At 48.0% G+C, this 576,716-nt stretch overlaps 1 protein-coding gene and 1 long non-coding RNA gene across 6 annotated transcripts; one reads left to right on the forward strand and one right to left on the reverse strand.

The window, feature by feature from the left end:
* The first annotated feature begins 21,766 nt into the window (after positions 1 to 21,766).
* On the forward strand, positions 21,767 to 352,480 carry elmo1 (engulfment and cell motility 1 (ced-12 homolog, C. elegans)). Of its 5 annotated transcripts, none has more exons than XM_038796915.1 (22): positions 21,767 to 21,904; positions 102,060 to 102,203; positions 102,730 to 102,770; positions 105,831 to 105,903; positions 114,595 to 114,645; positions 116,236 to 116,405; positions 133,457 to 133,492; positions 158,061 to 158,160; positions 161,419 to 161,570; positions 171,299 to 171,377; positions 174,740 to 174,790; positions 180,585 to 180,707; positions 188,189 to 188,317; positions 197,609 to 197,713; positions 214,239 to 214,347; positions 225,808 to 225,944; positions 319,865 to 320,028; positions 326,939 to 327,051; positions 334,768 to 334,875; positions 336,282 to 336,364; positions 343,166 to 343,243; positions 351,506 to 352,480. In XM_038796915.1, exons 2-22 carry the CDS (start codon positions 102,126 to 102,128, stop codon positions 351,704 to 351,706), a joined length of 2,181 nt encoding a protein of 726 aa, XP_038652843.1. In that variant the 5' UTR covers positions 21,767 to 21,904; positions 102,060 to 102,125; the 3' UTR covers positions 351,707 to 352,480. The 5 variants fall into 5 exon arrangements, with proteins under 5 accessions (XP_038652843.1, XP_038652842.1, XP_038652844.1 ...); XM_038796914.1 differs by lacking the exon at positions 21,767 to 21,904 and adding an exon at positions 45,193 to 45,346; XM_038796916.1 differs by lacking the exons at positions 21,767 to 21,904; positions 133,457 to 133,492 and adding an exon at positions 45,193 to 45,346.
* Positions 41,927 to 46,446, reverse strand: LOC119965914. The gene is made up of 2 exons (XR_005460634.1): positions 46,252 to 46,446; positions 41,927 to 42,124 (listed from the first exon to the last, which is right to left on the reverse strand). It is a non-coding gene; the product is annotated as an uncharacterized LOC119965914 (long non-coding RNA).
* Positions 352,481 to 576,716: the final 224,236 nt, after the last annotated feature.

The raw sequence follows: 576,716 nt of genomic DNA on the forward strand, positions 1-576,716 counted from the left end.
TTTGTGACCCTGTTCACAGAGACAGAGGAAAAGTGAGGTGTCCAGATGATGTAAAATAGGAATCGTTTGAGGGAAACGATGTCCTTTCTGATGGAACCTGCACGTATGTTTGTCTTCGTTTTATGTTTGTTTGTTTCAGGAATGTAAATGTTTCAGTTGGAGGATGGACATCTTCTTTTCAGCTGAAAAGATTGTGACCACCTCACATACACGTTAGTTTGTCCGCAGATACCTTTGAGAACTTCGGTTCCAACACACCCAATAGTTTCTCTGCCGAAACCTCTGAGAACTTCAGTTGTATCCTCTGGTGAACCGACACGGTTCACGACTTGTTCCCTGTTTTCAGAACGGAGCATCTTGGCTCCATTGTTTTTAGGTGCCCCTCTATTCGGCGAATAGAGGCTGCAAGTCACGGTAACCACATTCGTACCCGTTTTAATCCAGGTTACTCAGGCAGTGGACAAACGGCACTGAGGACCCGCCCTGTCTGAGAACCCACTTTGGTCAGCCAAGCTCGGGTATGGCACAGCACGCCCTACCCGGGGATCCCATCCAACTCGTACCCGTAGCGGCCCATACGCAACTCATTCGGACGTTTCTTTCAAAATTTTGTTTTCATTTTTCGTTAGGCAGCCCTTCGGCCGCCATCCCACATGCTATTTACATCCAGGAACATTCGGATGGTAAACTAGCAAAGCCTGCGAGACGGCTCGCAGGAGAAGGATTGTTAGGTGCATTCTGGTCTTCAAATTCGCTTTTGAAAAAGAAAAAATGAGGGGAGTCACAGGGTGTGACTTGGCCAGTCATTTTTAAAGGGTCAATCGGAATATAAAAGACAGATGCACTAACAGGTAAAGATCTTAAACTGTGTATTGACAGATACTGTGCTTGATCCCATAGCTTTCGAAGGACGAGACAGGGATCGAAGCAAGGATTGTCCATACAGGAGGAAGAAAGAAGAAAACCAAGATAAAGATGATGGAAGCTCACCTATTGTTGTTAACTGTTATATCTGTTTGTGTGGAAACAAGACACGTTTCCCCCACAACCCCCACAGTAAATGTTTCCCTTACAACCACTCCCCAGTGCTCAGCTCTGATCAGTGAGGTTCAGACCTGGTGCACTAAATTTATGACATGGTACTCCATGTCATACGTAATCGAATCACTACTGGTGATTGCGATCCTCGTTATCCTTGTACAGACCCTCAGGTTGAGGAAGTGGAAGAGGAGAGCCTCCCGTTCTTGCCCTTCCGTCTATGGAGTTCGATCTCCGATTTTTCGATTTCATCAATCCCCTCTGCCCCATGATGAATAAAGCACTGTGTAATGAATAAAAAATTCAACCCTGTATTGTATTGTCCTATACTCGACTGCCGAGTTAGGAAATGTGATGTTGTGGTGTGAATGGTTAAGGTTTTAGAGTGTGAGGAAATGTTTAAGTAAGTTAAGGATAATCGTGATAGGTAGAGGTTCCCAGTTTATGGTAATGCATGTCCCCTTTGACATAGCACCAAGTAGAGATGTTAGGTAAAAAATTTTTCTTCCCATAGTTTAAGATAGAGTAGCCCAGGAACTGGCAAGAGGTCAGGGGACACAAAGAAGGCAACCCAGATGCACTCAAGGCGACGTACATTGTGATCCTTCACAATATTTTGATTGTGAGGATCACAAGGAGGGAATGTAGCCACCTAAAATGGATGCTGAGCTACAAAAATAGGTCAAGCGCTAAGACTGCTGGGAAACAGACAGTTTAGCCAGAACAGCAGTCTGCAAAGAGCATTTTTGCATTCTGCAGCAGCAGAAACCAGTTTGGGCTCAGGTGAGAAGACCTTAGCTAGGTGCAAATGGCAAAACGCTTTGCATGCTAATGAGGCAATCAGACTTGAACACCCACACAATAGATACATTTGATTCTGAATGGACACATTCTAATCAAGGCCCAGACATCGAGGCACCAGAAACCTCCAAACAAAAGGGCATAAGAAACGCCCCCTCCATCACGGAGACCCCCTCGCATTGGGGAATTAATCCAGTATCGATGAGGAATTGACCCAATAGGTAGAGCCCGCCCAAGAAGAGGGAAGGACAATGGAATCCCTATAAAAGACAGGGACCTCGTGTTGTCCGGTCTGTTTTTTCCGTGCTCCGGCTCTGACCACGACCTAGAAGATCCACTCTGACTCCAGCCGTTGAGCACCAGCCGCCGAACCGTAAGTGCCAGTACGACGCTCGCTACGCGAACTAAGCCCGCTAGAACCCCCAGTGACCAGAACGCTTGCTGAAGGTTGCAGCCCAAGACCAGGACGAAGGCCTCGCTCCCTGACCTTGCCTGTTCCTGTTAGATAAGTATTCTGATTACTTTAGTTTAGTCATAGCTTAGTCTCTTAGTGTGTGCATGAATATTTATTATTACTGTATAATAAATATTATCGTTTGGACCTTACTAATCGGTGTATCGTCTTTATTACTTTGAACTTGACCTTGGAATACTCGTGACGTTGTCTATACGGCAACTGGCGACTCCTAAAGCTGAATAAATACATAAGACAGAGCCTAGTGGTGTTAAGCACTTGGAAGTTAATACACCCCAATAAACGCGTTTTGCGCCCATAGCAAAACATGCAACACCGCGCATGCGCATGGCGGTGGCCTCCAGCGGCCATAGATCTAGCTCAGGGCTACTAGTGTGGTCAGACATAACTACTGTATATAAACGTTGTAACCTTTCTACTGGTATTGATCTCAAAGTAAGAACTCATGCAGTTGTTAAATTCTGTTACTCAATAAACCTTTCAATACCTCGGACAACTTCGAGCCTTCTTCATCAAGGTGCAGAAAGCCTCTGCTGCAACTGGATTGAGTAACGCATGTTCCATACAGTTGTGCTACCATACACACTACAGTAAGGTAACAAAAGAAGGGTGTCCAAGGCTTGAGACACACTGAGCAATTAATGACTGAGGCGCAGGACAGGGGAGACCTGTCACAGGCAGACATGTCCAGGGCCCACTTACAAAAGGCCATGGCTGAGCGCATTGAGAGCATTGGCTGGGCACTGACTGACCTTGGCCAGTCACAGACCAACATGTCACAGGCACAGAGGGACATGACTGAGGCAGTGAGAGATATGCCTAGCTCATTGAGGGACATGTCACAGTCTCACTGCTCCATGGTCGAGGGCATCGAGACAATGGCTCAGACGAGAGCAGGCCTCCAGGACCGGCAGTGCCAGGTGACGGTGGAGCCTTTGGAGTTCACTCTGGCCTCATCTCCCTCCCATGGAGTGGCCTGGAGGCCATTAAGTACCCTGAGGTCGGAGGAAGTGAAGGGGCCCATGCCAGTGTCTCCTGCAGGGGCGGTGCTTCAACACCTCAGCGCTTCCAAATACCCCATCCAACTCACACTGACACCCTTTGAAGGAAATAATTTCTCCTCATCCCTGTTTTCAATCTGCTGCCTCTTATTCTAAAACTGTAACCTCTCGTTCTAGATTGCCCCACAAAAGGCAACATTCCCTCTACTTCTACTTCGTGAATACTATTTATCATCTATACCTCAATTAGTTCTCCCCTCATTTTTCTGAACTCAAGAGAGCAAAGGCCTAAACTGCTCAATCTCTCTTCATAAGATGAACTTCTCATCTTTGGAATCAATCAAGTGAACCTCCTTTGAACTACCTCAATTTCAACTACATCTCCCGCCTCCTCAAAATGCAAGGAATTTGAACGAGGTAGACAGCAGAATCCACAGAGGGGATCATCAAAGTGATTGAACAATATAACCGTTGGGCCCCTCATTAAAGAGTGAGGCTAGTTCTCCATCCAGAGAGGCCAGTTCCATCTATGATCCGAGCCAGGGAGGCCTGTTCCAGCTAACATTTAGAGCCACGGCAGATTGCAGATTTATCCTCTAAAAGGCGTGAAAAGATGTAGTTTTGTGCCTTCTCTGAATCAGGAAGAAATATTTTCCCAGACTTGGTCACCTGAGTGGCATAGTGGTTAGCACTGTTGCTTCACAGTTCCAGGGTCGCAGGTTCGATTCCCGGCCTGGGTCACTGTCTGTGTGGAGTCTGCACGTTCTCCCCATGTCTGCGTGGGTTTCCTCCGGGTGTTCCAGTTTCCTCCCACAAGTCCCGAAAGACGTGCTGTTGGGTGAATTGGACATTCTGAATTCTCCCTCTGTGTACCCGAACAGACGCTGGAGTGTGGTGACGCAGGGATTTTCACAGTATCTTCATTGCAGTGTAAATTTAAGCCTACTTGTGACAATAAAGATTATTAATATTATTATTAAGCAATACTTTGTGGTAACTTTTTTTTTTTAATTTAAATTACCCAATTATTTTTTCCAATTAAGGGGCAATTTAGCGTGGCCAATCCACCTACTCTGCACATTTTTGGGTTGTGGGGGCGAAACCCACGCAGACACGGGGAGAACGTGCAAACTCCACACGGACAGTGACCCAGAGCCGGGATCGAACCTGGGACCTCAGCGCCGTGAGGCGGTTGTGCTAACCACTAGGCCACCGTGCTGCCCTCTTTGTGGTAACTTTTAACTGGATTTAACGTATAGAGTTCCTAAAATTGGATGTTGTTTGGGAAACCACAGTCCAAAGATGTGCAGGTTAGGTGGATTGGCCATGCTAAATTGCCCTTCGTGTCCAAAATTGCCCCTAGTGTTGGGTGGGGTTACTGGGTTATGGGGATAGGGTGGAGGAAAGAGCTTGGGTAGGGTGCTCTTTCCAAGAGCTGGTGCTGACTCGATGGGCCGAATGGCCTCCTTCTGCACTGTAAATTCTATGTAATGGTGTGTGGCAGTGAGTTCAGGGAAATGTGGGCATATTTTGGGAACAAGAGGTAACTTCAGATAAAAAGGTGTGATTAGTTATTTACATATATCAGTGTAATAGTCAATATTAGTCTTTTGTCTTTCTTTTACTTCAATAAATATTCTTTATTAATTATTTACTGGTTCCTCACTGGGTTTTACATGGTCCCTCACATTATTCCAAACAAAAAAACATCTTCCCAAAAGGGAACAAAGTCCCCGAGCGAGTGTGTTTAGCCTCGTGTTTCCTGGCACTCGCAGTGCCGAGAAACACATGGCTATTCAACGTGACTCGCTTTGAATAAAGGGCTCGATGGGGAACGCGAAGCCGAGGCCACACATAGCCCCAATTGTCGGAACTCCCCATTATAGTGAGAGACCGGGACGCCATTTGTAAATGGTGCCCCAATCTCCAAGGTCCACAAAAAACTCCCCGATCTCCTGTCCAGCCCGAGTGTAACGTTGGTGGGTCCCCCAGCACCCCACCCATCACCCACACTGGGCAGCCCCGGCCCGATCACGTGCAAAAAATGCCACCATGATAGTGCCAACCTGGCAGTGCCCTTGCCAGCTGGCATTGCCACCTGGGAACCTTGGCATTGCGAGGCTGGATCCCAGGGCAGTGACAGACTGGCACCCAGGGCAGTGCCAGGGTGTCCAGGTGGGCACCAGCAGTAGAAGGGCACACCCTGCCCAAAGGACATGCAGCTGTGGGTACCTCCAATCCACTTGGAGACCCCCACAAATGCCGTTCCATCTGGTCCCTGTTTGTGGGCTCCCAAGCCTCAGGTACCTCGGGAATCTGCGCATGAGTGTAAGGCTTACTGCTTCACTCTAATATGCAGATTTTTCAAAGTGATTCCACCCATTGTTGGTGGGATTCACCTTGCAACATCTTGCAAGACTGCGTTAAATCTCGTGAGCCGGGTAGATCCCTTGAGCAGACTCTCCTGGCTTTCACCGGCCACGCTGCATCAGGGCACGATGTTTTTCCAGCGCAGCGTGGCCAGAAGATCACGCCCAGTGTTTCAAATTATCCTTCGGGGCTTTGAGACATTCTCTCAGCTAACATCAGCGGGGTTCTTAACAGTGAGGAAGTGTTTTCGTGGGTCTCACCCCCACAACCCAAAGATGTGCAGGTTAGGTGGATTGGCCATGCTAAATTGCCTCTTAATTGGAAAAAAATAATTGGGTACTCGAAATTTATATTTAAAAAAAGTTAGAAAGGGAGTTCCAGGATCTTAACCCTGCAAAAGTGACGGAACAGTGATATAGTTCCAGGTCAGAATGGTTCGAGGGGAACTGGCAGGTGGTGTTCACTTGTGTCTCTGTCCGTGTCCCTCTAGATCATAGAGGCTTGGGTTGGGAGATGCTCTTCAAGGAGACTCACCTGATGAAGGAGCTACGCTCCGAAAGCTTGTGATTTCAAATAAATCTGTTGGACTTTAACCTGGTGTTGTCAGACTTCTTACTGTGCCCACCTTGTATATGGTACAAACTGCTGCCACTAATGATGAAGGGAGTGAATGTTTAAGAGGTGACAAACAAATGAACAGCTTTTAACTGGATGGTGTCTAGCTTCTTGAGTGTGTTGGAACCTTTTTAAAAATAAATTTAAGTACCCAATTATTTGTTTTCCAGTTTGCCTTACAGCAGTGTATTTTCCATGATATAATAATGCCTGCACTTTCAAAAAGAAGCTACTATATCTGTTAGATGTCCAACCCAGATTAAAATCCAACAGGTTTGTTTTGAATCACTAGCTTTTGGAGCACAGCTCCTTCATGAGGTGAATACTATAATCTGAGAAGTAATTTGCCCTTCCTGAGGTTGTCAAAGATAAAACATAAAGGAACATAACAATTGGTAAAGACGAGTTGCGGCACAATTACCCTTTACCTTCCGCGACCCTCTGGTCGTTCCCCACCTACTATTTACACATATGACACACTTGGTTGCCACATAGCTGCTACACGCGAACTACCTCTGGACCCTGGGATGAAGAAACTTTATAAAACTGGCCGCCCTAAAATTCGACTGGTTAAGATGAGCCTCAACCACCACTGGTTGTTGTAAAGAAAAGACTGGACGGAGAAAGTATCCACCCACTCACCGCATCGACCACAAGCTGCGAGAACCTCTGCACTTAAAACATTTTTGCATTTCTTGTCTCTCAAAATGTTACTTCAAAAAAAAATGAGGGAGTCACACATGGTGACGATCATAACAGGAAGTTGGATGAAGGAGAGAAAGACAAGTAAAACGAGATATTAACCGAACATAATAACAGATATTATGCTTGCATCCCCAGGAAAACACGGAACACGGAAGAAAACAAGACGAAGCAAGGACCGCTGACATACGTTTTGATCTTCGTTGGATTCCTACAACTGCGCGCTACAAACTATTTTAATGCACACTACACCAGCCCCGAATACCACCACACAACATGACACCCCTAGGCCGGACACCACACCACACATAGAGATAGACACTGACACGCCCACTTGGCGCGAAAACATTGACAATTGGAACCCCTTTCATACACAGTAGAGGCCCTTCTAGTAATTGCAATAATCTGCAGTGTCATTCAGACACTTCGACTCCGTAAATGGCGAGCAAAAGCCTCCCGGTCCCCGATATATAAAGTTCGAGTCCCCTTTTTCGGAATTCAACAAAAATGAATTACCAGCTGTAAGAATTATAACCATGTACCTCTGTAAACTTTGCTAGATTAAGTAGAAATGTAATGCTGCTGTTTTAAAATTTTTGTACTGTACATAAGTTCTTTTTGATATTCACCAGCAGCATAAGAGTAGTTTAGATAGTGTTGGTTAGTGATTCAATTGTGCGGATAAGTTAAATGTTTAATAGTGAAATTTTTTGTAGTGACCAGTTAGAAATGAGTAATTTGTGAGTGTTAATAGAATTAGGTAAATGCCCCAAAATATAGGACAGAGTAGTGTAGAACATGTCCTTGACCAAGGGTGACCGGCACACCAAGGACGGATAGGGATCAATAGTGCGATCCACCACGCTTCGCGTTCAGGATTAAGAGGACGGGATGTAGCCATCCCAGATGGCCACCTGCAAAGGACCATGGGAATTATGGCCAACCCAGGACTCAGACAGATACAGAGCTTGTGTGTATTTGCAACGCAGGTAGCTAGACCTGATCGAAACCCCTGCTCGTTTGCATTCTAATGGCCCATTTCCCCGGAACAATAGGACTGCACGTAAGAAACCGATACAGCCACAGACTGATCGGTGCCACTCCCTTTACTCAGAGAGCCCAACTGCCAAGGTCAATGACTGCTCAGGACCCGCCCAGCCACCAAGGCACGCGCCCCTTTATTGGCCAAAATGGAAGGCAGTGATCGAAGCCCTGACGAATTATTGGGTCCAAGATTAAGGACCGCCCCAAGAGTGTGAAACCCTAGAGGGATAAAAAGAGACACAGCCAAGTGTGGTGCCTCTTTTGGATCTGGCCTGTGCCAGCCTCCTTTGAATCCGGCCCGTGCCAGCCAACTGTAGCAGGAACAGCCAGCCAAGTTCAAGACCAACGATCGCTACCTGACGGATGAGCCCAGCAGAGACAGAGCCACTTCTTCAAACCAGGCACGTGAGATCAAGATAAAGGCCTTATCTATTTGCACAGTGCCGGTCATCCTGAAGTTAAGAATGGGTTATTGTCACTGATCGGTGTAGTTTAACTTGTAGTATATTGTGCTTGCATGTTGAAGTAACCCTCGTGTGTAAATTAACCATCTTTAAACTTGAACTGACTAACTAGTTGTGTGGTCATTTGACCGATATACAGGAAAGCCTTGTGGTTCAGGAAGAGAAATAGAAACACCCACAGTATTGACGACGCTGTTGGGATATAACATCATATTGGCGACATTCCCTTCCTTGCCTTGGTCCTCCGTGTACCATCCTAGGGGGAGAGTACATTGCTCCACCTCGCTCTTCCCCAAACCCCCCCCCATTGTTTATTCTCCTTTCATTGCAACATGACAAAGTCCACTTGCCCTGATGGCCTCTCCACCTGGGCCACTGGCAGGGCCGTCAGAATCACCTATGTGGGTGTGATGGCCTCTTCAACCTCCACTACTCCCGCAGCCCTGCAATCCTTCCCAGTTGCTGACGTGAAAGCTGGGCGTAAAGTGTTACGCTCACCCCATGGTCACCATAGAGGCGTGCGTTCGCGCAATGGCCGGGGTCCTCGGCCCCTCGGCCATTGTGGCCGCCCCTCGAATATACGGGAAAGTCGTGTTGTTCCTGAGGGCTGAGAGGGCGGTCCACCTCGCCCTTGAAAAGGGGCTCGCGGTGGGTGGGACCTACGGGGCAGTGGATCTTCTTGAGGCCACTGCCGAGAGTGTCATGCCCTCCAATGTCCCGCCCTACCCCGCTACAGAGCTCCTCCTCCCCCACCTCCAACGACTGGGGGAGGGTCGTTCCGATGTGGCGCCGCTCCCTTTCGGCCTGAAGCACACCCCCCTCAGGCACATCTACTCCTTCCGGCACCAGGCTTTCATCCGCTTGGCCTGGTTGGATGTATTAGACGGGGGATTCGAGGTCTCCCATCTAGGGGAGATCTTCCGCATCTTCTGGTCTGCAGATGGCGTGCGGTGCCACACCTGCAACAAGGTGCAGCACGTGCTGAAGAACTATCCCGCTTCCAAAGCCACCACTGACACCAAGGTGGCAGCGAGTGGCACCGCCACCCCTTCTCCCTCCGTCGGCGTTACCACCCTGGCCCTGCAGGGGACACCGTGTTGCTGCCTACTGGCAATTGGTTGCCTGTGTGGAGGAGGGAGGGTATCCAGCAGGCCGTAAGGCATGAAAGAGGGTAAGGTGGGGATCGGCTCCAGATACCCCTGACCCCGTAAGCATAGAGACCCCTGTGCCCAGGAACGCTGGCCTGGGGGCCACTAATACACCTGGCACCACGGACAATCCATCTCAGCCTGGGCCCATTGACGCCTCAGCATTGGGTACAGGGCCCGGAGCCGTTTGTGGCGTAGGTCAGCAGAGGGGGAGGGAAGGGGAGGGGTTGATACGCGTGATCTCAGGCCGGCGCGAAAGACACCAAAATTCCGAACCCGGGAGCAGAATGTTAAGGGAAGTGGGGGGCGAGGTGAAGATGGAGGTTTCTTTGGCGCAAGTGGCGCCACTCCTTGGAGAGGGGGGAGCAAAGCATGACCCCCCTCCCCGGTGCGGAGGGGGTGGCGCCCCTCAACATTACCCTGCGCCTCCAGAAGTGATCAGAGAAAGCTCATCACGTTTCGACCCCTGTGGTGTTGCAGTCCCCCCCCCGAGCAGGACACCTCGGGGATGGGTGCAAGCGAGACCCCCGAGGGCTCGTTCTGCTCGGTGCAATTTTGTACCCCAGGGGCGTTCCTTTTCACAACGCCGGAGGGTTGCGGCAGCTCCCTGACCTCAGGGTCATTGGGCGGTGGTGGCACAGAGGGCCCCGCTCTCTGACCCAGTCTCTGACGCCGGGTGTCCCCATCTCCATCCCAGAGCTTTTTCCGGAACTGTATTTTCCTGTATCTATCCGGTGATCGGCATTGCAAGAGGAGGGGAGGCTGAGCCACTGCCACCCTCTGGCCCAGTTCCCTGAGGGGGGCCTGCGAGGAACCCGTCTGTTGACGATCCAAGGGGGTGGGATCAAGTCAGACCCAGGGCTGGTTGGTGGGACCATGCCGTCCACCACACTCAATGTGGTGGAGGACTCGGTCGCAGACGGCGACTGCCCGGAGGAGGATGGTTGCTCGGTGGGGGGCAGGGGGGATGATTTTGAGTCCATTTGTAGTGAGGCAGTGGACTCCCTCATGGCCGACACCGAGTCACTCCACAACCCCCGATGGGAACGCCGGGATTTTCTACTTGTACACCGCGGTCGCTGACACTGAGTGCTGCTAGCCCTCGACCGGTGGTCGGACTTGGCACTGCTCATCCGGTCTTCCCGCAGCTACGTGAACGAGGCGGACGCTTCTGAGCAGCGCTGGCAAAAATCTTTCCTCGCCGGATTCCTGAGGGAGCAGAGGGGCCCGCGCTCCTCTGCTCCTTCTGAGCACTGAAAAGGTGAAGGTAGCACTGCACTGCCAACATGGAGGTGACCGTAGCAGCCTGGACATTAACGGCAGCAGTGACGCGCTCCGCAGGTTCCAGAACTTCTCAGTTCTCTGGGATGGGAGGTATGCGGCGTGCTTCCTGCAATAAACCCATACCACTCCGGGAGACAAAGCCACATGGCTCCTGGGGGGGGGGGGGGGGGGGGGTCTACATGAGTCACCTAACCTCATGTTTAGGCGGGGTGGATATCTTGTTGGCCCCACATTTTCAGCCGGAGATCTTGGGGGTCAAGGAGCCAGTGTCAGGCCGGTTGCTGCACCTGACGGTCCACGAGGGGGTCGAGGTTCTTCACTTTGTGATTGTCTCCGCTCCCCAGGCTGGCCAGCAGCGGATGACTTTCTTCGAGCAAGTGTCCACTGATCTTGGTACCATCACCGCGGGCGAGTGAATCGTCCGGGGAGGGGGGATTTTAATTGCAACCTCGGGACACAGGACCGCCTCGGTACCCAGTGCAGCTCTCGTGCGGTGGTGAAGTTAAGGAACCTGGTCGGGTTCTTTGACTTGGTGGATGTCTGGCTCTCCATCCTGACTCCAGCGTCTTCACTTTTGTGAGGCCTGGGGTTGGAGCGTCCAGAATCTACATTTCAAGGGTGTACCTGCCCCGTGTTCCGACGGCCTCTGTGTAGCAGGTGTCATGCTCGGACCATCGTCTCGTGTGGGTGGGGCTAGCCCTGTCTCGCTCTCAGTCGCGGTCCGCGTACTGCCATTTTAACAACCTGCTGCTGGAGGACGGGTGGTTCCTGGGCTCATTTTGTCACTTCTGGACCGGCTGGAGAAGGAAGCGGGAAGGCTTCCCCTCCTTGAGGCTATGGTGGGATGTGGGCAAGACTCACGTGCGCACCTTCTGTCAGGAGTATGTGAGGGGGTCAACAAAGAGGCAGAAATCCAGGGTCGAGGATGGGGAAAAGGAGGTGCTCGACCTGGAGTCACGTCCCGGTCATCCCGATGAAGATCCGGCCCTGCGGCTGGTGTACAGAGAGAAGAAACTTGTCGGGTCAGGGGCGCGTAGGTGAGGTTGTGGATCCAGATCATCACGGACATGGACTGCGGCTCCCCTTCTTTTACTCGCTGTAAAAAAGGCGGGGGTTCTGTCAGCGTCTTCTTAGGGTCCCTTGTCTCAGATCCGGGGGAGGTCAGGGCCTAAATCCAAAGCTCCTACAGTGCCCTCTTCTCTCCGGATCCATCCAGCGAGGATGCTTGCAGAGTCTTGTGGGAGGGCCTGCCACAGGTTGGCCTGGAGGGTGCTGGGTGGCTTGATAGCTGGGGAGCTGATCGGCGTTCTTTTTTTAAAAAATAATTTTTATTGAGAAATTTTGATTTTATACAACAATAACGCACCTTAGTAAAATACCGAAAATAACAATAATAATAACAATCATATACATTCGCCCCATCCCCACGAACAACCCAGCATTTTAACAACAACGCAAATTAACACACTATAAAGTTACAGAATAAACACTACAATAATGCACCCCCCACCCCCCCCCCCCACCCCCCCCCCCCCCCCCCCCCCCCCCCCCCCCCCCCCCCCCCCCCCCCGGGTTGCTGCTGCTATTGACCCAGTTACCTATCTCTGAGCCAGGAAGTCCAGAAAAGGCTGCCATCGTTTATAGAACCCTTGTATTGATCCTCTCAGGGCAAATTTGACCTTTTCCAATTTTATAAATCCCGCCATGTCACTGATCCAGGTCTCCACGCTTGGGGGCCTTGCATCCTTCCATTGTAACAGAATCCTTCGACGGGCTACTAGGGACGCAAAGGCCAGGACACCGGCCTCTTTCGCCTCCTGCACTCCCGGCTCCACCCCAACCCCAAAAATCGTGAGTCCCCACCCTGGTTTGACCCTGGATCCAACCACCCTCGACACCGTCCCCGCCACCCCCTTCCAGAATTCTTCCAGTGCTGGGCATGCCCAGAACATATGGGCGTGGTTCGCAGGACTCCCCGAACATCTGGTGCACCTGTCCTCACCCCCGAAGAACCTACTCATCCTAGTCCCGGACATGTGGGCCCGGTGCAGCACCTTAAATTGGATGAGACTAAGCCTCGCACATGAGGAGGAAGAGTTGACTCTCTCCAAGGCCTCCGCCCAAGTCCCGTCCTCTATCTGCTCCCCGAGTTCCTCCTCCCATTTAGCCTTCAGCTCTTCCACTGACGACTCCTCCACCTCCTGCATTACCTTATAGATGTCAGACACCTTCCCCTCTCCTACCCACACCCCCGAAAGCACTCTGTCCATCGTCCCCTGCGAGGGCAGCAAAGGGAATCCCTCTACCTGTCGCCTAGCAAACGCCTTTACCTGCAGGTATCTGAACATGTTCCCCTGGGGAAGGCCAAATTTATCTTCCAGTTCCCCCAGGACCGCAAACCTCCCGCCAATAAACAGGTCCCTCAGTTTGCTGATGCCCGCCCTTTGCCATCCCCTGAATCCCCCATCCGTGTTCCCCGGGATGAACCGATGGTTGCCACCCAGTGGAGCCTCCATCGAGCCCCCTGTTTCCCCCCGATGCCGTCTCCACTGTCCCCAGATTCTTAGGGTCGCCGCCACCACCGGGCTCGTGGTAACCCTCTTGGGGGAGAGCGGCAACGGTGCCGTTACCATGGCACCCAGGCTCGTACCTCTACATGACGCCATCTCCATTCTTTTCCACGCCGCCCCTCCCCCCTCCATCACCCATTTACGCACCATTGACACATTGGCTGCCCAATAGTACCCCAGAAGGTTGGGCAGCGCCAGCCCGCCTCTATCCCTTCCTCGTTCCAGGAACACCCTCCTCACTCTCGGAGTCCCATGTGCCCACACAAAGCTCAGAATACTGCCGGTCACTCTCCTAAAGAAGGCCCTGGGGATAAATATGGGCAGGCACTGAAAAAGGAACAAGAACCTCGGAAGCACTGTCATTTTGACGGACTGCACCCTCCCCGCCAACGACAATGGCAGCATGTCCCACCTCCTGAACTCCTCCTCCATCTGACCTACCAGTCTGGTAAAGTTATGCTTGTGGAGAGTCCCCCAGTCCCTGGCCACTTGCACCCCCAGGTACCTAAAGCTCTCCCCTGCCCGCCTAAGCGGGAGCCTACCAATTCCTTCCTCCTGGTCTCCAGGGTGCACCACAAACACCTCGCTCTTGCCTAAGTTTAATTTATAACCTGAGAAGGTCCCAAACTCGGCTAGTAACTCCATCACTCCCGCATCCCTCCCACCGGGTCCGCCACATACAGTAACAGGTCGTCGGCATACAACGACACCCTATGTTCCTCTCCACCTCGCACCAAGCCTCTCCACCTCTCTGAATCTCTCAATGCCATCGCCAGCGGCTCGATTGCCAGTGCAAACAACAAGGGGGACAAGGGGCAACCCTGCCTGGTCCCTCGGTAAAGCCGGAAGTACTCCGACCTCCTCCTATTCGTGGCCACGCACGCCATCGGGGCCTCATATAGCAGCCTTACCCATCTAATGAACCCTTCACCAAATCCAAACCTCCCCAACACCTCCCATAGGTACCCTCACTCCACTCTATTGAAGGCCTTCTCCGCATCCAGCGCCACCACTATCTCTGCCTCCCCCTCAATCACCGGCATCATAATGACATTCAGCAATCTCCGCACATTCGTGTTCAGCTGCCTTCCCTTCACAAAACCTGTCTGGTCCTCATCCACAACCCCTGGCACACAGTCCTCTATCCTGGTGGCCAGGATTTTTGCCAGCACCTTAGCATCCAGGTTGAGGAGAGATATGGACCTGTATGAACCACACTGCTGGGGGTCCTTGTCCTTCTTTAAAATTAACGAGATCAGCGCCCGTGACATCGTCGGGGGCAAAGTCCCCCCTTCCCACGCTTCGTTGAGTGTCCGCACCAGCAAGGGGCCCACTAGGTCCACGAACTTTTTATAAAATTCCACCGGGAACCCATCCGGCCCCGGTGCCTTCCCTGACTGCATCTGCCCGATCCCCTTAACTAGCTCCTCCAGCTCAATCGGCGCACCCAGCCCCTCCACCTTCTCCTCCTGCACCTTCGGGAAAGAAAGCCTGTCAAGGAACCTCTCCATTCCCCTCCTCTCCCCTGTTGGCTCCGACCGGTACAGTTCCCCGTAAAAGTCCTTGAAGACCTCATTCACCTCTACCCCCTTCCGCACCACATTCCCACTCTTGTCTCTCACTCCAGCAATCTCCTTAGCCGCATCCCGCTTACGGAGCTGATGAGCCAGCATCCTACTCGCCTTTTCACCATGTTCGTACATTGCCCCTTGTGCCTTCCTCCACTGTGCCTCAGCCTTTCTAGTGGTCAGCAAATCAAATTTAGCCTGCAGGCTGCGCCTCTCCCCCAACAGTCCCTCCTCTGGTGCCTCTGCATACCTCCTGTCCACCTCCAGCATCTTTCCCACCAGTCTACCCCTCTCACTCCTCTCGCTCCTCTCCCTGTGTGCCCGGATGGATATCAGCTCCCCACGAATTACTGCCTTCAGGGCTTCCCAGACCATCCCCACCTGAACCTCCCCCGTATCATTCACCTCAAGGTACCCCTCAATACTTGCCCGGACCCTCCTACACACCTCCTCCTCTGCCAACAACCCCACATCCAACCGCCACAATGGACTTTGGTCTCGCACCTCCCCCATCTCCAACTCTATCCAATGCGGAGCGTGGTCGGAGATTGCAATGGCCGAATACTCGGCCTCCTCCACTCTCGGAATCAGTCCCCTACTCACCACGAAGAAATCTATCCGAGAGTAGACCCTATGTACGTGGGAGAAGAAAGAGTACTCCCGTGCCCTCGGCCTCACAAACCTCCATGGATCCACTCCACCCATCTGATCCATAAACCCTCTCAGTACCTTGGCCGCCGCCGGCCTCCTACCCGTCCTAGAGCTGGACCGATCCAGTGAAGGATCCAACACCGTATTAAAGTCCCCCCCTATGATCAGACCTCCCGCCTCCAGATCCGGGATCCGTCCCAACATACGCCTCATAAAGCCCGCATCATCCCAATTTGGGGCATACACACTAGCCAGTACCACCTTCTCTCCTTGTAACCTGCCCCTAACCATCACATACCTACCCCCCTTATCCGCCACCACCTCCGATGCCTCAAACAACACATTTTTCCCCACCAGAATCGCCACTCCCCGGTTCCTCACATCCAACCCCGAGTGGAAAACCTGCCCCACCCATCCCTTCCTCAGACGGACCTGGTCCGCCACCCTCAGGTGGGTCTCCTGAAGCATTGCCACATCCGCCTTTAGCCCCTTCAGGTGAGCCAGTACCCTTGACCGCTTCACCGGCCCATTCAACCCTCTCACATTCCAGGTGACCAACCGGATCAGAGGGCGTCCCGCCCCCCTCCCCCGTCGGCTAGCCATAGCCCGTCGACTGCCCGCCCCAGGCCAGCATCCCCTGCTCGACCCCGTCCCCATAGTGACAACCCCTCACCTCTGTCCCCCCAGCGCCCACCAGCTCCTTCTTGACCCTACCAGCAGCAACCCGGTATTCCCCTTCCCCCCCTCCCTTCCCCCCAGGCTAGGAACCCTCCCAGCCGCGAACCGTCCTCCATTGTACTTCCGTGGGTCAGCTAACTTCTGCTGACCCCGGAAACTCCCGCCAATAGCCCGACCCCTCCCGAAATGGGATCATCCCCCAATCTATCCCTCCTCCTGGCACCGCTCCATCATGAGAGGGGCGCATTCCCGGTTGGGATAATTTCTCCCAGGAGAAGCGCGGGGAAGAACCAGTTAAGGCCCCACCTCCCCCGTCACCGCCTCCGCCCCCCAGCCCCGCAGCGCGGGAAACCAGAGGAAAGCCCGCGCTTTCGCCCTGCCCCACCACACCCTTCTGACGCAGCTCCCAAATATCAGCCCCCCTCCATACCCCCACTCCGACATAGAATACAACATACCCCCCCGACCCTCCCCGCAAGATACACAGCCCAAACAATGCCCCAAGCACAAGAACAAAAACATAGCAGAACAACCCCTCCGTAAATAACCATATCAAAATTGCAAAAGTACTAAAACAAGACGAAAAAAACCGAAGAAAAAGAGAACACAGCAACAGCCGGATCCAGCACTAATATCTTACAGCCGACCTCGCAACCCCCATCCCCTAGTTCAAGTCCAGTTTCTCCGTCCGCACGAAGGCCCACGCCTCCTCCGGGGAATCGGAATAATGGAGCCGGTCCGAATAAGTTACCCACAGGCGCGCGGGCTGCAACATTCCGAACTTTATCTTTTTTCTATAAAGCACCTCTTTCGTCCGATTAAATCCGGACCGCCGCTTAGCCACCTCCGCACTCCAGTCCTGGTAGATCCGCACTACCCCATTCTCCCAATTGCTGCTCTTCACCTTCTTGGCCCAGCGCAGCACGCAGTCCCGATCACTGAACCGGTGGAACCTCACCAGCACCGCACGCGGGGGTTCATTCTCCTTAGGCCTCCTGGCCAGCACCCTGTGCGCTCCCTCCAGCTCCAGGGGCAGATGGAGAGACCCGGCCCCCACTAGCGAATTCAGCATTACAGCCACATAGGCTGTCAGGTCCGATCCCTCTAGCCCATCCGCAAGGCCCAAGATCCACAGGTTTTTCCGCCTCATGCGGTGATCCAGCTCCTCGAAGCGTTCCTGCCACTTCTTGTGGAGTGCTTCGTGCCCCTCCACCTTACTCACGAGGACCACGGCCTCCTCCTCTCGTTCAATGGCCTGCGTCTGCAACTTCTTGATGGCAGCACCCTGGGTGGACTGAATCTCTGACAGCCTTCTGTTTGTTTCCTGCAGAGAGCTCAGTACTTCATCCTTGAATTCTTTAAAGCAGCGCAGGAGATCAGTTTGTTGTTTCTGGGCCCAGAGTCTCCACTCCTCTGGAGCTCTGTCGGTGGCCATCTTGGATCCCTTCCCCCGTTTTTTCTGAGGAGCTGCTGCTGTTTTTTCCACCTTTCCACTCCGAGTTCGAGTCATGGACTGCAGGGAAAGTCGTTCAGCACACCTTCCCCCACCGGGAGACGTTGAAAAATTTCCGTTTTGGGCTCTCAAAAGAGCCGAAAAATCTCTTTAAAACGGGAGCTCCCACAGGCTTACTGCTGCATCACTGCCACCGGAAGTCCCCTGATCGGCGTTCTTGACAGCCTGTCCAGGGGAAAAATCCCAGGGCTGGACAGGCAGACAGTGGAGTTCTTCAGGGTGTTCTGGGACGTCCTGGGGAGCGACTATACGGGGATCCTGGGAGAAATTATCCCAACCGGGAATGCGCCCCTCTCATGGCGCAGAGCAACCTTTACGTTGAGCACCCTCCACGATGGTGTGCCTTGGTGATGCATTACTTCCACCAGGTGTAAGGCCTCAATTATGACGTGCAGCTCCTGTTAATTGGCCTGCAGGGTCTTCATTTCTCTCTGCAGGCGCTGCCTGTCTTTTACCAGGTTCTGCTCAAAATCTGGAACATGGTCGCCTCGTACTGCAGCTCTCCCCCGTCAGGAGTAGTGGCTGTCGTCAGGGAGCCGCTGCTCAGGAATCCACACCCCCACCAATAGCATTTTGAGTGGCTGACGTAGGAGCGAGCGTGGCTGCCGGGTGACCAGGATTGCGGACGTGCTGATTGGTGGAGGAGTGGGCTGGATGACACCTCAGAGTTCGCTCAATGCGCAGCGGCGGACATCCAGCTCGTGGCCAATGCCATCCGAGACCTCAAAACGGTTGTGCTCGGACCCGGTGGCTCTCGCGGTTTGGAAGACACACAGGTGTGCAGTGGTATCCCCTCTGGGCGAACTCCTGCCCGGACAGAATTCCACATTGGGCGCAGGCCCTGAAACCTTCCTCGGGGGCTGGTGCCCCAGAATCTTAGCCGCCTCACGGAAATACCCTCCGTGCCTTTTCGCACTGCGCGGAGGGGTTTCCTGTATGGGCTGCTGCTGGACACTGTTCACCTCTTTGCCCTCGTCTGGACACGCCATAGCATGCCTTGTTGCCATCCAGCAGCGGTGGTCCGCACTGGAGATCCGTCTCTGGAGGGATCCTCCCCCTCAATCTTAGGGGCGGATTCTGGCCACAGGTTTAGGACCTGTTCTAGGATTTTAAAAAACCTTGCCATGGGAACAGATGAAAGCCTGCCTTGTGCAACCACTAGGTGCGGGAGGAGAAGCAAAGAAAAACAAGGTACCTTGGAGGATGTTGCATGCAGCAATCACCGATTGTACCGGTTCACGGACTCCCAAGAAACCTGCCATTTTTTGCGGCCTTGTGGAGTCCCTGGACCATGTCTATGTTACGTGTTATTGGCTGCACTCCCTTTTTAATTTTCTGTCAATTCTTTTGTTGAAGTTTTACATAAGAACTAGGAGCAGGAGTAGGCCATCTGGCCCCTCGAGCCTGCTCCGCCATTCAATGAGATCATGGCTGATCTTTTGTGGACTCAGCTTCACTTTCCGGCCCGAACATCATAACCCTTAATCCCTTTATTCTTCAAAAAACTATCTATCTTTACCTTAAAAACATGTAATGAAGGAGCCTCAACTGCTTCACTGGGCAAGGAATTCCATAGATTCACAACCCTTTGGGTGAAGAAGTTCCTCCTAAACTCAGTCCTAAATCTACTTCCCCTTATTTTGAGGCTATGTCCCCTAGTTCTGCTGTCACCCGCCAGTGGAAACAACCTGCCCGCATCTATCCTATCTATTCCCTTCATAATTTTAAATGTTTCTATAAGATCCCCCCTCATCCTTCTAAATTCCAACGAGTACAGTCCCAGTCTACTCAACCTCTCCTCATAATCCAACCCCTTCAGCTCTGGGATTAACCTAGTGAATCTCCTCTGCACACCCTCCAGTGCCGGTATGTCCTTTCTCAAGTAAGGAGACCAAAACTGAACACAATACTCCAGGTGTGGCCTCACTAACACCATATACAATTTCAATTGTTTACACTTTAGCCCCACGCTCCTGATCTATGGGTACCCAGTGCCGAGAGGGGCGGAGAATGTGGAGGACCTCATTGTGAACCTGCTCCTGGGCCTGGCGAAGCGTGTCATTTATAGGTCCAGGCAGCGGGCGACTGAGGGGGGTCGTCCGGCCAGACTGTCTGCCCCTCTTCCACGGCTACATTCACAGCCGGGTGTTCTAGAAAGGGAGCACGCAGTGTGTCATGAGAATGTCACTTTAAGAAATGTTTGTCTGCTCATGTTACTGCAGTGGTGTCAGAGTGTGGGTGGAGCTCGGCTGTCTGTCAGCTTTTAGTTTCACTTTGTGAAACGATTGGGTGTGTCTGTGTTTTTTTGGTTTCGTTTCAGTGTTGGAGCTGCAGCCAGCCAGAGAATGTGTAATGTTGTTCTCTCTGCCATATAAAGACTCTCTTCTGATCATTTGGTGAATTCAGAGTTCTAACTTTTCTCAGTAGTGAATTTAAACCTGATGTGCTTCTGTTAAAGTTTTTTAAAAATGTCTTATGGATGTTAAAAGGAAACCTTCAGGATTACTTAGTGTTGTATTCTTTGGGGGTTGTATTTGAATTGATGGTGGCTAAGATGTTCACTGTATGATTTAAAAAGATTAACTTGAGTTCATAGAATAAACATTGTTTTGCTTTAAAAAATACTTTTCAATTTCTGCTCTCCCACACCTGCAGAGTGGGCCATGTGCTCCCCATACCACAATCTAGTAAAAGTTGTGGGTCAGGTGAACGCCATGGTACACTTTGGGGTTCTCTGAACCCTGGCCCATAGCAGGTGTCCACTGGCACCATCGAGGGCTTCCATGCCCGATGGGCACCGCAAGGGTTGGGGTGCTTTATTGACCTCTTTAACTGCACTCTCATTTGACGTTTTAAAGTTTCCATTGATCTTTGTTACATTCGGGCATTGCCCCTAACAGGAGCGACCCTTTTTGCTTTGTCCCTAAGTTTGTTTCCTTTCTTCTATTTGGTTGGTTGACCTCAAAAGTGTGGCCAATCCACCTACCCTGCACATCCATGGATTGTGGGGGTGAGACCCATGCAAACACTGGGAGAACGTGTAAACTCCACAGGGACAGTGACCCGGGGCCAGGATCGAACCCGGATCCTCGCCGTGGTGAGGCAGAGGCAGCAGTGCTAACGACTGCGCCACCGTGCCGCCCGAACATAATAAAGTTGAGGACTACTATAATACTAATTACTGATTTACCTGACCCTTTGCTGCACCAAAATGGAAATCAAATAATGGAAGCCGAAAAATAGTTTTAAAAAAGCCACCGCCTCTCCTCCCTTCACTGAATCCCCATTCAGCACACTACGTCTTGCAGCAAACCTTACCGAAGGCACCCCCTTTTGTGCTCATAATGCAGCCAAGCAGATTGAGAATCAACCTGCAAAATCCTTCAAGAAAATGTCAATGGCAGGTGGTATGCTTGTCAGCCATGCTTGATGCAGGGTGGCACCCTTCACGCTATAAGCCTCTGGCCACAGCCTTAGGACGTGTTCCAGGATAAAGCAAACCTCTTTCCCCCTATGCACTGAATTCCCACTTTGAACCAAGTTTTCAAATATCGTGCCACTCTCTCTCACTCAGTCAGTCAGTCAGCAAAGCCCCTCCTCGCTGACAGCTGGAAAATCTCCCCCCACCCACCACACAGCAGAGGCCACAACAATCCAGCATCCTCCCCCACACTGGGCGCAACCATACTTTTACACAACCCAGGGACCGCCAGGCCGAGGAAAACCTGCCAGCCTCACTGACAGGAAACGCTGAGCTCGGATACATTTGATTTAAAAAAGAAAGAAAGTCTTGAATGCTCTGTGCGAAACTTGCCAGCTGGGTTGGCGTGGTGGGGGTTTTGTTTCCAGGTTTTGCTTGCGGTGGAGAGTGCGGCCAGCAGGAGGCGCGCGCGTGTGTGTGGAGGCGCCACTGCCAAGCGGGCGGCAGAGGCTGGCTGAGCGGGGCTGAGATGTTGGAGAGGGCGAACAGAGCAGAAGGCAGGTCAGTCACCGCTTCTTTCAATTCGCATCGGAGTGAGTCACTAACCATTAAAAGTCAACCTCCGGGGAGAAAGAGGACTGATTTTTGTTTTTTTTAAAAGAGTAATTATAATAAATTAATTGGATACTCCCTCTCAGCCATACAAATGTTAGTATTTTGTTTGAATGGGGCTTTGTGCATTGCCCCCCCTGGCCGCTGAAGAGTATTCACTAGTTTGCAGCTGGGCCCCGCGCTCTGTGCCTGATGATTGCTCTGCTTGCTGGTCACCAGTTGCCGCCACCCCCCTCCTCTCTCTCTGTCGGTGTGTGTGTATATTTTTTGAGGGCTGCAGGGATTTGGAGATGGGCGGAGTGCCAGAGGGGGGGCTGGCACCAGAGGTCTGCAGTCAATCTGGCCTCGGGTGCTTGGCCATTATTGACACTAGTCACGAATACCCGCCCTGAGCCGCAAGAAAACTGTATCTTAGCCAGGGAAATAATAACCCAAAAGCACCCCTCCCTCCCGGCGGTACGGTGCAGAGAGAGCGGCTCCAGGCGCTTCGACAACCGGGGAAGTGGCTGCAGCACACGAGGAGGACCAAGTCAGGGCTGCAACCCCCCCACCCACTCATTCTGCATTGGTCAGCAAGGCGGGCCGTGGAAACCGTGAGCAGAATGCGACTTCGGTGCTATTTGTGGAGCTGGTGTCAAAGCACACGGTTTGGGAAGCTTCAATCTGCTTCTCTTACTCAGTGACCCCCTCCCCCTCCTCACTTTTAAATGCAACAGCGGCCTGCTCAGTCCAGTCACGGTGGGATCATGTTGAGACATTGGTTGCCCTTCACTTTAAAAGGATGACCCCAAACCTAATTTTTTCTCAGCAGCACAAATCCTGCCCCCCCCCCCCCCCCCCTCTCACGGGCTGGGCGATGGTTGTTTTGAAGCACATTTTCTCCAAAGAGTTGTCAAATCAAGCAACTTGCAAAGTAGGCAACACACGCCAAGTGCAAACTGGAGTCAGGATGCAGGAGCCAGGGAACCTTTATTGCTTGCTGGTGTGTTTTGAAAAGCAGATTTAGACTTCCCAAATAGTTCTGTAAACTTATTGATTGGTTTGAAATAAACCCGTTGTTTCTTTTAAATTCCCGAGAAACAAACAAATTCATTGTTTCTCTTCGAATGCCCTGATTCTTTGAACACTGCCAATGCAGTTTGTAACAAATATAATTGATTTTACAGTGATACTTATTGTCACTTTAAAACAAATTGTACAGTATTTGAAGAGTCATTTTACTAATTGGAGCAGGGGTTATGAAGAGAAGAATCTTTAACCTTTGGGCCACAGAAGCCTACTTGTGATACTTATAAAGATGATTATTATCCCTGCCGCTTGTATTTTATTCTGGCCTTTTAAGCATCCCCGATTTTAATTGCTCTGCCACACGTGACTGCACCTTCAGCCACCTAGGCCCTAAACATTTCAATTCCCTTAACATCTCTGCCTCTTTAAGACGCTTCTTTTAAAACTTACTAGTTTGACCAAACCTTTTGACCATCTGCCCTAGCTAATATTGTGTTGTGTGGCGCAGTCTCAAGTTTTAAAGTTCCTTTACCTGAAGCACCTTGGGATGTTTTATTATGTTAAAGGTGTGATTTTAAATCATTGTCTAAGTGTCACGCTGAGTGGATTAGGTGACCATGGTCTTCCAGTCTTTCTGATCATAACAGTGGCTAACTTGGTTGTTGGAATTCTGGCTAAACTAGTCTTTAATGTCATCGAGGTCCACCTGCAGTTCATGGATGTCCATATCGAGCAAGTTGTTGGCCCAAGTACTGCTAACTCTATTCACACTGGTATTCTGATAAGAAAAGAGGTAGCATCTGGGAGAGAGAAATATTTAATGTTTCACATCTATAACCATGTGATGATGGAAATATTATGCAATTATTACCTCATTGTTGTATGAAAGCTGGCTGCTGAATTTCCCACATTACAACAGTGACTGCACTTGAAAAGTACTTTGTAAAGTGTGTGTGGTGTCCTGAGGTTCTGAAAGATGCTGTATAAATGCAAATTACTTTTCTTTCTAATCTCAATGGAATTGAGCCAGCCTAACTTCTCAATGTGAAGAGCCTATTTAAAGTTAGATGATTTCTTTTGAGTGTTGCCCTCCCCTTTTTAAAATTCAATTTAGAGTATCCAATTAATTTTTTCCAATTAAGGGGCAATTTAGTGTGGTCAATCCACCTAGCCTGCACATTTTTGGGTTATGGGGGCGAAACCCACGCAGACACGGGGAGAATGTGCAAACTCCACACGGACAGTGACCCAGGGCCGGGATTGAACCTGGGACCTCGACACTGTGAGGCAGCAGACCTAACCACTGCGCCACCATGTTGCCCTGGTGTCCTCCCTTTTAAGGAGTAGAAGCCTGACTCACCATACTATGGGGTGGGGGAAACGTTACTTTTTTTGGCTTCCCTCAAACAGGACTCCTCGTTTAAGGGCATGAGAATTTATATCCACGTTGTCTGGTGTAGAGAGTTCAGTGCATACTTGTTTTTCCACACAGACACACATGCTGCTCTCATTCTTTGAAGCCGCCTCACCAAACCAATCTATCTCCTGACCTATCTACTCCATCTTCAAAACTTGACTTAAATAGATTTCCTTTATACCAACCTGTTATGATGTAAACCTCCAGCAAAAGTTTGATATCCATTCCTCTCCTATTTGTACGAAATGCCTTGCGATAGTCGATAAATGCAAAGAGCTGACATCAGAGTGCCAGTTGCATTTTAAAAGCAGGACACAACTGTTGTAAGTGCAATTTTTAAACTTTTGTTTTAGAAGTGGTGTGTGCTAGGAACAGGGGAATGGAACAAAGCATGTGCGATCATTATTTTGTCCATTTTCAAATATTGTGTTTTGTATGTTCCCGATCAGTAAATTGCATTTATAAGCCAGCTCTAATGTCCCAAGGGGCTTTACTGAAATGTTGGTAAGGACAAAATTTGACATCGCGCCACATGAAAGAATGTTAAGACAAAAGCTTGGTCAAAAAGTGTGTTTTAAGGAATATCTGAAAGTAGAAGAGATACGTGGTGAGGTTTACTCCTAGGTCCAGAGCTTGGGGCCGAGGCAACAGATCGGCAAAGGAATTTGGGGTTGCATTAGAGGCCAGAATTAGAACAATGCAGAAACAAAAATAGGAGTGAGGCGGGCAAGTCTATAAAGGGATTTGAGTACAAGGATGTGAAGACTTCCTTGGCCTCAGTACTTTTTCCAGACTACCTTTTGGCGAAGGAAAAATAACTTTAGATATGAATCTCTTACTTTAAATGATGCATGTTTTCATCTCATCTTTTCGCCTTATAGCCTTTCCAGAAGGCAGTGACCCATGCTAAGGGTGTGTGGGACGAAGGTGTTGCACTGAGTATAATAGTTTGTCAGTACTTACCTGGTACTTTGGCAATCTTCATTTTTATAGGAAGAGCCTGCCCCCTCGGGTAGGTGTTAAAGATTTCATGGCACTGTTTTGAAGAAGAGCATGGAAGTTTTCCTCAGTTTCCTGGTCAAATTTATCCTTGAACCAATACCTAAGAATAGATGATTATCTCATTGCTATTTGTTGAAACAAGCTGGGAGCAAATATATGGTTGCGTTTCCTGCGTTACAACAGTGTCTACACTTTAAAAGCACTTCCTTAGTGTGCTTTGGGTTAACCTGGGGTTGTGAAATGTGCTATATAAATGCAAGTTCTTTCATATGTGACAATAAATGGTGTCAGCATCTGATATTCATGTGTTTTATTCATGCAAAGGCCAGCGACAGGAATGCTCACAGACAGTTGTAACACTTTACTGTCTACCTCCCTGACTGAACGAACCATTTGAAGGTGGTCCTGTGATTAAATCTGGAGCCTTTTCATATTATAATGCACCCAACAGCACCCCTCGAGATCCACATTGTGGCCTGATGGTGTGGTGATTATGTTACTGGACCAGAAGCCTGTTTGAAAAATCCAGAGCGCGAATTCAAATCTCAGCACGGCAGTTTTAGATTTTGAATTCAGTTTAAAATTTTTTGAATAAAGCTGGTATCCGTTCGAGTGGCCATGGAGCTGTGGTTTGTCATATAAACCCAACTGGCTCAATAAGGGTCTTCAGGGAAGGATGCGCGCCATCATTACTTGGTGTGGCAACAAATGTGCCTGATGTCCTACACCATTGTGGCTGGCCCTTAACTCTCCTCTGAAGTGTCAGCCACTCAGTTGACTCAATCTGCTACCAGTGCTTCACCTAAGGAAGGCCCATAATCCCCAAGCACCCCCTCCTCCCCAAAAGAGAAACAAGGGATGGGCAATAATTACCACCCTTTTGAGTGACCCTCACATTCCATGCATGAATAAAATATTTGAATCAAAACAATCAGGAATATTATCTGCAGAAGCCACAGAGTTATGGAAGATACTGCCGTAGCTGTTTTGAACACTTCCAGAAATCTCTTTTCTCTGACAGGTGCAAGATTGTTTGTCAACACGAGTCCTCCTCATTTTTGAAACAAATATTTTTATTCAAGGCATTTTCAATTATTTACAAACAAAGCGCAGCACTAATAACCGTCGCTCCCAAACCAAACTCCAAATGCCAAAAACCCTTGTATCTCAATCCACATCTCCTGCCCCTTTTTCTAGCTATAATATAATCCCCCAAAAGACCACCCCCACCCCCTATAACAACAACCTCCCCCCTCTGCCCGTTGTTCAGTCCTCCTTATAATTCAAGTATCCAGGCTGCAACCTGCAGCCATTGATGGATTAAAGTTAACTTGCTTCACACACATGCACTTATTTCAGACGATCAGGTATGGCTATGGCCTTGCCCAAAGAACTCTTTTTGAGTTGGTTTAGAAGGAGCTATGTTTAAACCATTTGCTCAGGTTATTTTGCGTTTTGTCAGTTGGTACTGTGGCCACAGTGTCACCAACAAACCACAAGGATGACAGCAGCCTGGGCTTTTGATGTCTCACTGACGCTTTGCTTTCAAACTAACCTGTAAAATGCACAGTTCAGAGCGGGCTGCAGGAAGTGATCAGAACCATTTCTGGTCTGCAGATTGGCATCTACTGAACAGTTCAACTTAGAAACCTGTACAGGAAATGGTTGTGAGAGTGTGAGAGCCTTATTTTGAAAGCAGAGCCTGGAGTTGTTTTGGCTTTAAACACTGTGCTGCACTGAATGTGACACTCTACGATTACCGACTTGGATTTTCTGAAATGTTATGTCAAGCGTATTGAAATATACAATTGGGAGGGGAGAATGAAAGCAAACTTCAGTTTATTACAGAGAGCTGCTGATTACAGTGATACTCCTGTGAGCTGTGCTGTGGTGTAAATTGTTCTCTTTAGATTTTAGTAACCAGTAGAATGATTTTTCAATAATGCAGAACCATTTCAGGAGCTAGAATTTGAGACATTTTTCAGAGTTCGATGTCATTCTTTCCACAAGCTCCTGAAAGTTGGTGGGTGTTGGGGGAGGGGATAATAATCAGGCCAAGCTGTCAAATTACTCAGTCTTGTCTTGCTGGGATCAAAGAGGATGTGCAAGTTCCAGGGCAGGCTCCGTTCCAGGAATAAACCTGCTCCAAAAATCTTCGCCGTATTGGAAATGGCTGAGCAAGATTTGAAGTGTTTTTACAGCAGATGCAGGGTGTAACGTTGCATCACTTGTGCTCTGCTGAATTCACAAACACTTTATTAAAAAAAAATGCTGTTGTAATAAATAACCATACTGTAAGTTTTCATTCTGGAATGGTACCCCTGCTTTTAAAAGCAACAATCCTCTACACTCTTACTTATACCCTCTGCACATCATCCCCAGCTACGTTGGCGGGCACATAAATGATTATGAAAACATTGTAAATAAAGCTTTGGTGCTGAATTTAAAAAAAAAACACATCCTTCCCTTTACCCTTGTAGGAAACTGTTTGCCTCCACCCCTGCCCCACATTCTCAAAGCTGGTTTAGTAATTCAATTTATGTCAGTGGTTAGCACTGCTGCCTCATAGCACCAGGGACCTGGGATCAATTCCAGCCTTGGGTGACTGTGGAGTTTAGATGTTCTCCCCATGTCTGTGTGGTTTTCCTCTGGGTGCTCCAGCTTTCTCCCACAGTCCAACGATATGCAGGTTAGGTGGATTGGCTATGTTAAATTGCCCCCTTGTGTCCAAAGATATGCAAGTTAGGTGGGGTTATGGGGTTAAGTGGGTAGGGTGGGATGTGGTCGCGGGTAGGGTGCTCTTTCAGAGGGTCAATACAGACCTAATGGGCCAAATTGCCTCCACCTGCACTGTAGGACTTCAATTCAGTGATACATAGGCACAAACATGCAGTTCATCCCTTCTGCGTGCACGGAACCTGTGCCTGGTTAAGTTTCAGAAAAGAGACATTACACAGATTTAACTCTTTTGCAGTTACTGCTCAAGACTGGCAATGTTTTCAAGCATACTTAAGTTTTGGTTCAAATACCAAAATTATGAAATTAAAGAGCAAGCTGGCTACCTGTTTGGATGACAGTTCTGTCACATGAGATGGGCAGGATTTTGACTGCATGATCTATAAAATATATATATATATATATATATTTTTTTTAAAATTCCTTTATCAGAGTTACAAAGCCAAAGCGCAGTGTGGACAGGGGCAAACCCCTAATCCAGCTCCTTGCCTGCTCCAAAAAAACAATTCCTAATCCCACTCCCCTGCCATACCCCTGTATCCTTGTACATTCTTTCTTTTCAGATAGCAATCCAATTCCCTTTGGAATACCTCTATCAGACCTGCCTCTGCCACCTTCTCAGGAAGTTCGTTCCAGACTCCAACCACCCTCCGGGTGAATTTTCTTTCCTCGCGTTACTTTCACTCCTTTTGTCCATTATTTTGAATCTGTGCTCGCAAATTTTTAATGCTCTCTTGAGTAGGAACAGTTTCTCACTATTTATCCTGTCTATAGCCCTCAGGATCTTAAATACCTCTATCAAGTCTCAGCAATCTCTTCTCCAAGGAAAACAGTCCCAATTTCTCCAATCTATCCTCATAGCTACAGTTCTTTATCCCTGGAATCACGTGAGTCTCCTCTGAGCTCCTTCTGATGCCTTTGCATCCTTCCTCAAGTATGGTGCCAGAATTGGATGCAATACTATAGATGAGGCCTAACTAATGTCTCATACAAGTTCACTCCTTACTCTTGTACTCAGTGCCCTTATTAATAAAGTTGAAGATACTATGCTTTATTAATTGTTCTCTCAACCTGCCCTGTCACCTTCATTGATTTATGGACATATACACCAAGGGTCCTCTGTTCCTGCACCTCCATTAGAGTTTCTCCCTTTATTTTATATTGTCTCTCCATGTTCTGCCTGCTAAAATTAATCACCTCCCACTTCTGTGCATTGAACTTCATCTGCCACTTGTCTGCCCAATCCACCAATGTGTCTATGTCCTTTTGAAGTTCCAGACTATCCTCATTACATTTGATATTTCCAATAATTTTATCATCCATAAATTAAAAAATAATGCCATGTACGCTGCAGTCTAGGTCATTTAATATATATCAGGAAGAGTTAGCACTGTTGCTTCACAGCGTCAAGGTCCCAGGTTCGATTCCCGGCTTGGGTCACTGTCTGTGCGGTGTCTGCGCGTTCTCCCCGTGTCTGCGTGGGTTTCCCCCGGGTGCTCCGATTTCCTCTCACAAGTCCTGAAAGACGTGAATTGGACATTCTGAATTCTTCTTCAGTGTACCCGAACAGGCGCTGGAGTGTAGCAGCTAGGGGATTTTCGCAGTAACTTCATTGCAGTGTTAATGCAAGCCTACTTGTGACAATAATAAAAATTATTAAGTGTCCCAATACTGGCTCCTGGGGAACTCCACTACAAACCTTCTTCCAACCTGAAAAACAGCTATTTATTGATCACATATTCATTCTTGTCCCATATTCATTCTTTGCTCATTGGATGAGTGTTGCTGGCAAGGTCGGTATTTATTGCCCATCCAGAATTGTCCTCAAGATGGTGTTGATAAGCCACCTTCTTCAACTGCTGCAGTCCATGTGGCATAGGAGTTTTAGGGAGGTTAATCCAGGATGTTTGACCAGTGGCAGTGAAGAAACAAGGATTGATTGCTGGGATAGCAGGATTTTTGCACAAACAGAGATTGGGTTGACTGGGCCAGTAATCCCTGGAGTAGAAAAATGAGAGGGGATCTTATTGAAATGTATAAAATTCTCCCAGGGCTAGACAGACTGGATGCAGGGATCCTGGGCGGGATTCTTCGTTTAACGACGGCATTATCTGGCCGCGAGGAGCAGCGATTTCCCCCAACACCAATCCACAGAGGCCCAGCGCGGAGGAACATAGGCCCCCCCCCCATCCCCCTAGAATCCGCCCGCCCCCCCCCCCCCAAGTCGGATCCCCCCTCCCCCACCCACCAGGACAGCCCACGCAGCCAGAACGACGAGGTCCCGCGGGGAGGGCCACATGCGAACGATGCCGGCGGGCACTCGCCCAACAGTGTGCGAAGAATCGCTGGGGGGGGTTAAGCAGCCCCCGACCACGCATTGGCACCAATTCTCCAGTCGCCGGAGAATCGGTGAACATTTCAGATTCTCACCCCCTCCCCAGGGCGATTCTCCGACCCAACATGGGATCGGAGAATCCCGCCCCCTGTTTCCACTGGCTGGGGGGGTCTAAAACAAGGGGCGACAGTTTTAGGAGCCTGGACTGAGGTGAAGAGAAATTTCTTCACTTGTAATGTGGTGAATCTGTAGACTTCTCATCCACAGACTGCTGTGGAGGCCAGGTTACTGATTATGTTAAGAAATACATTTATTTCTAGATGCTAAAGGGTATGGGGAGAGAGCAGGAGTATGGTGTTGAGTTGGAGGATCAGCCATGATCACAATGAATAGCTATTTTCTATGTTTCTTTGTTTTCACATTGTTCAGCCAGGCTGGTGTCATGATAGGGAGATGTTAGGAACTTGGGTCCAGAAATGATGTCGTAGGCAATTTAGGGATTAAACAGACTGAGGGAAAAGACTGCTAACAGCAGAGTCAGAGGGATATGCCCACTGTCTGAGTTACCTTGTCCCATTCAGACGTAACCTTGTTAGTGGGAATGCATAATATACCCTAATTCAGCCAGGATGATCCAGTCGAGATTTATTGTCATTCGGGACAACCTTGTTTGACCGGCCATTAGCTCATTACAGAGTCTGATGACTATTAGTCAGTCAATGGAAAGTTAGTTGCGTGTGAATTGCAGAGCTTAGAGAATTCGACCAGAGCGGTCAAGAAAGGTACCACCGAGGCAGGCTTTAGAAAAGGATTCTAAACAAATACCACGAACCGAAGAAAAATTGGTTTGTAAATGCAAGAATTGCCTTGGCCTGTCTGTGTAAGTGGAGCGGTTAATTAAAGTGATGTTTAATGGGAACTAGTGTATTAAGGTTAAGAAACTGTGCAATCTGGTAGTGTTAGAGCTGAAATAAAAGTTTAAATATTGTTTTCTTTTGTTTTAATAATGTTTGTTTATGTAATAGGGTGGCATGGTGGCACAGTGGTTATCTCTGCTGCCTTACAGCTCCAGGGACCCAGGTTCAATTCCAACCTCAGGTGACTGTCTGTGTGGAGTTTTCCCTTTCTCCCTGTGGGGTTTCCTCCCACAGTCCAAAGATGTGCGGGTTAGGTGGATTGGCCATGCTAAATTGCCCCTTAGTGTCCAAAACATTAGGTGCGGTTACTGGGTTATTTGGATAGGATGGAGGTATGGGCCTGAGTAGGGTTCTCTTTTTAGGGCTGGTGCAGACTCGATGGGCTGAATGGCCTCCTTCAGCACTGTAAATTCTATGATTCTATAATAACCAAGCCCTATTTCTTAGATTACTTCTGGAACGAATCGATCTTTCCGCACCGCATTCAAATTTTAAAAACTAATGGCATCTGGTCCCGTCTCTTAGCCACTGTTAGGAGCTGACCAGGCGCCCGTAACACTGGTGTGTAACTTGGATGGAAGGTATTCCCATTTGTCTATTGCCCTTGTTCTTTTAGGTAGTGGTGGTCGGGTATCTACTGTCATAGGAGTCTTGGATAGCTGCTCCAGTGCAAGGTGCTCATTGCTGCCACTCTCTGATGGTGGAGGATGAAATGAATGTTTAGGTTAGTTGATGAGGTGCCAGGCAAGTGGGCTACTTTGTCCCAGGTGGCGCCACACTTGTTGTGGTGTCACTGGAGCGGCACTCATCAGACAAGTCTGGAGTATTCCTCATAATCCTGATTTGTGTTTTGAAAATGCTGGACGGACTTTTGGGAATCGGGAGGGAGTTACTTGCTATAGAATTCCCAGCCACTGGCCTGTTAGTGTAACCACAGTATTAATGCGGTTGTTCCAGTTATGTTTTTGGTCAAAGGTAACCCCCCCCCCCAGCGGAGGATTCCGTTATGGTGATATCATTGAATGTCAAGGATTGGTGATAATATTCTCTTGTGTTGGAGATGGCCATGCCTGGCTGCAAATATTCCTCCCACTTAGCAGAGAGCTGGTGGTGAAGTAGAGCTCGGTGTCATCAGTCTATATGTGGAAACTAATGCTCTGGCTGTTGGACGATGACACCGAGGTGAGAAGTAAGAGGGGGACAAGCATGGATCCTTGTGGAGGTCTCCAGAGGTAACTGCACAGGAGCAGGAAGAGACGCCATCACAAGTGATTCTCTTGCTATGATTCGGTAGATTAAAATGAAATCATGTGAGAGCTGTCCCACTCAGCTACGTGACAATTCAGAAGCATTGGAGGGGGCGGGGGGCGGGGGGGGGGGCGGGGGGGGGGGGGGGTGTGTTGTCAACTGTGCCGGCAGGTCGAGAAGGATAAGGAAGAAAAGTTTTACCTTTGTCACCACGGACACAAAGGATGCCTTTAGTTACTTTGTAAAAAAATTTAAAGTACACAATTCTTTTTTTCCCCCAAATAAGGGGCAATTTAGCGTGGCCAATCCACCTAGCATGCACATCTTTGGGTTGTGGCAGTGAGACCCTGCCTTTAGTCACTTTCAGTGAATGTTGGAGAGAAGGTTGTTGATGAGGCAGCTCAACGTGGTTGGCCCTGGGAGCACATCCAGCAATGTCCTGGTGCTGAGATAATTGAGTACCGGTACTAACAGCCATCTTCCTTTGTGCTAGGTGCGATTCCAGCCAATGGATGGTTTTCTCCGATTCCCATTGACTTCAGTTTTACCTGGGCTTCTTGGTGACACACTCAGTCAAATGCTGCCTTGATGTCAAGGATCAACATCATCTCAGTTTGGCAATTCAACCCTTTAATCTTGGACCAAGGCTTTAATGAGGTCAGGAGTTGAGTGACTCATGCAGAACCCAAATTGAGCATTGGAGTGCAGGTTATTGCTGAGTAATGCTCCTTGATAGCACTGTCAATGACTCCTTCCATCACTTTGCTGATCATGGCATACAGACTTAAGGCGTTAATTGGCTGGATTGGATTTGTCTATTTTTTTGTGGACTTTTTATATCTAGGCAATTTCCACATTGTTGGATAGATGTCAGTGCTGCAGCTACACTTGAACGACTTGGTTAGAGACATGACTTCTGATTTACTTGAAATGCCTTGGAATTTTTCTTCACATGGAAGAGGCAAAGTGAATGTAAGATGTTGTAAATATCTTCTGTTCATGTCTTTGCAACATCCTGGAGGTTACCATTGATCAGAAACTGAACTGGACTAGCCATATTAATACTGTGGCTACCAGGGCAGGTCAAAGGTGAAGAATCCTATGGTGAGTAACTCATCTCCTGACCCCCCCCCCCCCCCCCCAAAGCCTGTCCAGCACCTACAAGGCACAAATCAAGAGTGTAATGGAATACTCTCCACTTGCCTGGATTAGTGCAGCTCCAACAGCACTCAAAAAAACTCGACACCATCCAAGACAAAGCAGCCTGCTTGATTGCCCCCCCGCCACAAACATTCAAACCCTCCACCACTGACCAACATTGGCAGCCGTGTGTACCATCTACAAGATGCACTGCAGTAACTCGCCATGGTTCCTTCAAACCCATGACCACTACCATCTAGAAGGATATCTGGGAACACTACCACCTGGAGGTTCCCCTCCAAATCACTCACCTTCCTGACTTGGAAATACATCACTGTTCTTTCGCTGTCACTGGGGCAATAAAAGCACTGTGGGTGTACCTACACTTCAGGGACTGCGGCTGTTCAAGAAGGCCCTGAGTTGTAGGTACACCAGCACCTTCTGATGGGCAATAAATGCTGGCCTAACTAGTGATGACCACATCCGGTAAATGAATTGAAAAGAAATGTTTGTGTTCGGAAAATAAGTTTTTGGCTCGGCCTTCGACAAAGGTTCATCTTCTCATTATGGCTCATTGAATTTGACTGTTCGATACTCAGGCATGTAGACCAAGGTGTCCCACAAATAAAAGCAAATTACTGCGGATGCTGGAATCCGAAACCAAAGAGAAAATGCTGGAAAATCTCAGCAAGTCTGGCAGCATCTGTCGGGAGAGAAAAGAGCTAACGTTTCGAGTCCAGGTGACCTCAAATCTTCGACAAAAAGTCATCTGTACTCGAAACGTTAACTCTTTTCTCCACCAAGATGTCCCATTTTGGTTTCTGATTCCTCGCTGAGTTAGCTGATATAATCCATGATGGTGATAGATGGGGTCGCACAGGTGGCACAGTGGTTAGCACTGTTGCCACAGCGCCAGGAACCTAGGTTCGATTCTGGCCTTGGGTGATTGTGTGGAGTTTACACTTTCTCCCTGCGTGTGTGTGTGTGTGTGTGTGTGTGTGTGTTTCCTCCGGGTGCTCCGGTTTCCTCCCACAGTCCAAATATGTGCAGATTAGGTGGATTGCCCATGCTAAATTTCTTCTTAGTGTCCATGATGTGCAGGTTATGTTGGGCTATGGGGATAGGGCGGAGGAGTGGACCTCGGTAGGATGCTCTTTCAGAGGGTCGGTACAGACGCAATGGGCCAAATGGCCTCCTTCTGCACTCTCGGGATTCTATGATTCATTGAAGTGCTGGCGATTTGGGGTTAGGAAGGGAAAATTGTCCAGGGCTCTTGGTCATGATTGCTATCCAGATCAAGGTTGGACATTGGATGAATACAGGACTGAGCAGAGAGAGCTTCAAAGTTGTTGGCAGGTGCTTTTTATTTTCAAATGGGTTCCTGTTCTGTTGGCTTCTGAACGTTTGCACATTCCACCTAGGCGCGCACAAATAAATGGAAGAGGTTGTTGATGTTATTGACTCTGTCGTATCCCAGCAGTCAAATGGTCAGCAGGTACTCCCCATTGAGGCTCAAACAGAAGGCATTGGACCCACAGGTAGACTGGAGCATTCCTGATGCACACGGAATTGGACTGCACCAAGGGTCCTGAGGTCTTTTGAGAAGAGGGAAATTTGCCCGAAAAGAAAGTTTGCTAAGAAGAGTATGTTAATTTTCAGGGTGGCACAGTGGTGCAGTGGTTAGGACTGCTGCCTTTAAGGGCAGCACGGTGGCACAGTGGTTAGCATTGCTGCCTACGGCGCTGAGGACCCAGGTTCGAATCCCGGCCCTGGGTCACTGCCCGTGTGGAGTTTGCACATTCTCCCCGTGTCTGCGTGGGTTTCACCCCCACAACCCAAAGATGTGCAGGATAGGTAGATTGGCCATTCTAAATTGCCCCTTAATTGGAAAAAATAATTGGGTACTCTAAATTTATAAAAAAAATAAATAAAATAAAAAAAAAAGGACTGCTGCCTTTGGCGCTGAGGTGGATTGGCCACGCTAAATTGTCCCTTACAAGGCCAATTCAGCTACCCTGCATATCTTTGGGTTGTGGGGTGAGACCCACACAGACACAGGGAGAATGTGCAAACTCCACACAGACAGTGACCCGGGGCCGACATCAAACCCGACTCCTTGGCGGCGTGAAGTAGCTGTGCTAACCACTGTGCCACCCGGCCCATAAACCTAGAGCGGGATTCTCCCATCCCGCGGCAGGCTGTCCACGTCGTCGTAAACGTTGTCGCGTTTTACGATGGCGTGAACGGTCTGCTCCCACGTCCAATTCTGGCCCTCATAGGGGGCCAGCATGGCGCTGGAATGGTTCACGCCGCTCCAGTTGCCGATCCCGGCGCCAACGCGAACATGCACGGTGGCCTCCTTCAACGCGCCGGCCCCAACGCAACATGGTGCAGGGCTACAGGGGCCGGCGTGTAGGAAAGGAGGCCCCCAGCTCGAGAAGCCGGCCCACTGATGGGTGGGCTCCGATCACGGGCGAGGCCACATCGCAGCCCCCCCCTCACAGGCCGCCACCCAATTCTTGCACGCAGAGTTCCCACCGGCTGCGAGCAGGTGTGGACGGTGCCGGCGGGACTCAGCGTTTTAACTGCAGCCTCTCGGCTCATCCGGGTCGGAGAATCGCCGGGCTGGTTGGGTAGAGCGGCCCCCGACTGGCGCCGTGTCAAACACGGTGGCGCCAATGGCGCTGCTTCTCCGCTCTGCGGAGAATCGCGTGCCGGCGTGTGGCCCGGTTGCGGTGATTCTCCAGCCCGGCCCAGGGCTGGGAGAATCCTGCCCCTACAGCTTACATAATGTATACACAAATGTAAGATTTAGCTTGCTGCTAGCATTCATCTGAATCAGAAGGTCATGTGTTCAAATCCTATTTCTGAGGTTTGTGCATGTAATCCAGGGAAATGCTATCTTTGTGCGAGATGCTCTGTCTACACTATATTTAACTCTCTGTATAAGAGTCATATAAGATCCCGGGGTGCATTCAAAGAAGAACTGATGAGTTCAACTTACCTGGAGGAGAGTTTGTGTAGGGGGTCGGGATTGAAGGCGCTAGCAACAGCGCCGCTCCCGATGGCCCCGGGGAAATACTCAGGGAGTCCGGTAATAATAGCTTCATTGAGAATTTGGAGGCAGTTTCGCCAACACTTTGGGTTGGGGGAGGGTTAAGGGAAATGCCGATTCAGGGGAACCACAGATTTGAGCCAGGGAAGTGGGATGGAAATTTTCGGAAATGGGAGGAGAACGGGATTAAGGCACTAAAAGATTTGTTTCTTGGGGGTCGGTTTGCAGGATTGAAGGAGCTGGGAGTGAAGTCTGAGCTGGAGCAGGGGGAAATGTTTAGATACATGCAGGTTCGAGATTTTGCCAGGAAGGAGATATGAAGCTTCCCAGTGGAGCCGGCCTCCACATTGCTGGACGAGGTGCTGATGACAGTGGGACTGGATAAGGGGGTAGTGTCGGTGGTTTACGGAGCTATTTTGGAAGAGGCGAAGGCACCACTGGAAGGGATCAAAGCAAAGTGGGAGGAAGAGTTGGGAGAGGATATGGAGGAGGGGATCTGGTGTGAGGTGCTCTGGAGAGTGAATGCCTCCACCTCCTGCGCGAGGTTGGGGCTGATACAGCTGAAGGTGTATGTAGAGCATACCTCACAAGGGCGAGGATGAGCCGGCTCTTTGAGGGGGTAGAAGATGTTTGTGAGCGTTGTAGGGAGGGCCTCGCAAATCACATTCATATGTTTTGGTCCTCTCCAAAGCTGGAGAATTACTGGAAGGAGGTTTTTAGGGTAATCTCTGGTGGTACACGTGAAACTGGACCTGGGCCCTCAGGAGGCCATTTTCGGGGTGTCGGACCAAACGGGTTGGAAATGGGTGCGGAGGCAGATGTTGTAGCCTTCGCCTCGTTGATCGCCCGAAGGTGGATCCTGTTGGGATGGAGAGCAGCCTCTCCACCCTGTGCCTTGGCGTGGCGGGGGGACCTTTTGGAATTCTTGACTCTTGAGAAGGTTAAGGTTGAACTGAGGAGAAGGATGGAGGGGTAGCCCCCCTCCCTATTGACACAAAAGAAAGGAAATAAAGAACCCCTCCCTATCCATTAACATAGCCCCCGCCCAATCAATTCCCCCCCCCCCCCCCCCCCCCCCCCCCCAGCAGCTAACAGTGACCAACTCCTTGAAGGAGGCGATGAATGGTCGCCATCTCCGGTAGAACCCTTCAATTAACCCCCTTCAGTGTATTTAACCTTCCCCATTTGTAGAAACTCCATTAAGTCACCTAGCCTAGCCAAGACACTGAGCGGAGTTGCCAACCTGCACCTCAGAATGACTTGCCTTTGAGCGATCAGCGAGGGGAAGGCTAGAACATCCGCCCCTGCATCCGTCCGCAGCTTCGGCAAGTCCGATACCCCAAATATGGCTACCAAGGGTCAGGGGTCAGTCTTTATATTCAGAATCGCTGACATGGTGTTGAAAACGGAGACCTAAAGGCTCAGCAATTTTAAACGGGACCAAAACATGTGCAGATGGTTAGCTGGTCCCCTCAAACAAAAAAGCAATAAATTCTAGTTCTGGTCAGCTGTGACCAAAACACTACCTTAAGCTGGATCAAGTTCAGCCTCGCTTATGACATGGCATTCATCCTACGTAGGACCTCATTCCACTCTTCACCCTCCAACATGAGCCCCAGCTCCCCCTCCTACTTGGATCCCCCCCCCCCCCCCCCCCCCCCCCCATCCTCCAGAATCAACCCTGATGTACCGGACGTGCTACTCTCATCCCTCTCTACCAAGGAGGATGGTGGCGCCTCTGGGGAAGGTTGAGAACGTTCGTCGAAGAAACATTCCTACCTGAAGGTACCTAAATGAATCCAAGACCAAGAGGCCAAACGTCTCTTTCAATCTCTCCAGACTAGCAAACCGCCCCTCCAGGAATAGGTCACATAATCTCTCCAGCCCCTTTCCCTTCCACACTCCAAATGTGGCATCAAACGCCAGCTCGAACAGGTGGTTACCACAAATGGGGCGGGGTGGGGGCGCGGGGGGGGGCGAGGACGGGCGGGGGGGGAGGGGGTGGGGGCGGGGGGGGGGGCGAGGGCGGGTGGGGTGGAGGGGGCAGGCGGGGGCGGGCGGGGGGGGAGGGGGTGGGGGCAGGGGGGGGCGAGGGCGGGCGGGGGGGAGGGGGTGGGCAAGGGGGGGGGGGGAGAGAGAAACACGCAGCCTTGATACTGCCCCCTGATTAAAATGGTGACAGAATTGTCTCCATATTTTTAAAGTGGTGACTATCACCGGGTTTGCTGGGTACTTTGCCGGTGCGACCAGAAGAGATCCCCTGCGTGACCCAGACTCCGTCTGCACCCAGATAGACCCCGGGTCTCCACACCATCCCAACACATTCTATGTATTGGCAACCCAGTAATAAATCTCCTCGGAGATTTGCCCATCCATATGAAGGTCGATATTAACCATTCCACTCGCCAACCCCCACCCCACCGCCAAAAGAATGATTTGGAAAGAAAGCCGGAAGACGCTGACATAGAAACAGAAATCTGGGCAAAATGTTCATGTTAACTGACTGAATCCTCCCTGTCAGGAACAAAGGAAGGTTGTTCCATCTTTCTAGGTCAGATTAGACTTTGTTCACCTGGGCTGGTATAATTGCGCAGTCAGGCCCAATCACGAGCCACCTGGACCCCTAGCTAACGGAAGCTGGACCTGGTCAAGTGAAAAAGATGTACCCCCAAACTTGCTCCATTTCTCAGGGTGCTGACCAAAATACTCGCTCTTCTCCAAATTTAATTTGTATCCAGAAAAGGACCCAAAGCTGTTCAGCATGGTGGGCACATGGTCCTTCACATATAAGAAAAGATCATCTGCATATAGGGACACCCTATGTTCCACAGCACCCCTAAATATCTCTCTCCACTTATCAGAGGCCCCCAGGGGAATGGGCAATGGCTCAATTGCTAATGCAAACAGGATGAGAGACGTTGGACACCACTGCCTCATCCCCTTGTGTAACCAAAAAAAAACCTCGATCTCATGGGAATGCTGGCCAGAGGAGCTTTGTACAGCAGATGTACCCATGACACAAACCCGCGCCCAACCCAAATGGCAAAAACCACAAAGAGGTACCTACACTCCACAGTATCAAACGCCTTTTCTGCATCTAATGACACAATTATCTCTGGCTCCGCCCAGCTGCTGGGATAAGAACCTCATTGAGCAGTCGCCTCACATTGGACACTCTTCGGTCCGTTACAAATCCCGTCAAGGTCCTCCGCAAGCACCTCCGCAAGACACGGTTCCAACCTCAATGCCAGAACATTAGCTAACAGCTAAGCCGTAAAATATGATGCTCGAATCCGCAGTCTAACTTTTAAAAAAGTTAGTGAACCCAATTAATTTTTTCCAATTAAGAGGCAATTTACTGTGGTTAATCCACCTACCCTACACAACTTTGTGTTGGGGGGGGCGGGGGGGGGGGGGGGGTGAAACCCGCGCAAACACGGGGAGAATGTGCAAACTCCACACGGACAGTGACCCAGAGCCAGGATCGAAACTGGGACCTCGGCACCGCGAGACTGCAGTGCTAGCCGCTGTGCTGCCCTCGTCTGCAGGATCCTTGATGTGAGTGACATAGCTGTGCGTGAGCGACACGGCTGTGCGTGAGCGACATAGCTGTGTGTAAATTGGCTGTGCTGTTTTCCTAAGCCTGCACTTCAAAAAGTACTTTGTTGTTTGTAAAGTGCTGTGGTATGTACTTGGATCATAAAAGATTCCATATAAAGGAAGTTTTATTTTGTTGCTCTATGGTTTGGGAATGGAGGGGGGCTACCATTTATGTTGCCTGGAGGTTGAATTCCCAAGTTTGAACTCACAGGTGAAGATTGCAGATAATATTTGGAGCGAACACCAACGAGGACTTCTAAACTTTCCCAGATGAATTAACCAGAAGAGCTGGAGTGCCTTGCTCTTAAGTAGGCTTCAGAGTTGTTCCAAGTGCTTTATATTTTGAAATGTACCATTCTGTTAGCTTCTGAAAGTTCCCATGTTCTATGTAAGCTTGCAGAACAGACTGTTGATGTATTGACTCTCTCCTGCCATTTAGTTATACGTCGCCTGGCCAGTACAGATGAAAATTGTATCAAACCTCAAAACCCCACCCCCACAATTTGTTAGCAGTTTCGGTGTATAAGAGTCACCTCGAATTTGTGGTAGCACTATTGCACCTGAGTCAGTTTGTTGCATGAAATCCCAGAAGGCATTTCAAGCACACAAGTGGAACGAGACTAATGCATTGTTGAGGGAGCGCGGCCGAGTCGAGGGAGCGCGGCCGAGTCGAGGGAGCGCGGCCGAGTCGAGGGAGCGCGGCCGAGTCGAGGGAGCGCGGCCGAGTCGAGGGAGCGCGGCCGAGTCGAGGGAGCGCTGCATTGTCGGAGGTGCTTCTTTTGCATGAGACATTAGACCAAGTTCAAGGGAGGTTGTAAAAGATTCCATTGTCCCATCTGAAGAATGAGGTGTTCTTCTAGTTCCCTGGCCAACATTCATCCCTCAAACCACGTCAACAAAGCAGATTTAACACTGCTATTTGTAAAACCTCGAATGATGTGGGAACAGACAGAAGTATAAACATTATTTCCTGTGTTGGTTGCATTGGCTTTAAGTTGGTTTGTTATTAGTTATGATGCTGCATACATTGGTTATTAGTACAATAATCAGAAATTATGTAGGCAGATTGACTGCTTCATTTGTCTACATTAAAACGATGATGGCAAAAGTAACTTATTGATTGTGAAGTGAGGTCATTCAAAGAGTTGTGCAAATGCAGGTTTCTGTGAGGGTCATAAGTCTGTAGAACTCTCTTGCTCAGAGAGCTGTAGAGACAGGGTCATTGAATATTTTTGAGGCAGAAGTAGATAGATTCTTAAGTAATAAGGGTGTCAAAGATAATAGAGGGTAGTTAGAAAAGTGATATTGGGCCCAATTAGATCAGTTATGAATGGCAGAGTAGGATCAAGAGGCCAAATAGCCGCCATCTCCTATTTTGTATGTTATGTTTGTCCTTACTGCCACCCTTGATAAACAGTATGGAGGATGCGCACACACCTCATGGTGCTATGATAGTTCTCCAACTGGCCATCTGCCCTCTTTTATGGCACCTTACTAGGGAGACAAACAGGAGGTGACTTGACTACTAAGTTTATTTTTGCCATTGAACTCATCCAGTCATTGTCCATGTGAGCTGTGGTTTTATATCTCATTATTATTTCCCTTCCTCTGCTTGCTGTCAACACTTGGTCTCTTACTTTGGCTCCTCAAGGCACATTGTTTGCATGCAGCATACTGTTTTTCAGCTCCCTGACATTTCAACTTCAAATGCCTGAAAAAACAACAAAAATAATTGTGAAAAAGTGAAGTAAATTTATTTTCGCATAAAGAAATTGATATCACGACAACGATTACCGACATTTTTTCTTTTTCATTGGACGGTACGTTAGCACAGTTGTTAGCACTGTTGCTTCACAGCACCAGTGACCCGGGTTCAATTCCCGGCTTGGGTGACTGTGTGGAGTTTGCACTCTCTCCCCGTGTCCGCTTGGGTTTCCTCCGGGTGCTCCGGTTTCCTCCCACAGTCCAAAGACTGGGAGGGTTAGGTGGATTGGTCACGCTAAAATTGCCCGTAGTGTTCAAATGTTTGCTGAGTTACGGGGATAGGGTGGAGGTGTGGGCCTAGGTAGGGTGCTCTTTCAGGGGCCAGTGTATACTTGATGGGCTGAATGGCCTCCCTCTGCACTGTAAATTCTACGATGGGTGTTGCCTCCAAGGTCAGCAGTCGTCGCTCATCCCTAATTGCCCTTAGCTAGGTGGGTTGCTAGGCCACTTGGGGAGTGCAGTTATGGGTCAGCCACATTGCTGGGGGTCTGGGCATCACATGTAGGCCAGACCAGATAAGGATGGCAGATTTGCAACCATTTTTCAGAAGAATCAACAGTGTGCTATGGGTCCTTGGGGGACGTATAGAACATAGAACACTACAGCGCAGTATGGGCCCTTTGGCCCTCGATGTTGCGCCGACCTGTGAAACCATCTGAAGCCTATCTGACCTACAGTATTCCATTTTCATCCATATGTCTATCCAGTGACCACTTAAATGCCCTTAAAGTTGGCGAGTCTACTACTGTTGCAGGCAGGGCGTTCCACACCCCTACTACTCTCTGAGTAAAGAAACTGCCTCTGACATCTGTCCTATATCTATCACCCCTCAATTTAAAGCTATGTCCCCTCGTGTTGGTCATCACCATCCGAGGAAAAAGACTCTCACTGTCCACCCTATCTAACCCTCTGACTATCTTATATGTCTCTATTAAGTCACCTCTCAGCCTTCTCATCTCTAACGAAAACAACCTCAAGTCCCTGAGCCTTTCCTCGTAAGACCTTCCCTCCATACCAGGCAACATCCTAGTAAATCTCCTCTGAACCTTTTCCAAAGCTTCCACATCCTTCCTATAATGTGGTGACCAGAACTGCACGCAGTACTCCAGGTGCGGCCGCACCAGAGTTATGTACAGCTGCAGCATGACCTTGTGGCTCCGAAACTCAATCCCCCTGCTGATAAAGGCTAGCACACCATATGCCTTCTTAACAGCCCTATTAACCTGGGTGGCAACTTTCAGGGATTTATGTACCTGGATGCCGAGATCGCTCTGTTCATCTACACTACCAAGAATCTTGCCATTAGCCCAGTACTCTGCATTCCTGTTACTCCTTCCAAAGTGAACCACCTCACACTTTTCCGCATTAAACTCCATCTGCCACCTCTCAGCCCAGCTCTGCAGCTTAACTATGTCCCTCTGTATCCTATAACATCCTTCAGCACTATCCACAACTCCACCAACCTTCGTGTCATCTGCAAATTTACTAACCCATCCTTCTACACCCTCTTCCAGGTCATTTATAAAAATGACAAACAGCAGTTTTTGGCCCCAAAACAGATCCTTGCGGTACACCACTAGTAACTGAACTCCAGGATGAACATTTGCCATCAACCACCACCCTCTGTCTTCTTTCAGCTAGCCAATTACTGATCCAAACCGCTAAATCACCTTCAATCCCATACTTCCTTATTTTCTGCAATAGCCTACCGTGGGGAACCTTATCAAACGCCTTACTGAAATCCATATACACCACATCAACCGCTTTACCCTCATCCACCTGTTTGGTCACCTTCTCAAAAAACTCAATAAGGTTTGTGAGGCATGACCTACCCTTCACAAAACCGTGTTGACTATCGCTAATCAACTTGTTCTTTTCAAGATGATTATAAACCCTATCTCTTATAACCTTTTCCAACATTTTACCCACAACCGAAGTAAGACTCACAGGTCTATAATTACCAGGGTTGTCTACTCCCCTTCTTGAACAAGGGGACAACATTTGCTACGTAAAACCTCGAATGATGTGGGAACAGACAGAAGTATAAACATTATTTCTTGTGTTGGTTGCATTGGCTTTAAGTTGGTTTGTTATTAGTTATGATGCTGCATACATTGGTTATTAGTACAATAATCAGAAATTATTACTTCAATTTATTCAATAAAGTTATTAATGCAATTGCAGAAGCAGTGCTCTGCTCGCTTTAACTAATTATATGCCAGTCAGGCCTTGGCTTGCCTTGTAGCTATATTTTGCGTGTGCACATGCCTGGGTGTTAGTGGGCTGGGGAACTTGGTTTGCTGCCAGTATTTCTGACCTTGGCAGCTTCAGTCAGAGACACAGTTTAAGGAAATGAAACTGCCACCCCAGCACCTCTTGGTGGCTCCTCTTCTGAATTTGAGGCACTCATTGGGGCAAAATTGGAGAAGTTTTAATTGAATATCTGGTTGTATTTGATGCTGACGCTGTCATCGCTTCCCTCAATAAACTCACAATACAACGAGACATTTGAAAAAGGCTTTGAAGCATTGGCAGTTGATTAGTGGTCATTGTCCTTTATGTGAATTCCAGCAACCGAATCCATTAAACCATGGGGAAACGGGACACGTTTAGGATTGTCAAGACTAGTTTGCAGTGTACTGTTTGCACCACTTAATTCTTGGCAAACTATGAATGTTGTCACTGTATTTGCAATTTGTGTTGTGCTGGATTAAAATTAAATGTTATCCAACAGGAATGATCTTTCAAGGTGAGAAACCATAGATTTCAAAACTGCAAACTTAGCGGAATGTGCAATTAGAACACGTGCTGAACCTGCAGTCAATCAGCATGCACATGGAGGAAATGTTCAGTTAATCAGTTTACTTGCCTATTTGTGCAAGGTGCCAAAATATTTTATTTTTGATCTCATAGAAATTCGACCTGTCTTGATTCATCTGTGGGTTGAAATTGAGAATTTTGTTCTCGCCTCCCCCCCCCCGCCGTTGCTTTAGATACAACACTCCCGTGCTCCATTTAGTTGAACAGCTTCCTTTGAGCAGTACAGTGATGTAAGTCTTACTTCCTTTTCTAACTGCTGCAGTCGAAAGCTTCATGCCTGTGGCAGCCACTTGAATTTCTGTGGTGGGACAAGAAATCAAATGGGCCTTCGTTGACTGGACATGAAATTGTAAGTGACTGCGAGAAAGAACTGCTCCGTGTAGAACACTGGGGAGTGCGGCTGGATTGGTGAAGACATGTCTTATCTCTATCACATTTTGTTTGGACTTGGCAAGAAGGCTACTGGGTTTGCGACAGGATTTCCTGGTGTCGTTATTTAATAGGCATGCTTCATTTTCACCAGAAAGACAACACCACCTTTGAATGTATTGAAAGAAAGGGTGTGGTAGGTCCTGCTGCAGTAACACAGTACATGTAGCACCGAGTGTCACAAAAGGAACAGACAGCTTGTACATTTTTAAAGCTTGCAATGCACTGTGTTAAATTTGTAATGACTGGGGATTAGAAATGAAAGTAACATAGAAGATGGATATAAATAGTAATTTATCTGTTCTCTAGTGTCACAGTCAATTTCTGCTGAAAAGCTAGTTCTGTTTAGTTTCTTTCTCAAATGGAAGTGGAACGAATAATGTTTCTGCTGTGTGTGCTTTTGATTTTGCACTAGAATTTTGGGCAATGATAGGTTTAAGAGGGTGCTTCAGTTGGGTGATTCTGATCAAGCCACAAACCATGGGACCATACCTCGGGCATTTTGCGTCAGCCCAATTGAGATTAAAATACTTGCAGTTTGTTATTTAGAATCAGAAAAAGAACTCTTGCTTTCAATGATAGTTTGCCCTCTCCTCCAAAAGACCCTGGCCCTTTTGTGAACATTTGTTCTATCTGTGTGTGTATCTATCCGCCTGTCTGTGTGTGTCTGTGTGTGTGACATGTCTCTTTCAGACATATATTGCCTCAATAACTTTTTTTTTAACCTTGTTGGGCAATTTCCTCCTGGTTTCTTTCTTAAACAGGGACACTGGCAGTCCTCCTTTTGTTGGGCCTGGTAAAACATCTTTGGAATCAAACACTTACGTTGCCATTGCAATAACGTGGAAACGTTTTGCTGGTATCTTGATCAAACTTGATGGATGTTTTCTGTCCGCACAGACTTTTAGTTCCCTCTGGTATAAGTTGAGAAGGAACTGGAAGTTGTACCCACAAGGTTCAAGTACTCAAACCGCTCACTTTTGACCCCTTAAGTTAGACTCGAGTAAAGATTTCTAAGCGACTTGCTGTTTTCAATTTATTTAAAAATATGATTGGTGTAACTTTCCCCTTGTGTGTAATTATTAACTTCCTGGGCAAATAAATTGTGCCATAGTTACTCTGTGCAAATAAACAATTCATGAAGAAAGAGGACCACTAAAATAACAGGCCATCAAAAATACCTTTTCTAAAAAAACAAGTTTGAAATGTTTTGCAGTTGGGCGCTGTCAGTTTCTTGCACTATCAAGATGTAAGCCCTTTCAAAAGCGGTGTGGATAATAATGCAGCTGAAAATAAGGAAATGGCAGACTTGATGGATAATTACTTTGTCTCAGTTTTCAATGAAGAGGACAATATATGGACCTAACATTCCAGGAAAACTAATAATGAATAATGAAACTAATAAAGACTGGAACTTGTTAAAATGAATGTAAATGACGAAGCAACATTCATAGAAATAGATCCGAAAGACTGACAAATTGCTGGACCTGATGGTTTTCACCACAGGATTTTAAAGAAAGTAGCTGAGGAAATAACCAAATTTACTGAAGGACCCCCAAATTAAGGAATTACTAACAAGATTCCATGTTTTACACACAAATTAACAAGCAAATGATATTTCAAATAAAAAGGTACATTTCATGTTCAATATTCAATGCAACAAAGATATGTCTTGCATAACCATGAGCATTTGCATAACTCCTTGCACAAATATGGCACTGCTTAGCAACACAGTTCCTCAAGATGCTTTTTATTTTTTTTAAAAATAATTTTTATTCGAATTTTTTGAAAAATATATATCAACAAAACACTAAGAACAATAACAATAATAATAAACACCCCCCGGCCCCCGTAACAACGCATATGACAAACCCCCCCACCCCCCCAAATCAAGATGGTTTTTATTCATGTACAGAAGGTCAGGAGTCCTATCTGACAACGGCTTCAAGCTTTGAGTACTATTATCATCAGCAAAGCACGCTTCTATAAACCCTCTCTTCCTCATGTCACAACAGTCCTGATGATGTAGCTTTTCTGAGTTCATCTTCAACTGACCAACCAATACCCTGCAGCACATGGTTTGGCCGCTTCTGGGATAACACCCAGTTCTTTAGCGTCTTTGAGCTACTCTCACAGCTTGCCAGGTTTTAGGCCTTTTTTAACCAGCTCGCACAGTACCTCCAAGAGTTCCTGTCTCCTTTTTTTCCCCAAACAGAAAAACTGACTTCCTGAGAATGATTTGTTTCTTCGCCACATAGCGTCTCAGCGTCTGTTTGCTGTCTCTTTCCATCTGCATCTGTATGCTGATCTCCTTCACCTTCCAGTTCCTCTACATGTGGCCTTCCTTTGCATGTATGGTCCACATGGTTTCTTTCTTAACTTCCTTCTTTTGTTACTGCTTCAGGTCAAGGGTCGCAAGGTCACACAGACCAATATTTCTTATTATCCAAGAAAATTACAATTTATCCAGCTATGATTGATGCAAACTCTTAAAAGTCCTTTTCAAATGGGCAGCACGGTGGCGCAGTGGGTTAGCCCTGCTGCCTCACGGCGCCGAGGAAGGAACTTAAGCAAGGAGTCAGGAGGGCTAGAAGAGGTCACGAAAAGTCATTGGCAAATAGGGTTAAGGAAAATCCCAAGGCTTTTTACACGTACATAAAAAGCAAGAGGGTAGTCAGGGAAAGGGTTGGCCCACTGAAGGATAGGCAAGAGCCAGAGGAAATCGGCGAGGTACTAAATGAATACTTTGCACCAGTATTCACCAAAGAGAAGGAATTGGTGGATGTTGAGTCTGGAGAAGGGTGCGTAGATATCCTGGGTCACATTGAAATCAAAAAAGACGAGGTGTTGGGCGTCTTGAAAAAAATTAAGGTAGATAAGTCCCCAGGGCCTGATGGGATCTACCCCAGAATACTGAAGGGAGCTAGAGAGGAAATTGCTGAGGCCTTGACAGAATTCTTTGGATCCTCACTGTCTTCAGGTGATGTCGCGGAGGACTGGAGAATAGCCAATGTTGTTCCTTCGTTTAAGAAGGGTAGCAAGGATAATCCAGGGAACTACAGGCCGGTGAGCCTTGCGTCAGTGGTAGGGAAATTACTGGAGAGAATTCTTCAAGACAGGATCTACTCCCATTTGGAAGCAAATGGACGTATTAGTGAGAGGCAGCATGGTTTTGTGAAGGGGAGGTCTTGTCTCACTAACTTGGTGGAGTTTTTCGAAGAGGTCACAAAGATGATTGATGCAGGTAGGTCAGTGGATGTTGTCTATATGGACTTCAGTAAGGCCTTTTACAAGGTCCCTCATGGTAGAATGGTACAAAAGGTGAAGTCACACAGGATCAAGGGTGAGCTGGCAAGGTAGATACAGAACTGGCTAGGTCATGGAAGGCAGAGAGTAGCAATGAATTTCATAGAATTTACAGTGCAGAAGGAGGTCATTCGGCCCATCGAGTCTACACTGGCTCTTGGAAAGAGCACCCTACCCAAGCCCACACCTCCACCCAATCCCCATAACCCAGTAACCCCACCCAACACTAAGGGCAATTTTTGACACTAAGGGCAATTTAGAATAGCCAATCCACCTAACCTGCACATCTTTGGACTGTGGAAGGAAACCGGAGCACCCGGAGGAAACCCACACACACACGGAGAACGTGTAAACTCCGCACAGACAGTGACCCAAGCCGGGATTCGAACCTGGGACCCTGGAGCTGTGAAGCAATTGTGCTAACCACTATGCTACCGTGCTGCCCTGGAAGGGTGCTTTTCTAATTGGAGGGCTGTGACTAGTGGTGTTCCAAAGGAATCAGTGCTGGGACCTTTGCTGTTCTTCGTATATATATAAATGATTTGGAGGAAAATGTAACTGGTCTGATTAGTAAGTTTGCAGATGACACAAAGGTAGGTCGAATTGCGGATAGCGATGCGGACTGTCAGAGGATACAGCAGGATTTAGATCGGAGGATTTAGTTTGGAAACTTGGGCGGAGAGATGGCAGATGGAGTTTAATCCGGACAAATGTGAGGTAATGCATTTTGGAAGGGCTAATGCAGGTAGGGAATATACAGTGAATGGTAGAACCCTCAAGAGTATTGAAAGTCAGAGAGATCTAGGTGTACATGTCCACAGGTCACTGAAAGGGGCAACACAGGTGGAGAAGGTAGTCAAGAAGGCATACGGCATGCTTGCCTTCATTGGCTGGGGCATTGAGTATAAGAATTGGCAAGTCACATTGCAGCTGGAAATAATCTTAGTTAGGCCACACTTGGAGTATAGTGTTCAGTTCTGGTCGCCACACTACCAGAAGGATGTGGAGGCTTTAGCGAGGGTGCAGAAGAGATTCACCAGGATGTTGCCTGGTATGGAGGGCATTAGCTATGAGGAGCAGTTGCATAAACTCTGTTTGTTCTCACTGGAACGACGGAGGTTGAGGGGTGACCTGATAGAGGTCTACAAAATTATGAGGGGCATAGACAGAGTGGATCGTCAGAGGCTTTTCCCCAGGGTAGACAGGTCAATTACTAGGGGGCATAGGTTTAAGGTGCGAGGGGCAAGGTTTAGAGGAGATGTCCGAGGCAAGTGTTTTTTTACACATAGGGTAGTGGGTGCCTGGAACTCACTGCCGGAGATGGTGGTGGAAGCAGGGACGTTGGTGACATTTAAGGGGCATCTCGACAAATACATGAATAGGATGGGAATAGAGGGATACGGACTAGGAAGTGTAGAAGATTTTAGTTTAGATGGGCAGCATGGTCGGCATGGGCTTGGAGGGCCGAAGGGCCTGTTCCTGTGCTGTTTCTTTGTTCTTTGTCCAAGGTTTGATCCCAAATCTGGGTCACTGTCCGTATGAAGTTTGCACATTCTCCCGTGTTTGCGTGGGTTTCGTACCCACAACCCGAAGGTGTGGAATGTAGGTAGATTGGCCACGCTAAAATTGTCCCTTAATTGGAAAAAATGAATTGGGTACTCTAAATTTATTTTAAAAAAGACCTCTTCAAAAATTCTTAAGTCCAATTTTGAAGAAATTAAGAGTTTTCCATGCTGTACTGTGTGTGGGGGTCATAGATTGTTCTCTAATGCATGTTGTGGAGGAAGTATTGGAATTAATTAGTGACAAAGTGGCTGAGCACTTAAAAATTTGAGCATGATTCAAGAGAGCCAACATGGGTTTGTAAGTGGGACAACATGGCTAACAAACCTAGTGGTATTTTTTTCAGAATGTAACTAGAATAGACAAGTGAATATGGACTTGCACTCCTGGGCAATCAGTCAGGGTCTAAAATAAACTTTTAGCTGGTTAGGCAGTGGAAAGACGGAGAGGATGGATAATGGGGGAGATGATGGTGTAGTGACATTGTCACTGCGCCGGTAAGCCAGGGGCCCAGGCCAATGCTGTAGGGAGCTGGGTTCTAATTGACCTAATAGAAGCATACAAAATGATCAGAGGGTTAGATAGGGTGGACAGGGAGAGCCTTCTCCCGCGGATGGAGGTGGCTAGCTCGAGGGGACATAGCCTTAAATTGAGGGGTAATAGATATAGGAGAGAGGTCAGAGGTGGGTTTTTTACGCAAAGAGTGGTGAGGCCGTGGAATGCCCTACCTGCAACAGTAGTGAACTCGCCAACATTGAGGGCATTTAAAAGTTTATTGGATAAGCATATGGATGATAAGGGCATAGTGTAGGTTAGATGGCCTTTAGTTTTTTTTTCCATGTCGGTGCAACATCGAGGGCCGAAGGGCCTGTACTGCGCTGTATTGTTCTATGTTCTATGTTCTAATCCCACCAAAGCAACTGATGGAATTTGAATTCAATTCAATCCAATTAAATCGGTACATCTGGAATTGAAAGCTAGTCTCAGTAATGGTGACCATGAAGCTTTCGCGATTGCCACAAAAACGTATCTGGTTCATGTGTGGCCTAAATGTGACACCAACCCCATAGCAGTGTGGTTGATTCTTAACTGCCCTCTGAAGTTGCCATGCAGTAGTAGTTGGCTCACTGCCACCATTTCGAGGGCAATTAGGGATGGGCAGTAAATGCCGGTGTTGCCAGTGACGCCTACTTCATATGAAAGATTGGAATAAAATATTTGTACTTTAATTGGGAGGAAGTGACCGTTGTGTACAGCGATCTGTGTTGGGATCTCCGCTATTCACAAACTTTACGGAACACAGTGGAGAACCATTGTTCCAATTTTGTTGGCGACTCAAAGGTACGCTCAGTTGGCTGGACAGCTGGTTCGTGATGCAGAGGCCAACAGCGGGGGTTCGATTCTCCGACCGGCTAAAGTTATTCATGAAGGCCCCGCCTTCTCAACATAGACATAGAACAGTACAGCACAGAACAGGCCCTTCGGCCCTCGATGTTGTGCCGAGCAATGATCACCCTACTCAAATCCACGTATCCACCCTATACCCGTAACCCAACAACTCTTCCCCCTTAACCTTACTATTAGGACACTATGGGCAATTTAGCATGGCCAATCCACCTAACCTGCACATCTTTGGACTGTGGGAGGAAACCGGAGCACCCGGAGGAAACCCACGCACACACGGGGAGGACGTGCAGACTCCACACAGACAGTGACCCAGCCGGGAATCGAACCTGGGACCCTGGAGCTGTGAAGCATTGATGCTAACCACCATGCTACCATGCTGCCCCAACCTTGCCCCTCGCCTGAACTGTGGTGATCCTCAGGTTAAACTGCCACCAGTCAGCTCTCTCCCTCAAAGGGGAAAGCAGTCTATGGTCATCTGGAACTTGCTTAACTTACACCATGTAAAGTAAGAGTACTGTAGCTGGGATTGTAACATTACAGAGATATTGATGGAATAAATAAGCGGGCAAAACTGTGGCAGATGGACTTCAATCCAGGTGTGTGCGAGATCATCCATTTTGGGCCAAATGGAGAGATCAGAATTTTTTTTTAAGCGGTGTAAAAATAGGGACGGTGGATATCTGAAGAGATTGAAAGATCGATACGATGCCGTGGTCAGGCATAAAACCAATTGAAAAAAGATTATAGACTGTAAATTTATATTTGGAGGACAAGAATATAAAGGGGATGAAGCTGTGCTAAAGTCCGACAAATTCCTGGTTGAACCCACATTTGGAATGCAGTATACAGTTTTTGGGCACTGCATCTCAGGCAGGTCTTGTGGTGCAGCGGGTAGTCTCCCTGCCCCAGGTAGGTTTGAGACCTACCCCAGGACTTGATGGCTGTTGAAGGTACATTCATAGAGCGGTTATACCAAGTTGAGTGTGTCAACCTGCAAATCCTTCCAAAGGCTCCAGTGGCTGGCGGTAAGAGCAGGAAGAGACTCCTGGTTAACCACATTTGATGTGGAGTGGTACCCCTCAAGCTATAAACTCCTGGCGACAGACCAGCGACCGGTTCTGAGAGTTACTCGCGATGCAAACGGGTGAAAGTCTGCCTTAGTGCATCACTGGGTGCAGAAAGAGAATTGGAACCTGAGTAAGGACATATAGGCCTTGGAACGATTGCAGTACAGAAATGTTATCGGGGAACTAGGATTAAATTATGAAAGAGATTATAAAAACTAGGCTCACCTTCCTTGGAAAACAGAAGGGTTAAAAAGGTGATCTTATTGAGATTTGGGGAATTTTAAAAGGAATTAAAAAAAAAAAATTTAGATTAGCCAATTATTTTTTTTTCTAATTAAAGGGCAATTTAGCGTGGCCAATCCACCTACTCTGCACATTTTTGGGTTGTGGGGGCGAAACCCACGCAGACACTGGGAGAACGTGCAAACTCCACACGGACAGAATTTTAAAAGGAATTGATGGGGTGGATGGAAACTATTTTCACCGGTGGAGGAAGCTAGGCCTAGAGGCAGAACAGAAAAATCAGAGTGGTAAAAGTGTGCAACACACTTCCACAAATATCAGTAAATGATTATAAATTATTGATTAATTTTAAATCTGGGATTGATAGATTAATTTTCTTGCCAAGGAAGATAGAGTCAGAGTGCAGCTCAACCATGATCGCACTGAATTATAGAACAGGCCTAATGGACTGAATGAACAATTCCTGTTCCTATGTCTCTGCACTTTCTTCTGCTTTTCAGAGTTGGCTGCCGAATGGTTTCTACCCACATGTGAGGCCGTTTGAGGGCGTATCTCTCCCATTTCTAGTTTGATCATATCCTTAATATGCAAAATGAGTGTAGATGAAGGAAATAATACTGATTTAAAAACCACCAGAGCTCAAAGTAGTAAAGGCCCCAGACGTTGATGGCAGGAATCTGCAATAATCAATAATCTGAACAAAGTTGAACGGCCAATAGCTGGGGGCCCTGACCACAATATTTCAAACATTCTTAGATATGGAAAGGTACATACGAGGACTGGATGGCTATCAATATATTAGCTCTGTTCAAAACCAGAGATTGGGTAGGCCTGTCATCCTAATATCAGCAGTAGGAGCATCTCTAAAGCCCATAGTGCAAGAAAAAATTATATATACAGATTATACAGTATAAGTAATATACAGATCCTCCGAGCTCTGATGAAACTTATTTTCTCTAATCAGATAATTTGTTCCCTCAGCCCACCTTCTAACTGTCCACTGATTGGCCCTAGGTTCGCTGATTGTATCCATCTCTCCCTATTACTGGCATTGTACTGTCACCTCGTTAAAACTGGGCAGCACGGTAGCATGGTGATTAGCATAAATGCTTCACAGCTCCAGGGTCCCAGGTTCGATTCCCGGCTGGGTCACTGTCTGTGCGGAGTCTGCACGTCCTCCCCGTGTGTGCGTGGGTTTCCTCCGGGTGCTCCGGTTTCCTCCCACAGTCCAAAGATGTGCGGGTTAGGTGGATTGGCCATGCTAAATTGCCCGTAGTGTCCTAAAATGTAAGGTTAAGGGGGGGTTGTTGGGTTACAGGTACAGGACGGATACGTGGGTTTGAGTAGGGTGATCATTGCTCGGCACAACATCGAGGGCCGAAGGGCCTGTTCTGTGCTGAACTGTTCTATGTTCTATGTTCTAAAACTAATCCCCTTAATCCTTTTATATTCTCTAATTATCATCCCAACTCCAATATGCTCTTTCTCTTTGAGGGTTTGGGACATGTTGCCTGACCACATGCTCATCTCTCTCGCCACTCACCGTTTGAGTCGCTTTAACCTGGCCTCCACACCCAACTGTATGCCATCAACTTCAAAGTGGTTGCTACAATTTTTGACTACCAGGCAGACATCAAATCCTGGATGAGTCAACTCATTGGTTAATCCAAAGCCATCCTTTTTGGCTTTCACCAACACCTGTGCACTGCTGGCCTTGACTCAAATCACCGTACCAGGCTGATGTGGACAATGCTGACAAGGCTAATAGTATATTTCCAAAACTTGTTTGCCTTAAGAAGGTGGTGATGGGCTTGCACAGTGACTTCACAAGTAAGGCAAGTGTCATGTGTAGGCCAGACCATTTAAGCCCTTGCTTTCACTTCCCTAATTGCACTCCGGAGAATCCTGTTCGGCTGGTGATCGGCAGTACCACCCAAGACTGCAGACTGGCTCGCTGACCTCTCGGAATTTCTCCACCTGGAGAAGATTAAGTACGCCATCCGAGGGTTGGAGTAAGGCTTCCTGGACACTTGGGGGCAGTTTGTTGTGTTTTCGATGACAATTCAGCAGCTTCATAGTCACTTTTTTTATTCTTAGCTTACTCCTCGTTTCTGGCCTCGAACAGGTCGACAAACTGCCCCCAAGTGTCCAGGAAGCCTTACTCCAACCCTCGGATGGCGTACTTAATCTTCTCCAGGTGGAGAAATTCCGAGAGGTCAGCGAGCCAGTCTGCAGTCTTGGGTGGTGCTGCCGATCACCAGCCGAGCAGGATTCTCCGGAGTGCAATTAGGGAAGTGAAAGCAAGGGCGTTGTCCCCCTTCCCCATGTGTAGCTCTGGCTGCTCCGATACCCCGAAGGTTGCCACTATCGGGCATGGCTTCACCATTACCCCCACAACCTTGGACATTACCTCGGAGAAGGGTATCCAGAACACAGCAGGTTTGTGGCAAGCCCAAAACATGTGGGTGTAATTGTCCGGGCCCCTCTGGCACCGCTCACATTTGTCCTCTACCTCGGGGAGAACTTGCTCATTCGGGTTCTGGTTAGGTGCGCTCTGTGCACCACTTAGTGCTGCATTAGGCTTAGCCTTGCGCAGGAGCCCCCCCCCCAGGGGATGAAGATCGGTATGGATCTAAACAGGAAGAGAAACCTTGGCAGTACGTTCATCTTGATCGTCTGCACTCTCCCCGCCAGGGAGAGTGGGAGTGAGCCCCGCCGTTGAAGGTATTTTCTTTCTTCCTCCACCAGGCTGGTCAGGTTCCACTTGTGGATCTGTGTCCAGTCTCTGGCTATCTGGATCCCCAGATAGCGGAATTTGTTCTGGGCCGTTTTGAACGGGAGCCCCTCCAGCTCTGTCCCTCCCCCTTTTGGGTTCACTGGGAATGCCTCAGGTTAAGTTTGTAGCCTGAGAAGGTTCCAAACTCTTTCAGTATTTGCAGTATTGGCTTCAGTCCCTTCTTTGGCTTGGCGACATAGAGGAGCAGGTCATCTGCATAGAGTGAGACTCTGTGCTCTCTGTCTCCTCTCCAGATTCCCTTCCAGCTTTTTGTGTCCCGCAGGGCTGTTGCCAGTGGTTCAATCGCTAGCGCGAACAAGAGTGGGGACAGGGGGCAGCCCTGTCTTGTTCCTTTCTGCAGCTGAAAGTATTCTGAGCTGATGGTGTTAGTTCAGACACTCGCTTTGCGAGTATTTTCGCATCCACATTCAGCAGTGAAATGGGTCTGTAAGATCCACATTCCGTCAAGATTTTGTCTTTGTTAGGTATCAGTGATTGGGTATTGAGGTCTGCGCTAGCGTTGGGGGGGCCCTTGCCAGTGAGTCTGCGAACATGTCCCTTAGGTGTGGGGCCAGGACTGGTGCGAATTGTTTGTAGAAGTCTGCTGGGAACCCATCAGGTCCCAGTGCCTTCCCCGCCTGCATGGAGCTGATGCCCTCCATGATTTCCTCAGGTATATTGGTGCTTACAGCTCCCCCAGTCTGTCTTCCCCCACAACTGGTAGTTCTAGTCTGTCTAGGAACTGTTTCATCCCCGCATCTCCATTGAGGGGACTCGGAGGTGTACAGACCACGGTAGAAGGTCTCAAATGCCCGATTGACCTCCTTTGGCTCTGTTACCAGTCTGCACCTGCTATCCTTAACCTGTGCTATTTCCCTCGTGGCTGCCTGCTTTCTCAGCTGGTGAGCCAATAGGTGGCCAGCCTTGTCTCCGTGTTCATAGAATGTCCCCCGTGTCTGGTGGAGTTGGTACACTGCATTCCTAGTGGTTAGCAAGTTAAAGTCCATTTGCAGCTTTTTCCTCTTCGCCAACAGCCCTACGGTCGGGCCTCGGAGTATTTTCTATCGACTTCCAGAATGCCGTCCACTAGCTGTTGCCTGGCCACCCTCTCTTCCCTATCTCTACTTGTCTTGTAGGCTATGATCTGTCCTCTAATCAAGGCCTTCAGTGCCTCCCAAACCGTGGAGGGTGAGACCTCCCCATTTTGGTTGATACTAACATAGTTGCCTATGGCCCGTGATATGTTTTGGCAGAAGGGCTTGTCGGCCAAGAGGTCTGTGCCCAGCCTCCACTTGGGGCGCTGGGCCTGGCCTGTCTCCAACCTCACATCCATATAGTGTGGAGCGTGGTCGGAGATAATGATCGCGGAGTATTCCGTTCCTGTGATCCCTGGAAGCACTGATTCTTTCCCCCCCCCTGCAAAGAAGTCGATACGGGTGTATACCTTGTGCACCTGCCAATATGACAAGAACTCCTTTCCTCCCGTGTGCAGGAACCTCCATGGGTCCACTGCCCCCATCTGTTCCATGAAGGCTCCTAACACCCTAGCCATGCTCGTTTTTTTTTCCCGTTCTGGGATTTGATCAGTCGGTGAGAGGATCCAGCATGCAGTTAAAGTCGCCCCCCATAATCAGTCGCTGTGTGTCAAGGTCGGGGATTTCTGCCATGGTCTTCTTTATGTATTCTGAGTCGTCCCAGTTGGGAGCGTACACATTTACCAGTACGACCGGTGCACCTTCCAGGACACTGCTGACCATGATGCACCGTCCCCCTGGGTCTGTAACTGTCTTGGTTTCCATAAATCTCGTCCTCTTGCTAATTAATATTGCTACCCCCCCTAGCCCTCGCCTTACCAGCAGTCGGTCCCGCTCCCTTAGGTGCGTCTCTTGTAGGCAGATTGTCTACTTTTAGGCTTCTTAGGTGGGCGAAGACTTTGGATCTTTTCACTGGGCCATTGAGCCCCCTTACATTCCAGGTAAAAATCCTGGTGAGGGGTTTCTGACCCCCTGGTCCTGCGGGAACACCCATACTTACCTGGTGGACATGCCCCTGCCCTTCGGCGTTTCCCTTTGTTCGGGGGCCGTCCAAAATGGCCAGGGCTGCCACTCTCACCATGGGATTGGGCCCCCGCGCTCCGGGGTTTCCCTTTGTCCAGGGGCACACAACATGGACACCAGCTATGTGTACGCCACTTGGGTACGCCCCTGCCCTCTTGAGGTCTCCTGATGCCCTCCCGAGTGGCTGCTTGCAGCGTCACCTTGGTTCCTCGCCCTGCTCCATGCCCGCCCAGGCCTGTGTCTGTATTGCTTCTCTATCTCACCCTTCTCTTTGCCTGCCTTTTGTTCTGCGCTCCCCCCCCCCCCCCCCCCCCCCCCCCCCCCCCCCGTCCCTTTGTCTGTGTCCCCCCCCGGTGTTCTAACCCCCCCCCCCCTCCTTGTGCCAGGCACTTCCTCTCCCCTGAGGAGCACACCGTGGCCCTCTTTCCTTCCTGCCCTCCCTTGCTGGCCCTCCTCGCTCGCACAGTGGCTCTCCTCACATTATTCACCAGCTCTGGCCTCGTCTAACCTTCCTCCTGCTGGCCCTTGTCCCGCCCTGCTGTCTGCTTTTCTTGCCCTCATTTCCCTCGCTCCACTGCCCCCCCCGCCCCATTGCATTGAGAGAGGAGAGAAGCCCGGAAACGAGGCAGCACAGTCCTGCGCAAAACATAAAACACGTGCACAGTTCATGATCTTGTTGTCCTTGTTCGCAGTCTGTCCTCCGCTCTTTGTTCCGATTTTCCCTTTCTTTTTTGTCCTCATGGCTTTCGTCGTGGTTACGGCTGCTCCTCCCCTAGTTTGTTCTGTCTAACAAACCCATCAGCCGCTGCTGGGGTGTTAAAATACAGCTCTCTCCCCTCAAATGTTACCCAGATTTTGGCCGGGAATAGCACCCCAAATTTCACCTTGCTTTTATAGAGTGCTGCTTTTGCCTTGTTGAATTTGGCTCTTCTTTTGGCTCGGTCCATCCCAATGTCCTGATATACCTTTATATTCTTCCCCTCCCACGTGCTCGATCTCATTTGCCGGGCCCACATTAGGATTTTCTCCCGTTCTTGGAACCGGTGCAGCCTTGCGATAATCGCTCTGGGCTGCTCCCCGGCTTTGGACTTGGGTCGGAGTGACCTGTGCGTCATGTCTATTTCTGGGGAGTTCGGAAATTCCTCCCTTCCCACTAGCTTGCCCAGAATTTGTGCGATGTAGCCTGTTGGGTCTCTGCCCTCTATCCCCTCTGGCAGACCCACTATTTTAATGTTCTGCCATCTGGACCTACTTTCCCTCCTGGGCTCCCCTGAGACGTTACAAACCTTTTCACTTCGGCTTCCAGGGCTATCACCCTGGGCGAAAGTCCCGCCGCTGGGAGGCCTCTCCCTCCGCCGTGGTTTGAACCACCTCTGGTGGCGGCGGGATCGGCGGCACGAGTGGGGTCCTGGGGGGGCGCGGGGCGATCGGACCCCGGGGGGTGCCCCCACGGTGGCCAGGCCCGCGATTGGGGCCCACCGATCGGCGGGCGGGCCAGTGCTGTGGGGGCACTCTTTTTCTTCCGCCGCCGCCACAGCCTCCACCATGGCGGAGGCGGAAGAGAATCCCCAAGCGCGCATGCGCCGGTGGTGACGTTAGCGGCAGCTGGCGCACCGGCGCATGCGTGAACCGGCGAAGGCCTTTCGACCGGCGCCGGGCAGCGGGCTTCAAAGGCCGCTGGAGCCGGTTTGGGCGCCAGTCGGTGTGGTGCCAACGGCTCCGGCACAGGCCTAGACCCTCAATGTGAAGGCTTGGCCCCTAAAGGTGCGGAGACCTTTGGGGAGGCCCGACGCCGGAGTGGTTGGCGCCACTCCGCTACGCTGAGAACCCCCATCCCGCCGGGTAGGGGAGAATCCCGCCCCCATCGTCTGGTCTGAAACAGCCCTCTACAACTCCGGAATCGTTCTCTCCTGCGTCTCCACTTTTTTTCCCAGGCCTTTGATGGTCTGCTGCATTTTGTGCGTTGTCTCCGCCAGCGCTTCCTTCATCATTGTGTGGAGCTCCGACCTGAACGTCTCCTTTGGGGGGGGGGGGGGGGGTGCTGGTCGCTGCGTCTTGTTCCCGCTCCGCTGGTTGGTCCGCCATCCTTTCCCCTTCCAGGCTTGCCTGAACCTCCGTCTCGTCTCGTGACACCGCCTTTTCCCTCGCTGCTGCTGCTCCTTGCGTCTTGCCGTCCCTTCACTTTAGAATTTTTCTTTCCTCCAGCGATCTGTCTCTCTCTCTCCCCACGCTACTGTTACTTACCTTGCAGTAACTCTCGCTTCCCCCGCATAGTCACACTTTTATTGATCCCAGTTTTTAATTCATGGCTTATTTCAAATCTGAATTTAAATTCTCAGAAGTAACTTTGGGATTTGAATTTATGTTCACCGATCACTCAAGATACTTTTGTATCGGACATATTCCCTATCCGTGCTCTGTTAGAAATGGAGGAATGGATTTTTCCCAAACCGTGATACTGCTTGCCATTTTTGGAAGGACTCTGGAAAAATGGCAGGTGGGACCTAATTCTAGGATTACTGCCCCCATTCCTGGGATTTTTTTATGGCATGGGACAAGGTTGGGAGTAGTGGGCCGACTCCATAGCAGGAATAGGCATCTGCTAGCCCCATGCATTTTCAGTGAAGTCGGACCAGGTTCTCATGACTCATGGTTCATGATCTCAGAAACGTTGTGAGCCATAGCCTGGATTCAGGAATCATTTGAAAGTTGACTTCAAAAGTTCTTCTCCATTTCTTTCATGCCCCTTCTCAGCCAGTTCTCAACTGAGAGCTGATACACTTTATAAAGCGATTATGTGAATGAATTTGTTTACAGAGGCGCAGAAAAATATTGTCTTTTCTTGGTTGACAGCTTTGAGGCAATAATGAGTTAGTTTTTTCTGTGATCTCTTTTGTCAATGTCTCAATATTTATTTACACAACATTAAGAGGTATAAAATGTGTAAAGCTTTTTATTGATACTATAATGGTTTTCATGAACAACAGTATGTTTAAAAAAATTGCAAATGGATTTTTTTCTAAGGAGTTTCAACCATGCCATTGTTACTACAGGATTCATGGTTCTGTACATAGTGTATACTGGATCAATGGGCATGAGTTTGCATGGATGGTTGGGGGACAATTGGGGTGGGTGAGGGGGCATGAATATATATTGTGTTGACATGAGGGCATAGAGGTGGTACGAGGAGTGGGTTGGGGGCGTTATGGGGTGTGAGAGCTAAGGGCTGGTGGGCCAAAAATGTAACCAAGCACACAGGACAAAGCCCCAGAGAATAGAGGTGGGATTTTAACCAGCATCTGGCACTAGCCTGCCCCATATGGCCATCTCCGATATTATCCTTGTAATCCTTGCTGTTGATGTCAACATTATGCTTACCTCCAAGCATTTAAATTTGCTGTCTGTTTTTCTGCAGTGGACACAAATTCAGTGACGAGTCTTAGCTAATAAGACCATTAGACATAGGAGCAGAATTAGGCCACTCGGTCCATAGAGCCTGCTCCGCCATTCAATCATGGCTGATATTTTTCTCATCCTCATTCTCCTATAACCATGAGCTCTGTCTATCTAGTGTCCTTTCCAATGGATCCAGGTCTTTTTAAAGGCATCCCAAATCCGACCTGTTACAGATATATTACAGAGGTTCGGCACAGTTCCCTGACAATGCCATGTATCTTGGAGCAATTGAAAGGTGGACACTCAACTCTGCTGCTACCTTGCTGAGTTTCTTCTTTTAAAAAAAAATAAATTTAGTACCCAATTATTATTTTTTCCAATTAAGGGGCAATTTGGCATTGCCAATCCACCTACCCTACACATATTTGGATTGTGGGGGCGAAACCCATGCAGACAGGAGGAGAATGTGCAAACTCCACACGGACATTGACCCAGGGCTGGGATTCGAACCCGGATCCTCGGCGCCGTAGGCAGCAGTGCTAGCCATTGTGCCACGTGTGGCCCTTTTGCTGAGTTTCTGACTTTAGTCATTCAGCAATGGAGAAGTGTCAGATATCGGAACTCAAACCTGGGCATCGATTGAGGTGCTATGGGGCATCAACATCAGCAGAATATGTAACCTCTTGGCCCAGCATATTCCTTACTTGAGCATTAGCATCAAGCCGGGGATCAACCCTGGTTCAATGAAGAGTGCAGGAGGGTGTGCCAGGAGCAGTACCAGGCACATCTGGTCAACCCAGGACCACTTTCCTGCCAAACAGTGGAAGCAGCATACAGGGGATAGAGAGAAATGTGACCCCCAACCAATGGATTAGGTCTGAGCTCTGCGGTCTTGCCATTACCAGTCTTGAATGGTGGTGGGCACGGCACTGCTGCCTCACAGCTCCAGGGAGCCGGGTTAAATTACGGCCTCGGGTGACAGTCTGTGTGGAGTTTGCACATTCTCCCCGTGTCTGTGTGGGTTTCCTTCGGGTACTCCGGTTTCCTCCCACAGTCCAAAGATGTGCAGGTTAGGTGGATTGAGAATGCTAAATTGCCCCTAGTGCCCAAAAGGTTAGGCGGGGTTACGCGGATAGTGTGGCGGCCTGGGCTTAAGTAGGGTGCTATTTCCAAGGGCCTGTGCAGACTCAATGAACTGAATAGCCTCCTTCTGCACTGTACATTCTATGATTCTATAAACTAACACTGAGGAAGCTCCGCAAATATCCTGAGACTCATAGTGGGAGAACCCAGCACATTAGTGTAAACGATTGTAGCATTTGGTACAATCGTCAGCCAGAGGTGCCGAGTGAGTGACCCATTGTGGCCCCCGTCCTGAGGTCCCAGCATCACAGATGCCAGTATTTAGCTCAATTCAGTTCACTCCTCGTGCTGTCAAGAAATGGTTCAAAGCACTGATAACTGCAAAGGCTATGGGCCCTAACAACGTGACGGCAATAATACTTAAGACATGTACTCCAAAACTATCTGCGTCCCAAGCCAAGCTGTTCCACTGCAGCTACTGCACTGGCATCTACCAGACAATGTATGGGGCTGGTTTGGCACACAGGGCTAAATAGCTGGCTTGTAATGCAGAACAAGGCAGCAGCGCGGGTTCAATTCCCGTATCAGCCTCCCCAAACAGGTGCCAGAATGTGGCGACTAAGGGCTTTTCACAGTAACTTCATTGAAGCCTACTTGTGACAATAAGTGATTATTATTATGTGGAAAATTACCCAGTTATGTCCTGTACACACACAACCCAGCCAGTTAATACCCCATCAGCCTACTTGAAATCATGAGGAAAGGGGTCATCAAAAGTGCTATCAAGAGGAACTTTGTCCAGCCAAATGGGCAGCACGATGGCACAGTGGTTAGCACTGCTGCCTCACAGTGTCAGGGACCCGGCTTCAATTCCAGCTTTGGGTCATTGTCTGTGTGGAGTTTGTATGTTCTCCCCTTGTCTGCGTGGGTTTTCTCCGGGTGCTCCGGTTCCCTCCCACAGTCCAAAGATGTGCATGTTAGGTGGATTGGCCATGCTAAAATTGCTCCTTAGTGTCCAAAATGTTAGGTGGGGTGACTGGGTGACTCCTACTATACTCCCTGTACACAATTCAGCTGCAACTCCATCTACAAGTTGGCTGATGACACGACTGTAGTGGGTCAGATCTCAAACAATGATGAGTCAGAGTACAGGAGGGGATAGAGAACTTAGTGGCATGGTGCAATGATGACAATCTCTTCCTCAATGTCAGCAAAACTAAGGAGCTGGTCATTGCCTTCAGGGAGTGACATGTCATCCACGCCCCTGTCTGTATCAATGGTGCTGAGGTGGAGATAGTGGACAGCTTCAAAACATCACCAACAATCTGTCCTGGCCCACCCACATCGATGCTACGACCAAGAAAGCACACCAGGAAATGAAGGAAATTCGGCATGTCCACACCTACTCTTACCAATTTTTACAGATGTACCATAGAAAGCATCCTATCTGGCTGCATCACAGCCTGGTATGGCAACTGCTCGGCACAAGATTGTAAGAAACTACAGAGTGTCGTGAACATAGCCCAGTCCATTACGTGAGCCCGCCTCCCATCCATTGACTTTGTCTACACCTCCTGCTGCCTTGGGAAAGCAGGCAGCATAATCAAAGACCCTTCCCACCTGGGTTATTCTTTCTTCCAACCTCTTCCATCAGGCAGGAGATACAAAAGTCTGAGAACACGCACCAATAGATTCAAAACAGCTTCTTCCCCGCTGATATCAGATTCTCGAATGGCCCTCTTATGGACTGAACTGATCTTTCTGCGCATCTTCTCTACAGTTATAGCACTATATACCGTGTACTTCACCCGCTGTCTGTTTTATGTATTTTCATTATGTATCCTCATGTATTTATCATATGCTCTATGTTTTCATGTATGGAGCGATCTGCTTGGACTATATGTAGAGCATACACTTCACTATACCTCGGTGCACGTAACAATAAATCTAAACATAAATCTGGGTTACTGTGCGAGGGAAGGGAGTGGGCCTAATTAGGGGTTTCTTTCAGAGGGTCGGTGCAGACTTGATGGGCTTCATGGTCTCATTCTGCATTGTAGTGATTCTATTCTATTCTTCAGAAATAACTTGCTCGCTGGCCTTCAGCTTGGGTTCTACCGGGCCACTCCGCTCCTGACTTCCTCACAGCAGAAGTACTGAACTCGAGTGGTGTGGTGTGGCGAGGATGACTGCCCTCAACATCAAGGCAGCATTTGACAACATATGGCAAAAAGGAGCATGAGCACAGCTGGAGTCAATGGGGATCAGGGGGAAAACTGGTTGGAGCCACACCTAGCACTAAGGAACACGGTTGCAGTGTTGGATATCGATCATCTGTCCCAGGGCATTACTGCAGGAGTTCATCCCAGGTCCAACCATCTTTACCTGCTTCGTCCATGACCTTCCTTCCACCATTAGATCAGAAGTGGGGATATTCACTGATGCAATGTTCAGCATTATTCTTGACTCCTGAGATACTGCAGCAGCCATGGTAGCACAGTGGTTAGCACTGTTGCTTCACAGCACCAGGGACCCAGCTTGGGTCACAGTGCGGAGTCTGCACGTTCTCCCTGCGTCTGCATGGGTTTCTCCGGGCGTTCCAGTTTCCTCCCACAAGGTCCAAAAGACGTGCTTGTTAGGTGAATTGGACATTCTGAATTCTCCCTCAGTTTACCCGAACAGTCACCGGAGTGTGGCGAATGGGGAATTTTCATAGTAACATTGCAGTGTTAATGTAAGCCTACCTATGACACTAATAAAGATTATTATAATTAGCCTGTGTTCATATGCAGCAAGACCTGGACAAGGGTGGGGTTTGGGCTGATGGGTGGAAAGTAACACTTGTGCCACACAGGTGGCAGGCAATGACTGTCTCCAGCAAGAGAGAATCCATTCATCTCCCCATGGCATTACCATATTGACTCCTCTCTATCAACATCCTGGCGGGGTTACCTTTGACCAGGAACTGAACTGGAACACAATATAAATACTTTGACTATAAGAGCGAGAGAGTGGGACTGCAGTGTTTTTAAAAGTGTCTCACTGCCATCTCCTTGAGGGTAATTGGGTGTGGGTAATAAATGCTGGTCCAGGCTGCCCGCGTCCTGTGAAAGAATAAAATAATGGGCGTGATTCTCTGGCAGTGTTGCGCCCAAGCGAGAGCACAAGTGGCAGGTGAATCCCAGGAGAGCCCTCTCACGGGCTTCCCAACGGCTTCCGTACCTCATGGATTCACCCAAGTCCCGCGAGGTGTCTTGATTCGGAACTCCGCCCAAAAGGTGTGGGGCCAAAGTGCACTCCCAGATATAGGTCTTAAACTTGCATAAGACCTACTCATCTGGGATACACCAGCCTCCCTTGATTCCCCGGCCTCGATCAGTGCTGGTTTACAAGAAGGTGGAACAGGCGGAACAGCACCCCGGGGGTCCCCCGGGCCATCAGAGTCCTCTGGGTGGTGAGAGATTGTGCAGGGCGACCCCTCTCCCGGAAGGTGGGAGCCCTGGCACTGCCAAGGTGCCTCGGTGGCACTGCCAAGCTGCTGGAGCCTGCCCAGGTGCCAGAGTGGCACTACCAAGGGTCTGAGGGAGCCATGGCCAGAAAGGAGGGTGCAGAGGGAGTTTGGAGGGTGGGGGTGTGATCGGAAGGTAAGTAGGGGCCTCTGTAAGAATGATGGGGTAGCGGCTGAGGGTCCTGGAAGGAAGGGGGTGCTGTAAGGGGGCTTGGGGGGGGGGGGGGTGGCCCAGGGACCCCGTAGCGGGATGTCCTCACTTGGGGGGTGTGGGGTAGTGTCCATGTGTGTGAGGGGTGACATTACCCATGGGTGTGGGATGTGGGGAGCTCACTTAGAGATTGGGGCACCCTTTCAAAATGGCGGCTCGATCTTTGAGTTCAGCTCCCCAGTGCTAAAAGAAATTCTAAGTGAGGCCTAAACCGGTGAGAAACTCTGCAGTGTTCTAAAAAGTGACAAGTGTCATTGAATAGCTGTGGGGGGGGACAGAAACTCCCTGAAAAACCCGCCACAAATGAACTTAGAAATGTTTTGGGAGAATCGCGCCCATTATCTTTGCTGACGCAGGTATTTAGAAGAGGATTCAGTGTTTTATACCATGGCTTTGATTCTGCATTTTGGAAGACCCTGGCATAGTTTGATCGGTTTTTTTTATTATTCCACGGGCTGTGAATATTGCTACTCATCCCGAATTACCCTTGAGAAGTACAAGATGAGAAGTGAGCCTCATCCCAACCCTAAATTGCATCAATCCATTCAGTCATCATCCCTGCACTTGCAGACTTACATTGGCCCTGGTTTAGCTACACCTCAAATTGAAATTACTTTGAAATCCCTCCAAGGCTTCACCCTCACCCTATATCTGTAACTTCCTCTGACTTCACAAACTTCCGGGATCTCTGAATTCCTCTAATTCTAATCCACTGATCGTTCCCGATTTCTATCGACCCACCATTAACAGCTATATTTTCAGTTGCCTCATCCTAAGCTCTGGAATTCTCTCCCCAAATTTCTTTAAAAAAATTTTTTTTTTAAGAGTACCCAATTCATTTTTTCCAATTAAGGGGCAATTTAGCGTGGGCAATCCACCTAACCTGCACATCTTTGGGTTGTAGGGGTGAAACCCACGCAAACACGGGGAGAATGTGCAAACTCCACATGGACAGTGTTCTCCCTAAACTTCTTTACTTCTCTATACCCCTCTCCTCCTTTATGATGCTCCTTAAACCCTACCTCTTTGACCATGCCATTGGTCACGTGTCCTTCTATTTAGTTCTGTGGCTCTTTATAATTTTGCCTGACCATGTTCCTGTGAGCCTTGAGGTGCTCAACACATGAAACAAAGAAATATATATTTCGAAAGGGTGCCATTTGGCTCATTGTCCGTGTGGCATTTGGAGGAGCTTTCGAATTAGTCCCTTCGACTTACCCCAGTCCTGCAACTTTTCCTGTCCAAATATATATCCAGTTTCCTTTGAAAATTTCTATTGGAACTGCTTCAACCTGAAACATGTCAGACCTTCATAACCTTCGGTGAGTGAAGAGAAACTAGCTTTCTTGTGTTGTCTATGGCTCTTCTGCCACGCACTTTGTGAATCGCCTTCGGTTACTGAGAGTCATGCGAGTGGAAACAGTTTTACCTTATTTAGTTTGACCTCATTTACTCTTATCAAAACATCTGAAAAATGTGAGTACCTCTATTCAATCTTCCCTTAACTGTCTCTACCCCTAAGGGACACACTCCATTTCTTTCATCTGTCCAAGTAGTTGAAGTCCATCATCCTGGATGTCATTCTGGTAAAAGTGATGTAAAGTACACGTCAGTGAGAAATATAGGTGTGTAAAAAAAGATGCTACAGTAAATGGCATAAAACTAATTATTGAGCATGTTTGAAGCAAACGTTAATTTACTGCAGACTGTCACCGTTTGTTTACTATAGGAACTGGTAACCTTGGTAACCAGTGGTTCCCACTCCTGCTCACAGCGCCAGGGACCTGGGTTCAATTCCGGCCTTGGGTGACTCTGTCACCCAAGTTTATACGTTCTTCCCGTCTCTGCATGGGATTTCTCCGGGTTCCTCCCACAGTACAACACAGGGCAGCATGGTGGTTAGCACAAATGCTTCCCAGCTCCAGGGTCCCAGGTTCGAATCCCGCCTTGGGTCACTCTCTGTGTGGAGTCTGCACGTTCTCCCCGTGTGTGCGTGGGTTTCCTCCGGGTGCTCCGGTTTCCTCCCACAGTCCAAAGACGTGCAGGTTAGGTGGATTGGCCATGCTAAATTGCCCTTAGGGTCCAAATTGCCCTTAATGTTGGGTGGGGTTACTGGGTTATTGGGTAGGGTGGAGGTATGGGCTTGGTTAGGATGCTCTTTCCAAGAGCCGGTGCAGACTCGATGGGCTGAATGGCCTCCTTCTGCACTGTAAATTCTATGTAATACAAAGATATGCAGGTTAGGTGGGGTTATGGGGATAAGGTGGGGAGTGGGCCTCAGCTCTTTCAGTGGGTCGGTGCAGACTCAGTGGGCCAAATGACCTGCTGAACTGTAGGGATTCAATGATTTTGCTCCGTTAATATTAATACACAAACCTCCCTAAAGCTCAGCTAGTTTGATCTTTAGCGAAAAATCATTCAAGGTACTATCTAAATGCATGTTGCTTTTGTTTTGACTGCAACTTGGAGTGGGTTTGTTTATCATTGGACTGAAGACTGGAGTGCGAGTGATGGAAATAGTCTTCTCCTGATCTTGTTGGATTGTACAGGATGAGAGGATGGGATGCTGAGCCTTTAGAAAAGGTCAGAAAGTGGCACATGAATTAAGCTGAAAGAATGGTCAAATATTTATTTTGTCTCGATCAAAACTGAGGAGATCATTTTATTTGGGAAGAAAACAGATACTTAATAACACTAATAATATAAATGATTGATTTAACACACCTGAAATCCAATAATTCCTGTTCACATATATTAATAATGTTGACTACTTGAGAGGGCTTGAGCAGCTTTTCAGGATATTGTGGGTGTAGCTCAACATTGTAAATTGCTGTATACTGGACCAGTAATAGCTGGATACTTAACAGATTAGGAATGTGTAAATAGGTTGACCTATCCAGACACTGAAATAGTAATAACAAAATATTTCTCTTTCAAGGCCCACTGAAGGCCAATTCTATCCTCTTCCTACACCCGCCTCGGGCTGAACCAGATTGTTCAACATCCTGTTCAATCCTGAACAGCATTTTCAACCCCATTGAATCTGAATGATGAAGCTGCCTGATTTAAATTTTCAAACAATGCTAGGCAGTTAACTGTCAGTCACCATTAACTGGCGCATTCTCCATGACAATCCATCTGTCAATCAGAGTCCACTTGCCATCAAATCAACACTCTCTTCTCATACAGTGTAAAGTTGTTGTTTCTGTTTGCATTTTGATATTTGATTGACTGATATTTGTCACATGTACCGAAGTACAGTGAAAAGTATTTTTCTGGGGCCAAGGGAATGTACACAGTGCATACATAGCAGACAAAAGAATAATCGACAGAGTACAATGACAGATGGTACATCAAAAAATAGTGATTGGTTACAGTGCGGAATAAGGGCCAAACAAGCAATGCATGAGCAAGAGCAGCATAGGGCATCGTGAATAGTGTTCTTACAGGGAACCGATCAATCCGAGGGGGAGTCGTTGAGGAGTCCAGTAGCTGTGGGGAAGATGCTGTTCCTATGTCTGGATGTGCGGATCTTCAGACTTCTGTATCTTCTGCCTGATGGAAGGGTCTGGGAGAAGGCAAAGCCTGGGTGCGAGGGGTCTCTGACAATGCTGTCTGCCTTCCTGAGGCAGTGGGAGGTGTAGACAGAACCAGTGAGAGGGTGGTAAGCTTGTGTGATGCATTGGGCTGAGTTCACCACACTCTGCAGTTTCATGCGATCTTGGGGCGAGCAGTTGCCATACCAAGCTGTGATGCAGTCGGATAGGATGCTCTTTGTGGCCCATCTGTAGAACTTTGTGAGAGTTGATGCAGACTGCCGAATTTCTTGTGATTGTCCTGATGAGTGCAAGAGGAAAAGTTTCGTCAAAATGTATTTTTTCGGGTGGCATGGTGGCGCAATGGTTCGCACTGCTGCCTCGCGGTGCAGAGGTCCCAGGTTCGTTCCCGGCCCTGGGTCACTGTCCATGTCGATTTTTGCACGTTTTCCCCATGTCTGCATGGTCTCACCCCCACAACCCAAAAGTTGTGCAGGGTAGGTGGATTGGCCATGCTAAATTGCCCCTTAATTGGAAAAAAATTATTGGATACTCTAAATTTAAATTTTTTTAAATGTTTTTTTTCACCAATACTCATTATACTACCGAACAGCTATCATTGTCTTGGTCCTCGATTCCTTCAAACACCTCCAACCTTAGAAGACATTGCCCTGCCTCGAAATCTCCATTCCCAACTTGGATATCCCTGTTCCCTTAGCCCTGTCATTGGTGAATATGTCTTTAGTTACCTATGCCCAATATTGCTGCCTTTAATATGTTCCTTAAAACCAACCTCTCCAAATAAGTTTTTGGCCTCTTCTAAAATCTCCCTTGTTGCCTTGATGCACATTTTCTTCTGATTACATCTTTGCAAAATGCCTTGGCATTTTTTTTTATATGAAGGCACTACAGTATTTACAAAACACATGTGGTTAAGGATACTCTGCATGTTTCACACCAGCGAGATGCAATATAGTTCTTCTCCTACTTGACCTTCCTGACAATGTAACATTTAAAAGCTAAGCAAACAACATTGAGTGTGCATCATATGATTTGTCCAAAACGAATGCAGGAAATGTAAAGCAAGGTGAAGATCCTTGCAGATTGGACAAATTGTTCTGATGAAGGGTCTACACTTCAAAAGTTAACGTCTTTTCTGTACTAATGGGCCCGCAGCAAAATTCCAACATGTTTTCTTCCCGTGTTTGTTAGTCGCTGACTATAAAGATTGTGGCTTCAAGCCCATGGGAGAGACTTGGCATTTCAATGCAGTACTAAAGGGAGATGCTCATTGAGGTCTTTTAGGTGAAAAGCTCAATGGAAATCCAGTCTGCCTTGTACGACTGACATTTAACATTCTATGACCATATTCAAAGAGCCAGGGAGTTCTCCCAGTGTCCTGACGCATCAGTGCAGTATCAAGTTATCGTTATTATAAATTCCTCTGAATGTGGGCGAGGTAATACTGACGAGTAAAAAAGGAAGGTAAACATAAATGAACCGGAATGAATGGCGAACTGCAGAAAGCATTGCACTTTGAAAGCTATGTGCAGGTAGTAGAACAGGAAGTTGAAGGCACTGTTCCTCTGCAGTCTGTTGGGGTAATTTAGTGGATCAGATTTTCTCTTCACCCGAGGCCCCTCCCCGGGGTCTGACCAGCAGGTGCTCCAGGCCAGGTGCCACGTTGAAAGAGCTCCTGTGCTGCAACGCTGAACGTTTGCAGTGGGTATAAAACTGACAAAAGAAAGGCACTACATTACCCCGCTGTAATTGTTTCATTGATACAATGGAGTGAATAGATTGTTTGATTTAATTGTGCCATACCTGACGTGGGAGAACTTGGCATTCCCCATGTGTTCAATCGCTCAAGAACGATTTCTTAATTACGGTGAGAACAAAATACACGCAAAGAGGAAAGTATGTTTCTATATTTATGGTCAAAGAAATGTTAAAAATGTGGGTACCCAAGAAACACTTTCCATCGAGCTAATTGGATTCGTTGTCTCATGTGATTAAAGCCATCGCTGTTCAGAACAGTGAACAACAGAGAAAGCAATTTCATCCCACAATAAGCCAGTGTTTCCTTGCTCAGTGCTCTTTGAGACCTGAGTAAGCTTGGAATATTTTCTGTTCAAATGGTATTTATCACACGACCTAAATTGTACAGAAGAATTTTTGCTTTTCTAGAAAAAGTTGGGGAGACGATGAAAACAGAATTTGAAGGGCAGAGCCTATAGATTTTGAACATAGCCTTATTGTGTTGTCTGGGCAGAGTATAGAGCAGAACCGCAGGTGGGTTTCATGACGCCACAGAGGTTAGCACTGCTGCCTCACAGCGCCAAGGACCCGGGTTCGATTCCAGCCTTGCGTCACTGTATGTGTGGAGTTTGCACGTTCTCCCTGTGTCTGCATGGGTTTCCTCCAGCAGCTCCGGTTTCTTGCCACGGTACAAAGATGTGCAGATTAGGTAGGGTTATGGCAATAATGCAGGGTAGTGGGCCTTGGAGGGAGGGCAGAAAAACATCATGATCCTCCCCGGGTGCGGAGAGGGTAGTGACCCGACTTCTGCCCCTTGACATCACACCCACCCCCGCTAGAAAACTGGAAAGGTTAAACACACCTCAACCCGGGCAGCACGGTGGCACAGTGGTTAGCATTGCTGCCTACGGCGCTGAGGACCCGGGTTCGAATCCCGGCCCTGGGTCACTGTCCGTGTGGAGTTTGCACATTCTCTCCGTGTCTGTGTGGGTTTCACCCCTACAACCCAAAGATGTGCAGGCTAGGTAGATTGGCCACTCTAAATTGCCCCTTAATTGGAAAAAATAATTGGGTACTCTAAATTTATAGAAAAACCCCCCCCAAAAATACACACCTCAACCCCTGAGCCATTGTCGCCCCCTGAGCAGGATGCCTCGGGGCCAGGTGCGCGTGGGACCCCCAAGGGCTCATTCCACCGGTGCAATTTTGCGATGCTGGAGGGCTGCAACGGCTCTCTGACCTCAGGGTCATTGGATGGTGGTGGCGTGGAGGGCCCGCTTCTCCACCACAGCGCAAAGCCGGGCGCTTCCATCTCCATGCCAGAGCTTTTCCTGGAATTATTCCCGGATCTGTCTGGTGGCCCGGCGTCGCAGGAGGAGCACAGCTCTGAGCCATCGCGAGGCCAGTTCCCCGTGAGGAGCCCACGAGAAACCACTCGTCTGGGACGGGAAGTATGCGGTGTGCTTCCTGCAAGAAACCCACATCGCTTTGGGAGATGAAGCCACATGGCTCCTGGAGTGGTGAAGGGTGGGGGGGTCTACATGAGTCACCTAACCTCGCGTTTAGGTGGGGTGGCTATCTTGTTAGCCCCACATTTTCAGCCGGAGATCTTGGGGGTCAAGGGGCTTGTGTCAGGTCGGTTGCTGCACCTGACGTTCCACGAATGGGGCCAGGTACTTCACTTTGTGAATGTCTCCACTCCTCGGGTTGGCCAGCAGCAGACGACTTTCTCTGAGCAAGTGTCCACGCATCTTGGCACCATCGCTGCAGGCGAGTGCATCGTCCGGGGATGGGGGATTTTTATTGCTCCTTAGGGACAAAGGACCCCTTTCCGGTACCCAGCTCTTGTGCGGTGGTGAAGTTAAGGAACCTGGTCGGTTTCTTTGACTTGGTGGACGTCTGCCGGACTCTCCATCCTGACTCCAGCGTCTTCAACTTTGTGAGGCCTGGGGTTGGAGTGTTAGAATCGACCGCCTCTACATTTCCAGAGTGTAGTGCCCCGCGTTCCGACGGCCTCTGTGCAGCAGGTGCTGTGCTCGAACCACCGTCTGGTGTGGGCAGGGCTTGCGCTCAGTCACCCTGCGGCTGGTGTAGAGAGAGAAGAAGGTTGTGCTGCGGGACCTGCAACTTGTCGGGTCCCGGACGCGTATGTGAGGTTGCGAATCCAGATCAGATCCGACAGCAGCTTCATACACTGCTGGCCAATGACGAGTCACATATCTCGGATCTGGAGGAGGTCAGGGCACAAATCCAAAGCTTTTACAGTGCCCTTTTCTAACCGGATCTGTCGAGCGAGGAATGCTTGCAGAATCGGCCCGGAGGGTGCCGGGTGGCTCAAAGTCCCTCTCCGCCATTGGGGAGCGGACCAGTGCCCTTGAGAGCCTGTCCGGGGGCAAAACCCCAAGGCTGGACAGGCTTGGAGTTCTTCAGGACGTTCTGGGATGTCCTGGGGAGGGACTACAGGTGATCTCCCTCCTCAGCATGGACTACAAGATCTTCGCCAAAGCAACACATGATCCTCTCTGACCAGTCCAACACGGTACCGGGCAGCACGATCCACGACAACATCCACCTCGTCCGGGACCTGGTCCATCATTCCCAGAGGCCTGGTCTGTTTTTAAAAAAATATATTTTTATTCTCCTTTTTCACATTTTCTCCCAAGTTTACAGTCACGGATGTAATGTCAATCCCCATATCAATAACAACGATCCCATCCTCCCACCAAAACCCCAAACATTAGCCCGCATGTTCACATAAACAAATGACAAAAAGAAATCAGGAATCACCCATAGTCCCCATTAACACACACAGCCACCCCCACTAATGTTCGATGTTATCCAGTTCTTGAAAGTGCATAATGAATAACGCCCACGAGTGTAGAACTCCTCCATCATTCCCCTCAGTTCAAATTTAACCTTCTCCAGAGACCAGAATTCCACAGGTCCCCCCGCCACGCCAGGGCACAGGGTGGAGAGGTTGCTCTCCATCCCAACAGGATCCGCCTTCGGGCGATCAACGAGGCAAAGCCTACAACATCTGCCTCCGCACCCATTTCCAACCCGGCTGGTCCGACACCCCGAATATGGCCTCCCGAAGCCCGGGTCCAGTTTCACGTGCACCACTTTAGAGATTACCCTAAAAACCTCCTTCCTGTAATCCTCCAGCTTTGGACAGGACCAAAACATATGAACGTGATTAGCTCCCCCCCCCCCGCAACATTCACACACATCTTTTACTCCTTCTCCGGAGTACCTCACACCAGAACCCCTCCTCCATATCCTCTCCCAACTTTTCCTCCCACTTTGCTTTGATCCCTTCCAGTGGTGCCTTCTCCTCTTCCAAAATAGCTCCGTAAACCGCCGACACTACCCCCTTCTCCAGTCCCCCTGTCGTCAGCACCTCCTCCAGCAATGTGGAGGCCGGCTCCAACTGGAAGCTCTGTATCTCCTTTCTGGCAAAATCTCGAACCTGCATGTATCTGAACATTTCCCCTGCTCCAGCCCATACTTCGCTTCCAGCTCCTTCAATCTTGCAAACCGATCCCCAAGAAACAAATCTTTTAGTGTCTTAATCCCCTTCTCCTCCCATTTCCGAAAATCTGTGGTTCCCCCGAATCGGCATTTCCTTTGACCCTGCCCCCAATCCGAAATGCTGGCGAAACTGCCTCCAAATTCTCAATGAAGCTATTATTACCGGGCTCCCTGAGTATTTCCCCGGGGCTGTTGGGAGCGGCGCTGTTGCTAGCGCCTTCAATCCCGACCCCCTGCACAAACTCTCCTCCATTCTGACCCACTAGGAATCAACCCCTCTGACCCAACTCCGCACCGTCTCCACATTCGCTGCCCAGTAGTAATACATCCGGTTCGGAAGACCCAAACCCAATGCCTGCCTTCCCCCCCCTGAGTAGCACCTTTCTAACTCTGCCCACCTTCCCTCCCCATATGAATGAAGTAATCATTCCTTCAATCTGTCTGAAAAATGCCTTTGGCAGGAAAATCGGCAGGCATTGGAAAATAAACAGAAATCGTGGCAACACGTTCATTTTAACCACCTGTACCCGACCCGCCAGTGACCGAGGGAGACCATCCCACCTTGCCAGATCAGCTTTCACCTTCCCAACCAAACTGGAAATGTTGTACCTACCTAATGAGTGTCTCATTAAGGTTCACGAGTCCCTGATGGTGCCCCTTCGCTTTGGGGGAGGAGTGCATCAGGGCTGCCCCTTGTCTGGCCATCTCTTCTATTTGCGTGGAGCCTTTCCTGCGCCTCCTGCAGAGGTGGTTGTCTGGACTGGTTCTGCACGGGCCAGGCATTGGAGTGGCTCTCTCGGCTTACGCTGATAATGTGCTGCTCATGTTTACCGGCCCTGCTGACCTTGGAGGATGCCAGAGTGCCAGGCTGTATACTCCGCCACAGGATCAACTGGGCCAAGTGTCTGGACTCCTGGTCGGTCCGTGGCAGACGGACCCCCTCCCGGAGGAGCTCAGGCCTTTCATCTGGAGCAGGACCAGCCTCCTCTACTTGGGAGTACTTTGCCCGGCTGAGGAATCCTGGCCGGCTAACTGGCAGGAGGAGCTGGAATCCCAAGTCCTTGAGACGCTGGACAGGACTGCTCAGAGTGCTGTCCTACAGGGGTTGAGTTCTCGTCATAAACCAGCTGACAGCCTCCATGTTGTGGGTCCTGGCTGGTCACTTTGACCCCTCCCCCTGACTTTGTCACAAAGATCCAGAGGATGCTTGTAGAGTATTTCTGGGACAAGAGACTGCTCTGGGTCGCTGCTGAGGTTCAGAGTCTCCCGCTCAGGGAGGGCGGCCAGGCGCCGGTGTCCCTTCACACCCAGGTGGTGACCTTCCGCTTCAGACCCTGCAGCGATCCACCAGGAACCCGCACCTCCACCAATACCAGTGGCTGGTGGAGGAGTGAGTGTGGCTGCCGGGGTGAGCAGGATTGGGGATGTTCTGGGTGGCGGAGGAATCTGCTGGCTGACACCCCTTGAGTTAGCGCAGCGTGGACGCCTGGCTGGCGGCCAATATCATCCGAGACCTAAAAATGGTTGTGCTCGCAGCCCGGGGGACGTGCAGGTGTGAAGTGGTATCCCTTCTTGGGCGAGCTCCTGCCCGGATGAAATTCCACATTTGCCCCAAGCTCCGAAACCTCTGTCGGAGGCTGATGCCCCAGAATCCTAGCCGCCTTGCGGAAATGCCGATTGTACTGGTTCATGGACTCCCAAGAAGCCTGCCATTTTTGCGGCCTTGTGGAGTCCATGGGCCACGTCTATGTTACGTGTTATTGGCTGCACTCCCTTTTTAGCTTCCTGTCAAATCTTTTGTTGAAGCTTAGTTTGTACTTCAGCCCCACGCTCCGGATCTACGGGCACCCGGTGTGGAGAGGGGTGGGGAATGTGGAGGATCTCCTTGTGAACCTGCTCCTGGGCCTGGCGAAGCGTGCCATTTATAGGTCCAGGCGGCGGGCAACTGAGGGGGGTTGTCCGACCAGCCTGTCTGCCCCTCTTCTGCGGTGACATTCATGGCCGTGTGTCCTTAGAAAAGGGGCATGTGGGGTCCACGGGCAGCATCGAGGCCTTCTGTGTCCAGTGGGCACCGCAGGGGTTGGGGTGCTTTATTGACCCCTTTAACTGCACTCTTATTTGATGTTTTTAAGTTTCCGTTGATCTTTGTTACGTTTGGGCAGCGCCCCTAACAGGAGTGGCCTTTTTGGTTTCCCCCTAATTTGGTTGACCTCAAAAGAGTGGCCAAATGGCTTTTTGTGTTTGCCTTTCGCTTTATCTTGCACCACTCCTCAGGAGAGATAGATTGGCATCTCCTCAGAATGATACTGGAGCTCAGACTGTTCAGTTATGAGGACAGGCTACGCTTACTTGTCTTGTATTGCAGTGGGTTGCGGAGACTGAGGTGTAATCTGATCGGGCTGCTCAAGATATTAAAGAAGATTTAATAGGTCAGACCCGGAGAAACTATTTCCTCTGGTGTGTGAATCAAGATGAGTTGACACAATCCTAAAATTAGAGTGGGACCATTCACGAGTGAAATCCGGAAGCACTTTATCAAACAAAGCGTAGTGGGAATTAGCTACTTTGTACTTCACTGTAGCAAAAGGCTGTCGATGCTGGGATAATTGCAGCTTTCAAAACTGAGTGATAGCTTTTTGTGTCGGTAAGATTATCAAGCGATGTAAGACAAAGGGAGGTAAGTGAAGTTGTGATGTCAATCAGCCATCATCGTTAACTGAATTGACAAACCGGTCTGAATGGGCGACATCTATTCCTAATTACTTACTCACATTTATTCTGTCAAGTGGCCTTGATTATAACCTCATTGCTTCATGAAGGTGGGTCTTGTTAGGTTTTGTGTTTTAGAGCCAGACTGTTGTGTGACGGGCAATTTGGCCAGCCTAAATTGGACAATGTTAATATTCTCTAATGCGGAGAAGTCTCAGCCCACGAGAGCAATCCCTGTTAACAGAAACAGGCTGCAGATTTGAAAAACAAATAAATGGCACCTAGAGTCACTTGGAGTCTGCTGTGAATACCACAGAAAGCTGTCATGACAGTGGGTTTGTAAGACTGTCCTCATAATTGACCCTTCTAAACCCCAGAATCAGTCTGGTGATCCATTCCCTTAAGTGAGTGATGATAGAGATAATGTTGATAATTATTTCAATCTACATAATTAGTTAATAGGGTAACTGCTTCGAACACCGCATTTAATGTTCCATCCAGAAGGCTTTTTTAAGATGCTCTGGCAAGTGTTTATTCCCCACCTCAAACCGTTCCTCTGAAGCTGGTCACGAATAGGTATCTTTAAATAATCTGTATTTTTTTTTTTTAATTTAGATTACCCAATTATTTTTTCCAATTAAGGGGCAATTTAGCGTGGCCAATCCACCTACTCTGCACATTTTTGGGTTGTGGGGGCGAAACCCACGCAGACACAGGGAGAATGTGCAAACTCCACACAGACAGTGACGCAGAGCCGGGATCGAACCTGGGACCTCAGCGCCGTGAGGCAGTTGTGCTAACCACCAGGCCACCGTGCTGCCCTAATAATCTGTATTTTTAAACATCGCATTCAAAATTATGCAGGGATGCAGAGGTTTAACCTGGCATCTGACTACTTTCTGTTTGACAGTGGTCTCTTTTTAAGAGGTTAGTATTGCTGGTTGCAGGGCCTCTATCCACTGACTCAGGTGTGCAGATTCATTGCAGGGTGACTCGCCCCCTAATTTGCATTTGAACCTCCCTCCCCTAGGGGCAGTATGATGCAGGATTGTTAGGATGGAGAATTCTGGTTGAGAATTCCATTACAGAAACCCAGAGGAAGAATCCGTACTTTCTAATTCATGAAGATGCAATGATTCCATTCTGCATAGATGGAGATGTGGGAGGTTTTAATTGGACGTGGTTGGGGAATTCAATGGAAAGGAGAGACGATTTGGTCTATGGCAGGGAGCATTGTGCAATTGTCTGGAGCAGATTTTGATGCTGATGGCAAAATCATTGCTGTACTTCACTGCACTGCCATCGGTTCTGGTAGTACCATTACACTGGTCAGTTTGATACTGCCTACAGGCTGTTCTAAAAAGCAATTTGTAACCATCGTCTCGTCACAACATAAGTGAAATATAAATAAGAAAGCCATTCTGCATAATAACCCATCAGGGCTTTTGTACAGATCTTGAACTCAATACTTCACACACAGCTGTGCGCTGAGGTAAGAAAGTACATCTTGTTTACATTAACAAACTTGCAGTTATATGCCAATTAAATCAGCTCTACATTGCAACACAACACTGATATTTCCAAAAGCCAAAATTTGAAACCTTGCTGAACTCCGTCTTCCTTGCACAGTACTGTGGGTGGGGTTAACGATTAACAGTGACACGTGTGTATACAAGCTTTAAGTTATTTAAACATCCTCAAGTACTGTACAACACTTCTGGCATTTTCCAATTTTTACAGTGTAACAGTTTAACATATAGTGCACCTGAAATTTACACCGTATGACGTTCCTTATTTACATATTTTACATATCCCTCCGTCTACCCAACCGGTAGTCTGGCTCCTTCCTGGCGCCACCTTTTGCCCTTGGTGTTGTATTACTGTGCTCCGCTCCTGTCTTTTACGGTTCCTGTTGTTGCCTTTGTGGGTTCGGGGGAGGGGAAGGGGAGGCGAGGCTTCTGCCCCTCTTCCCTTTTTTCCCCATGTCTCTCTCTCTCTGCGACTCCCCTGGGTTCCCTCCTTCCCTCCCTTCCCTCCTCTGCTCCTCTACATTATGTGTGCTCTTGTCTGCTGTCCTCAGCCCCCCTCCCCCCCTTTAGAACATAGAACATTACAGCGCAGTACGGGCCCTTCGGCCCTCGATGTTGCGCCGACCTGTGAAACCATCTGAAGCCTATCTGACCTACATTATTCCATTTTCATCCATATGTCTATCCAGTGACCACTTAAATGCCCTTAAAGTTGGCGAGTCTACTACTGTTGCAGGCAGGGCGTTCCACACCCCTACTACTCTCTGAGTAAAGAAACTGCCTCTGACATCTGTCCTATATCTACCACCCCTCAATTTAAAGCTATGTCCCCTCGTGTTGGTCATCACCATCCGAAGAAAGAGACTCTCACTGTCCACCCTATCTAACCCTCTGACTATCTTATATGTCTCTATTAAGTCACCTCTCAGCCTTCTCCTCTCTAACGAAAACAACCTCAAGTCCCTGAGCCTTTCCTCGTAAGACCTTCCCTCCATACCAGGCAACATCCTAGTAAATCTCCTCTGAACCCTTTCCAAAGCTTCCACATCCTTCCTATAATGTGGTGACCAGAACTGCACGCAGTACTCCAGGTGCGGCCGCACCAGAGTTATGTACAGCTGCAGCATGACCTTGTGGTTCCGAAACTCAATCCCCCTACTGATAAAGGCGAACACACCATATGCCTTCTTAACAGCCCTATTAACCTGGGTGGCAACTTTCAGGGATTTATGTACCTGGATGCCGAGATCTCTCTGTTCATCTACACTACCAAGAATCTTGCCATTAGCCCAGTACTCTGCATTCCTGTTACTCCTTCCAAAGTGAACCACCTCACACTTTTCCGCATTAAACTCCATCTGCCACCTCTCAGCCCAGCTCTGCAGCTTATCTATGTCCCCCTGTATCCTATAACATCCTTCAGCACTATCCACAACTCCACCGACCTTCGTGTCATCTGCAAATTTACTAACCCATCCTTCTACACCCTCTTCCAGGTCATTTATAAAAATGACAAACAGCAGCGGCCCCAAAACAGATCCTTGCGGTATACCACTAGTAACTGAACTCCAGGATGAACATTTGCCATCAACCACCACCCTCTGTCTTCTTTCAGCTAGCCAATTACTGATCCAAACCGCTAAATCACCTTCAATCCCATACTTCCTTATTTTCTGCAATAGCCTACCGTGGGGAACCTTATCAAACGCCTTACTGAAATCCATATACACCACATCAACCGCTTTACCCTCATCCACCTGTTTGGTCACCTTCTCAAAAAACTCAATAAGGTTTGTGAGGCATGACCTACCCTTCACAAAACCGTGTTGACTATCATTAATCAACTTGTTCTTTTCAAGATGATTATATACCCTATCTCTTATAACCTTTTCCAACATTTTACCCACAACCAAAGTAAGGCTCACAGGTCTATAATTACCAGGGTTGTCTCTACTCCCCTTCTTGAACAAGGGGACAACATTTGCTATCCTCCAGTCTTCCGGCACTATTCCTGTCAACAAAGACGACATAAAGATCAAGGACAAAGGCTCTGCAATCTCCTCCCTGGCTTCCTAGGATAAATCCCATCTGGCCCAGGGGACTTTCTTCCTAATCACTATTGGCTTTGAACAGGTCTTGGATCAGGCTGATGAATGGCCCCCACGTTTTGTGGAAGCCCTCGTCCGACCCTCGGATGGTGTACTTGATCTTCTCCAGGTGGAGAAATTCTGCCAGTCAGTCTGCAGCTGTGGGTGGTGCTGCTGATTGCCAGCCAAGTAGGATTCTCTGGCGTGCGATTAGGGATGCAAAAGCCAGGGCATTGACCCGCTGCCCCATGTGTAGTTCTGGCTGGTCTGAAACCCCGAAGACTGCCATTCTCAGGCACGGCTCCACCTTCACCCCCACAACCTTTGTCATCGCCTCGAACAAGGCTGTCCAGAACCCGACAAGTCTGGGGCAGGCCCAGAACATGTGGGTGCGGTTGGATGGGCCCCCGTGGCACCGTTCATATTTATCCTCCACCTCCGGGAAGAAACTGCTCATTCGGGTTTTAATTAGGTGGGCTCTCTGCACCACTTTAAACGGCATGAGACTTAACCTTGCGCAGGAGGAGGTGGAGTTGGCCCTACTTTGTGCTTCGCTCCAGATTCCCCAACCTACTTCCATCCTGAGGTCGTCCTCCCATTTCTGCCCAGCTCCGTCCAATGGTGCCCTTGCCCTTTCCAGAAGTCGTCCGTAGATGTCCCCACAGTTCCCCCTCTCTTTGCTACAAAGGACCCTAGGGTATCTCATCGTCTCCTGGCGGAGAAAGTGTTTGATTTGAAGGTGCTGGAGTTCCTGTCCTGTTGGTAGCTCCAATTCTTCCATTAGTTTGTCCAGGGTCGCGAGTCTGTCTCTATGTAAAGTCCCTGACTGCTGGCGTCCCCAGTCGGGTCTCCATTTTTTACAGGTGGGGTCGAGCATGGCTGGTGGGAATTCGTGGTTACCGTAGATGGGAGCCATGGGAGACATCTCGGTTAAACCAAAATGCTGTCTCATTTTGTTCCATGTCCTCAATGTGGCTACTGCCACTGGGCAGGATGTTTACTTTGCCGGGGGGGGGGGGGGGGCGCTGCCATAGCGAGGGCTTGGAGGGATGCTCCTTTGCAGGAGGACTCCTCGGCCTCACCCATTCTGTGTGGGTTCTCGTATCCATCCCCTCACCCTCTCGGCTGTGGCTGCCCAGTGGCAGTATTGAAGGTTTGATAGGGCCAGGCCGCCCACATTTTTCACCATTACTATGTTGACTTGGGAATCCTTGGGTCTTCTTCCTTCCGCCTGCCCCCAAACACACACACACAGAAACACCATGATCATTTTGTCTATCCCTTGGAAAAAGGCCTAGGGGATGAAAATCGGTATGGATCTGAACAGGAAGAGGAACCTTGGCAGTACGTTCATCTTGTTCGTCTGCACTGTCCCAGTCTTAGTAAGTCCTTTTTAATTTCCTCCGCCAGACTGGTCAGGTTCCACTTAGGGATCCGTGTCCAGTCATCTGGATCCCCAGGTAGCAGAATTTGTGTTGGGCTAGTTTAAATGGTAGACCTTCCAGCTCTGTCCCTCCCCCGCTCTTGGGATGCCTCGCTCTTGCCCAGGTTGAGTTCGTGTTTTGCCAAGTCCGCCCCAAAGGCCTGATATACCCGGATTTTGTATCCTTCCCAGGTACTCACCTTGGTCTGTTTCGCCCACCTCGGGATTCTCTCATGATCCTGGTATCGATATAGCTTTGTGATGATCGCCCCCGGTTGTTCTCCTGCCTTGGGTTTCGACCTGAGTGACCTGTGCACTCTGTCGATCTCCGGAGGGTTGAGGGAAGCTGTCTCTCCCAACTAGGTGGCCCAGCATTTGGGCGACGTAACCCGTTGGGTCCCTGCCCTAGATCCCTTTGAACGTTCTGGCATCAGGACCTACACTCTTGGTCTTCAACTTTCCCTTTTAAGCTTCCTTGGGCTGCCAGAAAGCTTTTGACTTCTGCCTCCAGGGTGATTACCCTGTCGCTCTGGTCTGTCGATGCTTTCTCCAATTCGTGGATTGTTTTTTCTTGCGCTTCAAGTTTCTTCCCCCAATCCAGCGATCGCTTTTTACATGGTGACCATCGCCTCTGTCACCGCCACCTTGACCGCCACCTGGATTTTGACCTTTATCGCCTCTTTCATTGCAGTCAGCTCCTTTATAAGGAATGCTTTCCATCCATCTCGAGCTGGTGGAGGGGTGGCTGATGCTCGGGTCGTCGGCCTCCCTCTCCCTTGGGTGGCCGGGACCCCATCGCCTTGTGGATCTGCCAGCTCATGGCCTTTTCCACTGCTTCTATGGTCCCTTCGACCTCTCAAGCTCCTATTCACTGGCATTCTGATTCTATTCCTTCCTTTTCTCGGTTAAGGTTGAGTTGCTTTCGCATTTTCGAGCAACATTCGCCTAAAAGTGCCTATTTCGTTTTGGCCTGGAGGAGAGCCACCTGATGCGTGTCCGCTCATCACATCACCGTCACTAGAAGCCTACTGTATAACACTTGATTGAATGCACTGCCCCATGTGCTCATCTGAATCCTAACTCTGGGAGGCCTATTTTCTGAACACCCATCTCACCATTGGCCTCGTACCCTATCCAGTAATATCTCAATTTTAAAATGTTCCTCCTTGTTTTCAAATCTCACTGTGGTCTGCTCCTTCCAACCACTCTAATCTTCCCCATCCCTACAGCACATTGCAATCTCTACACGTGGGCCAATTGAGGTCTTTCAGTGGCTGAGAAGTTCCCCTTTTCTCCCCGCTGAGTTTCTCATTCCCCCTCTTTTAATCTTTTTGGACACTAAGGGCAATTTTAGCGTGGCCAATCCACCTAACCAGCATGTCTTTGGGTTGTGGGGGTGAGACCCACGCAGACACAGGGAGAATGTGCAAACTCCACACGGACAGTGACCCGGGGCTGGGATCATTCCTGGATCCTTGGCGCTGCGAGGCAGTAGTGCCCACCACTGCGCCACCATGCCACCTCACTTATAATTTTCTTGTGCCTTTCCATATTAAGGAAAGCTCACAAAAGAACAATTAAAAAAAAAATTCCCTTGGTCAAAGCATAATGTGTTTTAGCCTCCCTGCACTTGCTGGGCACACATAATTCTGACCATGAATGTTCCATACTGTGAGTCACCAGTCATTTTGTTTTCAGTTAACTCTAGGAAGCATTATCCAGCTAAATGAACAGTGAGGATTAGTCAGTGTACCAAACAGTGCAACACAAATGCCCTCAGCAGAGTAAAAGGGCAAACCAAAGTACAAACTCTGACTGTTTTCAAGCCTATTCTTCTGCTATGACGCAAACCACACCCAAATTCAAGTGGTCTTTTCAAGCAAAATATTAACGCATTTTCAAGATGTTGAGATAATGAGTATTTTTAGTTCAACCATATGCCAAACACTCAATTATCGTTTCCTCTTGTTATGCATTCAATTGCTGCCTCCCTTCAATGACATGCAGTCACTGTGTCAGCCCTGCACCTTTTGGAAGCTAAATCCAGCTCTCAAATCTTCTGAGTTTCTTTGTTTGGCTGGTGTGCATTGAAGCTCTTAAAGAACCTGTTGGCTTTTTTTTTAACACACAAAAGCTGATTTATTTGACTTTTAAAGAACCACACACACATGTCACAATGCATAATGGAGTTATTCATTGAGCTGACTGGTTGAATCAGAGTAGAACAACCTCGGTTTGAAACTGCTACACTCACAATATTGCTTCAGACACTGCCCAGTTCGATGCATTTGCAGTGTTCTCGAGGTGTGTTGAAGTCTGGGTCTTGCCTTTACGCTTGTTAGACTGTTTCCTGAAGGTGAATCGGAATGAATGTTACTTGCATTAATCCCCCCCCCCCCCCCCCCCCCCCCCCCGCTGTGGCTACTCTTAAGTCTGAAATGTTTTCCTCTCCCTGTGAAGGTGCTGACTTGTATCATTTGTGTCAGTGCAATACAACTTTATAAAGACGCCAAAGACGAGTTCACAGTTGTATCTATTTTGATTATTGCCACTCATGACAACGTGTTTCAGTATCTACTAAAAATTACATCTTTGTCATAATATTTCAAAACTCAAGTGCCAGGATAGAGGGGATAATAGGTAAGAGACAAAAAGATTGAAGTTAATGGGAAAGACTCTTGAGAATCATGTTCAGGGTAAAACAGGTTACTGACTCACTGAGCCCGTCACGCACTGTTTACAAGGTAATCATGGCTGACAAAGGCCATTTAGCCCAGCTCGCCTCATCCATCCCAGAATGACGTACGTATTAAGAACAGAAGTAGGCCATTCGGCCCCTTGAGCCTGCTGTATTATTTGCTAACATTACGTACATTATACCAGCAACTATAACTCCGAAGTATTTACTTGACTATAAAATAATATGGGACATTGTGAAAGGTGCTGCACAGATGTACGTTTTGTCTTTCTTTCAATTCACCTGCATACAATAGGCAGAGTTACAAAGAATGATGAAATTGGAGGCCCAGAGCTGATTCACTAATAATTATTTACTTTCTCTCCCACCTGCAGCCTCACTTGCCCCTCCAGCCTCGCTTACCCCTCCAGCCTCGCTTACCCCTCCAGCCTCGCTAAGCTCCCCTCCAGCCTTGCTTACCCCTCCAGCCTTCCTTACCCCTCCAGCCTCGCTTACCCCCCTCCAGCCTCGCTTACCCCCCTCCAGCCTCGCTTACCCCCCTCCAGCCTTGCTTACCCCCCTCCAGCCTCGTTTATTGATGGAACCATCAATTCATCAGACATGTGTTTCCGATATGAATTTAGGCTTTAATCGACTTACTACAGAGCCAGCCTGTTACCCGTTGATGAACTCTCAGTGAACTGCAGGCTGACTCTGGACAAGGGTATTTATACAGCAGCACTAGGGGGAGGAGTCGTGGGCGGAACCAAGGGTGAAGCCCTGTGCAAGCTCCTGAGCATTCCCAGAGCTACTCCCCCTAGTGGTCGCTACTGCGCTTACAAAGATGTAGTGTGAATTATCATGTTACATTCACCACATTCACCCCCTGCAAAAAAATCAAGTCCGGCGGGGGTGGTGGTCTACAACGTCAGTCTGTCCGGTGGTCGAATTGTCCGCTGTGATCTGCGGAGCACCGGGGTTGCAGCCTCTTGCGGTGGCTGGATGGGTGTTGTGTGCTGGGGTACGATGGCGGACTCCAGGGAGGGTTGTATCTGAGCTTCATACTCTCCTGGTTTGACCGGGGACTGGGGGCTGGCCGGCGCAGGTGCGCGGAACTGGTGGAGCGAGCTCGCGGGCTCGGGAGCGCGAGGGGGCGGCAGCATGGGGTGTAGGGTGAGAGGTCCTTCTGTGGGGGTAGATGGGGTGCTGGATCCGGCAGGTGCCAGATCCCGGAGGGATACCGTGTCCTGACGGCCGTCAGGGAACTCGACGAATGCGTACTGGGGGTTGGAGTGGAGCAGGCACACCTTTTCAACAAGGGGGTCGGTTTTGTGTGCCCTGACGTGTTTCCTCAGAAGTACGGGGCACGGTGTCCTCAGCCATGCCGGAAGTGAGACCCCCGTGGTAGTGCCCCTGGAAAAAATGAAGAGCCTCTCGTGAGGGGTCTGATTGGTCGCTGTGCACAAAAGGGACCTAATAGCATGAAGCGCGTCTGGGAGGACTTCCTGCCACTGGGAGACTTGGAGCTTTCTAGACCGGAGGGTCAGTAGGACGGTTTTCCAGACCGTTGCGTTCTCCCTCTCCACCTGCCCGTTCCCCCTGGGGTTGTAGCTGGTAGTCCTGCTCGAGGCAGTGCCCTTGTCAAGCAGGTACTGACGCAGCTCGTCGCTCATGAAGGACGAATCCCGGTCGCTGTGTACGTAGCTGGGGAAACCAAACAGGGTGAAGATGCTATGCAGGGCCCTAATGACTGTGTGGGTGGTCATGTCGGGGCACGGGATAGCGAATGGGAAACAGGAGAACTCGTCAACGACATTTAAAAAGTAAACTTTTTTGTTAGTTGAGGGGAGTGGCCCTTTGAAATCAGTCGTGAGGCGTTCAAAGAGCCTAGAATCCTTGACCGGGTGCGCCCTGTCTGGTCTATAGAAGTACGGTTTGCACTCCGCACAGATTGGGCAGTCCCTGGTGACCGCTTTTACCTCCTCGTTGGAGAAGGGCAGGTTTCGGGCCCTGATGTAGTGGGTGAGCCGGGTGACCCCTGGGTGGCAGAGGTCATTGTGGATGACTTTCAATCGGTCAATCTGCACGCTGGCGCATGTCCCGCGGGATAGGGCATCCGGAGGCTCGTTGAGCTTCCCGGGTCGATACTTAATGTCGTAATTGTAGTTGGAGAGTTCGATCCTCTGCCTCAGAATTTTGTCGTTTTTAATTTTGCCCCTTTGCGAGTTGTCGAACATGAAGGCAACCGATCTTTGGTCGGTGATGAGGGTGAACCTCCTACCTGCGAGGTAGTGCCTCCAGTAACGGAGAGCCTCCACAATGGCTTGTGCTTCCTTCTCGACTGAGGAGTGTCGGAGTTCTGAAGCGGAGAGGGTACGGGAGAAAAATGCAACGGGCCTCCCTGCCTGATTTAAAGTGGCTGCGAGAGCTACCTCTGAGGCGGTGTGCACTTTTAGTACATTAATACTGCCGGCTATTTCTAGACCATTCCGTTTCACTGTAAAGCAAAAATGTTTGTGACTGTATTTGCCGTATAATCGAACTTCCCTCATTAAATGCCAGATTTCAGTACCAGGAAAGGGGTTGAAGCCACCTGATGTCTTTAACTTCCTTTAGTTACTTATAGTGCAAACAGCCAATAGTGAGTTGTTAAGAACACTGGGGGGGGGGGGGGGCGCAGTCAGAAAGCAGGGATCAATATCAGCTGGTTTTCCCTGTCCATCACATATAACAGGCAAGTTTCATTAGCCCAGTGCAGTCCAATAGAATTTTTTTTTTTTTTTTTTTAAATAATTTTTATTGGAATTTTTTACAGAAAATATAAAAGTATAGCAACAAGCATTAATATGCAACTAACAGCCCCATAACACCCACAATTCCCCCCATACCGTAACATCCCATGTATCACACTCCCCCCCCCCCCCCCCCCCCCCCCCCGGGTTGCTGCTGCTACTATCCCAGTACCCTATCGTTGAGCCAGAAAGTCGAGGAAAGGTTGCCACCGTTTAAAGAACCCTTGCACCGATCCTCTCAGGGCGAATTTAACCTTCTCAAGCTTAATGAAGCCCGCCATGTCATTGATCCAGGTCTCCACGCTTGGGGGCCACGCGTCCTTCCATTGTAGCAAGATCCTTCGCCGGGCTACTAGGGACACAAAGGCCAGCACACCGGCCTCTTTCGCCTCCTGCACTCCCGGCTCTACCCCAACCCCAAAGATCGCGAGTCCCCATCCTGGCTTGACCCTGGATCCCGCCACCCTTGACACCTTCCTCGCCACCCCCCTTCCAGAACTCATCCAATGCCGGGCATTCCCAGAACATATGGGCATGGTTCGCTGGACTCCCCGAGCACCTGACACACCTATCTTCACCCCCAAAGAACCTACTCATCCTCGTCCCAGTCATGTGGGCCCTATGCAGCACCTTGAATTGGATGAGGCTAAGCCGCGCACACGAGGAGGAAGAATTTACCCTCTCCAGGGCATCAGCCCATGTCCCGTCTTCGATCTTTTCCTCCAGTTCCCCCTCCCACTTCGTTTTCAGCTCCTCTACTGACGCCTCTTCCACCTCCTGCATAAGCTTGTAGATATCGGATATCTTCCCCTCCCCGACCCAGACCCCCAAGAGCACCCTGTCACTCACCCCCCTTGCGGGGAGCGCAGGGAATCCCTCCACCTGCCGTCTAGCAAATGCCTTTACCTGCAGATATCTAAACATGTTTCCCGGCAGGAGCCCAAATTTCTCCTCCAACTCCCCCAGGCTCGCAAACCTTCCGTCGATAAACAGGTCCCTCAGCTGTCTGATGCCCGCTCTATACCATCCCCGAAATCCCCCATCCATGTTCCCCGGGACGAACCTATGGTTCCCCCCTAACGGAGCCTCCATCGAGCCCCCCACTTCTCCCCTATGTCGCCTCCACTGCCCCCAAATCTTGAGGGTAGCCGCCACCACCGGACTCGTGGTATACCTTGTGGGAGGGAGTGGCCACGGCGCCGTTACCAGGGCCCCCAGGCTTGTATCCCCACAGGACGCTCTCTCCATCCGTTTCCATGCTGCCCCCTCCCCCTCCATCCCCCACTTACGCACCATCGATACGTTGGCCGCCCAGTAGTACCCCGAGAGGTTGGGTAACGCCAGCCCCCCCCCATTTCTACTCCGCTCCAAGAAGACCCTCTTCACCCTCGGGGTGCCATGCGCCCAAACAAATCCCATGATGCTGCTGGTCACCCTTTTAAAAAAGGCCCATGGGATAAAGATGGGCAAGCACTGGAAGAGGAACAAGAACCTCGGGAGAACCGTCATTTTGACGGATTGCACTCTGCCCGCCAACGATAGCGGCACCATGTCCCACCTTTTAAATTCCTCCTCCATCTGTTCCACTAGTCTGGCGGTCCAATAGAATTTAAATGCTCGCTAAACATGTGGTGGTCAGGTCGCCATGTTCCCTAAATGATACAAAATATCCCCAACATTAAGTAGAACTTTTGAAAATATGTTAGATGTTTTGATTCATTAGCAATCTAGAATGCTACACTCACTGCTCTTTGGCAGCCAGACAGCGCTGCCAGTTGCTCATGTGCCTCAGTTGTTTTGTGGAAACCACCAACTAGCTCCAAAACATCAACAAGTTCTTCAGTTAGCATCCCCTATGACACTAGACTCCTCAAGAAAATCTCAAAAGCAATCAGATCGCTGTCTTTCCAAAGGCTGGCCCTGCTTTCACAGAGCAGCCTTGCTGGTCTAAATGTATCGCTGTTTGGAGACACCCAGAGAGAACAAGAAGAGAGAAGGTAACAAATAGCAGACTAGATTTCTTGTTTCGTTGAGCAACTGGCTTCTCAGCTTCCTGGTCACTAGGATTCCAACAATTGAACCGAATGTTCATAAACATATTGGGCAGCATGATCAGTATGTGACTCCTGTCTAACAACAATGTGGTTGATTCTTCCTTCCTCAATTCGAGATGGCCAACAGAGGTCGAGTGAGTGACACCTATACTTGTACTCATTGCTGCAACCTAAACGCATCTCATTATTGTGTGGCTCTAAAAATTAACAGCAACAATTCACCAGCTGTCCCTGGCCAATTTGCTACATGTGATGAGCGGCGAGCATATTGGACAAAACTACGTTAACATGAATGTGCCCGCTACATGTTGTGGGGAGTTAACTTCATTTCAATATTTCCTTTTGCAAAATGTATTGCACATTTTTCGCATTAAACTGTATCTGACCCACATTTGCCTATTCCGCTTGCAGTCTCCCAAATTCTTCCTTTACAGCGTGTCATGTCACCTAATTTGATATAATAAACCTTAATCATTCCACTTGTGCATTTGTCCAAAGAGTTTGTATACAAGTGAAAGTAGAAGAGATCTCAGCACAAAGACCTGGGGCAAGTTACTCTGAAAAACATTCATTTAATCCCAGTTATTTGCTTTGTGTGTGTGTATCACTCTGTAGCTGTCCTGGGAGATCAGATAGTAGAGTCTGTATGGGTGAGGATAGGAAATAGCAATGGGAAGGAAGCACTGGTGGGAGTAGTTTATTGGCCTCCTAAAAGTATCCATATTTCTGGCAGAGTATTTATTAACCAATAATTAAGAAGTGATTGTATCCATTTGTTTAATGCAATAATTACGGGGGACGTTAACTTCTATATAGACAAGGCAAATCAGATGGGCAAAAGCAATTTGGAAGACAAGATCATGGAATGCATCCAAGACAATTTCCGTGAAGCATACTTAGTAAAATGCATCAGGAAACAGGCTGCTTTAGACCTTGTCTTGCAGACTGAGACAGAGTTAATTTGTGATCTAACAGTAAGGGATCATTTGGACCATTGGTCATAAATACAATAGAATTTTACATTGTGTTGAAGGATGATGTAGTTAAGTCATAAAATAAATAAATCCAATTGCATAAGTAGACTAACTAGATTTTTAAAAAATCATTCATACGGGATGTTGACGTCACTGGCAAGGGCAGCATTGTTACCAAATTGTCTTTGCGAAGGTGTGAGCTGTTACCTTGAACTGTTGCGGTCCTTATGATGTAGCTACGCCAACAGTGCTGTACTGGAGGGAGTTCTAGGAATTGACGATGAAGGAGCAGTGGTATACTTCCAAGTCAGGGTGGGTATATCCGTATAATAATAATCTTTAGTGTCACAAGTAGGCTTAATTAACACTGCAATGAAGTTACTGTGAAAATCCCCTAGTCGCCACACTCTGGCGTCTGTTCGGGTACACTGAGGGAGAATTCAGAATGTCTAATTCACCTAACACGCACGTCTTTCGTGACTTGTGGGAGGAAACCGGATCACCCGGAGGAAACCCATGCAGACACGGGGAGAATGTGCAGACTCCGCACAGACAGTGACCCAAGCTGGGAATCGAACTTTCGACCCTGGCGCTGTGAAGCGTTGTGGTTGAGGCATTAATTTGCCAGCAAACCAGCCTCGTATAGATTCCCTCTAGTCTGCCTGTCTCCTGTGTTTCTCTTGAGTGCATTCATCCATCCGCCTCCCCCGTAACCCCCTCCTCCTTTCTTTCTCTTCCTTGTTCCAGGACGTGCTCTGTGCACCCCCACCGCCCCCCCCCCCCCCTTTTCTTTATTGGTTGTTGGCCACGAACAGGTCTTGAAACAAGTTGGTGAATAGCCTCTACTTCCTATGAAAGCCTTCTTCTGACCCATGGATGGCGAACCTTTTCTTCTCCAGCCTGAGAACTTTTGCCAGATCGGACAGTCAGTCACCTTGAGTGGTACTGCCAATCGCCAACCGAGCCCGGGCAATTAGGGAGGCAAAGGCTAGAATGGCAGCCCCCCCTCCCCATGAAGAACTCTGGCTGCTCTTATACCCCGAAGACCCCCGCTATTGGGCACGGCTACAACCTCACTCCCAGAACCCTGGACATGGCCTCAAAGAGGGACATCCAGTACCCAACAACTATGGGGCATGCCAAGAACATGTGGTTGTGGTTGGCCAGACCTTGGCACCGTTCGCGTTTGTCCTCCACCTCTGGAAAGAACCCACTCATGTGTGTGCACCACCTTTAGTTGTATAAATCAACTGTGTTGCAAAAGGCCTTGGGGATGTAGACCGGGATGGATATGAACAAGCAGAGGAACTGGGTAGCAGGTTCATCTTGATCATCATCTGCACTCTCCCTCCCTGTAAGGGAGAGTGGGAGTGAACCCCACCTCTGCAGGCTGTTTCTTAACTTCCTCCACCAGACTTGTCAGGTTCCACTTGCGGATCCGTGTCCAGCCATGGGCTATTTGGATCCCCAGGTAGCGGAATTTGGTCTGGGCCAGTTTGAACGACAGTCCCTCCAGTTCTGCTTTTTCCCTCTGGGGAATTCACGGGGAAGTTTTCGCTCTTACTGAAGGTTAAGCTTGTAACCTGAGAAGACTCCAAACTCTTTCAATAGTTCAGTACTGTAGCACAGTGGTTAGCACTGCTGCTTCACAGCTCTGGGGTCCCAGATTCAATTCCCAGCTTGGGTAACTGTCTGTGTGGAGTCTGCATGTTTTCCCCATGACCGCGCGAGTTTCCTCCTGGTGCTCTGGTTTCCTCCCACAAGTCCTGAAAGACGTGCTGTTAGGTGAATTGGACATTCTGAATTCTCCCTCCTTGTACCTGACCAGGTGCCAGGATGTGGCGACTAGGGGCTTTTCACAGTAACTTCATTGCAGTGTTAATGTAAGCCTACTTGTGACAATAAAGATTATTATTAGTTTCATTATTTCTTCCATGCTGGCCAGGGAGTTTAAGATGTAGAGGAGCAGAACATCTGCATAGAGTGAGACCATATTCTCTCTACCTTGCCTTTGGATACCTCCACCTCTTTGCTGCTTTCCATCCCTTTGCCACTTTAAGGGCGATTGCTGGTGGCTCGATCGGCAGGGCAAAAGCAGAGAGGACCGCAGGCATCCCTGCCTCGTGCCTCTGTGCGGTCGGAAGTATCCAGAGCTGGTGGTGTTTGGCCGTACGCGCGCCACAGGAGCACTGTACAGTAGTTCCACCCAGGAAATGATCCCTGGCCCAAACCCAAACCGCTCCAGTACCTCGATGAGGTACTTCCATTCGACCCCGTCGCAGGCCTTTTCTGCATCCAGGGAGATGATCGCTTCCTGTGTTCTCACCCCGGATGGGGCCACGATCGCATTCAGCAGGCTAGATTAGAGGTTATAACTGGAGGTAAGCAATATTTCATCATTTTCAACAATCTTTCCATGGAAATGTGAGCCACCGAAGGCTAACTAACGATGTTAAGGATAGTATTAAATGAAAAGAAACTTATAATATTGCTAAAAGATGCAGGAAGGCTAATTGGTAGTGTTTTAGAAACAAACAAAGCATGACTAAAAAATTGATGGGGGAGAAAATAGAATATGAAACGAGTAAGTAATTTAAAACAGATTTTAAAAAGAGAGCGGCACACTTAAAGAGTGAGGCATGATAAACTGTAATAGGGAATAAGTAGGAAGGAGCTTAAAGTAATTGATATTAGTAAAGAAAAAGCACTGGAGCAATTAATGGAATTAAAAACTGACAAATCCCCCAGACCTAATATCTCTGTGCACTGTTCTGAAAGAGGTGGCCTTGACTATAATAGATGTATTGGTTGTGACCTTCCAAAATTCCCTTAATTGTAGAATGAGACCGGTGGATTTGAATGCAGTAAATGTAACATTGCTGTTCAAGAATTGAGGGAGAGGGAAAGCAGCTAATCTAATGCCGGTCATCAGGAAAAGTCTGGAATCCATTAAGCAAGTGGCAACTGAGCATTTAAAAATTCATAATTCATTATTAGGTTAAAGAGAGAGTTGGAATAAAGCGAATTGGCAGGCTTTTACTGGTGGATAGCCATAAGATTAACTACTGGAGTTTTAGCAATTTACAATCTGCATTAATGACTTATCTAAAACAAGAGTGTAATATAGCCAACTTTGCTGGTGGCACAGAGCTAGACGGGAAGGTAAGCTGTCAGGAAGACGAATGGTGTCTGCAGAAACGATATAGACATGTTAAATGAGTAGGCAAGAAAATGGTAGACAGAGTAAAACAGAATATTTTTTGAATTAGAGCCTGTTAAATATTAGTGTTCAGATGGAAATTGGTATCCTTATGCATAAAACATGAGAAAGTTGTTACAGAAATCTATTGGGAAAGCAAATGGATATGTTGGCCTTTACTGTAAGGAAATTATTTTCCAACACCCTGGCCTAGTGGGCGATTCAGAAAACAGCAACTAGGCAGCATTTCTGGAGAAAGAGAGTGACGGCAGCTCACAGCTTCTCCTCTCCCCATCCAGCATCCGACTGTCCTTCCCAGGTTCTCTGAAAACCGTCTCACACGGGTAGGACCAAATCACTGCCTGTCACTGGGTAGAATGCAGCCGCTGCCCAATTCATTGGCCACCAGCTAGCCAATCAAACCAATTGCCTCGGAGTTCTCCTGTTCAAAAGCTAAACCTCCACAGCACAGTCTAGTATTTTGCAACTTTTGAGTTCCTCACTTCCTCTGCTGGATTTAAAGGTATATGTCCATTAAATATCAATGGATCAAAATGGACAAAGTAAAAGAAATCAGAAATAAGGGAGTCGACAGGAAGGGCCCTTACAATACAAAAGCAAGAAAATCTTGGTGAGACCACATCTTGAGTGCTGTGTAGAATTTTGATCTCTATACTTTAAAAAAAAAAAAATTTGGTATCCAATTATTTTTTTCCAATTAAGTGGCAATTTTAGCGTGGCCAATCCAGCTAACCTGCACATCTTTGGATTGTGGCGGTGAAACCCACGCATACATGGGGAGAATGTGCAAACTCCACAGACACACTGACCCGGGGCCGGGATTGAACCCGGCTCCTCAGTGCTGTAGGCAGCAGTGCTAACCACTGTGCCACCGAGCCGCCCCTAGGTCTCCATACTTAAGGATATACTTGCGACAAAGGTTCACCACATTGAATCCTGGGATGAGGAGTGTTGTCCTATGAGGAGACATTGAGGAGAATGGATTTATGCTCTCTGGAGTTAAGGATAAGAGATGATCTTGTTGAAGCATAACATTCCAAGAGGGCCTATCAGGGTAGATGCTGAGAGATTATTCCCCTAGTTGGAGAATCTAAAATTAGTGGTTATTGTCTATGGATAAGGGGTTGGCCAGTTAGGACTGAGATGAGTAGAAATTTCTAAACTTGGACGAGTTCTTTGGAATTCTCTGGTGCGGCACGCATTAGATGCTCATTCATTAAATAGATTCAGCAATTGCTGGACTTTGGAATCTAAGGATATGGGGTCTGCCTGGGACAGCGCAGTTGAGGTAGATCAGTCATATTCTTATTGAATGGTGAAATGGGCTGGAGGGTCCTTCTACACCTCCTATGTGTTTTTACCTGTATGGCTATATTCCCTTTAGCACCTTGTGCAGAAGGAGGCCATTCAGCCCATCGAGCCTGCACCAGCCCTTGGAAAGAGCACTTAAGCCCACACCTCCAGCCTATCCCCATAAACCAGTAACCCCACCTAACCTAAGGGCAATTGATCATGGCCAAACCATCTAACCTGCACATCTTTGGACTGTGGGAGGAAACCGGAGCACCCGGAGGAAATCCACGCAGACATGGGGAGAACGTGCAGTCTCTGCACAGGCATTGACCCAAGCCAGGAATTGAACCTGGGACTCTGGACCTGTGAAGCAACTGTGCTAACCACTGTGCCCCCCCCCCCCCCCCCCCCCCCCCCACATAGTGTTGCAAACATCATTTGATGCAATGGAGTTGTAAACAAAACAAAAATAGCAAAACATTTTTCGGGATGTGGATTTCATGGATTAAGATTACCATCAGGGTGGAATACAGCTTCACATTTCACAGCCCCTCAGAGACCTTAATGCTAATGATATAGCAACATTAGGTTTTCTGGACCAGTAGGATTATGTAGATTCCTAATCCCTTTGCTGTGCTCTACTGAAATAAAGGGCCAACAGGGAAAGAGGAGGGGTGGGGGTCGAATCTGATTGCTCTTTCAAACTGCAATATGGCCTCCTCTTGTACTGAACACTTCTATAAAGTATGCAGGAAGGGCAAGCAGAGTAGTTACTGTGCCCTATAAATTCCTGTCACCTCCCATCCAATAACAGACTGACAGTGTTTAGTTTGTTTGCTGTGCAGTTTGATTCAATTATCAGATGATGTTCACTCACCATCAAAATAAAATACAATCTTTGTGCATCGGTAAAATTATACAGTTCCCAACGCTTGTACATGGTGCTATTCTCTAAACTAAGCAGAAAGAAAATCTTGAAATGCCGTTAAGATATTTGAGCTAAATAGAAGTGAATGGGATGGCTGGAAAGGGAAGAGAATTTCAGTTCCTGTTTACGGAGTGGGAACATCTGCGCAATATATGTTGTTTCAACAATGCTGTAACCTTCCCCATTGTTCTTCCTGCCCAACCTAACCCCTACTTTTCTCTAGCGTCGCACTTAAAAAAACTGTTAAATCCCCAAGTGCACTGGAATTTAGTCTGCAACGACCCTCCAAAAGAGCAACCTACGGAGAGACCCCCCCCCTATCCCCGTAACCTCACTTAACCTGCACATCTTCAGACACTAGGGGCAATTTTCCTAAGCATGGCCAGTCCACCTAACCACATCTTTGTACTGCGGGAGGAAACCAGAGTTAGGATGGGCAGGAAGAACAAAGGGGAAGGTCTGTGATCAGTTGGAGGGCAAGTTCGATTAAATGATAAATTGAGATGATGGTGCAAGACAAAAGGGGTGGTAACGGGGCAAATCAAGAAACAAAGTAAATAGTTACATCAGAACAGCAAAGAAGGAGGAAACCATGGTAAAGAAGGCTTCCATGGCTTGGAATTGTGGCGTAGAAGGGTGGGTCGATCCCAGGATTGTGGACCACCCTACTGGCTCTGGACTGCTACGGAATTGCCACTCCCAAGTCCTCCCACGCAGCTGCACAAGACCTCTTTCGCTCCTGATGTGGCTCTGGTACAGTAACTTCCATTACCAACTGCTCTGGGCTGGGAGAAAATGAGAGCGGTGGCTATGATCTTAGTTCATTAAACTCAATCTTAAGCCTGAAGGCTGAAAAGTGATTGATAGAAAACCTTTTACTTGTGAGATCGTGCTGTGTGCAAATTGGTTACCCCTTTCCTACAGCACCACAGTGACTACACTTCAAAAGTACGTTGTTGTGCTTTGGGGAATCCTGAGATTATGAAAGATATTATAATAATGCAAGTAGTTTCTCTTTTGGTTGAAGAGGTGTTTTTTGTTGGTGGCAAAGGCACTCAATAACAGCAGAGGGTCAAGGCTACCATCGTTAATTGTTTTTAAAAATAAATTTAGAGTACCCAATTCATGTTTTCCAATTAAGAGGTAATTTAGCATGGCCAATTCACCTACCCTGCACATTTTTGGGTTGTGGGGTCGAAACCCACGCAAACACGGAGAGAATGTGCAAACTCCACACGGGCAGTGACCCAGGGCCGTGATTCGAACCCGGGTCCTCAGCGCCGTAGGCAGCAATGCTAACCACTGTGCCATGTGCCGCCCAATCGTTAATTGTTTTGAGTGAGCTGAGCGTCTGGCCACTTTTCCCAGACCTGCACGCAGTGTTTTCCTTGCTCCCCTGTACTGAACCCTTGCATGACCACCAGGGAGGGACAGGAGATAGACTAGAAGTGCAAGATAATTAAATGTCCATCTGATGTGTTGCTGTACACCCCGAAAGGCTGCAGTGTAAAGAGAGCTTGCCTTCCAGCCAGATTCATTAAAACATTTTTTTTAGAGTACCCAATTATTTGTTCCAATTAAGGGGCAATTTAGCGTGACCAGTCCATCTAGCCTAACTAAGGGGTAACCAATTTGCACACAGCAAGATCATACGAGCAAAAACCCATCTTTGGGTTGTGGGGGTGAAACCCACGCAGTCACAGGGAGAATGTGCAAACTCCACATGGCCAGTAACCCAGGGCCGGGATTTGAACCTAGGTCCTCAGCGCTGCAGGTAGCAGTGCTAATTAGTGTGCCAAGTGACGCCCCTCACATAGATTCATTGACTAACAGTCACGTCATTAGTGAAATTACACACTGCTCAATCAGGATCATTCAAAACTGATTTGACAGTTTTACATATATATTAAACAATGTATATATATATATAATGTTGGTATATAATGTCAGTATAAAGGGTTGGATTCTCCGTTTGGGAGAGAAAGGGTGAGATTCTCCAATTGCCGATAGCATGCCGTAGGGACAGCCTGAGGACGTCACTTGAGGCCCTCCAACGATGCTCCCTCCCGATGGGCATACTTTCCGATGGCATCGGTCGTGTGTCTTCTCAGTTTTCGGGAACATCGTGTGGCGGCTGTGGACTGGGTTGGGGGGCTAGAGGGCGGTGGCGAGGATGGTTACAGGGGGGCGCAGTTTGGCAGGCCGGGTCTGCGGGCAGCCGCCGCCATGTTGTACGGTGCGGACGCCACAGGTCGCTGCCGTGCGCATGAGCGGCCATGGATCCGGCCATTCTGCATCTGTATCTGCAGGTAAGGCTTTACGTGGTGCATCTGGTAGCCCTCCACTGGGCGGAACATCGGTGCGGGGGCGCCGATGACTTTTTGGTCGTAAGACCAGGCGCCCCCTCCAGACATAGCCGCAAATTGGAGAATCCAGCCCTAAGTGTTGATGTCAGCGGATCATGTGTGGGCTTTCATAACCATAAATGCAGTGCGAAACCCTCACCAATTCTGGTACCGGTGAAGGGCTAGCACCGGCACCATGTGAAACTCCCGCGGACTGCGCCGAAAATGGCAGGAGAATGGCCGGGTCCCGGGCCGCTTATTTGCACGGCTGATGACCTGCACCTGTCGTGCCTTACAACATGGCGCCAGCAGTGCGTGAACCCAACCCGCCAACCATGACCCCACAACCCACCACCTGGCCAGTCCCCCCAGCCGGAGCAGGTGCACCCCCGGCCAGCAGCACAGATCGCGGCTGAGTGTGGAGGCGCTGGACGCAGTCCGCTGGGACCACACTAGGTCCACGCCATCGGGAACTCGGCCCATCGGTAGGCTGGCCGATCAGGCGCCAACGCTGTTGAAGATGCGCCCGGCGGGCGTCATGCGCCACAATGACACCGGTTTGGAGGGGGTGGAGTATGACGGACCGGCGTCAAACCAGAACCGTCCCCGATTCCGGCATCTGAATCCATTCTCCGCCCGATCACGATTTCGGCCCCGGGCTGCGGAGAATTTCGCCCAATATATATTGTAACTAATGCAGTTTTACGCTCTGAATCCTTCCAAGTGCATAGAAAATGGAAATCTCAAAACTTGACTGCTCTCAAGATTTGATTGTGTTGGTAACCATTTTTATCAAGAAAGAAATGCACACAAATTCATCATAAAATAAATTTAAGTCAGTATTGAAGCTGACCTGTATTTTCAATTTCCATTTCCATAAGTTGAGCTTCTGTTGGCAATGATTGCACTTGGGGCTTGTGACAATTGGAGGATTTTAAGAATATTGGCTTCTGAATATTGGGACAAGAGCTAAAAGCCTGGGATTATAGTGTGTTTAGCTGCAATGACCAGATTTTTACAAAGGATTTTGTTTTGCTTCTCGTAAATAGAAGGTGACATTGACAAGAATGTGTTTTTCAGTCTAGGCTAATGGACTTTGGTTTGACTAGGGAGGTCCCTGAAGAGTTAATGTGCTTTTGCAGCCTGCAGCGAGAGTGTGTCTTTTTGCTGGAGGAGATTAGGTCTAGAGAGGCAGTGAGTTTGGAGAAGCTTTGAGAGAGAGGGGAGCTCAGTTTTGATATGCCTGATTCTGAGTCCACAATTCTTTCCAAGTAGGATAGTTTTAATAAAAAGAGGAATAATGTTTTAAAGCAGAGTAGTCTTGTCGGAAGACAAGGAAGAGGCTGAAACAACTTAGTTGAAGCAGCTATTTGAAGATATTCAGCCAGAGTCTGAAGGGGTGCCGACTGGACCCAAATCTGTTTTATGAAGCAAGTATTACTCTGTGCCCCGCTAATTGTAAGCTGGATTAAGAGCTGTATGTTTTGTTTCTTGTTTAATGGGAAATTGTATAGTTGTGTTATGGGATAATTTGTAAACTGTTCTTTTTGGTGGTGAAGTTAAAGTTTAATATTGTATTCATAATAAACTTTTGTTAAGAAATGCCAAAGTCCTATTTTTTTCCTGCAATCACTCCTGGAGCGAATCATTCTTTCCACACAGTCTTAAAATAAAATAAAATATTGGGGGTTTGGTCCAGTATCCCAGCTACTGTTGGGGTCCGGTCTGGGATCGTAATGGGCTCCAGTGGTCTTCCCACCCTCCCACTCTAAAATCTACACTCCTGTGCTCCAAAGCACAGCATCATGTTTCACAAAGTGGTTTAATGTGAACCAAGTAGCACCTTATGGATGTTAACATTTCAGTCGTCCAGGCTGTGTGACCAATTTTGTCAGTTCCCTGGTCTGTTATTTATGTAATTAGTTCACCAGTTTATAGGTTTTAACATCCGGATTGCTGTTTTACCAGTTTAAAGTCCTACTACCTGTGTTACTAGTTTACCAGTTTTCAGGCCGTATCATCTTGCAACAGTTGGCTGTTTCTACTGGGATTACTATATGGTCTTCAAGTGTTTGGGTTAAACTGGTCATCACCAGTCAGTTCTTTCAATATCAAGTGATCTTATCAACAAGAAATTGCATTTATACAAACATAGGAAATAGACCATTCCGCGCCTCGAGCCTGCTTCCTCGTCCAATAAGGTAATGGCTGATCGTTTGTATTTCGAGTCCCACATTCTGTCCACCCCGATGATCTTTGATTCCCTTGCCCAAAAAGAATCTATCAACTCCGCCTTAAAAATATTCGATGACCCCACCCCAACGCCTGCTGAAGCAGAGAGTTGCAAAGTTGCACAATCCTCAGAGAAAACAATTTCCCTCACCTCCTGTCCTGGAAGGACAAACCCTCATTTTAAAACTGTGCCCCAAGATTTGGACTTACCCACAAGAGGAAACATCCTTTACACGTCCACCTGTCAGGACCACTTGTCATATCCTGCCAATCAGGCAGCTTTACATTTAATACAGAAAAATATCCCACGGTGCTTCGTAGAAATGGAATCAGACAGAACTGGATGCCGAACCAAAGAAAATGATATTCGGAAGGATAGCTTGGATAACGAGGTGCTTTGTAAGAAGGATTTTAAAGGAAGAGAGAGAGAGACAGGAATCCCATGGCTTATGCTTGGAACCTGTGATGTGGAGACATTAAAGTTATTAATGTTAGTAGTGAATTTACATTGTGGATAAAGTATTGGAACCCAAACCAAGATTCATGGCAGAAGGTGGCATTGGTCATCTCTATTTGATTTTGTCCAGGCTTTTATTATGCTTTTTTTTTTTTAAATTTAGATTACCCAATTTTTTTCTATTAAGGGGCAATTTAGCGTGGCCAATCCACCTACTCTGCACATTTTTGGGTTGTGGGGGCGAAACCCACGCAGACACGAGGAGAATGTGCAAGCTCCACACGGACAGTGACCCAGAGCCGGGATCGAACCTGGGACCTCAGCGCCGTGAGGCGGTTGTGCTAACCACTAGGCCACCGTGCTGCCCTGGCTTTTATTATGCTTGACCAATATCAAAAACACACTGTCTTCATTTAGCCAAATATATAATTTATTTCCCAACTGAATTTACTTTTGTGTGTTTTACTTTAGGGTTGAGTCACGTGTATGCTGAGGAAACCTGCCCTGCTCTCTCCAGTGAGGGTGTAAAACATTAAGATGCCACCACCGTCGGACATTGTGAAGGTGGCCATTGAATGGCCTGGGGCTTTCCCCAAGTTGATGGAAATTGATCAGGTAAGAACAGAATTAAGAGGTTACAAAATGCAAATTTGGTGCAAACTCTCACGCCAAGCTGTTCACATTGACTTGGATTCAGCTCATCCAGAGGTTGGCTGGGGCCACACCTGGACCATGAATAACAAGAACAAGTGGAAGGGATGGGCCATGTGTCCATGATCAGAGTATCATGGAACCAGTCACGAACTCTAGGGTTGGCTGCCACCCAAGGATCTAACACTGTCAAAAGAACTGAGTCAGCGAGCTAATGGTAACATCTCAAACCAGATCAGTGCCACTGGTGTTCACTGGTAATCCTCTGTCTCCTAATGCCAGACTGGCTGACTGAAATGGTGGGCGAGTGAGTGGTGCCACAGTTTAAGATAGCTAAACAGCCACAAGAGTCATTGGCTTTAGGTGGTGGGATGGGAAGAAAATGACTGATAGAAAAAGACAGTTTGTTATATTGTTGAAGCTCCATGGACTGGGGATCTGTACTTCAAAAATTTAATTTTTAAAAAACATGTTTCTATTATTATTGCAGAAAAAGCCTTTGGCTTCGATTATCCGGGAAGTCTGTGATGGGTAAGTGTTTTCAGGCATTCATTTCAGTGTTTGTGGGCCAGAGTCCTCACTTACGATAACTTGACTATGATAAGGAAGAAGGACTGTTATAACTTAGCAAGCTCGGCATTAAACCAGATATGTGCCAGTACAGGTGAATTGTATATCTTGTTTTGTTTGTCATGTAAAGGTGGCCCAGGATTTGCATTTGTGATTTTGCTACCGTTAGAATCATAGAATCTCCACAGTGCAGAATGTGGCCATTCAGCCCATCAAGTCTGCACCGACCCTTCAATAAAACACCTTACCTAGGCCCACTCCCCCCCGGGCCCCAATTGCTGTAATCCTGCACATCTTTGGGCCCTAAGGGACAGACCACATTCTCCGCGATGCTGGTGGGTAAACGTGCTGGCGCAAAATACGCTTGGAATAACGTTACAGAGAGAGTAGACAATAGTAATGTAGGAGTTACAATTTATCTCTATTTACAAAAGGCCTTCTATATGGTGACTCGAAATAGACTAATAAGTAAGATCAGGGAATGTGGGGCAGAGATTCTCCCCTAGCCGGCAGGACGGAGTGGCGTGAACCACTCCGGCGTTGGGCCGCCCAAAAGGTGCGGATTCCTCTGCACCTTTAGGGGCTAGGCCCGCCCCGGAGTGTTTGGCGCCCCGCCGGCTGGCGTGGAAAGCCTTTGGCACCACGCCAGCCGGGGCCGAAGGGACTCCGCCGGCCGGCGGGAGTCAGCGCATGCGCAGGAGCGTTAGCGGCTGCCGACATCATCCCCACGCATGCACGGGTGGGGGGGTCACCTACCCGTCAGCCATGGCGGAGGCTGATGGTCCGCGCGTAGGAAAAGAGTGCCCCCACGGCACAGGCCCGCCCGCGGATCGGTGGGCCCCAATCGCGGGCCAGGCCACCGTGGGGGCACCCCCTGGGGTCAGATTGCCCCGCGCCCCCACCAAGACCCTGGAGTTCGCCCGCGCCGCCAGTCCCGCTGGTAAGGGAGGTGGTTTAATTCACGCCGGAGGGACAGGCATAGAAGCAGCGGGTCTTCGGCCCATCGCGGGCCGGAGAATCGCAGGGGGGGGACCCGCCGATTCCCACCCCCATTGAATCTCCGGTGGCAGAGAATTTGGGGGCTGGTGGGGGCGGGATTCACGCTGCCCCCCCCGGCGATTCTCCGACCCGGCGGGGGGTCGGAGGATCCCGCCCGTGGAGTCCGGAGACAAGTGGCAGAATGGATTCAAGGCAAGAAGAGGAGTGAGAATGAAGGGTAGTTATTCAAAGTGGCAGAAGGATCGGTGCTGAGACTGCTGTTATTCCCAATTTACCACTAACAATTTGGATGTTGGAAGCAACAGGATAATTTCTAAATTTGCAGAATGACACCAACTTGACGGGGAGAATCAATACTGAGGAGGACTACACAAAAAAACAAGAAGACATTAATAAACTTACGTGGGCCAAAGACATAAATCGGGAAAAGTTGCGCCACAGAATAGCAGGGCCCTTAGGAAATAAAAATAACCCAAGTACGAGTCATTATTTCCACAGGGACAGAAGTGAAAAATAGGGAGGTATTGCCCTATCTGTACCTAACGTTGGTTAGTGCAATTATGATCACTATTTAAAAAAAATATATAGGGCAATGGGGAGGGCACAGAGAAGATTTATAATGATGGCACCAGAGGTGACCTAATGGAATCATGGAATCCTTACAGCCCCATGAGTCTGTGCTGACCCTCCGTAAGAGCACCCTACCTTGGCCCTGCCCCCCGTCATATTCCCATTATCCCACCTAACCTGCACATCTTTGGGCTGTGGGAGGAAACCGGAGCACCCGGAGGAAACCACACAGACACGGGGAGAAGGTGCGAACCCCACGCAGACGGTCATCTTAGTTCTGTGAGGCAACAGATTGGGAGAAAGAATATTTTCGTTTGTGAAGAAAAACATAATCATAGTCCATTAAAAAATCTAGTGCAGAACTTAAAAGAAACTTCTTCACTCAAGGAATGGTGTGAATATGGATCTGATTACCACAGGGAGTGGTTGAAATGAATGTACAGATGCATTTAAGGGAAAAGTAGACAAGCATACGAGGGAGAGGGGAATCATAATAATTCATCTTTATTAGTGTCACAAGTAGGCTTGCGTTGAATGAACTTATCCTGAAAATCCTCATGTCACCACACCGGCTCCTGTTCGGGTATATTGAGGGAGAATTCGGAATGTCTAATTCACCCAACAAGCTCTCTTTCGGGACTTGTGGGAGGAAACCGGAGTGTCCGGAGGAAACCCATGCAGACACGGGGAGAACGTGCAGACTCTGCACAGATAGTGACCCAAGCTGGGAATCGAACCTGGCTCCCTTGTGCTGTGAAGCAACAGTGCTAACCACTGTGCTACTGTGCCGCCTAGAAGGACAAAAGATTTAGATGAGAAAAGATGAGAGGAGGCTTGAATGGATTGCAAACACCAATATGGACTAGTTTGGCCGAATGGCCTGTTTCTGTGCCGTATATCCTGCATAATCCTATGGAAATTTCCCCGCACTTGAACCCTCCCCCTGACCATTGAGTTTAAAGCACTCCATGCAGACCCAGTTCCTCAATTTGCCGGAAATCCGGTTCCAACACAGTTTAAGTAAAGCGTTTACCAATGGTACAGCTCCCTCTTGCTCAGTACTGGTGCCAGCATCCCATAAATTGAAACCCACTTCTCCCACACCAACCATTGAGACATGTATTACTCTGATCTTATTTACCCTATGCCCGAGGGGAAGAGTTCCTGTTCCTGATCACAATCCCACATTTGGACAATGTACCTGCTGGAGCACATGACATTGGACAGTGACTATTCCTAACACAGGGTAGGATTGGCTGGGGGTGGGGGTGAAAACGATAATTCAGGAGTGGGGAAGGTAAAGTTCACTGTGGGTGAGAGGCCTATATATTTTGAGTAAAAATAATTGTATGATTCTAACACTCATTTTATATTGCTGCTGTAAGGCTACAACTTGAGCTGGTTGTAACATATCAGGAAATAATATTTTTTTTCTTTTTGTTTTAAATGAAGTTGGTCTCTATCATCCCCTGAAAGCTATGCTCTGCAGTATGCAGACAGCACAAACTTTTACATCACAGAGAAGGTAAGAGTGTGTATGTCTGCATGTGCGCTTGTGTGTCTGTGTGCGTCTGTAGAATGCTTCATGTGTACCTGCGTATGCCGACAAAAACATTCTTAATTATTTGAATTGAAAGAAATGATATGAGGACCAAATAGAAGGTTGAAAAACGTGCAAGTAAAAATTGCAACAGCACAAGAAACCGAGAGAGTGCAGAGCCACCAAGGGGCGTGTGGGGAATCTGGAGAGAGACAGATGAAGAGAATGTGCTCGTGTGGATGTGCAAAGTAAAATATAGATTTTAAGCTTGTCTGTTGCAGATCTGTGTTTTGTGATTGGAACAAAATACTGAATCAGGTCATTTGGCATTGACTGGGGGGAGGCTTTTATTGAGTTGGGAGGTGGATGAGGAAGTGGTGCAGGACCTTGGTGAGATCTGTCACCATTTACTATGAATGGTTGGCAAACCAAGTCTTCTGAGCTCACCTAACAGCTGCTTTGGCAGAAACATGGACATTTGACTTATCTACATTTGTACCTGGAGCAGTGCGGAACTATTAAATGATTGCTGACAATGTAATATAGAGGCCACAAATTGTACACACTCAGCACATCCTGTTCTTTAGCTGCCTTGATGACTCATCAATTTCTTGCACATTTACAAATGAGTCCTTCACTGACTGGTTTGGCTGTTGACCGCTGTCAGTGACTTTTTGTTGCCACAATTGGGTAGGACTGGTTCACTTCCCTCCATTTTCTACACCGTGAAGAACAAGTTGCACTTGCACAATATTGATAACATAGTAAAATATCTCAAAGAACTCCACAGGAACAACAATCAAACAACATTTGACACTTCGCTGTCATACCAAGACAGAACATGAGGCAAATGTCCTTCCTTTGGTAAGGAGATAAAACTGTGCGTAATACTCTGGCTGTGAGCTCACCAAGGTCTATTTAACTGTAGTAAGGCTGTTTAATAATAATCTTCATTATTGTCACAAGTAGGCTGACATTAACACTGCAATGAATGTACTGTTACAATCCCCTAGTCGCCACACTCTGGCACCCGTTCGGTACACAGAGGGAGATTACTCCTGTACTCCTATTACTTTGTTTAAAAAAAGGCTAAAAAGCATTTACTTTCCTAATTACTTTCTGTACCTTTGTGTTAGCTTTTTGTGATTCATGCACAAGGCCACCCATTGTTCCTCTGAACATCAACATTTCCCAATCTCTCTCAATTTAAGAAATACAATTATTTTCTATTTTTCCTACGCTAGTGGATGGATGATTCATACTTCCCCACATTATATTTCAGCTGCCTTGCCTTTGCCCACTCCCTTCACTTGTCTATAAATGTTTGCAGCCTCTTTGCATCCTCTTCACATTTAATTCTGTATCATCAGCAAACTTGGATTTGTTACTCTTGTTTCCTTCATCTGAGCAATTGATACAAATTGTAAATAGCTGAGGTCCAAGCACTGATCCTTGTTGTACCCACTAATTAAAGCCTGCCAATCAGAAAAGGACTTCATTCCTATATTCTGTCTGTTGACCAATCCTCAATTCATACTAATATATTACCCCCAATCCCCTGAGCCTTAATTTTGTGTAATAACCTCTTGTGTGGCACCTTGTGATGCTTTTCAAAAATGCATACGTACGTCCAATGATTTTTCCCTTGCCCCACCTTATTGAGCCGGCTAGATAGAACTTCAGAAGATTTGCCAAACACAATTTTCTTTCAAAGGTCTGTGTTGACTCTGCCTAAACCTATAATGATTTTCTAAGTGTCCTGTGTCTATGCCCCTAATAATAGATGCTAGCATTTTCGCAACTGCTGATGTCCAGCTAATAACCTACAGATCCTTGTTTTCTCCCCCATTCCTTTCATAGATGGCTGGTGTACACTTGCTGCTTTCCAATTCATTGGGATTGTCCTAGAATCTAGGGAATTCTAGAAGATCAAAACCAATGCATCCCGCTAACTCTGTAGCTGCCTCTTAAAACTGAAGCATTAAGCCATCGGGTCTAGGAGATTTGTCAGCATTGAGTCCCTCCAAATTTAATGACTAAAAGCTTGGACAAAGCGATAGATTTTAAGGATCCCCTTAAAGGGGAAAGGGGTATCCGAGATTATTAGGGAGGGAGTTTCAGACTTTGAGGAAAAGGCAGCCGAAGGCACACCCGCTGGTGGTGGGGTGATAGAAATTGGGTGTGTGTTTAAAAGAAAGATTCCATTTATCTGATGACTTTTGAAGCCACAGACACCTCAACATTCTTTATAGCCAATTAAGTCACTATTGTAATGTAGGAATCATGACAGTCAATATGTGCACAGCAAGCTCCCATGAACAGCCATGTATTAACCACCAGTTAATCTGTTTTTGTGATGTTTGTTGTTGAGGGATAAATATTGATGAGGACACCAGAGATATCCCCCTTGCTCTTCTTCAAAATGATACCATTGGACCTTTTACCTACACATGAGAGGGCAGACAGGGCCTCGTTTTCTCATCCACAATTATAGCACCTCTGCAGCTCAGCACTCCCTCGATCTCAGCACTCCCTCGATCTCAGGCTTGATTTTCCCGCTCAAGTCCTGGGGTAGGAGTTGAACCCAGAACTCTCTGATTCTGCTGAGCGACTGAAAAACTTGAGCACCAAAAGGCCAGAACTGGAGGAATGCAGAGACCGTAGAAGAATTGTAGGGCCTGGTGGAGGCTACAGAAGTCGGCTACAGAAGTTGGGAAGGGTGAAGCCATTGAGGGATTTGAAAGCAAGGATGTGGAACTTAAAATGTTATTGTTGTTGTGTGAGTGAGCACGTGGGCAATTTAACTCTGACCTCTTTCTCACCCTCACCAACAGCAGCACCATCTGGCCCATCATCAACAGCTCCCATGTTGGGCAGGAATCCAGATACAGGGATTTTTCTTGGTTGCATCAAAAAGTTCCTGTGTTTCCTAGAATTTTGTACTTGAGGACCAGTGTGTTAAGAGGCTTGTTAGGTCCCAGTATGATTCCTTGGTCCTCTTGCTGGTCCCAATATTTCCTCTCTGCTCCAGCCTTCGTCTGCCTCTGGCCCATTCTCTGCAACTCCTCATTCTTTCTCTCCTGCTGCCCTGAAAAGCCTCTTTTTAAAAGCTACCTTGCTCTGTTTGTGTTTCCACTCTCTGGTTGTCTGTGAAACACATTGGGATATTTTATTGCATTAAAGGGCCAGTTATGTAAATACAAATTGCTGACTTGGTGAGGAACTGGTGAGTTATTTATCTGTTGAGTTTACCTTCAATTTGTGTTGATCGCTCTGGGAATTAAAGATTATCTCTCATAATTACTCATTGAAGATTAGAATCATGGAATGGTTACGGCAGAGAAGGAGGCCATTTGGCCCATCGTGCTTGTGCCAGCCCTCTGATGGAGCAATTTACATTGTGCCTTTTCCCCTGCATTTTTTTACCTTTCCAGGTTCACCGAAACACAGAATTGTTACGGCACAGAAGGAGGCCATGTCTGCACCGGCTCTCCAAATTAATTAGTGCCGTTCCCCTGTACCCCTGTACATTGTTTCTATTCAAGTAATAATCTAATTGTTTCTTGAATGCCTCAGTTGAACCTGCCTCCTCATATTTCCAGGCAGTGGATTCCAGACATAAACCATTTGCTGTGTGAAAAAGTTTCCCCCTCGCTATTGCTTTAATTACTTTAATCACTTTAAATCTGTGCACTCTCATAGAACATAGAACAGTACAGCACAGAACAGGCCCTTCGGCCCTCGATGTTGTGCCGAGCCATGATCACCCTACTCAAACCCACGTATCCACCCTATACCCGTAACCCAACAACCCCCCACCCCTTAACCTTACTTTTTAGAACACTACGAGCAATTTAGCATGGCCAATCCACCTAACCCGCACATCTTTGGACTGTGGGAGGAAACCGGAGCACCCGGAGGAAACCCACGCACACACGGGGAGGACGTGCAGACTCCGCACAAACAGTGACCCAGCCGGGAATCGAACCTGGGACCCTGGAGCTGTGAAGCATTTATGCTGACCACCATGCTACCGTGCTGCCCTTCATCCTTCATCTTTTTATGAGAGGGAGCGATTTCTTCCCATCTACTCTGCCCAGCCCCCTCATGATTTTGGCCAGCTCTATCAAATCCGTAATTTTATAGTGAGAATCCACTTCTGGGTGCATTTTTTACACTGAAGGTATATCTGGCTGAAGACTGCTCTCCGGTGGTGAGAAGCGGAACTTCAGGAAATGTACTGAAGATATCAATTTACGTTGAACGAACAAAATGCTTAACGAAGAGCATTAGGAAAATAACTATTCACAGGCAGAAATGTGAATAGGGAAGCGATATTGTTCAGAAGCTAGATTTAAAACAAAACACATGGATTGTGTGGTGTCCCAATGAAGTGGTTCTGCCATGATGTCATTCCCAAAAGAGTCAATACAACTGAGGCATTGCAGACAGCAATTACAGAATACTATCCAATTTACAGCATCGAACTACCCTACTCTGTCCATCTGGCCTATGCCAGTGTTAATTCTCTCCATAGACATCCCTCCCAGATAACTTCACCTATCCCCAACTCAATCGTTCTGTTCATTTCTCCCTTGTGTTTATCCAGCTTCCTTAAATGGTTCAATGCTGTTTACCTCAAGGCCTCCTTGCAGTAGTGACTTCCACTTGTCTCCCCCACTCTCTGACTAGCTTGCATTTATATCCTGTTTTTTTTAAATAAAAGTTTTCATTTCCAGAGAAATATTTGTTTTCCTGTCCCTGTTCATGAAGGATTATGTTTGCCATTGAATATAATTTTGTCGCTATTTTTTTGATAAATAATAACTTACTTCACTTGGAGAGTACTTTCAGCAGAGCCAGGAGCAAGAGGGTAGAAGGGGATGTCACAAAGCTTGGGCATAGAGATTTTTATTGAGGAGATTTCTAAAGGAGATGTGAGCGATCGGGAGGTTTGGAAGGAAATTCTGCTGGGATTACCTTCTGGGCATTACCCTCATTTTAGGGGCAAAGTGAATTTGGGTAGCCCAAAAGACCAGAGTTGGGGGAACAGATAATTCATAATTAAATGGGGTGAAGGACCTGGAGAAATTGTAGACATTGAATTGGGAAGAGGCCACGGAATGCGGCACGGTGGCGTAGTGGTTAGCACTGCTATCTTATGGCGCTGAGGACCCAGGTTCGATTCCGGCCCCGGGTCATTGTCCGTCTGGAGTTTGCACATTCTCCCTGTGTCTGCATGGGTCTCATCCCCACAACCCAAAGATGTGCAGGGTACGTGAATTGGACACGCAAAATTGTCCCTTAATTGGAAAAAAATAATTGGGTGCTCTAAACTTATTTAAAAAGTAAAGGAAGAGGCCAGGGAGAAATTTGAAGTTGAGGACAGGGATTTTCAGTTGAGTGTATTGGGAGGAGGGGTCTGCTGCGGGACATCAAGAGGAAGGGTGAAGGATGAGTGGGACACCAGTGTCTTTGTGGGGGGAGGCTCGTGGTTAGTGAAGTGATCTTAGTGTCGAGAGTCTGAAGGCGACAAAGGGGTTGGGCTGTGTTGCAAAAGTGGTATTTGTGAGGGGAGGAAACAGGGTGTGAATCGCAGTCTAGGGTTACAAAAGGATGCTAAAGATACAAGCAATTTGGTTTAGTTTGAGGCATTGGCTTTGTGTGGGAGGTTGGTTGAACCAGCTCTTTTAATATTTCCACCATGAAATTAAAAGATTGTAAGCTAGCTTTAATATTGTGCATCTGATGGGAGTTTTGTTTGTTTGTTATTCATTCTCTATGACGCAGCAAAATCCGTTCATCATCTAAAGATTAAAGTTTGCCATCTGGTGGTGTGAATTGCACTTTACACATGTATTGTTACTTGCACTTATGTACATTTTAAGAGTCTAATTTCATGTGACCATATCTGCAAAATGTTTTGTATTTTTTATTTGTTTCAACTTCAACTATTTTTTATTTTGTTTCAAGACTGAGTCTTGATAACTGCTTAATCATTGTTGTGCAAATTCAACTATTTCCCTTTTAGTGACATGTATTCTTTATTTCACCTGGAACATATGTACGCGACTGATGCAAGATGGTTTTAGATACCCATTGTCCCGTAACTTCGTGGCTCCCCAGCATCTCATCTGGTTGGTATTTGGGACATTTGAAGCCAGTACTGAATCCATATTCCACCTACCGCTGCCCCCGAACCCTCCACTGACTTGAGCTGAACCGGACTGTTTGCAATCTTGGTCTCCTGTCCGCTGGGGAATTCCTCTTGAAAGATCCCAGATAAGGGTTTGTACGGCAATTACCCAGAAGCGCTAATTTCCCCAGGACACTGGGCACAAAGCAACTCGAATCGCTGGCTTCCGATGGTTCTGCAGATTTTACAACAATAGTTACTTCAAAAGAGTTAGAAGGAATAAAAGCACTTCTAGTTTCAGTATAGCTATTTTAATCAACCTGACCGAGTGCTGCAGAGAGACCCCTCCCCCCCCCCCCCCCCCCAACACCACGGGCACCCTACCCTCTGACTAATCAAACCCCAAGTGTATTCCCAACACCCCCCCCCCCCCCCCCCCCCCCCAAACAGATCAGCCTGGTTATATCCATTATCTGGTCAGGTTCGCTGGGCCCTATAAATTTGGCACCCTGCCCCTTCCCTGCCTTATGGCAGCCAATGCATTGAGAAAGGGTACGCGGCTCCTCTGAACCTGCTGGTATTGCACCGCACTGTGGCCTTTCTGGACTCTTCACTGCAGGTCTCCCATCAGCTCCAGCCAGCGGTTTCAGTGGTGTTTTCCAGAGCAGCCAAGCACACTTTAAACTCTTGTAATTCCAGTAGGCCATCACTTTCTTCTGCTAGTAGGAAGTTATGGCCTGTAGGGGGAGGTCTTTGTGGTGATTAATTGGAACTATTGAAACCAGTACCGAAGTCTGTTCCATAACCACTGAATCCATATTCCACTACCACTGCCCCCAAACCCTCCACTGACTGGAGCTGAACCAGACTGTTTGCAATCTGGTCTCCTGTTTGACCAAAGACTGAGCTTCCTACTCTCGTATTTGCTCCACTGCACCACATTAATAAGAATATAAAAAATGGTGTTTCTACAATGGTTGATTATTGTATTCTTCTATGTGAGACGCTGTTAATTAGCACAGTATCACGGTTTGATGCGATTGAGGCACAGATTGATGTTGCTCCAGATGCCAGTTGATTCTAGTTATCAATTAGGCTGGGCTGTTCCTAATCTTAAGTAATCTTGGCAGCACACGACTGATTAGCGACAGAGACTTGAGGAGAAACCCTTTCATGCAGTTACTGGTTAAGATCTGGAAAGTGCTGACTGAAGATGTGAGATATTTCAGTCGAGGCGTTTAAGAGGGAATTTGATTATTTCATAGTATTTACAGTGCAGAAGAAGGCCATTCGGGCTATCGAGTCTACACATGCCCTTGAAAGAGCACCCTACTTAATCCCACATCCACCAATAACCCAGTAACTCTACCTAACCTTTGGACACGACGGGGCTATTTAGCGTGGCCAATCCATCTGACCCGCACATCTTTGGACTGTGGGAGTAAACACGGAGGAAGCCCACGCACACACGGGGAGGACGTACAGACTCCGCACAGCCAGTGACCCAAGCCGGGAATCTAACCTGAGTCCCTGGCGCTGTGAAGCAACAGTGCTAAACTGTGAAAAGGAAGAATGTGTGCCATTTTGGGGAGAAGATGAGGGAATGACACTAGGTGAATTGCTCTTTCGGAGAAGTGGCACAGATACCAAGATCTGAATGGCCCCGTCCTGTGCTGTAACAATTCTTGTGACAATGTGATTCGTTTCTACAAATAGTTGCTATGACACAGCACAGCTGTGGTATGCTAATGCACCAGACTATGGACTGTAAGCACTTCTCTGAACATTGAGAAATTGCCATTAGACAGCTAGGTATCCAATTCAGGAGCATAGGTATTGACAGAAAGGAAAAAGACAATTTAATTGACCCTTGAATTATAGAAACAGGATGGTTAGATCATAGGAGGAGGCCATTTGGCCGATCTTGTCCATGCCAGCTCTCTGCAAGAGGATCTCAACTGATCCCTCAAGCTTGCCCTTTCCCAGTCGACCTGATTTCAGGTTCTTTTCCAATTCTCTTTTTGAAAGCCACAATTGAACCTGCTTCCAACATCCTATCAGGCAATGTAATCTAATCCTAACCACTCACTGTGTAAAAACAAAAAGGTTTTCCTCATGTGACCATTCTTCTAAAACTGGTAGTGACACAATACAACAATAATGGAATCATGGCAGACGGTCTCTACCAATTAATCTACCAGATCTAGAAATGAGGTGAGCAAAGCCTCCAATCGTGGGGGAACGTTGGGAATTATAGGTCCAGCATTTGGCTTGTGGCCTCCTGTTGATCGCTGGTGTCACGGTGATGATTCACGGTGGTTGGTGAGCTTGCAATTTCCAAAGGGGTGGTGACCTCCGTGGAAGATTCATCAGCGCGATCCCTGGATTGGTTTGGGTTTTTTTTGGATCCATTTTGCTTGTGATCGATTGCGAATGACAAACTGGCAGGCAGGGAAGTAAATAAATTGAACATTTAACGAGTGAGTTACTTGTGAAGTAAACTAAACTCGATATAACTATTTGGATTTCCCTCCCTCCAGAACCGGAATGAAATTAAAAATGGGGCAATCCTTCGATTGGCGGCAACTCCAGTAAGTAGTTTGTGACGCTCACGTTTCTTGATTAACTGAGTTGTTTATTTTGATGTCAGTTTACATTTGGTGATAAAACACTTGCAGCCGATTTAGCTATTGGTACTCTGCGTTATGAACAGTAGTCGTTGCGATGCTGGTGCTGCAGGCAGTGAGTGCCTTGTGATAGAGGCACATGTAGTTCAGCAGGTAGAATCCTCATCCTTTGGAAGTTTGAAGGTTGTGAGTTCAAGTCCTGTTCCAGAGGCTTGAGCAAAAAGTATAGGTTGACATTCCAGTGCAGGACTGAGGGAGTGCTGCACTGTCAGAGGTGCCAGCTTTCACGTGAGGCATTAAATGGGGCCCCATCTGTCCTCTCAAGATCCTGCTGCACTATTTCAAACATGCGCACGGTGGCGTGCCGCAGCGGCCGCGCCGTGCCACATGGCGGCGGCTGCTCGTGGACCCAGACGGTGAAATAATGCCTGCCCCCCCCCCCGTCCCGAATAATTTCCACCTGCCCCGCGGATCGGTCCTCCCCCGACTGTGGCGGCTCTGCACTGAGTCCGCAGCCGCCACGCTGAGTTCCTGGCAGATTAGATCATGAGAGACCCTCGCCATAGGGAACTCGGCCGGTCAGGCCTTAAGCAATGTCCTGAGGCTGTTGGTACGTGGTGCGGGGTGTGCCGCTTTGGAGGGGGCAAAGCATCGCGAATTGCACCGGAAGTGTCAGCCTACATTTTGTGCTGAAGTCTCTGAAGTGGGCCTTTACCACAAACTTCTGACTCTTGAGGCGAGAACACTAACTGCTGACCCATGGTCACACTGAGGTGGATGGTTTTGGGGGGAGTGGTGTGTGAGAGACATTGGCCATTTCCCATGCCTATCCATGTCCTTGATTGGCCAGTCAGTGTCCATGGCAGGTAGTGGGGAGAAGATCAACTAGGTCTTCCATTCCCCGTTACCAATTGTTCAAACCCTCCACCACCGATGAACAGCGACAGCCGTGTGCACCATCAACAAGATGCACTGCAGTAACTCACCAAGGTTCCTCAATTAGTACCTTCCAAACCCACAACTGCTACCAACGAGAAGGGCAGAGTAGCAGATACCTGGGAACCCCACCACCTGGAGGTTCCTCTCCAAGCCATTCAACACCCTTGGAAATATATTGCCGTTCCTTCACTGTCGCTGGAGCAACATCCTGGAACTCCCTCCCTAACAGCACGGTGGGTGTACCTACACCACAAGGACTGCAGTGGTTCAAGAAGGCAGCTCACCACCACGTTCTGAAGGGCAACTAGGGATGGGAAATAAATGCTGGCCTAACCAACGACGCCCACATCCTGCAAATTAATTTCAAAAAAGGTATGACCCTTTGGTCAAGATGAGATAGATTTTGGCTTGCTGTTTGAATAAGCTTCCAATTCTCTCTATGGTTCAGACATGAATAATGATTCTTTGAGTTTGGTACTGGGAGGCTGTCAATTCCCATGGTTTCCATGCCCCATTTCATGTCCAGTTCACTCGGGAGATGAGTAAAGAAATTGTCTTTTTGTTCCGAGTCGGTTTTCTGGCATGTTCGTTTTGGCATGTTTTTTTTAAATCTAGGCTCAAACTGCACAGGGGCTGCACGAGAGGATTCAGTCGTCCAGCATGGATGCCCGGTTAGAAGCACTGAAAGACTTGGCTAAACATTCCCGTGACATCACCTTCGCTCAGGAGTTCATCAACCTCGATGGTATCTCCCTCCTAACTCAGATGGTGGAAAGTGGATCTGAGTAAGTATTTACATACTGTAGCGTAGTTTTGAGGTACAATTCAAATAAGCATATAGGTGGGAAGAACGAAGTTCAGAGGATACATAAAGGTTTATTATCATGATGATCGGAGAGCCGGAGTTGGGATGGGGAGAGGTGGGAGGAGTTACCTCTCGGGAGTTGCCCTGGAAGTTAAGGTATCAAATCATGGGAGGCAATTTAGAAAATAGTTGGACTTCAGGTTTGCAATTTTAGTTTTGCAGTCTGAATGGTTTTGAAAAAAAATTCATTTCTTGTGTGCCTCTGGCAAGATCAGCATTTATTTGCCATCCCTAGTCGCCTTGATAGAGTTGCTTAACCACTAAAGAGGATGGTTAAGAATCACCCACATTGATGGGGTCTAGAGTCAGATATAGGCCAAACTGGATAAGGGCACAGATTTCCTACCAGTCAAAATTTTTAAGACAACCTGACAACCTTTTATTTCTGATTTCCAGATTCTGAAGTTTTTTGATTTTGTGTTGAGCGTTTGACAGCATTTTTAAACTCTGGAAACTGAATTCATACTTGACACAACGGCAGAATATCGCAGTTGCTGGAAATCGGCGGGGGGGGGGGGGGGGGGGGGTGCGGGGAGAAGGAAATACGGGTGGCAGGGTGGCACAGTGGTTAGCACTGCTTCATCACAGTGCCAGGAACCCAGGTATTCTCCCCGTGTCTGCGTGGGTTTCCTCCAGGTGCTCCATTTTCGTCCCGTAGTCCAAAGATGTACAGGTTAGGTGGATCGGCCATACTAAATTGCCCCTTAGTGTCCAAAGATGTACAGGTTCGGTGGGGTTATGTGGATACGGATAGAGCAAGGCAATCGGAGGGGCAGCACGGTAGCCTAGTGGTTAGCACAACCGCATCACGGCGCTGAGGTCCCAGGTTCGATCCCGGCTCTGGGTCACTGTCCATGTGGAGTTTGCACATTCTCCCCGTGTCTGCGTGGGTTTCGCCCCCACGACCCAAAGTGGTGCAGGGTAGGTGGATTGGCCACGCTAAATTGCCCCTTAATTGGAAAAAATAATTGGGTAATCTAAATTTTTAAAAAAAAAGAGCAAGGCAATCGGCGTAGGTAGGGTCAGTGCAGACTCGATGGACTGAATGGCCTCCTTCTGCACTTTCGGAATCCAATACCAGCTACACATGGTAACATCTGTGAAGAGAAAAAAATGACGTAATATTTTAGGTTGGTGGCCTTTCATCAGAACACTTAAAACATTCAGCCACATTGGGTGGATTTGAACCCCTGCTCTCTGGATTATTATTCCAGTAACATAATCACCACATGACTGGGTAGACTTGGTGTTCTTTTTCCAGCAGGCAGCAGCTGAAATGCTTTTGCTACAAAGATTTTGTTACAGATTCCCTGGAGCCTGTCGGAGCAGTCAGTCAGTGATTGTAGCATCAACAATTCCTTCCTCCTCAGTGGTTAAAGCCACAGACTATTAATGATGGTAGTTGTGTTTTAAATAACCTTCACCAAATGGGATTCTAACCACGTGAAAGACAATGTTGACACCTCCAGAGAAATTGAAAATTCAAAAGCTTTTAACTTTTTTGTTGAAAATGTCATTTATATAAAATATCTGACTTGTAAAGAATGATCAAATGTGTTAGATCTGTGCTGAACGGGGTGAGCACACAGTGCTGTCTGCTTTTTTGGAGGTGGGATGTTGCTGGAGACTGGTCATGAAGGAAGTGCTGAAGTGCTATGAATGAAAGTCGCAACTGCCTCATTTGTATTTCAGGGAAAATTCACTCGTTTCGCACTTACAACGGCAAACCACTCTGGAAGCCGGAGTGTCAGTCACAGTATCAACTCCTGTGTTGTAACCCTGTCTCTGGTGTAAGGTAGCACCTTTAGGTGTAACTCTCTGGAGAGAGTGTGGGGCCAATCGTATCCCGGTTAGCTTAATGCAGCCCATAATCAACATTGTGGCATTCCGTAGCCAATGCCAGGACTGGTTAATGCCGTTAGTTAGGGTCGTAGAGGTTTACGGTCTGCAGTTTCCCAGTGTTGGCCCCAACACTAATCAGCACTGACATGGTATCTCAAGCGCCAATGGGTACCATCACCAGATGTTAATAAGTACCATGTGTTATATTCCAGAAAGCCAGTAGGTGAAAGGTAGAACTGGATCCAATCTTCACACACTTCAATAAGCTTTTGTTTAGGGTTGCACGTTACAGGCAGGCATCTAACCCGGCAGACACAGTCTCAGTCTGTGTCTATTTATAGGAATGCGTGTCATTGCCTGCCACCTGTCTGCAATTAAATGCAATTAATTTACAAATAATGCTCAACACAAATAGAAAATGATTACCAATCTGATTCATTACTACCCCAGGCTGTGGTCTAGGTAATTTGTGTGTTTACTTGGAGTCCTGAAATGCTGTTGGAGGAGCTCCTACCACCACAGAATGTGGACGGGAGTAAACCCTTACAGGTGGGAGGGAGAACGCTTTGTCATTGTGGCTCTTTGATGCCAGTGTTGAAACTACAATGGAACTGCGAGAATGTCTGGAAAGGTGAGCCCTCCTATCTTAGCCACCTAAACTTGACCTGGACCTTCTGTGGGGCAAGAGCTATAAAATACTTTACCAATTCCTGAATATTTTTGGAACAATTGCCACACTTGTAGCTTCATGTGGAGATTACTTGATTCTTGCGATTAATTAGTCCCTGTCTTCAATTGTGTGTGCGCAGAATGGGTGGTGGGGTTAGTTTCTGCGCAATAGAGGTGTATTCTTTTGACAGAGAGCACATGAAATGTGGAACTCTCTTGGGCCATAGATGCTAATATTTGGCCAACTGTTAAGGTGTCAAAGGCCCTGGACTAACCAAACCAATTTTGTACAGCTCGGAGTGAAGGGGACGAGAAAAAGTGTCTAAACATTTTACCACCACTAACTTTCATGTTAACCCGCTGGCACGGAGTTAAACTCATGCCAAGGCAACCTTTATTCTTTCATGGGATGTGGGTGCGTTGGCAAAGCTAACATTTGTTGTCCATCCCTAATTGCCCGTGAACTGAGTGGCTTGCTCAGCCATTTTGGGGAGCATTTAAAAGTCAGCTACATTGCTCTGGATCTGGAGATTTGTGTATGCCAGACCGCATAAGGACTGCAAGTTTCCATCCCTAAAGGGCATAAGTGAACCAGATGGGCTTTTGCCACAATCAATGATAGTTTTGTGGTCACCATTCCTATGACTAGCTTTTATATTCCGGATTCTCGTAATTGAATTTAATTTCCACCAGCTGGGAACTCGGGTCTGAAGTCCATTCGACTATGCCTCTGGATTACTAGTCCAGTGGCATTACCACTACGTCACCATTTCCGCTGGAGATGCTGGAATCATTCAATATGCTCAATGTTGGAGTGATAAGATGCTGAGAACATAGTACTGACAAATCCTAGGTCAGGGATTCTCAACCTTCTTTGAGCTCTCCTCATTCCCTCCTTTGTTGTCGAAATTCTATGTACCCCCTGCAGCAAAAGTTAGTTACACAATGAAACCTAGATATTATTGTTTTACTGAATATGAAACTTGTTACTCGCGTTGAGCAACAATTCTGACCAGATGTGGAGATATCATCAACTTTTTAAAATATAAATTTACAGTAGAAACATAGAAACAGAGAACAAACAGTGCAGAAGGAGGCCATTCGGCCCATTGAGTCTGCACCGACCCACTTAAGCCCACACCTCCACCCTATCCCCGTAACCCCTCTTAAACCTTTTTTGGTCAATAAGGGCAATTTATCATGGCCAATCCACCTAACCTGCACGTCTTTGGACTGTGGGAGGAAACCGGAGCACCCAGAGGAAACCCACGCAGACATGGGGAGAGCGTGCAGACTCCACACAGACAGTGACCCAGCCGGGAATTGAACTTGGGACCCTGGCTCTGTGAAGCCACAGTGCTATCCACTTGTGCTACCATGCTGCCCAATTAATTTTTTCCAATTAAGGGGCAATTTAATGTGGCCAACCCATCGACCTTGCACGTCTTTGGGTTGTGGGGGCAAAACCCAGGCAAACTCGGGGAGAATGTGCAAACTCCACACGGACAGTGACCCAGAGCCAGGATCAAACCTGGGACTGTGGCACTGTAAGGCAGCAGTGCCAATCACTGTGCCACCGTTCTGCCACTATCATCCACAGGCACATGCACAATTCATGGTCAATATACATTCTGGCTAGATACTCTGTATTCATTGATGACATTGCTGAAAATCCAGCTTCACACATGCAGCGTGTACTATTGAATAATCAGTTCGTTGACACCAATGCCCGATCAAAACCTCTACCTCTGCATCTGCTGATAATTCAAACAAAAAGATTGACTCCTGCCATCACAAAGCATGGGGTGGTGGGAGAGGGACAAGGGTGGTGGCAGATGATGGGAAGACCACTTAGGGGAGAACGGTAACAAATCACTCACTCAAAATAACAGTCGGCCCACATCTTCCAGTTTGCGGATAGTCCGAGACCGGAGATACCCTGAAGATAACGTGACCTCTTGGACATCCTGACGTGCACACATCCCTGGTCCGTACGCAGGAAGTTTAAACTTCTCGTTGCCTGTTTTGCCCTGCTTGGATTGACCCATGCCTGGCCAGAGCCATGCAGAGTTGAGCTGGTTGCTCTGTGCTTATCCTGGGTTTTGCACGGACGTACTGAAGAGCAATTCATAACCAGTGTAAAACCAGCGAAACTCATTCAGCTGGAGGATCAAAGAACTCCAGAACCCACAACGTTCACGCCCCCCCCCCCAACCCGGACACAGTGCTTATCACCACCCCCTCGCACTTACCCCACGCCTAGTGCTCACCCTGTTGCTCACCTTGGACAGTACTGATCACCCGCCTGAACATGGCCTACACCCTCCCATACCCTTTCTCCCAACTCAAATTCGTGGTGGGTAAGGGAGACAGGAGATCACTGTAGGGGTGAAAAGGGGTGCGATAAGGGAGACAGCCGAACACTATAGGGGTGAGGGAAGGGGGTGGATATTACTGGGGGTGTGGGGAGATTTACACTGCCAGTGAGGTGAGGCTGTGCGGTTTTTCAGGTTGGTGGTTCCAGACAATCTCAAACCAATGAGCTGTTCTCTCCGTCTCAATGCGTTCATTTTAAGATTTGCAAGTAATTTGAAGTAGAAATGCTTGGCCATTGGATATTTAATAATTGTAGATACTGAAAATCACATTTTCTGTTGTGAAGCACAGCTAGAAATGCCAAATGTAACACAAGCTTTGGGACATTTAAACTCTTACATCCCAGATTGTGGCAGCTAGTGCAGTTTTTTTTTTAAAAAGGCCCCTCCCGCGCTCTGCTGAGGCTTCCCTGGTTTTCTGTGATGGCAGCTTCAGGGAGCAGCTGAATCGAAAGCCTGGCCTTACATAAACAATGCTGGCAGGTAAGGATGTACTTTTTCCTGTTATTAGCTTCAGCTGGAACTGTTCTGATGCTATTGGAAGATTTGCACCTTTATTATTGGACCCTAAACAGTGAACAACAGTAAAGATATTGCCAGCAGTTCCTTTTTGGCTTGGAAGTTTGTAAATGAATTGCTGGTTCACGAGATTAGAGGTGAGAGGTTAGCTTAGAATGGTGCTGACTTTGGTGGCTGCTGATTCACCAGTAAAAGCTTAGGCCTCTTGGACCGTGCGCCCCACTGGCTGGAGGTTTGGTTTAGATCAGGACGAGAGCAGAGGCCGGGGTGGAGGTTTGACTCGGGGTTGTTGGCGGATGGAGGTTTTTGTGATAAGGTGTGGGCGGCGATTAACGAGTACGTGGAGTTGAATCAGAATGGGGAGATGTTGGTGGACATTTTGGAAGCACTGAAGGCAGTGGTCCAGGGGGGAAATTATTTTGTTTAAGACCCGTGCGGATAGGGAAAGGAGGGAGGAACATGACCGTTTAGTGAGTGAGATAGTGGAGATGGACAGGGAATATTCGAGGTGCCCACCGTGCAGGAGGAAAAAGTTGCAGGGACCGCTTGACAGGCTGACAACAGGGAGGGCGGTAGGGCAACTGCGTAGGGCAAGGGGGGTGCAATACGAGTATGGGGAGAAGGCGAGCCACATGCAGGCGCACCAGCTGGGGAGGCAGGCTGCGTCCAAGGAAATATTGAAGATACGGACTGGGGCTGGGCATGTGGTGTCAGGGAAGATAAATGAGGCATTTAGGGAGTACTATCAGGGACTTTGAGGCGCACCCGGAAGGAGAGAAGGGGGACATGGGGCGGTTTCTGGACAAGCTGCAATTTCCCCAGGTGGAGGAAGCAAAGAGACAGGCATTGGAGGAGCCCCTGGGACTGAGGGAGGTGCTGGATAGTGGTATGAAATCGGGGAAGACCCCTGGGCTGGATGGGTACCCGGCGGAATTCTATAAGGAATTTGCACCTTTATCTGTTGGGGGCATTTAATGAAGCACTGGAGAAGGGGGAGTTTCCGGAGACGATGAAGCAGGCAGTAATTACACTAATTCTGAAGGACCCGGTGGAATGTGGGTCGTATAGTCCCATATAGGACAGCACGATAGCATAGTGGTACAGCTCCAGGTCCCAGGTTCGATTCCTGGCTTGGGTCACTGTCTGTGCGGAGTCTGCACGTTCTCCCCCTGTCTGCGTGGGTTTCTTCTGGGTGCTCCGGTTTCCTCCCACAGTTCAAAGATGTGCAGGTTAGGTGGATTGCCCATGCTAAATTGTCCTTAGTGTCCAAAAAGGTTAGGTGGGGTTATTGGGTTACGGGGATAGGGTGTGGGCTTAAGCAGCGTGCCCTTTCCAAGGGCCATTGCAGACTCGATGGGCCAAATGGCCTCCTTCTGCACTGTAAAATCTATGGTCTATGATCACTATTGAACACCGGTGTGAAAGTATTGGCTAAGTTGTTGGCGGGGAGGATGGAGGAGTGTGTCCCTGGGGTGGTGGTAGAAGATCAAACAGGCTTCCTGAAGGGCAGGCAACTCGCGAGTAATATAAGACGGCTGTTGAATATGGTGATGAGCCTGATACGTTTAAGGTGGTGCACAGGGTGCAAATGACTTGGGCGAGAATGAGTGGGTTCTTCCAGGCGATAGCAGATGAGTGTGAAAGGTGTGGGCGGGGTCAGCGAACATGTTTTGGGGTTGCAAAAAATGGAGAAGATTCTGGGCAGGAGTGTTTGCAGTCTTAGCCAGGATAGTGGAGGAGGAGATGGACCCAGATTCTCTGGTGGCGATATTTGGGGTCTCCGAGAAGCCGGAGCTCCTAGAGAGGAGGAAGGCCGATGTCTTGGCCTTCGCCCCTCTGATTGCATGGTGGCGAATTTTGCTGGAGTGGTGGTCGGCATCGCCACCGGTGGTAGCGGCTTGGTCTGTACGACTTCCTGCGATTAGAGAAGATAAAGTATGAGTTAAGGGGTTCTTCAGCGGGGTTTGAAGAAAGGTGGGGGATGTTTGTGACCATGTTTGAGGGGCTGTTCGTCGAGGGGAACGGGGGTGAATAAGGTGAAAAATCTGTACAGACTGTATAGTTGATTGCTGGGAAGCATGTTTCCTGGGCTGTTTATTCGCTGCAACCTGTTTTGATACATGTTTGTAATAAAATACATTTTACAAAAAGTAAAAGCTCAGGCAATGGAAGGGCTATATTGATGGGTGTTTTAAATTAGTGACCGCCCTTTGAGGACAGAGATGAAGAGGGTTTTTCTCTCTGAGGGTTGTGAGACTTTGGAACTCTTTGCCTTAGATGGGGGTGGGGTGAATACATTTTTTTTAAAGGCAGAGGTAGATAGATTCTTGTCAGGCAAGGGAATCAGTGGGTATCGGGGATAGATGGAAGAGTGGAACTCAACGCAAACAGATCAGCCATGGTCTTATTGAATGGTGGAACAGGCTTGAGGGGCCGAATGGCCTCTTCCTGCTGCTAATTCATATGGTCACATGTTTCTTGTGAGTGTCAAGTGTGTGTGTATTTGGGAGATAGTTCTACCTCTGTTTCAGGAGCGAAATAGAAAGTCTTGCCATCGTACCACAAGGAAGCAGCGCTTTGGAATTTATTTGAGTTCTGCAGTCCTGTTCACTGAATGTGTAGCTACTTGCATTAGCTACTTGCATTTGGAGGGGTGGTGAAAATGTACTAAACGTTTGAAAGATTTTAAAGATGCCCTTTTTCCTCTTTGATCGGTACCTCCTGGTTAAGAGATTGTTTGCTGCAGGTGATCTGGCATCATGGCGCCATCGTCATCAGTGATAACATGTTCAGCTTCTCAGTCTTGTCCTCTGATTAAACTTTCTCTTCGCCTCACGACATAAACCGAGGTGAGGGTGGGATGTTTCAGGACTTGTATTGGGGGTGGGAATCGGGAGCAGTGTCAGGATTTGAAATGGAGAAAGTGATAACCCACCTCAACTGGGTTTGGTGCTTGGCTGGTTAACCTGGGTGCGAAGGTGCATGTACTGAGCTACGTACAGATTGGTTATCGTACTGTAACATGTTGGTGCACTCGTGTGACTCCTACTTTGGTCTGTTCTTCAAGGACGGATGGATGTCTTTGATGAGATTGCAATGCATTTTGTCCACAGAGGAAGCTAAATTTTGGGAGGTTTGGGTGTCTGAATCTTCAAGAGAGTTCTTATGTGCTCAGCTCGGCGTTTTTGTGATTTTGGAGGGGCTGGGGTAATTGTGGAAGAGAAGGATATTAAGTAATTCAAATAAAAGTATAGATTTGATCTTGTGTAACAGATATACAAACTTGCACATTCTAATGGGTTTCTGCCCAGCTCACTAAATAAAATGGGACTATTTCAGGTTTATTTGGAAGATATTGGTGGCTGGGTGGATACCTTGTAGCAGTTTTTTAATGTGAAGGAACAGTGTGTAGCACTCGGGTGCTGTGTCCCACTGTTACAGAAGGTGCGTCACTTATTGCGATCCCCCTTTGTTCAGCTATTCTCCTATCTGGCCAGAATTGCTGTGTGCTGATCTCTAACCCAACAATGAGCAGTGAATAACTAATTCGAATCCCTCCGTTGCAGAAGGAAGCCATTCGGCCCATCAAGTCTGCATCGACCCTCCGAAAGAGCACACTACCCAAATACAGATCCCTAACCTTGACCAGCCCCACTTCCCTCCGCCTCCACCTCCTGTATACACTATCCATCTGGCCTGGCTGAAACTCATGATTCTCACACAGCGGCGTTAGCACCGACATCCCTTCCACCCTAAAAATGCCCCCTCAACTGATTCCATATCTTCACTGTGGACTGCACCACCGGGCTCCTTGAATACCTACTCGGAGTCATTGGCAACGCTGCCGTCACCATAGCCCTCAAACTAGACCGAATACTGTATCGTGGGCATCATGATAGCACAGTGGTTAGCACTGCTGCCTTACAGAACCAGGGACCTGGGTTTAATTCCAGCCTTGGGCCACCCTCTGTGGAGTTTGCACATTCTCCCCGTGTCTGCGTGGGTTTCCTCCGGGTGCTCCGGTTTCATCCCACATTCCAAAGATGTGCAGGTTAGGTGGGTTGGCCCTGTTAAAATTACCCCTTTGTGTTCAAAGGTTATGTGGGGTTGCGGGAAGAGGGTGGCGGCGTGGGCCTAGAGTAGGGCGCTCAAGGATCGGTGCAGATTCAATGAGCTGAATGACCTCCTCCTGCACTGTAGGGAATCTATGATTCTAACACTCACCCAAGGTCGGAATTAAATCCGGGTCCCTGGCACTGTGAGGCAGCAGTGCTAACCACTGTGCCACTGTTCCATCTCAAATTATTCGACAAAAACCAAACTACTGCAGTTGCTGGAAATCTGAAATAAAAAACATAAATGCTGGAAATACTCAGCTGCCAGGTAGTATCTGTGGACATTAACAGAGTTAATGTTTCAAGTGAACGATGGCTCTTCCATCAGACCTGAAGAAAGATGAATATGTAATGTGTTTTAGTGTAAGTGAAGGGGAGGAGGGAGAAGAAAATGGGGATGGCCTGTGATAGGGTGGAGGGATAAGGGCAAGAGAGATTCAGTGACATTAGGTGTCATGGCAGAAAAGCCAAAAGAGCCCCAATGACGTGAAGAGACAAAAGGGTGTGCCTGGAAGAGGTGTGAATGCTGGGGTAGCAGCTGTCCTGAATGCAACGTGAGGGAATAAAGAAAGAAAGGTGAAAAAGAGAGCCAGCAAAATAAAAAGAAACAAATTGGAGGCAGAGCAATGATCCAAAATTCCCAAACTCCCGCTGAATTGCCCGTTCAGAAAATGAGATGTATTTCCTAAAGCTTGTATTGAACTTCATTGAAACACTGCTGCAGGCGAAAAGGCCAGGGTGGGGGCAAGGTAGCGAACTGAAATAGCAACGGGTCATGCTTACAGACTGAATTGCCCCTCAAAGCGGGCATCCAGTTTGCATTTGATCGTCCCAGTGTCGCAGAGACCATGCACAGTATGAACAATGAGCACAGTAATCTAAACTGAAGGAAATACAAATAAATCACTGTTTGTTTTTCGGACTAGTTGTCCTACTCTGGGGCCTCAAATGCAAAGGGAGCATCCAGTTGCAAGGGAAAATGAGATCACATGACTTGCAGCAACTTCCTCATGACTGCACTTTGCTTAGAGGGAGAAGTGACGCCAGTTTCCTTCCCTTTTGTCTGACTCAGGCAGAAGTAGAACCATTTGTGTTTGGGGATGGTGGTGAAGGTGGTTAAGGTTAATTTTAGTTGTAGCTTTCAAGTCCCATCCTCGTATTTTAAATGCTCTTGTGTCGTCATAGATTTGTTCTCTTTTGGTAATTTTCTTAACGGTGGGACGAATAAAGGAATTTGTTAACAGTCTAACAGATGGATAATCTGCACAAGTTGAGATGTGCTGTGCCAAAGTTAACAGTTGCAGCTATAGAAAGGTTGCAGGGGTTTTCAAAATTGAAGTATGCAGCGAACGACTATCCTCATGAGGCAAATAAGTTAAGTTAAATAAGTTAAATCATGGAGGCCCATTCCACCCCATTTTAGTACTTGTGGCCCTTAATAAGGACCCCCCCCCCCCCCCCCCCCCCCCCCCCCCCCCCCGTGTGTTGAGGGAAATGATAGGCAACCAGCGAATGATATTTTCCGACTCGATTTAGTCGACTATTCTGTCCTCTAATAAAAGACTCAAAATGATTGCTATATTTGCTGGCAACACAAAAATAGGTCGGAACTTAAGTTGTGAAGAGGATATAAAATAAGGAGTCTGCAAAGGGTTATAGATAGGTTAATTGAACGGACAAAGATTTGGCAGGTGAAGTGCAATATGGGAAAATGTGAACTCGTCCACTATGGCAGGAAAAAAGAAAAGTGCAGAGGAATCTGGGTGTCCTGGTTACATGAATCACATAACATCAGTATGCAGGTACAGCAAGTGATTGGGAACGCAAGTGGAAGGTTGACATTTATTGCAAGTGGAATGTAATATCAAATTAGGGAGGTTTTACTGCAGTTGTACAAGGTGTTTGTGAGACCAGGGGAGGAATTCCCCCCCCCACGCCAGGTGGGAGAATCGCCGGGGCGCCGAGCAAGTCCTACCACGCCGCCCTGGCACCCGCACGCGATTCCCCCCCCTCCCCCCCCCCCCCCCCCCAAAACCGGCGCGGCGAGATTCACAGCTGACCACTGGGAGAATCGCTGCTTGCCGTTTTTAACGGGCGAGCAGCGATTCTCTGGCCCGAATGGGCCGAGAGGCCTGCCCAGCACGACAGGTTCCTGCCGGCGCCGTCCACACCTGGTCGGTGCCGGCGGGAACAGCGCGGGAACGCTGTGGGGGGGGTGGGGGGGCGGCCTGTGGGAGGGGGGTTCTTGCACCTGGGGGGGCCCGTGATTGGTGCCCACTGATCGGCGGGCCGGCGTCTCTGAAGGAGGGCCTCCTTTCCTCCGCCACCCCACAAGATCCATCCGACATCTTCTTGCGGGGTGGCTGCAGGGAGGACGGCAACTGCGCATGCGCCGGTTGGGTCATTTACGTGGCGCCGGCCACATAATTTACGCAGCGCCGCTTTTACTCAACGCCAAGGCCCGGCGCGCGTAAATGCGCGGCGCCTCTCCTAGCCCCCCCGGGGGTGGAAAAATAGGGGGCGGAGAGCGCCCACTGACGCCGGAGTGAAACACTCCGGGTTTCACTCCGGCGTTGGGACTTAGAGCGAGATTCTCCGCAAATGCGGAGAATCGTAAAGGCTGCCGTGGGACAGGCCGTGGGACAGGCCGTGGCCCACGGCAGCCTTCACGCCCACTTCCGGGGCCGATTCTCCCCCCCCGGGTGGGGCTAGGAGCGCGGCCCCGTGCGTCACGGCGGTGGATTCAGGATCATAGAATATTCTTTTGGCTGAGTTCGATAGATTCTTGACTGACAAGGGAGCCAAAGGATATAGCGGGTAGACGGGAAAGTAGAGACCACAATCAGATCAGACATCACCTTATCAAATGGTGAAACAGGCTGGAGATGCTGACTGGCCTACGCCTCCGAATTCACATGTTCGTTTGGCACTTAGCCCCTGTCCAGATCTTCCCAAACCCATACAAATACATGTTGGTGAAATGAGTCATTTGCACCTTAGCATACGATTGCACTGTTTATCAGAAAGCGTAACAGGAACCAGTTGAACAAAAAGAAAAGGGAGACTGTGTTATGGTTTCTGATTTGTAGTATGGAAGTAGTGATCAGTCATTTCACTCTGGAGTGATAACATCTGACTCATTGTTCAATGTCCTGAGAGTTCATAAAAGCAGTGTGTTAGGATTACAGCTGACCACTCCAGTTGAGGAGATGGGCTGAACAGCCTCCCTGCAAGTTGTAATTTCTATGATCCAGCTGGAGCAGAAACTGCAGGTCTAGTTGTTAAAAAGAAAATCACACCTCAATCGGCCTGTGATCATTGGAGACAAGTGAACCAATAACATATTAATAACTATAAATTTGGACAGTTTTCAATTTTGAGTATTGATAGATTGTGGCATGTTCAATCCGGTCATGACCTGAGGTGTAGATACATGCCCTGACCAGCAGGGTAGCACCAAGAGCAAAAGGCAAGGTTGCTTTGTCTCCTTATAGTCTGGGAAACGGTTCGCAACATTTTCAGTAACACGACACACTTCAATGAGACAAACAATTCCACGGCACACCCACTTTCAGCTGAATCGATTGCTCATCAATGCCGCAACAATGTAACAAACTGACAGTGGCCAATCACATAGAAGGGACGGGGTCACCTGGTGTCCCCTCCATGGAGATGGAACATCGGCATCTGCTACATTTTTGTCAGGTTCCGTGCGGATGCTTGCCGCTTCAGGCCTCTCAAAAAGAAAAATTTGGTAAGGCGTTACCACAGCTATGAAGAAATCTCAAATTATATTTATTTACATACATTTTTTAAAATGCCCGTCTTAAATTAAGAATAATTGAATTAACCAAAGCCATGGTGAGGAGAAAGAGGAAATATTACAAACCGTGACTTGCAAATTAAATCAACAAAAGGTGTTGCATTCGAAAATGAGAGAGAAAGAAAAAGATTTTGATGGATCAGAAATTGACCTGAACTGTTCAATTACACTTGTTAATTAAAAGAAAACTGCCAAAATCCATGCTGGCCTTTGAGCAGGAAAAAACAGCAAGTGACTTCCAGAAAACCTGCTCACCACAAACTAAATATAATCTGTCATTAGAATTTGGAGGAACAGGATGCCTTATGGCTAAAACCGTACAAGATTGCAATTTCATTTATTAATTACAAACAGTGGCTGAATTAATGGGGTCATATCTGTTTACTATAAATGCAATCCCACTTTTTATTTCTGGTATTATTCACTGCAGTAGGTATTAAGAAATGAGTTGACAGCCATTTGTCTGTGCAGCAGATCTCCTCCTGAGATCTGTAACAGGGGACGCAGCCTCCTTTGCCATCTATGCGGGGAATGTCAGGACTCTACCCAGGTGAAGCTGACTCTGTCAATCCTTTTCCTGGGAGTCGGGCTCAGACTCATTGTGTTGGGAGTTTTACAGCCATTTGCAGGAAAAAAAGATCATTGAGAAATCTCCCAGATTTAAGTCCTTGGCACCGCACGTGGGTTGGAAAGGAATAGCTTCAATCACAAAGACAACCATTCGCTTAGGCGAATTGTAACTCGCTCCCAGACTTAATAGCATACATCTTTCCTATTTTAAAAAACATAAAGGGAGATGGAAAATCCAGTTCTTCCAAGTGTCTTTTCCTCTGACTCCTTTCCCGTGTAATTTTGCATGCTGGGAATCTCATAAACCAATTGGACCAGAGACACGGTGCTGCGGCACCAGTAGAAAACCACTAGTCTAAGGGTCCTGAGGCATATTTGATTGCTTGCCCCAACAGTTTTCCCTGGTTGAGATTCTATCATGTTTGAGTGGAAATACGGCTTCTCCCAATTGGTTTGAAATAATTTTGTAATTAAATATTTTATTGTCTTGTGTTTGAAATGTAATGTAAATAAGAATAGATTTCAATATTCGTCATGGTCAACTATTGAATTACGCATCCTTGATTCCGATCGGGTTGGTGATGATGGTTTTCTGATAACCTCCAGGAAGGTTGCTGTGTGTTAACTGGTGGCGAGTATCCTGAAGAATTACTCCGCCTTAGCCAAGTTCTCCCTATAGCATTGCACTTCCGTTCTACTCGATGCAGTACCCAAGAACAAGGATATGTTCAGCAGCTCACTCCGAAGGCAGAGCCTGAATGCAGTCTTCAATTTGAGCTAGGGTTTGAAGCAGATGCTTCCAGACTTGAGGTCATTCAGTGATTGATCATTAATAAAGTCAATGATCCTGTAGATACAGGACCAGGGAACTGAGGTTACTTGTTGAGTTCAGAAGGTCTGGTGTGCAAGATTTGTTGGGTTTCATGAAGTTATTTCCCTCCTGCCCTCCCTGAATGTATTGTTTCATGATGGACCTGGAATCATGACTACTGACAGCTCATGCCACATGTTCATCTTCCAAACGTAAACCTTAGACAGCAAACATTGATGGTATCTTCAGCCATAGGAACCAGTTCCTATTCTCCCCTGAACACCTCACACTGGGAGCACTTTTCAGCCGGGAGCAACCCTATCAATTTCTTAGAATCCCTACAGTGCAGAAGGGGGCCATTCAGCCCATCGAGTCTGCAACCGGCCCTTCAAAAGGGCACTCTTTCCATGTCCACGCCCCGTCCATCCCACCCTATTCCCCCCCCCCAGCCCCATAACCTAACCTGCACATCCCTTGACACTACGGGGTAATCTATACTGGTTAATCTACTTAATCCACAGATCTTTGGATGGTGGGAGAAAACCAGAGCACCCGGAGGAAACCCATGCAGACACTGGGAGAAAGTGCAAACACCACACAGACAGTCATCCGAGGCTGGAATTGAACCTGGGTCTCTGCTGCTTTCAGACAGCAGAACTAACCACTGCACCACCATGCCGTCGGTCTCCCCTCTGTAGCCATGGGGTACTGCGCCCCAGTGTCATGACTGGGCACATACGGAGGATCAGACCTGCAACCTTTCTGCTCTGCATAGTATGAAGAACTACAGCAAGTGGATGCATTTATTAATGGAATCAATGAGGAGGAATGTATTACAAGTAGGGGTGATTTGGCAGAGGAAAAAAAACTGAATAGTCAGCCTTCAGTAATTATTCATATGTATATAGATATTCAGTTTGAGTAATGAATGTTTGAATTGTTAGGTTATCTTAAAAACCTTGTGAGTGGAATGTTATTGATAAGACTGTAGATACGATTTTAGGATATGAGAATGTGGAAATTGCTACCACTTAAAGTTGAGATGAATTGCATAGATACCTTTAACAGAATGCTAGGTAAACACATGAGGACGAAAGCATAGATAAAATTGTGTGGGAGAAGGCTTGTGTGAAGCATAAAAACTGACATTGACCTGTTTGGCTTCATGGCCTGTTTGTGTGCTGTAAATTTGATGGAATTCCATGTAAAGTCAGTGCATATTTAACTGTTGACATGGGCATGTGGAATCTTTGAACAGCTTAGTGCACCAAACGCTAATCGCGGGCAGTGAGAAAATATCGGCTGCAGTTTCACGTCTGGTCCCCCAGGTGTTCTGCAGTTTTTGGCTTCCTACCAGTTGCACTCCAGGCTCTGCCACCACCATGGTTTCTTAGAAAACCTGCCCCCTGCGCAGTTACCATGTGTCTTTAAACTAAAAGTGAGAAAGCTCAGTCAAATGTGTTCCAGGTTGTTACCTGACAGTAACTATCCTGATGAGGTGTGCCAAGGGTGACAATAGTGCTGGAGAGCATGCAAAGGCTTTTGACTGAGTATCTAAGGAGGTACTGCTTCTACTGGTGGTGGCGCATTACCTGAAAGGAAGGTGGGAGCAGATTCCAAAGGTTATTTGAAGGGGAAAAATTGCAAGACTATGGGGAAAAGTAGGAGGGTTTTTGTTTCTTTGGATAGCTCTGCTAAAGGGCTGACATAGGGATGATGGGATAAATGGCCACCTCCTATACTCACGATTTGAGTCCACAATATTGTGTGGATGAGTAGAATGGGATTTCGAGCACCGTAATTGCTTCTCTGGATTTATATTTTATGTCTTCTCCATTTTCACCCCAAAGCCAACTTTTCTGTGGACGAGGGAGTAGGGTGGGGATGTGATTCAATGAACAACGTTTACACACGTTCCAGCTGTATTGCCTGCTCAGATCTGCGGTTCCTTTCGCTGGTATATTTTGGAGACCCATTGTATCCCTCCCAACAACTGCCTCTGTTTAAATTCATATGAGTTTGGTTCGAGTGGAAATATTACCTCTGTCTCGGTTGGATGGAAATAATTTTGCCCTTAATCACCCCCCCCCCCCAAAACTTTGTGTTTAAAACGTAACATCAACTCTTGATCTTTTCTGAAACCGGGATCCGGGAAAGTTGAAGGCTCAAGCCATTCTAGTGCCAGTTATTTAAGATACTTCTTTGCGGAGAACTGTGTAATATGTGAAAGTTTTTAAATTTTTGCAGACGTTATCAGAAACTACAGAAGATTATGAAGCCCTGGTAAGAATCCAATTGGACCGTCATTTTGTGTATTCTCTCATTGCATGATTGGAAATCAAGCCCTCACACTTTCAAATTATGCTTCCTCTCTGATCTGTGTTGCCTCTCGCTCTGCGCAGTGCTTCGTCTGTTGCATGTGATAATGGCCAGTTCGGTGACCTCTCTTCTCACTAAAAAAAAACCCCACCTTTTTTGTTGCACTTTTTTTTCCCTCTCGCCAGTTTGCGTTCCTAATGCAAGATTCCAGGATCAAATGATGATTGCACGTGACTCAAAAGCATACTAACTAAAATTGTTGAAGCAGTCGCTGACCCAATCAATGCCACTTGCTTTGTAAAATCATTGAGCTATAAATCCTTGTAGAAACAGTAAACATTTTCTATAAAGTGCGGCATTATGAATTACTAACTGCAAAAGTAAACACTCCATTGATAACATTTTTTATATGGTACTGGGTAAAAGATTCAAACGTGAAGATCCCTGCTTCTCTATCTGTCTACAGCTGGGTTTCAGTTCTACTTTGACTACATTTCATAAGCCTTTCCAGATGAGAGGTATGAAGATGCAAGCTTGTCTAGTGCCAGTCTATGTAATGAGCCATGTGCCTATTAATGTGATGAACTTCTGTTCTTGCTGAGCCAATAGGTTCCTTTCCTCTTTCATTATGGCATTATGAAGGCCCTTTGTAAAAGTTGCTACTGCTGTTGCTTTTCGTGAAGTTCTGATCTTACCATCACTGTTCAAAGCATGTACAACACCACCATAAGTCTACCATTAAAAATGCAGAGGAAGCAACGTAGATGGTGCTGAGTTTTGACTGACCGAGTGCCAGTGACTTATGGTAATCTTCAGCTGAAGCGAAGGGATTCCTGGGAGAGGAATATTGTGTGCCTACATCTTGGTTTAAACACGTTGTCAAATGAATTGCAGACCAATGTCACTTCACATGACAGATTGTACCTGCGGGATTAAGTTTTGAACATGTCTGTCCAGTGACTCCTTGTGAAGTGCTGCCACTGCTGGGGTTACTACTGCCCAACAGGGTGTCACCATTCACGGGACTGTGCAACATACCAATATTTACAATCCTATCGGTAATAGCAAAAGCATATTGGATTAATGCAGGTGCCATTTACCAACATTTAAACAATTCCATGGGGCCCAGTTCAGAGCTCAGTGAGAAGTAAAGGTAAACTGTTTTTTATAATGTGAGTTACCAATTATTTGGAACCAGTGCTAAAATTCAGCATCGTCGAGGTGAAGCCCAGGTCCAGGTATTAAGGTGCTGTCTCTCTACACTGTTAGAGAGCTGAAGTCATGCAGCTTGTTGTAGAGCTGAAGTCATGTTGCTGGACAACTTTCTAGGGGTATAATCTGTACTTTGGGCTGTTGGCCTTCATCAGTCTGACCTAGTCAATCCGCCGGGAGACTTCTTCAGAACAGTAATCAAATGTGAAGCACAACTCGCAAGACCTGATGAAGTTTTATGTGGCCCCCCCTGTTTTTGTTATTTATAAATTTATTTTTAAAAAACAAACATATGTTTGTATAATTAGAATGCAAAATGTCTTTCATGATCTAGGATCTTACCATTGGCTGCCGTTGACGAATGTCTGTTCATTTTGCTGTGTCAGAATTCTCAGAAGTAGTATATTTTCTCCCTCACCTCCACACCTCAATTTCGCTGAATATTTTTTAATTAATTAAGGCAAAAATTGGCACTGCTCCAGGAAATTTTTACAATTCGCACGGAAGATTGCTTTACCCCAGTGAGTGTTGTTGGTGAAAGAATGATGGGTATATCTCCATTACATTGGGGGAGCCGAGCAGACAAGTGCAAAAGACAAGGCTGAAGGGTTTGTGACCAGCTTCAGACAGAAGTGCTGGGTGGAGGATCCAAATCAGCCTCCTCCTGAGGTCCCCAGCATCACACATTCAACCAATCATTCCACGTGAAGAAACAGATGAAGATACTGGATACTACAAAGGCTATGGGTCCTAACAGCATTCTGGCAGCAGTTCCAAAGACTTATTTTCCAGAACTAGCCGTGCGCCCATAGCGAAGGTGTTCCAGTACAGCATCAGTAAAACTCCAATGGCTGGTTGGTAAGAAAGAAAGAAACCAGGTCTTCACTTCGTCCAGTCAGAACTTCATTCCAACACCCATAAAACTCCAGTCCCAGATCATCATCTGCTTCCCCAATAACTCTGAGTAAAACAAAAAAGAACAAAGAAAAATACAGCACACGAACAGGCCCTTCGGCCCTCCAAGCCTGCGCCGACCATGCTGCCCGTCTAAACTAAAAGCTTCTACACTTCAGGGGTCTGTATCCCTCTATTCCCATCCGATTCATGTATTTGTCAAGATGCCCCTTAAACGTCACTATCGTCCCTGCTTCCACCACCTCCTCCGGCAGCGAGTTCCAGGCACCCACTACCCTCTGTGTAAAAAAAAAACGTGCCTCGTACATCTCCTCGGAACCTTGCCCCTCGCACCTTAAACCTATGCCCCCGAGTAATTGACCCCTCTACCCTGGGAAAAAGTCTCTGACTATCCACTCTGTCCATGCCCCTCATAATTTTGTAGACCTCCTCATAATTTTGTAGACCTAAAAACAACCAATAAACTCAAAGAAGAAATTAAAATGGGGGCTAGATGCTTAACGGTATACTGCAACCAAGAACAAACTCTCAAAGGGTGGCGCAGCGGTTAGCATTGCTGCCTCATGGTGTCGAGGTCCCAGGTTCGATCCTAGCCCAGGTCACTGTCCTGTAGAGTTTTCACATTTTCCCCATGTCTGCGTGGATCCCACCCTCACAAACCAAAAGATGTGCAGGGTAGGTGGATTGGCCATGCTAAATTACCCCTTAATTGGAAAAAAAAAATTGGGTACTCTAAATTTATATTTTAAAAAAAACTCTCAAAGGAAATGTTGCATCGATCTTGGAAGGCCTCCACTGTGCTGGTGGACACTGCATGCTCCCTTTCCAGGGCTACCCAGCCACCAGTATAGCCATGGAAGAGCGGTGGACAGTCAGGTGGAGGACCCCTCCGCAACCACTCACTGCCTGGACCTGTTGAAGGCCTGTTTGGCCAGGTCCAATAGCAGGTTGACAAAGGAGGTCCTTCTCCCTCTCTGCCTCCTTCTGTACCCAGTGTCCAAAAGTCAGGAGCATGGGACTGAAGTGCAACCAGAAATGAAGTAGAAGACTCCTTAAATAACTAAAGAGGAGGTTTAGCCTACAATAGCTAACATCCACGTGTCCACTGACTCTACAAGGCCTTAAAGTGCAAGCATATTGAGTCCATGAACCAATGCAAACTATGGTTGTATGGGACTGCTGCATGCAATTTCCTCCACCCTAGATCCCCAATGGAAAGGGGAGGACTCCTGCATAGAAAGCACCCCCACTGGGTCCTCCATTGCCAGATGGCAAAAGGGCATGACAAGACGTGTCTGGGTGGCAGGCAAAGGAAAGGAAGTGAAGGGTGTGCAGCAGCAGCCTATAGAGTAATCCCTCCACACCATGTGAACAGGCACGGAGGGTATTTCCTCGAGGCGGCTTCAAGTGGTGGGGCTCCGGCTCACAAGGGAGGCTTCCGGCTTGGGGCCGATGTGGAATTCGAGCATAGTTCCGGTCCGTTCAGACAGGAGCCCATTGCACCCGAGTTTCCTCGAGGCCACGTATGCCATTGTGGTCAAGCCCCACTGCTTCTAAGGTGTCCTATGACATTGGCTGTTTCTCCTTTATACAATTCAACCACATGAAATTCACAAAATTGGGGCCCAGAAGTCAGCTTATTAGGAGCTGCCCCCTCCCTCCCCGCGCCCCCACCCTTCCCGCACCCCCAAAGAATAGAAGCGTGAGCTGAAGCGCATCCAAAAAATTTTTTAAAGCTCCTTTAAAACTCCAAAAAGGGGCACTCGCCATACAACTAGATACATGGCCCACTGACTGCACAAGGCCACAAAAGACGTAGGTATCTTTTGAGCCTTTGAACCACCTTAGTCTATGGTTGTGTGAGACTGCTGCATGCAGTATCCTTCACCCCATGTAGAGAACCCCCACACCAGGGACCTCTGACAACAGATGGCAAAAGAGCATGGCAAGGCATGCCCGATTAGTGGACAAAGGAATGGAGGTGAAGTGTGTACTGCAGCAGCTCATGCAGGAAGACCCACCACCACCACCACCCCCTGCGCGGTGGCTCAGATTGTGCGGTTCCAGCTCCCAGAGGAAGGTTTTTGAGGCTTGGGGCCCATGTGGATTCCATCCGAGCAGAGTTTTGCTTAAGGCTGTGTGCGCCTTTGGTTGACATCAACTGTTTCCCCTTTATACTCCGAATAACACCAAAACAACCAATCAACACAAAGGACAAATTAAAATAGATGTGGGGGGGGGGGGGGGGGGGTCATAACCCTTAAAAGGGGCACTGCAACTAAGAATTAATTCTCAAAGGAAACTTAAAAACTTAAGCTGTGGTTCAGTTTTCCGTTAATATGCACCCAATGATGTGCTTAACCAATTAAGCTCTAATTATTAGCTTAATCACTTGCTGATTAGTAACTATTGCCAATCCTAACAGACCTCCCTCTTAAAATTAAAGTAATCCTTAAGTGGAACAAACCAGGCAATCCATTTTTTTATATCACGTAATCAAAGTTATATTTCAGACAATCAACCATCACCATTCCCCTTAAACAAAGGCAACAGATAGAAAAATGTCCTTTCTAAAAATGTATTTATAGCTCCATCAACAGACGTTCTCCGTTGAAACTTTCCAATAATTTATTTTGTGAAACAATCAGATGATTGCTGGCTAGTGTCAACCCATTTTGGAGTTCCCCTTGTTCTCTAATGCTTATTTTAAACTTGCATTATCTATTCTTAATATTTTTTCATTAACACACTGTGTAACATGCATGTTGTCCTGAAGTTACCCATTGTCTGGGTAATATTCAATAGGCGTTGTCCCAGAATCCTTTTTTTATTTAGGATTTCTTCCAATGTCTTTGATATGAAGAGTACCATGACTACCACCTCAACAAGGACTGGAGTTTCTCCTGCCAAAGTACTCTTCACTATTCTCTGTATCTTTAATTTTCCATGCAAAGAGCAACATTTACCTCTTTTATTTTTTTCCCCTCCCATCAGAAATATTACAAAACCCTGCTTTGTTTGATGACCCACCTCAGAGGTTAGTATTAGAAGTGTCACTAAAAACAATTAGTTTCTTATTGCTAGCCTCACCCACATGCACGACACATGCTTTGTTTGAAATTTTTTTCAATGTTGTCTTTGCCTCAATCACGTCTTCAACCTTAGGATTGTTCATTATAGTCTTCAATTATAAAATATCAAAGCTGACACCCGGCCTTGTTTGTCTGCCCACCCAATTCAGTTATCCACTTTGACTTCGGAGTTCCTCCTTTACAGTTTCAGAGGTTGTTGTATCTTTTTGTGAGGCCCTCCCCTGACTAATTGCTCTGGGATTTACCATCCTCCAACTGGGATTGCTGATGTAAAGTGACATGTAATCCATTCCGTCCGATTTCCAATCCAATATATTTTTTAAACCCCCAGATGTCTGACTTCCAATCTTGGACTCTGTTCCAAACCCATTAATGGCAATCCTTTCAAATTCACGACTGCCAACCCACAAAAAAAAAACATCTACACACATCATGAAGGTTCCTTAAAGTTTCCCTCCATGGTGTCAATAAAACACTGTTGGGTCTGTTTTCAACTGGAGACAGCCCACATTTAGTAAAACTGACTTTGGAGAAATTTGAACTCTGGAGACATCATTTAAACCATGCATGCACTTAAATGTCCAGTATGCTCTTCTACATCAGGAATCCCCTTTGAAGAGTGGAAAATAGCTTCCCTTTGAAGCTGGTCTGTTTGCAACAAACCAGCTTTAATATCAATTGCGTTGCATTCCCAAGAATTTATTGCTGGCAGAGTCAAGGTTATCATCAAAATTACTTTTCTTACCGTGGGTGAATCTACTTTTATATCTTGGTCACCCAATCTTTCTTCAAAGCCTCCAGCCTCTAATCTGGCTTTAGTCTCAAGTCCCATCAGGGAGCATCTTTCTGTGTATATCAATCTATGCAATTGGGCTGGCTGTCTCATATCGGGCACCTCTGTGTACACCCAAACCCCTCTCCAGTTGTGTTGTTCTTGCTGTTTGAAGCCTTTTATTAACTTATCGACAATTTATTTGTCGCCACAAAGACTTCCCGATCATATGGGCTTCTGCTCCTTGTAGCATTCCTGGTCTGTGTCATATTCCTTGACTTTGTTAAACTATGTTCTCTATCCTGCCTCTCATTCTGAACTGTCACTGTTTGATCTCCCTCTCCTATTAACAGATTTTCTTCCAACATTTCATAATCTCGAACAAAGGGGCACATTCACTCCCAGACCCACTCTCTGAACGCACACTACATTTTCTTGCCTACCATTTTCGGTACTTCTTGTTCCTAACCATGGGCCTCACCCCCCTGTCCCTTATCTTGTGCATTTAACCAGCTTTTGTATTTTCCGGTGGCCTTCTTTGCTCTACCTATAATAGTTGCATCCTTCCATTGACTCTCCCCTCCTGGCAAGTATGGAACTCTAGTGCCAGGTTTTGACAGTTGTCCTCTGGGCAAATTACCTCATTTTGTTCACCTAAATTACTGTGTTCATCTTCAGCTATCCTGTCAACAGCAGCAAATCTGGTCCTCCCAATTATACAACAATGGTGTTGAGAAGTACATGGTTCCTCATGACTTTCTATAACCCTTTAAGGATCTCCAAGTTTGTCAACTGTGTCAACTAGCCTAATGTGTACCCGAATAGTCTGGTTCCCATGCTGTAAAATGACTGTTTTCCATCCTTATCAATAACCTTTCCTGGGCCTCTCCACTCATTTAGTCCTTTTCTTTTATAGTATACCAAGCCTCCCCTATTGAAAATAGTTTCCGAAGACCATACATTGTACCTTGAGGCTAGCAGAATTCTCTCTCAATCTTTAGATTTAAGGATTGCTCTTCTTGCACGTGCAGTGTGTTCAAACAAGTACGTCTTTTGGGACTTTGTGGGAGGAAACCAACGCAGACACGGAGAGAACGTGCAGACTCCGCACGAAGAATGACTCAAGCCGGGAATCGGACCCAGGTCCCTGGCGCTGTGAAGCACTGCTGCATCACAGCACCGAGGGTCCCGGCTCGATCCCGGCCCCGGGTCACTGTCCGTGTGGAGCTTGCACGTTCTCCCGCGTCTGCATGGGTATCGCCCCCACAATGCAATGATGTGCAGGGTAGGTGAATTGGCCACGCTAAATTGCCCCTTAACACACACTATATCAGTGAGGAATTTTGCCAGCATTCATTTTCTTAGGGTAGACTTTCTAAGGGCTGTGACAGTGTCCTTCTTGGATATATCACATCTATCACATAACTCCTCTATAAGATTAGTATAGGCTTCATCCCTTAGCAAAATGTTTAAACTTTGGGAAGAGAGATGGGCAAACGGCCGATGCAAATTTAATACAGTTAGCTATTTGTCCATCAAATTCCTATCCCCGGATGCTAATAGCACTTTTAAAATTCCCTTCGTAGAAAAGTTAGGTTTCGCTACAGGGATACAGTGATGTCCACATTGTGTAAATTGGAGCTATGACACTGCTGGAAAAGAATGTTTTCTGAGGAATCGTTTTAAGGGCCTCTGACATCTGTTCCAGCAGTGTGCTCAAATTCCACAAATTTAACTTCTGGCAAAACTTGAAGTCTGTCCATATTCAATACTTTGGCACAGTGTAATAACTTAAAAGCCAGCATTAAAGCAAAATACTACAATGTTGGAAATAAAAACAGAAAATGCTGGAAAATCCTAGCAGGTCTGGCAGCGTCTGTGGAGAGAGAAACAGAGTTTTGAATCCTTATGACTCTTTAGCTGCATCATACGATCTTGAAACATTAACTCTCTTTCTCTCTCCACAGATGCTGCCAGACCTGCTGAGTTTTCCTAGCATTTTCTGCTTTAACTTAAATGCCAGCATTGATTGTGGAATCTCTAGATGGAATTTTTGTAATCTTGCCTATTAGTCCAGTCAATTCCATTTTGTAATCCCGAACGGTTCTCCAACTTTCTAAATTAATCAAAATCTGACCACTCCTCATCATCACTAAAGTCACTGTTTGCTAGTTTTTATCCATATAATCTAATGCAGTCGTTTCCAATGACTGGGTGAGTCATGAGCAGGTTTCGGGAGGGTGGCACGTGATTGGTCTCAGCGTTCCTGATCACGGGAAGAACGCCAAACGGCCATGACTGGCTTTTAAAAATGCCGGCCGTGACAGACTTTTAAGATTGCTGGCCATCCTGCGCATGCATGCTTGATCAAACAGTGCGCAGGCAGAGAGCCCAGTGGGGTGGAGCGTCTCCTCCCGACGTCAACGCACCATCCAGGGCCAGTTTTTTCAGCAAACAACAGAGTCCTCCCACTGGAAGCGGCAACAGAGAGCAGAACACGCGCCCCATACGCTGAGGTCACATGTTCTGGGCGGTGAGAGAGATTCCTCCGTTTTGCAGCTGCCAGCACTGCTGGTGGGAACTCCTGGGTTTCTGGTGAACAATCTATGAAGAGGAAGGTGAAAAGAGGAACAAAGCAGCATAAAGATGATTACTTGAGGTATGGGTTATTAACTGTGCCCCTGCAAATTAGGATTTAAAGTTCATGTGTGACATATGAAGAGAAGGACTGGCAAATGAATGTTTAAAACTCTTGAAACTTCAAAGATCCAGCATGTATGGCGAGTTCGAGGACAAGCCTTTTGATTTTTTCAGTGGATGCAGTGAGATCTTAAATCATCAGCTGAAGTAATTATGAGAAATGTAACATTGAACCACAAAGAGAGTGAGATAGAGAGGACCAAGCTGGCTCACCCGTCATATTAAAGATGTGATGTGGAGATGCCGGCGTTGGACTGGGTTGAGCACAGTAAGAAGTCTTACAGCACCAGGTTAAAGCCCAACAGCATTCACCTGAGGAAGGAGCAGTGCTCCGAAAGCTCGTGTTTGGTACATTAAAGATGGGCCGCGAAGGCCGGCTGGCATGGGTCGCAAAGGTTGGCTGGCTGGTAAAAATGGGTCCCAGGCAAAAAAGTTTGAAAAACACTGATCTAATAACTTCCTCAAACCTTCATCCATGTCCAAATGCTCAGACACCAACTTCAAAATGGCGCTGCATCTTATTCTGCCTTCGTACCAAACCCCTGTTTTTTATTTCTTCAGCAAGGAAGTAAATCATGTCCACATTATTACTTCATTCTTCCATTGCTCATCAGGTTCAATCTTCGAAAACATCAGAGGGAAATCATACCCTGAGACTCCATATTTTGATTCATCCATTTTCTGAAGTGACTCCAACCCACCCTTCTCTTAAAGTTAACTCCAAGTAACCTTGTGACTGGAGAAATGCTTAGTTTTCAGTCTTTTATTTACAAGCAACAACCATCCTCTGCTGCCATTGTAAAACTCCAGTGGCTGGTTGGAAAGAAGCCAAGTCTTCATTTCTTCAAGACAGAGCTTTATTCCGACACACAAAACATCAGTCCCAGATCATCACCTGTTTCCCCATTTCATGCACTTAACCAATAAACCTCTAATTACTAACTTAATCATTTGTTGACTATTCACTACTTCCTGTCTTAACAGCATCTACCTGGCTAATGTGGAAATTGCACATGTATGTCTTGTCCACAAGAAAAAACAGGACCAAGGAAGGTGTTGTCAACAGCACTTTCAAGCGGCACTTATTCAGCAATAACCTACTCATATGATCAGTTTGGTCTCTGCTGGGGCCATTCACTCCTGATCTCAACCATGGACAAAAGAGCTGAACTGACGAGGTGAGAGTAACTTCCCTTGGCATCAAAGCAGCATTTGACCAAGTATGGCACAAGGAGTCCTTGCAAAACTGGAGTCGATTGGAATCAGGAGAGAAACCCCATCCCAGTTTAAACCATACCTAACGCAAAGGAAGGTCGAAGTTAATCATCTCCGTCCCAGGACATCACTGCAAGAGTTCTCAAGATAGTGTCCAGGGCTCATCCATCTTCAGCTGCTTCATCCAATGACCTCTCAGGCTCACAAATCTTCTAAACTAGAGGTAACACTGAACAACAATGTTGCAAAGCTGGCCAACTATGGCAAGGCACGACGCCTCCTGCCCAGCAGCAACAAAACGGCTTGCAGTATATTCCACCTCCACAATGCCAGCACCAAGAGGGAACATAACATCTCCTTGAGTGGCATGGTACTGAACCACAAATAACATCCCGCCTGCCCTAGTGTTACCCTTGAACGAATGCAGACATACAAAATACACCTGAACAAGACAGCAACAAAGGTCAAAATGTAAAGCAATCTCCTCAGTAAGCTTCATCTACTTGACTCCACGTACTGTGCATCAATATGGTACAACTCATCTAATACCAGTCTTGTAGATACCCAGTTCAACACAACAAAGTGTAGCATCATGGGTACCCTCCAATCAACCAAACTCCCTTGGCTCCTGGTCCTGTGCAAAATCCTGTCCCCTGGCAAGGAGGGAGATTGCAATGAGAAAGCTCCTAGAGAAGGTTTGCATCAACCCAATCCTGCTGCGACATAGGACCTTGCAAGTCCATTTGCTGCTTGCCTCCCATCATGCCAGCCCATATCGCTAAGACCATCGTGCCAAGATATAACAAGAAAGACCCTATGGAACCAACATGTCACCATCAAAAACCACTTTCTCATCACAGATCCCACAGCCCACCTACCCAGCTTCAACCTGCCATGCCAACATTGGGCACCTCTCAACCTTTTCTGTACTGGCCAAGGCCTTTCAGCAGCAAATCAGCACAAATGGGTCCTTGGAGGGAACCCAGACTGCAGCTGTGGTGTGCCCCAATCAATGACTCGCATCGTTGAAGATTGCCCCTGATGTAATTCAGCAGATGACTCTGAGAGATCCAATTGGCCACTGCGGAAACTAATGCATGATTTGGTGATTGTTGCACATGCCAAAGACAATCGGTGACCATCCCTCCATCAGAGTGGGGATGTTAGCTGATGGTTGCATTCACAACTCAGATACTGAAGCAGTCTGTGTCCAAGCAAGACCTGGACAACATTCTGGCTTGGGCTGATACGTGGCACGTAACACTCACGCCACTTAGGTGTGAGGCCATCTCCAACAAGAGAGAAGATAACCATCTTCCCTTGACATTCAGTGGCATTACCATTGCTGCATCCCTCTATCAACATCCTGACCAGAAACTGAGCAGCATCATTCTTGTGTTCAACCTCTTCCTTTGTAGGATTCTAGCCAGTGGACAGTGTCCCACTAATTTCGCTGACTGCAATTTTAAGGGTTCATTATGCTGCCTTGCTGTTACGGACTGGGGTGGCACAGTGGTTAGCACTGCTTCCTCACAGCTCCAGGGTCCTGTGTTCAATTCTGGCCTCGGGTGACTGTGGAGTTTGCACTTTCCCCCCATTTGTGCGTGGGTTTCCTCCGTGCTCCAGTTTCCTCCCACAGTCCAAAAATGTGCAAGTTAGGTGGGTTGGCCATGATAAATTGCCCCTTAGTGTCCAAAAGGTTAGGTGGGGTTACGGGAATAGGGTGGAGGCGTGGCCTTAAGTAGGGTGCTCTTTCCAAGGGTCGGTGCAGACTCGATAAGCCGAATGGCCTCCTTAGCACTGTAAATTCTATGATTCTATGACTGTCACTCTCGCCCCACCTTGAGAATTCAGCTCTTTTGCCCATATTTGCACCAAGATTGTACGAAGGCCTGGAGATCAATAGTCCTGGAGGAACGCAAAATCAGGTACAGGGAGCAGGTCGTTAGTGAGCAAATATGTGAAGCATTGTCAGTAACAGTTTCCAACATTCTGCTCCTGATTGAGAATAAGCTAATGTAGTGTGGTTTGTGGCGAATACCTGGACAATTTTGCACTTTGTCAGGTAGATGTCAGGGTGATAGCTGTACTAGAATAGCTTAGCTAGAGGCATGACTAATTCTGGAGCACCAGTTTTCAGCACCACAGCCCTAGTGTTCCCGGGGCCCATGACCTCCGCTGTATTCAGTGCTCCCATCCATTTCTTCACACCATGTGGATGGAATTGAAAAGAGTTATAGATTAGCTTATGTGATGATGATTAAACCTAAGAGAGCATTTGGAATTTGGGAATCATTAAATAGCAAACTATTTCACAAAAATGTACAGCAGTCATTTTGCAAGACCACATTGTTGCTAAACATAATAGTACATTTTGACTGGGGGGGGAAAGAATCTTAACTCTGACCTTCCCATCTCTGAAATGGCATTGCAACTATTCAGATACAGATCATAAAAACCCATCTGGTTCACTCACACCTTTTTAAAAAAATAAATTTAGATTACCCAATTATTTTTTCCAATTAAGGGGCAATTTAGTGTGGCCAATCCACCTACTCTGCACATTTTTGGGTTGTGGGGGCGAAACCTACGGAGACACGGGGAGAATATGCAAACTCCACACGGACAGTGACCCAGAGCCGGGATCGAACCTGGGACCTCAGCGCCGTGAGGCGGTTGTGCTAACCACTAGGCCACCGTGCTGCCCTCACTCACACCTTTTAAGAACATTAATAAGAGGGGGAGTAGACCGTATGAATCCTCCAGGCTGCTTCGTCATTGAATATAATCACCACTGATCTGCTTTCAATTCCATTATCCGCCCATTTCCTATATTCTTTGATTCCCTGAGAAACCAAAAGATAGTAGATCTAAACTGAAATGGTGAAGGATCCACAACCTTCTGGGGTAGACAATTCCAAAGAATTGTAACTCTGAGTGACCTATTTCTCGTCATCTCAACCCTAAATGATCAACCCCTTATCCTGAAACTGTGCCCACATGTTATGAATTCCCAGCCAGGGTAAACAACCTCTGCAAAGCCCTTTGGAAAGTTGTATGTTTCTGTAAGATCACTTCCCATTCTTCTAAACTCCCGAGAATTTAGACGCAGTCTCTCATGATAGGACAGCCCTCTCATTCCAGGGGCGAATCTGGTGAACCTTTGCAGCATGACCCACAATGCATGTATATCCTTCCTTAAATGTGCACACAGCACTTCAAGTGGTATCAAAGAACAAAGAAAATGACAGCACAGGAACAGCCCCTTCAGCCCTCCAAGCCTGCAGCGACCATGCTGCCTATCTGAACTAAAACCCCTGACCCTTCCGGGGACCATATCCCTGTATTCCCATCCTATTCATGTATTTGTCAAGACACCCCTTAAAAGTCACTATTGTATCTGCTTCTACCACCTGCCCCGGCAGCGGGTTCAAGGCACCCACCACTCTCTGTGGGGGAAAAAAATACTTGCCTCGTACATCTCCTTCAAACCTTGCTCTTCGCACCTTAAACCTATGCCCCCCAGTAATTGACTCTTCACCCTGGGAAAAAGCTTCTGACTATCCACTCTGTTCATGTCCCTCATAATCTTGTAGACTTCTATCAGGCCAGCCCTCAACCTCTGTCGTTCCAGTGATAACAAACCAAGTTTTTCCATCATCTACTCATAGCCAATGCCCTCCATACCAGGCAACATCCTGGTAAATCTTTTTTGTACACTATAAGACCATAAGACTACTCTCCAAAGCCTCCACGTCCTTCTGGTAGTGTGGCGAACAGAATTGAACACTATATTCCAAGTGTGACCTAACTAAGGTTCCATAAAGCTGCAACATGGCTTGCCAAGTTTTAAACTCCATATCCCAGCCGATGATGGCAAGCATGCCGTATGCCTTCTTGACTACCTTCTCCATCTGCGTTTCCACTTTCAGTGACCTGTGTATCTGTACAGCCAGATCCCTCTGCCTATCTTAAGGGTTCTCCCATTTACTGTATATTTCCCATCTGTATTAGACCTTCCAAAATGCATTACCTCACATTTGTTCGGATTAAACGCCGTCTGCCATCTCTCCACCCAAGTCTCCAACCGATCTATATCCTGCTGTATCCTCTAACGGTCCTCATCGTTGTTCACAATTCCACCAACCTTTGTGTCGTCCGCAAACATACTAATCAAAATTTCCTCCAAATCATTTATATATTATATATATATCATATATATATTACAAACAGAATAGATCCCATCAGTAATCCCTGAGGAAACATTCAGAAATGAACCCTTCCACTGCTACTCTCTGTCTTCTATGACCAGCCCAGTTCTGTATCAATCTTGACAGCTCACCTCTGATCTCGTGTGACTTCATCTTCTGCACCAGTCTTCCATGAGGGCCCTTGTCTAAGGCCTTACTGAAGTCCATGTAGACCGCATCCACTGCCCTACCCTCATCAATCATCTTCATCACTTCCTCGAAAATGTCGATCAAGTTAGTGAGACACGACCTCCCTTTCACAAATACCATGTTGCTTCTCGCTAATACGTCTACTTATTTCCAAGTGGGAGTAAATCTTGTCGTGAAGAATCCTCTCCAATAATTACCCTACCACTGACGTAAGGCTCACCGGCCTGTAATTACCTGGATTAAGCTTGATGCACTTCTTAAATAAAGGAACAACATTGGCTATTCTCCAACCCTCTGGGACCTCCCCTATAGCCAGTGAGGATACAAAGATTTCTCTCAAGGCACCAGCAATTTCCTCCCTTGCCTCTCTCTCAGTATTCCAGGGTATATCCCATAAGGCTCTGGAGACTTGTCTACCTTAATGTTTTTCAAGACCCCCAAGACCTCCTTTTTGATCTCAATATGACCCAAACTATCTACATACCCTCCCGCAGACTCATCATCCACCAATTCCTTCTCTTTGGTGAATACGCAAAGTACTCATTTAATATCTTGCCCATTTCCTGTGGCTCCAATGCATAGATTCCCTCCCTTATCCTTGAATGGGCAAACCCTCTCCCTGGCTACTCTCTTGCTCTTTATATATGTATTAAAAAGCCTTGGGATTTTCCATATCCTGCTGGCCAATGACATTCCGTGACCCTTTTACGCCCTCATGACTCCTTCCTTAAATTTCTTTCTACTTTCCTTGTATTCCACACTTGCTTTGTGTGTTCCCAACCTCTCAGCCTTGACAAATGCTTCCATTTCTTTTTGACTAGGCTCACAATATCTCTCGTTATCCAAGGTTCCAAAACTTGCCATACTTATCCTTCATCCTGACAGGAACGTGCCGATCCTGAATCCCTATCAACTTATACTTGAAAGCATCCCACATGCCAGATGTTGATTTTCCCTCAAACATCTGTCCCCAATCTACATTCTTCAGTACATGGATTACGGTGGAATGCTGGGCTGTAGATTAATTTGTTCTTAATCTCGGACAAAAGTTCGGCACAACGTCGTGGGCCGAAGGGCCTGTTCTGTACTGTATTTTCTATGTTCTTGCTTTATATTGTTGTAATTAGCCTTCCCCCAATTTGCCACCTTCACCTGGGGACTGCACTTATCTTTATACATCAGTACCTTGTAGCTTACTGAATTGTGGTCACTGTCCCGAACTGCTCCGCTACTGAAACGTCGACCACCTGGCCGGGCTCATTCCCCAATACCAGGCCCAGTATGGCCCCTTCCCTTATTGGACTATCTACATACTGTTTCAAGAAGCCCTCCTAGATGCTCCTTACAAACTCTGCCCCATCCACGCCCTAGCACTAAATGAATCCCAGTCAACATAGAGGAAGTTAAAATCACCCACCACGGGCAGCACGGTGGTACAGTGGGTTAGCCCTGCTGCCTCACAGCGCCGAGGTCCCAGGTTTGATCCCGGCTCTGGGTCACTGTATGTGTGGAGTTTGCACATTCTCCCCGTGTTTGTGTGGGTTTTGCCCCCACAACCCAAAGATGTGCAGGGTAGGTGGATTGGCCACGCTAAATTGCCCCTTAATCGGAAAAAACGAATTGGATACTCTAAAATTATTATTTTTTTAAAAATCACCCACCACAACAACCCTGTTACTTTTACATGTTGCCAACATCTGTCTACATACCTCCATCTTCCGCTGGCTGTTGGGAGGCCTGTAGTCAACCCCAACATTGTGACTACACCCTTCCTGTTCCTGAGCTCTACCCTATTGCCTCGCTGTATGAGCCCTCTGAGGTGTCCTCCTGCAAAATAGCTGATATTGCCTTAAGCAGTAATGCAACTCCCCCACCCCTTTTATATCCCCCTCTATCCTGCCGGAAACATCTGTACCCTGGAACGTTAAGCTGCCAATCCTGTCCTTCCCTTAACCAAGTCTCTGTAATGGCAACAACATCATAGTTCCAAGTACTAATCCGAGCTCCGAGCTTTATCTGCCTTACCTGTTATACTTCTTGCATTGAAGCAAATGCACTTCAGTCCACCAGACCCTCTTTGATCAGCAACCATAAACTGCCTGCTCTTCCTCTGAGACTTACTGGCCCCACTCTCTAGTTTCCCTTCAGTTAATTCACCTTTGCTTTCGTTCCCACCCCCCTGCCAAACTAGTTTAAATCCTCCCACATGACACTAGCAAACCTCCCGGCCAGAATATTTATGCCCCTCCAGTTTAAATGCAACAGGTCCTTCTTGAACAGGCCCCACCTGCCCCAGAAGAGATCCCAATGGTCTAGATATCTGAAACCGTCCTTCCTACACTAGCTGTTTAGCCACATGTTTACCCTCATTGGCACAGGGAGTAATCCTGAGATTACAACCCTAGAGGTCTTGTCAAATCCCTGTACACTGTAACAAGACTTTCTATTTTTTATACTCCAATCCCCTTGCAATAAAAGCCACATTCATTCCCCCTCCTTATTGCTTGTAGCACCTGTATGCTAACTTTGTGCTCATTGGGTGAGTATGAGCATCCAAATATTCATTTCTAAATTAATATTTAGAAATTTCACATCTTTTAAAAAACAAATTCTGCTTTTGAAAAAAATGAAAAATGAAAATCGCTTATTGTCACGAGTCGGCTTCAATGAAGTTACTGTGAAAAGACCCTAGTCGCCACATTCCGGCGCCTGTCCGGGGAGGCTGGTGCGGGAATCGAACCGTGCTGCTGGCCTGCTTGGTCTGCTTTAAAAGCCAGCGATTTAGCCCAGTGAGCTAAACCAGTGTTTTTATGACCAAAGTGAGTAACCTCACACTTCCTCACATTATACTCCATATTTCAATTTGTTGCCCACTCACTTAATTTATCCATATCTCTTTACAACCACTTTATATCCTTCTCACAGCTTACATTCCCACTTCATTTTGTATCATGAACAAACTTGGACACATTACTCTCAGTCTCTTCATCTACAAAAATAGATTTTAAACATCTGAGGCCCCAGCACTGATCGTATTTGTACAAGATGTCTAATTTGGCTATCGATCCAATGGTCTCCTGAGATGCTGAGTGGAGCATTGTGGTGCCTTCCCCAACAGGTCTTCTTGGTCAGGTTGATGTATTCTATGGTATGAGACTTGTAGCCGCAGTTCCACCCTGGGTTGTCCCCCTAATGGAACATGTGACTGTATTGTCCATATCCTTTGCTGATTCGGTTGAATGTTGTCCACTACCCAAGATGGAGGTCGCAGCCTGGGGCCTCTGCTTGTTGCGTCAGTGATGAGGCGTTGGTTCGTTATGCTGCATGTGTCCTGTGACACTATGCATCCAGATAGTTGGTTGACACCAATGGCATAAATATTAGCTGCTGTTTTCCAGAATGATTGGTGTGATTTTAAGTGCTTTTGTGGTGGACTTTTTGAAATCTTTGTGAATGGGAAGGTCAGTGTTACTTGTGACTTTTTTATTATTTGTTTGCGGGATGTGGGTGTCGTTGGCTAGGCCAGCAATTATTGCCCATCCTTAATTGCCCTTGAGAAGGTGGTGCTGAACCACATCCTTGAACCTGGAGTCAATATGGTGTAGGTACCCCCACAGTGCACTTAGGAAGGGAGTTCCAAGATTTTGATTCAGTGGCAGTCAAGGAATGGCAATATATTTACAAGTCAGAAGGTATGCATGGTCTTTGCCTGGCACTTGAGTGACAGGAATGTTACTTGCCACTGATCAGCACAAGCTTGAATATTGTTCAGGGTTTGCTGCACATAGACACAAATTGTTTCACTATCTGAGGAATCGCAAATTGTGCTGAACATTGTGTAACCATCAGTAAACATAACTTCTGACCTTATGATGAAGAGAAGATGAAGCAGTTGAAGATGGTTGGGCCTAGGGTAACACCCTGAAAAACCCTTGCAGTGAAGTCCCAGCACGGAGATGATTGACGTCCAATAGCCACAGCCATCTGGCTGCATCACAACCTGGTATGGCAACTGCTCAGCCCAAGACCGCAAGAAACTTCAGTGAATCGTGAACACAGCCCAGTCCATCACACGAACATGCCTCCCATCCATTGACTCCATCTACATCTCCCGCTGCCTGGGGAAAGAGGGGAGCATAATCAAAGACCCCTCCCACCCAGTCTACTCACTCTTCCAAGTTCTTCCATCGGGCAGGAGATACAGAAGTCTGAGAACATGCACGAACAGACTCAAAAATACTCTTACCAGACTCCTAAATGATCCTCTTATGGACTGACCTCATTAACATTACACCCCTGTATGCTTTACCCGATGCCGTTGTTAGCTAGTTACATTGTGCACCTTGTGTTGCCCTGTTATGTATTTTCTTTTATTTCATTTTCTTTTCATGTACTTGATGATCTGTTGAGCTGCTCGCAGAAAAATACTTTTCACTGTACCTCGATACACGTGACAATAAACAAATCCAATCCAATCCATCTTCCTCTGTACTAGGTATGACTCCAATTATTGGAGGATTTTCCCCCTGATTCTCATTGGCTTCAGTTTTCCTAGCGTTCCCTGATGCCATTCTCAGTCAAATGCCATCTTGCTGTCAAGGGCAGTCACTCTCACCTCACCTCTGGATAGAATCATAGATTTAACAGTGCAGAAGGAGGCCATTTGGCCCATCACCAGGTCTTGGAAAGAGCACCCTACCCAAGCCCACATCTCCACCCTATCCCAGTAACACCACCTATCCTTTTTTGAAAACTAAGGGCAATTTAGCAGGGCCAGTCCACCTAACCTGCACATCTTTGGACTATGGGAGGAAACTGGGGCACCCGGAGGAAGCCCACACAGTCATGGGGAGAACGTGCAGACTCCGCACAGACAGTGACCCAGCGGGGAATTGAACTTGGGACCCAGGAGCTGTGAAGCCACAGTGCTAACCACTGTGCTACCGTGCCGCCCACAAGTTCAGCTCTTCTCTCCATGTTTGGACAAAGGCTGTAATGAGGTCAGTGGATGAGTGGCCCTGGCGGAACCCATACTGAGCATCGATGAGTAAGTGATTGCTGAGTAACTGCTGCTTGGTATCACTCTCGACGACCCCGTCCATCACTTTGTTCACGTTCGAGAGTAGCCTGATGGGGTAGTAGTTGGTTGGGTTGGATTTGTCCTGCCTTTTGTGAACAGGACATACCGAGACAAATTTCCATATCATTGGGTAGATGCCAGTGTTGTTACTGTACTTGGAAAAGCTTGGCTAGGTGTATGGCTAGTTCTGGAGCTGAAGTCTTCAGTACTATTGCCGGAATGTTGTCAGCACCAAAGCCTTTGCAGTTATCCAATATTTTAAGCCATTTCTAGAGGAGTGAATCGAATTGGCTGAAGACTGTTATCTGTGATGTCGGGGACCTCCGGAGGAATCTGATCCAGAACATCCACACTCCACGTCTAACTAAAGATTTTTCCATCTCACAGAGCGTGATGGCGTCATAGCGAATAACAGGCGGTGCAATGTGGGACAGCACTGGGAGTCACTTGGTTGGTTGGACTGGTGGGAGATGTGGCCAGGGAGACGTGCAGGGATTTTGGCTGTATGTCCCTTCCACAGAAGGAAGTGTTGAGCTCTTTCCCAGTGGTGGTGCTCTTGAGATGAAATGATGGCACAGCTTTCCTCTCCCATGTGGGACAGAGATAAAAATAAGTGTTCAACTTCCTGTTGTCGGCATTGACGTCTGTGTTATCAGTGATATTTCATCGGCACAGACATTGGATTTTGGTGCATTGCATATCCACTGTATTGGTTTGTAAAAGGCCAGTATGAGCATTGACCTCTGTGGCAGGCTATAATTGAGCATCATGTTCGACTGGTCTGATGACTAAGATAGATGCAGAACTTAACAGCTGTTCATTGTGGTGTTGTTAAGCCTCAGAGTTTTGTGACATTGAATGATTGTTTTAAGCTTGAGCAGCAGGCCCATACACCAGGCAGTTATATGTCGATGACAAACTACAGCTATTTCTGGAACCCTGCTTCAATATTGGTAGTGTGTGCGAGCAGCTGGGCAGAGTGGGTTCTTTCTCCTCTGAAGCTTCCAAAGCTGTTTTTATCTGGTTACGGGTGAACTATTTGACCACCTTGCATACTGAGGAGTGATGGGACTGTAGCTTTTAGGATCGTATGGTTTCCCCTAGCTTTCAGATAGCAACAACCTCTCCGTGGTGCCAGATTTCTGCAATTCTCCTTGCCACCAACGTTGGCAGAGAGTTTGACAAGCCACATGCCTCCATTTGGGCCCTGGTTGTGGAGGAATTTGGGGTTGATTCCATTGAAACTGATGGCCTCTGCTCTGTATCTATCTCTTTGGATGAGAAGGCCGTCAAAGAGTTGTGGGTGCAGTGGCATTTTGCAGAGAGAGTATAAGCAGCTTATTTCTCTCTGTTTGTTTTCAGAGATAGGCAGCAGCGTGGATGGTATCAAACCTGTAAAGTTGCAGAATTTCCTGATGGAGCATGAGAAATCCAGGTTTACAGTGGCTGGTCGCCATTTCACTAACCTGCCTTCAGCTCGACAATCAATAACTGTTATTGTTGTTTGTGAGCTTGGAGCGACCTTAAACTCCTCCTAAAGATTCTCACTCTCCTGGGACCTGGATGGCACTTGATCTTTCCTGTAGTGATGCAGGATTCTTCTGGTGGCCCTCCCTTAGAGTTGTTGAGGAAATGGTTGTAAGTGTTTCAAGCCTGCAATATTCTCTGGATTGTATTTGGGACATCGCTTGTAAGGTGGACCATGATGCATTACAACAACAATAACAGCAACACCTTTCAAATGCCCCCAGGTACTTCACAAAAACATTATAAGCAAGATAAGTCACATAGTCACATAAGGTGTTTAAAAGCTTGGGGAAGGAAGTAGGATTTAAAGAGAGCCTGGAAGAATTAAAGAGAGCTTGAGAGGTTTAAGGAGGGAATTCCAGACCTAGACAATTGAAGGTCAATAGTGGAGTGATTAAAATTGGCCATACTCAAGAGGTAGGAATTAGAGGGTTGTGGGGCTGGAGGAGATAACAGAGACAGGGAGGGGTGAGACTACGGAGGGTTTGAAAACAAAGATATTTTAAAAATCAAGACTTTGCTTGATAAGAGGATGGGACCCGGTGTGATCTAAGACGCGGGGCAACAGAGTTTTTGATGACCTCAAGTTTGTGGAGGATAGTCAGGACTGCATTGGTGTAGCGAAGTCGAGATGTAACATCGGCATAAATGAGGGTTTCAACAGCTGAGATGGAAAAGTCAGATGATGTTATAGATGCAGAAATAGATGGTCTTAGTGATTTTGCGAATAGGGGGTCAGAAGCTCATCTGCAGGTCAAATGTGACACCAAAGCCACAATCTGATTGCTTTAATCTCAAACTATTGCCACGGAGAGGGATGGTAGTGCACAGTGTTTGGAGGGGACAATACAGGGCGGCACAGTGAGACAGTGGTTAGCACTGCTGCCTCACAGCGCCAGGGACTCGGGTTCAATTTCGACTTAGGGTGACTGTGGAGTTTGCACGTTCTCTCTGTGTCTGCGTGGGTTTCCTCCGGGTGCTCTGGTTTCCTCCCACTGTCCAAATATGTGCAAGTTAGGCGGATTGACCATGCTAAATTGCCCCTGACTGTCCAAAGGTTAAGTGGGGTTACAGGGATCGGGTCGGCGAGTGGGTCTCGGTAGGGTGCTCTTTCAGAGGGTCAGTGCAGACCTAATGGGCTGAATGGCCCCCTGCACTTTCGGGATTCTATTCTATCCCATGAATAAACAATGGCCTCTGTCCTCCCAATGCTTAATTTGAGGAAACCTTTGCTCCTCTGGTACTGGATGTCAAATAAGCAGTTTGATAATGTCACAACCATGGAGGAATTGAGAGAGATGGTGGTGAGGTAGAACTGACTGTTGCCAGCGTACCTGTGAAAGTTAATTTACAGAAATTCCACTTGAGTTTCGGGATTTAGGCACCTTGATTCAGGGGACAGTACTTGGTGTTCTAGCTTTTCACAGCTCTGGCTACTTTTTGGAAGTCCTGCATGTTGAAATGACCAGTCATTGGGTTGTTGACGTTTGATCGGGTGGTGGTTGGCCATGTTTCTGGCCGCTTGTAAACATTCACAATGTTCAGTTTGTCTACTCTGATTGTAATAGAGAACGTTGAGCTGCCTGCTGGTAGGATTTCTTCAGCTTTAGTAATTAGGTTGGCCCGGATGTATGTGACCATGTCATAATTTGCATGATATTGGCACATTGTCACGTGGAATCTATGGATCTGCATTTGGGTATGGGTTGGATTCAGGTAGTTCATTCGAAGACTAAGCTCATCCATCATTTGTGTTCCAGGTTCCCTTGACAAGAGCTCACTCTTTGCTCCAGATAGACTTTCAATGTTGAGTTGATAAATGTGGAGCGCTGAACCTATTGTCTTGGCTGGTCGTGAAAGAACCTTTAGTTGACAAGCTTGATGCTTTTCAGGCTGGGAGGCCACATTCCGGCATGCAGTCAGCTTTTTGATGACATTAGCTGGCAAGCTCTTGATAAATTAGCAGATAATGGAGACCATGTTTGTGAAATTGTCTTTTGCACTCAACCTAAAATTATGCCACTCAGTTGGGTGCATACAGTACTGCTTTCTGTTAGGTTAATGGTGTCACCTTGGGTAACTTTTATACCACCAACAAACTGAATATCAGGTTGTGATGTTGTTTCTGGAATAGAATTACAAAGTACAGAATGAGGACAATCAGCCAAGTATGTCTGTGCTGGTTCTTTGAAAGAGTTATTCAATCAATCTCACTTCACTGCTCTTTCCCCGTTGTCCTGAAAATTGTTCCTTTTTAAGTACACGTCCAATGCCGTTTTGCAGCATACTTTTGAATCTGCTTCTACCACCCTTTCATGCAATGCTTTATAGTTAATTACAACTTGCTGCATAAAATTATTTCTCTACTATTCTGTAGCTCATTTGCTAATTATCGTAAATCTATGTCCTCTGGTTCTGCCAAAGAAGCAGTTTCTCCTCAGCTACTCTATCAAACCCCTCCGTGTTTTGAACACCACTTTTAAATCTCTCCTCAAACTTCTCTGCTCGAAGAGTGGCTGAGAAATCTTTGGGTTAGTTATTACATTGTTCACCTGCATGGAATGTCTTCCAACACTGGGAAACGTCCGTAGCTATTTTCTCGTTATTGAGGTCCGTTACTGCTGTTGTTCAGAGTCTGCCCCACAGTGTTAGCGGGAGCAATGTGGATAGGGAATGGGCAGAGCTCATTGGTGTGCAGGATCAACCTCTCCCAATGGACCCCCACTGTCTATGTTGAGTAGGTTTTGTTCATTACACTGGGTTCAGTAATATACTGACCCAGATTCCATGGTACTGACTGTCTTTGCCATGAGTTAAAGGATCAAAAGCAATTCAGTGTTGAATAACTTGGTGCATGGAGATCTAACCTAGTAAATTTTGAATGTAGAGTCTGTGTTAACGGAAGCCAACCTGCCCGACTGCATTTAGGCTGGTAAAGGATAGTCTGCACTCTCACAACTATGTGTAGAAACGATCTGTGAAACAGGAAGATGCTGTGGAATTCATTACAAATGTGGAAGCAGAGTGAGCCCATGGCACAAATTCTGTCATTCCCCCCCCAAAATAAGGAAGCACAAACTCCACACAAACCCCAGGCAGAGTCGCATTTCAAGCTCCTGAGGGTACGCTTTGTGACTCAGAAATGACATTTATCGTGTGAGCTCTTCCTTATTTTTAAATCTACAGTCCCTACCCTAACGGCCTACTAATAAAGAAGTGATTGATTACGCGACTGAGCTGTAATTCCTGACTGATATCACACCTGCTGTATGCAGATGAAGTTGGTTCCTGACCTAATCTGGGTGCTCTGTAATCCAGTGCATGGGAATTGCATGATGGTCCATTGCCTGCACTGCACTATTTCTACTAATACTTCTTCATTTCAGATTGTGGTGCTGCTGTTTACTGAGTGATTGGCATAATTTAATTTGTTCACTTTTTTTTTGCAGCTACCCCTCTGCTCTTCATGCTTTCTGACAACTACGGTGCCCTTTCGGGCTTTCTTCTGTTTTATACACTCTCCTAATTTCTTCCTGTGCAAAAACAGCTTCAAAGAAAATTACCATGTTGCCCGAGTTCAGGTAGTTGGAACTAACTTGTGTGTCATTTGTCCTTTCAGCTTTGGGGACATGTTGTCATTCACCTTGACTGCATTCGTTGAGCTCATGGACCATGGGATTGTCTCCTGGGATACGTTCTCTGTGGCTTTCATCAAAAAGGTACTGAGATGGCTGGTACGATTTGTATGGGTGAAGTGAGAGTGGAGTGATTGAGGCGGAGGTTTGGCAAGGCAGTGCGCCAACTGCAGAAGAAACAAAGGAGCTGGTGGAGGTCATCCAGCCAGTTGAACCTGTTTGGCCATTCGATTAGATCATGGCTGATCTGTGCCTTAACTCCATCCGTCTGCTTTGATTCTGTAAGATCGCTAAAAGCTAATGAGCAGGGGCAAAAATGAAAAGCTAATGGAATGGTGGCCTTTGTGTTAAGGTGCTGGACTACATAGTCGTAGAAGTGTTACAAATATCCATAGCTCTGATTAAACCCCATGGGTGGCATGGGGGCACAGTGGTTTGCTGCATCACAGCACCAGGGACCAGGATTCGATTCCGGCCTTGGGTGACTGTGTGGAGTTTGCGCATTCTCCCCGTGTCTGCATGGGTTTCCCCCGGGTGCTCCGAATTCCTCCCACAGCCCAAAGATGTGTCGGTAGATGGATTGGGAATGCCAAATTACCTCCTCTTATCCAAAAATGTGTAGGGCAGAGGGTGGGGGGAATGGGCCTCAGTAAAGTGCTAGACTCAATGCAGACTCAATGATACAAAATGGTCTCCTGCGCTGTAGGGATTCTATGACTTAAAGTACTGCATTTAATTCAGAACACTACTCAGGGAGGGTATATAGGTTGTGGAGGGGCAAGTGCAGGTTTATGTACAACAATCTCCCAGATAACAGATAATGGCCAAGATTCCGCTGCCTATTGTCCATTTTCACAGTAACTTCATTGCAGTGTTAATGTAAGCCTATTGTGACACTAATAAAGATTATTATTATTATTAATAATAAATAGTACCATGGGATCTTCTCCGTCCAATTGAGAAAGCAGATAAAGCTCAATTAAATGTCTCTTTCGAAAGACAGCGCAACATTCTGCAAAGCCTCTTGTGGCTGAAGTGCTTCATGGCTCCCAGTGCTCTGCCCCTTGCTTTTATACTGAGGTTGGATTCCCTCAGCTTGGCTCAGCTGTTAGACTCTCATTCAATGTAGAAAATTGTGGCTTCAAGTTCAACCTCCGAAACCTGAGTGCATATTCTTGGTGAAGCATCAGAGATGCTGGGCGCGATTCTCCGCCCCCCACGACGGGTCAGAGAATAGCGGGAGGGCCTTCCCGACATTTTTCCCGACCTCCCGCTATTCTCTCCCCCCCCCCCCCCCCCCCACACGGCCGCCCCACGACACGAATCGCTGCTCGCCGTTTTTTTACGGCGAGCAGCGATTCTTCCCTATCCGATGGGCCGATTTCCCAGGCCTTTACGGCCGTTTTCACGAATTTAAACACACCTGCTATCACAGTTCATGAAAACGGCCGCAAAGTGCCGTTCTGCACAACCATGCCACCGATTGGCACGGCCGCACCAAGGCCGTGCCAAGGGTGGCATGGGCCCGCGATCAGTGGGCACCGATCGCAGGCAGCGGGTCCGATTCCCGCGCACTCTTTGTCCCTCCACCGTCCCGCAGGATCAGTCCGCGGGGCGGCTGAGGGGCATGACGGACCGAGCATGCGCGGGTTTGACGCATATGCGCGATGACGTCATGCGCGGGTTGGAGCTGTCCAACCCGCGCATGCGCGGCTGACGTCATCGTGCGCGTCAGCCGCTGTGAGTCTTGGCGGCCGGGCTTAACGAACGTTCGCTAAGCCCGCGCTGCCGTTCTTCCCGGGGCCGCGATGCTAGCCCCGACCGGGGGGGGGGGGTGAATCGGGTCCCGGGAGGGGGCGCGGAGGCTGCCGTGAAACACGGCCGGTTTCACGGCAGCCTTTACGACTCTCCGCATTTGCGGAGAATCGCGCCCGCTGTCTTTCGAATGGCATGCTACGCCAAGGCACGTCTGTCCCCTCAGGTGGATGTTGGAGATCCTATGGCACTGTGGAGAAGAAAAGCAGGGGAGGTCTCCCCGGTTTCCTGGCCAACATTTCTCCCTCAACCGACATCACACAAAGCATGTAATCACAATGCTGCTTGAGAAACTGGAACCTTGTCTATAAATTGGCTTCCAAATTTGTTCCAAAAATAATCATTGCAATTCAAAGCAGTTCATTGTGTTTTTCCTCCAGTGAAGTTACACCCTTACTCTTCTGATCTGTGAAACCATAAATAGCTAAAATTCACAACTCATTGATGGGTGGTTACACTTAAACTGGAATAATGGCTGCAGCTGAACTATCACAGTTGTTTGACCAACTTCGGTGAGATGAAAAGGTGAAAACAAAGGGAGTGATTTATGAACCTCAGGGTAGCACGGTAGCATTGTGGATAGCACGATCGCTTCACAGCTCCAGGGTCCCAGGTTCGATTCCGGCTTGGGTCTCTGTCTGTGCGGAGTCTGCACATCGTCCCCGTGTGTGCGTGGGTTTCCTCCGGGTGCTCCAGTTTCTTCCCACAGTCGAAAGATGTGCAGGTTAGGTGGATTGGCCATGATAAATTGCCCTTAGTGTCCAAAATTGCCCTTAGTGTTGGGTGGGGTTACTGGGTTATGGGGATAGGGTGGAAGTGTTTACCTTGGGTAGGGTGCTCTTTCCAGGAGCTCGTGCAGACTCGATGGACCGAATGGCCTCCTTCTGCACTGTAAATTCTATGAACCACAGCAGAATTTCAAAACTAAAATACTGTTGTACGTTTGTAACTAGCAATTTTGGCAAGTAGTACAAGGGAAAATTCCACAAACCCCACTGGAGGGGTACGCTCAGAATGTTGGTGGAGTTTGGGGGGGATGGAGGCAGGGAGCACTAAAGGAACAGGTAGAAAATTCCTTATCCAAAATGCTTGGGGCCGAGTGTGTATCGGATTTTGGAATTTTTCAAAATTCTGAATGTACTGTGTATGTGCGGCATTTTCCACTTGTGACCTCACGTAGCACTCTGTAGTGTTAAACATCTTTCATTTCTTTCAGAATTGAAAATATTGCTCACTGAATTATCTTGGTGGGTAATTAAAAAAAAAAAAGAATCTGTAAAACTCTGATGGATGTCACTGCGAGTCTGAGAGAGTCTTAGGTTAACTGCTCCCCACCCCCCAAACATGGAGAATTGATTGACACAGTCTCTGCATATATGTGGCTGAGATGGGACCAGCTTCACAAAAGGTTCAGAAGTAGCAGCTCTGGGAATGGGGTGAAGTTGCATCTAAGGGTCGGCAGCAGTGATTTTGTAGAAACTTTTAGGCCTGAATTTAACACACCGTTCTTTTTATGCAATTTTTAAGATAGCGAGTTATGTGAACAAAGCTGCTACGGACGTATCTGTGTCACAAAGATCGCTTGCAATCTTGGAGTCTATGGTGTTGAACAGCTATGATCTCTACCAGAAGGTGGCACAAGAGATTACTATTGGCCAACTAATGCCACATCTACAAGGGTAAGTTCTCATAAGCCTTTACCTGGAAGGAAGCACATACGTTTTTCAGTCAGATTAGCATGATGAGCCTGGATTAAATATTAGAAAAGGGATTTAGAGGCACCAGAGAAGGTCCAAAAATGATCTGCAAAATGAAGCCAGAATTGAGAGACTTTAACCATTAGGAAAGCTTGAAGAAGCTAGGTCTCTTTTCTCTCGAAAAAAGAATGCTGATTAGTGGCCTTGTGTAAGAGTTCTTCCTGTTTGTTTCCTTTATTCCCATTTCTTTTGTGCTATTTTGTTATTTTGGTCTGTGGACTCATAATTGGAAAGTGCCTTGAAGCAGAAGACTCGAGGTTGAAGCAGCCTGTTTGTCAGGACTCTGTGTTTCAAGGTTTTTAGTCAGACTCCTCAGCGCCGAGTCAATTTTAGGAACCCGGTTTGGAGACCCAGCAGAGGTGGCGGCACAGTTGGCCTGGGAGTCCTCAACGTCGACTCCTATAAGTCTCGTGGCACCAGGTCAAACATGGGCAAGGACCCCCCCCCGCTGATGAATCATGGGCACAGAGTATATTCTGGGTGGGGGAACTCAATGTCTACATACTGAACTGGCCGCATCCGAAAGGACATAGCTGCTGGTCTGGGACTGTAGCAGGTGATGAGGGAACCAACAAGAGGGAAAAATGTACTTGACCTCATCCTCACCAAGAATCTGTCCATGATAGAATCGGTAGAAGTGACCACTGCACAGTCCCTGTGGAGGCGAAGTCCCATTTTCACATTGAGGATACCCTCCATCGTGTTATGTGGACTATCACCATGCTAAATAGGCTAGACTTCGAACAGATCTCGCAACTCAAGACTGGCCATCCATGAGCTGCAGTAGGCCATCAGCAGCAGCAAAATTGTACTCAAGCACAATCTGCAACCTCGTGACCCGGCATATTTCCCACTCTTCCATTACCACCAAGCCAGGGGATCAACCTTGGTTCAATGAAGAGTGCAGGAGAGCATTCCAGGAGCAACTCCAGGCATACCGAGAAATGAGGTGTCAACCTGGTGAAGCTACAACACAGGAGCACTTGCCAAACAGCATAAGCAGCAAGTAATAGACAGAATTAAGGGATTCCACAACAAATGCATCAGATCTGACCTCTGTGGTCCTACCCATCCAGCCATGACTGGTGGTGAACAATTAAACCATAAGACGATAAGACATAAGAGCAGAATTAGGCCACTCGGCCCATCGAGTCTGCTCTGCTATTCAATCATAGTTGATATTTTTCTCATCCCCCTGCCTTCTCCCATAACCCCTGATCTCCTTATTGATCAAGAACCTATCTATTTCTGTCTCAAAGACACTCAGTGATTTGGCCTCCACAGCGTTCTGCGGCAGAGTTCCACAGATTCACCACCCTCTGGCTGAAGAAATTCCTCCACATCACTGTTTTAAAGGATTGTCCGTTTAGTCTGAGATTGTGTCCTCTGCTTCTAGTTTTTCCTACAATTGGAAACATCCTCTCCATGTCCACTCCATCCAGGCCTCGCAGTATCCTGTAAATTTCAATAAGATCCCCCCTCATCCTTCTAAACTCCAACGAGTACAGACCCAGAGTTCTCAACCGTTCCTCATACGACAAGCTCTTCATTCCAGGGATCATTCTTGTGAGCCTCCTCCGGACCCTTTCCAAGGCCAGCACATCCTTCCTTAGATACAGGGTCCAAAACTGCTCACAATACTCCAAATGGGGTCTGGCCAGAGCCTTATATAGCCTCAGAAGTACATCTCTGGTCTTGTATTCTAGCCCTCTCGACATGAATACTAACATTGCATTTGCCTTCCTAACTGTCGACTGAGCCTTCAGGTTAACTTTAAGAGAATCGTGAACAAGGACTCCCAAGCCCCTTTGTGCTCCTGATTTCCTTAGCATTTCCCCATTTAGAAAATAGTCTATGCCTCCATTTCTTCCTTCCAAAGTGCATAACCTCTCACTTTTCCACATTGTATTCCATCTGCCACTTCATTGCCACTCTCCTAGCCTGTCCAAGTCCTTCCGCAGCCCGCCTGCTTCCTCAATACTACCTGCCCCTCTACAGATCTTTGTATCATCTGCAAACTTAGCAGCAGTGCCTTCAGTTCCTTCCTCCAGATCATTCATGTATATTGTGAAAAGTTGTGGTCCCAGCACCGACCCCTGAGGCACACCACAGGTCACCGGCTGGCATCCTGAAAAATACCCGTTTAACCCCACTCTCTGCCTTCTGCCAGCCAGCCAATCCTCTATCCATGCCAGGATCTTACCTGTAACACCATGGGTTCTTAACTAATTTAACAGTCTCCTATGTGGCACTTTGTCAAAGGCCTTCTGGAAATCTCAATAAATCATGTCCACGGGTTCTCCTTTGTCTAACTTCCTTGTTACTTCGTCAAAGAATTCTAACAGATTTGTCAGACATGACCTCCCCTTGACAAAGCAGTGCTGAATCAGTAATATTTTATCATGCACTTCCAAGTACTCCGCAATCTCATCTTTAAGAATGGACTCTAAAATCTTACCAATGACCGAAATCCGGCTAACCAGCCTAATTTTCCATCTTCTGTCTCCCTCCCTTTTAAACAACTCACTGGAGGAGGAGGCTCTACAAATATTCCCATCCTCAATGGTGGAGAAGCCCAGCACATATGTGCAAAAGATAAGGCTGAAGCATTCACAATAATCTTTGTCCAAAAGTGTCGAGTGGATGATCTACCTCGGTCTCCTCCAGAGGTCCCCAGTATCAGAGATGTCAGTCTTCAGCCAATACGATTCACTCCACGTGAATCAAGAGATGTCTGAAGCCATTGCAAAGGCTAGGGGCCCTGACAATATTCCGGCAATAGTAGACTTGTGCTCCAGAACTTGCCGCATCCCTAGCTAAGCTGTTCCAGCGCAGCTACAACATTGGCATCTACCCGGCAATGTGGAAAATTGCTCAGGTGTGTCCTGTACACAACCCAGCCAATTCCTGCCCCATCAGCCTACGCTCCATCATCAGCAAAATGATGGAAGGAGTCATCAAGTGCTCGCAAGTGGCACTTACTCAGAAATAACCTGCTCACTGATGCTCAGTTTGGGTTCCGCCAAGGTCACTCAGCTCATAACCTCATTACAGCCTTGATTCAAACAGGAACAAAAGAGTTGAATATCAGAGGTGAGGTGAGAGTGACTGCCCTTGACATCAATCAACATCCTGGGGGGTTACCATTGATCAGAGACTGACCTGGACTAGCCATATTAATACTGTAGTTACCAGAGTAGGTCAAAGACTAGGAATCCTGTGGCGAGTAACTCACCTCCTGACCCCCTCAAACCCTGCCCACCATCTTCAAGGTACCAGTCAGGGGTGTAATGGAACACTCTCCAAATGCCTGGATGAGTGCAGCTCCAACAACACTCAAGAGGCTTGATACCATCCAGGATAAAGCAGCCCACTTGCTTGCTATCATTCCACAAATATCCAACCCTTCCACCACCGACGAACAGGGGCAGCCATGCATAGCATCTACAAGATGCACTGCAGTAACTCGCCAAGGTTCCTTAGAGAGCACGTTTAAAACCTACGACCACCACCATCTAGAAGGACAAGAGCAGCAGATACCTGGGAACCCCACCAAATGGAGGTTCCCCCCAAAATCACTCATCACCCTGACTTGGAAATATGTCACTGTTTCTTCACTGTCACTGGGTCAAAATCCTGAAATCCCCTGCCTCACAGCGCACTGTGCAAACACCTCAGGGACTGCAAAGGTCCAAGAAGGTAGCTCACCACCATCTTATGAAGGGCAACTGGGGTGGATAATAAATGCTGGTCTAACCAGTCACGCCCACATCCCCTGAATTTAAAAAAAGAAAAGTATTCTTCTTGACAGCGGTCAGTGATTGGTTCCTGTGTGATGGTTCCTGAGAGAATTGGGCAGAAGCATTCAGACCTCCGAAGTGAAAGGAATTCTCTTTCTCTCTCTCTGTCTCCCTTCCCTCCCCCCCCCCCCCCCCCCCCCCCCCCCCCCCCCCCCCCCCCTCTCTCTCTCTCTCTCTCTCTCTCTCTCTCTCTCTCTCTCTCTCTCTCTCGAAGGACTGCTCTATTGTTCTGAAAGCAGTGAGTGCCTGGTACATCCCTTGCTGTGAACTTGGGATGATGCTAAGTCTACAGAGAAGGTAGACAACCTTGCCAGAGAAAATTACCTCAAGCCGAGAAGGAAGAAATATCAAAATGAAATCTGAATATAGCAAAACACTTACTGGAAGTCATCTCAGTGGATCAAAAATCTTCATCCTTTTATTTTTATTAATATTTTCTTTCGCTTTCCACCACCCTTTCCCCGTGTGTGTGTGTCTGTGTATATATATAGTCAGTTCCAGTTTGCGTCCGTTTCATTGTAATAGAACATAGAACATAGAACAGTACAGCACAGAACAGGCCCTTCGGCCCTCGATGTTGTGCCGAGCAATGATCACCCTACTCAAACCCACGTATCCACCCTATACCTGTAACCCAACAACCCCCCCCTTAACCTTACTTTTATTAGGACACTATGGGCAATTTAGCATGGCCAATCCACCTAACCTGTACATCTTTGGACTGTGGGAGGAAACCGGAGCACCCGGAGGAAACCCACGCACACACGGGGAGGACGTGCAGACTCCGCACAGACAGTGACCCAGCCGGGAATCGAACCTGGGACCCTGGAGCTGTGAAGCATTTATGCTAACCACCATGCTACCGTGCTGCCCGGTACTGTACATAATAAAAGGTTACTTGTGTTAAAGTTACACACCTGGTGTTTGCAGGTTATTGGGATCATTCAAGGACCTCTGGTATTGTAAATAAAATCCAATTTTACCTGTGTTGCGACTCTGGGTCAAGTGGGGCTGGAATTGACTGTGCACTATCCCAGTGTGTCGTGAGAGATGAGCTTGAGTAGGTATTATAAAAAGGATTTAGAGGCACTAGAGCAGATGCAAAAATGATTTACTAAAACCAGAACTGAGAGATCTTAACCATCAGGAAATCTTGAAGAAGCTAGGTCTCGTTTCCCTAGAAAAATGAATGATTATTAGTGACCCACTGGAGCTCTTCAAAATATGAAGAGGTTTGATGGGATAGACATGGAGATATTTTCACTTACGGGCAGAGTCCAAAACAAATGATCATACATACTAGAGTGTCACTGATAAATCAGATAAGAAACTTGAATGTGAAACTGTATCACAGAGAGTAGTAGATATGTTTTTAAGGGTAGGCTAGATAAGTTCTTGAGAGAGAAAGGAGCAAAAGGAAACACTGATGGCGTTGGCTGAAAACTGAACTGGAGCCTAGTCCAGCAAGATAAATTATGGCAGCGATCCATTGATTTGCATGAAGGGACCGAATGTATTGCATCTAAATTGGCCGATGACACCAAGCTATGCAGGAAATAAGTTGCCTAGAGGAGTAGCGAGTCTGCAAAGGGATATTGATAGGTTAAGTGAGTTTGCAACATTTTGGCAGATGGAGTATAATGTGGGAAAATATGAACTTGTCCACTTTGGCGGGAAGAATAGAAAAGCAGTAGACTAAATAGAGAGACATTGCAGAACCCGGTGGTACAGAGGGATCTGGGTGTCCTGGTACATGAATAACATAAAGTTAGTATGCAGTATGGTTGACTCTTAATTGCCCTCTGAAAATAGTCTAGTAAGCCACTCAGTTCAAGGCGAATAAGGGAAGGGCAATAAATGCTGGCCCAGCCAGCAATGCTCACATCCCCGTAGCAAGTATTAAATATAAGTTACAGAAAGTGGTTGAGAAGGCAAATGCAATGTTGGAATTTAGTGCAAGAGGAATGGAATATGAAAGTAGATAAGTTTTACTGCAACTGTACAGGGCATTAGTGACATCACATCAGGAGCACTGTGTATACTTTTGGTCTCTTTGTTTGAAAAACAGCTACAATTACATTAGAAGCAGTTCAAAGAAGGTTCACCCGACTCATTCCTGGGATGAAGGCATGATCTTAATGAAGGAAGGTTGTACAGGCTAGGCCTATCTACACCCATTTGAGCTTGGAAGGATGAGAGGTGATCTTATGGAAATATGTAGGATACTGAGGAGATTTGACAAGGTAAATGCCCAGAGGATGTTTCCACTTGTGGGAGACATTAGGGGGACACAGTTTAGAAATAAGAAGTCTTCCATTTAAGATGGAGCTGAGACAACATTTTTCTGAGTGTGGAATCCTCTTCCCCCAGTAAGCAGTGAGGTTGGATCATTTTATTTATTCAAGGCAGAGTTAGACATATTTTTGATGGGCATGGAGGGGTCAAAGGTTAAGGAGGTCAGGTGGCAAAGTGGAGTTGAGGACACAGTCAGATCATCCATGATCTTATTGAATGGTGGAGCAGGCTAGGAGGGCTGAGTGACCTACTCTGGCTTGTAAGCCCTATGTTCCTTGGTCAGACACCCTGATATATGTGCTGCAGATTCTGTACAAAGGAGGTGATTCTGAAGTTTCATCTGTTTTTGTGAGATGGCTCACTGGAATGCTGCATTTAATTTTGGTCTCTGAATTTTATGGAAGCCAGAATCCAGAAACCTTGAGCAGCCTGGTTTTTTTTCCCCTTCTGGCTTGTCCAGGCCAATTGTTTGCTGGTTGAAAGAATGCTCTCAGAGTTAAAATTGAGCAGCTTGCATTTAATGAATGAGTTAGAATGGAGAAGGTCAAACGGGGGATTTAGTGGAGGTTCAATATTCTGATGGCTTTTGAGAGACTAGATAGGGAGAAATAGTTTCCACTGGCAGGGTAGGTTGATAACCAGAGGTAGCCTATTTAAGATAATTGCTTAAAGAAAGACTGGTTTGTTGTGATCTGGGGTGCCCTGCCTTAATGAGTGGTTAATCTTGGATATACACTTCTCAAGGGAAAATATGCAGAGGGACAGGACAATGTGGTTAGTTCTTTCCAAGAGTTGACACAGACCTGTTGAACTGGCCTCCTCCAAAGTTCTGTGATTCGGGCACCAGTTGTGGTTGGGATGGTGAATGATTAGCCCGCTCCCAAGCCTTATGTCAGTGCAACCAACATGCAGCTTGCAAAAGGTCCACATTTGACTCTGTCCAATAAATCATTTATTCCCCATGGGAACGCTGCTAGCCCCGTTACAGCTGGTCTCCTCAACTGTGACAGGGCATGTGCTGGAGTGTAACATTGTAAAAAATCTCTTCAAATGAGCAAGTGGTAGAAATTGATGGAAATCTGGGGTTGCAAGGCATTCTTGATAGAGGGTTTTTTTTTTGGAATGCTTTTTGTTGAAAATAAGATTCCTCATTCCTAAATTACATTTCCTGGACTTTTAATTCATCCAAGAGGAAAACCACATGGGAAATGTGGGGAACCATGGCAAGAAATCAATTTCTCCATATTTCTGTACAATAAACTAAGATTCCATGTCCGTACCCAGGGAGAAATAGTATGGGTATCAGTACTGTTTAAAATGGAGCTGTTCACTAAAGGTCCTCCAGCTGATGTCACAGGAGAAGTTTCCTATTTGAGTGTTGAGGCTCAAAATAACTAGGAAGTATTACAAATTAAAAAAACAGCATGGGATTCATCCTCGGGTTGCTCAGGGAAGTACAAAATGGCAGCTCCTACCTGCCAACCTGATGTTGGTAGATGAGGGAATTTTTTGTTTTGGAGACATTAATTTGGCACAAAGTTGATTAGCACGGGGAAAAATATGGATTAATGAATGGAATTAATAAATGGGAGCCAGCATGGATTTGTTGAAGGAAAATGACGTTTGACTGACTTGCGTTTTTTGAAGAAGTAACGGACAAGGCAATTGATGTGAAAATTGGACTTTTAAAAGCCATTTGATAGGTGATCACATGATAGACTTGCTAGTAAAATGAAAGTTTTTGGAATTGAAGGGGCAGAGGCTGTGTGGAAACAAAATTAGTTAAGAGATGGAAAGAAAGAGTGTAGTGATAAATATTTGTTTTTCAGACTGGAGGGACTGTGGTATTGGAACCACTGCTCTTTTTGATAAATATTACATTTTTGGACTTGGGCATATAGGGCACTGTTTAAAAGTTTGTAGATGATACATAATTTGGAATTGTCATAAATAACGACGAGGGTAGCGACAAGCTTCAGGAGGACAGACATCGGTGAACTGGGCAAACACATGGCAGGTGAAGTTCAGTGCAGAGATGTGGAAGTGATAAATGTTGGAAGGAAGAATGAGAAGAAGCGAGATATAGACTAAACTACACAATTTTAAGGGGGTACAAGAACCGAGACACTGGGAGTGTACGTACCCAAGTTTTTGAAAGTGAAAAGTTTTAAAGCAAAAAGTACATAGTGCCCGTGGCTTTATAAATAGAGGCACAAAGTACAATAACAAAGAAGTTATGTAAAAAATTTATAAATCAAGTGTCTGGCTTCAGCTGGAATTTTGTGTCAAATGCTGAACATTGCACCTCAAGTTGGATGTCGAGGCCTTGGAGAGAATGAAGAGGAGGTTTGATAGAAACATTGAATCACAGAAGGAGACCATTTGGCCCATCATATCCATTCTGGCTCTCTGGAAGAGTGTTCAACAAGTTCTGCTCCCCTCTTTTTCCCCAATAGAAATTTATTACAATGTTACTAGAGGTCAGGGACTCTAGTTGAGTGGAAAGACTAGAGAAGCTGCAATGGTTCTCCTTAAAATATGAAAGGGAATATTCAATAGATATTCAGAACTTGGAAATGTTTTGATCTCGTCCACGAGGAGAAACTGTTTCTGGTGGCTGCAGAGCCGGTAACCAGGGGACATGGATTTAAGGTATTGGCAAAGGGACCAGAGAAAAGTTGAGCATTTGTTTTATACAGTGAGTTGTTATTGCGAATGCACTTCCTGAAAGGATGGTGGAAGCAGATATGAAAGTGATTTTCAATAGGAAATAGCAAATGTACTTCAGAGGTGGGGTGGATGCAGGGATAAGAGAAATGGGAATGGGACTAATTGAATAGCTTTGTAAAAATAGGATGGCCGAATGTGCTCTATGATTCTGTGAACCGCTCACCAGGTGGGAAATTTAATAATTGTTTTGCAAATTACCTGTACTTAAATAAGGAGCTATTTCCTATCAAGTGCTCCTCAACATACATCCTTTCTTAAAACCATAATGAGAGACAGCTGAGTTATAACATTCAGACAGAATTAAATTGTATTGTGTAAAATTTCACACTTTATATTATCTTCAGAGTTTTTTGTGTGTTCTATGTATATTTTCAATAATGTGTCGATGTATATCGTTTAATCCTGCAATATTGTCCTTCCACTTTAAATTTGTATTGCATTGAGAATCCTACTTGAAGGGAAAGGAGAACTTATAGTGGAGACCTAGGTGGTTGAGAGCAATAAATGTTCCTAAATAAGCACTCCCTACTTGTAGGTCAAATAAATTATGTGTTTACATTGGAGTGCTGTTAGAAATAATATGTCACAAGTGATGAGATGGCGTTGTGTGGTAGCACTGATTTATGTATAAGAAGTAGGCCTGGTGTGTTACTTGCAATTGGCTCACAGCCAGCAATTTGCTTTTTATCAAGAGTGGATGGACATAAATCTGATAAGTGATTTAATTTTGTTGATTGAATTGATGGTCCTAAGTCCTGTTTAAAATTTGCAAAAGAAACGGTGTGTTTCCAACTTAATGATTTTGGTGTTATTTTGTCACGAAAGGTCAGATCCTGAAATCCAGACCTACACGATTGCTGTGATAAATGCGCTCTTCCTTAAAGCCCCTGATGACAAGAGACAGGTATTTATACAGACATCCTTTGATCTGATATCCACCAATTTGTCGGTTGTCAATCTCCCATGTATTTATGATCCGTGTCAAACACAGGTTTCTGTGCGTGTGCAAGCCTGTGTCTCTCAAAACTGGTCCATGTCTTTTCGTTATCAGCTTTTTATTCTGCTTAAAGTGTTTGGCATGCACTACTTTAATGATCTACTTTATTTTTTCAAAGCAAGGACACACCATGCATGCTTTGTTGGTTTTACCAGTGAATTTTCAGTTGTTTGATTTCCCTTGTACCTTAGACTCGTCCTTTCCTTTTGCAATGGCCAGGTTCGATTCCGGCTTGGGTCACTGTCTGTGTGGAGTCTGCACATCCTCCCCGTGTGTGCGTGGGTTTCCTCCGGGGGCTCCGGTTTCCTCCCACAGTCCAAAGATGTGCAGGTTAGGTGGATTGGCCATGATAAATTGCCCTTAGTGTCCAAAATTGCCCTTAGTGTTGGGTGGGGTTATGGGGATAAGGTGGAGGTGTTGACCTTGGGTAGGGTGCTCTTTCCAAGAGCCGGTGAAGACTCGATGGGCCGAATGGCCTCCTTCTGCACTGTAAATTCTATGAAATTGTAAAATCTTGTGTGGCCATTTTACTTGATACCTGGATTTGATTGGTGGAAAACGTTAGGAACTCGGAACTGACATTGATAGATTTTTGTCAGGCAAAAGCATGAAGGATTACGGAACCAAGGCGGGACTTAAGATACAGATCAGCCATCATCCGGTGACAGGTGGAATAGCTTTGAGGTTCTGAATGGCCTACTCCTGTTCCTTTTCACTTGTCTCCCACTTGGTGTTAGTGGATGTTTGTCAGTCATCCTGATTTTAATCTGTAACTTGTCCTTTTAAGCTGCCTTTTAATGATCGAAACCTGTTAATGGGAAAGCTGCCCCTAACTCTTACATGGGAGCAAGAAGAAAGACAGGGGTTGACACGCAAGTAAGGTAGATAAAAGATAGACCAGGCGGCGGGGAGGGGGGGTGATTTATACTTAAAAACTTGGACAGAAGTGGAATAGGCAATGTGAAAGAATAGTTGAAGCGAGGAATGAAAGCCAGCAGTATTGAGGCACTTTGATAAATCGGGAGAAAGTGTTTCCACTGGCAGGAGGACACCGATTTAAGATAATTGGCAAAATAACTGGAAGCGAAATGAGAATTTATTTTTATGCATGAAGTTATGAAAACTGCCCAAAATGTTATGATTCAGCAGGAACATTGGAAGAGGAATGGGATAAATACTTGAATGGGACAGTTTAAAAGTCTATTTGGAATGAATGGAAAGTGGAAATAATTGGTTAGCTGTTTCAGAAAGCCAGCACAAGCCCAATAGGCCAAAATTCACCTGTACTCTCTGGTGCTATGAATTAAAACTTTTAAGTGTTCTGAATTCAGCCTTTAAGTGCTTCTTTTGAACTTTAAACCTAATAATTTGTGATGAGGAAAGAAACTTTTAAAAATTAAATTTAGAGTAGCCAATTATTTTCCTTTTCCAATTAAGGGACAATTTAGCATGGTCAATGTTCACCGGGTGCATATTATCCTTTGGTTTGACTGTTAGTCCATTAAGGAGCACCTTCCATTCCTTATTTCTAGGGCAGCCTGTGGAGACTGAGCCTGGGAATATCCTCTTGCCTTTGCCTCTTTGTTTTGTTTATCAGCATGTGTAATGTAGCCATTGGCACCCAAAAGGGGAGTTATTATCACCAGCACTCCCTCCCCACTGCTCTTCCCATCAGTCCCATCCTGGGTGTGGGTGGTATTGGCAAGGTCGTCGTTTATTGCAGATGCTTAGTCATCCAGGTAGTGTCAGATTGGAATCACATGGAGGTCAGCCCAGGTTGTAGGGAGGAGTTTCCCTTTGCCTGTAGGGTATTCCTGAAACAGTTGGCTTGTGAAAATAATCAGAACAGCGCATATGGTCTTTTTTTCTCTGATGCCATCCCATAAATTATCAGGTCTTAGTGACTTCTGTTTTGCAACTTGCCACGGTGGGTTTTGAACTCATTGGTTTTGTTTCCATATATTTTGTGCCGTAGGAAATAAATTCTTCACCCCGCCCGCAGTACCATTTGCTGGACAATGTTATTTTGGGTTGTCTAGCTATCAAGAAAAGTTCACTTTTGTTTGTGTTTTGGCTGCACTTTGCTTTTGGAATTGTCTACAGATGTCACAGCCCGATCCCAAGAACAGATATGCTGGTTAAAGTAGTCATTAGGTTAAAAATCTTTCTGGTGTTGGATAATAAAAGTAATGGTCATCGAGGTATGAACATAAATAGTGATATCAAATGCTTTATTAATTGTGGGGCAAGAAGGCTGTTTAGAAATTAATTAAACATCTTGGTCATCTACAATAATGTTCCTGAGAGAAAAGAGGATATTGTTCATCTCAAAGACGGGGCAAAGGTTGTGGGTGAGGTAAAATCCAGAAATTGTTACCTTTTGAGGTTCAGCTTTTTAATTTAGTCTCTGGCTGCTCATAATTCCTGAGCAGAACCTCACAGCGCCAGGGGCCCGGGTTCAATTCCGGCCTTGGGTGACTGTGTGGAGTTTGCACTTTTCCCGCATGTTTTGTGGGTTTTCTCTGGGTGCTTCGGTTTCCTCCCGCAGTCCAAAGATGTGCAGGATTGGTGGATTGGCCTGGCTAAATTGCCCCATGGTGTCCAAAGTTGTGCATGTTAGGTGGGGTCCTGGGATTACAGGGATAGGGCGGGAGTGGGCCTAGGTAGGAGGGTCGGTGCAGACTCAATGGCCCAAATGGCCTCCTCCTGCACTGTAGGAATTCTATGTTTCTAAAACAGTGGGATTGCTTCAGAACTTGAAAATAATTGGGGGATTGGGTGGAAGTAGTGAATATTTTAGATGGTAAACTTGAACTGTCTGCACCAAGTACAATCACAGCCTCTGAATACTAAGGATGTGCTTTCAGATAGAAACTAGAATGCATGTAAGACAATTGAAGGAAACTAAACCAAGTATGCCGAAATATTTCTTAAACTTGATTTGGTTATTTTATTTTCAAGTTTGAAACTTTATTTACTGAATAAATGTTTACTGTGTACTGAATTATAGTTACCAATTTTCGGTCTTGAATCTTTCAACGGGATACAACACACTTAATACACGTTCACTGGAGCAAAAACCTGGGAAACCAGGTCCCAGCCTGCACTCCTAACATTGTTTATTCCTGTAGTGTGGTTAACTATTGTTCATGCAACTTTGGTTTTGTAGGTACATTCAGAAGTAAAAACTTTTTTTTATTTTTATAGTAATTATTGGATGTTAAATTACATTCCGTTTTTAACCATGGATATCTTTTTTGATTGCACAGGAAATAGCGAACATCTTGGCCCAGAAACAGCTGCGTTCCATTATTTTGAGTGTAAGTCTGAGGATGGTTACTTGGAAAAAGTAATTGTCCCTCAACAATTAGCACATATTTTATTAGACAACAGCAACTTGCATCGATATAGCTCCTTTAACACTGTGTGTGTGTGTGTGTGTGTGTGTGTGGGGGGGGGGGGGGGGGGGGGTGTGTGTGTGTGTGTATTGACCATGCTTGTGTGTGTGTGTGTGTGCATTGACCATGCTTGTGTGTGTGTGTGTGTACATTGACCATGCTTGTGTGTGTGTGTGTGTGTGCATTGACCATGCTTGTGTGCATTGACCATGCTTGTGTGTGTGTGTGTGTGTGCGTGTGTGCATTAACCATGCTTGTGTGTGTGCATTGACCATGCTTGTGTGTGTGTGTGCATTGACCATGCTTGTGTGTGTGTGTGCATTGACCATGCTTGTGTGTATGTGTGCATTGACCATGCTTGTGTGTGTGTGCATTGACCATGCTTGTGTGTGTGTGCATTGACCATGCTTGTGTGTGTGTGTGCATTGACCACGCTTGTGTGTGTGTGTGTGTGCATTGACCATGCTTGTGTGTGTGTGCATTGACCATGCTTGTGTGTGTGTGTGTGTGTGTATACATTGACCATGCTTGTGTGTGTGTGTGTGTGTGTGCATTGACCATGCTTGTATGTGTGTGTGTGCATTGACCATGCTTGTGTGTGTGTGTGTGCATTGACCATGCTTGTGTGTGTGCATTGACCATGCTTGTGTGTGTGTGTGCATTGACCATGCTTGTGTGTGTGTGCATTGACCATGCTTGTGTGTGTGTGTGTGTGTGCATTGACCATGCTTGTGTGTGTGTGTGTGCATTGACCATGCTTGTGTGTGTGTGTGTGCATTGACCATGCTTGTGTGTGTGTGTGTGCATTGACCATGCTTGTGTGTGTGTGTGCGCATTGACCATGCTTGTGTGTGTGTGTGTGTGTGTGCGCATTGACCATGCTTGTGTGTGTGTGTGTGCATTGACCATGCTTGTGTGTGTGTGTGTGTGTGTGTGTGTGTGTGTGTGTGTGTGTGTGTGTGCATTGACCATGCTTATGTTAACTGTCACACCGTGTACATATGTTATTGGGCCATAAAAGGTGCGCACCTGATGATAGGCACTGCCTATGTTTCGCATGTAGAAGCCCCAGCCCATTGCTAATACTTTCCTGCATTACCATTTGGAAAACATAATATTTGGTATCCTCATTTGGTTATACATCCAAAGTCCTTGATCTATACACTTCAAAGCACATCCTTTGATCACAATTGGGAATGTAGTCCGGACATCTGTCCCTACTTCCCTTTGGTATTCACACTATCAAATCACACCATCAATTCCTGTCAAAGTGTGACCCAGATTTAACTTAAGTCACACAGGCAACGACTCAAGTCACACATCTAAAATTAATCCTTCATCTACCAGGAACTCATACAAAATACACAAAACGAATTCATGGCACCAAGTATAAAACATGTAAAAAATATACACGTTTCCTGCAAGAGGCACTTAAAGTTTATCTCAATAAGAATTTAAAACTGCAATCAGATTCATGTTGACAGCCTAACTCGATACAAATTTTGTGAAGGTTTAGCCAGGCGTCTTCAGAAAACATATGGGAGGAATGAAGCCAGGTTTAAGGAAAAAGATAGGCTGAGTTTTTTTTAAAAAACTTTAAAAATCTTTGGGTGGCACAGTGGTTAGTGGGGCTGCATCACAGGATCAGGGACTTGGGTTCAATTCGGCTTTGGGTGAGTGTCTATGAGGAGTTTGTACGTTCGCCTCGTATCTGCGTGGGTTTCCTCCGGGCGCTCTGGTTTTTTCCTACAGTTCAAAGATGTGCAGGTTCGGTTGGACTGAGTTGAGGAGGAACTTCTTCACCCAAACGGTTGTAAATCTGTGGAATTCCCTGCCCATTGAAGCAGTTGAGACCACCTCGTTAAATGTTTTTAAGGCAAAGAGATTTGTGAACAGTAAAGGGATTAAGGGTTATGGTGAGCGGGTGGGTAAGTGGAGCTGAGACCACAAAACGATCCGCCATGATCTTATTGAATGGCAGAGCAGGCTCAAGGGCCAGGTGGCCTACTCCTGCCCCTGGTTCTTATGTTCTTACGGTATCAGTTTGAAATTAGACCAGACTGGCAGCAGTAAAGAGATGTTGATATACTATGAAAGGATTCTCATTTACCTCACGGAGCTTTGCACTTGACAGATGAATGCACTGCTTCACAAAGGATTTGGAAAGTGAGTCAATTTTGAAAGCAAGTGAACAATAAAAAGACTTGATGATCTTTCTTAGATTGAGGGGTTAGTACTTTCCATGTATAGTCTGTGGCCCACGGTGATCATCTCTAATAATAACGGAGGTTTGTTTGGTCCTTTTGAAGAAAACAAAATAGCAAATTATTTTTCAATTTTCAGCCCCTTAAGCTACCTCCAATAACCACACCATCACTTTTACTCAGAATAGCAACCTTATACAAAGTCTTGTGGACCAATACAGAATGTATCTTGGGCAATATGTCATAAAGCCCATTAAGAGATAGTGAAGTACGATCCCAAACTTTTTACCAGATTATTCTCTGAACAAGTCAAAAAAATTAGAGTTAAAATCAAATCAACTTCAAGAACATGCACGAGTCAAGTCCCTTCCTGTCTCTGTAACCTTCAACCTGGCAACTCTCCGCAATCTCTTCACTCCTCCAAATCTGGCCTCTAGTATTTTACGCACTTCATCATTGACGACTCCTGTTTGCCCTCAGCTGCTCGGGCCCTGGCTTTGGTATTCTCTCCCCAAACCTCTCTGCATCATCACCTGTCTTTCTTCAAGATACCCCCTGAAACACCTGGGACATTTTCCCATGTTAAAGTTGCTGTATAAATGTAAGTTGTTCTAAAATTCAGAAATACCATAGAAATGCTCTGACTGAGGCTAGCCGGTCCTGGCCATTCTCCCAAAACCGAAGTACTGTGGATGTTGGAAATTTGAAATAAAACAGAAAATGCCGGAAATGCTCGAGTCGGTCAGGCAGCAACCAGGGAAAGGGAAAATCAGTGAGCATTTCTGGTCGATCTTTCTCATTTGAGTTACATTTCAAATTGGCAGAATTGGTGAAACAGAAGACCTTTGCTCAGTCTGCCTTAATGCTGCATGTGTTGTGATCCCATTCAAATTACAACCCCTTTGGTCAGAGAATGCATTCGTCTTTTTATCCTGCTTATCCTATGAGGTAGCCTGATAATGCAGTGTTAGAGAGTGTAAATGAAGCATGCTGTAATAGGGCATCTAGCAGCATGTGCTGTTGGTTAGTCTTGAGCTTGTAGCCTTCCACTCAAAATATTTTTGCCCTCAAAGTTGCTGAAAGTGCAATTTCATAGCATTAGTGATGGAAGCAAGACATCAAGACCTGAATGAAGGGGCTGGTTTAGCACAATGGCTAAATAGCTGGCTTATAAAGCAGACCAAGGCCAGCAGCACGGGTTCAATTCCCGTACCAGCCTCCCCGAACAGGCGCCAGAATGTGGCGACTAGAGGCTTTTCACAGTAACTTAATTTGAAGCCTACTTGTGATAAGCGATTTTCATTTCATTTCATTTCAATTAGGCAGTCAGCAGTTAACCAAAGAGATTTATGGCATGGGAAATAAACAGCGAATGGACTGAGATGGAGGGTGAATTAAAGCTGCGACTTCAATGTCAAATCAAATGTTGTAGGGGTAAGATTTGGTTAAGGGAGAGAGAAATAAGAAAGAAAATTTGACACTTTTAAAATCCCTGAAAAATTCCAAGTCTGAGGAATGAGACGCCACGTTTGAAATAGTTAATTTTCAGTGCCAGTGAGACTTTTGGCAACAGCTAACGCAGAGATTGAGCTCCAGGTCTTTGCCAACTCCTCCTCCAACCCAGTTGAGGAAATTGGTTTTGCACCAACGAGAACAAAGGTCCTGTTCCAACCAGCTCCAACAGCACAACACCTGCCTCCGTGCCCCTCCCCCCATCGATTAATTAATATTGAACACATTGTAATATGGGTTCTTCCAACTTGTAATTGCTCACCTTAAATGTTTACGGGAGGTTTAGTTCATATCTGCTGGGCAAATTCAGGAATTGATGATATTCATTGTACGTCTATGGTTTGCCGCATGGCAAGATATTGGGCGGGATTCTCCGCACTTCCGGGGGCTAGGCCGGCCGGAGCCGGCGGGGTTGGTGCCACGCCAACCGGCGGCGAAGGCCTGCCGTGGGCTGGTGCAAGTTGGGGCATGCGCAGAACCACCGCTGTGTTCTGACGCATGCACGGAACCGCCACCATGTTTCCTGTGCCCCCACGGCTCTTCCCCCACCCCCGGCGGGGGATCGGAGAATCCTGCCCATTATTTTTTGTGGAGCTAGTGACAGCGCGTCACATCTTGGCCAACAACTTTTAGATATTAACACTTAACCATGCATCTATCAGGGCAGCACGGTGGCGCAGTGGTTAGCACTGCAGTCTCACGGCGCTGAGGTCCCAGGTTCGATCCCGGCTCTGGGTCACTGTCCGTGTGGAGTTTGCACATTCTCCCCGTGTCTGCGTGGGTTTCGTCCCCACAACCCAAAGATGTGCAGGGTTGGTGGATTGGCCACACTAAATTGCCCCTTCATTGGAAAAAATTATTGGATACACTAAATTTATTTTAAAAAACATGCATCTATCCCTCACCTGACATTTTATACCATTTACCCATAAATAACAAGTGGCATTAGCCTCACCGCCTTATTTTGATTATATAATCTTGCTGATAAAAAACATCTTCACCCAGTTGATCAACTCATCTTGGGTTTAACCACCAGTCTTTTTGTTAAAAGTGATCTTTAAATAAATAGAATGTTGAACATTTGCGAAGAAACCTAAACTAGAAAATTAAAATTAGGAAAATTATGATCTTTCAAAGTCTCTTGCTTTCACAGAAGATTTAATCCTAAATTGTCCAATTTAACACACTATTTTCTCTGCAGCCTCTGGAGTCCAAAGGCTCAAAACACTCGTACTTGGTCTTGCATCATCTGGTTTCCATCAGTTGATGAATTTGCGTGCTCCCTTTCCTCTTTGAGCATTTCAAAAGCAGGGAGTATCGTATTGTCCTATTCTAACAGCACTGACTAGTGCCCTGGAATAATTCCACAGTCTCACCATGAGTCTAGGCAGTCAGTTTTGTAATAAAGTACCTGCATTTATGAAGTGCTTTCATGATTTCAGGCTGTCTTAAAGGACTTTACAGTTAATGGAGTACAACATTGTGAAGGCACCAGGTTTGAGTTGGGATTGTGATGATTTCGAGGGCGCAGCAGTTGGCTTTAGTGCTGTGGGACCAGGGTAGGAAATTTAGATACCATGGGATTCTGCTCCTGACTACCATTATTCAATGGTCTCTGCTGGAAAGCTATTGTGTGTCCATGTTGGGCTGGGTGATGATGCTCCCTACATTTGAACAGTCTGCAAACACTCACTCTCTCGGCTAGCAAATAAAGAACACCCACTTGGTTGAAATACCAAAAGGCAGACGGAGCCTATTGCACCAGAATCAGTGAATCAGTGCACCCAGGAGAAAAGAGAAACAATGTGTATTGAGAAGAAATGGATATTTGAAAAAAACATAAAACTACAAACACCACAATATAATTTGTCCCTTGCATTACCTGAGGTGCTGTTTTATTTGCCCATATGCAATGCTCATCGGTGGTAGTGTCAAATAAGATGGATTATGAATGAACTGCTGTTTTTAAAAAAAAAATGGAAATTCTTCCTGTGTAACAGCATGTTATTCGTGGAAACCGAACCATTCTGACTGAAATGGCCCACCAGCTTTATGTCCTCCAAGTACTGACGTTTAATCTTCTGGAAGACCGGATGATGACTAAAATGGATCCACAGGATCAAGTGAGTATTTATTTTCTAGGTTTACACTAATAGGAGAGAGCTGCAAAGTGATTACAAGACCCCAATGCTTTTCCATTGAGTGCCAACCAGAGCTGTGCTTGGAAGCCGCGTCATTGCACCAGCTGCTGTGTGCTGCTCAAAGTCCTGTACTACTAACTGCAGTAAATGGTTTTGAATTTGGCTAGCTCCTGCAGCCTCGAAATACAGAGATTGAAAAATACTCATTCTCGGGACGTGTGTGTCATTGGCAAGTGCAGTGTTTATTACCCGTCCCTAGTTGTCCTGAGAAAGTGGTGGGGTGGTGAGCTGCTGCCTTTAACCTCTGTGTGACTTGCTAAGCTATTGCAGTGGGCAGTTAAGAGTCAACCATGATGGTGTGGACCAGGAGTCTTATTTAGGCCAGACTGGGCAAGAACAACAGATTTCCTTTCCCAGGAATATGTGAGCCAGTTGAGTTTTTACAACAATCCAGCAGCTTCACTTTTACTAATGCCAGCTTCTGCTTATTTCCAGATTTTACTTTTAATTCAAACTGCCCTGGGCAATAGTCTGGTCATCTGAATTAACATAACACAGTCTTTCTGTATCCATTCTGCCCTGTTGCATTATTCTGCAGTACACAAGCCACCTCCTGCCATACTTCCTCCAATCCTATGAGGACATCATTCCAATCCTTTCTTTCTCATGCACTTAATTTCCCCTTAAGGCATCTATAATATGAGGAAGCAAAGAGGTACAAGTTAGCCAGGAAGGACCTAAAGGGAGAGTTAAGAAGAGCGAGGAGAGGACACGAAAAGTCGTTGGCGGATAGGATCAAGGAAAACCCTAAGGCTTTCTATAGGTATATCAGGAACAAAAGAATGACTAGAGTAAGATTAGGGCCAATCAAGGATAGTAGTGGAAAGTTGTGTGTGGAATCAGAGGAGATAGGGGAAGCGTTAAATGGATATTTTTCGTCAGTGTTTACACTGGAGAAAGATAATGTTGTCGAGGAGAACACTCAGGTTCAGTCGACCAGGCTAGATGGAATTGAGGTTCATAAGGAGGAGGTGTTAGCAATTTTGGAAAATGTCAAAATAGATAAGTTCCCTGGGCCAGATGGGATTTATCCTAGGATTCTCTGGGAAGCCAGGGAGGAGATTGCAGAGCCTTTGTCCTTGATCTTTATGTCGTCTTTGTCGACAGGAATAGTGCCGGAAGACTGGAGGATAGCAAATGTTGTCCCCTTGTTCAAGAAGGGGAGTAGAGACAACCCTGGTAATTATAGACCTGTGAGCCTTACTTCGGTTGTGGGTAAAATGTTGGAAAAGGTTATAAGAGATAGGGTTTATAATCATCTTGAAAAGAACAAGTTGATTAGCGATAGTCAACACGGTTTTGTGAAGGATAGGTCATGCCTCACAAACCTTATTGAGTTTTTTGAGAAGGTGACCAAACAGGTGGATCAGGGTAAAGCTGTTGATGTGGTGTATATGGATTTCAGTAAGGCGTTTGATAAGGTTCCCCACGGTAGGCTATTGCAGAAAATAAGGAAGTATGGAATTGAAGGTGATTTAGCGGTTTGGATCAGTAATTGGCTAGCTGAAAGAAGACAGAGGGTGGTGGTTGATGGCAAATGTTCATCCTGGAGTTCAGTTACTAGTGGTGTACCGCAAGGATCTGTTTTGGGGCCACTGCTGTTTGTCATTTTTATAAATGACCTGGAAGAGGGTGTAGAAGGATGGGTTAGTAAATTTGCAGATGACACGAAGGTCGGTGGAGTTGTGGATAGTGCTGAAGGATATTATAGGATACAGAGGGACATGGATAGGCTGCAGAGCTGGGCTGAGAGGTGGAAAAGTGTGAGGTGGTTCACTTTGGAAGGAGTAACAGGAATGCAGAGTACTGGGCTAATGGCAAGATTCTTGGTAGTGTAGATGAACAGAGAGATCTCGGCATCCAGGTACATAAATCCCTGAAAGTTGCCACCCAGGTTAATAGGGCTGTTAAGAAGGCATATGATGTGCTAGCCTTTATAAGCAGGGGGATTGAGTTTCGGAACCACAAGGTCATGCTGCAGCTGTACATAACTCTGGTGCGGCCGCACCTGGAGTACTGCGTGCAGTTCTGGTCACCACATTATAGGAAGGATGTGGAAGCTTTGGAAAGGGTTCAGAGGAGATTTACTAGGATGTTGCCTGGTATGGAGGGAAGGTCTTACGAGGAAAGGCTCAGGGAATTGAGGTTGTTTTTGTTAGAGAAGAGAAGGCTGAGAGGTGACTTAATAGAGACATATAAGATAGTCAGAGGGTTAGATAGGGTGGACAGTGAGAGTCTTTTTCCTCGGATGGTGATGACCAACACGAGGGGACATAGCTTTAAATTGAGGGGTGATAGATATAGGAGAGATATCAGAGGCAGTTTCTTTACTCAGAGAGTAGTAGGGGTGTGGAACGCCCTGCCTGCAACAGTAGTAGACTCGCCAACTTTAAGGGCATTTAAGTGGTCACTGGATAGACATATGGATGAAAATGGAATAGTGTAGGTCAGATAGGCTTCAGATGGTTTCACAGGTCGGCGCAACATCGAGGGCCGAAGGGCCCGTACTGCGCTGTAGTGTTCTATGTTCTATGGAATAATTTCACTTGCCAGCTCTCAATTTTATAAGCACAAAATTTATATTATTTCTCTCATAAAGAAGACAGCCGAGATTTCATGCAGCTGTCAGAATTGTTTTCAAATACACTTCAGTTTGTTGGTCTGAATAAAGACTTGCAGTGATGTAAGGTTCACTGAATAATAAGTGAGTTTGGTTTGACCCAGAAACATGGGAACGACCGATCCTTTGCTACGTTTTGGCTCTTTTGCTGAGAAGCCGACATGAGTTCACCAGCAAAGAGGAATCTGAGTACCTTGTGTAAGGATCCCAGACAAGAACCCAACTATTTTCCAATTGTTGAATTGTGAGGAAATGTTACTGCACCACAGGAGTGATATCACTGACCCATTGGTAGCTTATATGTTGAAACAAATTTGAAACACAGAATTAACCACATTAGCAACAAATAAATAACTTTGCAGTTAACAGTTACAGCAGTTCTTCAGTAAAAGAAGAAACTTTAACTTACTTCCTAACCTGCCACTATATTCCAATTAAGCAAACCAATATTGTTCAAATACCACTCATGAATAAAGTTAACAACCACGTATTTTACTTGCTTTTCTCTATGCAGGATCTTTGGGGCCAGAATCTTTCGAGACCAAAACTGATCAGATTAAAATCCTGGGAAGAACTAACTTTTTCAGACAGACCTGCCTCCTCCCCTTAATTACATATCTGTGCCCAAAGCATAAGGCATTCTTCTGTCGTCTCCTCCAAGATGTCCCATGACCTGTTTAACTAGGACCAAACATAATGCCCTCATAAATTATGTACACCCCAGTTGTCCTTTAAACATATACAATATTCCATGAGCTAGCTAGCTGTAAACAAGTAAATAGTTCTCAAATTTATTAGCAGAACACTTCACCTGCAAAATCAATGATTACCTCACTTTTACTACCCCTTAATTATAGCTTTAGCAGACATTCTGCTTATACATCTGAACCCAGGTTTTAATGATATTATTAACAAAAGAAAGAATTTCTTATGTTCATCACACTTAATTGTTTGATGATAATGAAAGATACATTCATCGCCTGGTGTCAGAGGACAGAGCTACGAGGGAAGGTTGGGAAAACCTGGGCTCTTCAGCTTTGACAGGAAGTGAGGAAGAAGAGATCTTCTATACCAGTGATGGACAACCTAGGCTAGTGAGTCGGCCACATGAGTGGCCCTCCATCTCTGGGCCGCAAGATTGAAATCGGACTTGTTCGTTAACCTTGACTCCTTAAATAAGATTAAATACATTTAATACAGGCCAAATATTCCATAACAAGTTACTGAAAATGTGTAATTATTTATATATTAGTAGAACTATCTTCAGCTTCAAATGGTAAAATCAAAATAAATATTTACACTTTGGATGCAGATGAAGCACATGGCTCTCACAGTCAATGTCGTGAGCAATCAGCATGCACCTCACTTCACTTGCTCTTGCTTGCTGTGAGTATCCCTTCAGTGATACTGCTAGGAAAAAAAACATAAGGATGGAAATCAGCGGAATGTGGGAACCCTACACATAGGCAATGGTTAACAAAGTGTTTTGTGGGCTGCACCCAGAACTCTGGACCCCATGTGGCCACAGGTTGCTCACTATTGTTGTATATCATGGGTACTATATCGGATGGATAAGATTGTAAAGCATTGGTCCAAATTGAAACCTGACAGCAGGCCAAAGAGACATACAAACGTCATGCAAAGAGCGCCGAATATCCAGAATAATCTTTTGAATGAAACCAATCAGATGCTGTGAGGGATAAACTTAAGACCTAAAGGCCCATTTGTGACTAATTAGGGCAATTTTTTTTTGACTTGGCCAGTTCCAAAAGCCTTGTTTTGTCAGTGCCTCTAAATCCCCTGCACATTCCACACTGTAAGGAGTGATGAAGAAGTTGTAATCGAATTCAGCACTCATCATGATGAACACTGTGGGGATGTCTTTTGTGAGTGTTGCATGCTAACTAACACCCTCCTTTAATAGCTGCCTCCTGTTGAACAATACTTGAAATAAGCTAAAATGACAATCATGTATTACGGTGGGTTTGCTGGAGCTGCATGAGGCTAAAGTTGTACATGTGTTTCATTTGGCAACATTTATTTAATGATGCAGTAGTCGATTGGTAGGATAAGTTGTAACATTTCTTTTTTCTTATAAATGTTTTTTATTAGGTTTTTGAACAAAGTATATTTACCGTTATGTAGACAGAATAAAATATATATAGCTATACATAGAAGAGAAGGGAACACGCACAAAAAACAAAACAAAAAACTCTGTACAATTGGCAATATTATTTTTAACACATAAGTAGGCATCTGTTTGTGGGGGGGGGGAGAGGGGAAATTGGGGAGATACATATACATTTGGGTGCCGGAGAAACAATTACAGAGGGCAATATGCAAATGGATCTGGTGTTGGTGTTGTCGCTTGCTTCTCCCGGTTTTCGCTGCCGTTGTCGTCTCGCGTTCACCTCCGCTTCAGCCGTCCTGTCTTTCGCCCATATTTTCTTTGTTCTCTGCTCCTGTAGATGCCAAGTTTGTTATCGTTTCCCGTGCCCTCCTTCCGGCTGTCATTCCCTTGCCCCCCCCCCCCCCCCCCCATCTCTCTGGTTCCCCTCTATTGTTCCCTGTCTCCTCCCTCTCTCCCCCCCCCCCCCTCTTCTACGCCCCCCCCCTTCTCCTGTGGGTCGCCTTTCTTTTCTCTTAGGTTAAGCTGTTACCCCACCCCCACCCCAGTCTATATCCCCCCCCCCCCCCCCCCCCCCCCCCCCCCCCGCTACTTCCCTCTGATTCTTGGCTGGCTACCTGGCAAATCTTCTGCTTGTACGTTGGCCACAAACAGGTCCCGGAACAATTGGGTGAATGGCTCCCACGTTCTGTGGAAGGCGTCGTCTGACCCTCGGATGGCGAATTTGATTTTCTCCATTTGGAGAGATTCAGAGAGGTCAGACAGCCAGTCTGCAGCTTTGGGTGGTGCTGCTGGCCGCCAGCTGAGCAGGATTCTATGGTGGGCGATCAGGGAGGCAAAGGCAAGGGCACCCACCCTCCTCCCCAGGAATAAATCTGGCTGGTCTGATACCCCGAAGACCGTCACTTTTGGGCATGGCTCCTCATTCCCATCACTTTGGACAGTACCTCAAAGAAGGCTGTCCAGTACCCCGCAAGTCTGGGGCAAGACCAGAACATGTGGGTGTGGTTGGCCAGGCCTCCTTCGCACCGTACACACCTATCCTCCACCTCCGGGAAGAACCTACTCATACGGGTTCTTGTTAAATGGGCTCTATGTACCACTTTTAGCTGCATCAGGCTGAGCCTTGCGCACGTGGAGATGGAGTTGACCCTATGCAGTGCTTTGCTCCAGAGTCCCCACCCTATTTCAATCCCCAGGTCATCCTCCCATTTCTTTCTTGTTGCGGTGTCGGCCCTTTCTACCAGTCGATCATAAATGTCGCTACAGTTACCTTTTATCTAGGATGCTTGCGTCCAGTAACTCTTCCAGTAATGTCTGTCGTGGCGGTTGTGGGTACGTCCTTCTCTCCTTTCGTAGGAAGTTTTTGAGTTGTAGATACCGTAGCTCATTCCCCCTGGCTAGCTGGAATTTCTCTGTCAGTTCGTCCAGTGTTGCGATCTTGCCGTCCGTGTATAGGTCCCTGACTGTCAGTGTCCCTCGTCCTGTCCCCACTTTTTAAAGGTGTCGTCAGTCAGCGCTGGTGTGAACCTACGGTTGTTGCAGATGGGCGCTTTGTCCGACATTTTGGTCAGGCCAAATTGCTGCCGTAGTTGGTTCCAGGACTGGAGGGTAAGTTGGAACATTTCTGAAGTCTGGGCTTGATCACATTGCAGATTGATGGAATAGTAGGCTCCTCCTTTGCTGAAAGGTCTCCAATGTAAGGAATTTGGCAACCTCAGTTCAGCGTTGCCCTGTCGCACTGATTTGGCACATTTCAACATCACACTAGCATGCTGCAGCTGGCCTGTAGAGCAGGCATTGTCAAACCCAGGGGCGCAACCCACGGGTGGGTTGCGGGTGGGTGTAAGAAGGGTCGCGGAGCCGTCCATTGCGGCGCTCCCGATCGAGCAAATTCACGCGCAACAGCAGGCTTTTAATAATGTTGGCTGCAAGCGGCCTTCAAAATGGCCAGGAACAGATAAAAAAATATTCGGCCGCACTGCGCATGCATGCCTGATCATCAGTGCGCATGCGCAAAACTATGCGTATGTGCAAAACTATGCGCATGTGCAGTCGATGATCGGGCACGCATGCGCGGTGCAGTCGCGAAGGTCGGTCGGCGTGGGCCGCGAAGGTCGGTCGGCGTGGGCCGCGAAGGTCGGTCGGCATGGGCCGCGAAGGTCGGTCGGCGTGGGCCGCGAAGGTCGGTCGGCGTGGGTCGCGAAGGTCGGTCGGCATGGGCTGCGAAGGTCGGCCAGTTGGTAAAAATGGATCCCCGGAAAAAAAGTTTGAAAAGCACTACTGTAGAGAACAAGACACGAGAGTCGGCTTTAAGCACATCACATCCCTAAGGTAGAATTATCACACGTTTGGCATGAAGTCACCTAGCTTGATGAGCTCAACAGGTTAACCTGTTTAAATAATTGCGTCAGATTGGTATCCGGGCTTGGCAATGTTGATGCAAAAGAGCTTTTGCTAAAACCTTTTTTTTTTAGCCTTGTTGATTCTCTGTAACTTAATGATGGCCAATTCTGCAGCACTCTGAGAAGGGTGCTGAAGGTCATGGTGAACCTGTAGGAGTTATGTTGCAGACTGATTGCACAGGTAATCTTGAGCCATTAGATTTGTTCAGTTCTATTTAATTGATGGTCTGCTTCTTGCTTCCTTTTACAGTCCCAAAGGGATATCATATTTGAGCTGCGCAGGATTGCTTTTGACGCTGACTTGGAACCTAGTAACAGTGGCAGTATTGAGAAGCGGAAGTCCATGTACACAAGAGATTATAAAAAGCTGGGCTTCATTGTAAGTATGCCCATCCACTGAGAAAACACTCAAAAAGGGGGAATGCATTGGGTTACTTTCAGAGGCTGGGATTTTTGAGAGTCATTTGTCTCCATCTCAAACTTCCCTGTTCAGATTCAGAGTTCTCTTCTCACAGAAATTAGAATCCGGATTCTGTAAATTGGAAATTTAAATTCCTATTTAAAAGGGAATTGACCATATTGCCAAACCAGCTAGCACATTAAATTATTTGTTACGCTCCCCCCCCCCCCCCAAACCACCTGCGTGTTAATCTTGCAACCAGATGACACTTTTTTTTGTGAAATGTCAGATATATTGTCCTCCTTTAGTTCCTCTTGCTATTTGATCCCGACACCCATTATGGGAAAGGGTGTGATGGGGAAGGCATCTGATTGGCTGCAAACTGGCTCTGAAAGTGGATTTGTCAGCCCAACGCATTGTTATAAATTTTGCAGGTTGATGTGGCTGTATCGTATCTACAATTTGTCACCTCACCTGTCCAAACCAGGAAGGTTTATAGCAAAATTAAACATAAAACGCGAGAAATTCTCAGCAGGTCATACAACATCTGGAGAGAGGGACAGAACCAACAATTCCAGTCTTTTGCCTGACGTGGGAAAAGTCGGAGATGTAACAGATTTTAAAGAAGTAATGGGTGTGCTGGGTTGGAATGTTTATTTTACTTTCAATTTAATTCTTAGAATTTACAGTGCAGAAGGAGGCCATTTGGCCCATCGGGTCTGCACTGGCTCTTGGAAAGAGCACCCCACTCAAGCCCACAGCTCCGCCCTATCCCCATAACCCAGCGACCCCACCCAACCTTTTTTGGACACTCAGGGCAATTTATCATGTTTGGCCAATCTACCTAACCTGCACATCTTTGGAATGTGTGAGGAATCCAAGAGCAGCCGGAGGAAACCCACGTAGATACGGGGAGAATGTTTATACTCCGCACAGACAGTGACCCAAGCTGGGAATCGAGCCTGGGACCCTGGATCTGTGAAGCACTGTGCTAACCACTATGCTACTGTGCTGCCGACAATTTCCATTTTTGTTCACTTTTGCTATGCCGCAGACCCTAAAACCTGTTGCATCTTTAGTTGTTCCCCGCCACCCCCCCAATTCTGGTGAACAGTCATTGACCTGAAACCTTAACTATGTTTCTCTCTGAATAGGTACTGCCTGACCTGCTGAGCATTTCCAGCATCCATATTATTTTATATCTGTATGAAGGCGACACCATGTTGATTCACCCTATGTGATACTGCTGAATTATATGAACTGATTTAGCTGAATGAGCTTGTTAGTCTGCAGCATCGTGAGAGTTAAAAATGAAATCGAAAATTTTAAATAAAATGTCCCTCGAGTGGTAAGATTCCAACTATGTGCTCCCATGAATGCTTGGATTCTTGGCAATTATCACCAAAGCAATATTCATTCAAGATACATGTCCAGAAATAAATTGGATCTGGTTTTGTTAATTATTGTAAGGCATTTTTTTCCAAAACTACTTACATTTATATCTATCCTTTTGTATTTAATTTCTATTCTGGCTGTTTAATTTTTCTTAATTATATCTCCGCATTTGCAAATGTTTATTATTTTAACTATTTTGCATATTGTTTGATCGATATCTGTAAATTACTTTGTTTTAATTTCACTATTGTACAGCCCTTAATTTTTCCACGTGCACATTTTAATTTTGATTGTAAACTGAAGGCTACCCACTGGTAATGCATTAATGTCCAGCTGCTTTTGTGACTTACTTGGGGATCTGAGAAGATTAATTTTGTACTGGGCACGATCTGATGAATATCCAGATTTGGCATGATGGCTATTGCCGAAGGGCAAATCTTTCAGTGTCTCACTTGGAGGGAGAAACTAACAGTTGCCAGTGTCGTGCTGTGTGTAGCTGTCTGTTTCTTTTCGCACAAAGCTTGCTTGGTGGATGACCTACATTTCTTAGCCGCTTTTGTTTCTTCGATCAGCTCTGGGTTTGTTCTGTAAGAACTCCGCCTGTTCAAATGTGAGGCTAACTAAAGGAACCTGTAAAATGATAATGTCCATTATATCTGGTGATAAAACTGGGGACATTTTAATTGTATCATTTCTATTCGTCCACCTTTCTCCCCCCCCACCCCCCCCCCCACCCAAAGTTGGGGGACTCTTGTCGGAGTGTTGTTTCATAGCTCTGGGGACAACTATAGGATCTCACTCTGGTGGCCCATGTGTGTGAACCTAAACATTTGTAGTGTTCCAACGCCAAGGGTATAGCGGGGCAATGCTATCTTCTCACCTCGACTTTCACCAAGATCACTATGCAGCATTCACGAGCAGGGTAAAGAGATTCCTGGAAAAAAGGCGAACAACGAAAAAATTCTTTTGGTGCCGCCATGATGAAAGTAAAGTTCAAAAACCATTGCTTAAACCTAAATACAGCATAATAAATATTCCAATGATTGGTCCAGATTTTGCTGCTGATGGTGAAGGAATGGCATTCGTCATTCAGCTCACAGGCAGCTGTCCACTACGTTTTCTTTAGCTTCTCAGCAGAGATTTGCACTGAGTTAGTAGTATTTCACTCTCTGACCCATGCTAATCCTTGTTTTATATGACTCTTAATGGGATACATTGTCTCCACCCCTCCCCCAACCCTCTTATGGCTCTTGACCACTTCAACTTTCAATGTAGTAAGCCACTCCATTCTCCTCCATTGCCCTTCCTGTGTGCTCCATCTCCATGGGACCAGATGTTGCTAGTTCTCTTCCTATCTGCACTTCATCGTGGACACATTTCCGGCAATGGTTTCCTCTTGTCCAGCATAGTCGCTTCCAAGGGTTTGTCTATGGCTCCCTGCTGGTTCTTATTTATCTACTGCCTCAGGTACCATGTGCAGTGCCTCAGCCTTAATTTTCTGCCACTGACCTGGTTGCCATGGCTACTGTTGCACTGTTTGACCATTTATCGGGATGACCCAGAACTTATTTTAGTTAAGATTCAAACCAAAGCTGTGCTGTTCAGTTCTCAGCAGGATCTTGAACCCCTTCGGCTCCAATTCCATCTCCCTTGCTTCCTGATCGCTCAGTACGACAATATATAAGCGTGATTTCAACCCACAACTCAGTGCTATTACTGAACCATAGTTAGCCCCCTCAGATGAGCAAGTACCCTAGACCGCTTCACCGGCCCATTCAGTCCTCTCGCATTCCAGGTGACCAACCGGATCAGAGGGCGTCCCGCCCCCCTCCCCCGTCGACTAGCCATAGCCCGTCGACTGCCTGCCCCAGGCCAGCACCCCTCGCCCGACCCAGTCCCCACAGCGACAATACCTCACCTCTGTCCCCCCGGCCCACACCAGCTCCTTCCTGACCCTGCCAGCAGCAACCCGGTATTCCCCTTTCCCCCCCCCCCCCCCCCCCCCCCCCCCCTCCCCCCCCCCGGGCTAGGATCCCTCCTAGCCGCGAACTGTCCTCCATTGTCTAACTTCTGCTGACCTCGGAAACTCCCGCCAAAAACCCGACCCCTCCCAAAGTGGGATCATCCCCCATCCTGTCACTCCTCAAGGCACCGCTTCAGCGCGGGGAGGAACCAGTTAAGGCCCCCCCCCACTTTCGCACTGCCCCACCACACCCTTCTGACCCAGCTCCCAAATACCAGCCCCACTCCATACCCCCAACCCTAGACAGAATGCAACAAACCCCCCCAGACCCTCCCCGCAAAGTACAAAACTCAAACAGTGCCACCCAACAAAAACAGAACAACACCCCAATAAATAATCATATCAAAATTACAAAAGTACAGAAAAAAAACACAGCAACAGCAGAAACCATCAATAAAGCATTACAACCGACCCTGCAACCCGAACCCCTAGTCCGAGTCCAGCTTCTCCGTCCGCACGAAGGCCCACGCCTCCTCCGGGGAATCAAAATAATAATGCCGCTCCAGATAAGTTACCCACAGGCGCGCAGGCTGCAACATTCCAAACTTTATTTTCTTCTTATAGAGCACCTCCTTCGTCCGATTAAACCCGGACCGCCGCTTAGCCACCTCCGCACTCCATTCCTGGTAGATCCGTACTACCCCATTCTCCCAGTTGCTGCTCTTCACCCTCTTGGCCCAGCGCAGCACACACTCCCGATCACTGAACCAGTGGAACCTCACCAGCATTGCACGCGGGGGTTCGTTCTCCTTAGGCCTCCTGGCCAGTACCCTGTGGGCTCCCTCCAGCTCTAGGGGCAGATGGAAAGATCCTGTCCCCACTAGCGAGTTCAGCATCGTATCCACGTACTTTATCAGATCTGACCCCTCCAGTCCCTCCGCAAGGCCCAAGATCCTCAGATTCTTTCGCCTCATGCGGTGATCAAGCTCCTCGAAGCCGTCTTGCCACTTCTTATGGAGTGCCTCATGCCCCTCCACCTTACTCACGAGGACCACGGCCTCCTCCTCGCGTTCAGCAGCCTCCTCCTCGCGTTCAGCGGCCTGCATCTGCAACGCCTGGATGGCAGCACCCTGGATCGTCTGAATCTCCGAAAGCCTTTTATTCGTTTCCTGCAGAGAGCTCAGCACCTCAGCCTTAAAGTCTGCAAAACAGCGCAGGAAAGCAGTTTGCTGCTCCTGCGCCCACAGCCTCCACTCCTCTGGTGCTCCGCCGGCCGCCATCTTGGAATCCTTCCCCCGTTTTTTCTGGGGAGCTGCTGCCGTTTCTTCCCCCTTTCCACTCCGAGTTCGAGTCATGAAATGCGGAGGAAGTCGATCACCACACCTCCTCCCACCGGGAGACGTCGAAAAAATTCCGTTTTGGGCTCTAAAAAGAGCCGAAAAGTCCGTTTGAATCGGGAGCTCCCAAATGTGCGGCTCCCTACGTCATCGCCGCCACCGGAAGTTACTGAACCATAGTTGACAACTTTGTAATGTGGTTACCAGGTTATTGTATGATATTTGATTTGCACTGCCGATGGGGAAAGGACCCCTGCCAGCAGCGCAGCCATGTCAAATCACCCCCGTGGACCTTTTTTTTTGGTCTGTCTGTCTTTAGATCCCTTTAAATTCTGAACCTCAATCTTTAAAAATGTTTAACCAGAAATTTTGTTCTCTGTATGCAGTTGTGTAAAACCAGTTGGAAGTAATATTTGATATTACACACTTGACCTTTTCCAGGGAAATGAACAAGGAATTGAAGTACACGTTTGACATTTCAGATTTTAGTTGTTGACATTTCATAGTTTTCATAAAAAGAGTTTGAGAATGCATCAAGTGACATTTCTGAAATTTAGCTCAATTATGATGATGTCAGAAGGGAATGGAAACCCTTAAAATAAATAATCTAGTTGTGGAAATAATTTCCAGTTTTTACAAAAGGTCACAGAACTATTGACTGAATTCACACTTTTGTCACTTTTACTTCTGCTAAACACAAAGACACACTTTTGTGTGAAAGTTTTAAAATATTTTACATTTCAGTAATTTTTCTACGATCAAGATTCTCAATAAGCTAGAGTTTACTGTCCAAATGATAGGAAGATAAATGGCACACACTTATTACAAAAATGCCACAACAACTTTAGGCAAGGGACAATTGTGCAGTGGATATTCAAGGGTCTGACTTGTGCAGCTTCTCTGTTCGCTTCTTAATAACAGCATCACATTGTCTGCCTCACCGTTGAAATGCATCGAATTGTGTGAAGTTACTGTTTCTTCACAGTAGATATGAACTAAACATGGCACAGCCTTGTCCGCTCCTGACCAAGCATCCGTGATAAGTTTTCATTGCTAGCAGTCAACCTCTCCAGTTCTGATAATTAACTCTTACAAGTGTGCAATCTCGTTCCTTCATGTTTTAGTTGTTGGAGGTTTTTTAAAAAAATCACATTTCTTAAATTTATTTTTCCTTACGGTCTCTTTCATCTTAATCCAATCTTTCTTTCCCTCTAATTATTTCTGTTTCTGCACCCAAAATCACCCATTCTAATTTACATTTCGTCCTCCGTCCTTGCAATTTTATTGTCAGAATCCTTCAATCCTATTTGTTAACTTGTTGCTTGTCCTGTTCACCCGGCTCCTGACTGCTGTGTTTCACTTGCTGGAAACTTACCAGCTCTCACCTACAGTGATCAACCACGGAATATATTAAAGAAATTAATCATCATATGCCGTTAGCCGCCTTGTTACAGCAAAGTATAACCAACTATCACACTGCGTATGACTTTGCTGCCGTCCCTTGTGATATTTTGCATTTCCCTTCCTTAAATGTAGAACTCAAGATTATGAATTTCCCCTTTGCTCTACTGCACAGGGATGGGCCTTTTCCACAGATCCTTGGGAATTGCCAATAATGTTCTAATGTAGCTGTGATTCTAAATTGAGGCTCACTGCCAGAGATATACAGGTATGGGGCGAAATTCTCCAACCCCCAGCAGGGTCGGAGAATCGCCTGGGGCCGCCTAAAATCCCGCCCCCGCCGTGGCAGAGATTCTCCGCCACCCGGGAAGTGGCGGCAGCGGAATCTCGCCACTCCGTTCGGAGAGGCCCCTGCAGTGATTCTCCGGCCCGGATGGGCCGAAGTCCCATCGCTGGGAGACCTCTCCCGCCGCCGAGGTTTAAACCATCTCTGGAACGGCGGGATCAGCGGCGCGAGCAGGCCCCCGGGGTCCTGGGGAGGGGGGGGGTGGCGATCGAACCCCGGGGGGTGCCCCCACGGTGGCCTGGCCCGCGATCGGAACCCCCCCGCTCAGACTCCGGGCCAGTGCCCTGGCTGCACTATTTTCTTCCGCGTCCGCCACGGCCTTCGCCATGGCGGAAGTGGAAGAGAACCCCACATCGTGCATGCGCCAGCAGTGACGTCAGCGGCCAGTTGCCGCTGACGTCGCTGTCGGCGCATGCGCCGACCGCCGAAAGCCTTTCGGCCAGCCCCGCTGCCGGGGGCGCTGGTTGTTTGCGCCAGTCTTCTGGTGCAAACCGCTCCGGCGCGGGGCTGGCCCCTGAGTGGTTGGTGCTACTCCCCTACGCCGGCACCCTCCGACACGCCGGGTAGCGAAGAATGCCGCCCAAGATTTGTATGCTGCATTCATGGCTGTGTAGACAAGAACATGCCTATGCTTGCCTTAGGTGTGATGACCAACTGTTCCAAAAATACACATTTCCCATGCTGGATTTTCTCTATAGTGCATGCACCTTTCATATGTTCTTACATCAATTTTAAGTGTCTACCACTGTGATGCAGACTTTCCTTTATAATATAATTCATTTACGATAGAGTAACATAGCAAAGATTAAAAGTTCACTGGCCAAGATCCTTGCTTATGTTTGATTTGTCAGCTTATCAGCTGTGCCTCTAAGGGAACTTGTCTCTGAGTCAGAAAGCCAGCACTTGAGTCCCACTTGAGAGATATGAGCCTAAATTGTGGTCAAACACTCCAGTACAGTACTGAGGGGGTGCTGCCTTGTCGGAGCTGCTATCCTTTAGATGAGATGCTAACCATAATACTACTATGAAGAAGAGCAGGGTAGCTCTTCCTGGTGCCCTGGGCAGCAATTGACCCTCAACCAATATTATTAATGCAGTATATCTGATCATTATCACATGGCAGGCTGTGCAACCTTGCAGTACACAAATTGGCTGTTGTGGTTCCTAAATGACAATGACTACATATCAAAAATACTCCCACTTGTTGTAAGGTGCTCCAAGATGATTGAAAGTTGTGAAAGCCACGATGGGTGCGATTCAACGGAAACATTTCCATGTGTAATTTGTGGCATGTCTGGCAGGGTGTTTCTTGATGACCGCATTGGCGAGATCATGGCCCATATTCAATGGCACTTAGTGCCAAAAATGAACCCCCACGAGATTCTCACCATTACTGGCTGCCTCGCCGTCTGATTTGCTGGACTCGCACCGCAGCTTCCTGCCGCTAACAAGTGGGAGCTGCTTTTAAACGCTCGCTCACTACTCACTCCCAGTCAACACACAAGCATGCCAGCACACAGACCTGCATCGCTTTGGGGAAGCCAAACTGCCCAGGCTTCACAGTCCATGGTGGACTCCTGGGCCCCCTGCCTTACTGGGCATGCAGCATAAAGAAAGGAACTAACATGAAGCATTTGCTCTTTTCTATTACCGTCTGATGCTGTTCGATAGCGGAGAAAATGAGTTTCCATAATTTCCACTGCTGGTCTCTGTGGGCCCTCGAGGCAGTCATTTGGATGGGGTCGGGACAGGGCCTGCTTACCAGGAACAGTCATCATTACCTCTTTCCAGTACGTCTGCTCCTTCCGTCAATTTGTTACGAGCTGTTTTCAAGCTGTTCATTAGATTGTGGTTCCTTTGGTAGTGCCAATGTGTTTTATTTCCATCAGTGTCTCCACTGCTGCCACCATGGGCGGGATTCTCTGAAAATGGGGCTATGTCCCCACGCCGACGGGAAAACTGACGCCAACCACTCCGCCGTGAACAGCCCCCGGGGGCTAGTTTGACGGCGGAGTGGTTGTCGCCGCTTCAGCCGGCGGCGAATGGCCGGCGCCAGTTCACGCATGCGCGGTACGGCCGGCATGGCCTTACATGTACAGACTGGCCGGCGTATTTCCTCGCATGCGCGGGCGTTCCTTTCTCCGCGCCGGCTCCCGGGCAATATGGCGGAGCCCGACAGGGGCCCGGCGCGGAGGAAAGAAGGCACCCCACGGAACCAGCCCGCCTGCAGATCGGTAGGCCCCGATCGCAGGCCAGGCCACCGTGGACTAGGTTATTAAACAGACTGTACTCTGGTATCTGCTTAACACTTGTTTTTTAGTATGACAGCTAACAGATTACAGGGTCTTACACACGACTGACTAGTGTCAGTGCTACAACTTCATTTCTGCCATATATTAGCATCGTCCATCTGTTAACCCTTTGTACTTGTTATATTCCCTAAGTGCTGCAAAGAGCAAAGAGACAATGTTTACACAGTGTGCTGTGATGATCTGAAGTGTACTGTCTGAAAAAGTGCTGGAAGCAGATTCAGCAGTAACTTTCAAAAGGGAGGTGGATAAATACTTGAAAGGCTCTAGGGAAAGAGAAGGAGATTGGGACTCAACGGAACAGCACATTCAATGATGGGGACAAGTGGCCTCCTGCTGCACTATTTGGATCCATGATTTATGTATGAATGTGATTCACACGTGACCTGTGTGATCAGAAGCTTATTTTAGCTGCTCGGATTTTTTGGTGTGACCTCTGACAGTTAAGACACTGAAAAGCTGCTTGTTTGTGAACTGGAGATTTGTTTGTAAACTTTGTCCTTTCTTCCTGCAATCTAGAATCATGTGAATCCAGCCATGGATTTTACTGAGACCCCACCGGGAATGCTGGCTCTTGACAACATGCTGTACTTTGCCAAGAACCACCAGGATGCTTACATTAGGGTAAGACCTGTCATTGAATCTTATGCGTAGTTACTGCAAACATCCCAGATTTTTGCACCGCCAACTGATGCCATGTACATGGATCTGGGATACGAGTAGGAGGAGGCTGTGTTTCAGTAGTCAGAGCCTTGGTCAAGGGTCTGTCTCAAGGGTGTGTTCAGTTTTGGACACTGCAACTCAGGAACAATATATTGGTCTGGGAGTGGGGTGCAGTGTCGATTCACCAGAATAATACTGGGGTTTGGAAGGTCAAACTACGAACATGTCTTGCATAAGCTTGATGTGTATTCCCTCTCTAGATGAATTCTAAATTGGTGTGTTCGAAATGAAAAAGGGATTTGATCGGGTACATGCAGAGAAATTATTACTTCTGATGTGGCCTTCAACATCGAGGGGGTACATGGCAGCACGGTGGCGCAGTGGTTAGCACTGCAGTCTCATGGCCCCCCCCCCCAACAATCCAAAAAGATGTGCAGGCTGGGTGGATTGGCCACGCTAAATTGCCACTTAATTGGGAAAATGAATTGGGTACTCAAAATTTATATAAAAGGAAAGGAAAAAAAAAATAATCGAGGGGGCATAATGTTAAAATTAGAACTACACCATTCACGAGCAGAAGCAAGATATGCTTTTTCCACACAAAGGCGTTGTGGTAATCCCAACTTCTCTCCTCCAAAAGGCTGTGAATCACGGGAGAATCTGAGCATTCAAGGCTAAGGTCGATGGATTATTTTAGTTTAGGTTACGGTACTGAAGGTAATTGGAGGTGAAGTACAGATCAGCCATGACCTAATTGAATGGTGGAGCAAGCTCGAGGGGTTCCACTGCATAATTTGTTTAAATCACCGGCTGTATCTCTGCAGTTCAGATGCATTTTATTTGCATAATTTGTTTGCATATCAGAACTGGTGTCACCTCATTGCCATATCAGAGCTACTTCAGCCACTGTGCTGAATACAGTTAAATCAAATTACATACTGCACACAAACAGGCCATTTGGTGCTTCTACTCAGTGCTGTTGATTATACGTTATACAAGCTTACTTACACTCTACTTCGTCTTATTCGATTTTCCCCTTGGCTACTGACCAGCTGATCCTTAAAACTGTGCTCAGCATCTGACCACGTCATATGGTAATGATCTACATAGTCTGACCACTTTCACTGTAATTACCTTTATCCTGAACTCCTTATTGGATTTGTGGTGACCATCTATTATAATGACCCCTAGTTTTGGACACTCTCACCTCTTATCCCACAAGAAATATCTTCTTTGCACCATATCAAACCCCTTCACAATTTTGCAAATCTATTAATTCTCTGCTTTTCTATGTTAATAATTTATCTGCTCTTCTAGAAATGTGACTCATCGGTACTATGAACATAAAGTATATTATGGAATCCATTAGTGTCCCAATGGCATCAGTAATTGTTAGGGCCATGCACCAGCCTTAATGAGAGATCTATTTATTACATTGTGGCATGCATAATGCTTTTCAAATAAAAAAAAATGTTAGTACTTAGAAATTGACTACAGGTACTGAGTAGGTTGATAGACTTGTCGTGACAAGTGGCAGGACAGTGGAGAATGAGCGACAGCCAACAGGCCCACAATGTGAAGAGGAGACATGACACTCATTTTCATGCAGAAACCTGTCCCCACATGCAGAGAATATTAGTTTGATGTCTACAGAGGTGGGGGAGCTCTTTCAAGCCAGATCTTCACAATCACATTTTAAAAAATAAATTTAGAGTACCCAATTCATTTTTTCCAATTAAGAGGCAATTTAGCGTGACCAATCCACCTAACCTGCACATCTTTGGTTTGTGGGGGCAGTGACCCCGAGCCGGGATCGAACCTGGGACCTCGGCACCGTGAGGCAACAAGGCTAACCCACTGCGCTACCGTGCTGCCCCCTTCACAATCACATTTTTAACCTCTTGTGTGTGGCCTTGCCTTTGTAATGGGTAACTTACATTGACAAATGCATATCTATGTGGGCTCAGTGTTATCGCATTATGGTATTGCACAGATCAACTAGGTGACAGGCAGCCCTTTGAGGTACTGAAGAAGGACCTGTCTACTTGGAGATAGCAACATACGAAAAGTTTATGAGGACTCAGTTTTGGATTGGTCTGTTGCTATCATTTTATCATCATGCATGAAAGATTAGCAACCAAACAAAATTGACGGTTGTGCCTCTGTGGTGCTTAGTGCACTAGCTCATGAAATTTAGAACATGAAATTATGCTGCTGAGAGAATTGTTTAATTGCCAGTATTCATTGTGCCTTGTTTTGTCAGTGTTTTGTAAAAATCGCCTGAAGATTCCAAAATTAATAAAGGGAGAGAAAGAAAAGAACAATTTAAATGTTTTATTCAGAGACTGTTGTGAAGAACAAGGTTTCAAAATGCGGGTGTCACCTTAACTTTGCTTCCTGCTCCATCCATGTCCCTTATTTCTCTTAGTCTCAAAAAATCAATTGATTTCAGTCTTCAGTATATTCAACTGCTGAACTCTGGGGTAGGAGAATTCTGAAGATTTGCAATCTTACCCTCAGCACAGTCGCAAATTGCTGATCTCCTTATCCTGAGATTACAAACCTCTAACATTAGACTCTCCAGTCAAGGGAACTCTCAGCATCTACCCTCCGATAATTTTATACGTTTCTTAAGATCACGTATAATTTTTACAAATTCCAGGGAATATCGGCCCATTCTCCTTGTCCCCTTCTCAAAGGGCAACACTGCTTCGCTGTCTAAAATCCCTTTCTGGTCATTTTCAACTCGTTAATTATTTCTCTACCACCCTTTTTGAACAGAAGTTGCTTTGCGTGCTTTTATTCTGTCTAGGATATCTGTTGAGTTTCACAGAGTGGGTAAAAGCCTCCTGCTCATAGAAAATAAATAAGTTACTTTGATACCAGAAAACCAGAGTACCTAATTATTGTTTTCCAATTAAGGGACAATTTCCCGTGGCCAATCCACCTACCCAGCACATCTTTGGGTTGTGGCTGGAAACCCACGCAGATACGGGGAGAATGTGCAAACTGTTCACGGACAGTGACCCAGGCCGACTTTGATACCAGAATGAAATTAAGAAAGAGTTTTACAATGAATTCAAAGGCCTCTAGCAATCTGCATTAACTCTGTTCAAAGTGCTATAATGCCAAACGGTACCATGTCATTACAGAAGCCAGGCCAGATAGTCAGAGATTACTCAAGTTATTGGAACCATAGACTTTTTTTACATTTGCTGTTTCTCCACATACTGCTGTGCGTGATAACTCTTTGGGCCCAGACCCTTGCACCCAGTCAACTCTAATTGGAGGTGCTTTCGGAAAAAGGATGTTTTGTTCTTTGCAGGGTTTTCACGGGCCACCACCCACAGTCGAGATTTTAAACTTGCACAAGTAATCTGTGGTCACCGACAATGCCACAAATTCAGCCTTAGGCTAAAATTATGTCAAGTCCAGATCCTGGTTTCATCCGAAAAGCCATATTATGTTGTGAATCATCGCCCATAATTGTGAGAAATATTTGGAAATTGGATATCCCTGCTGATCATTTCTATAGACATTAGATGGCACACGCCACCAGTGATGTGAACAATTTGTTAATCACATTTCATTAATTTATTGCTTGATCCAGAGAGCTACTGGAATTTTATTCAGAAGAGAAAAGAAAAGTGGCAAACAACCTGGTCTTTTAATTGCCGACTTTAAACTTTCGCTGACCAGTTTGTGCTGGCAGAGATGAAGGAATATTTAGTTAGCACACTGCTCATGAGAACTGTTAATTATACAAACGATAAGGGAAGAGAGAGTGAATCAGTTGCATTCAGTAAGAAGGAAGCACAGTGCCAGCTTTATCGCTGGTTGCAGACTTTGAGGTTGCATGTTATTCATTGTAGGTTCTTTTGATAGTTTTGTCACAGAAACTTCCAAGTTCCCCGTTCCTTATAAAACAAATATTAGGCGCGATCTACCGGCCCTGCTGCGCCCCGAAAAGCAGCGCGCCACGTCCTAACGTGGCTGGTAAATGATGGGAGATCCCACTCCCGGGATCTACCTGGCTTGCCACGCCTCGCGCGATCTTGCAACGTGAAGCCTGCCCATGTTAGAGCGAGACAGCTAATTTCATTTTAATATGCAGTTCCTGGAGGTAACCAAGATGTTGGGATCTGTCCCCATTGCCTTGGAGACCTCAGACAAGTGCCATTCACTACTGGTCTCTACAAACGGGGACCAGATGGAACGGCACTCGTGGGGGTCTCCCAGGGGATTGGAGTCCCCCAGGTGAACGCCCTCTGGGCAGGGTAGTACCCTGGCACTTTTGGTGCCACCGAGGTACCCTGGCAGTTCCAGCCTGGCAATGCTGCTGCATGCTGGCAGTGCCACCTGGCCACGTTGGCAGTGTCAGGCTGGCACCCAGGTGGCACTGCCCGGTGCCATGCTGGCATTCTTTGCGCAGTGGTGATCGGGCGTAGATTGGCGTGTGTTGGGATGGAGGGGGGGGTGCAGGGACCTCCTTCCAATGAGTTTGGGCTGGGGTGGTTCAGGGTCGCTTCGGGTACTTGAGGGATTGGGACGTCACTTAAAAATGACGTCCCGATCTCTTCCTGCTCTGAGGTTTTTTTCGGCGAGGAGGGCTCGGCAGTGCAGAGAACGGGACTTAGTGCGGCCTTGGCCAGGCGTACCCCACTGAGGCCCCATATCTAATCTGAGTCACATTGATAGCGTTCGTCCTCAGCGCTGCGAGCGCCAGGAAACACGCGACAAAATGAGCTCACTATGGGACCTAGTTCCCATTTGGTTAAATCGTGCCCATTGAGTTATTGGCACAGATTCCAATTACCAGAATGGTGTACTAATTGTATACTAATGTGTTTGATTGAGTGAAGCTATTGGCATTAATTGCGGTTTCGCTTCAACACACATAAAGAGACACTTATTTAAACTGTGGTGTGGTTGATTTAGGAGGCGTATGTTTCTAATGTTTCACTCTGTAAATGAATGTGAAACTCTGTAAAACCTGGCTTTCTGAATTAGAATATGGCTTGAGTGGCTCCCAAAGACACCCCTCTATTCTGTATTTCAAATGAGGATAAAGGGAATCTGAAAATAAAACTATTGCCAGCAGCAGAAGATCTTTGCAGTCATTATTATGGATTAGCATGACATTCTTCCAGTTCCTTAAACATTAGATGTAACTTTGAGCAAAATGAAAAGGGCAGAATATATTTGGGTTGCTCGCTCAGATGTAACTACTGCAGAGATCACAGTATGCCATAGCCTCTGGACAGAGGATAATGCAAGGAGAAAACTTTGAAACTTTTGACTGAATTCAGAAAATTGTTATTGAATTGCTTTATAATGTCAGCAAACACAAGCAATCCTGATTTGTGCTCCATCTGCACTCGGGCTGCCAGCTCTTCCCAGTTGCCCTGCCATCTCCAGTAATTAAAGATAAATTTTCTGGACACGGCTGCTGGCCACTTGGAGGAAAAATCAATGGGACATTAATTTGGTGTATTTTTAGGTTTTATGTATCGATTCATTGATTACTGCAATGCTGGCGAAGCCCATTTAACCCACCATGCCTGTGATTGCGTTATTGAGGGCTGTGCAGTGAATGCTGGCCATGCCAGTGCTGCCCACCTCTCATAAACGATTAATCCAATTAGTTTAATTCCACTGCTCTTCACCTGTATTCCTGATTTATTTTCCCTCCATCTATTTCAGCATTGAATTTGCTTCCACCACTCTTTCAGGCGTCGCACTCTCGATTATCATAATTAACTGTGTTTTTAAAATTCTGATTGTCCCCCACCCTCACTCTCCATCTTCTTCTTTTGTCAATTACCTTAAATCTGTGTCCTTTGGTCACTGACCTTGCTGCCACTGGAAACCATTTCTTCTTACTGCACACTCCTTGGCCGATTAAATTCCGTCTTCATGGATACCTTCCATCTGTTTTGTGGTACTACCACTGTGCTAAATGGGATAGCACAGTAAGAAGTCTTACAACACCAGGTTAAAGTACAACAGATTGTGGTTGAATACATTGCTGCTGATAAGAAAATGCAACTTAGACATTGTCTTGCATCTTTGACTTTGTCTATATATATATGCTTCTGGAACATACCTCTTCATTTACCTGAGGAAGGAGCCGGATGGGATTTATCCTAGGATTCTCTGGGAAGCTAGGGAGGAGATTGCTGAGCCTTTGGCTTTGATCTTTAAGTCATCTTCGTCTACAGGAATAGTGCCAGAAGACTGGAGGATAGCAAATGTTGTCCCCTTGTTCAAGAAGGGGAGTAGAGATAACCGCGGTAACTATAGACCAGTGAGCCTTACGTCTGTTGTGGGAAATGTCTTGGAAAGGTTTATAAGAGATAGGATGTATAATCACCTGGAAAGGAATCATTTGATTAGAGATAGTCAACATGGTTTTGTGAAGGGTAGGTCGTTCCTCACAAACCTCATTGAGTTCTTCGAGAAGGTGACCAAACAGGTGGATGAGGGTAAAGCAGTTGATGTGGTGTATATGGATTTCAGTAAAGCGTTTGATAAGGTTCCCCACGGTAGGCTATTGCAGAAAATACAGAGGCATGAAATTCAGGGTGATTTAGCAGTTTGGATCAGAAATTGGCTAGCTGATAGAAGACAAAGGGTGGTGGTTGATGGGAAATGTTCAGACTGGTGTCCAGTTACTAGTGGTGTACCACAAGGATCTGTTTTGGGGCCACTGCTGGTTGTCATTTTTATAAATGACCTGGAGGAGGGCGTAGAAGGATGGGTGAGTAAATTTGCAGATGACACTAAAGTCGGTGGAGTTGTGGACAGTGCAGAAGGATGTTACAAGTTACAGAGCTGGGCTGACAGGTGGCAAATGGAGTTTAATGCAGAAAAGTGAGGTGATTCATTTTGGAAGGAATAAGAGGAAGACAGAGCACTGGGCTAATGGTAAGATTCTTAGTAGTGTGGACGAGCAGAGAGATCTCGGTGTCCATGTCCATAGATCCCTAAAAGTTGCCACACAGGTTGAGAGGGTTGTTAAGAAGGCATACGGTGTGTTAGCTTTTATTGGTAGAGGAATTGAGTTTCAGAGCCATGAGGTCATGTTGCAGTTGTACAAAACTCTGGTGCGGCCGCATTTGGAGTATTGCGTGCAGTTCTGGCCGCCACATTATAGGAAGGATGTGGAAGCATTGGAAAGGGTACAGAGGAGATTTACAAGGGTGTTGCCTGGTATGGAGGGAAGATCATATGAGGAAAGGGTGAAGGACTTGAGGCTGTTTTCATTAGAGAGAAGAAGGTTAAGAGGTGACTTAATTGAGGCATACAAGATGATCAGAGGATTAGGTAGGGTGGACATTGAGAGCCTTTTTCCTTGGATGGTGATGTCCAGCACGAGGGGACGTAGCTTTAATTTGAGGGGAGATAGATATAGGACAGATGTCAGAGGTAGGTTCTTTACTCCGAGAGTAGTAAGGGCGTGGAATGCCCTGCCTGCAACAGTAGTGGACTCGCCAACACTAAACGCATTCAAATGGTCATTGGATAGGCATATGGACAATAAGGGAATAGTGTAGATGGACTTTAGAGGGGTTTCACAGGACGGCGCAATATCGAGGGCCAAAGGGCCTGTACTGCGCTGTAATGTTCTATGTTCAGTGCTCCGAAAGCTAGTGATTTGAACCAAACCTGTTGGACTTTAACCTGGTGTTGTAAGACTTCTTACTGTGCTCACCCCAGTTCAACGCCGGCATCTCCACATCATGGCTAAATGGGATAGATTTTGAACAGATTCAACAACTCACGACTGGGCATCCATGAGGCACTGCAGGTCATCAGCAGCAGCAGAAATGTATTCAACCACAATCTGTAACCTCTTGGCCCGGCATATCCTCCCTCCATTCTACTATTATCATCAAGATGGGGAGTAACCATAGTCAATGGAGAGTGCAGAAGGTGCCACCAGGAACAGTACCAGGTATCAACCTGGCAATGTTCCAAAACTGGACTCTTTGCGGCCAAACAGCGGAAGCAGCATGTGATAGAGTTAAACTAGTCCATGGCCAACCGATCAGATAGCTTTGCAGTCCTGCCATATTCAGTTGTGAGTGGTAGTGGACAATTAAAAAAAACTATCTGGAGGAGGATGCTTATCAAATATCCTAATTCTCAATAATGGGAGAGGCCAGTACATCAGTGCACAATACAAGGCTGAAGCATTTGCAGCCAGAGTTGCCAAGTAGATAATCCATCTCATCCTCCTCTGGAGTTCCTCAGTGTCAAAGATGTCAGTCTTCAGCCAATCTGATTCACTCCACGTGATATCTAGAAATGGCTAAAGGCTTTGGGCCCTGACAACATTTTGGCAATATTACTGAAGACTTCTGCTCTTGAAATGGCTGTGCCTCTAGCTAAGCTGCTCCAGTACAGCTACAGCACTGATATCTACCAGCAATCTGGATTATTGCCCAAGTATGCCCAGTCCAAAAAAAGCAGGACAAATCCAAACTGGCCAATTACTGCCCCATCAGTCTGCTCTTGATTGTCAACAAAGTGATGGAATGTGTTGTCGACAGTTCTTAAAACTTCACTTGCTCTGTAATAACCTCACTGATGTTCAGTTTGAGAGGGGGGAGGGGTGGGCGGGGGAGATGGGTGGGTGGGGGGGGAGGGGTGGGCGGGGAGGAGGGGTGTGCGGGCAGGAGAGGGGTCGTTTGTTTTTCTTTATTGGGCGTGTATATTTGCTTTTATGTTAATTATTTCTGTTATTTTTTTATTTGTGTATGGAAGGGTTACTGTTCTTATTTCTTTCTGTCCTTGTTGGTAAAAATTTGTGAAAACTTGAATAAAAATTATTTTTTTTTAAAAACCATCTCAGTCCTGAGATACCCAAGCATCTTCAACTGTTTCATCAATGACTTCCACTTACCCCCTTGATAACTGTACAATGTTCAGCACCATTTGTGATTGCTCAGATACTCCAGAAGTCCATGCCCAAATGCAGCAAGACTTGGGACAACATACACATTTGGGTTGGCAAGTGACAGGTAATATTTGTGCCACACAAATGGCAGGCAATGACTGTCTCGAGCAATAGTGAATCTAACCATCTCCCCTTGACATTCAATGGCATGACCATCAATGAATCCCCCTTTATCAAATTACTGGGGGGTTACCACTGACCAGAAACTGAACTGGACCAGTCATAGAAAAACTGTGCCTACAAGAGCAGGTCAGAGGCTGGGAATTCTACAGCAAATTTCTCACTTCCTGACTCCCCAAAGTCGGTCCACCATCTCCCAAGATGGAAGCCAGAAGTGTGATGGAATACTCTCCACTTGCCCTGAAGAGTGCAACACTCGGGGAGCTTGACAATGAAGGACAAAGCAGCCACTTGATTGACACCCATCGACCATCATAAACATTCACTACCTCCACCACCGATGCACAGTGGCAGCAATGTGCATCATCTACAAAATGCACTGCAGCAACTCACCAAGGCTCCTTCCACCGCACCTTCCAAACCCGTGACCTCTATCACTTAGAAGGACAAGGGCAGCAGATGCCTGGTGATGCCACCAGCTTCCTCTCCCTGCCAAACACTATCTTGACTTGGAATTATATCACCGTTCCTTCATTGTTGTTGGGTCATAATCCTGAATTCCCTAACAGCACTGTGTGGGTTTCTACACTACATGGGCTGCAGTGGTTAAGGAAGGTGTCTCCAATTAGGGATGGTCAACAAATGTTGGCTTAGCCATTGATGCTCACACCCCATGACAGAACTATAAAAAAATTACCTATCAAAACCCAACTTAATTTTGAACACCTTCAAGCAAACCTCTCCTTAACCTTCGCTGCTCATGGGAGAACAGCCCTAACTTTTCTAGTCCACTATGTAAGTGAAATCCCTCATCTCTGGTACCATTTTCTGCACAAGCTTTAATATCTTGACATCCTTTCTTAAGGGTTTGTGCCCAGAATTGGACACACTAATCCAGCTGGAGTTTAACCAGTGATTTATTTAGCAGTGTTCATAAAGCCAAGGATCTCATATGCGTAACATCCTTCTCAGCTTGTCCTGCCAATGCCTGCCAACGTCAAAGATTTGTGTGTATATAGCCATCAATGAATGTGTCTACTTCCTGGTGTTTCTTTCCTCTGTCTGCACCATCCCAATCTGTCTGGGCATTTTCTGTGACATTTAATCTCTTCCCTATTATCAACCTGTGAATTATTGTGGAATACTGTAGGAAATGAGAGGGATTAGGAATGTTGAGGGAACAAGTAGAGTAGAGGTAAAATCAGAGTGAGAAAGAGAATAGGGATGAGTGAGAAGAAGCAGGAAGTGAAGTGAATAAGGTAAAGGCAGTGAATAGAGGAGGGAGTGAGGGTGAGGAAAAGCAACTGTCAACAGCCCTGTGGTACAGGCGGCAGCCTGACTTTTTTTAGAAAACCTCTGCAAATAACAAAATTAGCAAGAGTAAAAATAACTATGCAGCAATTGGTTTGTTTTTAAAAACAAAACCCTGAATTGTTTCACTCATGTCCTTTGTTCTTACCCAGTGTGCCCTATATGGTCTTCAGTCTGGTAGCAATATAGTTGACTCTAAACTGCCCTCTGAAGTGGTTGAGTAGTGAATCACTCACGGGTGCTACTGCCTTCTTGGGGCAAATAGGGATCGACAATAAATGTCAGAGACGCCATGAGATGCTCAGTTCTGGGGATTGACAATAACTATCAGATATGCCAGGTGATGCCCTGTTCCCAAGAATTAATATATTATTAAAAGGATTGGGATGGGGAGGAAGGGGTGGTGGTGGGGGGGTGAGACTATTAAGAGATGGTTCGGATGACCAGATTCTTTGAGGAGCGCAGTGGTCCCATTGGAAAGTAGGCAAATAACCATGGAATGTGAAGACCATTGCCCTATAACCTTGGTTACACAAACATCCAAGGTAATGTTTGAGGCCCTCGCAAGCAGACTGGAAGCCAAAGCGAACCATTATATCAGTTGTGATCAACTCGGGTTTTGGAACGCGAGAGACTTTAGCAGTGATGAGAACGTTAAATAGAAGAAGCAAAGAATACCAGCAAGAAATGTACAACTGCTTTGCTGAGAAAAATCTTCCGATCAGATGAACTGGCGAAAGCTGTTGATGGAGTTGGATGTGATCAGAGTTGACTGGAGAGATAAAGTAATGATTGTATCTCTGTCCATGGGGCAGACTGCTACATTCAGGGCAGTATTTGATGAAACTGAACTTGGTGTAATTGAGACTCTTCTCTCAAGATTGCTGTTCAACATCTGTGTGGAAACCATGATAACAGAAGCACTAGATGAAGTACAGAAAAGTTTCAAAGTAGGAAGTCAATTGGTCAAGATAGTGAGATTTGCAGATGACCAGCCCCTCGCGTATAGCACAGCAGAAGATCCACGGAGGCTACTGGATAGAAAGAATGAAGTGGTGAAAACTCATAGAATGAAAATAAAACATTTAGAAGGTTGGAAGAAATAATGGGGCTGGTTTAGCACACTGGGCTAAATTGCTGGCTTTTAAAGCAGACCCAGGCAGGCCAGCATCATGGTTCAATTCCCGTACCAGCCTCCCGAACAGGCGCCGGAATGTAGCGACTAGGGGCTTTTCACAGTAACTTCATTTGAAGCCTACTTGTGACAATAAGCGATTTTCATTTTCATTTCATAATGTTGGGAATGCAGAGGTTAGGATAAATGATTAACAGTTGGAACAAGTATCACAGTTCAAGTAGCTTGTCAGAAGATAGTTGTTCCATAAAGAGATCAGGGCCAAAATAGCAATTGGGATGAACACATTCATCAAACAATAAGAATTGCTCAGCTTAAGAATGAAATGTTAAGAAAAGAATGACCAGGATTTGTGATTTGAAGTGTCTGGGTGTCCGGGGCTGAACATGTCTCTTGAGAGAAATGGACAGCCAAATATTAAAAAGTTGTGAAATGTGGTTCTGGAGAAGGATGGAGCAAGTCAGTTGGGGAGAAAAACAAGAACAGTGAAGAACTCTTAAGGACGGTGGAGGAGAAAAGATCGTTGGTGAATACCATCAAAAAAGCAACAAGGTTGGATTGACCATATTCAAAGGCATTGAGAACTCACTGAAGGAAGCAATTGAAGGAAGATCAGAGGAATGCAGACCACAGGGAAAAAGAGATGATGTTGATGGACAACTGGAGATTGAAAATGGGATGTTCCCACTGGCAACTGAAAATAAAATCACAAGTCAATGTGGAAAAATGAGCAGAGGACCAATCCTTAGGCAGATCGCTATTGCTACTAAATTTATTGCAAAGTCCAAGTCCCACTTTTGGATGTTCTTGAATGCTTTATAGCCAATTAATTACTTGATAAGCGATGTCACTATTGTAATGTAGAATACACAGCCAGCAAAGCGTAATAATCACCAGATAATCTGATTTAATGTTGTCGGCTGAGGGACAAATTCTACCCAGGGCACCGTGAAGGACTTCCTTGAAATAGTGCCATAGGTTTCTTTATGCCACTCGAGAGGGCAAACTCTGTAAAGATTGTGTTTTTGCAACTCAGGATCTCAGAATGTAAAAAGTAAGTAAAGTCGCCACAGTCCCAGGTGAACATAGGCTGCTTTCCCCTTTTGAGGGGGGAGAGCTGACTGGTGGTGATTTAACCTGAGGATCACCACACCTCTGGTGAGGGGCAAGGTTGAGAAAGCAGGGCCTTCATGGAAACCAGGAATTGAACCCGCGCTGTTGGTCTCGCTCTGCATCAGGAACAAGCTGCCAACCAACTGAGCCAAACTGACCTCAGAATGTAGTACTTCCTTAATACTGCACTGAAGTATCTGGGGTGGGGTCTCAACCCACAACATTCCGGCTCAGAGGCTACCACCGAGTCACGGCGAATGCAGGTAATGTATTAGGTTGTGGACTGCCACCAGACCTGTGGGACACTTGCCTTTCTTGACGATTACTTTCTTATGCCAGACAACCTAAAATAAGAAGAAAATTAAGTGCTCTAATTGTTGTAGAGTTGAATGGTTATTATCGACAGGGGTGTGGAGCACGGTTGTGAGGCTACTAAATGCAGCTTGACGTCTGAACAGCAGGAGCGTTATTGTACTATGTGGTTCACCTGAATCAGGAACTATGATTCCAATAGTGGCTTGAGCAATGAATGTGTTAAAAGGAAATCTCTTCACCAGTTATTTGTTGCTGTTTTGCATTGATTCATATAGAACAATTGATGGTTGCTGTCATCTGTAACATTTATTCATTGTTAATTTAAATATATATTGAATATTCTAATGCCCTTTGTTGGAGGATCTCCCAAACCTGACATGCCGTGGCTGATTAGAGCATAAATTGCAGTGCCTGGAATAGCAATTCAAGCACAGCGGGGTGGGTGGCACTTGGGGTGTGTGATTTCGAATTGAAATATTGCAGTGACTTCGAGACATCAATCAGCTCCAGGACTTGTCGTGTTCTGTGACCTTGTGGAAACGAGGCATAGGATCGTATGTGTTATTTTTTATCTTTGAGTGATAGCCGGAGGGGTGCTTTCTCTCCTCTCTGGGGTGGAAGGGGGAGGCGATGTCTGTCACTGTTCATGAATGAGATTTGATATTTCCAACCATGCTTAAAGCAAGCCGGAATTACACTCTCTCTACGTTACCTGCTTACACCTACATCCCATTCCGAGGCTCAAATCCCATTGACAGCATTGTTATTTTATGACTCCTTGTCTAAATGTGCAAGGATTTGGTGCCAGGAATATATGCAATTGAAACAAATTGATATTTGTTCAGCTGTCAAGCTAAAACCTGATACTGAGCTGTGTGACTCATGTTCTGGATGACTCTTTAAAGATTGATAAACCTTTAAGCTTTCAGCATTAGATGGAAAATCTCTCAAGAAACTTCTTCCTTCCCCCTTTAACTTGCTGTTTCACCTCTCAGTGGGCTACTTCCTGTCATGGTACTCTGAAAAAGGCTGTTGGGGAATGGACATGCATTGTTCAGTATTACACTTGCATTATTGCTGTGCTGGGCTAAGACTAGAACCAGGGGACACAGTTTAAAAATAAGGGGTCACTCATTTGAGGCAGCAATCGGGAGAGAGAATTTTTTCCCTTGGGGTCGATATTCTGGTGAATTCTCTTGCCCATGGGGTCATTGAATATATTTAAGACTGTGTTAAAGGGATTATTGATCGACAAGGAAGCCACAGAGAATAGGGGGTACACAGAAAAGTAGAGTTGAGACCACAGTCAGATCAGCCATGATCTTATTGATTGGTTAGGCAGGCTCAAGTGGACTGAATGGATTACTGCTCCTCATTTGTATAATCCGAACCTTCGCTCTCTCTTGCCCATCCCATTTATGGGTAAGAGCTTTACACAGCGCATTCCTAATGTGGCAAAGCATGAGATTGGGATCTTGATGTATTCACATTTACATCACATTTGTACGTCTGGCCAGCAGTTGTCAGCCTGCATATCCAAAAACCCCTAATTGTAATACAAGAAGTCTTAATTGCAGTAATTATGTGATCGAAGAAGACTAGCGGGCTTACCTGCAGTGCAAGCGATTGCCACAAACCCACTACATGCCATTCTGTTGTTAGAATTCTGATATGCAATTGTGCAGATTATGCACAACATATTAAGTCGGCACACTAACTCTGAAAAGGTTTTTCTGAAGCTATCCTGGTGCCAACTTCTCTTGCTTGCCATCAAATATTGCAAAGCTATTCTAAGTAAAGCAGTGACACATTGTGTAAGTTCATTTTCATTGCAGGTGCCGTGTATCAAATGCAACTACCCAAAAACTGGTTGTTTTAAAACTCAACATTTGTATAAGCTGCCATGCATCAATTTTATTTATTATTATAGTAAAATAACTAATCAGCATAATTTGGCTAGGTGCTGCGCTGGCATGGTGACACGCCGCATTGTTAGTGGCTTCGCCGGCCAATCTTTTCCTGCTCTTTAAGTGGTCCAAGCAGACCTTGACCCCACCTGACCTGGCATGGCCCAGTCAATCTAATCCTTACTTTGAATCAGGCACAGCCTGCAAGTCAGCGCTATTTATTATTATTTTTTTAAATGTTATTTCTTCTCTATTATGTATTCTTTTGTGAAAAACGTTAACAAAAAATAAACTCATTCACCTGATTTTATGTGCCTCCTGTTAATTGGATTAAAGTTCTGGGGTGGGATTCTCCGACCCCAGAGATTCGGCGGGGGCGGGAATCGTGCCGCGCCGGTCAGCGGGCCCCTCGCGGTGATTCTCTGGCCCGCGATGGGCCGAAGTCCCACCGCTGACAAGCCTCTCCCGCTGGCGTGGATTAAACCACCTCTCTTAGCGGCGGGATTGGTGGCGCGGGCGGGCAGCGGGGTCCTGGGGGGGAGGCCGCAGGGCGATCTGACCCCGGGGGGTACCCCCACGGTGGCCTGGCCCGCGGTCGGGGCCCACCGATCGGCGGGTGGGCCTGTGCCGTGGGGGCACTCTTTTCCTTCACCATGGTGGAGGCGGAAGAGACCCCCTCCCCTGCGCATGCGCCGGTATGACGTCAGCAGCCACTGACTATCCGGCGCATGCGAGGACTTACGCTGGCCGGCGAAGTCCTTTCTGCCCAGGCTGGTGTGGCGCCAAAGGCCGTTCACGCCAGCCGGCGGAGTGGGAACCACTCCAGCGCGGGCCTAGCCCCTCTGTGTGAGGGATTGGCCCCTAAAGGTGCGGAGACTTTGCAGGCGGCCCGATGCCGGAGTGGTTCACGCCACTCCAACATGCCGGGACCCCCCGCCCTGCTGGGTAGGGGAGAATCCCGGCCCTGATTTTTTTTTTCCTCCAAAATCTGGCACAGATGCAGTCCTGAGGTTGCTGGTATTGAGACACTGTACCTGAATTGATATCAGTGGAAATGTATTGTGGGAAGTCCAGAACTGGGTCTATGGGTGCAATTTTCCAGTCTTTCTCGGCAGCTTACCATTCATTGGTGGTGGGATTTTCTCTTCCGACCACTCATCAATGGAATTTCCCATTGAAGCCACCCAGGAAACCCGTGGACGGGGGTGCACTGCCAGCAGGAAAAGAGAATCCCAGCAGCCAGAAAATTCTGGCCCACAAATATATGTTAGTTGCTAATAAATCCACTAAGGAATTCTGGAGAAAGCTCTTCATCCAGAGAGATGAGAATGTGAAATCTGCTGCCACATAAGTGGTTGAAGCAAATAACACTGATGCATTCAAGGGAAAGTTGAATAAGTACACAAGAGAGAAAGGAATCATAGGATAAGTAGATAGGGAGAGAATAAATAAGGTGGGAGAATGATCATCCATAGCATCAACACGAGTATTGACCAGTTAAACTGAATACTTATTTCTGTATTGTAAAATTTTGTGCAATTTATGCATAAAGCTAGTGACACTGCTGGTAGCATGTGGAGCAAATTTCCATAATTTTCTTACGCCTTCTGGGATTTTTCCTAGATTGTACTGGAGAATAGTAGCCGAGAAGACAAGCACGAGTGTCCATTTGGTCGAAGTAGCATTGAGCTCACCAGGATGCTGTGCGAAATCCTTAAAGTGGGAGAACTTCGTAAGTTTTAATCTTGCCATTTTAAGTTGGTTAAAATAAGGAGCCTCTATGAATGTCAGTTCTGTTGATGTTTTCTTTAAACATTTAAAAACTAAGTTTAAGCTTCTAGTTATTATCTATTTCTGTCGATTTACATTTTTTTGGTTGGGTGGTTTGGTGGTGGAGGGTGGGATCTGAATATGGTTTGAACAAAGAATTTGACCCATTCTTGCACTTCTGTGCCTTGCATCACAAATGATGGAGAGGGCAATGTGGCAATTGGTTCCAAACTTCTACCAACCCTACTGTTCACAGCACACATGTCAAGGAACAACTTTTCTATTTGTTCTTGCAGAAGCGTCTGATCTGTGCTTGGCATCTTCCAAAGCAACACCGCTAGAAATGCTGCCTAGGGGGACTCACATAGCTCTGGTGTGCACGTGCTTACACATACACATATTGCTGACAACAAGTGGATATCAACCGCCACCCCTTCAGCAAACTACTAAGCACAACACCGTGAGGCAGCTGTGCTGCTAGGGATGATGACTAAACCGAACAATTGCATGTGCTCATATAATGACTGAAATCTGTTTATTGTCGTAGCCGCCCCATCCCCTTCCCAGTATTGTTTAATCAATGAAGGTGTCCAACCTCTCCAAAAACTTAACTATTCTGAGAGAAGCCAAGGATTTTATAGTGAAAAAAATAACAAATATATGTTCCATCTGGTCTAATGCTGTGATCTCCAGCGTGTAAGCTGATAGTTAGATTGTTAGTTGCTCAGTTTACTCAACCTAGTCATTCGTTCAGTGAGTTAAAATTTCAGAATTAGAGGAAAGGGCCCAGGTTGTGTTTTTTCTGGTGGTAACCATTATTTTCACATAATTGCTAAGATATTTTGGAAATCTAATATATACTTAATGGTAGTTGATGAACAGTGTTTCTTAGCAACTTGTTGTGAAAGTTGTGTAAATGTCAACAAGTTACATTTTAATAATCTTTATTAGTGTCACAAGTAGGCTTATATTAACACTGCAATGAAGTTACTGTGAAAAGCCCCTAGTCTCCACATTCCGGCGCCTATTCGGGTACACAGAGGGAGAATTCAGAATGTCCAAATTACCTAACAGCACGTCTTTCAGGACTTGTGGGAGGAAACCGGAGCAGCAGCTGGAGGAAAGCCACGCAGACACTGAGAATGTGCAGACTCTGCACAGTGACCCAAGCCGGGAATTTATCCCAGGTCCCTAGCGCTGTGAAGCAACAGTGCTAACCATTATGCTACCATACCGCCCTACACATCACCTTTAGGATAGTAAAATATTCCAAGCATTCCTGCTTCATGGAATGTTGACTCGTAGAATTTGACAGTAGATATTGTAGCAATCAACTAAGACCTGAGGAAGGAGGTAAGTTTTAAGGATCATCTTAAAGGAAGAAAAAGAGGGAGAGCGTGGAAATTTCAGAACTTAAGACTAAGGCAACTGAACATCCGGCCACCAATAACGGAGTGATGAAAATCAAGAATGGGGAAGAGGCCAGAATTGCTCACATGGATAGAGAGGAGCCTTTTGTAAATAGGTTAATCCACTAATGTCCATGTAAGCTTATTTTTATACTGTACCAAATACCATGAATATACAAAATGTGGAAAACATGAGTAAGATTTGAGACTAAGAACAGCCCATGTAAACATGGAGAAGTCGATGTATTATTATGGAGTGAAATGTGCCAGAAGTGCACGATATTGTAAGAGTAAAATAAGTGTGCTGCATTGAAGAAAGATACAGAAACAGTTGAAGAGGAAGAGAGTGCAGGCAGGGGAAGTAATTCTGGATTGTTACAGGGCTGAAACAGTAGGATTAATTTTGGAATGGTATAGCACAGGCTTGTCCAAACTTTGTGGAAGTGGGGGGCACATTTCAATTTTCCTCACATTTGGGGGTGGGGGCCGATGAGCTAAATTTGGAAAGATAAGATTTAAACATTGCCATGTGTTTGGCACAACATTAAATGTGAATTTAAGAAAAGCTGATGTGCAAAAATAAACAACATGCTGATCAAAAATTCCATCAAAAAAATCGACAATTTAAAAAAACCAATAACAAATAAAGATTAGAATGTAAAAGGCTAAGAATGTGTGATCAGCTCATTCCTAGGTGTGGGGTGCTCACTCGCTAACTGATAGAGGTGCATCTCGCGCACACCCCATGCGCACATGCCACACACATGCGCACTCTCCCCACATGCGTGCACATCCCACACACGCGTGCACGTCCCACACACGCGTGCACGTCCCACACACACGTGCACGTCCCACACACGCGTGCACATCCCACACACGCATGCATGTCCCACACACGCGCGCACGTCTGACACATGCGTGCACATCCCACACACGCATGCACCCGCACACACATGCACACACACGTGCATGCCCCACAAACACGCGCACACATGCACGCCCCACACACATGCACCCCCCACACACATGTATGCCCCACACATGCGCGCACGCCCCTCACACGAGCGCACGCCACTCACACGAGCGCACGCCCCACACGCGAGCGCACGCCCCACACGCGAGCGCACGCCCCACACGCGAGCGCCCGCCCCAACACACGCGCACGCCCGCCCCAACACACATGCGCCTCACCCGCGTGAACAGAGGCTCCATGCACGCCATAGTGTCTCTATCTTTGCATACTCACAGTTGCCAGTGTTCGCTGCTGTTTCTCTCCCATGTTTCCTCCTTGTAAGCTCACTGTGAAGCCTATTAGCAGCAAACGTGGGAGAACAGACTCTCATTGGAGGAGCAGACCCTTGCAGAAATCTTTAAATCCCTGGTATTGCCAACAGTTGCTTAGTGTGCCACATAAAGGGGCTTGCAAGCCTGGTATAGGACTATGGGAGAGAGTCAGGCAATAGAATTAATATTGGATTGATCTAGTAAAGAACCCCAGCCCAGATGTGCTGGAACAAATACCATCCTTTGTACTGTAAACCTCGAGAGCCCTGTGTCTGCATTATCCAGTGAATGAACAGCAGACCCATGTGATTGCCAGACGCATGGGAAGCAGCCTCAGATTTGTTTTGGTGCAAATACATTGCCATTCTGTTCCAGGGGTAAATTGCCAATTTGTCACCTCCAATTGGGGCTGTCAGGTATTTGATAGATAGCGCTTGTGTCGTCCCACGTCTTGTCTAAAGTCTCTAACTAGCTGACAGACTCTATAATGGATCAGCATAAGATGAGTTGGTCCAATTCAGAGTGCCAATGGGATGATTTGTGAGATGTTAAATTATTATTTTGCTGTAAATAAACTTAAAGATTGAAAAGCTTGGCAGACTTGGTGCTTTTTGCAAATACCTGGTAATTACTTTAGAATGAATAAAATACCTGAGAGATTTTGATATTTAAATATTGGCTGAAAAACAAAAAGAAAACTACTTGTACTGATTATCTTACTAATGATTAAAAACAAATTAAATGCAGTAATGCCTTCACATTCTGTTCAATATGTAATACTCAATCCCTTGTGGTACACGAAAAACAAGATCAAATATGGACATACGGTGAAGCAGGGTTAGATGCTGGAGATCATTTGGCAAGGTGGCAGGTGCGATTTTAAAGCCGTCCATTCTGTTCTTGTTCTTAATTGTTAGCCTCTGATTCAGCAGGTTACGGACTCAAGCCCCAGTCTAGAGATTGGAGCACATAATGTAGGCTGACACTCCATTGCAGTTCTGCTGCACCGCTGGAGGCAGCTATCTTTCAGATAATAATAATCTTTTATTGTCAAAGTCGGCTTCAATGAAGTTACTGTGAAAAGCCCCTAGTTGCCACATTCTGGCGCCTGTTCGGGTACACAGAGGGAGAATTCAGAATTCTCATAGCCGATAACAGGAATTAAACCCGCGCTGCTGGCCTTGTTCTGCATTACAAATCAGCTGTCTAGCCCACTGAGCTAAACCAGCCCCTGATGAGAAAGTCAAACCGAGACCCCCCCCCCTCTTAGGTGGGATCCAACATATTTGTAGACACGGACTGGAAGAGTAGAAGCTTGGAGTGCTGGCCAATACTTATCCCGTAACTAATTACCGCAGATGATTTGGTCATTATCTTGTTTCTGTTGGTAAGACAGCGCTGTGAGCAAATGAGTTCCCTACATCACCAAAGTGACCATATTTCCAGAGTGCTTCAATTGCCGTAAGGTGCTTGGGGAGTTCCTGTAGTTGTGGAGGACACTGTCTAAATATGGATTCTTTCATTAGAAGAGACTGATGTGTCCATAATTCTGAAAGATTCTTTTGTACTTTCTCCAAAGACAATGTTACTGGAGAGAGGCAATGCAAGTATTGGAAAGCCATGTAGTAAATCTGGATGGCATGAGTAGCTGACATTTGATACAGAATCTAAAGTGCTTTGAAAAAAACTAAAATTTTGGGGGTAATGGAAAGACCCTGTGGGAATAGGGTGTTAATTGAAATCTATATGTGACTTGAGGATCGAGGTGGTAATTCTAAAGAGATTAAATGCTATAGACTAATCACTGGCAGTCCTGCATATTCTTATCAAATGACAGACTTGGTGCATTGTGGGAATTTATCCAACAGTCCAACAGATTTGTTCGGGGGTGTTCATGGTTAATTTATTGGCCTTTCAGTCAAAGGTTTACCATGGCTTTGCAAAGAGCTTTTTTCCCCTTTTGCTGAGGTTTTAAATAAGTAATTTGAAAGTGTTCTCCGAGTCCAGTGGGATGCATTAAAGTGCTGTGTAGGTGCAGATGCATTGTACAAGAAGCTTATTCTGCCAAAATGAGAAATGGACCATTTGACAGCTTTTAGGATTTGTGCCAGAATGGATGTACAGCAGCTGCAGACATCCTCGGAAGCAGCGAACATTGACCATTCTTTATGAGACGGAGCAGTACTAGCTGAATTTTGCCATTGGGTTTTGAAGAAGTTCAGATTGGGAATGAAGCTGAGCACACGTCATTTTACCCTTTTGCCCAAGATCTTGGGCTTTGATCTGAACTCTCACCCCGACAGGGAATGAGGGCTGGTTTTCAAATATGAAGATCGAGCACACTGACCCTTTGCTCACCCCAACAAATTTTAAAATGCAGAAATCAGCCCATGGACGTGGCCCCAGCAAAAAGATGGCCGGGCCTAATTTGCATATCAGAGTCACGGTTAACAGGATTCCGGCAGCTGTTCCAAAGTGGGAGCGGCTGCTTCTCAGGGTTAGTGTACTCCTTGGGAGCCAGGGAATTGGTGTGCTACTTCGGCATTCCCAGCCTCCCAGTCCACAAACCCCCAGCCCTCCTGAATACCAGCCCCCCCTCATCCTCATGGATCACCAGGACCTCCCTTTCCCGCTCACCCCCCCGACCCCACTCCCATGGATCACCAGCACCAACGCCCCCCCCCCCCCCGCCCCCACCTCAACCCCACGGAACCACCAGTGCCCCCTCCACCATGGTCACCAGCCACTACCCCGCCCACCTCCAACAATCACCAGCTTCCCCTCCCCTTGATCACCAGCTTTCCACTACCTCCCATCCCTCCTGACCGTCAGTTCAATTCTATTTCTCTAGAAATGAATACTAGTGTTTTGGCTGAATTTTTGTGGCATTGTTGACGTGGCTTGCTACTCATTATGACTTTTGAATACACACCCCCGCCTCCCCTTTCCAGAACCCTTTGCTCTTCTTTTGACCTTTACTTTTCAGAGATTAGACTTTGGCCGACTCCACTCCAAATCCTTTCTCCTCGGCTTCATCCTGCTGCTGGTTTTCAGTCATTTGCCCAATTTTATGTTTCAGGTGTGGTTGGGGGCTTCAACCAGTGGTTGTAAAGCGCACAGCAACTACCCAATCTCTTATTGTGAGGAAGAGTTCAGTGATCCCCGGAACACTGATGGAGAGCCATTGTATGGGGTAATCCAGGCTGCAGTGAATGCTGTTCAATTGTGGGAAATGGAGAAGCCAACAAAATGCTGCCCTCACTAAAATGCAGTTTTTCATTCGTTTTCCATATAATCTAAGTGCACATCCTGATATATTCATAAAATCTGCCTTTGCTTCAAACGTTTTTTGCGTCAGTGGGAGAAGTAAAAAAAAAAGCTAAGCTGGTGAATCGTTAGTCTTTAAATTGAAAGGAAGAATTGATTACTTTTGCTAAACCTTGTGTTTATCAAGGTTAAGGATGGCCATGTTGAAGAGTGGAATCTATTTCCCAATCTTTCATGATCTGGCTCCAGCATTAAGCACTCCCAGGCCAAGCATGGGACAGCCAACTTCCCTCTATCATGACCTTGTCTTAAAAGACTATTATTTTCTGCTGCAACATGATTCTTTCCAATTCAATATATATAGAACATAGAACAGTACAGCACAGAACAGGCCCTTCGGCCCTCAATGTTGTGCCGAGCCATGATCACCCTACTCAAACCCACGTATCCACCCTATACCCGTAACCCAACAACCTCCCCTTAACCTTACTTTTATTAGGACACTACGGGCAATTTTAGCATGGCCAATCCACCTAACCCGCACATCTTTGGACTGTGGGAGGAAACCGGAGCACCCGGAGGAAACCCACGCACACAGGGGGAGGACGTGCAGACTCCACACAGACAGTGACCCAGCCGGGAATCGAACCTGGGACCCTGGAGCTGTGAAGCATTTATGCTAACCACCATATTACCCTGTGCCTTCCCTGAAAGAAATTATTGAAAGAAGGAAGAACTTGCATTTATATAATGTCTTCTCATGTCTTCAGGACAAACTCAAGTGGCACACAAATACTACTTTCACTTTGCAGTATTGTCACGAATGATATGTTGACTAATTTGTACACAGCAATATTCCACAAACAACTGGAGATGGAAATCCACATGAAGTCGGTGGGCAAGTTGCATGGACCGTTTTAGTTGCCTGTCTTGCCAGGTTTCTGCTTGGTGGGCAAGGTTCTAATGTTATGCCTTGTGTTTCCAATCATTGTGGGTTTTTTGAATTTCAGTCTCATTTCAAAACAAACTCAATATAAAACGAAATTTCAAAATATGAGGAAAAAAATCTATTGCCTTCAATGGTTCACCTATACTGAGACCAGTACTTAATTACATCCGTAACGATACGGTGATGAGTGCCTTCGAGCTATTCCCTTCATTGTGAAAGTCTTTCCGAAACCGTTAGTTTTATGTTTTGAATTGATTGTGTGACAGAGAGGTTAGGCTGCCTATGTTCATGATGGATGAGATTGAGCCAGTTAAATAAATTGAAATCTTGCTGCTAAAGCATCACTTTGAAATATAAAATAATGGTTTGATTTGTCAAGATTTTGTTCTTCACATGTGCCTTCAGCACAGCTAGATATCGAGGGCAATTCAACGGGATGTCCGGTTTTGGGCGTGGTTAGCGGGGTGTTTTCCCCTCGTCTGGGTCTCCTCGAGCCCCCCCCCCCCCCCCCCCCCCCCCCCCCCCCCTCACCTCGCCTCTTATGGACAAGGCACTCAGGGCCTGGCATGAGCAACCCGGCACCAGGGCAGTGCCCAGGTGACAGTGCCCAGGTGGCAGTGCCCGGGTGCCAGCAGGAGTGCCAGGATGCCACCCTGCCTAATGGCTCAGCACCCAGGGGTCTCCAGTGGGCTGGGAGACCCCCCCCCCCCCCCCCCAGGTGGCATTACGTCTGGTCCACGTTTGTGGACCAATACTGAACTGCATCCTGGCAAGTTCTCCCAGGCGTGACCGGTGAATCCCGGGCCCCGGGAGAATCCAACGCGTGCATATTTAAATGATCCTAATGGACCAGTGAGGGCCAGACTGCAATGCCTCGCGGGATTTCTTTGAATCTCATGAGATTCAGTGGCCTTGTCGCATCTCCAAGTTGGATGGGATTGGATTGGTTTATTGTCACGTGCACCAAGGTACAGTGAAAAATATCTTTCTGAGAGTAGCTCAATGATCATTAAGCACATGGAAATAAAATAAGATAAAATAAAAAGAAAATTCATAATAGGGCAACACAAGGTCCACGAATGTAACGACATAAACACCAGCATCGGGTGAAGCATTCAGCTGTCTAGTGTTAATCAGGTCAGTCTAGTGTTAATCAGGTCAGTCTGGCGCGACGAGGTCGGTAAATTGCTCCCATCGTCCGGAAAAATAATTTCCAATCATTGATCACAATGTACAGAGCAATATTTGAATTGGGGAGCATTTGCAATTGTTTGTTTTACCAGGTCTATTGACCTTAAAGAGATTTAAGGACATTAGTGTTTCATTATTGATTCTGCAGATAATGCTGCATTGTAAAGATATAAAACGGATCAATTACTATTTCCTTTAAAATAGAGAGAAGGGACAAGAGAGAAATGTTGCCTGTTGTTAAAACTGATACTATTCAGGGAATCTTTTTTGAATTGCAGTGACTGTTTTCAGGCAAATATGGTAGTCTTTCTGCACCATCAATGTCCCAAAGGTAGCTTTAAAGAAATAAATTGTCTGTTCATATGGAACGGTTCATGTCAACAGGACATCCTAAAGTGCTTTATATCCAATAAAATACTTCTCATGCATGGTTACTGTTGTAATGTACAGCAAACTCCCACGAACAGCAATGAGATAATGGTAGCACGGTAGCACAGTGGTTAGCACTGTTGCTTCACATCCCCAAGGTCCCAGGTTTTATTCCCGCTTGGGTCACTGTGCGGAGTCTACATGTTTTCCACGTATCTGCGTGGGTTTCCTCCGGGTGCTCCAGTTTCCTTCCACAAGTCCCAAAAGACATGCTTATTAGGTGAATTGGCCTTTCTGAATTCTCCCTCAGTTTCCCCGAACAAGCGCCGGAGTGTGGTGACTAGGGGATTTTCACAGTTAGTTCATTGCAGTGTTAATGTAAGCCTACTTGTGACAATAATAAAGATTAATTTAGATTATTATTATGGCCAAATGAGACTAAATGTTGACTGGGAGGCCAGTCTTCCCTTTACTTCTGGAAGTCTTGTAATCATCATATCATAGAATTTACAGTGCAGAAGGAGGCCATTCGGCCCGTCGAGTCTGCACCGGCTCTTGGAAAGAGCACCCTACCCAAGGTCAACACCTCCCCCTATCCCAATAACCCAGTAACCCCACCCAACACTAAAGGCAATTTTGGACACTAAGGGCAATTTATCATGGCCAATTCACCTAACCTGCACATCTTTGGACACATCCTTTGCATTCATCTGCCAGGGCAGGAAGCGCATCTGTTTAATGTTTCAGTTAAAAGACAGCACATCTGACAGTGCAGCACTCCCTCAAATACTGCACTGAAATGTCAGCCTAAATTACGTGCTGAGGTTTCTGGAGTGGGGCATGAACCCAGAATCTTCTGACTCGGGCAAGAACGCTACCAAAGCTGATACTTTTTGTAGCTGTGCTGCGTTACCAACACCTTTATGCTGTTTGTTTTAAAATACTTGACTTACTACTGATTGAATAAAAAAAAGTTTAAACCCTGACTTAAAAAAAAACTAGATTAAGTGTTCTAGTCCAGGGAAATAACTTGAACCCAGGATAATATTTATTCCTCAACCAACGCCATTAAAACATAGTCTGATCACGTATCTTATGCTGTTTGTGGCACCTTGCTGTGCACAACGTGGCTATTTCCTACATAATGACAATGACTACACTTCAAAAATATTTAATTGGCTGTTGAGTGCTTTGGGGCATGCTGGGGATGTGAAACAAACTATATAAATTGAAGTAATTTATTTTACCAACTGAATCAAGGTAACATTTCATATTAAATAAATTTGCAACTTCTCCCAGTTGCTGCTGCATATAAAATGTGTTTATATCACTATTGTGCCATACATGGAGCATTTTTGCATTTATCCAGATGACTGGATTCCTTATTGATGGTCAGTACATGTATAGGTACAGGGTTATGATCCCATCCTGCTAGGAATCTACATTATAGTCTTAATGATGGTCACTTCCAGGGCTTGGTGGGAAAATGCTTTGATCTGAAAATCCTTGGTACATATTGCAGTCCAGCAGTTGTCAAAATTATTCATTTATTGCGTCCAAGGAAAGCTAGATGGGATCATAGAAATATATCAACAAATTTTGCAGAGTTCCGCCTTCTAAAAATGGACTATTATTTATTTTCAACCACTGCAGCCACTATGAATCCCTGACCCTCGATAGAACCAAGAGCAAATGTTTAAGTAATTGTGAAGACATTGTGAAAAAGATGTTCTAGATTTCCGTGATTGTTTCGCGGAACATGAAAGACTTCCTCCCAGACAGGCTGTGCCCTTGTATGATTATCTGATAAATACCTACACCTGGAAGAATGAATTTTAGTGGGCTAAATGGCCTTTTAGTTATTTTGGCATTTCTTACATTACCCTCTCAGCACAGGCCTGCTGCGTATGTTTAGTTGAGGGTGTTATGTTTAAGAATGTATATATTGTTTTGATACCTTGTATTTGAAATGTTTATGTGTAAAAAAAAAATTAAATAAATGTTATGTTTTCTATCTCCTTTCTTCCTTCCCCTCCCTTCACTTCTCTTCAACCCCCTGTCTCTCACTTCTCTTTGACCCCTTCCCCTCGCTTCCCTTCAAACCTGTTCCCCTTGCTTTCCTCCCAACCTGCTCCCTTCGCTTCTTTCAAACCCCCTCCCCTTCCGTTCACCCCCCGACTCTCGCTTCTCTTCGACTCCTGCCCCTCACTTCTCTGTGACTACCTCCCCTGATTCTCTTTGACTCACTTCTCTTTAACTCCCTCCCTTCTCGCTTCTCTTTGACTCCCTCCCCTCCCTCACCTCGCTTCCTATCGACTCCCTCCCCTCGTTTCTCTTCGACTTCCTCCCGCTTCTCTTCGACTCCCTCCCCTCGCTTCTCTTCGACTCCCTCCCCTCGCTTTTCTTCGACTCCCTCCCCTCGCTTCTCTTCGACTCCCTCCCCTCACTTCTCTTCGACTCCCTTCCCTCGCTTCCTTTCAACTTCCTCCCCTCGCTTCTCTTCGACTCCCTCACCTCGCTTCCTTTCGACTCCCTCCCTTCTCGCTCCTCTTCGACTTCCTCCCCTCGCTCCTCTTCGACTCCCTCCCCTCGCTCCTCTTCGACTCCCTCCCCTTGCTTCCTTTCGACTCCCTCCCTTCTCGCTCCTCTTCGAATCCCTTCCCTCGTTTCTCTTTGACTCCCTCCCCTTGCTCCTCTTCGACTCCCTCCCCTCGCTCCTCTTCGACTCCCTCCCCTCGCTCCTCTTCGACTCCTTCCCCTCGCTCCTCTTCGACTCCCTCCCCTCTCTCCTCTTCGACTCCCTCCCCTCTCTCCTCTTCGACTCCCTCACCTCTCTTCCCTTCAAAATCCCTCCTCTCGTTTTCCTTCAAATTCTCTCCCCTCTCCTGTCCTCTCACCTACTCCTTCCATCCCACCATTTTCCCCAATGCCCACTTCATGCATAACCCTACAGCTAGTGAAACCTGCAACGAATTTCACCCCATGTTTTTTACCCACGACCGATCATTCGAGGAGTTCTTTTGCATCTGCATCCAGCTGTTGAATAAGACGTGGAAGGAAATGAGAGCAACATCTGAGGACTTCAACAAGGTCAGTGCTGCTGCTCTCTGTTGCTGAACTGTGAAATGAGGAATGTGATTTTTGGTTTATATCCTATAGTGAAAGATAATCCACTGGTACACGTTGTGTAATGTCAGCATAAACCTTGAGAAAACCAAGTGCTGACATCACTAACAAAAGGTGAATTTCATTTATACAGTAGCTATAAAAATAAACAGCACCAAAACCAACTTCCTTTTGAATTTCATGAAGAACTTGAAATAACCACTCCGTCAAACGTTGCTGAGACATTACTACAATGTGTGACTGCTTTTGATACTGTACTCTACTTCAGGAACAGTTAATTTTCCAGCAAGATTTTTTTTAACAGAACCTTCAGCTTAACATCTTGTACCAGTCCATAGAGATTTGTGAGCATAATCCTCAGAAGCTTCATTCCTTTTTTCCCAGTTTTTGTGCATGTCGAAACCTGTTTTAAGTTAAGGCTGACATCGGATGATCTTTTCCCCATTATTCAAGCCAGTTAGAACTGTACATAAGCTGGGAGCTATATAGACTAGCAGTCCATTATGCTCCCTGTTGTATTACAAGACAGGGCATGGTGCATTTTGATGGAACCATCAATTCAGCGAACACGTGTAGTTGGATCTGAACAGAGGCTTTAATACACTTACAACAGAGCCAGCCAATTCATCATTGAACTCCAGATGAACTGCAGGCTGGGTCTAAGGCACTGATCTTTATACATCGGTCCCAGGGGGAGGAGTCCTGGGCGGAGCCAAGGGAGGAGCCCAGTACAAACTCTCGCGTACTCCCAGAGCGACCCCCCCCCCCCCCTGGTGGTCGGATAGTGCAACTGCACTTACAATGGGTAGATAACGAACATATATACATGGAGTGATATTGGCAACTATAGATAGTGTGAATCACATTCACCACACATTTGCCAAAGAGCAGTCAATTTTACTGGCTGCCTACTCCACAGGGTTTACAGTGAAGAACCAAATAGACTAAAATACATTCTGAATTAGAACCATAGAATTCCTACAGTGCAGAAGGAGGCCACTCGGCCCATCAAGTCGACACCGACCCTCCGAAAGAGCACCCTACCTAGGCCCACTCCCCTACCCTATCCCCGTAACATCGTAACCCCACCTAGTCTGCACATCCTTGGGACACTAAGGGGCAATTTAACATGGTCAATTCACCTAACCTCCACATCTTTGGATTCAGCTTTTAGTAAACTAATGTAAAAACAAACACATCACTCTTGGGGACAGGAAACGTAACCTGAGTGTTTTCACACTGCAAATCCTGTGCTGTAAATGGCTTGAATATACTGGGTAGCACTGCAGCTGATAATATCTAAGGCATAAGCTGAAAAATTGAGTTCAGAAAACAGGCATAAAATTCTCCAAAAGTTGGAATCATACTTGGCACAAGGGAAAATTGATCTCATTCATTCATGGGATGTGTGTCTTTGGCAAGATCGACATTTCTTGCCCATCCCTAATTGCCGTTGGGAAGGGGTAGTTGTGAGCCACCTTGTTGAAATGCTGTTGCCCATTTGATTTGTAGGTACACCAAGAGTGGTAATGGGGGAAATGGGGGGTTTCCTTTATTTTTCCCAGCAACGGCAAAGGAACGGTAATAAGATTGGAGGGGAACTTGCAGCTGATGATGTTCCCACGCATCTGCTGCCCTTGTTCTACTAAGCATTGCAAATATAAAGTTACCTAGGTGGTGACACAGGAGCCTTGGCAAGGTGCGGAGTGCGTCTTGTGGATGATGCAGATTGAGCTGGAGGGTGTCAATGTTTAAGGTGGTGGAAGGGGTACAAATCACACAGTCTGTTTTGTCCTGGATGGTATTGAGTTTCCGAGGTATTTTTGGCGCCTCACGTTTCCATGCAACTAGGCAGTATTCCATCAGGAAGGGTTTTAAATGGCACTGCACATTGTCCAGTCATTGGACAACATCTTCACGTCTGACCTTATGGTGGAGAAAACACTGTAGCTGAAGATGATTGGGCCTGGGACACTAACCTGAGGAACTCCTGCAGCAATGTCCTGAAGTTGAAATGATTGGCCTCCAACAGTCTGTCTTTGTGCTCGGTATGATTCCAACTAGTGGGTAGTAGCACGGTTGTCACTTAATTTTGTGTAATTGAAACGTAAACAATGTGTGTATATGTGAATCTATGGAATTCCCTGCCCAGTGAAGCAGTTGAGGCTCCTTCATTAAATGTTTTCAAGATAAAAGATGATAGTTTTTTGAAGAATAAAGGACTAAAATATTATGGTGTTCAGGCGGAAAGTGGAGCTGAGTCCACAAAAGATCAGCCATGGTCTCATTGAATGGCAGAGCAGGCTGGAAGGGCCAGATGGCCTACTCCTGCTCCTAGTTTTCATGTTCTTTGTCTGCAAAGAACAGGGCCTTGTGTATTAATATATGTAGCATCCAGTACATGCAAATATGCCACACTGGGAGCCCAACGGACAATCTTAGATGGGTCATTGGCATAATTCTTAGCACACTGTGGATTATTTAGCAAATTTTGTCCAATCGCGGAATCACATCTAATGTTAGACATTGTGATTTGAGTTTTGCAAGAACAGGCAGGTTGGATATGGTCTGTATCTTGCCCATTGTGAACAGTGGTTGGGATATGCTGTTTGATATAACCGCCTGCCAAGCTTTGGGACATGTGGCCTACATACCTAGCACCACACTGGCACTGAAATGATTGGTCTCGAACAGCAATTGGTATACCACTATTCACTGACTCATTCCCCAAGGCAATGCCCTGACTAAGCTGTCTGGTTTAAATTTCAGACAATGTTTGGTCGTTATCGGTCAGTCAGCATTAACTGCAGCATTCTTCATGGCAACGCCTCTACCAGAGTCCACTTGCCATCCAATCACATTCTCTTCTCCGACAGTAGGAAATGCTTCCCCTTATTCTTGCAAAGTGTCCTGATGAGTGCACGATGAAAAACTTTGACATGTCTTTTTTTTTCAGCAATACTAAAGTTCTGTTTGGACTAAACACTTAAAGAGGTCTGGAATCTGGACAAAACTCAAACTGAGCATTGGCAATTAGGATAGTGCCGACTGAGGAAACTTGATAGCATTGTCAATGACACCTTCCTTCACTTTGATGATTGAGGTGATAAATGTCCTACTTTTTGTGGGCAAGCCTTGCCTGGACAGTTTTCTACATTGTTGTAGCTGGACAGCTTGGCTTAGGGATATGGCTAGTTCCGGGGCACAAGTCTTCAGTATTACAGAAGGATGTTTCAGAGTCGATAGCCTTTTGCTGTATCCAGTGACATCAGCCATATTTTTATGTCACAAGGAACTAAATTAAATTGTCTGAAGACCGGCATGCGGTGCTGGGGGTCTCGCGATGAGGGAGAGGGAGAAAATCCATTTGGTATTTCTAGCTGAAGATGCTTGCCATTTACTCTGTCAACATTGTAGGTGGGGATATTTACAGGGCCTCTTCCTCCAGTTGTTGGATTTGGATTTATTATCACGTGTACCGAGCTACAGTGAAAAGTATTGTTCTGTGTACAGTCTAGACAGATCATTCCATACATGAAAAAACATAGGCCACATGATAGACAATGTAAATGCATAGACACAGACATTGGATGAAGCATATAGAGTGTAGGACTACTCAGTAGAGAAGAAGTGTGAAGAAATCAGTTCAGTCCATAAGAGGGTCATTCAGCAATCTGGTAACAGCGGGGAAGAAGCTGTTTTTGAATCTGTCAGTGCGTGTTCTTAGACTTTTGTATCTCTTGCCCAGTGGAAGAGGTTGGCAGAGAGGATAACCCAAGTGGGAGGGGTCTTTGATTTGTTTCCCAAGGCAGCAGGGGGTGTAGACAGAGTCAGTGGATTGGGCTGTGTTCACGACTTTCTGTATTTTCTTACGGTCTTTAGCCGAGCAGTTGCCAAACCAGGCTGTAATGCAGCCCAATAGGATGCTTTCTATGGTGCATCTGTAAAAATTGGTAAGCGTCAATGTTGACATGCCAAATTTCCTTACTTTCCTGAGAAAGTATAGGTGCTATTGTGCTTTCTTGGTCGTAGTGTCAACGTGGGTGGACAAGGACAGATTGTTGGTGATGTGCACACCTGGGAATTTGAAGCTATCAAACATCTCCACCTCGGTACCTTTGATGCAGAGAGAGGTGTGTACAATACTTTGCTTCCTGAAGTCATTGGCCAGCTCCTTAATGTTGCTGATGTTGAGGGAGAGATTGTTGTCATTACACCACTCCACTAGGTTCTCTATCTCCCTCCTGTACTCTGACTCATCGTTGTTCGAGATCCGACCCACTACAGTGGTGTCATCAGCAAACTTGTAGATGGAGTTGGAGCCAAATTTTGCCATGCTGTTGTGTGTGCATAGGGGGTATAGTAGGGGGCTAAGTATGCAGCCTTGCGGGACGCCGGTATTGAGGACTATCATAAAGCCGGTGTTGTTGTTTATTCTTGCTGATTGTGGTCTATGGGTCAGGAAGTCAAGGATCCAGTTGCAGAGGGAGGAGTCAAGTCCTAGGTTTTGGAGTTTTGATATGAGCTTGGCTGGGATTATGGTTCAATTATCCACTACAGATCACGGCAATGGCAGGACCACGGAGCTTTTATCTGAGCCATTGGTTGTGAGATTGCTGGGCATGTACCTAGTCCTGTGTTGTAGCTTCACCAGGTTGGCACCTCATTTTTAGGTCTGCTTTGTGCTGCTCCTAGCATGCTCTCCTGCACTCCTCATTGAACCAGGGTTGATCATCAGGCTTGATGATACTGGTAAAGTGAAGGATATACTCTATGCCAGGAGGTTACACACTGTAGTTGAATACAGCTCTGCTGTTGATGATGAGCCACACCATCTAGTGGATACCTTGTTTTGAGCTGATAGATCTGTTCTGAATCTATCCTATTTAGGACAATGATAGTGACAAACAAACACGATGGAGGATATCCTCATCATTTCAATCTCAGGACATTGCTCAGGAGTACTCAAGGCAGTGCCCTGGGCCCAGCAATACTTAGCTACTTCATCATTGACCTTCCCTTGATAGTAAGGTCATAAGTCGGGATGCTCGCTTCTGATTGCAGTGTTCAGTACCATTCGCGACTCCTCAGACATTGAATTAGTCCATGTCCACATCCAACAAGACCTGGACAACATTCAAGATTGGGTTATTAAGTGACAAATAACATTCATGCAACACAAGTACCAGGTTAAGGCCCAACCCCAACAAGAGGGAGCCTAGCCACCATTAGGTTCACCATATCCTCCACCATCAACATCTTTCAGGCCAAGGACGAGGGATAGGGGGTAAGATTTATCATTGGCCAGAAACTTAATTGTACCAACTACATAAATACTTTGGCTTCAGTCACTGACCAGAGGTTTTAAAGTAATGTGGCAGGGGGATGGGAACCAGATTAGGAAGTTAGAGGTCAGTAAAGAGGCAGCAACTAAAGCCAGTAAGGTACTAGATAATAAACTCAATGTGACTAAGGGGAAGAGTAGACAGGGAAGAGATGATGATCGCAAAGGGACAGGTGATCTGAGGTGCATTTGTTTTAATGCGAGAAGTGTAGCAGGTAAGGCAGATGAACCTAGGGCTTGGATTAGTACCTGGGAATATGATGTTATTGGTATTACTGAGACTTGGTTGAAGGAGGGCAGGACTGGCAACTAAATATCCCAGGGTATAGATGCTTCAGGAGGGATAGAGAGGGAGGTAGAAGGGGTGGAGGAGTTGCATTACTAGTCAGAGATGATATCACAGCTGTGATTAAGGAGGGCACGATGGAGGTTTCGAGCACTGAGGCAATATGGGTAGAGCTAAGAAATAGGAAGGGTGCAGTAACATTGTTGGGACTTTACTACAGGCCTCCCAAAAGCGAGCATGAAGTAGAGGTACAAATATGCAGACAGATTATAGAAAAATGTAGGAGCAATAGGGTGGTTGTGATGGGAGATTTTAACTTCCCCAACTTTGAATGGGACTTGTGTAGTGTTGGAGGTGTAGATGGAGCACAGTTTGTAAGGAGCATCCAGGAGAGTTTTTTAGAGCAGTATGTAAATAGTCCAACTCGGGAAGGGGCCATACTGGACCTGGTATTGGGGAATGATTCTGACCAGGTGGTTGAAGTTTCAGTCAGTGATTACTTTGGGAATAGCGATCACAATTCTGTAAGTTTTCAAATACTCATGGACAAAGACGAGAGTGGTCCTAAAGGAAGAGTGCTAAATTTTGGAAAGGCTGAGTATAGCAAAATTCGGCAGGAGCTAGGGAATGTGGACTGGGAGCAGCTGTTTAAGGGTAAATCCGCATTTGAAATGTGGGAGTCTTTTAAGGAAAGGTTGATTAGAGTGCAGGACAGACATGTCCCTGTGAAAATGAGGGATAGAAATGGCAAGATTAGGGAACCATGGATGACGGGTGGAATTGTGAGACTAGCTAAGATGAAAAAGGAAGCATACATAAGATCGAGACAACTCAAAACTGATGAAGCTTTGAAGGATATCGGGAAAGTAGAACGAATCTCAAACGCGCAATAAAGAGGGCTAAAAGGGGTCATGAAATATCTTTGGCTAACAGGGTTAAGGAAAATCCCAAAGCCTTTTATTTGTATTTAAGGAGCAAGAGGGTAACTAGAGACAGGATTGGCCCACTCAAAGACAAAAGAGGGAATTTATGCGTGGAATCAGAGGAAATGGGTGAGATTCTTAATGAGTACTTTGCATCGGTATTCACCAAGGAGAGGGACATGACAGATGTTGAGGCTAGGGATGGATGTTTAAATACTCTAGGTCAAGTCGTCATAAGGAAGGGGGAGGTTTTGGGTATTCTAAAAGGCATTATGATGGACAAGTCCCCAGGACTGGATGGGATCTATCCCAGGTTACTGAGGGAAGCGAGGGACGAAATAGCTGGGGCCTTAACAGATACCTTTTCAGCATCCTTGAGCACGGGTGAGGTCCCGGAGAACTGGAGAATTGCTAATGTTGTCCCTTTGTTTAAGAAGGCTAGCAGGGATAATCCAGGGAATTATAGACCTGTGAGCTTGATGTCCGTGGTAGGCAAACTGTTGGAGAAGATACTGAGGGATATGATCTATTCACATTTGGAAGAAAATAGACTTATCAGTGATAGGCAGCGTGGTTTTGTGCAGGGACGGTCATGTCTTACAAACCTAGTAGAATTCTTTGAGGAAGTGACAAAGTTAATTGATGACGGATGGGCTGTAGATGTCATATACATGGACTTCAGTAAGGCGTTTGATAAAGTTTCCCATGGCAGGTTGATGAAAAAAGTGAAGTCGAATGGGGTTCAGGGTGTACTAGCTAGATGGATAAAGAACTGGCTGGGCAACAGGAGACAGAGAGTACTGGTGGAAGGGAGTGTCTCAAAATGGAGAAAGGTGACTAGTGGTGTTCCACAGGGATCCGTGCTCGGACCACTGTTGTTTCTGATATACATAAATGATCTGGACGAAGGTATAGGTGGTCTGATTAGCAAGTTTGCAGATGATACTAAGATTGGTGGAGTTGCAGATAGCGAGGAGGACTGTCAGGGAATATAGCAAAATATGGCAGATGGAGAGAAATGGCAGATGGAGTTCAATCCAGGCAAATGCGAGGTGATGCATTTTGGAAGATCTAATTCAAGAGCGGACTATATGGTCAATGGAAGAGTCCTGGGGAAAATTGATGTGCAGAGAGATCTGGGAGTTCAGGTCCATTGCACCCTGAAGGTGGCAACACAAGTCGATAGAGTGGTCAAGAAGGCATACAGCATGCTTGCCTTCATCGGACAGGGTATTGAGTACAAGAGTCGGCAGGTCATGTTACAGTTATATAGGACTTTGGTTAGGCCACATTTTGAATACTGCATGCAGTTCTGGTCGCCACATTACCAGAAGGATGTGGATGCTTTAGAGAGGGTGCAGAGGAGGTTCACCAGGATGTTGCCTGGTATGGAGGGTGCTAGCTATGAAGAAAGGTTGAGTAGATTAGGATTGTTTTCGTTGGAAAGACGGAGGTTGAGGGGGGACCTGATTGAAGTCTACAAAATTATGAGAGGTATGGACAGGGTGGATAGCAACAAGCTTTTTCCAAGAGTGGGGGTGTCAATTATAAGGGGTCACGATTTCAAGGTGAGAGGGGGAAAGTTTAAGGGAGATGTGCGTGGAAAGTTTTTTACGCAGAGGGTGGTGGGTGCCTGGAACGCTTTGCCAGCGGAGGTGGTAGAGGCGGGCAAGATAGCATCATTTAAGATGAATCTAGACAGATATATGAACGGGCGGGGAACAGAGGGAAGTAGATCCTTGGAAAATAGGCGACAGGTTTAGATAAAGGATCTGGATCAGCGCAGGCTGGGAGGGCCGAAGGGCCTGTTCCTGTGCTGTAATTTTCTTTGTTCTTTGTTCAGAAGTTAGGTATTCTGCAGCAGTCGGATGACTCCCCAAAGCCTGTCCACCAGCGGACAAAGCCCAAGTCAGGAGTGTGATGGAGTACTTTTGTTTTTGTCTGGATGGGTGCAGCTCCAAAACTTTCAAAAAGCTTAGCAACTGTCTTGATTGGCACCTCATCCACCACCTTAAATAGTTACTCCTCGGCCACTTGTGCAGTGGCAGCTGTGTGTGCCATTTTCAGTTTGCCCTTTGGCAATTCACCAAGCTTCCTTCAACAGCACCTCCCAAATTTCATATCCTCTGCCACCTAGAAGGGCAGCAGATTCCCCTTCCACCTGACTTGGAAACACATCACCGTTCCTTCGTCATCACTGGGTAAAAATCTTCAAACTCTCTAGTAGCACCCTGTGAACAGCGACATCACAATCCCTGCAGTGGTTCGAGAAAGTGATTCACCACCACCTACACAAAGGCAATTAGGGATGGGCAATAAATGCTGGCCTTGTCAGCTTACTCACATCCCAATAAAGAATTTGAAAAAAATATTACTGTCATTTTTGAATGCTGTATTGAATTTAAGATGCCACAAGCATATTATCATGGCCTCCTGGAAGGAGCCTTAAAAGAAATACACTGTCTCTTCCCAACACGTGATCACCAACATCCGTCAGGGCATGTGCAGAAAACCAATGACGTTATTTGCAGGAGACACCGTGCCGGTTGGATCTTACTCCCACCCTGAAGCCGTTCAGCCAATTTGGTCCTGTGGTGGGCAGGCAGGCCGGGCACAGGCTCCCCACAGTTTCCAGGGATCCTGACCGCTCACCCGCCATGGAGCTCGGGGACTAGCTGATCAGAGTAAAATTCAACCAGACGACACCCTTGATCTGCAAACGGGGGAAATGGAGGCTGTAACTCAGAACTGCAGTCATCACCGGGTGTATCAGAAGCCTTCCCTCCCTCCCTATCCTGAGCCCCAGCTCTATTCCTCTCCTCTGCCACACAGACTCAGAAAAAGGTGAGGCTTTTAAATCACCGTCTTTAGTAACTGTTGGAGGAGCATCTCTGCTCTTGGCTGCTGTCTACTCCATCACTCGCATTGACGTTACGGAGTAAAACGGTGCAAATGTGCTTGCACGGCATCAGCAGCAAACGCCAACGCGGACACTAAAAATAATACCACAAAACTGCTTTTAGGAATATGGGGCGGGATTATCCACCAGCGGGATTCTCTGTTTTGCCGGCACCTGGGGGGTTTTCCCGACGGCATGGGGCTGCCCCACAATGGGAAACCACATTGACCAGCCGGTGTAGCGGAGAATCCCGCCGGCGGGTCAGGGCAGAAATGTGGCGCGACGGGGCGGAGAATCCAGCCCATGGTAAGTAAGAGGAGGGGGTATTAGTTTGCTTTCCCATTTTTCCTTGGTGAGGCCACATCTAGAATATTGTGTGCAGTTTTGGTCTCCTTTTCATAGGAAGGATGTTCTTGCACTCAAGGGAGTGCAGCGAAGGTTTACCAGACTGATCCCAGGGATGGCGGGACTGTCATATGAGGAGAGATTGATTAGGTTAGGATTGTTCTCGCTGGAGTTCAGAAGAATGAGGGGGGATCTCATAGAGACTTATAAAATTCTAACAGGACTGGACAGGGTAGATGCAGGGAGGATGTTCCCGATGGTGGGTGTGTCCAGAATTAGAGTTTAGTCTGAGGATTCCGGGTAAACCATTTCGGACAGAGATAAGGAGACATTTCTTCACCCAAAGAGTGGTGAGCCTGTGGAATTCATTACCACAGGAAGTAGTTGATGCTAAAACATTGAATATATTCAAGAGTAGGCTGGATATAGCACTTGGGGTGAATGGGATCCAATGTTATGAGAGAAAGCAGGATTAGGCTATTGAGTTGGATGATTAGCCATGATCGTGATAAATGGCGGAGCAGGCTCGAAGGGCCAAAAGGCCCACGCCTGCTCCTATCTTCTATGAGTTTGTTTGAGCTATCTTGAGAAATCCCTTCGTGATTTGTTGAAGTAAAATGTCAAGTTGTCAATCAGACTGTTGACTTCATTCAATTTTGTTGGGCCTTAAGTGATCTGAACAAGGCCTTTAAAATTTTAAAGGCTTTGATAGGGTAGATGTAGAGAAAAGGGTTCCAATTAATGGAAGATTTCAAAACAAACGGTCATGAATATAAGATAGTGAGGAACAACTCCAACTTGTGAATTCAGTAAAAGGTTTTTCAAGTGATTCCTCAAAACAGGCAATGATCTGCCACAAATAGTTGAGGCAGAAATGCATGCAAGGCGATGCTGGATGAGCACGCGAAGGAGAAAGGAATAAAAGGACATGGTAATAGGATAAGATGAAAAGGAGTAGGAGGAAGCCCCTAATCAGCATAAATGCCGGTCTAGATCAGTTGGGTCAAATGGCCTGTTTTTGCAGTGAGGACTCGATGCAAATGGACGTTTGATTTTAGCAAATGTTTCCAGGGTATAAAAATCAAAACCTTGACTGGAAGGAGGAATTTCTGAACAAATAATGACTATGGAGGTGATTGCTCTCCGTGGATGATCTGAGAGTGCAGTATTGAATGCATATAATTTAACTTATGATTGACTGGTATTCACACAAATGTGAGACAGCTCCTTACAACAGACTACAATGGGAGGAATAGGAGTCCAGGCATGCGAAACAATTCAAAAACCGAACACAGAACCAAGTCAATATTGACCTTGTTGGGCTTTGGATATTAAGTGTGGGACGGGGAGGTTGCACATTGTGCAGGAGTCTTTTTTTCCCCTATGATTTACTTGCCTGCATCTTGCAAAAATCAGCATAAAGTTCTTTTGGTCACAATGCCGTTCAGTTGACCATTTTATTGGGTTCATTGAATGGCTGCATTTTAATTCATCTAGTGCACGAAATATCAAAGTTGGCATTTTAGTATAGATGAGGAAAATATGGAGAATTTGAAAAATAAAGGTAAGTATTAGGAATATCTAAACCACCTGACATTTCAGACACTACTCCCTGTAGCTGTCAGCCTGTTTTTTTAATATATGTTATACCAAACATTCTGAAATTCTAACATACAAAGGCTTAACTATATCATACAAACAGCTTGTCAGTTTTATTTTAGTAAAGTAACAGCAACAACCCTAAATCCTCTGTCCCTTCTCAGCTCCACTAGCCTCCCGTTTCATCCCCCTAACTGCTGGCCATGAACAGGTCTTTAAAGAAAGTGATGAACATCATCCACCTGGAATAGAACCTTCCTTCTGACCCTCTCCAGTTATATTTAATCTTTTCCAATCGCAGAAATTCTGCCAAGTCACTCAACCATACTAAGGCCCTGGGTGGCACCGCTGACATCCAACCAAGCAGGACTTGCCTTTGAGCCACCAAGGAGGCAAAGGCCAAGACATCAGCCCTCCCCCACTCCCCTTAAGGAGCTCCGAGGAGACTGACACCCCAAAGATCACCACCAGTAGACATGGCTCTAGTTGGACCCTAACGATCTCCAACAGGGACTGAATCATGGTGGCGATACTTGGGAGAAAGAGAGGTCAGTGTTCCAGACTCATTCAACTGGTCCTAGCTATGGTGAACAGACTATGTTTTGAAAGTTTCAGTGGAAGAGCTGGGCAGGATCATGCATGACTGTCCCATCAACAGAACTTTGCCAGAGGTGGAAGCTATTTGTGAAATTTCCAACTGTTCACTGCTTCTAATAAGCTGCTAGCTTGAGGCATATAGGGAACAATTATATGGAAATGAAACAGAGTCCCGTGTCAGTCACGTTTAGCCAGAGTCCCGTGTCAGGCAAGTTTAGCTAGATGTTTCCCAGTGCTTACTGCGCTAATACCGACATTGCTATTAAACGGGACTCTGCTTCGTTCTGAGCCCCGGCGAGTCTGCACTTAGGCTAACTTCCTGCACAAATGAACTCATCTTGCTGGTGCAGGGAGAGATTGGGGCGCCATTTTTAAATGGGGATTCCCCCCACCGCAGGCTCCAGACCCCCTATTACAGTGGTCCTGGCGGGTGGGGGGGGGGGGGGGGGGGGGGGGGCGGTGACTGGCCATGAGGCCTCGTTATTGGACCGCCCACTCAAGATGGCCCTAGGAATCCCTCGTGTTTTATGCCATGCATAAATCTGCATGCTGTGGGACACTGAACTGCATCCCGCTTTACGACCACAAGGGGGTCGTAAAAGTGGTCCAATTCAGTTCTGCCGGGAGAACTTGTTTGTCTCCCAAACGGAGAATCTTGCCCATTAGTGGAGAGGGACATTGGTTGTCCAGTTACCTTGCTTATCCTTCATTCCATTATCCCCACTTTTAATTTTCTGCCAGAAATTGATTGGACATTTAATGGATGGAAGTCAACAGTAGGTATCATAGATTAATTTCAATGACAGAGGTTTAACAGTGGTGATGCACGATTAATGACCACAGAAGCGAGGTTGTAGTCCAACTGAAGGCTTTAATAAGCTAGATGTTTCCCCCAGCAGCTCAGTTACAGAAAGGAAGCTGCTGGGGTTACACGGGCTCTTATACCCCACCTTGCAGAGCGGAGCTACCATCCAGTCTCGACCAACAGACAACATGCATTATCCACCAATGGACCAATAGACAACATGCATTATCCACCAATGGTATCTCAGCATTATCTCGGCACAACAGCGAGGGCCGAAGGGCCTGTTCTGTGCTGTACTGTTCTATGTATACTGTTCTATGATCTCAAAAAATGAGACCCAGAACGCAACTAACTTGGGGCAGGACCAGAACATTGTGAGTGATTCGCAGACCTCACTGAACAACGCTCACACTTGTCCTCCACCTCGGGGAAGGAGCCACTTATAAGTGTCTTAGTTAAGTGCATTCTATGTACCCCTTTAAATTGTACCCCTTTAAATTGTACCCCTTTAAATTGTATCAGGCTCAACCTAGTGCAGGAGAAGGTAAAGTTCACTCTTTGCAGGAACTCACTCCACACCCCTCCCTCTAGCTCCAGTCCCAGCTCTAATTCCCACTTCCCCCTCACCTCATCTAGTGATGGTTTCCCCATCTCCAACAAACACTCATATATATCGGAGATCTTTCCCTGCTCCATCGCATCCTATCTATCAGTGTGGGTCTCGGCAACTGGGGGAATGAGAACAGCTCTTTACGAATAAAGTTCCTCAGCTGAAAATACCTGAATGTATTCACCCTTGGGAGTTGAGATCTCTCCTCCATCTCCTTTAGACTTGCAAACATACCTTCCACAAATAAATTCCTGAACCTCTCAAACCCTCTTCTCCTCCATATCCTGTACATTGCATCTAGCCTTGGCTGTGCAAACATTTGATTATCACAGATTAGTGACAGTAAAGTCATGCCTCCAGTCCAAAATGTTGTCTAAACTAGTTCCAAATTCTTAACAATGCCACTACCACCGGGCTCAACAAGAGTTTGACCGGGCAGAACGGAGGAGGGGCCATAAGCAAAAGCCTTAGACATGACCCTACGCAAGAGGCCTCCTCCAGCCGACCCCACCCGCACCAGGCTCCTCAAACCATCTTCGCACCTTCGCAATGTTCGCTGCCTAGTAATAGAGCATCAGGTTTGGTAGCGCCAACCCACTGGATTGTTGTCCTCTCTGCAGGAAGGCTCTTCTAATCCTAGGAGTCTTTCCCGCCCAAACAAAGGCAGAGATTAATCTTATCAACCCTAGCAAAAAAAGATTTAGGGAGGAAGATCGGAAGACTCTGGAACACAAATAGAAACCTCAGTAAAATGTTAATTTTGACCTGGTGTACTCGAACAGCCAAGGTTAGTGGGAGGGCATCCCACCTCCTCAGGTCCCCCATCACCTCTTCCACTAGACCGGTCAAGTTCAACTTGTGCAGTAGTGTCCAATTGTGCACCACCTGAATCCTTAAATACCTAAATTGCGTCTTGGCCAGCTTAAAAGGCAGCCTCCAGATCTGTCCTCTTCCCCAGGGAATCTACGGGGAACATCTCGTTCTTGCTCATATTCAGTCTATACCCTGAAAGGGATCCAACGTTTTTCAACAGTTCCATAATTTTTCCCATACATGTGAGAGAATCAGAAGTGTACAACACAAATAGTCCGCGAAAAGGGGCACTTTATGTTCATCCCCCCCAATACCTTTCCATTCCATTGACGATATAAGCGCAATGGCCAATGGTTCAATCGTTGGGATGAACAATTGTGGAGACTGTGGGCATCCCAGTCTTGTGCCCCTGTGCAGTCGGAAATATTCTGAGCCCACAGCATTGGGCTGGACACTAGCCGTGGGGGCATTGTTTAGCAGTTTCACCCAGGAAATAAAAGTAGGACAACACCCAAATCATCCCAAGACCTCAAAGAGGTACGTCCACTCCACTCGGTCAAAGGCCTTCTCCACATCTATGGAGGTGATTACCTCCGGCGCCTGCTCCACAGAAGGTGACATGACCACATTCAAAAGCCACCTGATGTTGGACGACAACTGTTGGCCCCTGACAAACCCAGTCAGGTTTCTGAGATCACTTCTGGTAAGCACCCCTCCAAATGTTTCACCAGAACCGTAGCTAGTATTTTCCCATCAGTGTTAGGGGCAGCAGGGTAGCATGGTGGTTAGCATAAATGCTTCACAGCTCCAGGGTCCCAGGTTCGATTCTCGGCTGGGTCACTGTCTGTGTGGAGTCTGCACGTCCTCCCCCTGTGTGCGTGGGTTTCCTCCGGGTGCTCCGGTTTCCTCCCACAGTCCAAAGATGTGCGGGTTAGGTGGATTGGCCATGCTAAATTGCCCGTAGAGTCCTAATAAAAGTAGGGTTAAGGGGGAGGTTGTTGGGTTACGGGTATAGGGTGGATCCGTGTGTTTGAGTAGGGTGACCATGGCTCGGCACAACATTGAGGGCCGAAGGGCCTGTTCTGTGCTGTACTGTTCTATGTTCTATGTTCTATGTTTAATAGTGAAATAGGCCTAAAAGACCCACACTCAAGGGGATCTTTGTCCTTTTTTGGGATTAGAGAAATCGAGGCCTGCGTCAGTGTGGCCAGCAGCACCCCTCTCAGAGTCATTGAACATTCCCTGTAAGTGCGATGCCAACAAGGCGCCGAACTGTGTAGAATTTGGCCGGAAAATCATTTGGCCCCGGTGCTTTCCCCAATTGCATGGAACCAATCCAATCTATAACTTCCTCCAACCCCAATGGTGCCTCCAGCACCTCCCTCTTCACCCTTTCTACTTCTGTGAAGTCCAGTCTGCCCCAAAGTCGCTCAATCTCCGAGCCATCCTCCGGCGGTTCAGACTTGTACAGCCGTCGATAAAAAAACCTCAAAAGCTCCATTAATCTTATCCGGGGTAGGAAACAGCACTCCCCCCACCCCCTCATCTTTAACCTGAGCTATTTACCGTGTTGCTGTCTGCCGTCTCAATTGGCGAACCAATAATCGACTAGCTTTATCCCAGTACTCATAAAATGTCCCTTGCAACCAGCGAAGTTGGCTCAACACCCTCCCCATCGGTTCAAGCTCAAACATCATTTAAGCCTCTTTTTCTCTGCCAACAACTCCACTGTAGGGGACGTGGAGTGCTGCCGATCCAACTCCAAGATTAAGTCCACCGACCTCTGCCTTTCAGCCCTGCCAGCCTTAACCTTGTGGATATTATTTCTCCTCTGATCACCCCCTTCAATGCTTCCCAGAACGTGGAAGGCGAGACCTCCGCATTCTGGTTGGAATCTACGTAATTCCCTCTTGCCAAAGCCACCCTTTCACGAAACACCTTATCTGCCAGGAGTGATGTGTTCAACCTCCATGGCGTGTGCTGGGCTTGACCCGTCTCCAATCGCATATCCACATGGTGTGGAGCATGGTCCCATATTATTATCGCCAAGTACCCAGCTCCCACCATCCCCGGGAGTAACGCTTTCCCACTATGAAAAAAAATCTATTCTGGAGTAGACCAGGTGCACGTGAGAGAAGAAGGAAAACTCCCTCTCCCTTGGGTGATTAAATCCCCATGGATCCATCCCCCCATCTCAACTCTCTTGCCATCCCAGAAATAACCAGAGACTTGGGATTTGGCCTGTCCATCCTCAGGTCTAATACACAATTATAATCTCTCCCCCCCCATAATCAACTGGAGTGAATCCAGATGAGGAATGGCTGCCAACAAATATCACTGGTGCACCCACCAGCACCCCACTCACCAGAACATATCGCCCCCCAGGGTCTTTCAAAATTCTAGTCGCCGTAAATGCCATCCTCTTATTGATCAAGATCGCAACTTCTCTCGACCTTGAATCAAAATTTGAGTGGAACACCTGCCCCACCCACTCTTTCCTCAGTCTCGTCCGATCCGTAAATTGCAAATCTGTCTCCTGCAAGAAGACTACATCTGCTTTCAAAGTCCTCAAATGAGTAAACACTCGAGACCTTTTAACCGGACCATTAAATTACCCAACATTCCATGTCACCAATATAGTGGGGGGGGCTCCGGACCCTCTAGTAGAATAAGCTATATTCCTTCTGTGAGGACCTCCAACTGGGCCCCAACCTACCTTGAATCCAGGCCCACCCAAGATGGACGGCACCTCCACCCCTACGTCAGCTCATACATAAAGAGACCCTCGTCATCAGCATTTTAACTACCTCCCCTTCCAACCCCCCACCCCTCACTGTTCACCCAACACCCCCCTTCCCTCACTCTTCCATACATCTGCTAACCATTCCCCCCAACTCAAATAGTACCCATTCCCTCCCCCTCCAACCCCAGCACTGAAAACCCAACTAACAAAACAGAAACCGCTCCCACCCCGAGCAACTAGCCACAGCCCCCACCCCCACTTTGCCTCCGCTAACTAGCAAAACCCCTAGCCAGGCTGCCCCCTGTCCAGCAAGCCCAAAAGGGAACAAAATACAAAGGGAAATCCCAACCACAAAGAGCCAGATCCCCATTTACCAGAGTCTCTTACCCAAACCAAAAGTACACATTCTGCAAAACAATAAATAAATAAGGAGTCCACACACCAATTGACCAATCAAACTGCTCCATACTATCAAGTATGAGAAGAAGACGAACACGGAACCCCGAATAGCTAAAACACAAACAGTAACATGAACTATAAACATTAACATGCAAAATTTGAAAACTCCAAAAGACATCCCATAACCACAATCAAATCTCTCCTAGTCCGCTCCTCCTCACACAGTCATTCGTCTTCTCCGGCGTATTAAAGTAATGGTCCTGGTTTTTAAATGTGACCCACAGTCGAGCTGGGTGCACCATTCCGCCGCCTTGGCCTTGTTGAACCCAGCTCGTCGCTTTGCCAGTTCAGCCCCAATGTCCTGATAAATTTGAACACATTGCTCTTCCCAATAGCTTTCCTTCGTGGCCTTCGCCCATTTCAGGTTCTGCTCTTTAATCGAGAAATCTATGAAGGCGGACACCGACTGTCCGTGGTGGACCACCAGATTTCGATTTCTGTCTCAGTGACCGGTGGGCCCGGTCCACCTCGGGAGTGTTGGCAAAGATCCCACCCCCACTAATTTACAAACATCTTCACCACAAATTCTGCGGCGTTCGTGCCTGCGATGCCCTCTCGTAGTCCCGAAACAATTTGCAGATTTTGGCACCTAGATCTGGTATCCTGGTCTTCAGCCTTGGCTCTTAAAATCTTTTAGGTCTCCGTCATCAACGTAACCTCAGCCTCCAAACAGGCAATCCGGTCACTATGATCTAAGACTGCCTGTTTCATCTCATGGATCTTTGTGCCTTGTGCCTCCATCTGCTTCTCCACCCTCTCCAAGGGTGGATCACTCACGGCGTTCCCACGGTAGTCCCGATTGCGGGTGAAGCCCCCAACAACTGCTTCCGGCATTTAAATTCTTCTCAACCTTGCCCCTCGCCTGAGGTGTGGAGATCCTCAGATTAAATCACTGCCAGTCAAATCTCCCTGTCAAAGGGGAACACAGCCTATGGTCATCTGGAACTATGGTGACTTTATTTACTTACTTTAGTGCTGGGTAAAATGAGCATTTTGTTGCTATTGCTCTTCACGATGACCTATATGGGTGAGGCTGGATTTTCCGTTCTCACAAAGGTGAAGAAGGAACTGGCTGAAGTCTGTACCTGATGCGGGCATTGCCCTCTACGCTGTGAAACTGATTGGAGTGAGGTCATGAGGACATTAAAGGTAAGCGAACGTGGCATGGGTTACAAAGGTCGTCCGGTTGGCAAAAGTGGGTCCCAGGAAAATAGGTTTGAAAAACCTTGCTGTAATATCCTTGGGGCGTGATTCTCCAGAAATATTTCTGAGCGTGGCAGCGAGCAGGAACTGCCGCAAACTTCCCAGCGCTCAACTTTAATTGGTCCACTTAACAAGGCCCCACGGGCTTTTCTCTGCAAATGAAGGCATCGCGCTCGCCAGCCCGCCACTAACAAGGTTGAGCAGCACTTAAGCTGCACTTGCTCAGCCAACCCCAGCCAACTCTCAACAATGGTGCCAAGGAGGCCGGCCCCAAGTCTCAGGGACGCTGACCTGGGGAGGCTGCTAGACGCAGTGGAGGCCAGGAAGGATCTCCTGTTCCCCTGAGGATGTAGCTGTCATGGACACTCCCTGGCAAACGTGCATGATCTTCATCTGGTGGTCGCACAGGAGCTGTATGTTGAGGGAGTGGAACACCTTTCTGTTAATGTAGGGCACTCCCAGATGGCCTGGTGAGCGCAGGGCAACATGCGCGGCATCCATTATCCCCTGGACCTGGGCATCCCGGTGACGGTGATGAAACCTGCAACCCGGGCATCTTGTTGGGCTTGGTCCATGTCAAAGATGATGTAGTTCCCCACTCGGGCAAACAGGGCATCCATGATGTGTCGGATATGCCTGTGGGCTGTGACCTGTGAGATGCCACACAGGTCCCATTCGAGCCCTGGAATGATCCCGAGGCATAAAAGTTCAGGGCTGCGGTGAGCTTGACAGCCACCGGGAATGATGGGTGTCCTCCTCCTCCATGTGGCGCCAAGTCTGTGAGGATATGGCACAGGTGTTGCACCGTCTCCTTTTTGAGGCGAAGCCTCCTCGGCATGCGCTGTCCGTCATCTGTTCAAACGACCAGCGACGCCGGTACACCCTGAGCCATCATGGGACACCCTCTCTGGGTCGTTCCCTGATCTGACGGGAAGCCGGGTCCTCAGGGTGTGGGGTGGGGTCCAGCAATTGGTCCACTGCCTCGAGCGTCTGCAGACGTTGCTGCCGCTGGTATCTGGCCGCCTGGACTATCAGCAGCACCACTAGGGCAATTTCTGGCTCCAATATCCCTGCCATAGCATTCAATATGTGTAAGGAATTGGGAGAGGGTGTTAGACTGACAAACAGTGGTGTCTCCCACTCCAGGACCTTCCAATTCCCCCCCTCCCCCACCTGGAACGCCCTAACCATGCACTTCCAGCCATAGCTGGCTCCGGATCCCAAACCCTGTACCCTGCACACTCACTCAGAACATCACCTGGACAGGGCGCTGGTCCCCCACACCCCTGCCGAGCACTGGGTTAGCAAGCCCAGCGCCCCCAGACCACTCACCTCCTCAGCCCCCAACAGAAGCCCTTCCGCCAGGTTCACGCTTATAAAAAGGAGTACTAATCGGCATCAGCGTGACCACTTGCTGGGGAAGCCGATGAATAATGGGAGGCTGTTGGATAAGGGGTGGCTTTCGTTAATTATATGGGAAATAGAGCTTAAGTGGTGATAATTGGTTTCTTGCCAACCGTTTGGCGCCTGACGCGGTTCTCATTTTCTGCCTCTCCCTCTATTCACTGGCCTCGTTTCGCTTGAGCTAAAGTGTAACGTGGCCAGAGAGTCGCCCTTAGTCTTTCAATACTTTACTTTTCCGTTTTAATAAAGCTTCTTTGGTCAACAATCATTTGAGCTAGCTGCGTTGAGTCTTTCTAAACTGAGCATGTACCTTTCTGTGGGAACGTCTTCCCTGTATCCTCAATGGGACTCTATTGGAGGGTATAACTACCGCATATATGCTGTGAATGAGGATTACGCATAGTTTTTATTTTAGTGAGTACATTGTACACAATGGGTACTCCTTATATCAGATTGATATTATTTGTTTGTGCTATGTATAATCCACATTCCAGTACCACTACCATTGATGCTTTTATGCTCATTTTGAATACATATTTCATATTTTAATGCCGCCAGCTTTCCCTCTCAAAACTGTAATTACAGAATCATTAAAGTCTGGCCTATAGTACAAATTTGCATTTATATAGCACCATCAATACACATAAAACAGGCAAGGGCCTTCACAGTAATGTGAGGGGGAAAATAATTTATCACCATTTGAAGCTCCAACCTAGCATCTGATAAATGGTTTGACAGAATCAACCCTCCTACGAATGTCAAGGCTCTGCTGAACATGATTTCAGAGGAAACTATGTGGCATTATTGAACTTTAACTTTTAAGAATTTACATTTTAATAGGCAAAATTATTTTGATGGATAAAGGGAAACGCCGTTGGACAGCAATTCTCAGCTCCAACACAGCCAGCCTTGACTTGTGAATTTGAGTAGACCTCTTCCTTTCCTGGCCCAAACTCTGCTTCAGATCTTAGCTTCAGAAGCACAAGGTGGCAAGTTGTGCAGGCAAAAGAGATATGAGCAGCCATAAGGCTTTGTGCTAGCTACAGTAATGACTATCTATTTAATGCATTCAACAACAGTAAGCACTTAAATATTGTCTTTAACGTATTGAAATGTTCCCAGATGTTTCACAAATAATACCAAACAAAATTTAACACCAAGCTATGTACGGGCATGTTAGGACAGGTGTTCATTAACACTTGTCAAAGAGGTCAGTTTTACCAAGTGTCTTAAGCAAGGGGAAAGAGGACTTCCGGTTGTGGCTACGCGGAGCTAAGTCGCACGTTCGGCAGCTCCCGTTAGAAATGGACTTTTGGGCTCTTTTTAGGTCACAGGAGCAGCAGGAGTTTCTTCAACGCTGCTTCACGGAGCTGAAGGCAGAGCTGCTGGAGCCGATGAAGGCGTCAATTGACAAGCTGCTTGAGACCCAGACGGCCTATGGGGCGGCGATCCGAGAGTTCCGGCAAAAGGTCTCGGAGAATGAGGACAAGCTCTTGGGCCTAGCGGTAAAGGTGGAGGCGCACGAGGCGCTCCATAAGAAATGGCAGGCAAAGCTCGAGGACATGGAGAACCGGTCAAGAAAGAATCTGCGGATTCTGGGTCTCCCGGAGGGGTTGGAAGGATCGGATGTGGGTGCCTATGTGGTCACCATGCTGAACACCCTGATGGGCGCGGTGGCCTTCCAGGGGCCCCTGGAGCTGGAGGGGGCTAATCGAGTGCTGGCGAGGAGGCCCAAGCCCGGAGAGCCGCTGCGGGCAGTGCTGGTGTGATTCCACCGGTTCGTGGACAGAGAATGTGTTTTAAGGTAGGCCAAGGAAGAGCGGAGCAGCAGGTGGGAGAATGCAGAGGTCCAGATTTATCAGGACTGAAGCGCGGAGGTGGCTAAGAAGCGGGCCGGATACGATCGGGCTAAGGCGGTGCTGCACCGGAGAGGGGTGAAGTTTGGCATGTTGCAGCCGGCACGACTGTGGGTCACCTACAAGGACCGTCACCATTAATTCGAGACGCTGGAGGAGGCCAGGGGAATTGGGACTGGGCCTGGAAAGGGAGCTTTGCCTGAGGGGGTCGGGTGGGTGGAAAGCGCCGGCTTTTTTCCCGCGCTGAGAGTGGAAGGGGGTGGGGTTGGGGAGGGGTGGAGAGCTTGTTGATTGACAGAAGTGGTGGAGGGGAGATTCCCACACTGGGGGGCTCGACGGAGCGGCGGCAGTGGCCGGAGTCAGCAGGAGTCGGCTGACTCACGGGAGTGCAATGGGGGGAGCAATGCAGCTAGGGGGAGTCCCTGATCCGGCTGATAACCTGGAACGTAAGAGGCCTGATCGGGCCGGTCAAACGGGCCCGTGTGTTCATGCACCTAAAGGGGCTGAAGGCAGATGTGGTCATGCTCCAGGAGTTGCATCTGCGGGTGGCAGATCAGGCAAGGCTGAGAAAGGGGTGGGTAGGGCAAGTGTTCCATTCGGGGCTGGATGCAAAAAATCGGGGGGTGGCGATTTTGGTGGGGAAGCGGGTGTCGTTTAAGGCGTTGAGCATCGTGGCAGACAATGGAGGTTGGTATGTGATGGTGAGTGGTAAGCTGCAGGGGGTGCGGGTGGTTTTGATAAATGTATACGCCCCGAACTGGGACGATGCGGGGTTCGTGCAGCGCATGTTGGGCCGGATCCCGGACTTGGAGACAGGGGGCTTGATAATGGGGGGGGGATTTCAACACGGAGCTGGATCCGGCATTGGATCGCTCTAGGTCTAGGACGGGCAGGAGGCTGGCGATGGCCAAAGTGCTGAGGGGGTTTATGGACCAAATGGGAGGAGTGGATCCTTGGAGGTTTGAGAGGCCGAGGGCCACGGAATTTTCATTCTTCTCCCATGTTCATGAGGCCGACTCTCTGATTGACTTTTTTGTAATGAGCAGGGCGCTGATTCCGAGGGTGGAGGACACGGAGTATTCGGCGATAGCCATCTCTGACCATGCCCCGCATTGGGTGGACCTCGAGCTGGGGGAGGAGAGGGACCAGCGCCTGCTGTAGCGCTTGGAGGTGGGGTTGTTGGCGGACGAGGAGGTGTGTGAGCGGGTCCGAGGGTGTATAGAGAGATACCTGGAGGTCAATGATAACGGGGAGGTGCGGGTAGGGGTGGTCTGGGAGGCGCTGAAGGCAGTGGTCAGGGGAGAGCTGATCTCCATCAGGGCCCACAAAGAGGGGAAGGAGAGGAGAGAGAGGGGCTAGTGGGGGCGATGATAAGGGTGGATAGGAGGTACTCAGAAGCCCCTGAGGAGGGATTACTTAAGGAGTGGTGTAGCCTCCAGGCCGAGTTTGATCTGTTGACCACTAGGAAGGCGGAGATGCAGTGGAGGAAGGTGCAAGGGTTGGTGTACGAGTACGGAGAGAAGGCCAGCCGGATGCTGGCACACCAGCTTTGGAAGCGGGAGGCAGCGAGGGAGATCAGGGGAGTGAGGGAGAGAGGGGGGAGCATGGTGCAAAGTGCGGTGGGTATTAATGGGGTCTTCAGGGACTTCTACGAGTGTGTGTATCGGTCTGAGCCTCCATCGGAGGAGGGGGGGATGCGCTGGTTTCTGGACCGGCTGAGGTTCCCGAAGGTAGAGGAGGGGCAGGTGGCGGGGCTGGAGGCGCCGGTTGGGTTGGAGGAACTGGTCAAGGGATTTGGGAGTATGCAGACGGGGTAGGCACCGGGGCCAGATGGGTTCCCGGTGGAATTCTATAGGAAGTACGTGGACCCATCGGGGGCAATGGAGATGTCACGGGGGAGGTGGGGGCTTCAGTGTGGTCCCCGATACGGGAGAACCATTGGTTTGCCCCGGGGAAAATGGATGGGGGGTTCCAGAGCTGATACAGGGCAGGTATCAGGAGGATGGGGGACCTGTTCATTGACGGGAAGTTCGCAAACCTTGGGGAGCTGGAGGAGAAATTCGGGCTCCCCCCCCGGAAATGCCTTCAGGTATATGCAGGTAAGAGTGTTCGTTTGGCGTCAGGTGGTGGAGTTCCCGCTGCTGCCGGCGTGCGGTGTCCAGGACAGGGTGCTTTCGGGGGTGTGGGTTGGAGAGGGAAGGATCTCGGAAACTTATCAGGTGATGCAGGAGGAGAAGGACTCGGCGGAGGTGATAAAAGGAAAGTGGGAGGAGGAGCTAGGGGAGGAGATCGACGAGGGTACGTGGGCGGATGCCCTAGTAAGGGTAAACTCTTCCTCCTCTTGCACGAGGCTCAGCCTGATACAATTTAAGGTGTTGCACAGGGCACACGTGACCGGGACAAGGCTGAGCCGGTTTTTTGGGAGTGAGGACAGATGCGTGAGATGTTCGGCGGGTCCTGCAAACCATACCCACATGTTCTGGGCATGCCCAGCATTGAAGGAGTTCTGGAGGGGCGTAGCGAGGACGGTGTCAAGCGTAGTGAATTCCAGGGTTAAGCCAGGCTGGGGCTCGCAATATTTGGGGTGTCAGAGGAGCCGGGAGTGCAGGAGGCGAAAGAGGCCGGTATTCTGGCCTTTGTGTCCCTGGTAGCCTGGCAAAGGATTCTGCTTCAGTGGAAGGATGCGAGGCCCCCGAGCGTGGAATCCTGGATTAATGACATGGCAAGGTTTATTAAATTGGAGAAGATGAAATTTGCCTTAAGGGAATCTGTGCAAGGGTTCTGCAGTCGGTGGCAGCCGTACCTAGACTTCCTGGCGGTGCGTTAGGAGATGGACAGCAGCAGCAGCAACCCGGGGGGGGGGGGGGGGGGGGGGGGGGGGGGGGGGGGGGGGTACGTTTGTGTTTGATGGAGGATTTACTATGGTTTACTGGTTAACGTTTACTTGTTTGCTTACGCACTTTTGTTCTTTTATTATTTGTGTAAAGGGGCGGGGGGTTTTTCTATTTTTCCTTTCTGTTATTATGTGTTAAAAGCTTGAATAAAAATTATTAAAAAAAACAAGGAAAGGAGAAAGAGGTGGAGAGCTTCAGGGAAGCAGTTCTACAGCTGGGGGCCCAGGCATCTGAAACCATGATCGCCACGGCAGCAATGTTGAATGTTATGATCCCCTTGGAGACCAGCAAACTAAAAAAAATCTAATTTACTGAATGACCCCAACTAAAGAAACGGTGGACAAGATTTCACTTTAACAACCAAGCCAAACTCGATAAAACTTAAACATGAATTAACAAGCACATTGCAGTCAATATAGACTATAAATTATACTTTAAATAGCAGCTCCCGTGAAGATAATCTCACATTCACTAGGCAAATGCAGAATTACATGGGTACCTGAGTGATGTACAAGTAAAAAGCTTCTGTACGTACAGAAGATGCATTTTTGTAAATGTTTTTGAAAACTTATATAATCTATTAAATTAAAAATCTTACATCGGTGTCCAAATTTTTTCCTGTGTAAACAAGTTGCTGAAATTATTCCTTCATTCACTGCTCACCTGAAGTGGGAGAATGCAGTCACACATGTAGTTTCCACTAGCAGTTTCCTTTTTTAAAAAAAAACCCAAAGTGCAGCGCATGTTGGAAACCTGAAATGGAATCAGAAGTTGCTCAGCAGGTATGGCAGCTTCTGTGGAGACAGTTAACTTTTCAGGTCTGTAATCTTTCATCGTCAAAGGCAACATGAGGAATAATGTTTTCATGCAGCATGTGGTTAGGACCTGGGATACACTGCCTGAGAATGGGGTGGAGGCAGACTCACTCATGGCTTTCAAAAGGGAATTATATAATTATCTGAAGGAGAAAGAAGTTACAGGGCTCTGGGGAAATTTGGACGAAATTAGTTGCTCTTGCAGTGAGCTAGCATGGACAAGGCAAGCTGAATGGTCACCCTTTGTATTGTAACCATTCCATAATGCCAAGAAAATAAACATGAAACAAAGAGAATGCAGTGAGGAACATGAAAGGAGAATTGAGAGAAACACAGCAGTAGAATGAAAAATAGAAAACATAAAAGAACCAATTTTTGTTTTTAGAATGAAAGAGCGGACCAGTCAGCTCATCTTTTGATCTAATGGTTGAAATAAGAGGAATAACCCTTTGGCTGTATGCCTTTCTCAGAGGCTATAAACATCTAGCCACGATAATTGGACATTTGAGTTATGGAGCTATCTTTATAGTAGTGTCCCTGGATGAGATTCTTCACCATGCTTTATCTTCAAAGACAGTGTGACTTTCATGAAAATAGCTCTATTCTCTCTGCTTCTCAGCCGTTTGTATAAAGTAGTTAACTCTCCATTTGAAAGATGTGCAGTATCAGAACTTGTGCATGCAGATGTAGCAAGAAGTTGTCAGTTTGCAGACAAGCAGCAAAAAAATAATTTTGAGTAACTCCCAAATCCGTGCCCAGCTTTCCTGGAACTCCATGATTGAATCATTGCAATCAGGTTTCCGCACCGATCGCAGTACCAAAACTGCACTTAGCAGAGTCGAAAATGCCGTTTATTGTGGCTGTGACAAAAGGTAAATTCTTGACCTGTCTGCAACCTTTGACAGATTGACCATAACCATCCTCTTCCAATACCTCTCCACTATAGAGCTGAGTGAGACTTGACTTGTCTGGTTGCATTCTTAACCATGTAATCATTGTCAGAGTATCACTTGCAATTGCTTCTCTTCCTGATACCCGAGTGTTTACCTCTGGTGTTCCCCCTAAGGGTCAATCCTCGGCAGGTTAGTTTTCACTTGTACAGTGACGACACCACCTGCTTCACCGACACCTCTCTAAATACCAACAACGTTGCCAAATTAACAAACCACTTGTTTAACTTCTGGTACTGGGATGACCAGAAATTTTCTCCAGCTAAACATTGTCTTCAGTCCCCACTACAAACTACATTCCCTAGCCATTGAATCCACCATTCTTCCTGACTATTTATACTCTGAGGCTGAACCACACACTTCACAGCCTTGATATCATATTGGATCCTGAGGTGAGCTTTTGATTACATAGCCATGCCATCACTCTGATTTTGAAACTACTCGGATCAGTGTTGATGGCATATAGTACACCTTTTTTACAACAGCAACAATAACTCCGATTTATTTGTGATGTGGAGATGCCGGCGTTGGACTGGGGTGAGCACAGTAAGAAGTCTTACAACACCAGGTTAAAGTCCAACAGGTTTGTTTCAAACACGAGCTTTCGGAGCACGGCTCCTTAAGAAGGAGCCTCCTGAAGAAGGAGCCGTGCTCCGAAAGCTCGTGTTTGAAACAAACCTGTTGGACTTTAACCTGGTGTTGTAAGACTTCTTACTCCGATTTATTTGTCATTAACATAATAATGATCCCAACTTGCACTACAGGGGTGAAATAGATACAGCACTGGAAGTGTTCAGGGGGATGATCATTGAGGTGGCTTTTAACGGTCAGGAAAGTTTTATTGTTCATTCATGGAATGCAGACATCGATGGTGAGGCTGGCATTTATTGTCTCCCCTGAATTGCTTGAGAAGGTGGTGGTGAGTCATCGCCTTCTACTTTTCGAGACAATGTGGTGTAAAGTACAATTATTGCCAATTAAGGGCCATATTCCACAGCCTGGCAGGGGGGGATGCCCGAAAATTAATCAGCTTCAGGTCTACGGTGGGAGTATGGGCGTTTCCATCAGCAGTCTCCTTTTAACAGTGGGTGGATGCACAAAGTCTGGTCCACCGCCCAACTCCTGGGCCTCACCTCCTCTTCCCACCTGAGACCCCCAAAATGTACTTCTTCCTGGACTCCTGGGGCTTAGGCTTTGGGGACTGCATGCAGTTCCCGCCCTGCCCATTATAGCTTCTGGCACTGCAGAGTTACTGGCCAATCAGATTTGGCCTGCAGATCTTTTGAGGCGGGACTTCTTTCGGAGTCAAGGACAGAAGTCCCATCTCCAGCCAAAATTCTCATTGGAGCGTTAAATAGCTGTGGGGCAGCAGGGATGGGTGAGGGTTTGTTTGCCATTGACCCTGGGATGGTGGGAAGGGAAACATTGCCAACCTAAAAACCCTGGCCCATATAAAAACTCCTCTCAACCTTCTCTCAGTAGAATAGCCCCAGGTTCTCCTTTCAATTCTCATAGCTGAAGTCCCTAATTTTTAAAACTTTATTTATTCAACCTTGTGATGTGGGACTCACTGGCAAGGCCAGAATTTGTTGCCAATCCCCAATCTCCCTGGAGAAAATGGTGGTGAGTTGCCGCCTTGAACTGCTGCAGTCCATTTGATGTAGCTACAAGTATGGAGAGGTGGGATGGGAAAATATGAGGTTGTCCACTTTGGCAGGCAGAATAGAGAAGCAGAATATTATTTAAATGCAGAGAGACTACAGAATACTTTCGCACAGAGAGATCTGGGTGTCTTCGTAAATAAACCACCAAAAGTTAGCATGCAGATACAGCAAATAATTAGTAAGGCTAATGGAATGTTGGCTATTATTGGAGTAGAAAAACAGAAAGGTCGTCCTACAAATGTACAGGGGATTAGTGAGCCTGCACCTGGCTTACTCCATACAGTTTTGGTGACCTTACATAAGAATGGAAATATATCAATGGAAGTAAATCACTCCTTGACATTCAATGGCTTTACCGTCACTGAATCCCCCACTATCAACCTTCTTGGGGTTACCATTGACCAGAAACTCAACAGGACTAGCTATATAAATACTGTGGCCACAGGAGCAGGTCAAATGCTAGGACTGCTGCGGCGAGTAACTTGCCTCCTGACTCCCCAAAATCTGTCCAAAATCTACAAGACACAAGTCAGGAATGTGAAGGAACACTTGCCTGGATGAGTGCAGCTCCCAACAATACCCCAGAGGCCTGCCACCATCAACAAAGCAGCCCCGCTTGATTGGCACCCCTTCCACAAGCATTCACTCCCTCCACCACCGACCCACAGTAGCAGCCGTGTATACCATCTACAAGATGTACTGTGGGAACTCACCAAGGTTCCTTGGGCAGCGCTTTCCAAACCCATGACCAGTACCATTTAGAAGGAGAAGGGCATCAGATACATGGGAACACCATCACCTAGAAGTTCCCCTCCAAACCACTCACCATCCTGACTTGGAAACACATCAGCGTTCCTTCACAGTCGTTGTGTCAAAATCCTGGAACCCCCCTCTAATAGTACTGTGGGTGAACCTACACCATACAGACTGCAGCTCATTGCCACCTTCCCAAGGACAATTAGGGATGGGTAATAAATGCTGGCCTAGCCAGTGAAGCCCACATCTCTTGAATAAATAGAATAAAAATCAGAGAAGGTGCACTCGGCTGATAAAGTGGTTGCCTTATGTGGAAAGGATGAGCAGGTTGGGCCTATATTTAATGGTGTTTAAAAGAATGTGAAGTGATCTTATTGAAATATGTAAAATTGTCAGGGGGCGTAGCAGATTAGATTCTGACAGTATGTTTCCCTTCTTGGCAAAATCTAGAATAGAGGGCACAGTTTCAGAATAAAGGGGTCCACCATTTAAAATGAAAATGAAGAATTTCTTCTCAAATTAATTTTTGAATTCTCTTCCATAGAGAGTTGAATATATTCAAGGCCAAGATAGATGTTTGATCGACGTTAGAGTTGAGGATTGGTTTGGAGGGATTGAATGGCTTACTCTTGCTCCTATTTCTTATGTTCTTACAGCATTGTTAGGGAGGGAGTTCTGGGATTTTGACTCAATGACAGTGAAGAAACAACAATATAGCTCCAAGTTAGGCTGGTGAATAACCTGGAGGGGAACATGTAGATGTTGGCATTCCCGTGTTTTGCTGCTCCTGTACTCCTAGGCTATAGAGGTTGTGGGTTTTAAGTTGCAACCTTTTAAGTGGGGTCATAGGTTAATGCACTGGATCTTGTAGATGTTAAACACTGCTGTCACTGTATGCCAGTGGTAGAGAAGTTAAATGTTTAAAGTGATGATAGGATGCCAATCAAATTCGGCTGTTTTGTCCTGGATTGTGTCAAGCTTCTTGAATGTTGGAGCTGCACTCATCCAGGCAAGTGGAATGTAACTTGTAGATGACGAGTAGACTGGCGGGTCAGGAGGCAAGTTACTCACTGCAGAACTCCCAGCCTCTGACCTGCTCTTGTCGCCACAGTTTTTATGTGGCTGGTCCAGTTAATTTTCTGGTCAATGGTGATATCTTGGAGGTTGATAGGGATTCAGCGAAGGTAATATCATTGAATAGCATGGGGAGATGGTTAGATTCTCTCTTGTTGGAGATGGTTATTGCCTGGCACTTGTGTAGCATGAATTATTAGAATCAATTCTCAGAGACAGGATAAATAGTCACTTATAGTCACTTAGAAAGGAACAGATTCATCTAGAATAGTCTGCATGTTTTTTTTTAGGCGATGGTCGTATCATACTAATTTAATCAATTGTTTTGAGGAAGTAACAAGAAACATTGAGGCTAGAGCAGTAGATGTTTTGTATCTGTACTGCCATTCCCTTTTATTCCTTCAGCTTTCACAATGCTGATAAACCTATTAAATAGCACTTCATCAAATGCTTTTTGGTAGTCCATTTCCACCACAGTACCCTCATCAATGTTCCCTGTTACTTCATCAAAAAAGCTCAAATCAACCTTCAACTTACTTTGACAACTTGTTCCCCAGAGGAATGTTGTCACTGCTGCATTTGCCTCTGAGAATGCTGGATTTAGTGTTAAAACCAACACAGCCCGATCCCATTCACCTGTTGATTTCCAACCATACATTTACAAGTTTACTCCATGCAAAAGATGCAGCTTTGCACATACCAACTTAAGCGAAGCTTGGCTTGGATGTCCAATAATGACATTAAAATGTAATTTGAAAATCAATCATATATCCTTTGTTGGTCTGGATTAAAACTCTGTTTTCCATGAGCAGCCGAACATATATAGAGAGAGATCTGAAGTGAAGCAATGAAAGGGATATTGACAGATTCATTACTTTTAGAAAGCTGTCATCTCATCAGTTACAACAGACCGTAGGGAGTTTGTGTTTCATCTGCTCAAGGCATCCGAGGAGCAGGTACTTGAATGAATGGCCTCGGGGTCTGCCAGTGGGCTGTGAGGTTTGCAGATGATAAAAATATTATCCCCGCTTCTATGGGAACTGTAACATTAAATGTTCAAGTTGCCAGCCATCACAGTGCTGCAGTATTACATATAAATGTTCACAGGCATTTGAACCACCTGTTCTTTTATTTCATTCTGGATGATTACCAGTTGTGACAGATGAACAAAAGAATTGTCATCTGCAGTAATGAAAGAATTCTGAACAATCTTTTTACCATCACATTTTCAGGTGTTGAGCAAAACCAAAAAACCACACACTTCATTATTTTTTCTTCTGGAACTTGCTCTCGATACAATCCACAGACTTAAAAGCCATGTTTGATGTCCAATCGTTAAATATTTTTTTTGTTAATTCTCGTAGTGCGGCCATTGTTAGCAAAGCCAGCATTTATTGCCCATCCCTAGTTACCCTGGAGAAGATGGTGGTTGGTGAACCATATTTTGGAATCAGTGTGGGTGAGAGTGCTCGCCCAGTGGTGTCAAGTAAGGAGTTTCAGGATTTTAATCCTGCAAAGAAGAAAGAACAGCCACGTGTTCCGCACTTTTCAACTTGAGTGATGTCCTACACCACAGGCCATGACTTCCCAATTAAGCATCTCAATTTAAAAGATATGTTGACTTGTTGGGGAGTGATAGGTCCCAGCCAAAAGTATTGGTATATCTTTCAGGTTTTCGTCATTTCTATCATGTTCCACTTTATTTCCAATCTCAGCATTTGAGTTCTCTTTGGCTTTCCGGCAAAAACAAAAATCTTTATTGTCACAAGTCGGCTTACATTAACACAGCAAAGAAGTTATTCTGAAAATCCCCTAGTCGCCACATTCCAGTGCCTGTTCGGATACACAGAGGGAAATTTCAGAATGTTCAATTCATCTAACAGCACGTCTTTCGGGACTTGTGGGAGGAAAGCAGAGCACCCGGAGGAAACCCACGTAGACTCGATATACGAAGTGTTACAATCCCTGTGGAGAATAAATAACTTTTAAAAAGAGATATGAATTTCGAGTGAACTACACACAGAATTGCAATACAAGATTTAAAGATAAGACTTTTACTGTAACAAGCCAGCTAAAATCAACATTGACTAAATATTACTTAATAGGCAAATAATGCACGAGACTACAGAAATGGTTGCCGGGATTCTCTAGGCCCACGTCGGACGAGAATCGCCGGGCCAGGCGCGAATCGCGCAATGCCGCCCCGACGCCAGTCCGCTGAGTCTCCAGAGAGCGCCATCCCCGACGATTCCCCGACGATTCTCCGCCCGGGGTGGGCCGAGCAGCCGCACAAAAAATCCGAGTCCCGCTGGTGCCATCCTCGTGTGTTCTTACCCTGCGGGACCTCGGCATGCATGCATTCGGGACAGCCTGGTGGGGGAGGGGGGTCAGACCCTGGGGGGGGCCTCCGCTGTGGCCTAGCCCGCAATCGGGGTTGACCGATCGGCGGGCCGGCTTCTCAGGCTGGGGGCCTCTTTTGCTCCGTGCCGGCTTCTGTAGCCCTACGCCATGTTGCGTCGGGACGGCGCAGAGAAGGGAGCCACTGCACATGTGCGCATTGGCGCCGGCCGCACTGCGCATGCGCAGACCCGCGGCGCCCATCTGACGCCGGGATCGGAAGCTGGAGCGGCGTGGGTCGACCAGTGCCTTTCTGGTCGCCTGTAGGGGTCAGAATCGCTGCTCCTGAGGGCAAGGTGATGCCGTCATGAAATGCGACGGCGTTTACGACGGCATCAACACTTCCCTAATTAACTTCATAACCTGACCGAAAACCCCTCGCCACATTTACATATTATACCTCGCTGCTCATAGGCATGTAGTCAGAAATTTAAAATCCAACTTCTCACAGCAAGTTAACAGGCCTTCTTTATCCTGCTTCGCCAAGGTGAATCTTTCACTGACCTCTTAAACCTTGTCCTCTCCACTAAACAATTTGAGCACAGTCAAATGGATTCCCTGTTTGTGAGTTTGCATCTGGTGATTCGGTGGCTCCAATTTTTCACAAACATTATTTTCTCAAACATGATTCCATCCAAACCAGCCCATTGCATCTCTGTGTGGTTCACCCAAAACAGTCCTTCTGCCTGGCATAGCAACACCTGCTATTAATCCAACTGCCTTGATGAGCCTGAGAGTCTGCAAGCAGGAAGCACAGTTGCTTCACCCTTTGTTTTCAGCGTACACTGGAGTTTCAGTAGGGCTCGTCTTGGGTCCAGTGTTCCCGTAGCAACCAAATCACACAGGCCTGTCACCACGCAGTGGTCATTGCAGCTTCACACCACATCACACCATTCCAGGGCATTGTGTTTTGCCTTATTTAAAAAAGAGACAGTTTAAAACATAACTGCCTATATCATCTAGCAGTCATACAAGGTCTACTGATGTCTGTATTTTCATTTGGAGTTACTGGACTTGCAGTTTTCTGTTTTTTAAATCTTAATTGTAGGAGCTGTCTTACTTTCTCTACGACAGCCCAATGCAGGATTCTCATATTCCCCAGACACATTTTGCATCTAGTCATGGAGCTACAAAAGTGACCAAGGAATTTAAAGGTGTTGAGATCATATTTTTTCTTCAGAGTTTTATAACTGTAGCACCAGACTGGCCAGAGTTTTTAAATATTTGTGGATGGGTTGAGGGCTTCACCAGCAAGGCCAGCATTTGTTTCCACTCCTAATCCCCCTCGAACCGAGTGGCTGACTTGGTCATTTCAGAGGGCAGTGAAGCACATCTGGCGACACATGTAGACCAGACCAGGTAAGGAAGGCAGATTTAATAATAATCTTTATTAGTGACACAAGTAGGCTTACATTAACACTGCAATGAAGTTACTGTGAAAATCCCCCTAGTCACCACACTCTAGCACCCATTCGGGTACACAGAGGGAGAATTCAGAATGTCCAATTCACCTATCAAGCACGTCTTTCGGGACTTGTGGGAGGAAATGAAGACTAGAGGGCGGGATTCTCTGTCCCGGGTGCGGCGCCCCGCCGCCGGCAGCGGGATCCTCCTTCCCGCCAGCCGGAAAATGGGATTTCCCATTGTGGAAATCCACGAGCGAGAGTGTGCTGCCGGCGAACCAAAGGATCCCACTGACGGACAATCCAGCCCTATTGTTTATATGATGGTTTTATGGTCACCATTACAGAGAGTAGCTTCAAATTTCAGATTTTATTAATTGAATTTGATTCGAACCCTTGTCTCCAGAGCAGTTACTTGGTCTGTGGATTACTAATCCAGTGACATTACTACTGCACCACTGTCTCTCCAGGTGAAGGTATTACCAGACATTCCAGCCTGTGGGCAAGGCCAATTGCCCAAACTGTGCCAGTAATGCTGTGAGGGGTTTAGGGTGTAAGTGCGATGCTCTCCAGCCATGCAGTATACTTCAGTGCAGTCAAATGCTGGATCTCACAATCGGGTGGTATGCTGGTAAAATATTCATGAACTTCTAAGCAATTATCTGAATGCAATTTAATGGATAGGGACATAAAGGGACCACCCAGTGAAGACATATTAGGGGGAATAATGCTTCGTACCTCTGTAACCTCTTCCATCCCTGTAACAATGTTCCTATTATTATGGTTTCCTGTTTATCCACCATTTCCTTTGCCTCAGTACCCAGGACCACGCCTTCAGCTCTCGAAGGCCTAAGATGTGGAATTTCCCGTCTAAACCTCTCCAGATCTCTGCCCCTCCCTTCCTAAAGATATTCTTTATAACCCATTTCTTTGACTATGGTTTTAGTCCCAAAGGCCACAAGCGCTGATAATGATGCAGACAATATGCGGCACTGAGGCCCACACTGCTAGAGTGGCGACCAAAGTGGAAGGCCTGGAGCACGACATCAGCGTCTTGAGAGGTGATGCCCAAGGCATGGCTCAGTCTGTGACCACCATGGCTGAGGGGCTCGACATCATGTCCCAGTCTCTGAGGGACAAGTCCCAGACTCAGGTGGACATTGCCGAGGCACTCCAGAACATGTCCCAGTCACTGAGGACCATGGCTGAGGGCATCGACACCATGGTGCAGACAATGGGGAGCCACCAGGACTGGCAGAGCCAGATGATGCGGAGGTCTCTGCAGCTCACGCCAGCTGTCTCTCCATCCCATTGGGACCCCACGAGCACCATCAGAGAGGAGGAAACACCGGAGGCCTTCCACCAAGGAGACGACGGTGGTCTCTAGTTCTTCCAAATCTATTCCCCCACGACACTGGTGTAACTCAAGGGCAGCGGGCGGAACAGGGTGGCACGGCGACACCGGTGACAGCGGAAAGTCAGTCGATGCCCCTTCTGCTCCAGGCTCTCCAGAGGACGTCCATTAGGGGCATCAAATGCCACAGGGAGCGCAAAGCAGCCGGCTGCCTACACATCTGATGTGCATCCTGAGGACATACCTAGGCCTACAGTGACCACGAAAGATCAAGAAGAGACAGGATCACTGGGGATGGGGGGCACGATCTGTAGGTAGGGAGAAGGGAAATGCCAAATGTGCACAATTAAAACATATTACACCTGATACATTGTGAAGCCTCTTCCACGTTAATCTTCACAACAGGCCTGCTGAAGTCCCATCCCTGTTGCCCTCCGCTACCTCCCCCACCTGGTTGCCCTACGGCCCATTGGGCACAGTAGTCCAAGATCAAACACCCCTAATGCAGATCCCGTTCAGAGGATGGGTGGGAGTGTGCTGTAAGCAGAAAGACAGGAGTCAGAGTTTGGCATAAACTGAGGAGCATCAGAGCTAACCTCACAGTAAGTGATCATCATTCTCCTGTCTTGTATATTGACCCACTGACAGTGCCGACACAAGCCTATGACCCTATGGTGATGTTACACTGACCCTTGAAGGGTGGAACAGGGTAATCGGGGAGGAGGGATGGGAGTGGAGGAATTGGGGGAGTGGAGGAATGGGTCTAAGTGGGATTGAGGAGAAGGAATGATGGGGGGAGGGGAGGGGGAGTGATGGACAAAGTGAGAGCGGATAAAGATGAAGGCCTCCCTGGTCCTCCGGGCATGCCATACCCTTTCCACTGCCTGTCCTCCATCCTCCGGCTCCTCCTGTGGGTCCTTGCCCCTCCGGCTCTTCCTCCCTCCGGCTCATCCTGTGGGTTCCCCCCGCCCCCCGGGTTGGTCCCCAATCCCCACTAGTCCGCCTCAGACTAGGCCGTATGTTCCTCCACCTCCAGCATGTCGCCCCGCTGCTGTGCCAGGCTGTGGAGGGCACAGCAGACCACCACAAAGCGGGAGACCCTCTGGGAGGGGGGGGTGTACTGCAGTGCATCACCAGAGTGGTTGGCATCGGAACCGCATTTTGAGCAGTCCAATGCAGCGCTCAATGACTGCACTGGTGGCAACATGGGCCTCGTTATATCGAGTCTCCACCGTGGCCTCTGGCCTCCGCACTGGTGTCATCAGCCAGCACCTCAGCAGGTACCTCTTATTCCACAAGAGCCAACCCGTCAAACTGGGGTGGTCCTTGAAGATGCAGGGGATCTCCAAGTAGATGTAGCGGTCATGCACGCTCTCTGGGAAGCTTGCACACGCGTACATGATCTGGAGGTGGTAGTCACACATGAGTTGAACATTCAGGGAGTGGAACCCCTCTCTGTTAATGAAGGACGTTCCCTGATGCCCCAATGCACACAAGGTGCCTTGCATGCCACTCATTTGGCCCTGGACCTGGCACACCTTCTCTCAGAGTGCCATCCACCGAGCCAGTTGTGCTGAAGAACCCCGCTCTGCACACTTGCCACCAGCTCAATCACCAGCTGAGACATGGCACATATACACTCGAGAATCCACTTGAGAATATTTTGTTTGTTAAATGGTCAACAGTACCTTTATACAAAGAGATGAAAACCAACTTCTTAACAGTCCATAAATCACACTAACCATTAATCAACAAGGAAAATACACCATACCATACACAGGCAAGTACCTTATCACAACAGAATATTGGTACAAACAGAAAACTACAACTGTTAATTTGTACAAAAAAAACAAACAAACACACTATCATCCCACGCAGATCCTCAACAAAATGGAGGATACTTGTCGTTTTACGTATCAAACTCTGTCCATGAACCTCCATTAGACAGGCCTTATGAGGCCTATTTCATCAGAACCAGGAGATTGGTATCCACATATTCCACTGGCCTTCAAGGTGCAGTAAAACAGCCTCGACATCCAGTGTGTTTGACTCACGGCGACGTGCTAGCTGACATGCAGTTCTCACCACACTCTCAAAATCACCAGCAATCTGCAAAAGCATTTCTTTAACACCTTCATCAAGTTACTCAATCGGATCAATCCGCCTCCCTCCTGCAGTTCCCAGCAGTGAAAAATCACACCAACCCAGAGCACGCCAGAAGAGAGAAAGAGCTCCACTTCCCTTTCTCCAGCCCTGGCAGCAGGTCATCTTCCATCCAACCCTTTCCTTTTTCCATGCCACAAAAGCAAAAGGGCGGCATCAAACAAACACACAACCTCCAGGCAGCTGTAAGCAGCAAAAAGCTCATTTGAATCAATATGCCTCTCACACCAACCCGGAACACTCCAGAGGTGAGAACGATTTCCCCTCCCCCTCCTTCAGCCCATGCAGCTGTTCATCTTCCCATCCTCCTTTTCCTTAATGCAGGCTGCTGAAAAAGAAGGGAACAGCACCTGAAGCCTCCTGGAATTTGCAGCCACAAGCAGCAGCAAGCACAACCTGCAGCACCACTCGAGAATATTTTGTTTATTAAATGGTCAACAGTAACAAAGATTTGAAAATCAACTTAACATTCCACATACCACACTAACCATTAAACAACAAGGAAACGCAATGCTTCATACTGGTATCAGTACAAAAGCTATATCAGCTCATTTTCCCATTGACCAGCCGCCATAAAGGAGTATCCTGCCAGTGGAGTGAAACAGAAATGTGACGAGGCGGGATGGAGAATCCAGCCCATTGTCTTTCTTTCCGGCTACAGAAAAGGAAGGAAGCAGCAACAGCAGCCTCCAGGCATCTGCAGCCACCAGCAGAAGCAAGCAGCAAACACAACCTACAGCTGTGAACTGCTCTCACAACTAACAAGGCCAATCCCTTATTAGAAGTAGCCTTCAGCTGTGAAGCTAGAGCCTGCACACTTTCAAAGGGAGTTAAAGAGACTTTCAGCATAGAACCACGAGCAGGGCTCTGTCCTGGAAGTGTTGGTAGGACAGATATGCAGCAGCTGTAGTTGCTCCTGTTAGGAGTATCCACAATATTTAATGGTGGCTTGAAAGCCTCATAGATGAAAAGCCCTTCACCAATCCCCCACCGGCCCAGGGGCAACCCCTGATCTGGGACACTTCAGCTCCCCAGCCAAGCTCGACCACCTCTCCTGAGGCTGCCCCAGTGCCCTTGAGCTGCATGATGGAAAATGGAAATGGCTAATCACCTCAGTTCCCAACAGCCATTGCGCCACTTCACATTTTAAAAAAGGAGTACTAAACAACGCCCACCTTGCTCTTCGCTGGACAGCTAGTTAGTTCCTGGAAGGCCATTACATTCAATGTCAGTCTAATGAGACGGAAATGAATGCAAATGATATGCTCTCCATATTTAGGCATGATCCAGAACTTGCTATCGGGAGCGGGCCGGTTAGATAACAAACTCGCGAATCTCAATTTTGGCCTTTCCTGTTATTTACCCGGCGTGCCCAGATCCGTGTTGGACACAACGCGGTGATTAACTTGGGCCCTATATTCCGATTTGGGGAAAAAAAACTACTACTGTTAAGGTCACGTCAGGGAACTTGGCCATAGAATAGTCGACTGACCTTTGGCAGAAAAATCATTGATCCGATATATTACACATACAAGATTGTAAGATTAAGTCATCCAATTATCGGAAATAATCAGATGAACTGCATTGCCCCTGGTGACCTATTTACTGTGCCTAAATGTTCTCTTGTGATTTGGTTTCTTTAAAACAGCATCGTTAAGTAGGAAAGTTGCAGAACAACCATCGGCAAATCTCTACTATTTATAATATACTTCTAAATAAAAAGAGAAATTCTTGAGTGGTTTTGCAGCAATGATCTAATCGTGGGGGCTCAGATGACGAATGCCAGACTCTCGAGCTGAAAGCTGCAGTTCATGAGTCACCTGAAGCTCATGAAGAGTATGTTGCCTTGCAGATCGCAAAGAAGGGTCGAGCTTCATTATTTTCCAAGTGTTTTGAAACTTTGTTTAGCTTTCGTGCATCTTTCCTGTATCAAACTAGCACAAAAAAATGGCGGTTTGATTTTTCTCCTTCCTCGGGGCCATGCTGCCAATTTCCTTCTCCTTTCCTGATGGTGCAAGTCATGCAGGAGAGAGACCAAGGCGGTTCCTCAGGCACAAACCACCCTTCTAAGTCACATCACTTTCTATGTGAGCTCTTTACAACAGGATTTTTCAAAATGCAAGTCACAACTCGCGGGCGGGAGTCGGGAGGGCTGCGAAGCAATCGATCATGCCAATCCCGCGGTGGTCCCCATCCACGGAGAAGCACTCAACAGCCACTCCAGGCTGTTACATTGAGAATGGCAGCCACTGCTGCCTTTTAAATGGAAATAAATGAGACTGTGTGGAGTCTTCTGGCCAGAAGTGGCAGCAGAGAGCAGGTCATGCACCCTGCACGTACACTTGATGTCAAACGCCCATCCAGATAGGTGTTTTTGGCACCAAATCACAGAACAGTGTTGCTTCCATTTTCCAGCTGCTGGCAAGCAAGGCAAGTGAACTGCGAAGATGAATGGTTTTCCAAAAAGTAAGAGACAGCCACAGACTCAAAAGGCAGTTTTACCTATTGGACAGGATCTCACAACAGAATCTGCTGTAGCGAGCTGCACAGGAGAGTCCAGAGCAGTGCTGGTATTAGCTCTGTACAGAGCTCCAGGGCCTCTGGTTAACAGCCTACAAAGAAGAAACTTAGCTCAGGAACAAAGCAGTATAAAGATGATTTCTTGAGGTACGGTTTTGTCAATTAGGCTAGTGCTAATAAGGATGCAAAGCTCATGTGTGTTATATACAGAGAAGTACTGGCAAATGAAAAGTTTTAGATTTTGAAAGAGAAGTGGTGGGTGAAAAATTACTTTTGCGGTTGATGTCCCAGAGTCAGTTATTAACTTAGAGCTGACTCCAAATAAAAAGACTAAGCTGCTGTAGCTGACCTGTGATACCACATTAAAACACGGCAAAAGTCCATGAGACTGTCAGCATTCTGGTACAGCATCTCCCAGGAGAATCCAGTGTTGAGTAAAACACACATTTTGTTGCTATTGCCCTTAACGACGACCGACTTATGCGGGGTTGGATTTTCCGTTTTCATAAAGATGAAGATGGCACAAAGGAACTGGCTGATGTCTGCATCTGATATGTGCATTGCCTTTTCCTCCTTTGAACCTGATTCAAGTGAGGAGCAAGGGACTCCCATTTTGCAATAAAGGTAAGCGAGTGTGGCATGTGTTGCGAAGGGCAGTTGACGTGGGTCGCGAAGGTCGACCTGTTGGCAAGTGGGTCCCAACAAAAAAGTTTGAAACATGCTGCTTTACAATGCGTGTTCACTCCTTGGGAGAAAAGGAAGAAGCATGAGAAAGACTAGACTGGCTGCGAAGAATGAACTTCCATTCATTTAACACCTTTGGGGCCTCCTGAGGTTGCAGGAGGTGCCATTGCAGACTTGTTAAAAATCATATTTATTGATGGTCTGACATTCGAAGGAACAGGTTCTTCTTTATAGTCACTAGATATGGGGAAGGGGAGCTGTGTCAAGACCCCCCTTTGCACCGATATCGGAGAATGAAAAGGCTTCCTAAGGACTAGATTTATATTCTAAAGAATCGTAACTGCCTGCATTGCAGCTAATCAGTGACTGACTGTGAAAAATATGTGTTTGGTGTTGTGATGTGTCTATAGCAGCTGTCTCACCAACATGATTAAACAAATAACTAAATAACAGGCTAATAACAGATTCTATCACTGTGATTAATTTCACTGCCTTCCATGGATTGGTGTGCATGCCAATGGGTTTACATTTAGCTAATAAACTCCTTACCAAACTCCTTACCAAACCCCTCCTCTCTGGTGCTTGATCTGAAGCCTGTGCTAGAGCCGCAGTATCTCATTCCTTGGAACAATGTTGAGGAGTTCAAGATCTTTGCACCGAATGAATCAGCAAAAAAACCTACTTCAATCAATGAGAGATCCTGCATTATTTTCTGCAAGATCAGCCTACCTCTAACAGCCTGGGTGAAACATTGGCAAATATCACGTGTATTTTCTGACCAGGTTGGGCCAAATGGCCTCTTTTGGTGCTGAACATTCTATTTAATGTAACAAATATAAGCCTCCTCACCTTCTGGATGCTGGCAACATGGTACTCTTCTCGAGGTTAGTTTACACTGTGCCAAGAGCATATTCCCAGTGTAGCTCAACTGTTCAACAATTGAAACAGGAAGGATCAAAGACTCTAGTTATGGTTTGACAGCTGCCTCATTTAGGATTATCATTCTACCCAGAATCAGCACCCTCTGATTAGGAAATGCTGAATTTGTTTCTATTAAAACATTCATTGGTTTTGGCTAAGATGAGCATGAGGTCAGGTGTAATGCCTGGATCTGGTATGTCTCTCTTATGTGGACTATGAATTGGATTCAATTTGAATTAGTTTTTGGAGTAGGCAAGGAGCTGGATTAGGGGTTTTCTCCTGTCCACACTCTGAGCTCTGGCTCTGTAACTCTGATAAAGTAATTTTAAAAAAATCTATTTTTAAAAAACTTGTTGATAGTAGACCGAGAACGCTTTAGAAGTTATTAACAAATAAGTTAATCTTCCAGGCATTACTGCTTGATAAAGTGACCGGACTATGTGTTTTGTTGTTACATACCCTATAGATCCATAACACGGATGCAGGACTGGCAACAGTGTTTGCCAGTGTTAATCTCAGTACTTCCTATATTACTGATAATAATAAATAATAATATTAACTTATTGTCACAAGTAGGCTTCAATGAAGTTACTGTGAAAAGCCCCTAGTCGCCACATTCAGGCGCCTGTTCGGGGAGGCCGGAACGGTAATTGAACCCACACTGCTGGCCCTGTTCTGCATTACAAGCCATATGTTTAGCCCACTGTGCTAAACCAGCTCCAAGGTAACCCGCTTTATCATGGGCTGGATTTTCTGTCGGCGGGATCCTCCGTTTCTCCAGCAACTCATTCATGCCCACGGATTTCCCGACAGCGTGGGGGTACCCACAATGGGGAAATCCCATTGGCCAGCTGCCGGGATGGAGAACCCCGCTGTTGACGGAGGTGCGGCTCACCGGAAAATGGGTGCGGCGGGACAGAGAATCCTGCCCCATGCACTTCTATGCTGTGAATCAGTAATGTAACCTAACCATAAGGATTTAACAATATTGTCACTTAAACTCCTTGTTGGCAATAAGTTTGGTTTCCCAGTGCATCTAGGGATCCCGTGTCATTAATTCTCTGCTGGGAGTTGCAAGTGCTTTCTGATAAATGTGGCTTCAGGAACACTTTCCTTAATACCTTTTGCTTTGAGCAGACTTGGATGATGTATCTGCTGACTGTTCTAGCCATTATATTTGTGAAATGTTTAAATAACTCCGAAGTCATAAATCTGTCGTTATGTGGGAAGAAATATATTTGAGCTTATTCCCAGTGAAGTTCCATTTGCCTTCTCTTTATTAATGGCCTGCTTTGTTGAATTAATGCTTAGATTATGTTGGCAGATCATATTGAAGAGAAGATACTGTGTCATTCAAAAATAAGGATGTGACACAAACAGAGCAAATTTACCGAGGATATCTCAGCAGCATTACATTAATCCCAACGAGGTAGAGATTAATCAACAGATCCAATCTGAGATTAAATCACACTTCCTGTCTGATTTATTTTCATTATTTAGTGAAAAGTGCATTTAAATTCAAAACACACCCTTCACTTTGTCCAGTTATCTTGACAGGGAAGAGCATTGTGTTTATCCTTTTTTTGTTCAACTTTGTGGCAATAATATTCATGAAATGAAATGAAAAATGAAGACATTCTGGCCTCGACCAGTGCTAGATGCCGTCAGAATTCCTGAATGTTTGATACCCTATAACATGGTTGAAAATGTGTGACATCCATCTTCTCAAGCCTGCTTCAGGCACAGGACTGATCTGTCCACATTGCTCTCTTCCTACTTTTGATCCACATTCCTTAGAACCTTTACCTAACAAAAACCTATCAATCATAGCCTCAAACTCACCAATTGTCCCTGCATTGCAGCCTTTTGAGGGGAACGATGATCCAAATTTCTGCCACTCTGTGTGAAATGATGTTTCTTAGTTTCACTCTGAATTTTAATTTATATACCCTTGTTCTTGATTCCCCAAGGAAATTGTTCCTCTCAATCTAACCCATCAAATCGTTTTAATGCTTTAAACACCTCATCAAGTCTCTCCTCAATCTCCTATACTCAGACATTACAAACCAAGTTATGCAACCTATCTTCATAAACCTCAGGGTTATTCTGATACTGAAAGATATAGGTGAAATATTTGAACACTATTTAACTATGCAGGTACAGGGCAGCATGGTAGCACAGTGGTTAGCACTGATGCTTCACAGCGCCAGGGACCCAAGTTTGATTCCCAGCTTGGGTCACTGTCTGTGCGTTCCCCCTGTATCTGCGCGGGTTTCCTTCGGATGCTCCAGTTTCCTCCTGGAGGAGGTTATCAGTGCTACCTCACAGCGCCAGGAACTCCGGGTTCAGTTCCTACCGTGGGTGACTATCTGTTTGGCGTTTGCACATTCTCCCAGTGTCTGTGTGGGTTTTGTCCAGGTGCTCTGGTTTCCTCCAACAATCCAAAAGTGTGCAGGTTAGGTGGATCGGTTACGCTAAATTGTCCCTTAGTGTCCAAAGATATGTAGGTAGGTTAAGGAGTAACTGGTTATAGGGCAAAGGAGTGGGCTTGGGTGAAGTGCTCTTTCAGAGGTTTGGATGAGAATAAGTCCCATGCTGCATCACTTTCTAACATATAAATTGAGCTAAGTTGTCCCTGTCAGTTGAAGAATCAAGTTCTGGGAACTGGGTGAAACTTACAACCCCAGCAACAGAAAAAGAGAAGGCATCAGTGAGAGAAACTCTGAGAGCTTTTCTGAAACAAGTTTGATTGGGTGTATGGAGAAGCTATAGAGTCAATTAAAGTACTTAAAACAGTTTGAGGAGATTGATTAATCAATTTTACGGTATTTGCGAATGAATAACACTATTGGAAGGCAGAATTAATACTTGATTGTTATCAATTATTAATTTATAACTTTTCTTACCTGTTAAGTGAATGAGACAAGTTTTGAATGGTTCATATTTTGTCACTGGCATGTTGACTGCTTTAAATGTTTCATTGATTACATACCAATCAGCATGGTGACTGCTTTGATTGGTTTGATTTAGCCAATGTGATATTTGAGCAAGTTAGCCTGGTTAACACAGGAAATTTGAGTGATCACATCCATGCTGTACAAATACAGCACTGCATTAGCCTCTGATTCAATTAACATATACTAGTTGCAGGCTTTAGGCTTAATACATTTATCATGCTCAAAGTCACAACTGAAACATTTGATTTACCATTTAACAAAAGTAGTGTTGTTGACTTATCATGAACCTGTCCCTTCTATCAACATACTTATAAACAGTTTGAGAATTTAATGGGAAATATTTTAGAAATGTCAAATACAGCACATAGTACTGTAGATCGCATTTATAGGAAGATCTAAACAGCATCACAAAATCTTTCCAGTGCTGAAGGAGGCCATTCAGCCCATCGAGCATGTACTGGCTCTCTGAAAGAGCATTCTACTTAGTCCCGCCTCCCTGCCTTATCCTCTCCACCTTGACCATTCTTTCTTTTAGATAGCAATCCAATTCCCTTTTGAATACCTCAATTGAATCTGCCTCAGCCATTCTCTCAGGAAGCTCAATCCAGACTCCAACCACCCTTTCGATGAAAAAGACTTGTCCTCACCTCACTTTTACTCAAATCTGTGCTCTCTAGTTCTTGATGCTCTCTTGAGAGGGAACAGTTTCTCACTATTTATCCTGTCCATACGAATTAGGCTCTTGGAAACCTCAAGAAATTCTCTTCTTAGGCTTCTTTTCTCCAAGGAAAACAGTCCCAACCGCTCCAATCTATCCTCATAGCTACAGTTCTTTAGCCCTGAAATCACGTGAATCTCTGCTGTACTCTCTTGAATGCCTTCATGTATGAGGTGAGATTAAACAGTTTGGGCTTATACTTGCTGGAGTTTAGCAGGATGAGAGGGTATCTGATCAAGGTATATAAAATACTACGGGCACAATTCTCTGGCCTTGTTGCGCTTGAGCGACAGCACAACGCGGTGGGCCTCACGGCAATCTCCGCGCCTCGCAGGATTCACCCAAGTCCCACAAAGCATCGGAGTTGGAACTCCTCCCAAAGGGGGTAGGACCAAATGGCGCTCCCAGAAGTAGATTTAAGCCCTACTCACCCGGGATGCACAAGCCTCCCTTGATTCTCTGGCTCCGCAAATCACGTTCATATGTTTTGGTCCTGTCCAAAGCTGGAGGATTAACGGAAAGAGGTTTTTAGGGTAATCTCCAAAGTGGTGCACGTGAAACTGGACCGGGCCCTCGAGAGGCCACGAGCCGGATTCTCCAACACTCCACGCCCGGCGCGGGGGCGGAGAATAGCCGTTGGAGGGGCAATCGCAATGCTGTGGATCTGGAGTCACATGTAGGCCAGACCAGGTAAGGATGGCAGATTTACTTCCCCAAAGGATATTTGTGAGTAAGATGGATTTCTACGACAATGGATTCATGGTCATTATTAGACTTGTTAAAAATTCCAGACTTTTATTGAATTCAAAGTTCACCCCCCCTGTTTCTCCTCTCTATTCTGGAATTCCCCTCAGGTTCTCTTCCCCCTCCAATTTAGTTGAAACCCTCTCCAACAGCACTCCCATGAGGGCATTAGTCTTTTAAGGTGCTGTAACCCGTCCCACTTGTACTGGTCCCACCTGGCCCAGAACTGGTCCCAAAGTCTCAGAAATCAAAAGTCCTCCCTCCTACTCCACTTCGCACAAACAGTGCTAATTCTTTCATCAAATAATCATTACAAATATGCATTAAAATCAAATTTGTACACATTTCATGAGTGAAAGTCATTCTTTAAGGATACAAAAGAAACAAACTTCTGTGTAAAAGTTACACGAGAGATAGTAATCATGGATTTATATATCATAGAAAGAAGCCGTTCCACGCATGAGGAAGCTATCCAGTTAGTTCTATTACCCTGTTCTTTCCTGTAGCCTTATTTTGTAACCTCTATCCACTATCCTCTACCCTTAGTCCATTGCCTCTCATGGCTACTCTCTGTTCATTGCTGTCTTCATCTTCTTAGAAGGTTGACTGCCATTGGCAATCCTCTAGTCTCTCCCAATCAAAGAGATTTTCGTAAAAGTAAATAAGACAGGAGACAGTAGTTGAAATATAAAAATGATCCCATTTCAAAGTGATCAAGTAATGTTACCTGTTTCTTGAAGAACAGAAACGCAGAACTTGACGCAGCTAGGAGCCAGTGACCAGGGCTCTTATCCACAGCAGAGCTCGGGTTTCTTCATTCACCAAAGAAAATAAGCAGCTGAATGATGATGTTAGGCTTTCAACAGGGTTGAGGCAGCCTGAATCATTGAATCATAGAATTTACAGTGCAGAAGGAGGCCACTCAGTCTACACCGGCCCCTGAAAGAACACCACCACCCTCCCACAGTCCAAAGATGTGCAGGTGAGGTGGATTGGTCATGTTAAATTGCCCTCAGTGTCCAAAATTGCCCTTAGTGTTGGGTGGGGTTACTGGGTTATGGGGATAGGGTGGAGGTGTGGGCTTGGGTAGGGTGCTCTTTCCAAGAGCCGGTGCAGACTAAATTCTATGATCTATGATCCCCATAACCCACCTAACATTTGGGCACTACGAGGCAATTTAGCATGACCAATCTACCTAACCCGCACATCTTTGGACTGCGGGAAGAAACTGGAGCACCCGGAGGAAACCCACGCAGACATGGGGAGAACGTGCAGACTCCAAACAGACAGTGATCCAAGCTGGGACTCGAACCTGGGTCCCTGGCGCTGTGAAGCAACAGTACTAACCACTGTGCTACCATGCCGCCCACCACTGTGCTACCATGCCTCTCCCCACTGTGCCACCGTGTCGGGTGCTGGGTCAACCTGTACCAGTAAAGAGCAGCTGACAGAGCAGGAGGAGAGTCGGGGGGTTTATTGTACATGTTCTCCAACCTTAGCCACCTGTTTTGAGTTGCCGTCATGTTTGATGCGCTGCCATATGGCAGCTGTGTTCAAAAAAGGCTTCAAGTTGTGAAATACACACTGCTGTGAAAACAGCAACGTGCTGTGGATTCTGGAAATTTGAAATAAAAAAGAAAATGCCAGAGATACTCGGGCAGCATCTGCAGAGAGAGAAGAAGGTTGATGATTTTTCATCAGAATTGGGAAAAACTAGCGATGCTATAAGTTTTAATCGTGTGAAGGGGTGGGGTGGGGAAAAGAACAAAAGAGAATGTCTGTGATAGGCAGAGAATATTATTAAATACTCAGAGTGAACAATTTCATATTCTTTTACAATGATTCCCTAATCCTTCCCCAATTGGGGATGGCTGTGCTTAATTACTCATTTAAAGCATGCATTTGATTGCATTACAGATTCAGTGTTAACAGCGAGGAGCTCAGGATGGCACTTGCAGGCTGCACAAGGTGGTCACCCAAAATGTGTTTGGTCGCCTCAACATAGAGCAGACAGCATAGCATTGCAAACAACAAATACAGTAAACTAAATTGGAAGAGGTACATGTATGTTGGTGTTGCATCCTCCTTAGGCCTTGATCGTCCCTATTTACATTCCTTTTTTCCTTCTGTCCACATTTTTGTCAATCTCCACCTATCGTTGGCCCTCTATCCAGCCCCACTGGTCCACCCTTCCCCCCCCCCCCCCCCCCCACCCCCCACCCCACAACAGTATAAATCTGACCCTATTTCCAGTTCTTTACAGCTTTGATAAAGAGTCGCCCAGATTCGAAACTTGAGCTCGTTTCTCACTCCATAGATGCTGGCAGACCTGCTGAGATTGTCCAGTATTTTCTCTTTTTGTTTCAGTTTCCAGCTTCTGCAGTAATTTGCTTTAATAAAAGTGTTTGGGTCTTGGATGGTAAGGAGGCAGACGGGAAAGGGGCAGGTTTTTCATCTCCTGTGTCAAGAAGCAGAGGTAGCTTTGAGTAATATATGTTTGTATTGTTAGATATTAGAAATAAGGTATCGATTTAAGTGGGTTTAATTTAGTGTTCCTGTGTAAGGAAAGGTAAACTCTAGTTAGATTCATATTAGACAAAACTGTTTGCATGTGTGGGGGGGTTTCAGTTTTCATTCAAACTCTGGGCGGAATTCTCCGCTCCCGGGAAAAATCGGGAGGGCCGTAGTGAACTCGGCCGGGTTTCACGACGGCCTCGGAGGCCGCTCCTCGCCCCCTATTCTCCCCTCCCGGCAGGGCTAGGAGCGGCGCTCCGTAACTCTCGGCCGCTGGGCGGCGCGCCGAGAGTGACGCGACAGCGGCGCCTATGTGACGTCAGCCACGCATGCGCAGGTTGGGTGGCTCCAACCCGCGCATGCGCGGCTGACGTCACGACGGCTGACGGCTCAAACCCGCGGTTGCCGTCTTCCCCTCCGCTGCCCCGCAAGACGTGGTAGCTTGATCTTGCGGGGCGGCGGAGGGGAAAGAGTGCGTCCCTTTAAGACACCGGCCCGACGATCGGTGGGCACTGATTGCAGGCCAGTCCCCTCCCGAGAACGGCCGTGGTGCTCAATCCCCTCTCCGCCCCCCACAAGCCACAAACTTACCTTTGGCGCCCATGTTCACGACGGCAGCGACCAGGTGTGTTTGCTGCCGTCATGAACCGGTCGGGAACGGCAGGCTGCTCAGCCCATCCGGGCCGGAGAATCGTCAGTCACCGTGAAAAACGGCGAGCAGCGATTCTTCCAAGCGGGGGGTGGGAGAATCGCGGGGGGGCGCCAGGAGGGCGTGTCGTGAGTCGCCCGGCCCTCCCGCGATTCTCCCACCCAGCGTGGGGAGCGGAGAATCGCGCCCTCTGTTTCTATTGAGTTGAGAGAGAGTTTATGGTCGGAAAGTAAACATGAGCTTGGGGAAACAATGAGACATTGCAACCAGTGGCCACTTTAGGAGAGACAGACCTTGGGCGGCATTCTCCCCTACCCGGCGTGACGGAGGGTCCCGGAGTAGGGGAGTGGCGCCAACCACTCAGGGGTCGGGCCTCCCCAAAGGTGGGGAATTCTCCCCACCTTTGGGGGCCATCCCTGCGCCTGAGCGGTTGGCACCATAAGACTGGCGCAAAAAACCGGCGCCCCCGGCAGCGGGGCTGGCTGAAAGGCTTTCGCCGGTCCGCGCATGCGCCGGCAGTGACGTCAGCGGCAGCTGGCCGCTGACATCACTGCCGGCGCATGCGCGATGTGGGGTTCTCTTCCACTTCCGCCATGGCGGCCGCGGAAGGAGAAATAGTGCACCCAGGGCACTGGCCCGGAGTCTGAGCGGGGGGCCCCGATCGCGGGCCAGGCCACCGTGGGGGCACCCCCGGGGTTCGATCGCCCCCCGCCCCCCCCAGGGCGTTCCAGAGGTGTTCAAACCTCGGCGGCGGGAGAGGCCTCCCAGCGGCGGGACTTCGGCCCATCCGGGCTGGAGAATCACCGCAGGGGCCTCTCCGATCGGAGTGGCGAGATTCCGCCGCCGCCACTTCCCGGGTGGCGGAGAATCTCTGCCACGGTGGGGGGGGGATTTTAGGCAGCCCCAGGCGATTCTCCGACCCTGCTGGGGGTCGGAAAATTTCGCCCCTTGTGATTGCATTTTAGCTGAATTCATGAATTCATGTTGGTTGAGGATTAAATGTTGGCCAGGGTGCGAGGTGAACTATACTGTTCACCTTTGAAAACATAAGGTGCACCTTTCTGTCCAGTTGAAAACAGGACTGAGATCCCGGTTTAATGTTCCACCTGAAAGACCTTTGGCAGTGCAGCACTTGCTCAGTACTACACTGGAATGGGGCCTAGATTACGTACTCAAGCTTGCAGAGTTGGACGTGAACCCACAGGCATTGAGTCACAGACGAGAATACTAGGGTTGATATCTGAAGAAGGACTAAAGGGAGTGATGTCACCACTGCCACCACCAAGTCTCAAAGCACATTTTTTTGGGGATATCAAGAATTCTGATGCCTTCAGCTTAATCCTCAAACCTGTACATGATACGCTGGCGTTTACTTCACTCCCTGTGTCACACACCATTTAACAATAACGGGCTGGATTCTCCATTCCTGAGACTAAGTGTTGACGGTGGGGCAGGATTCGTGGCCTTCCGCGACTGTGAAACCGGCGGTGAACCTGGACGGATTCAGCATCTGTGGAGGGGCTAGCACCAATGCCACGTGGAACACAATCGATTCCAATGAACAATGGTGCAGTATTCAACAGGTCCGTGACTGAGACTCAGGAGGTTGATGAGCTGCAACCACTTTACAATCCCCACAAATATCATCCCAGCCAACAACATGGCACTGGTTGTACTGGAGTCCGCCCATGCAGCTGATGGGTCAGCTGGGCCCAGAGGGGACCTAGGGGGGTGCCGGGGGGGGGGGGGGGGGGGGGGGGGGGGGCATATGATCTGTGGCCCTAGGTTCACAGTGGGCTGTCAGTTGGGTGCGCAGCTGCGTGGCTGCCTTTCCGGCTGTGGCAAAGGTGTTCTGTGCCCGTCCACCCCAACCCCACAGACCACATTCTGGCCACCCCCCGCTACTCCCCCGGCCCTAGAAGAAGCCCCCGGCCAGAAGCACAACTGTCAGCAAGCTGTAGTGATGTTAGACACTTAATGTACCCTGTCTCTCTCTCAGCAGCCATGGTGTCGGTTTCACGATTTTTAAAATCACAAGTGAAACGCGCCATCGGGAACTCGGCCCATTGGAGGCGGAGAATGGCGGACACCCTGGAGAATACTGGGTCAGGACCGCTAATGATATGCAAACAGTGTCTACTATATGTGCGTTCCGGACCACATTGACACCGCTGTCGAGGAGACGTAGGATTGCGATTTGGCGTCAAATCGGCGACCACCGCGATTTTGCCGTCAGATCTATTCTCCGCACAATCTCGTTTTCCGATTTCGGTGTCAGCCAATGGAGAATCCCATGTCCTCGTTCTTAAGCAGGAAAATGAAAAGGGAGGAAAAGGTTTTGAAAGTGTTAAAGTTGGCATTGGGCATGGTAGCTGTGTTGGGAGTTTATGTTTTATTTAATAGAGTGAAGTGAGGTTTATTTTGACTGTTGCAATAATCACTCACTAAGCTAGTTTGCATAGGATGGAGCTTGACCGCACAGCTACGTAGGCCCAGCCAGTGTGAAGTGCACAATCCGCCAGTTCTGAGATAATGCCCCATGTGTGATGCAACCATCAATTCACTCGAGACAAGAGTAGAAGTAAACCGTGGCTTTAATCAACTTAGAACAGTGCCTGCCTGCGATTGATCCAATACTGAGAACCGCCTACAGGTCGACTGCTCTTTATACCTCCCTTCAAGGGAGGAGCCATGGGCGGAGCCCATACAGGCCCCAACATGTTCCCCTGTGGATAATGCCGTACAATGGCCCATAGGAGGAGCCCACAAGGGTAACAGCATAGCACAGATACAATTACAAGGGCAATTGCACAGATACAAATACAATGGTGGATTATTGGCATAATACATTCACCACAATGTGGTTGTCCAGTTTTTTTGTATCTCGCTCTGTCTGATCCATATAATTCACAAAAGTAGGCACTTGCAACATTTGTGGTAGTTCGCTAGCTGCAGTATTTCAAACATTTGCGGCTGTATACTCCAGTGAAATCTAATTCCAATTCTCATCAGTATTCACCAGTCATGCTTGCCCTTTAGCATTAATTGACTGAGCATTAATTAGCATCACCAGAAGAAGTTAAAAAAAATGCTGCACTGTTCTGCTTTAGCAATGATTTTTTTGACAAACACATTGTTATGGTGGAAACCAAAGAGATTTTGATGGGTGAAACTAGAAAACGGTGCAGGACCACTACACAGTTGTTCGGCTGCTATTTTCTAGTGATTTTCATGATACCACTACACCATGAGGCTGTAGAATCCAAAATAGCCTGGTATTTATATTATGTGCTCCATATCTTGCACCCCTTAAAAGCAAAATGGTATACCTGCTCACAGCAATACTATTAAAATGTATAAAAATCTCAGATAATTGGCTTTTCAAATCTGCTACATGTTTGTTTGTTCATTTCCCTGAGGACCCGATGCTCTGTTTCAGAAAAAAAATGACAGGATTCCATTTCCCAGAACTTTGACAGCTACTCAAATTTAACTGCTTTGTTCCAATTCTGCAAATGATAGTTTCAAGGTTTTCTGTTTAGAAGTCAGTCAAACCATGTCACATCATCAGGAAATGTGAGAAATTATCAAAGAAAATACAGCTGAATACTCAGAACATGCTTTGCTGTTACTTTAGCGCCTCCCTACACATTTCAATTTGTTAAATTGTGATTGAACTTTACCTGCATCAGAACTAATTACAGAAAGCTTAAGCTTTCAAATCTTTATTATTCAGGAAAACGTTACCATTTCTCATTATCCCTTTCTCACACTTGTGATCTAATCCCATAGATCAGTCCCCGGCTGTATTGTGAAGTCCGTATGTACTCAGCTTAGTTATTGATTAAATTAATATTCACTTCCTATGTCTGTGAAGTGTTGAATAGTACAGTCGAGTTGATCAGGAGAAAGTTTGGGAATTATAAATTATGAATCGGTGAAACTACAAGTGTAGTATTTCATTGCAGTAAAGAGTGAACTAAAGCTTTGAGTTGCATTAACAGAAGGCTGTATAGCACAAATTGAAAGTTGCATTGTTGCCGTCTAACGCAATGGGAAGACCGTTGTCTAGTTCACCCTCTGCATTTCTGGTCACCCAATTGTGTGTTACAGTAAAAACAGAAAATTCTGGAAAACCGAGCATGTCAGGAAGCATCTGCGGAGCGAGAAACAAGAGTTAACGTTTCAAGTTCAATATGACCCTTCAGAATATTGATAGTTCCTTGATGGGCGGGGTTTGATCTGTAAACATGGCTGTGGCTCAATGGGCTGCAGGCCCTCCCTATGTTTCTGAAACTCGTGTTATTGCTGCTGTCACTTATGAGAGGAAAGGTTTGGAGGCCTGTAAGTTTAACAGTGATGCCGCACATATGATATATAAATCTGTTCTTCACAGATTCATGCTTTAGAGCAAATCAGGAATCCAACCACCAGAGGGACTTGTCAGACTCTGCTGAATTATTAGTAAAATGCTCTTTATGGAGATTGATGGTGCAGTCTGTAACGTCCCTTAAGCATCTGTTCAATATGCAAAATGATAGCTGGATTTTATAACACTTCAAAATGTTCAAGAATTAAAAGCTTACAGTTATGTAGATTAAGGGAGTAAAAAAGGAAATGTGTCTCCATTACCATCATTAAGTTCCCTTTTATGTTGCAGTTCAAGGCATTGAAACAATAAAATAGTCTATGATATCCATCAGTTTCATGGAGCATCACTTTAAAAGATTAAAAACGCTGCAGTTTTGTTTGAAAAATTAAATTGGATTATTTGTAGATACAGGACTTGCAGAAGTCGCCTTTGATTTCAGTATTAATATTTAAGAATAAAGAACTCACATTTAAATAGTGAGGTCTGTGACCTCAGGCCACGCAATGAAGTGCTTCCCAAGTGCGGTCACTGTTGACTGTTAAAAACGCAGCAGCCAATTTGTGCACCCCAAGTTCCCTCAAAGAGCAATGAGATAAATGACCAGGTAATCTATTTTTTGTGATACTTGTCAAGGGATAGAATCACAGAATAATAGTGCAGAAGAGGCCATTCGGCCCATCGAGTGTGCCCCGACACATGAGAAATACCTGACCCGTTCACCTAATCACATTTGCCAGCGCTTAAATATTGGCAAGGAGAGTTTGCCAACTCTTTGAAATATCTATCTTTTACGCCCATCCGACATCTTTAACGTCTCATTTGAAGGACAGCGACTCCAAAGTGCAATTCTCTTTCGGTGCCGCACTGAGTGCGCCAGCCTTCGTTTTATGCTCAAGTCCCTGGAGTAGAACTTGAATGTGAAACCTACTGACTACAAAGGAAGAGTACTTTGAGCCTGTGTGTCATAGTACAAGGGGGAGGCTACAAAATATTTAATAGTGCTGATCATTATTTCCACCTCGATCTTTGGTGGAGTAGCTCTTAAAAATATGATTATAGTGAAGGTGACCTGTCTTTGATGGGATTCAATTTAAAATGGGAAAAGGGAAGTTCAACTACCTCGCGTCGTGGCTCTGCATATCAACACTTTCGGGGTAGAATGTACCACCAGCCAGTTGTTCAGACGCTGACTGTAAAAATATTGTGCACCTGTGGGCTTCATTCCCGTATTGCTGGCAGTAGATTTTACAATTGCAGACGATAATTCCCCTCATGTTAACTGATTGCAACTTTAGAATAGAAGAGTTAAAATAGAATAGGTAATAAGTTGGCATGGGACTCTTAAAAACCCTAGCACCATTGAAAAGCAGAATGTAATCCAGGAGATTTTTTGACTAATCACAGCATGATGTCTGGATGCTTGAAAAATCCAGACAGGAAAAATAATATGGTGCATATTCTGCGATGTTGAGAGCCCAGAGCTTGATCATTTCAGTAAATCAAATTGTGAGGCTGTCAAACTAAAGGAACTGTTTGTAGGGAATAGATTCCAGTCTTTTGCGTTTTGTGCTGAGGGAGAATTGGACTGGAGGATAAACAGTGGAAGAATGTATTAGTTCTCGCTTGAAGGTGGAGGCAAAAGATAAAAAAGAATTCTGTCAGCATCTGGGTTAAAATTAAGAATGAGTATGAAAAGATGGGCCACGCGTTTAATGAGGCTGACAGCAGATGTTCACTACAGATCTTGACTTGTTGCCGGAGTCTGTTTCCATGGTAATGGGAAATGGTAATTACTGAGCCCGGGCTCTTTTTTTTCTCTCTGTGCTCCATGACACATTGGTGATTTTAATGGATTTAATCTCTCTCTCTCTCTCTCCGCTTAATTGTCGTGCTCCTATATCTCGTGCCTGACAGGCTGATATACATAAGATCAGGCTGTTAGTGCGCGCACAATGCTTGTACTGCCGAGGGATGCTGGAGAAGTGGGCAGGCGTTTTGACATCTTTAGCCCTCTTCCTTGATTGGGTGTTTGGACAGGAGCACCAGCCAATACGCACGTCGACAGGTAGAGATTATTCTATAAACACAGGCAAAGCTGCTCACTCCTCTTCAGATTTGGAGCTTTGCTGCTTGGAACTGATACCAGCTCATCTCCCTTTGACATATTGAAGGTGTTTTGTTTGAAAATATTTTTGCATTAAAAGAGCTCCGTTGGGAGAACCATTCTGTTACTAGTGTCTGCTGCTAATATTGGAACAAGATTGCTGTTCTTCCGTCAACCACCCATCCCCTGCAACACCCACCTACAACCCCTTGCTTTTCTTTTGAGCTCCGCATATATAGGTTTGCAACCTGCCACTATGGACCAGCAGCGTCTGTGTGAGTAGTCGTTATATTTCTCTGTACTCTGTTGCAGCTATTTACTGCATTTATGGGTTTTTAATTTTGTTTCAATTTGCATGCAAGTTCCTCTGATATGTATAAACCGACAGAGGTAGGACTGTTACTCTTGGAATTTGCAAGTTTCCCAGCTTCTCTTTTTCTCCCTCTCTCTCTCTCTCTGTCTCTCTTCCCCCCCCCCCCCCCCAGAGACTCTATTTTCCCATTGGATTTCTCCCCTCGTGCATTGTAAGCTTATAGATTTGATAACCTGATAATTGAAATGATAGCAGTCAGTCGTGACTTTGCAATTCCACTATTACAATGCCAAGTGGGATAGGGACTGCCATTTAAAATATGCCATATTAACGCTAGATAATCAGTGAGGGAAATATTTCCAAGAATAAAATGAATGGAATGTGGGGATCACTGACCTCAACAGAGGATTAAAGCAATTATTTATCTTGCCTTTAGAGACCGCGTCCTTGGTAAGATATTCGCCCATGCAAATGAAGCCTGTTTCTTCATTAACGGATAATATTTACACTCAGTAATCCAGTCCTGGGCAAACAATCTGACAGTGAGTAGGCACAGCCAACTGAAGGTGGTCAGTCACCTAATTTTCTTGGGGCAACAAAATTGAAGTGGCCTTAAATTGCTTTCTCAGATCTGTGTTAAGAGGCTGTTTGGATATAGACACAGAGAACCCAGAGAACGTGTATCGCTTTTTCTGTCGGATTTCTTTTTGTCCAGAATTCCTGAAATGCAGGACATAGAGTGCCACTCACTGTCGGCTGATATGAGTGGCGTACAGAAGTTGTGTTCCAGTTTTGCAGCATCCCCTCTTACCAAGTTCTGACCCAGAAATGCAGTCCTGCTGTTAATGCAAACACAATCAGCAGAGCTGTGTAAATACTGATTAGTCCGTATTCCAGGGCAGTACAGGAGGAGTTCTCTCGGTTTCATTGGATCGCAAATGAGCAGCCCTGGCTGATAGCTGTGCGAGTTAAATCGTGGAAAGGGATCACCCATCACAATAGCGTTAGATTCAGCATGACCCTAGTGTGCCTTCCATTTGTTTCAGGGTAAGTGTCTCAAAACAATTTCTAGGTGAGGATAATGCTTGCGCTGAAGGAGAGGGGCGAAGGATCATCTGCTTTTTGTGTTGTTGGCTGTTATATAATTTGGAAGGCTGTTTAATGGGAGAACAGGAATGAAATGCTGTGTTCCCTGGGGCTCGATTGAATTCTATGAATTGATGGTCCACCTACCATGTTATTCTCTTGCACAGCGATATTTTCGGATGATTGAGTTGCACGGCAAAATTAAGTGATTTTGAGATTGCGCATCTTCAGCGTTTCGCGATGCTACTCGGAAGCTAACTGCCAAGAAAAGTGCAGGAGTGGTTCTGAGAAAGTTTTCCTCCAGCTCTTCACTCTGTTTCCTTTTCTCGCAAAGAGGTTTGAGAATTGGAAGGTGGTGTGGGAGTTAATAATGTTAATGATCTGTAGACTGCTAGAAGGAGATGAGAAATGTTACCAGAGCTTACCAGTAAATCAAGCCCATTGCAGATTTGAGTTTGCTGTCGTTGCCTTCCCCGGATCATTGGCATTCGTCACTCAGTAAAGAAAGGAAACTTGCACTTTCCTACATTGCAACAGTGACCAGTATTCCGGTAGCCGTAAACTGTGCTTTGGGACATTCAGAGGTTGTAAAATGGTATATTAATCAATTATTTATTCCTTATATAGCTCTCCACATGATACCCTCGGGATGCCCTAAAGTGTTTTGCAGCCAATGAAATTGTTAACACTCTGTCCAATTTGTGTATAGCAAGATCCCAAAAACAACAGGATGAGCCACAACAATAAAAGGCCAGATTAGCTAGTTTTATTTTGGCCATGTTGTCCATGCCCTGCTTTTCTTTAATCTCATCTGAATGATGGGACCTGCGACAATACGCCACTTTCTCATTACCCAGCTGAAGTGCCAGCCTAGATTGCATGCTCAAATCCTGGAGTGGAACTTGAATGCATTACCTTTTACCAAGTGGTGCGAGTGTAAGCAATTGATTCAAAATAACCCCAATAATATGTTAATGGGGCTACTTGCTGCAAAATAAAAGAAACGATCTGCCAAAGGCTTCTTTGCTGATAATTACAGCCTTGTGTTCATTACCTAAAGCTTGAGGTTATCAAATTTTGCAAAGCCCCCCAATTTATAGTTTCTAAGAGATCGTTAACTCTCTTAACCTGCGATTCCCCTTTCAGCTTGAAACCAGGTAATTAATCAAAACTAGAACCACAAGTGCTTCAGCAATATCGGCGCGATTTAACAGAAACATTTCTAAGTGTCATTGTGGGTGCGATTGGCAGAGTGTTTCATGATGTCTGCGTTGGCGAGATCGTGGCCCATATTTAATGGCACTGAGTGCTGGAAATGATTCCCCACAAACGTCTCGCCATTACTGGCATTCTCGCCATCTGATTCGCCAAACTCAGCAGCGCCACAGCAGCTTGCCGCTAACAAGGGAGAGCTGCTTTTAAATGCTCGCTCACCTCTCACTCCAGTCAGCACACAAGCATGGCAACGCGCAGACCCGCACCTCGCTTTGCCGCAATGCCGACTTTGCCAGGCTTCTGGACGCTTGGACAAGAGACGGAACACCCCTTACCCCCGAGGGGGGTCAGAGGGTCAGCAGCAGGGCCACCAATACCGCCTGGGAGGCAGTGGCAGCAGCTGTCAGTTCAGGCAGCATGACCAGGAGGTCCGCTGTCCAATGCCGGAAGAAGACCAACGACCTCCACTAAACTGCTAGGGTAAGTTATCACCTCTCTCCTGGCATCAGTTCCAAACCCCACCCCCCACAAATCACTGGCTGACACCTTGCACCCTTCTCACATCCGATCTCTGTGCTAGCTCCTCAGCACCCACCTGCACAACACCTTCATGCCCAGCTTCGGTGCCTGCCCACATGTGCCATAGAACCCCCCGATCCATCAAGTGCGCGGCTCACAAAGTCCTCTCTTAGTCCCCACAGGAGAAGGTAGCCCATAAGAGGCAGGAAAGGGCCAAGAGTACCTGAGATCCCCCTATGAGGAATGGGCTCCGGAGATTGCGGGGTTGACCAAGGAGAGTGGAGTCACCGACAGCGAGGTTGGCCTGCACCAAAGACGTGAGGATCCACTGCCCCTTCACCCACATAACCTGTCTCAAGTGAGTTGTTCATGTCAGACATAATCTTCCTTCCCTCTCACTGACCACATGCCCATTCTGTCGCAGGATCTCCATCTGAACGGGCCGGGCTATCCGGAGTAGTGTCCCCCCTCCACCCCGCCATCCAAAAGATCACCTCAGTGGAGAGCTCTGAGGAGACCACCATTGAGGTGCCACAGCTATCATCCCCACCTTCCACCAGCGCAGAGAGACACCCCTCAGTGGGCGACATTAATGGACAGGCTTCTGGTACACAATCTGATGAGCACCACACGATCACTGATACACGTCAGTTCGAGGCAGGAACATCCAAGAGAGTCAGCAGTCGGAGGTCTGCTAGATCCCAGGACTCAGCTGGGTCCCGGTCAGATGCCGAGCCTCTGGACAGGGTTCTCCCAGAGCTGATGCAGATGCTCAAACACAACTTTGAGATTCTGGGGGGGCTGTCAACGACATTCCAGTGAGTGCTTAGCTGATTGGAGGAATCCCAAAGGCTACGGGCGCAGGAGAAGATGCCAACAATGCGTGGCACTGCGGCCAACATTGCTCAAGTGGCAACCGCAGTAGAAAGCCTGGAACATGAACAGAACGTCTTGAGTGGTGGTGTCCAAGTCATGGCTCAGTCTGTGACAACCATGGCTGAGGGTCTGGACATCGTGTCCCAGTGCTGAGGGACATGTCCCAGATGCAGGTAGGCATTGCCGAGGCACTGCAGAGTGTGTCCAAGTCGCTGTGGGACGTGTCCCAGACACAGTTGGACAGTCCCGTGGCACTCCAGAGCATGGCTCAGTCACTGAGGAGCATTGCTGAGGGCGGCGACACCATGGTGCAGACAATGGGGAGCCACCAGCACTGGGAGAGCCAGATGACGCAGAGGCCTCCGGAGCTCACTCCGTCCCATGGAGACCCCCCAGGGCCCTACGGGCACCATCAGGGAGGAGGAACCTCTGGAGGCCAACCAGGGCCTGCCACCGAGGAAACAACTGTGGTCTCCAGTTCTTAATCTCCCCCTTCCTTACACTGATGCACCTTAAGGTCAGTGGACAGAACAGAATGGTGTGGTGATGCCAATGACACTGGTAGGTCGGCTGGTACCATCCAGCTCCAGGCCCTCCAGAGGACAACCGGCAAGTAGCAAACTGCTTTCACCTCTGATGTGCATCCTGGGGACACACCAAGACATAGAAGTAGACCACGTAAGATATAGAAGATTGAGGATCACTGAATGGGCAATGGGGGGGAGCTGGTGGGCAGTGGACCAGCCTGAATTCCAATCCTGTGTTAACCTCTGCTCCCCCCCTACAACCCCATCCCCTGAGCACAGTGGTCCAAGATCAAACGTCCGATGCAGACCCCGTTCAGAGGATACGTTTGAGCACATTGTAAGCAGAAAGACAGGAGTCAGACTTAGGCATAAATTGAGGAGCACCAAAGCTAACATCACAGTGAGTGAATATCACCTTCCTGTCTTGAATAATGACCTACTGACAGTGCCGACACAGGCCCATCACCCTGGAGTGATGTTACACAGACCCTTGGAGGGTGGAACACGGTAGTCGGGGGGGCATGGGTGGGAGGGACAGCAAATGGGAGGGAAGGAGGAAGATGGGAGGGGTGTTATGGGGGTGAGCTAATGGACAAAGCCTCGTCCTATGAAAAGAAGGGGAGGATGAGAGCCTTCCTGGTCCTCGGGCATGCGAGGCCTTGCCGACGCCTGTCCTCCATCCTTCGGCTCTTCCTGCGGGTCCTCCCCGGACTCCTCCACCATCCCCTTCTGGCCCCTCTCCTCAGACAATGCCGCATGTCCCTCCTTCTCCAGCATGTTGCCCACTACTATGCCAGGTTGTAGAGGGCACAGCAGACCACCACAAAGCAGGGGACCCTCTTTGGGGGGGTACTACAATGCACCATCAGAGCGGTTCAAAGATCAGATCCCCATTTTGAGCAGTCCAATGCACCACTCAGTGACAGCACAGGGGGTAATATGGGCTTTGTTACATCAGGTCTCTGCCTTGGTTTCTGGCCTCCATTCTCACATCACCAGCCAGGAACTTAGCTTACCCCCCAGGAGCCAACTTGTCATCTGGGGTGCTCCTCGAAGACACCGGGGATCTCTTGAGTGTCCAACGATGTGTCTCTCATGCACTGTCCCTGGGAAGTGTGCATATATATGTATGATCCGGAGATGGTGGTCACATACAAGTTGAAGATTCAGAGAGTGGGACCCCTTTCTGTTAATGAAGGGCACTCCCTGACACTCCAATGCACACAAGGTGGCATGCGTGCCATCAATTACCCCTGGACCTGGGGCATCCCAGCGATAGTGGAGAATCATGCAGCCTGGGCATTTTGGTGGGCTTAGTCCAGCTCAAAGTTGATATACTCAGCTGCCTGGGCATACAGAGTATCCATGACCTCACGGATGCACTTGTGGGCTGTAGCTTGAGAAATGCTGCACAAGGTCCCGCTCGAGCCCTGGCATAAAAGTTCAGGGCTGTGGTGCCCTTCACGGCCACTGGGAGTGGGTGTTTTCCTCTTCCACGAGGTCTGCAAGGACGTGGCACAGGAGCCGCACTGTCTCTTTTTTGAGACGGACTCTCTTGCAGCACATGCTGTCCGTCAGCTCCTCAAAAGACAAACGAAGCCTGTACACCTTAGGCCGTCGCTGGCCTCCCCTCCTGGGTTCCTCCTTGGCCTGACAGGCAGCTGGGTTTTCAGGGTGTGCGGTGGCAGCCACCTGCACATGGGATGTTGCCTCCAGCCTGCGTCAATGTTGCTGCCTTCTCCAGTGCTTGGCCTCCTGGGCAGCCACCAGCACAACAAGGGCATTCTCTGCAGGATCGACACCACCACCCAGTTTGGTATCTGCAGGAATTGGAGATGGAGAGAGACTGGCAATCAGTTAGGGGTTCCACCCCGGGATCCTCACATCCCCCGAGCCTCCCCCACCCTTACATGTCCTGCCTTCTCTCAGAGTGCCATCCAGCGAGCCAGTCATGCTGGAAAACCTTGCTCTGCACATTCACCCTTGGTTACTGCAGAAGCCCCCAGGCCCCTGCCAGAAAGATTAGGGAGACTGTGCTCAGGCGCCCTCTCCTCATCCACATACACACCCTTTGGTTGCTAGGATATGTTTGATGGTTGGTTGCTGCCTCTATGGTGCTGACGGTTCTGGAGTTCAGGCACACTGATCAAGCTCAAAGTTTGATTGAAATGCAATCAAGAACCTACGTGAGAATATTTTGTTTATTAAATGGTCAACAGTAACAAAGATTTGAAAATCAACTACGTATGGCCTCCTTGTGCATTGTAAATTCCATGATGATCTATGGTAACATTCCACATATCACACTAACCAGTAAACAACAAGGAAACGTCATGTTCCATATTGGTACCAATAAAAAGTTATATTTGCTCATCTTCACAAAAAAGTCTCAAACACACAGGGCGCGATTCTCTGACCCCCACGATGGGTCGGAGAATAGCGGGAGGGCCTTCCCGACATTTTTCCCGACCTCCCGCTATTCCCCCCCCCCCCTCCCCCACGGCCGCCCCACGACACGAATAGCTGCTCGCCGTTTTTTACGGCGAGCAGCGATTCTCCCCTAGCCGATGGGCCAATTTCCCAGGCCTTTACGGCCGTTTTCACGAACTTCAACACACCTGCTCTCACCGTTCGTGAAAACGGCCGCAAAGTGCCGTTCTGGGGAACCATGGAACCACGGCCGTGCCAAGGGTGCCATGGGCCCGCGATCGGTGGGCACCGATCGCGGGCAGCGGGTACGAACCCCGCACACTCTTTGTTCTTCCGCCGCCCCGCTGGATCAGCTGAGGCGCATAACGGCCCGCGCATGCGCGGGTTTCACACATATGCGTGATGACGTCATCCGCGCATGCGCGGGTTGGAGCCGTCCAATCCGCGCATGCGCGGCTGACATCATCATTTGCGTCAGCCGTCGTTAACTTTGGCACGCGGGCTTAGCGAAATTCACTAAGCGCGCGATGCCGAGGTTCACGGGGCCCCGCTGCTAGCCCCGACCGGGGAGCAGAATCGGGTCCCGGGAGGGGGCGCGGGGGCTGCCGTGAGACACGGCCGGGTTCACGGCAGCCTTCACGACTCTCCGCATTTGCGGAGAATCGCGCCCACGGTATCACCCTTCACAGGTTCCTCAACAGAAACGGAGGATAAGCCTGAGAACATGTCATCGTGCCCAGACCTTTGTTATAGAAATGATCTGTCCATCAATGTGTGACTTGTTCCACAAATCAGTGCCACTCTCCATCCAGGAGCCGTAGCTGTGCAGGCCCCCCCATACGGCCCAATCTCACTGGAACCAAATCCTGGCATCCACATATTCCACCGGTGCTCAAGGTGCAGTTGAACATCCGTGGCTTCCGCCGTGTTTAACCCGATGTGACATGCCAGTTACATGCAGCACTCACCACACCAGCAACAAAAGCAGCAGCAATCTGAAAAGCATTTCTTCAACAGTGTTAGCAGGTGACCCATTTAAATCAATGTCGCGCACCAGGTCCTACAGCGTCTTCTTGCTTCAAACCGGATTGCCTTCTGGACTCATACGTCCTCCTCATCCCAGTGTTCCAGGATCCAGGAATCTTAGAAACAGTTGTCCTTCTTTCCAGCTACAGAAAAGGAAGGAAACAGCAACAGCAGCCTCCAGGTGGGGCAAACAGCAAACACAACCGGCAGCTGCAAAGTGCTCACATAACTGGCAAGGTTAATTCCCGATTAGCAATAACCTTCAGCTGTGAAGCTAGAGGCTGCTCACAGTAAAAGGGAGTTAAAGTGACCGTCAGCATATAACCAAGAACAGGGCTCTATCCTGGAAGTGTTTGATAGGACAGACAGGCAGCAGCTGTAGTTGCCTGTTATGGATATCCATAATATTTAAAGATGGCTTGAATGCCTCACAAACTAAAACCCCTCACAACCATCCCCCCACCCCCGGCCCAGGGGTAACCCCTGATCTGGAACGTTTCAGGCCCCCGACCAAGGCCAGCTTCCCTGAGCCCCCCCCCCCGGAGCACTGGATCAGAACCTCCGGAGTCCTCGAGCTGTATGCTGGAAAATTAAAATGGCTACTCTCTTCCTGAGTTCCCCTCCAACGCCATTGCGCCAGCTTCACGTTTTTAAAAAGGAGACTAAACAACGCCCGAGTGATTTCTCGCTGGAGAGCCGGTTATTCCCACAAGGCCGTTACATTCGACTTCAATCTGACTAATGAGATGGAAATTGATGCAAATTGGGGGTGAATGATATGCTCGCCATATTTGGGCACGATCCGAAATTCGCCATCGGGAGCGGGCCGGTTAGATAGCAAACTGATTCACCACCGGGCGTTGAATCTCAATTTTGGCCTTTCCCTCTGTTTAACCAATGCACTCAAATCCGCATCAGGCACAGCGTGGTGGTTAAATCACGCACATTAACTCTGCAATTGATTGTTAAAAATAATCTATACAGATGTACCAAGTGCTGAATTCTTCCCTTTTTAATAAAGCAGTGTGTTCGTAACCTAGAAACAGAACTGCCAACATGAAGACTTTGTTTGCGTGGTCCGCCACCTGCAGAGGTTTTCCGAACATTAACTTTTATTAGTTTTTATGGAGGATGCAGTGATACGGAAACTATTCGTATGATTTACTTTCTAACGGAAGGAAATGCACAGATTACTTGGTATTCTGTGCATATGTTTGGACGATTTTGTGGTTCAACATGCTTTGTGACTTGAATATTGTCTACACAACCATTAATTTATGCATCTTAGGCTTCTAGGTATGCCTCATGGCAGAAAAGCTTTCACTCATTCTTGCATAGATGGTGAGTGCTCGAATGCCATTCAACTAGGGGTGGCATTACAGCCAGTCCTGTCCTTACTCAAACCTCAACACTTGGGCAGGAATTGTTGGATGCCAATCGGGAATGGAAACATGGGCCTCGTTTATTCCCCAAACAAGGGACATTGGAGCCAATTGTGCTGCTTCAGTTGGTGCCCCAGGTGAGAGTAGTGAGCTCAGAACAAACTGGGGATGAGTAAAGCTTGTGATGACCTTGCTCTTCTCAGCTTGGACTACTCTCTAGCTCTCTTTCCTCCGTCCGTTTAAGACACTTCTTCAACCCTACCTTTCGGATGAGGCAACAAACCAAGCCTCCTTCTGTCCTCTTGAGTGGACGTGAAAGATCCCCGCAGCAGTACTATTTAAATAAGAGTCTCCCAAGTCTTCTGGCCAACATTTGCTCCTCATTCCGTGCGTATCTGGTCATTTAACTTGCTGCTGTTTGTGGCATCTTGCTGGCACGTATCGACTGCTGTGTTCACTATAATACAACAGTGTCTACACTTCAAAATACTCCATTGGCCCTCAAGCCTTTGGGATGTCTTGAGATTTTTGAAAGGCGCTATATAAATTTTTTAAAAATTTAAATGGTGTTTTCTTCCTTTACCTCTTTGACCAAGTTTTTAATCACCTGTCACCCTATGTCTGTGTCAAAGTGCATCTGATTACGTTTCTCTGAAACACCTTGGGATGTTTTACTGTGCTAAAGCTGTTAAAGATGCAAGAAGTTGTTGTGTATTGAACAATTCATATTCTCCTTGCCACATTTATATCATATCGCTTTAATGTGACCCTTATACGTAGGATGCTTTTGACGTATTTCCATTTTGTTATTTGACACAAATTCTCTGGTAAGTAACTGAACATGTGGTGTCTGTTTACCAAGACGCTGTGCACTGCTGATTTTGAGTGCTTTCAGCATTCAGGAGTGTTACGTGACTGTACTGCTAGTTGCTGCTAATTTACTTGGAGCCGTGGCCATTTATAACCACACTCAAATTGATGAGTGATCCAGCACATTATTCTTCCACATCTGGGACCCGTGTTTGATTCCAGCCTGAAGTAATGAGCCGAACGTATCCACTCTTCACCATCAACATCACCCAGATGTGGAAAGCCTCAACCTAATTTCTAGCAGGCATTTCATTATTGGGCACAAATTAACAGCAAAGAGAGATCACTTGGGTGCAAGGTTAAGACCAGTCATTTTGAAAGTCAGGGTCGCGACCCATGTGTCGCGGGCGATCGGTTGCGGCTTTCCCGATCACGGGAAGAAGTGCCCAACGGCCACATCGAGCTTTTAAAAATGTCGACTGCAACTGGCTTTCAGAATTCTGGCTATCCTGCACATGTGTGCCCCCTAAGCAGTGCGCACGCCCAGAGCTCAGCGAGGCAGACCGCACCCTCAGTGCGTTGACCCAGGAGCAGATTCTTTGAAAAAACTGTTGGAGTCTTCTGTCCAGAAGTGGCGGAAGAGAGCTGATGTCATGTGCTCTTTGCGCAAGAGAGGGGCCTCCAGTTTGTAGTTGCCCATGGTGCTGTTGTGAGTTCCAAGGCCTCTGATGAACAACCCATAAAGAAGAAGCAAATCAGGATGCAAAGCCCATGTGTGTTCTTTGCAGGGAAGTACTGGTAAATGAAAGATTTAAACTCTCAAAACTTCAAAGGCATTTCAAGACTAAGCGTGGCGAGTTTGAGGACAAATTTCTTGATTTTTTTTCAACGGATGCAGTGAGATCTTAAATCATCAGCTGGAGTCCTTAGCAGAAATGTAAAATGGAATAACGAAGCAAGTAAGATCGTGAGGACCAAGCAGGCTCACCTGTCACATTAAAGATAAGGGAAAATTATGGTTCGTGAAGTTCGAGCGGCGTAGGTCCCAAAGGATGACCGGTTGGTAAAAATGTGTCCTAGGCAAAAAAAGTTCAAAAAACGCTGGGTTAGACAATCCAAAGCAATTAGGCGCAGTAGAGAATGCTTCTTGAAGGTTGGGTCAAAGAACACTGTTGGTTTCTATATACCTGATCTGGGAGTGTGATCGCATCTAAGCTCTGCAGCACGTTCAGCCGAGCATGGTAATGAACAGTCGATCAAGTAACTGGAGGAGGAGGCTCCACAAATGTCCCCATCCTCCATGATAGGGGAGCCCAGCACATCAGTGCAAAGGACAAAGTTCAAGCACTTGCAGCCATCTTTAGCCAGAAGAGCCAAGAACAATGATCCATCTCGGTCTTGTCCTGAGGTTCCAGCATCACAGATGCCAGTCTTCAGCCAATTCAATTAAATCCCGTGTGATATCAAGAAACAACTGAAGGCATTGGATACTGCAAAGGCTATCGGCTCTGATAACATACCGATAATTGTACTGGAAGATTTAGATCATTTAGAATTTACAGTGCAGACAGAGGCCATTCGGCCTATCGATTCTGCACTTGAAAAGAGCACCATGCTTAAGCCCGTGCCTCCCCCTTATCCCTATAAACCCACCTAACCTTTTGGACACTATGTGGCAATGATCATTGTGGCAATGTGGAAAATTGTCCAGGTATGTCCTGTTCACAAAATGCAGAACAAATACAACCCTGCTAATAAATCGGTGTACTCACGATCATCAGAAAAGTAATGGCAGGTGTTGACAGGAATGACCAGCTCACTGATGCTCAGGTTGGGTTCTGCTAGGCCCACTCATCTCCTGACTTCATTACAGTCTTGATCCAAACATGAATAAAAGAGCTGACCTCAAGAGGTGAGGTGAGATTGACTGCCACTGGCATCAAGGCAGCATTTGACAGAGTGAGACATCAAGGAGCAAAACCAAAATCAATGAGAATTGGGGGGGAAACGCTCCACTGGTTGGAGTCATGCCTAGCACAAAGGAAGATGCCTGTGGTTGGGACATTGCTGCAGGAGTTACACAAGATAGCGCCCTAGGCCCAACCATCTTCACCTGCTTCATCAGTGACCTATCCTCCATCATAAAGTCGGAAGTGAAGATTTCCCTGATGATTGCACAACATTCAGCTCCAATCACAACTCTTCAGATACTGAAACAGTCTAGGTTCACCTGCAGTAAAACCTGAACAACATTCAGGCTTGGCCCAATAAGTGACAAATAACATGTAGTCTGCACAAGTGCCAGACAATGATCATTGCCATTCAAAGGCATTACCATTACTGAATCCCTCACTATATATATCTTGGTGGTTTTGGTTGACCAGAAACTGAACTGGACCAGCCAGGAATAATTAATGACCTCATAGTGAAGAGGCTCCAAGGTAGCAGTGATCTTAATATGATGAATTTCACATTCAGTTTGAGGGAGAACGGAGTGGACCTAAGACCAGTGTTTTAAACTTAAACTTAAACAAGGGCAATTTTGAGGGCATGAAGACAAATCTGGCTAAAGTGAACTGACAATCAGGTTAAGTTATAGATCAAAAGAGATGCGGTGGCAGACATTCCAGGAGATATTTCAGAATACTCAGAAAAGACACATTCCACTCAGAAAGAAAGGCTAACTGAGGAAGTTAAATGTAGTATCAAATTAAAAGAAAACGCATATAATTCGCAAAGATAAGTGGAAGGTCACAAAATTGGGCAGAATATAAAGAACAACAAAGAATGATTAAAAGATTAATAGGGAGGTAGAAATTAGAGTACAAGAGAAAAATAGCTAGTGATGAAAATACAGATGGTAAAGGTTTCTACAGGTATTTAAAAAGGTAAAGAGTAAGTAAAGTGAGTGTTGATCTTGAGAATGGGGAATGAGTTATGGAAAATCAGGATAAATACTGGATGAATTGAACAGATATTTTGGGCGGAATTCTCCGACCCCCCCCCCCCCGCTGGGTTGAAGAATCGCCGGGGATCGGCATGAATCCCGCCCCCGCCATCCTACGAATTCTCCGGCCCTCCAAAAGTCGGCGAGGCGTGAATCGCGCCACCCGCCTCGGAGAATGGCGGGGACAGGCGCGGCTCAATGAGCCCCGGGGCTGCCCAAATTCTCCGGCCCACGATGGGCCGAAGTCCCGCTAGTTTTTTTGCCGGCATGGATCAGACTAGGTCCATTACAGGTGTGACCTGGCGGCGTGAGCGGGCTCCGGGGTCCTGGGGGGGGCCCCTATGGTGGCCTGGCCTGCGATCGGGGCCCACCGATCCGCGGGCGGGCCTGTGCCGTGGGGGCACTCTTTTCCTACGCGTCGGCCGTGTCAGCCTCTGCGATGGCCAATGCGTAAGTGAACCCACCCCCACACTTGCGCAGGGATGACGTCAGCATCCGCTGACACTCCCGCACATGCGTGGACTCTCGCCAGCCGGCAGGGCGCAAACCACTCTGGCACCGGCCTAGCCCCTGAAGGTGCGGAGGATTCCGCACCTTTTGGGCGGGCCGACGTCGGAGTGGTTCACGCCACTCTGTCCCGCCGGGACCCCTCGACCCGCTGGGTACGGGAGAATCCCGCCCTTTGTGTCTGTCTTCAGTGTATCCCAAAAAGAATTTTGAATCAGGAGGTGAATAAGAGGGAAAGCAATTACAAACACCAGGGAAACAGTATTAAGAACATTTTTAGAACTAAAAGCTGACAAGTACCCTGAACCAGATGGCCTCCATCTCTGAGAATATTGAAATAAATAGCTGCTGGGATAGTCGATGCATTAGTTTTAATTTTCTAAATTTCACGAGGCTCTGCAAAGGTTCCATGATATTGGGAAATAATGGATGTGACTCCTGAATTCAAGAAAGGAAGGAGACATAAGGAATCCACAGGTCAGTTAGCTTAACATCTGTCACAGGAAAATCACTGGACTTTGTTATTAATCAGGTTATAGCAGAGCACTTCGAAAATCTCAATGTTATCTGGAAGAGTCACCATGATTTTCTGAAAGGGAAATCATGTTGGACTATCTTATTGTCACTCTTTGAGGAACTTGTGGATGTGCTGTGATTTCCAGGAGGCATTTGACAAGATGCCACATCAAACGTTGCTATGTAAACCGCCACCTGCAAGTTTCCTTTCAAACCACACAGCACCCCAATTGGGAAATATATCACCATTCCTTCGCAGTCGCTGGGTCAAATCCTGGATATCCCTTCTGAACACCACATGGACGCAGGGGTTCAAGACCACCAGCTTCTGAAGGGTCATCAAGGATGCTGGCCAAGTGACCCGTGTCCACATCCCTTTAATGAATAAAAACAATTGACCTGAGGGTGCAGCCAGAGCCTCAATTTAAAGCCTCAGCCGCAGATGGCACCTTCTGCCAGCGCAGCACTCAGTAAATCCTGCACTGCACTGGAGTTTCAGCTTAGATATTCTGCTGAAATCTCAGGAGCCATCGACAATTGAATCAAATTTCTGTGGCGGGATTCTCCGTTGTCAGAATCAGGAAACGCGATTGGGTGGAGAACCAGTTCTGACGCCAAAATCGTGGCGCGCGCCAAATCGCAATTCTCCAGTGCCGCGACACCGGCGTCAATTCGTTCCAGAATGCACGTACACTAAACTCCGTTTGCATATCATTAGTGGGCCCGACACAGTATTTTCCGGGGCCACCGCGATTCTGACGGCGAGGTTCACTTGTGCTTTTAAAAAATCATGAAACCGGTGCCTTGGCTGCTGAGGGAGAGAGAGGAGGTCAGACACAGACAGGCACGACTGTGGGCTGCTGAGCCGGACAGTGGCTGGGGTTGGGGCTGGCGGTGGGTTGCGTGGGAATGGACCATGTGCCCGGGGTGACCCCCCCAATGGACTGGGACAGTGCCACGGCATGGACCACCATTGCCACGGCCTGCAAGGCAGCCATCTTGCTGCGCACCCCACTGACCACCCATCTTGGTCCCTGTTTCTGCAGGATGATACCGGCCGTATGGGTGCCTCCACCCCACCAACCCCTGCCCTCACCCATCACACCAGGCCCCCCCCCCCCGCATCCCGGCTCCCATCCAATCTCACCCCCGTACCCCAGCCCCAAATCCTAACATCCCCAGCACTCCAACCCCACAGCCAATACTCCGGCATACACCCCCCCCCCCCCCCCCCCACCACCACCAACAACCAGCCACCACCCACTGGCGGGTCATCTGGTGGCCCACCCAGGACAACGGCCACTGTAGCCCCTACGGGGACACCAGACAGGTGGCTTGGAGCATACAACTGGCAAGGGCAGCGATAGCCAACTGTGCCTCTGGCAGCAGGGATGGGAGCCAGGGCGAGAGGCCTCCACAGTGCCAGGCACCGACTGACCAGGGATGCGGGGATTGGGGGGGGGGGGGGGGGGGGGCATGTGGGAGCAGGTCCGCAGTGCTATCCGCGGCCACCATGTAGCCTGGTTGGGAACGGAGGTACGCACCATGTTAGCATGTCAGCCTTTCACCCCCTGCAGACAATGGATATTGGAATTCAACCAACACTGCTGGCCTTCCTCCTAGTCACCGCAGCCGTAGGGGATGCCCTGCGGCTACACGATCTGGAGCTACTCGCGGAGGAGGAAGCTGCAACAGCGGAGCATGTAGCAGCAGAACAGGAGTCAGTCAACATGGAGAGCTGGCTGCCCAACAGGCCGAGGGGCAGGAGAAGGTGAAAAGGAGGCGCTGCATGATGCCTCGTGTGTACCGGCAGCACCTGTCATTCAAGGACCTGCTGAGCGCTCACCCGATGTGATGGTCACCCTGAACTTTTATGTCACGGGTTCCTTCCAGGTGCCAAGTGGGAACCTGTCCGGGATCTCACGGAGCTCAGTGCACAGGATATCGGCTCCTTCACAGAGGCTCTATATGCCTAGTCGACACAATACATCCACTTCAATGTGGACCGAGCCCACCAGGATGCTCGGGCAGCAGCATTCGCTGGCATGCCCCAGGTCCAAGGGGTGATTGACATGATGCATGTCGCCCTACGAGCACCTGCAGATGACAGGCCGCTCTACACAAGCCGAAAGGGGTTCCACTCGATGAACATGCAGCTGAATGTGACCATCAGCTTCGCATCATGCACATCTGCGCCCGATACTCGGGCAGTATCCTGACACACACTGATTCTTGCCCTCTTCGAGACCACCCCACCCGGCTGGGGGGTTGGCTCCTGGGCGGCAGGGGTTATCCACTGCGGTCATGGCTGATGACGCCTGTCCGAAGGCCACAGACCGACCCGGAGACCTGCTACAACAAAGCCCATGCAGCGACCAGGAACATGATCAAGCAGTGCTTCGGCCTCCTGAAGATGCGATTCAGGTGCCTGAGCTGCTCTGGGGGACCCTCCAGTATAATGCTGAGACGGTCGCCTGCATTGTGGCAGCCTGCTGTGTCCTCCACAACATCATGCAGCAGAGACATGACGCGCTGGAGGAGGAGGATGAATGCCAGGCTTGTCCGACAAGGAGGATGTGGAGAAGGGGGAGGATGTGCAGGACTTGGGGCCCAGGCAGGCACGGGAAGGATGCACGATGTGTGCGGCAAGGTCAACACGCATGGATGCTCTGATTGCCTATAGGTTCACCAACTAGGGGAGGGGACTGGCCAGGGGCATGGACACTGCATCCCATTCCCCCTCCCCACCCCCTACTCCTGCCTGCAAGCCCCTCCGTGATACATACCTGCCGCACTATGGGGGTGTGGGCCCTGGTATAGCAGTAACAGCAGGTACGGTCTATGGGATGGAGGATGATGACAGCCCACTCTGCAATGAGTTCAGGAGGGTGTTGGAGAGAACTGTAATGGAAAATCTGTGTCATCCCCTGACTCGAGCTCCGGCGTGTCCTGGGTCACAGGCATATGGCTCCCCTCAGTGCCTGTGTCATCCCCGGAGTTGACCTCCAGTGTGCCCTGGGTCACAGGCATATGGCTCCCCTCCTTATTGGTGTTGTCATTGCTGCTTGGCACACGGTTCAGGTTGTGGCACTGGCTGGGGCAGGGAATACCAGATGTACCCGCCCCATAACCAGCAGATCCTGCAAGACAAGACGCAAGGGCCGGGTGGGAGTGGGGGTGAGGATGGTGTGGGGGTCAGATTGGCGTGGCGGTGAGGGTACTGGGGGTGTAAGGGTGAGGGTGGTGTGGGGTGACGGTGGTGTAGGGGTAAGGGTGGGGTGAGGGTGGAGTGGGGTGACGGAGGTATGGAGGTGAGGGTGGTGTGGGGGTAAGGGTGGGGTGAAGGTGGAGTGGGGTGACGGAAGTGTGGAGGTGAGGGTGGTGTGGGGGTAAGGGTGGTGTGAGGGTGGAGTGGGGTGACAGAGGTGTGGAGATGAGGGTGGTGTGGGAGTAAGGGTGGGGTGAGGGTGGAGTGGGGTGACGGAGGTGTGGAGGTGAGGGTGGTGTGGGGGTGAGGGTGGTGTTGGGTGGGGGGAGGGGTTGACACACGTGTCACAGGGAACCGCAACTCAGCGTTGTCTCACTTCCTTGTCCGCAGCCGTTCTCCGCCCCGGCGACCTCCCTTTCCTCAGGGCCGCTGACCACGTCCAGGACCCGCTGCTCTGCCGCTGTGCCTCCAGTTTTCTCCAACTCCCCCTGGTTATGGGTCGCCCAAGGAGCTGAATGACCAACTGCTGTTCTGACGTTCCACTTCTGTATTGTTTTCTAATTACTGTTTTTCAGACAGATTTAATTTCTCTAGCTCTGTGTCTTGGCGACACGTCAAGGTTCTTCAAATAATGGACATTATTTAAAAATTGCCAGTTTAAACCCTGTTCCTATTTCTAAACAATATATCTTGAAAACTGGGTCTTAGTGCTTTGGGGCTCACACAGTCAGGTAAACCTTTGTGTCACAATTAACATAATGTCCAGGTTTTACTGATAGATTTTTGTGAACATTACTCCGTTATCTGGGTTATTTTGTTTGATTTTCCCAGCTTCTTGTCCGCAGAACATGCTCGGGACTTTGAAAGTGATTTTCTGTGGCACACATATCGTTCCACATGAGAGTTTCTGTGCTTGGTGCTTCAAGGCATTCGGTGTTCAAATAATGGTTTCAAAGACAAGTAGAATTGCACATGACAACCTGTTATTTTTTATTAAGATCAAAACTTCGGAGGGAATACCATCCCTGGCTTGGTGTTACGCGTCTTTGCTTAATTACTTTTTGAATGTTATGTTCCTGTAGCCTGATTCCCTACTCACTCAGTTAAACCACCTACGTTAAGTGTGTCAGCAGACTTGTATAGAAACCCGCCCCAAAACAGCCTTCTCTTCTCAGCAACTAAATCAGTGGTTTACACGCTAAGCTATGCACCAGAATCAAACCTCGATGAAATAATTTGCCTGCAATTTTCAACATTTAAATTTTATATGGCTTCTTCAGTGACCTAAACTAGTTTATTTTCAATGGACTCATGTAAAGGGCAAAGCCCATCATTTAAAGCAGCAGCAGTGAGGAAAACAGTTGTGGGTGGGTGGAGTGGGAAGAGGAGAGAAATAACCTGAAACTGAATATGAAATGGGCTATGACTGAAAACCTCCCACCAATAACGTGGAGGTACAGGTGGAAATGTAATAAAAAGGGTTTTACAGAACTGCTTCGTTGCTTCCTCAAACCAGAGCTGGATTTTGAGGAATTCCCATCTCTGAGAAGTTATGACTTTGTGATGTGTGTTCCAATTGCAATTCTCTTCCCACATCTAGTGGTGCACTTTGTCCGTTTCCATAGCTGGTTACTCCTGGAACAAGGTCTCTAGTCTGTCTCCAGAGGCTTATAGCTTGAGGGGCTTCACTCCGCATCAAGCATGGCTGATCAGGAGTCCATCCTCCTCTTACCCCCAGCCATTGGTATGCTGAATGGATTTTGAAGGTTGACACATAACCCGTTTGGTGAAGTTATGAACCACACCTTCCTTGGCCATCCGGGGTGCGACTCGAACCTGGACCTTCTGGCTCAGAGGCAGGGCCGCTACCCACTGCACCACAAGTCCTCCTGATTGTGATGTTTTTACTGAAAGCTGTTTCATTTAGCAGGCATAACAGAGAACCATGATTTTATGTGTTGGTCTTTCAAATAGTAATCAGTCGAAGAGCCCAAGAAGCAATTTATGTGTGTATGTGTTCCAGGTTCGACATCAAGCCCCCTTGTCACTGTTGAGCAGGTCAGCCTTGTCCTGAACCTTTGAAGTCCTGGCTGTAAAGCAGGCAGCTCGGTTGCAGGGTTTACATATCAGTGGCAGGGTTAAAGTCAGCATCTGCCACCAGCTGCAGAATATGGATCTGGTGCCTTGTGGCTCGGGTTTGAAGGATTGAATGATTACGCTGGTAATTACATGAAGCAATCTGTGAATTGCTGTGTGCAAAGTAGGTGCTAAATTTCCATGAAATGTCGATGCTGCAGTATTACATTGGAGTCTTAGTAAATGCATAATGTGTTGGCCAAGACACATTGCAGTTCATACTTCTTAGCACTTGCTGAGCCAAAATGTTTGCATGGGTATGGGTGAATGATAAGTTTGCCGAGACCCCAGGAATGAAATATTAATCTCCGGTATGCACCTGCGAACAGCCCAGGAAAGAAATCGGCTTCAGTGGGATGGTCGCCTGGCAATCGCAGTCGCTCCTAGTTACTAACCCTGAAATTCAGCTGCTCCTTTCATGCCCGACCTTCCAACTCAGGCCAGGAAGTGCAGTCGGTTCCCGAGGCCTTATGTCGGGGGGCTGTGGGTCGGAGGTAAGGAAGACAAACCCTAATTTTTATGGTGCTAGCCAATGTAAAGCAGGTGAGTTTTAAGGTCCAGCCACTTTTGAGAAGCCAAGGATAAGGTATGTGTATAAGGTAAGTGGGCAGGATTGGGGGGGTGGGGGCTCGTCAATGAGGGTGGTGGTCAATTGGAGAGGAAGTGGGAGGGTAATCAGTGAGGTCGTCACGTGGTCAATGAGGAGGGTGGGAGGTCAGTCAGGGCACGAGGGAGAGTCGGAGGTGGGGTGGGGAGGACAGTCAGTGGGTTGGAGGGCTGTCGGCTGTGGGGAGAATTCCCCTCGCACATGTTTGGGATCCCCCCCCCCCCCCCCCCCCCCCTCCCGCCATGGACGATGGTCCATAACTCCTAAGTTACGGGCCTTCTGACATTAATTTTAAAAGTTTGTTTTTCTTTGCCTTTCAATACTTTGTTATTGTGTTATACCACTGTGCTACCGTGCTGCCAGGAAGGGGGTGGGTGCTGAGAAAAGGAAAGGTACTTGGATCCTCAAGGCGGACAGCTGCCATGGAGCTGTCTCAGTGAGCTGCAGACCTCGACAGTTTAAAAGTGATGAAAAAAAAATGCAGCAAGCTGTGTGCATGCAGCACAAACACTTGACATCAGAACTCAATCACCAGACATCATTTTTTCAAAATTAAATTGCATCCAAGGCATTTCATTCCACCCTAGGTCAAGGTTGAAGCAAAGACATAAAAGATCCACCCGCCAATCGTAGAATTAAAATCGATTTTATTTGACTCCTTAATGGACTGAATTGCTCACTTAAATGTCAGCAGGCACATTTCGGATCCCACTGAGTGAAATATCACATGAGTGCATGATGATGTGGGGATATGCACCTGACGTCTTCACGTAACCTTGAGTGCCCGCTCAAACCATGTACAATTCTGGCCCCGGGAACAGCATTTTAACTTTTTCTTTTGTTTGAGCAGTCAGCATTAAAATTCAGACCACTGCAGGGTAAATGGGAATTACATTAATGACAATGGTCATGTCCGTCTCTGGAAAATATTAAATAGTCGTGGCAGATTTGAAGTAAGCATATTCACATCTAGATTTCTGGAAGTCTACATTTTAAAACAGTCAACCTGCACACTTTATGCCATTCCCTATTAAACTGAGACTCAGGAAAGAAATTATTTTAAAATTCTTTTTTACGAAGTTATTAGTCTTCTCTAATATAATGTTGCTGCTAGGCTGAACTTGGGAGAATTTAAAAAGCATTAATTAAGGAGCTCTCAATGATTGGGTCAAAAATTGTATTTATTTTATTGGGAGCAGTTGAATTGGGGGTTGGGCATGTTAATTCTGAATAGTATGAGGTGGATGCTCTGCATACCAGCTTGGATTGGGGCACTGAGGTTGTGTATAATCTAAGGGGTTAGATGGTGTTCTGAAATTAGGAGGGCTTGGTTGGTATACTGAAGCTTTGTATAGTAGGATGGATTGATTGACACCCTGCAATATAGTACAATGAATTAGATTGGCACACTGGGATATTTTATAATACTAGGAATTGGCACAGTGTGCTGGGGCTCTGTATTTTTGGAAGGCAATGTGTGATTATGCTTCAATTGGTGATGTTTAATCAGTTTAAGTAAGAGCTAAGTAACACAGTACATTTATTCCTTTTGAAAATCTAACATTCATGGTCAAATACAGAAACATATTTAAGCTGGTGTTGCCATGTCCTGAATGTTAGTTTAAGATCCCTAGAACCTATATTTCCTGTACTTAATTGCATCTCAATTTATCAATATTCAGAGAATATTTCCACATTTTATTTCACCCTCGATGATATTAAATAGTTGCATGTAAATCTGTTGCTTAATGGTAATTTCTTTCAGAATTATAGATGGGTGCCATTGCTTGAAGGACCTATATAATCACAGCCAGTGGTACGGAATACTAATTTAAACATGTGATTAACCTGCTAGAATCCATGTACCCATATAACACTGTAAGAAGTCTTACAACACCAGGTTAAAGTCCAACAGGTTTGTTTCAAACACGAGCTTTCGGAGCACGGCTCCTTCTTCAGGTGAGCCCTGCTCCGAAAGCTCGTGTTTGAAACAAACCTGTTGGACTTTAACCTGGTGTTGTAAGACTTCTTACTGTGCTCACCCCAGTCCAACGCCGGCATCTCCACATCATGGCTACCATATAACACTGACATGGTACGTTACCAGGAATGCTTTGCTCCAAACATTTTTCGTTTTCCTAAAAGACTAACAGAACAATTTTAAGGACATGTTGCACCATATCACCAACGATAAATACTGCTCGCTCTGCTCTGTCATGGCAGGACTGCACCAGCCCCTTGGTAATGACACCAGGTGAGATTGCTTGGGTGGCTTTGGTCATTCAGTTTATTGGGCATTTGCGTCAGGTGTTAACGATTCAGCCTTTGATCACTTGGATTGGGTTAGCTTGGATTGAGTAGTATTCGCCAGCCAGATTTTTGGTCACTTATATCCATGCCACATCGCACAATGTGTTAAGTAATGCATTTGGGCAGGCCAAACAAGACAAAGGAACACACAATAAATGATTATATCCATTACTTACTTACGATTATTTTAAAGGAATTTGAGAGGATGGTAAAAGTTTATTTGTGTTGTTCCGCACCTCCAGTGTATGTGAAATTGTTTACAAGTTTAAACAAAAGAACAATTCATCATTATTCAAGACTACACCTCCACGCAGTCAATAGTTGCTTGTTTATAGCTTATGCCGAGTCCGTTAAATGTCTGAAAGCTATAATTACACATAGTTGTTTGTGTCTGATGAGCATAGCAAATAGCGTGAATCTAATTAGATTCATGCTGTTTGTTGTTTATTTTCAGCATGTATTTAAAAGGTGATGAAAGTTGGTTATTAATAAAGCCTTATCCTTGTCTTCAGCAAGAAATATTTTGCTTTAATTTTGCACCATCACAAGATTAAAAATTAGTAATGGAACAATTCCAGTTGATTTCTCCAAAACCTGCTACCTTGAAATTTAAATCCTAGCACTTGGCTCCCGCTCCCTTTATATCCCAGTACTTTGCTCCCATTCCCTGACATTCCAGGTGATTGAAACTATGAGCAGGTGACCCACACAATAAAAGGTTTGTTCCCTGGTTCTGGTACTGTGAATGATGCTGCAATTAGGTCTTAGATTGGAGGTGGTGTGGTGAACAAAGGCTTACATTTCTGATTACTATGCATGGACCCTTTCTGGGGGTCTCTCGCTCTCTCTATCTCTCTTGCTCTATCTTTCTCTCACTTGCTGTCTCTCGCTTGCTCATTCTGTCTCTCTTGCTCGCTCTGTCTCTCTCTTGCTCACTCCCTCGCTCTGTCTCTCTCTCTCTCGCTTGCTTTGTTCCTCTCTCTCGCTCTCTCTGTCCCTCTCGCTCGCTCACTCTGTTTCTCGCTCTGTCTCTCACTTGCTGGCTCTGTCTCACTCGCTGTCTCTTGCTCGCTCTGTCTCTCGCTCACTCTGTTTCTCGCTCACTCTATCTCTCTCTCTCGCTTGCTCTGTTAGTCTCTTGCTTGCTCTGTTATTTCTCAGTATTACTAATTGCGCCTTTTACTCTGGACATTTAGTGCAGGCCCATCGATGGTTAACAATCCTGTCAACATCACACAGGAAGAAAGGTTTATCAAAACACAAGCACCATCAGCCACCCGGTCAAGGCACATGAACATTGATATTGCCCAGCAGGTTGCTAGTATTCAATGTAGAACACCATTATAAAAGTAGTTTCCTGTTTTCTTCATAAAATTGTTTTTTTTCTCAAATTTAGAACAAGCTCCATTTTCACAGTGTTACTTACGTAGGCATAGAGTTGAGAGATTGACAATTTTGGACATGCTGCACAAACAATGTAACAGCAAAATGTCAACTGAATCCACTTCTTCTTCCCCACTCCAGCCGCAGGTAACGGTAAAAGCACTTTGTACATGCAGTGGATGTGGCCGATGTTTCAGTCTTTCACAGGTGATACAAAAAAATGGCCTTGCTGCTGGTGAAGAAGAAGCTGCAGGAAGATACCTGTGGGTGGGTTAGATGGGCAGACAAGTGGCAAATGGAATGCAATCGGAAGATGTGTTAAGTAATGCAATTGGGCAGGGCAAACAAGACAAAGGAACACACAATAAATGATTATATGCCGAGAGGTGTAAAGAAGCAGAGTGACCTTGGAAAGCATGTTTACAGAAGTTAACTCTTCTGTAACAGAAGTTACCTAACAGTTAGGTCAGGTGGTTAGGATGGCACACAGGATGCTTTCCTATATTAACTGAGACACAGATTCTTAAGAGCAGTGAGGTTATGCTGGAACTGTATTAAACACTGGTTAGAACACAATTAGAGTACTGCATACAATTCTGGTCACCAGATTGCAGGAAGGTTATTGCTGAAAAAAAAGTCATTTTGCTGAAGTGCTTCATCTTGCATTTGTCGGGATTACGATCTCAGACCAAACCCCAACAGTGGCTAAGATACGGAACCAAAACCCCAACATTTTAGTTTATTTGTAAGACTGCTCATTTAGCACACTGGGCTAAATCGCTGGCTTTTAAAGCAGACCAAGGCAGGCCAGCAGCACGGTTCAATTCCGGTATCAGCCTCCCCGAACAGGCACTGGAATGTGGCGACTAGCGACTTTTCACAGTAACTTAATTGAAGCCTACTTGTGACAATAAGCGATTTTCATTTCATTTCATGTGGAAAGAATAATTTGTTCGAGGATGCCTTGAATGAAAAAATAGGTTATTATTAAAACAAAAATTTATTATGGCGACAATATTGAACTGTTTTGAACTACGACCCAACAAGAACGGCTTACAATTCCACCTTAACATTACTGCTCAATTTCCCATTAAACAACAAGAAAATATACATATAGCTCTCAATCCAGCTCAAATCAGCATGGCATTAGTAATACTGGTCTTCCAGAACAGATTCTGGCTCTTGTTAGAACACCTTCAGCCTCTGGCTGAATATCATCATATGGCTGCTTCAACTGAGTTTAAATGGTCCAGTGGTTAGCACTGCTGCCTCACAGATCCAGGGTTCTATTCCAGACTCAGGTGATTGTCTATGTGGACTTTGCACTTTCTCTCCGTGTCTGCGTAGGTTTCCTCCGGGTGCTCCGGTTTCCTCCTACAGTCCAAAGAAGTGCAGGTTAAAATTGCTCCTTAGTGTCCAAAAGGTTAGGTGGGGTAGCTGGGTTACGGGGACCGGGTGGAGGGGTGGCATTAAGTAAGGTGCTCTTTCCAAGGGCCACTGCAGACTCGATGGGCTAATGGCCTCTCTCTGCATTCTGGGGATTCTATGATTCCCTGTCTTCAGACAAGACTGCTCTGCTTTTAAAACTCTCCCACTGGGAAAGAAAACTGCCTTTACTTGTGGTCTAACACAAACAAGATGTGGAGATGCCGGCGTTGGACTGGGGTGAGCACAGTAAGAAGTCTTACAACACCAGGTTAAAGTCCAACAGGTTTGTTTCAAACGTGTTTGAAACAAACCTGTTGGGCTTTAACCTGGTGTTGTAAGACTTCTTACTGTAACACAAACAAGAGAGACCAGATCAGACTTCACTTCCAAAAACCTTTTCCAAAACTCCTTTCTTTCTCCACAGCTTTCTCCAAAACTGCCTCTCTCCACAGCTTCTCAAAATATCTCCCTGCCTTCCTTGGCTCCACCCAGAAATGACCTCATCTCTCCACGCAAAAAGACAAATTAACTCCCCAGGGACTTCCTCAGGCAAGCCACGATGCATTAGCCCAGACTGAAAAATACATTCCTTCGTCAATTTCACTTGGTGGCTGTTAAAATCACCCAAACCCTGCAGAACAGAATTTTTTTAAAAAACGACCAGTACAATCAGACAAATTCCGACCCCAGGCTTTTAACCCTTAAATTGTCCAATACATTTATAGTCCAATTTTCCTAAAATCTTCCAATTGTCACATGGGACGATCACAAGAATACCAATATAAGGAGAAACAACAAATTTGTACTTAAGAGAACACAGTGCTGATTGGACACACATTGTGCATGTTTCCACAAAGCAAAATAAGTGACAGCCATTCACTGGTACATTCCTCAGGGCAATGCCTTGACCAGTCAGAGTCAAGCTGCCTAGTTTAAATTTCAAACCGTGCTGGGCAGTTAACTGTCCGTCACCATCAACTTGTGCTTTCTCATGGCAATGCCTCTACCAATCAAGAGTCTATTTGCCAACCAATCAGCACTCTTCTAATACAGTATAAATTTGTTTGGTCCCCTTACATTGGTATTCTTGCTATGCAGAATGTCTCTTGAGAATTTTTTCTTCAGTGGTCTCTTGCTCAGAAGCCACATCAGGTTTATAGACAATATGTAAACAAACACATTAGGCAGAATCTTGAAGTTACAGAACTAAATGTCAACTAGTATCACTTTGAGTAATTTGCAGATACATTTTGATTCCTTTTACTCTGCACTGACATCTTCTTGCATTATTCATATGTGGAGAATACCCTGATTGATAGAATCAATCAAAAATGCAGTAGCCAAATGCTGTTGTGCTAAGATATTGTGTTAATGATTCACTGTTTTCAAAGAAAAAGCAATTAAACATTTCACTGCCATTCAGGTAACTGCAAAACCTTACTAAGATGTCAATATTAAACTCTCTTCACCCCCATGACTCCAATGTGATCCTAACTTGCCTTGCACAAACCCCTACGCTTTTGGGGGGCAGTGATTATTACAGTGCAATTGGATGCTAGATTTAAAATTCACTGTCACTGTGTGGGCTGATGGTTCCACAGAGTCTGTTATGGCACTCTTTGTGGGCCAGAAGGAGCAGGAGTGGACTCCCCATCATCGACAATGCATCACTCGACCCCCCTTCCTGACTCCTTGAGGAAACCTAAGGCATCCACATCTCTCGATCATAGCTACTTTCTCCTGCCTCCCGATTGCGAACTACCACCCTCCCCACCAAAGCTGCAATGTCTGATCTGCACATCTCATTAATTCACCTTTATAGCGCTGACTGACCTTCCACCCAACACCCTTCACCAAGTGCAGATGACCATTCACAAGGGTCCCTGACTGTAGCCTGTTGCAGCTGTGTTTCCCTCCTGCCCACTGACCAGCAGGACTTTTTAGTCAGCTGCCAGGAAGGAAATGGATCCAAAAATTGCTAATTAAATAGTTAAGTTCGGCAGGATCTCCATGAACCCAGCCTGAACAGGTTCTTGGGCCATTTTCAGATCTTCCCATCTCCCTTTGCAAGAAACACTCCAGACAAATGGGAATTATTGATCTTGTCTTCCTGACCAGCCTTTCATCTACCATTCTGCGTATATTTGAGTCCATCCAAAACTCTCCTCCTCTGTCCTATCTCGCACGCCCAACAGTCCTGTGCTCATTGACCAATGTTGACTCTGTATCAATTTTAAAATCCACGTCTCTGTAAACTTCTCCAGTTCTACCATCCTCCCGGTTCTTTACAATCTTCCAATGCTGACCTCTTTTGCACCGCTCACATCATTGGTGGTCACGGCGCCAGATGCCTTGGCAATATGTGCCAAAAATCCTTCCTGAAGTCCCCCTGCTTCTCTACCTCTTCCCCCCGTCCCTTTAAGAGGCTCCTTAAACCCTTCGCTTTGACCGAGCATTTGGTCAGTCGCCCTAATATCTCCTTATCTGACTCTATGTCAATGTGTTTCTCATTGCTGACTTTCTCATTTGAAGCAGCTTGGGATGCTTTGCAACGTTAAAGGTGCTATGTAAACGTACATTTCTGTTGTCCTGCAATGAAATTAAAAATGGAATCTCGACTAACATGATCTGTCACTTTTTTCTTTTTAAAAAGCTCAGTGTTTCTCATCTGTGACAATAAAGAATCCAGGCTGACGTGTACGTTTACCAGTGTAGCATTGCACTGTGCTCTGACTGAATTGACCATAAGATTTGCACCGTATCTTGGACTAGATATTAGCAATTGTGCAATTCCAGCATGAACAAACAGACTAAGTTCCACTGGGGGAGGTTGGGGGGAGGATTAGAGCCTTTGTCATTTTGAAAATAATTAAAAGCAGGGGACAGATGCTGCCAAGTCCCTGTCATGTTCACTGAGAATGGATTGATGGACTTCTTAACTCACCCAATATTTGCCTGTGATTCCAAACAAAGGCCATCCCCCATCTCCCCAGAGCAGACTCACTCTCCTGTCTCTCATTCCCCATAAACTATGAACCAAAATACAGACCAGCTGGCTCTCAGATCTCCATTCAAATTACAGTCTGCTCCTCTTATTTCAAAATCATTCAAAATGTTCAAAACAAGACATTTGAACCAAAAAACATTTGCAGGGGGCTTATTGCTGAACAGATACTTCAAATTAAGAGTAGACTGTATTTTTATTTCATTAGAAAATTGCCCGCCGCAAGGGTAACAAACCCAGTTATATAATTTTTATTCCAGCTTTAAATCTGGAATTTTGTGGTAGCTGGAGGAGTAACTACTTGTTTGAATTTACTGACATACGTTTAACTTAACGTTTAACTTCATATATCACCCAACACTGACAAATGATTAGCCAGTGTGTGCAGTCCAGGGCTACTTCTGTTTGCCTGTTGTTATGGTGCTGATTACTCAGCACTCAATCTTCCTGTAGCCTGCTGTAGATTGCAAACGTTTCACACCTTTAATGCTGCACAGTGGATGTCACAATATGGTGCCCTCAGCTATCAGGGAAACATGCAAGCAATGTCTGAGATCATAGAATCATTGAATTTACAGTGGAGAAGGAGGCCATTCGGCCCATCGAGTCTACACCTGCCCTTGGAAAGAACACCCTACTTAAACCCATGCCTCCACCCCATCCCCGCAACACAGTAACTCCACCTAACCTATTGGGCACAAAGGGGCAATTTAGCATGGCCAACCCACCTAATCTGCACATCTTTGGACTGTGGGAGGCGAGCACCAGGAGGAAACCCACGCAGATAGGGGGAGGATGTGCAAACTCCACACAGACAGTCACCTGAGCCGGAATTGAACCGGGGTCCCTGGAGCTGTGAGACAGCAGTGCTAACCACTGTGCAACTATGCCGCCCAGCTGCAGCTTTTGCACCCTCAGTTTCAGCCAGTGCTCCCTTTATTGCTTTTTTTTAATGACAACAGCTATCATTTTACTCACATGAAACATAAAAATGTTCTTTCACTTTATTGCTAATTCCCAACATAAGTTGCGATCTGAGTCAGTGAGGCTAACCAAGTGACATTATTTTGTGTGATCCAGCAGTTTAAATAATGAAGGGAACGTTTACCAGCACACAATCTGGCCTTGAGTGTCCCAGTTCCATTTGTGAAACCCTCCACCTTGGCTGTTGTGATTAGTGATGCTGTCACACCGCTCAAGCGGCCCATAGCCACTGTTGTGTTTGGGCGGGAGATGCTGAAAGTGACCATAAATGGGTGATGTGTTAACAGCAAGTATAACTATGCACCAGTACATCATTTGTGCTCTTTTAAATAAATGCTGAGATGAATTAGAACAAAGGAGAGCACATTTTGCTTGCACCGAATGGAAAACCTTTTGTTTATGAATGATTTATGTGCTCAGCTACTTCTGCATCAAGCAGGAGAGTAATGGTTGATCCAGAGAGCTCAAAGATGCACTGTACATTATCCTTCCATACTTCTACATTGTTCTTACTTTGGGTGAATTTCCAGCTCTCGTTTTGATCCTCTGCATCATCATATCCAATCCAGTTTGTGAATTGTTAGAGGTGATAAGCACACACAAAACCAGTAACTGCAAACTTTATGTGAAAATAAAAACTGAACACTTTGTATTCAAGTTTTTTTTATAAAGGTCACCTGAGTTACTTTTCCTTTTGTCCCTCTTCAGAGCTGAACATTGACCTGGTGCCATGCTGACTGTAATTCAATTCCCATATTAACCTCGACTTGGTGCATCTTGAGACTATGAGACTACTGTCTCAATGGGTCAATACCCTATATGTTACAATCTGAATACCCTGTGTAGTATCAAGAGGTTCATTCCTTCATCTGTTCTGAGTTTGATGATTTTAACATGATGACCACATGGATGTTGCAGTTGGTTGCATGGAGGGAGTAAAATTAGCCAGTTGGTAATCCCCTTGACTGAATATGACCCAGTGAAGAGCGTGTGTATGGATGGCACCAGTAACTGATAAGGCATAAAGTGATGGTTCTCAACATGTGGTGTGCAAGAGTCCTCCAGGTGGTCCACAAGCTGCTCCAGATGCATGTCGCTAACAAGCAATGCCACAGTTGAGGCCATACAAAATATCAAGCCAGGACCCTCATTCCACCCCTTCCCACTCACAGACACCATATAATCAGATAGGCTTACACATGGCAGTTGTCATAAGTTTGAGTAATAACCATGTAGTTTTATCAGTAAGATTTTTGTTACAGCTGCATCCATACGACTGCGAGATCAGATTTTTAACACAAGGGAGGCTGAAAATACAGTAGAGGAACCGGCTGAACATGGCCCCCGATGTGAGACTGAACCGTTTCAAGCTTGTAACAAAATATCATCTCATTGGAGTTTCATTGAAAGCAGTGCCATTCTTCCCAATAATACTGATGAGCCCCAGGTCATCCGTGTAATGGTTGATCCTGTCCGTGTGGAATTTGCACATTCTCCCTGTGTCTGCGTGGGTCTCACCCCCACAACCCCAAAAACATACACAGGGGGTAGGTGGGTTGGCCATGCTAAATTGCCCCTTAATTGGAAAAAAATAATTGGGTACACTTTTTTTTAAAAAAAGTTTTAAAAATAATGCTGATGAGGTTTTATTTTTGTGTCGGAAGCAGAAATGGGTGGGGTGGAACAGGTAGGCGGTCCACCTGGACTTCTTCTCTGGACAAAAAAGGTTCAGAACCATTGACATAGTGCTTTTCACTCAGCACAGTGTCCAACATGGAAAAAAATTAAACAGGCGCTGAGTAGAGCACTGTCAGCTAAGTTGGTGGCACTTGAGCACAAAATCTAGGCTACCACTTCCATGCAAGTTTTACCTTTTATTTCATTACGGGAAGAGGGGCTAATGGAGAACAGGAAACTTGGTCTAAGAGAAAGATTTTGAGAACGCCTTTTAAAGGCAGGGCGAAAAATGAATGTGCGAAATGATTTCGGAAGAGTGCTCTGGAGAATAAGGTCACTGAAGGTTGTGCCAACATTGTTGGTTTTACACAGATGGCTATAGCTGATGACGGTACGACCGGAGGAGTTGGCTGCACAGGACGGTAGAGTCTTACAATTGTAGGGGTAGGATTTAAAAATGAATATGTGGAATTTAAATTCAGTCAGTTGAACATAATATTTGTTTATAAATTCATTCTCTGGATTCCAGATTCTCCCTTAAATTTATTCTTGGAATTTGGGCATCACTCATAAGGCCAGCAATTATTGCCCATCCCTGTTGCCTTTAATTGAGGACACAATAGTGAGCCTCCTTCTTGAACAGCTGCAGCCCATATGATGGACGTACTATTTGGGAGGAAGTTCCAGGATTGTGACCCAGAGCCAGTGAAAGAATGCTGACATATGTCCACGTCAAGGTGATGTGTGAATTAGAGGGAAGCTTGGATATCCCCATGCACCTACAGCAATTGTCCCCCTTGATGGTGGAAGTAACAGGCTTTGAAGGTGCTACTGAAGAAGCATACGAAAATCAGCAATGGCATGATGTTGGGTTATTGAGGTTTCTGACCTGTTTCCCTTTATAACCTTAGCCAGGCCACCGGCTGTCTAACTAATGGATGGTCCCACCACAGCAACTCTTAAATTCCGCCCACGTTTTGCTAATTTACCCACTGTAGGACTATATAGCAACCAGGTGTAGAATTACCACCCTAGTTTGGTGCTGTACAAATGTCAATTGATGGTGTAGTGAGTCCTGTGATTACGTTCACTCCCTCCCACCAATCTAAACAATGTCTTTATTAGCTGGCGGATTTTCTTTTCTATCGATCTCTGGTTGCATTGAAATTCATGATACAGTTAAGCAGTGAGCTTAATAACCAAGGCTGCTGTGGTACTGCTTTTAAATAAATATGTTTCATTCTGATCCTGAATAAAGGGCTAAGATAACAATGAACATTTAAAAATATCCCCATTGCACAAAATATGGCAAAGATTAGTGTGAGCAAAGAGACTTGGGACTTTTTACTCAGTTGGATATATTGGCTATCAGATGGAATATTACCAAGAGAGCAGCATTGTCTACTCGCAGTATTGTGTCCAAGGCCTGACTGATGACCAATAGATGGGTACATCTTTCACCAACTGAGCCTTAGTAACGTTCCCATACGCATTATATGTGGTCAAGATCTCTGCTCAACTCCTTGCTGCCAGCTTTGGGTCTACAATGTTAGCTGTAGCCGATATTTATCATTCAACCATCACTAAAAGACAGATTATCTGTTCACTATCACGTTGCTGTTTGCTAATTGCTGCTGTAGGCAAATAGATGGCGGAGCTTTACTACATTGCAATATTATCCATACTTTAAAAAAAATTTAATTGTACAAGTACTTTAGGATGTCCAGAGTTTATGAAAGATGCAACTTCCTTATCTTTGTCATGACCTTGAGATTTTTTAAAAACCTGTTTTTCAACAACAAAAAAATCGAAATATATTATGTATGTATATGAAACTATATAAATGTATATTTAAGCAGAGTTCATTACAACCATACACTTGCTTTTAATGATCCCCATTTTTTGATGTGTGGAAGCTAGCTCTTGTTTGGTAACAGATTGTTAAATTCCCTTTCTGTCAGAGAGACCCAAGTATGAAACTACTTTCACAATTGAATTTTGCCCTGAAATCACATATTACATATTCTCAAAAATGAATGGCGAAAAACTGGAAGATATTTTACTGCCAGACAAGTAGTACTAATTACTTGTTACAAATTATGTCCCAACAATCTCCCAGGGATTGAGCAGGACTTGCCTCTGGCTAGCCGGGAAATCCTGCAGTTACTGTTCAATGAGCTTAGCGAGCTGGAAACATCTGTCATCGGTCCCCGGGGGAGATATTCAAGCAATAAGATCATACGTCAACTCTCTTCCAAAAAGGCATTTCATCACAGAATGGAAATCAAGCAGGGAGTCAACTTTGATCATGAAACCATGGTAACTCAAGTTAACGGAGCAGATAATAAACACAGCAAAACTGACTGCAAGATGATCTTGGAAAATTGGTAAATTAATGTCCAACTGACAGAAAAACCCCAACGGTGTTGAGGACTGCAAGCTGAGATTTAAGTCACAAAATAAAGAACCCTTCAACATAAAAGTCTGTGCACTTCTTACAAATATATTTAGGTGTCTTCAAATTCAGATGTGAGGATTTCACAAGATGCCTGTGGGTGGTGAATTGCCCCGATTGCTATGTACAGTGACATGGCTGAAACATTCAGAAAGAGTATCCAGGCAATTTTAACCTTATACCTGAGCAGAGTTCTGGGTTATTTAGCTGCCTTGGAGCCAGCAAGGTCCCTGCCGGCTGGAATTTTTAACCCGCTCCCATGAGCAGCTGCCAAGGACGCCCACCCAAAGATATCATTAAGTCATTGGCACACAACTGGACATGACCTGGAACTGAAGGTGCAGACACGGCTGAGAAATTGGAAACATTTCTCTTTCCCTTTGTTGGATCAGGAAAAGCGCTTGTTTGGAGCTTAAGTCACTCCTGCTCCAAGTGCGAGATGCCTTCCTTATTTTAACAGAAGGAGAACCTCTGGCCTGTACAGTTTTATGCCACCATCCAGGTGTTCCAGGTGGGAAATGGAATGTCCCTGTGTTAATGAGGCCCAGGGTAGGCCTGCCATAATTTCTGCAGCAGCAGGCAAGTTTCCAACCTGCCTCACCACTCACCCGCCAAAAGTTAAAATTGAGGTCCATGCTCAATGTTCCCTCACAGATGTCACCCAGAGAAGGTCTCCTCTCCCTTGCATGACTGAGAACAATTCTAGAAATTCTGAATGTGACACTCCCCGCACTGACGGCCGCTGCCACTGTCTGCCAGGCGACACTGGCTGCCTTGTGGCTGACCTCCCAACCCCCTTGGGGGTAACATGGTATTTGGACTGCAGTGCATCCAACAGTCTGGCCAGGTCGGCATCTCCGAATCGTGGAGCTGGTCTATGCAGCGGCATGGTTGCCAGCTGTCTGGGTGTGCTCTGTGGGATTGGTTTAAGTGCTGATTCCCCCTTGTTAGGGAGTTGCTGGGCACAGTTCAGGCGAATCAGCTGGCGGGACAGTCATATCCGGTGTGAAGCCCATGGGGCATCATTATCGGCCGCAATTGGCATTAGATACCGGTAGTGGTCTCGTAGGGTCGGCCGTCGGGAAACACCCAGCAATTCCTGCACACTACCACAACTAGAACCATAATTACCAAAATTTCGAGTCCATATGCTTCTTCTTCAGTGCTCTGAAGAGTCGTACAGACTCAAACCTTTAACTCTATTTCTCTCTGCACAGATGCTGCCAGACCTGCTGAGTTTTCCCAGCATAAACCAGGCTTGTATTCCTTGTGTATAGAAAATCAAGAGGTTATCAAGATGGTGAAAGTAGTAGAGAAAATGGAAAGAAAAGATTTGCTCTGGTAGGGGAATCCAGAATAAGGGGATATAACCTGTAAATTTGAGTGAGGCCATTCAGCAGTGAGGTCACTTAAAGGTACTGAGAGTTACAACCAAAGCTGGTAGCTGCAGTTAAAATATAGATCAGCCACATACTTAGATATTGGTGTACTTTGTAACATGTGGTTAATGTGACATGTAAAGAAGGCTGACTTTTGATAGGCTCAGTACACATTTTTTATTGTTAAAAATAAAATAAATAGGAATATCTTGCTGGGTTGGGTTTCAGCTCGCTGTGATCCTCTGAGAATAATGTGGTTACTGAAAATGGATGGGTGGAGTCGGGGAGTGCACTTACTGTCAATGGGTGCCGCCACTATCGTGAGCCTTGCAATGAAGAAGCGAGGGACTAAGGGATTCCACTGTGAATTGAAGTGACTAGTCAATGTTGAGCACAAAATATTAATGATAAATTATTTTTAGGAATTCTGATGCATAAACATCGCAGCTCAAGCTTAAGTTCTTATTTAATCGTGATACTTTATAGATTGATGAAGTGTGATCGTGCAGGAAACTGATCTTGCCTGCCATCTTGGGAGAAGGCGTGGCTCGCAATGTGAAAGAAAATAACTTTTAACATAAGAAAGAATGAACAACACTATGTCAGCACAGCTCAGTTGGTGGCACCCTTATCTCTGCTTCAGGTGGTTGTGGGTTCAAATCCAATTCCAGAAGCTGTTCATACAATCTAGGTTGACATTGCTGTGTAGTGCTGAGGGAGTGATGCACTGTCACAGGCACTATCCTTCAAATGAGACATTAAACCAAGGCCCTGTCTACTCTTTCAAGCAGACATAAAAATATACCCCATGTCAATATCTTGAGGAAGACCAGGCAAGTTATTCCCGGTATCTTGATCAATATTTAGCCCTCATTCACTATCATAAAAACAGATTACCCGTTCGTTATCACGTAATCATGTTTATGTCAATTTGCTGAGCACAAATTGGCTGCTGCACTTCCTACATTATAATTACTACACAACAAAACATACTTCATTGGTGGTAAAGCACTTTGGGATGTTCCATGTTTGTAAAAGGAGGTGATTAATCTTGTCATTTGCATTCTACTCTTGTCACAGGATTTTAATGTGAGAGTGTAAGGGCACTATAGCCCTGACCGGAGGCCAAGCTCAGCATAATTTCCCGCACTGAGGAGATCTGACGAGCGGAACCATTTCTAAATGACGTCCCGGTTTCTCGCCACCCCCCCCCCCCCCCCCCCCCCCCCCCGACGCAACAGCTTGACCCCCTAAACTCACCCACAAGGGGGTCCTCGAGCCCCCCCCCCCCCCCCCCCCCCCCCCCCACCCCACCTCACACGGGCAAGGCACTCCCGGGACCGATCCCGGTACGGGCAAAATGGTACTTGGTACTGGCACCCTGGCAGTGCTAGGCTGGCACCTGGGTGACAGTGAGGATGGCGCTGCCAGGGTGCCAGATTAGCAGTGTTAAGGTGCCCGGGTGGCGTCAGGGGCCTGGGGCCTCCGATTGCCTAATTCCACCCCCCCGGGCCTGGTCTCCATTAGTGCGGACCAGTACTCAACAGTGCTCACCTGGGGTCCCCTCAGCGAGGCTGATAGATGCCGGTTGACCGTTAGATCCGGCTTGAGCAAGGCTAAGTGGGTTCTTAAAGGCACTTAGCCGTGTGAGACTGGGTCCCATCCATTGCCGGCAGAATCCATATCACGACGTCTCGCAAGATCTGGTTCGATCTCACAAGGCATAACGGCAGTCAGGCATCCTGTGGGAGGCCTCTCCCGGGATCTACCGGCCGCGCCGTGCCCTGATTCCGGCGGGAGGCAGGCGGTAGATCACTCCCTCTACCTTTTATATCCTATTCTTTTGAAAACATTGCTCTTTTGGGAGCATTTTGAGGTATGTAACATTATTATCTACAATCCTGCAAAAACCCTGCATTCATCCAATTCTGGCCTCTTACGCAAACCCGACTTCCTTTACCCCGCAATTGGCAGCTGTTCCTTTGGGTCATGATTGATTCTAACCATTTACTTGTTTACATATAGAGGGCTAATGGGATATTGTTATGATTGCTGGAGATTACCCGGAGAGTAGATAATTTATATGGGGTTGCATTTAGTTCCAGCTAAGCAGGTCATGTGTCATCTTAGTGGGATACAGACATTGGAATGAATGGGAGGAGCCAGGTCTGTCTGTAGGTTTGTAGTTTGCCATAAGATTTGAGTCTGACAAGACAGAAGGATTTTTAAGTTGAACAGCAATTTTTTGCATAATTCCGCTAGGCTGTGCAGAAGTGTACTGAATCTGCTCTTGAAAGGAACTCCACCACAAAGCTAGTACTCGTTTTGTTAATTTTATTTATGTGTCATTTGAACTGTATTGGATTGCTTAATTGGGATTAGTAGCAGGTATAGATAGTAAGTTTAAGTTTTTCCTTGTGTTTAAGAACTGTTTAACTGTTAAGTGTGAAGCTATTTTCTTTGATGCTCATGTGGTTAATTCTGTGTTTAAATTAAAGTTTGTTTTAACTTAAAAGATACTTATTGGTCAGAGCTATTACTCCTGGGGTGAAGTATCCTTTCCTCACAGTTGTACAAATTAAAAAAGAATGTTTGGGGTTCTTGTCTAGTATCCTAACAAACTGGAGGTCTGGTCCAGTGTCCTAACACTTCTAAAGTCTCCTCCTTTTGCTCAATGTCAGGTTTTGTCTGATTATGCGCCAATAAAGAACTTTGGGATGCTTTGCTACAATATATAAATGCAAGATGGTGTATACTACTGATGGTTGCAGATCTGACACTTATGCTAATAATGTGATTTAAGAGTATCACCGTAGTATATTAACACATCAAACTGCATCAATATCAGTACACTGAACAAGCATTGTAACAGTGTCCTAGCTTTTGCAATTTAGCTACAGTACTTTATGCACAATATAAAGATTCAACCTATAAGAGTCCTTTAAGAAATATTTTTGTCAGTTACTGTCAAATGTATGGAGTGACACCAATTATACAATTCCATAGAATCCCTACAATGCAGAAGAAGGGCATTTAGTTATCGAGTCTGCACTGACCCTTCGAAAGAGCACCCTATCTAGGCCCACACCTCGCCCTATCCCTGTCACCCCACCTAATCTTTTGGACACTAAGGGGCAATTTTAGCAAGGCCAATTCACCTAACCTGCTTTTGGACTGTGGGAGGAAATCGGAGCACTCGGAGGAAACCCACGCAGACACGGGGAGAACATGCAAACATCACACAGGCAATCACCCAAGGTCGGAATTGAACCCGGGTCCCTGGTGCTGTGAGGCAGCAGTGCTAACCACTGTGCTGCCCCATTCCAATCCATGACAAGAACATGGAGCAGTAGTGATCTCAGCTCACAGGGAAAAAAAGTATAACTGCTGACATAATTAGGGTATAATCCATACGTAGATTACATGAGTCAAATTAATGTGTGTGCATGTGCATCTGTAACTCTATCTCCCCTTGGCAACGGCACTCAATTTTGTCAACTGAACTGTTCGAAATTGAAAATGCGACACCCAGAGTCCTTGCTATTTCAGAGCCACCGAATGAAGTTTGAGCACGTGGACTTACCAGAATTTGTCTGTCTTTATTTTATCTTTCTCTTCAGGTGATGCAAGTTGTAAAGGAGCAGATTATGAGAGCACTGACTACCAAGCCTAACTCACTGGACCAGTTCAAGAGCAAATTGCAAAACCTGAGTTACACTGAGATCCTGAAAATCCGGCAATCCGAGAGAATGAACCAGGAGGACTTCCAGTCTCGTCCAATCCTGTACGTCCCAATGCTTTTCATTCCTTATCTTATCGATGTGTGTCATTTCAAACATTAAGGGGTGATATCCATATACTATGTATGGACTGGATTCTTCTTCCCCGCACGCCACAAGAGCGCCACCGACGTGAAGCCGGCAATGGAAAATTCCATTCACCTCGGGCGGGATTCTCCGGTCGCTGGGTGAGAGTGGCCGGAGAATCCCGCCCTATATATATGAGGACAGTTTTCATAAGCTTAGTCCGTTAATCGAGGTTTTCAAAATAATATTTGGATTTGCGAAACAAACATACAGAAAAATATACAGAATGTAAGAACTAGAATATGCAGGAAAACTCTTTCCTCTGGATGGAGAACAAGAGGGCAAAATCTTAAAATTAGAGCTAGACCACTCGGGTGAAATCAGAAAGCACTTTCACTTGTTGATAGAGTAGTGAAGATCTGGAATACCCTGTGCTGGAATCTCCCAAAACGGGACTATATCCCCACGCAGGAGTAAAAACACTGGGGTTTTACGCCAGAGGTTCCTGCAAGAAAGTACAGCTAAGTCAATACTCTGCAGGGGGTTAGCAGGGACCTGGAATAATTCACGCAGCTTTAGCTGCGGATACGGACACCCGCACTTCCGGTTTTGAGCTCGCGCATGCGCATGGCGGCGACCTACAGCGCCTGCGCCGAGCACCATGGCAGGCTCGGACCGTGGAGGTAAATTATACCCCTCCAATCGGCTGCGCGCCCGAGGTTCTGACTGCACAGATCTTCACCCCGACCGCCTATAAGGCCCCCTCAGTGTCCGATCCCGCCCGCCAACCACCAGGGCGGCCACGGACTGAGTCTGCAGCCACCACGCCAGCATCTCGACCGGCAATACCAGGTTAGTTCCATGCCGTCGGGAACTTGGCCGGTCGGGAGCGGAGGATCGCTGGGCGGGCCTCTGTCAATGGGCCCCCTAGTCGGGCGGCGTATTCCATGATCACGCCGATTCTCGGGTCCCGGAGAATTGCCGGACCAGCGCCAGGCCCGATTTCGGCGTGAAATTGGATGTCGGCGCGGAGCTGTGGAGAATCCAGCTCCCTGTCAAATAGGCAGCAGTTGTGGGAATCAATTGAAATGTTTAAGACCGATCAATGGCTCTTTGTAAGATATGGGGCGGAATTCTCCGCTACCCGGCGGGGCAGGGGGACCCGGCGTAGCGGAGTGGCGCCAACCACTCCAGCGTTGGGCCTCCCCAAAGGTGCGGAATTCTCCCGCTACGCCGACTGGCGCCAAAACCGGCGCCAACAGCCTTTGGTGGCCAGCGTCGGGGCTGGCCGAAAGGCCTTCGCCGGTCGGCGTGAGTCCGCGCCTGCGCCAGGGCATCAGCGGCCGCTGATGTCATCACCGGCGCATGCGCGGTAGGGGGGTCTCTTCCGCCTCCGCCATGGTGGAGGCCGTGGCGGCGGCGGAAGAAAAAGAGTTCCCTACGGCACTGGCACGCCCGCCGATCGGTGGACCCCAATCGCAGGCCAGGCCACTGTGGGGGTCCACCCGGGGTCCGATCGCCCCGCGCCCCCCCCCCCCCCCCCCCCCCCCCCCCGGGGGCCCGCTCGCGCCGCCAATCCTGCCGGCACAGAGGTGGTTTAAACCACGTCGGCGGGATTGGCCTGTCAGCTACCGTGCTGTTCCTATTCAGTAGAGTAAAAAGACAATGGTAGTTAAAGCAAATGTTTACCATAAGGTAATAAGAGCCAGATCATCATATGTTATAAAGAAGCACACCTGTTTTTTTTTAAGCTCAATTTTCTCCCCTGAGATTTTTGATCAGCTTGGGAGTCAGGAGTAATGGCGGAGCAGACATGAAAGTAGAGTTGGGGCCGTAATCAGATTAGTCAAGATTTTACTGAATGTTGGAGCAGGCTCGTGGGGCTGAATAAACTACTCCTCCTAATTCTTCTGTTCTTGTGTCCTTCTCATCAAAGTGTTCACTCAGGCACACCTGCAGAGCCTGCTGAAGCATCATCTAAACAAACAAGTTTCATGTGATCTACATTGCAGGCTATTTGAGAATGAAGAGCAACACAACTGAATCTTATCCTCACCTCCTTATCTAAATATTCACGTTTTGGGCTGGATTCTCCGGCCGCTGACGCCGAAATCGCGTTTGACGAACAGCCGGAGAATCCAAGTTTTTGACCAAATCACGGGCGGCGCAGTTTTCATGATGCTCCGCCCCCTGCAAAGCAACGTACTCGCAGAGTACGCCGTATCGACGGCCTCAGGACATTGCCTGAGGCCGCCCCCCCCCCCCCCCCCCCCCCCCCCCCCCCCCCCCCCCCGATGCTCCGCCCCCAGCCGGCCGTGTTTCCGACTGCGTGGGACACGTGTGGTCTCGCCCGTCGGGAACTCAGCGTGGTGGCTGCGGACTCAGTCCAGCACCGCTACAGTCGGGGGAGGGCCAATCCGCGGGTGTAAGGGGGGCATTATTTGGGGCTGGGGACACTGTGGGGTGGTGGTCCGGGACGCGCGAACCGGCCAAGAGGGGATTATTTTGCGGGCCGAGACCGCGGGCTACGTCCGCCATGAAGCACGATGCGGCCGCTGCAGGCCGCCGCCATGCGCATGCGCAGCCACAGAACCGGCAATTCTCCGGGCTCTTTGCTGGCGTAATGTTAGCCCCCAGCAAAACGGGGAATTGGTGGCCGCTTTGTGCCAGGTTTCCTGGCTCAAAACGCCACCATTCCCACGCCGGTGTGGAGACACAGCCCCAGAATCGGAGAATTCAGCCCCTTAAGTGTGAGACTCTAAATATGATCGGGGGTAAAAATCCCATTCCATCACCCCCCACCCACCCTCCCCAGCCCATTGGCATATTGAAGCCGATTATACCATCATTTGGTATAGATTTCAAAACAACTTTCTGCTCTGTATAACTCTACTGTACCAAGCAAAGTGGTTGCTCCCGCCCCTGCAGGGAACAGATTGTCTATAGAACATTACAGCGCAGTACAGGCCCTTCGACCCTCGATGTTGCGCCGACCTGTGAAACCCCTCTAAAGCCCATCTACACTACTATTCCTTGTGCTTAATACAATGTCAAATGTCCCCCCCCCCCAGATCCGTGCAGTACAGTACCCACCATTTAAAATACCCCTGTTGAAAATGGGCATTTATCATATCAAGCAAAATGCACTACCCATTAGCCATTTGCAATAACATCAGTTTCAGAGCTGACACTTATATAATTTTAGTGCGCTGTTTCCTCGGGTAGAAACTGCTGTGTTTATTCACTAATTCCCCTTGATATATCTGAAATGCTAACAAGATCAGATGTTAAATCAAGTGATTTCTTCAAGGCACTGTGACCTTACCAATTTCCTGCATTCAGATGCTTGGGCTTTGCCATATAAATGAAGCCTCTTTTTAGAATTGCACAACATTGGCCCGGAGGTTTGCTGTGAAGGATTATAGATTAAACTATGCAAGAGATCAGACATTGGAGGCCTGCATGACTGAATGTACTTTCTGGATTATTTCAAACAGCAGGGCCTGAATCTTTGTTCCTGGGTCGAGAGCTCAGAGTCAGGACAACTCCCAACTCTGCAAACTTGACCAGGGACACAGTATCCCAGAATTTCGGATTTCAGAACGGGGCGGAGGATGGCAGGTGAAAAGTTCAGAGATTTGCCGGTGCAGAGGCAGGCTGGAAAAAGGCCTCAGTGCTCCGGCACTTTGTCGAAGATATGAAAAAATTAATAAAGCAAAAAAAACAGCCTCTCACATCCACCACATACTCCCCATGGTCCCTCATACCCTCCATGCCAAGCGATGTCCCTCCACTCAACCCCGTTTGATCCCTTCATGGGCAAACCGGTGCCCTTGCATCACCCCACGGCCTTTCAGAGCCCCATGCCAGCCCAATTCAATCGATGCATCTCATCCACCACTCTTTGCCCTTATACACCCCCAGTCGCCACTGTGGGCAGTCCTCAGGAGCTATGTTATGATGAAATGAAATACAGCTCTAAATTGCTATATTTTGAAAAAACACTCCCAAGCCATTCAAAACTTTAAAATTGCCTGAAGTACTTAATCCCTTATAACAGACAGACTTGTAATCATAATCCCACATCAAAAACAGCTAATCCTTCAATAGGTTTTTTGAACTGTCACTCAAACTGTGAATTTAGGATCCCTTGCTAGAATAATTAATAGTCGTGGAAACCAGCCAAGTATCAAAAATACTTAATAATACTTATGGCGGCACGGTGTCACTGCTGCCTCTCAGCTCCAGGATCTCGGGTTCAATTCTGGCCTTGGGTGAGTATCTGTGTGGAGTTTGCACTTTCTCCCCGTGTCTACGTGGGTTTCTTCCGGGTCCTCCGGTTGCCTCCCATGGTCCGGAGATGTGCAGGTTAGGTGGATTGGCCATGCTAAATTGCCCTTAGTGACCAAAAGATTAGGCCGGGTTACTGGGTTATGGTGATAGGGTGGAAGCGTGGGCTTAAGTAGGGTGGTCTTTCAAAGGGAATGTTACTTGCCACTTGTCAGCCCAAGTTTTGATATTGCACAGGTCTGGCTGCATTTGGACTTGGACTGTTTCATTCCTTTCAGAAATGGAGGTGGAATTTGTGTCCCACCCGACATTTTGGAAAGTCAAAAATCCAGGCTAGAGTGGGAAAACCACTGTAAATGGTGAGCAAGGTGTAGGATTCCATTTCTAGTTCTACACACAAGATGTTCCAAGATGTGACCAGTCGAATAAAAGACGATAGCCCATTGGTCATTTATTTCTGTGATTCAAAATTTTTATCTCAAGATAAGTCTTCTTAACACTAAAAATTCAAGAGAATAATAGATCTCCCACATGGGAAACGACATGGAGAGGGAGCAAAATCATTATAAAAGGGGAGGAGAAACAAATTGTTGCATAAAATGGATTTACCCATGACAAATTAAACCTGTCCTTTTTAAAACTGATATTTGTAAATAAATTCAAATTAGTACATAATTGGCTTCCAAATTAAGACTGTGAAGGTGTCAGGATTAATGCTAAATTGCTAGCCGTGGATCTATATTCTGGTTTGCACAGATTACGATGTGGTAATAAACGTCAGTATGAAACACAGAGCTTCATTGATTAAGGTTTTAAAAGGGGTACCAAGTGGGATAATTGTAAGTAATTACCTGAGGAACTCTTGTTTGATTAGTAGATTTAGTGTGACTAAGCGCTCATCCTGAATTGTAACCCTTTCCTTAGGATTAGTTTTTTAATCTTTTATTTTTTAAGTTTTGTTAAGATGCGTCTGGGCTCAATTCATGAACTCGCCACCTTAAGGAATTTCAGTGTGGGGACAATTAACCAATTTTTCATTAAATATGGAGTTCCACTGGGCACAATCTAACAGAAACGTTTCTGAGTGGGATTTACCGATCACCCCATCGCATGTTTTCCGGCAGCGGAGACAGACACCAGCGGGATCTACCAACCCCACCGTTGTCAATGGGATTTCCCAGTGGCTGCACCCTCGTCGCTAGGGAACCCATGCGCCGGCGTCAGACCCGGGTTTTCTGCCGGCAGGAACAGCCGGTAAATCCCGCCTCTGTCATTTATGGCAGGTTTCGCTGGGAATTTCTCTTCGCCGCTGGCGGCGAGTTACCCACCACTATCTAACCACACTCGGTCACTTTTTTGGGCCCTGGGGAGTTTCTCCCCGGTCAAGCCCATACTTAGAATTATTTTCATCACTGGGGAGCAGAGCTCACCGGCCAGACCGGCTCCTCAGAGATTGGGCCACCATTTTGAAAGGGTGCCGATCTCTAAGTAGGCTACACATCCCACCCAAGGGCAAGGTCACCCCCCCCTCCCCAACACACACATGGGCATTACCCCACCCCCAAGAGATGACATCCCGCTATGGATTCGCTGAGGGTCCCCCTTTTCAGGCCTTCCCACGCCCCATTAGGGCTCCCCCCTTCCAGGACCCCACCCTTTACCACCACCCCCCCCCCCCCCCCCCCCCAACAACCATCCGGAGGTCCATTCATACCCACCATGCACCCCCCCCCCCCCCCCCCCCCCCCCACCCTTCGTACCCTTCCTCCATCCTCTTTTCATGGGCATGGTCCCCCCCCAGGCCTTGGCCCTTGGCAGTGCCCCCCAAGCACTGACACCATGTCACCATGTCATTGCTTCTGCCTGCTTTGCAGTGCCACCCAGACACCTTGGCAGTTCCAGGGTGGCAGTGCCAAGGTGCCTGCGTTCAAGGGGGAGGGCCAGGGGCCACCCTGCACTGTTCCAGACCACCCAGGGATTTCCAATGGCCCGGGAGACCCCTGTTCTGCCTGGTCCATGCTTGTATGGACCAGTACTGAATGGCGCTTGGCTGGGGTCTTCCTGGGGAGGCCGGTGGATACTGGCAGCCCAGTAGATCGGGGGTCAGCACACCTAAGCAGGTGTTAAACCTATATAGGTATGCAAGGCTTGGTTCCACCAATTTTGGGCAAGATCTTGATCACGACGCCTCGTGAGATCTAGATAGATACGTGAGGCGTACTGGGTGTCAGGACGCCCGTTGGAGGCCTCTCCCGTGATTTACCCGCCACGATTTACCTCCCATCCAGGCACAAATCACGTGATTTACCTCCCATCCAGGCGCATGATGGCAGGTAGGCCGTGTCCACTATCTATGATTCCCAGATCATGAACAGCACTGAGCCCCGTGCAGAGTAAAAATTGTTCCAACAACCTACTAAGGGACAGGTTAACATAGATCATTTGTATAATCTCCCAAAGTCCCCTTCAAATACTCCTCATCACATGTACATTTGCCACACTGAAGCCCCCACCCCCCCTATAAACATGTCCAAATAATCCCCACTCCTACTTACAAGAGCAGAGCTTTATTTTTGACAATTATCCTTCTGCCTGCAGAGAACTCCGAGAGAAGATTCAGCCTGAAATCCTGGAGTTGGTCAAACAGCAGCGGCTGAACCGACTTTGCGAAGGAACCTGCTTCAGGAAGATCAGCAGCCGCCGGCGACAAGGTACTGAGCAGACAGATTCACCCAAACCTTCAGCTCTACTAGAAATATCACTTTTAATTATATAGACACATTGGAAATGTAGACCCTGTCCATTGGCATCACAATTAAATAGATCATTCCACGCATCGAGTAGTTGAGCTCTCAATAGCTGATGGAATGTTTTGAGTCATTATTAATTCATACATTTTTAATGAACTCTTCTAAGTTATATGTATTTCCATAGTTTTACACATTATATCATTTTTCATTTGTCTTCGGGCAATGAATGACATTGGTAAGGTCAGTATTTATTGCCCATTCCTCATTGCCTTGAGAAGGTGGTGACGGTGCTGTCACAGTGAGATTAGCTTGGGTGAATGACTTTGAGGTGATGCGGTTTCCAACAATAAAAGGTAATAGGCAGTCAAAATGCTTGTGACCAGACAACACTTGCTTTTTTTGCACAAGTATTAAACCTTGATGACATTGTGCCGTACCAAACCTCTGGAAGGGGCTGCTGGTCCGTTCTCACAAAGCAATGTTGCATACATTCAATAGCAACAGACCACTGTGCATTTGTGTAGCACTTTTAAAATAAACAAACTAAAGTCGACCACACACCAAAGAAGGAGTTTTTAGGACAGGTGACAGAAAGTTTAGTCAGGTTTTAGAAGTGCCTGAGAAGAGGAGCGCAGTGGAGAGGCAAAGAGATATCGGAAGGGGAATTAAGAGTTTAGGGGCCAGAGGCAAGGTAAGAAATAGCAGCGGCACTGACAATAATTTTTGCCTTTCTGATCACAGGAGAGGTACTGGAGGACTGGAGGATAGCCAATGTGGTACCATTATTCAAGAAGGGAGGAAAGGATAATCCAGGATATTGGGCGGCACGGTAGCATAGTGGGTAGCACTGTTGCTTCACAGCACCAGGGTCCCAGGTTCGATTCCCGCCTTGGGTCACTGACTGTGCAGAGTCTGCACATTCTCCCTGTGTCTGCGTGGGTTTCCTCCGGGTGATCTGGTTTCCTCCCACAAGTCCCGAAAGATGTTCTGTTAGGTCATTTGAACATTCTGAATTCTCCCTCTGTGCACCCACGCCGGAATGTGGCGACAAGAGGTTTTTCACAGTAACCTCATTTCATTGTTAATGTAAGCCTACTTGTGACAATAAAGATTATTATTATTAAAATTACAGGCCAGTCAGTCTAACCTCAGTGGTGGAAAAACAATCGGAAGCAATTCTGAGGGATAGAATTAATCTGCATTTGGAGGCAGGGATTAATCAGGAAGTCAACATGGTTTTCTTAAGGGAAGGTCATGTCTAATCAACACAATTGAATTTTTCGAAGAGGTGACCAGATGTGTAGATGAGGGAAATGCATTTGACGTAGTCTACTTGGACAGCAAGGCTTTTGATAAGGTCCAACCTGGAAGACTGATAGTGAAGGTAAGAGCCCATGGGATCCCAGGAAATTTGGCAAATTGGATCCAAAATATGCTGAGTGGCAGGAAGCAGAGGGTGATGGTCAAGGGGTGTTTTTATGACTGGAAGCCTGTGTCCAATGGGGTCGCACAGGGATCAGTGTTGGGGCCCTTTCTGTTTGTGGTTTATATAAATGATTTAGATATGAATGTAGGAGGGTTGATCAGTAAGTTTGCGGATGATACAAAAATCGGTGGGGTGGTAAAGAGTGAGGAGGATAGCCTTCGATTAGAGAAGGATATAGACGAGTTGGTCAGAGGGGCCAATCAGTGACAAATGGAATTCAATCCGGAAATGTATGAGGTGTGGGCACTTGAGCAGGACAAGCAAGACAAGGGAATACATGATAAACGGCAGGACCTGGGAAGCACCGAGGATCAGAGGAATCTTGGTGTGCATGCACATCGGTCCCTTAAGGTAGTAGAGCAGGTTGGTACAGTGGTTAAGAAGGCACATGATATACTTGTGTTTATTAGCTGAGGCATAGAGCTTAAGAGCAGGGAGACTTTGCTGGAAATGTATAAAATGCCAGTTAGGCCACAGCTGGAGTATTGTGTGCAGTTCTGGAATCAACATTATGGGAGGGATGTGATAACATTGGAAAGGGTGCAGAGGAGATTTACCAACATGTTACCTGGGCTGGAGAGATTTAATTATGAAGAGAGATTGGATAGACTTGGATTGTTTTCCTTGGAGCAGAGGAGACTGAGGGGGGACAAGATTAAGATGTATAAAATTATGAGGTGCATACATAAAGTAGGCAGGAAGAAACTTTTCCCCTTGGTGGAGGGATCAATGACCAAGGGGCATAGGTTTAAGGTAAGGGGCAAGAGGATGTGACGAAAAAACTTTTTACCCAGAGGGTGGTGGGCATTTGGAAATCACTGCCTGAGAGGGTGGTGGAGGCAGAGACCCTCATGACATTTAAGAAGTATTTAGATGGACACTTGTGGTCCCAAGGCACACAAAGCTACGGGCCAATTGCTGGAAAATAGGATTGGAATAGTTAGGAGGTTGCTTTTGACCGATGCAGACTCGATGGTCCAAAGGGCCTGTTCTGGGCTGTATGACTCTATGACCCAGATGGCTGAAGGCACAGCTGTCAGTGCCTAAGTTGGAGGAATGTAGACGTCTTGAAAACTCATAGATTTGGAGGAGATTACAGATATAGGGAAGGGTGGGGCACAGAAGGATTTTAACACAGCAGAAACCTTTTAATATAAATGTATTGCTGGGGCAGGAGCCCACATAGCTCAGTGAAGACAGGGGTGAATGGGAGCTGGTGTGAGTTAGAAAACGAGCAGCAGGGTTTTGGATAAGCAGATGTTTGTGGAATGTGGAAAATGGAAAGTCAGCCAGGAGAGCATTGGAATGATTAAGTCTGGGGATAACAAAAGCAGCAAAGCAAGTTTCAGCAGCAGGTTGGCTGAGGCATGGATGGAGACGGGCAGTATTATGGTATTAGAAATGAGCAGTCTTGGTAATGGAGGTGATAAAGGCTTTGAAACTCCGCAAAAAGATCAAATAGATTGAAACTGAGACTGCAGACAATCTGGTACAGCCTGAGAAAAGTGGCCAAGGAGGGGTTGCAAAATGTGCAGCTAGGGAATGGAGTTTAGGCAGGGGTCAGGACAAGGATTTCTCTCCTGGGTTGTGAAACGGAGGCCATGACCATTTCTGAGTTGCGAACCCACCTCAGGAGGAAGCAGCCACTAGTCCCTATTTTCACAGGGGCACCGATGAATTCAGGATGGCAGGTGCTTCATGGTGCTGAAGAACCAATCAGAGGCCCTCCGACTTGAAAGGAGCAGCAGGCTGCAATAGAAGATAAGTAAGGATGAGGGGTCTTCAAAATGGAGGTACCCTCTCTCCCAGTTTTTAAACTTAAGTGACAGATGGATTGTGCATCCAGGCCAGCACCATAGTGGGTGAACCCCTCCATAGAACATAGAACACTACAGCGCAGTACGGGCCCTTTGGCCCTCGATGTTGCGCCGACCCGTGAAACCATCTGAAGCCTATCTGACCTACACTATTCCATTTTCATCCATATGTCCATCCAGTGACCACTTAAATGCCCTTACATTTGGCGAGTCTACTACTGTTGCAGGCAGGGCGTTCCACACCCCTATTACTCTCTGAATAAAGAAACTGCCTCTGACATCTGTCCTGTATCTACCACCCCTCAATTTAAAGCTATGTCCCCTCGTGTTGGTCATCACCATCCGAGGAAAAAGACTCTCACTGTCCACCCTATCTAACCCTCTGACTATCTTATATGTCTCTATTCAGTCACCTCTCAGCCTTCTCCTCTCTAACGAAAACAACCTCACGTCCCTGAGCCTTTCCTCGTAAGACCTTCCCTCCATACCAGGCAACATCCTAGTAAATCTCCTCTGAACCCTTTCCAGAGCTTCCACATCCTTCCTATAATGTGGTGACCAGAACTGCACGCAGTACTCCAGGTGCGGCCGCACCAGAGTTTTGTACAGCTGCAGCATGACCTCGTGGCTACCTGCAGCTGCTCCTGCAGCCAGGCACACTGGGAGGGCTCTGGCTCTGCCTGGTGCACTGCCCCCTGGAAGACCATCCCCAGGAACCTAAACTGTCCCCCTACCCCACCCCCTGCAGAGGCCTAGAACATCCCAGACTTTCTCCTTTATTTGGCCTCAGTAGGCTCTTAAAGCAGAGTTAGTGGAGGGATGGAGGAAATTTGTGTTGGTGAAGTGGAGATGAGTGTCCGCAGCTTACATTTGAAACCTGATGTCACATCATCAAATTATGTTACCATGGGGCAGAAGTAGGAGTTAGCAAGTGTAGATTCTCGTTGCACTCCAAAAGAAACAGTGCAGTATTCGGTAATAGAGCTTATATGTGATTCTCTGATTATTACTGGATAGATAAGAGGGGAGCTAGACATCAGAGGAATGGTGTTTGAATGTGTGGTGAACCATATCAAAAGCTGCAGACTGGTTGAGAAGGATGAGGAGGGATAATGCACTGCTATCACAGTCATAAGGACATAGGACTTGGGAAGGGACCATTCAGCCCATTGAAGTCCCTCTGCCGTTTGATAAGATTATGGCTGATCTGCTTGTGTTCTCAACCCCACTTTCCTCTCTTTCCCTCATAGCCCTTCACTTCTTTGGCTATCAAAACTCGTAACTTAGCCTTGAATACATTCATTGACCCAACCTCCACTGCTTTCTGGGGAAGAGAATTCCACAGACTAACAGCCTTCTGAGGGAAACAAATTCTCTTCACCACGTTCTTAAAAGGAAGACTTCTTGGGCGGGATTCTCTGATCCTGAGGCTAAGTGTTGACCTCGTCGAAAACGCCGTCGCATTTCCCAACGGCTTCAACATGGCCTCAGGATCAGCAAATCTGTTCCTACAGGGGGCCAGCCTGGCACTTGAGTGACCCCGCCGCTCCAGCTGCTGATCCCGGTGTCAACTGGGTGGCGCGGGGTTCGCGCATGCGCAGTGGCACCCGCACCAACACTCGCATGCGCAGTGGCTCCCTTCTCCGTGCCAGCCCCGACGCAACATGGCGTAGGGCTACAGGGGCCGGCGCAGAAGAAAGGAAGCTCCCAGCCCGAGGCGGTGGGCCCCGATCGCACGCCAGGCCATAACGGAGCCCACCCCCCCAACCCCCCAGGATCGGACGACGACCCCCCCCCCCCCCCCCCCCCCCCCAGGCCGCCCCCAGACCCTTCCACGCCGAGGTCCCACCAGCTAAGAGCAGGTTAGAACGTTGCCGGCGGGACTCGGGTTTTTTGTTACGGCCGCTCGGCCCATCCCGGGCCGAGAATCGCGCCGGGGGGGGGGGGGGGGGGCGCCAGTGGCGCCGATTCTCCACTCTGCGGAGAATCACATCCTGGCGTTGGGGCGGCGTGGCACGATTCGCGCCGGTCGCGTCGATTCTCCGACCCGGCCCCGAGCTGAGATAATCCCACCCCTTATTCTTAATCTGTGTCCCCTAATTCTAATATTCTCCCACAACAGGAAACATTATCCACCTTATCAAGTCCACTCAGGAACTTCTATGTTTGTTCTAAATTCCAATGGTATAGACCATAAGACATAGGAGCGGAAGTGGGCCATTCAGCCCATCGAGTCTGATCCACTATTCAATGAGATCATGGCCGATCTGATATGATAATCCTCAGCTTCACTTTCCCACCTTATCCCCATAACCCTTGACTCCTTTGCTGAATAGAAACCTGTCCAACTCAGCCTTGAATGTAATTGATGACCCAGCCTCTACACCCTCTGTGGCAAAGAATTTTACAGATTTTTATCCTCCAGCAGATGAAATCCCTCCTCATCTCCGTCTTAATGGAATACCCCATACTCTGAGATGCGCTCTGGTACTAGACTCTCCCACAGGGGGAAACAACCTCTCAGCATCTACCCTGTCAAGCCCCCGAGAATCCTATATATCTCAATCTTCTAAACTCCAATAAGTACAGGCCCAACCTATTCAACCTTCCCTCATAAAAGATCCTTTCTTACCCAGGGTGAATCTAGTGATCCCTCCCTGGATTGCCTCCAATGCCAGTGTATCTTTCCCTAGATAAGGCAACCAAAACTGTACACAGCCGAACCTGTTCAACATTTCTTACATAAAATAATCCCTACATCCCAGGAATGAGATGCATGAAGCTGCTGTGAACTGCCTCTAACGCAACTAAATTATTTTTCAAATACGGAGATCAAAATTGTACGGTGACACAGGATGTCATTTGTGACTATGATTAGGGCTGCTTCATTGCCATGGCAGAGATAGAATCCTATCATAGGGGGTCAAACACAGATTTGGAAGAAAGATGGGCTCAGATTTGTGAGGTACCTACAAGGATTTAGGTGCAGTAAAATTCTTTTTTTTTAAATAAATTTACAGTACCCAATTAATTTTTTCCAATTAAGGGTCAATTTAGCGTGGCCAATCCACCTACCCTTCACATCTTTTGGGTTGTGGGGGCGAAACCCATGCAAACACGGGGAGAATGTGTAAACTCCACACGGACAGTGACCCAGAGCCCAGTGTGCATATCTCCATCCTTTTATGCTGGACACGTTTGGGTCTTATCAGGGTGCAGTGAAATAGAATGGAATTGTTTTTGATAACCAAACTCAATTTTTTTTTTCGTTCTTCCAAAATTCACATAACCACTCGGGTACAGAACTAATTTGGTCAGCTTTGTCAATATTCAGACCTTAAGATTGGTAATAAGCAAGCAGTCAATGCTGTGGCGGTTCGAAATGGTGTGAAATTACACAGTGTGCTGTTGACTCTGGACACCAGGCTGCTGCCAAGACAAGGAGACACGAGCAGTCCGTATTGCATATGTATCTCTCGCTGCTGATTAGTTTTGGTGCCAGTGTTTGAAGGCGAGATTCAAAGCCATCAGCAATATGTTGCAAGTCGGTGCGTTATGACCTCCGATAAACTTCAGAACCTTTTTGAGTCGTGAGGAATTTTTGGTGCGTTTGCCGACGATTGTATGTTCTCTTCCTTTTGCTGTATTTTTTGCATCAAGAAAAGACAATGAAAAACTGATACTGTCAGCAGTACAGAACAAATTTGCTGACTTTGACCGTACATGTCCTAAAATAGGAACAATAGTGTGGGAGATTTGACATGGCTTTTACACAAGGATGGAATGCATGTTTGTGATGAGATAGGGTGGAATCTGCACAGCCTCTTTCTCATAAAGCTTTGCATTATATTTGCACTATATTCTTGTGTTGAAGGACCATGGGACATTCGACTACATTGAAGATGCCATATAAGTGCCAGTTCTTGTTTTGTTTTGACTGTTTACCATGTACATAGATCAATGTACATATTATATACTGACAGGGGGGGAACCTTACAAAGTGGCGTATAGCTGACTCCAGAGTCTGAGTGAGCGGTATCAGTCTTTGGATGGATTGCTGTGGCTAACTCTAGTTTTCAGGCACCAATTTCAAAGTGAAACAAGGCCCACAGATAGTTGGGCTGGCACACCCTTCCCCTTATGAAGTGTCAGTGCCAGGTGGCAACGGCATTACAACAAGAAGGGGAAATTAGACTTTGGATGGTTTCCGTTGATTCAGCCTCAATAAATCTGTCATTATATTTGGCATGGACCAAAGTGTTATCTGTATCAGTTCCGCTTTGTGAAAAACAATCTGTTTTGCACAGGCGTTTAAAATCAAAACAATGAGTTTTTAAACCCGTGCTGGAAGTGACAAGATGATTCATTTTACAGACAAATTCTGGTATTGCCGCCTTTCGCCAAACCACAAAGTCCTGCACTATGGAGATCAGGAGGAGAACCCTCATGGAGAGGTGCCACATGAATCTTTGCAGGACAAGTGTAAGTGCTGACTGTGACAGAATAACATCAGCTATTCACACAGCGCCTCGCAGCTTGCATGCTTTTCAATACACGCGATGAACATGGGTAACATTCTGTTGGAAATACTGTTGGGGTTGCATATTCATAGAATCCCTATAGTGCAGAAGGAGGCCATTCAGCCCATCAAGTTTGCACCCACCCTCTGAAAGAGCACCATACCTGGGCCCACTCCCCCGCCTATCCCCGCAACCCCACCTAACCTGCTCATCTCTGAGGCAATTTACCATGTCTATCATCTAACCTGCACATCTTTGGACTGTGGGAGAAAACCGCAGCACCCAGAGGAAATCCATGTAGACACGGGAAGAATGTGCAAACTCCCCACAATCACACAAGGCCGGAATTGAACCTGTGTCCCTGGATTGTGAGGCAGCAGTACTAACCACTGTGCCACCATGCTGTTCATTACATATGGCCAAAATTGCATTGCAGCACAGAGTAATCTGGCAGCCCATTGATGCCCCTCACCAATCCCCCAGTATTTGTGAAATATGGGGAGACCGCATATAGGCGGCACGGTAGCACAGTGGTTAGCACTGTTGTTTCACAGCACCAGGGACCCAGCTTCGATTCCTGGCTTGGGTCACTGTTTGTGTGCAGTCTGCACATCCTCCCCATGTCTGTGTGGGTTTCCACTGGGTGCTCCAGTTTCCTCCCACTTGTCCCGAACGACATGTTTGTTCGGTGAATTGGACATTCTGAATTCTCCCTCAGTGTACCCGAACAGGCGCCGGAGTGCGGCGACTAGGGGATTTTCACAGCAACTTCATTGCAGTGTTAATGTAAACCTACTTGTGACACAAATAAAGATTATTATTATTAACATAGCAATGTAGCAACATGCCTGATCTTGTGAATCAGAATTTTGAAAAGACGTCACATAAACTGCTTTTAGTGGCGAATGTAGTCCGTTGTTTATTTTTCCAGAGCAACTGCGATCAGGGAGAATCTGCTACACATTCTGCGTACAGGCGCTACATCCCTCCACCGCTTTCATCTGTCATCCAGCAATTTATAGACTGCATGCTCAGTATCCGTGCTCATGTGCTTCTAACTAGTGAAGCGAAGAGCACCCCTGGAAACTTTACACTATACTTTTTAAAGTGTTTTAAACTATTGTCACAAATTATGGCTCAAAAGCTAATGCTCAGAACATTACTTCTCTATTACAATAGTGTATCGTAACTATGCCCGTAGGATTGGATGAAGTAAGGTGGAAGAAGGCTTGTGTGGAGTGTGAACTCCCATGCAGACCTGTTGAGTCAAATAGCCTGTTGATGTGCTGTAAACACTACTTAATTTAATATGTTGTGTGACAGGAGCAACAACTGTGTGTTGAAGAGTTTTTAAATTTTTTTTAACAGTACCGGTGGCTGATATCAAAGCTGTTGTGACAGGAAAGGATTGTCCACACATGAAGGAAAAGGGTGCCCTTAAACAAAATAAGGTAACCATTCGCTGTGAACTTCAAAAAGATTCCACCTGTATGCCAAATTATAAACTTTTTGCGCTGTGGCAGTATTAAGTGAACTTAAGAAAACACATGTGGGAGTATTATAAAAGAGAACACATTTTTTTGGATGAGATTTTAAACCAAGATCCCATTCACCCTCTCAGACAAACATAAACAATTGAAGAAGAGTAAGAGATCTGGGATTTCTTGGCCTCTAGGGCAGAGTATTAAGGGTGCCTCAGAGATGTGCTGGGAAATCCCCTTTGCAGGTTTCCAGCTAAGATTTGCACTGCAATTGCCCAGGTGTGCAAACTTCCCCTGGGCAATTTCCGTGATCTGGGAACTATCTGAAAATGTAATTTAAATCGCAAACTTCAGATTGTTCCAATTGGGCCACACCAATATTTACCCAGAAAACAATTAGAAGGATTAAAACCACTTCTAACTCCTGGGGAATTATTGTACAGACCCAGGGGACTCCACCCACAGCCCCAACTACTTCCCCTCATGGGATTACCCCACCACCTGACACCCCAGGTACCTCCCCCCCCCCCCCCCCCCCCCCCCCCATGGGACTCGCGTAACCCCCAAGGGGCTACAATCCCCAACCGGAAATCCCCAACCCCTGGGATTATCCCAACCCCATATGGATTCACCACTCCCCAACCCCAGGCCTAACATCCTCCCCAAACCCAACCTGAGGCTTGATCACCCTCTGACCTCCCGAACCTCTGATTCCTCCCCTCCCCACCCTGACCTCTATTCTCCCTGATCTCTGACTAATCCGCTGACCTCTAACCCAGCCCCAATCCTTGACCCCTCTGACCACGCCCTCACCCGCCTGATCTCCTGCACTCCTGATTTCTCGCCTCCTTGACCTAACCTCCCTCCCGACCTAAGACCACCACCTCCACTACCGCCTACCTCAACCTCTGACCCCCTGACCTCCCTCCAGATCACCAACCCACCCCAACCCCAATCTCCCGATCTCTGACTTGCCTTGAACTCCGACCAACCAAACCACTTCTGACATCTCCGATCTCCAAACCCCCCCCCCCCCGTCCGAAACCCCCCCACCCCATCACTCTCGACCCGAGACCACTCTCTACCTCCGACCCCATCTCTAACCACTGACGCCTCTGACACCCCTCACAACCCCAAATCTTATCTATTTACCTTAGACACTTACCTTTTCCCTGGCCTGTAAAATGCTTTTAAACCACTGGACCTTTAACTTACTGTCTTAAAGCAACTACTGTCGTAGGAAAGGGGGCATTGTGCTCCTTCCCTTCCACTCAACTGAACTTCGATGCTAGCCCCCCTCTCCCCCCCGTAACCCCAACCAACGTTTGGACTCTAAGGGACAATTTAGCATGGCCAATCCACCTAACCTACACATCTTTGGACTGTGGGAGGAAACCCGAGCAGCCGGAGGAAGCTCACACAGGTAGAATGTGCAAGCTCCACAAAGACAGTCACCCGAGGTCGGAATCTAATCCGGGTCTCTGGCACTGTGAGGCAGCAGTGCTAACCACTGTGCCACCATTCCCTGAATGCATTTACCAGTCAACCACATTGCTGTGGATCTGGAGCCACAGTAGGCCAGACCGGGGAAGGACGACGGATTTCCTTCCCTAAAGGGCATTAGTCAACCAGATGGGTTTTTACGACAATCAACGGCGGTTTCATGGTCATCTTTAGACTTTTAATTCCAGATTTTTTTTTTATTGAATTCAAATTTCTCCTTCCGCCATGGCGCGATTCGAACCTGGGTCCCCAGAGCATAACTCTGGGTCTCTAGATTACTAGTCCAGCAACAATACCACCATGCAACTGCCTTCCCTTTGGAATGTCATGATGTTGTAAAAGGCACTATATAAATGCACGTTTTCCTTCCTTACTTTCTGTCCTCCAGTTTATGCAGCGGAGGAAAAACTATTTTTCTGTCAAATTTCCATCTAACGGGTTTAGAACTACTGGATTAGTGACTGATTACAGAGGATATATGACACACAAACAGGCCATTCTGCCCAACCAGCCCATGCTGGCATTGCATACTCCACTCAAACCTCCTCCCACCTCAATCTATCCTTGTAACACTCTATTCCCCTGCTCCCCCAAATGCTTTCCTAACTTCCTGTGAAATGCATTTCTACCGTTAACTGCAGTTGGGAATTTCCACATTCTCATCATACTTTGGGTAAATAGGTTTCTTCTGAATTACCTATTGGATTTCTTGGTGACTATCAGATCAGTGATGTTCTATTTTTATGGTAAACTGGGATTTATACAGGTGTTTTGCGAACCTTATTCTCTTATTCCATGAATGCCACAAATCAGTGGCTTTGAAAAGCATAATTTTATATTTTTAATAAAAGCCCATCACAAAATAAATAGGGAGCAGTAGAAAGGGAATGGCAGGATGTTTTGCTCCACACTTTTTGATTTGTTTTGTCCTTGGGATTCCGATGGCCAGATTCCCATGTTCAACAGATTGATTCATTATCGCTTTTCCAATTAGAACCTAAGGGAGTTCAAAGGCTTCAGAAACATGTTGGAACTTATTGCTCCTCTGCTAAGTGCGTACATTTAGGTTTCTGCACTAATTTTATGGAGATTGAAGAAGAGTTCAGTGCAAAGGTTATGTTGAGCGATCCTCTTATTTACCTGACTGCCATACATACCCACTATCTTTGTTTTGAAATTCCTTCCTTGCAGTTGTCCCAGTGAAATTAAAAGCATGTACTTAAACTGCAGCAATAATGATAATTTGTACAGCAATTTTGAGCAGAAAATTGGCACCCTGCTCCAGTTATCCAAAATTAATCTCATATGTGCTGCTTAAGAAAGTCAAAATTCAAAAATCTACCTTCATACACCTTTCACTACCTCAGGTCATCCCAAAGTGTTTACAGTCAGTAAAATATAGCAACCAATTTGCACACAGCAAGCGCCTACAAGCAGCAATGTGTTCATGAGCAGCTGGTCTGTTTCAGTGATGTATGTTGGGGGCTATATTGGCCAGCACACTGGGGAGAAGCCCCCTGCTCTTTTTCAAAATAGTGCCACATGATCTTTTACCTCGCATGTTAAAGGTTACGTGGGTTTAATGTCTCGCCCAAAAATACTCACTCCCTCAGTACTGCATCGGCAGACTAGGTTATGCACTCATAGTCTCTGGAGTGGGACTTGAATCTACCACTTGTTGACTCCAAGGCGAGAGTGCTGCCATTAAATCACAGTAACTCATTACCATTCAATATAAAGGCACTCTGTTGTGCACAGCACCAAGAAAGGGAGTCAATACATGGTAATCGAGGAACTTGATCACATCAAGCACAGATGATGTTTGCTGACAATCCTTTCAGCTGGGAAATAAGGCCCATCTTTTCATCAGCTGACCCAAGAACGGGTCTGCAACTAAATTGTTCCAGCAAAACTCGGGGGAAGCCTTAATCTCACATGCTGGGCAGTAAATCTATGGAATTGGGGTGAACATTGTTTTTACGTTCTGTCCAATATTGACTTCAGCGGAGTGTAAAATTGAGCAGCATGCAAGATCATCTTTGCGCCTTGTATAATTGTCCTCAGTGAAGGGGAATAGGTTGCACAGTTACGGACCAGCTGGACACTGGTGTAAGAAGGAAAAGAAACTTGGAAAACAGAGGAGGAAAATAACCGCTAACGTTCTGTTTCATCATAATTTACATTTGTGACAACAAATGGGCAGCACGGTAGCATAGTGGTTAGCACAATTGCTTCACAGCTCCAGGGTCCCAGGTTCGATTCCGGCTTGGGTCACTGTCTGTGCGGAGTCTGTATATCCTCCCCGTGTGTGCGTGGGTTTCCTCCGGGTGCTCCGGTTTCCTCCCACAATCCAAAGATGCGCAGGTTAGGTGGATTGGCCATGCTAAATTGCCCTTAGTGTCCAAAATTGCCCTTAGTGTTGGGTGGGGTTACTGGGTTATGGGGATAGGGTGGAGGTGTTGACCTTGGGTAGGGTGCTCTTTCCAAGAGCCGGTGCAGACTCGATGGGCCGAATGGCCTCCTTCTGCACTGTAAATTCAATAATTCTATGATAACGTTTTGCTGAACCAAACCTCCACATTCTTCTTCTCTGCTTCATTCTGGTATTTTAGTTAACTCTTTACCTTGAATTGGATGGTGGGGAATATCCATGATAACAGTAATAATTATCCGGTCGTCTGGATTGAATCCCACACATGGATTTGGGCCAGCTATATTTTCTGTCACCCCCCTTCCTTCACTACAATTCCCAAGCTGTTAAATAAACTCAAAAATTGACTTGCTTGATTCAGTGTGAAAGCTGCTGTGTTGCATTTTTCCCCCCAAAGGTGATGAATCCCGGACTGAGATTGTGCTGTCACGCTGAGTACAGACAGGGGATTGGAATGAAACTCCTTTGAATGTGTGGAGAATGCACATGAACAGCTACAGCTTAGGGAACAATGCTCCTTGAATACTAAAGAGGCTGAAGAGATGTTGCAACTTTTAGAAACCAATGCTCATTGATGGGTTTCATTTGTATGGTGAAGATAGAATCGGATACAGCAGCATAGTATAGTAAATCCAGAGGCCTGGACTAACCAATCAGAAATTCAAATTCCATCCGGGCAAGTTTGAGAATTTGGAAATTAAATACTTGTATCGGTCAAAGTCATAGAATCCCTACAGTGCAGAAGGGGGCCATTGGACCTATTGAGTCTGCACCAACCCTTCGAACGGCCACCCTATGTAGGCCCAATTCCCCGCCCTATTCCTGCAACCCCACCCTAAAGGGCAATTTAGCATGACCAATCCATCTAACCTGCCATCTTTGGGCCAGGACCAGGAAGTGACCAGGAATCTGTCGGATTGTAAAAACCCAACTATTTCTCTGATGTCCTTTGGGGAAGGAAACCTGCTGCCCTTATCTGCTATGGCCTACATGTGATTCCAGTCAATCACCAACATGGGTACCTCTTAAACTGCTATCTAAGATGGCCGAGCAAACTACCCAATCAGGCCAACTAGGGATGGGCAATAAAGGCAACTAAGTGGTGGGCACATTCTAAAGTTGATTAAGGGGAGAGAGTTACAGCAAATAGGCCAAGGTAGATAATAGGCGCAATTGAACGTCCATGCTGCACCCGGGAAGCAGTTCGCCGCGGCACAGCGTGGCCAGTAGAAGGCGGGAGACCCTGCTCCTGGGACCTACCCAGTTTGCACTGCCTCGAGAGATCACCTTTTGGCAAATCTGCATATTATACAGCGAGTCTCACTTTAATATGCAGTTTCCCGAGGTACCCGAGGTGTTGGACTCTATCTCCTTCGTCTCAGAGACCTTGGGCGAACGCCATTCAGTACTGGCCTTCACAGACAGACCAGACGAAACGGCACTCCTGGGGGTCTCCCAGGGGATTTGAGGCCCACAGGTACATGCCCTTTGGGTAGGGTGGCACCCGGGCACCCTGGAGTTGCCAGCCTGGCACCCTGACAGTGGCACCAGGAGCTGGGAACTGTCTCATCTCAATGCACCAGGCACCAGGAAAATACGGCAGGTTTAATAGACCAACTGGTCTTTTTCTTGATCATCATTTTTGTCCTTCTGTATAAGACCATGGCTGTGGAGATATTCAAAGGTGAGGGAGCGTGGAAATTCAGGGAGCCTTTGTACACTGGTGATGTCAGGTGGTGGTTAATACATGTGGGCCAGGGTATGGGCTATTGAGTTTCGGACAAGTTAGCATGTTGTACAAAAGAAGTGGAAGTCTAGTACACTGATCTTTCCATCAAGAACTTTCACTGAAGTTGAACATGCAACCCAGAGGAGATGGGGGGAAATCCATCTTGTTTCAATCAGACCTCTCCATTATTGAAACGACAGACTGAGATAGTAATCACTTGTGATGTTGACTCATCAGCAAAAAAAGAGAAACTTGCTACTTCCACAAATCAGTATAACACCTCTCAACATGTTAAAGTATGCTCAGAAGACAAGCTCCATTCCACTGCTGGTAAAGGCTGAAGATTTGGATGTCCACTGCACAAGAGCATTGTACATCAACAGTGTTGTGTATCAGATTGAGCTACGTCCAAAGTGCTTCCCACTCCCTGCCCACTGCTGATCCGAGCTTATTTCAAATCTCTTCACTACACTTAAGTGCTCCACCGTGGAGCCTTGTGAATGCAGCCGATGGGCCATAAGTGAGACCCCAGGCTGGTTAAGTAACATACGTACCTGTGAGAAAGTCAGTAATCATATTTATTGCAGTCACCAAATTGAGCATTCCTGATCAGTGCGCATAATAATTTTAAAATGCTGCTATTAATTTTGGTGTTTACTCTTTAAGCACAGAATTCTATTTTGATTTCCTCAGTTCATCTTGATTCCAAATGTAAAGCAGTTTTGGTGGTCTTCACATTTTTTCATTCATTCCTGAGTGATGGGCACCCCTAGCAAGGCGAACGTTTATTGCCTAACCTGAGAATCAACCAATACTGCCTACCTCCACCTCTGTAGCATGACTCCATGACTCCAGCTCTCTCTCTCTCTCCCCTCCTATGAGATGCTCTTTAAATTTTAAGCTTTTTGATAAGGTTTCTGTAAAGCAGCATTGGAACATTCAAGTCGCTATTTAAATACAAGTTGTTGATGTTGAATTTGACATTCACAAAACAGATTTTATAAAACACCTGTGATTTGGACACGAGCTGATGTGATAGGATGGCCTCTTCCCTTGGACATGATGCCCTTTAGTTGACTGATTGCTCATGTTGTTCTGGTCTCCACAGGAGGTGTTAGAACTTGCTTTCTCTATTCTGTATGACCCAGACGATTCCTTGAATTTCATCGCTCCTGACAAGCATGAAGTAAGTGCAACATCTCCCATCCATTAATGTTATTTTTAAACTGCTTCCTCTACGGTTTTGTACTTGATGTGGAAACTGTTGCAAGCTTTTAAGAATCGTCTATTAATATATTATTTAATGGCACTTCACAAGAAAACCATGAATATTTTTGAATGAGAAACTGGCGGTGACAATTCCTCTCAAATACAATAAAACAAAGTCAATACTCTTTATAGTTAGTGTGTTCAGTATTTTCTCTTCATATATTATTTATAAATTAGAAGATATTCATTATTTCAATATATTTGCTTCATATGTGGCACAGTGGTACTGTGGTTAGCACTGCTGTCCCGCAGCGCTAGGGACCCGGGTTCGATTCCAGCCTGGGGTGACTGTGTGGAGTTTGAACGTTCTCCCTGTGTTTGCGTAGGTTTCCTCCGCTTTCCTCCCACAGTCCAATGATGTGCAGATTAGGTGGATTGGTCATGCTAAATTGCCCCTCAGTGTCCAAAGATGTGTAAGTTAGGTGGGGTTGCAGGGATAGGGAGTGGGCCTGGGTAGGATGCTCTTTCGGAGGGCCGAATGTCCTCCTTCTGCACTGAAAGGTTTCTATGATATTCTTAAAGTTTGTAATTTACACTTATACCAGACACTGTACTGCTGTTGCGATTGAGTAGCTTCAGGTAAAGGAAAACAGACAAAAAGGCAATCCAGCCCTTGATGACAATTCATGACACTTATTGGACAATTCTGTCTTATTGTCCTCATTTGTGCTTCTTGTCAATATATCACCCCCTTCTGCTTGGGAGACCAGAGATGTTAAGACTGGGCTTCTCAATTGAAAAGAAAATCCTTCTTTATTGCTAATTTAATTTTCCCTCTCGGTCTACCTAGGCCAGTGCCCCCACATTGCCTGTAGGTTAAGTCACCGTTAAAATGTATGCCAAATCTCAAAGCAACAGTCACTCAGTAAATCACGATCCAGCTGAAGATGTTGGTTAATCCTAGGCAGCTCAGGAGGTGCCATGCCTGAATGGTCTTTCATAATGCATTGTGGAGGGTGAGTGTCTACTGTAAAGGAAACTTGATCATAGATAATCCTGAAAGCAGTTTTTTGCATAAACTAAACACCACATGCATAATTTTCGTGAATTTATTTGAACTTTATAGCTCTGAGTAAATGATGCCTAAAATCAATGCAATTCAGTATGGCAAATACCTGAACATCAATTCCACATGACCAAACTTAACACGGCAACTAAACAGAATCAGCAGGTTAGATAGTAAAATAGGTCTGCAGCAGCATTTTTCCTTTGAACGGATCAAGTTAATCAGTGAGATATGATGAATTAGGAATGGCAATCATCTTCAATTGAATTCAAAGAGCAAACAATATCATAAGGACACTTCTGTATTTCAAAGAACACCTGTAACATGATGTGATTCATTCTGATAACCTTTTCCATGTCTCTAGTCAGTAAGTGAGAATCATGTCATGTGTTACTGAATTTAGCAGTGCGTGGAAGCCAAGCTAACCTCCATAGTTTCTGTCACGCACTCAGAATGCATTAGTAATCTCACCGTGTCATTTGCAAATGCTAGTTCATCTTCCCCTCGCAGATACCAGTACCCTTAAAGATGTCATCGGCACTCGCCATTTAAGATATTATTAATAACCCAAACAAAGGAAGTGCCATCAGATATTGTAGTTCAAGTTGTGTTTCATTTTTAAAGCAGTACAGGGGTGGAGGGTCATTTTAACCCCTAAAATGGGGGGATTGAGATTGGGCAAGAAGTAAAAAAATGTAATAATATAAAACCCGACACCAACCTGCCTCCAGCATGTCCAGTTCTGATTTTACCAGAGGAGAGACAGAGGGTGGGCAGCAAACCACAGGATTACATAGGAGATAACACATAGAAACAGGCCATTTGGCCCAACCTCCCCATGCCTGTCTTTATGCTCCACTCAAGACTCATCAATCGTTTCTTATCTAAATCCATCATCGTAACTATCTAGTCCCTTCTCTCTCCAACTCCCAGGAGGCAGTGAAATCTCCATTAGATGTGTATAAAGCCAGCCTTCCAGGTTTTCAAACCGAAGATCATCGCCCTGCCCTACAAACGCCTCAGAGAACTAGCTCAGAGACCTGGAATCCCTTTTTAAATTAATGATACTAATCTCTCATTCAGATCTTTCTGAAGCATTGTCTGTGTTTCTCTATCACGTTTGAGCCTTCATCCTTATAGAGAATCTCCACCAAACATGTCTGTCACTGACTTTACACTCGAGTGTGCTTCCATATTCCTTCCCTAATTCACATATTGCCATAGTTTGTGGTACTGTACAAGTAAATTTGTATAATCTTTCAGTGACCTCAGGTAGCAATAGCTTGAAGCCAATAGGTTTCTCTGCATAGCATCCTATCTACACTGATTCAAAAGCCAGAATTATAGTTTGCACTTCTGTTCAGTCAAAGCAGGTTATTCCCTGCCATATGCCACATACAGAACCATTGTGGTAGAATTAGTAGATCACCTAACTGGATTTCATTGCACTATTGAATTGAGCAAGCAGCTCTAACATTGAAAAGACAGTCCCCCACCTCCCTCCAACATTAACTTTTAATTCAAAAAAATTTAATAGTAGAAGTGATGATTCAAAGCTATGATTGATCATTGAAATACGTGATATAAAAATAACGCTGCCTACCTCAACTTAAATATGTTTATCCTGACTTGGGCAATGACAGTTAACTCTCAGGTGACTACATCGCTAATGGGCTATCTGGCTCCTAACTCTTGGGACTGAGCTACATACTCGGCCCATTCAGGTGAGGCACCGATCATATCTACACCGAGGGTATGCACCTATGCTGGGCAGCTCCGATAAAGAATCCCTCCTGAGATTGAAAATGACTCTTCATGCTGTCTTTCAACAGAATGAGCAAATGTAAATTCTACATTGAAAGTTTGGAGATGGCAGTTTGATTTTGCTACTGTGGCTCCAACTAATTTGCTTTTGGCAAAGGGGGTTCGGGCACATAAAGTAGGTTGGGTGGCTAACCCACCACCATCCCGCCCATCCCCGAACATACTCTTATAATACACCACGTGGATGCAAATAAATCATTAAAGATCCATTAGGCTTGTAAGAAAATCTATTGACCTGGATAACGCGCATTATAGAGCTCATGTGGGCAGCAGTGCGAAGGCCGTTTTTTAATGACCTATGTGAAAAAAACAAGGGAAGGAAAGGGGGCACACCCCCAAGGTGCCACCCCATCCCTTCCTTCTGCCCTCCAAAACCCAGTACTAAGATCTGGCACTGCCAACGACGTCATGGCTGCAGAACAGGTTATTCCAGGTGTGGTGGCTTGTGGCCTACTTTCATGCCTGTGGGGGAGGAGAGATGCAACCCCATGGGTTCCCATGTCAACCTGGAGATACTCAATAGAGGGCACTCACTAAGCCTTCTGGGAAGGCGCTACAAATATGGGAACAACATCCTGGGAAGGTATTGGAAACTTCTTATTCCCAATTGTAAATCAGAAGTGCAAGAAGCCTGAAATATAATGAACCACAACGATACGGCACAAGAACAGGCCCTTCGGTCCTCCAAGCCTGCGCCGATCACGTATCCTATCTAGACTACCTGCCTGCATCCTTCTATACCCCATCTGTTCATGTGCCTATCCAGATAAGTCTTAAAGGTCGCTAATGTTTCTGCTTCAACAACCTCACGTGGCAGTGTATTCAAGGCCACCATCCTCTGTAAAAACTTACCCCGCACATCCCCACTGAACCTTTCCCCCCTCCCTTGAACCTGTGCCACCTTTTAATTTTCATTTACGCCCTGGGAAAAAGTCTCCAACTGTTCACCCTATCTATACCCCGAATAATTTTATAAACTTCTATCAGGTTGCCTCTCAGCCTCCGTCTCTCCAGTGAGAACAATCCCAGTTTATTCAATCTCTCCTCATAACTAATGCCCTCCATACCAGGCAACATCCTGGTAAACATTTTCTGTACTCTCTCCAAAGCCTCCACGTCCTTCTGGTAGTGCGGTGACCAGAATTGGACACAGTATTCCAAATGTGGCCGAACCAACGTTCTATATAATTGTAACATAAGTTTTCAGCTTTTATACTCGATACCCCGTCCTATGAAGGCAAGAATGCCATATGCTTTCTTCACCACCATTTCCACTTATGCTGCCACTTTTAAGGATCTGTGGACCTGCACACCCAGATCTCTCTGTGCCTCTATGCTCCTGACGGTTCTGCCATTTATTTCATAGCTCCCACCTGATTTGGATCTACCAAAATGCATCACCTCACATTTTTCCGGGTTAAATTCCATCTGCCATTTCTCTGCCCAATTTTGCTGCCTATCTATATCCTGTTGTATTCTCTGACAATCTTCATCACTATCCGCAACTCCTGCGATCTTAGTATCATCCACAAACTTACTAATCAGACCCGCTACTTTTTCTTCCAAGTCATTTTTATATATTACAAAGAGCAGAGGTCCCCGAACTGATCCCAGCGGAACACCACTAGTTACAGATCTCCATTCGGAAAAACACCCTTCCACTGCTACCCTCTGTCTTCTATGGCCAACCCAGTTCTGGATCCATCCAGCTAGTTCACCCCTGACCCCATGTGATCTAATCTTTTGCACCAGTCTGCTATGAGGGACCTTATCAATATAGGTCACCTGTTGCCTTTCAAAGTATGCGAGGGGGTCTTTGATGGAGGGAAAACAAGAAGGAGCACTGCTTTTAAATAGTATTCAATTTCAGCAATTGAAAGATTAACTTGAAAGTTATAAATTATTAATTCCATAACTTTTGTTGGATGCCATCACTGTAGATCAAGCAATTTGCCAGTGAGAGAAATGGCGCCTTCTTGTTGACTTCCTATCGGCTGGGAAGAGTATCATTATTGGAGTTCACAGATGCACATCACTGCCCATTGCCTTGTTGATCCAATGCCCATGGAAGCCAGGGAAAACCAGGAGGAAATTAGTTAGCTATAAAGGAAAATCTTTATATTCCTTCCAAAGAAGGGAAATTCAGTGAAAGTTTATAACCAGGAAACTGAAAGTGCTTCAATATCTGAAAAATTTGTTCTTACATTTTGGTTCATTATTCAAGAGCCACGAGTTCTTTTTAAATGAGGCGCAGTCTTTACAAATAAGTAGCCTTGAACAAATATACTCTGACACATTCATCACTATACTGATTAAATTATACACTGACTGACTATTAATAAATCAGAAAACTCACCATCCAGGTCAGATTAATATTTGTAGTCAGATTTTGAGACAAGAAAATATCGTAGAATAAAAGAATCCCTACAGTGCAGAAGGAGGCCACTCAACCCAATGAGTCTGCACCGACCCTCCGAAAGAGCGCCCCACCCTTGCACACGCCCCTACCACACTAAGGGCCAATTCAGCATGACCAATCTACCTAATCTGCACATCTTTGGACTGATGGAGGAAACCAGAGCAACTGGAGGAAGCACACGCAGACACAGGGAGAAAGTGCAAACTCCACACAGTCACCCAAGGTTGGAATAGAACCCAGGTCCCTGGCACTGTGTGGCAGCAGTGCTAACCATTGTGCTACAGTGCCGCCCAAATATACTGACTGATAATTGGGATGGATGGTAAATAGTCTCCATATTACAGAAATGATATAGAGGAACTGCAAAAAATCATTTACAAGAGTATTATCATGGGCGGGATTCCCCGATCCCCCGCCAGGTCGGAGAATCGCCGGGGGGGGGGGGGGGTCCGGCTGCCGAATTCTCCGGCGCCAGAGATTTGGCGGGGGCAGGAATCGTGCCGGTCGGCGGCTGCTGACAGCAGCAGCCCCCCCCCCCCCCCCCCCCCCGGCGATTCTCCGGCCCGCAATGGGCCGAGTGGCCGCCCTTTTTTGCCGGTCCCGCCGGCGTAAATTAGAGTAGGTCCTTACCGGCGGGACCTGGCGGCACGGGTGGCCTCCGGGGTTCTCAGGGGGGATCTGGCCCCGGGAGGTGCTCCACGGTGGCCTGTGCTGTGGGGGCACTGTATTCTTCCGCACCGGTGGCTGTAGCAGTCTGCCATGGCCGGTACAGAAACACAGCCCTCTGCGCATGAGCGGGGATGATGCCATCACACGCTGGTGCTCCCGTGCATGCGCCAACCCGCGCCGGCCGGAAGAGGGCCTTCTACGCCATTTGGCGTGGCGCCAAGCCCCTTCCCGCCGGCCAGCGCTGCGCAAACCACTCCGGGGCCGGCCTGGCCCCTGAAGGTGCGGAGGATTCCGCATCTTTGGGGCAGCCCAACGCCGGAGTGGTTCACGCCACTCCTTCCCGCCGGAGTTGCCCACCCCGCCGATAATGGCAGAATCCCGCCCCATAACTCACAGGTTATAACTATCAGTAAACATGGAAGCCTGGAGTTCTTTTCTCCAGAAAGTGAAGGTTGAGGTTGGGATGACCCATCAGAGGTCTTTAAGATTATGGGCTCGATTTATCCAAATGGGAACAAAGTTCCAGTGCCGAGAAACACGTGGCTATTCAACGCAACTCGCGAGCAACTTGGCGAGCTGCTTTTCAGGCACAGTGTGGCTGCCCTATGATATGGTTTGATTGAATAGCCAGAGAGAGGATGTTTTCACGGTGGGCAATCCAAAACAAGAGGTTATCAATATAAGGTAGGGCAGGATTTTCCCCCAAACTGAGGGGGGGGGGGGGGGGGCACATCTGGGCACGTATGTTTGTACTTCCAGCTGACGTACCAGTTTCCCAATGCAATCCTAAACCTGAGGTCTTTTCCTGCAGGCTGGATTGGAGATGGAAAGACTACCCATCTGCAAGTGGTGGGTAGCTTATTAAGATCATTTAGAGGTCAATTGAGGCCATTGTTCAGAGGCCAACTGGAAATTTGGACATTGGGAGCATACAAGCTGCCAGGGGAGGTCTTCTGTGGCTGGGTGGGTAGTGCTCTCAGCTAACTTTGACTCCAGCGTACCCGGGTGTACATTTGAAGCACAAGATGCCCTCTGCAGGGGTTTCCCCTCCACAAGAGATCCAAAAGCTGGAGCCAATTTTTATTTCAAAAGTCTTAAAAAGGACTTAAAGGGAGCCGCAACATTTTTGTTTTATTTTATTCCTTTCTTAGAGTAACAAAGCCAATGTGGAGAGTGGACAGGGCAAGCCCTTAATCCATCTCCTTGCTTGCCCCCCCCCCCCCCCCCAAAAAAAAACTCAGATAGAATCCAATTCATAGTGCCCAAAAAAAGACATACTAGATCTAAGCAGGTAATTACAGGCATTTTGCCAGATCTTGGGCGTGATATCAGCCAAAAAGGAGCCTCCAAAAGATGGAGGCACCCTCTCTCCCCTACCTGCAACGTCAGGCTGCAGCTCCTTGAGTCATGAATGGCTTCCTGCTGCACCTACATCTTTGAGAACCTGTCCGTCCACCTTAATTGGATAGCAAGCACGGCGTATGGTCAGCAACGAGCCAATCCTGGCAAAATCAATGTCGGGTGACTGCTCCCAGCAAAGTACAGGGTCAGGACCTGCCTTTCAGCCATTGTCAACCTAAAACAGATAATCCAACCCATAATGGCTAATCAATCTAATTAAGAATTCAGGACAAAGTTCTTCACCCAGTGTAATTAGAAAATGGTACTTGCTACCACATGTAGGAGTTGAGAAGAATAGCTCAGCATCTAAGTCTTAGATGCCTTTAAGAAACAGCTAGGTAAATGCTTGAGGGAGAAGAAATAGAAGGACGTGTAAATAGTGCGAGGTGAAGGAGGATGGGAGGAGGCTGGTGCGGAGCACAAACACCAGGCCAACTGAGCTAAGTGGTCTGTGTCTGTGCAGTAAATAACTTTGTAAACCATCCTTTTGTAGTTTTGCTTAACTGGTCTATCTTCCCATGAATAATACAAAACTTTTAAAAGGGAATAACATTTTATTAATCGGCAAAACCTAAAATTTGAAATGCTGAATAACTGATCAGTGGGAAAAAGCACAGACAATGGAGGATTTAGAATTGTATTATATTGTGTGTGCTCAGTGAGGCTAGCTAATGATCTGCGATGGAATGCAAGAAATGAGGTATGGTGGCAGCACCGTGACTTTGGTGATTGTCTTGTCGTCGATTCTGAAGCTACCTCCTAGAACCTCATACAAAGAGTCGGCATTGAAAAAGCAGGAAACTTAAATCAATGAATTTAGGGCGTTGAACGTTCTCAACGGCGAATGTTTCTCTTTCCAGTACTGCGTGTGGACGGATGGGCTGAACGCTCTGCTCGGGAAGGAGATGATGAGCGAGCTGACCAAGAACGACCTCGACACCCTCCTCAGCATGGAGATGAAGCTTCGCCTTCTCGACTTAGAGAATATTCAAATTCCAGAAGCCCCTCCTCCCATCCCCAAGGAGCCGAGCAACTACGACTTTGTTTACGACTGTAACTAAACGGGTGACAAAGCTGAGAATAAACTGGAAGCAGCAGTAACTCGAGCTGCCCACCTCCCTTTATTGTCCTCTGTATCTGCTGCCGATGTACCTTCCTGCTACTCTCTAGCCTCTAATAATTTTTAACATGACCAAATTGTTTTCTGATTTCTTGGGCATTACTTTATTATTTTATAGGAAAATGGCAAAGCAATGATGTAGCCACAATGTTACCTCCATTGTGTGTGTGTTTGTCTGTCTGTCCGTCTGTCTCATGGAAAATCAGTTTGTGTCCATTTAAGAAGCCAGAAATCAATTTGTTCTTGAGCTATTAATATCTCAAATTGCATTCCCTTTCAAGCTCTGACCCTCCAGCCACATAGTTTGCCTGATAGATAAGACATACAACATGATGCCAGTAATCTCAAAGCTCTTCAATGTATATCATACTTACAAGGAAAGAGTACAGTTCTATCAAACTAAACATATGGTCATGGCTTTGGCTCTATGAAGAGTAAGATACCTATATTACATTTGTGGTGATTTGTGAAATATGCCAAACAGTCAGTATTATGTCAGTGTTACGTCATTATGATGTTGGAGAAGAATTTACCAGGAAACATTTTATATATGTAAAAAAAAAAATAAAGTTTTACCATTTTTGGCTTCTTACGTATATATTTAATGGAAAATGCACGTCGGTGTGTTGTGGAAATGTTCCTTTATAACATTGAAGTATCTTGAGTAAATGTCCTTAAAATTATGCGGTTTACAATAAAATGAGATTTATTACCAGAGTGTGAATTTATTCTCTCGTCACAAAAAAAGTTGAATTTACGCGGTTTGTCGTTTTGGAATAATAATAATAATCTTTTATAGTCACAAGTATGTAGTTACTGTGAAAAGCCCCTAGCCGCCACATTCTGGCGCCCGTTCGGGTAAGCCGGTACGGGAATTGAATCCGTGCTAAATATGAAGGTAGATTTTATATTTCAGATGCAGATTTTCCTTTCGATCAGAATCACATCAGGCCCCACAGGACTTTCCAGCTATTTTAATTTACAATATCTACCCTTTATGGGTACCCCGTGATTTGGACCGAATGGGACCCCAAAGCAAGGACGATAGTTTGGGAGGCGGGGTGGGTGCGCAGGGAGCAGCGCCTTACTGTCTCCAGATGAATAAAGCTCTCCGTGCTCCCGGAGTCGAATAGGCAGGGAGTGTCGTGGCCGTTGATTTGTACCCGCATCATTGAGTTCCGCAGGTGTTTCGGCCGCGATTGATCGAGTGTGATCGCTCCTAGTTGCGGGTAGTCAGAGTCCTCGGTTGAGTCGGACTCACAAAATGGCGGCCGGGAGTCACAAAATGGCCACCGCCGTCGGTCGCACGTGTCGGGATTTGAAGATGGCCGCCGCCAAGGTGGCCACCCCCATGACTCGCACGAGGTTGATGACGCGTTGGAAGTAGGCGTGTCCGGCCGCCGCGCTCCGCGTTGCGGGGCCTGTGAGGGCAGGAGCTTGATTCCTGGGCCTGGTCAGACTTTTGTTTGCAGCCTTTGGGCCCAGCCAGGCAGACGTTTGCAAAGTGCCCGTTCCCGCAGTCGTTGCAGATCGCGTGGCGGGACGGGCAACACTGACGTGGGTGCTGGCCTTGGCCACAGAAATAGCATGGGGAACCCCCGGAGTGAGCGGAACGCCGCGGGGCGCAGGCCTGTAGCGTGGCCGAGTCTGGAGGGGAGCGAGAGGGGTTCGCAAGGTCCGCGGAGTATGTACGGAGGTTACGGTGGGCCGTTTCTAGAGAAGAGGCGAGCGTTACCGTGCCTTGGAGGTCCTTTGCCCCGTCTTCTAGGAGCCACTGCCGGATGTATGAGGACCTGATACCGGACACAAAGGCATCGCGAATATGCAAGTTCATGTGGACTTCTGCTGTCACTGCTTTATGATTGCAGTTCCTCACGAGCGCAGTGAGTCTCTCCACGTATTCGTCTCGAGTTTCCCCGGAGTGCTGACTGCAGGTTGAGAGCAAATGGCTGGCGTGTACCTCGTTAATCGGCTTTACGAAGCGTTTCTTTAGTATTTCGACCGCAGTTTCGTATGTCGTTGCGTTCTCGATCACGGAGGAGAGTCGGTGGCCTACCCGGGCATGTAGTAAGCTCAGCTTGCGAGGGCCGTCGACTTCAGTCTCTGAAGAATTTAGATAGGCCTCAGAATTTCTGGGGCTTCCGGCGACCGAGCGTCTAGGTTGAGTTTCTCCGGCTTTAGAGCGCTGTCCATCTTGATGTTGCTGGTAATTAAATTGAGAAAGCCTCAATTACGACACAGGAGAGCAGATTGGTAATTCAAAGGCTTTAATTACCAGAGAACCAGACAGCTGCCGAGAAGTGTGATCACAGCACGCTCCCCACTAAGCATCACCTTATATACAGTTTCCTGGGGGCAGAGGCGGAGTCCCCCAGTGTTCCAAGCCCTGTCTTAAAGGGCCAATGTATTAAGGCAAGGTACAGTTACAGCAGTTATATCGATACCATTCATCACAGAGACCGTATCTTGCCGTCCGTCCTGGTGCCGATATAAGTGTACTTGGGGTTGGCGTGCAGCAGCTGGACCCTCTCGACCAGGGGATCGGTCTTATGGCTCCTCATGTGCCTCCGGAGAAGGACTGGTCCCGGAGTTTTCAGCCAAGATGGAAACGAGACCCCGGAGATGGACTTCCTGGGGAAGATAAACAAACGACCGTGAGGGGTCTCGTTCGTGGCCGTGCAGATGAGCGATCTGATGGAGTGGAGGGCGTTGGGGAGGACCTTCTGCCAGCGGGGGATGGGGAGACTTCTAGACCTGAGGGTCAGAAGAACGGCCTTCCATACCGTTGCGTTCTCCCTCTCCACCTGCCCATTTCCCTGCGGGTTATAGCTCGTAGTCCTGCTCAAGGCGAAGCCTTTGTCGAGCAGGTACTGACGCAGCTTATCGCTCATGAACAATGTGCCCCGGTCACTGGACGTAGGCAGGGAAACCGAACAGCGGGAAGATGGTGTTCAGTGTCTTTATTACGGTGGCTAAGGTCATGTCGGGGCAGAGGATGGCGAAGGGGAAGCAGGAGTACTCATGGATGACGGTGAGAAAGTATATATTCTGGTTGGTGGAGGGGAGGGGCCCTTTGAAGTCAATACTTAGGCGCTCAAAGGGCCGGGAGGCCTTTACCAGGTGGGCCTTGTCTGGCCGGTAGAAGTGCGGTTTGCACTCCACGCAGACTTGGCAGTCCCTGGTCATGGCCTTGACCGCCTCGGAGGAGAAGGACAGGTTGCGGGCCTTAATGAAGTGGGTAAGCCGGGTGACCCCGGGTGGCAGAGGTCATTGTAGATAGCCCGAAGTTGGTCATCTTGCGTGCTGCCGCGGGACAGGGCATCTGGGGGGTCGTTGAGCTTCCCAGGACGATACTTGATATCGTAGTTGTAGGTGGAGAGTTCGATCCTCCACCTCAAGATTTAATCATTTTTATTTTGCCCCGAAGTGCATTGTCAAAATTGAAGGCTACCGATCATTGGTCGGTGACAAGGGTGAACCTCCTACTGGCTAGGTAGTGCCTCCATTGCCGCACAGCTTCCGCTATGGCTTGAGCTTCCTTCTTGATTGAGGCGTGTCGAATTTCGGAAGCGTGGAGGGTCCTAGAAAGAATTGCTACTGGCCTGCCCGCCTGGTTGAGTGTGGTGGCCAGCGCAACATCTGACGTGTCGCTCTCTACTTGAAAAGGGATGGACTCATCCACCGCGTGGATTGCGGCCTTGGTGATATCGGCCTTGATGCGGCTGAAGGCTGCACGGGCCTCATCCGTCAGGAGAAAAGTGGTTGCTTGAATAGGTGGGCGGGCTTTGTCCGCATAGTTGGGGACCTACTGGGCGTAGTAGGAGAACAGCCCCAGGCATTGTTTGAGGGCCTTGAGGCTGTGGGGAGAGGGGAGGTTTGTGAGGGGGCGCATACTGTCGGGGTCGGGCCCTCAGACTCCGTTCTTTACAACATAGCCAAGAATGGTGAGTCGGGTAGGACGGAAGACATATTTTTCCTTGTTGTATGTGATGTTGAGGGATTGAGCAGCCTGGAGGAACCTGTGGAGGTTGGCATCATGATCCTGCTGGTCATGGCTGCAGATGGTCACATTGTCCAAGTACGGGTACGGGTAAGTACGGGACACATTGTCCAAGTACGGCCCGCAAACCATATTGGTCCAACATTCGGTCCATCATTCTCTGAAAGACCGAGACTCCGTTAGTGACGCTGAAGGGGACTCTGAGGAATTGGAAGAGTCGGCCGGCTGTTTCAAAGGCAATGTACTGGCGCTCTCCTGGGTGGATTGGGAACTGGTGGTAGGCCGACTTCAGATCGACTGTGGAGAACACACGGTACTGGGCGATTTCGTTGACCATCTCCGCTATGCGGGGGAGGGGGTACGCATCCAGTTGCGTGAATTGGTTAATTGTCTGGCTGTAGTCCACAACCATCCGATTCTTTTCCCCGGTCCGGACAACCACCACTTGCGCTCTCCAGGCATTGCTGGCCTCGATGATCCCTTCACTCAACAGTCGCTGGACCTCCGACTTGATAAACTTGATAAACATCATGTCCAACGAACTGTACCGCCTGCTCCTGGTGGCGATGGGCTTACAGTTAGGAGTGAGGTTCGCAAAGAGTGAAGTGGGGGAGACCTTGAGGGTCGCGAGGCTGCATACCGTGAGGGGGGGGCAAGGGTCAGGCTTCGGTGGTTACACTGAAAGTCCAATCCAAGCAGTAGGGGGGCGCAGAGGTGAGGGAGGACATGGAGCTTAAAACTAGTGTACTCTGCACCCTGCATCACGAGATTGGCGATACAGTACCCCCGGATCTGAACCGAATGGGACCCGGAGGCAAAGGAGATTGTTTGGGAGGCTGGGTAGGTGTGGAGGGAGCAGCGCCTTACTGTGTCGGGGTGGACAAAGCTCTCTGTGCTCCCGGAGTCGAAAAGGCAGGGGCTCTCATGCCTGTTGACCCTGTCGACCATCATGGAGTTCTTCAGCTGTTTTGGCTGCGACTGGTCGAGGGTGACTGCACCCAGCTGCGGGTAGTCTGTGTGTTCGGTGGAGTCACAAGATGGTGGCCCCCATGAGTCGCACATGTCGGGGCGAAGATAGCAACCAAGATGGCCGCCCCCATCGTTCGCATGTCTTGGTCGGTGTTGGGGCTGGTGGCCCCCATGAGTCGCACATGTCGGTCGGTGTCAGGGCCGGTGACCAAGATGGCGGCCCCCACGAGTCGTACGCTGCCGATGACGCATCTGACGGGGTCGTTCCGGGCAGGCACGCAGCCACATTGCAGGTTCTGTGGCGCTGCGAGTCCATGGGTTGGGTCTGGTGTGTTTTTGACTTCTGGGCCTTAGGCCGGCCCAGACAGACCCTAGCAAAGTGCCCCTTTTTCCCACAATCGCTACACGTTGATGTGCGGGCTGGGCGGCGCTGCCGGGGGTGTTGGCCCTGGCCGCAGAAGTAGCACTGCGGTTCCCCGGGCTGGGCTGGCAGACGCGCGGCACAGGCCTGCGACGTAGTCAGGTCCGACGGGAATCGCGACGAGGATGCCCACGAGGGGTTCGGCCCACCAGGTTCTGGTAGGCCACCTCCAGTGAGTTTGCGAGCTTTACCGTTTCCCGCAGGTCAGATGTCCCGTTTTCCAGCAGGCGCTGCCTGATATAGTTCGAGCGGACCCCCGCCACGTAGGTGACCCGGATCTGTGAGTTCATATGTTCCTGCGCCGTCACATCTCGGTAGCTGCAGTTCCTCGCGTGTAGAGTCAGGGTTTCGAGATATTCGTCCAGCGATTCTCCGGCGCGTTGACAGCAGGTAGTGAGGAGGTGTCTGGCGAACACCTCATTTACGGGTTTCGCGAAATGCGCCTTGTGAGTTGTGACCGCCGCCTCGTACGTGGCCGCTTTTTCAATCATTACCGAGATTCGATGGCTCACCCGGGCATGGAGGAGTCGCCGCTTGAGATTCTCTGTGGGAGGCGTGATGCACCATCGATTGCACGCGAGGCGAGTGATTTACCAATGTCAGGCTTTAATTAACTAGAACACAGCCTGGCGATCGTCTACAGTGGAAAGGGACGATCGTCAGGCTTCTGAGCATTTATACCTCGTTGATAGAGGCGTGGTTAACTCAGCCTCTCGGCCAATCGGTCGAGAGGCACATGACCGACCAGGGCCAATGGTAAGCCGACGTTCTGGCCCAATGGCAGACGAGTATGCAGATCATATCATCACATTCACCCCTTACGGAGAAGGAAGGCGGGGGGGGGTATGAACGAGACCCGGGGTGGGGGGGGGGGGGGGAGAACTGATGATATGAGTAGCCGTCAGGAGAATAATTTTCTCTCCGTACCCTTGTCGAATTTGGGGGCTTGCCACTGGCCCAGACATAACAATATTTACAAAAGGAAGTCCATGGGACCGTAGAACTCTAGAAGGATTCGATCAGTCGTTTGGTGGTCCTTGACGTCCTGGCCGAGCGCCGTAGTGGAGGAGGTGTCGTCGGATCGGCTGATGGTCCTGCTGATGTCCTGGAGTCCGGGAGCGATAGACTTCGAGTAGTCTCCGTCACCTGAGCTGGCCGCGGAGACGCCATGGATGAGGGATGGGGAAGCTGAGTGGAGTGCTGGGGTGAAAAAGGGGAGGGGGGGGTCTGTGGTGGGGGGGGGGGCTGCACGCCGGCGGGTGCCAGGTCCCGGAGGGAGACCGTGTCCTGCCGACCGTCGGGGTATTCCACATACGCGTACTGCGGGTTAGCGTGGAGTAACTGGACATGCTCCACCAACGGGTCGGACTTGTGCACCCGCACATGCTTCCGGAGCAAGATGGGCCCGGGGTGACCAGCCACGTCGGGAGAGGGGATCCGGAGGACGACTTCCTGGGGAAAACAAGAAGACGCTCATGGGGTGTCTGATTAGTAGCGGTACAGAGCAGTGAGCGGATAGAGTGCAGCGCATCGGGGAGCACCTCTTGCCATCGGGAAATAGGGAGATTTCTAGACCGGAGGGCCAGTAGTATGGTCTTCCAGATGGTGCCATTCTCCCGCTCGACCTGTCCGTTACCCCGAGGGTTATAGCTGGTCGTCCTGCTAGAGGCGATGCCCCTGTCGAGCAGGAATTGACGCAGCTCGTCGCTCATAAATGAGGACCCCCGGTCGCTGTGAATGTACTCGGGGTAGCCAAACAGCGAGAAGATGGAGAGGAGGGCCTTAATGACGGTTGATGTGGTCATGTCGGGACAGGGAATGGCAAAGGGGAAGCGGGAGTGTTCGTCGACAACCGCCAGGAAGTAAATGTTGCGGTTGTTAGAGGGAAGGGGCCCCTTGAAGTCAATGCTGAGACGTTCAAAGGGGCGGGATGCTTTGATCAGATGCGCGCGCTCGGGGCGGTAGAAGTGCGGTTTGCACTCTGCGCAGATATGGCAGTCACGGGTTACTGTCCTGACTTCCTCGATAGAGTAGGGCAGGTTGCGGGCCTTAATAAAGTGGTATAGGCGGGTCACCCCTGGATGGCAGAGGTCCGCGTGGAGGGAGCGGAGGCGGTCTATCTGCGCGCTGGCGCAGGTACCGCGGGACAGGGCATCAGGAGGCTCATTGAGCTTCCCAGGACGATACAAGATCTCATAGTTGTACGTGGACAACTCGATCCGCCACCGTAAAATCTTGTCATTTTTGATCTTGCCCCTTTGTGCATTATCAAACATGAAGGCTACTGACCGTTGGTCTGTGAGGAGGGTAAACCTCCTGCCGGCCAAATAGTGCCTCCAATGTCGCACGGCTTCGACTATGGCCTGGGCTTCCTTTTCCACAGCGGGGTGGCGGAGTTCGGAAGCCTGGAGGGTTCTGGAGAAGAAGGCCACGGGTCTGCCCGCTTGGTTCAGGGTGGCCGCCAGAGCCACTTCAGATGCGTCGCTCTCGACCTGGAAGGGGAGGGCCTCGTCGATGGCGCGCATCGTGGCCTTTGCGATGTCCGCTTTGATGCGGCTAAAGGCCTGACAGGTCTCCGTCGACGGTGGGAAGGTCGTGGTTTGCATGAGGGGACGGGCCTTGTCCGCGTAGTTGGGAACCCATTGGGCATAGTATGCGAAGAAACCCAGGCAGCGTTTGAGAGATTTGGGGGTATTGGGGAGAGGGAGTTCCATCAGGGGGCGCATGCGTTCGGGATCGGGGCCTATCACTCCGTTACGCACTACGTAGCTGAGGATGGCTAGGCGGTCGGTGCTGAACACGCATTTATCCTTATTGTATGTGAGGTTAAGGAGTTTTGCGGTTTGGAGGAATTTCTGGAGGTTGGCGTCATGGTCCTGCTGGTCGTGGCCGCAGATGGTGACATTATCCAGGTACGGGAAGGTAGCCTGTAATCCGTACTTGTCGACCATTCGGTCCATCTCCCTTTGGAAGACCGAGACCCCATTCGTGACGCCAAACGGAACCCTAAGGAAGTGGTAGAGGCGCCCGTCAGCCTCGAACGCGGTGTACAGTCGGTCACTCGCGCGGATGGGGAGCTGGTGGTAAGCGGACTTAAGGTCCACAGTTGAGAAGACCTTGTATCTCGCGATCTCGTTTACCATGGTAGAGATATGGGGGAGAGGATACGCGTCCAGTTGCGTAAACCGATTGATGGTTTGGCTATAATCGATGACCATCCGGTTTTTCTCCCCCGTCCGGACCACCAGCACTTGGGCTCGCCAGGGACTGTTGCTGGCCTCGATGACCCCTTCCGTCAGCAACCTCTGGACCTCGGACCTGATGAAGGATCGGTCCTGGGCGCTGTACCGTCTGCTCCGTGTGGCGACGGGTTTGCAATCGGGGGTGAGGTTAGCAAACAGGGAGGGAGGGTCTACTTTGAGGGACGCGAGGCTGCAGACAGTGAGGGGGGGTATAGGGCCGCCGAATTGAAAAGTCAAGCTCTGCAGGTTGCACAGGAAGTCCAGTCCTAGGAGTGCCGGTGCGCAAATGTCAGGGAGGACAAGGAATTTATAATTTTTAAAAACCTTCCCTTGGACCGTGAGGTCCGCGATGCAGCACCCGGTGATGTGGACGGAGTGCGAACCTGAGGCTAAACCGATTTTGCGTGTTACGGGATGGACAGGGAGCGCGCAGCGTCTTACCGTGTCAGGGTGAACGAAGCGTTCCGTGCTCCCGGAGTCCAGCAGGCAGTCCGTCTTGTGGCCGTTGAGGTGGATCAGCGTAGTCGTTTTGGCGAGCGTGCGTGGATGAGACTGGTCGAGTTGAACGGCCGCGAGCCGTGGAGAAAATCCGTCGTCGCTGTCCGATTCCATGCTGGAGGGACCTTGCGTGGCAGATGTGGAAGTCGGTGGCCAGGATCCATATGTGGGGTGAACGGCCGCGAGCCGTGGAGAAAATCCGTCGTCGCTGTCCGATTCCATGCTGGAGGGACCTTGCGTGGCAGATGTGGAAGCCGGTGGCCAGGATCCCCAGGTGAGGTCTGTTCCCCAAGATGGCGGTGCCCAGGACCCGCACGTGGGGTCGGCACCCCAAGATGGCGGCGCCCAGGAAGCCCTCGTGGCCGCTGGAGGCGGAGCTAGCGTTGCCGGCGCTGTGAGCGGAGAGGCGCGCAGGCCGGCTTCAGGAGGTGAGTGACCGGCATCAGCTGCGGGGATGCGGAAGCCGGCTCCAGGACGCCGGCTAGGTGCATCAGCTGTGGGGATGCGGAAGCCGGCTCCAGGACGCCGGCTAGGTGCATCAGCTGTGGGGATGCGGAAGCCGGCTCCAGGACGCCGGCTAGGTGCATCAGCTGTGGGGATGCACAAGCCGGCTCCAGGACGCCGGCTAGGTGCATCAGCTGCGGGGATGCACAAGCCGGCTCCAGGACGCCGGCTAGGTGCATCAGCTGTGGGGATGCGGAAGCCGGCTCCAGGACGCCGGCTAGGTGCATCAGCTGTGGGCGGAGGTAAGGCGCGCGGGCCGGGTGCGGGGGGCCGGGGGCGGGGGGGAGCCGAGTCGCGCTGCGGGCAGGCAGGGACCGGGGGGCCCGGAGAGGCGAGCCGGTTGGGCGCCGGGGCCCGGGGGTGGGGGGAGCCGGGGTCCGGGGGTGGGGGGAGCCGGGGCCCGGGGGTGGGGGGAGCCGGGGTCCGGGAGCGGGGGAAGCAGGGCCGCTGCGGGCAGGCAGGGACCAGGGGCTCCCGGAGAGGCGAGCCGGTCGGGCACCGGGGCCCGGGGGCGGGGGGGAGAAACGTGCGCGGCGGGCAGGCAGAGGCCTGGAGGGGCCGGGGAGGTGCGCATGTCGGCCGGCGGGGCGCGAGTCGGGAGCGGCTGGAGGGGCCCTGGGAGAGAGAGAGAGGCACACAGGCCGTTTGCAGAGGCCTGGGGGAGGGGGGGAGAGTGCTGTGCAGCTTCCAGAGGCGCTGCAGCCAGCGATTTGGCCTGGCAGACCGTGGAGTAGTGGCCTTTCTTCCCGCAGCTCTTACAGAGGGCGGAGCGGGCTGGGCAGCGCGAGCGAGGGTGCTTAGCGTACCCACAAAAGTAGCAGCGGGGCCCCGCGGATTTATCGGGGCGCCCCGTGGCACAAGCCTGAGGGAGGCCGGGAGCGGCGGGTGGCTGGTGGGAAGCGTGCCAGGAGGCGGCCTGGCCAGGGTCATAGGTGCGAGCGCTTAGATCTACGACCTCCAGGGAGGCGGAGAGAGTCAGTGTCTCCGTTAAACTGAGTTCGTCTCTTTCCAGCATCCGCTGGCGGATCACGGGAGACAGCATCCCAGCCACGTAAGCGTCTCTGACGAGTAGCTCCATGTGCTCTGTAGCGGACACCGCTTCACAGGCGCAACCTCTCCCCAGGGCACAGAGGGCCCGGGCGTATTGGTCTAGAGACTCACCGGGGACCTGCTTTCTGGTGGCCAGCAGATGTCGAGCGAATACCCTGTTGATCGGTTTGAGGAATTGTCCTTTTAGCTTCCGTATAGCGTCATCATAATCTGTTTCGTCTTCGATTATTGAGTAAGCGGCAATACCCACGCTGGAGTGGAGGACATGCAGCTTCTGTGCCCCGGTGGGGGGGGTGGTTGTAGATGCCAGGAACCCTTCGAGGCAAGTCAGCCAGAGTTTGAAAAGTTCTGTAGAGTTCGGAGTTTGCGGGCTGATGCGGAGGCATTCGGGCTTGATGCGGAACTCCATCTTCAAAGTTGTAGTTAATTAAATTGATGCACCATCGATTGCACGCGAGGCGAGTGATTTACCAATGTCAGGCTTTAATTAACTAGAACACAGCCTGGCGATCGTCTACAGTGGAAAGGGACGATCATCAGGCTTCTGAGCATTTATACCTCGTTGATAGAGGCGTGGTTAACTCAGCCTCTCGGCCAATTGGTCGAGAGGCACATGACCGACCAGGGCCAATGGTAAGCCGACGTTCTGGCCCAATGGCAGACGAGTATGCAGATCATATCATCACAAGGCGTTTTGGAGGAGTCGAGGTAGGCCTTGAAGCATCAGAGCCCATGTTTGAATATTTCCTTGGCTTCGGACATGCGGGCATTGAGTTCGAGCCTGTTCGGCTTTAGAGCGGCTTCCATAGTGCTGTCTATGACCAATAAATTGATATACCTTCAATTCACCGTGAGGCTGAGAGAGCGAGTGAACAGTCGGCTTTATTGGTCATGAACGTGCCTAGCCAGAGTCAGTAGTACAGAATGGATGGCGCCTACAAGAGGCCGGCTTATATATGCCCCAGTGTGGCCGGAGCCAGAGGCGGAGCCATACCGGGGTTACAGTACAGTACCTGGAAGCAGTTTATGTAACCACTTCCAGATCATAGGTCACAGGTTACAGTATCATGCATGCATTATGGTGAATACATTCACCACAGTAGGGTTTCAGTATGCGGAGCCTTTGGGCAGGAGTTGCCACGCTGGCAGGTAGTGCTGGTGAACGGAAGTGAGGTGGGGGAGAAGGCCGAGAGAGGTGGCCGAAGTGGGGGAGGGGAGATGGTGGGGAGAAGGGAAGGAGATGCAATGCGGTGAGGCTGTAGAAGAAACATGGTCAGGGACGGAGAAAGGGGCCATCTTGGATGGACCAGGTATAGGGTGAAATTAATGGGGGTCGAGCCAAAAGGGGAGGATGATGGACGGTAGAGGGGAATGGAGGTGCAAGCCCTCGGTAAGGCTGATAACGTGGAACGTGTGAGTGCTCAGTGGACCGGTGAAAAGATCTCGGGTCTTTGCGCACTTCAGAAGTTTAAAAGCAGAGGAGATGCACCTCCGCGTGAAGGACCAGGTTAGGCTAAGAAAGGGATGGGTGGGTCAGGTTAACCACTCGGGGTTTGATTCAAAGTCACGAGGGATGGCCATTTTGATGAGCAAGAAAATGCAGTTTGTGAGCGGGAAGGAAGTGCGGGACCCGGGTGGGAGATATGTGATGGTGAGTGGGGTATTAGAGGGGACGCCGGTGGTATTGGTGAATGTGTGTGAGCGAATTGGGACAATGTATGTTTTATGATACCACTGTCAACAGGGGTGGTACCAGGGGATTGGAGAGTGGCGAATGTCGTGCCCCTGTTCAAAATAACACTGGGAATTACAGGCCAGTTAGTCTTACTTCGGTGGTAGGCAAAGTAATGGAAAGGGTACTGAGGGATAGGATTTCTGAGCATCTGGAAAGACACTGCTTGATTAGGGATAGTCAGCACGGATTTGTGAGGGGTAGGTCTTGCCTCACAAGTCTTATTGACTTCTTTGAGGAGGTGACCAAGCATGTGGATGAAGGTAAAGCAGTGGATGTAGTGTACATGGATTTTAGTAAGGCATTTGATAAGGTTCCCCATGGTAGGTTTATGCAGAAAGTAAGGAGGCATGGGATAGTGGAAAATTTGGCCAGTTGGATAACGAACCGGCTAACCAATAGAAGTCAGAGAGTGGTGGTGGATGGCAAATATTCAGCCTGGAGCCCAGTTACTAGTGGCATACCACAGGGATCAGTTCTGGGTCCTCTGCTGTTTGTGATTTTCATTAATGACTTGGATGAGGGAGTTGAAGGGTGGGTCAGTAAATTTGCAGATGATACGAAGATTGGTGGAGTTGTGGATAGTGAGGAGGGCTGTTGTCGGCTGCAAAGAGACGTAGATAGGATGCAGAGCTGGGCTGAGAAGTGGCAGATGGAGTTTAACCCTGACAAGTCCATTTTGGAAGGACAAATATGAATGCGGAATACAGGGTTAACGGTAGGGTTGTTGGCAATGTAGAGGAGCAGAGAGATCTTGGGGTCTATGTTCATAGATCTTTGAAAGTTGCCACTCAAGTGAATAGAGCTGTGAAGAAGGCCTATGGTGTGCTAGCGTTCATTAGCAGAGGGATTGAATTTAAGAGCCGTGAGGTGATGATGGAGCTGTACAAAACCTTGGTATGGCCACATTTGGAGTACTGTGTGCAGTTCTGGTCGCCTCAATTTAGGAAGGATGTGGAAGCTTTGGAAAAGGTGCAAAGGAGATTTACCAGGATGTTGCCTGGAATGGAGAGTAGGTCTTACGAGGAAAGGTTGAGGGCGCTAGGCATTTTCTCATTAGAACGGAGAAGGATGAGGGGCGACTTGATAGAGGTTTATAAGATGATCAGGGGAATAGATAGAGTAGACAGTCAGAGACTTTTTCCCCGGGTGGTACACACCATTACAAGGGGATATAAATTTAAGGTAAATGGAGGAAGATATATGGGGGATGTCAGAGGTAGGTTCTTTACCCAGAGAGTAGTAGGGGCATGGAATGCACTGCCTGTGGAAGTAGTTGAGTTGGAAACGTTAGCGACCTTCAAACGGCAATTGGATAGTTACATGGATTATGGTAGAATAATGGAGTGTAGATTCATTTGTTCTTAAGGACAGCACGGTAGCATTGTGGATAGCACAGTTGCTTCACAGCTCCAGGGTCCCAGGTTCAATTTCGGCTTGGGTCACTGTCTGAGTGGAGTCTGCACATCCTCCCCGTGTGTGCGTGGGTTTCCTCCGGGTGCTCCGGTTTCCTCCCACAGTCCAAAGATGTGCAGGTTGGGTGGATTGGCCATGATAAATTGCCCTTAGTGTCCAAAATTCTATGATCCATAATTAACCTAGGACAAAAGTTCGGCACAACATCGTGGGCCGAAGGGCCTGTTCTGTGCTGTATTTCTCTATGACTCTATGACTCTATGAGGGAGTTGCTGGCAGTGATCCCAGACATGGCCATGCACCAGTTGATCATGGGAGATGATTTTAATTGTGTCCTAAAGCTGAGGGTAGATAGATTGAGACCCAGGTCAATGGGTAGTTATGAATGGCAAAGGAGCTGGGCGGGTCTATGGAAAAGATGCATATGGTGGACCCATGGTGCTTCAAGAACCCAAGGAGAGAGGGAGTATTCTTTTTTCCCACATGTTTATACGGTGTATCCAAAAATTGACTTTTTTGTGGTGAATCGGGAGGTTTTGGTTGGGGTGGAGGGGGCAGATTACGCTGGGATAGTAATCTCGGATATGCGTCCCACTGACTGGAGATTCAGATTAAGTCGGGTAGAGGCTCAATTCAGGGTTGTTGGCAGATAGAGGGTTTTGCGATAAAGATTGTAGCATTGAACCAAAACCAGGGAGCTGTTGGCAGCCATATTTTGGGGAGCACTAAAAGCGGGGACCCTGGGGGGGAGATTATCTCGTTCAAGGCACATGCGGATAGGGAAAGGAGGGAGGAATATGAGCGGCTAATGAACAAGATAGTTGAGGTAGATAGGGAGTACTCAAGGGCAGCCACCATGGAGGGATTGGCAACGAGGAAACAAATTGCAGGGGCAATTTGATAGGTTGATGGGGGGAAGGGCGGTCGGACAGCTGCATAGGGCAAGGGGGTGAGTAAGAATACAGGGAGAAGGCGAGTTGAATGTTAGAGCATCAGCTACGAAGGCAGGCCGCGTCCAGGGAAAAATTGAAGTTACGGAATGGGTCAGAACTGGGGAAGATAAACGAGGCATTTAGGGATTATTATGAGGAGCTGTACAGGCGGACCTGGGGGGGGGGGGGGGGGGGGGGGTGAAGAGGGGGACATGAGATGGTTTTTGGAGTTTCCACAGTTGGAGGAAGAGAAGAGGCAGGCGCTAGAGGAGCCCCTGAGGCTGAGGGAGGTAATGGACAGTATTAGAAGTATAAAGTTGGGGAAGGCCACTGGGCTCAATGGCTACCCGGCGGAATTCTATAAGGGGTTTGTGACAGACCTGGCACCACATCTATTGGAGGGGTTTAATGAGGCGTTGGAATAGGGGGAGCTGCCGGAGTCGATGACACAGGCAAGGATCATGTTAATACCAAACAAAAGGAAGAACCCATTGGAATGTGGGATGTGAAAATACTGGCTAAGTTGGTGGCAGGAAGGATAGAAGGTTGTGTCCTGAGGGTGGTTGCGGAGTGCCAAACAGGCTTCGTAAAGGACAGGCAGCTTTCCAGTAAGATAAGGCGCTGTTAAAATGATCATGATCCCATCAAGAGCCCAGGTATCGGAGGGGGTGGTGTCCATGGAGGCGGAGAAGGCATTCTAACAGGGTGGAGCAGCAGTACCTGTTTGAGGCCCTGGAAAGGTTCGGGTTTGGGCCGAAGTTTGTGGCATGGGTGCACCTGTGATACATGGCACCGATGGCGATTGTGCAGACCAATGACAATAGCTCATGAAACTTTGAACTGCACAGGGGAACAAGGCAGGGGTGCCCGCTGTCACCGCTGTTGTTTACGCTAGCGATAGAGCCTCTGGCAATGACTCTTAGGGGGTCGACAGCGTGGCGAGGGATTACGAGAGGACAAAGGGAGCATTGGGTGTTGCTATATGCGGATGACCTACTATTGTATGTTTCGGACCTGCTGGAGAGCATTGAGAGGATCATGGGCCTGTTGTGGAAGTTTGGAGCGTTCTCAGGATATAAGTGTAGGGAAAAGTGAAGTGTTAATGGTGAACGAGTTGGATTGGCGAGCCAATCTAGGGTGCGTTGTCAATAAAGGTTTCCAGAGACAGGTTTAGACACCTGGGGATTCAGGTAGTGAGGGAAAGGGCTATGCTTCACAAATGGAGCCTAACAGCTGTGTAGGACATTGGGGAGGATCTAAAGAGGTGGGACACGCTGCACTTGACTTTGGCAGGGAGGGTCCAAGTGGTGAAGGTGAGCACTCTGCTGAGGTTCCTGTTCATATTCCAGACACTCCCAATCTTTATACCGAAGGCCTTCGTTCGGAAACTGGATATGATTATCTCAGACCTTGTGGGCAGGGAAGGTGCCATGGGCAAGCACAGTAGCACAGTGATTAGCACTGTGACTTCACAGTGCCAGGGTCGCAGGTTCCATTCCCCGCTGGGTCACTGTCTGTGTGGAATCTGCACGTTCTTCCCGTGTCTGCGTGGGATTCCTCCAGTTTCCTCCCACTAGTCCCGAAAGACGTGCTTGTTAGGTAATTTGGACATTCTGAATTCACGCTCTGTGTACCCGAACAGGCGCCGGAATGTGGCGACGAGGGGCTTTTCACGGTAACTTCATTTCAATGTAAGCCTACTTATGACAATAAAGATTATTAAAATTAAAGGGTTAATGGGCAGCACGGTGGCCTAGTGGTTAGCGCAACCGCCTCACGGCGCTGAGGTCCCAGGTTCGATCCCGGCTCTGGGTCAGTGTCCGTGTGGAGTTTGCACGTTCTCCCCGTGTCTGCGTGGGTTTCGCCCCCTCAACCCACAAATGTGCAGAGTAGGTGGATTGGCCACGCTAAATTGCCCCTTAATTGGAAAAAATAATTGGCAAATCTAAATTTATTTTAAAAAAGGGTTAAGAGGACCCTGCTACATAGACAGAGGCAGAAAGGAGGATTGGCATTGCCGCACCTGTTACATTATTACTGCGGGGCGAATGGGAGCTCGTCCCTCTCAACAAACATAATGCAAAGCCCGCCTCCAAGCGGACTCCCCAAAGGGTCTTCCCCTGGCACTGCCTACTGACACTGCCTGCTGACACTGCCCACTGGCACTGCCCTCTGACACTGCCCCCTGGCACTGCCCCCTGACTGCCTCCTGGCATTGCCCCCGACTGCCCCCTGACACTGCCCCCTGACACTGCCCCCTGGCACTGCCCCCTGACACTGCTCCCTGTCACTGCCCCCTGACACTGCCCCCTGGCACTGCCCCCTGACACTGCTCCCTGACACTGCCCACTGGCACTGCCCCCTGACACTGCCCTCTGACACTGCCCCCTGACACTGCTGCCTGGCACTGTCCCCTGACACTGCCTCCTGACACTGTCCCCTGGCACTGCCCCTGGCACTGCCCCCTGACACTGCCCCCTGACACTTCCCCCTGACACTGCTGCCTGTCACTGCCCCCTGACACTGCCTCCTGACACTTCCCCCTGTCACTGCTGCCTGGCACTGCCCCCTGACACTGCTGCCTCTCACTGCCCACTGGCACTTCCCTCTGACACTGCCCCCTGACACTGCCCTCTGATACTTCCCCCTGGCACTGCCCCTTGACACGTCCCCCTGGCACTGCCCCCTGACACGTCCCCCTGGCACTGCCCCCTGACACTGCCCCCTGACACTGCTGCCTGGCACTGCCCCCTGACACGTCCCCCTGATACTGCCCCCTGACACTGCCCCGTGACACTGCTGCCTGTCACTGCCCCCTGACACTTCCCCCTGACACTGCCCCCTGACACTGCCCCCTGACACTGCCTCCTGACACTGCCCCCTGGCACTGCCCCCTGACACTGCCCCCTAACACTGCCTCCTGGCGCTGCCCCTCTCACTGCCCCCTGACACTGCCTCCTGTCACTGCCCCCGGACACTTCCCCCGACACATCCCCCTGTCACTGCCCCCTGTCACTGCCCCGACACTGCCCCCTGACACTGCCCCTTGACACTGCCTCCTGACACTGCCTCCTGACACTGCCCCCTGTCACTGCCCCCTGACACTGCCCCCTGACACTGTCCCCTGTCACTGCCCCCTGACACTCCCGCTTGACACTGCTGCCTGGCACTGCCCCCCTGAAACTGCCCCCTGACACTGCCCCCTGTCACTGCCCCCTGACACTGCCCCCCTGACACTGCCCCCTGACACTGCCCCCTGTCACTGCCCCCCTGACACTGCCCCCTGACACTGCTGCCTGTCACAGCCCCGACACTGCTGCCTGTCACTGCCTCCTGACACTGCTGCCTGTCACTGCCCCCTGACACTGCCGCCTGTCACTGCCCCCTGACACTGCCCCCTGTCACTGCCCCCCTGACACTGCCCCCTGACACTGCTGCCTGTCACTGCCCACTGACACTGCCGCCTGTCACTGCCCCCTGTCAATGCCCCCTGTCAATGCCCCCTGACACTGCCCCGACACTGCCCCCTGACACTGCCTCCTGACACTGCCCCCTGGCAATGCCTCCTGACACTGCCCCCTGTCACTGCCCCCTGACACTGCCCCCTGACACTGCCCCCTGTCACTGCCCCCTGACACTCCCGCTTGACACTGCTGCCTGGCACTGCCCCCCTGAAACTGCCCCCTGACACTGCCCCCTGTCACTGCCCCCTGACACTGCCCCCCTGACACTGCCCCCTGACACTGCCCCCTGACACTGCCCCCCTGACACTGCCCCCTGACACTGCCCCCTGTCACTGCCCCCTGACACTGCCCCCCTGACACTGCCCCCTGACACTGCCCCCTGTCACTGCCCCCCTGACACTGCCCCCTGACACTGCTGCCTGTCACAGCCCCGACACTGCTGCCTGTCACTGCCTCCTGACACTGCTGCCTGTCACTGCCCACTGACACTGCCGCCTGTCACTGCCCCCTGTCAATGCCCCCTGTCAATGCCCCCTGTCACTGCCCCCTGACACTGCCCCCTGACACTGCCCCCTGACACTGCCCCCTGACACTGCTGCCTGTCACTGCCCCCTGACACTGCCCCCTTACACTGTCCCCGGACACTGCCCCCTGACACTGCTGCCTGATACTGCTGCCTGTCACTGCCCCCTGGCACTGCCTCCTGACACTGCCGCCTGTCACTGCCCCCTGTCACTGCCCCCTGACACTGCCCCCTGACACTGCCTCCTTACACTGCCCCCTGACACTGCCCCCGGACACTGCCCCCTGACACTGCTGCCTGATACTGCTGCCTGGCACTGCCCCCTGACACTGCTGCCTGATACTGCTGCCTGACACTGCCCCCTGACACTGCCCCCTGACACTCCCGCTTGACACTGCCCCCTGGCACTGCCCCCCTGACACGTCCCCCTGTCACTGCTGCCTGTCAACGCTCCCTGACACTGCCCCCTGACACGTCCCCCTGTCACTGCTGCCTGTCAACGCTCCCTGACACTGCTGCCTGTCACTGCCCCCTGACACTGCCCCCTGACACTGCCCCCGGACACTGCCCCCTGACACTGCTGCCTGATACTGCTGCCTGTCACTGCCTCCTGACACTGCTGCCTGTCACTGCCTCCTGACACTGCCCCCTGACACTGCCCCCTGACACTCCCGCTTGACACTGCCCCCCTGACACTGCCCCGACACTGCCGCCTGTCACTGCCCCCTGACACTGCCCCCTGACACTGCCCCCTGACACTGCCCCCTGACACTGCCCCCTGTCACTGCTGCCTGTCACTGCCCCCTGACACTGCCCCGTCACTGCCCCCTGACACTGCCCCCTGACACTGCCCCCTGACACTCCCGCCTGACACTGCCCCGTGTCGCTGCCCCCTGACACTGCCTCCTGACACTGCCCCCTGGCACTGCCTCTTACACTGCCCCCTGACACTGCCCCCTGACACTGTCCCCTGGCGCTGCCCCTGGCACTGCCTCCTGACGCTGCCCCCTGACACTGCCCCCTGTCAGTGCCCCCTGACACTGCCCCCTGACACTGCCCCCTGTCACTGCCTCCTGACACTGCCCCCTGTCACTGCCTCCTGACACTGCTGCCTGTCACTGCTGCCTGGCACTGCCCCCTGACATTGCCCCCTGGCACTGCCCCCTGACACTGCTGCCTGTCACTGCCCCCTGACACTGCCCCATGACACTGCCCCCTGGCACTGCCCCTGGCACTGCCCCGTCACTGCCCCCTGACACTGCCCCCTGGCACTGCCCCCTGACACTGCCCCCTGTCACTGCCCCCGGACACTTCCCCCTGACACTTCCCCCTGTTACTGCCCCCTGTCACTGCCCCCTGACACTGCCCGCAGACACTGCCCCTTGACACTGCCTCCTGACACTGCCTCCTGACACTGCCTCCTGACACTGCCCCCTGACACTGCCCCCTGACACTGCCCCCAGTCACTGCCCCCTGACACTCCCGCTTGACACTGCTGCCTGGCACTGCCCCCCTGACACGTCCCCCTGTCACTGCTGCCTGTCAACGCTCCCTGACACTGCTATCTGACACTGCCCCCGACACTGCTGCCTGTCACTGCCCCGACACTGCTGCCTGTCACTGCCCCCTGACACTGCCCCCTGACACTGCCGCCTGTCACTGCCCCCTGACACTGCCGCCTGTCACTGCCCCCTGACACTGCCGCCTGTCACTGCCCCCTGACACTGCCGCCTGTCACTGCCCCCTGACACTGCTCCCTGACACTGCCCCCTGACACTCCCGCCTGACACTGCCCTGTGTCGCTGCCCCCTGTCACTGCCTCCTGACACTGCCCCCTGGCACTGCCTCTGACACTGCCCCCTGACACAGGCCCCTGACACTGCTCCCTGACACTGCCTCCTGACACTGCCCCCTGACACTGCCCCCTGGCACTGCCCCCTGACACTGCCGCCTGTCACTGCCCCCTGACACTGCTCCCTGACACTGCCCCCTGACACTGCTCCCTGACACTGCCCCCGTGATACTGCCCAGCAGTGCCATCCAGATACCCTGGCAGTGCCAAAGTAGCAGTGCCAAGGTTCCCGGGTGTCAGAGGGAGAACCAGGCGCCATCCTGTCCTATCCCTGACCACACAGGGATTTCCATTTGCCTGGAAACCCCCTAGGTACCGAGATGTACTAAATGACGTTTGGTCCGGGCCTTGCTTGGGAGGCTGTTAGTTCCCAGGTGCATCCAGTGCAGCCACATTTAAATGAGCCGTACGGCTAAGTTAAATATGTATATCTGAATCTCACCCAGCGACAGCGAGATCCAGATTGTGCCACCTCACAATGTTCAGATGAATTCACGAGACGTCTCAAGCGTCGCTAATCTCACAAGAGGCCTCTCGCGAAATTCAACAGCCTCGTCGTGTTACCACGTCTGGCGGGCCAAGGCCAGTAAATCGCGCTCAGGATCTTTAATATTCACCCAAACAAGCCAGTTTGGCATCTCACCTTAAAGACTACCCTCCACTAGAGAAACAGAGCACTTCCTTTGCACGACTGAAGTGTTTCAGGTGTTGAAGAACCCATCACGTCTTAAAAGCATTTGGCCCTTTAATAATACATCTTTGATTCATTCCCTGACATCCTGAAAAGATAAATTTTTAAAATCACTTTAAAAACAGAATTTCAAAAACACCTCACACTTTAAAAAAAATAAATTTAGAGTACCCAATTATTATTTTGTTTCCAACTAAGGGGCAATTTAGCGTGGCCAATCCACCTAACCTGCACATCTTTTGGGTTGTGGGGGTGAAACCCACGCAGACACGGGGAGAATGTGCAAACCCCACACGGACAGTGACCCAGGGCCGGGATTCAAACCTCAGCAGCGTAGTCACAGTGCTATCCAGTGCGCCACCGTGTTGCCCGACCTTACACTTTTAAAAGCTGCTCGTCAGTTAATAGCTTAATCTAGAGCGACAAAATGAAACCTCCAACCGCATCATTAATAGATAAAAATCCTTTGAAGGTGCAGTGAACATGTTTGCAGAAAATCCCATTAGTTTATGAGTGCGTGATGCTGGGAATACATTTTCAGTTTCCCTGGAGTGGTTATTTGTAATGGAAAAAATGATAGCGTACTCATCTCTACTTAGAAGTTGTTAAAAGCAAAGTTATGGAAGACATTGAGAGGCTTGGGCCTGTGCCCCTGAATTTCCAGCATGAATCAGCATTAACAGAAACGATGCAAGCTTGGGGCAGACATGGAGGGAGGAACGACCAGCGGCCAAGTGGCCTGACATTTGAGAAAATATTCTTGAGATGTGGACAGCTGGGCTTGCATTTATTGCCCATTCCTCCTTGCTTTTGGGAAGACAACTGTTGTTACAGCTGAGTGATTTGCTTGGTATTTTGCTGGATCATTTAGAAATGACAGGTAAACATCTGTTATGTTTTTTTTCAATCCCACAACTTCATGATCACAGTCACAGAATTCAACGTCTCAAACGGTGAGGCTAGGATGTGAACTCTGTGGATTATCATTCCAAAACACAGTCATGGCAATACCGTACACACTTCCATTCCTCTTTTCAACAGTTCATGAGTCAAGTGGCTGCAAATGGTTGGAAAATGATTGTGGGCTCGATTCAATGTAGAGGTTTCTAAGTGTCGTGGTGAGTGGGAACTGCCGAGACTTTCCCGGCACTCGGCCCAGCCAGGCCGTCATCGCAATCCAACGCTAATTGGTCCACTTAAGGAGGCCCCACGGGTTTCACGCCACAAATCATGGGCTTGCAAGCCGGAGGCTCCGAGGTTGAGGTCAGGAGGGATGTCCTGTTCCCCCGAGGGCCCCAGGAGGTAAGCCATAGGACAGCCAGTGTCACTTGGGAGGAAGTGTCAGTGGCCATCAGCACGGGCAGCGTCACTGGGTATCGCAAGAACCCCCCCCCCCCACCCCCTCCCGCAGTGAAAACCATCGGGAGAGGGCCCAGATGGGCGGCGGACATCAGAGTCCTCACCACTTTCGAGGAACAAACCCTGGAGGTTACAGGGGTAGCCAAGGACAGAGCGGTCACCAAAGTGGAGGTCAGAGCACAGCGCAGAGGTGAGGATCAGCCCCACCCACATGGACTGTCAAACATGAGTTGTTAATGCCATTCGGACTGACCCATCCTTCCCACTGACCACATGTCCATTATCCTACAGGATCTCCAGCCCCCTGCCTCCCATGAGAACACATCGGAGCAGAGCCCCGAGGATACCAACATCGATACGTCACAGCTTTCATCCCCAACCTCCACCAGCGCAGAGACATGCACCTCGGTGGGCAACGTCAGTGGTCAGACTTCTGGGCCAACCTTCTGGTGAGAACCACAAAGTTGCTGATGGACATCAGGTGGAGGCAGGAACTCCCAGGCGAGACAGCAGTCAGAGGGCTGCTGGATCCCAGGTCCCAGCTGGGTCCCAGTCAGATGCTGAGCCTGTGGAACAGGAGCTGCTGCAGACGATAGGGAGCGGCCGTGCTATTCAGAGGGGGATGTCAGTGACAGATCCATACGCGATTGGAGGAATCCCAGAGGCTATGAATGCAGGAGATGGCGCCAGCAAGGCATGGCACCAACACTGCTAGGGTGGCGATTTGGGTAAAAGAGTTTTGGTTGAGCTATAATGTGAGGAGTGTGAATGGAGGCAGGAGAGCGTTGGGTTAACTCAATCTGAAAGAAATGAAAGGCATGTCTAAAAGTTTCAGCAGTAGCTGGATAGAGATGGGACAGAGATGGACAATGTTATGGAGGCTTAAGGAGGTGGTCTCTGCATTGCAAGGTTTTGGAAGTTCAACTCAGACTCAAAGAGGGTACCATGGGCTTAATTTTAGTACTGTAGTCAGGGACATGATGCTGGGCGCATTTCTGGGTCCCAACCCTGCCTGATGCCCAACAAAGATATTGATGGCCAATTGGTGATCTGGGAACACGGTCGCCAGCTAAGTAAGGGTGGCAAGGGAGCTGGATCCTGAGGCTGGAGGGCAAAAGGTAGGGCCTCCAGCCCTTAGAGATTGCCAGTCTCACTGTCAGTGTTGGGAGCTGCCAGTGTGTGTAGAGGATAGGAAGCCTTTCAAGATGGAAGTGCCCTCTGAAGACTTTCTAAAAAGGTGAAATTATAACTGGTCACAGCTATTGAACTGTTGATGCAGTGAAGAAGTCTCTCCACAGGCCGACCTATGGCTGCAACTGTGGCCATCTAACTACTGTGGCTACCGAGGAATATTAAACATGGTGGATGGAATGCCAACACCACGCCAGCCCACCAGGTCTGTCACCAGGAGGCCACCTCCATCCTTGGGTTGTCTCTTGACAGCAGGGAGCCCACATGCCACATGGAGAATTCCAATCGGCACCAGCAGAGTGTTCTGAATAGGCCCTTAATGCTGCCTAATTACCATCATCCCACGTGCGACTGGGTAGTCGCCTTCCCCTTGAATGGGCATGGCACCAAGTTGGCACACCACCCCGTGGCAGGGAACTGCAGCCCGTCTGTCTCTACAGCTGTTTGAAAATCTGGCCCCATACTTATGAACAATAAGCCTGAGACAGTGCCATAGAGCACAGATTCCTAATTTAAATCAGTTATTTCCACCGTTGAATGTTCTAATATAGCAGACGGTGCACGTCTAGCCGGAAATGTGTGTCTGCTTCCTGCTTGACATATTGGGAGCCTTGGAGGCCATATAGAACCCAAAGAAGAGATGGCCAAATTACTAGATCTGTGCGTTCTCTGAATTTAAATGCACTTTTTAAACCTTCCTCCTCTAGACTACAGGATAGTGATTAACACCCACTCGGTAATTGGGGGGGGAAATCCTTTTAAAACATGACACTGTTAGATGAAATGGTAAAAATGATTTACTGCCTGAAAACTAGATATTGGAGATGTGCCCAGTGCACCGAACAGAAGTTGCTCGTTGCCTGGAGTTTTTTGGTTATGCGTGGTAACAAGAAGACATTTCATATGGGTGAGAATTTTACTCCAGTCTTACTGTCACAAATACTAATTTTCATCAGTATCACACAATCCAATCACTGGAAATTACAGACTCCTAAATTATCCTGCACTATGTACAAAAAGATGTAACTTCCAAATAAATCGTTTTGAACTATAGAATCCCTACAGTGCAGAAGGAGGGCATTTGGCCCATCAAGTCTGCACCCACCCTTTGAAAGGGCACCCTAATTGGCCCCATTGTATCTCCGCAATCCTACCCGACCTGCACATTTTTGGTCCTTGGAGGAAACTGGAACACCCGGATAAATACACGCAGACACAGGGAGAACCTACAAGCTTCACACACAGTCATCCAAGGCCAGAATTGAACCCAGGTCCCTAGTGCTGTGAGGCATCAGTGCTAACCACTGTGCCACCGAGCTTTGTATTTACTTCTGAGTGTATACTCTCAATAACGTATGAATACGATCCTTTTGCTTATCCAGTCTGCCCCAGACAACAGTGTTGCTTTGTTCATCACAATACATTCACTTCCCAACCCACCTGGAACATAGGAATAGGATTAAGGCTATTTAGCGCCTCAAACCTGTCTGACAGGTGTAAATGTTCCAATTATGGAACATACTCTTGCTGTGATATGTGCACTAATTTGCAGGAGATGTTTTTGCTGCCCACAGTGAATTTTGCTGAATTTTAGCATAAATTCTCAGGCACAAGACATTGCAGTTGAATGGGACAGGACTTTTCCTGTGAGTCTAATATCACATGGCCATTCACTGGTTATTGATCTCACAACAGCGGACTTTTAACAGAAAACTAAACCATTCAGCATGAAAAAGAAATTTCAGATATTCCTGTATTTTTCAACTATCGACGTGGGAGCATGCCCCTTTAAGGGAGCAAGGCCCTGGAGGGTCATATGACTCACTTGGCCAATGGCGCTAGAGAGTGCGAACCCTGAGGGTTCTTTTATCTCACTCTTTGTGCATAGTTCCTTACTTTAGCAAATGATTCATTTGTAAATCCATCTGGTAGTTGCCGATCTGTCAGGATATTACAGTCTATTCCTCTTTTAGTGTCTTATTCAAAGGCTTGCAAGCTAAATTAAATATGTAGAAACAGTACAATGTAGATACAATAGTCAAGTAACTAACACTGCTGGGTTAGCTAACTCAGCTAAATCGCTGGCTTACCAAGCTGGCCAGCAGCACGGTTCGATTCCCGTACCAGCCTCCCCGGACAGGTGCCGGAATGTGGCGACTAGGGGCTTTTCACAGTAACTTCATTGAAGTCTACTCATGACAATAAGCGATTTTCATTTCATTTCATTTTCATTTTTCATTTTCTCTTGGCAGCAAGCTGCAGTAACAATGTGAGAAGATACAATATTGCTCAGACCATAAGTATCTTACATTTTTACAGAAAGTTTCTATCCACTTATCAGCTACACTTTCAACCAGCTTCCAAAAATAACTGGCAGCTCAAAATGTGGGTTGACTTAAACTTTTGATTTGATCCACAGACTAAAACTGAAAAATGACACCATTAATAATGGGACTGAAGTAAATTACCAACAGTCTCTAAATGGGTAGTACAGTTTCCAGTGGGTTGCTGGGCTGCCTGATGGCCTTGTTTGTATGTGCACTCAGTGAGGTGAGCAAGCACACAGCTGAGAAGTCACATTTTATCCCACTGTGGTCCCATTGAGAGTCAGCCGGGGATCGATGCTCGTGTCTGTCATGATATAGAACAGTACAGCACAGAACAGGCCGTTCGGCCCTCGATGTTGTGCCGAGCAATGATCACCCTACTCAAACCCACATATCCACCCTATACCCGTAACCCAACAACCCCCTCCTTAACCTTACTTTTTAGGACACTACGGGCAATTTAGCATGGCCAATCCACCTAACCCGCACATCTTTGGACTGTGGGAGGAAACCGGAGGAAACCCACGCAGACACGGGGAGGACGTGCAGACTCCGCACAGACAGTGACCCAGCCGGGAATCGAACCTGGGACCCTGGAGCTGTGAAGCATTTATGCTAACCACCATGCTACCGTGCTGCCCATATATGCACTCATGCAAATAATGAGATACAGACAGGCAGTGAAAGAAACCCAGTACAGCCAATCAACACACAGGACAGAACACAACCAATCACCAGGCAAAAAACTAGAGGCTGGTCTCCCACTATAAAACACATGAGGCATCAACTCTGCCTCTTTCCACTGGTGACAACTGTAGTGACAGTCAGGGTGTATATATCAGTCAGCACCTTCTACATGTGGCTCAGAGCTAGTCTGGTCTAGTTAGTTATAGCAAGCATGCTTAGATTAGTAGAATGTCAAACCCACAGCGAACTGTGTGCACTGCTTAACAAGTTCAATAAAGCGTATTGAACTACATCAGAGTTTGGAGTCTACTTTCAAATACAACTGCATCTAGCTGCAGTCCGTGTTACCCCAGGGCGAATAACACGACATGGTACCAGTATTCTACTATCTCCAAGTGGTTTACCTCGAGTGATTCCGAGACGATCAGCAACTGCATTCCAGTGGCATGGAGAAGATCCAGGCCCCTCCACAGCTATGGATCTCCGGCAATCTCGGCACCAACTGGCGGGTCTTCAAGTGAAGGTTCCTTCTCTACATTGAGGCCTCAGACCTTGAGGATGCGTCCGATGCCAGAAAACTCGCGCTGCTCCTATCAACTGCAGGGGACCAAGCCATCCAGATTTCCAACTCATTTAATTTTACCGACGGCCAGGACAAGACCAAATTCAAGACCGTTTTGGAGAGGTTCGACAGTCACTGTAAAGTCGAAACAAACGAGAGCTTTGAGCGCATCTCTCTTCCAGCAATGCCTTCAGGATAAGGATGAACCTTTCCAATCCTTTCTAACTCATCTCCGTATATTAGCGCAGTCCTGCAATTATGGTGACACCGCTGATTCCATCATCGTGGATCAGATCGTGTTTGGAGTGCACTCCGATTCCTTGTGGGAGCAACTCCTCAAAATTAAGTACATGACCCTGCCAGTCGCAATCGAGACGTGTATAGTGCATGAGCATGCAATAAATCGGTACTCCCGTTTCAAATCGGCAGAATACGAAAAACATGCCTCCCACGAGGCAGAGAGTGTACAGGCCATTGCCCGGATGCAGCGCCTCAGTATCGATTAAATCGGCCATTTTGCCCGCTTTCCCCGGGGCACCACGCATGCAAAACACGAACGGGAGAATGAAGCGGCCAGCACGGTAGCATTGTGGATAGCACAATTGCTTCACAGCTCCAGGGTCCCAGGCTCGATTCCGGCTTGGGTCACTGTCTGTGCGGAGTCTGCACATCCTCCCCGTGTGTGCGTGGGTTTCCTCCGGGTGCTCCGGTTTCCTCCCACAGTCCAAAGATGTGCAGGTTAGGTGGATTGGCCAGGCTAAATTGCCCTTAGTGTCCAAAATTACCCTTAGTGTTGGGTGGGGTTACTGGGTTATGGGGACAGGGTGGAGGTGTTGACCTTGGGTAGGGTGCTTTTTCCAAGAGCCGGTGCAGACTCGATGGGTCGAATGGCCTCCTTCTGCCTGTAAATTCTATGATAAAAACCAAACTGCGCGGGTGCAAACGTCGGCTGACTGCGCTGTGCATGTGCGACGACACACGGAGCGTAACAACGTCAACGTCATTACATGCCCGAACTGCTGCACTGCCCACTTAAAGCGGCAATGCCCTGCAAAAGGCAGGCGATGTTTAAATTGCGGGAAGCCTGGACATTATGCAGCCTTGTGCAGGTCTGCACCACCAGTCAAGGGCCAGCGATCCCAACTCCAACGCAAGCGCGTTCGATGTGTACAGCAAGGTTTCTGATCCTGGTAGCACTACGGATCCAGAGGACAACTGCCTGTAGTCCCCCTATCGTGTGGGCATCATCACTACATGTGAGTATGGCTCCTCAAATTCAGCAAGACGCCTATCTATACTCAATGTGGATTCTGCCGACGAATGGTTTGCTGTCATACAAGTAAATTAATGCAGCATCCAGTTCAAGCTGGACACTGGTGCTTCTGCCAATCTTATCTCTCAAGCTGATTTTGACCACATTAAAAAGCAACCCAAAATTCTTCCGCCAGCCTGCCAGCTCCTCGATTATAATGGCAATGCCTTAACTGCACTAGGATCTTGTCATCTATTCATCTCCAACAAGACCATCAATGTCATAATGTGATTCAAAATCGTCAAGCCAGATAAGGCATCCCTGCTCAGTGCCCATGCATGCAAGCTACTCAGCCTCGTACAGCGAGTCCATGCCATGTCTTCTTCCAATGTGGATCTTCAGGCTGACATTGATGACATCCTTGCTCAATATCCGGATGTGTTTGATGGAATGGGTACGCTGCCATACTGCTACAAGATCCTACTCAGGCCTGATGCCACGCCTGTAATCCATGCACCACGCCAGGTGCCGGCTCCTCTGAAGGAACATTTAAAGGCACAGCTGCAGGAGCTCCAAGACCAGGGCATCATCTCCAAAGTGATGGAACCGACTGACTGGGTCAGCTCGATGGTCTATGTGAAGAAGCCCTCAGGAGAGTTGCAGATATGCATAGATCCCAAAGATCTTCACCGGAACATAATGCGGGAACGCTAACCGATCCCGAAGCGGGAGGAACTGACCAGTGAGATGGCACATGCCAAATTCTTCACAAAGCTGTATGCATTGCGTGGTTTCTGGCAGATACAACTGGACGAGTCCAGCAGGAACTCTGCACGTTTAATACACTTTTCGGAAGGTACTGTTATAACTGCATGCCGTTCGGCATTGTTTCAGCCTCTGAAATCTTCCACAGGATCATGGAGCAGATGCTGGAGAGCATTGCGGGTGTGCGTGTCTACGTAGATGATGTAATCATATGGTCCATGACCTCCGAGGAACACATATCTCGTCTCAAACAAGTCTTTCGACGTGTCCATGCAAGCGGCCTCAAGCTGAACAAGGCCAAGTGCTCCTTTGGCATGTCAACCATTAAGTTCTTGGGCGACCAGATAGCCCAGCAGGGTGTGAGACCAGATTCGGACAAGGTCAAGGCCATTAACGCCATGAAGACCCAAGAAGACAAGAAGGTGGTACTACGCTTCCTCGGAATGGTGAACTCCTTAGGAAAATTCATTCCCAACATGGCCTCACACACCACGGCTCTCAGGCATCTGGTGAAGAAGTCCACTGCATTCCAGTGGCTACCCACACATCAAGTAGAGTGGCTCGAGCTCAAAGCAAAGCTCACCACTGCTCCCTTACTCGCGTTTTTTGACCTGGACAGGGAAACAAAAATCTCCATGGATGCAAGCCAGGACGGCATTGGTGCAGTGCTCCTCCAGAGGGATGTCTCTTCGCCCTGGGCTCCAGTTGCTTATGCGCCAAGGGCCATGACTCCTACTGAACAGAGGTACACCCAAATAGAAAAAGAATGCCTGGGCCTCCTAACCGGCATTGTAAAGTTCCATGACTACGTCTACGGTCTACCAACGTTTACAGTGGAGACTGACCACAGACCCTTGGTCCATATCATTCATAAGGACTTGAATGACATGACACCCAGGCTTCAGCGCACTCTCCTTCGACTCCAAAGGTATGATTTTGAGTTAGTATACACACCAGGCAAGGAGCTGATAATTGCAGATGCCCTGTCCCGCTCCATCACCTCGCCCTGTGAACAGGTTGACTTCATCCGCCAGATTGAGGCACAGGTGCAGCTGTGTGCCAGCAACCTCCCGGCCTCAGATGAAAGAGTAATCAGCATTCGTGAAGAGACTGCCAAAGACCCTCTTCTGCAGCGTGTAATGCAACACCTTGCAAATGGCTCGCAAAAAGGGCAATGCCCTCAGTTCTTTAATGTGAAGGACGACATGACAGTCGTCGAGAGGATCCTCCTCAAGATAGATTATATCGTTATTCCTCACAGTCTGCAGAGCTTAGTGCTCAAATAAATCCACGAGGGACACCTAGGTGTCCAAAAGTGTGGGCGCAGGGCCTGGCAGGCTGTCTATTGGCCTGGAATCAGCCAGGACATATCCAACATGGTCCTCAATTGTGCGACCTGCCAGAGTTTCCAGCCTGCTCAAACAAAAGAAACACTCCAGCAACACGAGATTGTGACCAAGGTTGACAAGGACCAATTGTAGTCCAAGGTGGGAATCGACCTTTTTCACATCAATGAGCGTAACTATGTGCTCATCATAGATTATTCTCAAGTTGTGAAGCTGTCAGACCTCACAGTTCAATGACAGTTATCAAGGCCTGCAAGGAGACATTTGCCAGGCATGGTATTCCATTCACTGTCATGAGTGACAATGGTCCCTCCTTCCTCAGCCAAGAGTGGTCCAATTTCGCCAAGTCGTACCAATTCAACCACATTACCTCAAGCCCACACTACCCGCAGTCCAACCGGAAGGTTGAGAAAGGGGTCCATATAGTGAAGCAACTGCTCTGCAAGGCTGCGGACTCTGCTTCTGACTTCAACCTTGCGCTGTTGGCATACAGGGCATCCCCTCTGTCCACCGGTATGTCTCCGGCTCAACTCCTCATGAATAGAGACCTGCAAATGACTGTTCTGGCCATACACTTACCAGACCTGGATCACCTCCCAGTGCTGCAAAAGGTGCTGCAACTCAGGAACCGGTAAAAGCTGACGTACGGTGCTCATGCTACTGATTTGCCTGTGCTATCTCCGGAAGATGCTATTTGAATCAAGCTACCTGATGGAGGCTGGCCAGCTCCAGCTGTTGTTGTTCGACAGGCTGCTCCCAGATCGTTTGTAGTTCGTATACTGATGGGTCCATTGCCAGGTGCAACAGAAGGGCACTGCGCAAAGTTGCCTGCCCACCACCAGATCTTACTTTTCCAGATGTTGTTATGCCTCCTCCAGACACCTCGCACCATGAAGCCACCAATCTGGCAGCAATCCCGCCTGTTAAGGCGTTGTCATCCCCACCTCCACCTCTCAGACGGTTGACAAGGATCAGACGCAAGCCCCAAAGTTTGGACATATAGACATTTATCTTGTAAATTGTATTCTGTATCTGCACGCTAGACACCTCTCATGTATATATTCATCCACTCGCCAATTAATGTAAATAGTTCTACATGTAAATACAGTCGCATATGCTCCAAGCAACCAACATTTTTTTAAAAAAGGGGCGATGTCATGCTATGCATTCATGCACATAATGAGATACAGACAGGCAGTGACAGACACCCAGTACAGCCAATCAACACACAGGACAGAGCACAACCAATCACCAGGCAGAACACTAAAGGGTGGTCTCCCACTATAAAACACATGTGGCATCAACACTCTGCCTCTTTCCACTGGTGACAACTGTAGTTACAGTCACGGTGTATACATCAGTTAGCACCTTCTACACGTGGCTCAGAGCTAGTCTGGTCTAGTTACTTATAGCAAGCATGCTTAGATTAGTTGAGTGTCAAACCCACAGCGAACTGTGTGCACTGCTTAACAAGTTCAATAAAGCGCATTGAACTCACATCAGAGTTTGGAGTTTACTTTCACGTACAACTGCATCCAGTTGCAGTCCGTGTTACCCCAGGGTGACTAACACAACAGTGTCTTTGTGGATAGGCTGTGAGTTTGAGTCTCACTGTACAAGATGTACAGTGACACTCCTGTCCCAGTGTTGAGGAAGAGCTGCACTGCTGGGGGTGCAGTCTTCTGATGGGACATTAAACTGAGGCATTATTCACCCTCTGAGGTGGGATTATTTCTTTATCTCTTAAGCACTGTAATGTATGTGCCTGGCTCAGAAAGGTGTAGGATTGGGTACTAAATATTCCTGGACAACAGGGGTTTAAGGATGGATAGGGGGAGAGAAGGAAAGAACAATGGGTAGCTTTATTGATTAAGGAGGATATTTCACACAGGATGTCCTGGAGGGACAATCTATTTGGTTGGAGTTAATAAACTATGGAGGTGCCATTAGACTACAAGACCCCCAACAAGAGGGTTAGATGTGGAGGAGCAAATTAGCAGGGAAATTACAGAGGTGGAAGAATTGTAATGATAATGGGGACATGAATGATTCTATTCCAGGCTGGGATACTGTAAAGGGGCCCACTCTTCTTTGGAATTGGACTAGGACTGCTTTGGAATGGGGTGAGTCGGTGCTGCCATAGATACGAACAGACAAACATATGAATTAGGAGCAGGGGTAGGCCACTTGGCCCTCAAACCTGTTCCCCCATTCACTAAGATCATGTGATCAACTTCACATTCCCATCTGCCCCCGATAACCTTTCACCCCCCCCTTATTCATTAAGAATCCATCAACCTCTCCCTTAAAAATATTCAAAGACTCTGATTCCACCGACTTTTGAGGAAGAGAGTTCCAAAGTCGCACGACCCTCGAAGAGAAAAAAAAAATCCTTATCTATGTTGAGTGTGTACATATGGCAGCGCATGTCACTGAGTGCAGATCTCAAGATCAGCAAGAACTGCAGTCCAAGGGATGTTGTACGTCTCAGAAATACCTGTAATCCTGGGTCGATTCAAAACACCAAGGTTGGAACTTGGGCTGGAATCTCTGTGAGGTAAGTCCGAGCTGGAGACAGTCACTGAGGAAGTAGATGTGGCGACATCTACCTTTAAGGGGGGTTAGCTCAGTTGGCTGGACGGGCGATTCGTGATGCAGAGTGTTGCCAACAGTGTGGGTTCAATTCTCGTACCAGCTGAAGTTATCCATGAAGGCCTTCTCAGCCTTGCCCCATCGCCTCAGGTTAAATCACCACCAGTCAGCTCTCTCTCAAAAAGGGGAGGCAAGTAGCCACCTGGGGTGGCCACGTCACAATTTCAAAATGGACACTCATGAGGAGTGTAGGGAAAATTGGCCAGCTACAGTGAACACAAGCAGGTGCAAGGTTTCCTGTGTATTAGGATTTGCAGAACCCAGACAGAACTGAAACCAATAGCCATTAACATATTAATGGGCTATCTCCAGGGACAAAAAGCAACATTAAAACAATCGACACCAAGCCAGACTCCCCGGCGCCAGCGGAAGCTAAGACAAAGGCAGGCCAACGGACACATAGGGCCCGCCCAATGATCAGGGAACACCTCTGATATTGGAGAAATCGATTAGAACGATTGAGACCTGGTCCAATTAATTGGGACCAAGTCCGGGGTCCGCCCAAAAGGGCGCGAAACCCCTAGGGACTATAAGATAGCGTCCCCAAGTTCAGTTCGTTCTTCTTGGCCTTGGCTCTCAGCGAGGGGAGACCTGCCGAGCAGCTGCATCAACCAAGTAAGTCTCAGATCAACGCACGCTACGAGATAGACGCTCCTAGCTACTATTCCATACCAGCTCGAAGCCAGCAGAATCAGAACCGGACAAAGGCCATTGTTCATCTGACCTGGTGGGCCATTCGAAGCTAAGTATAGGCTTTTAGTAGCAGTTGTAGTTTAGCAAATAGAGTTTATGCATGACTAATAATGGACTGTGTGTATAATAAATGTGTATTGATTTCAAACTTACTAACTGGTGCATTGATATATTGATCAGTACTTGGTTTTGAACCCTGTGGTGGTATCAGAAAGATACCAGGCTCTAGAGCAAAGGTTACTAAAACAGAGCAATTAAAGAGAAAGCAGATCGAGCAACAGGCAGCCTATGGTTCACTGGTACTATGGCGACTTCATTGTTATTTTCAGATGTGGCTATGAGGGCGGGTTTTGATAAACACCCTGGGGGGGGGGGGGGGGGGGATTTTTGAGCCGTTCCCATCAGTGGGATCTTCCAGTCCTGCCTCCGGTAGACCCCCATCCTGGGTTTCCTGGCAGAGGAGGGGGGTGGGGGGGGGGGATAGATTCAATCCCATTGACAGAGGCGGGACCAGGAGATCCTGCCATCAGTCACAGGCTTCCCGCCTGCTGAAAACACATCGCGGGGGGCATGGAAAATCCCCGCCAAATCAAACACCAGGGGGGAAATGGAAAGCAATGAAGGCGCGCAAGATAAAAGAGACAAACGGAACACCCATCAGAGGGGAGAGAAGAACTTCTTTGCCTGGAAGAGAAGTAGCCGTGAATTACACACTGGCATAAATGCTGGGGAAGCTGGAGATCTGAAGTAAACACAGGAAGTGCTGGAAAAACTCAGCAGGTCTGGCAGCATCTGTGGAGAGAGAAACAGAGTTCACATTTCAAGTCCGTATGACTCTTCTTTGAAATATCAGCATCCACTGATAGGTGGGTTCGTAACCTGAGAAAGTAGATACGAAATACCGGCAATAAAAACAAAAATAAGGAGGTGGTGAGGAGAATTCATTCTTACAAAGCAAGTTGGTTTAATCTGTAACACATTGTCTGAAAGGGCAGTTGATGCACTATCAATTACGACGTGGCGAGAGTAGATAATAATCGAGGCTTTATTACACAGAGATTTGGGGCCTCCTACAGCTGCTGCCGAAATGGCTGCAGCTCGGTGAGCACACACATTGATACTCTGCCTACTGGGCGGAGCCAGCAGGCATGGATCTACCCCCGTACCTGTAGTACAGGGCCCTTACCATAATACCCTCGTATGCAGCGCAGTATATACGATATAATACAACAGTGGTGACTACCACATTCACCCCCTGTTAAAAATGAATCCAGGGGGGGTTGTGGAAAACTATGTACATACAGATTGTCTTTAAAATTTCAGAGAAGGTTACAAATTTAGACGATCGGGCGCCTTGATCCGTCGTTGAGCGCCTCAGTGCTGGTGGTGAATCAGGCGTTGGCTTGTTCATCGGTGACTCCAGGAGCGTGTCGACATCCTCTTGATCCCCGGGAGGGAGCAAGGGGAGGAGGGATTGTCCTGGAGCGGGGGCTGTGGTGGGGTGTGCCGGGGGGGGAGGGATGGTGGCGCCGGGGCAGAGGGGGGGGTGTGTGGGGACCCAGCTGGTGCCAGGTCCCTGAGGGAGACTGTGCCTTGGCGGCTGTTGGGGTACGCTACGTAAGCGTACTGCGGGTTGCCGTGAAGTAGCTGTACCCTCTCAACCAACGGGTCCGCCTTGTGGAGCCGCATGTGCTTGTGGAGGAGAACGGGTCCTGGAGCTGCCTGCCACGTTGGGAGCGAAACCCCGGACATTCATGGGGGGGTTTAGTTAGTCGCAGTGCACAGGAGTGACCGAATGGAGTGAAGTGCGTCGGGGAGGACCTCCTGACAGCGGGAGGCCGGGAGATTTCTGGACGTAGGGCCAGCTGGACGGCCCTCCAGACCGTCCCATTCTCCCGCTCCATCTGCCCGTTTCCCCTGGGGTTGTAGCTGATCATCCTGCTCGAGGCAATGCCCCTGTTGAGCAGGTACTGGCGCTGAGGAACCCCAGTCGCTGTGGACGTAGGTGGGGAAACCGAACAGAGCGAAGATGGTGTTGAGGGCTTTGATGACGGTGGCAGATGTCATATCGGGGCATGGGACGGCAAAGGGGAATCTGGAATATTCGTCGACCACATTGAGAAAATACGTGTTGTGATCAGTGGAGGAGAGGGGCCCTTTGAAGTCCACGCTGAGGCGTTCAAAGGGGTGGGAGGCCTTCACCAGGCGCACACGGTCTGGCCGGTAGAAGTTTGGTTTACCCTCCGCGCAGACCTGGCAGTCTCTGGTGATAGCCCTGACTTCCTCGATGGAGTAGGGCAGAATGCGGGCCTTAATTAAGTGATAAGAGCGGGTGACTCCTGGGTGACAGAGATCGTTGTGCAAGGTCCGGAGTCGGTCTGCTTGTGCGCTGGGGACAGGGACAGGGCACCGGGGGGCTCGTTGAGCTTACCGGGGCGATACAAAATCTCGTAATTAAAGGTAGAGAACTCGATCCTCCACCGCAAGACCTTATCATTTTTGATCTTACCCCGCTGTCTGTTGTTAAACATGAAGGCAACCGACCATTGGTCAGTGAGGAGAGTGAATCTCCTTCCGGCCAGGTACTGCCTCCAATGTCGCTCAGCTTCAATGATGGCTTGGGCCTCCTTTTTGACGGAGGAGTGCTGGATTTCAGAGGCATGGAGGGTGCGGGAAAAGAATGCCACGGGCCTGCCTGCCTGGTTGAGGGCGGCTGCCAGAGCGACGTCTGATGCATCGCTCTTGACTTGGAAAGGGAGCGTCTCGTTGACAGCGTGCATCGCGGCATTGGTGATGTCGGCCTTGACACGGTTGAAGGCCTGGTGAGCTTCGGCAGTCAGTGGGAAACCGGTGGAGTGGATGAGTGGGCGGGCCTTGTCCGCATAGTTAAGGACCCACTGGGCGTAGTACGAAAAGAACCTCAGGCATCGTTTGAGGGCCTTGGGCAGTGGGGAAGGAGGAGTTCTATGAGGGGGCGCATGCGATCGGGGTCGGGCCCTAGAACTCCGTTCTGTACCACATAGCCGAGGATGGCTAATCGGTTTGTGCTGAACGCGCACTTATCCTTGTTGTAAGTTAGGTTGAGGAGTTTGGCGGTGTGGAGAAATTTGGAAAGGTTAGCGTCATGGTCCTGCTGGTCGTGGCCGCAGATGGTGACGTTATCTAGGTACGGGAAAGTGGCCCGCAGTCCGTACCGGTCAACCATTCGGTCCATCTCCCATTGGAAGACCAAGACCCCGTTAGTGACGCCAAAGGGAACTCTAAGGAAATGGCAAAGGCGGCCGTCTGCTTCGAACGCTGTGTATGGGTGGTCCGCCTTGCAGATGGGGAGCTGGTGGTAGGGAAATTTCAGGTCCACTGTCGAGAAGACCCGGTACTGTGCAATCTGATTGACCATATCAGATATGTGTGGGAGGGGGTACACGTCAAGCTGCGTGTACCGATTGATAGTCTGACTGTTGTCAACGACCATCCTGTTTTTCTCCCCAGTTTTCACCACTACCACTTGGGCTCTCCAGGGGCTGTTGCTGGCCTCGATTATATCTTCCCGCAGCAGCCGCTGGACTTCAGACCTGATGAAGGTCCTGTCCTGGGCGCTGTACCGTCTGCTCCTAGTGGCGACGGGTTTGCAATCCAGGGTGAGGTTTGCAAACAGGGAAGACGGGTCGACCTTAAGGGTCGTGAGGCAGCAAACAGTAAGGGGTGGTAGGGACCCGCCGAATTTCAGGGTTAGGCTCTGGAGGTTGCACTGGAAGTCCAGGCCGAGTAGCAGGGCAGTGCAGAGGTTGGGGAGGATGTAGAGCCGGAAGCCGCTGAACTCTACGCCCTGGATGGTGAGGGTGGCGATGTAGGACACCCGGATTGCCACGGAGTGGGATCCGGACACCAGGGAGATTCTTTGGTTAGCGGGGTGTACCGCGAGTGAGCAGCGCCTTACCGTATCGGGGTGGATGAAGCTCTCGGTGCTCCCGGAGTCCAGAAGGCAGGAGATCTCGTGCCTGTTGACCTTCACCTTTGTCGATGCAGTCACGAGGTTGTGCGGTCGAGACTGGTCGATTGTGACCGAGGCGAGACGCGGCTGGTCATCGGCAGTTGCAGGCGATGAGCGGCCCGAGGAGGTGCCCGACGGGCAGGGGTCCTGAGGCGGGGAAGATGGCGGCGCCCATGGGCCGCCCGTGTCCTGGGGCAGGCAAGATGGTGGCACCCACGGGCCGCACATGTTGTGAGGGGAGCAAGATGGTGGCACCCACGGGCCGCACATGTTGTGAGGGGAGCAAGATGGCGGCACCCATGGGCCGCACGTGGTCTGAGGCAAGGAAGATGACGGTGCCCACTGGCTGCACGTGGGGGGTGCAGGGACAATAGCGGCGATTGAGCGGGCCTGGCACACTGCAGCGAAATTTCCTTTCTTGCCACTGGCTTTGCAGAGCGCGCTGTGTGCCGGGCAGGGCTGCCGGGGGTGTTTTGTCTGTCCGCAGAAGTAGCACTTGGGTCCCCCGGGTTTGGTTGGCTGCCGCTCGTCGCAGGCGTGGGATTGGCCAGGTGGGGTGGGCCGTGTAGTCGGGGGCATACGCTGGTACGTTGTGTGAGGCGACAGTGAGCGAGAACGCTAATTTCTTGGTCGGCGCGAGGTCAAGCGTGGCCCCTTCTAAGAGGCACTGGTGGATGTAGTTCGACCCTATGCCCGTAACGAACGCGTCTCTCATTGGCAGGTTTGAATGTTCAGCGGCCGAAACGGCCTGGCAATCACAGTCTCTCACCAGGGCGAGCAGGGCACGCCAGAAATCTTCTACAGACTCACCGGGAAGTTGGCGCTGCATGGACAGGAGGTGCCAGGCATAGATCTTGTTAGTCTGCTGAGCGTAGTTCTCCTTCAGTAGCGCCATGGCCTCTGCGTAGGTTGGCGCGTCCCGGACGAGGGGAAAGACATCAGAGCTCAGCCGCGTGTACAGAATCTGGTGCTTCTGTGCTTCTGAGATTGGGTCTGGCGCAGACCCGATGTATGCTTTAAAGCAGGCTCGCCAATGTGCGAAGTCCTTTTTGGCGTTGTTTGCTTGAGGATGCAGCTGCATGCGATCCGCCTTGATGCGGAGGTCCATCTCTGAAAAATCTCTGTGGAATAAATTGATGCACTATCAATTACAACGAGTCCAGAGTAGAGAATAATCGAGGCTTTATTACACAGAGATGTGTGGCCTCCTACAGCAGCTGCCGAAATGGCTGCAGTTCGGAGAAAACACACAATTATACTCCGCCAACTGGGCGGAGCCAGCAGGCAGGGATCTACCCCCATACCTTTAGTGCAGGGGCTTTACCGTAATACCCTCGTATGCAGTGCAGTATATACAATATAATACAACAGTGGTGACTACCACAGCAGTGGAAACTGATCCAATAGTAACTTTCGAAAGGAAATTGGATAAGCGCTGGTCGAGGAAATATTTTAGGGCTATGGGGAAGAGTGGGCGAGTGGGATTATTGGAGCTGATGCAGGCACAATGGATCAACCAGCCAGATCTGTGCTGCCAGATTCTGTGAGCGCTGTATCAATGTAGATCAGCCTTCTGCATTACTCCGATAAATATTCGGGGAGACAAATTAGCTTGTCTGCCATGGTGTTGATGTCCATTTATCATAGCTGCAAAGGGCTTTTAGTGGTATGTCATATTTCTATTGTCATTATCACAAGTGTACACTTTCTGTATTGAATTAATCACGGCTCTAATTCAGTAAAGCAGAACGGTCAAAACATTACTTAGTCTAATTAGAGTCTAGAACTAGATAAGCTGACCCCACCTAAATGCCATGAATATGCATGAATTATTTTTCATATCAATGATGCTGGAAATGGATCAGGATGGGAACTTGTTGCCCAGCACCCCAACCCCTGTGTGATCTCAACATCTTTTTCTAGGTTGCCTATCAGTTGAGTGTGCTGGTGCAAAATAACAACACAGTCTGAAAGAGGCATGTGTGACAAGAACAATTGAGTGCGTGCCCCTGATTAAATTTCTCTTTGCCGTGTGGCTGGGTTTAAAATCAATTTAAGAGGAAATTAGATAAGTACATGAGAGGGAAAAGAATAGTCAGACATCTATTAGCGCAAGATGAATTAAGATGGGTGGAAGCTTGTGTGGGGAATAAACACTGGCACAGTATTGTTGGGTTGAATTATTCTGTGTTGTTAGCTTTATGTGCCTCTATGTATATTAGCTTTTTCACTCATATTTTAGTTGCCAAGTGTTTGGGAGATGATGGGCTAAATTTTCTTCTGGAGCTGCATCTTTGCTGGATGTCAGTTAGAGCAGAGCTGATTTCAGCCCTGCATTCGGCCCTAATCTATTTTTTACGTGGGCATCAATGATATATGAGTTGGTTTTCATTTAGATGTCTGTGATTCAGAAGGAACAAGCAATTGCAACCCAACGAAATATTCTGCAGGTATAGCTGGGAACCTTTAGAAAGGAGTCTACTGAATATGTTTATAACATTTTATTAAAAGAAAAGAACTTGCATTTTTATATAGCATCTTTTACCATGTGACAGGAACAAAGTGCTTTACAGTAACCCATCAAAATTTTAATTATTGCGACGGGACAGTTTTAAGTTATTTATTTAACTAAGAAGAACTTTGTAGACAGAACAGTGCAACGACTATACAGATCTTACCCCCTCAGCTCCCAAACTAACTCTGACCAAACCCCAACAGCCAAGTCCGTGCCCAAAACCCTATAGAACGTTCGCATGCTCCGTCCTCATAGGCTCCGGGTCCGACACGTGGTCCGTGAAGGATCGCTCCTTAAAGGGGCCACGCTACCACAGAACCTCTGTGATGATTGTCCCTCTACGCAGCTGCTTGGGTGCCATGGGTGGCTGCAAGTTCCCGCCCTAACTAGTAAACAGTCCCATTTTGTGCACTGTGCACCTCATGTTCACCTTTATTCTGTGAAAATCAGCCAATCTTTACTCATCAATAAACATTTATTCTAAAATACCTCTGCCTAGGAGAACTCCTCCCCCTGGGGTGACTCCCCACTCTGAGTCCTGATAGGTCATCCAGGCCAGGTGACCTTTACTTTGTTGTGTTGCCTGGAGAGGGGCAATCACCACAACTTCCTAACTTTCTCTGCCCCAAGGAGACCAATCCAGCTTCACTGGTCTCTCTACATAACACTAAAGTTATGGAAGAGCAAGAGCAGCAGACACATGGGAACACCATCAGCCCCCAATTCCAGTCCCAGCCACACGCTACCCTGACATGGAACTATATTGCTGTTTCTTCATTAACACTGGGTTAAAACCCTGGAAAACCCTCCATAATAGCACGGTGGGGCACAGTCTCAGGATTAGAGGCCGATTATTTAGGACTGAAATGAGGAGAAATTTATTCACTCAAAGGGGTTGTGAATCTTAGAAGTTCTCTACTAATTTTCTTAGAAACCCTCTACCCAGGAGTTCCTGGATTCTCCATCATTTAATATATTTAAGGCTTAGATAGGCACAAAATCTTTGGCCTCTCAGGGAGCCAAGGGATATGAGAGGGCAGATCAGCCATGATCATATTGGATAGTAGGCAGAGCAGGCTCAAGGGGAATAAATGGTCTCCTCCTGTTCCTGTTTCTTATGCTCTTACACGGTTCAAGAAAATTGCTCACCCCCACCTTCTCAAGGGCAATTAGGGAAGGGCAATAAACGCTGTCCTTGCCAGCGGCACTCATATCCCGCGAATTGATTAAAAGAAAGATACAACAAGCAATTAGGAAGGCAAACAGTACATTAACATTTATTGTGACGGTATTGCAATACAAACATTGTGGAATGGATATAGAGGATCAGCCATGGTCTTGTTGAATGTAAGTTCAATGAGCCAGGTGATAATCCTGGTCCTGATGGCCTTTTGAACCCAACAGCAAAGATTGAATCTAACCTCTCACCATCCTCCTGTTCCTGCTCCATTGGTATATTTGTGTATCTTTCTCCAAATACTCAATAGAAATAAATGTACAGATTCACCATTTGGTAGATGTAATGCAGTTCCTCCTATTTAACGGGGCTAAACGAGTATGTCAATTTTGTAGTCTTTTTAGTGTGACTAAAACATTTTCTTACGTTCAAATGTGATTTGGTTTTGTCCCATCTTCCAGATATTCTAGAATTGGAACGTTGGTGGTTATTGCAAATTGTAAGCATTTTCTGCCCAAAGGAAAGAAGATAGACTTGCGTTTCTAAGGCGTCTTTCATGACTTTGGGAGATTGCAAAATGCTTTACAGCCAATGAAATACGTGCAAAGTGAAGGTCTGGATGTGAAGTAAAGAAATGAAAGGAGGAAGACTGACCAGGTGAAGGTTGGAACAGTCAAGTCTGGAGATAAGAAAACCATGAATAAAAGATTTCAGCAGTTATTGAGCTGAGGCAGGAGCTGGCAAGACTGCTTGTGGAATTAGGATGGTGTTGGTCTCAGAGTGAGTATGGGATGAAAAGCTCACCTCAGGGTCAATGAAGACACTGAGGTTGTGAACAATCCAGTCCAGTCTCCAAGGAACCAGTCTTCGGTGGCCAGAGAGGAACAATGGCTAGGGAATGAAGTCTGTGGCCATGACTGAAGACAATGATTTCCGTTTTCCCAATATTTAATTGGAGAAAATTTCTTCTCATTCAATATAGGATGTTGGACAAGTTGGGTGGCAAATCAAAAGGAATGGAGAGGTCAAAAGACCTGTTGATGGAGTAAGCTGGGTGTCTTGGCCTTACGTTACTCAGGTTGTGTTTTCAGATGATGGAACTGAGGGATAACATGTAGATGAGAAACAAGAGGAGGAGCAAGGTTAGATCCTCGGGAGACTCGAGAAGTAACTAACGCAGGAGCAGGAGGAGAACCCATCGCGAGCGATTCTCTGCCTGCGGCTGCATAGATAGGAATGGAACAGCACAACAGTAGTCCCAGCCCGTTGGACACTAGACGAGAGGCATTGTAGAAGGATGGTGTGATCAAGTGTGTGAAAGGCTGCAGTTAGATGAGGAAGTATGATGAGAAATAGGTTACAACAGACACAGACATCTCATGTAATTTGTGACTTTCGTACCGGCTTTTCCAGTGTGTAACCTAATTGAAGTTGCAGGAAAGGTCGACATGGATTTGGGAACCAACAGTATATTTCTGAACTTTGGAGAGGAAGATTGGAGATTGTTACACTGGATTGGAAGCTTAGATACAATCTCAAGTTTCCAGAGTAGGATTTGTACCAACAACCTTCTACCCCTAAGGCAAGAGTGCTGCCGCTGAGTGCGAAGAACTTACTGAGCCCACATTAAACCTTCCAGCAATATGAAGTCAGACCATGTGAGCAAAAGCTAGACCTGCTCCAGCTGAAACAGTTTCCGCTGAGCCAGTTACAGGAAGATTCACTTTTTGTTTACTGTGAAGCCTGATTTCCGTGCCCTTTTCTGGAAGATAGCAATTCCTCACAATTCTTGGCTGTTGGGTTTCATCAAAGTGGTTAGTTAAGAACCTAATTTCTAGCTCAGCAAACAAGCTAGCACAGCCTTCTCTATAGTCAGTAAGGTTTGTTCAGTGTAGTACTGAGAACTACTGACCCATTCCAATCAAGCTTACTCCCCCATCCCCGTCCCATCCTGCAATGCCCAATCTGCCACTCAGCTGGGTGATTTCCTGTCCTGCCACAATAAGGAGTGAGGTGCCTATTTGGTATTTGCAACTTTCCAGGAACATTTAAACTGGAACCCGAAAATGTTTGGGCCTTCCAATGTGAGCTGCAGTTAGCGGTCAAAGTTCACTTCCATTATTGTTTTTGCTTCCAGCAACCATTCTGTTGGTGCGTTTGATGTGTCCTTGATCATCAGAATAATTTGCGAGCTACCAGTATATGAGTTGAGGGGCAGTGGCTGGGGGAGGGGTGGGGGGGGGGGGGGGGGTGGGGGGGGGGAGCGCAGCAAACAAGATGGCCACTTGATCTACCTGCATCACTTTGTTGCATGGCTGGAAACCCACTTGACAATGATTTTAGACCAGTAAATTGTTGAGACCAATTAAATAGTCAAGTACCATTTGAGGCAATATCTGCACCAGGACCTTAAAATAGAGGTAGTTTCAACCGGAATGAATGTCACCTACGCATTAGGTGATTGGTTAATTGGACAGGTTAGTTAATTTATTTTTGTCTGTGAAAAACAGCAATGCTAATTTAAAAGATTTTTTAAAAAGGTATTCAGGACAATGTGAGACTTTCATCATCTTTATTCCATCAAGAACACCATCTGCTGAACTTAGTATACATAAATCTTTCTGGTGTGTTTGCTTGACCAATTAATGCTCCGGTGCCTGGATTTCACAATAAGTTTCTTCTTTGCTTTGCCCTGTCTCTGTATTTTGCTTCACCTCCCTGATTTAGACCAATTTGGCTCTAACAATGGCCCGAATCTAACCTTCATTACACAGTTAGCCTACAGAAGATGCTAAACTTGTGAAAATGCAAAGCAAAAACGCTGTGATGCATGATTCCATGGTAACGCTGATACAGACACATTGCAGCTTAAAGAGTCAAATCACCCCCTGCTGTGGCTGATTGTATATTCCTTCCTTGCAGCATGCACTACAGTCAGTGCATTCTACTCACAAGCTGCCAATTCCTGCCACAATTTGCAACTTCGAAAAACATCATGTTATTCCTATAGGTACAATAGAGACATTCCTGATCGTCTGTATTCAGAGTGTGGTGCGAATGTGACATTCACTAGCCCATGAAGCATTTGAGGCAAATGACATGATGTATTCAACGGGGGGGAGGGGGGAAAGGAATAAGTGGATAGGTTGAGATAGTAGGGGAGACTCCTGTGGAGCATAATTGCCAGCATAGACCCTCTGCACTGAGAAACCTATTTCTGTGTTCTAGTTCTACGTAATTCTGTGAAGGACATAAAGCTTTCAGCAGTCAATTCTGCTGGTACGACTCCAGCTGATGTTACTACTGGACAAGTCAGGTCCCAGGGTGGAACCTGGCTTGATAGATCCTAACTTTTATTTTTTGTTTAAATTCGTAGATGAACAGGTTAGGTGGATTGGCCATGCTAAATTGCCCGTAGTGTAAGGTTAATGGGGGGAGTGTTGGGTTACGGGTATACGGGTTACGTGGGTTTAAGTAGGGTGATCATTGCTCGGCACAACATCGAGGGCCGAAGGGCCTGTTCTGTGCTGTACTGTTCTATGTTCTATGTCACAGGACTGCCGGTGAGCGTTAAAAAAAAAAGTCACCATTAACACAGACAGCCCCCTCCCCCCAACCCTCCCACCCACCCTCCCAACTAATGTTCAATGTTATCCAGTTCTTGAAAGTGAATGACGAATAATGCCCATGAATTGTAGAACCCCTCCATCCTTCCCCTCAGTTCAAACTTAACCTTCTGAAGGGTCAAGTATTCCAACAGGTCCCCCGCCATGCCAGGGCACAGGGTGGAGAGGATGCTCTCCAACCCATCAGGATCCGCCTTCGGGCAATCAACGAGGCGAAGGCTACAACATCTGCCTCCGCCCCCGTTTCCAACCCTGGCTGGTCCGACACCCGGAATATGGCCACCCGGGGTCCCGGGTCCAGTTTCACGTGCACCACTTTAGAAATTACCCTTAAAACCTCCTTCCAGTAATCCTCCAGCTTTGGGCAGGACCAAAACATATGAGTATGATTAGCGCCCCCCGCCCCCCCCACAACATTCACACACATCGTCCCCCCCACGCAACGTTCACACACATCTTCTACTCCTTCAAAGAATCGGCTCATCCTTGTCCTTGTGAGGCGTGCTCTGTATACCACCTTCAGCTGTCTCAGCCCCAACCTCGCGCACGAGGTGGAGGCATTCTAAACATTTCCCCTGCTCCAGCCCATACTTCGCTTCCAGCTCCTTCAATCCTGCAAACCGACCCCGAAGAAACAAATCTTTTAGTGTCTTAATCCCCTTCTTCTCCCATTTCCGAAAATTTCCATCCCACTTCCCTGGCTGAAATCTGTGGTTCCCCTGAATCAGCATTTTCCTTGACGCTGCCCCCAACCCGAAGTGTTGGCGAAACTGCGTCCAAATTCTCAATGAAGCTATTATTACCGGACTCCCCGAGTACTTCCCCGGGGTCATCGAGAGCGGCGCTGTTGCTAGTGCTTTTAATCCCGACCCCCTGCACAAACTCTCCTCCATTCTGACCCACTGGGAATCAACCCCTCTGACCCAGCTCCGCACCTTCTCCACATTCGCCGCCCAGTAATAATGCATCAGGTTCAGAAGACCCAAACCCCCTGCCTGCCTTTGCCTCTGTAGCAGCACCTTTCTAACTCTGCCCACCTTCCCTCCCCATATGAATGAAGTAATCCTTCCCTCAATCTCTCTGAAATAAGCCTTTGGCAGGAAAATCGGCAGACATTGAAAAATAAACAGCAATCGCAGCAACACGGTCATTTTAACCGCCTGTACCCAACCCGCCAGTGACAGAGGAAAACCATCCCACCTTGCCAGATCAGTTTTATCATCCATCCCACCAAATTAGAAATGTTGTACATGCGGAGCCCCCTTACTCCCGGGAAACCTGCACCCCCAAGTACCTAAAGTAAAGGAATGGCAGCCGTCCCACCCCTGCCCCCACCCCCGGCCGAGAAACCACAAAATACTCACTATTGTCTAGATTCAGCTTGTACCCCAAGAAAGACCCAAACACTCGAAGCAGCTCCAATATTCCCCCTATCGACACACTCAGTTCTGACACATATAACAACAAATCGTCGGCATATAAGGACACCCTATGCTCTATCCCCCCCCCCCCCCCCCCCCCCCTGCACTATTGCTTTCCATACCCCCAAACTTCTTAATGTGATGGCCAGTGGCTCAATCACGAGTGCAAACAGCAGGGGGGACATAGGATATCCCTGCCTAGCCCCACGGTGGAGAGAAAAGTATCTCGAGCTGATGTTAGCCGGTGAGCTTTTAACAACAAAATAAAATATTTATTAAACAAGGTTAGCTATAATACTCTACTCCTTCACTCCAACTATACCTTGACAGTTATGTTCAGATTTGTAAGGATAACACAAGTTATGCAACCTATATTATACTCTAATGATCACAGTAAGCACACAGTCCATGTAAACCAATAGGTGAAATGTGGTCAGACACTCCACATTCTGAAATCAAGTGGCAGATGCCACCCAAAACAATTTCAATAACTTTCTTATTAATTGCCCCTTGGATACTTGTCATCTGTTTTCCACACTTGCTCATTGTGTCCGTTTACTTGGTTCTGATTCTATCTAGTTTCCATTCAGAATAATTTCTGGACTTAGCTTCTAAAACATGACAGAGAATTCTATATTTCATCTTCCAGGTAAGGACATTTACGCTAATTCTTCAGTCAGTTTTCAATGAATCCTTAATCACGCAACAGTTTCTCGAAAACTCTGTTGGTTTATTTGCAATTTTAAAAAATATTCTTTGATGGGGTTGGTCATCAGTCAGCGTTCGTTAGCCATCCCTAATTTTCCTTGAACTGAATGGCTTTCTCGGCCATTTCAGATGACAGTATAGCGCCAACCACATTCATAGAATCGTAGAATCCCTACAGAGCAGAAGGAGGCTATTCAGCCCATCAAGTCACCACTGACCGTTCGAATGAGCACTCTACCCATGTCCATTCCCCCATCCATCCCATCCTATCTCCATAACCCTATAACCTAATTGGCACATCCCTGGACATTAAGGGGCAATTTAGCATGGCCAATCCATCTAACCCGCACATCTTTGGACTGTGGGAGGAAACCGGAGCACCCGGAGGAAACCTACGCAGTCACGGGGAGAATATACAAACTCCACACCATCACCCAAGACTGGAATTGAACCCGGGTCCCTGGTGCTGTGAGGCATTGTGCCAACATACCCAAACATGTAGGCCAGACTAGGTAAATTGGCAGATTTCCTTCCCAAAAGGACATTAGTGAACCAGATGGGTTTTATGACAACGGTTTCATGGTCATCGTTAATTTTGTCATTAGACTTTTAATTCCAGATTTTAAAAATTGAATTAAAATTCCACAATCTGCCGTGGTGGGATTCAAACTCAGGTCAGCCGAGCATTCCCCTGAGTCTCTGAATTACTAGTCCAGTGACTGGGTGAGACTTAGCGCCCAAAAAACAGAATCCTGTTATGGGCATCAGTAGTCGGGTATTTCTGGACGACTGAAGCACTGAGAGTGACCCCGCTATCAAACGGAACTGTTCTGTTTTAGCCTCGGCGTGGAATGCACCTCCGAGGCCATATTGACCTCATTACCTGCACTGACCAGCAGCCCGTCAGTGCAGGAAACGATCGGGACGCCGTTTTCTCTTGACTCGTGGCGTCCAGACCATGTCAATGCCCCAACTGTTAGGGGGTCCTGGACCCCCCCCCCTTCGCTCCACCTCATAAGGGCAGGGCACCCCTGGGCTGATCCCTGGCACGGACAACATGGCGCATGGGCACCTTGGCATTGTCAGCCTGGCACCTTGGCAGCACCCCTGCCAGCCTGCTTATTCAAAACTCTTCTGCTTATATCCTAACTTGCACCAAATCCCATTTCTGTGCTCCCTGGCCCTCATTAGCTCCCAAAACCGTGATTTTAATAATACATCCTTTTTTTCAAATCCCTCTATTTTGATTACCGCCTTTTAGGTGAAACATTAAACTGAGGCCAGATCTGTATTCTGAAGTGGGCATTAAAGAACTCCTGGTTATCTCAGATCATGCCCCACACTTTGTGGATGTGGTGTTGAAACCGGGTCTTCCTAAATACCAGCCATGGAGATTGGATACGGCATTGTTGGCAGATTAACGTTTTTGTGAGTGTACATATGTAAGAAATTTGCGGGGTAGCTGATGCCACTGATCTTAGACATGTTTAACGGTTCCCTATCCTGGAGGGTGTTGCCAGCTATATTGGCACATCCTCTATTTCCCTCATTTTGAAAAAGGACAGGGGCCCTGCAGAATGTAGGTCGGATCTCGTTTATGAATGCTGGTGCTACCTTGGCTAAAGTGTTGGCAAAGTGGTTGGAGCCTTGCCTTCTGGGGGTGATTTCGGAGGAACATGGGTTTTTTCAAGGATCGGCAGCTGTCGGCCAACATGCATCGATTACTTGTGAGTGTACATATGTAAGAAATTTGCGGGGTAGCTGATGCCACTGATCTTAGACATGTTTAACGGTTCCCTATCCTGGAGGGTGTTGCCAGCTATATTGGCACATCCTCTATTTCCCTCATTTTGAAAAAGGACAGGGGCCCTGCAGAATGTAGGTCGGATCTCGTTTATGAATGCTGGTGCTACCTTGGCTAAAGTGTTGGCAAAGTGGTTGGAGCCTTGCCTTCTGGGGGTGATTTTGGAGGAACATGGGTTTTTTCAAGGATCGGCAGCTGTCGGCCAACATGCATCGATTACTAAATATTGTACCATCCCCCTCTCCAGTGCTCGAGGTGATTGGTCCACTCATTGGACCTTTGATGGAGTTGAGTGGGGTATTTATTTGAGATCCTAGGGAGGTTTGGTTTCAGGCCAAGGTTTATATCTTTGGTTTGTTTGTTGCATAGGGCCCCCACTAGTAGTATTCACACAAATGACTTGAGCTTGGGTTATTTTCAGCTGGGTAGGGGTACAGGCAGGGTTGCCTATTGTCTTCACCTCTGTTTGCCTTGGCAATTGAACCACCGGCCGCACCATGAAGAGGGAGATAAAGCGGGTAGAGAGAGTATAGGGTGTCCTTGTATGGAGATGATCTGCTTCTTTATATCATGGATCAAGTTTCCACCATGGACGAGATAATGAAGCTATTTGGAGAGAGAGACAGTCAGGTGATTTAACCTTACATAATTTGGTATTTTATTACTGGGAGCTAATACCGAATAGGCCCTGAGGTAGCTCAAGGATCTGAATTCCATATGGGGCAGATGGAGGCGAGTTCTTGTAATGTTTCTAGGTTGGGGTCCTTGGTAACTGCCTCCCTTCCGTTTTCACCAGCAAACTGCACCTCAAGTCTGTTGATGCTGTCTATGCTGAGCATTTTGAGGCAGTTTAGGCAGCATATTAAGCTTCGTTCCATGTCATTGTCAGCTACTATCTGCAGGAATCATCATCTTTTTGTGTCAGTGGGTTTGGACTCGAAGTTCAGGTCCTGGGGGAGGGAGGGGCTGGAGCGGTTTGGGGACCTGTTTGTGGAGGGTAGGCTTGTCAGCGAAGCTGATGGATAAATTCCAACTCGCGAGGTATAAATTATTTAGATATTTTCAGGCGCGGGACTTCCTGTGTAAGGAGATCTTTGTTTCCTTTGGCCCCTTTGCCCTTTCTCCTGAATGGGATTTTGTCTCTGGCCAGGATGGGTGAGGAAAAGATTTTGGAAATTTATGGCCAGACCCGTTGGATGAGGTGACCAGGAAGCAGGAGGCAGAGCTGGGTCTGGTTTTGAGGGAGGGGTGTGGATTAAGGCTGTTCACAGGGTCAACTCAACCTCCTCCTCTGCTAGGCTCAGCTTGATTCAGTTCAATGTGGTGTACAGGATGTCTCTGACCAGGGTGAGGATGTGTTTTCCTTTCCTTTTTCAGAGCTGGTAAATGTCAGCTGTTAGAGGAGATTAGTCTGTTGTTAGTTGTAGGGCCGGGGAGGGGGTCAGTGGGGTTATTAATTTTTTTCTTGAAGGTGATATTCATGTCCAGTATTTGTATGTATTTGTTGGTTAGTGTGGATGTATTTTGTTAACATATAAAATTCTTTTTTGCAATAAAAATATTTACAAATTCAATGGAAAGTCTTTGCCACGGGATATTTAATCAGAAACACACTAGAAAGAAACACCACCATGTTGGACTATTTTTCATAACCATTTATTGAGTAAATTAACTGTACTTTTGGTCAGCCTCTGCATTTATTTACTTCCATATAATCACTTAACTTTGCAATAAATTTGACTATTAATGTTGGCCATTCACTTAATGTGACGATCTTACAATTTTATTCAAAGCATAATGTTTTATCGTGCTTACCATCCCTGCACACTCTTGTATCATCAATGCTCAGTTGCTCACAGGATTTGAGCAGATAATCCAATGCAATTCTAAGGGAGTACAGCATTATTGGAGGCACTGCTCTTTTAGATGACAGCTTGAGTACAAGCCCTTTCTGCCTGTTCTTGTGACTAAATGGATATAAAATGTTAAACGACGGGCAGAGTCATTCTGTTATTCTGACCAATATTTCTCCTTCAACCAGCGGCAGCAAAAGTAAATGAATATGATTTATGTGTGGTGGGATTTCGTTTGTAAATTGGCTGCCATGTTTATTTATATAACAATGACTATACTCTAATGGTAGTTGATTGGTTTTGAGGCATTTAGAGGCACTCTGAGGCAATGATGACTGCCGAGATTTTTCTGTTTCCTCTTTCTGGTTCTTCCCTCTTTCCTCATAATCCTGTGGAAAAACTAACCCTTTAACAAGGTTGCACTTCACAACAGTGTCCAATTAAAACCGAATTAACTCTTAGAAGCAGTAACCAAAACCAATGCAGTTGCTTAAATATAGCACTCTGGGAATAAACGTGGGGTTGCTTGGGAAATTAAGTTACATTCTGCCGCTCTCTTGACCAGAGCTTTATATTCTATAGCTTGCAAACACTCAATAGTAATGAACTTAATTAAATTTTATACTGTTATTCAGAGGTCAGTTATGCTAACCAGCTGTGTGTGCTTTGGTTCGAGAAGAAGCATTACTGAAAATTAAAATCAATGTTTAAATCAAGCATTTTGCATCTCCTCAGCCTACAGGGAAGTAATTTGTTCCAGAAATATTTTTCACACAACAGTTAGATCATAGATCATTTAATCATTTGTTAAAATTGTAGCCCTTGAGCAGAATCATGTTGAGTGAAGTCCCACACATCAGCCTAACCGAGAGACCAGATGTCCTGAAAGGTTTGTCACACTATTCCAGTAAGTATTTATGCAACAAATTGTCGGAAATTATTATTTGTCTTCTTCTCCAGGGAAAGGGGGAGTTTCTCTTTTCCTGTTTTCCCATGTTGGAGTGAATTTCACAGCTGCCACAGCGGTGTCTTTGAAGGTGGGGGAGAGGAGGGAGTGGTGGGGGTGGGGGTAGGGAGGGGTGGGGGGGGAACGTAACATACATTATCACCCGCCCCCGATATACCCTCCCCCCCATCCTCCGTATTACAGGGGGCTGGATAGGCAGCCCGTCCTCTCTTAAGCCCATTGTGCCCCCTTAAATCGGCATTTTACTGCTATCTGAAGGCCTCATCCCATCTCTGCCGCAATTCTTTAGTTTGCGGGAGAAGGCAGGCAGTTTGGCAACATGGGCTGCTGTCCAGCAGGACGTGGGGGTTAACTTGCCCTCTGTATATTCCACCCGTTGTCTCTGTAATGCTCCCTGTAATCAATGTACATCATTGAAAACGTATTCCTGTTTCCAGGAAACCTCTGGTTTTGTCTGAGTTTTTAATTGTCTTCTTTCCAAACTGAGGCATTGTGACTATCCATAGGACGCTGATAATTGAACCGTTGTTACAGTCCCTACTGCAGTCCAATGGAGACAAATTCCCGTCTTCCCACTGGGGACACGTTCTGTCGTGTAACGTGGCACTCCCACCGGGCTAAATGGGATTGATTTCAGACAGATCCAGCAACTCTAGACTGGCCATCCAAGAGGTACTGTGGGCCATCAGCAGCAGCAGAATTGTCCTCAACCACATTCTGTAACCTCATGGCCCCTATTCTGCAATTACCACCAAGCCTAGGGGTCGACCTTGGTTCAATGATGTATGTAGGAGGGCACACCAAGAGCCGTGTGATGATATGCATAAGGCAAGTTTGTACATAATGTTGTACATGAGCTCTGACCACTAGACGGCAGAGTAAACCCATCACGTAACCTTGTGGTCTGGGATCATAGATCATAGAATTTACAGTGCAGAAGGAGGCCATTTGGCCCATCGAGTCTGCACAGGCTCTTGGAAGGAGCACCCTACTCAAGATCAACACCTCCACCCTATCCCCATAACCCAGTAACCCCACCCAACACTAAGGGCAATTTTGGACACTAAGGGCAATTTATCATGGCCAATCCACCTAACCTGCACACCTTTGGACTGTGGGAGGAAACCGGAGCACCCGGAGGTAACCCACACACACACAGGGAGGATGTGCAGACTCCGCACAGACAGTGACCCAAGCCGGAATCGAACCTGGAACCCTGGAGCTGTGAAGCAATTGCGCTATCCACAATGCTTTTTAACTATCAAAGTGAAACAAGCTCATTTACAATAAAGTCATTAAAACTTAATAACTCTTCAAAAGAGAATATAAACCCGAAGAAAGGGGACAGCCAGCAGAGCCAGCTCTCACAGCTCGGTACATGGGAAGGATAGGACACAGCAACCGAGTTCACCAGCGAATACATCTCAAGAGGACCAGACTTTAAAGAAGATTGATTGTCAAGGTGGGTCTGAAGGTCCCTTCAACCAACAGGAAGGATCCAGAAGCAAGATCTTTTTACCTTTCTGTAAAGAATGTGTTTACAGCTTTAAAAAAATTTTAAAAATAATAATAAAATAACTTAAAAGTTTTAACCTGAAACAGTGGTTATTAGCCTACTTTACTTAATTTGCAATGCAGGACCCTGGACATCGATGCTACTAAGGGGTAAGTAGGTAAAATTCTTCGGTGAAAGTATGGGTTATACCGGGGGATAACTTGAAAATATAGTTTGACCTGAATAGCACCCACCGAAGCCTGCATCGGAGTCAGGGAGTGAGAATCCTTGTTCACCATTTAGAATATCGACCCTTTTTTGGTATAGGGGGAATTCTAAGAATAGTGGTGAGTTTTAACTTCACCGTCTACTCCCAATCATCAGTAAAGTGGTGGAAGGGGTCATCAACAGTGCTATCAAGTGGCAATTACTTAGCTCACTTTGGGCTCTGCCAAGGCCACTCAGCTTCTGGCCTTGGATCAAACATGCACAAAGGACTGATTAGGTGACAGCGGCTGACCTTGTCTGAGTGTGGCATCAAAGAGCTTTAGAAAATCTGGAGTCAATGGGAATTGGGGAAATCTCTCTGCTGGCTGAAATCATACTTGGAACAAAGGAAGATGATTGCGGTGGTTGGAGATCAATCATCTCAGCTCCAGGACATCACTACAGGAGTTCCTCAGGTTAATGGCCTAAGCTCAACCATCAATGACTTTCCATCGTAATGTCAGAATTGGGGATGTTCGCTGATGATTGCACAATGTCCAGCACATTCATGGTTATGAAATGAAATGAAAATGAAAATCGCTTATTGTCACGAGTAGGCTTCAATGAAGTTACTGTGAAAAGCCCCCAGTCGCCACATTCCGGCGTCTGTCCGGGGAGGCTGGTACGGGAATTGAACCATGCTGCTGGCCTGCTGGGTCTGCTTTAAAAGCCAGCGATTTAGCTGAGTGAGCTAAACCAGCCCCTTAGATAATGAAGCAATCCACGCTCAATTGCAACAAGATCTCACAATATCCAGGCTTGGGCTGACAAGTGGCAAGTAACATTTGTTCCACACAAGTGTCAGGCAATGACTATCTCCATCAGGAAAGAGGCTAACCATCACCACTTGACATTCAATGGTATTGCCATCACTGAATCTCCCATGTCAACATCCTGAAGGCTACCGTTTACCAGAAACTAGACCAGCCGTATAAATACTGTGGCTACAAGAGCAGGTCAGTGGCTTCAAATCCTGTGGTAGGTAGCTCACCTCCTGACACCCCAAAGTATGTCCACAATCAACAAGGCACAAGACAGGAGTGTGATGGAGTACTCTCCACTTGCCGAGATCAGTACAGCTCCAACACACTTCAGAGACTTGACACCATTGAGGACAAAGCAGCCCACTTAATTGGCACCCCTTTCACAAACATTTACTCCCTGCACCACCAAAACTCAGTAACAGCCGTGTGTACCATCCACGCGATACACTGCAGGAATTCACCAAGTCTCCTCAGCAGCACCTTCCAAACTCCCGACCACTACCATCCAGAAGGACCAGGGCAGCAGATACCTGGGAACATCGGCACTTGGAGGTTGCTCACCAAGCCACTCACCACCCTGACTTGGAAATATATCGCCGTTCCTTCACTGTTGTTGGGTCAAAATCCTGGAACTCTCCCCCAACAGCCCTGTGGGTTTACCTACGCCACAGCAGTTCAAGAAGACAGCTCAGCACCACCTTCTCAAGGACAATTAGGGATGGGCAATAAATGCAGACCAAGTCACATCACTTGAATGAATATAAAACAGCTCCTTGGGTGGGGCCTTAGCAATCCTAGTAATCTGTGAGAGGGCATATTGCTGGATCGCCATGATATCCTGCAAGCCCAATTGAGCATGGTATCTGCAGCCATGATTTGAGCAGTTTGAGACTGTATGACACCAAGGTTCATTCAAATGGCAACAAGTTTGGCTCTCGTGACCTCCGTCCAAAATTCAACTGCAGCATTCAGATATTGAATGTCTTCTGCCTGTCTGACAATGGAGGCTGAGGCATCAGTTGCATCATGGCTGGGTCTGTAGGTGCTGACCTTGACCTTCCTTGTAAGGTCAATGAACTTTCAACAGGTCCCCAGATCTCTCTGGACATCTGTTCTCATTCCCTTCTCAAGACCCCTGTGTTGACATGGCATCTCTCTCTTTTGACTTTCATTACTAAGGCTTCCAGCAACACCACATCCCAAAGCCAGGAAACCCTCTCTCCCTGGCCTGTTGCTCCATTGCTGTCCTGTATCTTCCATTAAAGCCTTCCTGAGATTGTCGCAGTAGCAGATGTATCCTGATTGCAGCCCTCTTCAAGAGGGACAGGCTGTCTTCAAGAGGTGCAGATACACACACACACACACACACAGCTGGACTGCCTGATGAATGTGCAGCCAGTTGGACATGTTGGGCGACATGTTACCACGATTTTGATGAGATGGCAGTGCAAAGTTTGAATGTTGACTCTGCCCTCACAGAACCAGGAGTAATCATGCATTGTGATCTCCATGCCTGAAAACAGGCCCAAGTGAATATCTCCCCCATTAACTGCTTTATTCACACTGCTGTTGTGAGGTATTTTTACGGGAAAATTTGTTCAGCTGCAAAACACTTTTTGAGATGGTCTGCAGTTATGAAAGATGCCCTATAAATGCAATTTAATGTTCTTATTTTCATGCTTTCACTTCCTTTATTTACGCAAGAAGCAGCTATCATTTCCTTTTCTAACTGATGCTATGCCTTGCCTCTCTCTCTCTCTCACATATCATGACCGTGGCAGCTTTGATCATTCAAGCGAGAATTTGTGTCAGAACAGATTTTCATTTGATGAGTTGCCACCTGTTCTTCATCGCACAAAATGTAATCAGGAGGTGAAGATATTTGTGCTGTTGTGGAATCAGACGGGCCTTCCAACACCAGGGTTTTTAATGGCATAACACCACTAATAAAAACAGCTTTCTGTGATTGATTACTGTGGTATGTAAGGGATGGAGCTCAAGCTGACTATTCCCAAGGGAAATTACATTTCGATGCACACCATTAAAGTGAGAGGACACTTTCAGTGGAGCAGCTCTGCCCTGTGGAAAGACAGTCTTGCAGTAACAATTTGTATTTATATAACATCTTCAATCTAAGAAAAATGTAATAAGGACATGGGGGATATTATTCTACTGAGGTGGGGTTGCAGACCAGGCAGTACTGTATCAGCCACCTGCAATAAACCTTGCCCAATCGGAAAAATGGGTAACAGGCCACCAGCCCTCCAGCTCCCATTCTGTGCTTCTGCTAAAAATTTAATTTCACCCCCAAAACGTTCACCAAATTCAACTCCATCAGAAAGACCATGGACTGAGAGAAGACTAAATCCTGTTTCTTCCAGAGACATGTACAATCCCCCGGTCATGGATTTATATCTCAGTTTACTGAATCTCCAGAGGGCAGACTCAGCCTAGTTCTGTGCGTCCAGAGCAATTCTAGAATATCCGAAGACAGCAGTAAATTAGTGGTCGTAGTAGCAGCATTGAAATAAATTGAGGGATCCATAGCTGAAGTTTGAGTTAGTGATTGTTTGATTGTTTGGATCTATGCTTGATGGGAAAACAGAGTCTACCTGTGACTGCTAATCATATCGCTCAACTCCAGGTTTGGATAGAGGCACATCTTTCATTTCAGGGACTGATATACACTGACCACATCTCCTACTTGAATGAGCCATCCAATGAAAGGTAGCAGGGATCATGAAGTCTAGACAGCTCGGACTGTGCAATCCTCTAGCACCAGAAGGATATGTGGTGACCAACAATATTCCAGAGATAAAGTAAAGAAGTAATTTTAAAAATATGTATTTTTATTAAAGATTTTCCATATGCAATCAATTTTATAACTAAGCCAACATTGCAAGCAGCGGAAGTCACACAGAACAATGTACCAAAAACACAACCAACTGTATACACCTCATCCACAATAGAAAGGAAAAATAAAACTCAAACCCCCTCCCCCCACCATTAAATTCCTCCCTTAGTAACTGACAGTGACTAATTCCTTAAAGTAGGCAATAAATGGCCGCTATCTCAGGCAGAACCCCCGGGCAGCACGGTAGCATTGTGTTTTCTTTTAAAATAATTTTTATTGGAATTTTTTACAGAAAATATAAAAATATAACAACAAGTAATAATATGCAACTAACTGCCCCATAACACCCACAAATCCCCCAAACCGTAACATCACATGTATCACACTCCCCCCACCCCCCCCCCCAACAAGAAAACTTAACCATAAATTAAAATTAAATAAATCAAATCAAAATAAAATAAACAAACATAGTCATCGTCTCCCCCCTCGGGTTGCTGCTGCTACTGTCCCAGTACCCTATCGTTGAGCCAGAAAGTCGAGGAAAGGTTGCCACCGCTTAAAGAACCCTTGCACCGATCCTCTCAGGGCGAATTTGACCTTCTCTAGCTGAATGAAACCCGCCATGTCATTGATCCAGGTCTCCACGCTTGGGGGCCTCGCGTCCTTCCGTTGTAGCAAAATCCTTCGCCGGGCTACTAGGGACGCAAAGGCCAGCACACCGGCCTCTTTCGCCTCTTGTACTCCCGGCTCTACCCCAACCCCAAAGATCGCGAGTCCCCGTCCTGGCTTGACCCTGGATCCCACCACCCTTGACACCGTCCTTGCCACCCCCTTCCAGAACTCCTCCAGTGCCGGGCATGCCCAGAACATATGGGCATTGTTCGCTGGAGTCCCCGAGCACCTGACACATCTATCTTCACCCCCAAAGAACCTACTCATCCTCGTCTCAGTCATGTGGGCCCTATGCAGCACCTTGAATTGAATGAGGCTAAGCCGTGCACACGAGGAGGAAGAATTTACCCTCTCCAGGGCATCAGTTCATGTCCCGTCTTCGATCTGTTCCCCCAGTTCCCCCTCCCACTTCGTTTTCAGCTCCTCTACTGACGCCTCTTCCACCTCCTGCATGAGCTTGTAGATATCGGATATCTTCCCCTCCCCGACCCAGACCCCCGAAAGCACCCTGTCACTCACCCCCCTCGCGGGGAGCGCAGGGAATCCCTCCACCTGCCGCCTAGCAAATGCCTTTACCTGCAGATATCTAAACATGTTTCCCGGAGGGAGCCCAAATTTCTCCTCCAACTCCCCCAGGCTCGTAAACCTTCCGTCGATAAACAGGTCCCTCAGCTGTCTAATGCCTGCTCTGTACCATCCCTGAAATCCCCCATCCATGTTCCCCGGGACGAACCTATGGTTCCCCCTTAACAGAGCCTCCATCGAGCCCCCCACTTCTCCCCTATGTCGCCTCCACTGCCCCCAAATCTTGAGGGTAGCCGCCACCACCGGACTCGTGGTATACCTTGTGGGAGGGAGCGGCCACGGCGCCGTTACCAGGACCCCCAGGCTCGTATCCCCACAGGACGCTCTCTACATCCGTTTCCATGCTGCCCCCTCCCCCTCCATCACCCACTTACGCACCATCGACACGTTGGCCGCCCAGTAGTACCCCGAGAGGTTGGGCAACGCCAGCCCCTCCCCATCTCTACCCCGCTCCAAGAAGACCCTCTTCACCCTCGGGGTGCCATGCGCCCAAACAAATCCCATGATGCTGCTGGTCACCCTTTTAAAAAAGGCCCTAGGGATAAAGATGGGCAAGCACTGGAAGAGGAACAAGAACCTCGGGAAAACCGTCATTTTGACGGATTGCACTCTGCACGGTAGCATTGTGGATAGCACAATCGCCTCACAGTTCCAGGGTCCCAGGTTCGATTCTGGCTTGGGTCACTGTCTGTGCGGAGTCTGCACATCCTCCCCGTGTGTGCATGGGTTTCCTCCGGGTGCTCCGGTTTCCTCCCACAGTCCAAAGATGTGCGGGTTAGGTGGATTGGCCATGATAAATTGCCCTTAGTGTCCAAAATTGCCCTTAGTGTTGGGTGGGGTTACTGAGTTATGGGGATAGGGTGGGGGTGTTGACCTTGGGTAGGGGGTAGGGTGCTCTTTCCTAGAGCCGGTGCAGACACGGTGGGCTGAATGGCCTCCTTCTGCACTGTAAATTCTATGTAAACTAGCCCCCGAACAGTGTACTTGACTTTCTCCAGGTGCAATAATTCCATTAGGTCACAGAGGTGCCAGGTGGAGTAGAGGACCTCCATCCCAGCAGAACTTGCCTCTGGGCAATTAACAAGGCGAAGGCGAGGACGTTTACGCCCATTTGCAGCCCTGGTGAGTCCGACACCCTGAAAATGGCCACCAAAGTACAAGACTCCAGATCAATATTCAGAATCATTGACATGGTGCTAAAGAATGAGGCCAAAGCCCCCAATCACACCCCGGCACACTTCTCGTCCTATCATCTACCCCCGGAAAGGAGCCGCTCATCTTAGCCTTGTTCAAGTGCACCCTAAGCAATACCTGCAGCTGGATCAGCCACGCCATGAACGTGAAGACGCAGCGTTCACCCTATGAAGGACCTCACTCCACTATAGGTCCCATCTCCCTCTCCCACTTCACTTTCACCACATCCACTGGAACAGTTTCCTCCGACAGGATCTGCCCACAGATGCCAAACGTGCTACCCTCCTCCGATTCTGCTAGAGAAAGAATCCTCTCCATCAGAGACAGCGGCAGTGCCACGGGAAAAGTCAGGAAGGCCCTTCACACAAAATTCCGGATCTGGAGGTACCTGAACGGGTTCGACCCCGAACGTTCAGACTTCACTATCGGTTCCTCCAAGCTGGCAAACCGTCCCTCCGCAACCAAATCCCCCAATCTCTCAAGTCCCTTCCCTCCCCACACCTCAAACATGGTGTCCAGTCTCGATGGCTCAAATAAGTGATTAGCACAAATAGGAACTAACCTTAGAACATAGAACATAGAACAGTACAGCACAGAACAGGCCCTTCGGCCCTCGGTGTTGTGCCGAGCAATGATCACCCTACTTAAACCCACGTAACCCGTATACCCGTAACCCAACAATCCCCCCATTAACCTTACACTACGGGCAATTTAGCATGGCCAATCCACCTAACCCGCACATCTTTGGACTGTGGGAGGAAACCGGAGCACCCGGAGGAAACCCACGCACACACGGGGAGGACGTGCAGACTCCACACAGACAGTGACCCAGCCGGGAATCGAACCTGGGACCCTGGAGCTGTGAAGCATTGATGCTAACCACCATGCTACCTTGATATGGATCCAAACTTAAATTGCTGCCTGAATTGTCTTCATATCCTTAGAGTGGACACAACCACTGGGTTCAAAGAGTACCGTGCCGGAGAAAACAGAAGCAAGGCAGTCACAAGCACCCCCAAACTCGAGGGGAGAGAACAATATTCAACAGCCACTGAACATTGGCTGACAGTCACTGACCCTTTACAAAGCCTGTCTGATCTTCCGCAATCATCCCAAGGAGACAGGGCCCCAGCCTCAACACCTTAGCCAGTATATTGGTGTCAACAAACAGTAGCGAGTTAGGCCGGTATGACCCACACTCCGCAGGGTCCGTATCCTTCTTCAACAGGAGAGAAAAAGAAGCCTGCGAAAGTGTAGCAGATAAAGCCCCCCAGGACAAGGAATCATTAAACATGCCCACCGGCAATGGGATCAACTGACCCGCAAACTTATTGTAAAATTCGACAGGAAACCCATCAGACTCGAGAGCTTTACCTGTTTGCATCCGCATGATACCTCTCAAAATCTCCTCAGGGTCTAATGGGGCCTCAAATTCTTCCCATCTCTCACCCCCCATCAATGGAAGAGCAAATCCATCTAAAAATGTTAACATGTCCGAACTCGCCAGCAGGGGCTCCAATCTATAGAGACCTTTGTAGAAAACCTCAAACGCAGCGTTGACTTTATTCGGGATGGAAACTGAGCTTCCTGCCAAATCCCTAACCTGAATAATCTCCCGGGAAGCCGACTGTCACCTCAGCTGATGGGCTAAAAGACGGCCGGCCTTCTCCCCATATTTGTAAACAATCCCCCTCAGACTCCGCAGCTGGCTCACCGCATTGCCCATGGACAACAGATTGAACTGTGTCTGCAGCTTTTTCCTGCTCGCCAGGGGCTCCGGGGTGAGGTTACACGAATACCTGCTGTCTACCTCCAAAACATCATCCACCAACCTGTCGCTCCACCCTCACCTCCCTATCCATATACGTCTTATATATTATCCCTCCTCTAATAACTGCCTTCAAAGCTTCCCAGAGGGTGGAGGGCGAGACAGACTCGTTCTGATTGAACCAGGCAAACTCCTCAATAGCCTTAGTCATACGCCCACAAAACCCCCTCTCCGCTAGTAACACTATATCCAACTTATACCCCGGGTGGTGAGCGGAGCCAGACTCCAAAACCAAGTCCACCAGATGCGGAGCATGGTCCAAAACGACAGTGGTTGAATTTCCGGCTTCCTTGCCTAAGGAAGAAGAGAACTAACAACCAGGAAAAGTCGATCCTGGAATAAACCTTGTGGACTGGAGAGAAGAACGAGAATTGTTTATCATCCAGATGCATAAACTCCCACGGATCTGCCCCCATCCCATCTGCTCCGTAAACACTAACAACACATTCGCCATCCTCAAAGGAGCCAACGACTTGGCTTTTCAACCTTTTTTTGCCTGGGACCTATTTTTACCAACCAGCCATCCTTCGGGACGCATGCTGGCCAACCTTCACGACCTATGCCGGCTGACCTTTGTGGCCCACGCACGCTGCCTGAACTTCGCGACCCACCATTTTCACTTACCTTTAATGTGACAGGTGAGCCTGCTTGGTCGTCACAATCTCACTTGCTTCGTTGTTCAATGTTACATTCCTGATAATGACCTCAGCTGATGATTTAAGATCTCATTGCTTTCGTTGGAAAAATTCAAGAGGTTTGTCCTCGCAGTCGCCAAATGTTTTTGAAGTCTTGAGTGTTTTAAACTTTCATTTGCCAGTACTTCCCTTCGTATACCACACATGGGGCGGAATTCTCCGACCCCCCGCCGGGTCGGTGAATCGCCAGCGGGCCGCGCGAATCGCGCAATGCCACCCCGATGCCGAGTCGCGATTCTCCGCTCTGCGGAGAATCGGCGCCACTGGGGTCGGCATGGTCGGCGTGGCGCCGGTTGGGGTACACGCCGACTCTCCAGCCGGATGGGCCAAGGGGCCATCACCAAAAAGCCGAGTCCCGCCGGCGCCAAGCCCGGGGGAGGACCTCCGTGGTGGCCTGGCCCGCGATCAGGGCCCACCGGTCGGCGGGCCAGCCTCTCTGTTGGAGGGCTCCTTTCCTCCGCATTGGCTCCTGTAGCCCTGCGCCATTTGGCGTCGGGGCGCGGGGAAGAAGGCCACTGCACATGTGCTAGTTGGCGCCGGCCCAACTGCGCATGCATGGACCATGCGGCGCCGGGTTCACACCGGGATTGGCAGCTGGAATGGCGTGGGCCGCTCCAGCGCCGTGCTACCCCACTGTAGCCTGGAGAATCGGGTCTCGGAATGGGTGCTGACGCCAAAGTAAAACACTCCCGTTCTTATGCCGGCATCGGCAATTATCCGCCTGATGGGAGAATCGTGCCCATGAACTTTGCATCCTGATTTGCACTGGCACACCCTGGGTTTGAAAATGACTGGCCGAGAACGATCCAACTTCGGATCAAGTGCGTAGTTTAAATCACCCCACAAATCAGTTGGTGTGTATCCAAACCTGGAATTGATGTCAACAGTTTCCGAATAAATGCCGTATTGTTCCAATTCGGGGCATATACATTGACCAATGCCACCAACATGCCTGCCAAGGATCCAGTAACTATCACATACCTGGCATACGAATCTACCATGACCTTGCCAACTGAAAAATAACCCGTTTGTTCATCAGAATTGCTGCCTCCCTGGCCCTAACGTCGAAGCCTGAATGAAACATTTGACTAACCCACTCCTTCCGCAGTCCAGTCTGATCTCTTACCCGCAGATGCATCTCCTGCAAGCACACCACATCACCCCTCAGATTCTTTAGGTGAGCAAATGCTCTCGCCATTTTTACTGGGCCGTCCAAACCCCTTACATTTCAGGTGACCAACCGAATCTGGGACCTCCCAGCCCCCCCCCCCCCCCCCCCCTCAACCCGTAGTCAGCCATTTCCGCCGAGGGGGATTATCAAGCGCCTGCCCAGAGAGTGTAGGCCCAAGGCCCACCCAAGATGGCCACCAAACCCACCCACAAAGTGAAGCAACAAAAGGTATGAACAGTCACTGTCTGAGAACTAACCCTACCCCCCAACCTCCCTCCCCTGAAGCAGACCCCACGCAAATACACATATTGGTTACATATAAAAGAACAATAGCCCCTCTGAACCAACCCCAACCTCCAACAACCAAAATGCTAGATTCACTGAACCAAGAAAAACTGATCGAACAGGCCACAGCCTCTCCCTCCACCTCACTCCTGTTCGCTCCCTTAAATTTACTGCTAGTGAAGGAGCCATTACCCAGGGTAGAAAAAATAAATAGAAACACACCCAAAGGGGGGCACTATTTTGCAGGCCGGATCCATGCGTGGCCGGCGCCATGTTGCTGCAGGTCGCCACCATGCGCCTGTGCAGCCACGGACCCAGCAATTCTCCGGGCCGTATTGGCAGCTCGGGTCGGGTGTTCTACGCTGCTCGGCTGCTATCCCCCAGCCAAACGGAGGATTGATGACCGTTTTGCACCGAATGATCGATCGTAAAACGCCACCGTTCCCACGCCGGCATCGTGACATAGCCTCAAAATCAGAGAATCCAGCCCCAGATTCCTACTGGGAGCCATTTATTTCCAACAATACTACTGGAAACAATACCCCACAGAATAGTCAGCCCGCCCCATCCACAACCATACAATAGGTGCAAAAAAACACCCACATCCCAAGAACAAAGAAATAACAAGAATATGCAAAATAAAAATATCCCAAAACACCTTCCCGTCAACAAACACAAACGTTCCCACAGAGCTCCATTAATTTGATCCAAGACTATGATCTTTAACAAAGGGATCAGCCTCCTCCAAAGTATCTAAATCATAGTCCTTTGACCTGTGGGTAACTCGCACCATCGCCGGATACACCACTCCAGACCGCACTCTGTTCTTCTGCAATGTGGCCTTAGCCTTGTTGAAGGCAGCCCGCATCCTCACAATGACTGCCTGTGGTGGCTCATTTACCTGAGGTTTCTGCTGGAGTATTTGATGGGCCCTGTGCAGCTCTGGAGGGGTTGCAGGTCCCCCCCCCCCCCCCCATCTACCCGAACATCTGCGAGAAATATGCAGAAGGATCCACAGCCTCCGGCAACCCCACGACTCTGAGGTTTTGTCTCCTCAGCCTATTTTCAAGGTCCGTCCACCTTCAACCTCAGACTCTTAGAATTCTCTGCCACCAACGAGATCCCAACCTCCAGCGAGGCAATTTGGTCACTGTGCCTCAACAGAGCCGTATCCACATCCTTCAAAACCTCACCATGCTCCTGCGTCGTCTCTAAATTATTTCCAACTTGTCTCGGACGAGATGCAACGCCTCCTCGACCGGACTTTCGAAGGGTTTCTGACATCACTCTCCACTGCCTCCCAAAATGCTCATCGAACTCAGTTGCCAGTACCCCAATCAAAATGTCTACCGTGGTTGGAGTGGCCGCTAACGCTGGAGACACGATCTTCTCCACTGAGGAATCATGCGAAGCCTCCGAGTTTGTTGACACATTTCCGTCTGCAGGCTTCTTACATCCAGCCTTTTTTGGCTTTTTCAGAAATAAGCTCCTTACACCTTCAGATGGGTAGAGTTTATTCATCAAAGCATTCTGGAAACTGGGAAAAAAGGGTAAAAAAACAAGTACCCTGGCAGGAGTTACCTTGTGCACGACCTCTCCCTACATGTCTCCTCAAGAAGTAATTTAAATATAAAAGCGTTCACATTGTCTGCATTGGAAGATTCTGACGTAACAAATAACAGTGCTAAAACTAGGATGAATGAATGCAGAGGAATCCATTAATGTGAAAAACTGATTGACAATCAATAATGTCTGTTGAACTCAACTGGCCAGACTGATGAAGGATGGGGCAGGCCAACATAAGTCGTAGGGAAATGATGAAGGACGAGGAGTGAGAATGTAGGCCGCAATCTAACACGGCTCAGAGTTCATGAGCTGGATTCTGAGCTTCAGACGCTGTAACATATCAGGGAGGGGAGAGGTACCTGGACACTGTGTTCTAGGAGGCAGTCACACCTGGTCTGGGACGGGACAGTGTGGCTGCGAGTGAGGCAGGTAGAGGGATCCTAGGTTCAGGCATAGAGGAGCCTCAGCTCTTGACCTTGTCCAACAGGTATGAGGGGCGGGATTCTCTGCTCCTGAGGCTAAGTGTTGACGCCATCGGAAACGCTGTTGCGTTTCTCGACGGCGTCAACATGGCCTCAGGATCAGCAATTCTGGCCCCTACAGGTTGAAGGGTCGGTGCAGGCTCACTGGGCCGAATGGCTTTCTTCTGCACCGCATGGATTCTATGATCCTATGATTCTGTAATGGCTGCTAAATCTCGTGAGAGACCAAAGACGGGAATTGAGTCAAGAGTGCAAGCCTGATAAGCAGTTATTATAATAAATTGAAATCTAATTATAGGGCCCAAGACTGCTACTTCCACCCTCTCTGCCTCATCCCACCCAGCTGCCGCTAATGTCACGTTGGCACGAATCACTGCCGTTTTTCAAAAATAAAAACCAGTTACGATGATCATGGGTAAGTACAGCCCCCGGGTGGTGAGGCACATGGTCGGGAAGTGCCCTTGCACTACCCGCTGGCACTGCCAACCTGGCAGTTCCACATGGACAGATCCACGCTGACAGTCCCACCCTGACACTACCAGGGGCAGGCTCTCTGGGTGAGGTTTCCCATTATGTGTGTGTGTGTGGTGGGGGGGGGGGGGGGGCGGGGTGGCATATATCCTGATGCCTGTGAGGGGGGAGGGGTGATGCATGTGAGAAAATCCCCTGATAATTGTGTGGTGGGTGGGGGCGGAAAGGGAGTGCCGCCGATACTTCAGTGGGGAGGGGGGATTGGGGAATGCCACTGCATGCCCATGGTGAGGTGTGGTCACCCCAATGCTTGTGAGGGATCTCCTACGTGTCCTTGGGGGGTGGGTGGAGTTTATTTGCAACAACCTTTAAAGAATGGTACCACCCCCCCCCCCCCCCCCCCCCGGCAAAATACACATCCTGCCCAGTGGCGGTAGCCACATTGAGGACATAGAACCAAATGAGACAACAATTTGGTTTAACCGGCATGTCCTCCAATGCCTCCTTCTGTGGTAACCACAAATTGTCACCATGCTTGACGCCACTTCAAAACGTGGAGACAGGATGGGCGGACGTCAGCGGTCAGGGACCTTTACATGGGGGACAGACCTGCAACCCTAGACAAACTAACAGAAGATCTGGAGCTACCAAAAGGACAGGAGCTCCGGCACCTTAAATCAAACACTTTCTCCGCAAGGAGACAATGAGAGGTTGTGGAGAGACAATTTACTTGAGGAACTACTGGGCAAGGACAGTAAGGAGAAGGGGAACTGTGGGGACATCTACGGACAGTTGTTGGAAAGGACAAGGACACCATTGGACGGAGCTAGGCAAAAATGGGAGGATGAACTCGGGTCAGAAGTGGGTTGGGGACTCCTTCAGCACTGTAGGGATTCAATGGGATTCTATGCATACTGAATAACACCAAAGATGGTAAAAAGATACTCTCAGTGCAGATTTCTTGCTTAAGCCCCTTTGTGGATTTGGTGTGATTATCTGTGTTCTCCTCTAACCCTATTGACCCCTCCCCTCCTGATGATCTACATTCCTCCATTTCTGTCCCTTAGTTTATTCTCCCTCCTTCACCTAACTATTGTCAGTGATGTGTTGTCAAGACCCCGCAATCAGGAATTCCCTCGCTAGAAACATTTTGGTTGGCATTTGGAGCCTTGGTAGCCACATTGGATCCAAGTATTATGCACCAGACTCTTGGGAAGCCGGGCATCAGATTAAAGTGTTTTGCCTTTTGCAGTTGGTGCCACCTGGCAAGCATGGCATTGCTTACTGTGTTTTTTTTTTCCAGGAAAGTACTGTGGACCAGCTTATCTGGTAGAAGTGTCTACTGAAGACCTGGAGGGATGTTGAGAGGAACCCTTTGAAGTTATCTGCAAGTTGGCTAGCAACAGATGGCATAGCTCAGATGGTGCCCCCAGAGGTGGAAAAGGCAGGGTTTTACTGCCATACTCAGGGAGGAGTGGCACCATTGATAAATATGGATCTTTGGGAAGTGAAGACCGGAAATATTGCACGTGAGGCTTTATGGGAGAGGTGTGCAAGTAGCAGGGAAGAGCTTCTCTGAAGACTGTGAGATCCATTGTGGTGCCTTATTTTAGTAATGTAAATGAAAGTTACATACGCCTGATAAGCAGCAACAACTGAGCCGGAAAATATTCAGGTCTAAACTTGGCGTGTTGTGGTGCATTCAATCATTGAAGATATGGCTCACCAGCCCTTCCACATTCCCTCACATTTGCTTTGAACACTTCTATTTGTCAATTTATTGCTGGAGCAGCAGCACATGCGATGAAAACCCCAGGAAAATGTCCAGCAAGACGTTGGCTACCCTACTGGGAGAGCGGCTAGTTTCCACTCAGAATGTCCACCAGGGCTGTTCAAAACCATTGGCGTGCTGCAGAACATGTTGGAGCCCCACTCTGTTTTCCTTTCATATTTTTCACTCTGTGTTTTCAACCACGAAAAGAAGCAGTCCAACCCTTCCTCACATGCACTGTTTCTACACAAAACAAAGGATCATTATTGCCGTTTTAAATACAATGTGAAAGGAGATGGGGATGGGGGTGAGGTTGGACACGTGCAGTGGAAGCGAAACAGGTGGAACCATATTGATTGTCACTTTGCCCATTCTTCAGTTGCATTGACTGAAAGCACCGCACACATGGAGCATATAATGTGAGAGAATAACATTCTGCGTCCCTGCCCGATCTCATGGAGTTAAAAAACAAAATGAGAGAGTGTTAGAAGTTGCAACAAAGGAAAGAAATAGTGGATGGGAAAGGGTAAAGCTGCCAAAACAAAAGTCTGCCTATTCAGTTATCTTCTTGAACAGAATGTCCTCGGTACCTGCTGAACAACAATTACATTCCATCATCCAACACTTGGCAAATGGATATTCTGTAAACTCTAATCCCAAAACTGACAGCAGGGAATGAGGAACAGTGACACTGAACAAAGCACGGTTCCTTTTTTCTCTATGGGTCAAGTGACAGGTGATTGCAGACAACGTTCCTTCTATTTCCTCCTGTAGCACCACAGATTCCAAATACTGTGGCTGAAAAACAGTTTAAACAGGGTAATGCGTGCGGTATTACACCCTGAAAGAATGCTTTAGTAGGTGATAAAGAGTGTACATTTATAACACATTTAGCCTTTGATACAATCACATAAAAATGAATGAGTTAGGATGAATCTTCGGGTTTAATAATATCAATGCAATATTATTACTGTGTCTATATACTTTGCAGGAAGCAATCACAATGGCAAGCACAAGGCAATATCAAATTATTTTTACAGCTCAAAGTCCCCTATTTCAAATTACATCTATACTCAGACACTGTAGCCATAGATAGTTTTGCTCTGTTCCATTTAATGAGTACATTGAGGATGATTTGGCTGCCTTTGAATGTTATATAATAGAAGTCAATGGTACATAATTTGATCCATTAGGTTTCCACGCACAGTTCATAATGATGCATTTATCCAAAGTCAGCCACATGATTACAAATTGTCACTTTGCCTTTGTTCTCTTTTGGATGTCAATGCCGATTTCAGTATGCTAAATAGACAGGGAATAGAGCAGGACAGATGGGCAACCTTTCAATGGTGAAGGTGTATCTGAATATTTCAGGACGTGACTGCCAGCCAAATGTAATATTGCAGGCATGAAAACAGTCGGTCAAGAAGCATTTTGGGCTCTGCATTTTTGGCGTAATACAAAAATGATTTTGACTTGTCTCCATCTAATTGTTTGCAAGTTGTGAGTTTATGTCAATGATTGGTTTGAATCCACAACTCATAGATACAACACCAGACTGAGTAAATAGAAAATTGCTGGGTTATGTGTGGTAGTGATTTAATTGTAGGGTTTAGCTGGTGTCATGTACAACCAGAGCTAGGATCAATGTTATCTTTTCCTTTAATGATTTGAGACGATCACCTTAAATCACCTACTTTTATCTTGACTGCACTGTGTATGTGAGGGGCATATATTCTGTGTCAGTCTGCCAGTGTTACTGATATCAATTTACCAGTGCCGCAACTTTGATGCTGAACAAAACAATCAATTTCACATTATTGCTCCATTATATAACAAGGAAAATGTTGGGAGGAATTTCCCCCCACAAAACGACAAAGCGTCATTTCCGGCAATGAAACCAGTGTGATTGTCACATTCCTCAGTGGTACGATCTGGATGGCAATCTTAAGGAACGTTGAAAAAACAAAACGTCCCCAAGTGCAAACCAATGCACCAGAGGCTCAAAGTGTCTGACTCGCCCGCCCCGGGGGTTATCTGAGTATTGCAATCAAGGGACGCTGCATTTAAACAGCTCCACAGCCCTCACTCTCATTCAAGCCAGGAAGGTGGCAGCTCGGCGGCCAGCTCCCAGATTCTCAGAGAAGGCCCTCACTCGATTACTGGATACCACGGAGGAGAGGTGGGTCACAATCTACCCGCGCGTTGGCAGGTGGCCCTCCAGCGGGGTCATTGATCCTACCTGGGACACGGTGGCAGCACTGGTCAGTGCCATCAGCATGGCCAAGAGGAGGGGGATGCAATGCAAAAAGAAATATGAATGACCTCCTCTGATCTTCAAAGGTAAGTGCCCCTGTCTCCACTTGGCATTCGACTCTTCCATCACCCCTGAAATGCCACCTTGAACCCACCTCGCAGGTTCCCAGCACCCGATCTCTCAGCATCATTCTCAAACCCTCCCCCAGCATTCCTCTTCAGAACCCCTGTCTGCTTAGGTGCAGTGTCCACACACCAGTTGTCCCCACCAGGCCTCTGGCCCCCAATATCCCCTTTTGTGTTCCTGCAGGGGGAGATAGCCCATAACCATCGAGAAAGAGAGAAAATGGCTTGGGGGGGGGGGGGGGGGGGGGGGCAGGATTCCCCTTTTAAGAATCCTGACACCTTTCGAGGTGACAGCCATGGAGCTCGCAGGAGAGGACCAGGATCAGGTCTACACAGAGAATGAAGTTGGCTTGTGACAGACAAGTAAGGAACCACTGTACCTTCATCCAGGTGACCAGTCTCAAACCCTGTCCCTTCATGTCCCTTCCCTTACAGGAACATCTATCAGTAAGCCTCGTCCGTCCACTAGAGGTGCCTCCTTTTCACCCACAACACCACCTCGGAGGTGACCTCCAAGGAGGACACGGTCGAGGCATCACAGCCATCACCCGCACCATCCACCATACCAGAGACAAGCACCTCGGTGGGCGATCTTAGCAGGTAGGCTTCTGGGTTGTCAGCGACATTCCTGCAACTGCAAGGCTGAGCCGAGGAGTCCCAAAGCCTTCGGTCTCAGGCGATGTTGCCGGTGTCGTGTGGGATACAGGGTGATTTGATAACTGCAGTGGAGGCATCAGGAGTGGAAATCCTGGGGCAATACATCAGGGCCATGACTGGAGACCTCCAAAGCATGGCTCAGACCCTGAGGACCATGGCTGAGGCCTTTGAGATCATGGTGCAGACGCAGAGGGCCATTGATGAGGGGCTCAACACCGTGATGCAGACACAGGTGGGCCCACAGGACTGCCCCTCCATTCCAGGGGCCCACATGCACCCAGAGGAAGGAGGAAATGATGGAGCCTTCCACCCAGGAGACCTCCTGACTGACCGGGCCTTCTGAATCCACCCTTCCTGATACCAGTGCTTCTCAGGGGCAGCAGGCAGAACAGGGTGACGTAACAACTTCACTACCATCCGAAACCCGGCCAGAGCCCTCCAGGCCCAGACCCTCCAGCGGATGCTCGCCAAGGGCATCACAGGCAACAGGGTGTGGAATGTTGCAGGACGCCTCCAATTCTGATGTGCATGCTGGGAATACATCTAGACATAGTGCTCGTAAAATGGAAGAGTTTAGGGGGCACAGAGTGGGCTCGGGTGAAGTAGACACTGATAGTTCTGGGTCAAAATTATTTGTCACAAAAGCACACATCTCCTTATTAAAACCTCTTGTTCACAACCTGAAGGCCTCACTCTCTTTGACTCTTCCCATTGCGAAAGGGCCTCACCCCATCTGGACACAACTTTTCCCCAGTCACTCAATGTAAGTGGTTGGGAAAATACTGGAGAAGTTCTGAAGGGAAGAATGCATTGACACTTGGAGAGGGAAGGGTTTGATCAAGGATAGTCAGCATGGCTTTGTCAGAGGGAGGCCAAGACTAACACATTTTTTGAGCATGCAACCAAGTGTGTAGATGAGGGTAGTGCAGTTGATGTCGTTTACATGGGTTTCAGCAAAGCCTTTGACAATATCCCACATGGGAGACTTATTAAGAAGGCAAATGGGATACAGGGTGATTTGATAAGGTGGATTCATAAGTGGCTTAGCAGTAGGAGACAGAGAGCGATGATAGACGGCTGCTTTAGTGTCCGGAAGCCAGTGACCAGTGGCGTACCACAGGGATCTATACTGGGCCCTGTTTTGTTTGTAATTTATTGAAAGGTTTTTTGAAGAAAGTATATTTATAATTATGTACACAGAATAAGATATATATATATATAGTAGAAGAGAAGAGCACACACAAACATACCCAAAAAAAGGAAAAAAAAGAAATTAAAAAACTGGTACGGTATTGTGCGCCAGCTCAACAGCAGCAACTCTGTACAACTGGCAAAATTATTTTTAACACATAAGTAGGCATCTGTTTGTGAGGGGGGGGGGGGGGGACGGACACGGGGAGGTAGATATACATTTGGGTGCTGGAGAAACAATTATAGAGGGCAATACGGGAATGGGTCTGGTGTTGGTGTTGTCACTTGCTTCTCCCGGACGGATTTCGCTGCCGTTATCGTCTCACGCTCACCTCCGCTTCGGCCGTTCGTCCTGTCTTTCGCCTGGATTCTCCTTGCTCTCTGTCCCTGTAGGTGCCATGTTTGTTATTGTTTCCCGTGCTCTCCTTCCGGCTGTCATTCCCCTGCCTCCCCCCACCTCCCTGGTTCTCCTCAATTGTTCCCCGTCTCTTCCCTCGTTCCCCCCTCTCCCCCTCACTTCTGCCCCCTTCCTCCCTCCCTTTCTTCTGTGGTTTGCCTTTCTTTCCTCTTAGGTTTAGCTGCCCCCCCCCCCCCCCCCACCCCAGTCTACCCCACCCTCCCCTGCCTTGGCTACTTCTACTGATTCTTGGCTACCTGGCTATTCTACTGTTTGTTCGTTGCCCACAAACAGGTCCCGGAACAATTGGGCGAATGGCTCCCACGTTCTGTGGAAGGCGTCGTCTGACCCTCGGATGGTGAACTTGATTTTCTCCATTTGGAGAGATTCTGAGAAGTCGGACAGCCAGTCTGCAGTTTTGGGTGGTGCTGCTGACCGCCAGCTGAGGAGGATTCTACGACGGGCGATCACGGAGGCAAAGGCAAGGGCGTCCACCCTCCTCCCCAGGAATAGATCTGGCTGGTCTGATACCCCGAAGACCGCCACTTTCGGGCATGGCTCCACCCTCATCCCCACCACTTTGGACATAGCCTCGAAGAAGGCTGTCCAGTACCCCGCAAGTCTGGGGCAAGACAAGAACATGTGGGCGTGGTTGGCCAGGCCTCCTTGGCACCGTTCACATCTATCCTCCACCTCCGGGAAGAACCTACTCATACGGGTTCTTGTTAAGTGGGCTCTATGTACCACTTTTAGTTGCGTCAGGCTGAGCCTTGAGCACGTGGAGGTTGAGTTGACCCTATGCAGTGCTTCGCTCCAGAGTCCCCACCCTATCTCAATCCCCAGGTCTTCCTCCCGCTTCTTTCTTGTTGCGTCTGCCGTATTATTAACCCTGGGGTAACACGGACTGCAACGGGATGCAGTTAAACTGTAAAGCAGACACAAAACGTAGATGTTGGTTCAGTAAGATTTATTGAACCTCTGTAACTAGGCACACAGCTTGCTGTGGGTTGACACTCTACTATTCTAAGTATACTAACTCTAACTAACTAGACCAGGCTTGCCCTGAGCCATGTGTAGAAGGTGCTAACTAATATATACACCGTGACTGTCACTATAGTTGTCACCAGTAGAAAGAGGCGGAGTGCTGATGCCTTGTGTGATTTATAGTGGGAAACCCCCCTTTATTGTTCTGTTTAGTGATTGGTTGTGTTCTGTCCTGTGTGCTAACGTGGGTGTCTATCACTGCCTATCTTTACCTCATGATGTGTATGAGTGCATATTATGACAGCGTCCAGTACGGTGTCGGCCCTTTCTACCAGTCACTCATACATGTCGCTACAGTTCCTTTTATCCAGGATGCTTGCGTCCAGTAACTCTTCCAGTAGTGTCGGTCGTGGCAGTTGTGGGTACGTCCTTGTCTCCTTTCGTCTGAAGTTTTTGAGTTGTAGATACCTTAGCTCGTTCCCCCTGGTTAGCTGGAATTTCTCTGTCAGTTCATCCAGTGTTGCAATCCTGCCGTCCGTGTATAGGTCCCTGACTGTCAGTGTCCCTCCGTCCTGTCCCCACCTTTTGAAGGTGGCGTTGGTCAGTGCTGGTGTAAACCTATGGTTGTTGCAGATGGGAGCTTTGTCTGACATTTTGGTCAGGCCAAATTGCTGCCGTAGTTGGTTTCAGGACTGGGGGGTGGCTATCACCACGGGGCTGCTGAAGTGTTTTTTGGGTGGGGATGGAAGTGCCACCGTGGCGAGGGCCCGGAGACAGGTCCCCATGCAGGAGGCCTCTTCTGCGCGCACCCACTCGGCAGTTTGACTGGCTCCTTGATCCATCCCCTTATGCGCTCAGCTGCCACCGCCCAGAGGTAGAATTGTAGGTTTGGGAGGGCTAGCCCTCCCCTTGATTTTGTTTTTTGTAGGGCCTTCTTTGGGATCCTAGCATCCCCCCCCCCCCCCCCCATACGGATGCCATGATTAGTTTGTCTACTGCTTTGAAAAAGGCCATGGGGATGTAGATCGGGATGGATCGAAGTAGGAAGAGGTACCTGGGGTACCAGGACCAGTGCTGTCACGAATGTTTTGTAGAAGTCCGCCAGGAATCCATCTGATCCCGGGGCCTTCCCCGCCTGCATGGAGCTAATGCTGTCCATGATCTCTCCCAGTGCTTCCAGGTCCCGTTTTCTGCCCTCCCCCACGACTGGTATGTCCAGTCCATCAAGGAACCGTTTCATCCCGGACTCCCGCATTGGGGGCTCTGAGGTGCACAGCCCTTGGTAAAAGGCCTTGAAGGTTTTGTTGATGTTTTCTAGTTCTGTTTCCAGTGTGCCTCTGGTGTACCTGATTTGTGCAACTTCTCTGGTGGCTGCCTGCTTTCTCAGCTGGTGTGCCAACAGGCAGCTGGCTTTGTCTCCGTGTTCGTATAGGGTCCTACATGTCGGGTGGAGTTGGTGCACTGCTTTCCTGGTGGAGAGCAGATCAAAGTTCCTTTGTAACTCTTTCCTCTCTGCCAGGAGCTCTACGGCCGGGGCCACGGAGTATTTATGGTCTACCTCCGGTATGGAGTCGACCAGCTGCTACCTAGTCACCCTTTCCTCCCTATTTCTTTGTGCTTTGAAAGCGATAATTTCCCCTCTTTAGCGCTTCCCAGAACGTGCAGGGTGAGACCTCCCTGTTCTGGTTGTTCTCCGTGTACTCTGCTATGACCTGCGATATCCTTTTGTTGAAGGCCTTGTCTGCTAGTAGGGCAATGTCCAACCTCCATGTGGGGCATTGGGCCCTGCCCATTTCCAGCCTCACGTCCATGTAGTGTGGAGCATGGTCGGATATCACAATTGCGGAGTATTCCACTTTGTCTATCCCCGGAAGCACCGTTTTCCCCATCACAAAGAAGTCAATTCTGGTGTATATGTTGTGTACTGGGGAGAAGTCCTCCAGGGGTGGGTGAACCTCCAGGGGTCCACTGCTCCCATCTGTTCCATAAAGTGACCGAGTTCACTTGACATTTTGGTCAGACCAAATTGCTGCCGTAGTTGGTTTCAGGACTGGGGGGTGGCTATCACCACGGGGCTGCTGGAGTGTTTTTTGGGTGGGGATGGAAGTGCCGCCGTGGTGAGGGCCCGGAGACAGGTCCCCATGCAGGAGGCATCTTCCACGCGCACCCACTCGGCAGTTTGACTGGCTCCTTGATCCATCCCCTTATGCGCTCGGCTGTCGCCGCCCAGAGGTAGAATTGTAGGTTTTCCCCGTTTTGGGGTTTGATCTGTCAGTTGTTGGATCCTGTACATAGTTGAAGTCCACCCCCCCCCCCCCCCCCCCCACACATGATTAGTCGATGCGTCGCTATGTCAGGGATTTCTGCCATGGTGTTTTTGATGAAGCTTGTGTCGTCCCAGTTGGGCGCATATACGTTAACTAGTACTACCGGTGCCCCATCCAGGGCCCCGCTGACCATAATGTACCCCCCCCCCCGGTCCGTAACCATCTTTGTCGCCCTGAACAGCGTACTCTTGCCGATCAATATCGCCACCCCCCTTGGCCCTCGTCCCATAGCAGGAATGGTAGGTTTGTCCCACCCAGCCCTTTCTTACCTGCAGTCGGTCCTGCTCTCTCAGGTATGTCCCTTGGAGGAAGACTATGTTGGCTTTCATATTTCTTAGGTGGGTGAGGACTCTGGATCTTTTCACTGGTCGTTGAGTCCCCTTACGTTCCAGGTGACTATCCTGGTGGGGGGCTTCTGCCCCCTCGCTCCTGTGGGATTAACCATACTTACCTGGTGGAAGCGCCCCTGCCCTCCGGGGTTTCCCTTTGATGGAGCCGTCCAGGATGGCCGCTGTCGCTGCTCTCTCCATGCGGTCAGGTCCCTGTGCTCCGGGGTTTCCCTTTGTTGGGGGCCATCCAGGATGGCCGCTGTCACTGCTCTCTCCATGTGGTCGCGTCCCTGCACTCCGGGGTTTCCCTTTGTCCAGGGGGCACCCGACATGGCCGCCCCTGTGCGTCCGCCACGTGGGCAGTCCCCTGCACTTTGGGGTCTCCCTTCACCCAGAGACCGTACTGGGTGGATGCTTTCAGTAATTCCTTGTTCTGAGCCCTTGTTTCTGGCACTTTGTAGCCCTATTACTCTTCCCTTTCTAGCCTTGTTTATCCCTCCTTCCCTGTCCCCCCCCCCCCTCCCCCCGGTCCCTCCCTTTGTCCCAAATACCCCTCCTTTGACCCTCTTTTCCCTGTTCCTATCCCCGTTTGCTATCCCGCCCCTGTTGAATGGTCTCCCCCCCCCCCCCCCCCGGCCTGGCGCCGCCCCCCACCCTGTTGGGGGCGCGCTGCGGCCCTGCTTGGCTGCATGTCCCCGGCGCTAGCTTTCCTGCTAGTGCGGTGGCCCCCCTCTTGGGAGTTACTGTCTCGCTTCTCCCTTGCCCGGCCTCTGTGGTTTTCTGCCCACTTTTCCCCCATCCAACCCTGCACTCTTGCTTGCTCTCCCTTCTCCGCTGCTCTTGTTCCCTCGTGCTGGGGCCTGGTTTCACACCTGAAGCGGTCCCTAAGGCAGTGGTTTGCTCTTTGCTCAGGGTGCACTCGCCATGGCGGGTGTGGGGTTGGTTGGGCCTGGCATTGCCTCACCCCCACACCCGCCCCGGCAGCGTGCTGTTGCCCCTTGCCAGGGGCTCCTTATTTCTACCCTTGCTGTTGGTTTTCCAGCCCGTGTTCCTCGACAAACCTGTTTGCTTCGGCGGGGGCTGTGAAGAAGTACTCTCTTTCTTGATATGTGACCCAGAGTTTCGCTGGGTACAGCATACCAAAATGCACATTGTTCTTGCAAAGAGCTGCTATCGCTCAATTAAATTCGGCCTGTCTCCTGGCTAGGTCTGCCTCAATGTCCGCGTAAACACTAATGAAGTGTCCTTCCCATTTGCAGGCTCTATTTATCCTGGCCCAGCGCAGGATTGTCTCCCTATCCCGGTACCGGTGCAGTTTAGCTATGACTGCTCCTTGGTGGTCTCCTGCCTTGTGCTTCGGGCACAGCGACCGATGTGCTCTCTCCATTTCTGGTGGGTTGGGGAAAGTTTTCCTCCACACTAAATTGCCCAGCACCTCGGCCACGTATGCTGTGGGGTTTCTACCCTCGATCCCCTCTGGTTGGCCCACTATCCTTACATTTTGCCTTCTCGAGCGGTTTTCCTGATCGTCCACTCTGCCCTTCAGGCAAATGGAATTTTAGCGTTTATTGCAAAAGGACTGGAGTATAAAAGTGGAGAAGTGTTGTTGCAATTGTATAGACTATTGTGTCCAGTTTTGGTCCCCTGATTTGATGTGGTGACATTGGAAGCAGTTTGGAGGAGGCTCACTAGAGTGATTCCGGGAATGAAAGGGTTGACGGATGAGGAGCGATTAAACAGTTAGGGTTTATACTCGCTGGAGTTTAGAAGGATGAGAGGGGATCTGATCGAGGTGTATAAAATACTAAAAAGGATTGATATAAAGTAACCATAGACCAAATGCCCCCCCTGGTGGGACAATCTAAAACGAGAGGTCACAGATATAGGTTGAGAGGCGATAGATTTATAACTGAGATGAGAAGGAACTATTTCTCGCAGAGGGTGGTGAATTTGTGGAACTCGCTGCCCCATAGTGCAGTAGATTCTGAGTCATTAAATGGTTGCAAGATTTTTGAAAAGAGGTTAAAGGGATTTGGGGAACAGATAGGGCAGTGGATTTGAGACTAGGAAGAGATCAGCCATGATCTGATTGAATGGCGGAGCAGGCTCAAGGGGTTGAATTGCCTAATTCTGCTCCCAATTTCCATGTTCCTAAGAGAAGTGATGAGGGCATCCCTGGTCCTCCTGACCTTTCGAACCCTTGCCCAGGCCAGGCCTTAATCTTCCGGCTCCATCTTCAGCTCTTCTTTCACTCCCTCCTCGACTTCCTCCTCATCAGAGGAGACATTCCACTACTCCTGGTCTTCATCATCATGGGCGTCCCCCTGTCATGGAGGACACAACAGACATTAACAATGAAGGAAACCCTCTCGGAACTATGCTACAGGGCCCCATTGAACATGTCGAGACAGCAAAAGCAGATCTTCAGCATTGCAATGATGAAAGCAGCGAGCAGAGCAGGGATTAGAGCAGCAAGCAGAGAGAGGATTAGAGCAGCAAGCAGAGTGAGGATTAGAGCAGCAAGCAGAGTGAGGATTAGAGCAGCCAGCAGAGTGGGATTAGAGCAGCGAGCAGAGGGAGGGTTAGAGCAGCGAGCAGAGTGAGGATTAGGGCAGCGAACAGAGCGGTATTAGAGCAGCGAGCAGAGTGAGGATTAGAGCAGCGAGCAGAGCGGGGATTAGAGCAGCGAGCAGAGTGAGGATTAGAGCAGCGAGCGGAGTGAGGAATAGAGTAGCGAGTGGAGTGAGGATTAGAGCAGCAAGCAGAGTGAGGATTAGAGCAGTGAGCGGAGTGAGGATTAGAGCAGCGAGCAGAGTGAGGATTAGAGCAGCGAGCAGAGTGAGGATTAGAGCAGCGAGCAGAGTGAGGATTAAAGCAGTGAGCAGAGTGGGGATTAGTGCAGCAAGCAGAGCGGGGATTAGAGCAGTGAGCAGCGTGAGGATTAGAGCAGCCAGCAGAGTGGGATTAGAGCAGCGAGCAGAGGGAGGATTAGAGCAGCGAGCAGAGTGAGGATTAGGGCAGCGAACAGAGCGGTATTAGAGCAGCGAGCAGAGTGAGGATTAGAGCAGCGAGCAGAGTGGGGATTAGAGCAGCGAGCAGAGTGAGGATTAGAGCAGCGAGTGGAGTGAGGAATAGAGTAGCGAGTAGAGTGAGGATTAGAGCAACGAGCAGAGTGAGGATTAGAGCAGCGAGCGGAGTGAGGATTAGAGCAGCGAGCAGAGTGAGGATTAGAGCAGCGAGCAGAGTGAGGATTAGAGCAGCGAGCAGAGTGAGGATTAAAGCAGTGAGCAGAGCGGGGATTAGTGCAGCAAGCAGAGCGGGGATTAGAGCAGTGAGCAGAGTGAGGATTAGAGCAGCGAGCAGAGCAGGGATTAGAGCAGCGAGCAGAGCGGGGTTTAGAGCGGGCAATTTAGTGTGGAGGGTTTAATTCAGCGAGCCGGGCGCTGATTAGAGCAGTGAGCAGAGTGAGGATTAGAGCAGCGAGCAGAGCGGGGATTAGAGCAGCAGGCGGAGCGGGCATTAGAGCAGTTAGTCGAGCGCTGATTAGAGCAACAAGCGGAGCGGGGATTAGAGCAGCAAGCAGACTGGTGATTAGAGCAGCGGGCGGATTGAGGATTAGAGCAGCTAGCAGAGCGGGGATTAGAGCAGCAGAGTGAGGATTAGAGCAGCGTGCGGAGTGGGGATTAGAGCAGCAATCAGAGTGAGGATTAGAGCAGCGAGCAGAGTGAGGATTAGAGCGGTGAGCAGAGTGAGGATTAGAGCAGCGAGCAGAGCGGGGATTAGAGCAGAGAGCGTAGCGGGGTTTAGAACAGTGAGCACAGTGAGGATTAGAGCAGCGAGCAGAGTGAGGATTAGAGCAGCGAGCAGAGTAAGGATTAGAGCAGCGAGCAGAGCGGGGATTAGAGCAGCGAGCAGAGTGAGGATTAGAGCAGCGAGCAGAGCGAGGATTAGAGCAGCGAGCAGAGCGAGGATTAGAGCAGCGAGCAGAATGAGGATTAGAGCAGCGAGCAGAGTGAGGATTAGAGCAGTGAGCAGAGCGGGGATTAGAGCAGCAAGCAGAGTGAGGATTAGAGCAGTGAGCAGAGTGAGGATTAGAGCAGCGAGCAGAGTAAGGATTAGAGCAGCGAGCAGAGTGAGGATTAGAGCAGCGAGCAGAGTGAGGATTAGAGCAGCGAGCAGATTAGAGCAGCGAGCAGAGTGAGAATTAGAGCAGTGAGCAGAGTGAGGATTAGAGCAGCGAGCAGAGTGAGGATTAGAGCAGCGAGCAGAGTGAGGATTAGAGCAGCGAGCAGAGTGAGGATTAGAGCAACGAGCAGAGTGAGGATTAGAGCAGCAAGCAGAGCGGGGATTAGAGCAGCGAGCAGAGCGGGGATTAGAGTAGCAGTCAGAGTGAGGATTAGAGCAGTGAGCAGAGCGGGGATTGGAGCAGTGAGTGGAGTGGGGATTAGAGCAGTGGGCGGAGCGTTAATTAGAGCAGCGAGCAGAGCGGGGATTAGAGCAGTGAGCAGAGCTGGGATTAGAGCAGCGAGCGGAGTGAGGATTCGAGCATCGTGCGGAGTGGGGATAAAATACCGCACAGTTGGTCACCATGATCTGAGGGCCTTATCTTAACATGTCATCCCAAAGATGACTGGCAGTATTTTGCCTCCAGTGTCAGCTGACAAATAATAACAAAGTTTATTAATGTCACAAATAGCCTTATGTTGACACTGCAATGAAGTTACTACGAAAAGCCCCTAGTCGCCACACTCTGGCGCCTGTTCGGATATGTGTTATTTCTTGTCTCTGAATGAAGCTTGTAGTCTTAAAGTTGAAGTAGATGCTTTATTGTCAGTTTGTTCTCTCTCCAGCGCTTAATGTATGTTACATCTGAGCTGCGTGTCTATCCTGCTCCCAGCTGCTGTTCCTGTGATGTGCCCTCTCCCATCCTGTCTGTCTCTATTTATACCTCTCCCATGCTCCCTCTGGTGCTTGCTCAGTTGTATTGCATCTACATTGACCCATTGTATATATACAAATCACTACATCCCCCTTTTTTTCTTTTATATATTTTCTGTACAGTGGTAAAGAAAATTGTACAAAACAGTTAGATTACTAAGGATATGCTTATGATATGTCTATCTGTACAAGTGGCGATGATATTGGTTATTATACAAATTCAATTGATATACATGAGTCCAATCTGAATGAAAACATTTATGAGTTCAAACTCTATGAATTTGTTTGGTGAGTTTTTTTCTTTTTTTTGTTGACATGGTGATATTGATATTGCAACTCCTTTGTGAATGTTGTCAGTGTTCTTGTGTGTTAAGTAACCAACAAGTCATCCCGAGGTGTTTAAATGGTCGAACCGCTGATAGAACATAGAACATAGAACGATACAGCGCAGTACTGGCCCTTCGGCCCACGATGTTGCACCGACATGGGAAGTCAAAAACTAAAGGCCATCTAACCTACACTGTGCCATTATCATCCATATGCTTATCCAGTAAACTTGTTGACTGACGTGGACTTTTTCTCTCTCTGTGCTTGTGGTGTCGATTTAGTGTGTCAGCTGCCTTGAAAGCTGGTGTGCTTGCTTGTTCTGGAGAAAATGTGAATCCGTGAGATTCTTTGTCATGCCATGGCATGTTTGTAGTCTTGTCATTGTTTTGCAGTGTGCTGTGGCATTGTCCTTCATGTGCAAAGTTGTACCATGTTGTGCAGGTCATTATTTCATTGCTGCTAGTGTTTCTGTCGTTTCTGTCTTTGTTGTTTTCATTGTCGTTCTTGTTGTTTTCGTTCTTGTTGTTGTTTTTGTCATGCTTGTTGTTTCTGATTTTGTTGTTTTTGTTGTTGTTTTTGTTGTCGTGCTTTTTGTTTCTGTTTCTATTGTTTTCATCGTTGTTCCAGTTGTGCTTGTTGTTGTCTTTGTTATGCTTGTTGTTTTTGTTGTTGCTGTTGTTCGTGTTTCTGCTGTGCTTCTTGCAGTTTTTGTTATTCTTGTTGCGCTCAATGATTGTTCCGTATGTACAATTTGAATAATTGTCACAGTCATTGGTGTGAGTGTCCTTTATGGTATCTGTTACATTGAGCATTTCTTCTAGAGAATGGTCTGATGTTGCATTGATGTTGGTGACATCAGTCATTCGTGGTGGATTTGATTCCTCTTCTTTGCTTTCTTGGTGCTCCTCTTCTGGAGTCAAAATCTTCAAGATTACAATTGACGTGGTTTCTCTGGACTCTTGGGTAGCCCTACGTTGATTGTTAAGTGCTTCTGTACAGACGAGCTGAGTTCTGTCAGTCTTGCTGTGATCCTGCACATCCTGTATGTCAATTGCAATCACCATGTCACTGTTTTCACATACAGTGGGTAGCCTTACGTTGTCTTCTTGTTGATTATGTGAGCTTGGTAGACTTTCATAGTCTGCTTCTGGTTGCTCAGATGCGGTGGGTAGACTTTCATGGTCTTGTTCACGCATGGCGTTTGCAATGGAGTGTTCTCTTGCTTCCATTTTTGAGTCTGTCAATGAGCTGTCTGTGGAGGCTTGTGTCGCTCTTTCTGTGGAGTCTTTCATCGCTCTCTGTGTGGAATCTTTCATCACTCTCTCTGTGGAATCTTTCATCGCTCTCTCTGTGGAGTTGTGCAGTGTTCTCGCTGTTGAGTCGATCTGTGCTCTCTGTGTGGTGTTGTCTTCTTCTTGGGTATTGCTGTCATCCAATGTATCGACGATCTGCCATGGCACCATGGTATTGGATTCATCTACTGTGAGTAGAGTCATGTTGAACTTTGCAATCGTGTTGCTGATGTTGTGATTAACATATCCGAGTAACTGAGCCAACTCAACCATGTCTGAGTAGTATTGTTCAATAGACAAAACATTTCTTTTTGTTTCGGAGTTGTTATCATTCTCTTCACTTTGGGTGAAGCAGACTGCTTGTTGCAGGGTGTTATGAAAGTTATTTTCAACTGCTGGTATAAGTTCAGGCATTGTTCTGTTTTTTGAGGCAAGTGTCCTGTTTTAAATTTTCGGGCATTTCCCTTTTAAATGGGCATGGTCAAGGTCCTCTGACATCATGACACTTGTGATGTCATGCGTAGGAGTCAATTGTGCATGCACAAATCGATTTCCTTTACTCTGCAATTTTTGTGTACACTGCGCATGTGCAACCATCTTCGAATGGTGAGATCTTTTCTTCGAACTGGGCATGCGTGGCTTGCGCATGCGCAGATCAATCCATGACCAAAACTTCTTTTTCTAACTGCGCATGCGTGGCTTGCGCTTACGCAGAAGGCAAAATGGCTGATTTTTCCTGCACATGCGCAGACGCAGGATACTAACTTTTGTTCCCCGGAGACTGTAAAGTGTGCTCAGATGCCATTTTACAGTGGATTTCGGTGTTTTTTCTTTGTAAAAAGTTAAAATTACTTTTTCCTTTCGATCTGGACTTCTCACTCGTGATTTCTAGACTGAACCCTTTCTGTTCTGGTAGTGATTGTTTGAGTTTTGCATCACTCATTCCCTGTGCAATTTGGTCTCTTCAAATTCCCTACAGTACTCTTCAAATTCCATACAGTACTCTTCAAATTATTTCAGTATTACTTCTAATTTGGCGCTGTCTTCACCTTTCAAGTATTTAAAGCAATTATATATATATGTCTAGCTTCATGTCCTGCGATGAGCAGTGCTATTTTCATTTCTTCTGTGGCTGCATCTAAATCATTAGCTATGATGTACATATCGAACATTTGTTTAAATCTTTTCTAGTCGTTACATAAATTACCGGTTGTGTTCAGCTGCGGTGGGGTTCCAACAAATATTATCGAATTAGCAAAGTCTTCCCACATCGAATGTCCGTTAGGAATTTTCCTTGCCATTTTCATATTTCTGTATCTTCAGCTTGTGTAATGTTATAGTAAGCATTCTGAAGTCACCTGGTACCATGTGTTGTTCCTTGTCTCTGAATAAAGCTCGTAGTCTTAAAGTTGAAGTAGATGCTTTATTGTGAGTTTGTTCTGTCTCCAGCGCTTAACTTACGTTACATCTGAGCTGCCTTTCTGTTCTACTCCCAGCTGTTGTTCCTGTGAAGTGACCTCCAACTTCCTGTCTCTATTTATACCTGCCCCGTGCTCCCTCTGGTGCTTGCTCAGTTGTATTGCATCTACACTGACCCTTTGTATATATACAGATCACTACAGGATACATAGAGGGAGAATTCAGAATGTCGAATTCACCTAACAAGCACGTCTTTCGGGACTTGTGGGGGGAAACCTACGCAGACACGGGGAGAACATGCAGACTCCACACAGACAGTGACCCAAGCCGGGAATCGAACCTGGGACCCAGGAGCTGTGAAGCCACAGTGCCATCCACTTCTGTGTCCCATACTCAGGGGAATGGGGGGAGTCAGTGCAGGGGTCGAAATATGATCACATCCTGTAATTATTCCCAGAGAGTTCTGCTCATTGGCTGGAGGGTAGGTTGGGTGGCCAATTAACAATGGCGGTACAGGATGAAGGTGGGGCTGCTAAATTGTGGGTCCCATTAAAAAACACGTGGCTGCCATTACTGAGGCAGCTGTTTGAATGAAAAAGAAAGCAAGGACCAGGGAGACAGTAGGAGAGGAAGAGGTTTGACAACTGGGGTATCAGATGCTGACCTTGATGTCGGTTTCCATTCAATTCAAATATTGGATTCAATGCCTCTGAATAAAGTTTTCTATGCCTTGAAGAATGATGTGTTTCTTGTCATGATTTGCAAACCATGCTTAGCGGTGATCATTAATCCTTTTGTGCTGGTCATGATCAATGGCTGGATGTCGAAAGGGTTGTTTGTTTCTCAACATGGCCATCACTCACAAGTACGCTGTCCTCTGGCTTTAGTGGTGTAGTTCTGAACTTCATGTTTTGTTCTGCATTTGCTTCCATTTGATCTTTCTGTTCACAATCATGTTTGCGTGCTTGTTAATCATTAGTTCTGAGGGGTAGCCCAGGCAGACGTGTGCATACATTGGGTGTGCCAAGATGAGTGTAACTGGAAACTTTTCAGTGGTTGAGTAAGAAGTCGCTCTATAATTGCAAAGAAAGCAATTCAACTCTTGCTGCCATGGGATGCACTCAGCTGTAACTGCACGCATCACCTTTTATCAAGGTGCATAATTCTCTCTACTTCTCCATTAACTCTTGGTCAATGGATGTGATTCTTCGATGACTGAAGCTCAGGTGGTTTGTGAATTTACTGAATTTCGTCACTGTTGAATGGGTGTCCATTGTCACCTCTCGCCACCCGGGGGACTCCAAACAAAGAGAAAACCTGGTCAACTTTGGGATGACTGAGTTCTATGATGGGAATCTGCTGTCGTCATTAGTAACAGCAAGCAGTCGGACAAATCGGTGAAATCAACACTTTTAACAGAATTATTACGGAGCAGGAAGTGGTCATTTGGCCCATCATGTCTGCGCCAGCTCTCAAACAAGCTTCATGATTAATCCCATTCCGCTGCATCCTCCTCATACGCCAGCACATTGTTCCTATTCAGATAATCATCTAATTGCCTCTTGAACGCCATGATTGAACCTTCCTCCACCACAACTCCAGACTGCGCATTCCAGGCCTGAACCATTCCCTGCCTGAAAATAATTTTCTCACATCACATTCGCTTCTTTTGCAAATCACTTTAAATCTGCTTGTTCTCGATCGTTTGACAAACTCAGTTTCTCCTGATGTACTCAGTCCAGCCACCTCATGATTTTCAACATCTCTATCAAATCTCCTCTTAGTCTTCTCTCCAAGGTGTACACTCCCAATCCCTCAAATCACTCTTCATAACTGAGTTTTCTCATCCTTGGAACTATTCTTGTCAACTGTTTCTGTACTCTCTCCAATACATTCACATCTGCCTATAGTGTGGCATCCACAATATTCCAGTTGAGATTTAGCTAGTGTCTCGTATAGGTTCAGCATAGCCTCCTTGCTCTTGTACCCCATGCCCCTATTAATATAGTCCATCACATGGTCTGCTTTATTAACTGCTTTCTCCGTCTGTCCTGTCACCTTCAATAATAGAACATAGAAAGTGCAGAAGGAGGCCATTCGGCTCATCGAGTCTGCACCAACTCACTTAAACCCTCACTTCCACCCTATCCCCATAACCCAAGAACCCCTCTGAACCTTTTTGGATACTAAGGGCAATTTATCATGGCCAACTTACCTAACCTGCACGTCTTTGGACTGTGGGAGGAAACCGGAGCACCCGGTGGAAACCCACGCAGACACGGGGAGAACGTGCAGACTCTGCACAGACAGTACCCAGCGGGGAATCGAACCTGGAACCCTGCCACTGTGAAGCCACAGTGCTAGCCACGTGTGTTACCATGCTGCACATAATCTGTGCACCTATACACTCTGTTCCTGCATCCCCTTAAGAATTTTACCCCTTATTTTATATTGTCGCTCCATGCTCTTCCTACCGAAATGCATCACCTCATACTTCTCCACATTGAATTTTATCTGCCATATACTTGCCCACTCCAACAACTTGTCTAAATCCTTTTGAAGCTCTGCACTGCCCTCTTCACGATTTACAATGCTGTCAAGTTTTGTGTCAGCTGCAAATTTTAAAATTGTCCTCTGCACACCAAGATAGAGATCATTAATAGAGATCAGGAAAAGCAAGGGCCACTACCGACCCCTGGGAAACACCACAACGAACCTTCCTCCAGACCCCAAAATATCTGCTTCTTATTATTCAGCCAATTTTGTATCAACATTGCTTTGATTCTGTGAGCTATACCTTTTCTCACAGGTCGGTTATGTGGCACAGTATTGAATGCCTTCCTAAAGTCTATGTACGTCACATCAACAGTATTGCTCTCATCGACCCTTTCAGTGACCTCTTCAAGAAACTGCAGTGAGTTAGTTAACTTCAATCCATGGTCCTGGTTTGGTTCTGACAATTCCATGGTGACCTTCATTTGCTATATCTATAACAAATTCCCTCAATGATCGTAGAATGTGAATACAGTTGCCATGGAGCACACAATCGAATGTTGTTTTAACAGTGAGTCAGTTTCAAACATTGTAAAGGCCTCGTAGTGTCTGAGTGATTTTGTTTGTAGATGGTCCCTTGATCACATCATTCAGGTTTTGCGATTCTATATCTGTCATGGGTAGTTGCGAGGCCTCATCTTGTTTTGTTGTTGTTTTGATGTCGCTGAGGGCCTGTGTGAGTGGGTCTGACTATCAGCAAAGGATGACATGAAAGATAGTCCATTGGACTCAATTTGCCTGGTTTACACTCAACATGGAAGTCGGTATTCTTGTAATTTGGGTATCAATGCTGTATTCGAGTGGGTGGTTTGCAATGTAGATTATTGAACAAGCTTACTCGTGATCTATGATTGGTTATTGCTTCACAGCTCCTATAGGCCCCCCAACTGTTTACAATCTAGATCCCTGATTTGAATTTGGGGACCAAATGTACTATTTCCAAGTTTGCTGATGCCACAAAACAGGGTGGAAATGCGGGTTTTGAGGAGAATGCAAAGAGGCTTCAAAGTGATTTCAATAGGGTAAGTGAGTTGTCAAGAACTTGCAGATGGAATATAATTTGGAGAGACGTGGGCGCAATTCTCCCATAAGATTTCTAGGTGTGGTCTCTGGCAGGAATCGTACCAGGTTTCCTGCTGGGTGGTTGGGCGTGATCAAGATTCCAATCCACCCACTTAGAAATGTTTTTGTAGGTGGTGAGCTTTGCACAGGCACTGATAGGGGCTGGACGAAACATGCCCAGCGCCCCGAATTAAAAGTGACAGTAAAGGCCCTCCACCCCACCACCATTGCTGTCATTGGAGAGTCAGGGCCCACCCTCACCCACATCTTCACCGCATCAACCCCTGTTCTCTTCCCCCCCCCCCCACCCAAGGATCGCTGGCATAGAGGTGGCAGAGTCCTTCCAATGGCTCTCCATTCAAGCCATCCCCCAAATGCCCCCTTCCATGCCCCACCCCATTGGCAGTGCAATGGGTACCAGAGTGACAGGCTGCCAGAGGGCTGTGCCATGGCACTGCTCTGTCATGTCCCCGTCCACTTGGGAATTACAATGTCCTCAGAGCCCAGTCACGGAGACCAGTAATGATTCCCTCTGGTTTCATGTTATGGCAGCTGGTGGGAGAATCTAGCTTTACACAGTCCCGGCATATTTAGGTGAGCGAAGGTGTAATACAGAGTGGGCGCGATTCTCCCAAAACGGGAGAAATCGTAAGGCTGGCGTCAAACCCGGGCGGGTTTGACGCCAGCGCGCCCCTTCCCGACCAGGAACCGATTCTGGTCCCCGGTCGGGGCTAGCAGCCCGACGCCGCAAGCTCCGGCATCACGGGCTTAATGAATTTCGTTAAGCCCGCTTGCCGGAGTTAGCGCCGGCTGACGCGTCATATGACGTCAGCCGCGCATGCGCGGATTGGAAGATTCCAACCCGCGCATGCGCGGATGACGTCATCGCGTATTTGCGCAAAACCCGCGCATGCGCGGGCCGGGATGCCCCTCAGCCGCCCCGCGAATGGATACTGCGGGGCGGCGGAAGGACAAATAGTGCGCGGGCATCGGGCCCGCGATCGGTGCCCACCGATCGCGTGCCCATGGCACCCTTGGCACGGCCGTGGTACTGCCGTGCCAATCGGTGCCATGGTTATAAAAAGCGAGTTGTTCCCGCCGTTTTTACGAACGGCCAGACCAGGTCTGTTTGCCGTTCGTAAAAACAGCGTAAAGGGCTGGGACTTCGGCCCCTCTATCAGCTGTGAATCGCTGCCGGCCGTAAAAAAACAGCGGCAGCGATTCGTGTCGGGAGTTGGGCGGGGGGGGGGAGAATAGCGGGAGGGCGGGAAAAATGTCGGGAAGGCCCTCCCGCTATTCTCCGACCTGTCGTGGGGGTCGGAGAATTTCGCCCAGTATAGCAGCTGCAGCGTGTTGGGAGCATCGCGCACTGATTAGTGCCCAGCGCAGATACCGTTTTAGGTCTCTCCCGCTATTCTCCTGACAAAGCGGGATTGCGCCGGGTGCAATGCGGCTGGAGAATCGCCCAGGTGAAGTTATCCAATTTGGTAGGAGAAGCAGAAATGCAGAGGATTTCTTAAATGACGAGAGACTGGGAAGTGTTGATGTCCAAAGGGGCCTAGGTGTCCTTCATGAATCACTGAAAGTTAACATGCAGATGCAGCAAGCAATTAGGAAGGTAAATGCCTTTATTGCGAGGGGAATTGAGTACAGATGTATTGCTGTAATTGCATAAAGCCTTGGAGAGAATACACTCGTAAGTAATGTGCACTGCTTTCGTCTCGTTATCGAAGAAAGACTATGGGCGAAATTCTCCGACCCCCATGACGGGTCAGAGAATAGCGGGAGGGCCTTCCCGACATTTTTCCCGCCCTCCCGCTATTCTCCCCCCCAACTCCCGACACAAATTTTTTTTACGGCCGGCAGCGATTCACAGCTGATAGATGGGCCGAAGTCCCAGCCCTTTACGCTGTTTTTACGAACGGCAAACAGACCTGGTCTGGCCGTTCGTAAAAACGGCGGGAACAACTCGCTTTTTATAACCATGGCACCGATTGGCACGGCAGTACCACGGCCGTGCCAAGGGTGCCATGGGCCCGCGATCGGTGCCCACCGATCGCGGGCAGCGGGCCCGATGCCCGTGCACTATTTGTCCTTCCGCCGCCCCGCAGTATCCATTCGCGGGGCGGCTGAGGGGCATCCCGCCCCGCGCATGCGCGGGTTTCGCGCAAATACGCGATGACGTCATCGCGGGTTGGAATCTTCCAATCCGCGCATGCGCGGCTGACGTCATATGACGCGTCAGCCGGCGCTAACTCCGGCAAGCGGGCTTAACGAAATTCGTTAAGCCCGTGATGCCGGAGCTTGCGGCGTCGGGCTGCTAGCCCCGACCGGGGACCAGAATCGGTTCCCGGTCGGGAAGGGGCGCGCTGGCGTCAAACCCGCCCGGGTTTGACGCCAGCCTTACGATTTCTCCCGTTTTGGGAGAATCGCGCCCTATACTTTCTGTAGTCAGAGTGTAAAGGAGGTTCACTAGACTGATCCTGGGATGATGGGATTTTCCTATGAGGAGAGGCTGGGCCTGAAATCTCTCAAAGATTACAATCAGAAGAGACATGACTTCATTGAAAGATACAAAATTCTGACAGAGCCCACCGGGTAGGCACAGGAAGGATGTTTCCCCGGCTGGGTGAGGTGCGGTTCTAGAACCAGGGGGCACAGTCTCAAAATAAGACGTAGGCCATCTAGGACCGAGATGAGGAGGAATTTCTTCACTTTGAGGTTAGTGAATCTATGGAATTCTGTACCCCACTGGGCTGTACAGGTTCAGTTTTTGAGTATATTCAGGACAGAGAATGATAGATTTCTAGATATTAAAACATTTAAGGGATACGGGGATAGTGTGGGGAAAGTGGGTGTTGATGTAGAAGATCAACCATGATCTCATTGAATGGTGAAACAGGATCTATGGTCTTCTCTTGCTCTTATTTCCGATGGACAAGATTTTCTCCGATGTTGGTAAAGGCCGATGTCGGCAATGAAAGACAGTGTTGAGCCTGCTGACGGCGATGGCGGCTTTTTGTCATATGGTGCGGCACTCAGTGCCAAAGCTTTACATACATGGGTTCCACGCTGTATCGCTGGCAGTTGCCCTTGATTCAACCACCCTGCCATCACCTCAACGCTGCAACCATCAGGGTGCCACCTTTAACAGCCGCCCCAGTGCACAGCAGCCAAACTCCGCAAGTCGCCAGGAAGTGATGGCTGCCAGGAAATCTGCCACAAAGTTCTCGGCCTGAAAGACACATCACAGCATTCACCCACACCCTCCAACAACACAGAGACGTGCATCTCGGTAGGACCTAGCTTTAGAGCAACCTCGTGGTCACAATCTGGTGAGAACATCACACTGTCAGATCCACGGCAGGCGGAGGCTCTCCCTGGAACAAGCCCTCAATCCCTGCACTCAGGACGGATACCTCGCAGCAAGGTCACAAACCCAGCATGAGAGGCGGTGGCAGTGGTCATGATTGGCAACTCCTTGCAGAAGAGGACAGCTACCCTCTGCAGGAAGAGGTTGAATGATCTCATCAGCTCTACTAGGGCAACACTCTTCTCATCGCCCTCAAGTCACACACTCACAAAAGGGCAGCATGGTGGCACGGTGGTTAGCACTGCTGTCTCGTGGCGCCGAGGACCCGGGTTCGATCCCAGCCCCAGGTCACTGTTCGTGTGGAGTTTGCACATTCTCCCCGTGTCTGTATGGGTCTCACCCCCACAACCAAAAGATGTGCAGCGTAGGTGGATTGGCCAGGCTAAATTGCCCCTTAATTGGAAAAAAAGAATTGGGTACTCTAATTTATTTTTAAAAAGAAGAAAAAAAAGTCACACACTCACAGACCCATCACACGTCCTCAGGGATCTCGCTCAATGTTAGCTCGAGGGACACCACCACTCACTCTCCCACACACACCTTCACATGTCCTGTGGATCATGTCCTCACCCCATCCATTACCCCACTCACCACCCACATGTCACACATCATTATAATCTGGCTTGGCCGGTGTCATACTTACAATCTCCCCATCTGTCTTCGTGCCGACTCACGGACTTCAAAGAGCAAATGCTCCAGCTGGTCGGTGAGGATGTCAACCGCGCCTGTGCTGGTGGCGAGGTTGGCAGCAATAAACCAATTGAGAATCCAGCACTGCAGCATCCATCAGACAACAATGCTGTGAGTCGTCTCTGCTGTTTCTCAAGCCCCGCCGTGTGATTATTAACCTACACTTTCTTTTACAGGCACATCTGGGAAGCTGGCTCAGGGGTCCACCAGCCAAGTCATGGACACCAGCTCAGAGCCCTCAAGGGAAGACATATCACAGCGTGCACCCACTCCCTCCACCAATATAGACACATGCATCTCAATGAGACCTAGCTTTAGAACAGCCTCAGGGTCACAATTTGGTGAGAAGGTCACACTTGTCAGATCCACAGCAAGCAGAGGCAGGGATGCCCCAGGGTGCTGGCAGTCAGAGGGCTGCTGGAAGCCAGGATTCTGCAGAGCCCCAGCCAGATGATGAGTCTCTGGACTGGGTCATGCCTCAGTTGCTGGAGATCCGGAAACAATCTCGGTAAAACCAGGAAGGGATGTCTGCTGCTCTCTGGATTGAAAGGCTGCAGGGAAAAGTACGTCCACCGTCAGTCTGATGTGATTGCGGCGACAGGCCAACGCACCAACGTCAACACTGGTAGGGTCGCAACGCAGAAGAGACATTGGTCCAAGACATCTGTGCTGCATTGCTGCAGGCCGTGCATTCCATGGTGCAGGCACCTGCATCGATGAGTGTCAATGCCAGAGGATGGTGGGGCTTTTCAAATTCACCCCAACTATCCCAGGGAGAAATCCAGGGGCCCTCTGGCACCTATAGGGAGGGGAATCAGCTGCTTCACACCCCAGGACCATTCACCCAGTGTATTCTGGGAGTGTCCCGCCCATTAGAATCCCCTTTTCCTGTGACTGCGTCGACTACAGCCTCACAGGCCAATGAAAGTGGCACTGCCACACAGCAGGACCCCGAAAGCAGGCCGGGGGCCCCCCAGATCTTGGCCCTCCAAGGTCACCACAGACAACAGAGTTTAGCAGTCAGCAGGCTGTCTCCACCTTCGCTGTGGACGTTGGGGGTGTATGTAGATGTAGTGGCAGAATGAGGAAGGTTAAAAATCTGTAAGTGCACAGCGTAGGTATGGGTGTTAACCACTTGTACATCGCATTCACCTCTGTAAATAAACTCCCACTAATTGCATCATTTCAATGGCTCTCTGTTCTGATGAGCTGTGTTCCTGTAATTCTGATTCCTGCACAAGATAAAGGCAGGGTGTTCAGTCCAGGGATTCCTCCATGCGCTTTGTGCAAGGTTTCCAGCACATTGACAGGGTCACTTCACAATGACTGTACATGTCAGTCACGCCTATAGGGAACCAGGATGTCTTCCATAATGTACATGCGTGGGTGTCACTCATTCCAGGCATTGTCCACATGTGCTCTCTGCACATTTGAGCTGCGGCTTGCTCCCTCTTCATATCAGCGCCTGCTTCCAGTGTAGCTGAACTTCAAGGGCACAGCATATGAAGGACACCATAGGACCAAGAGAGGCAAAGCTTTCCCCATTGCAGCACCATGCTATGATTCTGTTATTGACAGCAAGTGAGCAGTGTCATGTGAGAGTAAAGAAATGGATGTTTAAGCAATGCACCTTTAAGAAATGGAGCAGCTCATATTACTGAAGTGATGTCAGAGGGGGGGAGCTGAGCGGAGATCACTTCTGCTTTTTCTGCTTTTAGTTTCAGTTTGAGAAAGCAGCTGAAAAGTGCCTGGCTGGTTTGCTGTGAGCTGTTTTGAAAGGAGAAAGCCAGTTTTGAGAAAAGAGCTTCGGTGTGTCTGTGTTTTGCAGGGAGCTGGATTTGCTGTGATCTCTGCCATGAAAGACTATCTCTGAATCATTTGGGTGATTTAAACTCATAATAGTAATGTCTTTAACCTGATGTGTTTCTATTTAAAGGTGTTAAGTGTCTTGGATGTTTAAAGGAACAACTGAAGGATTGTTTCGTGTTCTATTATTTTCGGGGTTATCTTTGAAGTAAGGGCTGTTGAGTGATCCAATGTTTATTTAAAAAAAGGTTAAGTTGAATTCATGGAATAAACATTGTTTTGTGTTTAAAAACCCACTTGTCCATAATTGTAATACCACACCTGGAGAACAAGCCGGGTGCTTCAAAAGCAACAATACATTAAAGGGGGAGGTTGGTTGAACTCCATGATACATTTTAGGGTTCTGAAAACGCCTCTCCCATAACAGCTGCCATCATCCAGACAGGAGTAAGACATTCATCGAAGTTTTGTGAGGATCTTTGCATTGTCCCTACTTAAGTCATCATCATCTTACTGCAATGTAGGAACTATGGACATTCCTTGTGTCCCCATGACAGGAGCATCATCACACAGGCTGTGTGCTGCCTCAGTCAGATGGGAGAGTAATGCTTACAGAAGCCATGTGAAGGTAACTGGATGTCCTCACTGGACGTCCTTATCACCCTCCACAAATCATATGGCAATGAGTGTGTCCCAAGCTTGTCTGCCTTATCTGGACATCACTATGATCTCATCGCTGACATCCTCACCCTCGAGGACCGCCTCCACCCTTCAACCTCCTCTTCATCAGAGAAGATGTGCTGCTCTTCCATCTCCTACTCAAACAATTCTGAGGCGATTCAGGCAATTCAGGGGCTGTTTAGCACAGGGCTAAATTGCTGGCTTTGAAAGCAGACCAAGGCAGGCCAGCAGCACGGTTCGATTCCCGTCCCAGCCTCCCCAAACAGGCGGCGGAATATGGCGACTAGGGACTTTTCACAGTAACTTCATTTGAAGCCTACTTGTGACAATAAGCGATTTTCATTTCATTTCATTTTGTCCCCCCTGTTGCAGCTCAGGTTGTGGAGTCTGCAGCAAATGCCCACGCTGTGTGACACTCTCTGCGGATTGTGTGGCAGGGCTTCACCAGACTGGTCCAGGCACAGAAACCTCACCTTCAGCATCCATATGGTCTGCTCCACCAAAGTGTGAGTTGCTGCACCAGCCTCACAATATCTTGTCTAACTGAACGGTGAGGTGCTGATCTTCAGCGACACTGGTTCTCAGACATTTCCAGGTATTTTAGGTATTATCTGTAGATCCTGGGTCTAACGAGTATCTTCCGAGTGATGTCTCTCTGGGATTCATCCTCCGCAAGCGGAACAGACCCTCCCACTACTCCCTCTTGACAGTTCTGCCTTTAGCGAGCCAAGCACTGGTATTGACATCTTCTTCTTCTTCCCTCCTGCCTATGAGCGAGAAGAATGACAGTGAGATCAGCAGACCTGATCACCTCTACACTGCAGTATCAAAGAGAGAGACTTGACGGTTAGTATTTGTCTCCTAAAGACCTCTCTTTGTCCATTCATCCTCAGCAGCTGCCTCGCAAATCCCACTGAGTTATTTCCTGGCCACAACATTGATGCCCAGTCCTTAGTTTACAAGTTGGTTGGACATGACCCCACCCCACCCTCACCCCACGTGCTGACAGCATTGTCCACTCTATTGCATCCTGAGCTTTCATCTCAGGTGCAGGCATTGCCCGAAGCTACACTCCAAGGCATTACGTTCAACTTGGTCCATGGGGGACACTTGTCAATAGGCACTTCAGCATCAAGCCAAGGATTAGGAACATTCTCCTTGGACAGTGTGCCATGCCCACCTTTCTAAGGGGATATAGTTGCTTGCCCAGTCAGGAAATGATACAGGTACACCATGATTTTGGAAGTCCATGCGCCAAGGGTTAAATGCTGAGCAGCAATCAAAGGCATGGTCAATATAAATGCTGCCTTCCGAAGGTTGTACACCTGGAAGCAATGTTTCATATGTTCACCCTCTTCATCACCATTGTGAAGTCCTTGGGAAGAGGCAGTAAGATTCAGAAACATGCATGCAAAATCAGAACTGCACATATTGTTAAAACATGGATTCCCCTTTATTTTTAATAAATTTAGAGTAACCAATTCATTTTTTCCAATTAAGGGGCAATTTAGCATGGCCAATCTACCTAACCTGCACATCGTTTTGGGTTGTGGGTTGAAATCCATGCAAACATGGGGAGAATGTGCAAACTCCACACAGACAGTGCCCCAGAGCCAGGATTGAACCTGGGTCCTCGGCGCTGTGAGGCAGCAGGGCTAACCCAATGCGCCACCGTGCTGCCCTTGGATTCCCCTTTAGACTCCCTCCGTTGGTACCTCTGTGTGTGGTAGTCTTCTGAGGATAAAATGCACAACCCAATTCTCCATACACTACAGCTTCCAGAGCTCCTTTTACCGCTGATGTTTCCTTTTATCTTCACTTTCGAGTTGACTTGGGCATATGTTGCCATTTCTTTATCATTGCTGTGTCAAATTCTGGGACCTCTTACCTAATGGCATTTTGGAAGCACGTTCGACATGTTTTAAGCAAAATGCCCATCACTATCATTGTAGGGTATCAGGATGAGAAATAAATGCCAGCATTGCCATATTCTTTGGGCCAAAATTGACTTTCAATCACCATCACTGAAACAGATTGTCTGGATATTGTATCATTGCTTTGTGGGAGATTTCTGGATGAAAAGTGGGGTCTGTGGAGCAGTAGATGTTGTGCATGTTGTGAATGATGCCAGGAATGTGACTGTGATGGATCGGCCAGTCTATTTCAACCCATCATTTTTTTGTTTAAGGTCTAATGTCAACTGGTGTTGGGCAAGATTAATCGAACAGGTATCCTTTAGGTTTCAAATATTGTTGGATGAGTTTTGCTTCTTGGTTGTTGACTAACATTCCTTCAGGAATGCCTGCTCCCTCCCCTTTCTTCCTCTTGAGAAAAGTAAAGAGTGCTTTCATTAGCAGATCAGCCGATATGAAGATATGAGATACTTCTTTGAATATGAAAGGTGAATATATAGAAAATTAAGATTTAGACACTAAATTGGTACGATAGTCATGCAAAATGCTACGCTATCAAATGGTGGGATTTAGTTTCTGATTTGTGTAGTATCATTGTTAATTGTAGCCTTACATGCCCAGGGTTACATTGAGCAGAATGTGAGTTTTCCCCATACAAGGCAAATGGAGAAAATCCCTTTGGAGTTTACAGACAACTCATGGTGATACGCTCAGATTGACTTGCATGAGAGGAACACACAAATATTTTAAACCATCAAAAACTAGGTATAGCATTCATACATATTTCCTGGTAAAATTATATAGAAGGCAGATAAAAGTGAACGGTGATGATTATAGGGTAGAAATCACTGTTAGCAATTTTATTTTCTCGTATTTTATCCACTCATATCAAATAACTGTTATTTTTAATAGAATTATTAACTTAAGGTCAGGTAGGACGTTGATTGAATGATGGCTAAAGTCACTGATGGTTAATTTGATCTAGTCACTGCAAAGTGGTTCTTTGTGAAGCAAATAGTTCAGAGAAATTGCAAATCTGTCTGAAGATATTTTAGAAGGCCACCATTTCTCCTTCACTTTTAATAATGTAAGTTGTAGCTGAGTGGTAGAACCCAGATCCCTGAGTCAGCAGGTTCTGAATTCAAAGTTCTATCCCAGGGATCTGAGCACAAAATCTAGGCTGGCACTCCAGTGCAGCGCAAAGGAATGCTGGACTGCTGGAGATGCCATCTTTTGGGGATGAGAGATTAAACCAAAGCCCAGTCTGCCCTGTCAGGTGAATGTAAATGAGGGGCACAGTAGCACAGTGATTTGCACTGATGGTTCACAGCTCCAGGGACCCAGGTTTGATTCCCGGCTTGGGTCACTGTCTGTGTGAAGTTTGCACTTTCTCCTCGTGTCTGCGTGGGTTTCCCTCGGCTGCTCCGGTTTCCTCCCACAGTCCAAAGATGTGCAGGTTAGGTGGATTGGCCCTGATAAATTACCCTTAGTGTACAAAAAGGTTGGGTGGGGTTACTGGGTTACGGGGATAGGGTGGAGGGTTGGGCTTAGGTAGGGTGCTCTTTCGATGGGCCGAATGGCCACCTTCTGCACTGTAAATTCTATGGTTCTATGATCCCAGGACACTATTCGATGAAGAGCAAGGGGTTCAACCCAGTGTCCTGGCTATTATTTATCCTCCAACCAACATCATTTTGGTGGTCTATAGTATTTAATTAGCTGTAAAGAGCTTTGAGCCATCCTGAGGTTGTGACATATACTGGGCGGGATTCTCCATCGGCAGGATCCTCCGCTTCACCGGCAGCACACTCATACCCGCGGATTTCCCAACGGCGTGGGGATACCCACAATGGGAAACCTCATTGGCCAGCTGCCGGGATGGAGGATCCCATTGCCTGCAGGGATGCGCTTCACCAGAAAACGGGTGCGGCCATTATATAAATGTAAATCTTTCTTTTCCTTGCTGTAACAAATTTTTTTTAAATGTAAGAGAACCCAATTATTTTTTTCCAATTGAGGGGCAATTTAGCATGGCCAATCCACCTACCCTGCACATCATTTTGGTATGGCAGGTGAGACCCACGCAGCCTGGCACGCTGGAACTGTCAGCTTGGCACCCTTGAAGTGTCACCCAGGTGTCAGCCTGGCACTGCCATGGTGCCCAGGTGGCACTGACAGGCTGGCAGGGGCACTGTCAGGGTGCCATGCTGGCAGTGCCAAGGTGCCAGGCTGGCATCGTGTCTGCGCTGGGGATCTGACCTGGCAGCACACCGACAGCTCCAATTCACCATCGTCGCCAGTGTGATAAAGTGAGGGGAGTCCGACGAGTTTCTTAAAAGTCCTTTTATACAACAAAGACACACACACAGGACAAAACTCACTTTTGCAAAGTACTTTAGCCAACAAAGTACTTCGCTTACTGTCACAAGTAGGCTTCAAATGAAGTTACCATGAAAAGTCCCTAGTCGCCACATTCCGGCGTCTGTTCTGGGAGGCTGGTCCGGGAATTGAACTGTACTACGAGCCTGCCTTGGTCTGCTTTCTAAGCCAGCGATTTAGCCCTGTGCTAAACCAGTACTTGTTTTCAAAGTGCACTCACTGTTGTAACACAGTAAACATGAGTCCAATTTGTGCCCAATAAGTTCTCACAAACATCAATAGTGTTCAGATAATCTATTTTTAGCTGAGGCATCGACTTTTTAAAATAAAATTAGTGTCCCCAATTTTTTTTTCCCAATTAAAGAGCAATTTAGCACGGCCAATCCACCGACCCTGCACATCTTTTTGGGTTGTGGGGGTGTGGCCCACACAAACACAGGGAGAATGTGTAAACTCCACACGTACAGTGACCCAGGGCCGGGATTGAACCCGGGTCCTGGGTGTCGTGAGGCAGCAGGGCTAACCACTGTGCCATCGTGCTGCCCTGAGGGATAGACTTTGATTGGGACACCAGGGAGAACCCTCTCGCTTCTCTTTGAAATTGTGCCGTGGAATCTTCTATCTCCTCCTGAAAAGTCACTCGGTTTAACTTCTGATCTTAAAGTTGGCACAGTATTCCCTCAGCACTGCACTTTGGAGCATGAGCCTAGATTTTGTGTCTGGGTCTCCAGGGGGGGGAACTGAGCCTTCAAACTTCTGACTAGAGGCAAGAGAGAAATACCATTAATCAATTGAAAATAAAGCACAGGCTAAAAATGAAAGAGGATTTTACTGAAGCGAGCAACTCCTCTGACAATAGGGTGAGAAGAAAAGGAAATAAAAGAAGCCTCCTCATGTCAGACGTGGCAAGTGTTCTTCTCGACTTTATGGCTTCCCTATTCTATGTCTGAAGTAAGGAGTTACCGAAAGGAGTGCTGAGAATATCACAATGAAAAGAGCAGTCATGTTTATACTCGCCAAAATAAAGTGGTCCCTCAAAATAAAGTGGAGTGTGGCCTACAGCAAAGAGTGGAGAGGACACAAAAGGAGGGGATGCAGCTTTTAAACAGTGAAACTGAAGTTAAAACACCTGAAATATTCCAGGATTGCATTGTTACTTTGCAATTTTCCCTTCTTATCCCACGTTCAGCGTCTGACTCCACGTTAAAAGCAGAAAGTCAGTTCAACATTATATCGCAAGCATGAAAGGAATGCGTAAACTAGATAACGACCGGCTAGATACTTTCAATTACATATGGCCTGCATATAGTGACTATATTGGGTTGAGCTAATTATTAAAAGCCATAGTAAATGCCAGTGTATGTATTTGAAATGGATGATACATGATATCCCCTTGGGCATTATGCAACCATTTACATCCCTTCTGGATCAATCTTTTATTTCTGTACTTATCTCAATTTGCTTAATTCTGTCTTGCATCATTATTCCTCTTGCCATTAGATCACTCCTGCCCTACACACTATTACAGACCTTTCTCTTTTGTTCTTTCCCTGACCCAGCGCTGCCCTCCACCCCCCCCCCCCCCCCCCCCCCCCCCCCCCCCCCGCACCCTTTCCCCAGCTCTGTTCAGTTAAAAGCTGCTCATCTCTACCATCTTCCAGTTCTGATTAAAAGTCAGTGACCTGAAACATTAATTCTGTTTCACTTGTCTGATCTGCTGAGTGTTTCGGGCATTTTTTGGTTGTGCTTGTGGAGTAGTCATTTTCAGTAACATTTGGATATTACGAAAATAATTTGCTTCCAAACGAGTGTCATTTTCAATCCGGGCCTTTCCATCCTGATTTGAGTAGTGTGTGAAGTGGTTTAGCCTCCAGAACATTGACTGCTCCATATTGTGGCTATCTGAGGCCTGTCAGAGAGAGGAAAAACAAAGGTCCAAGAGCGCGATTTAACCACCGCATTGCACACGGTGCGGATCTGGGCATGCCGGATAAATAGCGGGAAAGGGCAAAACCGAGATTCCCGCCGGGTGGGAACCAGTTTGCAGTTCACCTGGCCCCACTCCTGATGACGAGTTCCAGATCTCGCCCAAGGGTGACGAGAATATCATTAATTCTCTTTGATTTCAATTCAATCTCCATTAGCGAGATTGAAGTCAAACGCAGCGGCCTCCTGGGACTCAATAGCGAGAAATCATGTGAGCATCTATGAGGTCTTCAAGCCACCTTAAATATTGTGGAGACCGGCAACAGGGACAGCCACAGCTGCAGCCTGTCTATCCCACCAAACACTTCCAGGACAGAGCACTGCTGTGGTTCAATGCTGAAAGCCAATTTCACTCCCTTTGACTGTGACCAGCCTCTAGCTTCACAGCTGAAGGCTATAGAACATGAGGAATTAGCCTTGTGAGTTGTGAGAGCACCTCAAAATCCTCGGCTGCTTGCTCTTGCTGGTGGCTGCAGATGCCTGGAGGTTGCTGTAGTCGGAAAGAAGGACAATTATTTCTCAGATACCTGGGTACTGGAACACTGGACCCAGGGAGACGTATGAGTCCGGAAGACAATCCGGTTTAAGCAAGAAGACGCTGCGGACCTGGTGCACGACATAATAATAATAGCTTATTGTCACAAAATACTGTGAAAAGCCCCTAGCCACCACAGTCAGGCACCTGTTCGGGGAGGCCGGTATGGGAATTGAACCCGTGCTGCTGGCATTGTTTTGCATTACAAGTCAGCTGTTTAGCCCACTGTGCTAAACTAGACATTGATCCAAATGGGCCACCTGGTGACACTGTTGAAGAAATGCTTCAGCTGATTACTGAAGCTTTGTTGCTGGTGTGGTGAGTGCTGTATGTAACTGACACGTCACCACGGGTTAAACAGGCTGGAGGTCAAGGATTCTCAACTGCGCCTTAAGAACCAGTGGAATATGTGGATGCCAAGATTTGGTTCCAGTGAGAGTGGGCCATATGGGAGGGGCCTGCACAGCTACGGCTCCTGGATGGAGAATGGCTCTGATATGTGGAACAAGTCACACATTGATGGACAGATCATTTCTACGACAAAGTTCGGGACATGATGACACATTCTCAGGCTTATCCTCCGTTTCTATTGGAACCTGCAAGGGTTGATACCGTGTTTGTTTTTTTGTGAAAATTAGCTGATTTAGCTTTACATTGATACCAATATAGAACGGCGACATTTCCTTGTTGTTTAATGGTTAATGCGATATGTGGAATGTTACGTAGCTGATTTTCAAATCTTTGTTACTGTTGACCATTTAATAAACAAAATATCCTCAACTCTCAACTGCCTCCTTCAGGGTACACGTGCCATACCTCAGAGGATGATTAGTGCATAGCATCTTTGAAGCCTCAACTCTAGGAGAGTGCACCATCGAGGCAGCAGCCAATAATCAAACTCTAAGAGTTGGGCTTCACCACTGTGGATCTTCTAATAAACAAAGGGTATAGTGCAGCACGGTGGCGTAGTGGTTAGCACTGCTGCCTCACGGCGCTGAGGTCCCAGGTTCGATCCCGGCTCTGGGTCACTATCCGTGTGGAATTTGCACGTTCTTCCCGTGTTTGCATGGGTTTTGCCCCCACAATCCTAAAATGTGCAGGGTAGGTGGATTGGCCATGCTAAATTGCCCCTTAATTGGAATAAGTGAAGTGAGTACTCTAAGTTTATAAAAAAAAATAAACAAAGGCTAAAGGCTGGATTCTCCGCCCCACCACGCCACATTTCTGCCCCGACCGGCTAGCGGGATTCTCCGTCACACCGGCCGGTCAATGGGGTTTCCCATTGTGGGGCAGCCCCACGCTGTCGGGAAACTTCCAGGCACCGGCAAAACGGAGAATCCCGCCGTAGGAGAATCCCGCCCATGGTGTCTGGAAATGGGGAGAGCAGCTGAGTACGGCCTCCGTAATATTCCCGGCAAAGGTCTGGGGTCTCAGGGCTGCTGGTGGGTGCCAGGGGTTCTGAGGAACAAGCATGAATATCGGGAAGGGTGTCGGCCAGTGATCTGCGCTTGAGATGGTTTGGGAATTTGACGGGAGGCAGGTGGAACTGATGCCAGGAAAGAGGTGGGAACTTACCCTTGCAGCTCAGTGAAGGTCATTGGTCTTCCTCTGATATTGAATGGCGGTTAGGCTGCCTGCGGTGACATGGAGGATCGAAAGGGGCCTGGAGGTAGCATGGAGAGTGGGTGAGCAGTAAACAGTTTGGATTGGATTTGTTTATTGTCAAGTGTACCGAGGTACAGTGAAAAGTATTTCTCTGCGAGCAGCTCAAACAGATGATTTAGTACATGAAAAGACATTAAAAGAAAAAGAAAATACATAACAGGGCAACACAAGGTACACAATGTAAATACATAGAAAAGAGAAAGGTTAATGAAAATGTTAGTGTTAGAATTAAATTTTAAAAGATTAGTACAGTTATAAGAGATGTAAAAAGAATGTAAAACCATTTACTGCTGGTTATCTTTTTCTGGGGGCTGATTTAGCACAGTGGGTTAAACAGCTGGCTTGTAACGCAGAACAAAGGCCAGCAGTGTGGGTTCAATTCCTGTACCGGCCTCCTCAAACAGGTGCTGGAATGTGGCAACTAGGGGCTTGTCACAGTAACTTCGTTGAAGCCTGCTTGTGACAATAAGCTATTATTATTAAAAAGAGGATCTTTTTGGGAGAGCTCGCAGAAAGTCACCACGCTCTGGCGCAATTTTAATCTGGAGTGAGGTTTAGAGGGCATTTAAATAATTTTGAGAGCTGGGTTACTGAGTCTGAGAATGGGAATAGCTTCTAAACAGCTTTCCCCTTGCAATCACAAACCTCCCCCACTCCCATTGTGGTTCCCAAACACAAAGATCCCAGGCAAAGTCGCGGATGGATCGGACGTGCCGTCCAGAACCCAAAAAAGAGTGAGCGAGTCAATTTTTCCTGAACCTAAATGAAAATCTGGGCCATGTCTCTGGGGAAGATAACAGAAAAAGTTCCTGGCTTTTTATCTCTATAAGACATTTTCTTTATTCTTGAGCAGTTATTATAGGTTAGCTGTCAGATTAATGCATGGGCAGCTCTACATTTTGTTTGTCCTTTTTTGTACCTGACTATCACTTGCTTTGATTCTATTATTCTTTCACTCGCGGCCATTGTCCTTATTCATTTTTATGAGCAGTCACATACAATTCAGAAAATAAATGATTTTTTCCAACAGTCCAATGACAGAAAGAAGCTCAGATATAACTTGCTTCATGGCATTTCAGGTGGTTCATTAGTTTTGTGAATCCTTAAATTAAATCCGGGTTTTCCAAAATGACTGCTCAGTTTGGAGAAGTCTCGCTAGTTAATTTGAAAAAAAAACCTCATAAAGTAACTAAGGTTCTTCGAATATTAGGCAACAAGCAATTTGACAAGGAAAATGCACTTGAGAGATGATGTGGCATTTACAGCCAGTCCAGCAGATGAAATTCATTGTTTGGAATAATGTAAACCAAAGAATGAAGATCCCCTGTGCACATCTTATGGTGAATTTTGCTTCACGATTATACAACATGTCCAATTTGAGTCAGCTCAATTAAACAGGAAATGATCCATTCGCGAAATCCGTGGCTGGTTTCTTGGTAGCCAGTGCTGTACGTGCACTGCATTTATCAAAATAGTGTGTTTTTACAGACTCTGTGGCTCAGTGTGTGATCTTGTTGAGACAGGAGAGCTCGACTGGTGGCATTTTCAATTTTCCAGTGAATTGGGAGCATTGTAGATCAGGTTCACTAACTGATGCCCCCTGCTGGCTGAAATTGATCGTTTTTTTTACAAAATATTTTATTGAGGCTGTTATAATTTTAACATTTTTACAAGAGTGATCGAACACAAGCAATAACCTCGCAATAACACACCCAAATCCCCCATCCCTAAACCTTAACTACCCATATATTAGATTCCCTGCCCTTATCTGTCCCTTCCAGGCCTCCCATTCCACTCCACCCCCCCCCCCTCGTTCCCCTCCCCTCCCCACTTTCCCCCTGCTGACGGTCAATTTTCCTTGAAGAAGTCAATGAACGGCTGCCACCTCCGAACGAACCCCTGTAACAAACCCCTGAAGCCGAACTTACTTTTCTCTAGCTTCAGAAACACTGTCATGTTACTGACCCAAACCCCCGACTTTGGAGGCTCCAAGTTCCTCCATCCCAGCAAAATCAGTCTCCGGGCCACCAGGGAGTCAAAATTTAGTTTATAAAGCTGACCCCAATCCCTTGCCACTTGAGTCCCCAGGTACCTAAAACTCCCTCCCACCACTTTGAACGGCATCTCCCTCAAGCTCCTCTCCTGTCCCTTTGCCTGGATCAAAAAAACTCACTCTTGCCCATATTCAGTTTGTAACCTAAGAACCGGCCAAATTCCTCCACTATCCCCATAATTCCTGCAATTCCCCCCAATGGGTCGGTTATATAAATGAGCAAATAGTCCGCATAGAGCTAGACCATATGTTCCAACCCGCCTCTCACTATCCCCCGCTAAATGTTTGATGCTCTCAGCAGCATTGCCAAAGGCTCTATGGCCAGAGCAAACAGTAGTAGGGAGAGTGGGCACCCCTGTCTCATCGCCCGGCACAACTAAAATATTCTGATCGAACCCGGTTTGTCCTCACATTCGCCTATGGTGCCTGATATAACAACCGGACCCAATCCACAAATCCCTGCCCAAACCCACACCTTCCCAGAACATCTCACAAGTACTTCCACTCCACTCGATCAAAGGCCTTTTCTACATCCGTGGCCACCACCACCTCAATCTTGCGCCCTTCCGCAGGCATCATTATTACATTTAGGAGCCGCCTAATGTTAGGACCCCCTTCCCTGCCGATCAACCATGACCTCTCCTAGGCCAATCTGCGGCCCATATCCAGCACCTCTCCTGGCCCGCCCTCGGGCAACCACCGTCATCAATCCTCCTCCTCCTCCTCCACTTCGAAAGTCCCTCCCCCCCGTCAGCAGTGTAAACCCCCCAACCCAATCCCCCTCCCATCCCCCCCCACTTCGATCTTCAGCTCGCCCCCCACTTTGCTTCCGTGAACTAGCCCGCCAAGCTAGCCTGGCAGCCGCTGCCCATGGCGCCTAGCATCCTACCCCCCACTGATTCCCCTACCCCCACTCTTAGTGCAAACAGTCAAAACAAAGAAAGGCAAAAAGAAAAAACAAACAAACAATCCCTCCCAAGGTCCGAACACAAAGGCAAATTTTCTTCCTGGCCATTGAAAAGGAAATTGGATGGGCACTTGAAGGAAATAACCTTCCAGGACTAAGGGGCAAATGAGACAGGCTCAGTCGTTCCATGGAGAATCTGCATGGACTCGACAGGCCTCATGGCCTCCTCGTGTGCCGTAAATGACCCTCTAACTCTGCAGGCATTTGTCTTTTTCTCTCTGCGAGACCTTTAATGTCCAAAAAGTCTATCCACAGCTTCTATTTTGTTTATTTTCAGGTGGGAACATTTTACTCTTGGGTTTCCAGTAAAGCTCAAACTGCCCCCCACCCCCCCCGCCCTCACCATGGCAACCAGACCTTGGTTGTCATCAGCCAGAATTTGAAGTGAATCACATGATCCTCTTCAGTACCCTAATTTACCTGGCATTAAAGAGAGAGTCCCAAAACACAATCCTCTTCTAAAACATTGCATTAGTAACACGGGCTATTTAAGGACTGACACTCTTACTCTTATTCTGAGTTAACAAATTGCGAACAGATTTCCTGGTGTTGAATCGCTTGGGCATGTAGGACAGCAAAATAACTCTGCAGCAATGGTGGTAGACTCTTTGATTGAGTATGTCCAAGCTGAATGTGATTCCATCATATTCTGTCGTCCGCTCATGACTGGGGTCCGATGCGGGATTGGCAAGAATGAGGGGCGAGATTCTCCGCACTCCCGACGGTGCGGAGAGTAGCGTGGCTCGTATAATTTTACGGCCACGCTGTTCCGACGCCCTCCCGCTATTCTCCCCCCCCCCCCACGCCCAACTCCCGACACGAATCGCTGCCGCCGTTTTTTTACGGCCGGCAGCGATTCACAGCTGATAGATGGGCCGAGTTCCCAGCCCTTTACGGCTGTTTTTACGAACGGCAAACACACCGGGCGCGATTCTCCCAAAACGGGAGAAATCGTAAGGCTGGCGTCAAACCCGGGCGGGTTTGACGCCAGCGGTCCCTTCCCGACCGGGAACCGATTCTGGTCCCCGGTCGGGGCTAGCAGCCCAACGCCGTAAGCTCCGGCATCACGGGCTTAACGAAATTCGTTAAGCCCGCTTGCCGGAGTTAGCGCCGGCTGACGCGTCATATGACGTCAGCCGCGCATGCGCGGATTGGAAGACTCCAACCCGCGCATGCGCGGATGACGTCATCGCGTATTTGCGCGAAACCCGCGCATGCGCAGGCCGGGATGCCCCTCAGCCGCCCCGCGAATGGATACTGCGGGGCGGCGGAAGGACAAATAGTGCACGGGCATCGGGCCCGCTGCCCGCGATCGGTGGGCACCGATCGCGGGCCCATGGCACCCTTGGCACGGCCGTGGTACTGCTGTGCCAATCGGTGCCATGGTTATAAAAAGCGAGTTGTTCCCGCCGTTTTTACGAACGGCCAGACCAGGTGTGTTTGCCGTTCGTAAAAACGGCGTAAAGGGCTGGGACTTCGGCCCATCTATCAGCTGTGAATCGCTGCCGGCCGTAAAAAAACGGCGGCAGCGATTCGTGTCGGGAGTTGGGCGGGGGGGGGGGGGGGAGTATAGCGGGAGGGCGGGAAAAATGTCGGGAAGGCCCTCCCACTATTCTCCGACCCATCGTGGGGGGCGGAGAATCGCGCCCACCTGGTCTGGCCGTTCGTAAAAACGGCCGTAAACACTCGCATTTTATAACCATGGCACCGATTGGCACGGCAGTACCACGGCCGTGCCAAGGGTGCCATGGGCCCGCGATCGGTGGGCACCGATCGCGGGCAGCGGGCCCGATGCCCGCGCACTATTTGTCCTACTGCCGCCCCGCAGTATCCATTCGCGGGGCGGCTGAGGGGCATCCCGGCCCGCGCATGCGTGGGTTTCGCGCAAATACGCGATGACGTCATCCGCGGGTTGGAGTCTTCCAATCCGCGCATGCGCGGCTGACGTCATATGACGCGTCAGCCGGCGCTAACTCGGGCAAGCGGGCTTAACGAAATTCGTTAAGCCCGTGATGCCGGAGCTTACGGCGTCGAGCTGCTAGCCCCGACCGGGGACCAGAATCGGTTCCCGGTCGGGAAGGGGGGGGGGGGGGGGGGGGGCTTTGGGAGAATCGCGCCCGAGGGGTTTGTGTTGATGGTGCAGGTGCGTGGGGGAACACCTGCAGTTTCACCACCTTTTGACCTTCCTCTGGGCTAGTCGGGTGTTGTGAGTTTGGTGTAGATGGTCCTTAAAGCATGCTGAACCAAGTTTCAGTGCTTTAATCCACATGGGCCTGTCAGCTTCAGTGTTTTCCCAGGACAGGTGGCATGAAATGAAACAGTTTGTACTATTTTTTCAGGGCTCCTTCTATAGTTTGTACTGACCATCTTAGTGCTGTTTATCCTGAGACAGTTCCCCACAGATGATCTGTGGCAGTCGCACTAAGTGGGCAATACCGAATCTGCAGTCTGATTTAGTCCTGTCCGACTTTAATTTCTAAATAAGTCTGTTTTTAGAAGAAAAGCACACCACAACATACCAGAACTGCCCACCCCACAACCTGGAGAAATCTCCCCAGTAAATATTGCGGCTTGGCTTCAAAAATCCCAACCCAGATCCAGACAGCGGCTATAATAATTACAGCCATGCTCTCGAAGGAAAGACTTCTCTGCAACATTACCCTTTCTTCACTGCCCTCCTGATATTTATGAATCTTCCCCTTCATTAAGCTCATGAAATTTAGATTTGATTCAAAGTAAATTGTTCACTTTTTTCATTGGCTTCAGCTGCAGCAGGCTGCCTAAATTCATTATGGATATTAACATGGCTTTTAATCAGCAAACATAGACCTTTCTCTTCCCTGTGTTTGCCTTTTGTAATCACTATTTAGAAGGCCTGAGATCTCCAGGGGAATGCAAAACGCAGATGAATAGTCCCTTGCCACTACTTCTGACATTCTCCGCAAACCTACACTTTAGCTAAAATAAATGAAGAAAATAATGTTGGTTCCCACAAGCCCAACATTATTATTTCTAGCTTCTTGATTGATGGGCCGAGGATTAAATTTATCCTCAGCGAAAGCATGAAGCGGTAGTCTCAATGAAGGTCATCATTGGCCTCAACATGAGGCCCACAGTGACCTTCTACACTCATTGATTATAGGAGGAAGAAAGTTAAGAGGGAAGTGAAATGTTCAACAGTGCGAAGACTGTGGAAGAGAATGAGACTGAATGATGTACAGTAGGGAGTGGAGAGGTGACAAAGAAGGAGATCGATCATATAAATAAATTGTTCACATAAAATGTTGTACCTTAAAATAAATCACAGGCTTGGATATAAGGAATGATCACCCAATTCTGAGGTATTCAAGAGCCAGCCATTTGGAAGAAAATGTGTTTAAAAATTAATTTGACCTCATTCAGTGTGCTTGTGGCCTATGTTTTGAAACTGTTTAGTCTCCCACATTGATCCATTGTATGCCATGAGCTACTGTGTGTTATTCATCATGTTTGCTTTTGCCAGTTAGGTCCCAAATAATGGATCCCTGCACACCCCACCTTTTCCCTGGCGCTGCTTATTTAAAGTTGCTTGACTCTTGCATTTTTCATCTCTGTGGGTCCCAGACAGAGCATTATCAGATGTCTTGCAGTTGGGAGAAATGAACATTAACAAAAGCAGTATAGATTACGAGGCAAACTAAGCACAGAAAACAAAATGGGGGTGGGATTTTCCGTCGCCCAACGCCGAAATTGGGAATGACGGTCGGGCGGAGAATGGCTTCTGACCCGGAGTCGGCGCAGGTGCCAGTTTGATGCCAATTCGTGAGGCTCCACCCCCTCCAAATTGGCATCATCGTTGGCACATTGAAGCTGGCCCACCCACGGATGCTCCGCCTCCGATGGGCCGGGTCCCTGATGGCACGGGCCACGTGTGGTCCTAGCAGTCGGGAACCTGTCATGCCAGCTGTGGACAGTGCCCAGTGCCACTACACTCGGCCGCTATCTGTGCCGCTGCCTGGGAGGCTTCTGCTAGTCCAGGGGTGAGTGGGTGGGTAAGCGGCCCAGCAAGGCCGGCGCCATGTTTCCCGGCATGACCGGTGGGGATGTAGGCGTGCACGGCTGCAGCTTTTAGCCCTGCGCATGATTGACCAGAGACATGCCGATTCTCCGCATGATCCGCGGGTGTTTCACGTGGTGCCGATGCTAGCCCCTCAGTGGTACTGGAATCGGTGAGGGATTCGCACCGATGTTCCCGCCGATACTTAGCCTCAGAAACGGAGAATCCAGCCCATGGTGTTTGTTAGCAGAGAAGGCGAGGTCCAGTGAAGGTTGAGTGAGACCATTCAGTGTGTGAGCCATGGAAAACAAAGTGTCCCAAAGACTAAGCCTGCCAAAGTGGGGAAAAGCACTCCAGCTACCACCTTGAAATGTCATTGTTGTGGTGGGAACAAGCCACACAGAGAGAAGAATGTTCATCGTGGGGGGAGCAGCGTGCCACAACTGTGGAAAGGTAGACCACTTCAAAACCATTTGTTGTTCAAAACTGTTGACAACTCTTAAGAAGAGAGAGAAAATTTAAGGGCAGCACAGTGGCACAGTGGTTAGCATTGCTGCCTACGGCACTGAGGACTCAGGTTCGAATCCCGGCCTTAGATCACTGTTTGTGAGGAGTTTGCACATTCTCCCCGTGTCTGCGTGGGTTTCACCCCCACAACCCAAAAGATGTGCAGGATAGGTGGATTAGCCATGCTAAATTGCCCCTTAATTGGAAAAAATAATTGGGTACTCTAAATTTATAAAAGAAGAGATGAAAAATTTTAAAACAAAACCAAATACGAAAAGTGGCAGAACAAACAAAGGAAATAACTTAGAAGAGATAAATGATGCTGCAAATAAGTACTGGAGTATTAAACTCGAAGTGGATGGATACCCACAGACTTTAAAATTAGACACAGGAGCAGGAGTTTCTGTTTTATCTGATGAAGTGAAATGGCTGAAGCAGATGACATTCCAACTTCATCTATCAAATTACAGGCCCTAGAAATGAAATGAAATGAAAATCGCTTATTGTCACGAGTAGGCTTCAATGAAGTTACTGTGAAATGCCCCTAGTCGCCACATTCCTAGCCCATGGACTGGATTGAAAGTCAAAGGACAACCTGTGGCAAAACTGAAGTATAAATATGGAGAAATGTTTGAACCTCTCTGTCATAGAAAATCTATACTAAGTAGAAAGCCAAGCTTAAAACTGAAGCTAATCTATAAAGTGGACAAAGTTGCTAATGAGCATTACAGCAGTAATGAGCTTCCAAAATTATTAATTGGAGGCGGCACTGTGGCACAGTGGTTAGCACTGCTGCCTAACAGCACAAGGGGCCTGGGTTCGATTCAGGCCTTGGGTGACTGTCTGCATGGAGTTCGCACGTTCTCCCCATGACTGCGTGGGTTTCCTCCGGGTGCTCTGGTTTCCTCCCACAGTCCAAAGATGTGCAGATTAGGTGGATTGACCATGATCAATACGTGGATTTATGGGGATAGAGCAAGGTAAAGTGTTCATTTGGAGAGTCAATGCATACACGATTGGCCGAATGGCCTTATTTAGCACAGTAGGGAGTCAATAGATTTACAGGCCGACAGAAACTGAACAGCAAGTACCACATCCCCAATGAGCTGATGCTTAGCCAATGTCTACCTCTTTACACCGAGCAAAATTTCTCACCCACTCTTGGACAGAGACAGAGGCTGGATTCTCCGATTTTGAGTCTATGTCCAGAGCATTATAATAATAATCTTTAATCTTTATTGTCACAACTAGGCTTACATTAACACTGCAGTGAAGTTACTGTGAAAAGCCCCTAGTCGCCACATTCCGGCGCCTGTTGGGTCCACTGAGGAAGAATTCAGAATGTCCAATTCACCTAACAGCACGATTTTCAGGACTTGTGGGAGGAAACCGGAGCACCCGGAGGAAACCCACGGTGACACGGGGAGAACATGCAGACTCTGCACAGACAGTGACCCAAGTTGGGAATCGAGCCTGGGACCCTGGAGCTGTGAAGCAACAGTGCTACTCACTGTGCTACCGTGCTCCCACAGTCTTACGATCAAAAAGTTGGTGCCACACCCGCACTGATGCTCCGCCCAGTGAGAGGCCAGCAGCCACGCCATGTAAAGCACCCCCAGGGAATGAATGGAGAATTGCCAGGTCTGTGGCCGCGCATCTGCACGGCGGCGACCTACGGAGGCTGCTCCAGACAACATGGCGCGGCCCCCACGGACCCAGCCTGCCATCCCCGGACCATCCCCAACAGTCCCCCCAGCGCACGCCAAAGCCTCCACGGCCAGCGGAATGGCTCCCACCCCAACTGTAGCGGTGGCTGGACACAGTTCGCAGCTACCACACTAGGTCCGTGAAAACTGTGAGGAAACGCGCCCTGCGCCATCAGGAAGTCCCCCATGGGGGGCGCAGCATCGGGGGAGGACCTCAGGCGTGCGGCGCACTCAGCGATCACGCTGTTTCTGAGGGGGCGGAACGCCCGAAAAATGGCGCCGCCCCGATTTTGGCATAAAAACGGATTCTCCGGCCAATAGCCGCATACGATTACGCCGCCGGCATTCGGAGAATCCAGCCCAAAGGTTAACTTGAGAAGGTGCAACAGCCAGGAGTTATTTCACTGGTCACCATGCCAACAAAATGGTGTTCAGGAATGGGCACGCTGCCAAAGCCAAACAGCTCTCTAAGAAAATGTGAGGATTTATCTCAACTTAATAAATCAGTGGAACATACGATTCACTCAATGGTCTCAGTGGATGAGAGCCATGCCAAACTAGCCAAGAGGACTTTATTCAGCAAATCAGCTGCAAACAGCAGATTTTGACATTTGCCCCTGGAGGTACTCATAACACCATTCAGGTGGTCTTATTAAGGGGCTCCGTGGTTTCGGGGAGAAAGCAGGAGAATGGAGATGAGAAACGTATTTGGTGTATTGCTCTTTGTTCTTTCAAGTTTTGGCCAAAGGTGGTATAATGACCGGATGGTATCAAGCACAGGCTTGGAGGGCCGAAGGGCCTGTTCCTGTGCTGTATTGTTCTTTGTTCTCTTTGTACAGCCATGATCGAATGGCGGAGCAAACCCGATGGTCCTAACACAGCTCCTACACCTTATTGTCTTACTCAAGTCTTTATTGCCTCAAGAGGTTACCATTTAGAATTTTGTCCTCTCCTGAACTTTTCCAGAGAACAATGTCTTGAACCTCAGAAGTAATGGAAGGAGTAATATGCCATTTGGACAACATACCTACACATAGCTCGACAAGAAGAGAGCATGACCATTGAATTAGTTAGAGCAGTCCTGGGAGTCTTTTGGACACAGGCCTAACTTTGAATTTAAAAAATGTCATAAAATATCTGGGTCACATGGTACAACTAACTGGAATCACAGCTGATAGACAAAAAACTAAAGTTATCCGAGAATTTCCAAAGCCTGGGAACATTACTGGGCTTCAAAGATTCCTCTGAATGGCTAATCAAGTGGGCAGGTTCCTATCAAATTTGGCAGAGGTCCCTGGGCATTTTCAAGCATGCTGATAGGCTCAACAATGGTTCTGGAACCGTGAACCTGCAAAACGCTTTTGAAAAGATTAAACAACTTGTAATCACATCTGAAATGTTGGTATATTACGACCCAGAGTTACCAACCATAGTAGCAGCAGATGCACTATCAACAGGACTAAGCAAATATTATTTTGGATGCAAGGAGATGGTAAACATGGGCCAATTTGCTATGCCACAAGGTCAGGAACAGAAACAAAGAATTCCCACAATTGAGAAAGAAGTATTGCTCGCAACATGCGTGCAAAAACTTTTCAGACTACGTGCCGGGATTGTGGTTCAAAGGTATAACAAACCAATAAGGCTTTCCTCTGTCTTCTAAATATGAAAACAATGGCGAAGGTGCTGCCCAGAACCCAGTGGTTCAGAATAAGTTTAATGAGATATGGGGCTGGATTCTCCGAACCCCCGCTGGGTCGGAGAATCGCCGAGGGCCGGCGTCAATCCCGCCCCCACCGTGTCCCGAATTCTCCGCCACCAGAGTTTTGGCAGGGGCGGGAATCGCTCTGCGCCGGTCGGCGGGCCCCCCGCGGCGATTCTCCGGCCTGCGATGGGCCAAAGTCCCGTCGCTGCCAACCCTCTCCCGCCGGCGTGTATTAAACCGCCTACCTTACCGGCGGGAGCAGGCGGCGCGGGCGGGCGCTGGGGTCCTGGGGGGGGGGATCAGATCCGATCGGCAGGCGGGCCTTTGCCGTTGGGGTACTCTTTTCCTTCTGCCTTTGCCATGGTCTTCACCTTGGCGGAGGCGGAAGTGACCCCCTCCCCAGCGCATGCGCCGGGATGACATCAGCAGCCGCTGACGCTCTGGCGCATGCACGGAATTACGCCGGCCGGCGAAGTCCTTTCGGCCCCGGCTGGCGTGGCGCCAAAGGCCGTTAATGCCAGCTGGCGGAGCACCAACCACTCCGGCGCGGGCCTAACCCCTCAATGTGAGGGCTTGGCCCTTAAAGATGCGGAAGTGGGGCGGCCCTACGCCGGAGTGGTTCACGCCACTCCATCACGCCGGGACCCCCCACCCCGCCGGGAAGGGGAGAATCCCAGCCCTGACTCCAAACAGAGCATGTCCAAGGGAAGTATCAAACAGGCACACTGTCATGGATATCATAAAAAGAAAGCAAGCAAGAGGATTTACCCTTCATAGATAAGGTGGAAGCATTTACATCCCTAATTGTTCAACACTTACCAGCTATGGTTGCAGTAAATAAAACACGTACAAAAGCAACATGACACATGTCTCCAGACAAGAGAAAATTATCTGGAATTATGGCTAGGCTCTATCCCTAATAATCCCGCATTACGCCAGTAAATTGAATAGAGCAAGCATCTCACAGTAATTCACAATTATTAGTCTTACTGATACGGGCAGTTCCTCTATTTTGACCACGATGGAGAAGCTCTCCTTCATGGCAAAAATCTAGACCAGAATGTTGTGGGGTGATTACAGAGATCAGGCGGGACGAGGCCATGGAGGTATTTGCAAACAAGGGTGAGAATTTAAAAATCAAGACATTGCTTGACCGGGAGTTAATGAAGGTCAGCAAGCACAGACGTGATAGGGCAAAGGGGCTTGCTGTGAGTTAGGACATGGGCTACAGAGTTTTGGATGACGTCAAGTTTACGGAAGGTAGAATTTGGGAGACTAGTGTTATGGGCCAGGGTTTAGAGAACCCCAAAGTGGCCTCACGGTAGCATGGTGGTTAGCATCAATGCTTCACAGCTCCAGGGTCCCAGGTTTGATTCCCGGCTGGGTCACTGTCTGTGTGGAGTCTGCACGTCCTCCCCGTGTGTGTGTGGGTTTCCTCCGGGTGCTCCGGTTTCCTCCCACAGTCCAAAGATGTGCGGGTTAGGTGGATTGGCCATGCTAAATTGCCCGTAGTGTAAGGTTAATGGGGGGATTGTTGGGTTACGGGTATATGGGTTTAAGTGGGGTGATCATTGCTCGGCACAACATCGAGGGCCGAAGGGCCTGTTCTGTGCTGTACTGTTCTATGTTCTATGTATCATGGAGTTCACCTGACACACAACTTTTAATAGATTGTGGTATGGGGAGCACACGGCCCACTCTACAGGTGTGGTACAGCAGAAATGGAAAAGTATTTTTTAAAGGAAGACAATGTTTATTCTATGAACTCAACTTAACCTTTTTTAAAAAATAATTTTTATTGGAATTTTTTACAGAAAATATAAAATATAACAACAAACAATGAAATGCAACAAAATAACCCATAACGACTGTAACACCCCCCAGACCATATCAACGCATGCACCATATCCCCCCCACCCTCCCAACCATAACAAGAGAATTTAAAAATAAATTTAAATTAAATAAACAAACATAGTCATCGTCTCCCTCCCCCCCCCCCCCCCCCCTCCCCCCGGGTTGCTGCTGCTGCTACTGTCCCAGTACCCTATCGTTGAGTCAGAGGGCCTCGCATCTTTCCATTGTAGCAAGATCCTTCGCTGAGCTACTAGGGACGCAAAGGCCAGCACACTGGCCTCTTTCGCCTCCTGCACTCCCGGCTCCACCTCAACCCCAAAAATCGCGAGTCCCCATCCTGGCTTGACCCTGGATCCCACCACCCTTGACACCGTCCGCGCCACCCCCTTCCAGAACTCCTCCAGTGCCAGGCATGCCCAGAACATATGGGCATGGTTCGCTGGACTCCCCGAGCACCTGACACACCTGTCTTCACCCCCAAAGAACCTACTCATCCTCGTCCCAGTCATGTGGGCCCGGTGCAGTACCTTGAATTGGATGAGGCTAAGCCGCGCACACGAGGAGGAAGAATTAACCCTCTCCAGGGCATCAGCCCATGTCCCGTCTTCGATCTGTTCCCCCAGTTCCCCCTCCCACTTAGTTTTCAGCTCCTCTACTGACGCCTCCTCCACCTCCTGCATAACCTTGTAAACTTAACCTTTTTAAAACATACAGTGAACATCTTAGCAACCATTAATTCAAATACAATCCCCAAAGACTACAACACTAAGTAATCCTGTAAGCTTTCCTTTTAACATCCATAAGACTTAAAAAAGAACTTTTAACAGAAGTACATCAGGTTAAAGTCACTACTGAAAGCAGTTATTAGTTTTAAATCACCAAAGGATCGATTTACAGTTTTTAGATTATAGAGAGAGACTAATACCCCTTCTGACTGTGACTGCAGCTATCCAGCTCTGAAAACGAAACTAAAACACACTTGCAGCAAACAGCCTAAAACAAAAGTAAAAAGCTGACAGACAGGCCAGCTCCAACCACTCTCTGACATCACTGCAGTAATAAACACCCATTTCTTAAAGGTACTCTCACATGACACTAGCCAGGGGTGCCAGAATTGTCACATCAAAAGTTAATAAAAGGGTTTCAGCTGCGATGAGCTTGAGACAGGAATAAATTCAGGTGATAGAACATAGAACATAGAACAGCACAGAACAGGCCCTTCGGCCCTCAATGTTGTGCCGAGCAATGATCACCCTACTTAAACCCACGTAACCCGTATACCTGTAACCCAACAATCCCCCCATTAACCTTACACTACGGGCAATTTAGCATGGCCAATCCACCTAACCCGCACATCTTTGGACTGTGGGAGGAAACCGGAGCACCCGGAGGAAACCCACGCACACACGGGGAGGACGTGCAGACTCCACACAGACAGTGACCCAGCCGGGAATCGAACCTGGGACCCTGGAGCTGTGAAGCATTGATGCTAACCACCATGCTACCGTGAGGCCCCCACCATGCTACCGTGAGGCCCCCGTGATGTTATAGAGATAGAAATAGACAATCTTATTGACATCCTGAATATGAAGTCAGTAGTTCATCTTGGGATCAAATGTGACACTGAGGTTGCGAACAGATTGGTTTGATCCTTGACCATTGCTGGGGAATGGAATGGAGTCAACAACTTTGGTGAATGGGAAGAGATTGGAGAGAGGAATGAAAATAATTGGTTGAAGTTTCATGCCCTTCCTGCCAGCAGGATTTTCTAGTCTCGCCGAAGGTGACCCTCCCCACGGTGGGTTCCCCGGCTGTGAGACAGGCGAGCCATACAAGGCACCGTAGACAGCAGAGGGACCAGATGATTCCACTGGTGGTCAATGGCAAAATACCTCGGCTGCCAGAAAGCCCGCTGCCAGGTGGGCCTGAAAATACAATGACTGGGCATTGAATTTACTATTCCAATTGGCTATTTGTTTCAGATTCAGTATAACTACCCAATTCAAGTTTTGTTGCATTCATTAATACCACTCCTCTCCCCAAAATTTCTTACAATAGTTTAAACAGTGAGGGAAGGAATTAGATATTAATAGTGTCACAAGTAGGCTTACATTAACACTGCATTGAAGTTACTGTGAAAATCCCCTAGTCACCACACTCCGGCACCTGTTCGGGTTATATGGGCCAGGGTTTAGAAAACTCCAAAGTATATCATGGAGTTCACCTGACCCACAACCGTGGCCTACTTTTCAGGTGTTATTCAACAAAGGCTTTAATCAAAAACAAAGTTTATCCCACAAATTCAGTTAACATTTCTATAAACACACACAGTAAGCATTTTTATCAACTACAACCATAAATACCCCACACAGCTACAGTTCTGTATATATATATCCGTTAATAACTTCCCTTTCAACTGTTTCAATATAACAACATCCAATAATCCAGAAAAACCCTTTTACCAAAACAGTAGGTTTGAATTCTTTCCAGAAAACAGTTATCACTTTTAAATTATCAAGTGATCTGGACACCTTCTAACATGCACAGAGAGACAAGAGAAACCTTCTTTGTCTGAATCCAGCTTCCACCCGTGTAAACCGAAAGTAAAACGCAGAGCCACAGCCAGCTCCCAGCTCAAAACAGAAGCAAAACCCAGAGCCACAGCCCAGCTCCACCCACACAATGACACCACTGAAGACATTTGATAAACACACATTTCTTAAAGGGACACTCCCATGAGAGAGTACACAGAGGGAGAATTCAGAATGTCTAATTCACCTAACAAGCACACGTTTTGGGGGCTGTGGGAGGAAACCGCGCATACGGAGGAAAGCCACGCAGACACGGAGAAAATGTGCAGACTCCGCACAGACAGTGACCCAAGCCGGGAATCAAACCCAGGCCCTGGCGCTGTGAAGCAACAATGCTAACCACTGTGCTACCATGCCGCCCATATTAGGTGGTGAGAAGTGACCTATATATCACCTTAAAACGTAGGCTTTTCATTTCTACATGGATAGATATTGTTACGTGTTGCTGATTTGCATACTTGTAATCTTCATTGCAACAAGGTAAATGATTGCTACAAAATTGTGTTTCTAACATACGTTATCTGATCTGAAGCAACCCTGTAAAATGTTGCGCCTGGTAACCGAAGCCAGCAAATGCTCCTTGTTACATAGATTGATTTAATGCTGAATTCCAACATTCCATTGGTTCCCTCTCATCAGAGTGGTTGCTCTTGCAACCACCTTTAATGAATGTAAGAATATAACACCCAGAATTATGCAGAGCTCCTGCCAGTGTCAGCCTTCCCTGGCTTTCCAATAATTCTTTTACATTCTCCCTTTTCAAATATTTATGCAATTCCCTTTTCAATGATTTTAGTTTCCACATCAACAGCCATGTGTTAAAAAGCATTACACATTGAAATTAGTAACCCTCTCTGGGGTGGGGGGGGGGGAGACGACGACATCTGCTGAAGGCCAATGGCGGGCTTCCTCCTGCCGTGGGTGGGGCGACAACGCAGAAAGTCTCCCCCAATGTCTTACACAAATTTAATGACATTTCCTCGATTTTACAGCGAAGCCACTGGCAGTGGCGTGCAGAGGGGGGGGGGGGGGGGGGGGGGGCGACGGTGCATTGGCCCCGGGCATCCATTGGATGGGGGCATCCAATCAGAGAAGGAAAAAAAAAAAGATTTTTTTTTTTTAATTTAAAAAAAAAATTTAGATTAGCCAATTATTTTTTTCAATTAAGGGGCAATTTAGCGTGGCCAATTCACCTACTCTGCACATTTTTTGGGTTGTGGGGGCGAAACCAACGCAGACACGGGGAGAATGTGCAAACTCCACACGGACATTGACCCAGAGCCGGGATCGAACCTGGGACCTCAGTTCCGTGAGGCGGTTGTGCTAACCACTAGGCCACCGTGCTGCCCCAGAGAAGGAAATAAGATAGTAATTTTAAAATTTCAGCGGTGATAAATCAATTTTTGGAGGCTCACCACACTGCAGAGGCAGTTGTTCGCCCTTTATTCCTTTAACATGGTGTACCCTTTCTGTCTAGAGGAAATGGTCCTTCTCCCCATCCCCCCCACACGCATGCGCATGATGTACGTGGTGCAACCATCAAAAGCAACAAGCAGACGTGGCTGTTCGTTCCTGCGTTTCCTCGAGTCATAACTCGTCTTTTCTTCAGCTTTTTGTGCATCTAGATTAGTTCTTTTACCTACTCAGGTCAGTGAATAGCTCTAGAACAGGTGCAACTACGGTTTTTATAGGTTTTTTGGCGATATTTAATGAAATATTTACGTGGGATGTAGTAAGAGTGAAGCCTGGATGATCAGAGGACTGCTATGGCATTTAATCTCGGGATGATCAGAGGACTGCTATGGCATTTAATCTCGGAATAGGAGACATTTATTCCTTAACGTGCTAATATTCGAATACAGATACCACTAATTTGCAAGTCTATGATATAAATTGCACAAAATTATCAGTGGAGAATCAGTGTGAAATAATTTGATACGAAGGAACAAAGAAATGAAATATGGTTTATCCGTCTGCAACTGACCGATTGTTTACCATTTTCTTCCCATTTTCTCATGCGTCTTACGGTTTTTGAGATAGAAAATGAAATGTTACGAGTATTTCGTGTACAACCGAGTGGAGCACAGAACAGGAAAAAAAAGAGGGCCAGAGTCGAAGAAGAGTCCCATCAAAGAGGGGCATTAGATGCATGGATAAAAAGAAGTAAAGAAGAAGTAGGAGAACCTGGAGAAGTAAAAGATGATGTGGGTGCAGAGAAGGATTTTTCTGATACGGATTCAGCTCGGTCAGAACATAATACTCTCTCTCCTCAGTCTCGTTGTCAGGATGATGCTCCATGTGAAGAAAATAAAGAAGATATTTGCATATTTTTGCAAAGAAGCGATTTTGGCTGTTTGAAGAAACCGATTCCAGATCATTTGAAGATGACAATATTACAACATGGCCCTGAAAGATATCAGAATAAAAGTGGTCCATTTGCTGAGAAGGATGGGAGATCATTTTCCAAACAGTGGTTTGATAAAGTTTCCACAAACGGAGAAATTGTGGAGAGAAAATGGTTGTTATACTCTCCATATCGGAAAGCATGCTACTGTTTTGTTTGCTTTTTGTTTTCAAAGGAGCATTTGTTGTCTGTGTCAAACTTTGGAAAGGAAGACGGTTTCTCCACTTGGAGAAAATTAAATCCAACAATACCTGACCATGAGAAAAGCCCTTCTCATAGAGCTCACATGAGGGAATACCTGAACCTTGTAGTTCGACTCCATCATTCAACTACGATAGATGCTGAACTTCAACAGCAAATGTCTGCTGAAAAGAAAAGATGGAAAGCTATAACTGAACGGATTGTCGGGGTTATATCCTTTCTGGCAAAACAGAATCTGGCCTATCGTGGACATCGAGGAGAAGGAATATCTGGGTTATCAGAGCCAGGGGAGACAGTCAGTGAAAATACAGGAAACTTTCTAGCAACAATCAGACTTTTGGCCAAATATGATGACATCTTAGCAAAACACTTGCAGAGAGGGAAAGAGAAACCAAAAAGTGTCACCTACTTGTCCAACAGAATTCAAAACGAAATAATCAATCTTCTTGGTGAAACTGTCAAGAAAAATATAATTTCCGAAATTAAGGACGCAAAATATTTTAGCATAATGCTGGATTCAACTCCAGATATTGCCCATGAAGATCAGGTTTCTGAAATTCTGCGTTATGTTCATATTGATGAAAACAGAAAAGTAGAAATAAAGGAGACATTTCTGGGATTTTTTCAAGTCAACAAGAAAGATGCAGTCAGCCTGGTAAATAAAATTCAGGAAAAATTGGAAGAAGACAAAATTTACATGAATGACTGTCGTGGTCAAGCATATGATAACGCAGCAGTTATGGCTGGAGTGAGAGGAGGTGTTCAACAAAAAATTCTTGAAGTTAACCCAAAAGCTGTGTTTGAGAACTGCGAGAACCACAGCCTCAATTTGTCCTGTGTCCATGCAAGTGAGGTGCAACCTGTTGTTGTTACATTTTTGGCATTCTAGACAAACTCTACTTTTTTTTCTTCATCTACTTCTCGTTGGGAAGTGTTAAAATCATTTGTCACTCGGACTGTGAAAAGACAGTGTGACACAAGATGGAGTTCCAGCCATGATGCTGTGCAAGTAATCCACGAAGAGTGTGACAACGTTATTGCAAGCCTTCAACACCTGCTGGAAGGAGAATTTTCAAGGGAAACTAAATCTGATGCAGGATCGCTACTGAACTTTATTCAACAGTTCCCGTTTATAGCTTTATTAAATTTTTGGTACTCAGTTTTATCATCAGTGGATAAAGTCTCAAAACGTTTGCAGGATCCAAAAATGGGGTTCCATGAAGCTTCTTGTGATCTGAGAGGACTTATTCATATCTTGAATTTGAAGAATGACGAAATTATCCACAATGCAATAGATTTAGCCAATGAATATTGTCAAAATTGGGGAATACCAATTGCACGAACAAGGAGAAGAAGAATAATGCCTGGAGAGTCAGCAAGAAATAGTGGACTGACGGCACAAGAAGAAATGAATAGAGTAATGGTAGAGATTGTGAACAGATTAAAAACTGAAATTGAAGACCGCAGTGTCCGTCTTCAAAGACTCAGTGACCGATTTTCTTTTCTTCTGAACTTGAATTCAGGAGTGATTGAAGATGAACAAGAAAGAGAGAAATTAAAAAAGGAATGTTCAGACTTTGCAAATTAGTATGACAATGATGTGGTTGCAATTCAGTTATATGACAAAATTATTGATTTTGTGATGCTCCTTCGAGCTGGAGGGAATAGAGTTCCCCCTGATCCTAAAGATGCTCTGGAGTCTTTACTGCAGTATGGGAGGGATGTCTTTCCGACGCTGTGTGTTTCATACAGATTACTGCTTACAATCGCATTTCAGTCGCAAGCTGTGAAAGGTCATTTTCAAAACTGAAATTAATAAAAACATATCTGAGGTCTTCTATGTCACAGGAGCGACTGACTAACCTGGCTTTAATAAGCATTGAAAAAGAATTTCTCACAGCTGATGTAAAAAGTGAAGTAGTTCAGGTGTTTTGTGACAGGAGGTATCATTTGGGGAAAAGAACTTAATAAATTTGATTGATTTATATTAAAATCGAATAAAGCGTTTATTTCATGTTTCATCTGTGTTTATATATTCAAAATGTTTCCCTTCTCATAATATTTCTCAGTATATTAGGCCTTATACTTGAGTCTTTGGGGCATACAATCAAGATTTGCCCCGGGCATCACCAGACCTCTGCACGCCACTGGCCACTGGTGTCCAAAACGGATATTTGGTTTCTTGTGGTCCTTTGGCCTACACTTCCAGTTTTAAATATCCATGGGCTGAATTTTCAGGCAACCTGCCCACCAATAACAGAGCCAGTAACCAGCTGCCAGAAGTCTGCTCGGAGGGCAGGGGATGGAAAATCCAACTCCCCATGCATCTGGACACATGGATCTTCCTCTTCCTGCAAGCTGTCGAAAGACTTACCAATTATGTTACACTGCTCCTTTTCCCAAAATGTAATGTATTTCTCTGTCTTCTCACATCACTAATCTGTCTTCATAGAATTCACAGTGCAGAAGGAGGCCATTCGGCCCATCGAGTCTGCACCGGCTCTTGGAAAGAGCACCCTACCCAAGCCCACAATTCCACCCTATCCCATAACCCAGTAACACCACACAACACTAAGGCCAATTTTGGACACTAAGGACAATTTATCATGGCCAATCCACCTAACCTGCACATCTTTGGACTGTGGGAGGAAACCGGAGCCCCCGGAAGAAACCCACGCGCACACAGGGAGAACATGCAGACTCCGCAAGCCGGGAATCGAACCTGGGACCCTGGAGCTGTGAAGCAATTGTGCTAACCACTATGCTACCGTGCTGCCCCATGGTCATGTACGCCTCAGATTTGGTATACTCGGCAAATTAGCATAACATTGCTCTTGACAATTGAATATTCTCCCCCTACTGGCAGAATTTAATGCCCTTCCCATGGCACATTTGCTGCATTTAAATGAACGGGGGGCTAGAGGTAGCCATCTTCTGCCCCAATTAAATTTGCGGCGGGAAGGCTTGTGGATGGTCATCGTGCACTGCTGCTAATTGAACCCCTTAAATGTTCAATTAATGTCCTCATCCCACTGCTGTTGGTATTCAGCAGATCGAGGCAGATGAAATCTCCCCCATGTTGGAATTAGCCAAAAAGCAATCACCATCAGGGTTGTTTGCGGGCTTCCAGGGTTGGGGTGTGGTGTGGCCGCTTATTCAAAGGCACTCAGTATCAGATTGAGGGACCTGGCATTAGGAAGTGGGGCACCCCCTGAGAGCCAACCCTCCTCTTGCTGTTGAACCTCCTTCCTCTCATGATTTCCCCCTCCTGTTGTCACTCACCTGTGGCCGAGGTCTCTTGCTGATCCTGGACCTCTAATGGGTGCATTACCAGCAGCAGCCATCGCCTCCTTGGTGGCACTGCTGAGCAATGAAGAACTTCTGTCTTCTGATTGGCTGGCAGCTCTCGGCAGGCAGGGCTTCCACCCCCCAGAGTCCTTGATCCCATGGAGTGCTTGCAACTGCTTAGTTAAACCTTGGTAGGGCCACATTTGGAGTACTGTGTGCAGTTCTGGTCACCTCATTTTAGGAAGGATGTGGAAGCTTTGGAAAAGGTGCAAGGGAGATTTACCAGGATGTTGCCTGGAATGGAGAGTAGGTCTTACGTGGAAAGGTTGAGGGTGCTCGGCCTTTTCTCATTAGAACGGAGAAGGATGAGAGGCGACTTGATAGAGGTTTATAAGATGATCAGGGGAATAGATAGAGTAGACAGTCAGAGACTTTTTCCCCGGGTGGAACAAACCATTACAAGGGAACATAAATTTAAGGTAAATGGTGGAAGATATTGGGGGGATGTCAGAGGTAGGTTCTTTACCCAGAGAGTAGTGGGGGCATGGAATGCACTGCCTGTGGAAGTAGTTGAGTCGGAAACGTTAGGGACCTTCTAGCGGCTATTGGATAGGTACATGGATTACGGTAGAATAATGGAGTGTAGTTTAATTTCTTCTTAAGGGCAGCATGGTAGCATTGTGGATAGCACAATTGCTTCACAGCTCCAGGGTCCCAGGTTCGATTTCGGCTTGGGTCACTGTCTGTGTGGACTCTGCATATCCTCCCCATGTCTTCGTGGGTTTCCTCCGGGTGCTCCGGTTTCCTCCCACAGTCTAAAGATGTGCAGGTTGGGTGGATTGGCCATGATAAATTGCCCTTAGTGTCCAAAATTCTATGATCTATGATTAACCTAGGACAAAAGTTCGGCACAACATCGTGGGCCGAAGGGCCTGTCCTGTGCTGTATTTCTCAAAAGAAAATACTACAAAAAATGCTCAATTGGCACTTAATGTGACGCACCTTCCAGAAATTAGGTGCCAGCTCTCCAGCTGGTGGGCGAGATCCCCAATATTAAATTTTACCCCCATATCTTTATATGTCTTAAATTCTGGTTCACCTTTCCCAATCAAATGTCGCACACCCAATACTGATGTGGTCCTCTCACAGTGTGGTACTATAGGTTTGTGATCTTGCCATTATGAGAAGTTGCCTGATGGAAGGGTCACAGGTCATGCTCGAGGTACAAGAGACAAATGGCTCTTGGTCAAAAAAAAGGTGAGTAACAACGAGAAGACTTTGTGAGAAGGAGGGCAAAATAACTTTCAAAATCTATTTATAAAACTTAAGGGGAACATAATATACACTACAATGTTTCCGGGGATGAGAGACTTCAATTGGAGAGACTAAAGAAGATGGGATTGGTCTTCTTTGTGTGGATGGGAAGTTTGATTGGGGCGTTTAATACCACAAAGGGAGTTGAGAGAGTAAATAAGGATAACTATTTCCAGTGGCAGTGGACACAATTTAAGATAATTGACAAAAAAATCGAAAGGAGCGATGAGTGGGAATGTTTTTCTGCAGTGAGTTACCTTGAATGCACTAAAGGCAGTGGAAGTAGATTCGGTAATAACTTTCAAAAGGGATTTGGTTAAACACTTTAGAAGGGTAGAGAATTGCAAAGCTCTGGGAAAAAGGGCAGAGAAGTGGGGACCGATTGCATGTCTCTTTCAAACAACAGGATGGGCCGAATGGTCTCCTTACCTGCTCTAACACTCGATTCTATTCACAAAACAGGCAACGGCCTACTCAGGACGATAGTGATAAACTCTCCTGACAGTCTGATTTGCAGAGCCATTTGCAATAATTTATTTCCGACTATGACATCTCCTCTGTGCAGCTGATGCAAATGAGCTGCAACTTTGCAATAAGTTTGATTTACAGCCTTGGTAGAAAGAGAGATTTGAGAAACACTGACAGTCAACTCCATGCTTCTTCATCTGGGAGGCGTTCTTTGGAAAATTACCATAAAGTCTTTTTCCCTCATCAATAATTCAACAGTCCAATCCTTTTAATTTTTTGCCTCGAGAAGCAGAACCGTGCATGAGCCTATGATTTATCTCTGTGCTCTTCGCAGCATGTATTGACTGCCAAGTACATTTTATTTTCATTTGATTGCATGTCCCTTTGCTTGATGCAGCTCTTGTCGTTCATCAACTGTCTCTCTGGGACCATAAGAAGAAGGGAAATAACAGCAGAAAGTGCTGGGATTACACAGCAGGCCCAACAACGTCTAGAAGGAGAGAAAAATGGTTAGCCTGTCAACTGTGGGCTGCTAATCAGCACAGTTCTGGTCTCCCCTTCCTTCTCATTTGAGGTGCTGTCAGATATGCTGCATATTTACTGCTGTTACTCCTTATCCCCGATATTGTGCAAGTTCCTTTATATCGACAAGGCTACGTTTAATCCCTTTCCGGTTACTGAAATGAATCCTTTTGCAAGGACAATTTAAAATGGATTTCTTTCCACAAAATACAATGTCTCAAGTATTGTTTAGCTCAGCTGAGAAAACTGGGAATGATCCGAGTTAACAAAAGATAGGGGCCGGGATTCTCCGTTGGCTGACGGCAACATCGCGAAGCACGATTGGGCGGTGAATAGGTTGCGACACCAAAATCGCAGTGGGCACCGATTTCACGCCAAATCGTAATTGTCCGTCACCTTGACAGCGGCATCAATAAGGTCCGGAACACATGTACAATAAACACCATTTGCATATCATTAGCAGGCCCAACCCAGAGGCCTCTGAATTTCTCCGTGTCCGCTGGGCCGAGTTCCCGACGGAGCGGTTCACATGCGCTTTTCAAAATCGTGAAACCGGTGTTGTGGCTGCTGAGGGAGAGAGAGGATATAGGACACAGAGAGGAGTGACTGTGGGCTGCCGAGCCGCACACTGGCCGCGCTACTGGGGTGGGTAGGGCCCCACGAGGGCCAGGGGAGGGGGGTGGTGGGGGAACAGGCCCAGTGGCTGGGGTGACCCCACCCCCACGAGACTGGAGCGGTTTCCAGCTATGGACCGCCATTGCTGCAGCCTGCAAGGCAGCCACCTTGCTGCACACTCCGCTGACCACACACCTTGGCCCCTGGTTGTAGGGTGACACCAGCCATATGGGTGCCCCAACCCCACCCCCATGCACCACCTTCGCCATATCTCCCCCCCGCACAGCCGCCACCCGCCAGCAGCCCACCTAGGACAATTCCCACTGTAGCCCCTATGGGAGCATCAGCCGGGGGCTGCAGAGCATACCGCTGGCATGGTCAGTGCCAGCTGATGGTACCCCTGGCATCAGGGGCTGCGCTAGGGCCAGAAGCCTCCACGGTGCCAGTCAGCTATGGGGCCAGCGGTGCGGAGGTGGGGGGTGGGGGCGGGGGGAACACACGGTGGCAGAGCCCGCAATGCCAACCGGATCCTCCATGTAGCCCGTTGGACCTGGTTAGGCAGAGGGTTATGCACCATGCTAACATGTTGATCTTTCACCCCCTGCACAAAATGGATATTGGAATACAACCAGCAATGGCTGCCATCCTGCTAGTTGCGACACACCTGGGGGATACCGTGTGGCTGTATGAGTTGGAGCTGCTCGAGGAGGAGGAAGCTGCAGCAGCTGAGTGTGAAGCAGCAGAGCATTCTGCAGAGGAACAGGAATCAGCCGCCCTGGATGGAGATCCGGCCGCCCAACAGGCCGAGGAGGAGTAGGTGCCAATAAGGCGCCGCATGAGATCTTGCGTGGACTGGACGTCTGTCATTCAAGGACCTGCCGGACCGGGCATGCCGTCGAAGACTCCGGCTGAGCGGGGAGACGGCCAGATCATGGCGCACCTGTCACCGCGGGAGTATGGGGGAGGTTGGCCACTCCCAATGGCCGTCAAGGTGACGATCCTCCTGAAGCTTTACGCGACGGGGTCCTTCCAGGCGCCGAGAGGAGACCTGTCCAAGATCTCACAGACCTCGGTGCAAAGGTGCATCCGTGCCATCACGGATATGCCCAGGCAGCTCAATACATCCATTTCAACGTGGACAGAGACCACCACGATGCCCAAGCAGCTGGGTTCACCACCATTGTTTTGTACCCCTGGGTACAGGGGGTGATCGACGGGATGCATGCCCCACCTCGAGCACCTGCAGGTGACAGGCCACTCTACACCAACCAAAAGAGGTTCCACTCGACGAATGTGCAGCTGATATATGACCATCATGCACGTCTGCGCCCGGGCAGTGTGCATGATGCCCAGGCAGTGTGCACGATGCCCAGGCAGTGTGCACGATGCCCAGGCAGTGTGCACGATGCCCGGGCAGTGTGCACGATGCCCGGGCAGTGTGCACGATGCCCGGGCAGTGTGCACGATGCCCAGGCAGTGTGCACGATGCCCAGGCAGTGTGCACGATGCCCAGGCAGTGTGCACGATGCCCGGGCAGTGTGCACGATGCCCAGGCAGTGTGCACGATGCCCAGGCAGTGTGCACGATGCCCAGGCAGTGTGCACGATGTCCAGGCAGTGTGCACGATGCCCAGGCAGTGTGCACGATGCCCGGGCAGTGTGCACGATGCCCGGGCAGTGTGCACGATGCCCGGGCAGTGTGCACGATGCCCAGGCAGTGTGCACGATGCCCAGGCAGTGTGCACGATGCCCGGGCAGTATGTACGATGCCCAGGCAGTGTGCACGATGCCCAGGCAGTGTGCACGATGCCCGGGCAGTGTGCACGATGTCCAGGCAGTATGTACGATGCCCAGGCAGTGTGCACGATGCCCAGGCAGTGTGCACGATGCCCGGGCAGTGTGCACGATGCCCGGGCAGTGTGCACGATGCCCAGGCAATGTGCACGATGCCCAGGCAATGTGCACGATGCCTTCATTCTGTCACTCTCGCGATTACTGAGCTGTCGAGATGCCCCCCCCCCCCCCATCCCTGGCTGGGGGGTTGACTCCAGGGTAACAGAGGTTACCCACTGGATAAAAGCAAATTACTGCAGATGCTGGAATCTGAACGAAAGGGAAAATGCTGGAAAATCTCAGCAAGTCTGGTAGCATCTGTAGGGAAAGAAAAGAGCTAACGTTTCAAGTCCGATGACTCTTTGTCAAAGCAGCTTTCATGACCAATCACGCCTATCCGGAGGCCATAGACCGACGTGGAGACCCGCTACAACAGCGCCCATACAGCAACCAAGAGCGTAATCAAGCGATGCTTTGGCCTCCTGAAAATGCAGTTCAGGTGCTTGGACCATTCTGCAGGGGTCCTCAAGTATGATGCTGAGAGGGGCAGCCTGCTCCATCCTCCACAACATCACACAGCAGAGGGGCAATGTGCTGGAGGAGGAGGATGAACGTCAGTCCTCGCCTGATGATGAGGATACTGGGGAGGAGGAGGTTGGGCAGGACATGGAGCCCAGGCAGGCACGGGGAGCCAGGGTGGGGGGTCATTCAGGTGGGGGGGGCGGGGGGGGTGAAGGTGGGGGTGAGAGTGGTGTGGGAGCGGGGGTGGTGTGGTAGTGAGGGCGAGGGTGGTGTGGGGGTGAGGGTGAGGGTGATGTGGGGGTGAGGGTGAGGGTGGTGGGGGGTGAGGGCAAGAGTGGTGTTGGGGGGCAGGGGTGTCATGGGGAACTGCAACTCCGCAGGGTCTCAATTCCTCGCCCGCGGCCGAACTCCACCCTGGCGACCTCCCGTTCCTCCAGGCTGCCAACCACGTCCAGGGCCCACTGCTCTGCCACGGTGAAGGGCCACAGGTCCCCCTTCTGTCTTCCCTTCTCCCAGCGGTTGTGAGCAACCTTCTCCTGGTGGGGGCGCAAATAGAAAACGATGCCATTAGACAGCCCAGGGTGTGGGTAGCTGGTGGCCTCAATGGTCAGAGCACCCGGTCATGGCCGCCGTTATGGTGGTGTTGCAGGGTGGGGGTTCACCAGCCCTACAGGGGGGGGTAGGGTTACGGGTGTGTGGGACGGGGGGGTTGGTGCCAGGGGCACAGTGCTGCCTACTCACTCTTGCCGCCCTGAGGAGGTTATGCCGTTTTTTTCGGCACTGCTGGCCAGTCCAGACGTTGTTGCCCACGGTGCTGACTGCCTCTGCCACCTGCACCCAGGCATGGCGAATGGTGGCGACTGGCAGCCTCCGTTCTGGGCCTGGGTACAGGGTCGTCCGCCTCTCCTCCACCGCGTCCAGGAGGGTCTCCAACTCGGCATCTGTGAAGCGTGGGGCCACGTGTCTTGCTGCCATCTTGTTGGCTGGGAAGGTGTGCGTGGGGAGTGAAGTGTGTGTATACGCGGCTGCAGCCTGTCAGCCTCCTGAGTGTCAATCGTGAAACCGACGAATCCGGCAGCGTTTCTCATTGGAATCAGTTGTGTTCCAGGTGGCGCCGGTGCTAGCCCCTTAACAGTAGCTGAATTGGTCCAGGTGCGGAGCCAGTTGTCCTGTTGTGGAACTCCATTGATTCTGCATCGGCATCAACATTTAGGGTGGGATTCTCCGTTGCCCGACGCCGATATCGTAATCGACAATCGGGCGGAGAATCCTCTCCGACGCCCAAGTTGGGGCCGGTGCTGGTTTGCTGCCGGTCAGCCATGCTCCGCCCCTTGGAAGTGGTGTAATCGTGTTGCGCGCTGCATGCTGTTGCAACGGCGGTGACGCGTCTTTGGCAGGTCCTCCATTCTCCACCCATTTTCAGCGCGGGAGCGGGGAATTTCACCCGATTATGGCGTTGTCAACGCCCACAAATTCTCCATTTGAGCCGCCACTTAGTCACTGAAACAGAGAATCCAGCCCCTAGTCTCCCAGATGGGGAATCTCGCCCAAGGTGATTCTGTGGGTAGAGACAGAGAAACAATTTCCTCTCATGGGGAACGCAGAACAAATAGACGTAATCTTTAAGTTGGAATTGGGAATTCAGGTGTGAAATCACCAAGTACATAAAGAGTGGTGGAAATCGGGACGTTTCACTCCCGAAAGGCTCTGGATGCTGAGGCTATTACAGTTTCAAAATTGATTTTTGTCAGGCAAGTGTGCTCGGAGATACAAGAGTAAAGACAGGTAATTGGAATTGAACTGCAGATTGGAATCATCTAATAGGATGAAGAGGCTTGAGGGGCTAAATGGCTCTTATGTTAACACATGCAAATGGTGAGCCGATGTGAGAAGGTATTTGTTAATGGCAATTTGATAGAATTGGTAATCAGTTAACAACACCCTGATGTTAAAGGGCGAGAGTTATTTTCTCTGCTGATGTCACTTTAGTTGAACAGAGTTTGAACTTCTGTAGCAAAAAGATAAAAATGCTGGAAAAGACGCTCCAGGTCAGACAGCATGCATGGAGGGAGAAGCCATGTACAGAATCTTCCGTTCTGAAGTCCATGTTCAGTGGAGGAGTGGATGTCAGACTGTTTTCCACTGGGGCTGACCGCATGTATGTATCGTATATCCTATGTTTTACGTTAATGGAACGACCTGTCTGGACTGTATGCAGAACAATACTTTTCACTGCACCTCGGTACACGTGACAATAAACCCAAATCCAAATCCAAATGTAACCTTAAACTGGTCAGCTCATTATTTATACATGCATTGAGAACACAGCAAATCTTGTAATGGGGGTGGGCAGGTATCATAGAATTTACAGTGCAGAAGGAGGCCATTTGGCCCATCAAGTCTGCACCGGCTCTTGGAAAGAGCACCCTACCCAAGGTCAACACCTCCACCCTATCCCCATAACCCAGTAACCCCACCCAACACTAAGGGAAATTTTGGACACTAAGGGCAATTTCTCATGGCCAATCCACCTAACCTGCACATCTTTGGACTGTGGGAGGAAACCGGAGCACCCGGAGGAAACCCACGCACACACAGGGAGGATGTGCAGACTCCGTACAGACAGTGACCCAAGCCAGACCCGAACCTGGGGCCTTGGAGCTGTGAAGCAATTGTGCTATCCACAATGCTACCATGCTGCCCAAGGGAATTTGCCCTCCCTGCCGATACCTCAAAGGTCCATACGCCATATTTAATGGTTTAAAGGGCACCCAAACAGTCTCCCTCCCTCTGCACCCTCTCCACCTCCCCAGACTGCCTGCTAGGCCCAACCTCTGCTCCACCCTTCCACCCTACCCCCTCTCCTCACCCCACTTCTAGCAGTTTGTGTTACCGGCAGCCGATAAGAGAAAAGTTGCGAGTGGTGTCCAAGAACATGAAAGCAGCGTGTGCTCACCTCAAAGTCACGGAAGAAGTGACGCTTGCCCGGTTAAATCAGAATGAATGGGATCAAAGTTTTTATACAGTTGTAAAGGTGAACATCTTAATTTCTCATTTAATTCGGAGGGAGCGCTCAATTCCGACGAGGTGGCCCTTTAATGAGCATACCAATAATATTGTCCTTCGGGAAGCTCGACCTGCCTTTAACCTGCCTTGAAAGTCCCAGGAACAAATTCCTACAGTTCATCTTGCCATCGGGAAACTGCTCTTTGGCCTCCCGCCATATTAAGTGTCCTGCCTGCCACACGTCTGTGGCTGGTGGGACCGGGAAATCCTGCCCAGCGCTAATGTTTCAGCTAGATTGGCTTTCATCAAAACTCAACCTCTGTGTTAGATTCCTGGCTCTTGGTCCTTCGTGCCATTTCTTCACTGAGGTGGACTCATTAGTGGGGAGGTGAAGTGGGATCAGGGGTGGCGTTGGGAAACTGGAAGAGCCTGTTTCGGTCAGTTTTATTTTCCCTGAATGTAGCAGCAGGTCCTGCTCATCATTTTTTGCACTCCCGTTTCCCAGGTTCAACCAGCCAGATTGCGAGGTTTGCTGGCTGTCGGGCTGGATACAGGCCTCTGCCTGGGAATGGAGAGGAGGGGAGATCAGGGTGGAAGGCACTGATTGTGGGAGCAGGAGAGGAGAGCGAAGAGGGGCCATGAATGACATGGAAGGAGGACGGTGGCCCAGGGAGGATAATGGAAGGGCTTTGTATTGTACATGGCTACTTCTGATTGTTGGACAAGGTAACAGGTTTGCCAGGCAGATGGTGGGGGAAACACTATCGCTTCACCTGGCAGCAAGCAGTGCTGGAAAAGTACTTACCTGTCTAATGCAGCGATCCTTGCCTTCCAACTGGTGCGTTCCTGGCTGGCCAACACTAAAGGTAAGAAAGATAAATATTTGAGGCACGCAGTCTCATTAACATATTTAAATAAGTAGTCCATCTGCTGAGAGTGGATTGGTCACCCATCCTCTTGTCCTGCCTCCATTTCAAACATAACGAATGAGGTCAAAGTGGGTTGGGATCATATTTTTTGCATTTTGCTGCCCATCTGACCCAAACACACCCTTTTTTGGGATTAACATTTCACCCATTGTTTTGGTCCGGCTATTGAATTTCCCTCTCTGGTGCACCTCAGTTCTTTTTTGCCAACCCCACACCCAAAACTAGTCCTTATTTAGGATTGGTATCCACAAGTTTGTGGCTCAAGTTTGGCCAAATTTCATGTTTCTCCCAGACTCCCAGTGCTCCGGCCTTTACATAACCAATATCCAGACCCAAATAAATTACCAGCCCATACTTTATAACAGCTGGTCCCTTAACCAACAGTGAAAGCAGATAGTTGGAATTCTAACTCACTGAGAACTGACCACTTTGTGTGGGTCTCCTCCAATCGGCTATGGACTTGCTGGAGTGTCGCTGGCATCTCACTCCGAATGTCTCAGCGGTTCCCTAAAGTCTCCATCAGCTCTGGGTAAATCTGGTCCAGAGGTTTCAGCATCTGACAGGGACCCAGCTAGGTCCTGGGATCCAGCAGCCCTCTGACTGCTGTCTCGCCTGGGGTTTCCTGCCTCCACCTCATGTGCATCAGCAACTGTGTGGTGCTCACCAGATTGTCCCCCCAGAACCCTGACCACTAACTTTTCCTACCGGGGTGTGTGTATCTACGCTGGTAGAGGTGGGGATGACAGTTGCGATGCGTTGGTCTTCCTTGGAGCTCTCCTCTGAGGTGTTCTCCTGGGAGGCAGGAGAGGGGGCCAGACCGGGATGGGCTAGCGCCGCCGGCTGGAGGACCTATGGGAGATTGAACACGTGGTCAGTGGGATGGATGAGTCAGTCCGTATGGTAATAACAGCTCAGGTGTGACAGGTCCTCCGGATGGGTCCCGGTGGATCCTCACCCCTGCGGCTCTGTCAACCTCCACATTGGTGACCGCTCTGTCCCTGGCCACCCCTGTCACCTTCAGGGCCCGCTCCTCCAAGGTAGTGAGGATTCGTACGCCTGGCACATCACCGTGGGTCTGGGCCCTCTCCCAGCGATTGTGGGAGAGATTCTCCTGCGGAGACACAGAAAGGGAATCATTAGCCACATGCGTGGTTCATAGTGGTGAAAGTGTTGGGGGGGGGGGGGGGGAAGGGAGAGGGCGCTGAAGGGAGGGTTTGGGACTGCATGAAAGGTTGATGGGGGGATGAATGCTCGCTTAGGGGCGGAAAGGTCTCGGGGGTGGGGGGCATTGGTGTCATCCCACCCATCTCACCCTGCTGTCTGGTGTAGGTCATTGGCTGTCTTACGACACTGGAGGCCAGTCCTCCTGGTCACTCACCAAGCATAAGGCAGCTACTACCTCATCCCAGGCCGCACTGGCTGCCCTGTGGGTCACCCTCCGGGACCCTCGGGGGAACAGTACATCCCTCCTGGCCACCACCGTGCTGAGGAGCCTCCCCAGATCTCCATTGGGGCCAGTCTTCTCGGTGCCAAGGCTGCGAGCTGAGTGGGGCTGTACAAGTGCTGCTCAACTTTGTTTGGGGGGGGGGGGGGGGGGGCTGGCGAGCAGGGTCCTGGAGAATCGGCTGGCGAGCCTTCACTTGTGGCAAGAAACCGGTGGGACCTCGTTAAGTGAACCAATTCATTGGTTCCTGCTCGCTACTGCACTTAAAAATCTTTCCGGAGAATCGCGCTGTTAGAAATAGAACATAGAGCATAGAACATAGAACAGTACAGCACAGAACAGGCCCTTCGGCCCTCGATGTTGTGCCGAGCAATGATCACCCTACTCAAACCCACGTATCCACCCTATACCCGTTACCCAACAACCCCCCCCCCACCCCCCAGGTTCGATCCCAGCTCTGGGTCACTGTCCGTGTGGAGTTTGCACATTCTCCCTGTGTCTGCGTGGGTCCCACCCCCACAACCCAAAGATGTGCAGGACAGGTGGATTGGCCATACTAAATTAGCCCTTAATTGGAAAAAATGAATTGGGTACTCTAAATTTAAAAAAAAACAGAAAAAAAAAGAAATACAGTTTGTCTTTCTAATGAAGTCTATGAACGTACATCATTACATCCAGAATGATTTTTGCTGAAACAGAAAGCAAAATAATCATTCAGATTCATTTAAAAAATAACAAACATGGAATAGCCTGGTGCAAATGTTTCAAAATGTGTACATTTGAAATGTAACCACTCTGCACGGTGGCAGAGTGGTTAGCACTGCTGCCTCACTGCGCTAGCGAACCGGAGTCAATTCCAGTCTTGGGTCACTGCCTGTGTGGAGTTTGCACATTCTCCCCATGTCTGCATGGATTTCCTCCGGGTGCTCCGGTTTCCTCCCACAGTCCAAGGGTGTGCAGGTTAGGTGGATTGACCATGATAAATTGCCCCTTGGTGTCCAAAGATGTGTAGGTTAGGTTAAGGGGTTATTGGATAGGGAAGAGAATGGATTTGGGTGGAGTGCTGTTTCAGAGATTCGGTGCAGACTCGATGGGCTGAATGGCCTCCTTCTGCACAGTAGGGATTCTATGTTAAGTTTGACCATTTGTACATTATTATTCTGTTAAACCTTAGCAACAAATTTTCTTTGGAGCTAAAAGACAATGAGCAAGAAACAATACCGACAATTATTTAATGAAGCCCCTGCACCGTTAACCTCTACAGAATTCATTGAAGAAATGCAAAGGGATGAAACCACCCAAAAGAAGCTGATAAACTGGGGTTTTCTCCAATTCTTCAGTATATGGTTGTTAGCAATCAGCAGAGGGATTGTTTTATTCAGTAATTATTGCAACTTTGTAAAATAGCTCCTCATTATTTCAGTTTCTTTTCATATAATTGGGGAAGACTGCCATTGAAATAGCAAAACAGGAAATGTATGTGCCTACAGAACATGAATCAATTTTGCCAAGTATAGAAATTTACTGTTTCCTTTATTTGCATTACTGATTTTGTTTAAGGATTCATCCCATCAATTTGTAATTCATATTCATTCCATGCAGCAAATTCTGCTCACATCACAAAATTATCTTTGGAAATATGGATCATGAATTTTGCTCCGCGTGATTTAAATTAATTCTCCAAATATGCTGCCTTTGTGTTTCACCAGATAAAGTGCTGTCTGCTCTTTTTTAATAGTTTAAGTGAAGAATATTTTCCCTCTCATTCATGTGTAGCTGAGGCCCAGCCTGGATGTACTGCGCCACTTCCAGCCCTGAACCCATCAGCTTCCCACCCTCCACCAACCATCCCACTGCCCTCTGGTCTCAAAAGGTGGCATTCCTCCTCTGGAAGAAGTTCTGCGAGGACACAAAAATAGGGAATTCCATATTTAAAAAAAAGCTAATTCACAACATGGAGGCATCTCTGGCAAAGACGCCACTTATTGCCTATTTCTAGTTGCCCTGATACAATTTTTAAAAAACAAATTTAAAGTAACCAATTCATTTCTTTTCCAATTATGGGGCAATTTAGCATGGCCAATCCACCTCCCCTGCACATCTTTGGGTTGTGGGGGTGAGACCCATGAAGACACGGGGAGAATGTGCATCCACACAGACAGTGACTCGGGGCCAGGATCGAACCCAGCGCCATGAGGCAGCAGTGCTAACCACTCCTCCACCATCCTGCCCCACCCTAATACAACTGAGTTGCTTCCTACAGCCCACTTTCCAGGGCGGTTAAGTGGCAACCACATTGATGTGGGACTGAAGTTCTACCTCGGCTGTAACAAGTAACGACATGGGTTTCCTTCTCTAAAGGACACATGTAAATCAATTAGACTTTCACACCAATCTGACAGCTTTATGGCGATTTTTACTTTTTGTTTACTGATTTTCTGATTCTTTCAATCAAATTCTCAAAATGTTGTTGTGAGATTTGAACTTGTTCTCTGAATTATTAGCTCTGCTTTTATATTCTAATGTTGATTTTATTCCCTTCACTTATCGGCTGAAGACGTTTCACCTCAACATAGGTTGTGACTGAAAAGCAATTGTGTCCATATAGCTTTGACTGATCATAGAATCACTACAGTGTAGAAGGAGGCCATTTGACCCATCGAGTCTGCACCGACTCTCTGAAAGAGCATCCCACCTACTCCCCCACTCTATCTCTGTACCCCACCGCACCTTTTTGGACACAAAGGGACAATTTGTCATGGCCAATCCGCCTAACCTGCACATCTTTTGGATCATTTTGAAATTAAACCTGGGACGACGCTCGTTGCCTCCCCAGTTCAGCAACGACTGCTTCTATGGTAACTGGGGTTTCTAAATTGTCTTTCCATGTTCTCAATGGAGAAAGTATATGGGCGATTCCCGATAGGTTGGAGGTGTGGGCTTGGGTGGGGTGCAGACTCGATGGGCCGAATGGCCTCCTTCTGCACTGTAAACTCTATGATTCTATGAATAATCTGACATCTATCATACGCCCCCTTTTTCTGCTTCACTTGCTCTCTTTCTCTTGGGCTTTGCTTGCCCTACCTTTCCCTCTAATGGGAATGAATCTGGACCATTTCCTCTTGTAGACTTTGAGTACAACTAGCCTTTTTAATATTAGCTATTTTTCAATTATTAGCCCATCCGGTATCTCAATCACTTTTTGATTTTGCCTGCCAAGCTTTACTTCCAATTTACCTCGGTCAGACCCACTCTCATCCCACTTGAACTGGCCCTCTGTCAGTATTTTTACTTTAGTTTGCTCCTTCTCCTTTCCATCACTAAACTTAAACTCCGATCACTGTTTCCCAACTCAGACTTGACTGTTTGACCCACTTTGTTCCCTGGAACTAGATCCAGCAGTGCATCTTTCTCATTGAGCTGGCAACAGACTGACCAAAATAATTCTCCTGAACAAACTTTAGAAACTCTTTTCCCTCTCTGCTCTTTACATTATTGCTATCCAATCTAAATTAGGGTAACTTAAGCCCCCAATTATTTCCTTACACATTTGTCACTTTATATGTTTCCCACTAGTTGGCGACCTAGATACACCCAACAGTGTAATAAAACCTCTATTGTTTCTTAACTCTAACCAAATAGATTCTGTCCTTGACCTCTCCAGGACAAACAATCTCTCTCTCTTCAGCACTAATATTCTCTTTAATCAATGCTGTCATTTCCTTCTTTTCATTTATCCCCTATGTTTCTTGAAAATTGTATCTAAGAATATTTAGCACACTGTCCTGTCCTTATTGAGCCATTTAGCCTTTATTAAAATCAGAAAATCATAGTCCCATGTGGCTATTTGCACCTGCAGCTCACCAATCTTAGTCCCTATGCTCTGTGCATTGACATACATGCACAGTAAACATAACTTAAACATTATTGCATTCCCTTTTAGTCTGACCTCACCGTATACCTCACCTATTTCCTCATCTAGTGTTATCCGTATCTCCCAATCCTTCATGCATTTTACTTATTCCTTTCTGAAACTTTATCCTGGAGCCTATCCCTGTGCAAAGTTAGTTTAAAACCTCCCCCTTTTGTTTCCTATTTTTAGGATCTGCAGTATTGAGTTGTGAAGTATCTGTTGGTCAGGTAGAGCATCGTTAGATACGAAGTGAAGACTATTCACTCTGTTAGCTGTAGCTCAGTGGGATCGTCATCTCTCAGTCAGAAGGTCATGGGTTCAAGTCTTACACCATGTACCTGGTCTGATCATTTCAGCTCGCCTTCTAGTCTAGGACTGCACTGTCACAGGTGGTTGGATGTTAAATCACACCTTTTGGTTGGACCTAAAACATCCACTGGTACAATGCAAAGAATAGGAAGAGGGTTCTCCAAGTTCCTGGTCAATATTAATCTCTCAACCAATCGGTAAGGGTGATGATCTGGCAATTTATTTCATTGTTGTTCGTGGAAACTTGCTGTGCACAGATTGACTGCTGCATCTGCTGCATTATAATAGGTACCAGACGACAAAAGTATTTCAAAGATGGATTGGGACTTCCTGAGGTGTTGAAGGTGCTTTATGAATGCAAGCTGTATTTTCCTAGTTTATCTTGGTGCATTACTCAGTTCCAGTGCATTGCTTTTTTATAGTTCTCGTGTTCGAGTTATCGAAGCCTGTGGAAGGTAAACTCTGCAAAGCAGGTCATCCTAATCACGAGTTATGTTAAAATCACCTTCCATCGGGAATTATCTTTCCCAGTCAAGAAAGGATCAGAATCAACTATGATGCTCCTGGTGGCTGGATAGCTTACCAAGACTCACTGTCAATTCTTACACATGAATAATGCCCATTTGTGCAACATAGTAACCGCTGCACATGGAACAATACCCCAGGAAGGGGAGAGCTTGAATGTAGGCCAGCAAAATAGCGAAGAGAAATGAGTGTATACAATCTAATGTGCTTAATGCAGGCATAGGAGAATATCAAGACGTTTTAGCATCAAGTGTTTTTGGCAGATCTGCCATCTAAATGTTATTTTATTGCCTGTGGTGCCTCAGGCATCCTGCTAATACTGCCTCAGCATCATCTATTGTGCCAGGTCAGAAAGGAAATAAACAGAACAAGTGCATGCATGCATGTTTGTGTGTGTATGTCTGTTTGTGTGCACATGCATGCGTGTATGTATGCATGTGCATTTTGAAGGGTTAATCATAATACCACCAAATATTTATTGGCACTAAACTGCTTCACGTCGTGAAATGCAAGAAAGCAATTTTACTGAAGGATAGCATCATTAGAATTCAACTCTGAATGTGACAAATAATCTTAGCTCATCTTTACATTTTAATGGCTCTTGAAAAAAATATTGCAGGGTTAGCACAGAAGAAGCAGACACCACGCTGATTCCAAGAGACACATTCACCCGGGAGGTTGATGACTTACAAGACAGCATTCTACATGTTTAATCTACTAATTGTGCTTCCATAAACTTCCATTGTCTCTGTCTGATGTCCCTGATTCACATCAGGTATGCTGGAGACATTTTGTGCCTTAGCTTTAGCTGTTTTGTATTTTTCTATGTGAAGTCATGGTTCTTTTTTATAAAATGAGAATTGATTATTCGCTTTGTGGCATTTGGTTTAAAGAAAAAGAATTTTTGGCACCGTGAACGTCTTATCAAGTTCTGTTCAACCATCACCCGTGTATTTACTGACCTACATCGGATGTCGGTCCATCAAAAAGCCTCAACTTTTAAATTCCAATCCTTGTATTCAAGTCACTTCACCTTTCCTTATCTCTCTAAACCCCTTCATCCCTAAAGCCTCAGAAAACTCTGCATTCCTCCAATTCTGCGCAGCTCCAATTTCATTTTGGTGTTCCTGCCATCAGCTGGATCCGAGGTTCCAAAATGTCATCCCCAAACCTCACTGTCTCCTTAAAACCAACTCATAGACCAAGCATCTGAATTATCTTAATATTTGCTCATATAAGTTAGTGTCAAATTGCGTCTGATAATTCTGCTGTGAATCTCCTTGGGGACATTTTACCATGTTAAAGGTGCTCTTTAAAGTCGTTTTTGTTGTGCAAAAGCATGTTAGTGTTATGCCGTCCTAATATTTTCGCTGCCGATGACTGAGTTTGCAAAACCTGGCTCAGCCCAGAGGGCCCCATGAACATTTGCCTGCGTGTGGATTTTAAGTTTACAAATTAGCTTGGCCTTGACAACCCTTGGGAGTTGCATCAGTCTCCTGCTGTAATTTACATAGGAGATGGGCAGGACTCGCCTGTAAACAGCAAGGTAAATATCGCAGTGGATTGGAGAAGGGGCAGAGGCCAATACACCCAATGGAATGAGGCATTCTTGGTCTCCAGATAACCACAAATGGGCCTCACCTGGACAATATCCAGTCTGCAAAAAGCAGTCTTGTCCCCTGAAGAAGAGGGTAAATCATGGTCGCGTCTTTAATAAAAGGCATGAGGAGGGTTTGGGGGAGCCATTAAAATGTAAGATGAGGCAGCACGAGGCGCAGTGGTTAGCACTGGGACTGCGGCGCTGAGGACCCGGGCTCGATCCCGGCCCTGGGTCACTGTCCGTGTGGAATTTGCACATCCTCCTCGTGACTGCGTGGGTTTCACCCCCACAACCCAAAGATGTGCTGGTTAAGTGGATTGGCCATGCTACATTGCCCCTTAATCTGAAAAGAAAAATAATTGGGGACTCTAAATTCAAAATAAATGTCAAGAGGAGCCAAGATTATTTTCCACATTCTGATTCGAATTCCAATGGAATTGCTTTCTGCAGTTGACAATGTCAATGCAGTTTGTGTCAATAAAGATTTGGTGCTATTCTGATTAGCCTTCATGCACATCACACATATACACACACACTATACATATACATGTACACACTTGTTCAGTACATTTCCTTTCTGATCTGGTATGAAGGAAGGTGCTGAGTCAGTAAAGAGAGGGCTGAGTACAATCGATGATGGCCAAGTGCTGGCGTTTTCTGAATGAATAGTGTTACGGCCCCCTGGGCTAGTGTGCTGTCAATTCCAGCCCCACTTGACCCGGAGTCGCAACACAATAGAAATTAACAAATAATAAAAATACCCAAAGTCTTTGCCGCTTGGCTGCCCAATAACTACAGTCACCAGGTTTGTAAATGTAAACACAATAAATTTTTATTTATAACAATAACTATAATTAAATATGCTGCAAATACAACTGATTATTATCTAATTCCTAACCCTCCTCTTTAATTCGCCCCATCCTCTACACATACAAACACACACACAAGACAGACAAACAAACACAGAGGGAAAAGAGGAGTGTAAAATAATGATGCAAGTAAAAGGATATAAATCTTTATTTCGGATGGTTGTCTTCAAGCACACATTTCTTCAGTCGAGGCTTTCAGTTTGAGGTTTCTGCTTTCAGTCTGTAATGGTTTTCACTGTAGATTCATCCAGGATCTCTGCTGGTTCAGAAATATGGCAGCTATGAGAGAGAGAGAGCGATTCACAGCTTCTTCTCTGAGCACCTAGGACCTAGGCTGTCCAATATTTCTCTCCAGTGATGGTATAACACTGCCCTTTGCAGATATATACTCAGCCAATTGCCACTCTCGGTTTGTTGTATACTCCAGTTATCCACAGGAGATCTTTGTTTCATTGATCTCCATATGCACCGCCTTCCTGCCTGTCCCAGCAACCCTCAGGATAATTACATAAGACATTGGTCCTTGTTATCGAGCTGTCTGGCCTCTGCCCTATGCTTAAATAATCTAATATCTTATCTGAAAATATAGCCGCGTCAGTAGCATGCAATAAAATGGAGGAATTTACATGCACAAAGAAAGCTGTGAATCTTGACCTGCCTTTAAACTGGAAATTGCGCTTTGAAGTCCATCTTCAGATCTATACCCAGTCGGAAGCTTCTAAAGACTCTCCTGCTCCGAGTATTGATTGTGAGGAGAAAGCTGCTTATTTAACCAATCTACCCAATGTATAGTCAAGGGTATCGAAAACTCTGGAGTTCTCTACCTATTGATTGCAGCCAAGTGTTCACTGAACTAATGCTGAATGAAAGAAACAAAAGGCGAAAGTGAGATTAAAAGATCAAAGGTCAATCCTCTAGGTACATTGATATGTTCACGGTTCAGCAGAAGGTGTCCTGTGTAAACTAGATATAATGAAAATGTAAACACCCTTGTTACAGATCGGAATTAGAGAGAACGGATACCCCCTATTTCCTTCACTTACTGTCCATAGTCAATGGGAGAAATTCTCCATTTCCCTTTTTACGAAGAAATCGTTTTTCATGGTCTGCACCCTCGGAAATGGCATCATCACAGCACACTCCATTGGGACAGCCTCAGGATGTCACCTGAAGGCCCTCCCCTAATGCTCCGTCCCCGATGGGCCCAGTTCATGATGGCACAGGGGATGTGTGGTCCCAGCCGTGTGGGAACCTGGCGTGGCGGTTACGTCTCAGTCCGTTTCAGGGACGAACGGCTGCATTCCCCCACCTAGCCCGCCACAACAATGCCATGGGCGAGCCGCATACAATGGAGAACTCCATTGACCCTGGGCAGGATTCTCCAGCCGCCAGGCAGACGTGGCCAGAGAATCCGGCCCTAAGTGTTGATGCCGGGACAGAATCAGTAAACTTCTCCGAAAGCAATACTGGTGCCGGTCCCGAAGCAATTCCGGAACCGTTAATGGGCTTGCATCGGCGCCACATGGAACACGATCAATTCCAATGAAAAACGGTGTCGGATTTGCTGGAGTCAGGGTTAGTACTCAAGGGACAGACAAGCTGCAAGCACATACTTGCACTCCACTCCCTACTCACACTCAGCCCAGCAAACATAATGGCTGGAGTGCGTCCATCCCGTTGATAGATCGGCTGGGGCCAGAGGATACCTATGGGGGTGGCCTGAGGGACATCCGTATGGCCCATGGCACTAAGCTCACTGTGGGCAGTCAGTGGTGTGCGCAGCCACCAAACTCTGACAATGGTGTTCCATGCTTGCTCACCCCGACTCCATGGCCCATCTCTTGACCACCTCCCGCAACTCCCCCCTGCACTGGCAAGCAGAAGCCCCACCTGGCCAGTTGCAATAACTGTCAGCACACTATGGTGATGTTGGACACTTTTCGGACCCCTCCCCCCCCCCCCGGCGATAATTGCTCCCAGCAGAGGCGGAGCATCGTGGAGACCCCGGAGAATCCTGGGTCAGGCCCGCTAATGACATGCTCACGCCATTTACTATACTTGTAGGGTAGAACGTACTGACGTCACAGTCCAGGTACCGGAGCATGGCATTCTGTCGGACGCTGGCACCGGCCATGATTTTCACCTCACTCGCCATTCTTCGCCCAATCGCATTTCCCAATTCCGGAGTCGGCCAACAGAGAATCCCGTCCGGTTGTATACAGTTCTATGCCTGTTAAATAACTGCCTTTGCCTCTCATTTATAAACCCCTTTGCTTATTATTGGAAACCTCCAGTGTGTGTCTCGAGCCACCACATTGGCGACGAGGTAAAAGTTTCAGGTTGCAGTTGACAGCCTTCCTGAATCGAGGAGGGAGGAGGGGGGGGGGGGGGGGGGGGTGCGGTGGAGGAAGGAACAGTTACAAAGTAGAGAAGCCCCAGTAAGAGTCAGATTCATTTAAACCATGGTTGGAAATGCCAATCATTGGGAAACTAGACTCATTTGACCAAGGGGTTGAGTAATGGAGCCAGCGCGTCAAACAGCTCCAATACTTCTTTTACCGCAAATTAAATCACAGGCAAGGTCAAGCAGAAGGTGATACTACCTTTTGATGAACATTTTATTGAAGTTGTTGTAAACATACACATAATTACAAAAATACAAAAGCCAACCACGGCAACAGAAATTAAACCCCACCCTCCCAGCACCCCACCCAACACTCCCCCAACTCAGCTCGCAGCCAACCCGCTACCCGCCTCCCTTTTCCAACTTTTCCCCTCCCCACTCAAACAGAAAATAAAACAACCCCCCTGCTGATGACTTGACACCCCTTAAAAACGTTGGTAAATAACTTCCACCTCAATGTGAACCCCTCCTCCACCACCCCTCCGATGGTGAACTTGCTCTTTTCCAAATGCAGGAACTCTGCCAAATCGCTCACCCATACCTTCACCTTGGGTGGCTGAGTCCCGGCAACACAACAAAATCCGTCTCCAGGCTATCAGGGAGGTAAAGGCCAAGACATCGGCCTCTCTCCCCACCTGTATTCCCAGATCCTCCGACACTCCAAATATCGTCACCTCCGGACTTGGGGCTACCGTTACCCCCAAAACCTTTGACATCACATCCGAAAATCTCTTCCAAAACCCCCTCAGATACGCCCAAACCTTATGTACATGATTCACCGACCCCCCCCCCCCCCCCGCCACCCCCTTCACCCCACCCTTCACCCCACCCTTCACCCCACCCCACACACACCTGCCTGCACCTATCCTCCAACCCTGGAAAGAACCGACTCATCATGGACACCATCATGTGGGCTCTATGAACCACCTTAAATTGAATAAGACTTAGCCTGGCGCACAACGAGAATGCATTCACTCTCCACACAGCTTCCCTCCACATGCCAACCACCATCGCTTCCCCCAACTCCTCCTCCCACTTGAGCTTGACATCCTCCACGGGAGCACTCTGCCTCTTCATCAGCTCCCCATACACGTCCGCAACCCCACCCTCCCCTATCTCATCCTCGGACAGAACCGGGGCGGCAATATCGGAAACGAAGGCATCTCCTTCCTAATAACGTTCCTGACCTGCAGATACCTGAACCTATTCCTCCTGGATAATTGGTACATCCCTTCCACCTCCTCCAGCTCTGCAAACTTCCCCCCCGTGAACAAATCCCTTAAGCATTCAATCCTCACCTGCCGCCACCCCCGGAACCTTGCATCGAACCCCACCAGCGCAAACCGGTGATTGTCGTCACTAGTTTCAAACCCTCAGTGCCGATACCTCCACAGGACACATGGAGCACCTGACCAGCGAAAACGAACAATGCCCTCAATTGGTTCAATTACACGAGGCCTCCCTCCCTCCACCCCCAAACCAACCGCTCCTCCACCGCCCATTTCCTAGCCATTGCAATATTTGCTGCCCAGAAGCAATTCAACAAACCCGGCAATGCTGACCGGCAACCTGTTCCTCTGCGGTACGCTTCGCTGCTACACGCTCCGCTGCTACACGCTTCGCTGCTACACGCTTCGCTGCTACACGCTCTGCTGCAAACACTTCACTGCTGCAGCTTCCTCCTCCTTAAGCAGTTCCAACTCATACAGCCGCAGGACATCCTCCAGGTCTATGGCGACTGGCAGGAAGGCCACCATTTTGATTGAATTCCAATATCCATCGTCTGCAGGGGGTGAAAGGCCGACATGTTAGCATGGTCCTCAACCAGGACCTGGTTGGCACTGCGGGCTCTGACCCCACATGTCCCCCCCCCCCCCCCCCCCCCCCTCACCACCATCGCATCCCTGGCCGCGCCGGTGGTCAGCACTGTGGCGGCCTCTGGCCCTGGCGCAGCCCCTGATGGCAGAGGTGTTGTTGGCTGGCACTGCCGTTGCCAGCAGTACGCTTCCCGGCCCCTGCCCAGTGCCCCCGTAGGGGATACTGAGGGTGTTGCCCTGGACAGGCTGCCAGCGGGTGGCAGCCGGGTGGGGGGTGGGGGGGGAGGGGGGGTGGGGGGAGTATGGCGGAGCATTGGATGCGGGGTGGGAGTGGTGGGGGCACCCATATGGCCGGTGTCACTCTGCAGAACCAGGGGCCAAGGTGGGTGGTCAGTGGGGTGCGCAGCAAGATGGCTGCCTTGCAGGCTGTGGCAATGGCGGTCCATGACTGGACACCACCTCAGGCCCGCGGGTGGGTCACCCCGGCTACATGGCCTGTTCCCCAGTCACCCCCATGGGCAATGTCACCCCGCACACACATGGGCATTACCCGCTGTTGTGTTATGCTTCTTCATGTAGCATAAGCCGCTTCCTTGATGTATACTCTGACAAAGGAGGTTAAGACTTGGAGATAGGTTTAACACATTTATTGAACAGTTAACAATTGTCCTACTTGAGTTCGACTCTCCTGCTGATTGTGCTGTAGTAACTCAAACTAACTAACCGGTATGCTCTAATCCATGCGGTGGGTGTGATGCTTCCCGATCTGCCCCTGTGTCTCTCACTGAGTGTCACCTGTGGAAAAGAGAAAGAGCATGTGTGCCCTGTCATTTTTTATGGGTAGCCCCCTTGTGGTAGTGTCACTTCTGCGTGTGTCTTGACTGCCCATTGGTTGTGTCCTATCTTACTGACCTATTGGTTTAATGTCTGTGTGTCATGATGTCTCTGGTGCTCCCTCTAGTGTTTACCCAGTTCTAGTGTGTCTACATTAACCCCTTGTGTATCTACGGTGATGCATATCACCACACCCCCCAGCCGCCCAAATGAGGACACCGGCTCTGGGCTCGCTGAGGATCTCGTTTTTCAGGCCTTCCCACGTCCCCTTTCGGGACCCTCCTCATTGAGAACACCCACCCATCACACCCAACCCCCCCCCCCCCCCCAACCTTCTGGAGGCCCCATTATTACTACCCACCATATCCCCATCCCTCCTTTCATGGGAATGGGAATGGCCCCTCTCCGGCCCCAGCCCTTGGAAGTGCCACCCTGGCACCTTGGCAATGTTCATGCCAGCCTGGTAATGCCAAGTGGGCATATTGGCACTTCCAGGATGGCAGTGCCAAGGTGTTCGAGTGCCAGAGAGGGAGCCATCTTTCACTGTCCATGAATGCCCAGGCTTTTCCAATGGCATGGGAGACCCCCCCCCCCCCCCCCCCCCCCAGGTGCCGTGATGCCTGGTCCTCGTTTGTGTGGACCAATACTAATCAACACCTGCGCAACCTCTCACCGAGAGCTGGTTAGATCATAGGAGGCCGTTAAATCAGGCTTCCATCTCACTAATGAAGTAGAGATTGCCTTTAATTGCCATCAATTAGCTTCACGGCGCATCTGGGTGGGATTTGGATCCCACCAACAGGAGCGGGCCGGTCAAATTGCAAACCGCTCAGTACCGTGCGATTCCTGATTGGGACCATCCCCGCATTGATCCTCGCTGGGCACAACACGACCGTTACATAGAGCCCATAACCTACACATTGGAAATATGCAATAGGAGGTTCGGTGTTACTCCTACGAAGATCATTTCTTGTGGAAACTGACAAAAATATTTGCAAGAGCTGCACCTAGCTGGGATTCCCAGGCAGCACCATCTATTTGGGCATACATGGTGTTGTTAAAGCTGAACGCAATTGCACATGTTGCAAAGTTCATAAGTTCAATGAATACAAATTCAGACATTGGTGGTGGATCTCGATCGCTATGATATGGAACATTGGTGATGAGGCCATAAATGTTGAATGAGCACATGAACACAACCTTGCTATCAATATTCAAGTCCTGTACGGCCTTTGCAAAGATACAGGAAACAGTCATCATTTATTTACAAAACTTGTTCAGAACTAATTGTGTTGTTCCTTGTGTCTTAATAAAGCTCGTAGTCTCAAAGGTGGTGAAGATGCTTTATTGTGAATTTGTTCTGTCTTCAGAGCTTAACTTACGGCTACCTCAAATGCTGCCTGTCTGTGCCTGTGTCTTGCTACCAGTTCTCCCTTCCGTGAAATGTGTCCTCACTTCCTGTCCCTGTGTATTTATAGCTCTCCCGTGCTCCCTCTAGTGCTTGCTCAGTTGTATTGCATCTACACTGATACACAATCACCACATCCCCCCTTTTTGTTCTTTACATATTTTCTGTACATCGTTAAAGAAAATTGTACAAAACAGTTAGATTATTTATGATATGTGTATCTATACAAGTGATGGTGCTATTGCATATTTTACAAAGCCAATTTATATTTATGAGTCCAATCTTAATAAAAACATTCATGAGTCCAAACTTGATGAATTTGTTCACTGAGTTTTTTCTTTTTTGTTGTTGACGTGTTGATATTGATATTGCAACTCCGTTGTGAATGTTGTTGGTGTTATTTTAAGTAACCAATACGTCATCCCATGGTGTTTGCATGGTCGAACCACTGATGTTGACTGACATGGACTTTTTTCTGTGCTTGTGGTATCGATTTAGTATGTCGTCTGCCTTGAAAGCTGGTGTGCTTGCTTGTTCTGGAGCAGATGTGAGTTTGTGCGATTCGTTGTCATCCCATGGCATGTTTGTAGTCTTGTCATTGTTTTGCAGTGTGCTGTGGCATTGTCCCTCATGTGCAGAGTTGTACCATTTTGTACAAGTCGTTGTTTCATTGCTGTTGTTTCTGTCGTTCCTGTCTTTGTTGTTTTCGTTGCCGTTCTTGTTGCTGTTGTTGTCGTTTCTGTCTTTGTTGTTGTCGCTATCTTTGTTATGTTTCTTGTTGGTTTTGTTGTTCTTGTAGTTTTTGTCGTTGTGCTTGTAGTTTTTGTTGGTGATGTTGTTCTTGTTTCTGCAGTGCTTCTTGCGATTTTTGTTGTTCTTATCGTGCTTCATGTTGCTTTTGCTCTTGCTGTTGCTGTTCTCGTTTCTGCTGTGCTTCTTGTGGCTTTTGTTTTTCTTGTTATGCTCAATGAGTGTCCCGTGTGGATAATTTGAGTCATTGTCACTGGAGGGGCCTCACGGTAGCATGGTGGTTAGCATCAATGCTTCACAGCTCCAGGGTCCCAGGTTCGATTCCCGGCTGGGTCACTGTCTGTGCGGAGTTTGCACGTTCTCCCCGTGTCTGCGTGGGTTTCCTCCAGGTGCTCCGGTTTCCTCCCACAGTCCAAAGATGTGCGGGTTAGGTGGATTGGCTATGCTAAATTGCCCGTAGTGTAAGGTTAATGGGGGGATTGTTGGGTTACGGGTATACGGATTACGTGGGTTTAAGTAGGGTGATCATTGCTCGGCACAACATCGAGGGCCGAAGGGCCTGTTCTGTGCTGTACTGTTCTATGTTCTATGTCACAGTTATTGGTGCAAGTGTTCTTCGTGGAATCTGTTACATTGAACGTTTCGTCTCGAGAATGGTGAGAATGATCTGATGTTGCATTGATGCTGGTGACATCAGTCATTTGTGGTGGATTTGATGCAAACGTTTTGAGACTGTGCATGAGCGGCTTGCGCATGCGCATAACGATCAGCAACAAGAACTTTTTTTAACTGCGCCTGCGCGGCTTGCGCATGTGCAGAACGCAAAACGGGTGATTGTAACTGCGCATGCGCGATTTCTGTTTCCTGCGCATGCGCAGACGCAGATTTTAGTTCTTTGCCTCCCAGAGACTGTAAAATGTGCTCTGACGCCATTTTATCGCGGATTTCAGCGTGTTTTTTTCTGAAAGTTGTAAGTTACCTTTTCCTTTCGATTTGTACTGGATTTCAGCGTTTTGGCTTTGTGAAAAATTCTGGTTACTTTTTTCTTTTGATCTCAACTGGATTTCAGCGTTTTGTCTATGTGAAAAGTTCATGTTACTCTTTCCTTTTGATCTGAACTGGACCTCAGAGTTTTGTCTCTGTGAAAAATTAATTCTTCCTTTTGATCTGTATTTTTCACTCGCGATTTCGTGACTGAACCCTTTCTGTTCTGATGGTGATTGTTTGAGTTTTGCATCACTCAGTCTCTGTGCAGTTTGGCCTCTGAGCACACAGTGCTGTTCAACTTTCATGCAGTACTCTTCAATTTTTTTTAGTATTATTTGTAAGTTGTTGCTGTCTTCAGCTTTTGAGTATTTAAATCCATTATATACTTTTCTAGCTTCATGTCCTGCGATGAGCAGTGCTATTTTCATTTCGTCTGAGGCTGCTGCTAAATCATTAACTATGATATAAAAATCGAACATTTGTTTAAATATTTTCCAGACATTTCTTACATTACCGGTCATGTTCAGCTGAGGTGGGCGTCCAACCCACATCCTCGAATAAGCGAGGTCTTCCCAAGTTGAATGTCCAGTAGGAGTTCTTCTTGCCATTTTGGTCTTTCTGTGTCTACAGCTGAGTTGTCTTGTAGTAAGTGTCTGAAGCCATTGAATTGCATCTACACTGATACACAATCACCACACTAATAGCAACTCACCCAACCATTTGGCTAATGCCACTCGCACCTCTTAAAGGTTATGACAACTAAAACAGAGCTACAAAGGAAAATTAGCAAGAATTATATTAAAATGTCATTTTGGGGACTGATGATGCACTTCAGCTCCTTCGATGCCTCCCAGCCACAAAAGGTTTCAGGTGTACAGGTGGATACACATGCTCCATCTCCAAGGACACCTGCAGGCTAACATAGCTGAAGGAGAGAAGCAGGCAGTCAGGTCAAATGAAGCTGTTGTATTTTTGTGCAGACAGCACTTAAAGGTTTAAATCGGAAGACCAACATGGTCGGTCCAAATATTTCCAAATATGGTGTTGGGAGCTTAGATTTCTTAGCTGCAACCTGAATTATTGTTTGCAAATATTCAGTCTGGGAGCTTCAGACAATTGCTCTTGGTTATGATTCCTGAATTACGCCTTCAAGTAAGTAAATATCTTTTTGGATGGCTTCAGGAGATAGATCATGATACCTCTTGTCTGGAATGCATCCTTTTGGCCTTTTGAGAGATTGCATCAGTTTTTGAATGCACAGACTGGGAATCCAGTCACTTGGAGACCATCTTTTCCATCCATCATTGTTTGAGCTTTGAAATGCAATCATGTACCAGAAGGCCCATTCTGGCTTGCCTTCGTCATATGGCCTGTTAAGCCCAGTTCAAATAAAGACATTGTACTGTAAGCGCTGTAGTCTCTGAGCTTATATCATGTTTGAAGTTTACCTGAGATTCAGCTTTGAAAAGCTGGAGAGAAGTGACAGATACTAAAAGAGGAACACAGTAATGTCCTGCTGTGGATTTTTTCTTTTCCACGAAATAATCGGAGGAGTCTCAGGCACAGAATGATCATTTATTGACCACGCTTTGGGAGAACGCAACTTCTGAGAAAGACCTCCAGAGCTGACTCTGCCCAACACATGGAATCAAGTAACATTTATACAGTGCAGGTTATGCAGGCATAGATATTGTTTACATTTGAGCATTCTAAGCATAAGACCATAAGGCATAGGAGCAGAATTAGGCCACTCGGCCCATCGAGTCTGCTCCGCCATTCAATCATGGCTGATACGTTTCTCATTCCCATTCTCCTGCCTTCTCTCTCCAACCCGTAATCCCCTTATTATTCAAACTTTACATTAAACAAGTTGCATGTGTGCACCCAGGCAGAGTGAGTTTTATCTATTTTTATCTACCCTTCATCTTTCTATGGATTCCCCCTAACCTCCCTGCTTGGTTCCAGACCTAATAGATGTGTCTGGTCCTTAGGTCGAATTAGGAAAACGTGTTGTTAACCTTTATCTTGACCAATTGTAGGTTGTCGGCGGAATTCTCCGTTCCTGAGACAAGTGTTGACGCCGGCGCAGGATTCGTGGACTTCCACAAATGCAAAACTGGCGCCGCGCCTGGTCTGATTCAGTGACTGTTAAGGGGCTAGCACCGATGCCACGTGGAACACAACCAATTCCAATGAGAAACGGTGCTGAAGTCGCCGGGTCCGTGATTGACACTCAGGAGGCTGACAAGCTGCAGCCGCATATATACACTTCACTCCCCATACACACCATCCCAGCCAACAAGATGGCACTGTTTGCGCTGGAACACACCCATCCCACTGATGGGTTGGCTGGGACCAGAGGACACCTTGGGCGGGGGGAGTGGGGGGAGGGACCCATAATACCTGTGACCCTAAGTTCACAGTGGGCAGTCAGCGTCGTGCGCAGCTGAATGGCTGCCTCGCAGGCCGCGGCAATGGTGATCCAAGCCTGGCCACCCTGATTCCACAGCCCATCTCCTGGCCAGCCCTGGCTACTACCCCCCGGCGCTGACAAAAGCCCCCCGGCCATTGGGAAGACTGTCAACACAGTATGGCGATGTTGGATACTTTCCGAATCCCCTCTCTCTCTCCCTCAGCAGCCACAGTGCCTTTTTCTTGACTGTTAGAAGCACAAGTGAACCTCGCCGTCGGGAATTCGCCCCAATGGAGGCGGAGAATCGCGGATGCCATGGAGAATCTCAGGTCAGGCCCGATACTGATATGCCAACGTTTTTTACTGTACGTGTAGAGTGGAGCGCACTGACGCCGCTGTCGAGGCGCCAGAGAATTTTGATTTGGCGTGAAATTGCCGCGCACCACAATTTCGGCGGCAAAACCAATTCTCCACCCAACCGCATTTATAGATTCTGCCGTCAGCCGATGGAGAATCCTGCCCTGTGTCTTAAGAACATGCTGTTAAGGTCACTAAGAACCAGTTAAAATGGAACTTGTTGCTTAACCCGTATGCTGACTGCTGCAGATGCTGCCACATCAGCTTTTAGTTGTCATCTTTATAACATTTTCCTTTACTGCTTTAGTATACTGTACTGCACTATATAAATTCTAAAATCCCAAAGAATAATTGCTCATTGCCCTAATAGATTGTTGTTAATAATCCTAATTATTTATCTCCACACAACAGCTCAAAACTGCTAAATGAAACACTGACAAGGAAAAGCAAACAAAAAGAAGGAAACTGCAGTAAATAACTGGGTGAGTCAAAGGTGACTTAATTTTCCTCTCCTGGGACGAAATTCACCCATCGGGAGACTAAGGGCGGAATTCTTCGCTCCTGCGTAAAATCGGGAAGGCCGTCGTGAACTCGGCCGAGTTTCACGACGGCCTCGGAGTCCGCTCCTCTCACCTTATTCACCCCCACCTGGGGGGCTAGGAGCGACCCTCCGTAACTCTCCCATAATGACGCGGCCGGCGCGCCTAAGTGACGTCAGCCGCGCATGCGCAGGTTGGACGGCTCCAACCCGCGCATGCGTGGTTGCCGTCTTCCCCTCCGCTGCCCCGCAAGACATGGCGGCTTGATCTTGCGGGGCAGCGGAGGGGAAAGAGTGCGTCCCTTTGAGACGCCGGCCCGACGATCGGTGGGCACCGACCGCGGGCCAGTCCCCTACCGAGCACGGCCGTGGTGCTCAATCCCCTCTCCGCCCCCCACAAGCTTCAAACCAGCTTTGGCACCATGTTCACGACGGCAGTGACCAGTGTGGTTGCTGCTGTCGTGAACCAGTCGTGAACGGCAGGCCGCTCGGCCCATGCAGGTCGGAGACACGGCGGTCGCCGTGAAAAACGGTGACGATTCTTCCGAGCGGGGGTGGGAGAATCGTGGGGGGCGCCAGGGGTGCCATTAGTTGCCCGGCGCTCCCGTGATTCTCCCACCTGGCGTGGGAGCGGAGAATCGCGCCTTTAGGGCAGCTCTGGCACCCACTGTGATTCTCCCACCCCCCCCAAAATGGCGTGTCGCTCGGAGAATCCGGATTTGGAGCGGCCTGCCGTTCCTGACCGGTTCATTGCCGGCGGCAACCACACCTGCCGGCGTGAACATGGCGCCAATACCTGGTTTGTGGCTTGTGGGGGCGGAGAGGGGACTGAGCACCACGACCGTGCTCGGGAGGGGACTGGCCCGCGATCGGTGCCCACCGATCGTCGGGCCGGCGTCTCAAAGGGACGCACTCTTTCCCCTCCGCCGCCCGGCAAGATCAAGCCGCCACGTCTTGCGGGGCAGCGGAGGGGAAGACGGCAATCGCGCATGCGCGGATTAGCTCCGGCCAACCTTCGCATGCGCGGCTGACGTCATTAGGCGCGCTGGCCGCGTCATTCTCGGTGGGCCGGGATGTACAGCACGGCCATCCTAGCCCCCGGGGGTGGACAATAGGGGGCCAGGAGCGGCCTCCGACGCTGTCGTGACCCTCTCCGGGTTTCACTCCGGCGTCGGGCCTTGCGGAGAATTCTGCCCTAAGTCCCGACGCCAGAAGTGAAAACCGGAGAGGTTCACTCCGGCGTCAGAGGCCGCTCCTCACACCCTACTCTCCCATCCCGCATGTAAAAAGCGGCGCCGCGTAAATTACGCAGCCAGTGCCGCGTAAATTACGTCACCCGCACATGCGCGGTTGCCGTCCTCCCCGCGGCTGCCCCGCAAGAAATGTCGGATGGATCTTGCGGGGCGGCGGAGGAAAGAAGTTCCTCCTTCAGAGACGCCGGCCTGCCGATCGGTGGGCACCAATCGCGGGCCAGACCCCTTTTGAGGTCCCCTGGTGCTGGTCCCCCCTGCCCCCCCCCCCCCCCCCCCAGTGTTCCCGCGCTGTTCCCGCCGGCAGCGACCAGGTGTGGACGGCGCCGGCTGGAACCCGTCATATTGGGCAGGCCGCTCAGCCCATCCGGGCCGGAGAATTGCCGCTCGCCCATTACAAACGGCGAGCGGCGATTCTCCCAGCGGCCAGCTGTAAATCTCGCCGCACCAGATTGGGGGGGGGGGGTGGGAGAATCGCGTGCGGGTGCCGGGGCGGCGTGGTGGGACTCGGGTGGCGCCCCGGCGATATCCCACCCGGCACGGGGGGGGGGGGGGGGGGGGGGGGGGATAGAATTCCGCCCCTGGTTCCTGTCCGAATGACAAACCACATGCAGCAGAACTGGTTGTTTTTCCACTTGCAATGGCAAAATTACAAGATTTCCAACAGATCCCATTAACAAACTGGAGCTAATACAAGTAGCAACACTTCAAACACTATTGGGGAACGACTGTTACAAATTGTAGTTCACACTAAACCTCTCCAAAGAGCACAATGAAAGCCTTGAAGGCATGCTTTGAACTGCAAGTGAACATAACTTATGAAGGCTATGTGTTCAACTTTAAGGCTCACGTAAAAAAAGAGTATATCGATCAGTATGTGACAGTAGTAGCATAGCTTATAGAATCCTGTGAATTGGGGCAACTAAAAGATGATCTTGTTAAAATGTCTTAGGCATGAGAGACCCTGCAATGAGAACAGGTTTATTGAGAGAGGAGTAGTTTACTGTCAAGAAAGCGGTAGACCTGTGCAGAAGCACCGAGGTTGTAAAATGTCAGCTGGAGCATATGTATGGTAGAACAGACCAGGAGTTGTATTACGCTGATAAACATGCCAGGCCAAAAGAGCAGAATGATCGTGGACAAAGGGTAGGTTGCAAATTCTGCGAGGCACATTAAATATCATACAAAGGAAAGAAGACTTGTCCAGAATGGGTAAAGCAAAGTTCTAACAGCAAGAAGTCAAATCATTTTACACACAAGTTTTTGGCTAGAAAGAAGAACAACAAGCATACATAGATGGCCCGGGAGAGATAGCAGCAGAAGTGTCTGATGATGACCACAGAGGGAGAGCACCAAGCGAACATGAAGTGTCAGGCAGACGTTGGTGCATCGGGCAACATGGTGACCTTTGCAGACCTGTACAAAGTGGCTCAACATAGCAAATGAAACCCTTGAAAGTAATAATGAGGTTATATGATGGTATGCTGTTCATTCCGAGAGGAGGAATTAATCTAAAAGCCCAATGCAATGGCAATCATGAAGATCGTTGGCCAGATTCTCCATTCCTGAGACTAAATGTTTGGCACTTGTGCATGATTTGTGGAGTCCCTACGACATCAAAACTGGCACTGCACCTGGACTGATTCTGCTACTGTTAAGGGGCTAGCACTGGCGCCACGTGGAACACAATCGATTCCAATGAGAAACGGTGCCGGATTCGGCAGGGCCATGATTGACACTCAGGAGGCTGACAAACGGCAGGCGCATATGCACACTAGACTCCCCACACACACCATCCCAGCCAACAAGATGGCAGCAAGGCAAGCGGCTCCGGAATTCATCAACTCGGAACTGGAGACCCTGCTGGATGCTGTGGAGAAGAGGTGGATGACCCTGTACTCCGGGGTGGGAAGGAGGCTGCCAGCCGTCACCGTTCGCCAGGCCTGGACGCAGGTGGCAGAGGTGGTCAGCGTCATGGGCAACCAAGTCTGGAGCAGCCTGCAGTGCCGGAAATAATTGCACAACCTCCTCAGGGCGGCCAGGGTGAGTAGGCAGCAATGTGCCTCTGGCACCAACACCCATCCCACACATCCGTCACCCTGCCCAGCACTCCCCCGGAAAACAGCTGAACCCCCACCCGGCACCACATGCCGGTGCCCATACCGTCTGCCATGGCTGGGTGCCATGGCCACTGAAACCGCCAGCTACCCACTCCTTGGCCTGCATACGACAGGGAGGCCTTGGGGGTGAGGGTTTCGGCCATGGATCAGCATATCCAAGACCTGGAGCAGTCTGTGGCTGAGGCCCAGGAAAAGGCTGCCCTCTCACAGGCAGAAAAGTGCCAGAGCCACCTGGACATTGCAGTGGCGCTTCTGAGGCGGGGCCCAGTCACAGCAGGCCATGGCTGAGGGTGTCAGCGGCATTGCCCAAGAGCTGGCTGACATGGCACAGACACAGAGGGAGGTGGCCAGTCCCAGGAGGAGATGACGCAGTCACTGGCTGATGCGGTACACACCCAGAAAGCAGTGGCTCAGTCGCAGCCTGATGTGGCACAGTCCCAGACAGAGGTGGTCCAATCCCGGTGCTCCATGGCCGCGAGCATGCAGGCCCTGGCTGGGCCTGCAGCAGGCCTCCAGGACTGGCCGGGGAGTCTCAGGGGTTAGCTCCGCTCGCACCCCTGTCCCATGGAGGCCCGGGGGTCATCAGGCACCCCGAGATAGGAGGTGGTGATGAGTACCATGCTGGTTATCCCTGCAGGGGAGGTGTTGGAACACACCTCGGACCCCCCCCCCCCACCCCCCCACATCTCCTGCGGGGGACGACTGGGGGGGAGGGGGGGAATGACAGAAAACGCACACTGTTAGGCAGTCGGATGCATACAGCACAGGGGGTGGGTAGCTGGGAGCCTTCATGGCCAGGGCACCCGGCCATGGCGGCCTGTGTGGGTGCTGGCAGATGAAATGAAAATGAAAATGAAAATCGCTTATTGTCACGCGTAGACTTCAATGAAGTTACTGTGAAAAGCCCCTAGTCGCCACATTCCGGCACCTGTTCGGGGAGGCTGTTACGGGAATCGAACCGTGCTGCTGGCCTGCTTGGTCTGCTTTCAAAGCCAGCGATTTAGCCCAGTGTGCTAAACAGGTGGTGCAGGGTGGGGGGTTCGTTCGCCCCCCCCCCCCCCCCCCCCCCCCCCGGTTAGGGGAGGCGTGTGATAGAGATGGGGTTACACATGTGTGGGGCGAGGGATAGTGCCAGGGGTACAGTGCTGCATACTCGCTCTGGCCATCCTGAGGAGGTTGTTTCAGTTTCGTGCGGCACTGCTGGCGGTGTTTCCCACGCCGCCCACGACCTCTCCCACCTGCGCCCAGCCTGGTGCACGGGTCAAGGGTGGCAACAGCTGCCCGGGGTACAAGGCAGCCCGCTTCCTCTCCACTCTGGTGAACCACAGTACCGCTCTCCATCCTGCCACCTTGTTGGCTGGGATGGTGTGTGTGGGGACTGGAGCGCTTCTGTGCGGCTGCAGCTTGTCAGACTCTTGAGTGTCAATCCCAAATCCGGCAAATCCATTTTCCATTCGAATCGGTCGTGTTCCACGTGGCTCCTGTGCTATCCCCTCAACAGTCGGTGGTTTGATCTGGGAAAGGCACCAATTTTGCTGTCAGAGAACACCATCGATTCAGTCCCAGCGTCAGCACTTAGTTTATGGCACAGAGATTCTGCCGAGGGTCCCAACCTGAGATTAACACGGAGAGAGAGTGTGGTGAATGTATTCACCATAATGCATGTATGATACTGTAACCTATGGCCTATGACCTGGAAGTGGTGATACGAGCTGCTTCCAGGTACGGTACTGTAACCCCAGTATGGCTCCGCCTCTGGCTCCGCCCTCACCGGGGCCATATATAGACCGGCCGCCTGTGTCATAATATACACCAGTATATCATGGTGCAGACAGACACTGATGGGCACACACAGGGACCAATCAACATGCACAAACACCGCAGCCAATCACCAGTTAGAATACACACACTATAAAGGCAGAGGGCACCACGGTTCCCGCTCATTCTGGGTGCTGCCTCTCAGTGGAACAAGAACTCATCCAGCCCATCACAGACTCACACCACGAGCTGAGAGAATCAACTGGTTCGAACAAGGCTTAGGTCTCTAGTTTAAGCATAATTTAAACCTGCAGTTCTCGTGTGTCAGTTAGTTAGCAGTTAATTAATAAAATTGAGTTGAACCTTCCTCAGTGTTGGTAGTATATGTTTGAGGCACCCTCAATTACGACGCAAGAGTGAGATCGGTAATCAAAAGGCTTTAATCTACAGAGAACTGAACAGCATCCGAGAGAAGTGTGCTCACCACATGGAGCCTTATCCTATATATATACCGTTTCCTGGGGGCGTAGCCAGAGGCGGAGTCCCCCAGGGTTCCAAGCCTCTTAAAGGGGCAAGGTATTAAAGCTCAGGTACCGTTTATGGCAGTTATTAATACCGTTCATCACATTCACCCCCTGTTTTAAAAAAAACACATAGTCCGTCGGGGGTGAAGTGGAGTTATAAGTTCAGTCTTTGTGGTGGTCTGATCGTCCGTGCTGACTTTCGCTGCTCCAGTGGTGGCGCCGTGGATGGGGTCGGTTCCGATGGTGGTATATCCGGGAGCACGGTTGACTAAGCCTTTGCCCGCCTAGGACGGGGGGGGGGGAGGGTATCAGGGGTGATTAGGGTGATCGGTGCCGGTGCCGGCTGGGGGGCTATGGGGGGGGCGCTGTTGGAGTCGGCAGTTGGTGCGGGGCAGGGAGCATCGGTAGAAGAGGGGGGGTCGGTAGGGAAAACGTCGGGGTCGGTGGGAGAGTCGGTGGGGTCGGTGGGAGAGCCAGCGGATGCCAGGTCTCGCAGGGAGACGGTATCCTGCCTGCCGTCGGGGTGCTCGACGTAGGCGTATTGAGGGTTTGCGTGCAGCAGGTGGACCCTCTCGACTATTGGATCCGTTTTATGGCTCCTCACGTTCCTGTGGTCTCCGGAGTAGGACTGGACCCGGAGTCGTCAGCCACGGTGGAAGCGAGACCCTAGAGGTGGACTTCCTGGGGAAGACAAACAAACGATTGTGAGGGGTCTCGTTCGTGGCCGTACAGAGGAGCGACCTAATGGAATGTAGGGCATCAGGTAGGACCTCCTGCCAGCGGGCGATTGGGAGACTCCTTGACCATAGGGCTAGGAGGACAGCCTTCCAAACTGTCGCGTTCTCCCTCTCCACTTGCCCGTTTCCCCGCGGGTTATAGCTCGTTGTCCTGCTCGAGGCGGTGCCCTTGCTGAGCAGGTACCGACGCAGCTCATCGCTCATGAACGACGTACCCCGGTCGCTGTGGATATAAGCGGGGAAACCAAACAGAGTGAAGATGCTGTGCAGTGCCTTGATCACAGAGACCAAGTTCATATCGGGGCAGGGGACAGCAAAAGGGAAGCGGGAGAACTCATCGATAACGGTGAGGAAATAGATGTTGCGGTTGGTGGACGGGAGGGGCCCTTTGAAGTCCACACCTAGTCGCTCAAAGGGCCCAGAGGCCTTTATCAGGTGGGCCTTGTCTGGTCGATAGAATTGCGGTTTGCATTCCGCACAGATCTGGCATGCCTTAGTCATGGCCTTGACCTCTCCTGTGGAGTAGGGCAGGTTGCGGGACTTGATGAAGTGGGCAAACCGGGTGACCCCCGGGTGGCAGAGGTCATCGTGGATGGATCTCAGGCGGTCCAATTGTGCATTGGTGCACGTGCCGCGGGACAGGGCATCTGGGGACTCGTTGAGCGTCCCCGGGCGATATTTAATATCGTACGTATAGGTGGAGAGCTCTATTCTCCACCTCAGAATTTGTCATTCTTTATTTGCCCCGTTGTGCGGTTATCGAACATAAGGCGGCCGACCGTTGGTCGGTGATGAGGGTGAACCTCCTACCAGCTAGGTAGTGCCTCCAGTGTCGCATGGCCTCCACTATGGCTTGTGCCTCCTTCTCGACTGCAGAGTGCCGGATTTCTGAGGCGTTGAGGGTTCGGGAGAAGAACGCTACTGGTCTGCCTGCCTGGTAGAGGGTAGCAGCCAGGACGACGTCTGATGCGTCGCTTTCTACTTGGAAGGGAATGGCTTCGTCCACCGCGTGCATTGCGGCCTTGATGATGTCAGCCTTGATACGGCTGAAAACCGACTGGGCCTCAACCGTCAGGGGAAAAAACGTGGTCTTAATGAGTGGCCGGGCTTTGTCCGCATATCTGGGGACCCACTGGGCGTAATAGGAGAAAAGCCCCAAGCACCATTTGAGTGCCTTGAGGCTACAGGGAAGGGGAAGTTCCTTAAGGGGACGCATGCGGTCGGGGTCCGGGCCTAGTACCCCATTGTCCACAACGTAGCCGAGGATGGCTAGCCGGGTTGTGTGAAACACGCATTTCTCTTTGTTGTACGTGAGGTTGAGGGCCCGGGCAGTCTGGAGGAACTTCCTCAGGTTTGCGTCGTGGTCCTGCTGGTCATGGCCGCAGATGGTGACGTTGTCCAAGTACGGGAAGGTCGCCCGTAAGCCGTACTGGTCCACCATATGATCCATTGCCCTCTGGAAACGGAGACTCCGTTTGTGACACCAAAAGGGACCCTGAGGAAGTGAAACAGCCGACCGGCTGCTTCGAAAGCCGTGTAGGGGCGGTCCTGTGGGCGGATAGGGAGTTGATGATAGGCCGATTTAAGGTCGACCGTGGAGAATACCCGATGCTGGGCGATTTGAGTCACCATTTCCGCTATGAGGGGAAGTGGATACACATCGAGTTGCGTAAAGCGGTTTATGGTCTGGCTATAATCCACGACCATTCGCTGCTTTTCCCCGGAGCGGACTACCAATACTTGAGCCCTCCAAGGGCTGTTGCTGGCCTCTATGACCCCCTCTTTTAGTAGCCGCTGAACCTCTGACTTGATGAAGTCTGTTTTGGGTACTGTACCGGCGACTCCTGGTGGCGACGGGCTTACAGTCGGGAGTGAGGTTCGCGAAGAGGGAGGGTGGCGCAACTTTGAGTGTCGCCAGGCTGCAGACCGTGAGTGGGGGCAGGGGTCTGCCAAGCCTCAGTGTCAGGCTCCGGTGGCTGCACTGAAAGTCCAGACCGAGCAGCCGGGCTGGCGCAGAGGCGAGGGAGGATGAAGAGTTTAAATCGGGTGTATTCAGCACCTTGAATTGCGAGGTCTGCGACACAATACCCCGTGATTTGTACCGAATGGGACCCTGAAGCGAGGGCGATAGTTTGGGAGTCGGGGTGGGTGCGCAGGGAGCAGCGCCTTACCCGTTCGGGATGGATAAAGCTCTCCGTGCTCCCAGAGTCGAATAGGCAGGGAGTGTCGTGGCCGTTGACTTGAACCCGCATCTTCGAGTTCCGCAGGTGCTTTGGCCGCGATTGATCGAGTGTGATCGCTCCTAGTTGCGGGCCGTCAGAGTCGAACTCACAAAATGGCCGCCCGGAGTCACAAGATGGCCGCCACCGCCGGTCGAACGTGTCGGGTTTCGAAGATGGCCACCGCGAAGATGGCCGCTCCCATGACTCATACGAGGTCGATGACGCGTCAGAAGTGGGCGTGCCCGGCCACAGCGCGGCCGCGTTGTGGGGTCTGTGAGACCGGGAGCTTGATTTCTGGGCCTGGTGAGGGTTTAGTTTGTGGCTTTTGGGCCCAGCCAGGCAGACTTTAGCGAAGTGCGCTTTCTTCCCACAGTCTTTGCAGATCGCGGAGCGGGCCGGGCAACGCTGACGTGGGTGCTGGCCTTGCCCACAGAAATAGCATGGGGAACCCCCGGAGTGAGCGGATCGCCGTGCGGCACAGGCCTGTAGTGTGGCCGAGCCTGGAGGGGATCGAGAGGAGTTCGCAAGGTCCGCGGAGTACGTACGGAGGTTACAGTGGGCCGTTTCGAGAGAAGAGGTGAACTTTACCGTGCCTTGGAGATCCTTTGCCCCGTCTTCTAGGAGCCGCTGCCGGATGTACGAGGACCTGATACCGGACACAAGGGCGTCGCGAATATGCAAGTTCCTGTGGTCTTCTGCCGTCACTGCTTTGTGGTCGCAGTTCCTCGCGAGCGCAGTGAGTCTTTCCACGTACTCGTCCAGAGTTTCCCCGGAGCGCTGACTGCAGATTGAGAGCAAATGTCTGGCGTGTACCTCGTTAGTAGGTTTTATGAAGCGTTTCTTCAGTATTTCGACCGCCGCATCATAGGTCGTAGCGTTCTCGATCACGCCGGAGAGTCGGTGGCCCACCCGGCCATGTAGTAAGTGCAGCTTGCGAATGCTGTCGACATCAGTCCAGATAGCAGTCCAGGAGGAGTTGAGGAGTCCAGATAGTCCTCGAAACACCGGAGCCAATATTTAAACATTTCCGGGGCTTCCGGCGACCTGGCGTCCAGGTTGAGTTTCTCCGGTTTTAGAGCGCTGTCCATCTTGATGTGTCTGTAAATTAAATTGAGGCACCCTCAATTACGACGCGAGAGCGAGGTCGGTAATCAAAAGGCTTTAATCTACAGAGAACAGGACAGCATCCGAGAGAAGTGTGCTCACCACATGGAGCCTTTTCCTATATACCGTTTTCCTGGGGGCGTAGCCAGAGGCGGAGTCCCCCAGGGTTCCAAGCCTCTTAAAGGGGCAAGGTATAAAGGTCAGGTACCGTTTACGGCAGTTATTAATACCGTTCATCACAATGTTCATCTCTCAAGTCTACACAAGCCAACACTTCAGCCTGTGGGCGACATTCATCTGTACAACCCACTCTGGCTAGGCAAGTTGATGACTAATAAATTGATATACCTTCAATTCACTGAGAGGCAGAGAAAGCGAGTGAACATTAGGCTTTATTAGTCATGAACTTGCCTCGCCAGAGTCGGTTGTACAGATCGGCCGGTCTATATATGGCCCCGGTAAGGGCGGAGCCAGAGGCAGAGCCATAGCGGGGTTACAATACTGTACCTGGAAGCAGCTCGTATCACCACTTCCAGCTCATAGGTCATAAGTTACAGTATCATACATGCATTATGGTGAATACATTCATCACAGAGAGAGATGATGTTACATTCTACAGTGCGTCTTCTGGATGTTACTTTCTGCAGACTCTTCTCATTGTAACAAACAGACAGGTTTATAATCACAGCTTTTCACACATGGAGTTTGACTATGTGACTGCTAGCCATTGGTACACAATGGAGAGCAATCCATATTCACAAAGGAGCTTTGATCTCCCATTGCCAAAGCTATCAAGGTGTCATCAAAACCGACAGATATAATCGCACCCAATTTGCATAATGATTTTTGTTAGTCCTCCTTTGTTCCTGGCAGTTTCTGAAGTCTCGTGGCATATTGTCCTGATGCTTTTCCAGAGAGTTCAGGCAATGTCATGTGTGAAGTTTATCAGGCAAACTGCCTAGACATGTTCCGTATTAATCTGCTTTCAGAGGCAGCATGGCTAATCTGTGGATTCGGGGACTCTGCAGCCATTATAAAATCTGTGGCCGGGCCTTTCTGCTTCTGTTTGCATCGGACGTCTTCGGCGACGGGAGCTGAAAATATCGCGAGAAGTGCAAAGTTGTGTTTTGCATGGATGTAAATTGATGCTGCAATTGTCCTATCAGTGATGTGGCATGTTTCCCGACGTTGAACATTGGGAACGTCATTTTAATACATTAACATCAGGCCCATACACCGGAATTATCACCCCCGTCAAAAGATCCATCCAAGGTGGCATGAAGCCCGACTGGTCTCTGAAAGCGTGCGCCTGTCAAGCGAACCTCCAAGGGGAGCTCAGATGAATGCAGCATTCAGGGAGGGAGCGGTGCATGCCCGGGTATTGCCCAGGTAGTACCAGGGCACTGCCTGGGCAGCCCCCAGGCCATGCTGGAGTGGGGGGGGGGGGGGGGGGGGGGGGGGGGAGGGGGGGGGGGGGCTTGTCCCCAAAGTAGTGCTAAGGCAGTGCTGGGGGTGCCAGTGGCTGCCAGGATAGTGCTCTGGCAGTGTTGGAGACTGCCAGAGTAGTGCTTGGGCATTGCCGCAGGGGTGCACTGGCAGTGGCCAGGTAGTGCCTTGGCAGTGCCCCGGGTGCTTGAGTAGCTCCCTGGCAGTGCTGGGGGGTGCCAGGGTAGCGCCTGGGCAGTTTTGAGGGGGGGGGGGTTCCAGTGTTAACTGATTCGGCCATTGTGCACTAGGACGATCTTTAAAAACGGCGTTCGGGATCCTCAAATTTCTACATTGCTGGCAGGGAATCCGAGGCCGCACCATCAGTGGTACATCATGGGACCTGTCCCTTGAAGCTTTCTTTCTAAGTCCTGGACAACATGTTGGAGAAAGTCACCATTGCTGTTGGCAGCCTCAACTCCACTTTTCAACCCTTTGCCAATATCCGGGAAAAAACCCGGTCTGTATCTTTGCAGTTTTAGCTGTTTCTTTTTCGAAAAAAAACACATAGCAAGGCATTACATCAGCCGATGAAACTGATGATTAACATCCCACATCATCGGGACACTGCCCAGAGGCCATCTGTGCTACTAAAGTTGCCAATTAAGGTCCTCGTCCCTCCACCATTGGCATTTTGCCGGTGGTAGGTGCACCCTCCGCCGCATGGGGAGACCACCCTGTGAACCTCTGCAATCTCCCTTCAGGCTCAGGATGGGGGCCCTCCTCAGTTGCTACTCTGTGGGATGCCTCCAATGACATAGACTTCCTACACACTAGGACCCTCAAGGCATGTGAAGTGTCCTGAAGCTCTGACATGTGAAGTGCCCTTAAGTTCTGACATGTGAAGTGTCCTGAAGGTCTGACATGTGAAGTGCCCTTAAGTTCTGACATGGTGCACAATTCCTCCAATGGGCCTAAGCAGCCCATCCATAGTCTAAAAAAATCGTTATTCCCTCTTTTAGAACCATGTTAGTACCATGTTTAACCTATTAATTTTAATCAATGCCTCCAGAGGCGGACTGTCAGAGAATACAACAAAATATAGACAGATTGGAGAGTTGGGCAGAGAAATGGCAGATGGAGTTCAATCCAGGCAAATGCGAGGTGATGCATTTTGGAAAATCTAACTCAGGAGCGGACTATATGATCAATAGAAGAGTCCTGGGGAAAATTGATGTGCAGAGAGATCTGGGAGTTCAGGTCCATTGTACCCTGAAGGTGGCAACGCAGGTCGATAGAGTGGTCAAGAAGGCATACAGCATGCTTGCTTTCATCGGACGGGGTATTGAGTACAAGAGTCGGCAGGTCATGGTACAGTTGTATCGGACTTTGGTTAGGCCACATTTGGAATACTGCGTGCAGTTCTGGTCGCCACATTACCAGAAGGATGTGGATGCTTTGGAGAGGGTGCAGAGGAGGTTCACCAGGATGTTGCCTGGTATGGAGGGTCCTAGCTATGAAGAAAGGTTGAGTAGATTAGGATTGTTTTCATTGGAAAGACGGAGGTTGAGGGGAGACCTGATTGACGTCTACAAAATTATGAAAGGTATGGACAGGATGGATAGCAACAAGCTTTTTCCAAGAGTGGGGGGTGTCAATTACAAGGGGTCACGATTTCAAGGTGAGAGGGGAAAAGTTTAAGGGAGATGTGCGTGGAAAGTTTTTTACGCAGAGGGTGGTGGGTGTCTGGAATTCTTTGCCAGCGGAGGTGGTAGAGTCGGGTACGATAGCATCATTTAAGATGCATCTGGACAGATATGTGAACGGATGGGGAACAGAGAGAAGTAGAGCTTGGAAAATAGGCAACAGGTTTAGATAAAGGATCTGGATCGGTGCAGGCTGGGAGGGCCGAAGGGCCTGTTCCTGTGCTGTAATTTTCTTTCTTCTTTGTAGACTTGCTGTGTACTAGTATTCTTATTAATTCACTTGCTGCCTTACTAACCCAATTATAATTTTTAATTGAAATGAATGCCTTAGTTTCGAAAGAAAAAGAGAAGTACTCACCAATCACTTATCTAAATGGAGTCGCATTGCTGATTTTGTTTTTTCAAACGTGTTCACTCTGACTCCCACCCATGCCCTTTGACGGAGTGGCATAGATCCCAACTCGGTATTGCCGAAGTGGATGAGATGCTGTGAGAGGTGAATAAGAGGATGCAATCCAGGACATCTTTCCGACGTGGCAATGAGCCATGTTGGCAGAGGGTGGCAGGCAGGCTCAGCATGGTGCACAGCGTCTGCAGAACCTGGGAACATAAGTGGGAGGAAATGACATAGTCGTGATGATGAGGCTACTCCATAGCACTGTGCAATTGGTTTTATCCCATTGATAACAATAGATTGCACAGGACAGAGCAACATTTCATTATATGTCATTCTTCAGCAGAGCATGCCACTCAAGCTGCAACTTACACATAAACTTTGCAAACCACAGTAATACAAACAGGGTCATTCACTGAAATCAAGGGAAGGCTTCAGGTTGGTCTTATGATAGAACAACATTGATTTAGGCAATAGGAATAGCTGTAGGCTAAGCAGGCAGAGCCCCTTGTCATTTCAAAAAGTACAGCAGTGTCCCAAAAGGATGATGAAGGAGAACGTGCCAAAAATGATCAAAGCAGCAATTTTGACGGCTTGCGAGTGGGAACCGGCATTTTATGGCAGAGCCAAGAGTAGCAGCAACAACAACATGGTGAGCCTATGGTAGTGCCAAGAGTGGAGCAGCTAGAAAAGGATTGAAACAACAGTAGCAACCTGCATTTATATATCGCCTTTGATGTAATAATGTGACGCAATAACATATTGAAGTATTTTACAGTGAAATTATGCAAGAAAATTTGGTACTGAGCCACATATGAAGATATAAGGGGAGACAGCTAAAGGCTTGGTCAAGGTGATAGGTTTTAAGCAGTGTCTTAAAGAAGCATTTTGAAGAAGGGAGGTGGAGAGATGCAGAGAGGGAATTGCAGAGGGTAGGCCCGAGGCAGCTGAAGGCCTGGCCACCAAAGCTGCAGTGATTCCAATTGGGAATGCTCAAGACGGCAGTGTGTAGATTCCCAGGGGGTTATGGAGCAGGAGGAGATTGTAGAAATGGGGAGGGGCAAGGCCATGGAGAATTTGAAAACAAGGATAAGAATTTTACAATCAAAGCAGCGCCAAGAGAGGAGGAGTCAGCAACTGGGTGAGTAGGAGTTGGACCAAGGGAAGAGCAGTCGTTGAAGGTAGGAGCGAAACCAAAAGTTAAAACAAACAGTACAACTTGGAAGTGAAGGGTGTGATGATATACGCCTGCATGCATTCGGGTGTAAAGTTGCTCGACAGAGCAAAGGTTAACGTGGGATATGAGAGTGGCACTGCCCACAGTGTGATGTATGTAAGTCACGTGGTAAGAGACTGCCAGAGAACAGCCTAGAAGCAAAACTCCATAAGCAGCTAGCCTGCATGGTGGAGCATCACCTTCCATGACTATACTTGGAACTGTGAATAGTTAAAGTCTGCCAATAAAGATGCTTCTGTTTAATCATAGAAGTCTCAAGATCTGATCAAAGAGACAGCACCACTGCAGCAGAACTAACCCATATTGTGACATGATATTGGAATTGAATTTGGTGATAGTACTGTGGTGATCACTGTGGTGATCAAAGGTGATACAAAAGGTGGGAATGAGGGGCGGCATGGTAGTGCACTTGTTCGCACTGCTGCCTCATGATCCCAGCCTTGGATCATTGTCTGTGTGGAGTTTGCGTATTCTCCCCGTGTCAGCATTGATCTCACCCCAACAATCCAAAGATGTGCAGTTTAAGTGGATTGGCCACGTTAATTTCCCCTTAATTGGAAAAAAAATGAATTGGGTACTTTAAGTTTATTAAAAAAAACAAAAGGTGGCAACTAAATGCAGGAACGTTGTGTCCACAGGATTGATGCTAGGACACACGGAGGCTGACAAACCAAAGGAACTTTATAACAAGTTGTGTTCAGTACAGGCAGCTTCTGTACTATGCACAGTTAGTGCACGGTGACTTCACTTCCAGAGACATCAAAGTCTATAATTATCTACCCCCCAAGGAACCATGTTTCTAGAAAACAAATTCCATTCGCCCTACTTCGACAAATAATAACCATGGCTGGAATGAATCACAATCTTACTTTTATGATGCTTTAATTGCACCTCTGTAGCTAAAGTGGCTGTTTTTCAAACCAGGTCCTTTTTTAAAAAAAACTTCAGCAGTCGGATACACAGCCTAACACAACCTTTTAACCAATATAGCACCAGCTGCATATAATACAATATATACCATAAATTCTTACATTCCTCACAAGTGCAGCACGGCAGCATTGTGGATAGCGCAAATGCTTCACAGCTCCAGGATCCCAGGTTCGATTCCGGCTTGGGTCACTGTCTGTGTGGAGTCTGCACATCCTTCCCGTGTGTGCGTGGGTTTCCTCCGGGTGCTCCGGTTTCCTCCCACAGTCCAAAGATGTGCAGGTTAGGTGGATTGGCCATGATAAATTACCCTTAGTGTCCAAAATTTCCCTTAGTGTTGGGTGGGGTTACTGGGTTATGGGGATAGGGTGGAGGTGTTGACCTTGGGTAGGGTGCTCTTTCCAAGAGCCAGTGCAGACTTGATGGGCCGAATGGCCTCCTTCTGCACTGTAAATTCTATGATCAATGAAAGAGATAAAATACTTTAAAAATACAAAATAATCTGCAAAAAGAATTAAAGCTCTAGAGAAGGCATTTAAACGAGAAGTTGAAATGACTGAATGTTTCAAAAATTTATAAAATTAAATTAAAAAGGAGAAATTAATTAAGGCAATATAGAATCCCTACAGTGCAGAAGGAGGCCATTTGGCTCAGAGCGCCTGCACTGTCCCTCGGAAAGAGCACCCTGCATCCACCCATCTCCCACCCTATCCCCATAACCCCACCTAACCTTTGGACACTTAGGACAATTTAGCATGGCCAATCCACCTAACCTGCACATCTTTGGACTGTGGGAGGAAACCAGAGCACCCGGAGGAAACCCACGCACACACGGGGAGGAAACTGCTAACTCCACACAGGCAGTCACCCAAGGCTGAAATTAAACCCGGGTCCCTGGCTCTGTGAGGCAGCAATGCTAACCACTGTGCCGCCCGCAATGGAGAATAACCTGAACTGCAAGCAACTAGAAAACAAGAAAAAAAATCCAGTGAAGAGCTGAATAAGGAGACTAAGAGCTTGAAGAAGAAGTTTATATAAAAAAAACTGTGCAGTGCTTATAAAACAAAGATAGAACAATTGAATTTGGAGCTGTCACCGTCTCAACAATTCAGAGCCTTCAGAAGGAAGTTGAAGGGGGGGAAGATTGACAATGAAAAATTAACTGAAGAGGTAAAAACTTTGAAATTGACAGCAGAAGCAGCAATTCAGACACAGAAATAAACTGTGATTATGTGCCAGAACAAGATTGCTGAAATGGTCACACTAATGGAAAAACACAAGCCCAGTGCGATAAAGTGGTCAATGTAAAAGATGCTGGAAAGAAAAATAACTAAATGTCAACTTATCCAAAAAAAAAGCCTTTGGGAAATTGAGCTATTATTTGTCAAAGCTGAGCTCTCAGTTCTAAAACAAGAACGTAACAAAATAAATGAGGGAAAGGAAAGTTTTGGAAAAAGACAGAGAGTTGTGAGGATATGTGCTTACGTGTGTTGTAATGTGAAGGTGCTAGGGAGAGTAAGGGTTAACATGGGAATGGTGAATTGCTCTGCCCATGGTGCGATGTTGCAGTCACATGGGAAGACATTCTTGGAGACCAGTCCTGAGGCAAACTCGGTAAGCAGCTAGCCTGCTTGGCGGAGCATTACTATGCATGACCAAACTTGGAACTGTAAATAGTTAAAGCCTATCAGCATGTTTAAACATACAAGATCAAGATCTCATCAATGAGACATCACCACAGCAGCATAAAGTACCCATTGTGCAGCACGTTAGCACAGTGGTAAGGACAGTTGCTTCATAGCGCCAGAGTCGCAGGTTCAATTCCCAGCTTGGGTCACGGTCTGTGCGGAATCTGCACGTTCTCCCAATGTCTGCGTGGGTTTCCTCCGATACTCTGGTTTCCTCCCACAAGTCCCGAAAGATGTGCTTGTTGGGTGAATTGGATATTCTGAATTCTCCCTCAGTGTATACGAGCCGGCACCGGAGTGTGGCAGCTAGGGGATTTTCACAGTACCTTCATTACAGTGTTAATGTAAACCTACTTGTGACAGTAATAAAGTTTATTCTTATTTTTTTTTTAAATTTAGAGTAGCCAATTATTTTCCTTTTCCAATTAAGGGCCAATTTAGTGTGGCCAATCCACCTAAACAGCACGGGCGCGATTCTCCCAAACAGGGAGAAATCGTAAGGCTGGCGTCAAAAACGGGCGGGTTTGACGCCAGCCTCCCCCTCCCCGACCGGGAACCGATTCTGGTACCCGGTCGGGGCTAGCATGCCGCGGCCGTGAACTCCGGCATCGCGGGCTTAACGAATATTGTTAAGCCCGCTTGCCAGAGTTTGCGCCGGCTGACGCGTCGCATGACGTCAGCCGCGCATGCGTGGATGACGTCATCGCGCATTTGCGCGGGCCGGGATGCCCCTCAGCCGCCCCGCGAATTGATACAGCGGGGCGGCGGAAGGACAAAGAGTGCGCGGGAATCGGACCCGCTGCCCGCGATCGGTGGGCACCGATCGCGGGCCCATGGCACCCTTGGCACGGCCGTGGTACTGCCGTGCCAATCGGTGCCATGGTTGCCAAGATCCGAACTTTACGGCCGTTTTTACGAACGGCCAGACCGGGTGTGTTTGCCGTTCGTAAAAACGGCCGTAAAGGGCTTGGACTTCGGCCCATCGGCCAGCTGAGAATCGCTGCTCGCCGTAAAAAAACGGCGGCAGCGATTCGTGTCGGGAGTCAGGCATTGGGGGGGGGGGGGAGAATAGCGGGAGGGCGTCAGACTAGCGCGGCCGTAAAAATTTACGACCCCCGCTACTCTCCGCACCGTCGTGAGTGCGGAGAATTGCGCCCCACATCTTTGGCTTGTGGGGGTCAAACCCGCGCAGGCATGGGGAGAATGTGCAAACTCCACACGGACAGTGACCCAGGGCTGGAATTCGAACCCAGGTCCTCAGTCCGGTGTCCCAGTGCTAACCACTGTGCCACATGCCGCCCCATAAAGATTATTATTATTATTATAATAGCCAATTAATTTAGACCACTCTGTCTCCCTTAACCCTTTCTTGCGCTCTGCTGTCCTCGCCCCTTCCTTCCTGTGAGCTAGTGCTCTTGCTCAAAAGGAGGCAGTGCCGTCCCACTCAAAAATTGTTCATGTTTGTAACTTTTCTTATTCTTTTCTCTCCCTGCGTAGTCCTCATTGCTGCTTTGTTTGCCTTTTGTCTTGGCCATTCGGCCGCACAAACCCGTCTGCTTCTGGCGGGATGGTGAAATAATGTTCTTTATTCTGCAATGTCATCCAGAGCCTGGCTGGGAATAATACCCCAAATTTTATACGGTTCTTGTAGAGGGCGATTTCACTTGGTTAAAGCCAGCCCTGCGCTTTGCCAGGTCTGCCCCAATGTCTTGGTACACCCATGTCCTTCCCAACTACTCGCTTTGGTCCGCCGAGCCCAACGCAGGATCCACTCCCGATTCTGGTACCATTGTAACTTGGCGATTATTGCCCTTGGCTGCTCCCCGGCCTTGGGCTTTGGTCGGAGTGATCTGTGAGCCCTTTCGGTGGCTTGGGAAAACTGTCCCTTCCAACCAGGTTGCCCAGCATCTGGGCCACATAGTCAGTCTGCCCTCAATCCCCTCTAGCAGGCCCACTATTTGAATATTTTGCCACCGAAACCAGTTCTAAGCCGCAGGGAAGCCAGAAGCGGTGGAAAAGGGCAGGAGCAGCGAGCTAGCAAGTCGGCGGACCCACAGGGAGAGGGGTCCCCAGCCATCCCCTCCTGTTCTCCTGTTCCTCGACTTTCCCATTCTGGCCCCCTTAGGTCGCCACCAACCATTTTATCTCTGGTTGCAGAGCGGCGATCCTGTCACTCTGGTCGATCGCCGACTTTTCGAGCTCCTGGATTGTCTTCCCCTGAGCCTCCAGCTTCTTCCCCATTCCATCGAGTGCCATCTGCATGGCGACCAGCATCTTCGCCACCTTGCTCCCCACTGGTACTCCACTTTGATATTTTTCTTCATTGTGGTCAATACCTTGGAATGTCTTCCATCCTTCTCCAGGTGGGGGTGGGGGGCAGATCCCGTTGTCCGGGTCGTCGGTTGGTCTCCCTCTCTTGGGGATGGCTGGGGACCCCTCTCCCCGTGGGTCCACCGACTTGCTAGCTCGCTGCTCCTGCCCTTTTCCACCGCTTATGCCTTCCCTGCGGCTTAGAACATAGAACATAGAACAGTACAGCACAGAACAGGCCCTTAGGCCCTCAATGTTGTGCCGAGCAATGATCACCCTACTCAAACCCACGTATCCACCCTATACCCGTAACCCAACAACCCCCCCCCCCTTAACCTTACTGTTTTTTTTAGGACACTACGGGCAATTTAGCATGGCCAATCCACCTAACCCGCACATCTTTGGACTGTGGGAGGAAACCGGAGCACCCGGAGGAAACCCACGCACACACGGGGAGGACGTGCAGACTCCGCACAGACAGTGACCCAGCCGGGAACCTAACCTGGGACCCTGGAGCTGTGAAGCGTTGATGCTAACCACCATGCTACCGTGCTTCTTGAGCTACAGTTTGCTGGCATATTGCTCTTTTTCTCTTCCTTTTGTGTTTAAGAGTAGAATGTCCACATTTGGGGGCTAAATTCGGCCAAAAGTGTCGGTTTACTGTATTCTGGAGGAGAACCACCTGGATTTGCGTCAGCTCAGCACATCCTCGTCACCGGAAGTCCACCTTGAACATACTTAACGACCCAACCTCAGCAGCCCTCTGCGATAAAGAACTCCACAGACTCACTACCCTCTGAGGGAGGAAATTCCTCCTCATCTCTGTCTTAAATGGGCAATCCCTTACTCTGAGATTAAACCCTCTCATACTAGGCTCTCCTACAAGAGGAAACATCCTCTCAGCATCTACCTTGTCAAGTCCTGTATATCTCAATAACATCACCTCTCACTCTTCTAAACTCTTTTGAGTACAGCCCCAACCTATTGAATGGCCTCTGGACTGCCTCCAAAGTCAATGTATCTTTCCTTAGATAAAGGGACCAAAATGGTTCACAGTATTCCAGGTGTGGTCTAACTAGTGCCTTCTATAGTTTAGTAGGGTTTCTCTATTTTCATACTCCATGCCTTTGAAATAAAGGCCCACTTTCCACTTGCCTTCCAAACTAACTGCTGAACTTGCATGCTAGCTTTTTGTGATTTATATGCATGGGCCCCCAAATCGCTCTGTGCTGCAGTTTTCTGCATTCTTTCTCCATTGAACCATATAATAGAATCATGGAATAGAACGTTAGAATTCTTACAGTCACGGCAGCACGGTGGCCTAGTGGTTAGCACAACCGCCTCACGGCGCTGAGATCCCAGGTTCGATCCCGGCTCTGGGTCATTGTCCGTGTGGAGTTTGCACATTCTCCCCGTGTCTGCGTAGGTTTCGCCCCCACAACCCAAAAATGTGCAGAGTAGGTGGATTGGCCATGCTAAATTGCTCCTTAATTGGAAAAGATAATTGGGTAATCTAAACTTATTTTTAAAAAAAGAATTCTTACAGTGTAGAAAGAGGCCATTCAGTCCATCAAGTCTGCACCGATGCTCTGAAAGAGCACCCTACATAGGCCCACTCCCCCACCCCATCCCATCTCTATAATCCCATAACACTACCTAACACTACCTAACCTGTACATCTTTGGACACTAAGGGGCAATTTATCATGGCCAATCTACCTAACCTGCACTTCTTTGGACTGTGGGAGGAAACCAGAGCACACGGAGGAAGCCCATGCAGACACGGAGAGAAAGTGCAAACTCCACACAGTCACCCAAGGCTGCAATTGAACCCAGGTCTGTGAGGTTAACCACTGTGCCACCATGCGGTCCTGTCTCCATTTAAACAATATTCATCTCCTTTATTCTTCCTACAAAAGTGCATAACTTCACATTTTCCGAAATTATATTCCAACTGCCAAGTTTTCGCCCACTCACCTAACCTATCTATAGCCCTCTGTTGACTCATTGTGTCATCCTCACAACTTGCCTTCCCACCTATTTTTGTGTCATCCGCAAACCTGGCACTTCCCTCGTCAAAGTCATTAATATATATTGTAAATAACTGTGGCCCAGATCAGGTCCGTGTGGCACTCCACTAATTACAGGTTGCCATGCTGAAAATGCTCCTCTTATCCCAACTCTCTGACTGTTATCAGGTAGCCAATCCTCTATCTATGCCAATATACTATCCCCAACACCATGGGCTCTTATTAAGTAGCTTTTTGCATGGTTCCTTTCAAACGCTTTTTGGAAGTCCAAGTATGTTACATCTACTGATTCTCCTTCATCTATCTTGCTCATTAGCACCTCAAAGAATTCTAATAAATTTGTCAGGCGTGATTTCCCCTTCATGAAGCCATGCTGACTCTGCTTGATTATATCATGCATTTCCAAATGCTCTGCTATTACATCCTTTATAATGGACATCTAATATTTTCCCAATGACGAAGTTAAGTTAACTTGCCTGTAGTTACTTACTTAATTTTTTTTAAAAAATAATTTTTATTGAAATTTTTACAAAATATAAACATCTTAACTCTATTAACAAACAACCGTGGTAACATCCCAAGAACAAAACCCCCCCAACTTCAAGAGCAACTTCAAACAAAAGGAAAAAGGAAAAAAACAAAAGAGCACCCAAACAACAAAAGGGAAAGAGATAGCACCCACCACATCCCACAGACCCATGTACACAGTTCTCCCTCCCCGCAATCCAAACCCCCCCCCGGTTGCTGCTGCCGTCGGCCTATTTCCCTACCGTTCCGCCAGGAAGTCCAGGAAAGGCTGCCACCGCCTGAAAAACCCTTGTACTGATCCTCTCAGGGCAAATTTCACCCTCTCCAATTTGATGAACCCCACCATATCCGAGATCCAGGCCTCCACGCTTGGGGGCCTCGCATCCTTCCATTGGAGCAAGATCCTCCGCCGGGCTACTAGGGACGCAAAGGCCAGAACACCAGCCTCTATCGCCTCCTGCACTCCCGGCTCCACTGCAACCCCAAAGATTGCGAGTCCCCAGCCTGGCTCGACCCTGGATCCCACCACCCTCGACACCGTCCTTGCTACCCCCTTCCAAAACTCCCCCAACGCTGGGCATGCCCAAAACATATGGGCGTGGTTCGCTGGGCTCCCCGAACACCTAGCACACCTGTCCTCGCCCCCGAAAAACCTACTCATCCTCGACCCAGTCATGTGGGCCCTATGCAGCACCTTGAACTGTATGAGGCTGAGCCTCGCACAGGAAGAGGAGGAATTCACTCTCTCCAGGGCATCCGCCCACGTCCCCTCCTCAATCTCCTCACCCAGCTCCTCTTCCCATTTACCCTTCAGTTCCTCCACCGAGGCCTCGTCTACCTCTTGCATTACCCGGTATATGTCCGAAATCCTCCCTCCTCCAACCCACACCCCCGAGAGCACCCTGTCCCGTACCACGTGGGAGCAACAAGGGGAACCCCTCCATCTGCCGCCTGGCAAACGCCCTAACCTGCATGTACCGAAACATGTTCCCCGGGGGGAGCCCAAACTTCCCCTCTAACTCCCCCAAGCTCGCGAACCTACCCTCCACAAACAGGTCCCTCAACCTCCTAACCCCTGCCCTGTGCCAGCCCAGAAATCCGCCATCAATGCTCCCTGGGACAAACCGATGGTTCCCCCATATCAGGGCCTCCATCGAGCCCCCCATTTCTCCCCTGTGCCGTTTTCATTGCCCCCAAATTTTGAGGGTAGCCGCCACCACCGGGCTCGTGGTATACCTCGTTGGGGGGAGCGGCAATGGCGCCGTTACTAGCGCCTCCAAGCTCGTGCCCACACAAGACGCCGCCTCCATCCTCTTCCATGCTGCCCCCTCCTCGTCCATTACCCACTTACGCACCATCGCTGCGTTGGCAGCCCAATAGTACCCACAGAGGTTGGGCAGCGCCAGCCCCCCTACTATCCCTGCCTCGTTCCAGGAACACTCTTCTAACCCTCGGAGTCCCATGCGCCCACACACATCCCGTAATACTCCTGTTGACCCTCCTAAAAAAGGCCTTCTGGATAAGGATGGGAAGGCACTGGAACAGGAACAAAAACCTCGGGAGCACCGTCATCTTAACGGACTGCACCCTCCCCGCCAGTGACAGCGGTAACATATCCCACCTCTTAAACTCCTCCTCCATCTGCTCCACCAACCTTGTGAGGTTGAGCTTGTGCAGGGCCCCCCAGCTCCCAGCCACCTGGACCCCTAGGTACCTGAAGCTCTTCCCTGCCTGCTTCAATGGGAGCCTACCAATCCCCTCCTCTTGATCCCCCGGATGTACCACAAACACCTCACTCTTGCCCAAGTTCAACTTATACCCCGAGAAACCCCCGAATTCACTAAGAATCCTCATCACCTCCGGCATCCCCCCCACCGGGTCCGCCACATACAGCAACAGGTCGTCCGCGTACAGCGACACTCGATGCTCCTCCCCACCTCGCACCAGGCCCTTCCAGTTCCCTGACTCCCTCAATGCCATGGCCGGGGGCTCAATTGCCAACGCGAAGAGCAAGGGGGACAGGGGGCACTGCAGAGGGTCCTTGTCCCGCTTCAGGATCAAGGAAATCAGTGCCCGTGACATAGTTGGGGGCAAAGCCCCCCCTCCCTTGCCTCGTTAAAGGTCCGGACCAACAGGGGGCCCAACAGGTCCAAATACCTTTTATAAAATTCCGCCGGAAACCCGTCCGGCCCCGGCGCCTTCCCCGACTGCATGCTCCCTATCCCTTTGACCACCTCCTCCAGCTCGATCGGTGCAACTAGTCCCTCCACCTGCTCCTCCTCCACCCTCGGGAATCGCAGTTTGTCGAAGAAGCGCCCCATTCCACCCCCCTCCACCGGTACAGTTCCCCATAGAAGTCTCTGAAGACCCCATTAACATCTACTCCCCTCCGCACCACCTTCCCAGCCTTATCCGTCACTCCCCCAATCTCCCTGGACGCGTCCCGCTTTCGGAGCTGGTGTGCCAGCATCCTGCTAGTTACTTACTTTATGTCTGCCTCCTTTTTTGAATAAAGGTGCTACAGTTGCAGTTTCCCAATCATCTGGGACTTCTCCAGAATTTAAGAATTTTGGGAAGATTTCTACCAGTGCATCCATTATCTCTGTCACTACTTCCTTTAATATACTGGGATGCAACCCATCAGGTTCAGGGGACTTATTGGCCTTCAGTTCCATTTGTTTTTTCCTTAGTGATTATGATTGCATTTAGTTCCTTCCCCCATTCTGCCAAATAATCATTTATTTTTGGAATGTCATTAGTGTCTTCCACCATGAAGACTGTTGCAAAGTATTTATTTAACTCCTCTGCCGTTTCCTGGTTCCCCATTATTATTTCCCCAGTCTCATTCTCTAAGGGGCCTATGTTCACTTTGGCCTCTCCTTTCCTTTCATATTTCAAGAAGCTCTTGCTGTTTGTTTTTATACTACTTGCTAGTTTAACCCAATGTTTTATGTTCTCCTTTTTTTTTAGAGTACCCAATTATTTTTTCCAATTAAGGGGCTATTTAACGTGGCCAATCCACCTAACCTGCACATCTTTGGGTTGTGGGGGCGAAACCCACGCAGACACGGGGAGAATGTGCAAACTCCTCACAGACAGTGACCCAGGACCGGGATTCAAACCCAGGCCTCAGCGCCGTAGGCAGCAATGCTAACCACTGTGCCACCGTGCTGCCCTATGTTCTCCTTCTTTATCTTTTTTTGCTCACCTTTTGTTCTTTTTTAAAACGTTCCCAATCCACTGGTTTATTATTAACCTTTGCCACATTATATGTTTTTACTTTCAGTTTAATGCCATCCTTCACTTCCTTGGTTAACCAGAGTTGATTGTCCCCTTCCTAGATTTTTCTTCCTCACTGGGATATATGTTTAGTATGAGTTACCCTCATTACAAACCAAATCCTAAATAGTCTGATCTCCGGTTGGATCCATACCATGTGGGGTGGCACTGTAGCACAGTGGGTAGCACTGTTGCTTCACAGCACCAGGAACCCGTGTTCGATTCCTTGCTCAGGACACTGTTTGTGCGGAGTCTGCATGGGTTTCCTCCGGGTGCTCCGGTTTCCTCTCACAGTCCAAACATATGCAGGTTCGGTGGATTGGCCATGTGAGATTGTTCTGGAGTGTCCAAAAGTTAGGTGGGGTGGAGGTGTGGGCTTAGGTCGGGTGCTCTTTCCAAGAGCCGGTGCAGACTCGATGGGCCGAATGGCCTCCTTCTGCACTGTAAATTCTACGATTCTATATTGTTCTAGGAAACTCTCTCAAATGCATTCTATGAATTCTTCCTCATGGCTAAAACGGTCAATTTGATTTTCACAAATTGTCAAATTTGTAAAGAATACCTTCATCAGCATTTTGAATGATGGTATTATGATTTCCTAAAAGTCCTGTTCGACCTCCTTAATAATAGATTTTAGGAGTTTCCAATGACAGATAAATGGACTTTCTTGAATAGAGATATTGGACTGGATTCTCCATCAGCGTGATCATCCGCTACGCCGGCAGTGCAATCATGCCCACTGATTTCCCTTTCGCATGGGGGTGCTGACAATGGGAAATTCCATTGGCTTGCTGGCGGGACGGAGGATCTTGCTGCCGGCGTGGGCACACCACAGCATGAAACAGGTGCAGCGGGATGGAGAATCCCGCACATTACTTTTGTGTTTTATCAATATACTAGAACCTTTTTAGCATCTAGGGAATCTTGGAAGATTACAACCAATGCATCCACTATTTCTGCAGCCACTTTCTTTAAGACCCCCAGATGAAGACCATCAAGTCAGGAGACATGTCAGTCTTTAGTTTCCCCATTACCGAGTGGTTGTCATTGTTCTGTTCGCCCTTTCTTTTGCCTCCTGTTTTTCTACCAAGGCGGGTTATTGTAAACTCATTAATCTACAAAGTATAAATGGCTGTCAGGTTAATCAAATAAATACCCAAGTTTACTTTAGGGCCTTTTATACTGCTGAATAATAGTAGAAATGGCATGAGTGCATTGTGTAATCAGCAGTCTGACGCAAAACACAGCACAAAAAGTACATGACATTAGTGAGACTATACATGGAGTACTGTGTACACTTACTTGAGGAGGGATATACTTGCATTGGAAGCAGCTTGGAGAAGATTCAGTCGGCTGAATCCTGCCATGAAGGGGTTATTTTATGAAGAAACGTTGAGCCAGTTGGGCCTGTACTCATTGAAGTTTAGAGGAATGAGAGGTGTCTTTATTGAAACATGTCCAAACAGATAATTCTGAGGGGGCTTGGCAGCGTGGATACTGAGACGATGATTCCTCCCTGGGGGGAATCCAGATCAAGGGGCACAGTTCAAAAATGAGGGATCTCCCATTTAAGGAGAGGAGAGGAACTTATTCTCTCAGAGGGTCTTTAGTCTTTGGAATTCTCTTCCAGACAGAGAAGTGGAGGCTGAGCCATTGAATATATTCAAGGTTGAGTTAAATTTTTGTTCCAAAAGGGAGTTGAGGGTTATGGGGATAAGTAGGAAAGTAGAGTTGAGGCCACAAACAGATCAGGCATGATTTTACTGAACGGCAGAGCGGGCTTGATAGTCCAAATGGCCTAGTCTTGCTCCAATTTCTTATGACCGGATAACTTCAAGTACAATCTGCAGGTTAGCAGCAATGTATAAGCTGGTAACAAGGCAGATTGGAATGGGAGATGTACTTGATGTACTGTATTGAGAGGGGGCATCTAAACTAACGGTACAAGGAGGCAAATATTCAGATCGGCAATTTGTTCAGATAATCTTTATTTTTGGGATGGGGAAAGGACAGGAAGAAATGAAAATGATGACTAAAAAAAGAACGGTTTGCACAGAAATACTTTTGCAAGCAGCTCTGTTTCATTCAAACAAAAAGTGTGAAATTGTAAATGGAAAATACTGTGGAGGCTGGGAATCTGAAGAAAAAAACAGAAAGTGCTGGAAATAGCAGGTATGGTAGTTTCTGTGGAGAGGGAGTCAAATATGGTTCTTCTTTAGTTTTCCTAGTTTTAAATGATTAAAATAAGATTTGAACTGATGCGCTAAGGGATTAACATCAACCTACTGCTGGTGAATCTTTTTCAATAGTGGATTGCCTCAGGGTATCAGGTTTCCAATGCTGGCAGCCACTTGTACGATTTTCACAAATTGTCGGAATTGTAAAGAATACCTTCATCAGCATTTTGAATCACATTTTTCAATCTGCAGGCATTCATTATGTTGCCCTGGCCAACATTTCTCCCTCAGTCAACAGCACTTAAAGAAGTAAACCACTCATTCATCTCACCCACTGTTTGAGAAACCTGGTAGATGGAAATGTCACCATAGTCCCAGAGGACCATAGGCTGCACTCCCTTTTGAGATCTGACTGGTGGTGATTTAACCGAAGGATCACCACACCTCAGGCGAGGGGCAAGGTTGTGAGAAAGTTCATGAATAACCTCAGCCGGTACTGGAATTGAACCCGCGCTGTTGGCATCGTTCCACACGACAAACCAGTCTCCAGCCAACTGAGCTAACCAACTACTGCATTTGCCAACATAATAGGCAGTGATGTTGATTATAAGATAGTATAAAATCAATCTCAGCAGTTTGAAAACTTAAAGCAGAAATGCTACTAAATATTTTACAGGTCTGACTGCTTACAAAATTCAGGTTAAAAATTGGCTGCAACTAGTAGTCAACATCGAAACCTGTCTGTGTTTCTTACATTATCACAGTGTCTATACTTCAGAAGAACTTCATTAACTGTAATGTGCTTTTAGTGTCATGAAAGGTTCTAATGCAAATGCAAGCTGGTTCCTTCATGCCCTTTAACATTTCCTACATTTCAAAACTAAGTCATTGGATGTGAAACAGTGACAAGATGATAAAGCATTTTGCAAAGTTCTTGCTTTCTATATTCATTCTGGCCTGATAATACATGTTACATGGCTTCCATTCCAGACTCTTTTGTATTGTAGACAATTTGTGTTTGCAATCTTTTACAGACCAGCTGTTTCTTTCATTGCAAACAGAGCAAACCACCAATAATGTGGTGGAGAAGCCCCTTCTTCTGCACTGTGCTAACACATTCATTGAGGTGGAATTTTGCACTCATTTCAGAGAGTCGTGAACACAGCCCAGTCCATCACACGAACCTGCCTCCCATCCATTGACTACAAATATATCTCCCGCTGCCTGGGGAAAGCGGGCAGCACAATCAAAGACCCCTCCCACCCGGCTTACCCACTCTTCCAACTTCTTCCATCGGGCAGGAGATACAGACGTCTGAGAACACGCATGGACAGACTCAAAAACAGCTTCTTCCCCACTGTTACCAGACTCCTAAACAACCCTCTTATGGACTGACTTAATTAACAGCACACCCCTGTATGCGTCATTCGATGCCAGTGCTTATGTAGTTACATTGTGTACCTTGTGTTGCCCTATTATGTATTTTCTTTTATTTCCTTTTCATTTCATGTACTTAATGATCTGTTGAGCTGCTCGCAGAAAAATACGTTTCACTGTACCTCGGTACACGTGACAATAAACAAATCCAATCCAATCCAGAGTGCTGGCTGGAGCAAGAAAACCGGCGTGTAGCTGTCCGGCTGCACAACAGCGTTTTCTCTCCAGTTTCTCTGGCACTCCATGCATAGAAAACCTGAGTGTGTTTTTTGTCATGACAAGGGCAGGGCCTGATAGAGCCAGCAATGCCGGCTCCATAGATTTCGGGGCACCTGTTTCAAAGGGCTCCCCAATACACATGCCCTGCCCAGCCATGACCTGCTCCCCCCGGAGGATTCCCCATGCTGCTTCATGTTTTTCAATGGTGCGGAAACCCGCCATCTCCTCCGACTGGCTAAATGCTGCTTTCCCCACCCAAAACCTCCATTTATTTACCTATATATGGGAAAAGTCCGTCCTACGAGTTCACAAGCACGCATGCCTACGATTTGTGAAACAGCATGGAGGCGTCACCAGCCAGTAGAGAGGCACCAGTAGGGCTGGTTTAGCACACTGGGCTAAATCGCTGGCTTTTAAAGCAGACCAAGGCAGGCCCGCAGCACGGTTCAATTCCCGTACCAGCCTCCTGGAACAGGCGCCGGAATGTGGCGACTAAGGGCTTTTCACAGTAATTGCATTTGCAGCCTCCTTGTGACAATAAGCGATTTTCATTTCATTTTCAGTAGATTCGAATCAGGCAAAATCTGGAGCCATGTCCAGCAAACACAGGTAACTGCAAACCTATTAATCATACTTCTTATTTTTCCCATAAATTTAGAGTATCCAATTCATTTTTTCCAATTAATGGCCAATTTTAGCGTGGCCATTCCACCTAGCCTGCACATCTTTGGGTTGTGGGGGCAAAACCCACACAAACACAGGGAGAATGTGCAAACTCCACTTGGACAGTGACCCAGAGCCGGGGTCGAACCTGGGACCTCGCGCCATGAGGCAGAAGTGCTATCCACTGCGCTATCGTGCTGCCTTAATCCTACTTCTTTTAAAGATTTATTGTTTTAATTTTGTAGCAGCAAACCATACCCTCCCTAATGATGGCCAATGATGTTGGCCTCCTCTGGTTGACCAGCGCTCAGCCACTGGTCTCTATTCACTGTTGCCTCCTAAGAACCCTTTGGACATTTGCTTCTTGCACATTATTCGTTCAGAGCACTTCCCCGACTTACAGACATTGACACCAGGATCAAGGCTGCCCCTGGCAGCAGGGCTTAAAAACAAAGCGGCAGAAAATAGAATCATTGGCAGCCCCAATTATTGAAAAACAAGTAGGGAAAAAGGCACCACTAATTAGGATTTACCCCAACATTAAAGTGCTCCTTTCGGTGCAGCACGGTAGCATAGTGGTTAGCACTATGGTTTCACAGCACCAAGGTCCCAGGTTCGATTCCCGGCTTGGGTCACTGCGCCGAATCTGAAGGTTCTCCCTGTGTCTGCGTGGGTTTCCTCCGGGTGATCCGGTTTCCTCCCAAAAGCCGTGCTATTAGATAATTTGGACATTCTGAATTCTCCCTCTGTGCAGCCGGATATGTGCAGGAATCTGGCAGCTAGGGGCTTTTCACAGTAACTTCATTGCAGTGTTAATGTAAGCCTAGTTGGTGACAATAAAGATTACTGTTATTATTATAGTGTATACCACAAACTGATCACATTATAGTAAACGCACGCGTTGTAACTTTACAGAATATAGGTTTAGTTTTGCTTGATTTAATTTATTTTTAATTTTGTGGGGAATCTGCTCCAGACAATGATACAATAACATCTTCAAGGCCGAACAGAACAGTAAAACAAACATTTTCTGAGAAGGGAGAACCGTAAACCATGCAAAAAGGCTCGAAGCTGAAGGTGAACACAACACAGTAAATATTCTGAATGATCACTTCCTCTAATTATTCATTTGGGAATGCACGAGCAACACCCTCTCCCCAGCCAGAATAACCAAAGCAAAACTAATGGCTTGAATCTTGAAGAAATGGAAGAGTTAAATCGGCTGAGAAGGCTCAAAACAAATAACTCCTCAAAGTTTAAATGGCATTTATTCCAGAAGGCTGAGGGAGATCAGTAAAGAAATTGGCAAAATAGTGATAATCGTCATGAAGGAGTTGTAATAATATGTATATTGACTGGGATGTAAAGAGTTAACAAGTTAATGATAATGCTTCTTACCACTAGAGGGAACCACAGAACAGTCATATATATATCATGTGACATGGGGGATTCTGGGAGAAGATGGTGAGACATAATAGAGAGTAGTTGTGTACTTGGTAGTTCTGTTAGTTAGAGATAGCATAGTTTAGTAGTTCTGTAATTGACTCTGTCTTTTCTTCTTCCTCTTTTTACTTCTACTTTAGAAATATGATCAAATCTTAGTTAGTAGTGTAATAAATTTATACATTTTGTTCGTTGACAAAGTTCTTTATTCAACACTACGCACCAAGCCATCCAGGTAAAGCAAAATAGAGAACAACATGCTCCCAGAAGTGGACAGCTTTAAATAGTAAAGAACACAACAGGAGTCACTGGCCACTAGGGAGGTACAAGCAGATTGCAAATGAACAAATGCAGAGCCCATATACAAAAAGAGGAAGAAGAAAAGGCAGAGGCAATTACAGAACTATTAGTCTTGCTTTGTGTAAAATAATGGAACTGTTCGCTGGGGCAAATTTGAAGATTGCGTGTAAAATGATCTAATAACCAGAAGTCAGCATGGGTTCCGAAAGAGATGACCCCGTCAGACCAATCTCCTCAGCTGCTTTGACAAAATGGCAGCTCAAAAGGAATGTGGAAATCCTTACACGATTTCCAAAAACTTACAAAGTTTCACACAAAAAAAAAACAAACTGAAAGGATATCGTGGGAATGAAGTTTTGAAAATCGGCTGAAGGAGAGAAAACAGTGGATATTTGTCAGAGGGATTCTGTAGGAATTACAGGGTGGGATTGTGTATTGAGTTCCCCAGGTGTAAGTTAGCACGCCGCATGTTTTAAATTTGCATGGCATAGATTTTCAACTTCTATGGAAAATAGTGGAATTTTCAGATGAAACCAAATCAGGAGGGCTGGTGAAATTAAATGAGACAGATCACAAGTCACAATGATAAATTGGCCAAAACTATAAAAGGGAACAGAAAAACAGCAGATGACATTCACTGCTGACAATTGTAAAGTATAGGATAGAAACATTCATGAATGTCATTGAAATAGTTAAAGGATGGCAGCATCTGTGGAGAGAAACAGTTAACCTTTCAGGCCTGTGACCTTTCATCGGAACTGTAATAGGCTTTGTGAAATTTCCTCCTACCTCCTCCTGGACCACAGCCCCACCACCAAACATCAAATCATTGCTTCCAGAACAGTTACTGACTCTCCCCTGGTGATGTTCTTTCCATGGCTTCCCAGCTCATAGTTCCCCAACCCCATATAGTTCTCTTCTACCTCCTCCCCAAGATCCATAAACAGGCCTGACTTGGTGGGCCTACTATTTCAGCCTGTTCCTGCCCCATTGAACAGATTCTCTTCTTACCGTTGATGAGTTGGGTGAGCTGGGTCTGCGAGGACTGTGTTTACTGTAGCAGTGAGGTTGTCCTCACCTTCAGCAAAGGTGAGGGAGTTGAAAATGTGGCTAGCGTGGTCCCCGGCTGTAGAGAGGAAGAGAGCAATATTTCTGGCATCTGATGCGGCTTCGAGGTCGGTGGCTTCAAGATACAGCTGAAACTTCTGCTTGAAAATCTTCCGGTTTGCACCGAGGTTGCCGGTGATGCGGAGCGGCAGGGGAGGGTGGACGCTGTCCATGTTACTGGATGGCTGATTGCTGGTCACAGGCAGACTATCTCAAGGTAGGTCTGTCAAACTCGAACATGACTCACTGGTACCATGATGTGTTGGGTAAGCTGGGTCTGCGAGGACTGCGTTTACTATAGCAGTGAGAGAGACAGGCTTCCAACACTTGAAGAAATGCAACTCTATTTTATTGAACTCTTATCTATCATACATGCTTTAACTGTGGGTTGACACTATGCTGAGTTGACTGGAGACCTGAGGCTAACCTGATCAGACTATCTTACTACCACATGGTGTATGTTCCAGTCGTTGCTCACGGGCTCTGACTGTCTCAGAGGCTGGATCCCAAGAGAGCGGGAAAACTAGTGCCCTCTGGCTTTATAGTGGTTGTGCCCTGTCTGGTGATTGGCTGCTGTGTTCTGTGTGTTCATTGGTCATCCTGTGTGTCAATCAATGCCTGTCTGTGCACCATCATATACTTGTGTGTATATTATGACAACCGTGACTCTATTTTTCCTCCCATTGTCCAGTTTCTCCATACCTACATCTGATGCCCTTCCATCACTTTGAAAGTTTCCAATTTCCTAGCCCTGTCTCCTCTTCACTATGGATGTCCTCCATCCCACCAGGATGGTCTGAGGACTCTTCACTTCTACTGTAAACGGAGACCCAACCAGTTTCCTTCGACCACTTCCTTCCTCTGCCTGGCTTACACTGTTCCTTCATTGAAAAAATTCTGCTTTAACTCTAATTTAAGTGGCAAAACAATTACTCACCTGTATGACAGAACAGATAATGTGCAGTTAATCAGAACAATATCACTGTACCACTCTCACCGGGAGTTGAGTTGCTAAATGATTGTGTGTTATTTTGATAATTGGAATCCACAGGAGATGGAAGCATTAAATGCTACATTACGTCTAATTGGCAAAACCAAACACTTGTAATTAAGTCTTGCCAGTTGTCTAAAAGAAACATTTGGCCATTAATTACATTGGCCCAAATCTTCCAGTCTCCAGATGGTTTAAGATCAGATGTATCCCAGAAGATGTGCTGGGCACCCACTGGAAGTGCTAGGTCCCCATAGGAGTTGCCCAGGAAGTTTCAACTTCTGATTTGCAACTTAACCTGCATCCACGATAAAAAAGAGCATAAGTGCTCCGCGCCGTCGGGAACATGGCCCTTCGAGGTGGAGCATCGGGGGAGGGCCTCAGCTGCTGTCCTGACGCCGTCCCATCGGTGTGCAGTGTACGAGTATTTGAGGGGGAGGAGCATCGCAAAAGCAGCGGCTCCCCCAATTTCACCGCAACTGGGGATTCTCCGGCCAATCGCCGAACGTGATTTCGGCTTCGGCGATCGGATAATCCCGCACAATATGTCTAGCTTCTGGGTAACTATGCAAACTGACTCCCCCATGACTCCCCACTGGCCCTATCTAACTCTGTTGTATTATGAGCTGCAGGCCATTGTAATGAAAAGATGCTCGGCAGAGCAAGGATTACCATGGGACTGGAGAATAGCACCACCCACAGTCTGATATATAGAGTCACATTGTATTGGACTCAGAGAGAACACTCTGGAAGCAGCCTGGATGGAGACAGCACCATGCGTGGCAATATCTGGGATCTGTAAATAGCTAAAGATTAACAGTAAATGGTACATGTTTAAACATACAGTTCTCAAGATCTCATCACTGAGACACCACAAATGAACCCATAATACAACATGGTGCTCAGCAGCGGCAGCATAACAGAATAGACTCTTCCCCCGACCGTCCGGCTCCCTCTGACTGTCCAACTCACTCCACTGACATTCCGACTCCCCTCACAGACCACTGACTCCCTCCCGACGCTACAACTCCTCCCCCACCCTCCAGCCCCCTCCTGACCCAACCTCACCACCTTACCCACTAACCCACCCTACTACCTGTTGACCTCATTCACGCTCATTAACTGACACTCTGTAAAGCTTTTTAAATGTTCTAAAGCTTTTCAGTGTTCGTGAAATAAGACTTAGCAAAATACAGCATCTAGTACTGTAATAAGGGGCATGGCCTCCCCCCTCGCCCTCAGAATGGGTATACTCCACATTCCTGAAGAGGCCTGGTTCAGAGACCTGGGCCAGAAATGAGGAGTTCCGGCTTGGCGAAATAATTGGTTTGGAACTGCAATCTGATGGATTGATTTGGCCAATTATATTTTATCACGTGTCTTGTCACACACACTTAACGCTAACAAAACGAGTTCTCTTCATAAACACGTCATTTGCAAATATTTAGCTGTTAAAAATATTGAATCTTCCTTTGATTAATACCCAGATTTTCTACATTCAATGATTAATAACTAATAATAATCATCCTAATTAATGAAAAATGTAAATGTCACCACAGTCCCATAGGCTGCTCCCCTATTTGAGAGCTGACTAGTGGTGATTTAAACTGAGGGTTACCACACCTCAGCCAAGGGGAAAGGTTGAGAAGGTGGGGTATTCATGAATAACCTCAGCTGTAACAACAATCGAACCCACGCTTTGGCCTCACTTTGCATCACAAACCAGCCATCCAGCCAACTGGGCTAACCGAGCCCCCTCACAATTAATGACTAACTTCCTTCAACTAAAATATGTTGCTATGGATACCCACTTGGGTCATAGCTATGACTGTATTTTTGTAGAACATGCCAAACATTTCTCGTTCCAGTCCTCGAGTCCCCTCCCTCAACTCTTTCTCTTGTACTTTGGTTACTGTATAAGTGCCGTGTCCAGCTCTCGGCCAGAATTAGAAAACTGCATCAACTTTGCTTCCCATTTCCACTCTTCTCTCAATTTCACATGGTCCATAGACAACTCTACCCTTCCTTTCCTTGGCTTCTCTTTCTCCATTTCTAGTGATGGGCTACCAACTAATATTCATTATAAACCCACTAACTCCCACAATTTCCTCAACTACACTTCCTCACACCCTGTAAGGATTCCCATCCATTCTCCCAATTCCCCTGGGCGGATTTTTAACATTTGTTTTCAAAGTGTTGGCTCCTGTGGGAAAAGTGGAGGGCAGCCCGGCCTACTGGGTTTTCCCACCTTATTTTTAAATTCATAAATTCCTCTTAAAAAAAGGACCCCCCCCCCCACTAAGGACACCGAATGCACACCTCCCCCCCCCCCCCCCCCCATGGCACTGAGCCCCCTCTACACCAGGGAACCCCCACCTCAGAGAACAGTGCAACACCCCCCCCCCCCCCAAAGCCAGGAACCCAGCTTCCACCCCAAACTTCCCCAGTGGAAGTGCCCTGGCATTGCCCCTTGTCACCCTGTCACGGCCTGGGCACTACTCCATGCCAGGGTCATGGTCAAAGGGCACTGCACCCTTCCCCCCTGGGGGGCTGTACTCACCGGTGTGCCCTACTGTCGCCAGTTCCTCGTTTGTCAAAACCAGCTGCAAACCACGCTGATGTGGTGTCGCATTGGGGGGGGGGGGGGGGGGGGAAGCATTCCCCAGGTGGAGGAATGATACAGCGGGGAGGCTTGCTTAGTGTATTTAAATGGAGTTCCCATCATTGCGTGTGGGGAACCCTGTTACGTCATTAGCAGGGGCCAGGAACAATCATGCGGGGAAATCCCACTGGTATGAAAAGCCCCAACTATTGAGCCACCTGCAGCAATTAGGCTTCTCCCCACTTTCTGCCTTTTTTGGAAACAAAATGAAATGAAAATCGATTATTGTACAAGTAGGCTTCACTACTTTGAACTGGATTCAAGACTCTCAGGATTTATATTTAGATTTATGGTCACAGGTACCGAGGTACAGTGAGAAGTATGTACTGTATACAGTCCAGGCAGATCTTCCATACATGAAAGCATAGAACATACAATAAATACATGAGGTTACATAATTAAAATACATAAACATAGACAACGGGTGAAGTACACGGTATATAGTGTTAAACTGTAGAGATGATGCATAGAAAGATCAGTTTATTCCGTAAAATCAGTTCAGTCCATAAGATTGGTTCATTCCATAAGAGGACCATTCAGGAGTCTGGTAACAGCGGGGAAGAAGCTGCTTTTTAATCTATTGGTACATGTTCTCAAACTTTTGTATCTCCTACCCAATGGAAACAAAATGAAATGAAAATCGATTATTGTACAAGTAGGCTTCAAATGAAGTTACTGGAGGAAGAGCGAATAACCCAGGTGGGAGGGGTCTTTGATTATGCTGCCCGCTTTCCCAAGGCAGTGGGAGATTTAGCAGAGTCAATGGATGGGAGGCGGGCTCACGTGATGGACTGGGCTATGTTCACGACCCTATGTAGTTTCCTATGTCTCTGCCTTTTGGTGGTCAATAAATCAAACTTGGATGACTTCCGGTGGCGGCAATGAGGAGCTAAGCCGCACATTCGGCAGCTCCCGCTGAAAACGGACTCTGGGGCTCTTTTCAGGGCCCCCAATGGAGCTGTATCGGCAAATCCCGACGTGGGAAGAGGACAGGAGTCGACCCCTACGGTCAGGAGTGGGGTAAGGAGAAAAACGGAGAAAGCACCCCTGAAAAAGCGGGGGAAGGAAGACAAAATGGCGGCCGGCGGAGGCCTTGAGGAGCTGAGGCAGTGGGCGCAGGAGCAGCAGGAGACTCTGCTGCGCTGCTTCCAGGAGCTTAAGTTGGAGCTGCTGGAGTTGTTGAAGGTAACCAACAGGGTGCTGATGGAGACCCAGACGGCCCAGGGGGCTGCGATCCGGGAGCTGCAGCAGCAGGCCTCCGAAAGGGAGGATAAGGTCATGGCCGTGGCGGGGAAGGTGGAGATGCATGAGGCGCTCCATAAAAGATGGCAGGAGCGGTTCGAGGAGCTGGACAACCGGTCGAGGAGGAAGAATTTGCGGATCCTGGGCCTCACGGAGGGGCTGGAGGGGTCGGACCTGGCGGCCTATGTGGCGGTTATGTTAAACTCGCTGATGGGGGCTGGGTCCTTCCAGGGACCCCTGGAGTTAGAGGGGGCCCACAGAATTCTGGCTAGGAGGCCCAAGCCGAACGAGCCGCCACGGGCGGTGTTGGTGCAGTTTCATCGGTTCGTGGATCATGAGTGTGTGCTCCGGTGGGCCAAGAAGGAGCGGAGCAGCAAGTGGGAGAACATGGAGGTGCAGATCTTCCAGGACTGGAGTGCGGAGGTGGCGAGGCAGAGGGCCGGGTTTAACCGGACGAAGGCGGTGCTCCATAGTGTGAAGTTCGGCATGTTGCAGCCGGCGGGTCTGTGGGTCACCTATAAGGATGGGCACCATTATTTTGAGTCCCCGGAGGAGGCGTGGGCCTTTGTGCAGGCCGAGAAATTGGACTCAAACTGAGGGTCTAGGATGGGGGATGCTGTATAATACTGTATTTGTATTTGCTTGGTTTAATGTAAGATGTGGGTTGGCCTTAGGGTGGATGGGGTGATGTCGATTTGTCTTTTCTATATGGGTTTTTCTGCAGGGGTCGGGTGGACGGGTTCGGGCAGAGGGGTAAACGGGGAGTTCGGGGAGCTGGTGGGGGGGGACTGACAATGGGAGTGGCCCTGGAGGAGGCGAGGCCGGGCAGGGTGAAAGCACGGGCTTTCTGCGGGTTTCCCGTGCTGGGAGATGGTGGGGGCGGGGTCGGGGCTGAGAAGCGCGGGTCATTGCTGGCTGTTTTCTTTTCCCGCGCAAGAGCGGCAGGGGGAGAGGACCTGTTTACGGGCACGATGGAGGAGGGGTAGTCCCACGTGGGGAGGAGTCGGAGGTAGGGCGGGAGTCGCCGGGGTCAGCTAAAGTTAGCTGGCTCACGGGAGTGCTATGGAGGAAGGGGCGCGGCTAGGAGGGGTCCTAGCCTTGGGGGGGGGAGGGGGTGTACCGGGTTGCTGCTGAAACAGTCAGGAAGGAGCTGGAGGATGCAGGGGGTGCTGGAGGGGGGGGAGTTGCCGCCCTGGGAAACTGGCAGAGCGGGGGACGCTAGCCGGTGGTGGGCAAGGGATGGGGTATGGCTAATCGGCAGGGGAGGGGGGCAGGGAAACCTCTGATCTGGCTGATAACCTGGAATGTGAGGGGGCTGAATGGGCCGGTCAAACGGGCCCGGGTATTTGCGCACCTGAAGGGGCTGAAGGCGGATGTGGCCATGCTCCAGGAGACACACCTGAGAGTGGTGGACCAGGTTCGGCTGAGGAAGGGATGGGTGGGCCAAATATTTCACTCAAGGCTGGATGAGAAGAGTAGGGGGGTGGCGATCCTGGTGGGGAAGAAGGTGTCGTTTGAGGCGTTAAATGTGGTGGCTGACAGTGGCGGGAGATATGTGATGGTGAGTGGTAAGCTGCAGGGGGAGCGGGTGGTGTTGGTGAATGTTTACGCCCCAAATTGGGACGATGCGGGGTTTATGCGGCGTATGTTGGGCCGCATTCCGGACCTGGAGGTGGGGGGCCTGATCATGGGGGGGACTTCAACACGGTACTGGATCCCCCATTCGATCGATCCAAGTCCCGGACGGGTAGGAGGCCGACGGCGGCTAAGGTGTTGAGGGGATTTATGGACCAGATGGGGGGGGTGGATCCCTGGAGGTTTGCGAGGCCAAGGGCCAGGGAGTACTCGTTTTTCTCCCACGTACATAAGGCCTACTCGAGGATTGATTTTTTTGTCCTGAGTAGGGGGTTGGTTTCGAGGGTGGAGGATGCGGAATACTCCGCCATTGCCATTTCAGATCATGCCCCGCACTGGGTGGACCTCGGGCTGGGGGAAGGGAGGGACCAACGTCCACTCTGGCGCTTGGAGGTGGGGCTGCTGGCAGATGAGGAGGTGGCCGAGAGGGTTCGGGGGTGTATCAAGAGGTACCTTGAGGCCAATGACAACGGGGAGGTCCGAGTGGGGACGGTCTGGGAGGCATTGAAGGCGGTGATGAGGGGGGAATTGATCTCCATCCGAACCCATAGGGAGAGGGGGGAGCAGAGGGAGAGGGAGAGACTGATAGGGGAGATGGTGCAGGTGGATAGGAGATATGCGGAGGCTCTAGAGGAGGGATTGCTGGGTGAGAGGCGTAGCCTTCAGGCCAGATTCGACCTGTTGACTACCAGAAAGGCGGAAGCTCAGTGGAGGAAAGCACAGGGGGCGGTGTATGAGTATCGGGAGAAGGCGAGCAGGATGCTGGCACACCAGCTCCGAAAGCGGGACGCGGCCAGGGAGATTGGGGGAGTGACGGATAGGGCTGGGAAGGTGCTGCGGAGGGGAGTAGATGTTAATGGGGTCTTCAGAGACTTCTATGGGGAACTGTACCGGTCGAACCCCCGGTGGAGGGGGGTGGAATGGGGCGCTTCTTGGACAAGCGCGATTCCCAGGGTGGAGGAGGCAGGTGGAGGGACTGGGGGCGCCATCGAGCTGGAGGGGGTGGTCAAGGGATAGGGAGCATGCAGTCGGGGAAGGCGCCGGGGCCGGACGGGTTTCTGGCGGAATTTTATAAAAGGTATTTGGACCTGTTGGGCCCCCTGTTGGTCCGGACCTTTAACGAGGCAAAGGGGGGGGGGGGGCTTGCCCCAACTATGTCACGGGCGCTGATTTCCTTGATCCTGAAGCGGGACAAGGACCCTCTGCAGTGCGGGTCATATAGGCCGATTTCGCTGCTAAACGCCGACGCTAAGCTGCTGGCAAAGATCCTGGCCACTAGAATAGAGGATTGTGTGCCTGGGGTCATTCATGAGGACCAGACGGGGTTTGTGAAGGGAAGGCAGTTGAATGCGAATGTGCGAAGGCTCCTCAATGTCATTATGATGCCGGCCATGGAAGGGGAGGCGGAGATAGTGGTGGCATTGGATGTGGAGAAGGCCTTTGATAGGGTTGAGTGGGAGTATTTGTGGGAGGTGTTGGAGAGGTTTGGGTTTGGGGAGGGGTTTATCCAGTGGGTGAGGCTGCTCTATGAGGCCCCGATGGCGAGTGTAGCCACAAATAGGAGGAGGTCGGAGTACTTTCGGCTGTACCGGGGGACGAGACAGGGGTGACCCCTGTCCCCCTTGCTCTTCGCATTGGCGATTGAGCCCCTGGCCATGGCATTGAGGGAGTCAGGGAACTGGAGGGGCATAGTGCGGGGGTGGGGGAGGAGCAGTCGAGTGTCGCTGTAACGCAGACACCTGCTGCTGTAGGTTGCGGACCCGTGAGGGGATACCGGAGGGGAAGAGGATTCTTAGTGAATTCGGGGGTTTACTCTGGGTATAAGTTGAACCTGGGCAAGAGTGAGTTGTTTGTGGTGCATCCGGGGGATCAAGAGGAGGGAATTGGTAGGCTCCCATTGAAGCAGGCAGGGAAGAGCTTCAGGTACCTAGGGGTCCAGGTGGCTGGGAGCTGGGGGGCCCTGCACAAGCTACAAGCTCAACCTCACAAGGTTGGTGGAGCAGATGGAGGAGGAGTATAAGAGGTGGGCTATGTTACCGCTGTCACTGGGGCGGGAGGTGGCAGTCCTTAAGATACGGTGCTCCCGAGGTTTTTGTTCCTGTTCCATTGCCTCCCCATCCCTTATCCCGAAGGGCCCTTTTTTAGGAGGGGTCAACAGGAGTATTCGGGATTTGTGTGGGCGCATGGGACTCCGAGGGTGAGAAGGTGTTCCTGGAACGGGGCAGGGATGGGGGGGCTGGCGTTGCCCAACCTCTGTGGGTACTATTGGCTGCCAACGCAGCGATAGTGCGTAAAAGGTGGGCAATGCACGGGGAAGGGGCAGCATGGAAGAAGATGGAGGTGGCGTCCTGTGTGGGCACGAGCCTGGAGGCGCTGGTACCGGCGCCGTTGCCGCTCCTTCCAACAAGGTAGCCACGAGCCCGGTGGTGGCGGCTACCCTCAAAATTTGGGGGCAATGGAGACGACATAGGGGAAAAGTGGGGGGCTCGATGGAGGCCCCGATACGGGGGAACCATCGTTTTGTCCCAGGGAGCATTGATGGCGGATTCTGGCTGGCACAGGGCAGGGGTTAGGAGGTTGAGGGACCTGTTTGTGGAGGGGAGGTCGAGAGCTTGGGGGAGTTGAGGGGAAGTTTGGGCTCCCCCCGGGGAACATTGTTTTAGGGTACATGCGGTGAGGGCGTTTGCCAGGCGCAGTGGAGGGGGTTCCCCTTACTGCCCCCACGAGGGTTGCGGATTGGTTTCTCTCGTGGGTGTGGGTTGGAGGAGGGAGGATTTCGGACATATACCGGGTAATGCAGGAGGTAGACGAGGCCTTGGTGGAGGAACTGAAGGGTAAATGGGAAGAGGAGCTGGGTGAGGAGATTGAGGAGGGGACGTGGGCGGATGCCCTGGAGAGAGTGAATTCCTCCTCTTCTTGTGCGAGGCTTAGCCTCATACAGTTCAAGGTGCTGCATAGGGCCCACATGACTGGGATGAGGATGAGTAGGTTTTTCGGGGGCGAGGACAGGTGTGCTTGGTGCTCGGGGAGCCCAGCGAACCACGCCCATAAGTTTTGGGCGTGCCCAGCGCTGGGGGAGTTTTGAAAGGGGGTAGCAAGGACGGTGTCGAGGGTGGTGGGATCCAGGGTCAGGCCAGGTTGGGGACTTGCAATTTTTGGGGTTGCAGTGGAGCCGGGAGTGCAGGAGGGCGAAAGAGGCCGGTGTTCTGCCTTTGCGTCCCCTAGTAGCCCGGCGGAGGATCTTGCTCCAATGGAAGGATGCAGGCCCCCAAGCGTGGAGGCCTGATCAATGATATGGCGGGTTCTTAAATTGGAGAAGGTGAAAATTTGCCCTGAGGGGATCAGTACAAGGGTTCTTTAGGCGGTGGCAGCCTTTCCTGGACTTCCTGGCAGAAACGGTAGGGAAAATAGCCCCCTCACGTTCCACGTAATCAGCCGGATCAGGGGGCACCCTGTCCCCCTGCCCCCGTCGACTGTGCCAAGCCCATCGACTGCTCGCCCCTGGCCAGCACCCATTCGGCCCGTTTCCCACGGCGATAGAACCTCACCCCCGACCCCCCAGACCCGCACCAACTCCTCCCTGGCCAATCCAGCAACAACCCTGTAGCCCCCCCCCCCCCCCCCCCCCCCCCCCCAAGGTTAGGACCCCTCCTAGCCGCGACTCTCCCTCCACTGTAGTCCCGTGAGCCAGCTTACTTCTGCTGACCCCGGCAGTTCCCACTCTAACTCCGACCCCTCCCGATATGAGGTCTCCCCTCCTCCCCTGCATCAGCTCCTGGGCACCGCTTCAGCGCGGGAAACCCGGTCTAATAACCACACCCCTCACCACCAGCTCCACCCCCTCGTCCCGCAGCGCGGGAAACCAGAGAAAAGCCCGCGCTTTCACACTGCCCCACCCCACCAATGCAACTCCCAAACAGCAGCCCCAACCCAACCACCAACCCCGTACACACAAAGACACAGATCAACCACAAACCCCAGTACCCCACTTAGAACACAAAACCATAACCCACATCGTCCAAAAACGAGAGAAAAAACAGAAACAAACAGAAGAACCCGCTACAGCATAGACAATTATACAGAAATAGAAAAACTCCCACAGCCCCCAATCTCTAGTTCGAGTCCAGCTTTTCAGCCTGCACAAAGGCCCACGCTTCCTCTAGGGACTCAAAGTAGTGACGCCAGTCCTTGTAGGTGACCCACAGGCGCGCAGGCGGCAACATGCCGAATTTCACCTGCTTTCCATGGAGCACCGCCTTCGTCCGGTTAAACCCGGCTCTCCGCTTGGCCATCTCCGCACTCCAGTCCTGGTAGATACGCACTACTGAATTCTCCCACTTACTACTCCTCACCTTCTTGGCCCATCGGAGAACACACTCCCGGTCACTGAACCGATGGAACCGCACCAGCACCGCCCGCGGGGGTTCATTCGCCTTAGGCTGCCTGGCCAGCACTCTATGGGCCCCCTCCAGCTCCAGGGGCAGATGGAAGGATCCTGCCCCCACCAGTGAGTTCAACATCACGGCCACATAGGCCGGCAGGTCCGACCCCTCCAGCCCCTCCTCGAGGCCCAGGATCCGTAGGTCCTTCCTCCGTGACCAAAGCTCCATCTCCTCGAACCGATCTTGCCACTTTTTATGAAGCGCCTCGTGTATCTCCACCTTCCCCACGAGGGCCGAAACCACCTCCTCGCGCTCAGAGGCCTGCTGCTGCAACTCAAGTATCGCTGCACCCTGGGTTGTCTGGGTCTCCAGCAGCTTACTAGTCATCGCCTTCAGGGATTCTAACAACTCCCCTTTCAGCTCTGTGAAATAGCGCAGAAGGGCCGCCTGCTGCTCCTCAGCCCACTGCCTCCACTCCTCAGGGGCGCCACCGGCCGCCATTATGTCCACCTTCCCCCGCTTTTCCAGGGGAGCTGCTGCCGTTTTTCTCCTCGCCCCACTTCGAGTCCGCACCATAAATCCCGGGGGGGTTTTGCTCCAGACCCATTTATCCACCGGGAATCGTCGAATCAGCGCCGTTTGGGGCCCTTAAAAGAGCCCACAAGTCCTCTTAAAGTGGGAGCTGCCGAACGTGCGGCTTAGCTCCGCATAGCCGCAACCGGAAGTCTCAGCTGAGGTTTCTTGATGCACCATATCAGGAGTCAAAACATTCAGGAATGCATTTGCTTGTGGAGAGGTTCGAGCGAGTGAGGTTTGAAGTAACGTGGTGTCAGCGGAGTCACCAGTAGTCTCACTGTGATTGTTGAGTGCCTCTGTACACATTAGCTGAGGTCTGTTACATTGCACATCTTGTATGGGAAGTGGGATACTGTCGTCAATTGTCTCACATACAGTGGATGGAGTCTCAGTAGCTTCTTGTTGTTCACTTGGGCTGGGAAGCCTCCATCCTCACCACCCGTCTCTGTGAACAGGGGTACCGGGGGCTGCTGCAACCCCTGTCCTGCCTCCTCTGTGGTGTCTACGTGGGTGTCCTCATTGGGTGGGCGGTGTGTTATCCCACTTGCAGGGAGGCACCTGGTTGTGTGGTGAAGAAGGTCTCTGTGTGCCACCAATTATCTCCATGCTTGGCAGTGGGCAGCTCCTACAGATGAAGGTAAGGAAGTGAAGCGTGCATCTGCTGGGAGTTTAGCTGCAGTGTAATGTGGATCCTGGGTGTGACACACAGGTTGTGACACCCTGTCCGGGGGCAGGATGGAGGGGAGCTGGAGTGCGGTGGACAGGCTGGGCTTGGAGACAGCTGGTGGTCCTGTGGAGTGGGCTGGCTGATAGTGTCACTGGTGAGACCTCTGCCCTGAGAGGGGCAGTGTGCCAGGGAGGGTGCCAAAGGTCATGGTGCATGTGTCCTTTGTTCAGGGTGAACTCTGCTATTCCCCTGCAGTGAGGCTGTGATTATGATGAGAGCACTGAGGAGTGGCAGTACCTGGTGGCCACGCCCATCCCATTGATGCCTCCAGACTCTGTGTAGCTGTAAAGGCAGCTGCAGCAAGGAGATAGCGAGCAGTCCCCGCTGTATTCCGAGGTTCACCCTCTGCAGGGGGGTAAAAGGGGAGACGTGTTAGCAAGATGAGTATTCCCTTGCCCATCCTGATTCAACAGGCTGCACAGTCACCCTGAGTTGCACTTCAACTCCACACTCCACAACCGGCCTTTAAATGCGAATGTTTAAGTCCCGCCAGAAGTGGCAGAGAGCAGGTGATGCGCCCTGAACATAGAATAACGTCACTATAGTGGTTCTCTGTGTTGGTCTGGGGCATCCGGACAGGCATCATTAGCCAAGTCTTCAGCGGATAACCCTTGTCACCGTCACAAGAGCCAACCCCTCACATGAGGGAGCACCTCGAAGGTGCCGGATGTCTTGTTATGCTCTTGGCGTAGCATAAGCTGCTTCCTTCATGTGCACGCTGACAAAGGAAGGTTCAGATGTGGAGATAACTTCAACACGTTTATTAAACTATTTACAATTCTCCTACTCTGGTTCGCAACTACTGTTAATCCTTCTATAGCTACTCAGACTGACTAACCAGTCTGCTACAATCCACGTGGTGGGTGTGATATTGAATCAACCCTGTGTCTCTACTCACTGAGTGTCTCCACTGGAAAGAGGAAGATCATGTGTGCTGTGTCCTTTTATATGGGTTGGTGTAATGCCCCCCTGTGGTAGTGTCACCTCTGTGTGTATCGTGAATGCCCATTGGTCGTGTCCTATCTTACTGACCTATTGGTTGAGTGTCTGTGTATCATGTCTCTGGTGCTCCCTCTAGTGTCTAACTGGTCTACATGTATTTACATTAACACCTTGTGTATTTACAGTGATGCATATCACCACACCGGGAACTGACAATTGCACCAGGACATATGCGTTGTGCAGGCTGCTGGATATCAGGCGCAGACATGCACGATGTACAGCTGGTGGTTGCACACTGATTGTCCTTCTGATTGATGAAGGGCACCTCCTGATGAGCCAGTGCTTTTAGGGGGACATGTGTGGCCATCGATCACCCCCTGGACCTGGGGCATGCCAGCGATGATGGTAAATCCTGCTGCCCAGACATCCTGGTGGGCTTGGGCCATTGCATTTAAGTTTATATCGTCTACTGACAGGGCACATAGGGCATCCGTCACATCACGGATGCACCTGTGTACGATGTCTGCGATATCCCAGACGGGTCCCCGCTTATCCCTGGAAAGACCCATAGACATAAACGTTCAAGGTGACTATCACCTTGACAGCCACTGGAATCGACTATCCACCTCCATACCCTTGCAGTGCCAGATGCAACATCATCGGTACAGGTGGTGCACAGTCTCCTTGATTAACCAAAATCTTTGGCGGCACAGGCGCTCCAGAATTTCCTCGAAGAACAGGCGCTGATGCAGCATCTCCTTCGCACCTCCTCCTTGGCCTGTTGGGCGGCTGGCACTGGAGACTTACCGGCTGGCCCGTGCCCCAAGAGGGGAAGGCTCCTTTTGTGCATGGTCTTCCGACGTGTTAGCAAGGTGAGTATTACCTTGCCCATCCTGATTCAACAGGCTGCACGGTCACCCTGAGTTACACTTCAGCTCCACACTCCACAACTCCCGCGCAAACCCGCCCCCATCCCTCAGCCGTTCCCCCCACATGCATTAACTTCCACATTGCATCTCTGTCCCATCAGTGAGTGGCACCGGGAAGCCTCCATCCCCACCAACCGTCCCTGTGAACCGGGGTACCGGGGGCTGCTGCAACCCCTTTCAGTGATAGGTTCTGAGGCCCCTGTCCTGCCTCCTCAGTGGTGTCTACGTGGGTGTCCTCATTAGGTGGGCGGTGTGTTATCCCACTTGCAGGGAGGCACCTGGTTGTGTGGTGAAGAAGGTCACTGTGTGCCACCAATTACCTCCATGCTTGGCTGTGGGCAGCTCCTACAGATGAAGGTAAGGAAGTGAAGCGTGCATCTGCTGGGAGTGTAGCTGCAGTGTAATGTGGATCCTGGGTGTGACACACAGGTTGTGACACCCTGTCCGGGGGCAGGATGGAGGGGAGCTGGACAGGCTGGGCTTGGAGACAGCTGGTGGTCCTGTGGAGTGGGCTGGCTGATAGTGTCACTGGTGAGACCTCTGCCCTGAGAGGGGCAGTGTGCCAGGGAGGGTGCCAAAGGTCATGGTGCATGTGTCCTTTGTTCAGGGTGAACTCTGCTATTCCCCTGCAGTGAGGCTGTGCTTCTGCTGAGTGCACTGAGGAGTGGCAGTACCTTGGCCGCACCCATCCCATGGGTCAGCTGGGATCTGAAGGTTTCCAGAGGGGAGGCCTGGGTAGGCTCCCAAATGACCAGAGGCTCTGTGTACATTTACAGGACACAGTGAGCAGTCGGCAGAGTGAGCAGCCTGGGGCCTGTACCTTGTACCAAATTGGTGTGTTTGAAGCAAATACCGCAGCAATGGTAGCCTGAGCCAGGCCACCCGGATCCTGAGGGGGACACCCCGAATCCTCGCAGCTGCCAGCAAGTTACTCGCCACGACACCACTGCTCCCCTGCCCTGGCAGCCACCCCCCAGCAAGCGGTACAATTTGTAACATTTTCCCAAACTTTGCTTACCTTTTCTCTCCCTTTCAGTAGTCATGGCATCCAGTCCCCGCTTGTAAATACCTGCAATAAACCACACCCGTGTGACTTCTGCCTGAGAGGGTCGCATCGCAGAGGCCCGGAGCACAGTGGGTCAAACATGCTAATCATATTTAAATTAATGCAAACGCAAGTTTTGCAGGCCACCACCAGTGCGGGGCACGGACTTCATTATTGCCACCAGCAAGGGACTGGAGCATGGAATCGGCGACGGAGGCGGACATCATGAGTTGGAAAATTTAGCCCTTGGTCTTTTCATTTGAGAAAGGACATAGCTGCATGGGAAGCAGTTCAGAGAAAATTCATTCCATTGATTCTTGGACTAAGGGGGGTATTCCTGTGAGGAAAGGTTGGATAGGTATGTCCTGTATCCATTGGACTTTAGAAGAATGGGGGGTTGGGGGGGGGGGGGGGGGGGGGCGAAACATCCAAGAGTCTGAGAGGACTTGACAGGTTGGATGGCAAAAGGATGTTTCCTCTTGCAGGAGAGACTAGAGCTGGGGACACACAATCAGGGGTCTCCCACTTAAAACTGAGATGAGGAGAAATGTTTTCTCTTAGAAAGGTGGTGAGTCTTTGGAACCCTCTTCCCCAGAAAGTGGTAGAGACAGGGTTATTGAATAGTTTTAGATGGTTTGTGTTTGACAAGGGTATAGGGAGTAGGAAGGGATTTAGAGTTGAGACCATGATTTTATTGAATGGTGGAGCAGGCCAGGGGAGTTGAAAGATCTCCTCCAGTTCCTAATTCGTAAGTACGTATTTGCGTTTAGTGACATTGTTCTGCATTGTTTGGAAAGGAAATTCCAGGGTTCATTTTGTAATTATGACTTTATCTGCAATAGATTTGATGACGTATTTTGAAATTATTTCCATCACTTTTGCATTTAAAATAAGATATATGTCAGAAGCATTAAGGTGGTAGCCCTTGAAAACCATTGCTTAGCTATTAAAAGTTTTACAGGGAGGCCTTCTGGTGGCGGCTATGAAGGAGTAAGTCGCACATTTGGTGGCTCCCACTCTGGCCGGACTTTTGGACCTTTCCCATGATTTTCTACCGAACTTGAATTGTCAAACGGATGTTAGTGGCAATTGTTTACTGAATTCCCACTTCGATGCATGGAGAGAAGGACTAGAAGTGTTCGTAAGGGCAGAAACAGAAAGATAAGGCTGGGGCTGTAGCTGCAGCAAAAGACAGCATGGCGGAGGTTCAGACCTCTGGCTTGTCGACCCAGCAGTGTGTGGAGCAGCTGATGCAAGTTATTCAGGAGGGCCTTGCTATGCAGAAACAGGACTGCTTGGACCCAATAAAAGAATTGATTGAACGGTTGGAGCATAGTTTGGACGCCCAGGATTGAGCGATCCAGAAGGTGGAGAAGGCGCTGGCTGAGCAGGAGGAACATCAGACTGTGTGCAGCTGAAGGTGGGGATGCTGAGGGACCAGCAGAAGAAGCTCCTGGAGAAGGTGGAGGACCTAGAGAATAGGTCTCGCCGGCAGAACCTAGGAATTGTTGGGCTCCCGGAGGGGTCTGAAGGAACGGACGCTGGGGCATACATCGCAGATATGTTTGAGAAGCTGCTGGGGGATGGGGCATTCTCCCGACCCTTGGAGGTGGATAGGACTCACAGAGCACTCGCGAGGAAGCCGTGAATGGGTGACCCCCGAGGGCAATGGTGGTGAGATTCCACAGGTTCTCGGATAAGGAGCACATTCTACAGTGGGCCAAGCAGACACAGAGCTGTAAGTGGGACAATAGCATCCTGCGGGTTTACCAGGATTTGAGTGTAGAGGTGGCCAGGAGGAAAGCAGGCTTCAACCAGGTCGTTCTTTTTTAAGAAAAAGGTGAAGTTTGGACTGTTATACCCAGCCCGTCTCTGGGTCACGCATGAGGATCAGCACACCTACTTCGAGTCGCCTGAGGACACGTTGGACTTTACGAAAAAGAAAGGGCTGGTGATGGATTGATAACTTTTGAACTTGGCTGCAACGTTCATGTTTTTGTTTTTTCTTTTTGTTTTTGTTTTTCGTAAAAAGTTTCTCGTTTTGCATTTCATGAAAGATGTTTGTGATGCCGTTTGCATTGATTTGGAAGCAGCGGTAGAGCTGAGTGAGTTAAGGTTTTCATTTGCATTGTTGGGGGATGGAGGTGCGCTTGTTTTGATCTTGGTGTTTTTCTGTTGGGCAATTGTGTGGGGATTGTTTGATGTTGGAGTTTGTTTGTATGAGCGGGGGGAGGGTGGGGAGGGAATAATAGGTGGGAGACTATCTGGCGTCGAGGATGGGGGTCAGCAAGCTAGCTGGGCGAGCTAGCTCTCGGAAGAGCAGTGGGGGTGTGTGCATATGTTTGGTTTAGTAAAGGGTTGGATTACAGGGTGTTGTTACTGGGGGGGGGGGGATGGGGTGAATGTTCTGCTGATGAGGGAGGGACTTGGGCTGGGGACAGAGAGGAGGTTCGGGGTGGGGGCTGTCTGGGGGTGGGCCGATGGAGGCGCGGAGCATGGGCTGGAGGTGGGCGTAAAAAAGGGATGGCTGATCGGCGGGGGGGGGGGGGGGGGGGGGGGGGGGGGGTCAATGAGCCCCCCAACTAGGCTGATCAGCTCTGATGTTCGAGGGTTAAATGGGCCGGTTAAAAGGGCACGTGTGTTCGTGCATCTTAGGGTATCGAAGGCGGACGTGGTAACGTTGCAGGAGAAGCACCTTGGAGTAACGGACCAGGTTAGACTGAGGAAAGGCTGGGTCAGTCAGGTCCACTCGGACTGGATTCAAAGACTAGAGGGATCGCGATCCTGATCAATAAGCGGGTGGTGTCTGAGACGGGTATAATAGTCTCGGACGTGGGAGGTCGGTACATTATGGTCAGTGGGAAGCTAGACGGTGTGCAGGTGGTATTAGTAAATATGTATGCGCCAAATTGGGACGATGTGGAGTTTATAAAGAGGATGCTGGGGAAGATACCGGACCTGGACTCGCACAGGTTGGTCATGGGAGGGGACTTCAACACAGGTATTGACCCTGGCTTGGACCGGTCAAGCTCGAAAACAGGAAGGGTGCCAGCAATGGCAAAGGAACTAAAAGGGTTCATGGAGGTGATGGGGAGGGGGGGTGGGGGTGGGGGGGGGGGGGGGGGGGGGGGTGGATCCATGGAGATTTGGGCAGCCGAGGGTGAAGGAGTTCTCCTTCTCACACGTGCATAAAGTGTACTCCCGGATTGATTTCTTTGAGCAGGGTCTTTCTGGCTGGGATGGTGGACACGGGGTATTCGGCGATTACAATCTCAGACCATGCTCCGCACTGGGTTGACCTGCAGGTTAGGAAAGACAGTAACCAGCGCCCGCACTGGAGTTTAGATGTGGGACTTTTGGCAGATGAAGGGGTGTGCGAGCGGCTGAGGAAATATATTCAGAACTACCTGCAGGTCAACGACACAGGAGAAACTTCGGCAGTGGTGGTTTGGGAAGCACTGAAGGAGGTGGTAAGGAGGGAGCTGATCTTGATCCGGGCCCACAGGGAGAAGGTGGACAGGGCAGAGAAGGTCCGGTAAAGGAGATATTACAGATTGATAGGAGGTATGCAGAGACCCCAGAGGCAGGGCTTTTAAGGGAACAGCGGAGGCTACAGGCGGAGTTTAGCTTGTTAACCGCAGGGAGGGCAGTGGAGCAGCTGAGAAAGATCCATGAACATGGAGAGAAGGCCAGCAGAATGCTTGCACAGCAGCTTAGAAAGAGGGAGGCAGCTAGGGAGATATGGAAAGTAAAGGGAACCTGGTTGGTAATTCAACAGGGGTGAACATGGCGTTTAGGGATTTCTACAGCAGGCTGTATAGATCGGAACCCCCTACAGGGCCGGAGGGGATGAGGCACTTCTTGGGTGGGGGGGTGAATTTCGCAAAGGTGGACGGGGAGCTCGTAGAAGGGCTGGGCGCCCCAATCGAGCTGGAAGAGTTAGCGGAGGGGCTTGAAGGCCATGCAGGCGGGTAAGGCCCCGGGTCCGGATGGGTACCCAGTGGAGTTTTATAAAAAGTTCTCATGGATATTGGGGCCAGTGATGTTGAGGATGTTCAATGAGGCAAGGGAAAGAGAGGTGCTGCTCCCGACGATGTCACAGGCAACGATTTCACTGATTCCTAAGCGGGTCAAGAACCCGGAGCTGTGTGGGTCCTCCAGGCCGATCTCCCTGTTGAATGTAGATGCCAAGTTGCTGGCCAAAATCCTGGCCTCCAGGATTGAGGATTGTGTTACGGACGTTATTGGGGAGGACCAGACGGGGTCTGTTAAGGGTGAGGCACATTTATTAAGGAACAGAGTTATTCAACTTCCTCTTCAGAAAGGTGGATGAACACATTATCGGTTATGACAGCTGTAAAATATAAGCAGAGCTATATAATTTAGAAGGTGTTAATGTAAATGATCAATGATAAGAACCCAAGCCGTAAAAGCTAAGATCAAAATGGTTGTTTGACTGCATAAAAATATCAAAATGTGTCTTGCCTATTTTGGGTATCTATTTGTATTTATTAGTGCAAAGGTATTGATGGAGCACCTTTCAGCTTTGACATCGAACCCCAGCATCAAGCATTCGCAGCACGTACACAAAGCAGATTAGATTCAAGGTCAATCTCTCAAAGATCTACTCCATCATTAATTAAAATAAAACAGCAAGTCACTGCACTCCTGCGGTAATTCCCAAAACGTGGACTTTGTCGAGATGTTCCTAAGAAGCAACGTAAACGCAGGCTTTGTGAACAAAGTATCCAGTCTCAGCCTCAGAATCCATCATCTACAAAATTGGTGTGGAATTTCTATTCCTTCGGAGCAAAATAGCCCACTGTTGGCAAAATTAGCGCACCAGTTTATCTTCTTGGCCCAAGTCCGGCAATGTAAATCTGATCAAATAAATCTCATTTAAATTGCGAAGAGAATTACTATTCATTTTCCAGCAACCAATCAAAACTGCTTTTAATTTACTGTTTTCGGGGAGCTCTTTTCCAAATTTGAAAAGTCCTTGCGCTGGAGGTGTGAAATACCTCCACCCCTTATTTCCACCCCCCCTTCCAGATAATAATGAGCACTGCCACCCAGATCTGCTGGTCATTATACATAATCATTTTACATGCACTACAAAACGGTTCTGCCATGAAGTGGCTCATTGGAATCCAGGCACGAAACCCACAAGTACTTTGGCTGAGCACATCATTGGCATTTCAATTCCATTTGCAATGTTGTGTCAGTAATGTTCTTCGTCCATGTGTATGGGTACAGAACGCAGTGGGGAAATGTTAACATTAACATTAATGTTCTGTCCGTTGGATTGCTAAACTAACAAGTTTTTTATTTTTATTTTTCAGTAGTTGGGAAGTTAGTTCAGTGGGAATGGAGGCTAGGGCAGTTGAATGTTCCTCCTGCAGAATGTGGGAGGAAAGGGTCACCTCTAGTGTCCCTGCTGACTACATCTGCGGGAAGTGCACCCAACTCCAGCTCCTCGAGAGCCGCGTTAGGGACCTGGAGCTGGAGCTGGATGAACTTCGGATCATTCAGGAGGCGGAGGAGGTTATTGAGAGGAGTTATAGGGAGGTAGTCACACCTCAGGTAAAAGAAGAAGGTAGATGGGTTACCGTCAGGGGAGGGAGAGGGAACCGGCAGGCAGTGCAGGGATCCCCTGTGGTCGTTCCCCTCTATAACAAGTATACCGTTTTGGATACTGTTGCGGGGGACGACTTACCAGGGGTAAGCAATAGGGCACAGGTCTCTGGCACAGAGTCTGTCCCTGTTGCTCAGAAGGGAAGGGAGAAGAGGTACAGAGCACTTGTCATTGGGGACTCCATAGTTAGAGGAACAGACAGGAGGTTCTGTGGGAACGAAAGAGACTCACGGTTGGTGTGTTGCCTCCCAGGTGCCAGGGTTCGTGATGTCTCTGATCGTGTTTTTGGGATCCTTAAGGGGGAGGGGGAGCAGCCCCAAGTCGTGGTCCACATAGGTACCAACGACATAGGTAGGAAGAGAGATGGGGATTTGAGACAGAAATTCAGGGAGCTAGGGTGGAAGCTGAGAGCTAGAACAAACAGAGTTGTTATCTCTGGGTTGTTACCCGTGCCACGTGCTAGCGAAGTGAGAAATAAGGAGAGAGAGGAGTTGAACACGTGGCTACAGGGATGGTGCAGGAGGGAGGGTTTTGGTTTCCTGGATAATTGGGGCTCATTCTGGGGTAGGTGGGACCTCTACAAACAGGATGGTCTTCACCTGAACCAGAGGGGTACCAATATCCTGGCGGGGAGATTTGCTAGTGCTCTTCGGGGGGGTTTAAACTAATTCAGCAGGGGGATGGGAACCTAAATTGTAGTCCCAGTGTACAGGATGTTGAGAGTAGTGAGGTCAGGGATAGGGTTAAAAGTTCGAAAGAGGGCACCGGCAAGCAAGACACTGATTTGAAGTGTGTCTACTTCAACGCCAGGAGCATCCGGAATAAGGTGGGTGAGCTTGCAGCATGGGTTGGTACCTGGGATCTCGATGTTGTGGCGATTTCGGAGACATGGGTAAAGCAGGGACAGGAATGGTTGTTCCAGGTTCCAGGATTTAGATGTTTCTGTAAGAACAGAGAAGATGGTAAAAGAGGGGGGGGGGGTGTGGCATTGTTAATTAAGGAAAGTATTACGGCGGTAGAAAGGACGTTTGAGGACTTGTCAACTGAGGTAGTATGGGCCGAGGTTAGGAACAGGAGAGGAGAGGTCACCCTGTTGGGAGTTGTCTATAGACCTCCGAATAGTTCCAGAGATGTAGAGGAAAGGATTGCAAAGATGATTCTCGACAGGAGCGAGAGTAACAGGGTAGTTGTTATGGGGGACTTTAACTTTCCAAATATTGACTGGAAATACTATAGTTCGAGTACTATAGATGGGTCAGTTTTTGTACAGTGTGTGCAGGAGGATTTTCTGACACAGTATGTAGACAGGCCAACAAGGGGCGAGGCCACATTGGATTTGGTACTGGGTAATGAACCCGGCCAGGTGTTAGATTTAGATGTAGGTGAGCACTTTGATGATAGTGATCACAACTCGGTTATGTTTACTTTAGCAATGGGCAGGGATAGGTATATACCGCAAGGCAAGAATTATAGCTGGGGGAAAGGCAATTATGATGCTATTCGGCAAGATTTAGGATGTATAGGATGGGGAAGGAAACTGCAGGGGATGGGTACAATCGAGTCCTTGACAAGTATGTACCTGTCAGGCAGGGAGGAAGTTGTCGACCAAGGGAACCGTGGTTTACTAAGGAAGTTGAAGCACTTGTCAAGAGGAAGAAGAAGGCTTATGTTAGGATGAGACATGAAGGCTCAGTTAGGGCACTTGAGAGTTACAAGTTAGCCAGGAAGGACCTAAAGGGAGAGTTAAGAAGAGCGAGGAGAGGACACGAAAAGTCGTTGGCGGATAGGATCAAGGAAAACCCTAAGGCTTTCTATAGGTATATCAGGAACAAAAGAATGACTAGAGTAAGATTAGGGCCAATCAAGGATAGTAGTGGAAAGTTGTGTGTGGAATCAGAGGAGATAGGGGAAGCGTTAAATGGATATTTTTCGTCAGTGTTTACACTGGAGAAAGACAATGTTGTCGAGGGGAACACTCAGGTTCAGTCGACCAGGCTAGTTGGAATTGAGGTTCAAAAGGAGGAGGTGTTATCAATTTTGGAAAATGTCAAAATAGATAAGTCCCCTGGGCCAGATGGGATTTATCCTAGGATTCTCTGGGAAGCCAGGGAGGAGATTGCAGAGCCTTTGTCCTTGATCTTTATGTCGTCTTTGTCGACAGGAATAGTGCCGGAAGACTGGAGGATAGCAAATGTTGTCCCCTTGTTCAAGAGGGGGAGTAGAGACAACCCTGGTAATTACAGACCTGTGAGCCTTACTTCGGTTGTGGGTAAAATGTTGGAAAAGGTTATAAGAGATAGGGTTTATAATCATCTTGAAAAGAACAAGTTGATTAGCGATAGTCAACACGGTTTTGTGAAGGGTAGGTCATGCCTCACAAACCTTATTGAGTTTTTTGAGAAGGTGACCAAACAGGTGGATCAGGGTAAAGTGGTTGATGTGGTGTATATGGAGTTCAGTAAGGCGTTTGATAAGGTTCCCCACGGTAGGCTATTGCAGAAAATAAGGAAGTATGGGATTGAAGGTGATTTAGCGTTTTGGATCAGTAATTGGCTAGCTGAAAGAAGACAGAGGGTGGTGGTTGATGGCAAATGTTCATCCTGGAGTTCAGTTACTAGTGGTGTACTGCAAGGATCTGTTTTGGGGCCACTGCTGTTTGTCATTTTTATAAATGACCTGGAAGAGGGTGTAGAAGGATGGGTTAGTAAATTTGCAGATGACACAAAGGTCGGTGGAGTTGTGGATAGTGCTGAAGGATGTTATAGGATACAGAGGGACATAGATGAGCTGCAGAGCTGGGCTGAGAGGTGGCAGATGGAGTTTAATGCGGAAAAGTGTGAGGTGGTTCACTTTGGAAGGAGTAACAGGAATGCAGAGTACTGGGCTAATGGCAAGATTCTTGGTAGTGTAGATGAACAGAGAGATCTCGGCATCCAGGTACATAAATCCCTGAAAGTTGCCACCCAGGTTAATAGGGCTGTTAAGAAGGCATATGGTGTGCTAGCCTTTATCAGCAGGGGGATTGAGTTTCGGAGCCACAAGGTCATGCTGCAGCTGTACATAACTCTGGTGCGGCCGCACCTGGAGTACTGCGTGCAGTTCTGGTCACCACATTATAGGAAGGATGTGGAAGCTTTGGAAAGGGTTCAGAGGAGATTTACTAGGATGTTGCCTGGTATGGAGGGAAGGTCTTACGAGGAAAGGCTCAGGGACTTGAGGTTGTTTTCGTTAGAGAGGAGAAGGCTGAGAGGTGACTTAATAGAGACATATAAGATAGTCAGAGGGTTAGATAGGGTGGACAGTGAGAGTCTTTTTCCTCGGATGGTGATGACCAACACAAGGGGACATAGCTTTAAATTGAGGGGTGATAGATATAGGACAGATGTCAGAGGCAGTTTCTTTACTCAGAGAGTAGTAGGGGTGTGGAACGCCCTGCCTGCAACAGTAGTAGACTCGCCAACTTTAAGGGCATTTAAGTGGTCACTGGATAGACATATGGATGAAAATGGAATAGTGTAGGTCAGATGGGCTTCAGATGGTTTCACAGGTCGGCGCAACATCGAGGACCGAAGGGCCCGTACTGCGCTGTCGTGTTCTATGTTCTATGTTCTAATGCTTAGAATGCGAGCATTTGCAGGGAATTAAGTCTTTACAGATCCAGAGATAGGGGTAACCCCAGGTTAAAGAGGTGTGAATTGTCTCAAGCCAGGACAGTTGGTAGGATTTCGCAAGCCCAGGCTAGATGGTGGGGGATGAATATAATGCAACATGAATCCCAGGTCCCAGTTGAGGCCGCACTCATGTGTGTGGAACTTGGCTATAAGTTTCTGCTCGGCGATTCTGCATTGTCGCGCGTCCTGAAAGCTGCCTTGGAGAACGCTTACCCGGAGATCAGAGGAGATCCATCGCACGACAATCACCAGGCAGGAATGTTCCCTTCCAGTCAGGCAACACTTCAGCAGTCAAGGGCATTTAGCCTCTGATATATGTCAAGATATATGTTTCTGGAACATACCTCTTCATTCACCTGTGGAAGGAGCAGTGCTCCGAAAGCTAGTGTTTGAAACAAAGCTGTTGGACTTTAACCTGGTGTTGTAAAACTTCTTACTATGCTCACCCCAGACCAACACCGACATCTCCACATCAGATGACTGTGAATTTGACATACCTCAAATTAAATTGTAAAACGAGGATGTTCTTAAAAGTTGGGATAAATTGTTGAGTTACCTTCCAGAGGAAAAACGAACTGACCTGAAAGAGTTATTGATATCACATGGGCAAGTTTGTGGAGATGAATGAAATGAAATGAAAATCACTTATTGTCATGAGTAGGCTTCAATGAAGTTACTGTAAAAAGCCCCAAGTCGCCACATTCCGCCGCCTGTCCGGGGAGGCTGGTACGGGAATTGAACCGTGCTGCTGGCCTGCTTAGTCTGCTTTAAAAGCCAGCAATTTAGCCAAGTGAGTTAAACCAGCCCCAGCTAAACCATATAAATTGGGACGTACTAAAATGGCTACACATGATGTAGATGTGGGAAATGCTGTTCCAATTAAACAACATATAGACTTAACCCTTTAAAATTTGCACAGGTTAACAAAGAGATTGAAAGTATGCTTAAAAATGGTATAATTGAAGTGGGTTGCAGCCAATGGAGCTCACCCATCGTGATGGTACCAAAACCGGATGGTACCCAATGGTTGCGTGTGGACTATAGAAAGGTTAATGCAGTTACAAGAATGGACTCTTATCCTATCCCACACTTGGAGAATTGCATTGAGAAGGTGGGACAATCCGCTTTTATTTCCAAACTGGATTTACTTAAAGGTTACTGGCAGGTACCTTTATCCAAAAGGGCGAAGGAGATTTCAGCCTTTGTTACTCCAGATGGTATATACCAATTCAAAGTTATGCCATTTGGCATGAAAAACGCCCCAACCACATTTCAACGGTTAACTAACAAAGTTGTTTCAGGATTACCCAATTGTGCTGCATACATCGACGATCTGGTAATTTTTAGCCAGACATGGAAAGAACATTTAAAACATCTATTGGAGTTATTCAATTGACTTCAGGCAGCAGGTTTGGTGGTAAACCTCGCCAAAAGTGAATTTGGAAAAGCCCAAGTCACTTTCCTTGGCTATACAATTGGACAGGGTAGAATGGTCCCACGGGATGTGAAAACAAAAGTTATTGGGGAATTTCCAATACCCTTGACACAAAGGTAAGTAATGCGATTTCTTGGTACGAGTGGATTTTACCGGAAATTTGTGCCAACTTTAGCATTGTGGTTGCTTCACTGACGAATTTGCTCAAGAAGCATAGCAGATTTAAGTGGGCAGCGGAGTGTCAACAGGCATTTGACGGCCTAAAGGCTGTGTTAACCACTGCTCCTGTGTTAGCCATGCCAAATTATACCAAACCATTCAAAGTGGCTGTTGATGCGAGTGATGTGGGCGTAGGTGCAGTGCTTCTACAAGACAACAACGACAGACTCGAGCGGCCTATTGGTTATTTATCAAAGAAATTGAATTCTTACTAGAGGAAGTATTCAACGATTGAGAAGGTGCTGGTTTTGCAACATTTTCAAATTTATGTGACCAGCAATCAGTCTGACACAATGATATATACTGATCATACTCCCTTGCCATTTTTGGAGCAATTCCGGAATAACAATGCAAAACTGTTGCGATGGAGTTTATTGTTACAGCCATTTCATTTAAAAATAATACATGTGGCAGGACGAGAAAACGTGATAGCCAATGCTTTGTCATGAATGTGATGACGAGTTACAGGAAGAACTAAAATGGACTATGTTATTATAAATGTATCCGTGTTTGTTCTGTTACACAAACTATATTTACTGTAAATATTTCTTAACGGAAAGTGAAAAGAGGAAAAAATGAAACCATCTTGAAGTTGATGGGTATTTTTTTCTTGGGGGGAGGTGTCATGTAAGAGGCCCTTTAAGAAATGTGTTTCTCAAATGGCAGCATTGATGTCAGAGTGTGAGTGGAGCTGGGCTGTCTTTCTGTCTTTCACTTTCATTTTGAGCTGAAAAGCTGCTTTGTGGCTCTGTTTAGTTTTGTTTTAGATTTGGAGAAGCTGCAGCCACAGCAAGATGTGTATGAATTTCTGCAAGCTAAAGAATGTTCAATTGGTGATTTCAAAGTGGTAACTGCTCTCAGTAGAGAATTTAAACCTGCTGTCCTTCTGTAAAAAGGTTTTTTGTCTTATGGATGTCTTATGGAGTACTGTATTCTTTGGGGGGGGGGGGGTGTATTTAAATTGATGGTTGCTAAGATGTTCACTGTATGTTTATAAAATATTAACTGGGTTCATAGAATGAACATTGTTTTTGTTTAAAAATGCTCTTAATTCTCTGTTCCATCAAACCTGTAAAGTGGGCCCTTGTGTTCTCCATAACCAAGATCTATTAAAGGTTGTGGGTCAGGTGAACTCCATGATACACTTTGGGGTTCTCTAAACCATGGACCATAACAGATTGGGGCTCATCCGGGATAAAAGTCAATCTATTGGGTGGCTTAGTGAACTTAAAGACAGTGAGGGGTGAGCATATTTGTGGTTGCTTTACAGGTGTGGTATTTCAGTTTAAGTAGGGAGCGTGTTGTGGACAATGATTCTTTCAGAGGCTCTGAAGTTTTTGGGGGTGGATAAGGTCACAAGGAGTACCTTACGAACAGAGACTAAAAAAAGGCTTTGGATTTGACAAAAACATTGCAGTTAACGTTACCTGACATAACCAAAATCTATTTAAAGTTGTGGGCCAGGTGAACTCCATGATACGCTTTGGGGTTCTCTAAACCCTGGACCATAACAGCATCAGGTTTTGAGAACACTGAACTTGCCAAGCTGTCGTCCACTAAGGACATCAGGTGGATTTCCCTCAACACAGTCTTGTTGAGTTGTGTCAGGTCGCCACGTATGCAAATGAACCTGTTTGGTTTCAGAACCAGGGTTATCCTGGAGCACCATTCTCTTGCCTGGGCTGAGTGATGATGGAAGGTGACCTTCATGTTGGCCATTTTGTCAAGTTGCAGTTGTACTTAATTCAGAAATAGCTGAAATGCTTTCCTTGTGGTGAACAGGAACACAGGGTTGGCATTGTTTCTCTGGGTTATTCTATATTGAGTCTTCAGTCATTCCAGCCCAGTGAATAATTTTGGAAAATAGGTTTTAAAATCAGAACCAGATCCTTTCTGGCTAACTTCTTTTATCTTTTGGTCGAGGTTGAGGTCGACATAGGTTTTCCTACTCGGAAGATAGAATTCTTGGTTGTGAAGCACACATCTGCATGTTTGTTCATATTTGGAGCATTGCTTGCAACGTACCTTTGACCTGGATCATGATGCCTCTTGATCTGTACCACTTTGCTGCAGGTGGCTGCAGAGATTATTTAATCAGCCACAGATCAGGACTGTTACACTCGCTCCTGTGTCTCATTTAAATTAGCAATGTGTTATTGATGGACATTATTGTCTATCCCAGAAGGCATTTCTAGTATATTTAATCTCACCCAGGAAGCATTATTGTTCTTCATATTTGCGTGACTGTTCTACTTATTTCATTGTTTTTTGTGTGAAGATTCGCTGATGAATGTTTAGAGGTTTTTGATTTACATGTTTCCCCAAAGTGTCCTCACCTATTATAGTGGCAGCTTTCTGCCGTGCTTGCAGGATACTGTGCCTGAGAGGCTTTTTGGTGCCATGGTGTTAGCATAGTTTACCGTCATCTTGTATTTTAGTTGCATACGGTCTTCTTTGCTCTAATTGAGCAAATTGATTATTAATTGAGATGCACCATTAAAGGGTAATACAACACTTAGACAATAACAATGCGATTAGACAGAGTCAACAGGTTTTATGAAATAAATTGTGCTTGACAAATCCATTAGTGTTTGAGGTGCATCAGGGCAGAAAAGGGGGAACAAGTATGTGGTAGCGCCCCTTTAAGGGGACAGGCTCAATGGGCCACATGGCTGGTTTGGAGCCAATTTCCTGGGAGCACACGAACCCCAGCCAATAGGAGGTTTGCCTTGGGCTCAGGACCCGGGGCAGTGTGGACCCCAGAGCCAAAGTGATTAAGACCTGTTAAATTGTGTTCTGTGTGTGTGTGACTTAACTGCATTTGCTGTTCATCAATAAAACCTTTGGTTAACTACTGGAAGTCTCCAGTGTCTGTCTTGAGCCACCACATTGGCTAAGGATTGGAGTCAGAACATCGAAAAGCTCCGCTACTTTTTTTTAACTGCGAGCGAGATCATCAGCAAAGACAAGTAAAAGGTGATATTTCTGACATTGGTGGCCCCAAAAATATAACTTGATTAAGAAGCTCCCATCCCCAGAGGCATCTGACTCAAAGACCTTTGACCAGATAGTGAAATTGTCAGAGATCATTTCAACACAAAGCCCTCGACTACCCTTAAGCGTTAAAAGTTTCTCTGCAGTGGGGAGTGGGAAGGAGGGGGTGCATGAAGTCTCTGTCTCAGCCTTCATAGTGAGGCTTCGCCAGTTCATTTAGCACTGTGAATTTTGGACCGGGCTTAGTGCCATAACATTTACAGTGCAGGCCATTCGGCCCATCAAGTCTACACCGGCCAGTGAAAGAGCACCCAACTTAAGCCCATGCCTCTACCCTATCCCCGTAACCCCACCTAACCTTTTTTGGACACTAAGGGACAATTTAGCATGGCCAATCTACCTAACCTGCATCTTTGGACTGTGAGAGGAAACCAGAGCACCTGGAGGAAACCCACACAGACACAGGGAGAAAGTAAAAACTCCACACAGACAGTCACCCGAGGCTGGAATTGAACCCAGGTCCCTGGAGCTGTGAGGCAACAATGCTAACCACTGGGCAACCGCGCTGTCCATGTTGCCCAACCGGCTGGTTTGTGGGATCCATAACCTTAAAATCCAGATGAGACCCCTGGCTGAAACCACTATAATGTTGGAAAAAACAATTGAGATAGCTCAAGCGACAGAGTGCACTGAAAAGGGTGCCACTGATTTTTATGGCATGGCTGGAGGGGAGGTTAACCAAGTATGGGGCGGTATGGTTGTGAGGCACGTGGCAAGATCAACAGGCACGGCAGAGAACCAGACATGGTCCTGGGGCCAGACTAAAGTCAAAGGACCGGGGAAGAATGGGGAATCACCCCCAAGTCTGAGGTGGACTGCAATCGTTGTGGGGGAGACCATCCTCAGGAGACCTGTCATTTTTGGGAGTATGCATGTTCCTGATGTATCGAAGATGGGGGCACATTCAAGACATTACCATGCGAGGCAAACGTGCCAATAGAAAAAAACAACAGCAGCAGCAGTCCACAGTGCTACTGGACATAATGGAGAAGAGCTCGGAGAAAGAGCTTGCAATGCATCGGATGAATGCAGTCCAATTGAATAACACGGGCCCGATTGAAATTGTCTCAAGACAAAACCACAACCGCTCAAAATGGAGGTCGACACCGGGGCTTCAGTGACCATCGTGAGAGCAGATCTTCCAATATCTCCGTGCTGTAACTCAGGCTTTAATTTTGAATATTACTATAGCCAAGCTTTCCACTTTAAAGATCTTCAGAAGCACCAATACACCACTGGCATACAACGGGCAGGAGGCCAATCTGCCCTTATTTGGCATGGAAGGACACAGGCCCAGTCTGATGGGAAAGGACTGGTTACAGATGTTTAGGCTCAATTGGCTGGAAATTTTCAAAAATTTGGCATCCTCCAAGATGTTCTAAGGAGGTTTTCCACAAGGAACTAAGGCTGGATTAAAGGTGTCAAAGCCAAACAATGTTAAATAAAAATTTGTGGGGACTATAAACTAACCATAAATCAGGCCGCCCAGATCAATGAGTACCCAATTCCCCGGATCAAGGACCTCTACGCTAAGCTGGGGGGGGGGGGGGGGGGGGGGCATTATCTTTTCAAAATTGGACCTTTGTCATGCCGGCCTGCAGCTAGAATTGGACGAAGAGTCTCAGGTGTTTGCCACAATAAAAACCCACAAAGGCCTTCAGTATACAAGACTGTCGTTCAGCATTGCTTCAGGCTGTGCTATTTCCCAGCATATGCTGGAAAATCTTCTCCCAGGGAACTCCCACAGTGATAGTCTACCTTTACGTCATGTTAGTTACCAGCATTATCCATGAAGACCACATGTCTAGCCTACAGGAAGCATTAAAAAGGTCTCAAGGAGTGGGGGTGGCCTCAAATGCAAAAAGTGTACTCTTCAGACCTCAGAAATGACGCACTTAGGATTTTGCATTGATGTGAATGCATTGCATCCCTGGAAGAAAAGGTTAATGGTATAGGCGAGGTCCCAACCCCCAAAAATGCCAATGAGCTCAAATCTTTCCTCAGTGTGGTGAAATATTATAAAAGGTTCATTTTTAATTTAGCCATAGCATTGGCACCATTACACCAGCTACTAAAGAAGCATCAGCGGTGGCAATGGAGAGATCCAAGAGGAAGCCGTTTGAGTTGTGAAGCCAGCATTACAGTCCTTGAACTCTTGGTGAATTTTGACTGGGGAAAACCAATCATGCTAACATGTGATGCATTCCCTTATGGTATTGGGGGCCGTTTTATCCCACAAAAGGTGGACATCCGAGAGCGGGCCTGGCGGATTGCAGCACGGAGGTTGGCCCAAGGATTATGGTTGATCGACAGGGGGGTGGGGGTGGAGGGGGCAGGGTGCCTCCCGAGCAGGCTGGTCACATGGAATGTGAGGGGGCTGAATGGGCCAGTGAAACAGTCACACATGTTCGCACACCTGAGGAGTTTAAAGGCAGATGTGGCATTCTACAGGAAACACATTTGAAGATTGGGGCCAGACTAAGCTGAGGAAGGAGTGGGTTGGACAGGTTTTTCACTGGTTGGATAGGAGGGCGCAGGGAATGGCGGTGCTGAGATGGGAAATATAGTGGCGGATTCAGGGAGGAAGGTTTGTGATGGTAAGTGGGAAATTGGAAGTGGTTCTGATGAACTTGCGGGCTCCAAATTGGGACAATGTCGAATTCATGATGCGGTGGCCGGGGAAGATCCAGGACCTGGACTCGCACCGGTTGGATTACGGGGTGGGGGTGGATTTTAATAATTATCATGTCAAGATTGGATTGGTCTAGTTTGCGATCGGGGAGGGCGTCAGCGGTGGCTAAGGAGCTAAAGGGGTTCGTGGAGCGCATGGGAGGGGTGGTAAATCTGTGGAGGTCTGGGAGGCCGAGGGCAAAGGAATTCTTGTACTTCGCCCATGTGCACAGGTGGATTACTTTATTCGTAGTGAAGACTTTGCTGGCCAGGGTGGTCAACTCAGGGTATTCGGCGATTGTGGTCTCTGACCACGCGCTGCACTGGGTGGAACTAGCGGATCTCTTACTTGTGGTGGGGGTGGTTAACTTGAGGTATTCACGGATTGTGATCTCTGACCACGCGTCGCACTGGGTGGACTTGCAAGTGGACCATGGGGGGTGGTGAATTGGAGATTAAACATGGGGTTGCTAGCAGACGAGGAGGTGTGTGTCCGAGTGAGGGTTACCATTCGGGAATATGTGGACCTGAATGACACGGGTGAGGTTTCGGCCACCACACTATGGGAGGTGCTTAAGGCAGTGGTCAGGGGGGAATTTATATCAATCCGGGCACATATGGTTAGGAAGAGCGGGCAGAGATGGCTAGGCTGGTGGACCTCCTGGTAGATAGGAGGTACCCGGAGGCCGATTTGTTGAAGGAGCGACAGAGGCTCCAGATGGAGTTTGGATTGACGTCCACAGGGAAGGCAGTGGGACAGTTATAGAGGGCCAATGGGCAGTGTATGAATATGTGGAGAAGGCGAGCAGGATGCTGGCCCACCAACTTATAAGACCATAAGACCATAAGACATAGGAGCGGAAGTAAGGCCATTCGGCCCATCGAGTCCACTCCACCATTCAATCATGGTTGATTTCAACTCCATTTACTCGCTCTCTCCCCATAGCCCTTAATTCCTCGAGAAATCAAGAATTTATCAATTTCTGTCTTAAAGACACTCAATGTCCCGGCCTCTACCGCCCTCTGTGGCAATGAATTCCACAGGCCTGCCACTCTCTGGCTGAAGAAATTTCTCCTCATCTCTGTTCTAAAGTGACTCCCTTTTATTCTAAGGCTGTGCCCCCGCGTCCTAGTCTCCCCTGCTAATGGAAACAACTTCCCTACGTCCATCCTATCCAAGCCATTCATTATCTTGTAAGTTTCTATTAGATCTCCCCTCAACCTCCTAAACTCCAATGAATATAATCCCACGATCCTCAGACGTTCATCGTATGTTAGGCCTACCATTCCTGGGATCATCCGTGTGAATCTCCGCTGGACCCGCTCCAGTGCCAGTATGTCCTTCCTGAGGTATGGGGCCCAAAATTGCTCACAGTATTCTAAATGGGGCCTAACTAGTGCTTTATAAAGCCTCAGAAGTACATCCCTGCTTTTATATTCCAAGCCTCTTGAGATAAATGACAACATTATATTTGCTTTCTTAATTACGGACTCAACCTGCAAGTTTACCTTTAGAGAATCCTGGACTAGGACTCCCAAGTCCCTTTGCACTTTAGCATTATGAAATTTGTCATCGTTTAGAAAATAGTCCATGCCTCTATTCTTTTTTCCAAAGTGCAAGACCTCGCACTTGCCCACGTTGAATTTCATCAGCCACTTCTTGGACCATTCTCCTAAACTGTCTAAATCTTTCTGCAGCCTCCCCACCTCCTCAATACTACCTGCCCCTCCACCTATCTTTGTATCATCGGCAAACTTGGCCAGAATGCCCCCAGTCCCGTCATCTAGATCGTTAATATATAAAGAGAACAGCTGTGGCCCCAACACTGAACCCTGCGGGACACCACTTGTCACCGGTTGCCATTCCGAAAAAGAACCTTTTATCCCAACTCTCTGCCTTCTGTCTGACAGCCAATCGTCAATCCATGTTAGTACCTTGCCTCGAATACCACGGGCCCTTATTTTACTCAGCAGTCTCCCGTGAGGCACCTTGTCAAAGGCCTTTTGGAAGTCAAGATAGATAACATCCATTGGCTCTCCTTGGTCTAACCTATTTGTTATCTCTTCAAAGAACTCTAACAGGTTTGTCAGGCACGACCTCCCCTTACTAAATCCATGCTGACTTGTCCTAATCCGACCCTGCACTTCCAAGAATTTAGAAATCTCATCCTTAACGATGGATTCTAGAATTTTGCCAACAACCGAGGTTAGGCTAATTGGCCTATAATTTTCCATCTTTTTTCTTGTTCCCTTCTTGAACAGGGGGGTTACAACAGCGATTTTCCAATCCTCTGGGACTTTCCCTGATTCCAGTGACTTTTGAAAGATCATAACTAACGCCTCCACTATTTCTTCAGCTATCTCCTTTAGAACTCTAGGATCTTTATGAAGGAGACTCTGAGGGAGATCGGAAAGGTGAAGGATGGGAGGGAAAGGACGGTCTTGGATCTGGAGGGGGTGAATGTGGCATTAAAAAATTTTATAAGGCTATTTATGAGAATATTATGAGAAGTCTTTGGCAGGTTTGAGAAGTCTTTGGCAGGTAGGATCAAGGAAAACCCAAAAGCTTTCTATAGGTATGTCAGGAATAAAAGAATGACTAGGGTAAGAGTAGGGCCAGTCAAGGACAGTGGTGGGAAGTTGTGTGTGGAGGCTGAGGAGATAAGCGAGATACTAAATGAATACTTTTCGTCAGTATTCACTCAAGAAAAAGATAATATTGTGGAGGAGAATGCTGAGACCCAGGCTATTAGAATAGATGGCATTGAGGTGCGTAGGGAAGAAGTGTTGGCAATTCTGGACAAGGTGAAAATAGATAAGTCCCCGGGGCCGGATGGGATTTATCCTAGGATTCTCTGGGAAGCCAGGGAAGAGATTGCTGAGCCTTTGGCTTTGATTTTTAGGTCATCATTGGCTACAGGAATAGTGCCAGAGGACTGGAGGATAGCAAATGTGGTCCCTTTGTTCAAGAAGGGGAGTAGAGATAACCCCGGTAACTATAGGCCGGTGAGCCTAACGTCTGTGGTGGGTAAAGTCTTGGAGAGGATTATAAAAGATACGATTTATAATCATCTAGATAGGAATAATATGATTAGGGACAGTCAGCATGGTTTTGTGAAGGGTAGGTCATGCCTCACAAACCTTATCGAGTTCTTTGAGAAGGTGACTGAACAGGTAGACGAGGGTAGAGCAGTTGATGTGGTGTATATGGATTTCAGTAAAGCGTTTGATAAGGTTCCCCACGGTCGTCTATTGCAGAAAATACGGAGGCTGGGGATTGAGGGTGATTTAGAGATGTGGATCAGAAATTGGCTAGTTGAAAGAAGACAGAGAGTGGTAGTTGATGGGAAATGTTCAGAATGGAGTTCAGTTACGAGTGGCGTACCACAAGGATCTGTTCTGGGGCCGTTGCTGTTTGTCATTTTTATAAATGACCTAGAGGAGGGCGCAGAAGGATGGGTGAGTAAATTTGCAGACGACACTAAAGTCGGTGGAGTTGTAGACAGTGCGGAAGGATGTTGCAGGTTACAGAGGGACATAGATAAGCTGCAGAGCTGGGCTGAGAGGTGGCAAATGGAGTTTAATGTGGAGAAGTGTGAGGTGATTCACTTTGGAAAGAATAACAGAAATGCGGAATATTTGGCTAATGGTAAAATTCTTGGTAGTGTGGATGAGCAGAGGGATCTCGGTGTCCATGTACATAGATCCCTGAAAGTTGCCACCCAGGTTGATAGGGTTGTGAAGAAGGCCTATGGTGTGTTGGCCTTTATTGGTAGAGGGATTGAGTTCCGGAGCCATGAGGTCATGTTGCAGTTGTACAAAACTCTACTACGGCCGCATTTGGAGTATTGCGTCCAGTTCTGGTCGCCTCATTATAGGAAGGACGTGGAAGCTTTGGAACGGGTGCAGAGGAGATTTACCAGGATGTTGCCTGGTATGGAGGGAAAATCTTATGAGGAAAGGCTGATGGACTTGAGGTTGTTTTCGTTAGAGAGAAGAAGGTTAAGAGGTGACTTAATAGAGGCATACAAAATGATCAGAGGGTTAGATAGGGTGGACAGCGAGAGCCTTCTCCCGCGGATGGAGGTGGCTAGCACGAGGGGACATAGCCTTAAATTGAGGGGTAATAGATATAGGACAGAGGTCAGAGGTGGGTTTTTTACGCAAAGAGTGGTGAGGCCGTGGAATGCCCTACCTGCAACAGTAGTGAACTCGCCAACATTGAGGGCATTTAAAAATTTATTGGATAAGCATATGGATGATAAGGGCATAGTGTAGGTTAGATGGCCTTTAGATTTTTTCCATGTCGGTGCAACATCGAGGGCCGAAGGGCCTGTACTGCGCTGTATCGTTCTATGTCTATTTGAATCAGAGCCTCCGGTGGCAGGAGAAGGAATGCGGCAATTTCTGGACAGGTTGAGTTCCCTAAAGTGGAGATCTGGTAGAGGGGCTGGGGTGCACATTGGACTGGTGGAGGTGATGGAGGGCATGGGGCGATGCAGGCAGGGAAGGCCCCGAATGGGTTCCTGGTGGAATTTTATAAAACGTTTTCGGGGATCTGGGACCCTTGCTGGTATGGGCATACGATGAGGCGAGGGAGAAGGGGGAGCTTCAAAGTATAACAGGCTTCGATATCCTTAATTTTGAAGGATAAGGACCCGGTGAAGTGTGGGTCCTACCGCCGGATCTCGCTGCTAAATATGGATGCCAAGCTGTTGGCAAAGACCTTGGCCCCACGGATTGTGCCGGGGGTGATAGGGGAAGACCAAACAGGGTTTGTAAATGGGGGCATCTGTCGGCGAACATTAGGCGCTTATTGAATGTGATTCTGATGCCCCCCCATAGGACAGGAGGTGGAGGCGGCGGTCGCTATGGAGGCGGAGAAGGCCTTTGATCAGATGGAATGGGAATATCTGTGGGAAGTATTGTTTCGGGTTTGGGCAGGGGTTTGTGGATTGGGTCCGGTTGTTATATAAGGCTATGTAAGCTAGTGTTAGGACGAATCGGGTGAGTTTGGGGTATTTTGGATTGCATGGTGGGACAAGGCAGGGATGGTTGCCCACTCGCCCCGTTGCTTTTCACCTTCACGATAGCCATTGGCAATGGCACTTAGAGCATCAAGGAGTTGGAAAGTGCGGGTTGGGTGGGTGGAGCATAGAGATTTGTGAGATGCAGATGATTTGTTGCTTTACATTTTGAACTCGTTGGGAGGTACGGGGGTGATCGTGAACATTTTAGAGGAATTCGACCAGTTTTCCAGGTACAAATTAAACATGGGGAAGAGTGAGTTCTTCCTGATCTAAGCAAGGGGACATGAGGGTAGGCTGGACAAGCTACCGCTTAAAGTGGTGGGGATGAACTGTAGATACTTGGGCATCCACATTGCACGGGAATGGGAACGACTACACAAATTGAATCTGGCACGGTTGGTAGAGCAGATGAAGGGGGATTTTAAGAAATGGGACGGCCTCCCGCTGTTGCTGGCGGGACACGGGCTAACCGTGAAAATGACAGTGCTTCTCAGGTTTTTATTTGCTTTTCAAAGCGCCCCATTTTTATCCCAAAGGCCTTTTTAAAGAAAAATGAATGCCCTGATTTCAGAGTTTGTCTGGGCAGGGAAATCCCCACGGGTAAAGAAAGTGCTTCTGGAATGGAGTGTTGGGGGGGCTGGCCTCACCATATTTAATGAACTATTATTGGGTAGTGAATATAGTCATGGTTAGGAAGTGGGTAAGGGGTCAGTGTGGGAATGGATGAAGGCAGCCTCTTTTAAGGACATTAGTTTAGGGGCACTGTTGATAGCGCCTCTGCCGTTCTCGCCGGCCAGGTACTCCATGAGTCGGTGGTGGTGGCAGCCCCGAGGGTGTGGGGACAGTGGCAGCAGCACTTCAGGTTGGAGGGTGCATCGGTCTGGACGCCGATTTGTGGGAATCATAGATTTGCACCAGGAGGGGTTGGAGGTGGGTTTTGGGGATGGGATTGAACGGTTTGGGGACCTATTTGTGGGGGGCAGCTTCTCGAGCCAAGTGGAATTGGAAGAGGAAGTAGATGCTTCCCAGCAGGAATGGGTTCCGGTACTTACAGGTACAGGACAAGATGGTGATGTAAACAGGAGTTGCGAGGGTAGGGTATCAGAAATTTATAAGTAATTAATGGATTGGGAGGGAGCCCAATGAGAAGTTAAACAAAAGTGGGAGAATGAGCTGGGGAGGGAGATGGAGGCTGGGTTATAGGAGGAGGCTCTGAGGAGAGTGAATGCATCCTCTTCTTGTGCTAGGCTTATTCAATTCAAAGTGGTTCATAGGGCGCATATGATGGTGGCCAGAATGAGCAGGTTCTTTGAGGGGGTGGAGGACAGGTGCAGGCAGTGCACGGGGAAGCCCGCAAACCATGTCCACATATTTTGGGCTTGTCCAAAGCTGGAAGGATTCTGGCAGGGGTTCGCTGACGTCATGTCCGAGGTACTGCTCCGAGTCCAGAAGTGCCCATTATCAGGGTGTCAGAAGACCCAGGAGTCTGGAGGCCGACATCTTTGTCTTTGTCTCCCTGGTAGCCTGGAGACGGATTTTGCTGGAGTGGAGGGACTTGGGGGCGCCGAAGCAGAGGGTGCAGGTGAGCAACCTCGCAGAATTCCTTAAGTTGGAAAAATTAAGTTCACCTTGGGAGAGTCTATGGGGGATTTGCCCAG

The sequence above is a fragment of the Scyliorhinus canicula genome, chromosome 5, assembly GCF_902713615.1.
Source record: "Scyliorhinus canicula chromosome 5, sScyCan1.1, whole genome shotgun sequence".
NCBI classification, from domain to species: Eukaryota; Metazoa; Chordata; class Chondrichthyes; order Carcharhiniformes; family Scyliorhinidae; genus Scyliorhinus; species Scyliorhinus canicula.

Bases quoted from the DNA above. Each gene is read 5' to 3' on its own strand.
- elmo1 (XM_038796915.1), top strand. From the start codon at position 102,126: ATGCCACCACCGTCGGACATTGTGAAGGTGGCCATTGAATGGCCTGGG. The intron at 174,791-180,584 runs GTAAGTCTGAGG...CCTGTGTAACAG, and splicing joins TGCGTTCCATTATTTTGAGT to CATGTTATTCGTGGAAACCG. The intron at 320,029-326,938 runs GTACGTCCCAAT...TTCTGCCTGCAG, and splicing joins TTCCAGTCTCGTCCAATCCT to AGAACTCCGAGAGAAGATTC.